The sequence below is a fragment of the Atheta coriaria genome, unplaced genomic scaffold (assembly GCF_025399875.1).
Source record: "Atheta coriaria isolate IRGN ID8LTWV9N9 unplaced genomic scaffold, Caltech_Dcor_3.1 hic_scaffold_1_pilon, whole genome shotgun sequence".
NCBI classification, from domain to species: domain Eukaryota; kingdom Metazoa; phylum Arthropoda; class Insecta; order Coleoptera; family Staphylinidae; genus Dalotia; species Dalotia coriaria.
Genome location: NW_027045443.1, coordinates 2,840,591 through 3,385,027, shown reverse-complemented (window position 1 = coordinate 3,385,027; position 544,437 = coordinate 2,840,591). Strand labels below are relative to the sequence as shown.

Below are 544,437 nucleotides of genomic sequence, written 5' to 3'. Positions count from 1 at the left end.
AATAATTATTTTCGACAAATATGTAATGTGTGCGAGTTTCTGTATGTTTCGATGACGAAATGTAAATTCATGCGAGTCGTGCCTCCGTGCGCAGGCGCGCGTTACTTTGATGACTTCAAATTGCTCGCAATGAAAATATGATTTCGTTCTATCTTTAGAACGCCGCTATCCATGGGGCCCCGACGCGCGTAAGCTCATAAATTGAGTCGAAACCGCGTCGCGTAAAAATAAACAACGCGCGTTGTTGCGTACATAAATTATTAGAGGCAGAGGGAAAACACGAGATTGACAAATTGTACGCGTGGAAAAACGGGGCAATAATTAAACAAAACTGCGTTTCCATTCGGCTGGTTTCTTCGCGGCTGACTTCTTGATTCTTTACCTGCGGCCGGCAAGTAACACCAGAAGCAAGAAGCAATGAAGGCAATGAAGTCGATGAAGCACACGCTCGAAAAAAAGGCAACACGACTGAACCTCGCCTTTCTAGTTTATCTGCTTATGCCTGCCTCGGTCTCTCTTCAGAATCTAGCCGGGCCCTTCCTACCTGTGCGCCACGCTTCCTTTTCTTTCATTTTTCATCTGCTGGTTGAGATTAGAAGGAGCGCGACGTGCGCGTTTCTTTCTTCTCGCTGGTCATGCCTCGAAAACCTGCGTGAAAGTTGCAGGTTACGGTTATGGGCTCGCGATGGATAACATCAGCTGACTCGGTCGGCGTACGCTCATTATACGCATGAACATAAATAAAGCGAAATAAAAACTCGACGAGCGAAGCAAACCGGTCCATGGGTAGAAGGAGGCGAGTCTCGGCCGCTGTACGCGAAGTTAGAAGATGTGGAAGATCAGCTGAGGTCAGCGCGAGCAATAACAGATAGACAGGATCTACGTGCGCATGCCCACTAGCGCAGTACGCGTTGGGGCGGTGCTTGTATACTGGTCCAGCGACGAATTCGAGAGTTTGCGCTCGTGAACAGTTTCGAAAAGTTAAAGTGATCAAGCAATCATCATCATAATCATCATCAGAAGTAGTTTAGAAAAGTAGGAGTGCCCGACTCTATACCTACACGTAGCGATGTTTTTTTTTGTTCTCTCTATTGCTCTAATCGACATTCAACTACCAGCCGGTGTCGATTCGCTCGCAAATCAACAACGACTTCGTAATATTTTATTTTCTGTCATAGAAGATCTTTCACCTCTTGTTAATTTGTATGGAAACACTTTGTATAACCAACAACTTTCACAAAATGATCATTTTTCTCGCTCGCGTCCATCGCATGGCAACAAACTGAGTCTAGCGGCATTAAAGTAGGTATAATTATTTGCGTATTTTATTAATTGTAGCGTTGGATCCGAGCCAAAGCATACAAAAAAACATCAAAACAAATAATATCGTATTAATCATACTCGTAATCGAAGGGTTTATCGATTTATCTGCGCGTTTGCAATACAATTGTATTCGAATCGATAAAATCCGAACGAAAACAACGAAATTAAAACTTAAAGAAGGTCGCCGCGCAAAAACACAACCAATCTCAGCGCGCACTCATTGTTAGTCGAAGCGAGAGAGAAGAGCAGTAAAAAAAGTGAAAATAAAAGCGTACTATAACGTAATTGTTTGAGCAAAATCGACTGTGGAATATTTTGACATACTGCTGGCATCAATAGACCTTAAACTATTTGGTGATATGACATCCAGAGAATTTTTTTATTGTCAACAAGCATACGCTGCTTATAGTGTTGTATAAATAATTGCGTTATATCATAGTATGAGCGTTAAAAATTTGTCAGTTCCGAAAAATAATATTAGCGGTGAGCGAAGGACTATTTTTGGATTTCCTTGTTTTCATTAACTTCATTAAGTCTTCTAAGTGGCGAACCTGCGCACGTATTTCTGTTTTTCTTTGAAATCATTATCGTCAAGCGCGCTGCTTGCCAAAATTGTGATTTTAAAAAATGAGTTAACATGTGCTTGTGAGATTTACACGATTAACAAATACTTACTTGTAATTAACAAATTAAATTAGTACCTAAAGTGCTAATATTTTTCAATAATTCACACAGATAATTGCAAAAATGCTAAAGATAGCCTAATGACAAAATTAAAAGTTTAAACGCGATATAAAATCGAGTGACGAGAAAAATGGCAAGGAACAAAGCGCACGTTGGCGTGAAGTAAATTTTTGGCAAAATTCGGAACACCTGCGACAGACAAGCCGGTGCCGGGCGCACAAATGCCCCGCGAAAAAACGATTGACATCGCCGAAAGCGTTGCCGGCACGCGTTTTGCTTTTGCGCTGGCAGGCATCGCGAAAAACACGCGCGCGTGCATTTCTAAAACCGGCCCTGCGCCCGAAATTCGCCAAAAATTTGCGCGTTTTGGAATTCACGAATCGCGCACAATTACTAAATCATTTAATTTTTTTTATTTACCCGCAGCCTGTATAAATCAGCACCACGTGCAAACATTGTGTATGCAATCGCACAATGGAGTTACGAATGTTATAAAAAAAAAGTGGGCGAAAACAAAATATTTGCGATGACATAATTTACTTATCTCAGCGCGTATCGTCTCGAGCAATCTTTTATTGTTCGGTTTTATATGCGCGAAATTCGGCTTGTTTGTTATCTGTCTCAGCGCGAAATCAAGACAGCGCGGCGTGTTTGCCCGGCGCAATTACATTATTCCACAAACAAGGACGAAATTATATCGTAAAGTAATAAAACGCTTATTTGGCTGTTTTGCTTTTCAGGTGGTGCCACACGACCATTACCGCCGTAGCTCTGAATTGAGGTTATGCATGAGTGGCTTAGCGATTAGGTTATTACACTTTGACATTTATTTAAATTACAGCCACGCCAAGAGAGCGCTCTGCACGCGGAACAAATCAAAACGTGGATCGCTGATATCCATAAACAATTCATAAACGATCGATTTCCGACCGAAATGAAACGTGCGCGCGGATTTGTTGTTGACATTTTTGATCGCTTGAAATTGTGAACACAAAAAAAATCGCTACCTTCGTGATTCACGCCTGGTTTAGAACACAAACAAAATGCAAATTTTTAATACGAACCGAATAGATTTGAATAAACAAATCCTGCGGCTCTGAATTGAATGGACGCGAACTGGAATAGGAATTAGAGACAATGCTCAATGATTATGGCACATTGTAGTATTGTGAATACGAAACTCAAATAAAAGTTGATGCAATATTTAAATGTGCAAAATCACAATTTAACAACCGGTTTCGATATTTGTTTACGTTTTTTTTCGAGCATGATGTACAATTAGTTGTTTTAACATATATTGAATTTCATCTATAGTAAGAATATATAGCACACAACCAGTTTACGTGCTGTTTATATGTAGATTAACATCAGCCGTTCAAGGATGATTCACGAAGTCAACATAAAACACAAAACGCTTACCAGCGAAATATAATGCGCGTTGTTGAAGCGCACAATCATAATCCAGGTTGAATTTTTATTTGACTTTTTTTAAAATTCTATTTCAATTTTGCGCTTTGTGCGAAATTAAACGCATTTAATGTCAAGTTTAATATTCTGCTTATTTTAATTCATTTAAAAGCGGATAGCATATCCAAACACAACATTTTGTTAACATTCGCAACAGGCGTATTTATGTAAATAAACGCGAGCGCGCCCCGATTGGCTGCGTTCCGCTGCGTTCGCGATAATTGCACTTTTTTAATTCGCGTCCTTATCGAGGCCAGCGCTCGGCAATGCCCGATAAGCGGTGCAAGAGAGGGCCTCAACATGAAATGCGTGTGCGAGCCGCACAATGCCCAGCTCGAGACATTTTTTCCACTCGTTATCACTTATCGCACGTCTAATTGTTAGAAATTATGCATTGGAAGTGTTCGGTACAGCCGCAACACTATAGGTATATGATTAAATATAGAATATTCAAATGGTGTTAATTCAGATTAAATATATTAGGAATCGAGAGCGCAAACGGTACATTAACAATGTTTAACGAACTTCGTTCGCATACTATTGGCAAATGTAAGGTTATATGCATAGGAGTGACTAAAGTACTTTAGTCACGGCCTTGTGTGTTCGTGATTAAAGTGCCACTTTTCGTGCCTTAAAACCGTGCGTTTTAAAGATAGAAGTAGAAAAAATAAAATGATTGAATTGTTGGTGGTAAAAGTGTGTGCTTGAAGCACACACAAAAAGGAAAATCGCCTGATAATACCGTTATCAATCGCTATTAATATTCGTTTATTTATAGGTATGAATGTGCACTGGTTCTGCCTGCATTGCTATCACTTTTTGCCAACGGCAAACAACGTGTTAATATCGTTAATGCGTGCATGTTAATATTGATTGGCGTTGAATCGCGGCAGTGTTGGTTTATTGACAGATAACCGAAGTGGATAATACGCTGATAATGCCGCGAGGGCAATGCATAAGCATGATTGAAAAGCGTTAGGAGCGCGCACAATGAAATGCATTGTGTTGGCCAACACCAGTGTCCACAATGTTATCGCCTTGTTGCAACATTCGATGATGATTTAAAGAAATCCAAGTTGATAATTAACCGCGCGGTTGATTGCGATCGATAATTGTCTTGCGCTTGGTAAAATTCCATAATTACAAGGTGTTCGAATTGAACCACTTTGCATATTACAAACGCTAGATATAATTGTGTTGACGCATGAACTTGCTGCCTACACATTCATTTATTTTCGCTTCGTGAATGGCAAGAAATACGCTTTTAATTATTTATCTACTCGTTAAATCTATTTTCGTCCAGGTTACATCGTAATACTGCATTGCTTTTTAATGATTACATGATACCTTTAATTCAATAAATATAATCTTCGTGGAAGACGCGGGACAAATAAGGGAAAATACAGCGTAGCACCGATTTAGCCAAGTAATTGGTATTGCTATGAGCTGTTACGACAACAAATATGTTTTGTATATTTTTTGATATTGCTAATTATACATTTGCTCGCCAAAAATTATGCCGCCTTATCACCGCGTGAAAAATTTATCGCCGCTAAATTAAATATTAATTAATTTGTTTGTCACTTACCCATGACGTGCCGTGCCCCCTAAAAAGTAAAAACCATAAAAAATGTTGCCCCCAGCAACAGAGCGCTCGAATTCGCTAACGAATTTTCGGAACCACGCGTGGTTGAACAATTTTATCGCACTAACACACAACTAAGCAATATTGCGTTTATTTCGCAGAACGGTTTCGGAAAACGTTCCCCGTTCAGGTGACAGGTTGTTTCAATGATGTAATAAATGTCATTTCCCATCAAATGACAGTGAATGAGTTGTTTTTGTAATAATAGTCAAGTGTTTGTTTCAGAATCAAATTTAAATCGAAAGCGAGCAGCAAGTAGGCATCGGTTGCCCCCGGCAACACGCTGCTCTCCAGGAATTTGATGAAAATACAGCGCGTATACTAAACAAACAAAATCCGGATAAATTGGCAAGCGGGCGCGCATTGTACGCCCGCACGCGCCTAAAAATAAATGATTACATGCAGAAATCACGCATCGCTGCGCTTGTAATTGTTTACATCTTTGCATTATCGAATGTTGAATAATCCGCGTAGACGCGCACTAGACTCGTCCCCTTGCCGCCCCACACAAACAACGCTATTGAATTATTGGCAAGAGATGGAATAAAAGTGAAAATAAACAGATTTATCAGTGTTGTTGCATTCGCACGCCAGAAACATAGTAATATTGAAAGCTTTGATGCGATATGAAATCTAGCAGGCGTCGAGTGAGTCCATTTTCATTTTGCGTTTTTCAAGTTTCTGTTTTGAAAATGGTTTGAAATGTGAAACGTAAATTGCACGTACTAAAAGTCGAATTGTTATCTCGGCTGGGTTCGTATATTATGAGAAATGAGATTAATTAATATGTAACAAGATCGCACGCACACAGGCGTATCGCGTTAAGCGCAAGCAAGCCAACAAGTAATAATTATTCCGTAGCGCGTAGATGTGGAAGAATACGAGCTGCGAAGCCATAAATGAGTGATGTAAGATTATACATACACTCTGTTTGGGCCGAGCCCTTCATTTCACGCCGCCTTGTTTTCCTCTCGGCCATTAAAAAGTTTACAATGCAAAACACTGATAAAATTCCGCGAACGCAGGCGTAAATTTTTTTCTTCGTTAGATGGCGTTGCGATGTATAACCTCACTTGTGATGAAATGACATTCGCGAACGGTCTGTAGACAATTAAGCATCAAACAGCATGAAACATGAACGCAGCGTTTGTAAGTGGAGCCAGCGATACTATATTTAAATATATTTACCATTTCGTTGATCTAACAATGTTATAAAATGTTAACGCTGCGAAAGAGCACGACATGGCGCGTGTTTGTATGAGTGTGGTTATGTACGGTTCGCTAGTGCACGAATGAATAAAAAGCATTGTGCAAACGCGAACGAATGGACCGGTTCGAACCGGTTCGGTTACAACTCTGGTACGCTTTCGCACTTCGACTCAAATTAGTAAAGCACTCGAATTGTGCGTATTTCTTCGAGGTGTTGTGTGCGGAAAGTTAAAAATCAATGTTATGAAGAGTATTATTGGTTGCAAACACAGCGAAAAACGTTGAGATGTGGCTGGGAACAGCTGAATTCGATGGTTTTAAAAGTTGAATATTGTAAATTTTGTATTAAACTAAACCGTAGCTTGTAATGTGATGTTTTTTGTGGTTTGTTTATCGTTGTTTCAACCGTTTGTGTGTGTATAGACGTAGTTTTGTTCGGTCTCTTCGCTTGCGCGTGGGTTTCAGTCCCTGCGCTCCTCGTCGGCCATGACTTTTTCAATAATAACAATAAATAATCGCTCGCAACAGCCATCAATGCCCGCAACGGGCAACGATGCTTATTTCGTGCCGCACACTCGCTTCGCTTATAATTTTATCTTTTAACAACTAATGTTCTTCGTTACGTCTGGTTGTCTTGCTCATTTTCTTCCTTCTCCTCCTGGCCTCCAAGCGTCTTCGAAATAATAATGCCACAAATCATTTTTTTCTTCGTAATTTATTAAATTTAAACTTGTTTATTACATAATTAAGTTTTATTATATTAAAGTCTAATGTAGGTGACTTTGCTGTACACAACTAGAAATAGTGAAAGACTAATTATTAATAAAATTGTAAACAAGAGGAAAAAAAGCGTAGTAAATGCCAGAAAAGACGTAAAATTCTGAATGCACTTGTTTACGCTAGGCACCAACTTGTTTTCTCAGCAGCAACGCCTGCGCCTTCTCTATTAATAAAATAAAATAATAAAAACAATTATTGTCGCGCGCCGCTACGAATCTCCGATTGTTATTCCGCGCGAATAATGTTTACTGCAAGCAATCTGCGTCGCAAGCAAAATTTCCTGTTTTTCGTTTCTTAATTTCGCCATCGCGTATTAAATAATAATATTAATAATAAACGTAATCATTACATCTCCAATGTAATGATATCGCGTTACTTAATATCGTTTGTTTATTATTACGAGTTTCGTGCTCTTATCGGATGGCAAGCTGGGTGTTTACATCGTCTTCCCGGTGTTATCACGGTGCGTATTCGCGAAATTCACGCTGCAAATTTCATCATCACCGATTCTGGTCAATAACATTCAATAATTGCATCATTTGCAAAAAATAATTTAAGATGGCCCAGATATATCAGCATGAATAATATTTTAGTCGTCGTGTAAAGTAAAAGAAACTAAAAACACAAAGAAAACAACGTTTTTTTCGAGAGTCAAGAGTTAGCGGCGATTATCTATGCAAAGCGTGTTATTACTATTAATATATGAAAATTATACAAGCCGTTAGTGTTGGCCTTACACCGAGCGTGGCCGCAAAGTAGAAAAAGGTGTGCAGCGGTGGAAATGAACGAAGTTACCTGCGCGCTGTTGCAACATCTGGTAAATTTGAACAGTAGAGCATGCTAAATTTAAATATACTTTATTGCGACCATAATAAAGTAATAAATTATCAACTTTCACATTAGCTCTTAACCGCAACGATGACAACAACAAGCAGCAAGCGCCACACATGGAATGGACGCTTTACGCATTTAAATTTTTATTAACAAACTGCATAAATTAAGCGCCGTGTTCTTTTGTTGGCAATTGAATAACATTGTTGTATGGAGTTCGAGCTGTGAAGATATTCATTAGATTCGAACTAGCAATGCCTAATAAAATATTAAAGTTTATCTGCTGGCACGCCAATTGGGAGGTCTCCGTGGTGGACAGTGTGTATTTGTTAGCGTTATTTTTAGCTTATTAATAAATTGTCGTAAACACAAGCCGGCGTAAGTGTATTACTGTATTACGCTCATGCTGGTGTCATAACGACACACAATGCGCACCTATTATAATATAAATATCACGTTGTGTTATTTGTTTGGGCGACACAATTTCAAGAAGACACGTGGCACAAAGTAAATACGAAAAATTCACGCCGAAACGCTGCAAAATCGGGAAAAAGTTGCATTCTATCAATCTGAAAGTCAGAGTGCATCTTATTTATAAAGATGCTCAAGCAACCATGATGCATTTTATCATGATATAACGAGGTGTCGTTGCATCGAGCAAAAAAATAACGAAATATTGAAATGCTCACAGATCAGTATTTTTCTAATCTAAAATTGTCGTTAAATCGAGTTGTAACGTTACTCGGCTGCACTATAGATGCAAATATAATTCAGTTCATGCCGTGTGCGTGTACGGCGAAGGACTTAATGAGCGCCGAGTAAATAAGATTGAAAACAACGCTGCCAGCCAATATCTATCAATCTGAGAATCAGAGTCGAGCGCCAGCCGACGGGAGCGATAAACAAATATATTAAACCAGTACTCACTATACATACCTATGATGTCAGAGGTTTGCAAAACAAACGCTTTTTTTTAATTTATAGTCTAATCCCATAACTAATCTCTATGAACTTAATTAATATTGATATTCGTAACCGGGAAAAAAAAATCGGGCTCGTTGATGGCGATGAGTTCGTTAGCTAAATTACTGGTTTGACGCGAACCGGCTGGAGACGTGCTCCCGATTAATTAGATTTATTTTTAGATAAACACTCGGTTACAACAAATAACCGGCATTCATGGTAATAATAGAATAATGATAATTGATATGCAATTTGCGTCACGCCATCTCTCCGCGCGGCACGGCATGTTTTATTTGTTTACAATGAGCTGAAAGATAAGGCAATTAAAATTTAAGCGCTAGCAATAACAAGCGTGATAAGAGCGACTAAACTTGAAGGAGTGATTTGATTTCACCGAATGTTCCGACCGGAAGACGTGTTTATGCTTCGGTCGGAAAGTTCTTGGAGTTTATTTAACGACGGAGTAAATAAATTCGAATTTGCATTTGCCTTGACCTAATGTCACAATACGTTAAGCTAGCTGTTTCTATTTTATTATGATACATTATTTAATTGTGCATTGTTCTTCGCGGAAAAAAGACGAGCAGCTATTTTCGTTGCGCGGTTTCTTCAGAAATCCATCTGAGGGAAATCGATGTTTCCGGCGCGTAATTAAAGCGATTCTTCGGATTTGAGCAAATATCGTTAATGGACAGCACACTTAAATTGTTTGCGCGGCGGGCGGGCGAGCGCAAAATATAACCGAAGCTAATTCGGTGCGTTAGAGTTAACTAACTACACATTTGGACGAGTTCAATTATCCAATTTCCGTATTAATTGAATTGAATCAATTTAGAAAGTTTCTCGCTAGATGTACGCCCGTCATCGCTAGCCGCTCGTTAATATCTACTTAGCAACAACACACACAACAACAAAAAAAACAAGACTTCGTATACATATTTCATACGTATTTTTTTTTTCGATCTTGCGGTGCGGGTACCTGATTTCCGCAGCGGGTTTTTGTTCGGGTCGTCATGACGACTGGATTTAAGCCGATAAAAAGGAAACGCGGAATATAAATGAAGAAGGCGTATTGGTTTTTGACTTGTTTTGATGTACTCGTACACATTCACCGCCTCCGATTCCGAGTCAAGCGAGAGACGAAACGTCCGGCGGCGAAATGGCCGCGGTGAACTAGTGTGTAACTGTGTACCGTTCGAATTAGCTAGCAACGGTGGTGGTGGTGGCGGAAGCGAGTACGATGCCGATGCCACTCGGATGGCAGCGGCGGTTGGCACTGTTGCCGGGCGGAAAATTGATGTTTGAGGCCGCGCTGAGGAACGGCCTCCAAACTCACCAATCTGGAGCATTCTACAGCTACGGCTATACAACTGCACCCGGTCGTCGTGTTTATTCCAGTAAATAATTATATTTTCTTAGATCAGTGGAAATATCGAAAACGTGAAACATTCGTAACTGAGCGATAATGGAACTATTTCTGCTTCGAATTTTTAAAGATTTCAAAAATGTTCTGATAAAACGGTAAATTTTCGCGTTGATTTTTTCGAATTTGGGTAAACCAGAAGTGGGGAAGGTGTCCTTTTTGCCCGAAAAAGCATTTGCTATTATTTATCGACATTAAAAAGATCTTTTTGGTCGTAAACGGGTGCTGGTTTGGTCGTGTGGCATAAATTACGACCGGGTACAAAATGCCCACATGCGGAACAAGGTGCGTATTTGAATTACAAGTGTCGCCGGTCACGAAATGTGTTCCACGTCCGCACCCCCAACGCTCGCACATTGCGGATGCAGATGTGCACCGATCGAGCACCAGCGCATCGAAATTGGGCAAATATTTAGCTTGTAATGCAGCTTATTAATCACATGGGCGCTGCGTGTTCATTAATTGAATGAGTGTAATATGTTCATCAGCATGCAATAATATAAATATGCATTTTTGTGTAGGTAATGGAATTCGTGTCTTAAGTGCGCACGCGTAATAGCCGCAAATTTATCACGCTCGTAAATTGTGTGCCCTCACGGTTTGCCAGGGCTTCCACGTTCGGTTTGGTGGAATTTAATGGTACGCGCAGTGAAAAGTCGCAATCTATAAATAATTAAAGAGTGAAAAGCGAAAACACGCTTCATTTCGAACACATTTGCGGACATAAATAAAGTACTCCCATGTAACATTAGCATCCGCATAACCATTAATAATGCAGCACACTTTATCTCCAAGTGAGCCTCCAAAATAAAATAAAAATGTGCGCAGTTACCTAATTTTTGCGCTCGCAAATGTTCTTATCATTGCTATTACATACATTATGTACGATTATATAAAATCTGCTACGAGGAGAAATTTTGTTTGTAAATTTAATGAAGCTCATCTTTAAGTCTAATTTTAAGCTTTTAAGGCTTTTTACCTTTATGACTAATGGTAAAGGTTGTGCAAACATGTGTCGAATTAAAAATGAATCTCGTTTGAACAAGTCGTATGCGATGTTTACGAAAAACGCGTATTGGGAGCAAAAGTGTTTACTTTTTCTTCTAAATTTAATTCGCTCACAATCGAAAATAATTTCGGCGTGGTAAGAAAGCGCATTTGTCGCGCCGATAAATATCGTCGTCACGGAAATGAATGAATCCTGTTTTCGCGCGCAAAATCACGTAAATTTGCATTTTTTAATTCGGAACGAGCGCAACATGAAGGACAAACGTTACATAAAAACATACACACACATTTGCCGCGGAAACAAAAACACATTCGACGCATTAATGTGTTTTTCGCACATTTGAAAGTTGCTGCTTTCCTGTCAATAACATCAAACATATTTTGCTAAAAATATAAAAATTTTACGAGCTTATTGATATTTGCGAAATGACTCGCGCGCCTGCACGTTTCCTGCGCACTTCGCTGTACGATCAACATGCGAAATCAATCTTAGGTCGGTGAATAAACGCTCCATCAATTACGAGATTTTATGAAACGTCCCGAACGATTTACAGGCGTGCGTGAAAAATGCGCCCGGCGACGTTTATGTTTTTTTTTTAACGCTCGATTTTTAACGACCCCCGGCGATTCAGCAGGATAGGCACGTTCTAATGCGCTAATGGTACGGCCATTTGGACGCGCTGCGATGGGCAGAGGCGAAAAATACACTATGATCGTAAATATCGGAAATGTTGATGGCCCTACGCGTTCATTACAATACTCCAGCAAACTATTTTTAGCAGTTCTTAAACTGTTGGAAATTTTATTTTATCGAACACTGAGGGCAATTACGCTAATTAATGCAAAACAACAAACAGGCAAATAGATATAATGTCAAGCAATGTGTAATATGTCGCCGCGCTCCGAAGTAAATAAAATAAATGCAAACGCGCGTAATTATATGCAATAAAAATACACAATAAACCAGCTTAATGTAATAACAACTTTTATTGTGTTACAGGCCTAGATAATTCTTACCCTTATTGTCTTGCAAGCTAATTAACATTTTGTTATTTATGCGCTTAGTGTTGTCGTTACGAGGAACAAAAATATTAACAAAATGATTTGGTTAAAAATTCAATTACATACTTTAGTAAAAATGCCGGTAAATATTTCTTCAAGTCTAAATATGAATTCAAGTTTCGATGTTGATTAGTAGAAAATAGAGTTTAAGTTAAATAAATTTGTGTAAAAATTTGTAGTGATGTTGGGAACATAATTACAATGATATTTTATGTGTTATCATCGACATCATGTCTTTGAAAAAAATATTGACAATCATAATCATAAATCATAATCCTAAAAATTATTTTTAAAGTTAAAATAATTAAAATGCTAATTACCTACACAAAATGTCTTGCTCTTTGACCATGAATTTTTTTTTTCGCTAATTTGTATTGTTTTGTAAAATCTACATATCATTGCTATTTATTTATGAAAATACTAGGTGAGTCACTTCCCATAGTGTACCTACCTTAAGAATATTAAGTATAACGACACGCGTATTACAATAATCCAGCTGACGAGCAGGCTGCCAGGTATATTAATCGCATAAATTAAAAGCACACAATGTGCAGCTCCACAATGCCTCGTCTTCTACATCGCACATGTGTTTATTTGCTGAATTATTCAGCTTTTTATTTCATTTTTCTCTGTGCGTTTCACGAAAACATGTTAGCGTGCTAATGCAATTTAAATCTATTCAAACAGGCGATAAATGAGTCATTATTATTTCAATAATGCTAATTAGCGTGGCAGCGAACGCGCTCAAAACTCGCACTAGTTTTTTTTTCTCTCTTTTTTCTTTGTGTCAACGTCGGATTAGTTTTTAATTCTTCGGTTTCACGTATAGTGCCCTCCTTTCAGCAGCTCACCCTCCGTTAACTCAGGGTTGCGCTCCCTACCCTCTTTGTCTTCTTGTCGTTGATGTCCACGGCCCACGCAAACAATTCATAGCAAATCTATTTGGAGAACGGTAGTAATAGAAGCACTCTAGATAACGTCTCGCAAACTTTTTGAGGGGTGGAAAAAGGTCACAGGTAGGGAAGATGTGGCTTGATATATGGTAGTTTAAGATGGTATTATTGTGTTTTCATTCCCTGCGTGCGGATCACAATTGATCAAATGTGGTTAAACACTTGTCACAAAATTTGGGTCTTGTGCTGTGACCTGCCAAGAACAGGTTGCAAACAATTGAACAATGCCCACAGATCGAACAGGTTGGGTCCCGGGTGGATAATTGAAGAAAAAATTCATAATGACGTGATTTTAGTCCGGACATTATCAACGCTATCTCTTATCGGGAGCCATCTAGTTGGATAATTTATACGCGCATGCGGGACGCACGCATGGCCGAGGTGGCAATAATAAACACTTTGTTCGCAATTATAGCCGGTCTAGGAAAGGAGCAAACGGCACGAAATCACGAGCCACGGCTCATAGAAAGCACAAATCGAGCGCGACGCTTACACATGATAAGCATATAAGTCAGTAAGTAACACACGTGGACCTGTGTAGGACTCGCTTCCACCCTTTGTGCTTTCTTTTCTATGCACTGCGTACACGCGAACGGCCCATAATAGAAAAAAAATCCTAGTGAATCAACTAAACGTGCACGATTCGTCGCCATTTGTTGGTTGAACACGAAGAGGTACACCGCGCAAGCGCACGTCTGTCTCTAGATGGCCCGTGGGCACTTTTTATAACTTATTGTTATGGCTTATAGCTGCAACGGCAACTAGTTTTACCCGTTCTGCGTGGCCATCTTCGGCTTGTCTGCTTCTTCGGCGTGCGACAACCAAGTTGTAGCCTCTTCGTATATGGCTAAAAGAAACTTTGTATGCTGCGCACGAGCCCAGTCGCCATGTTGTGCTTATAAGACTTATGAAAAATCATACGTGCGTAGCGGCGACAATAACTTTCCAATTGAATATTTGCGGAATTATTTATTTTTTTGTGGTACTGTATTAAACGGAAGCCGCATGAGCTTTAAACCAAAGCAAACATAATTAAATATTAAGTGCTCCCGTCGTGCGAGGATTATAATGCATTTTAATGTGTTTTCGATCGGTGCGTGCACGCCACATATGTAGATGAGGGTACATGTATAATTTACTCGTAACGAAACAAATCTGAACGGCGCACACAACAGGTAGCCGACGGGACGGGACCTGGCCGGACGGGTTGGCCTCAGAGCAACCTCCTTCGAATTACAAATTGATCAAGAACCAGTTTGTTTCATTCCGCGTGAAGTTTAAGTTTCAACTCTCGGGGTGGAAATGGAAATAAATTTCGGAACAAAAATCTAGGTCTCTCCCAAGTTGGTCCCTAAAGGTAGTACAATTCCAAAGATCCACATGTAAATTTTGCCCGTGCGCAAAGCAGAGGGAGGCGACTCAAAGTTGAATTACTTCATGTTTTAGCTTTTACTTTCCTTCTAAATGCAACGTTTTGGGGTGCGTCTATGCTTCTGGTGCCATTCCGCTGTCGTATATTTAAGCGGGGTATTTATAGCAAGCACCAGGGATGCACAACCCGCTCCGTAAATGACTCCGACGTCTAGCCGGGCGACGTCATTTGGGCAGCCCTGTCCTAGACTACATTTCGGCTTTCCTTGGATTTCATTAGCAGCCTATGCGCTTTCCGTCGTCTGGGGGCTAGATATGAATATAGATGAGCCGCATAAACATGTCGCCGGCGCGGTGAAGACGCTACAAACTCGTACCATTAAGTGTCTCCGGCTGTAAACGAAACAATGGCCAGGCGAAACCGAGAAACGTCGGAGGGAACAAAGCTGGTACAAGAGAACAAAGACGACGATTGGCGGATTGGCGCATCCACGCGTAGCGCGTGCTCGTGACATTACCACTGAAACACGCGCCACGGATCGCCGGGCATGAACTGGCTTAATTTAATTAATCGCGAATTCATATTTACCCGTGTCACCTCAATCACATATTTGAAGCGTTTAGCTCCTGTATGAATGGCGGCCAAAATAGATACACGTGTAGTATGAATCTATTCGTGCTGGGAGAAAAATGGGAAGCACACGAATAAAAAATACTCGCAGAGATTTCCTCAGGAGATGAAAGGAGAGCTGCTTCATTCATGTTTCCTCCTACATCACCACTACAGAGTTTTATCAATGACGCGAAGACTGCGTGCGCTACGTACGTTTTTTGTCATTAAATTTTTGTTGTCTATTTACGCCGGGTGCGGCAAACGTGTGTTGCTTCACGTTCTATCAAGAGCATCAACCGAACGACGTGCACCTTCTAGAACGAACACACCACACCACCAAGTCACTAGACGTAATTTGGCAACGTGCCAATAGGAATCAAACGAGCGCACACAACTTTTGGCAAGACATACAAACCGTGCCTTTAACTTTTCATCCGTTTCTAAACATCCTACCTGTCCCCATCGGGTTATCTCTATTGCTGAAGTTGGTGTTTTGAAAAACCAGCGATGATCATTTACCATTTGGTCAATTTAACAACTCGGGAACATTTTCTCCGAGGGGGCCATTAAGATCGCCGAAAAAAAACTTAAAAAAAAAAAAAACTATATCAATGAAGGTCTTCTATTAATAGAACAACCATAACAATAACATTAAAGGCCTCAGCCGTTGTTTCAGATGAATACAGTTGAGCTCGCCCTCTGCTCGACGTGACTTTTAATCCGGATAATTTTATTTTACGATTTTATGTTTATTGTTATTAGCTATATTCTGGATGTGCCTTTTTTTCACTGCTGGTGCCTTATCGACTAGGGTTTTCCAAAAGATACGAAGAGTTTACTATTTAAGTTCTTGTAATTTACAACGTGTCAATAAATGTCCCAAAACACTTAAAAAAAAAACTCCAGAAAACATAGAAATAGATAGAAATGCATATTTATATCAACATCTGGTAACACCATTAAGGAATACTTGAATAAACATTTTTCAAATTAAAATTACAGCGCTCAAATACTGACTTATAACTGCCAGCATAATTCATGCGTCTTTTGTTTATACCTTTTTCTATTTTCGATTGATTCTTAATGAGTGCGACCACGGACCGTTTCCTTCGTTCCGTATGCAAGCAGCGAACGCTGTATAAACACGCCAAGCAGATGGGATCGTCCACTGGGTGTACCGGAAAGCTGGCAGCTATAAATTTCAAGTTTGAAGTGAAAAGGCGAACATGTGTAGGCTTTATTCGAAAACGCGGCTCCCCAAGTTTGCTGCTGTTGTGGTGATGATATGAATACGTTGGTTGGAACATTGGGCGCACATTTCGAGCTATTTTTAGCGAAGCGAACGCGCGGAGTCAATTGGCGTAATGGGAATCGTGATCTCGAGATCACGTCGATAAAAGTCAATGCATCGACCCCAGCGTAACATTTGCCACCACCTTTGCAATAATTACCAAAATTTTGATCACAAGTGAACTTTTTACGCCGGTTAAATGTTTCGAATTTTATGGATCTTTGATATATTTGGACAAAGACAGTGTTGACGCAAGCAAAGCGCAATCAAACATCGCACAGGCGTCCGTCCGCGGCTAAAATTACGCCCGTTTTTATCCGTGCGGCAAAAACATTAATTTTTGGCAAACGCCGCGCTCATTTTTGTTGCCTCGCATCTCGATGCTAATAGCCAACACTTGTAAATATTTTTCTTTGTTTCTAATTGGAACGCACGCGGTTATTTTGGGCGTATTAGTGCAGAATTGCAGCGCATAATTACGAAGTGTTACAAAATTCCAGTTTTATGCAAGAGTTCATTACACCCGACGCGCCGAAACTAAGATTATCTTTCTTATTGACTCAATGGAGTGAATTTTAGCCGGCGATTAGTTTTCAATCCGTAACTTCTGGCGGCTGTTCTTTTCGCGTTTTCAGAGAAACGATCGGGTTCTGGGTAAAATTATCAGCGCGATTGTAATAGATCGAAATAATGCGCTGGCTTGGCTAGTTCGCTAACATTGTTGCGCCTGAGCGGCGAGTATTGGTCAACAATAATCATTGTAATTGCGCGCAACCAGTCGTTAGTTGTTACAGTATTACACTGCGCCCGACGCGCGCCTTGGTAACATACATTCAGGTTAATTATACCTCTGTGCGCTCGACGCTTTGTGGTTGCGAACGCAAGCGAAACACCGTGTTCATTTCTTTGTTCCTAGCATCTCCTCACATCGGCACGTTTTGTAAATCAGAGAGACTTTTTTCACAACCCTTATAAAAATGGTACCAGGGATGGGGCCATTTTTATTGGAAAATTAGGCAAATGAATCAAAACATATTTATTTAGGAACAATTCGATCACCTTTGAAGTAATATCACTTCACACTGATGTATTGAAGACCTTCAGGTGGTTAAACGATGAATTCTTCATTGGAGACTTAACTGAAATTTACACAGAAATTGGTACATGTTGCGCTATCTACTGGAACAATTTTAAACTATTGTCCCATCAAGGACAGTTAGAACAACACTGTTTATAAACATTTTTATCAATTGGATTTCAAAATATCTATCTTACCCGTATGCATGTGTCTGTTCTGTTTGTTGATTTTGATTTGACTTCCTTCTCAGATATTCTAACATGTTTAAAGTAAAGTTGGTCACTCCTGTACTGATAATCCTACTGCTTCCTAAACATTCTTCATTCTTGTAAAACACTGCATATTGCCCTGGTGCCAAGCCTCTTTTTACACCGTTTACCCGTACCACCATGCCATGCTCAACTTGCATTACTCTACAATCGCTGAGGTCATTAATATGTTGGAACTTGAAGGCACAATCAAAACAATTGGATTGTACCAGGGGATCATGGCTGATCCAATGTGGTTGATCTGTGAAAAATAAAGAACTGTGCAGAGCCGGATGATTTGTTCCAGGTGCCTGGAAGAAAATTAAACTCAAGATTTAACTGATTGTTAAATGAAGATATTTGATAACATACCACATAGATTATATTATTTTTGAAGCATCTTTTAGCAATGAAGTAAGCTTGACTGAAGCCACCAAGGTGCGCACGTTGCCCAATGGTCCAGTGATGAATTCCCTCATGTTTACCTACTACTTTACCAGTATCCACATCTATGAAATCCCCAGGCTGGTCTACAATGTACTAAATATACAAATCAGTTTCAATAAAAATATATATATACAATTCAGATATTAACTATACATCACTAATAAAATGCTGGAAATTTCTAGATCCAATAAAACAGATGCCCATGCTTTCCTTCTTGTCTGCAAGGGCTTGCAGACCAATCTTTCTTGCATATTGCTTTACATCTCTTTTCAGCATGTTCCCCAATGGAAAAAACGTCTTTCTTAATGATCTCTCTTCGATTTGGCTCAGAAAAAATGTTTGATCTTTTGTGGTATCTCTAGCTTTCAGTAATTTTACATGCTGCCCTTGCTGATAATTCTCTAGGTAATTTCCAAAACTTGTATTTGCATAGTGTCCAGTTGCTATAGCATCACAATTCAGTTTGGTTCTTGCATATTTGTAAAAATAGTTAAATTTTACGAACTTGTTACATAGTATGTCTGGATTTGGGGTAAAACCATGCTCATAGTCATCAATAAACTGCAAAAACACTTCATTCCAATATTCTTTCACGAAGTTTACCTGTACCAGAGGTATATTCAAAAAGTCGCATGTTGTCTGAGCATCTTTGAGATCTTTATCAGAAGAGCAAGTTCCCTGCTCATCCCTGATGTCCCAATTTCTCATGTATACTCCAAGCACTTCATAACCTGTGCATAAATAAGGTAAACTAAAAAAAGAAATGGTATTTCTATTAAACTAACCTTTTTTCTTTAGGAGATATGCTGTGACAGAACTATCCACACCCCCAGATATGCCAACAGCTATTTTTCGAAACATTTCTGAAGAATTATCTGAGCTAATGTCCTTTCTAAATATAGAGTAGTATTTACCACTCTCTAATATGAAAATTGTATCGAAATTATTATAAATAAGTACATGATAGTGGCATCTAGGAATGAATTTTGAAGCTAGATATGTAACTCGGAGTAGTGAAACATTTTCCTTGTTTTTTTTAGGAATTGACTGAATGCTTGCAATTTAATTATTACGAAGTATTTATAATGATTATATGACTCTTTCGTGTTTGTAAATTTTTATTTATTTATTGGGTGCAAACCATCCGCAACAAATGATTGTCACGCATTCTCCTATTCCAAGTTTTGCATTTAATTAATTTCTACGTGTAATGACATAATTTTAAGAGTCTGTTTCTGCCGAATCGGTACAAACATTTAGTCTGTTTATTGCATTCAGAAATACGCAAGTGGGCCGCTAGTAGCCCCACCAGTGGAGGGGTTGCGCCAGTCAGCTTCACTCTTGCCGATTGAATAATTACATATAACCTTATCAATTGCGATTTGTTGTGATTTTGTGATATTTGTCAATACTTGTAAGAGTTTCTTTGGGGACAATTGCGACATCCAATCGCTAGAAGTACGTGAGTTCGTGTTATTGAATTTGATTCACTGTAGCATTTGCTACATGAAGCAGTAGGAATTAGATTTTTATTTACTGTTTATATTACTTTGTCACAAATATTGAAAATCTAATATATTTCTAGCTTTCAAACTTCAGCAATTGCGCTTTTGTTTTATGCAAACAGACTAGGGACTCCATCTGCGCATTTCCAAAGTTTTATTTTCCAAGAGTGCCTGAAGTTATTTAGGTAGTACAAGTTCAAACCCACTAAACAATTTACAAATCCTGTTTTGAATACTTTATTATTTTTTTAGAGTATGCCTCCAGCAAAGAAACGTAATGAGTTCATCTTCGTTGTCGACTTGGCGTCGGACGAAACCTTCCTGCAAAACGCACTTGATCGAATTTTCACATTGAAGTCTCTGGAGACCAGAGGTCCAAAAAAGGACAAAACCAATGATCAGTTCCAGTTGATTGCCATGAATTATCCGCATCCTGACACAGATGGTTCAAATTACATGCTGATCAGTGATTTTGCAACACCAATGTACACTGACGGTGTCTTCAAATTTTTGAGTGAACATCTGCTCATTTATAAGGAGATGGACTACAAAGATTGTGATTGCAATTTGATCAGTGCCATTCAGTATGGAGGTGGAATGTTTAATGCATTATCAGATAAATTGCATGTTTCAACTTTTTTTTTGATTGTCATCAGTGATTTTAAAAATTTTCCAAACTCTCCTTATGATGAAACTGAAATTCAACAATGTGTTGATCTCATTTGTACCCTGAACATAAAGTTTATTGCTGTAGTGGATCAAGACATTTCCTACACTTATAATGACATGATTGAGACATGTAGGGAAGTTGGTAAGGTGATGGAAAGTATTCAAATTCCAAGGAGGAACAGTGCCATTGAAGCAGTTTGTTCAATTGCTCAACAAACGAATGGGATTGTGACCGGGGAAAAGCTTTGTAATTACCGTTTATATCCGTTATGTGTGCCAATTTGTTATAATACTTTTTACAGTTTTGAACTTTGTGACCTTCTTCGCCAACCCAGTGTCTAAACAACCTTGGAATACGTCCCTCACTCTGGGGAGTTACTCTTACTCTACTGTTACAACAAAACTTACTGAACAAGCAAACAGTTTCTTAGGCAAAAGACTGCCGATTCGCCAATCTGCCTATCGCCAGCCGCAGACGGTCAACTTGCAAGATGTTGACATCTTGGCTACTACATCTTCTGATGCAGGACAACAGATCGCTGAAGGGGATGTGGCCTTGGTGAAGCTCTTCCACGGTCATGCGCTGAACATTCCTGCAGATGTGCGTGCCTTTGCGAAGGATGTCCCAGCCACGTTTAAGATTCTTGGTTTTATTGATGCCAGTGAAATGTCGGAAGTATGTGATTTTCGACTTCTATTTTTCTATAATGTACAATGTAAATTATTAAATTTATTATTTTATAGTTATACTACGGGGGGGACGAGTCCTTTGCCGTCAACGCGCGTGAAGACAATCCTCGCGCGGAGCATTTCGTGGAATTAGTATTTAAAATGATCCGACGAAAGAAATACGCCATCGCAGCAAGGGTATATTCCAGAGGGAAGTCGGCCAGTGCGTTTGTGCTGATTCCCCAACCGGAAGGCTGGTTGTTGATGACCCACCTATGCGAGGGCGCCTTACGTGTTCTGAATCCGATCGAAGTGGACCATACTTATGTCGATGAAGAATCCCTCTCTGAAGGGATGCTGGCGTTACGACATCATCTTATTAAGAATAACGCTTTGTTCCACCCATGCAGTTCGTTGGGGACTGGACAAATTCGCGTTTGCAATAATGTGCGACGCCTTTGCGGATATAACAAACATTTATTCAAACCGGATGAGTTGACAGTTGGACTGAGCCACAGAGACAAGGATTTGATCAATAATATGTTTGTCCCAACATCTTCAAAGACTGATAAACCCGCCGTTGAAGAGCCTCACCAAACCAACGACATGGAGGAAGATTGGTAGACAGGAATGGATGGACACAAACATATTTTATCCTTTACTTTTATACATCTTGTTCTTAAATTGTTCCATAAGTTGTCTGTTATCATGTTGTTAAGTTATATAAAAAGTTATATAAAAACTTAGTGGTTGAAAATATTGAATAACGATAACATAATAACATAACATTTTTGCAAACATTGACCATTTAGGCATTTTAAAATTGCCTATAGATTTTAATAAAGAATTTTTTACATGACAATCAGAGATCAGAATCACAATTTTGTGTTACTGGTTTTCGATTCAGAATTAAATATACTTTCAGAATCAGACATCAGAATTGAAAAAAAATCCAATTATTACAAAACCTGCATTTTCTGATTTCGTCCAAAAAAAGGCAAAATATTTCTCTTTGTTATGCTTAAAATTAAAAGTTGAAATTTTAAAATTCTGAATTAGAATTCTATATAGATAATTTAAATCATTTAGGTCCTTGTTGTAATGTTTTTGACAAATATGTATTTTGCTCCAGAATACAGTTGTTCTGCCGAAATACAATTTTTTTTTAAATTAAAATTGCAAATTGGGTATAAACGGTCAATGTTAGACAAAAATGTTATTTAAATAAATGTAGAATTAAATTATTGAATCCGAAATCAGAATTTAAAAATTCCATCTTTTGCCTTTTTATAACAAAATCGTTTATTTCAGCAAATTTTGATTTCGGATTAGAAAATTGAACTAAAAAATCTGCTATTTTATAGAGCATTATCATGTCATGAAGAAAATGCAAAAAGTTTCGCCGTGGCTCTTATAGTCTCCGAAGAAATCACGTCGGAAAATTGTTTTTCAATATTTCAAAAGAAAATATTTAAAATCTTACCCTTTGTAGAATTGTTTGCCGGCCACAGTTTTCCGCATTTGATTATTACTAATAGTTCCTGAATTATCTCACTGAATCGCACTGAAGTGTTGCTGGAAGTACACGTTTCACTTAAATGTGTCTACAAGGTAAATGGGAAGTACTAATGAGTAAAACGTTATATTTAAAAAGTAATTAAGAACCCCTCATTACAATAGTACTACATATTAATTTTCAAAAATAATTTTAACCACTTGATTAAATATCAGGCGCCTCCGCCACATTTTTGTTAATTATTAGATAATTGTTGAAATAAACGCTTTGCCCTCACAAGTTATGGCACCATTTGCAATTTATTTGTTATGGAATCATTTAACAACAATAATTTGTGACAGTAAAGCATTTACTTTGATAATTCACCCTTTCGTAAAACTATTATTTTTCAATTAATTATTTGAATTTTGAATAAATTAAAAGGATATATTTTTATTTCAGTTTATGAAAGATTGCAATTATCTAAATTAAATATTTTAGTACATTAATTTAATTAGATGTTTAGTTTAGAAGATATCCACATACGTGTAAAACTATCAAGAACACTATTAATTTCTCAAGAAATAAAAATAGAAATTTTTAAATTCAAATTTCGGTTTCCGATAGCTTGCTGATTTTAAATTAATTTATTTAAGAACAATTTTCCCTTAGCACTCATTTAGACCCTATTGACAATTTTAAAGAAAAAATTGTCTTCACACAGAAACGAATTGAGTAATAGTGATTATTACGAAAACGGTACGCCTTAAAACAAAACTTTAAGATAAAGTTTTCCTAATTTCCCTTTCATCAATATTATGTAATCATCTATATATATAAAAGAAAGTCGTGTTAGTTACCTTGCTTAGAACCAAAGAACGGCTAATCCAATTTAGCTAAAATTTGGTGGAGAGGTAGCTTAGAGCCAGGAGAAGGTAATGGGATACTTTTTGAAGTGAAAACTTTTCTAAAAAGGCACTAAACGACACTAAAAAGAGACAAACATATTTGGGTATATGGCTTATCTTGCGGGAGAATAAGAGAACGCAAATACAAAGTTTTTTATTATACCCGTCTCCTCTTTGTGCGATGCTTCGTAGCTTCCCCCCCTAAGCATAGACGTGTGTATGTGTGTACGTGTGGGTTAAAGTTGACCGGTTGATGTTTTTGTTTGGAGAAGGTTACTAGGATACTTTTTGAAGTGAAAACTTCTTTAGAGAACACTAAACGACACTAAAAGGAAACAAACATATTCGCTTATATGGTTTAGCCTACGGGCGAAAAAGAGCACACAAATATAATGTTTTCTATTATCTCCCTCTCCTCTTTGTGCAATTCGTAGCTTCCCCCTAAGCATAGACGTGCGTGGGTTTGTACGTGTTGGTTGAAGTTGCCCGGTTGATGTGTTTGTTTGAATAAGATTTAATAAGTGTAGGATACTTTTTTTTAATACTTTTTGAAGTGAAAACTTCTTTGGAAGATACTAAACGAGTTTTCTCCGTCTCTTCTTTGTGCGATGCTTCGTAGCTTCCCCACTCAACATGCGGCGACCAAAACGATCAATTCTTATCCGACAAAACCGTAATGCAACTAGGATTGGAAGGATTGCGAATTAAAGGACTGAAGAAGAACAAAAAATTGCACGTGAAAAGCGCCGTGTTAGTATGACTCGACTTCGTGCTTCTCAATCACAAGAGCAAAGCGAGGCGGAACAAAGTTTGCCGGGTCGGCTAGTAAATAAATAAAAGGATTTCATGTCAATATATTTTAAATAAATAGTTCGACCCTGTGTTCCTCAGTAAATAATTTAAAGAAATAATTCGTCGCCATTCTAGGCGCAAAATTTAAACATACGTGTACGTGTACAACGGGCATAATCTGTGGATTGGAACAATATGAAAAAACGCCATTCCATAAAGTACAATGCAAGAACGAATCTGAAAACATTAAAATAGGTGAAAAAATAATTGTTTAACAAAAATATATATTTTTACTAAAAAAGCATCCTTTCAAAACCTCATTGCCTTCTTTGAGATTCATTTAATCAACTAGTCACACACAGCAAAGGAACATGGACCTTCACTGCCCGAATAAATGCATTTGATCACTTAAACTAGAAGTCTAATTAAAATAATATTCTAATATGTTTGATTTATATAATTGTTCTCTTTCTGAATCTGACATAAAAACTTTATATTTTTATATATTAGAAAATGTAAATAATTAATTAAAATATGACGGAGGAGCTTGACATTTTGGGAAGTGGTTTAATTTACTAATAATATCATTGTATACAAAAGGAAAAATTTTAATACAAATTATAGATATTGAAGAAAATATAATATTAATTTACGTTTTATTGAGTCTCATACAATTAAGAAAGTAGTTGTTCAATTCCACAATTGTTAGTTGACGATAAAAATTGATGTTTCATTGTTTTTGTTTTCGGAATTTCACGGAAATTATTTGCAAAGTTCGTACTTATCTAAACATTTACTGCAAGTGGCTGACTTCTATTAAGTTACGCTTGAAACTAATAAAAATATTGTAAAACCGTCACACGTTTTGGAAACATTTGCATTCCATCGTCAACATCGTGTTTTCGGCATGCACCCATGTTGCGTCCTTGTTTCATTGGCCATGGGGAATGTGTACTTCGTCGTTCAGTGTGTAAGTACCGATTTCATACTTACTTCCTTGTTGTTATATTTTATTATGACTCCTTGATAGCAAATATGGACAAACATAAAGGGTTCAAGTACTTTTCGGACGTGATTCTAATATTTTTTTAAAAGGTCGTCCCCAAAACAATATTTACTAATAAATGATGTCAGCAGACTTTAATTCCCTTTGTTTTTGAAGAAATTTGTTGTTATTGAAACATAATAGAAACATCTAGATAACATAAATTTACAGTTTTTTTTATGGCACACGTAGCAATGGCTCTTATGTAAGTTCAACTATGAACTTAAAAGGAATCAATTAGCGAATGGCCAGGCTCTGATGGGTTCTAAGTAGGGAACAATACGATATTGTCATACAGGTGCCACTCGCCGCATTCCAAGCAAACTGACTATCATGATAAGTAAATTACGATCTAGATAAATCCGATCGGAATCGAGTACGGTTTATTGTGCAAACATCGTCGAGCGTGCCATAATCTCAAGCGTAATAGCTACTAATAATTAATGTGCTTCATTTCCATTTTAATCTAATAGCAAACACGCGTCGTCGATTACAACAATGAGCAAGAGTCCGAATTACAATAAAAACGCACTTGACGGGTAATGGAGCAGCAGTAACACGTGAAATTTGCACGGAAGAAATGCATTGCACGCCATCATGAAATGATCAAAATTTACCTTAAAACTGGATTCGCAGTCAACCGGAAATAACACTCCAAACACTTGACAACTTCGATTGATCAACCAAACAAAAAAAAAACTAAAGAACTAGTTGAGAACATATTCCATCATCCCACCTGTGAATAACACATACTTCATTTATCTATAGGTAAATTAAACAATTAATCTTCAATCTGATATGATTAGGATCAAGATCTGATTACGCGGATAATAGAATCTCGATTTTTTCTGCTGCCTAGAGCGTCGGATTCAGCGTCGAGGTGAGTTCGTGATAGCGCCACGCCGCCGGGACGCAATTATAACAATCGCGCGCCTATTATCAGTCGGCGGGTGTATAAAACGCGGCGCGTCCACCAAACACACGACAGTCACAAATTCGTAGCTTGACCGTGAACGCCGCGTACAACAGCAGCATTCCACGCGATTACACTCGCGGTCGAGCGAAAGTAGGAAGCCCCACACGTCGATGCAGTCGCCGATTGCCGATTTACATAAATAAACAAATGTTACAATCAATTAATTAACGACCGTGCCGATGCGAATTGAATTTTAACCGGTTCGGCGTTAGACTCGAAAACCTGTCACCCAAATTGATTGATTGACGTGCGCGCCGATTGTTGCTTCATGCATGAATAAAAAGTGATTAAAGAAAGAAAATTACGGCAGTGCAATGGTGCAAGATACGAGGAAAACGAAGCAATTCGAGCACGACGTGGAAAAGAAGCGCGATGATGAAATTGTTTACAGAGGCAAGTCACATACAGCTTACTAATTCATGTTTAAGTATTGTTTAGTAATTAAAATGTAATTTGTGTGCGCCATCGAATGTTAATTGTGCTGTTACCTCATTGAAAATCACTAACAACACCATCAAAACATCGAATTCTATAATGCTTGCTCAAAAGTTAATTTTTTTCGAATAATACAGTCAAACTGTTAATGAATGCTTTGAACTTGAACTGCAACCAGTGAAGAGGGCTTACATAATTTGTTATTCATCTCAATTCTGCCATAGAGCACATAAAATCGTAAAATCAATGTTATTCATCAAATTGTTTACGAAATTGAGCGTCACATCAATTTCTCAGTAGTTGCACAAACACTTATGGCGCGTAATTGTTGAAAACAATGCAATGTATAAGATTTTGTGCGCAATTGTGCCACAAAACCGCTTATTAATTAAGTTTATGGCAATCCGCAGAATTTTTATACATAAAACTATCTCTTACCTGATGAAAAATAACTTTACATGATAAAAATTTATCTGATAACTCTTTAATACGTAAGTGCACCGTGATATGATATCTCAAAACAATGCAAAGTACGTTTTTTAAATTTTTTTTTATTTATTATTGCAATATTAAAGTTGAAATTAAGTCGTATTAAACTTTACATTTCTCAACTGTGTATCGATTAACGATGCAAATGTTTAAGCAATTAATCTATTAATTACTTGATCTGGGCGCCTTGGTTAGAAATGTAAACATTTCCACATTTTACTCATCATTTCTTGTCATAAAATTGTGTATTCAGCATGAGTAACTAAATAATAGAAAATATTATTATTCAGTTGTCAATTAACTTTAATTTCTTTCCTTTTCGAGCACGCGTTTTGAAGGTGAAACTCGAATTATAAAAACTACACATTCACATGCGCGGTGTGACAACAATGAGTGTTTTGCGGTCAAAATTAATGATAATTGGCTAGTTAACTGGCTACTTATCCGAGTGATTTACATAAAACTACGTGAAATCATCAATTTTTTAATTGCACGCAGAAAATCTTGCACTGTCTGTGTCTGCGTCAATAAGTTCCTTCACGCATGATAAGAGCGTTATTACCGGTCATGACACGAATGCTCTTATCGGTTACTTTTTATTTTCGTTATTTTAACGCGCTCATTTTTTTATTGATATCTGCTTCGCAGTTCGCAATTAAACGTTTTTTCCGTCGCGCTGTTTCATCATGAATGCCTGCGGCCAGAATATAAAAATCAACAAAGTCAAAGTTATCATTCCAGTAAACTACTGACATAAAATTTTCCATTATTTGTATGATATTGTTTGACATAATGGGAAAGAATTGTGCCATTGAGATTACTTGAACTTTTTACCCTCCATCAAGCGTGATTGAATGAAAAGTAAATACTGATAAATAAATTATGGCATGGACTTATCAAAGTATCGCCAAGTCGGCGGTAATAATAATTAAACGGAATGCGCCCGGTGCAATGACAGTGATTCGGTATTTAAGTGAATTACCGGATGGATCACAGCGCGGTTTACTCACCTGACCTGACTTAATTGCGTGCGCTGTAAAAAATCCAATAAAACCGTAATCATTTTTATGGACACTTCAGGACGTAGTTTCCTTATAGGTTTTTGTTCTTCGAAACTGACATTGCAATTACACAATAATTATTCTAGATTCTCCACTGCGAAATCATGTTAGAGGGACGATTTACGAGTTCGCGTGTACGCGATGTACGAAATTTAAAACAATGTTAAAACCGTGAACAATGTCAAGTTCAATTTGGGCGTCATCACTATTCATCCATAATCAGCATATGCACTTGTACATTAAGTATATGCGTTGAAATAGTTGCATTCGTCATTTCATGCCATGTTAGCATATTTCAGATTGTGTACATATATTTCTGCACGTTGCGGCGTAATAATTTTGAATATACAAACAATTAAACATCTGTTTATGTCACTCACCCTTTTGTTTCTCCTTACAGGACCCACGTTCGGCGCGCGGCATGTCCAAGTGGTCCTTCTGTTCTTCCTGGTGGGCATCGCGTATTTTCTCAGGGTGAATTTATCGGTCGGCATCGTCGCCATGACAGATCCCACGGTTAATCCAGGAATCACGGTAAAAAGTCTACTCTAAATTCAAATCGCTTACATTTCTGTTATTTACAAAACCTGTTTTCAGACATACGACTGGTCCGACAAGAGTGTGATCCTTTCGTCCTTCTTTTGGGGGTACGTTTTGCCACAGGTTGGCGCTGGTCAGATGGCGAAGAATTGGGGGGCCCGATGGGTGCTCATCTGCGCCATGAGCATCTGTTCCCTTTTCACAGTCCTGATTCCCATTATGGCTCCACTGGGATCCTACGGTGTGATGATTTGTCGAGTCTTTCAAGGTTTCTCCCAGGGATTTTTCTATCCCTGTATACACAATCTGCTCAGTAAATGGGTACCGGAAGGCGAGCGCACGCGGATGGGCACATTTGTATACGCGGGTGGACCATTCGGGACTGTATTAGCTATGCCGGTCACCGGGTGGATTTGTGCCAGTAGTCTTGGCTGGCCATCGGTGTTCTATATATTCGGCGGGGTGGGTTTTGGGTGGGTTGTCGTCTACGCGTTCCTAGGTACCAATAGTGTGTTCGATCACAAGACGATCTCGGAGGAGGAGAGGGAGTATATTAAGATGTCACTTGGTCATGGCGACAAAGATGATCATCACGTAAGCAAAGCAAATCTCTTGTTTACTAGTAAAATAATTCATACCGGGGGAATATTTCAGGAAGCAGCTACTCCGTGGAAAGAAATCTTTAGGTCGATGCCGGTGTGGTCCATTATGATCGCGCATTGTGGTCAAAACTGGGGCTTTTGGACTCTGCTTACGGAAATTCCAATTTATATGAATGGTGTTTTGAATTTCGATATCAAAGAGGTACATGGCATCAATGAGAACCTCTCGACTTTTAAATAACATTTTGTTTGATTTTCTAGAATGGATTATTATCAGCTTTGCCCTATTTCGTGCTTTGGGTGTTGAGTTTCTTCTTCGGCGGGATCTCAGATTTCCTCATCAATAGAAAAACAATAACCGTCGGGTTTTCAAGGAAAATTAATACCGTAATCGGCATGCTGGTACCAGCACTTGCGTTGACAACCTTGGGCCTTACAAGGACCACCGACTCGAAGGTAGCCATCGCGCTTCTTGTCGTCGCGGTGGGTGTCAATGCGGCTACGTACAGTGGCTACCAGGTTAATCACATAGACTTATCAGCGCGGCATGCGGGTACCCTGATGGGTCTCACCAACGGGGCGGCCAATGTGTTCTCCATTATTGCGCCCCTCGCTGTTCAGCTAGTAGTAACCGATGAGGTGAGGTGTCCTCGCATATTTCTGAATACATTTTAACATAATTTTCATCTGCAGACGAAGGTATCCCAATGGGAAATCGTTTTCTACGTCGCAGCTGCAATTTACATAATTTGCGCGGCATACTACTGTTATTACGGTTCGGGCAATCGTCAACCCTGGGACGCAGAGCCCAATAAAGACACCAAAGGTGATACTTGATCTTAAATTTGAATGCACTGTCACTTTAATTGGTTTCACAATCTGCAGTCCATTTTTTGACCTTCCAGGAAATGTTTTTGTGCAACAAAAGTTCTCCGTAACAAACAACCTAGACACTGCATACAATTAATTTGAAAACAATAAAAACTTGCACTAGCCACGCAATTGCTATAGAAATACGATAACAAAATGATGACTAAAATTACGCTTAAACTAATTCAAATCAATTTCAGTTTCAGATACAAAATGAGTCTGCCCAGGTCGGGCACATACTACACACGACAAGAAACAAAATACAGTAAAGGGACGAGGCGTACCTCAGATTACTAAATTAACAATTAATTTATATTTGACAATATATGAACCCAGTATTCTTTTGTATCTCGTCAATTCAATACACGCTGTTCGTAGGTTGTTGGTCATCTATGTTTCTTGTCGCCTAATCTGTGATGTGATGCTTCAAAGCATATTTGATGCATTTGTACATTAAACATGCATGTAAGTAGAAAATGTGTACTGTTATCGGATGACGAGCTGATAACAAAGTGATAATTTCGAAATCAAAGTCGAAAAAAACAAGCCCTACCAAAAGATTGAATCTTAGGATACGGTCCATGTAAAAAACAACCGTCTGTAAATGTATACATTGTAAATATGTCAGTAAACAATGTTGTTCATAATGTGAGTAGCTTTCATTATATTTACACTGCTCCTACGATGAATAAATCTGCTTGAATAAATAAGTCGGAAGAGACCTCTTCGGAAGCAATCAGTGGATATCGTTTCGAGTGCTATTGAACACATCAATTATCAATGTTTGTTACATTAATTATTGAACCGATCAAAAGCATTTTATCAGTTTGTTATACGTGACTAGAAAAACCAAACTAGTCCCTCATCGTTTTTTGATACTGTACCGCTTATCCTACGCTTAACTCCCTAAAGTGTATAATGTTTGTGGGTATAGGTTGCAAATCGTAATGTAGTTAATAAATACGTCACTAGTTTAGTACAATGCTAATTGATTGGTAAATGCACGCGTGCAAACAGACTCGCCGAAAATATTGCTTGTGTATTCGTTAATTAATTTCGACTCAGTGTGATGATGCAATTTGTGCGACTATCGAATATCGGAGTTGTACAAAAACGAGTTTGGAAGCAAGGCTTGATCAGTCAGCTGGAAAATGAAAAATCCAACACCTCGGCGGTAATAATAATTTAGCGAATTAATGCATTAATCAACGTCGTCTCGCTAGATATTTGAAACGTACTCGTAACATTTAAAGTCTTCTCTTATACAATTAACGATTCATAATAACCTTAGCATAGCAAAGTGAAGTATGTATTTTCGTAACGATGCGCCAATAAATTTTAGCGTGCATAGGTAGCTACGTTCGCCTGCATTGCGCATGGCTAGTTTATGAGATAATTACGCGATTAGATACGTTCTCAGCTAGCTTACTCAGGCTAGCGTTTAGGTGCAGTTGAATTTTAATCTAGTTCATTGATTGAAACTGATTGGTGTTTCTCGCCCGACCAATCTACCAATCCTAACTAGATTTGTAATGAATATAAAAATAGGGAGCAACTTTCGACCATTTCCTCCTCTCTTGACACGCACTGTCGTCAAACGTACGAAAATAAAAAGGAACTTAAGCGTATTAATAAATAAATGATGTTCTTTGGTTTGGTAAAATTTGTTCGAGGTATGGCTACGATTCGAGTAAGCAATTCCGGCTCGCGTCTTGAGTATCATTCGTTAAATCACTTCCGAGTATCTATCGGGCGCTGTGCTGAATGGACGAAAAATGTTGGCAAGTAGTGCAGCGTTCACCGCCTACACGGTGGTGCCGTACGTATTGAAAACGACGCGCGTGCTATCGCTGTCTAGAGTGACGTCTTCAGGACTGGCGAGGTCCACGCGCACGCTGCCCGAATTGTTGCGTTTACGCTGGCCCCAGTTGCTCAGCGTCCATTGGTAGACGCCGTCGGCGGAGGCGCAGTCATTGGTGTTCACAATGGCCGTGTTGGGTGTATCCACTGTCTCGGAGCTGGAGCTGGTCGTCTCCACGTCGCCATCCCGATATCTGCTGCTGAATGCAGCGCTATCGTCTGGAGACGGATGACTCTCCTCAATGCTGCGCAGAATGCTCTGGCAGATCTCAGTCTCCAGAGGAATCGGATTGTCCGTGTCGCGGTTGTAGATCGTGACGGCGATATGCGTTGGATGAGGCACCGGCAGCGGGATTAGCAGTTTGTCAGGCGAGTACGGCTTGGTAGTTTTCTTCCACGGCATTCTCAGACTGGTGGTTCTTGTGCTTCGCAACGAGTTTAATGCAGAGGAAGACTCCCTAACAGCAAACAAACAATTAGAATACTAACTAATGTTTCTAATTTTAAACCTACATTCGTTTTTCGGCTTTCTTGCCAGTTGCTGTGAGCTTGCTTCGCGGGTTAAATGCAGACACCTCTAAATAAGGTGAATGCACTTGAATGTTCCCCCTGGGCATGTAAACATTCCCGAGAAGGTCCGGCCCAGCTGCACCTAGCTGCGCGCTATGGACCATCTCGGTGTAACGGCTAATATCCGCATTGGGGTGCGGGTCCAACCGGAACGAAGTATCGGTATGATCCAATGGTGTGAGGATATCTAAACTGAATAGCTCCGTGTAGAGAAGACTTGCCAAGCCGGCCCAATCACCCACTGAGAGAGCATGGTCTTCCCAAAACTGCTCCTCACTACAGCAGAGTTTTGGAAGGATGTGACTGGGATAAAATCTCTCCAACATCAGAGCTCCCTGCTGGATGGCAATCTGAACAGAATCAGAAAAATCACTAAACAAACACTCAATAATTAAACATTTAACCTTTATACCTTTAATTCATTGGTAGATAATTTGATCTTGGCTTTGATGCTTGCATTCAACCCCGTTTGAAGGTCTCGTCGACGTCGTTCGAGTTTCTCGTGCAGCATTGCGATCAAATCGTGACCCTCTTTCTCCAGTGTTTTGTACGGACCATTTTTCGCAAGTTGGATAGAGAAACTACCAAAACAAGCCTCTACGAAATGTGAGAAATCTTTCTGTGGTTGCACGATGCGGCTCTCAACCACTGCCTGGTAGGCGGCTAGTTCATCCAGCTCCATTTTCGCTTCAAAAGCAGCCAGAGCTTGCTCCGGCGTAATTTGGAAGTAATAGTCGGAAGCCAGACCGGGACCAGCAATGCGTTTCACCACGAAACTGTCGCTCGCGGGTATTCTGCCGCGCTTTTTGATTAACCCATGAAAAATTGCGGCGTCCCAGAGTAGTCTAAACCAATATCTAGTTACTCCTCCGGCTAGGATGATCAGTGAAACCAACGGACACACAATAACAGCGACACAAATCGCCAATATCGGTTGAATACAGCCCTGGATTAAAATATTCCATATAAGCGCTTCCATCAGGACAAAAATGCGATTTCTTTGTGGCTCCGGACTGTCCAAATCGTAGATCAGACCGTTCGTAAGCTGTACGCCCAGAGTTAACACCGGCATCCATAGAATCGCGGTCGCAGCGATGAAGAAACAACCGAGAATCACGATGAGTGACAGCAGTGGGAAAACAAACACCAGCCCAATGGTACCAAACAGTCCCTTGATGAAATAATTCCACACACGGTTTGTGTGCCGTGTGAGACCCTTCCCGATGAATCCCGTGTCCGGTTTAGTTTCGAAATGGGTGCGCGATTTTGAAATGTGCCGCCAGAGGCTGATCAAGCGCGAGCAGAGCGTTGAAGTGAGACTGCTCTTTCGCGGGAAGAGCGTGCCGTTCACCTGAGATAACTCCAAGTCTGGCATGAATGGTTCCAACAAGAAGAGTGCACGCAACCCGACTGGACTACACCAAGGGATCAGAATACCAAAGAAAAACATGGCGTTCCACGTCCAGCACCAGGTGCGATGGAAGTAGTTAAATGCGCGCCACATTGGCCAGCGTGTAGTGGTCGTGCGAACCACCTCCTTCTCAACCAGAAACACTGGTTGACTAGGATCAGAGCGTGGTGTGGTGATACTTGTCGCCTGACGCGATAAAACTGTCGGGACTACCTCGCTCTGACCCTGAAAATTTCGACGGATGATCCAGTTGATTGGCAACCAAATCTGTGTGGGCCAAAGGAAGTTCCTCGTCGGTGTTTTTACTTTGCGTAGTTCCCGAAGTAAAGCAGGCTCGCGTTCTTTCATGAAAGCAAGATCCCTGTTAAGAAAGTATATAGTCTGTGCGAGTTTTTGTTGTTGGCAGAGTGCGAGAGCTTCCTCATGCGCGCTCCACTGATGCTCAAGACTAAACTTCAACTCAGCGGCGCCAAGACGCGACCTCAACCATGGACTAATACGACTTAATACCGGATGGTCGGTACACAAGCGACTTTTAACCGCTTCCTGGCTTTTGTGCAAGCGGCGCTGAACGTTTTCAACAGCGCGATGCATCAAAACCACGCTCTGTGCTTGTTCCACAAGCAACGAGGCAATTCCATCGCCCAGTGCGTTGATTTCAGCGTTGGTGAGTATCGAGTTGTAAACACGCTGAAGATACTCTTTCATTACAGCTTCATTGACTTCACGTTCGATGTCCTCGTCGGGTAATTTTTGTGCGCGCAGTTCGGCAATGAGACGTTCGCGGAAGTGTAGAAACCAACCGCGAGTCTCCCGCTCTAAGATTCCAATAAGCGTTGGGAGTGTTTGACGCATCAAGTTGCGATCCCACAGCCGTAGATCCAGCTCACCGCCTGCAGGTGTTAGGAAACGATAGGGAAGTGACGCTGGTGACTGAGAACATTCTCGTGCTACTTCAAACTTTTCTGTGGCAGCGCGTCGTAGTTGTTTACGCACGTACAGACATAACATCTCTAGGGAATCTTCATTTTCAGACTAAAAATTAAGTAGAAATTAAAAATCACGCATTTCTTGAAGTAAAGTGAAATCAAACTTACTCGACAAACTAATTCGGCGACTAAATATTTACTCCGCTCCTCTCTTATCTTAGCGTCTAAATTATGCGCCTGCAAACTTGGTATGCCAATAAGAACATCCAGAATCCTCAATAGACCTTCCAGTAAAGAACGTAAAGCTTCCGAGACCGAAAAAAAGTGCGAAAACATGCGGTTTTTCGCGGTGACAAAGAGAAAACGCAACGCCAGAGCCATATCATTCAACAGTGATTCCTTGCTTCGTTCGGTGCCTTTCTGAAGAAGCTGCGATAGTTTCCAGCGATGCTGCTGACCCGGAAAGTTCAGAGATTCCACTTCAAAATCCCTGTAAACGCACACGCTCGTAATAATCAATCCATAATAAAAGTAAACACAAAAACTGCGCCAAACTAAAGGCACAAACTCAAATCAAAGCACAGACACAAGAACATACCCTTTGCGTCTGATTGAGTCGAGTTGTTGATAGTTGAGCCGCTTTGGCTTGCCGTATTTATCCTTATGCAGGCTTTAGGGTTCAACAAAGTTCAAGATTGGGGAGTGTGTCATAAGTGGAAGTGAAAATGACACTTACCCACGCTCGCGAATGTACTCCAGCTGCTTGCCGGTGAGCTTACGCGTCTCACCCTTGCTGTCCACAGCCACAGCATCCAGCTCGTCGAAGGACGGCGTCACGAATAGATCACGCAGATGGTACTTGCACTTGGAACGGCCCAGTGAGCCGTCAGAAGGGACGTTTGATGTTGGAAACGAATCCATTTGTGCGACTGGACTGGGAAGAACTATTCAGACAAACAAAATTAATCAAATTCAGTTTAAGAAAAAAAAAGTATTATAAAAAGTAAGTATATTAGAGAAAATTAGTATTACTTACTTATAGGAAACGTTTTCCAGTGATACAAGAACTGCTCAGCAACCTGTTTGATGTTCTGCACCAGCTGCTCGACTTCAGGCGGGGCACCGACCAAATTAACCTCGAAGTTAAGCGGCTGGCGTTCGGGTTGCAATGCTTCGGGACCAAGAACAACCCCATCGTTGTTCTTCAATGGATAGAGGCTAGTCGGCCGCAATGGGTGCGTGTCACCGCCTCCAATCATCTGGGAGCGGAACTCCAATCGATTGGACACTGAAACATTTATCAATAAATGAAAAATAAGAGGAAACCTATCATATTATGCACTCACGTTGTGAAGAAGTACTCTCAGTGCGTTCACGATCGTGCACACCACCAGACTTGGACCGATGATGCCCAACATGCTTTCGCTCCCTCCCATGGTGGTGATGATGGTGATAATCGGCGGATTCTATACTCTGCCCGCTGCCTGAGCGATTGTGACTGGAGGAACCGGAGGAGCCGTGTCGACGATGACGGTGTGTGCCTCCGCCGCCGCCGCCGGAACTCGGCCTGCCACTCATTTCACCCGGCTGTGGCAGTTGTCTGCTGTCGACGATGTCTGCCGCCTATTTGTGACGCATCTGTTGAGTAAACTTTCTCATCGTCTAGTTTGCAATCACAAAAAAACACAGGAAGCATGTCTCGAGCACATGTCTAACTTTCTACATAGGACGCGTCGTTTTTAATTGAATTACTCGCGCTTTATTGGCGATTATCGCCGACGCAGGATTCATATTCGCGTGTTTGTTAAACAATGTCCGGTACGCTTGCCAAGAATGTGTTTAAATGCTTTTGCAGCGCAGGCCGCTGAACTGTAGCTGAAATAACAGTGGATATCAGTTCTAAACAAGGTGTCGGGTTACTCGCTGTGGTTTGGATATTCATTACCTGCCATAATATTACAATGACGAATAAACAAGCATGGATATTAAAGATTTAAAGAGTTTAAAGTGCAGTATTGACATCAAAGTGATTGTATTCGTGCATTAATAGACTAATAATTAGAGTAAACTATGCACATTGATGCACAAAGAGTACTTTAACATCCAAATCATCACGAGGGGAACAAATTTACATTTTATGTACTTTGTCGAATCTTAGCTCGAGCGGAGCGGAATTTTATGGATCAACGGCGACCGACACACACCCACCGATATTTAAGCGATTCATAATCGCGAGATTCGCGGTTTCTAACCTGATGCCCAATTAAATTAACACAAATATAGCCTACTTACATTGCGAGGATATATCTCGCTGCTGGTCCTGGAGTAAATTGCTGTCAAAAGGGGGCCTCTTCACTGTGGTCCGTGCAGCGGCGCTCCCCTAGCTGGCGGCAAGTAATCCGAGCGACACATTTTGTACTCGCACGCAAAGGCGAGGTGCCCGTGTCGCGCGTGTATCACAACCAGACTTCGATACACCACACCCCGAACATCCAACGCTGAAGGAACTCCCGGTGCGGCTTTGATCAGTACAGGCTGAAGCAGAACCGCGACTCCTGCTCCATGGGGTGGTCACTTCTACGTACGACCTTGGCGCGAAACATGACACAAGATAGGAGACGCTGCAGTCGATTTCTGCGCCTGCGGTCTGGATGGTCCATACTTTGATCGACTACTTCCGGCTAAGCGACTGATGCCGAACTCGGTGCGATTTTCAAATTTACAGGAACCCTAAGTTGCAGGAAGTTATAATTATGTTCTTAAATTATTTAATATGTAGAAATACACAATAAATGATTGTAAAACGAACAGGATGCAATCAGATTAGCATCTTGTCCATGATACCAATCTACACCGTATGCAATGTCATTGTGTTCTTTAAAATTAGACAAAAATCGTATTGGTTTAGTCTCTTCAAACTCAACAATCGACACTCCCTCAGCCATGCACGCTGTAATCAAACGATTGTGATTTACCGGGTGCCATTTAACTCGCCACACCGGTCCAGGCATCTTTGCTGAATCCCGCGGTGCTTTTAACATTCTTGTGTCCCATATATGGACGAATTCATCATAGCTGCCTGTTGCAAAAGTGTATTCACGACCAGCGTTTGAATGCATGCTGGTTACACCACAATTATGACTTGTGTTCTTTTGTTGCTGAGCAGTTTCTGTGTTTATTTGAATAAAAATAGAATCATCAGCACCTAAAACACATCGTATATTAAATTTAAACAGAACATAAGAAATTTCCGTTAAAAACAACCTGAGAATAAACATTTTGTATTCCAATAATCAAAGGCACCAATCCATGCTTCATATGAATGAAGTTTCCATGAATTTATCAGCTTTAAACCATCCTCCTTCAAGTGAAACAAATGCAGCATGCCCAAATTATCACTCACAACCAATTGTGGTTCTTTAGAGTGATACTTTCCTGTTGACCAATCAACAGACAAGAACATCCTGTCCTCTTCAGTGCTATGAGAATATGTATAACTCAACCATAGATGCAGTTTTGATTCCTGCAGTTTGTAAATATTAAGAGTGGCATGTCCTGTGGCAACTGCAAGAACTGGACAGTCATTCAGCAGATTATGGCACCATTTCTGGTCTAATACAGCTGCACATTTGACTGTTTGCAGACAATGAAGCTCCGTTTGGTACTCAAATAAGAGAATTTGTCCATAACGTGCACGTGGTGCATCACCTAAAAATGGAAATTATTGTTCTACTTTGATATTACATATATTGTTTGCGATTACTTACTTGTTCCATTGGATTTGTCTTCTTCCAATTGGTAATTTCCACACACAAAAAGACGTTGAAAAGGTGCAATTGGGCACCACTCGACTGAATCGGCACATAGTACCGTATCGTATGTAGTTACTAGTTGCATGTTTTAAATAAAACTTTTTAAGCATAAAAAATAAAAACTTGACATTACTATCACGACTCTGTATATTGAATCAAACCTCAAAACAGGCACCCTAACCTCCTAAGTTGTTTTTATTGCTGACAGAATGAAATCATCGACTTAAAAATGAACGTTATCCAAGAGAATAAGCTAGAAATCAGCTATAAACTTGAAAAAGAGTTGTCCAACTTGAGTCTGCTCAAGGAGAGAATTTCAAAAAGTGCACAAATTGCAAAGGGCGTTGATGGCATACTTAACACCTTCGAAGATCGTCTGTCACGACTCGAAGATACAATCCTCCCAGTCTACAATGAGACTGAAAACCTGCAAAAGTCGCAACACAGTCAGTATATAAATATCTAGCATTAAAACCTAATAAAACAAAATATTTTCAACAGATATTGATAGAACTATACAACTTCTTGATAGTGTTATAAGTTATTATGAAGTGTCAGCCAAAGTAGATGATGTCATTGAGAAGGGACCTGGAGTAGTCACTGATGCTGGTGTCAGTTTGAATATCTACCTCCAGTGCATGAATAAACTGGCAAGGGCTCAGAAATACTTTGAGAAACATATCCCTCAGAGTGTAGAATTGGAAAATGTGAGCACCTTGTTCAATAAAGGTAGTGACAAGCTAAACTTTGAATTTAAAGCCACCTTGGCCAAACACAGCAAGCCAGTGCTGCCTGGTGTGCTTATGATGATGATCAACTCAGATGAGGAGAATTCCAATGAGTATTTGATGCCTACGCCGAATTTCCCCGATCAATTTCATGCAGATCTGGTTTGTATGGCTGAATGGTTGCTGGATAATGGAAAAGATGAGTTCCTGACTGTGTACGGGATCGGCCGGGGTGCAATCCTCCAGAAGTCGATGACGATGTTAAAGAATCATCAGAGATCAGTCAGTGGTGGGAGTATGCATGGTGGATCGCCCATGTTTGTAAGTTTACTATAGAAAAAAACTATAATAAAAATTTTAATATTAATCAACAATTTTCGCGTTTTTGCAGCGAAATAAGTTCCAAAACCGACATGAAACATCCGTGCGTAGACCATCCACACGCCGCATGCAGAATGTCTTCGAAAAGAAAGCAAATAAAATCTTCCAGAGGGCATCCGCTACTCTGGAGCAGTCCACTGGGTTAACATTAAATGTTCGACGTATGTCTACACATTTAGAGGCGTCTAACGCCAATGATGAGATTGATAACGAGCAGGAAATGGAGAATTATCTTATGTCTGTGGTCGCGTTGCACAAATTAATGCAAATTGAACTTAGTATGATGAAAGACATCATCGCAGTCAACCATCAGCCAAGTGTTTTCGAGTTGATTGTACGCGATGCAATGGATACTATCGTACAAGATGGCGAGAATATTGCAGCGCGTGCGAAACGTTGCATAAATCGGCATGACTTCGCCGCCGTGCTTGTTATCTTCCCGATTCTTAAACAACTCTTGGTGCTCAAGCCGGACTTCGAGAAGACTGTCGAGGAGTGTAATTCCAATGTGAAGGCGAAATTCGAGTCCATTTTGAATACCCTACACACCACTGTAATCAAATTTAGAATTTTATATGCATTTATTATATTGTTGATGTGTGTTTTTCTCAGGGTTTGAAAGCTCTTGAGGATTTTATTGAATCATTGAGGTCCGATTCAGTTTCGCAACTTCCCCGAGACGGCACAGTCCATGAACTTACATCAAATGTGCTCATGTTTCTTGAACAATTATTGGACTACACCGATACTATCTCCCGGGTGTTGTCGCAGGACAGCAGTTATAAGAGTCAAGTCGAGAAGTTGAAGTGCAGTGACAGGAACAAAGCTTTCATTGGCCTATACATAAGTAAAACGGATTAAATCATATATTTTCAGATCATAATCAATCGTTTATTTCTTGTAGAGAAAGTTCTGGTGCAATTAAATCACACCCTGTTGAGCAAAAGCGAACAATACGGCGATCCAGCGTTGAAGGCGATCTTTCGCTTAAATAACAACAATTACGTGCTGAAATCGCTCCAGAGGAGTAAACTAATGGAGTTGTATCTTATTTCTGAGCCGAAATGCGAAGAATATTACTATAATTCCATACAAGATCATAAAAAGACTTATTTACAAAGGTAAATTGATGATTTGTTTAGGTTCTGTTAAGTCTAATACGAAACTTTTCATATTTAGCTGGAGTAAACTGTTGAATTATATTTCAATCGACGATGCACAGCTGTATCAACATGATAAATTGAAGGACAAGGAGCGTACAGCACTAAAAGAGAAGTTTGCGGTAGGTATTTACGGAATACATATAAATTATATGAGTCATTTTGGGAAACGATTTTTTTTTCAGGGTTTTAACAAAGAAGTTGAGGAAATTGGTAAGGTGCAACGTGGATATTCAATTCCCGATGTTCATCTGCGTGAAAGTTTGAAGCGCGACAATAAAGAATACATTATACCAAAGTATAATGCTTTCTTCAACACGTGAGTGTCATTATTGTGAGATTTACACATAAATATTCGCTGCGTTGTTATTTTTTAGTTTTGCGCGAATGCAGTTTACGAAAAACCCGGAAAAGTATATAAAATACAAGCCGGATGAAGTGGTGACACTAATCGACAGGTTCTTCGACGTTGCCGCTTAGAGAGATCAATACCGTACATGATTTCATAGGATATATTTATATTGAGCATTAATTGCAATTGTGGTGAACGCAATATAACTAGTAACACAGATCATATTTGTAATTGTTTAATTTTCATTTTGTGTGTAGTTGGAATAGTAAAACATTGACTTCAACGCGTGATAGATAAATTCATCTCTCCAAGAATCGCATTTCGCTTTGTTTTGATTTGAAATTTGTGAATTATTAAGCTTACCCAGGCGAGTGCGGCGCTTCGGTGCTGAAATACGGCGCTGAGGACTTGACTAGCAGCGTGTGGCACACGTCGCACACTTTCGAAGGGCGCTGATTGGGCCCGGAGCGTACAACATGCGTGAGACATGCACCGCAGAAGATTTGACCGCAGTGGCGGCAGTGCTCGCGGCGTTTATTCGCGAGGAACATGCCACGACACGCCGGGCATTCGTCGACGTCTTCGTCGTGTTGCCATCGTACCTGCGTATCCGCCGCGCGGATTTTCTCTAATTGCACTTGCAGGTTCTGCGACAATCGCACGAAGTCCTTCTGGACTGTCTCGCTGGTATCCAGCTCATGCTGCAATGATGCCACACGAGACCGCAGTTCCTGGTTCTTTGACTCGAAGATTTCCTTCGCTTCTAAGACATTGTTGTACATCTCGTTCTTTTCGTGAAGTTTAGCGAGTGCGTCCTTTTCGCGTGCTTTGTATTTTTCTAAATTTGCTAGGTAACTGGATCGGTCCGATATTAATTGGTCTTTGTAGCTTCTAAGAAACACAACAAAATAATAAAAGTGTGTAGGTAATACAATTTCAATACATACTTCATCTGTTCCATTTCTGTGACCAAACTAGTCTCCAGTTCCTTGGCGGATTGCTGATCACTCGCGATCTGATCCCGTAGGAGAATAATCTCACCACGTAGCTTGTCCTTTTCCTCCTCGGCGGCTTCCTTGCCGATCTTGGCAATGATTAAATCCTGTTGGAGTTTCAGCATGGCTTCCTGTAACTCCTCGACGGAATTCGGCAGATCGATGAATTCATTCTGTAGCACCTGCGAATGCACAGCGTATTTTCCTACCAAATGATCGTTTTCCTTTTGTAGGCGCTCCAACTCCTTCTGCACACTTTCACGATCAGTGGTGAGTTGTGCCAGCCATGCACGCATGCCATCCACGGCCTGATTGCATGTATCCTGCGCTTCTTTCAAGTCCTGTTCGGCACATTCCAGTCTCGTTGTTAATTCAGCGACGAGTTTCTTGTGTTCTTCTTTCTTTTCATTCCACTTCTCTTCCATATCCTTACGGAAGCCAATCTCTTTTAACAGGTCTTCCTTGTGTCGCTCGGCGGATTTCTCGGCTGTGAGTACTTTCGTTTCAAGAACGGCGACGCGTTTCTGTTCGCCAACGAGTTCATCTTCGTAATTCCGGCACATATCGCAGTTGGGTGTCTCTGTGGGCGCCACAACATCGCCCTGCTTTGAACGTTGAAGTTCCTCATCCGTTGCGCGCAGTTTATCCTTGAGGGCTTTGATTTCTTCCTCCAGGGGACCGATGAGTGTCTTGAGAAGTTCGTGATCTTCTTTGTGATCTTCATCCTGAGATGTGAAGAAATCCGCGCCGAGTTTCTTTCCGATCTTTTTCGTTACTGCACTTAAAACTAGACCTGGTGCTAGTGCAGATTCCTGAAAACCAAAAACATATCTATAGGAAGGTAATAACATAATAAAAAATATCTTACTTGTGATGTGTGATGTGGGGAGTGCTGCTTCAAATCATGAATCTGTCCCTCAAGTTGCTGAATCAAATATTGCAGTTTTCTCACTTCACTTCTTGATGTGCTAGACTCCTCCACAGTTTCTAAGAGAATAAAATATTAAAGGTTAAATAGTAAATAGCAGTAAAATCTTACCTTGAATTAATTGTTGTAAACTAGCAATTTCCTCAGCAGCCTTTCTCTTCTCAGTCTCCACATTTGTTTCAAGCTGTAGCCCAGCCACAACAAGCTGTGACTTGAGATCATCCAACTCTGAAGCAACCTTATCCTTCTCAGCTTTGATATTTTTCAATTCCTCTGTAAAATTTCCATGTAATGGAAATGTAACATCAACACAATACAAGTGTGTTCTTACCTTCCTTATGTAGAAAAAGTTCTTTGAGTTTAGCACGTTGTGTGTCGAACTCCACGCGCATATTTTCTTTCTCGCGTGTTAGAGTCGCAATCTGCAGGGCGTCAGGAGCTTCTACAGGGCATTCCTGCTGCACGCTGGCCGTGGCCGTCTCCACGTTATCCATTACACCGAATCAGTGGTTTGTCGGCATTGAACTGTTTCGAAAACGTCGCTAACGCAGCCAAATAGCAGGTGATAGACTTAGTTATGCCGTCAGTTCACCAAATAACAAATCGGTATTTGTTGTCTGCGTGCTGTTTGTTTAGCGCGACGATCCTTTGAACTGTGTTGTATCGAAAATAATTCGTATATCATATTAGATGATTGGTGATGAAGCTGGAGGTGATAAGTAACAAGCATGACGCATGCGTCACCATTCTAGTTCTTTTGATGTTATCTAGTGACAATATTAACAAAAGTTATTTAATTATTTAGATTAAAAATTAGTGTCATTAGGGTAATTTAACACTATTTATATGACTAGTAACGTGTTGTTTGCATGTTTTTACATATATTTTGAATAGTTCTAAAAAAATATTGTTTGAGTTATTGCTGCTGACTGACAGTTCTTGCGTCTAGGGACTTTTTGTTGTCGTTCACAATGGCATATTTACTTTCTGCCTGTCGTCATTCTCGCATAATGGCATTTAGTTCTTAAGTGGTGCGAGTCGTGCTGCGAATCGTGGGGCTCGCGCTGGACGAGATCCCTTCGAACGCGTCGAACATTTCATAGTGACAGCGTACAGTGTTGGGGGATTTCCGCGGAAACGACATCCGCGTCCTCGCCATGCGAGTGGATAACGTGCGCGTTTGATGGGCAATACGACCGGACGACGGACGAGTTGCGTCGCCGAGACGGATTGTGCGGACGGCACGTACAGGGCCATACGACACCAGCAGGTGAGTGCGAACTGTTTCCCGTGACGCGTAACTGCGTTGCAATACCTCACATACAACGAAAACAATCGACGATCGGTCGCCAGATCTACATACCTTTTCACAATCTACGCACAAGCTGTGCAGTAAGGAGTGATTCGTGCGGTTTTCTTAATGCGTCATTCACACGACCAGCACGTGTACACGTCCTGCGTATTAATAAATTAATACTCATTCTGTTGTTGTTGTTGTTGTTGGTGTGCAGATACACTGCGTTGAGTCGCCAATCGCATCATCGATACGCTCCTCGTTCAGTTCGTTGTTCAAGCAGGGTTCGAAAAGGAGGTGAGTCAAGTCGCCTGCTTTGTTCGCTGATTTTCACGTTTTCGACGTCAGTGATTCGTCACGAACAGATCTCATGCATGCATGCGTTTGTTTAAAATTAGAAGCGCACTCGGAATCAATATTCTGCTGACTCCAGATACAACATGTGATAACATATTTAATGTTGCAGTAACAGCAGCACCGCCAGCAGTAACCATAGTTACGAAGTGGAAACGTGGCCGGTGAGCCAAACGGAAACTCTGTTCCTGCCTCTCTTCCCGACGAAGGCCCACCAGAAGTCTCAAGCGTTCACATTCGCTGGTGAGCTCGCCGACGGTGCCTTTGGTAAGGTGTGCAAGGTGGTCGCACATGATCCGAGCGAATCATATGCTATTAAAATCATATCCAAGTCAAAGGTAACTACTTACTGCTCAACCAGTGATTGTTTCGGGTGTTTATTTAAGACCGCTTGCAGGTAATCGAGGAGAATTTAGTCGGATGCATTCTTTTGGAGTCTGAAATCCTCAAAGCTGTGGGGCATCATCCGTTTATCGTGCGTTTCGTTGATAACTGGCAGAGCAGGAGAAAATTGTACATTTGTAAGTCGAAGTTTAAGATTTAAGCATAAAAATCCATGTTTTGCTTCAAATTCTTCGTGTATTCTCATTGGATGCTGTCTTTTCAGTGACGGAGCTGGTTCCGCATGGTGAGCTGTATGGTTTGCTTCAGCAGCACTCGATTTTCCCCCTGCTAGTTGTGCAGTTATACGTGGCGCAGCTGGCGCTTGTTCTCGACTTCTTGCTCAACGCCGGCGTCATCTATCGCGACCTAAAGCCCGAAAACCTTCTGCTCGACGATCAATTGAATCTGAAAGTGATCGATTTTGGCTTCTCCAAGTGGTTGGCGCATGGCGCACGCACCCGCACGGTTTGCGGCACGCCGAAGTACATGGGTATGCACGCTTGATTGATCTTTTTGCGCGTCTCGCGTTTGTTAGGCCGTCCGCGGCGCCCGCACAATGAACGCACGCTCGGAGACGTTCGAGCTGACGATGGAGGGGCGGCAGGTGGACGAGGCGGTCGCCAGCATCTTCCACACGGTGCTCTTTCATCGGTCTCTAGGAAAGTTTTACTACAACGACGACGAGAATTACTCGGTGGGTACGGTGGGCTACACGGACGTCGACTGCGATTTTATTGACTTGACATACGTGTGCTGCACGAGTGGGCGTCTGGATGCGACGCTGCGTCGTGAAATCAGTTGCTTCTCGGAGCTGCTGCGTGGCAACGAAGGCGCTGGCATGGGTCAGATCAGCCTCGAGTTCTTCCAGAAGAAACCCTCACGGTGGTTGTGGCAAGAGGAGCAGATCCCTTGGGAGGTGTGGACAGTGCGTCTCGAGTTAATCGCACTCCAGAACGAGGACGAGCGACAGGTGTGCCGCGAAAAGGTCGGCGAACTACTCACGGATAAGATTCTCTATATCACCGAGGTGATGAACCGCCACGACTACCTGCCGAAGATGCCCAACCGCCCTGAGCTTGAGTTCATCTTTGACACCGGCTACCAGGACGTGCAGCCGTATCTTTTCAAGCTTAACTACAGCACGTCCGGCCCGCCCTCCAGCTCGATGGGTTCTACGATGAAGAAGCTTATCAAGGAGACGCTTGACCTCTGAGCGCCCGTGCACTCATCCCACACCAAAGACACATGCGCGCTCCTTACTTAACTAAAGAGTTCTTAAAACGCTGTAAGTTGTGACCAACAATAAACAAAAAAAAAACGCTGGCTGCAAACTGCGCTCCGATGTGGGTGCCCAGAACTTAAGATTGATGCGCGAGAATAGTGAGTTTTTACAAGTTTAACATAGGTAATGTTTAATTTACGATAGGAGTTTTCCGATTTGCTTGCCTTTGGTTGGATTGCATTTAGCACTTGATGATTCAGCGGATGAAAACAATAAGGTAGTCCTAATAAGTGTCTTTGAAGAAGAGAGGGAAGAAACCTACGTGTATATTTACTGATCTTTTCTTCGTAACCTAACTATTTACTGACTGTAAATAACAAATTAGTGGAAGTTATTTTTATTATCTTAGAGCGCACTCAGCAGACAGCTACACATACACAACATGCGTACATTTGCGGGCGGCGCAGCACATGCCGAGAATCAAAAAACGTGTTTTGTACTGTATGGCATCCAATATGTAATATATGTACAAGTCGAATAGATGGACGGACATCTCAGAATTCGTAGATCTAGTTTTTGTGAACTCGGAGCACTTAATTATCGTAACGTGATACAATGAATATATAATAACGCTAAATCTAAATCTAAACACACAAAGAGATATGCAGAAAAAGTATAAATTGTGTATTATATAAATATAGGTTGAACGTTGTTGTGATTCGAGACGAATTCCGATTATTGTAAATTTACGATTACAATAAACCAACAAATGCATAGCTGATTACATATTTATAATGATAACGACCACGAAGCGCGCATTAAAGGTAAGTTTGTTTTGTTGCAGCGCCAGAGATTTGGTCGGGCCAGCCGTATGGGCATGCGGTGGATTGGTGGTCGATGGGGGTCGTCGCTTGCCGAATGTTGACCGGGCAGGTAAGATGCAAGCCTCTCAAGTTTCTTGACCCCCCTTGTTTGTATCGCGAAAATCCGCCGGGGTAATTATTGTCGTTAAGTTGTTTACGGCGGCATGCAGGAATCTATCATTATGAAAGTCATCGAGGTGTGAATGATGCGGTGCGCTAATATGACGCACAAATAAACAATTTACCTACCTTGTTAAGGTCCTTGCCTTGAGCTCATGCATTACTAACATTACTTTTGTTGATCAAATTTTTGCATTTCATGCATGACTGTTTAATATGAAATTGAGAAAATGGATGTAGAGTCAGAAACCAGTGCGCTTTTTTTTTTTGAAAATATCTTTTTATATAAAATCGTAAAGACATCAATACAATAGTTAATAATTAATCAATTAATTAATACTAGTAGTACAGTAAACTAAAAAAACGAATGCAATTTCGCCCGTTTTCCTTCTTCGTTCCGACTCTGGATGACTTAATTAATATGCTTAATACAAAAATTAAACGCAACTCGAACATTATTGATGACTGCACTCGTAATTAATTAATGTAAAAAAAAGATCCGCCTGATTGCAGTAAAAATGATTGACGGAATTCATAAACATTATAAACCAGTAAAAGTAAAAATCTTACTAAAATACAATTAACTGTTAACTAAAAGAAACAAAGTGACACCTGTGAGATGTCCATGGAAGTCAGAATGTTATTGAGCACTTAGTGGGTGTATATTGCGAGTCTCTTAGCGGGTGGTCATCTCGAAATTTCAACGACCCGTACCGTACCGACGCCATGCGTTTTGCCAGCAACCAATGTGATGAACCGAGTTGAAATTCGCGAGACGAGCGCCGGACGCTAAAAGACGCGAGCAAATATTTACTTGTACCATCGTCATTTTTCTTTTGTTTTCTTTCTCCAAGCATTTATGTATTTATTAGTTGTTTTTTTTTTTGCGTTTTGTTTACGTGGTTTGCGCGTCTCTTGCGGCTGTACTTACTATCGTCTGTTGTACCTTGTTGTGTTAGTCAGTGTGTGATCAAAATGAATGAGAATGAATTTGAGATGCGAACGCAGCCGACTGCCTCAATGAGTCGCCTGATTTAAGTCTTTCGGTACTTCGGGCTCGGCGGCTGTGGCGATGGGGGCGGGGGCGATGACGGACGGCTCCTCCAGCTTAGCAGGTTCGTCGGCGGCGAGCGTGGGCGCTTCGGGGATGACAACCGCGGGTGCGGGCACCGCTTCCACCTTGGTTTCTTGCACGTCTTGTACTTCGGACACCTCCTTGTCCAGCACTACCTGGTTTTGTTCGAGGGTGGGTACCTCGACGGCCTGTGGGACTGGAGCGGGATCGGCTTGGACGACAGTCAATAGGGGCTCCTCGGGTGCCGCGGGGACAATTACCTCGGGCGTGAGTGGAGCGGGCAGTTCCGCGGCGGCGGCGATGGGAACTTGAAGTGGCTCCTCTTGGAGCACGAGTGTTACCTCTGGTTGGCTTTCGACTGTCGTGATTGGCGCGGGTACGACTGGGAGTGGTACTGTTAGCGAGGGCAGTGGTTCGGCGGGCAGATCAGAGGCAGGGAGTGGAAGTGGTACTTCTTCTTTCACTTCGGTGGTGAGAGGAGTTTCGGCGGGCACTTCAGGGGCAGGCAATTCGACAGCGGGTTCCTGTTGAGGGAGTGGTTCCACGGGGATGGCATCTTCTTTCCTCTCTTTCTTTTCTGGCTCGACAAGAGGTGCTTCAGGTACAATTGGATCGGCTGCTGGGATAGCTTCTGGTACGACGACTAGCGGGAGTTCTGGAAGCACGGCGGGAATTTCAGGGACGGCGTCTTGCGCAATTGGCACTTCTGGTACTACCGGCATCACCAATTCATCGGTTACTCCTTTGGGGGCATCTGCTTTAGGTTCTTCTACTGGAGCTACTTCGCTCGCTTCCAATTTGATGTCTTCTTCGGCAATTGGCAAAGTGGGAACAACGACCGGTGCGTCTTGTTCAGTCTGCTTGGTTTCTTCGGGTTTCAGGGGCTCGTCTTCTGCTTTTGCTTCTTTTCTATTCGTAGCGTCAGCATTTACAGTCGGTAGAGCTACGGGTGCCTCGGGAACTTCAACAGGTTCTTCCAGGGGAACCTCTGGACTCTTCTGTGGGGCATCTTCTAACTTGGGTTCCTTCGGTAGAGTGGGAACCACTTCGTCCAGGAGAACAGCAGGCACCTGATCGGGTTTCACCTCAACGATGGGTTTCTCATTGCTTTCATTACTCTCCTCGCTAGAGACAGGCTTCACCTCATCGTGTTCCTTCTCGTCCTTCACCGCTTCGGTCTTGGGCTCCTCCACCTTTTCTTCGGAGGACGCGGATGTTTCGCTCGATTCAGCGGAGTCCTGGTTGATGTGCTCGTGCGATTCGGAGTTTTTCGCCACCGCCGAATAGTCTACCACTACCGTCGAGGTGCTACCTTCGGAGTCTGCCACCGGGTACGCCCAGACCGTGGCTACGACCAAGCCCAATAATAGGAGCACCTTCATTCTATAACAGAGTACAACAGGCGAGAGTTTAGCGAGTGTGCAGGCTTTTGATTGAAACGAATCAGTTGATAATTCGAGAATAATCGGCAGTGGGCCAATGAACTCAATCTGCTCCAGCTGGGACACGTTCGTGTGCGTAAATTAGATAATTGACGCGTACTGTAAACACCTACAATGCCAGAGTGTGAGGCCAGGCAGGCCCCGAGTCTTCGCCGTCGCGTCTCGCGATCACCATTATTATTGTTCGGCCTTGAAGTACGCTTGAGTGGCGCAAGAGAAGTTAGAATTGCAAATCGCATGCGGCGACGTGGTCGTCTGCTGCTGCATCAAACCCGTTTTCCTTTGATTTATCTCGCATGATGCGCCGCGCTCGGTTTTCCCTTTCGCGGGGTTTCGATTTTATTGCGATTTTATCGCGGCCGGCGCAGGCTGGATGCCGCCCTGCACCTATCATCGGCCTAACCGGTTCCGGCGACTTGTCTAGTGACATGCACGCGGCAGAACGGCAATTTTAGGCTTAATCCTCGCCGCCGCGTTTGAATATCAATGAGCGAACAACTTTTTAAATCTGCAATAAAACGCGCGCCGGGTTCCTCGAATCGGATGCATTCCACAGATAGGCCTCTAATGCAGCCCGAAATGAAAAAAAAACGACGAGCCAACGGGCAAGATTTATGTCGAACGGGTTTCGCTGAATTATTATGATCAGCACGCGCGCGCGCGCCGGATAGGAACGGGTCTCATGCAGCAACTCATGCAGAAATAGAAGAAGATGAGCGCATCCCGGCTGGAATGCACTCTCGCATGGTGGAATCTTTCCAACGGTCGCCATGAATTTTATTCGCTCCGAGTGTGCGACGAGGTTTTAGATTTTCTTACGCGTGTTTAAATTAAATTCAAGGACCCCGCGGTAATTGAAGCAAATGAAATGAAATTTTCATTGTTCTTCCGCAATTTGCGGCGCCGCGCCGTGTCTAATGATAATTGCGCTCATCGGTGGAATTATGATTATTATTGGCTTCGCAAAACGCTAACAAAGAGTCGCCTTGGAAACAAACATTTACTACTACGTGCTATTTGCTCTTTTTCTTCATTTTTTCTTGTGCTTTGTTTGACGATAGTGACATTTGACAATATTTCGCATGCATAAGTTTTGGCGAATATTTGGCACTCACCTGATCGCGATGTGTGTGTGTAGTTCGGACGGGGTCGGTGCGGCTCTCGATGGTCCGGGAAACGGCGGCGTAAAAGTCAAAGGGGGAACGCACTGATATGCACACTCAACCACACGAAGCGTGTCTGTGTCGCCGAAGGAGCGATGGTGGTACGTTTTATAGTCGTCGGCGGGCGCCCAGAAACGGTACGCGAAGACGCGACGCCCTCCCCACCGGCCCCGGTTGACGATGGACGGGACGCGGCGCGGCGTTAGAACGGAGCACGCGAGCCGTGGCGAAAAATGCATCGCTCGAAATACTCGCTATCTCGCATTTTTCTGATTACAGAAATTCCCGAGCGGCGCCAAAATACTTTTGGGTGGCCGGTGCGACTTCCGGTACCTTATTTTGTAAATCTGGTTGAAGCAGAAGAAGAACAACAACTAGTGTCTTGTGTTGTGTGCTATCACAAACAATGGCGCTGCTGATGAAATAATACGCTAATTGAACATGCGTGCCAACTATGTAATTATTTAATTTATTTCAATTGAGCCGGGAGTGCGCGCACGCCTCGCGAATCGTAGCGGATAACTTCAATTAGATTCATATTCACATCGGTGAGAAATGCGCTCGCGGCCATTGTCCACATTTGGGCGCAGTTCTAGAAGCCAGGAAAAAACGGATGCAAATGTGTGCTCTCACAGTGCGCACACAATGACAAAGATACTCTCGCTTAATTACAGCGGCCCGGCACGCAAAGGTCCGCGTGCGCCCGTTGGCGTCCGCCGGCCGGCTCTGACCGGCCAGCGGCCGGCGCCGAAGACAAGACGCGGAGACGCTGAGTATCATTGACCGTGCAAGGTCACGGGTAAAACACTATGCAGTCTTAGTCTTAGTTAAGACTAAGGCCCGGTAGGTGCAATCGCACACAACAACAAACACAAAGAGGAGATTGAGTCATTTTCCTTATCGCGTTAAATTGGGGCCTTGGAATTGGAATGGTCTTGGCATAATAATAAATCTAATCGAATCAGTTAGCAGCGCGCTGTTGCGCATCCTGGGACCGGCGGAGGGCCCACTCCGCGTACTCGCATTCTCAATGAATAACAATGACACGGAATGACGAGGAAGTTGTCGGTTAGATGGTTACAAGTGCAATCGAAGTAGGTTATGCACTTGCCGCTTGCAACTTGATACTTGATACGAATTCAAGCATCCATCTTGAAATAATTATGCTGCTGCGTGCTGCTGCTATCGTAATTAATTTAATTCCGAACGTTCCCCGACAATGGGGCCCGTAAAAGACGCGCGTCTCTTCGCCGGCGCGCAAAAACTTGTCGAAGTTGATCTATCCCGAGCTATTTGTATACAGGTTGTCTGCTAATATGGAGTACGGGCGGGTCGCAGGGCCGCCGCAGTTATGGGCCGTCTAGAAATTCCTCTAAGTGTGTTTTTACGCAATTAGATAGTGCTATATATAGAACGCCTTTTGCGCGCCCAGTACTAAAGAAGCGAAAAAGGCGCGCGGCCGGTTGCTGGCGGCTAGCCGCGCGGCCATTAAACGGAAACGGGCCGTTTACGTGCCCATCTGGCTCTCTGGAGAAAACTCGTAATTAAAGTGCGAGTGCGTGCATGTAGACTACGTACTTAACATTAAAACGACTTCGCCAGTCGCGCAGGACGCACATATTCGGTGCCTGCGAACAATAAAAACGGCGGGAGTGCGCAAGACGCGCGCCGAGGAGCCGATTATGGCTATTAGTAGTGCGGCGAGGGACGCGGGATGAGCTAACTACCGCCTATGGATGTACAATTTCCTCCGGCGTACAACTCGTACACGATTTGCAATTTGCGGCTATAAATAGAAAGCCATCATCATCATTACGTGTGGACCGCTGAAGAAGTTGCTACCTACAATCCTTCAATTCTTCAGTTCAATGCACCGCAATCGGGGAACGTTTTCATATCCAATTATTGCGTGTTTCAGTTTGTGCGATTGGAGCCGGACCCCAGCCCGGTGTCGAAGCCCAAGAAAGTTCATCTGCCCGACTCCGTGGAGCTGGACGTGCCGTCCACGGACTTGCTTCTGCGTCTGCTCGAACTGGACCCGGCCAAACGTCTCCGAACTCTGCGCGCTCTTCAACAGATCCGCTTCTATTTCAAATTCAGCTTTGACGATGTGCGTAATAAGCGCATCGTCGGGCTGGAGCTGTGGAAACGCTTTCATCCCAAGTTCACGCTTGAGTAATGTTTGTGCTTTCGAATAAATAAATTGATTAGGTTGTATGCGCACTCATTGCACGCAAGTGCCACATGAAAAATATCGATTTTCCACGCTTTCCTCGCTCCGGCGCTGTAGTGCACGTGCGCGTCATACGGTCGACGCGTGAGTTTCGTTTTCCGTTGACCGTTTTTCACCTTCTTGAGTTCCCATTTTCGGTTTCGCGGCCGGCATCATCAAGATGCCCGGCTCCAGGAAGATGATCCTGGGGCACGTCATGTCCGGCATCTGTTCCAAAATGAACCGCACCAAGCAGCTGCCCGCGGATGTGATGGAGACGCCGTTGAACCGATGCCTGAACACGTTCGATATCACCCTGCTTGGTGTGGGGCACATGGTGGGCGCCGGGATCTACGTGTTGACCGGGACCGTGGCCAAGGAGATAGCTGGGCCTGGGATTATTATTTCATTTCTGCTGGCTGGCCTCGCATCGTTGTTGTCGGCGCTGTGTTATGCAGAATTTGGCACCAGATTGCCGAAAGCGGGTTCTGCGTATGTTTACACCTACATCAGCGTCGGAGAGTTCTGGGCCTTCGTCATAGGCTGGAATATTTTGCTCGAGCATATGATTGGTAAGTCTGCGATTAACTTCTATGTTTGTCATACATGTGAGGGTTGTCTCTTTGCAGGAGCAGCGTCGGTGGCGCGGGCCTGGAGTGGCTATGTGGACTTCTTATTTGGTGGAGCTATCTCTAACACGACGCTTGCTATCACCGGTGAAATGCACGAGCAGCTGCTTGGTAAATACCCCGATGTGCTGGCGTTTGTGGTGTGTATTGTGTACGCATCTCTGCTGGGCATCGGAGTGAAGGGTTCCGCGATTGTGAACAGTTTTCTGACGGTAATCAACTTGAGCGTAATGGGGCTGATAATCGTTGTTGGGTTGTATTACGCCAATGAGGAAAACTGGACCAGCCAGAAGGGCGGGTTCCTTCCATATGGTTTCAGTGGCGTGTTGGCTGGAGCTGCGACGTGTTTCTATGCGTTCGTGGGTTTCGACAGTATCGCCACTTCGGGGGAAGAAGCGAAGAATCCTAGTTTTTCCATTCCAATGGCTACGGTGCTGTCCATGGGCATTGTCACGCTGGGTTATATTCTGATCTGTACGGCACTCACTTTGCTCGTGCCCTTCAACCAGATCAACCCCAACGCCGCGCTGCCAGAGGCGTTTGCTGGTATTGGCATGCATTGGGTGAAATACGTTGTAAGTATCGGAGCACTCTGCGGTATGACTACTACCCTGTTTGGATCGCTGTTCTCGCTACCGCGGTGCATGTATGCAATGGCAAGCGATGGACTGCTGTTTGGATTCCTCGGTGACGTAAACAGCAAAACACAGGTTCCTTTGACTAATTTGATCATCTCGGGTTTCTGCTCCGCGTTGATTGCGCTTCTCTTTGACTTGGAAAAACTTGTCGAGTTCATGTCTATCGGTACCCTACTGGCGTACACCATTGTGAGCGCTAGTGTCATTATTCTCCGTTACAGACCCGCGTTATCCCCTAGCAGGAGCATCCTCACATTAGGCAGTGAGATGTCTATGAGCACTAGTGAACCCACCACGCCATCGGAAGTTGTCAATATGGCGGGTACCCTTCGTCTGAAATACGGTTGGTTGAGTCCACTCCTAAGTGGTTCAGAACCTGGCAGTGCGGTGACTGTTGCTGTAATGCTCTACACCGTTTTTTCCGCTGCCTTATGCGTGCTTCTGCAGGTCAGCTCTAAGGATTTAAAGAGTGGCATCTGGTGGACGATCCTGCTTGCCGGTTTCTTCATCCTTGTGATGGGCGGCTGCATGCTGGTCATAGTAGCACATCACCAGAATCAGGAGGGTTTGCGTTTCAAAGTGCCAATGGTACCGTTCATACCGGCGCTGAGCATTGTCTGCAACATTGAATTCATGATCCATCTGAACGTGCTCACATGGCTGCGCTTTTTCGTCTGGATGATCCTCGGCATGCTGGTGTACTTCCTTTACGGCATTCACAACAGCAAAGAGGGCGAGACCATGTCCACCTATTCCATGCTGATGACTTCCTCAGAGGCCGTCAAGGAGAAATGGGGCAGCACGACACGTACCAACATTAAGGGCATGTTGACGCGACGGAAAAATTCCACGCCCAGCGAGAGGAACGCTATCATGGACGACGACAATGACGACGAATTGCCGTGAATTTGATTCAACTCTGTGCAGAAAATCAGTGACAATAGAATGGCCGTAAGTATATATAATACATACGTAGAAGTCGATTGTATTACGACTCATCACCCCGGTGCTTCTAGACGCGGCAAGACGACGACATGTACGCACATTTAAGTAAAATGTGCACATCTACACGTTAATTTGCTAGGTTTTGCTGCTTTCGTGAAGAGATTTATTCGCAACTTGTTACCGACAAGTTCTTAGAACACACGCACTACAATGGGAAATCACAAGCTAGAGAATTTGCTGATTTTCTCCAGAAAGAGTGTCCTGAACAACAAATTGCTGCAAAGATGAAAGACAGTATTATGATAAATAGAAATATATTCAGAGACGGCAAAGGAGGAGTAGTTTTGTACCTGAAATGGCCGCGCACGCATCCATGGAGTTACGATTTTGCACAAAGTAAACAAAGAAAAGGAAAAGGCGAACAACAGCAGTGGGTAACTATGTAAAGAAAAGTATAGCGTAGTATAGAATGTTATGTTATATATTAAATTATATGTGGATTATTCTATGGAAACTGCTACAGATTACGAATGTTTCATTAATTAAGAGTCTATGTATGTTTAATGTACATAAATTATATGAAATCAAATGCAGGGTGGTGTCAATCCAATTGGTTTTATTAATTTGCCCCGGTTTGGTGCACACATTGCTCATAAAAATAACTCTTCAGTGATTAGAACAGAACAGAAACCTGCACACGTAACATTAAAGCTTCTCGCAGAGAACAAGTGACTTAAAATATAATACAGCTAGAATTTGAACCAATACCACGAAACAAAGGTTACTTACTAGTCAACAATTTAACTATTCAATTCAACTATAATACAAAACTAGTTCCGCCCGATGTCGTCGATGAATAAGTTAAATCAGAGAGTTCTGGGCGCTATGGAATGATCACTTGAGGTTTTTGAATGTTCCCTAGTTAAATATCACACTCGAATGACACAGGCCCTTCTGTAGCCGGCATTACTGCTTGTTGCGCTTGTTGGTGAGCTTCCACGCGGCATCGGGTAGCATCTGTACATAATTGATATGTTTGCGCGCCCATGACAGCCATAGGGTACCTATAATGGCGCATACAACCGTCTCCACGTAGTATCCGTCCAGGTATGTTGAGCAGTAGCCTTCGTTCTTTGTGCAGAGCTGTTTAAAAACATCAATGATAAATTCTGTAATAACTTCCCAACCTAAAACCAGAATTACCTCTTCTTCTAAATGGTCCCTACACGTGTTGTCGGTAATAGTCGAGTTGCCTCCAATGCACTCCTTGAATGTTAGATTGTCGACGAACCAAAGTGCCAAAGTGGCTGGCCAGTTGCCCCCAAGGTTCGTCACAGTATTCAGTAGTGTCATGTATGTGCCGCCAACCAGGGGGTCGCTGATTTTTGCGAAGAACGCCATGCAGGTGACGAACATGCAATAAACGCACACCTGGTGCAGCGAGTAGCAAATTAGCACGAGAGCGTAATAATAAATAGGTATGCCGGCGTGTGCGTCTGTTACGAGGAACGGCGTTACCCAAACAAGGAACGCCGCCACAAAGCCAAACATCAATCGGTACGGGATGACTTTAACGTAGATATTTAATGGTTTTGAACCTGTAAGCAGAATAGTACAACAAATATCAACAGTTTTACGAAACGTTTTCAATGTAGTAGACAGTAGTAATATATAACAAGTTAAAATTTATAATGATCAGGAATCCAAGTGAGTTTGCTTTGTTTGCGGGAAGTTTTCGCGGTGGTAATGCGTTCCTTCTGTTTCTCACGGTGTCCGGGGACCAGTCGCCAGTTGAATTCCGCCCATGCGAATTTGCAATGTTTGCCTGAAGTATTCTGGTTGAGATATATGAAAGGAATGTTCGGACACACTTTGTAGACGATCCGAGGAGGAAAATTAGGCCCGGAGAGGCGAAAGATGATCTGATAGCCCATACGCGTGTCAAACGCGGCGGCATCATCGCGCTGCAGGTGTTTCAGCAGACGTAGCGGGTGTTCACGTCGCAATGATTGCAGTTTATCTCTGCAGCGGGCATACAACCTCTTTTGGGCCCGAGCACGAAGGAGACGTCTAATGATGCAAGTTGCAACGGTGATCTTCATGGGATCAGCAGTAATGACCGCGGATTCCGAGGTAGGCGAGTCATCTTTTTCAGGGAAGTAGCTTTGTTCCAGTGTATCGGCGCAAAAGGATAAAGGACTAATCGGAAATGTTAATTGTCGTTGGATTTGCCAATTCGTCCAATAGGAATAATCCGGTCTGTTAGACACAGGTGATGTTTGTACCCCCCTGTCCACATTCCCGCTGAATGGCTTCGTGTCGCTCAAGTAAAACGCGTGATTCGCCCTCAAGATCTTGAAGGGTTCATTAAGCATCGCCGCGTTAATATCGAGCAGGGATTCTAACGATGCCATATTCATTTGTATTCGCACAGAGAATAATTTGATGATTGCAGATTTTGATTGCAGTGACAATGTGTAAACAGGTTGTCAAGGTAATTTCAATTAAAAAATAACTCACCTGTGGTGTACTTGGCAATAATCAGCGGCAAAGCAATTTGCAGGGGTATAAGTGGCACGGCCATTAAACCTAAGCGCTCTTTCGGAATACCGGCTTCTACTAGTTTCAAGGACATCACACTGTCAGTGGCTGAGAATCCGATCTTAGCTGTGAGCAAAATGAGGACGAGGACTTGCACCGGGCGCAATTTTAAGATCTGCCAGAGGAAACTGTACGCTGTTTGTAGGTCTCGTTCGGCTTCCTCCGATCCGGATGTTGTGGAACCTGACACTTCTTCTTTTTTAAACACAGCGACAATTGTTGTTGTCACCAGGAACACCCAGCCCCAAAAGAACAGAAAACCAGCCAGTGTGACTAGACCTAAAATATACATTTAGTTAATTGGCCCAAAAGCACGAGTGTTATTTGAATACCGTCGGTGTGAGGCACATCTCGCAGATAACTATTGCAAAAATCAGGACTTTCCAGGGCCATGAAAAGAACATAGCTAAGGAAGAATCCGGCGGTTTGACCAACGCTGTTGCAGGTAGAAGCATGTCCAACGTTTTCTTTGCGCAACATCGTGAGTGCCCAGCCGTCCACGGCAATGTCCTGCGTGGCAGCGAGAAAGTTCAGCGAAAAGAAAAGTATTGTCAGGATGCCTATGTTCGGCTCCTGTCCGGAATCTCCCAGCCAAGTGTTGACATGAACACTTAATAGTAACATGAATGCTCCAAGCATGTATTGTGAAGGTACCATCCACGTTTTTCGGCGACCTATCCGCGTCGAATACATCGAGTCCACAATTGGCGCCCAAAGCAACTTCAACGAGAACGGCCAATTTACAAAACTGAATTCTGCCTGGAATCACATTTAAATTATTAACTATATTGTAAGATTAAAGTTTATTGTAGAAATCTTCACCTGCTGCTTGTAGCTGACTCCTCTATTTTGTAAAATCATTGGTATTGCAGCAGAGAGACCCAGTGGAATACCCTGCAGGGTGTATAAGAAGAAAAGTAGTGCAATATTGGTGCGGTCACCCTTGAGGCTGCCCTTTTGTGCAACCCCATAGTTGCTGTCACCGTTCTCCACGATGAGCGCAGCTTGGTCCATTTTTTTCTTCCGGCGTTCCATCACGGTAAACGGCTTTAGGTGCGTTCTATAAACAAAATTTGTATGTTATAAGTACACGTCAGTGCTATGCGGTACGCCTGTGTGCGAATCGGCGTTCACACGAAGAGTGAAACGTGTTGATCAACAAACATTAGTGTGCGGGCGTGCGACGCGGAAGGGACGTGGCTACTCACCTTTGTTTCAATATTCACAGCTGCTCAGTCATCTAATCAGCATGGTATAGATATGCGTGAACCACGCGCGTCGCGTTTACCGGTTGACAACTTATCGTTTAAGCAGCAGGATCATATTAGCATTCACTTATTCGCAGCTGTTTGATTGGCAGTGTGCTGTTCCTGCTGTTGATGTTGTCATCAGTATTTGACATGTGCACGTGCACGTGCTGCGCCCTCTCGTTTATAACACAAACTAGGAACAGTTTTAAAACTTGAAAAACATTTATAATATTTATATTCGGAATTTGTAGGCGCTAAGGGACACTTTGTGATAATGAATTCATCTGTTAGGCGCGCTTGTCTTTTTGTGATTATCCAAAACCAACCCGAATTACCAGAAATAACCACAAACAGTGGTGGGAGAAACCTATCATGGCCAGCAGGTTGTATAAGAGTAAAACCCAGATGCTTATTGATATTTAGTGAATATGTTTATTATATTTACAATAATTACGAACGAAAATGCTACAAAAAGCTCATGAATAGCTTCTTCCCGTGAACAGTGCAACAATTGTTTGCCATTTTGTTAGGGAGACGTTCTTTTCACTTCGCTTCAGTTCTTTAAACTTCCTATACTCTTCCCTTCGATGTGGATCCGCTGGACCCCATTCGGTTGAACTGAATGACTTCAGAAGTATTTTCCTCCAGGTCTTCTCTGTTCTATTGGCGATCAATGTTCTTATGATGAAGTAAGCAAGCATTAATAATGCGGCTACCAGAATCATCCAGCCACACACTGCAACGGAAGATTCAAGTGTAATTTCTATAATAGTTTTATAATATTTGTAGAGTTACCTGTAGCTATAGTGGGGTAATCATGTCCGGCATATTGTAACTTGGTCAAAGTAATAAGAAAATATGCAAATATAATGATGAGCAGGACCGGTGTGAGCAAACCCCAGCAGATCCTCCAATAAATTCCTACTTTCCGCTTGAGCATGAACTCAATGTCCATGCAGAAGTTATTCAGGCCATACCACCACATCACAACCACCATTTCAATGATGGCCAAGACAAATATAACAAACGTGCCGCCAAAATGATCCACCATGGTTAAAATGAATTGTCCACCGGGTGTCACGTAGACTAGTCCTAGAAGGAAACCTACGATAGCAGAACCCAGGCTGACTTGCCAGTTTTTCAATGATGGGAAGGCATCTGTGACTACGGTTATCACGCATCCATGGAGAGCCACCAAGCTCCCAATTCCCAGGACAAATAGCATCACGAAGAATAGAATTGCAAAGAGCTAAAATTACAGGTCGTTATATAGTTTTCTATAAATCTGGAGACTGGATTACCCATGGAACTGATTCAAATTTGGCAATGGCCTCCGGGTAAGATATAAATGCCAAACCTGATCCCCCTGAATTAATCACAGCGTGAACATTGGTGTCCATTTCGTGTGCTAGGTTTCCCAAGATTCCGAAAATAGTGGTCCCTGCTAATATTGACGTGAAGGTGTCCAATGTGGTAACAACCAAAGCATCTCTGCAACATTCAGATATTGTAGCTGATGCACATCGTTATTATTTCTTTGTTACCTATTTATGTTGTGTTCAAAACTATTGTAAGACGAGTACATGACAATGGTACCAAAGCCCACGTTCAACGAGAAGAAGCACTGCGTCACAGCAGCGTACCATACGTTGGCGTCGAGTAGTTTGTCCCATTTGGGTTCGATGAAGAAAAGAATACCGTCACTGGCGCCTTCCAGTGTGGCGGCACGTACCAACAATGCAATCATTACCACATACGGAAAGAGGGCTAAGAAGTAGGCCGCCTTCCCGGAACTCTGCACACCTCTACGAGAGACAAAGAATGTGCAAGCCCAAGATGCAAGAAGCAACAATGTCAAACGCCATTCCGGGGCCCCAATCCCATCATCAATACTAGATACTTCTTTGAGGACTTCTTTTACAAAATATAACTCTGATGAACTTCTACTGTTTTCAATAACAGGACCCTTGGAATTAGAAGGTACGCAGGTAATGTTCTGCAATTCTAGATCTGTCTTCCACTCGGATCTGCATTCCGCCCAGGGTAAATCACTGGTGAAAGAGTTAATTAAATAAAAGAGGGTGATTGCCATCAAGGAACAATAGTAGGTGGCGACGCAGATACATCCCAGGAGTTGTCCATAGCCCACTCCTTTCAAGGCGGGCGCCAAGGAAGCAAACATGTGCACGTTACCACGGCTCGTGAACTGCCCCAAGGCCATTTCCATATAGTAAATGGGCCGCCCGATGACCATCAGAACGATGATGTACGGAATCAGGAAGGCACCGCCGCCATTTTCGTACGCGGTGAAGGGGAACCGCCAGATGTTGCCCAGGCCCACGGACATCGCAATGCAGGACATCAGAAACTCGATTCCGTTGCCCCATTGCGCACGCTCGGTCTCGATAATTACTTTCTACAACATATTTATGATTATGATGAGTAGTGAGGTAGGACCACGTCTAGCCTCCATTGTATTCGTAAATTATGTTAAACAAACACGTTACACTTTTCTCTCATTCAATGCGATTGTTGTGCAAATTAATTAAACAATAAACCGTCAATATTTACCATGAATTACAGAATAACACTTGTAACGAGATATTGTCACTCGAGTAAATTGTACCATTTACCAGATAAACATCAAACATCTCTGTGAAAATATTCGTTTTGCTATTGTAGTAAATATTGATATTGATATTGAATTGCATCTGAGACATTCCTAAATTGATTGTTTTTGTGTTTTGATTAAGAATGTGTCAGATTATACATCGACTAGACATGTTATATGATTTAAAGCTATCAGTGTAATCTTTTTATAGTCGGATTAGATAGAGTTCCTCCAAACAAGTTGGATTTTTTTTTATTGCCAGGCAAATTGCTTTTGTTCGGTGGAATTTGCGGAGATGCACGTGAGCCAGACGACTAGTTGCTTATTGTACACTGGCGGCAAAAATGAAACCAACTTTAGTTCGTCTAAACTAATGTTATATAAGCGTCACCGACACCTATGAGATTACTTTAATTAACTTAATAACGCGATGCGGGTGCATGTGTGTTTGTATAATTTGCTTGATTGTATACTTATGTATACTTTTATTAGGAATAAATTTAGCCTGGTCTTTAAGGCAGTGGCGTAACATCCAAATAATTTGGTATTATTACGCTTCTGCTTTTGTCTGTAACATTTTTTGTGTCGATTGCTCAAAATTTTATGATATAAATTTTTTTATAAAGAGGATTAAGATATTTCCGTTTCTTCCAGTAACGTAGCTACTACTTAAAGGATAAACTTACCACATCCTCGTTATTATTTCGCGATGGTTCACTGGATGGACGGCTATGCTCCGAATTGTTGTCGAATTGAAACGCAGGATTCTCTAACCCCGCACCGTTTACTTCCTGTAACCGCCCAAATTATTCATTAGAATTCACTTCAAGGACAATACTTAGATTTGCGTGCGTTAATTAATTTAATTGTATAAAAAAATTGATAACTAAACAGCCAAGACCTTAAAATTCATTCGAATAGAAACTTAAACCTTGGCTCAAATTTTGGATTTGTTTTTAGCAGAAGGTGAAGTAAATACAACCGCAAATCAGCGGCATAATTTAAAATCGTAAATTTTAACGATGTTAGATAAAATTTGAGTAAATTATCATGCAAAACATTACCGGCTTCATTTTTCGAGAATTGTAGTCAAGTCCAGTGGTGTTTTGAAAAATGCACTAGAATAATCGCCACCGGTGTTCACAAAATTCGATTTGGGCCTGTTTGTTGCACTTCTTTTTTATTATGTCGATTTATTTGAAACAACATTCAGCATTTTCACGTGGCTGTTTAAATTTTTATTGCGAACAAACATTTATTCGCTCAATGCACCCAGATGAAAACAAATGTATAATTGACTCGCGAATTTGCATCGAACTGCCGACACGCGATTCTGGCAGGCAATACGCGGTTATTACCTTTTTATAACACTATAAGGTGAAGTCGTGTGTTATATTTCTCTCCCACTCGTTCGGGCCATTGTTTCATCGCGCTGGCGATGACGGCGTGCTGCGGCGGAACATTTTTTTGCAATTTTCCGCATGTCAATCTGCTACGGTCTTGATTAATCGAGAAATATCCGAATATATACTAGTTTGATGGCTTAATGATAACGCATAGTTTTTCTACGTCTCGTTCAGGAAGAAAGTCATAAATGTTTATCGAATATTGGTGAGATTATCACGAATTAGTCGTTCATTATCTTGTTTTCAAGTCGTCGTTTAACTTTTTTTTTAAATACAGAATAAACGTTTTTTTTTTTGTTGGACAAATTGAACATATGTAGATGACCTCGGTTCAGCATGCATATTGCTAAATATTTGCATACAAATAAATATTTTCGGACAAGTTCTGCATTGTCCGTTATAATTGACGCTCATTATCTAAATTCATAATAATTTATTTATTTGAACATTACAATTGGTCGCTGAACAGCGGAACAATATAGCAAAATTTCGGCAGATAATTGTCAAAAAGGACCATCTAGTAGTATTCCTTAGCGATGAGGATGTAGAAGAGGCGTTTTGCAGTCGACACCTGCACTTTAGCACGGCGCTCCTGCAGCGCGCGCTTGTGCTCAACCCATTCTTTGAACTTTTCGGGATTCCGGGGGCCCCATTTCGCGTGCGATAATGATTTCTTCACGGCTTTGTAACAACCCAACCGGCGTTTGTGAAGTAGGTAGTACCCCCACCAGAAAACGATTTGCAGCATTGCAAAACCCAGAATGCCCCATCCGAATCCTGTAAACATGCTTTATGTTACTCTCAACTGAGGATATTCAAAAATATTGACGTGCCTAGGACAAGATCCGGGTAATGTTTTCCTTCGTGTTTCAGGCGTTCGATGGTGGCCATGAAATAGATAAAAATCGCTATGAGGACCACAGGAGAGATGAAGCCCCATGTTAACCGCCAGTACCAGCCGACACGCCGCTTTAGCATGAATTCAATGTCGTCGCAAAAGTTTTCCAGGCCGTACCACCAAAATAACGCGAGGATTTCAAACGTAGCTAGGATAAAGAACATAAAACTTCCGCTAAAGTAGTCAATAAGGGTCACCATAAATTGCCCACCCTGTTAAATTGTTAAGTTAGTTTTGGGACAAATGTTGGTTATTGCAACTTACAGGAGTGCAATATATCAAACCTATCAAGAAACCAGACACAGCGCATCCAAGAGAGACGTACCATTTCTTCCAGTGCGGGAAATGGTCCATAATGACAGTGAACGCGCTGCCCTGTAATGCAATCAGACTGCCTACTCCAAGGATGAAAAGCATTGCAAAGAACAACAATGCAAATAGCTGTAAAAAATTTGTTTCAAACAAAAATAGCCCTACAGCCATTACTTCCGGTATTTACCCATGGAACTGAGTCAAATTTCGCGATGGCTTCCGGGTAGGATATGAATGCCAGACCAGTACCACCCGCATTGATCACGGCACTCACTTTGACATTCTGTTTGTACGCCAGATTACCCAGAATCCCAAAAATAGTTGTCCCTGCCAGTACCGATGTGAAGGTATCCATGAACGACACTACTAACGCATCCCTAAACCACACAAGTTAGAAAATATTCAATTCTACAATTCGGGAAGAATAAAATTGAAGGTACCTGTAAAGATTATGGTGAAAATCGTTGTAAGAGGCGTACATTACCAAACTGCCAAAGCCAATGTTTAAAGAAAAGAAGCATTGCGTGACTGCAGAATACCACACCTTGGCCTCGGTCAATTTTGACCATTCCGGTTTGATAAAGTACAGAATTCCTTCACCTGCACCCTCCAATGTCACGGACCGCACCAGCAATGCTATCATAATCACGTAGGGGAAAAGCGCGAGAAAATATGATGCTTTCCCGGAACTCTGGACGCCGTTCATGGACACGGCGAAGGTGGGCACCCATGAAGCTAGTAGGCACAGTGTCAGGCGCCATTCTGGAGCGCCTATACCGTGGGTGATGTCGGTGTACTCCTGCAGCACTTCCTTCCTGCACAAATACACAGATTTAGAAATGCATATACAATGTTTTCTAATGACGCACTTGAAGTACAACTCGCTGGAACTCATCGCCTCTCCCGCCAATTCGGAGATGTTGACAATATCCTTGGATGGAATGCACTGGACGCCATCCTCAATCCATTCATCACGGCAGGTGGCCCAGGGAAGATTACTAGTGAACGAATTCAGGAAATAGAATAAGGTAATCGCCATCAGGGAGCAGTAGTACGTGGCCACGCAGATGGACCCGATGGTCTGGCCATAACCAATACCTGCATAAACATTTTGGAGGACTTTGAATGAAATGTGCCTCGTGATTGAATAGATTACCTTTGAGGCATGGCGCCAACGCCTCAAATGTTTTCACATTCGCGCGACTCGTAAATTGTCCTAAACACATCTCCAGATAGTACACAGGTCGCCCAATTAAGAGCAACATAATGATGTAGGGAATTAAGAATGCGCCGCCGCCGTTTTCGTAGGCTGTGAAGGGAAACCGCCAGATATTACCCAGACCCACGGACATAGCAATACAGGACATCAGGAACTCGATTCCACTGCCCCATTGACCTCGGTCTGGTTGTTCTTGTGTGGCACCGTTTTCCACAACCGCAGCTGCCGAGGTACCATTTGAATGGCCGTTTTCTTTGTTTGTTGCCAGCTCGATGGAGTCGTAGTCAAATGCCGCGTTATGAAACGCGTTCTGCGAATCTTTCTTGGTACCTGCTTCCATCATGACTAGGTTCGTGCGAAGTTTGATCAAAAATACTTCAATGCGTCATTTTATAATCAAATAAAGGGAAACAATAACTTGATAAAACCGGAACGCGTCGAGGAAAAAGAGCAAAATGGTAAATTCCGCGCGCGGTACCACTTTACGAAGTGCAAACGCGCTCAAATACCTTCATCTATATGTATATATAGGCACGCATATATTATCTTCTTATCTATGCAACGTGTGGCAGTCATGCCGCCGCCGACTCATTACCATCGACATTCAATCATTCGGCGTTCGCGCAAGCCGAGCGAGATGCAAACATGCGGTAATCCGCGTAAATTGCTCCAAAACTGCCGTGCGCATCAAGCATCTCGCCTTTCAATACGAATTCCTTGAGGTAACTCGGTCGCGCCGACGTAAACTTCGCCTTGAAAATAGAATTCAGCCCAGTTACCTACACGCACACGCTCGGAATAAAATTTTTCCGTATTTTATCAGGCAATTAGTCAACGCTCAACGTTTTGAGTTAACATCAGTGTGGGCCAACCGTTTTTTTTTACTTATCAATGTTGTCATGCTCTAGGTGGATGGTAAAAAAAGTCGGTTGTAAAAGGATTGTCGGTATTTAGATAAATGCTCACGCTTAGTTAAACTTAATCTTCAATTGTAAAATTATGCCATCTTACTGGCATGCACTCAACACACGCTTTGATGAAATTTCTTGGTAATGTAAGTCGATTATTAGATTAATAAATATAGATTTATAGCCCAATAAACAAAAAGCTATTTCAGGAAGATTGGGAGGATTATGTATTACATTACACATATCATAATTCTATATGATTAAAAAATAAAATAAAAAATAAAACCCAGTTTTTGCTTAGTCTAAAATCACATTGTTTCTAAATTTTGCGGCAGCGGAATCTTATTCGCCGCGGCGAACTTCTTCAGCGCTTCGTACTTGACGCGAATAGCGTTGATCTCCTCCTTGAGGTGCTCGTTATCGTCGGCCATAAGCTCCATGTCGCGCCATTCTTGGCTCTTCTCGTTTTCGAGTTCATCCTTCTGCTCGATGCGTTTGATGCGGCAGGATGCAGCATAGCCACGATTCTTCAGCGTGCGCCGCCGCTGCTTCATTTTAACGATTTCATCGCGCGACAACCCGCGCATCTTCAGCTGTCGGTTGAGATCTCGCACCGAGATTGACACAAGTTCATCGTCGGAGATATCTAGAATCGGACTCGGTGATAGCGGAGCCTGCGAACATTTTCGAATTTTGAACTTCAACTTGCGAAGGTATGCAACCTAATATACACATTTAATAAACCGCGGTAAATACCCAAGCGAGTAGGTTGCATTCGTTTACTACGTTTAAACTAACAAACAATTAAATATCGTAGAATTTTTATTTGTTTTTACATCGTGCATTAAATTTATCAATCTCCATATCTTTGATACATTCATAAACATTTTATTAATAATTGTTATAGTATTAGATCATGCATTAATTGTTACTAGGTGCAAAAATGCATGAAACTTTAACCATTTCCTCGATATCATCAAAACGACAAAAAACTTACCGAGTTTTTACGTTCTCGACGTGCTTCGTTCGGCATTCTGGTAAGTTAAAAGCGTTACCTAAAACCATAATAAATGCGTCAATATTCCTGGACAAAATGGACTCAAATAACCTTTTAAATCAAGCAAGATAACCAGAACAACGCGTTCCAAAATCACAAAATGCGTCGTGGGGCCGTGGCGTCGTTCGTTGCGTCGAATAATACTCCATAAGCGTGCTGGAGCTAGGCGTGTACTTGAGAAATATGCAAGTCATCTTTGCCTTCGCTTCGATTTCTACGAACAGTATCAACCATCGGCCCCAAACATTCATTAGGTCACCTTCACTCGTTTGTAGCGAGTCGCGTATAGATGGCGTTTGGCGAAATGAATTTTAACACGATAGGTGGCTCCGTATTTGAATTCAAATTAAATAAAAACTATGTTTTTAAGATTCACAATAATTTATGGTTAAACATTCGAGAGGAAGTATAAATCAGTACATACTCAGTTTGCGATACAATAGTGTGTGTTTTCATTTGAAAATTTGAAGGATATTAATTTTGCTTGTTGGCCTAAAAGTGGGAAAAATACTAAATATGCAAACATTGCATTAACAGAACCACACTGGTAAACATGATTAAATTTGACAGAAAATACGAGAATGGCATGTGGGACGATGTTAGCGTCGTCCAAAGTTGACTAGCGAATAGGCGCCAATGAAAGCGAGGAAGGGCCACACGGGGAAGTTTTTCAACCCGCACGCGGCTTCATTTTCGAGGAAGTTGACCTTCTCTCGGAAGTTTCGAATGTCTTGGCGCATGATGCGGTGCTCGTTGAAGAGTTTCCGCTCGAGGTAGGTCATCTTCGCGCGCAGGATCTCCGTGGTGTCTGCGAATTCGGTGTAGCTTACTTTTGAATCAATCCTTTGATAGCTGTTCTCTTTGAATTCGTTGATGTCGGCACGAATTAGTGACAGGTGTTCTTTGACAAAGACAAGGGTGTCATCAATGCGGCGTAGGGAGTCGGATTTGGAGACAGACACATCCTGGTCAACTGGTGGAGCTGACTTCCTGAAGAAATTCGCCAGCTTGTCTTCCATCTGCAACTCTGCCTGTACGCACTGTTTTATTTCTTCATAGATGCAATCCATGCTCTGTCCGGCCGTGCATGATTTAAAGATCAGTTTACCCACGCGTGAGTTAGGCCCGATTAGGTCCACGATAAGTTTGGAGATCTGCTCCGTTGAGTCTTCGCCTGTTCTGAGGGCTACAGTGTCAGTTCCGCCAGTTGGGGTTGGTCGTTGGGGTACGCAGATTGGGTACACGTCGGATATGCAGGTTTTTACCACACTTGTGCCGGCGTGAACTGGCGTGCTGCTCACCAGCTCAACGCATCGTACTACAGGGGTGCTTCTGCCTGCATCCCCCAACTTGCCCATGGACTGCGTCCTCATAACCTGTGACACATTGGTGTTTTTAGTAGTCGATCTGTATCCGGACTCCATTTGGGTTGAAACCTTGGAGGTGTCGACACGGCGAGGTCTTTTCTTCGCTATTCGTTTCTTATAGAGACGGTCCTCATATAGAATGTCCAACAAGCTGTCTTTGGCCTTGGCATCGGTTACGTAATGATCAGGTTCCGGATAGACATCTCCGTCATGATCAATCTCTAGCTCACTGTCGGAGACATCAAGGTAGTGCTCGTCATAATCATCAAAATTCGAGAAACACGAGGAGCTGCCCGTACGTGTCGGTTGTAAAGCCACAGGTGTACAAACGACATCTCGATGCTGGGGCAAGGGGTCCACCCAACCTTCCTTGTCAAAATTGCGCAGGGCTTCCTCCAGACAGCAGGAATCATTGCTGTTTATTTCCTGCTGACTGCGCTTGCGTGGCAAGGCTGAGGTCAAAGGAGACTTGTTGAAGACTTGTAAGGGGTCGATGATGCAAGGGTTGTTACTAGGACTTGCATGCGAGGCGAAGAAAGTGCTTGCAATGCTGGTGGGGCAGCTGTTTGCACTGTATACAGAAGGTCGTCGCAATTTGGGCAGGCACATTGATTTCAGGGCCTTATCATCTAGCAGTGTGTTGGGGTTTCGGTTGGCCCCCATTGTTGAATCAACCTGTGCTCGCTCTTCGCCAAGCATGGCAAATTTGAGCAAGGTTGACGTCGATAGGGTGCAGTCAGGGATGCCCGAAGGAGAAATGCCAGTAGGTTTGCACTCCATTGTCTTATGTGTGGGGTGCGGGTTTAATGTAAGTAGGGGGGTTGTCTCAAGAGCCCCCAGTGGGGCGTCGGAAGCTTCGGTAATCTAATAATTTGGACATGATTATGAAAAAAATGTCAACTGGCCGAATTATTTAGATAAAATACTATAAAACGATATTTCATCTATAATTTTACGCGCTTGAAGAGAGAAAGTATTGATACTCACGTTGTAGCAGAATACACCCGAAGGTCTTGCCATTAATCGTTATTTTCTTCAAATTTTCATCGAGGTGGACATGTCTACGAAACGGAATCTGTACGATTTTTTCGCGAATGAACAAATTCGCCAGCGCTGGCTAGATTTTCAAGTCGGCGCGCTACTGTCACGCCACTCGTCGCCATATCCTGGCGGCTGTTGTGGCGGGAAACCTAAAATGTTCAAAATTGGGGATTTTTATTAGTTTGTTCGTTTATTAGATTTGTACAGGTCGTTTACATAAAAGTTTTACACTTTTTGGTTCCAAAAAATCATATACTACATCAATCGTAATATTATTTCAATCTTCGGTATTTATTGTTATTATTAATATATGAATCAATAAATATATATGTATTTCTTTAGATATGACATATTTATTTATCTCATAACATAATATACGTAAAGTAATTATACTTCTATCATCTGTGCGAAGTGTTTTTGTCCCTTGTTCAGGATTTCGTCGATCGCTTCGTGTTCATTTTTAGTTGACTCAATAGATTAAAGGGGAATAATGCGAGTAATACTTGAAAATTATTGTCAGTCGTTCTTTTATATGTTGTTTCTTTTTCCTCAACGAAATCATAGCCTAAAGTGCGTCGTAACATCCAACTTTGATAGGAGCAAAATTCCTGCTATGATTTTTTTATATCACAATACGTGCTGGGGCTTAGTTAAGCAAGAAAGTGAAAAATTGTGCTTCATCTTGCTCGGAATTCGTCTGCCCCCGCCCCTCTGATAATTGTTTGAATGTTACACCGCCAGTTTAGTGAATGAAACGCACCAAAAAGGACACAAGGACAAAAACACATCAAGTTTCGTTCTGCTACAGTTCGTTACGTCACCAGTGTGTTAATTTATTGTTTCGTCAAGAGAAGAGTTTCGATTACTTTTACACTAATTATTAATTTTATGATTTTTCATTATATATATATAACGATATTGTGGATTCTTTTGTTTATTCATTTTTGGTCTGACATTTAATTCATGTGTTTCTCGTCTAAGTTCACGGTAAAAATCACTATAAAATTTTCACTAGGCGTACGTACATACTTATTTTTTTATACAGATATTTTGCGAAAGAATTAAACAGTTAGAGTTGTTCTTTTAGGTCTTAATATTTAAAAAATATCCGGGATATTAGATAGATGTCTATTTAGTTTAGTTTGAAATTGTTGCGGAAAGGATTATTCTTAAAAACGCCACTGCTCTAAAGCAACATTCAAAATTTCCGTCTGTCATCATTATTTCCATATAATTTTAGCGTACAGTTTCGAAATTTCAGTTTCTTACCTCTACTTTACTGCTAGTTATATTTTTGTTTATTTTTATTTACTTTACTTGTATATTTAGATAGTTGGTACTAAATTGGTACATGAATATGATGATTTGATTAAGACACACACAGGAAAATGTAATTTTTCTTAAATTTTTATTACATTTTGTATTATTTCCCTCGTTTACTCTACGTTTGATATTGTAACTTCCATCTTTGAATAAACATGCTTTGAAAATTATTTAGCACATGCATGAAAATCAATCTGTCGGTTTGAAATTAAAGAAGATGATTTCCTGAAAAGGAAAATCTAAATTCAAGCACAACACATCTTTAAACAGGAATTTGACCAGGATACGAGAGAGAAACAATGCCGTTTCAAACAAAAGAAGGAAAATCAATTCAATCGTTTTTCTCCAGCGCACTTTCCATCGTTTTCCTTCCGTTAATCCGCCAAGTTTCTCCTTTGGAGTACTTCCAAGTCTATGCTCTGTTCGATTTTTTGCGAGTTTTTTTTTCCTTTTTGAGTAGTAACTTTTCCCTTGCACGCCGTTACTTCTTTAAACGCTTCCATCGCCCGTTTGGCTTCGGCTTTCAGCCGGTATTTGCTAAATTAATTTAAAATGTTTTAGTTATTTGCACCGAATAAACTAAAATTTTACTTTTTTTATGTGTGGTTTTTTTGGAATCCGAACGCTTTTTGCGCTGATTTCATGCTGCAAACGTTCTGCGCCATCGCCATTGTGTGTAAATTTCATTTTTCATAAATTTCTCCTAACGTTCTCGCTTTTTCCACGTAATTACTTTGCCACTTTACGGTTTCTACTTGCACCGTCTGCCTCTTGGATATGCTAATGTTAACATTTGATATGCGCAAGTTTTCGGTACGAAATCAAAGAGAGTTTCTCTAGTACGCGGCCGTCGTCTATATTTTTTTCCTAAATATTCAAGTATGATAAAATCTATAAAACTTCTGTGTCGGGACGATGGCGGCCAAGGAGGCGACTTAAAAGACGTCGGGCTGTGCGGCGCGCAAACCGGGCGGCCGGTAGTCGTTGATTTCATCGACGTTGTCGTCGCTTGTCGCCGGGGCGCATTGGTGTGGTGAGCAGGTGATATGTGCTCCACGTCCGCAAATGCATTCGACACAATTGCCAGTATCGTGCGGCAGTCGGTCACCCACATTATATTGCCGCCCTAGAAAGTGATAGAGGGTTAAGGCAACCAGAACCCATCTGTTGACTCTACCTACCCATCACTGTGCAGATTTTAGGCGTCACTGTGGAAGTCCACTCAGAGGTGCGTTCATCGACACTTTCGGTGGATGTGGCATCAGTTGGGCCGACACCATCCTCGTTCGCCCCCTCCAGAGGGTCATCGCTCCCGCTGTCGGCGACGTTTGGTGTGACGACCACTAGGTCCGTTGCGGGTGGGCCAACCGAGGTGGTGGCGGAAGACGTTGGGAAAAGTGCGGTTGGGCGGCCAGTTGGAGCCGGCGCTACCGCGGAACTTTTCAACTCGGATGCGGACGACGGTGGCGGCGCTGGTTTTGCCCCGTTCTCTGCAGTAAAGTGCACAGTGAGTTGTGCTTGAGCCATAGGGGCGGCAAAAAGATCTGTTTGTACTTACGGCACGGCGTGAATGGTCCACGATCCTTGCAGGGACCCTCCAGTGTTGGCGGGCAGTCCTGCCACCAGCAAAACATCTCCCCGTCGAGACACAGGCAGAACTCGCATGGATCTTTGCGATAAATCTACAATAATGAAGCGGATGTCTTTGATTATACCTATTCTAAGTTAAAACATGAAAAGTTTTTGGAAACATGGAGTATTTTTTACCTTTCCTGGTTTTATCCAGTCGTGAAAGACGATATTTTTAATATTTTTCATTTTCAGTTTGAAAATCGCGACGCGTGGCAGAAAGTCGTGCAGAAAATTGCGAAAAATTGAAGAAAATTGAGTAGTTTACATAATAAACTCGAAGTGGATACATTTCATGCATTACGCGACGTGTGCGCGTCGTGCGAATGGCAAATGCAATGCGCGGGCGTGCGCCAAAAAGGAACATTACAAAAATATTGATAAAATGCCGAGCAACTCGACGCGGGGGTATCCAAAACTTTGCGCCAAAGTGAGTTCGACCTGAAAGCGATATTTTAAGTGAAATTTCGAATAATGCAACTGGAAAAAAATTGATATCTTTTATCCCTTCAGTTATGTTAGTTCATCATCATTTTCTATTTCGTGTAAGCGCGACTCGAAGATGTATGCAAGCGAGCGCGCCAGCGGAAATATGCTTTCTTTGCGTAATCAACGTTTTGCATGAGAAATTGCGTGGCAAAAAAACCACACAAACCGAAACAAATCTGAATGTGAATAGGGGATGGAATGGAACACAAATTTTAACATTCAGAAACAGGAATAAACGTTTACCGTGGGCGAATTTATGATAGGGATAGTTTTTGTACAAAAGAGCATCAAATGTAAGAAAAAGAAAAATCTATACATTTTTCAATTGATCTAATTTACTGTAAACATTTATAGTAATTAGAATGTTAAATCATGTTTGAATCCGATTCTTATCGAATTGAACTTTGTAGAAATTCACCAGATAACGCAGTGAACGGCGTATTTGTGTTTTACAGATTTGCGAAATGTGAATTTTCATGCAAATTTGCTTTTTAAATTCGAAATTTCCGAGGTGAAAAGTATTAACGGAAAGGTATTCGAGGTTCGATATCAGCAGCGACATGCCTCATTAGACACGCCATCGAAGGGCGAGGGGGGGCATTGAGTGAATGCGCGCTCGAAATGTTTAATCGTTAAATTTGCCCCGCCATCAAACGGTTTTTCGGTTCATGTCTTTCCTCCGCTCTCCGCCAACTTTCCGCAAATTTCTTCGGCTTTTTGATTCATTAGATTTGGCGGCTCCCCTTGTTTTTTACCTTTTTACATGTCTAATTTAGCATTCTCCCCGACGGCGCCCGGCAAAATGATTAATAATTTTTGGTTTTTGGGGAAAAGTTGTAATTTACTTACGGCATTCATTCAATCGTTCGAGAATTTATTACATGTTTCTGGCAGAACAGAAAAGTTAATAACGCATTGCTGACGTATAAACGTCGCTGCGTGGAAAATAAAATGCTGTAAACAGGAAATCTGTTAGCGGGTGAAACAGTGCGACCGCGGAAATCGAAAATATATCATGCGAAGTAGAAATTCCGAATTTAATAAATAATCCTTTCACGAAGGCAGGGACAAATTGGCCGCATTTTATATTCTTCCACGGCAATTCCAGCAATTGCAGCGTGCTGAACACTCGCGTTCACCACGAGAGAGTTTTTCAAGTGCGAGGCGGGCGTGCCTCATTAGCCGCGACTCATTTTTCATTCGTCCTCTTTCTCTTGCGATTCACCCGAGTGTTCTTATTGTAATTGCAGGCGCCGGGAAGCGAGGTGCTGTGCGGCACGCCGCCCCACTCGGTAAGAATCATGAGAATGTTGTGATAATCCTTTATATTATCCTTAAAAGCCTCTTTCAACAAAGCCACATCTTCACACAGCTGACTAATGCTAAGCTAAGCATAGTGGGATGAAGAAAGAAAGCCGTTACATTTTTTACATCCCTCCTGCGGCGTATTTATAAATAAATAAATAAAATTTACGCGAAGGTGTACGCATTTAGTAATTTCAGCACGATGTGTGATCCGATCACAAAAAGCACTCGAGAGAAATCCCTAAATTGAATCGGAGTCAAGTTCGGAGTTTTCAATTTGGTGAATAAAAAGCGTACGCCGTTCGTGGCATGTGCGAGGGCGGGCATGATTGTGCCGTTAAGATCGGGCTGTCATGCCGGCAAAGTTTCGGTATTTCGGTATTTAATATGCAAACAATGAAGTGCACTTTAATTACATTTTCGTCGTTTGGGGCGCGCGCACATCTCTGCGGGCACTTAACAACGCCGGCGGCCGGCCGCGCGCCTTTATTGTGTCGCTAGCCGTGGAGGCGGCTCGGGTAAACTTATGACATCGACGGTTATCGCGCGGCTTGTGTCGTTAAATACGTTGTTTTACGTTTTACGCTTTATTTCGCTTGCGACCGACACTCGCCGGTCAGTTTTTGCGCGCACCGCTTTCGTCCTTTTTTTATTTCGTGTCGGGTTATAATCGCTCGAGCAAGTGCGCTTGGCATTGTTAATTTATTAAACTATCCGCGGGAGTCCAGTCTATTCGCGCGGGAGCAGGAATTAAACTTGCACCAAACTCCCACTATTAAAGCGCGCGCGATTACGACGAAGGCGGCGCGGCGGGCGTCGAAGACTCGTACATCAAACGCGTACTCCGAGGCGAAATTAATAAAAAATTTAGATTTAACGAAAGCATAAAGTTTGAGGTAATTAGAAGCGTACAAAAAGTTTTAATGTGATTTAATTACACGTTTTATCCGTTGATATTCTCTTAGATTTGCTGCGGAGAAAAACGCAAACACGACGAATATGAAAACGCAAGGAGTGTACTTAAAACTTTTGAAAATGTTGTTTGCAACGCGCTGCGCTAAAGGAAAATTAATAATAAAAAAAGTTCACCGCGCTTCCAATGGTTTTTATTTTTATTTTTGCATGCGGCCACTGAAAATGACAATAGATGCGCGTCCTTTTTTATTAAAACTAATTAAAAATTACTCGATTTAAGAGTTCCTTAAAGGTCAAAAAGTAAAAAGAAATACCTAAAGTCCAGACGCGAATTAATAACGAAAGCAGTCGAAAAACGGGATGCACGCAAATGAATAATAAACAACGGATGCGAAATACGCACGCGGAATAACAATGGAAACTTTAATTTCCGAAAGCATTATTCAAGCCGTCCGCAGGCGAAAGCGACGGATCCAGCGGAGGCGGCGCGATGCGCCAACACCTAATAATCATCATACACTCAGCGTGTTGTTTGTTGTCGCTGGCCGTAATATACTCGCCTGCAATCGTTAATTCTCCTCTTTGCATTTTCGTTTCTTTGCCCGCCCGCGCGCAAAACAAACTTATTTGCGGTGCCGTCGAACGGCGTCGAACGGCCGCACCGAACAATTACTAATTGCTTCGCGTTCGGGCGAGTTTGCGGCCGGCGCTAATTCGTTCTCGAACAAATAACCATCTGGAGGCTGGCTCCGCCGCCTACCAGCAAACAGCAACCATTTCAATTTCAGATCGAGATATATTGGCGTCCAGTGACACAGCAACTCAATAATTCCAGAAGAAGCTTACTTTGCATCTCACTGACATGGTATTAAACTAATTCGCGAAACAAACCGCAATTAGATGGTATAATGGTACATAAACCGCCCGCCAGAAGTGTTCTTTGTAAATCAAACAATATGTTCGTCCGGTAATAGTTGTTTCTTTTTTCTCTTTTGGTTGTAATGGCCTCAACACACATATACAATAAATGGAAATGGAAGTGCGGGCGGCTTTCCATTCGACCAATGCTCCGCTGGTTCGGTGCGCCGCTGCAAAGCCCTTCATTCGGGCGGCGTTTTGCGTTTTAATTAAAACACCGTCGCCGCGGGACGTTGTTGAGGATTGCGGTGTGTCCTCGTCACGCGCGCACCATCTGCGTCCCTCGCGCTCCTCCCCAACTGCCAACTTCGCGTACCTTTAGTTTAAAGCTAATATAATTTGTTTTTTATTCATTTGCGTTTATTCAGTGCGTCGGTCTCGCTGTCAAACGCGGCGGGCGAGACGCCGAGGAAGTTTAACTTTAAAGAGTTTAACTTAATATTTCGCAATAACTGCGCGTAAGTATTCGGAGCGGATTTTCGTTTATTTAAGTTGAATTTATTTCGCTTGTGGTTTATTCGGCTGCGCAAACTAGGATTGCGAAATATGTTTGCATGTGCGCGAAAGAGAATATGGTGGATATTATTGAACATTTTAATAATCATATCGATATTCTTTACATGTCACATCGGCGTGCGGAAAACACTGGTATTTTTGGAATGTTTTCCAAACCGGGATGTGGAAAATTAGTGGAGATGCCAATTTTAAAACTGTTTCTTTTTTTGTGGAATATTAAAGAAAACTTGATTTTGAAAGCTTTATTTTAATTAAATTTTATCGCAACATATGCAGCTTTGATAATAATAATCACCAAAATTTTAACAGTTTCGGTGCAAAAAAATTGTTTTAAAGTTGGCAATAGGCCCTAACTACGAGTATCAGTACTAAAGTGAATTGTTTCTAAGTAAGTGAATTAGAATCAGAATTCGAAACCAGAACTTAAACATTCCAATTTTCATTTCTTACCATAATTCTTCTCGCGTTTGTTCGTTCTTGTTGCGCAGCGAACGGGGGCAGGCACAAAACTTGACGGAAAACGGTGTTGTTAACTAACCTAATATCACAACCGAGCCCGCATGGGATATTGTCCATACTGACCTAAATTTCCCCGAATCTCCTTCGCAAACGTTATAAAAGCGGCGACTAACTAAACTAATTATCAAAGTCGAAGATATAGTGAGACAAAGGAGGCGGTAGCCGCAGTCTCCGGAACGAAGCATGGCGAGACGGCCGCATTGCCACACTGCCGCCGCCACAGCAACGGAAGCTAAGTACTTGCGTCCTATCCAAAACGAAGAAACCTGTCGTGAAATAAGTAAGTGCACTTCAAACGCTCAAACGGCCCAAAGGATGCTTAGATTGAGATTGAGCGGAAAGCAGCGAAAAACAAAACCGAATGCAAATCGATCAAACAATTATTCAATCATGACGCAAACACGAATGAAATTTCATTACACGCCCGTTTGCGCATCGCACGCTGCACGCATATTACATCATTGACATTATTCGCGTGTTATTGACATGCCGGCGCATCCGGCCCCCACTGCCCCCGCATGGCGGATCCGATTATGGATACTGCAGCGAAGATCACTGGCACGCGAATTGATACTTGATGCCCATTGGCATCTCGAACGTCGGAATTGCTGATTATTTCGGCAAATATTCATTAAATGTCACAAATTCGGGTGGCATGTAATTATTACGCAATGCCAGGATCATTATTCGTTCCTTCTTGTAATTCTGCGTCAGATATAAAATGCGCCCAGACGAGGGTAGGTAAAGCTTGGCTTGGAGCTTGGAGGCGAGAAACATTCGCGAAAGAAGCGGATCGTCGTTAGCTCAACCAAGAGTTTTAATTAATTACGGATTGCGCACGAGAAAAGAATTTGCAGCAAACACAAGGCCTGATTGAAGGCACAAACTAATTGTTTTTAATTTTGTTTTTTTTTTTTACAAAAAGTAATAAAATATAGCCGTTGGAAGGGTTTGGTTAAACTGGTGCAAATTTGATCGTTTTGTGATTCCACCTTGTCAACATGACGTAGTTGCATGTAAGTACCTGTTGTCCATGAGTGTATTCCACCCCAGCGACTAGACAAGTTGCCGCCGAGCTTAACCGTTCGAGGGGATGCGTTGTGAAGTCGTCGTCTAGGTTGTTGTCCCGCAACTCTTCATCCAGCGCGTTCGGGATGACGATGCCGGGCGAATTCATCACCATCGATAGAGGCACTGCAACGAAAGTAAAACGGACGTTTACAAGTGATCTTCGCACTTACCTAGTGGTGGATTTGCAAGCTCGGTGGGCGGCGGTAGGCGCAAGTGTGCATATGGCACATAAATGCCTCCGGCTCGCAGTAGGCATTCATACGTTTCACGCGACCGCCGCTCTCATATAAATTCGCACGCGACGTGCTGCTCGCATTGAAGAGGCCCCGAAGAATGGAATGGAAGCGCCCCCGTCCCCGCCAGCTGTACGCTGAGTGCAGAGTTGATTAATGGCTGGGTGCGACCGCCGTCGCCGGCGCTACGTTTTCATTTCATATACACATATATTCGCTGGGTGCAGTTGTCGACATTTCAAGAACCAAATGATATTTTTTTCATCTGTCGCGCGCGATTAATTGTTTCGCCAGGTTTTGCCAGGCAACGCTTTAATTGCATCATCAGGTCAAGTTTAGCGTGCGTTCATCTATATATAATTAGGACAACAAACGTAGTTCACAATTGCTTACTAGGCGACCGCCAAACATGCATTTTGCACTCATCCTCGCGTCAATGTCAAGTGGTGGCTGTCGCCTCCTTGCGCCAACGTTCGCGCCCGTGTTCACACGTCACACGCCGCTCAAAATTGATCGTGTTCCATATCTCACGTACTTTCATCTTCACTCGAATCTGTGTGACCGTCGTCGATATAAGCAGCAGCAGCAGCAGCAGTTGTACGTGAGGCTAAATTTGGGGACGCGCTCCGCCGCCTTCGATACGGATCAACATCGGTGTTGACCAACCTTCACCATGTACGAAGCCGACCGACGGCTTCTTAAATGAATCGTAAGCGTGCTGTTGCCATCGACGATTACCATACGCTTACCATTTCTTTGCCGTTTCAGTGTGTGCAATGCCTTTTTGGAGAAGTAAAGCGGATACGCCTAGAAATAGCTTATTTTTTCAATTTACATTTAAGAACACTCTAAAAAAATTGGTAAGTGGAGGTTGCTGCGCGTGCTGACCGTCCCCATCCACTATGCGCTTCGCCTCGTTTTTGCAGAATAGCAAATTTACCTTCTCCAATAAGACAATCGTACAAATTCAAAAGATGGTTGATGAAAAAGCGTCATCGATCAACGCCACCACGTTGATGGTCGGCGCCAACTATAAGGTCGGTAAGAAGATTGGCAGCGGTAACTTCGGCGAGTTGCGCCTCGGCAAGAACATTTTCACAAACGAACACGTTGCTATCAAGATGGAGCCGATGCGTACCAAGGCGCCGCAGTTGCATCTGGAGTACCGCTTCTATAAAATGCTCGGCGCTAAAGAAGGTTCGTGAACGTATCATACTACTACCATCAGTACAACACTATTATGCTAAGCTTTTTTAGGTGTCCCTAAGATTTTTCACATGGGCATCTGCGGCGGGCGCTACAACGCGTTAGTCATGGAGTTGCTAGGTCCTAGCCTCGAAGACCTTTTTAACCTATGCAATCGCCACTTCCGGCTGAAGACCGTCCTGATGATTGCTGACCAGACCTTAGAGCGCATAGAGTACGTACACAGTCGGAGGTTGATATTTCGTGACGTCAAACCGGAAAACTTTCTCATTGGGCGCAACAAGAATAATAAGGAGCGACTGGTCCATATCATCGACTTTGGCCTTGCCAAGGAGTACATCGACAAAGATCGTAACAAACACATTCCGTACCGGGAGCACAAGTCACTGACGGGTATGATTCCGTTCCCCTGTTCCACGCGTACTCACTTACCACAGCAGTGTCGCTGTGTTTTCTGTTGTTGCAGGCACGGCGCGCTATATGAGCATTAATACTCATATGGGCCGCGAGCAGTCGCGTCGAGACGACCTGGAGGCACTCGGCCACATGTACATGTACTTCTTGCGCGGCTCACTGCCCTGGCAGGGCCTGAAGGCGGACACGCTGAAAGAGCGCTATCAGAAAATCGGCGACACGAAACGCTCGACGCCCATCGACCTGCTTTGCGAGGGCCACCCGGAGGAGATGGCCACTTACATGCGGTATGTCCGTAAACTGGATTTTTTCGAAACGCCCGACTATGAGTACTGTCGCCGTCTCTTTAAGGACTTGTTTGAGCGGCGCGGGTTCATGGATGACGGCATTTTTGATTGGTCCGGCTTGTACACCAATAGCGCCAACAACGGCAGTAACACCGACGACTGAATTAGGACACTAGGCTTAGTGCATAGCATGGTCGCAATATTTGTGATATTACTGATGGTATTTCTTGTGGAAATTTCACATTCATTTCAAGGCGACTCGCCGAACGCGTAATAAATCGCATTCGAAAGTCGTGCGCATTTCGAGCGTGCTTATTTATGGCACTGTCGTGCCGATAAGTTTAATAACTTTGCGCCCCCATCGAAAAGTTATGTGTAAACATCTAAATATTTACACTTTGCGCGCACCGAGTGTTGGCGGAGGTGCCGCGCCTAACTGGCGACATATGATGGTGTCGGGGGGCAAACACCCAGTGTGGAAAAGAAATGGCCCATTGCCAATTGGCCGTACGAGTACGTATTTGCTCGCCGCCTTTATACACTTTGACTTCTTAACCAGAATCATAAATATTCCCGCCTCGGCATAAACTACGAACGCCTTGCGCGCATCAATATTTTAAATTACCGTCAACCTGCATGCAATTCTGAACGTCGGAATGCGAAATAAAAATAAAGTTGGATTACAGCAAACTTTAATTTTTACTCATCCAGCCCAGCGCAAATAGAAATATAATTGAAGGTAGGTACTTGAGACACCAGCGAAAATTGAAATTTCTATTTGGGAAAATTGCGATTTGCTGTTGATTTTCGGGCATATTTGTGTTGTGCTTTCATTCATCTGTAAACAAGTGGGTCTTGCGCCAGCAGGACTCTTTGAGCGACGGTTTCGGTTCGGGCGGTTGGCGAAAACGCTGGGTAAACACCCGGCGAACACAAGACGACGGGGGCGGTGTCGATGTTTGTTTTGCATCTGTCGCATCTGCACGACCGAGGGATTGCAAGACGCGGAAATGTAAACAAGCAGAGACGGGCGGAAGCACGAAGATGATGTCGCCGAAACGCCACTTGAGAAATGCAAAAATGCTGATGAATTACACAACGTTTTGACCTCTTTACAGCGTCGCGTACACATGTTGAATTGCATTCAGCCAGCAGCGGCTTTTGTGTGCGCTGTCCTTGAAATGTTTTGCGCGCTTATACTTCGACCAGGATCAGACGCGTCGCACCATCATCGATCGCGCGCGAAACTTTTACGACGAAGGCTTTAAATACGAATAAGAGGCTTGCACAAAAGAAGCAAAAAATTGAAGCCCATGCGAAGTGGCCACGCGTGAATGCTGCGATTCAATATCAAAGACGCACGCTGCTTGAAGAAAAAAGGAGGATTTGCTGAAGTTGCAAAGTTGTTAAAATTTAAATGTGAACATATACGCGCATTTGCTCAAAACAATTTTTTGCTGTTGCAAACATAGCCTGCACCGATAAATACTCTCCGGATTGGCAAAAAAGACAGAAATTTTGCCGCCTCTGGAAAAGAGACACATACAACTAAAATAGACCGAACATGTCACGCACGGTTACACGTCTCGTATATCTTAGCCGCTTTTCTCTTTGTTTTTCCTCCGTCACCTTTTTGCAAGTGCGGCGGTTTAGGGGCGCGTTTGCCTTCCGTGTCATACGTGGATTTTGGAAAAATTGCTTATTCCCATGCAGTGCGCCGCTCGCGTTTTCGACACGCTCGTAATTCCCTGCAACTCGGTCTTTACGTTCCTGTATCGCAAGACATTTGTGTATTCGGTTTATGAGATTTGCACCGGCAAGTCCTTTGTAATAATGTGGAAGAAAATTGGAAATCGGGAATGAAACAAACAAATATCATAAAAATAAAAATGTGGGACACCGTCGTAAAATAAAAATATTAGGTATAATACCGGATGCTGTTTTGCAAATTGAAAATATTTTGTTGCCCGCAAGTTAAGTATTGTTGCAATTGCTAGTATTTGAGTTAATTACTTTTGCGTTGGGCGCAAATGCTGCGCAAACGTGCGTCCGGGTTTTTTCCTGCGACGATTTGACGATTTTTTCATTTTGACTTTGATATATTTTACGTTTTATTAATGAAAGCATAAACGTCGTTTTCATTGAGCCTACCCGCCGGCTCCGGCTTTACGTTCCGTCCGTGCTCATGTCGAATTAACTCCACTTGTATCTCAGGCTCTCTCGGCGGGCCCCGACTAGGCATTGATTAATCACGACTCTGTCAATTACGTTTGCATTTCCCGGTGCCCGGGCGCAATGTATGCGAGTTCATTAAACAAATTAATTTCTCCGGCAAAACAGCAGCAATGTTGCCCGGCGCCTTCACATTTAACACGCTAGTTTTATCGGAAAGCGCAAAAAGTCGATTTGTTCAAAGGTGGCACGCTGATATTTCCAACCCAAAAATATATGACCTTCCCAGCTTTCCCTCAACGTTTAACATTTGCCGCTTCATTGTTGTATAATTTTTATGACTTTTATTCGCTCGCTTGCTTTGAATTGATTTATGAATGCAAGAATAAATGTCATCTTGTGATATTTACTGGCTGTGACATTTAAACGTGATGACAAGGTTTTAATTATTCCACGCGACACGGAAATGCAATTTAAGCGGCACGAAATTTATCACAAAAAAATACTTGTATTATTTATTTGGGCGTGGACCAATAAATCGCAGCGAATTTTGCAAACACGCACAGTGCTGTTTAAATGTTGAACTCTGCTGCCGGCACAAAATCCGGCGCATCTGCCATTTTGTGAGCTTATTTACCGTAGCTATCTTTTTATCGTTGCGTTTAATTTGCAAGTTGCAGCACGTTCGGACGTGTGTTAAGAGTGGTAGAGCGATTGCCGTGCACACATTTCATTTCGTGCGCGAGCACGTTTTCCACGTTTTTCCACGGTTTTCCATTCTTCTCTCGGCCGAGCGAGGACAAATAAAAGCTCTTTATGCTTGTGTGCACATGTGAGCCGTTCGCTTAGAGATAAAATTACAATTAATGATAATTAATAATCATCGCCCGGGCGTAATCGGTGGGACAACAGATGAGTAAGCGAACGGGTCAGCAAATAATCGTATAATTAATGTAAATGTGCGTCGTTTCCGTCTGCGGCTGTCGACGTGGGATCGCCGGGGCAATCTATAGCGGCCCGTCTTTGCTCTTCATCCCGCTACCTTTCGTCTTTGTGTCTTATTCGAATCTAATTTGATCACATGCATGCATGCCGGCGGCGGCGTGTCGATCTGCCATTGCGCAGCGCCGAGGAACGAATACACGAAAATCCTTTGCCGTCGGAATTTCGCATGTACGAATTAATCCGCTTGACCCTTTGGGCAACTGCGGGATGTGTCGACCGTCGAGTGTGGCAGGTTTTGATAAAATGTGTTTTCAATATAATGCCTTCGCCTTCGCCCGCTTCGTAAGCCTTTAATGTATTATTAAACTATTAAACAATGGGTAATTGAATAGATAATGAATAATGGCTGAGTCTCGCTTGCAGCGGCATTAATTAATTAAATTCACTCGCACTCAGCCGGCCGTGGCGTAAACGACAATGGATGCCACAACATATTGCCGCACTTGCAAAAACGACGCTAAATGTTGCTAAATGTTGTTTGCGAAAAATCGCAAAAAGCGTCGTCCCTTTATGCACTCGCATGCTCCGCTTTACGCGGATCCGGTTATTCATGAAGTATGTGAATTGCAGGCATACCTGACAAGCTCATGAGAAAGGCCGGGAGCGCCACTGGCATTCCTCGGCGAGAAAGAACTGCCGGCGCAACGACAGGGCGATAACAGGACAAACTTTATTAAAATACATTTATCAACAAAATTCTACGCAACTTAGGCAAGATTTCGCATAAAAAACTATTCGCGGCGCATTTTTGCCCTGCAGGTTCCTAAAATCTTCTCCGAAAGTGCTCGACAGTCTTTTAAGGTCCTTGATAAAATTCCTGGATATGTGTTTGTTCCATTTTTCTAGTTTCCTGCATCGCACTGCAGGAGAAGAGAGAATCAAGATTTGATTTGGCTCGTCCTACATCTTCGTGTTTTTCAATTAAAAGTCCCTTTGTGCATGCACTATGAATGCTTCCTTTTGTTTGGTATTTGCGCCATTGGGCGCAAAACTTGAGATGAAAAAAGAGCGGCGCATAAACGTCGCTTGCACTTAGTTATTTAGCAAACGACGACGCTAGAGCCCGCCGGTCGACAATGACGACGACTTAATAGAGCTGTCATTTCGCGTCATCGCCGTCAGACCGAACAACGATAATGAACAACTACGACTAACGACTTGTTTTGTTTTCCGGTACATGATTTTATATTTGCGCCGGGCAGCGTCTTCGCGTTTCAATTTGTGTTCACGTTTTTGACTGCCCGATATAAATAGAATGTACGCGTAAAAGTCACGGAACGCAATCGATTATTCCACTCAAAGGTAGCGGAGAGAGGCGGCACGGCGCGGCACGGTGTGGCGGCGGGTGCACGCGGCATGTAACATTCCATGCCCTGACGTTGAGCACGCCAAGGAAATTACCGAATTATGTCAGTGTACACGGAGCGTTTTTGTCGAATCGATATTTTGTACTTTTCGTCCTCGATGGGAACAAATTTGGGATACAGAGCGCAAAAAAACGCATGTCGACGCTTGTAGGTATCATTTTTAATTATTGCTTTTAACTTCCGGGCGCTTTAATTGCGCGCGAAGCAAACTTATGACGCACTTACCTTCCGGTGCTAATTCACGTCTACCTTCATTTGTTCCTTTGCCGGTGGCTGTCATGCAGCCCACGGGAAGCCTTCTGCGCCTTCGGTTTGTCGTCGACGCTTGTTCTTGGCACGTAATTCGGGCGAAAATTAAGGACTATCCGGGAATAATATACGTCAGGAATGGGAGCAGGTTAACTATTACATAATTTTGTTGCCGGTTTCCTGCGTTTCTACCGAGTTAGTGGTCCGGCGCGGCCGACGTGGAAATTATGCTACAATTGCCATTCGAATTTACGACCCTTCCTGCAAGCTAAGCTGCATTTTATTCATCTTCAGTGTATAGTCTTGTTTTTTGTGTAGCGTGTAAAATACCTGCGACGAAAATGATAAAAATAGATTGAGTTACACGTATTCCAGGCTTAATATCAGTGGCGTAACACTACCATCTAAAGCTTGAGCAGATTCTTTGGATGGAGCCCCCAGTGAAAATCGTCACGTTGTAAAACAATTTTAATCAACCGGCCTCTTGAGTCCGGCCCCCTTCAGGTCTTAAACCCGACGTATTTTACCATCCCTGTCTCTTTGTAGTTACGCCACTGAATGCTTTTGTTTACCTATTTACTTTTCTCGTTTTCAACTGAATGCAACAAACAAAACTCGTGAAGGCGTACCGGCAGAGAAATTGGTTTGGTTTTGACACCACCAATCCGAGAACTGCAAGAAAACTAAACCAACTTCACTACTGAATGAAACAAATACCTCTCCGGAGTACTATTTATATTCCTTTCTTTTTCTTCCGATTTTTGTCAAAACGAAAGCTCAATATAAAGACAAATAGATTGAGCAACCGCAATAGATTCAGCAATTTGCAATTACTGATACGCATTGACTGATATTAATTCACGCGCCTGCTGAAACAATGTTGCGCCAGTGGCGGAGGGTGCGTTATTAGAATTTATGTACTTTATATGTACTCGCATCTATAACTGCGTATGACACCTGACGTCGTCGTCACCAAGTCATAAATTCCGTTCAGTGTACGAGTCGCGCACAATTGTTGAACATAAATTGAAATTAATTCTGATTTAATTCAACGACCACCACGAGTTCAGCGAGTATGAAAGATTCTCGGTTTATCTTTCGTAAAAATATCCTCGCCAACGTTTATTGCGCGCCGTAAAAGCTAGTCGGAGCTAATAAAACGAGCGGCGATGAACATGTTGACATATTGACACGATTTCCGAGAGTATTCGCTTCGTTGATGTGCTTTTTCTTTGTCATTTAACTAATTTTAACTAGGCGGCCATGTGTGTGCTCCGAGATGGCCCTTTGATTTGCGCCCGCTCGTCCGTCGTATTGGGTATTACCTTTCGTGCCATTAATCTCTTCGTCCATAAACTCGCAGTGAGTGCGTTGCGCTGATATGTGATGTGTGATACTGATTGATTGCGGTTAATTAGTTAAATAAACACACGCGCGACGCTGAGCAAACGGCGCCGAAAGACACATGCGACCTATTTGACAGCTTTATTAATTAGCTACAAATTTAACGGCAGCTTTTTGCATACTCAGATATATAGAGATGAACTAGATATCTTCGAGTTGGGTCGAAAGTTGCGAAGCGTCGTGACGCGTTTTCCCCCCGTCTTTCAACGCCGCCTATTCTTGATTTTCCCTATTTGCGCCCTTCTCTTTTTGAATGTCCCATTCAAATTTTATGCCTCGTTGCTTATTAACCAGCCTCGCGCGCTATGAAGCGAATTTAACAATTTAATTTCCTGCCTAACATCGTACTCTCTAACATTCTAATAAATGTAACATGAAGTAACAAGCCAGTGGCGTCGCTGAATATATTTCAAATACAGTCGAACCGTATTTTCGAAATGTCGTGCGCGATTGTTTTTTGTTGTTTCAATTCCAATTTATTTTTGCATGCACGCATTGCGTTTATATTCGTTATTAACACTTCGTTTATTCCGCGATATTTGATTACGCTCGTAGATATTTCCAGCTATTCGGACAAAACGCTCGGGCGACAAAAAAAATTTACCCAAAATGCAAAAAACCGAAAATGCTGGAAACCGATGGAAAGAATTGCTGACATTGACGTATTTATATTTTTGCCTATTTCACTTTTTTCACTTTTTCCCCTACAAATCAGAAAGCGTGTGTGTTGCCCACCATCGCCCCACCACACACCCTTAGCTTTTAATCGTTTTTCACGATTTGCAAGCTATTATTTGGATTATTTGCGTTTATATCGCATCGTGCTTGTCTATGATTGATATCGTTCCGCGTTGTTAGCTGGAAAGTCATTTATAAACCGGCATGCGGTGCGTTTACCTGACGACTTCTCCGACGTACCACGTTTTCCACATCATGTCCTGCGATCATCTGACAATACACGTCAGGCAGTTGCTCGTTTTCATTTTCATATGGCTTTGTGATCGAAGTTGGTGCGTGTTGTACCGCTCCTAAGTGATATTTGATGTTTCCAAATTTAACCACAATTTTTTTTATATATTTTAGTATTTTGTGGTTGTTTTCGCAAAATTCAAACTAACGTTCGTAAAACGAAAGAATAAAAACCGCGACCAAAATTGCACCGATAGAATGAGCGGCGCGTAATTGGTTTTTAGTTTTCCTGTTTTTTCTTGAGAGTTTCCATCAAGTTTCGTCTTGTTCTCTTTGATTCTTTTTGGCCTGCACATTTTCGTTGTAGTGTGATTTCCCATCGGATTGCTTCCTGTCGCTCCCACGCCGACGGTCGCTTCCGCCTCCCGCTAAGGAAGCGATTTCCCAGCTCGCCCCTTTCAATATTTGGCACTCGTGTGTATGTGCGTGAATGCCTTATGTGTATCCCTTCGCGGTACCGCCTCCGCCGCCACCACAAATGCGATTCCAACGTCCCTACACCTATTATTTATTTTAGTGTATTTCCTATTTCTTATTCGAATATCAATCAAAAATTGGCTTCAAAAACGTGTACATGCATGATTTTCATTCCTGTGATTAAATTTTCCAAACGATTTTAAACTTTTGTTACTAAAAAGTTTCTCATATAATTGCATTATCAAAGCAGTGGTAAAAATGAAACATTTCGACAATTTTAACGCAAATATATACGAATAGAAGAGCCGTAAAGCTATTTAGAATCATTTCAGAAAGTATTCCTGAAAATTTGTCCCCGTTCAGTCTTCATACCCTCCTAACCGGCAAATGATGACCGCCATCGGCCATTTGCTTCCACCCGCGCGCCGCATGCGATGCGATCCAGCGCCTTAAACCGCTTTTTATTTTTATTTCGTCCGCACATCCAAAGGATCTGGACAGATAACGTGGGCAAAAAGATGAAGACAATTCGAAAAAGCGATGACGCGTAAAGACTTCTCAATGGGATGGACGTAAAACATAAATTCCATAATAAAATAGAGAAGACGTGGAAGATGAAGTGCGCGTCCTGGCGAAAGGACGAGACAGTATGGTCGCCAGCGCGTACCACGCAACAAAGACAAATTATCCACAGGACTCGTTCGGTGTCAATGTTAAATTACAAATTATGAGCATACCAGCGAGTAATTTACAATTTTAATTCTGATTTGGACTTTAATTAATAGCGAAGGTTGTTCTTCTTTCTTCCATCGCTGCGGTTGCATTTGGATCGAGGCTAATTTGTCTGTTTAATTAGTCGAGGCAATGGGGACGCTGGTCTTGTTCCGCCGGCGCTCGTTTGTTACATTTAATCAATTCAAATCAATGCTAACTAAGACCAGCGAGCGCATATAAATCACGAGGAGCAAAGAAAACTCGTGATTTTCTCATATTTGCGGTTTCATAATTCGTTGCTGTGGGGATGACTGTATCGGAAACAAGAGTTTAATTGAATCGATAATTTTGTACGAACATGTATGTATGCAATATACAACAGGAAACATGCGGAAGAGTAGACGGAGACGGGGGCGGCAGTGACTGCACGAATTCCGGGCGCATTAGTCTTGACAGAGGAAGTGGAGCGCGTGTTTTATCCTCGTTGTAATTGAAAACTAGCTGTTCAGCGAGCCAATTGTGTAACTTTTGCTCGCTTCATTACCGCCCCCGGGTCGCAGGTTGATTGCGCCATCAAACGCGCTGCAACAAATCAACGCTGGCTTCATGGCTGCTTGGAGGCGGTGTAAAATCTTTGATATTATTTGGTAATTGTTTAGGACGACACCCCGGAGTGCGTTTTAAAGTGCGTCCAAATTGTGAAGGCGCCGGGCAACACATGCGATGCAGCGCGTCGTTTCGATTAAACGAACCCCGCAATTAATCACGCGGCTGTGTTCACGAAGCGCGTAAAAAAATACATAATCAATCACAAAACGCTTTTCTCCTCCTTGTTGCCGGAGTTCGATCACGGCCGAATAAATAATGCGAAGGTGCGCGCGTGCTAAACATAGAACAATGCGCAAGTGAAGTCAATTTAACTTTTAATTAAGGCTATCAGCGATCGTGCATCTCTGACGGCTTCTGCAAGATGCGGCACCTCCTTGCTGCCAACTCAACTATCTCCTCAATTATCAGCAACTATTATTACATTACTCACCTGCACGTGAACCGACGATTAGATGTACGCCGAGGAGTACGACGACGCCAAGGCAGGAATGCGCGCGACGCGCGGAAAACATACGCTCTCGGTGCATTCTCGTCGCGTGCGGACACCAATTTTGTTTACCGATTCAATTATTAAAAAGTTGCTGTTTATGCAGTGGTAAATTGAGGAAGAAACAGCTGCTTGTCGAGCGGCGGCAAGTGCAGTACTGCCACAGTCTCAGACACCGGAAATCAACGATGGGAGCAGTATGAGTGGGTACAGCGGCGGGGGCAGCAGGAGCGTCGTGACTGATTACACAAGAAACGTGCAGGCGAGAAGTGCAGGTGGACGCAAAGCGTTCGGAAATGTATGCGGCGTGCGCGGCGGTCACCGGTGTGAGCGTCAATGCGGCGGCGGCGGCGGCAAGTCGACTGACTGAGAATAACTGCCCCGGCTCAACGTCGAGCGCGAGGAATCGACGAATCGCTGCGCAAAGCATGCCGCACTCAGAGGCGGCTGCAATTTAATCGCCGCCAACCGCCGCCGGTGTCCCTCTAGCGGCAGGGACCGCAGACACTAGTTAGGCAAGGGAAGAAATAAATTTGCGATCATTTCATTCATCAGTAAATTTTTTCCAGAAAAATAAACAACATAAAACATAAAAAATACAAACATGTTATCACACTAAAAATACCAAACAGTTCCTTTTTTTGTTATTAATTTAAATTGACGGTTATTTTTTTAAAACTTGCAATTATCTTATAAAATCCCAGTTTCAACAGCTGCAGACGTCTTACTAGTCAGAGCTATCGGAAGTGCAATCCGAAGAATCGCTGGAAGAGGTAGTATCATCATAGCATGCCGTACGTCTTTGACATCTGGATGATTGGCCGGTAGACCTCTGACAACACGTCTTTCTGACGGGCATTCTACAGCTTGATTTGACGGGAATTTTACTGCTTGACTTCTTCGCTGAAGCGCTTCTGCAACCACATCCTCCGCACGGCATTTTGATTGATTCGGTTTAGTGATTACAGAAAAACTGGTACAAAATATTGGCTAACATAAGAAAATATTGTAATTATAAAGAGAAAGTGTACTTACCGGCGCGCTGTTCGTAAATGCGAATGTTTCCTGCAGCGCAGGAGCTGAAATTTATACCCAAATTACGGTCCCCACCAAAAATTAAAATGGCGCCGTTTCCGGTTAAGGAATAATTTGCGCATGTGCACGTTACTAAGTATGTAGTCAGAAACACTGTTGCAAACATGTAATAAACAATATTCCTGTCATTTAAATTATGGGGTATTCAAACCATGCCACCTACCAAGTATTGGAATATGAAAATATGAGACAGAAACATGGTTGCAAACATGGCGTAAACAATATTCCTATGAAATTTAATACACCAAAGAGGATATTATATATTTAAATTACAGGGAATACAAACTGTATGCCACTTAACAAGTATTTGAACAATATGCAAATATTAACATTAATCAAACGAGACCAAAACTGACCATCGGTAACACTTGCCCAGAAACGCACCGGAAACTCTTATCGGCCGTTCGTCTTAACTAATTAAAATAAATTAGATGGATCAGTCTTCTCCGCTCCGATTCACATTGCGCACTAGCACGCGATGAATGGAATATTGTAAGTGAAAATATGAAATTCAGTGTTACAAAAGGCAACGACCGCAGATTGTGTGAGTATGATCTGCGCGTTAAGGAGCAGCGGGTGCTGGTTTCTTGATGGCGCTGCTCTTCCTGTCGCCGTCGCCATCGTCGTCGCGCTTTCTCTTGACGAGGTGCGAAATGTCAGTCGCCTTCTTTTCAGGCGAGCTGGGCTGTGGCTTTTCGTCGTCCGCCACCTCCGGCTGTTCCATCCGCTTGGCACACTACAATTGAAGAAAGCGCTTTGAAAATCGAGAAGATTGATGCGAGCAAAGCAGATGTATGTAGGTTCGGGTAAAAATCGTTTATTTCGCAGTCGTGAACAAATAGAAAGCAAAAAAGCAAACACACAACAAACATGAACAGCTAACAACATGCAATGAGTATGAGATGTATGGCAAGGACATGTGCCGGCATGCGCCGTGGACTCAGTTGCGGATTTTCAATCGATTGATCTCGCCCTCCACGACCGACGTGATGATATTCTTGCATTCCTTATCGATATCAAGTGTACCTACCTCTTCGATATAATTCTGTAGATCCGTGATCTTTTCCTCCACCTCGGGGATAAGCGATTTAATCTCGGTGATTTCCTGCTCGTCGGACGCGCCTGGCTTCTCGATAGCCTCCAGGAGAGCAAGGCGTTCCTTCATTATGCGTAGTGTAGTCTCGTAGGAAGTCATACTTTCGGCGCTCTTACAGTCGGCGCAAAGAGCCATGCCCAACATGTAGTGGGAATGCGCCAGTTTGCGCATGTCTTTGCCTTCGGTGTAAATCTCCTTCTGGATCTCCAGACCTGCTCGGATATCCGCAATCGCAGACTCGAAGTTTTCATTTTCCATGGAAACTTCACCAAGGGTAATGAGACAATCGGCGTAGTCCTCCTTACCGCTATCACCACGCTTTTGGAAAATCTGTTTGGCCAATTCGAGCACCTCCCAGGCAAGTTGAAGATCTGAAGGTTCTTCATCTTCCTTGTCACCTGCAAGAGTAGACTTGTGAGGATAATCAATGATTTATTAAATAATAACTTTACCATCCTCCCCATTTGCTTCGACCTCTTCTTCTTCATCTTCAGCTGAATCTTCGGCGGTTTCAGGTTTTTCATCTTCACCAGAATCCTCGGCGGTTTCGGGTTTTGCAACTCCTTCGGAGTCTTTAACGCCTTCCTGGGAGGAGGCAGCTTCGCCATTCATGGAAATATCAGTGGAATTAACTTCGGTGTCCTGTGAACCTGCCTCACCCTCTTCGTTCTTCCCTCCCTCGGCATCTTCATCATCATCGCTTTCGCCGTCATCCTCACCATCATCCCCATCTTCTTCTTCATCTTCAGCACCGTCGTCGTCACCTTCCACCGCCACGCCAACCTCTCTTGGGACAACTTCACCTAGTGGATCCCCGGCCTCGCGCACCAATTCCAAGAGGGTTTTACCGTAGTACAAGTAGACGTTCCCAAGTCCGTCATACTTATCATCCCCGTGCTCCTTAACAAGCAACTCGCTCACATGGGCAAGCAACTTGACCGCCTCCTTGTAGTCATGCAACCAGTACGCTCGTGTAGCCTGGCAGATCAAATCTTTAACATTTTCAGTCATCTTTGCGTTGAGTCTGAAAAATTACATTGTATGATAAATTGTGTTTGCATTTTGAAAGGTGCGTGGTTATGAGCAAAGGGCTAAAGCGCATGCACGGGCGCCCACGGCTGATTATCGACGTCGGCGGCGACACAAAACATAAACAGCGCACAACCTGAATCACCACAAGCAACCACGCACAAGGTAAATATCGTATCGATTTCGAAAACAATAGTAAAAGCAGCTCATTAACATGAAGTCCACCTGCCTGCGACACCTTTGAAAGCTAGTGGGTCACGTGTAAAGATGTGCGTCGCGGAACGCCGCCGGCCAGAGAAAGAGGAACGCAGCAGCAAGACGCCGCAGCTCGCCGCCGCCAAATGTACCATCCGCCCCACCGCAATGACGGCGTAACCACGTACCTGCAGACGTCGCTACCAGCGCCCCGAAGCTTTTTCGACCTGGTGAAGGGCGCGAGCAAGCTGAAGGGCGGCGGCGCGCAGGAGTACGACCTGCTGATCGTCGACTACGAGACCGCGATGGAGCAGCAAGCCGGCAGTTCGGACGCCGACGAAGACTCCGGCTGGAATTGCAGTGTGCATCCCAGCGTGTTCTTTCTACTGGGCACGCTGATGTTAACCACCTGCGCTACCGGTATGCTCTGTGCTGCGATCATGACCGACCACTGGGAGGAAGTGAGTTGGGACCGCGTCGCCCTTCAGACCCTGTCTAATAGATCGGTAAGAATCGAATGGTTGTTGGATGGGAAGGTTGCAAGTGTCGCTACGAACAACGAACGCGCTTTTTTGGTGCCTATTCATGGCGGTATTTGGACGTTATGCTTCAGTCTTAATGAAGAAGAGATACAACTGCTTGGCGCACATGGATTTCCACCGCAATCTTGTGTGAATTATCTGTCTGGTGAAATGGACGGCATGAAAGTCTGCGAGCTGAAAGCAGACTGGCAGCGCAGTAAGCAAACTATCTATGCTATCATTATTATTTCCATAGTTGCGTTATTTCGCAGGAATGCAAAACCTGTCCATTTCATGTGCATTGGTATGCCTGATTATCCTTGGCACAGCAGCATTGGTAGGCGCATTTGGTGTGTGTCAACATCAAATAAGTGCGGTGCTAGTCACAGGGGTAATGTACCTACTCGCTGGTAAGCTGCCACCTTGTCTTACACCATTTTACAACATGCGATAAGCAAATCATCGATTTTTTTTTCTAGCGTCGTTTGCGCTCTTTACTCTATCGATAATCCATTTCAAAAGAGTGTCTACACGTCCGCCGGCCCCGCGTGATGAAGAAACAGATGGCGGCGATTGGTACCGGATAGACGCCGATTGTACCGTGGACGGCGTTGTTTGGCCGGTAGGCAGCCGCGGGTACCACTTTTCAGCGCACCTTCTCGCCGCTCGCGTCTTCGACACCTCTTGGTCGCTCGACCTAGGTTGGGGCGGCGTGATGCTCTGCGTCATTACGTCTGTGCTCTGGATCCTGCTATCGAAGATCATGCGCTTCAATCCTATCTCCAGCATGATCAACTACTGAGACAATGCATGCATTAAGAATGATCATCAACGTCTGCAACATGCATTACTGGTTGTATAACTTCTCAGGCCGTCCGAAAACAGCCCAAGTATAAAATGATTATTGAATAACGCTTGAGATAGATGTCAATGTAACTACTCTATTTAAACTATAGCAGTATTAATGCTGCTCAATGCAACAAGAGTTCATGTTCATCAGTTGGAAGGTACGCAGCGAACACCAACAAAAAAAAACATAGCCTAGATATGCGGGCTTTACGCGCCGATTTGCACAAACATAACCTAACACTTTTCACGCGCCCGACGTGAGAAAGCATAAAATCAAAACCAGACCATGGAGAACTAAAGAGAAATAATTTCTTATCGAGTATATTTAACGCTAACGCATTGGATGATTATTGTTAGCGCAATGTTGCCTTCGATAACGAGCCTCAAAATCTCTATATATTATCGATGAATATATTTCTGACGTATTTTAAGAAGATTTGCCGCATATTTATTACTTAGATGTGTACAATCAGAACAAGTGTGCGAATGCTTTCAGAGCGCAGTTTTGCTTTAGCTTATTTAATGCGACAGGCACAAAGTAACGACGAAACACTGACACAACACAAACAATGGCCTTTTAGATTGTAAATAGCTCGAATATCAGTAAAAATAATAAATCAGATAGAAATCAAACTCACATTTTATGTTTTCCTTGCGAAATGGATGCGTCGGGGCCAGTGGGTGATGGAAGGCTATCCAGCAGTGACGAGGTGTGAGAAGCGAATGCGACGCCGGCATGGAGAAAAAAACCGTTGAGCGGCAAGTACAGCTCCACCGGATGCAACGGAGCGCGCCAAAAATTTGCTAATGGTCTCCTCGGTTGTCAAGGTCACAAATTTAAAAAAAATCAGACCTAAAGTATTGTTTGGTGCTATTAGCACATTATATATATGTATATTTGGTATATTTACTGCGTTATTTTTTTATTGTTGTATATTTAACTTATATATTTGTTGATAAGTATAGAATAGTTGCTTGACAGTGACAGCAACTTGTCAAAAACAACTGTTTCAACACCAAACCTAACCTCAATCTTTATCTTAATATTCGCCGATCAAAACAGTGACCTACGCGACGGTGAGAGTGTGGCGGAACACGATGTCGTCCAAAGATAAAGACAAACCGATCGACAAGCTGAAGAACTTCTTCAAGATCAAGCAGAAGGATCTGCCAAGTACGACCACCGGCCTCTTTCAATATGCTATAAGTTTGTACTCATTTATTTAACGTCTTTTCGAAGATAAAAGCAAGGACGAGTTCGTCCTCACTGCGGAACTACAGCAGGAACTCAGCAGAGAGACGCCCGTGGCGACCAGGCTGAAAGCAGTCCGTGAATTGGTCGACATCATCAAAAAATACAAATTAAATGAGGTATAATCAACAAAAAAAATATAGAAACAGCAACAGGTAATTGTATTATGCTCATTGCAGCACATAATTCCTAAATTATGGGCCTGCATCAGGGATCTTCCGAATGACAGCGCCTGTGAGCAACGTCAGCTTGCCTATCAAGTTCTGCAAGCTCTGGTGCAGAAGCAGAAAAGTCAGTTGACCGGCATATTCCGCGCGCAAGTATTTCGCGTAATTGTTGACCATAAATATCATGAAGAAACAGCGATTCGGTTTAATCTTCTGCATGCACTTTCTGAAAATGGTAAAGATATCTCCTACTTTGATGAGAAGATGGCGCCGTTTCTGTTGAACTGGCTGCCTGAAATAGCAAAAGCCGGCAAAACGAATGATTTCGTCTTGTTGCTTATCACTCTGATTAAGTTTAATGCGGCGCATGTGAAGGAAAACGACATTAATCAATTCGTCATGTAAGCAGTGATTGTGGTCCGCTACTTGTTGATTAATTAATATTTTTGTAGCCATATCTGCACCCTGTGCGATCCGATGCAAGACACGATTGTAATGAGCGCCCTCAATTTCCTGGAGACCATCATTGCGTACTATCGCAATTTACCACCAGATTCACTACCGCAAATCATCGGCACGTTGTGTAAGGTAGTCAACCATGAACCATATTGTCAGATGAGTTGGAAGGTCATGAAGAATCTCCTTGGAACGCATCTTGGTCACGCTGCATTGTTCACAATGTGCCGTATTCTACAAGCGCCTGATTTGGCGCAGAACACGTTCCTTTTCCGCGGCGCTATTTTCTTCATTCAGATGGGTCTCTGGGGTAACCCGGTGCCTAGCCTGCGTTGTCCTGCTAGTGCAGTATTGCCTGCTATTTACGAAGCAGTCCATACAAACCAATCGTCAATTGTGTTCGAGGTTGTAATCTGTGTGCAGAAACTGGTACAGAAATGCGGTGTTGAGTTGCAGGAGCCGTCGTGGGATATTATTTTAAAGATGTTAGCTGTGGCAGTGCGCCATGGCAATTGTTTTGCGCCGCTAAACGATACACTTAATATTATTGAACAACTTATTGAGGATGGGCATTTTAACGGTCGCGTGGAATCTGTTTATGCGATTGTAGCGGCCTGTGCGCAGAATCGTCCAGAGGCATCCATCATGCGACTGATTGGACATCTCTCCGATGATATTCACCCTGTAAGGCATGCATGGTTGATGAAACTCAATGATTTGTTACAGAATTACTATCGTGTGGAAAAGGAGCGTCGCACTAATGTGCGTTTGAAGGCGCTGGACGTGCTGGTTAATGTTGTACAACTACATCGTGTTTACTTCGAGGATGAAATCATTGACAAAGTCGTAATTCCGCATTTCCTGCATTTACATCTCGATGGCGATTACAAAATACGCTCAGCAGGTGCCAGCCTATTAATTCGGCTGTGCACAACCTGCGAAAGTCGTCGGTGTTCAGAAATGCTTGATATCCTAGAGCGACTCATAAATCGCCCGTTTGACATCAGTGCGGAGAACCAGCCGGCGTCAGATACGGACACTGCTGATGTAAAAGCAACAATTTCACAGATGATCACACTGTTTGAAACGAAGATTCACAAGTTGCCATCGTCGCCTGCAGTTCGTATTTATAAAATACTCATGTCACACCTTGAAGTGCACTACACGCGCCCGCGCGTCTTCGAGAACTGCAATTTCGTGCGGTGGCAGATCTTCGATGGGTTCCTGCGAATGCGCGCGGATGATCGCTACCATATTGGATGCCCACGTAACGGTGAGCTTAAATTCAGTCCGTATTTATGTGTAGCGTATACGTCGCCTTCGGATAGATCAGCTTTGGGTTCACCACCACCAAACTCACCAGCGGCGAATGTACAACAGCCGTCAGCAACGCAACAAACACCACAACAACCCCTACTATCGCAAGTACCATGCGCTGTTACTTATGTAACTATAAAATCGGCATTCAAGATCTTTATCACTTGTCTAACATGCGAGAAAGACATGGAGGTGTTAATGTTTGTTCTTAAGCGACTTCCCGATGTTCTACAAAACAAATCTCTTGTTTTAACGCGCCATGGAAACAATGATGTAGGTCTACTGATTGAAGCTGTCTGCAAACTCATGAAATATCCGCTGGATAACACGAGCGTCAACAGAATCGAGTTTTATTCCCTCCTGCTATTAATTTTATCCGGTTTGGCGTCGTATCACGCCTGTTTACACCATACACACCAGCAGGAAATGATCCGACTGTTGAGCACTTGTAAGGTGCGTCATGGTGTGCCATGCTTCAGTCAGTGTATACGCGCGCTTACCACTTGCACCCTCGATATGCAGGATGTTATGGTGAAGATTCTGCCTGAGGTACTACTACAACTCTCGAAGACAACTGCAACAGCGCCGATTGCAATGCCTATGCTGGAGTTCCTCTCGACTTTGACGATTCTACCGAGCGTTTTTTCAAACTTTGTCGGTGATCAATACATGGCTATCTTCGCCATGTTACTGCCCTACACGAATCCGTTCAACTATCATGCGTACACAGTCTTCCTGGCGCATCATCTAATCGCCGTTTGGTTTTTGAAATGTCGGCTTACATTTCGCAAGGATTTTGTTAGTTACATTACCAATGGACTGCATACAAACGCGCTGACACCCTCGCCGCCTATCACATCCAAAGTGGACGTGAATAAGTTGAACCAAGATAGTTCTAATCGAAAACGTAGCTCGTCGTTGACAGAACAGAGCTCACGTAAACGTGAACGATCTGCAACGCTTGTGAGTAAGCCGGCTTTTGATGTGCCGCGTGCACCACCCATGGCGCCCATTGATAAAACCCTACAGTTTTACCGCGAGTTGACTGAGACTTGTATTGATCTCATGGCCCGCTATACATTCTCGCCATGCTCGGCGTTGCCTAAACGCTTACCTAACGCAGAATTTCTGTTCGGTGGAGGGCAGTCCATGAGCTGGTTACTCGGGAACCGTGTGGTTACAATCACCACCAGCGGATGCGCGCAGAAAGCGCTTAAGCACGGCCTGTGTGACAAGTGCTACGGCACCTGCAAGGGTGGTGGTAGGACTCCTTATATGCAGCGGACTGGGAGTAGCGAGACGTCCACGATGGACCGCATCGCTAGACAAAATTCCGGTTCCAACACCAACACCTCCACGTCATCACCCACCGAAGATGCTCGCCGTTTTAGTGATAGATTGGAGCAGTTGCCTAATAAGTTACAGCAACTGGCGGCGACTGGGGACAAGCGGGAGCACTGCGCTTGTTGGTGCCAGAACTGGGCAGAGATTCACGTACGCCGCCCAACTGGTAATATGTCCTGGGTGATGCGGATACAGAATCAGACTTCTGATACCAATAGTGTTTATGATTTTCCGCTTAATGATATTTGCACACTGTTTATGCCATCACTGCATACTGATCATACCGTTGCCGCGATGGATTCCATCGAAAAGGAGACCCAAGATGTTGCAGTGGGCACAGTCGGCCCTGTTTACAACACGCAGCCCATTTCAATCCCTGGTTCACCCAGTAAGCAATCACCGTCAAGGCAAAGCTCACGTGATAGTATCGATGAAGAAGAAGACTTGGATGGCGGTATGTTTGAAGACGGTTCACGGTCGCGTAATCCCGTCCGCAGATCTAACTCCAGCCCGGAGATGTCCGCCGGCTGGAAGAATCCTTTTTTAATGCAGCAGCACAAGACTTCCGCAGGTGGGATAGAGCGGGAAGAACGCGATGAGGAGCACGCAAAGAAAAAGTCGACTTCTTATGCTAAGGATAACCGCGTTAGTTGCGAGGCGATACCTGAGGAGATAGCTGGAATGGGAACAACTCCACCGTCGAGTGATGCCAGTAGTGGACATTCCACGCATCCCGCGCTTCTCTCCTCGTTGTCCTGCCCAGGACCCGAACAGGAGGTGCCTGCTTTCGTGTCCAAAGGTTATAGTAGTACTCAACGACCTACTTTAAACCTGCCGGTTACTGGAAAACCTCCACAGAGCCCAACCCAGACAAGTCCACGCCTACCGCGGCATGCCCTCAATAAAGGGCACGAGATACAGAAGAGTTCTTCGCTCGTCCTGCAGAAACAGAAAGTTAGTATTGGTGGTGTTACCGGCAGCAGCACTTCCAGCATAAAACTAGACGGATTCAACCAGAGTGATCAGAAACGTGATCGCGCCACAACTATTTCAGTGATGCAATCACCGGCCCGCAAAGCACGCTTCGGGGACTCAAGCTCTTCGTCCTCCTCGAACCTAACATCAGCACCCTCCTCTTCCGGAAAGTCTAAGGACATGCCAAAAAGTGGTATCAATCCCGCGTTTGTTTTTCTACAACTATATCATGCGGCGCAGTTTGGAAGCTCCGTAGAGAAGCCCTTATTGATCAACACGAGCGAAGTGGTTGTACAACGCGCGCTGCAAATCCTCGACATAATTCAACCCTACGAAACGCATAAAATTGGTGTTCTCTATGTGGGTCCTGGGCAGTGCAATCGCGAGGCGGATATTTTACGCAATTGCTACGGTTCCCTGCGCTACGTTGACTTCCTGAAACGTCTAGGGACCATGATCAAAGTCCAGGACGTAGACCCGCAGGCGTTTTTCCTCGGGGGCTTGGACCATGATGGCGGGGACGGCAGCTACGCCTACATGTGGCAGGATGATATTATTCGCGTGATCTTTCACGTGGCGACACTCATGCCTAATTCAGAATTCGAGCCGAATTGCAACCATAAAAAGAAGCACATTGGCAACGACTACGTGACGATTGTGTACAACGAAAGTGGCGAGGACTACAATATCAACACCATCAAGGGTCAATTCAATTTTGCGAGCATTATTATTCAGCCGCTGGATCACAACAGTAATAAAGTGACCGTCAAGGCGAAGGATGCCATTGTGGAGTTAATTGGGCAGAGCGAGGCGCGCGTTGTCTCTGATCAGAATGTAGCGCTACTTGCGAGGCAACTCGCTCTACATGCGAACGTAAGTCATTCATCTATCATTTTCCGGTTAATAATGATATTAATATTACTCTGCAGCTGGCGGCGCTTATACAATCCAACTCGATGAAGGAAGCTAGTGAACCATACGCGCCTAACTGGCTGCAACGCCTTCGCCGCATCAAAAACCTCCGCCAGAAGATCCAGCAGGCGTCCCGCGACCCATCCTCCGGCGGCGGGGACTATTCCGCGCGAACGCGCCCTGTGCAAATGGAGGATTTTACCGAATATACCTAAGTGTCTTCTCCTGTCTTGTTTGTTTATGCGTAGAAACCTAATAATATAAATAATACTTCTACACAATTTAAATTATGCTCATACAGTGGTGCTAGTCTAGTCTTAGAACGAGATTAAGTTGTGCTCCTGATCACGTTTGCGTTGTACGTGCTTCCACGCATTGTAGTCGGTCAAGATGGGGCGGCCGTACGCGTTGTGCAGCTCCCAGAATGTCGTCGTCAGCTTAGCGCCGCTCTCAGCATTGCGCTGCGTCTCGTCGATGCGCCCGGTGGACCGCATACTTTGTGATCGTTGATGGTTGGTGCTGTCGATTTTGTTGAACGGGTTGTGCCGTTGTCTGGGTGGTGGCACTGGCGAACCTACAGCTTGTGTCAAAGAACTAGGAGCATCTAGAATACAAAAATCTCATTTTAAAGGCTTTGATTTTGCTTCTTTTTCAATTTACCTTCAATATCAGCCAGCTGCCTCTGCAGTTCAGCTACCATCAGCTTCATGTAATCATAGCCTGCACATGCTAGTGCCTTCATCCATTGCTCCATGGCTTCCTGGGAGTCAGCACCCAGGACATAGCTCCGGTTATTTGTGCCATGGAAGACAATTTTGAAACAGTAGAGCTCATCATCCTCGGCCAATTCTGCAACATTCAGATTGGCATCATTCAATCATCTGTCTGTGTGCTGAGACTGTACCTATGGTGCATCCCTCTAGGATAACGACGCCGATGGGCTCTTTATCACTGCCTTTTTTCTCAAAGTAGAAGAGCAGGTTGCCTTTGAGGAGAAAATATCGTTTCTGAAAGTTCTTGTTCACCTCGCCCTTCTTGAAGAGGTAGCCCTCTTTGTCGACGGGCGTCGCGGACACCGCAAAAGCCGAAAGATTTTTATCGTTTATCCGCATTTTGTTGCTTCAAAACGGGACTCAGAGGACGAACTCTGGGGTTATGTATGTTTATTTACATACATCTAAATCTACATCAATAAATCGGAAGGGAGTCAGATCAGCAAAAATGAAAAAGCACTGCTGGGCGGAGGAAAAACGACGCATACTCGTGAATCTGTGCTTATCATAACATATTAACGATAAATGATTAATAGAACGTTAAGTAGCAACAAATTATATTTAAAAACGGGCATAAAATGACAACTGGCACTGAACCAATCTGAAGCAAGTAGCTAAGAGTGGGGAGTCGGAAGTTTGAAAGTTCAAAAGTTTGGATCAAGTTGGTCGTGGTGTATCGTGGTAACAAGAAAGGCAAATGTTTCCAAACAAGCGATAGTGAAGTCATTTTCGTTTCGGCTCTCGCTGCACACACAGCTCTAAATTTCCGCACCTTTCAATTCTCTAAAAAAATAACTAAGTCATAGCACCATGTATTCCAACTCGAATCAGTGCAACTGTAACGCCTGCAACGCTCGCAGCAAACAGGGTCAAATGGCGGGTAATACCTTCCCAACGCTGATAAACACTCCCAATGGCCACAGCGAGCACCGCTACCTGGATCCCATCAATCCGCTGCCAGGACAGAACCCATGCTCCTGTACCTCGAGCCTTCCCAGGCAGTCCTACTGCAGCGTCGACGGCAGTCCACTCTCCGTGCCGCCATCGCCATGGTCCGGATCCGATTCGCCGCAGTGACTTGTATCTTTATGATTACTAATTGCTTCAAATACAGAGATTCATAAAATAATTGCTGTGTTTTATTACATATTATTTTTGCGAATATGATTTGGCAGGAATTAAAATGATACAGTAAGGAAATGTGGCGAGGCCGGGTTCCCTCCATTTCACTATCTACTGAGTTCGCTCCAGAGCAACTGCGGCGGGGGCCCTACCATTGGCTGCGGTTGTCCGTTGACTATCAGGTACGGTTGGACCAGCGGATACATGATTGAAGATTGAGACGGGTCCAATATTTGTGCGAGTGACGTCTGCATTGGATTGTTCTGCTGCATAAAACCTTGCTGCGGGCATTGCGTTTGATAACCGTATGGAAAACTCGCCTGTTGCTGTTGCAGCGACGGCGATGGCGTCGGAATTTGCTGTAGCAACTGCTGTGGTAATGCCTGCTGTTGCATTTGCTGCAATATTTGTTGCTGCTGCATTTGCGACATTTGCTGCGGCATCTGGTATCCACCATAGTACGATTGACTCGTAGAATACATTATGCCACTCGGTGCGAACGGAAATTTTGATTTTGATTTGCTGACACGATTCGCGCACTACTTGCGTGTCGTCATAGCAGCGATCCGGTATGTCTCCAGGGTGCTCCAAGTGTCCAGCGTCTAGCAGCGCGCAGCTAAAACATGGTAGGCCGTGCGCGGTGCGTTCGCAGCGCGCTCACTCATTTCTGATCAGTTTCAGGCTGCTCGCTGCTCAGTCTGGAAAAGGGTCGCGCGCGCGTGCTGCGCGAAATCTCGACCGCGTGTTCGCGTGAATTGCACATTTCAGCTTTCGAGTGAGTTATGAGTGAGCACGGCCAATATGCGCCACCGCCATCCGAGCCGCATCCGGACGAGATTGACTTTGATCGACTGCACGAACATCCACCCTCAGCAGCAGGTGATAATAACTGGTTGATGCAGGTATGGAAGGACCACTGCCGATCGCAGGATCCGGATCCAGCCGGCGCAACTTCGCCGCTGCCTCCTGAGCGTTTGAAACGCCCGCTTTACCAGCGCGATCATTCCGCTGACGGCATTCGTAATGTTTGGGCGTCAAACATTGAAGAGGAATTCAAAATCATCCGGCAGGTAGGGACAACACGCACTTCAGACTTTTCCGCACTGGTGTATATGTTTTGCTTGTAGATTGTAGCGCGTTATCCCTATATTGCTATGGACACTGAGTTTCCCGGGATTGTAGCGCGGCCTCTTGGCGAATTCAACACTACTTCTGCCTACCAGTACCAGTCCATGAGATGCAATGTGGGGATGTTGCAGCTCATTCAACTGGGGCTTACCTTCCATGATTCTGATGGGGCTATTCCGCCTGGGCCTCACTCCACCTGGCAATTTAATTTCAAATTCAGTCTCACTGATGATATGTATGCTCAGGATAGCATCAATCTCTTGCACAATTCGGGCATACAATTCGAGAAGCACGCGACTGAGGGTATTCGCCCAGACCACTTCGCTGAACTCTTGATGACCTCCGGGGTTGTCCTTATGGACAACGTCGTCTGGCTTTCGTTCCACTCTGGCTATGACTTTGGCTATTTACTCAAACTACTCACCAACATGAACTTGCCCGAGCATGAGGGCGAATTCTTTGAATTGCTGCGTCTCTATTTCCCAAATATCTACGATGTGAAGGTATGCCCATTATGTGATGAAGGTTTTCAGTAAATTGGTATGTTTTTGTTTTAGCACTTGATGGAATCATGTCACTTGACCGGCGGCCTGCAGGATCTCGCTACGCATCTGCAGGTGACTCGCGCCGGCACCCAACACCAGGCTGGATCCGACTCTTTGGTCACTGGTCGTGTGTTCTTCAAGTTGCGCCAGTGGTATTTCAATGGCGTTGTGGACGAGGCAAGATTTGCGGGCCATCTTTATGGCTTGGATGCGCCCACGTAAGCAGGACTGGGACAGGTAAAGGAAAACGAAGAGACAACGTAACTAAAACGCTTATATTATTTTTGCGCTATGCACAATAGGTCATACAATAAATAAAACTAGATTAACTTACAGAAGCCACTCGTGCTTCCCTTCAACGACCTCTAAAAACTCATCATAATAAAGACCAGAATACATTAACGTTTACGTTATTTATATAAATTAGGACAAAACAATGTTGTTCGATATATTTACAAAAAGAAAATTGTTAATTTTTTTTCACACACAACTTACGAAAGAGAGGGACGAGCACGATTAAACTTTCTTGCTCGTGTCGCAGCATCGCACCTTGGGAGAAAAAAAGTTTAATGGCGTTTGGCATATATATCGTCGTCTATGGCCAATTTTTGGGAATACTTAATGAGTACGCAACATTACATTACACAATTTGTTAAATCGATAATTAAGGCACATAAATTTACAACCATCAGTCGTCAGATGATTGCTACAAGGACTCGAAACCAGATATGTCGCTTCCCTGAAAAACCAACCGCAATATTAATGACCCGCAGAAAGAGGAGAGGGAGAGAGGAGGGGGAGAGGAGAAAAAGTGATACCTACCCTATCGGGCTTGTACAGATGGGTGTGTGGAAGCAAGAACGTCGATCCCAAGTCCCTCTCCGCCATCGTGTTGGCTTCCTGTCAACAAACAGCAACCAACATCAGATCAGTGACGCATAACCTTTTAAACATGTGGTACGTACGTCGTGGTTCTGTTGCGACGATTTGGTGTCGTAGTCGTGTTTAAATGACTTCATTGGCACGTGGATGGTGGTTTCGTCGTAGGAGCGTGATTCGGAAATCGTTCTGGAAATGGTAACACCGTAATTTTTGACTAGGTACGTTCACTATTTGTATGTACACTTACTGAATTCGCGGCGTAATATCCAGCCAGTTTTCTACGACGTCGTCGTCTGTGTCGGCCGTGTCCGCAATGGACTTACCGAACGTGTTGAATTGCGAACGGGTGCCGGTGCTGGAACGCTGGTCCGCACTAATCTTCTGAATCAACGTTGCGTTCTCACTGCGGTCCGCCTCGGTTCCGCACGTGGTGGCAATAGTTGCCAAGGTGCCCATGCTGTTCACGCCAACTGTGGCCGAAACTTCAAAGCCGGCTGAAACCAGCGCGCCCGAAGTTTTCCGTGAGCATAATTCTTCTCGGTAGCAGATATCGCTGTTCTTGCTGGCCATACTGGTCTTCCGCTGGTCCGCCTTGTTGGGCGATGGTCCAGCATCGAGATAACTCAGTAATTTGGCCTCGTTGCTGCTAGCGGCTGAGTGTTTGCGTTTATCGAACGTCGTGAGGTTGCTGCTACTTCCGACGTACTGTGATGTATTCGGGGCTGGGTGGTACTTAGCCCTAGGTATCATTACAGTTAGCGAGCGGTCTTTTTGATCGGCGTAGGCGACAATGGCGGCCTCGCGCTCATCCTTCGAGCGACTTGCGTTTCCACCTTTTACCGGCGGTGCTTTTTTGTTTGCTTTCTTCACAACATACGGTAATGTGTCCGAACCCGACTCGGAGCTTGTGTCGTGGATCATCGCTCTGCGATCGATGGTACCTCGTCGCGGTTGTGGGAGAAACGCCATACTACTGCCGGGTGCTGCATACTGCGGCTTCTTCCGGGAGCATGTTACGATGATACAAATGAGCAGGAGTGTGAATAAGACAGCGCCCAATGTGACCAAGCCAATGAGCAGGACCTTTAAGTTAACCTGACAATTCTCACCCGCGTACCATTGGAAGCATTCGCATAGTATCATTTCGTCGTTGCGAGTGTAACAGGTACCATGATAGTGGCACTTGGCGCAACCAATCAGTTCAGCGGAGCAAATCCGGCCTGGATAGAGGATATTCGCGGACAGATCAGCGTAGTCTTCCTTGCAGCTGCAGGTGTACGTGCCACGCAGGTTAAAGCACTGTGCAAATTCGGAGCAGTCGTGATACTGCGCATCGGAGCATTCGTTGAAGTCGGCTGCGTCCAAGTTTTCTAGAACCCCACGCGATGCGTAGAGTTCCGTACCTCCCAAGCTGAAATTGTTGTTGCGCAAGTATTTTTTGAATACATCTTTCAGTCGCGTCTCGTCTGTGTTGTCCGACAGCTGTAGGTTAAACGTGTTGTAAACCCCTGGCGCCTCCTCTTCAATCGGCTCAAACGATTGAACTGCGACGCCATGATAGATGTCCCGTAGGTCCGATTGCATCAACAGGCGGTCGAGACCATCGTGCGTCACTCGCGCCAGCTTTGTAAATATGGGCGTGGTTTCGTTTGCTAGGGACTCGTTATAGCTAAGGCGGTTGTGACCATGTCTTTCCAATCCAATCTTCAAGGTGTAAGTGTAGGTGGCTGTAATTTACGTACAATAATTGATTAATAATAAACACATTATATTCTAACTTACGTTTGCATGGTCTGTCTGGGAACATTCGTGCGAAACCGGGACGGCATAAGCATCTCATCAATCCGTCGACGCGCTGGCACAACTCGTTCCGAGATGGTTTGCACTCCGGCGCGCACTTGTCCGGTAAGATTTCCAAACTGGGCGGAGGCTGAATCAGTATCCCCCCGAGTAGCACCCGATTGACTTCGTTGGTACTGATCATTTCGTCGCGTTGTTGGGTCTCGCGGCTGCTGTCCTCTTGTTGTTTAGGAATTTTAATAACGCTGCCTTGATTCTTATCATTCATTACGACGTAGAATGTGTCGCCATTCTGTTGCTCTCGATCACTGACGTTCTCGGAATTTTGCTTGTTATTAACGTGCAAGTCACCTTCGACTACATCGTGATGGTCGTCAATGATGAAATCCTCCAGTCCATCGTGCAATGTGTCCGTGTTTGAGCCGTCGATCACAATTGTTGGTTCAATCTCACTTGAGTGTACAAGTGTTGGCATGATAGGATATTCTTCCTCTTGGTAGGCGCCTCCGTCCAAAATATCTGTTGTGAACAGGACCGTTGTAGGGCTCACGGTTACAGTGGACGCAATAGTAGTGGGCTTAACCAACGTATGCACCTCTGTGACCGTATCGACAATGGTTAGTTTTTCTGTCTTCGTGAGCAAAATGGTCATCGTGGACGAGAGACCATCTTGAGAGTTGACGATTGTGGTTTTTGTAATGGTCACCGTGGAGGTCTTGGTGTGTGTCACATATCGAGTTGGTAGCGTGATGGTTGTGGTGGCGTTTCGATAGAGCGGTCGCTTGAAGATGGAAGTAACAATGCGGCGGCGATGCGTAGACGAAGTGGGATCGATTATCTTCACCTCGTTGCCAGCGTGATGCGTCTGATGTGGTGTTAGAGGTGTGGCAAATGGTCTCGTGAATTCCAATTCAACGCTTTCAACAGTACCGGTGGGAAGAGGTGGCGTGTGATCTTGAACTTCTACGTCTACTGGAATGCCAGTTTCCTGAGATTCTAAATCGTTAGTATGTGACTCCGTTATGATTTCTGGAGTTGATGCCAATGCGGACACTGTCGTGCTTCCTGTTTCGCGTAAATCATCCTCATATTTAGAGGTGTTCCTTGTGACATTGTTAGACCAAACTTTTGGTGCACCCTCAGTTGTTGGTACGGTTGTGGGTCTGCGTTGTCTGTTGATATCAAAGTAGTGGATTCTATTTGGAGCGTGATAGGAAGAACCCGCCGCAGCAATCGAATTTCCAGCAGACGTGGTGGTCTCACGTGTTGCTTCGATTTGTCCGTGATAAGTTTGATAGCTCTGAGAATTTTTGGTACTCGTACCGGCCTGTCTGCTGGGTACAGTAGTCTTTCTGTATATTGGACGTCGTGTGCTGGGTCTTCGTGACCGCTGCGCTGGAGTGGTTGGTGGCAACTCAAATAAATAAGTTGGCGACTTACTGGTTCCCGGGTTGATGGAGACCTGTGGTACATCTATCTCCATCGAATAAATTGGTTTGTTAATGGGTGGGGGCGGCACAAAAGTGGCATTTTGATACTGAATTACCGCCGGCGTTGGGACAACCGTTGTGTTTACTTGCGCGATAGTAAAACCTGGCAGCGGCGCTGGTTGTTGCATTGGTGGTGGATTCATGCCCATCACAATTTCGTTTGTCGGCGGCGCTTGGGTTGACTGTTTCGTGGAAGTCGGAAGTGTTGACGGAATTCGTACAACGGGTATCTTCGGTGGATTTAACGTAACATCAGGTGTTTTAGCAGGCGCCTGCAAGCCCACAATAGGTTCTTCAGGGGGCGCTTTCATAATTTCAATGGTCAGCGGTTTATTCACTCTTGTTACATTGGCCACCCCATGAACAAAAGTATGCTGTGTCTGCTGATTGTGTGTCTGCTGATTGAAATTAGAGTTTATCTTTTGGATTTCTCCGATGTTCAGTTGCAGACTGTTCTGATGATTGATCGCTGGCCTTGGCGACGAAGTGGTTGCTGTCACGGTAGTGGATGTGGAAATGGTGGTAGTCCTGCGACGATGCGGGATGTCGTGCGAATCGAAAACGAATAAGCCGGCTAACTTTGCATCTGAATTGGACTTTTTGTATGGTTCTTCGGTTTGAGACGTGGGACCGTGCGTGTGTGCGTTCGGATGGAACGTGTTCGTATATCGCTGATTAATTCGGTTCAAGTACTCATTTCTTGCAGTCGACGACGATACATATATAGGACCCTGATGTGGGTTAATAGGTGGTCGTTGCTGAGGTCGTTCTGCTTTTTGATGGGGGACAATAGGTCGATTGTTGCCGAAGACATTGGCGTAGATGTTTGGGCTTCCCGATTGAACTATCACATTTGACTCTTGGTGGTTTATTTGATTGGACTGTTGATTTTCGGGGCGCACGATTGGATTGTCAAAAGGTCGCGGCTGTTTTATATGCGGCCGGTATGCGAGAATTTCGTTCTCGTACGGGATGTGATTATAGTGATTGTTAGAAGGCGGATCCGATGTGCTATTCTTATTAAATTCGAATGGTAATTGATCGGGCGTAAGCGGGCGACTGTTTGATTCTTGAATAACTTCACCTGCGTCGCTGATGTAGTCTTCGGCGCTCTCAGGTTCAATTTGATTGATTTGTGACAGATCTTTGAATGACTCACTCTGCGATGGGTGTGGCGGTGGTGGACTAATATAATCTGGTAGTGGCAATGCAGGACGTCGGCCATGTTCTACGCTAACTGGCCTGTGCCCCGATGCAGGTCGATTTGAATATGGCGGCCGGGCGGGAACGCGAAAATCGTTATATGAAATACTTGGGTGCTGGTTAAAGATCTGCGGGGGTTCCTGCACGGGTTTGTGTTGCAGAATTACATTGGGCCGCTGATTTTGAATTGGCCTGACATTATGCTCATTTGGAGGCCCATGGGGTCGCAGATGATCCATGGGGCGTTGTGGCTCGGTAGGTCTATGATGACCATGATATTTTGGGAAATATTCTTGCAGGTTCTGATGGTCTCCGCCATATGGTCGGGGAGACGTCCTTGTTATCTCGATTGGCCTTGGCTTGTATTTACTGGCGGCTGTGTGTTCAATTGGATGTAACTCAACCTGCGAACCATAGGTGTTACCACTATCTGGTTTGTAAGATTCCTGTGGTCTAACAGGTTTGCGTTCAGGCGCATGAACACTTCCTACGTGCTTAATGACATGCGCGTTGAATTCGTTACCTTGCTGCATCATGCCGAATGAAATTGGCGGTACGTTAACGTTTATATCGTGATGATTAACATGCGAGTCAACATGCACGCCATTGACATAGTCTAAATTTGGCTTTGATGGTCTAATATCGACCTGACGGAAGTCTAACGGAATTGAGTGTGGTTTGATGTTAATGGCGTGCGGCCCTACTTTGATGACACCTGCTACCTCTTTTTGGTTTGACTGACCATCGTAGGCAGAGGCAATCTTCGGCACGCCGTTGCTGAAACTTTCAATAGCGGAGAATTCCGGCTCTGGATATGGTGACGGGTCGTCGAAATATTGTCCATTAATGTGGGGCTCGGTGGAACCGCCGTAAATCAACGCAGTGGTGCGATTGTGTGGGATGTTCACAAAGGCAACTTGGGATGGCTGAATATTAACCAAAAGTGGTTGGCCAGTGGAACGTTCAATCACCTCTGGCAACACGATGTGTTCATTGTGCGAAGACTGCAAAGTTAGATGAGACATGCCTCCGATTGGAGAAGCCACTATCAGACCATCTTCGGTGTAACGACTGTCATCATCTTGGAAGTGCATCTCCAGCCGCTGCTTGGGCGGGTTCGTATACAAATAGAATTGCTCGTTGATGGGAATGGTTATCTGTTCACGACCGGCCTCATGTTTATTTAGTCGCACGGCATTTTGCGCACGCACGGGAATCTTCTGTACTGGTGGCGGCGGCCCCACATAATCGTTCTTGTTTGGCACATGAATGATTGGGTGGTTTGCGGCGGCATTTTGTTGATCGCTCTGTCGTTTGGGCCATATTTTGGCGGGCATTGGCGGGGGCTTCATGCCCTCGACGTCTTGGGGCAAGGCGGTGGCTAAATCAGGATGGTTTAATGGTATGGCTGGGATACGGGGCCCCACCCTACCTGGTTTGCCCACGATCACGTCAGAATTGGCAGTGATCACCTCTCCTGGACTAATTGGTATGCCTCCGTTTAGGAGCGGGCTCTCGTGTGTTGGTTTACTGGCAATTTCTATTTTCTGTTCCTCCCAGTGATTTAACGCTGGAAAATTTTGGCTCTCTGCTGTTTCGATATCGGCTAGACCTCCTACAGGAATATAGATCGGCGACCGGTTCTGCACGTCGTTAGCAGCTTCGGGTTCAGCCAAGGTAGGCTTCAGAATGGTTGCGGAATCGTTTGTCTTGCTTTTCAAGTTGTTCTGAATCAAACCGGCCATTGCGTTAAGTACCGGCCTTAGTGCCTGGATATTAATGGATCCAAGAAGGTTTGAAACCGGTGAGGCGGTCGGCGCGGGCTTTGCCACTTTCGTCGGCTTTTTGGCCTGCTCCTTTTCGGTTCCCGGTTGCTTGTCTAGCACAGACAAATGTTCACGAGTACTGCTACTCTGTGCATGCACAGTAGGCTTTGTCGCATGGAGCGTGGTTTTTCTCTTCGAATTGCTCTTGCGCTTAGAGGTCAAGCTTGCGGTGGATTTTTTAACGATTTCTGAACTCAGCAGAGAGCTCAACGCGTTTTTTGACGACGTCTTGCTTGCATAACTTAGAGAGGGTGTGCTTCTTCTAGTCGTTGCTTGCGCAAACGGATCGTCAAATTCGTCTACAAATATGATGGTCGAGCCGGTTACCACGTTCGGATTGGAACTTTCGATGATGGGCGGCACAGGCGAAACATCCGGCATCTGTGTCTTCTCGATGAGTGGCAGGACCTTCGACGGCTTAATTTTATCTTTGTTGCGAGTGCCGACGGTGATTTCAATTTTCTGGCCGTCGCTAAGCGTCGCGTTTTTCGTAACGGTGCTGCCACCACCTTCTTTGATCTCCTTCTTAAGTGAATGCAAATACTTTTTGTCCAAAAGTGATGGCTCAATTATTTCGGTGACGATATTTTCGACTACTTTTGAGTGCGAACTGATAATCGTGGAAGTGTCGCCTCCACCTTCCTGAAGCAATGTCGTGAAATACGTGAATGTTGTGAGGTATGTTTTTGTTGCTACGATGTTCAGCTCGGCTAGATCGGATTCTAACTTGTTATTTTTCTTCTTCCCACTGCCGTCTTTGTTTATAGGTGCCGTGTTAATAATACTAGGTTTGTTACCCTTTTTCTTCGGATGAAGGAATAGTTTCTCGGTGACCACGTCCTTCGACGTGGAAACGTTGGTGTTGACTACAGTCGCTGTGCCATGCATCAACGTGTTGTAGTAGGTGTACGTTACGAAGTAAGTTTTCACGACGTCCGTGGTGGTGTATTCATTTGTTTTTTCGTCGTTTTCGTCAAAATCCAGTGCAATGTAGGAAGTCATGACGGATGTTCCTTTCGGTGGAATGGATTCCGTAATTACAACCTGTGTGACCACTTCATTGGTGCGAATCACTTTGGACACTGAGCCCTCGTAGAGTGTTTTTTCCAGAGCAATTGTACTAAAATACGTGTTTGTATCTTTGACAGCAGATGCCTTGTCGCTGGGCTGGAAGAGCGAGAGATAATCATCGGGGGCGGTGACCGTGTTAGAGACGACCCGCTTCGAGGTGACAACCAGTGGCTGCTCGCCGTCCAGAATTGTATTCAGGTAAGTGTATGTTGTGACAAACGTGCCCACTGCTAGATTTGGATACTGAAAAGGGCATTTATTAATGGTAGTAGGAACCAATTGGGTGGATAGGGTCGTACCTGTGTGAGTGTGATGCCCATCGCAGGCGTTGGTAGTATCTTGCCGGTGTTACCGGAGTTGCGCTCCTCGGTGGCAACGTTAGAGACAACCTGCTCGTGACTAGACACAGCAGTGGTACCGTTCTCCAGATAAGTCGTGAGGTATGTGAATGTGGTGAGGCAAGTCTTGGTTACGAACTGATTTGGATGCAACGACGATGATAAGCTCTCGATCTGGAAACGAGATTGAATTGGACCGTTCATTGACCATCGCTAAACACAGACAAATAGGCATCACCTTTGAAGCTTCTTGGGGTAATATCATCATCATATTATTGGTGAGCGTGCTTGGTTTGAGCGTTACGGGCTTGTATATCGAGCTAGGCAGTACTCGTTTTACGTCCGGTTCACCCGGTAGCGTGGTTTTGTCACCTGCTACGATCACCTCGACGCCATTGGACATGACGCGAGTCGCCAAATTATATCGGGCTTCCTCCATTGCTCTTGCAGCTACTTGATCATGAACACAGGAAGACAAGCATGATAAAACATATTGATCGACGGTTGAGCGTTAGTGCGACTATGATAATATGACTCCTAAATATGATTCTATTTACAATTTTTTACATAATGTACATCTGTACACAAAACTACTTTCATTATTTTCAGGATGAAAACACGATTTAATTATAACAAGATTGATCAAAATATGAACAAATAATATACAAAAGAATTTGTCCACACAAATGTGGAACTCACCTGGGTTAGACTCAAGTTGTGGGGATGCCGTCGGGGATGGGTTTAGTTGAGTCATTGGTATAAAAGGTAACAGCAATTCGGTCGCGTCCAAGTCCAAGAGCGTCAGTGTGGTGTACCTAGTCGTCGTGTCTGTTACAGTCAACGTCTTGGTGTGCGGTTTCACTTCGACCGCGGAAGTGACGATTTGCTCGTCTCCATTCACGCGAGTGACAACGAACGTGTACGTGCGCAACTTACTGGACAGGGTGGTCGTCGTATGGGTTTCAATTGTGGACAAAACTGTCGTCTTAAGGAGTAAAATGGGAGCGTGCAGTGATTCTGACAACTCAGGGAAGAAGGGTTCGTAATCGGGCAAGGGCTGGCTGGTGACTTCGTCGTATGTTTCAATTGCTTCTTCGCGATCATCGTCCACCGTTTTCTCTAACTCAGACGTATCAGAGATATCCTCTGAGAAATTTTCAGTCGTCGATATTTCGGGATCAACGGTCGATGAAGTTACATCCTCATCGTTTTCCGCGCTCGCCATTATTGGTGTGTCTGTCTTAAGAAGATGTTTGATGGTTTTCACCCGATACAGACGTGTGGGCTTCACAGGCTCCGCCTGCGCTGTAGTGGTAGGCTTCACGCGTCGTTTTTTGGTGACCACGACTCGGTTTCGAGTGGTGTTAGCGGGTTTTCGTTTTTTCTTTATCACTCGTTTCCGGTGATAATTTTTCGGAATGTCCTCCGTTTCCGGCGTTGACTTCAAGTCAATTGAGGATGGGGCCCCAAGGTATTCGTCGTTGATATCGATGGGCATTCCCAAATTTAATTTCGCATAATCGTTGGGATTGAAATAGTTGGTACTTTGGATATCGATGCTTTGATTATAAATAGGTTCTATTCTAATTAACTTCTTAACGAACTTCCGTGTTGTCCATGGGTTAGTGTTAATATTTGTCTGTCTCTTATTCCTACTTAATTTTAAATCCAATGCTATATTTTTGCTTGATTCATTTTTATAATGTTTCATGATAGATTGATGGTTTGCTAAAGATGTATTAAAAATTTTGGTACGCCAATTTTCATTGCCCCGTTGAATAAAAATTGCAGACGTCTTCGGTTTGACCTTTGGCATGAGCGGGGCATACCCATCAAGGTCTACAATGCTAAAAAATTACCGTGCAATTGATCGCCGCCCACCTTCACGTACTTCTGTTTGTATTTCTTGGAGACCATACTGCCAGGCTTTGTCGGTTTAATCCGTTCTGGAGTATCGCTGACCATTTGCTTGCTGACGTCCCCGAGGATACTCTCTAAACTTTCTGTGGGTGCGTAAGTATGGGTAGGCTCTGAGTGATCCAGAACCACGTCGTCCATCGCTGGCATTACGTATGTGTCCACGTATTCCAATGTGCTGATCACCAGATCGTCTAAAATTTTTGAGGGCTGCACTGGCACGTATGTGGCTTCGCGTTTCTTTTTATTATCCTCGCCGACCACCACGGTGGAGAGCACAGTACTGAACTCTCCAGGGGTACGGCCTGAGACGTACAAGGTGATGACGCTAGTTTCGGGCGCGGGGGGTTTCTTAGGCTTCGTTAGTTTGTTAGCACGCGACGGTTTTCGAGGCGCTTCTGTCACGTCATCGACGTTTTGATAATCTTCATTAATGTCGCCTTCTTCATCTAACGCTAAATTATGCTTTGTTTGCTCGGACTCTTGGAACAACGCTTTTTTGAACAGATCTTCGTTGGAATTGGCATTGATGACACCCGCTGGGTTTTGTTGTTGGAAGAGCGGGCTGATTTGCTGCTGCTGCTGTTGTTGTTGTTGCTGTAACAGTAATGGTACCAGCAAACTATTCAGTTGCTGATTCTGTTGCAATACCGGCGTAGGTGTTACTACAACGGTGTCCGTAATGAATTCCGTGGCTGTGACCACATTTGTACTGCTGTCAATGATGGTAGTCAGAATTTCCTTGCCGCGGAAGGTGAGCGGGATCACAGTAGATGTTTCTGAGGTTACGGTTGTGACATACGTTGTGGTGCGTGTTTTGAATTCAGTGGTCGGTGAGCCGGCGACCGCACCAGGTTGTTGGAGGCCAAGCAGAGGGTTAGCTTGTTGCTGTCCGAGCAGTAATTGCGATAGGAGAATGTTGGCTAAAGGTGCCTGGGGCAAGGCAGGTGTCAAGGTGTTCACAATTGGGTCGACGATATAAACCGTGCTTGGAATTACATGACTGAATGAAGTCTTTCTGCCGCGAATATACGTAGGGGTAAAGATGACAGTTGTGGTTGGACTTTCATTAAGCGTAAACTTGGTAACTTGCTGGGCGCCGTTTGCGGCGAAGCCAGTCGATTCACTCAAGAGTATCGTGACATCCTTGCCGAAAGGATTGATGGTTGTTGAATACTGTTTGGGGCTTAACACCTCTGTGCTCAACTTTGCAGTGACAATGTTTTTGTATTCGGTAATTTTTCCATTCACCACGGGAATGGTGACCTCGGTAGGAATTTGATGCGTAACTGTAATGGTGCCGTCCGCACCAGGAAGCACGTAGTTGCTGTCGATGTCTGTCACCTTCCCACGAGTGGATCCACGGCGCCTGGACGAGCTTTTCCTAGATTTGTTACTGTTGCTGTTGGTTGTCCTTTCAGTGTTGGAATTTCGCAGCAACGACGATTGCCGCGAGGACGGTCGCGATGTAGGTTTACGCAGATTTGAACTGACCGTAGAGGGACGGCGGAAATTACTGGAGCGCGAGTTGCTCGTATCTCTCAGCGTAAATTGACTTCTTGTACTGGGCTTGGAAGGGATGATGCGGGGTGCGGGCGTCGTCCTGCTGCGACTATTGTAGCCGGTATAGCGGCTACGAGAACGTGGTGGTTCAGTTTCAGGTTCAACTTCTACGGGTGCAGGTGTAGTGCGACTTGTAGGTCGCCGGAAACGTGAAAAGTTGGTTTGACGTTTGGAGCGCTTGCGAGTAAACGGTTTAATCAACACTGAGTTCGCGCGAGACTTGCGTTCGTTGACTGGGGAAGGCACTTTCTCAGTTTGAGTGTTCGTGTCAGTTCCTTCAAATTCAGTGTCCTCGTTGCCGTTGTTCTCTGTCTCGTCGGCCAAATCTTCCTGTTCCTCATCTTCTTCTGGGCCAGGTTCTGCAGTAGTGGTTGTAGTAAATAGATTTCTTCTTGGGAAAAGGGAGTTTGCTGGTCGTGCCCTTGATGAAATGGCAATATTCCTTGAAGGAGTTCTAGTTGTTTTTGGTTGTTGTGTCGTAGTTACTCTTCCGCTTCTGCCGCTCGAGGTACGACCGACCGCTGAGTTTCCTACGGCCTTGGTTGTCGTCGAACGAGGAGCTGATGTTGGACGGGATAATGGCGGCCTGCGGAATCGAAGTAAAGGATTTGCATTTCGCCTGGTGGATGTTGTCTCTAACGCAGCGGTGGTAGTTTCATTTTCGTCCACGTTGCTTGGGTCGTCTGTTACCTGAGTTGTTAAGTCGTTCTCCTCATCCGAAGCTGTCGATGGTAAAGTTACCGAGTTGGCATTTCGATTTGCGTTGAACACCGACGTTGGACGAACGCGGGAAAAGCGATTGTTGGCGTTGAATGAAGAGGATGGCCGAATCGGGGCGGACGAAATGGCCGACGAGCGGAAACCTCCCGTTCTTCTTGTGCTTGAGCCAAAGACTGAAGCGGTTGGTTGAATTCGGGCTGAGCTGCGGCCCCTGTTTGGAGAAAATGTAGAAGAGAGTCCGCCTGACGCAACCGCACTCGAGCTGCGAGGACGCGTAAATCGTCGACTGCCCGATGCGGATGGTACAATACTAGATAGGGAACTGCTCTTTCTTCCCCCACCGAAACGACTGCCTGATTTGGTTGCGGGGATAGCGGTCACGGTTGGGGTAAAGTCACTTCGTGTGATTGTTGTAGCACTCCCGGCTTTGCTGCCCTTTCTCTTAGGAGCAAACGTTGGCTTAGCTCGCGACGCAAACGGGCGAATTACTGGCGTGAATGTCCTTTTCCTTGATTGGAACGTGAGTCTTGACTTGACGCGCCCCTCCGAATCCTCTGTGCTGTTTTCATCGTCGTCGGGATTCTCCGTGCTGTCGTCCACATCGCTGGAGTCACTGATAGAGCCTTCAATAACCACTGGTGACGGTGAAATGGTTGCCGATGGAGTCACCTGGACGCTCTGGGTCGCAGTCGGCGAAATTGTGGGAGCGATGATGAAACTAGATGTGCTCTCTATTATTTGGGCATACCTGCCATCGATCACCGTGCCTAGGACCTTGCTCTGATAGACTGTGGTGGTATGTGAGTGGACAATTGAGCCCTCAATTAATCGCACTAAACCTGTCCGATGAGCAGGTGGTTGTTCAGTTAGTATTGCTTTTTTCTCATCATCTACCTTAAAGCTGCTCGTGCTTTCGATTACCTGCGCATACAGATTATCAATATATGTTCCAACAGCCTTCGTTGTATAGAAGAGCGTACTAATGCCATCAGCGTCAACAATTTGTCCTTGGTTGATTGAAACGACGCCCGTCGGTTTTAATTTCTCTTCCACACTAGCAGCACTACTAGTCGATGTTGAAGACAAAGCGGGCGATGAAACTGTGGCATCTGCATCTTCCTCAATCCGGGATGGGGCAATTATGGAGGTACTTTCGAGGACTTTAGCATAAAGTCCATCTATGTATGTGCCATATACGTCCGTTGAAAGAACCGTTTGTGTGCCAGAATTATCAACCGTTGATCTAATGGTGGACAGAAGTCCAGTGGGCTTTACTTCTTGGTTTGTATCTTTACCGGAGTCGAGGGTATTGAGGATTCCTTGCCCAATGGCGCGGCCGATAGCGTTGTCTAGTTCAGCTGTTTTGTTCACAACATTGGTAACAGTCTCCAACCGGCTGTTCAAAATTGTAGCATTGCCGACATAGGACGTTGTGTAGTAGGTGTATGTTGTGTAGTATGTTGTTTGATCATCGTCACCATTCAGTTCTTTGGTTGGCTTAACCGCCGCCTCTATCTTCTCGCTTGAATCTAAGGGAATAATGGGATTCACGCTCTCCATAGATGCAATTTTGGTCGTTTCCACGTCAACTGGAGCTAGCACGCTGGTCGCTTGTATTTCGGATACTGTTGTAGGCATAACGTTTTCTCCGGGCGTGGGCGTGACCACATTCGAGACAGTCTCCTCTCGGCTCGTGACTTTAGTCGTGCCTTCCTTGTACAAAGTGGTCCAATAGGTGAACGTTGTGAAATATGTGATTGGCAGGCTCAGGTCCTCGACACTCAGTGTATGGGTGGGTGTCAGCGTTTCGGTGACCACGTTGGTGATGGTTTCAAGGCGACTCACAATATTGCTCGATGTTGTTCCTTGGTACATTGTGGTAAAGTATGTAAAGGTGGTATAGCTCGTTTGAAGCAAAAGTGTTGGTGAAGGAATAATTTCTGATTCGTTGTTTGATTCGCTAACAATTTGATCGTCCAGAAGCACGTTGCGTTTATCGCTGTCGAGGATCCGCTTTTCTCCCTGAGAGGTAGAGCTACGTACGTCAGTTACCATCGTCGAGATAGTCTCGTAGTCGGAAAGATCGAGCAAATCGTTTTCTGCTGATGATTGCGATTTACTATCGCTGGCGAGAGCTGACGTAGACAAGATATCGTTTTCGATGTTGTTGTCGATAGACTTATGCCGATTGATAGTACTATTATAGTTTCCTGTCTTTCCCAAATTTAAATTTGTTATTTTACTCTTCATCTCTTCTTGGTCCAAGACTACCGTTGGGGTGGCCGTTATTTCTTCCGGCGATGTTGTAGGAGTCACGTAATTGGTGTATACTTCAGTGCGGCTAGAAATTTCCGTTTCGCCGTCAACGAAAATTGTCGTAAAGTATGTATAAGTGGTGTAATAGGTCTTAATTGCATTTACAGTATTTAGGACATTTTTATCAGACAATGCTGGCGTCGCTTTGGAGGATTCAGATAAGACCGCATCCAATTCTTCAGGATTCGGTGAAGTGACACCATCCGGTAATGCCGTTGGTCGGCCGATTCCCACACCACTGGGTGCAATTTCAGCAAAGTCCTCAAAAGTGACGGGCTTTGATTTAAAATTACTATTAATCAAGCTAGCGATTGGATCTTCCGAAGCTGGTGAGAATGAGTCTATGGTCGATGTGATAACATTGGTAACGACAGTTTTGCGACTTGCGACAGACGAAGATGATTCCTGGAAGTACGTCGTTAAATAAGTATATGTCGTGTACAACGTTTTGAATAGCAGTTCAATTTCTTCGCCGTTTTCTGTAGTCATTTCGGTGGTTTCTGGCTCCGATTCGGTGACATGACGCCGCTCCGTTGTTATCTCATTAGGAGAACTCTCTGTGGTTGTTGTCTCCAAACCATTCTCATTTTCTTCTTCCGGGACTGCTGTGGTGGTCGCTGGGGCCTCGGTGGTAGTAGATTCGGACTCTGGCGCTTCAGTGATTTGTTCGGTTGCGATCTCGCTGGATTCCGTGGTGGTGGTTATCTCACTACTTGAAAGGACATTCTCAATGGTAGAGGTAGCGCTAATGCAAGCCCGCGTTTCTTTTTTGACTTCGGTGCTTACAACTTGATTCGATTTGATCGATGTGGAAGTTTCACTATTCTCTCCGGGAATAAAGAAGGTTGTCAAATACGTTAATGTCTTATAGGAAGTTGTTGGAACAATCATGAGACCGTCCTTGCATTCCTGCGAATCGTTTGCAGATTCATCTTCATTTTCTTTGCTCAATGTGGTCGTTTCTGGTGGTGCCTCCGTGGTTATTGCTTCTTGCTCGATTGTAGTTTGCGCAATTTCATTTGTAGTTATTTCTGCCTTAAAGGTTGTGGTAGGCACATTTTCGGTTGTTTGCTTTTCCAATGATTCCTCTACATCCTCGGTGGATGTTTCTTCTTGAGATGTTTCTTTCGGAATTGGAATTACTCTGGGGGTAGTCGTGAGTACAGCAGTATTTTGAATGGCCGCAGTGTTTTCGGTATACTCGTCGTCATCAAAAAATATTGTTGTAGCTCCGCCCAATGGTTTCGCTGAAGTAGACATGGTTGCATCATCAATGAAAATTGTTGACGGCGTATTCAGAGGTTCAGTAGCTTCCTGGGCAGCTTTTGCTTGAAGTGACGCGAAAATTTTAGCTATATCCTCATCAGAGGGAGTGGACAACATTGGAATCTGTGATTCTGAAGGTTCAATAGTTTCAGACGAAAATATAATTGTGCTGCCACTAGTAGTTTTGATCTCAGGCAAGGTGGGAGTTTTAGCTGTTTCATCAGGAAGCTGTTGCTTTGGCATGCGTCCATTAGGCGTAGTGTCCACCACCATAGTAGCGAGACTTTTCTCCATTGTCAACTTGTGCCCTTCTACAGTTTCGGTGACCACGCCCGGCTCATGGTTAAGGAAGGTTTTAACTCGTGTAGCGATCGGCGGCTCATGCAATGTTGATGTGGGCCGAATCATTTGTGTCGTTGGTTTTGACGGTTCGGAGGTTTGTGGCGTGAAAACGATGACAGTATCCCCAACCGTGGTTGTGAAATCGGCAAAACCTGTGTAAGTCACAGTCTTCAAGTCTTGCTTGTTGGGAATGCCTCCCTTGAAGAGCAACTTGGCTCGGCGTTCGGCGGCCGTTGTCTGTTTGCTTCGCTCAGTATTAACGTCAAAATCAGGCAGGTCGCCAAGGAAGGAGAAGCCGCTTGGAGAGAATTCATTGCGGACGGTGAACGTGGGCAAATTGTCCCACTCGCGTACCTTTGAAGGGCCCAGTTCATCTTTACGAATGACATCGTTCTCGTCGCTGTCTAACACCAAGCGTTGTGCTTGATGTGGTTGATGCAAGTCGATGTGACGATGCTGCGCATTAATTTGGATTACCTTCACGTTGTTGTTGCCGCCGCTACCACTGCTTACGCTAAAAGTGCGACTCTCCTTTTGTGCCTCTTCGAATGGCACTCGCGGATTGTTAGACGGCTCCTGCAGCAGCTCTTCATCACTAAGCTCCTTGGATTCAGTTTTGATGGCATTAAGCGGGGCCGAAGTAGGAAACACTACAAAAGGACTATCAACTTGGTTGGGCGATATATAGTCTGTGTTTTTGACGAAGTTGCCCTTGCCGACTAAGTGCTGGTCAAAGTGCCATTTGTTAGGAGAGGAGTTTGGTTCGAAATTTGGCGAACGCGATTGCGCGTCATTGTCATAGAGCACGCGCGAGTTCTTGGTCAGAAGGTGCGCGTACAGGCGTCCGTTGTCCAGCGTGGTGCCGACCACCTGAGTGGCGTACTCAGTGGTGACGCCCTCCTGGATGAACGTGCGGGCCGTGGAGGTCAGCACGCCGACGTCCGGCTTTACGTTGAGGAAACGCCCGAACTGCGAACGACCGTGACTGTCCACCAGCAAAACGGTCGTCACATCTACGAGTTGCCGGGGTTTTGGAGTTGTGTGGATGTTTCAATAAGTAGTAGAGTGGTAGAAGAAGACGTCGAAGAAGTGACGTGTACATACAATGAGTGTCAAAACAAACAAGTGTCAGTAATTATTGCTACAGTAGAATTATAAATCGTACGAGTTTAGTATTGCACCACAACCCATGCCCATATTAATACCACCACCAATAATTTCAATGACTGTGTAACTTATGATCCTAGTAGTTCGCGACCTAAGAAGATCTAACAAATTGTAGGCCCGCACCCATTATAAACATGTATATATATATATATATATATATAGTATTAAAAGCTGAAAGAAATGTTCATCAACGTTGCGATCGTTAACAATTACTAATTTACATATTGCAAGTGGTTCTCGGAGAATTTCTTATGAAGCTAAAATTAGTCTTTACAACTACACAACTACACAACTATTCATATTGCCGGTTTGGCCTTGACATTTTCTGCATTTCTACAATTTGCAGACAAAAACAACCTATTAGATCATTGAAATGCATCCACTACTTAGATGCTAAACGCGGCATATTAAGTCATTGAGCAAGCATAGAATGTAGAATGTAAGATAGGGTCCCTGGTTGAATTTGTTGCAAAGTAACGCGTCCTACCTTGTCTGTCCTGTCGCCTTCGTCTGGGTGAGGAGTTTATTTCTTCGCCTGCAACAAATAAAATGAAACCGATACTTAGTCAGGTGTATCAGCTATCTGGGCAAGGTATCAAGGTGCACACCAGCTAACGAGGTTATTCGGATTCGAATTCGGTTTCGAATTCGCGTTCGCATTCTGGTCTCGCATGTCCATGTACGCTGTGCGCATAGAAGCAAAGAAATGCGGCGCGGATTCCGCAAGGATGCTGTGCGCGAGCGCTTCTTCGTGCGAGACATCGAAGCACTTGAACGGTGCGAGGCGTTCGTGTAATGATCAAGATTGGCTTGAGGCACAACCGCATGACCGACTATCGGTTGACCTACTTCGTGGCACCGGCGCGCGTGAACTCTTCGGCGCAAACGTGACCGACCTCTTCATCGCGAATGATTCCCAGCGTCTTAATTCGGCTAAATATTGTCTACGAAAAGTCGGAAAACTGGAAAATGATTACGTATTTGACCACCACACATGATGGCAGGCAGAACTTCAAAAAGTGACTTTGGAATTGCGGTTAAAAGTGAAAGAAGGTTTCATGTTTGGTCGATTGTTGCGCCAATCTGCTGGAAATAATTACTCCTATTATAACGCGTGGTTGCTGTAGCATTGTGAAACGATGTCAATTCTATGAGAGATGATTTTCACAGCTCATCAACGTGATCTGAAATGTGGTTGTCATGTTGGATCGGACAGTGGTGGATTCCATTACGCTTTCCGCGTCACGAAACTTTCCCTTATTATATTTATTACGCTATTATTATATCTCGATTATATTTGTTCGCGATCTGTTTACAGTGGCGTTTTTGTGATCGAAAATTGGTTTGATCCGGGTAAAACTGCGTGTAAGAAAGAAAGTTGAGAATACTAATTGCACTAAAGCACTAAAAATCTGTAAGATTAACCTCAATGATGCAAGTTTCATTCGCTTGGATGCATTGCACAATTCAAGCCATACATATGATACTCGTTGAAGCGCTGTCGTAATTTACGCGGATATCGGCTCGAGGAGAAACTGATCGTCTTGCTTCCAAACTAGATGGGTGACACGGTACCACGCGGTACAGGTTGCGACGCACCCAGTGTACTTTTACCCAATAACACACTTGTGGTGAGTCTTCGACTTGATGGCTTCGGGGCCCTGCGTGCGAAAACTATTTGCCTCCGGCTCTGTGAACCGACGTGTAGTTTCTGCGCGCCTTTCGCTGCTTGGCGCAACTATGTACGAGTTGCCTTACAGGTTCGCTCCGTTTTGATCGCAGACAAATCCGAGCACAACATCACATACCGTTTCTTGACTTAGTCATATTTAGGTTTACAGCTAGATAAATATTAACTAAACACGTCGATGACTACACAGCTTCGATCGCGATAGCACAGCCCGCCGCTGAACTTGATTTGAATACGGACAATACAGTGGAATTTAGGCGTAACGCGGCTCGAAATTCTATTGTGGGTTCGCGCCAATCCGATAGACAACTCATTAAAAAAAAGACGTATTGCAGCACAACACCGTATGTCATTAGCTGCGATCGTAATTTACAGTAAGCGGCAGTGAACTGCAATTGCAAGTTTGCAGTTGTGCTGCAATTTAAACATTATACAGGCAGCCGCGCATTATTTCATTGCTGCGCTGAACCGCGCGCGTTCGCTCGAATGCATTTCATGCGTTCATGCAACCGATTTGTTCTTTAGCTGCGGCGTAACGTAATTGATTAACACATAAAACGTCCACAACAGTAACGATTACTGCTGCATGTTCAGCAGCAACGCTTGGGCCAAGACATAATCATCAAGCACTTGTCAAAATTCACAAGTTAGATCACCGCTAGCTTCATTTAAGCTAAATGTAAGTAAAATGCCCAACAATGAGTTTTTAATGTTACCAAAATACACGTTCAAGCACGACCTGAGTAACGTAAATTTCAACTAATGAGACACAAACGAGCGCAATTGCGCGAGCAATTGAAGCACGCTCCTGGCAGAAGGTGGTCATAAAGTACTACCTCGCGCACACGTTCATCTTCAACGCGCATATTTAAAAACTTAATTCTATTTACGCACGAACCGAACACCGTCCGTGTCGTGGCTGCGTGTCGCTAATTCAAAGGCGAAAGTTAAGACGCGCGTAAATAAAAAATCAATTACGATTAGAAACGGTTTCTTCACGGCGAGGGCCTTTCTTTTCGGCGTGAGGGAGAATTTGGGTGTTGGTGCAGAAAATTGAATCTCGGCGCTGGTGAAAGATTACCAGTTTAGCGCGCGCGCGGTCGAATTGAATTCCGCCTCAATTTGAAAGTCAGCAAGCATCGCAATGATTGAGACTTGGTGCTGGCGTTGATTTTACCACTTATTATACGCATTTTTACCAGTGGGGATACGCAACCATAGCAACTGTAACTATTAGTAAACATGCATGCAAAATGAAAGGAGTTATAAAAATCGAGGCGCGAATCGAGAACCGTTTTGCGTCGTTTTTCATTCACACACATGTTATTTGCGCTGCGCAGGAATGCTGAGTGTATCCGCGCGGCCGCGGCCGCTCCTCGCTCGAAGCAAGGAGCGGATAGAAGACATAACACTTTCTCTTCGGGCTCCGATCTCTTTGAGACGGCATTGGCCGAATCCTCAACATGCTTCTAACGATGAGTATAATAATAATAATAATAATAATAGAATCGACACGGTATCTGTGAAGAGACTGATGTGTCTCTTCAAACATTTGTCCATGTTTATTACTTTCTTAATTGAATGAGTCATCAGTAAATTTGGAAAACACGCTCGAGAAAATCCGTCGTTGCAGTTAATCGATCTCCAGTAAGATTATCACAAACATCCGTTGCACACGTGCCCTGCCAAACCGAAATATGTCATGTTTAATTCCAGATTATATTCCAACTTGCATTAACTGGTGAGTGTTGCGCAAGAGCAATGATCTCACGTCTCCAGCCATTTCCTCGCGGAGTGCTCATTGTTTTCGAATTTTGCAATCGGTCACATACACATGCGTTTGCTAACGGATGCTCCTACTGTATCGACAGCAATTGGCGATGCCACATCTGCTTTGCTTTCAGGAAAGTAATCGGCAACGTGTGATGTTGCTTGTGTGTGCGTCACCGCGCGTTTGCTGATGGACCGAAAACTTTCTCTTCGAGTTTTTTAGCCATCTCGCAAGATATTTAGCTACAATCGGCTGGCGCGGTCAAAGCCCACCTTCGCGGCTCCGTTGGAAAGTTTTGAATATTCTGAGCGATGCTAACCACACCGTTGTGATGGCAATTAAAATGCTTCCTCTTTCCAATCAATCAAACTGAGAAATATCAACAGCATGTGAAGTGGTGGGCAAATAATTAACACAACAATGCGTACTTTATCTCACTCTGACAGTAAACGACAGTGTAAATATGCGCTGGAAAACTAAGCGTGAAAACATTTAGCGCTGTTGCCGGTCGACCGATCATAGAACCAGCTCCTGTAATTAGACATTAGTCGAAACAATGTATAGTCCAGCCGGGCAACTTTCTTCGGCTGTAGTTGTGCTTTGGGAGCGCCGCCAAGCATCGCTGAGCGTTGAAACGTGAACGAGCAGAAAATCGCTAGCCGACAGCCTCACTCACGCGTCTCTGCTCGAGAAAACTTAAATGTTTGCTGAAGGCGTGCGCGCACGAGTGAAAATTACTTTCGATTGGTTCAATTCTTAATCCAGCCCGGGTATTAAATTCCATGCGTGAATAAAACATGGCGGCAGATAGATGTTTTTGCTACACTTGTCTCTATACTTCTGAAGGTTGAAAGTCGAGAGTGAGTTGCACAAGCCAGTCATTACTAAACATTAATAACACCGAGCTAAAGCCGAGCTCCAATCAAGCACAAAATTAACTGGAAAGGTGTGATACATTTTTCGTTGTCGTTTAATTAGTGTGCAATTGGTTCAAAGTCGTCACCATGGAACAACGTTGGTGACTTGAACGCATGGTACACAGCGAGCGAACCCGCGAATTTTTCATACAACACGATATTTTTAGCTATTATAAGACAACAAGATAGAAGTACTCGCTGCGCAAAAGCCGTCTCGGCGTAACAAGAGGTACACATCCGTGAATTTTCTTTCTACGGCAAGAACCTGCGTCGTGTTTATTTGTATTTTTTTGCGTCGTTACATACACGTTTGCAAGTAACGTAGCAAACAACAGTTAATACAGCGCCGGTTACAAGAAAACCACGTAAAACAAGCTGCAATAAACCAAGAAAAGTGTCACATGCACAAAGCGTCACATTGATGGAAGAGACGGCAAGACGAGAAAAGAACGCGGATTTTCGAATTGGCAATCATCAATTACGCAACTTCCATACTGGCTGACCGCGTTAATTTCTCAAATCCGGCAGTGCTACCGCTTAAAACAGCTAAACGGCAGAAAATTCGAGATTCGCTGCGCGTCTACGATTCCCGCACCGAAATTCCTCAGTCGCCCAACTTTTTTCTCTCAGTAAGCACCTTAATAACCCTATTTTGTAAATCTGGGTTAACTATTTTTGTCTTCAGGCGTCAATTTTATAAGCATCTTCTAACCGATGTAGGCATACGATGTTTGTTTGCCTGCTTAAATTTCTAGTAGGTAAATATCGAAGTCGGTCGCTAATAAATGTTTATAAATATGTATGATCTCTTCCTAGACCATCACGGATCGATATTCGTACACGAAACGCGTTTGTCAACAGACTCTCACCTGCCAGGGCAGAACCTACTTACGCTAAACGGAAATAAATTTCGTGTTTTCGTTGACATCTTGACATTATGAATGCGCGCCCAGGCTGGAGGTATAGATTAATTAATGGTGAATCAGGATGTTGTAACTTACAAACGACCTCAATACTTGAGCTACGTGTGTCGATGTTAGTGACGAGTTTGATCATCTGCAGCTCTTCTTCATTTATTGTTAATGTTTTCGATATTTATGCGCTTGTGGTGCATTACATCGGTAAGATAATTGAATAATGTCGCAAATGAATGACGCAAACAACATCGGTCGCCGCACGGTGCGTGTCGGTGCGACAGAGTGGGTCATCGAGCTCCGTTTGGTGTCGCTGGTGATTCCGAAGGAAGCACCATCCTCGGCATCGCCATCGACGGGCAGGCAGCGCACATAGCGGTATAATCGAGCGCCGAGTGTCTGTAGGTCGATCCGAATGTGTGTTAGCGTGTGTTGTCCTCGGGTAAGATTACGACGCGGCCGCGGCCGACCGGCCCGAGCGGTGTGGCACGGAACCGTGGGTGTTCGCGGACCCTACTGACACACTAAGCAGGAATGCCGCAGAAGCGTGCCAGCCGCCACCGGTAGGTAGGTACCTACGCCTGTGTGGTTTGCGCGTTTACGCAATGCCTGCGATTGATTCGTGCGCACTTCTTGACTTTCTGGCTTTGTTTTCTTCATCCGCCAAGGTCATTCTTGCCTACCTGCTCATCTAGGAAGCGTGTGCACAATAACTCGTAATAACGAATATAATAACAATGACTTGAATAATATCCGACGCAATTAATTACCACATTTCGACGTTTTGACTTAATCAAGCGGCCTATACTCATACGCAAGTGGAACGAATACCGTACCCGCATTCTTCGGACAATCGCCGATTGTAATCGAGTTTTGGCGCATACTCGATGAGAATCGCATCACACGATGAACAATATTCGGCACGCAATTACAATCGCGGTCGAGCGTATGGGCACAGTAGTTCATTATGTCGTGTGAAATGGGTGAGTGGCGCTGGCGCAGTTCTCAAAAGTTACGCTCTGGCTTTTAGCGGATCCGTTGCAGATCTTCGCCAGGACGGGAAACAATCGTTTCGTCATTAATGAAATATGTAACATGTGAACACTTGCGAAAGCGTTGCCAACCCAATTCTGTATTAAAGATTTGCATAATCCGGCGCACCTCGTTGCATTACGGTATTTGTTTTGTTGGGGACACTGTAAATCCATCCGTATTTCGATTCATGCTTAGTCAAATCAAAGCGGAAGACACTGAAAATAATATTGACGTAATGCGCGTAAGTTATGCCGCATGCCGTGCAAAAGTTACGTCGGTTTTCCTTGCCGCATTTGAATTTCACTCTTTGCACGAGCCGGTAATAATTACATTCGTACAATTCATACGCGCGTTCGAGCGATTTGCTTGATTATGGCATGATCGATCATTGAACCGTTGGTTGTCGTTTTTGTCGCCGTTATTGCACCGTTGAAATCGAACATTCTTAGGATAAATCAACATTCGTCCACACTTGATTGCTTTTCTGGTTTCAACTGAAACTCTCCGTCTCCTACGCAATCTTGCGGCCTATTGTATTTCTGAATATTGTATTTGGATTCGTGTGGGGAACGGGCGCCTTTTGTTCTGGCATTTACAATACTACAAACATTATTTCGAAGTGTCAAGGTTTGAATTCATAAATGATTACTGTTAAGTAGCATGAGAGAAACATTTTGCTTCAAACATTCACTCGCCGCTGGGTTCATCGCGACTGGTAAGTGCAGATACATACGACTATCAAAAAGTCAACAAAACAAGTTTCGGTACGGCTAGTATTAGTTTTGGTAAAGCGCAGAGACCAGTTTTGTGCCTGTTTTTTTGCTTGTGTAAAGAGTAGCATTTAAATGCGCTGAACACCATGCAATAATCATTAACTACGTTTTTTTATTGCGGCAATTTTCTTCGTCCCCTGCCAAAATTTCCCTAAATGAATTTAATATTTCTTATTTATCGCCATGGCGAGATGACACTTTCATGTTAAGATAGAACGTAACTTTCGAGAAGTATTTTGTTGGAATCATCTCTTTGTCTTCCTTCCATGCTAACGTTTACAATGCAATCATATAGCGATCGCCGTAGCATGACTGCTAAGTAGTGTGGTAGCACTAAGTCATTGTAACGAAAGAGACTACTCTCATTCTTTAATTCTTTTTGTGTTTACTTAAGCGCATTTTTGTATTTACGAGTTGCGTCAATATCGGTTCGACGACTTCGGGCCGAACACCGTAACTTGTAAAAATCATTACATTAAACGATATCAATCAGGCCTACACAAAGCTTTAATTCAATGCCATCTCGTCGTTAAGCAGGCGGCCGGCCTGCGTGAGCATCTATGGTGTATTGATAACTGGATCGGCGCACAGCACACGCGCAAGTACGGCTCATCGCCTGCTTGAGCCGTTCAGTCCAGTGCAGTCCATGATAGAGATTGTGCTGGCCATTGTCTTGGCGTTGAATAGACGCACATAACCTAGACGTGCTGTGCAGAATAATGCTTTCTTTCGGAGGCACTTTGGTGTTGTTCGCGGGATTGGTACTGCGGACAACCTCGATGCAGGTTGCGGCGCAGGTTGGGGACCATTGGACCGAGCGTTCGCAGATTTTACAATCGGAATGGCGCCAATCGCTGGGAGGTAGTCTCACGCTTGGACCCGAAGAATGCGAGGCCAACGACACGCTCATGAAATACAAAACTGCAGAATGGGAGCAAGGATTTCAACGGCCGGGCGAGTATCCCCCTAATATGCACTTCTTCCAGGGGAAACTGGCCATGGAAAACTCGACGATATTCAAGATCCTCAAGCAGATGCCTAAAGGTGTACTCCTGCATACGCATGACTTCGGCATGCTGTCCTTCGAAGGTCTATTGAAGTTGACCTACACCGACGATCTGTACGTGTGCGATGAGCCACAGCTTGGTTTGAAATTCCGATTCTTCAAGACACCAGATAACTCATCGTGTCTGCAGGGTTGGCAGCTGCTGGCGGATCTGCGCCGTTTGTCCGAGAAAGACATAAACGCACACATCCGCAAAGAACTGAGTTTGGTGGTCGACGACCCTCATTCTACATACCCAACTATTGACGCTGTTTGGTCCAAATTCCAAAGCATCTACGTCAAAGTAGCTCCCATTGTGACCTACAAGCCCGTTTTCGACAAATACTTTTATCGCGCACTGAAGGAATTGCATGATGATCAGGTCTGGTATGTCCAGGTGCGCACAACGTTGCCAGACCTCTACGATCTAATGGGACGACAATACCGAGGGGGTCAGGTCGTCAAGGCCTACAAGGAGATCACCGAGAAGTTCAAACGCGCACATCCGAAGTTCATTGGCGCCAAACTTATTTACGCGCCCCCGCGTCACGTGACCAACGAGACAATGGCAGGCTATGTGGCGACGTTCACCAACATCAAGGCGGCGTTTAACGATTTTGTGCTTGGCTTTGATCTAGTCGGGCAGGAAGATAAGGGCGCACCGCTGAAAGATTTCCTGCCGCACTTGCTTCCGATGAAGGAGACGTGCGACTTCTTCTTCCATGCAGGCGAGACCGATTGGTTTGGGTCCACAACCGACGAAAACCTAGTCGACGCCATTCTGCTCGGTACCAAACGCATCGGCCATGGCTATGCCCTGCTTAAACACCCAGTTCTAATGCAGCGTGTTCGCGACGAGGCCATTGTTCTCGAAGTGTCTCCAATTAGCAATCAGGTCCTGAAACTGGTGGAAGACATTCGCAACCATCCAGGCGCTGTGTTCGGTGCCACTGCAATGCCGATGGTAGTAACCAATGATGACCCAACCTATTGGGACGCGAAGGGCGTGAGTTACGATTGGTATATGGCGTTCATGGGCATGGCAAATCGGCACAGCGATCTGCGTTATCTGAAGATGTTGGCACTGAATTCGATCTACCACAGTGGATTGCGCTCTGGTGAGATAACCCAGCTGATGGTGCAATGGCTGCCAGAATGGGCTGAGTTTGTGCGCAAATTATCAAATGATGCAATTAATTAAATCGAGAAATAAAACTGTGTCCCGGCGATTATCTGTGTGTTTGTTTCATTAATTCCCGGTCACTTGCGCAAACTGGTGAAGTTTCCGCGATGCTCGCAACATGCTTGCGCTGAGAGTATGCAACAGCACGCAACGCATGCGATTTGAGCGCATTGTTCGCATCCATCTACCTCGAGCGATGAGTTGACTTAACGTTATAAATGCGTGAATGTACGCCACGAATGTGAGAAAAATGGTCCGCAACGAGGTACAGCAAGCCAGCGATTTTTACGTAATTGTATTACGTTCCGCAGCATCTTCGTGCATTCTGTTTGTTGTGAGCACGTAACTTCTTCGCCACACTATTCCGAAGATTCTCATCACACGATCCTTTGCTTCGCTTTTATGTGGTTTCTTTTTTTGTGTTTTTAATACGCGGTCCGCCTATTCCGCTCATTTTTAAATGAGATTATCGTAATGTTTCTAATATTAGTGTGGCTTGGCTTTGCTTCGAGGTTCTCATTTGCAGCCGCTGATATAATATGCTAATTTCATTGTTCGATTCAATTCGCGAGAAATTCGAAATTAGGCGCGCGCGCGTTTTGAGTTGCGCTTGTGTGAATTCGCCTTTCGCGTTAATATTTGCGTTCGTATTGCGGTACGTACATCGCGTTGTGTAATATTTTTACTTTCAGGCTACACCGTTTTACAATAATTCAATAGCAATGCACTTGATAACTAATTAAAGAAAATAAATTGGCTGTGAAAGTTGCCAGTGTTACGTGTTTACATTTTAACCAAATTTTATTTAACGTATATACATAATCCGTTCTCCACTTACAGATGGATGCAGACGCTTGAATGGATGCCGTGCAATGAAGATGACGTTCTTCAGCATGCATGACTATAATTGATCGGAAGCAAATCTGGCAAGTGTCAATTACATTATGAGGGTGAGTATTTTTGATTGGCACATTAATTTTGCATTCTGCACATCTGTAGTTATTGGAATTTTAAGTTATCTTTTGCGTATGTATTTGGTGTCATACCGTTGCCAAAGACAACTTATTGATCGTAGAATTGCTTAGATTTATCATCTTACCTGCGCATCAAGCAAAAAGACAGAAATTGAATGCGGCTACATACCTGCAACAAACATATAAAACCAACATTAGCTGTGCGGTGCAAATTACTGTAATCGTGGCATGCATCAACAAGATTAACACATTAAAAACTCATTTTGCCGCACAATTGATTGCTTCAATAATACTCGGAGCCAGCGCGTGGGATCACCGAGCTTAGACAACAGTGGCATGTCAATCTATCTACGGACTGCGAAAAAATGTTAAAGCACTAAATAATTAGCAGGAAGAAACCGAAATGTTAATTCAGCGAGCTCGAATAACCTTATCAGAGAAGTTTCTTAAGACTTGCGGACAACGCGTGCAACGCCGGCGTTTTTCCAATTCACTTTCGGCCGTATAAACCGTGGCGATGCAACCGCATCATTCTATACTTCGTGATTGCCCGACGACGATTCTCGAAAACTAAACGCAAAACGGCGTGAAATTGACGTGTTAAAAGCGCGCGCCGCGCCGTATCGAGATTATGTAGGTTTGTTCACAAATGTGTAAACATTAGCGATTAGTTGCAGCCAGTGAGCAATTACCTCATAAGCTTAAATTCCGCGGCAATTTGTCAAAACTGCCCAAAGTGTAAAGAAACAACGGAAGCACAATTCTATCATTGCGCGATAAATATCATGAACGGCAGGTGTATCGTGGTGAATTGTCAGAAGAAATACTCGAACACCTGACGGACAGTGCGGGGCATTAGGAAAATGCGCAGCGACAAAGGCCTTGCATGGTCACACCTCATTCACCTCGTGCTGCATGCATGGCAAATTCAGCGCATAATTAACTGCAACGAAAGGAATTCATATTTCTCTGCGTATGATCAACCGAAGGGACCACCGAAATTACATCGTGCTCACCTCACCCGCATACATTATTCGCAAAGTAGACAAATGCCTTGAAATAACTAAAACAAGTTTTGTGCTTAAATTGATTTTAAACGATCGCCAGTAAATCAAAATAGAAAGTAAGTGTATGTTGAAGTAATATTGACCGGTCGTTACCTGCCCGGGCGGCAGAGAGCGAATGTCATTGCTTGGTGTCCGTATGCATTAAGCACGCATTAAATTACAACTAATTATTATTAATTTTGTTCGTAGCGCGCAAGAACGGAATGGAATGCAATGTGTACTCGCCTCGCGGCTGCACACGTTTGCTAGACAAGTGCATCGATGACATTTAGACGTTTAATATATACAATAGCGATTATCGTTAATGCGGAAACGTGGAACATCTTAGAAAGTATTTTTGTGTTTCACCGCCGCTAGGCATAGAAATTTGATCAAAGCCTCTCGGAGTACTGCATGGCGATGCAGTACCGCCGTTCTTAGTTTAACTGTAGCAGGTTAACTGTAATGCCAAGCGACTCGCGCGACTCGCGAAAAGCAAAAACGTGTAATAATTACCTGATAACAAATCGGCCAAGAGTAGCAGTGCAATTGCAAAAAATTGCAAATTTGAGTACCAGCAATCCCAACTCCCGGCGCCCCCACACTTTCGGGCCTTCAGCTGCGGCATTCTCTTCTTATGGCGATGAATAATGAATACTCGAAGTATGACTCGGCCGCAGGAAGCAATCCTCTCCGTTGCTACTCACTTAACGCTTAACGTGATTTTGAATTGAGATTTATGTCCAATGTCACTTGATATTATGCGGTAATCCAAGTAGCCACATTATAATCCTCTGAGCCCCTTCTTCTTCTTCGGATCGGCAGGCACTGGCTAATCGCACTCGAAAATCGCGGTTTTGAACTGAGCGACGGCCGTGCGGTCGGTCGCGCGAGTTCTGCTCGTTTGCCAGCTCTTTTGCCGCAGCTCTTCGGCGGTGCCCTCACGCCGCTCACTTTTTCCACTCTTCGGCAACCGCTCTCTTCTTCGGCGCGTCGGCGGGTGCGCGTATTTGCCGGCAGGAATGTTGTAAATACGCCGCATTCCGAAAAATAGAGGTTGACGAAGGAACCATCATCCCCGCTGCGGACAACGAATTTGGCGAATACCAATATCTTTAGTCATTTAGTCGCTTTTCCTATCCTGCGGTACAGAATAACCTTGTGCGTTATTTTACAGCCAAATACGACGCAAATCTAAATGTGCTTGAGACAAGTAATAATGAGCGTATAATAGGAAAGCGGTCAATGGAAAGTTTATTAGCCATCGCAGAAAGCACAAATACTACACGACCTATTCCCCCTTCTTGCCCTAAGGTGAATATTTTGAGCGATATTATACTTATTGCATCACTTCATCGGTGGAATTTTGTTGAAATAACCTCGACCCTGATTGCCAGTACGTAGAAATGCTTAAAAATTAGAAAACACGGACGCGCGGTGTCATAAACACAAATTTCGGCATAATTTCTCTTGGTCGACGATTTCACGCGATTTATTAAAGTCTCATATATTCAAGGCCCATACCATCTGAGGTCCGTGGTAAATTTTTTGGATGGGACTCTCCCAATGAAAATCTTGAAAACAACAGATATGAACGGATTAAACCTTCATTAATCTGCGGGATGTTTGCTCTTTGAACAGGAATCTTTGGTTGCGGTTATCCCCTACAGAAACTGGTTACTAGAAATCGGTTGACAGTTGATGAAAATGTTACCAAGTAAAGTATTCAGAATAACGTTGCCTTGAAGAATCCCTAATAAAAGGTACAACTTTTAGTTGTTTATGTTCTGTATTATCAATGAAGAAAGTTAAACTATATACGGTGATTACAGCGTGATTACGGTGATTACAAATGATTTAATTTGAAAATGTAAGTATGATAAAGTATTTAGGATAACGCTTCCTTAAAGAAGCCACAATAAAATTGCACCTTTTGAAAGTGCCCTTCCCTTAAATGTACACTAAAAATTAGTATTTTTCTAAAACCATGTATCTCACTTTTACATTCTACTTCATCAAGAAGAGAGGCGTGTTTTCATATATTTCAGCGAATTTCCTTGCGAGCTAGCGCATTTTTAAAGGATTTTAAACCATTTTGCAGGCACAGACAGATGGTGTAAAATAGTTTCCTCTATTCTCATATACGCTACTCAAATTTTTACTTACAGCACTCGCCGTCAGGTAGCGCGCCGTGGTATAATTATGTATTTATTTCTATGGTTGCAAGTTTCAGTTTTCTGAGTGGAAGCCGAGAAAGAACGGTAAAGTGCAACTTCTCTTTATTTTCCTTTGCTGAAATTGTTCCTTCTGTTTAATTCACCTATTCCTGCATGCATGGAATATTTTTATTCATGCGTTGGCAGTTAAGTCGTCTTTACTTCATACCTATGTAACCGTGTCCAGTATTATTTAATTTTTATAATATACAAAGTATTTAATTTGAGTACTTTGCAAATTATGGTGGCATTGCACATTAATGACTTGGTGCCACCTGTGGCGGACGTCTTGTCCATGCTACAGTTATCTGCGTTCACGCCAGAAGAGAAAGGTATAGTGCACATTTTCCTTCTTTTCCTTTGTTGCAATTACAGTTCGTATTTATTTTATTAAATTAGCAGTAGGTATTTTGTTGTTGTTTTATGTCGTTTTAATTCTAAATATTGTTATCTGAATTTTGGCAATAGCCTTCAATATGAACATATTATATTACTACACTTTGTGGCAACTATCTCAAATCTGTAACTGTGCTAATGTTTATATCATTCGTTGCAATTTAATTTTAGTACTTGATGCAACTAGTACACACAGTAAATGAACATGGAGCTTTCACTACTCGAATAGGGGTTTATTTTAGTTTAGTTTTTGTTTATTTTAGGGGTCTAGTAAATGAATCCGACGTCGTAGCAATTCTTACATCAGATTGTACGTATTGAATTTCATTATGATTTTCAGAAATAACATTTTCAATTATCTTCCGGGAAACTCACAAAAATGTCATTGTAGTGTTTTGAGTTACTAGTTTTTGTTTGTTGCAAATGAAAATATCGTATTTAATTCGCAAGCCATCTACACAAATGGCATTTTCATGATACGACAAGGGAGATTCATTCAAATAATTCATTCCTTCAAATGTTGGTAGCCGCCGGACAGTTCCCTGAAATAGACCGATATTTTGCACCGCCGAAACTAGATGACGTTAGTGCAGCTTTTGCTTGAAGCTGGTATGTGTTTTCGATATTAGATGGCACAGGTATTGGAAGTTGTTTTGTCGGTGTCGGTGTGCGCATGCACACAAATTGCTGTGTAACGCCTTATAACTTATAAATTACTTTTACCCGTAACTTTCAAATACAGGTTGATAAAGAATAAGATTATTCTTGCAATTCTTGTAATACCTGTACCCCAACCTGTTATCACGCGTAAATAGAAACTTACCCAAATATCTGCTTTGATAACATGAAGTCCAGATTTTGTTTCATAGGTGTCCCTAACACCCTGTTTCAAAGCATAAATTCGTCCCGTTATGGTTTGAAACGTCTCCTGAAAGATGATAGTATACCGATGGCTATTTAACAAGGATTCCAAAGGAACTTTTATTTGGCTAGATGAGGACGTCTTGTCAGTTGGGCGAAATGATAAATTACGCATACCTCAGCGTGGAAAATTAAATTGCCGTCGGGCAACGCGACGATTTCCGGCGCGTCGTGCTCGCCGCTCGTTTTTTCAATTTCCCAAAGTGAATTTTAGAGAAACCGAACGCGACAATGCGGGCGCCACAAAGATTGCGCGCATCGTCCATTATTGCGCTCGTGTCTCGCGCCACTGCTACCGCTCCCGTCTAACTGAAGTAGCGGGCGCCGAGCGGCTTTTTATCGAAACGCATATATACGTTTTATAAAGTAATGGCACAACGGAAATTGCGAAGAATGAGTTATATCTCCATAAAGAGAAAAATGTAAACGCACACACCGACGTGGCGGTGGTCTGAGCTGCGATACAGTGGTTGGACGAAAGGAGTCGGTTGCCTAACGAGAAACGTAAAAACGCGTACGTGCGAGGCACTCGCGTTGTCCCGGCTACGCGACGCAAATTCGCCGCCGCCGGTCGTTTTTTTCCGCCACATTATACGTTTTACACAAATACCTTTTCAATGGACATCTTTATTACGCCCGATACTACATATTATGATCGCTTGCAAGTGCGGAAGAGGGTCGCCGGCGACTACAATATAAAAAATATATAGATATATACGCGCTGCTTTCTCCGCTCGTCGGCTTTCGAAGGCGAAAGGAATGAGCCGTCGGACCCGAGTTTAATTTTATTAGCGACCCGACAATAACCTTTCGTCAATAAATTACGATTCTATTACAGTTTCGCCGCGCGCCGCTACAATGTGCTCGAAGCGATCCTTGTATAAAAGTCATTTCCTAATATATTTGCACATTTTTCTTCGATTCGCGTTCAATCGGAGCACGACCGCCCGGCTTCGAGTTGAGCGCGAATCAAACCGGAAACGTGAAGCTGCTCGCCACCGCCCGGCTAGCGGAAGGCGTTTGGGAACGCACGCACGTTGGCAACGGACCTCGGGCCCGCAAACGGCCACACGTTCGGAGGAAGTATAAAAAATACCACAGGAACATATCTTTGCCTTTCTGGCGAACGCGCGCGCTACGGATGAATGAAGTGTGGATGTTTTACCAAAACGTTCCTGCTGAAAAGGAAACAATATTGTTCTTAAACTGTATGTTACCGAAAATCGTTTGGACCAGAAATTAAAAAATAAATTCTAAAGATTTAACCACAAACTTATTAAATATAAAAAATGATCCAACACTGGCTTTGTTACAATGCTATTCTATTAAATACAAACAATTATCATTGTTCTATATTGTAAATTTTTGATTAGAGTTTTTCAGTAGGAGCAGACTAATGAAACATTTCCATTTCCAACAATCAGAAAAATTCGATTACAAAAGAAAGATCCACCTCGAAACGCGTTTCATCATTTCATTTCACTTCCCTCGCTGTACGTAATGTGAAAATGTTCAAAGAACAACACAAAAAACAAGACCCGGAAAAAAGTAGCTTGAATTGTTGCTGGATGTGGATGAGATGCGAACATGAAAGAGCCTCGCGTCTTGCGTAGCGGAAGATGAAATTTTGCGCTCGCTGTACCTATGTGAGTGCGGGAGGCGCATGCAGCACAACAGTAACCCAGCAATGAAAAAAACAAAGCGCACGCGGGAAAAATAGGAAACGGTAACATTGATAACTCCTATAACGCCACGGCGATGAACGCTTCTGGCACTCTATTTGGCAATGGCATTTTGACGGCGGCGGGCGCGCGTATTTGCCGCGCGTGCAAGACTACGCCATCACCGCAGGCGCACGGAATAAAATAGACGCAGCGCCGGACATAAAAAAGAAAGGAAGCGACGGCGAAGTGAAAAGCGAAAATGATGTTTCATATTGCCGTTTAACACGTACTTACTTGTTCGCCCATCGGCAGCACGACGCCGCCGGTTGCGGCAGTCGGCCTTCCGCACGTCACCCCCGCTTTCAAGTTCTACTTTTGAGTACCCCTTTCCAGGAACGCGCGCGGTGGCAACGGTGGCGGCGGTGGCTCAACCTGTTCTCGGGTTGAAAGCCCGTCGCGAGCACGCGAACAACATCACTTTTCGCGCCGTGACGCGCGCCCGTTTTATTTTCAACAGGAAGTTCTTCATCGCGCGCGGGCGACGAGACGCCCTGTTTTTCTGCTATCTCAACCTCGACAACTTATTGTTCGGCGACAATGCACTGAAGAATCTCAAAGAGTGCGCCGAGTTTTCCAAGGGACACAAATGTGCGAGTTTTAATCTTGATAGGTACATCGACTTAATCTCTTCTTGATGGTGGCTTGTCGTATAAGACATTACACTTGTACGCGGTGAAAAACTTGCTTTAAATATTAGGTTTATATTTCCTAAAGTTGCTTTTTGTGTTAGATCCCAGCCAGCTTGAACTGTTTCATCCTTTATACAAAGGCATCAAATACTAGTTCCGCATTTGTTGACCAAGTGTGCATGCCGGTGGCCAAAGGTGCTTGCTTAATAGTTGCGCCTGATCCAAGACGAGTTGCTGCACGTCGATTACGAGATGCACTCATTGGTTTGACCTCAAATGCGAGCGTGCTTGGATTTCTCCCACAAAGGACTCATAACGTATGCCCAGCAATACGCTGTATTTTGGCGAACAACCCCGCCGCCCTGAGGAATCATCCGTGTGCGCGGATTTAGCGAAGCGAACGTAGAATGCAGCTTGTCTTTCAACATGCTGCGATTACCCCCAAAACACGACCAATATAAGTTAGAATATGCATCCGGTTACATTGCCGCAAAACTCCAAAGGGCAGGCACAAATGCGAAAACGGAGTGTATGAACATTGTTTTCCTGGCGAATACAAGAAAACTGGTTAACCCACCTAGTCGACGATGATATATCCTGACAGTCGCTTGAAGGACATAATATCCGTGAGAATTCGTCCTCCGATTGTGTTAGTGGAAGCAATGCGCTCGTCGAGTTATCACGCTCCGGGACACAGGATGGGCCGCCAGGTTTATTGCTGTAATTCATACAATTGCCAAGAGGTAATAAAGTCCGACGAGAGGTGCAATTATTAATGCTCGACTGAAGGCAAGCGTAGGCAAATTGAATGATTAATAATTGGTTACTCAAACGGATTCGCTTAGAGTTGGTAGTGCGATGCGACGCGAATCGCCGCCGACGGCGTGAATTTTGCAACAATTTACGCTAAAAGTTGCATGGAACTTCCGTTTCAGCATATTACAATGTGCGCGGGCAATAAAACTTCAATTCGACTAGGAATGCAAATTACAAAAGCGATTCGACGCGATCACTGTTCGTTTTTCTTAACTACTTGTTGGAAACTTTTAGTTTCAATAAAATATCAACTTATTAGAGAACTCACCATCGATCTCAGACACGTTTCAAGCAAGCCTTTCTGTTACAGATTGATTAATCTCAGCTCGATGAGCAGCGGGACTTCGGGTTGACCGTATCGCGATTAGCCGCTTCTTAGATCTTCCCATGATGTCGGAAACCTAATTGGACAATATCTCAAGATGTAATCAATTACACTAGCAGCTCGACAAGCACTAAACAAAGGTTTGATAAACATAAATGCGAATGTTGATTAAATTACAAATATTTATGAATAGAAATGTTTTTTATGTATTTATATTAATAGGTAAAATTTTTGAATACAATTAATCGACGCTCTATTTCAAAAACAGATAATATAAATTTCCATTCTGTGGTGTGCATGACACAATGTGATGTGACACATTTCATTATGCAACACGAATCTAAAATTGATCGATAGCGCGAGCACGTCCTTCATCTATTTAATGACCAAACTGCTAATATTATTTACATATCAAGAACGAGCAAACTCAATTATACATGAACAATATGCACGTTTATTACCAACAAGATGGAAACTAGGACAGCGCGAGCGCATTGCATATAACGTAACACTCGTCATACTTGTCAGGCCTTCACACGCGCGGGTGGATTCAATATTTATTGTAATTAATTGATTAATTACTTCATTGTCATTATGCAACGTCTGGTTTCGAGTCAAAAATGTTTCCAATGCCATTAGGCGGCTGTTAAAGTGCATTGTTCGGTAGTCGGCGGATCAATTTATTAAGGAGCTCATATTAGATTATTAATTCATGACCTTTTCATTTTTAATTCGTCAAATGAACATTATGAATGCAGTAATATAGGTTGGTTTATTCTACCGGTCAAATCGAACGAGTTAGTATCTAAAGAAGAAGGATCGTTATTGCTGAGAAAAGTGACAAATTGATGAATAGCTTACGGTGGAAACAGTTTCTAATAGATATTCGTGTTTTCCACGTTCCATTTTCATGTTTTAGTAATGCGACCAGGTGCCGTTCATAGTTTGTGCAACAAGCGAGTGCAATCGAAGTTCGATCAAAAGAAGTCTTAGAGAATGTTTACTGGGCGCAACTTTTTTTATCGATTATGCGCAACGAAGTTTTCGAAATAAAAACGCACCAAACTACGATATGGAAAATTAATTATTTTTAAATTATATCGGTGTTGATACGTGGTTCAAATCGATATTTTCTTCAGTTAGGTGTGGATTTTCCCCGAATAGACTCCATACTAAGTGATTGTACGAGGGGCCGAACGCAAGCAGGACGTAATTTAAGTTTCCTGCCGCCAGCGGACATTCGGATGGACAGGCGGGCGGTCGAATTTCGAAAACTATAATTTTCATAACTAAATTTAACTGCCGCGTCGCACGCACGCGTTCACAACACACACGCACAATACCAGTAAAGACCTATTTCTACCGCAGCAACACAACAAACTCAACGAACAAAATCCGGGACGGGCGGTCACCCCGCCATTAAAATTAATATTAAAGTTAACGAGATGATACAGCGTCGCGACGAGCACACATGATAGACGTCCGAACATCAAACGGCACGAACCGCGATACGAGCGCAATGTTTACAGTTATGTTTCACGCTCCGAGATTCCATCCGCGTGTTCAAATTCACGGCAATGAGGTCGGTGCGATGAATGTGCGAAGAAATTTTATGGGGAGTAATTTCGCGTTATGTACCTGTGTACTCGCGTGAAGTTGCGACACATTGCGCGCGATGTTTGCATGTATAATTGGCCCCCGTATTGAAGTTCGCTCCTCGGCGCGCGCGCGCATTTCCCATATTTAAGTGGAAAGTTTCGAATTTTATTAACGTGCTCACATTGCCCAGCCCGCTCCCATTCCTGCGATGCCTATTAGAAATTTACGCCCGCTCCGCGATATTCGAGTCGTGCATGCGCTTCGTGTTTCAATTAGTTTTCCACGGCCGAAATGTGCGCACTTTGGAAAAATAAGCGCGTTATTATTTGCGCGCGCGCGAAAATGCATTCCTCGCGCGCATGCACGTTAACAATTGTGTTTGGATTATTGCGCGGAAGGAAATGGTCGGGATAATGGGAATAATAGGGCGTAATGCGAGCAGCGCGTCGAAATCGGAAATTGCAGCAGAATTTGCATTTATATTGAGCCCTTTTTTAATGTAAATCGTATTGGGCTTGTCTGTCGTGTGCGATTTTTGTACTTGCGCGTGAGAGTTGCACTCCTCGTAGCGACAGAATTTATTTTAAAGAAACACGCAGCAGACGGAAAATAAACAAACACGCGAGTGGCCTGACATCGGTTTTTAATTTGGGCTAGAATTTCAATTTCGCTTTTATTCTGTCATGCCGGCGTGTTTGCTGTGGGATGATTGTTTTTATTTCGGGAGATCAAACAATTTTATAGAATAAACACAAGATTTTCCTTTTTTCCACGCAGCCGAAAGCCATTTTACCTTGTTTTTCTTTTCAGGTGGTTTTTTCCACTCACAAGTTGTTTGATAACCCTGTACTTCAAAATTGAAGCATTTTTAATAAAATATAATTTTAAAAATAAAATTAAGAATGAATTAACTTAGGAACCACAAAACAAAGCCTGAGATGAGCAAAATTGCCTTTTTTTTTCATTTTAATCAAAGTTAAACAAATTAGAAAGAAAAAAATAGCAAAACACAGCAAAGTTGCGATATTGTGATGTCAAGATTACGGTTAATTATAATTTTTTAATAAATTTGTTAATTTTCACCGCATACTAAGCACGGAATTCAAGTGAGAATGTGAACTGCAAGTAGGGAATAAATCAGGGCGTAACGCGCAAGTGGGGACATATTTCACATTAATGCAGTCGCACGAAATGCATATTTTATTTTATTCGGTTGCATCGCGCGCGTCGCGCTTCCGCGCTACAATTGCATATTTTAAATCTTGGTAAAAAGCTTGCGGTCGCGACGCTTTTTGGGGTAATATTTTCGCGCACAATTTCCGCACAATTTGTTCGGCGCGGCCCTCGCGCGACTTATCCGCCGCTAAACAGCCAAGAACGAAGAAAATTTGTGCATCTTGCGAAACTAGCGCGCGCCTGCACTCCAACACCAGGAGACACATAAAACGTTAATACTCGCTTGCTCTAAACCTTTTCAGCCGACATGATGAAAATCGAGGAAAAAAGACAATGTGACAATGCGCCAGGTTTATGCGCGCTGCAGTTTCACGCGGATTTTTTTATAATATCAGAGGTAATTCGTTGTTATACTCGTATACTCGTCATCCTATGATGGAGACTTAGAACCGCCAGTATGCACCTCATTGTCGTCGAGCGACTTAATATTAATGCAGTAAACGAAAAACGCGAGCGCCGCCAAAATTACCTTCATTACTCACCGGAGGCGAACGCCATTCGCATGCATAGTATGCATGCGATCTTAATTAGCCGAAATTTATTTGTTACGTACCGAAATTTTAATTGCACCCGTTTGAATATGCATCTGCGTCATCGCGCAATTAGGTTCCAGGAACTATCTGCTGTTAACTGCTGATAATTTTCATTGCAAACCTGTAAAACGTAACGTTTTAATTAACGAAAAGAACGAAAAAAACATTACATGTGTAGCATAAGATTTTGTACATTTGCTTTACGAGATGAAAGTTGTAGGGGGCGAATTGAATTGGCCACAAATCAAATAAAAAAGACACCGCGCATCCAAAAACAAGAAGCGCGCACATAAATTTCTATCAGCTTGTTACACCTGACAGCAGTGTTCGATCATTTCGTTTACTTTCGCTTATTTCTTGCTCATTTTTCCGTAGCGCCCCTCTTCGTTATTTTTTATCCGCGCTTCGCCCTCGACAGCGTATTTCGGCCGAAGGTTTGATTTAGGCGCGTGCCGGCGCCGCACGCGTGTAACACGTACTCGGGAGATGCATCGACTTCCCGACTTCCTGCTGCTGCCGTTAGCAGCACAACGATAGAATCCACGTGGGACGCATCCCGAACGTCGGGGAGCGCGCCCTTTAGTCGCAGCGCGCTCTCCGGAGAGTACAACGTTTATCTGTTCGTTCACTTTGCCGGCATAAATATTGCATTCGGCTGGAGGGCACCCGGGCGACATCATCAACACGATACCGAATTGTTTATTGTAAGCACCAGGCACAATAAACAATTCCCTATCAGAGGGAATTGAAAACGACGCGCCGAGCAAAACATTCGCGAGCGTAAAAATATGACAGCCACATATTCAACGACACGCGCATCATAAGTTTCCAACACCGACTTCCGTTCGGCGAAAAGTTCGCGAAGAAAAGCGCACCGAAAACTTTCGCCATAATAACCTAATCGACTATTTATGTTTCTTTCATTATTTTATATTTGTAATGGCGAAACTTTTCCGTCCGCGAAACAATTAGAACTTAAACTTGTTCATTATTGCTTTCGGCGCGGAGGGCGGCGCGCGCATTATTAGATTCTTTGTCATTGACTATTGTCGCGCGGCGTTTTTTTACGCGCTCGGCTGGTCTTGTTCTTGCTTTGAAAGTCTCGTCGCGATCGCCTTTTCGGCGCTGAGAAACGCCGCTCCGCTTACACGCCACATGCCGCGCGCAAAAAATTGCAACAAATAAACTGGGAAAAGCAAGAAGCGGGACGACGCGCCGAAGACGCGAGCGTGCTGAGCGCCGGCGATAAGAAAGGACAAACAAAGAAAGTTACAAAACAGAAATTACTAAACGCGCGAGCGAGGCGGCATGCCCGTTTCGGGGACGGCGTCTGTCTGTGTACGAGCGTTTCGTGTCTTTTTACAACGTTAGTAGTCATTGAATTCTATTAAAACTTCGCGTAATGCGAACCGACGCGAAAAAAGTAACTGAACTTGCATTTTATCAGGACCGCATCCCGACATAACCCAATAATTTTTACTACACAACAACACGAATTAGCAAATGTACAAAAAAATTACTTTCTTGTAACGAAGGCAAAAAATCGCACAAAATACACGCTTAATTACCATCAATTAAATCCGGTTCTGTAATTTGACCGGTACTAAAACCTCAAGTTAAGACGCAAAGTCACATCCAAAATTAGCGAAGGATATTTAAAGGACAGGCGAAGCAACACTATCGAATCCTAAACAGATAGTGCGATGCGACAAAAAGTACAGCGGGGCTAACAACGTCTTTCGCAACATCCTTCCAGCTTTGTACGCGGCGCAATTTGTATGAACGAGCCGCAAAAACGTTACACCACGATCTGAACGCCCGCACGCCTTGAATCGAAAAACCAGCGCGGTAAAAACACCAACAAAATAAAAGCGAACCAGGAAAAAAGATCTAATGAAAAAATGAGGAGACAAATTGGACGCCGAAATAAGTTTATACAATATAAAAGGCATAATGTTCGGCTGGCTATATGAACTAACCGCGTGCGAGTAAAAAACACTTTCAGAAATTCGAGCGAGCACGAAAACCAAATAAAGAAGACTGCGGAGAGCAAACTTGCGAGCGAAGACCGCGAAATAAAGGTCGAAGGCGTAGGCAGGAAAACGAACGCAAGGACGCAGGAAACGTCAGCCAAACTTGATCAGAAGCGACGCACGACAATGACTAGTTATATATAGTACGCGATACATTCGGATGAAGCCTCCGATGGATTCATCCGAACCAGGACGATTCCGTATATCAACAAATAAGCGACGAAAGAATCGTCCTTTCATTCCTCCAGAACGATCATTGAATAAGATGAATCGTCGCGCCCAAATTCGTTGCTTCTCAAAATATCCTCGATTCTTATATCCTGAATAGTCCTAGCATAATCCAGACGTCGTATGTGTTCGTCATATCTTATGGCTGAAGAATACCCGAATGAAAAAAGACGACATTTATACATTAATAGCTTGAATGTTATTAGTGGACTTCTTGCAAGACAGTCCAAAAAAAGAAAATGAGTGATCGCGGACGGCTGAATTTGTAAGAGTAAAAACTTGAGTGGCGGCATAAAACACTTGTTTACCAGTCCCTGGATGTCAAATAAAATCTTGTTAGAGCTTCTCGAAGCGGAATGAGTCTCCAGCCGAGGCGTCCGAGGTCCTGCGCTTGCGAATGCAATTTTTTTATTTAATTAAAATGTAGATGGCACTGCAACCGCAGCGATAAGCAAAGCTAGCTAAATAATGCGATCACGTGCGCACCGTAAATAATTTGCTAGTTTTATTGTTAGATTATTTATTATTCCTAACTGCTGCACAGCGATCGCATCAGCCAGCTCTATCTGGCGCATTTATGATTACGATTACAGCATACTTGGTCTGGGCCCAGAATGTGCTCGCTGGGTGAATGATGGAAGTACATCTGTCAGGCGCAGGAATGGCTTTACTTTACATAAGCAATAAGAGAATCTGTAGATATTTTTTTTGCTGTAGAGTGGCTGGAAAGTTAGTGTTTGAATAGTGAAATAACAGTTATTTAGTTTAGGTGCGTAAAAATTACGTTTCGAAAGCTTGTAATTATCTGTTACAATTCAAGTCCTGATCTGGAATGGAAACAGAACGCAACATAAACCGAAATGTACGATAGAGAGTCAACGAAGACGAAACACGAGATGATGGCGAAAATGGTAGCGAAAATGGGGCGTTGAGGAGCGTAAAAAAACGCATAGCATATTTATACATATTTCGCAACATACATTCCGGTCCGCGAACGCGTGCTCCACATGAAAGATAGCGGATTGCGGGGCGTACGTGGAAAACAGAAACACTGATACATTTAGATGGATGTGCGATTTGTAAAGCGGCTGCGAAGGCGGCGGCGGCCGTTTCGGAGATGTTTCGGCTCACGTGCTGCCGCTTATCGCCGGCCACGGTTCATTGAATGCGCTCGTCAGGGATACAAGGATGCGCCGCCGTTGCATATGTCGGCGGGCTTAATCGAGCGCGTTTTACCCACCACACAGACACACAGAGCACACAAATGCGTAAATCCAGTTTTAATTAATTAAATTTGCCGCAAGTTATTTGACAAACATCCTGCTCAGGTCTCAGGACCCAGGTACGTTCGCTATAATTAAAAACATAGAATTGTGCTCGCACACGGCGACAATATGAGAAGTATTTTTGTTGTTTCTTCTTTCGCTTTCAAGGATGAGAACGAAATTGATTGTTTACCCAGATGTATAATTTATTTTAAAATAAGAAGTTCTTGTGTTCTCTAGTCGTGGGTGGGCATGTCGAGCGCCGGAATGATTTTCATAACAAGCAGTAGTCTTGTTCGCTGCACAACACATAACAATTGCATTGTGCAAGAAACAGCAGCGCGCAATGAAAAACTACCCGGCTCGAGTAGCACGACAATGAATTACCAGCGGTTTATTTCCGCGCGCGCACAATTTTCGAGTCGCACGACTGTTTTTCTCCGAATAAAACATTTGCGCAGTGAGTGGCATTCGTGCTCGACGTGGGGGCGGGCCGCGAGCGACGCAGTAAATGTCTTAAAAGAGCAATTTAAACGCTGTTTGCCCGCAGGTTGCCTTTGAAATCCGGGCGCCGGAAAATTGCGAAACTTGCTGCTCGCAGCGCGGGATATATGTGTGAAAAGCCTCGTCGGAACCTCGCTCGTCTTGAGTTTTAGTCAAAACTCCGCACTTCAACGCACGATCTCATCACGCGTGCATGCATCAACATCGCATTCCTCGCACCATGCCAAAACAATCGGCTCATCGGCGTCGCCGATACCTGATTGAATTCATTAGCGCGCGCTCGAGCGGAAATTAATTACGCGCGCACACCGCCCGCACAAAGTATTAATAACGAGCGGAACAAGTGGCGGCGCACAGCACATCCGCGCGTAATGGAAGAAGCACACCGCGCGCCTTGCCACCGCCTTGGGGTGAGAGGGGGGCGGCTGGCGTCCCAGCCGCCAAGAGCCCGAGAGCGCGCGCCCGCCGAAAGAGCATCTGCTCCTGGCCCGGAAACTTTCTCATTCTAACTTTTAATTATGATTTAGCTACTTTGTTAACTCCGACCGCCTCCACTATGAGAGCCCGTGCGATACGGGCCCCGGCAAGCCGTGCCACGCTACTTCTTGTGTATGTTTATTATCGAGCGAATGAACTCACGCTGTCGTTGTTGAACGCGTGTTCTGCTTGTTTTTGGGAGTGCGCAACCCTTTTTTTCGCCGGCGCCGTCAGAGGGAAATTTTCAAAACACGAGCCGCGCCAAATTAAAAACATGTCCAAACGCGTTGGAATGCCGACGGATGCAAAGCAACGCTTGAATTTTTTTTTCAAGCGTTGGAAGCAAAGTAAAAAGGATTTTTCTGTGTTGCAAAGTGTTACATTGTAACTGCCATTTATTTTATCTGAATATAGGTGAAACAGTTAATGCACTCATATTTGTAATTCCAGTTTTAAGACATTTTAAGATTTTGTTTAGATCCTGTAAAGTTTAAAATAAGGTTTGAATGGATTTTAATCTCGGAATTTGTTTTCGTTGAATTTTAAGATTTTGCTTTATCGCCGTTTTCAGCACATTCAAGCAGTACGCGTGTGACTATCTCAAATATTTCACCGCCTCGACACTTAAGTTGCAAGTGAGCGGCTTACAGCGAGCAAGCGGCTCAAGTCTCTCGAGCATTCGCATAAACAATACTATTAACTGAATGCAATCAGCGTAACCCGCTTGTAAACGCACGTCACACGTAAATTGCGTTAAAGAGATACATCCGAACGCCTGCCGCCGCCGCCGATGTAAACATCGCGCGGGCGAATAAATGGAAAATAAGTAGATAAAACGAAGAGGCACGCGCGCGCTAACTAAATACCCGCATAGGCGAACTAAGTAAAGTGTGTGCGAAACGGGCAATTCGCATTCTACGCGCGCAAGGCCTTTTGCAGGTGAAGCCACCCCGCGGGTACTATAGATTTTCCATTAAACTAGTCTAAGATATCGTCGCGCGAAGTGCTCGGCGCTTGTTGCGAGCTGTATGAGTTGAATAGGGATGTCGCCGGATCAGAGCGCGAGGCTCGGGCGCGATACCTCTATGCAATTAAGTGCCAACAATCGTCCGGAACCGAAACTTCTGGGCGTACTTCGCTCCTCTGCTCCTGGCTCGTTTCAGCATTTCGAAATTATCTGCCATCTTCATGCGTGCAGCGTGTTTTTGCACAAAGAAACTAGATTTCCTCTAAAACTCTCTCGTTGGTGGCCCGCTGCAAATATTAATCGAATATACACGACCTGGTGCCACCGCACAAGATTGGAATCATTTGGAGCGTGTGGCTGGGCGACCGCAGCCAGTTTGTATTGTTTAAGCACACACACTTGATCTGAATGTGCCGGATGATAAATAAATTCGCAAATTGAATTTGTCAGTGTGGTTCCGTGTTGTTGGAGTTGTTCGTGAATGGAAGAGTTGGAGCAAACTGTTGCAGGATTCATGCACTCGGCCGCCCTTCTATGCGATGTCGCTCCAGTTAGTGCGAGCATGCTACGACCCTTAGGTGTGGACGATCGCACACGGCCGCAACCTTATTGAATGAGCATTATCGAACCCTTCGCTTATGAAGCGAGTTGAAGCGGGACACATACGATGGTGGGAAACCCCATTGCTTTCGCACGAACAAACGTGCATGCTAGCCGATATTTAATTTTCCGTTTTCATTAATTCCCGAAGACACGATTACGATGTGCGTCGCGTTATTGTACGCTCGGGGGTGGGCGAAATTGTAATATCGAAATATTACATCCTTAGGGATGCTAATATGAACTGTGCGCCTGTTTGTACACAGCGTTCCTTGACAGAGCGTTTCTTGACGTCGCGACCCTTCCGTAATTAAAATGCACCCCGATTGTTTAGACACGAACTGACGTTTCCATTCCAGTCTTGTCCCATAATAATTAATAAAGTGCTTGCAGGTGATCTACACTGTATTAGAAATCGAAGTTGAAATGAAGTAATTATTTGGTAAATATACTTTGAACACATTGTATATGATGATTTTGGTGAGCAATGTGTGCGTGTTATTTGGGGGAGTCGTAAATCGTACACGAGGGAATATAATAAGAAAAATTCAATTGGGATTTACAGAATCGAATTGTTCATTAATCGTTTTCCTATTTGTTCATAACATACGATGCCTGGCAGGGCACGAGCGAAAGAGGGTGCAATCGTGATTGCACTCGAAACGTACGACTCCTGGCCCGAGCTCGACGCGACTTTGTCGTGATCACCGTGTTCATCGTGCCTGAAGTCGCCACCCCCTGAGCCCGGGCCAAGTACTCGCCCAACCCGACCTTCCTCATGCTCCGCACGCCTCGCTCCAAATCGCGCGCAGTCTTCGGTCGTCGCGCAACTGTCGCACATTTATTGCGGCCGTAAGTTCACGCGCCCGCCCGCCTCCGCCCCAGCTCGTCGGCGCGCGGACCGTAAACGTATGTAATAAGGAGCGAGTAATTGCGCGGCACGCGAGACTTAATGAATTATATCGAGATTTATGATAACGAGCGACCGGCGCGCCGTCCCCGCCGTGTCGTCGCCCCGCGCCTACCTACACCCCCGAGTCTCTATGCTTCCTACACCTACTACGACTATACGTTACATATTTCCGGCCCGTGCGCGTGTTCCTCGGCCGCGTTGCATACGAAGGCGGGACCAACACGAACGCGTTGAGCGGTGAACGGTTTGCGGGCGCGCCGTCCCCGCGCCCTGCACGTGCATGCACGCCGGCGACAATGCGAACCGAAATTCTATTAAATGTACACCCCTCGCCCGCACCGCATCCCTCGCATTCATCAAATGTTAATTTTAACTAATTTACAAACAATATTGTAACAATTAAACGCCTCGAGACTCGAGCCTCGCTATGATTACGGGCATTGTTATTGTTTTCGCCTCGAATATAATATTCATTCATAGCTGATTGAATAAATAAATTATTTAGTGTTCAATTACGTTTTGGGATCACTTTTCCGATCGGTTTGATTCAATATGCTCCGCCCACTTAATTACTTGCGCTACCGCGCGTGCGTCCAGTGTATTCCGGCGGAAAATGATCCAAGGTTCGTAATATTTTTCGACAAACACGCGTTTATAAGCCGTCTGCAAGACAGCGCGAAAAAGTGTCCCTCCAACTTTGACAAAGCACAAATTATTCAACTCAGGTTGTCAGCGAGGGAGTGTCTGCTACGTGCGATGGCCCAAGGCGAATCACAAAAACATTCCGCCTAATTGATACCACGTACAAGTATAGCTGGAAGCAAATACATCGAGAGGAAAATGCTTTTTGGCAGTGACGTTAATTATTTATACGAGCAAAGAAAGTATTTTGTTGTTTATTATTTCAGCGTAATAATCGTAGCGGACTCGACTAACTTTTGTGTTGGCATGTGCTCGATAGAAAGAAAGTTGTTCAATGAATGCTTGAAAAGATCAAGGAAAAAATACAATTGGATTAGTTACAGGGTCATGGGTTATAGTATTTTGGGACTAGGATGTGGTACACACACCATATTGTTGTCCAATATCTTAAAACAGGAGCAGTTCCTTGAAAACTCGACAGAGACGCTACAAAGGACAAAACATAAAATATGCTTTTTTACATCTTTCAGAAGTACCACATGTGATATTGTGTAAAACGTTTTTTTTTTCTCTCAAAAGAGGAAATAATTACAACCACTGAATGGCAATTAAATATTAACGCGCTTCAAACAGGAAATATGCAGTGTCATTCAACGATAAATGTTTAACATGCCCCCGTCATGTTCGCTGAAGAACACGAAGTCAAAATCGATAAAAACTACTATTTCAACAAGCGAGTAGGTGTTCCTACCATAAAAGTGTATTTAACACAACTTTAAACCTAATTAGAACGTGCGGCAATTTAATAAAGCATAGCAAATCACATTGGTGCCGCCGCCATCAAACTGTCCCGGGACCAACCCGTTAACATAGTCCGCATGACGGACGTGACAATGCCGATTGCAATAACAAAACGGCCGCTGCGGCATGTGCACGAGACGTTTTAATTGACCACTTAATTGTTAAAACAGGCAGGACCTCATCGTAAGTATGTAGTCAATTACGTGTGTTTAATTAAAGCCTCTTGGGCCGCTATAGGCGATAAATTGTATTTCAAAAGCGGATACAGGCTGTTTAAGAGTCAGCTCGTCCTCGTATTGAAGAGTGCGACTTTTTGGGCAATGGCTAAATGGAATTTCCGTGAATGGCCGTGATTAGGTACGTGTAGGGTTTCACGTTACGACCGTATCAGGTTTCGGGTTTTGCGTGGTGCGTTTTGCGGCATTTGTTTTCCGATATATGATGTGGCAGGCGATTCACGGAACAAAAACGATTAACAATGGGCGTTCGCCGACGCGTCCGGCATTGCATTTGAGTGGATTAATTGCGATAATGTAATCTGCGGAATAGCGAGAGCCATCGACGTTGGAGTGGTGTATTGGAGGATTGCGCGCAATGGAAACGCCAAATCGGCTATAAAGTCGTGTAAGTCGTAATTTTCGCTGATTTTATTCATCCTTTCGAAGTAGTTATTGAATTGGTATTAATTCTGTTTCGGCGAAATTTGAACAAAGGGCTTATAAATAATAGGTTTTATAGATCAAGTTATTAAAATTATGTAAGTAGGTACCTACTCTGTTCACAAAAAAGTTAAAGAATGGTGTCGATTCACGGTTCGTACAATATAAAACCATACTTTTATCTAAAATGTTTGTTTCACATTTTCAGACTTACTTTGTTGTTGGTTTTTTCTTACTGAAATATCTCAATTCTCTCAAACAAAAATTAATTTTCTTTTCTTAATTAAAAATTCCGGCAAAAACGCGAAAACTAGTGACGAAAAAATTGATTGCTACTCCGATTTAAAAGTGTTTATGTGGTCGTGATGCGTAAAGAGTTTAAAGTATAATCATGACAAAGCAATCAGTAAGCGTGTAACGAATGATTTTCAAAGCACTAAGCAGTAGGGCGAGACTGGACCGAATCGTCCAAACAAACAAAGGATTATAATCGCACTCTATGTGCAGTTAGCAAAGTGATTGACCACAAGCGGGCTCATGCTGCTTGCGTGTTCGGGGAAATTCACATAAAATATGAAGCGCAACAGATGCAATCTTCCTGCTATGCACCAACGTAATTGGAATATTTAAATAAGTATGTGTTGCAACCATGAATGCATACTGTATGCATGAAAAGCCGTTTGGAGTAAGATTAAATCTTTGTTCCTTTTTCAAAAAGATGCTGCTGCTTTTAGGGACAATCCGCAATTACCTAATTAATATCTAGGTCAGAGAAATTAGACGCTAAGGTGAATACAAACCGCCATTAACGAGCATTACGAGAATTTCAGCGTATTGCTGCTTATATTTTTGTGGGAAATCGGCTCTGACAAAATTTAGCCTTTGAAGTATTAATACTAAATACGCCGTAGTATCAGAATCAACTAGGTATATCATTACGTTTAATATCGTTCCACATGCGATGATAAGCGCATCATAAAACTCACGTTTTATAAATATCTTTGTGGAACATGCTGAATTGACAATGCCTCGGGGATCCTTGCACATCGAATATTCCATCGATTTTAATACTATATTTGCCATTACCAGATGTCCTTTGTTTTTGTTATGTTTTGTTATTTTTTGTTCTTGTGTCCTGCTAAAAAGCGTTGAGTAAAATTCAATTTGCGTTCTCATTTGCATGCCAGCAATTAAATAATGCTGCTCTTAAATGCGTATGGTTTCGTGGCGGGCATGATTAGGTTTTGATGTTCTTCTATTGTTTTGTAATAAATCTTTACGCTCGGCAAATGGCATTCGAAAAAAGCCGGAAAAAAATTAAATAAATAACAGAAAAAAAAAACAAGGAAAACAATTACGGTGCGCGTGAGGCACCAAATCGCGCAACGCGAAAGCGCGAGGGGGCGACGCATGCGTGCCGCCGCCGTTTCAAAAGCGCTTCCTCCCCCGATACACACTGTTGCTCTGCACGGGAAACGACACTCGCGACGCCGACGCCGACCGAGGTGGACGTCCCGATACTCCCGACGGTGCGCCAGTGCCAGTTTGTGCATCCCCCAGTTCACACAGTCAATCGCGCGCTTTTTATGCGCTTCGAAAGTTTTGCAAAGTTTGCCAACTGCCGGAACGCGCGTGGAAAATCGCTGAACAATTTTCACAGTGTGTGTGTGCATCATTTAAAAAATCTACACCAAATTTAAATCATAAACCAACCAGCTATAAAATTAATTTTCTGCCGAAAAAAAAACTTTCTTCCCTTGGATTAATTTTTTTGTGGGGTGTAACACATCTACAAGTTTTTTTGAACTGATTTTGTGAACTTTGTGCGATAATTATTCGACCTTTAAAAGTACAATAAAAAACGCAAGAAACAAACTGTAGATGAAGTCGAATCTTTGAGCAAGTGCACACGGAGACAAGTTAAAAGTTGATAGTTGATCGAAAAGTTGCGGAAAAGTTTTGAGCGGGCGCCGCCTCCTCCTCACCGCGTCGTCCTGTTGTCTCCGCGCGGACATCCGACGTCGAGAATGGATAAATTTCGACGCAAGAATTGTCGTCGTCAGAAGAAGAAACCGATAGCGCTGCACTTGGCGTACATCCATCTACTCTTCGGCAGCGTATTCGGCGGTAAGTTTTATCTCTCGCGCTTGACTTTTCCGACTTATTGCCGCGTCTGCTCGCATTCAAGTTGCAACTCGCAACTCGACTTGATTCGAGACTGCTCATGGTCAATTCGTGCAATAAAAATGCAACGAAAATGCAAATTTCGCATTATTACTTTCGGCTCGACCACACGATCGAACGACTTTTGTTTGGTTCACTCCGTGCGGATTACAGGACGCGCAAAAAAAATGAAGAATGGCGTAACAAATAACGCAAATAAAAAAAGGTCTTCGCAAAATATTTGCGAAATTTGCGCCCCAGCGACGAGCAGAAAAATACCGAAAGCAGCGTAAAAATAAATCGTCGTTCTGTGTGCAATTCGTCGAAGGTGGCGGGGAATAAGCAAAAAACGTAAAGTTTTTTTCCTCCTCCATGCGCGTGGAAAAATTGGAATACATGTGACGAAAGTTGGCGCTCGAAAAAATATGATGAAGGTTTCGCATGCACGGTGGAAAATTCGTTTGAGTTTCGTTTGTTTGCTAAACTCCCGAAAAAGTTGGCACACGCGCTCGCGGCGCGTCAAAGAAATGAAAATTTCAAATTCCAAAATTCCAAGATAAACACAACTTATAAGCCTGATAAATACGCAAGTAATTGAACATCCGGGCCGTATTTTCCAACTTCTTAAATCTCTTTTATGTTTTAAACATCTTTGCGCACGCTGACTTTGCGTCGCGAGCGAATTTTATTAAAATCGCTCCAATAATAATCCCCGGATGGTGTAATGCCGTAATTCGCATTTGAATAAATTTCAGTCGCGTGGCAGAGACGCTTTCTTCGCGTCCCGCGGCGTTTCTTTGTTCAATTTTCATATATAGGAGCACAGACTTTCGGAGCGACGTGTCGACGGATAGGTAACGAACACCGCCGCCGCCGCCGAATGTATCTAACACGCCAGGCACGCGGATGCAAATGAATCAGATTGCGACGTAAGTGAAGTGCGCGCCTTGCGGCCGCCAACAACAAAGAAAGCCACGCAGGTATTACGTGCGCCTCGACATAATGCAGCAAACGAACCCTGGCGGCGCTCAAACACTTTCCGAAAACTGCGAGCACCGAATGGATTTCATTGCGGACAGCCACCCCCAGATCCCTGGTGTGGGTGAGCGAGCGCACGCTGCTCGAGATAATTAAACCGGCTTCCTCCGACGTGCGCGATTTCCGCGCGCCGAAATTGACAAAACGGAAGAATCGAAAGAAGCGTCGCACGCAAAGATGAGGCGCGCGCGCGGAAAACTCTCGCCGCACCGAATTCAATTTCGCCGAGCGTATGCGTTTCCGCCGCGCGCCGTTTATCAATTTACTAATGTCTAATAATTCGGCGCGTTTCGTTTTCCAAACGCGCAATTCGAGGCCCAGCGCGCGAAGAGTTTTAGGCGCCCCTAGGAAATGAAAACGATTATGGAGCGGATATTGCCGAAAATCGCTCTTCGCGCCGCGCGTCGGACCGAAACTCGTTTCGTCGAAAACGACCTTTGATAAATTTACTAATTTAATAACAAAATTGAACGTAATCCAATAAACGCACGTCGACAACATGCTTTTCGACTATTTAGCGACACGACTTTACCATCCTAAGGCTCCAAATTATTGCTTTTAGACACGCATAGCTCATCGTCAGAAGTCTAAATAAAAATTTTCAACTATCAAAAAACCAGGAAATACTATAGAAATTCCATGTAAATAACGTGTAAATACACAGCATGAATTCACGAAAATTTACTGTAATAAGATAAAAGAATACTTACAGTCAACCGTATGCGCAGGTAAAGATGATTTCCCCGGAAGTATTTTAATTACGCCAACTGCGCGTGTGGAAATGTTGAAGGATTGTAGGACAATAAACGTGCCGTTGCAAAATCTGCAAAAAACATCCAGTTTATTAACATAACAACCTGGCTCCCCACTCGCCGCCGCCCCCGACGTCATCGCGCGCGGAATCCGCGCCTCAGCTTCCACCTGGCTGGACGTTTTATTTAATTAAAAATTCCGCCGCGTAATGAATTGCGCGCGTCCGAGAGACAAAAGACGGACGAGCACACACGCATGTCGGCGCAGATTGCGATTCGGGGGCGCATGCATGAGTGCACGGATGAATTTGCGGCCGTTTAGTCTCGCGGCGGGCGAGATTTCTCCCTCGGAGTCCCTTGGAGATTAATTAATGCAAAAATTAACTCGGTACGCTTTTTTTGTTTTCTCCGCATTACCGAAAGCCTTGAGGTTTTTTTTTGGCGTGTGTGCACGACTCGTGAAAGAATACGTTAATATACTAATCATGATGTGCTACAATGATTTTAGCATGAGCGTATATTTTTTTTGTGGGATTTTGGTGCAATCTCGCTGCACCTAACCAGCGGGTTGAATTTCACATGAGCATGCGGCGCAGCGTCGAAAAGCTATTCATTAATTCACACTCGACCCAATATCCGACTCGTTCCGCTACTGAGTTTCTCTAAGATGTTATCTTTGGTTCGACATGTGGACGACTTAAATAAACGAACTCGCTGATTGATTTAACGTGGCATCCTATTTTTAAAACAAACGCGCACTATGCGTTTCATTAGCGGACGCGCCGCCCCTCATGCGATGATCCAGTGAGATACAAATATTTTCGAATCGAGTTTTGTAAACGAAAAAAATTCAATACAAACACGGTGTGTGCAGCGGCACAAGCAGCAGCTAACTGATGCTCTTTACAAGCGACAGTTTATGTACATAAACAGATGTTTTCTCATCATCTTCTTGTTTTCCGTGTGATAAAAGTCAAGTAGTCGAGACATGCACTACACTGTTTACACTAGAATGCATTTGTTTTCAATTTTCAATTGCAAACTTTGCATTCGGCAAACAGTTTTATCTATTCCATTAAAAGTTCGCCATTTTAAATATTAACGTCTCATTGTTTTCGGTAGGTATTCGGTGCGTTTTTAATTAAATCCGCGCGTGCATAATTTTTGTTTTCGTCGAAGTTAATTTGTGTAAAATTAGAGTAGCATCTCATATTCACAAGCGAGTGCGTAACTGCAAGGAAATTGGTGACCAGAATTGTATTAAATTAATTTTAATTAAAGTGAGCTTGCGCGCTTGAGGATTTTCCGCGCGGAAGTTGGCGCGTCGTGTCTTGCGCAAGCGTTTCTTAATAACAATCAACGCGCTAATTAAATCGAAAGGTTGAAAAGCGTCTAATTGCCACGCCGACGCCGGCGACATGTTTGCACCGCCGCGTCGCATTAGTTAGTGTCTGTTAGTTATTAGAAAACCTATCAATTAACGCGCGGCTTAAGCGGGAGTCCTTCGCGCCCCAGGGCCCCGGGCAATTAATTACTGACGGCGGATGGTCGTACTGCGGGCGCGTAAAATAATCATGGGAATTTCGAGTGTATCGACATCAAAACCATACTTTTCGTTGAAACACGTCGCCGTCGGCGAGGGATTTGCAAGCGCTACGTTGATAACTGCCGAAAAATGAATTATTTATCTCGACGCACGAACAAATTGTCCAAATATGCAGCAGCCAGAGTTATTATTGAACACATTGGCATTGCGTAGGTACGATGTTACACCTAGAAACACGCTTAAGTGGACGGAAATATTCGAAATGCAAATTGAAACGCAGAATCAAATCGTACATGTTTGAAAATTTAAATTTTTTTATGTTTTCGTTACAGATTTTTGCATGATTTTTTCGCCGAACGGCGAGAATTAATTGAACGCGAAATATGCGGCCGGCAAAAAATTGGTTTTAATTGTTTTAAGTGCGGCGTGAATTACGCCGGCTGCAAAATGAACAATATATTAACTTGGAGAGTGTGGGGTTGAGGGTGGGTGCTACCATGATACGTGTCTGTGTCCATCTGTTAATACGGGCGCCCCTCGAGCGCAACCAAGGCGACCCTTCTCCCAAGTCGGCACGACATTAGCGTTAAAAGTATATTATAACTACACTTGCGCGCGGGCTACCAGTATCGTCTGCTCGCACGCACGTCCACATCTCTCACCCTTATTAGTCGCCCCCTTGGTGGCGCGGCTCCCCAGAGCAAATAAATAATACTTTGTGGGCCGGCCGGCCGGCGCGCCGGAGTTTGAGCCGTCAATGCGCTTGAGTCATTCCGACCTAGATAACCTTTTGTTTTCGAAAACAAGCGAACGAATTTGCGAATTTGTGAATTGCAATTCGCTGAATTGAAATTGTGCAATACGGACCAACGAGAAACCCGTACCGCGATGATTTAATTAAAACTTTTTAAATTAGTTCCAGAAGGGTTTGTCAAACTTTTATTTTTTCTCGGCAGCGCGCGAGCGTGGAAAAAAATGTGCTGCTTTTTAGGAGAAGACTCCCAGCAGGCGCCGCCGTAACTGATGTCGATGAGGTGAGCTGATGGTATTAAACAAACAATCATGCGATGAACATCTCCAGCTCCTTGATGTCAGAGCCGGAGACTTAGAGTTTCCGGATAGGCGCGCTTCGTCATATTAGACTTGGCCATGTCTATCGATCAAAGTCAATAAATAAAATCATTCTCTTCCAATGACGGAGGTATTGCTTTCGGAAGGCAACCACATCAAGGGTGCCAAAAAAGCACTCCCTCGAACATACGAGAGAAAAAAAACCGTGTTATTACAAACTTCGGTTTACAAACATTCGAAACCCATTTGCATTAGTCTTCACACAGTAAACACACACACATTTTACACTGGGTTTTATTTTATTTTTAATGTGTCCTGGATGCTCGCAATTGATTCGAGTGTAGGTCGAAGGTATATTTGGATGACTGACTTGGAGCGGCTTCTAATGATGTAGTGAGAATTTTGATATTAATTCAATACAATTTGTTGTTTTATTCATCAACTTAACCATCAAATAATGAATGTGCGGTGACAAAAAAACCAATGATAAAACAAAACGAAAATTACAGTCGTGTTGTTTTAGTCGGATTAAAACAACCAGTTGTGGGACGTTGAGCACTAACTGGCAGGCGGGCGCGGAAAGTTATTTTCCACGCAAAATAAATAAATGTCGCTCGGTGAACTTTGTGTGAAAGTTGATGTGTTTATAAGCATCACTCTCGAAACCGAACTCTGAAAAAACAATTATCGTCATTACCAATGACACGAAAATAAATTGCAATCATTCCGTTAAGTGTACAGTAATTTCAAGCCGTATTTCAATGGTACGTTTTTTGTTGTTCTTATAGGCGATATACCGTCGTCCTTTGTTGTCTCAATGAATTGAAAAGTTTCTCTAAAAATTCCCAAAACTCCGTGAATAATGCATGAACCGTTTTTTCTTTTTACTAAGTGAACATCTTCAAACGCGCGAAAATGCTTTATTATGTTATGCACATTTAATTAGTGCGGCAAAAAAGAGCCTTTGATGCATTATTAAGCCCCCGACAGCGCTGTGATTGCAAAAATTTTTCCGCGGATTGGCGTCCTGCATCAAAAAATCGCCCGAAGCTCGTTTGTGTCGCCGGTGAAAATATCGAAAGCTCTAGTTCTGAAATTGGCAGCGCGTATAAAACATAAAACATGTGTGTTAAATCATAAAAAGCTACTGCGCGACGCGTTGATTGTCAACTTCCGCGCGTGCTTTGATGGCCGGAATAAAATAGGAATTAAACATTTTGGGCATTATGACCTGGCACATAATTTTCGCCCGCCGTCGCGCATGCATATAATTACGCGTGCGTTTTATTGCTGCGCGCTGAACAAATAAACGTCAATGCCTTTATGCCTATTTAACTATGATCGCTGGGCGCGTCGGCAATAATTGTAATCATTAATTAACTTGTCACATAACGCGTTGTTTAATCAATCACGCATTTTATCATCGCGCATGTACGCGTTCGCATCGAGAGGCACTTGAAATAGCGTCGCGTGTAAAACTCCACGGCGCCCTCCCCTCGCGCGCGCTACCATAATTAATTGAATATTTTTCGCTTCGTCAATGTTTAATTTCGTGTTGTGGGAGTTTGCGTTCGGCTTGGGACAAGTTTACATAGATCGACAAGCTTCGCCGGGCGATATCAGCGCTGGCAGCGTGTAATTACGTGTTTATTCAAATGCGTATTGAAATTGGAAGAATTTCCCCAACGCAATTTGCACATGCGCTCGCACGCACTACCTACAATTTGTATCCAAACAGTAATTTAAATTGACGCGGTGTTTCCCCCGAAGAGAATCAAATGTTGATGATTTTGATGGTTTAATCGAATAGAATAGAAGAAAGAAGAAGTGAAGAAGCACTTCACTTGTTGGGCATTCGATTTATTAACATGATTATGATTACCGGTTGGATTATTAAATTATCCGTCGATGGAAATTAATGTCGCGTTCCTCCCACGGAACATCTGCGCGATTTTCCATCGTTACAGGAACCGGAAAAGTCGTGCCTTGCCGTGAGGTTCACTTGTTGGGCGACGTTACACGTATCACATCCCCGGCGGGACACACCCCTTCCGCCGTCGTGGGCCTACAATTTATTTAGCATTACCGTATAATTACCAGCGACAACGAGTATATCGGTGCGGGTGATAAATGAACAAGAAGGGCCGCTGGAGGGGGCGCTCAGCGGGGTAAAATAGAAAATACAAACCCCCCGACAATGAATACACCATCGCTCTACTACTAACCTGCTTTGGAGTTGATTATAAGTATGAATGTGTATGTATATGAGTCCGGGGGTAGCACCCTTAGATGCTAAAGGGTGAGTCTTGGCATCATGCTGGGTGATGGTAGTACATCAACAATCGATGCGGAATGAATGCTAGAATTGACGATGTACTGTGGCGGCGCGCATTCTCTCGCGTTGAATGCAAAGAAAAGAAAGTGTAGAACAATACGGAAAACAAAAACGGGGTGCGCGGTTAATTTTCCGTGCGCTGATTAAAACGCGCGAGCGGCGCGTGCGACATAACTGGAGCTGGAACGGAATGCGAACGCAGGCGAAACATCCGCGTGCCAGTGTCGAGAAGAAACAGGAAGCTTGCTTCCGAGGATTGGCAACAACGAGGAAAAACGCGATTTGTATTAAAATTTCAAGCGCTTCATAAAATTGAAAATTTAATAAATTAAAAGCATCATCACAAAAGTAAGGAAACAAAATAAAACGTTCGCATTAAAACGCAAAAACAACGTCAACCTGAAAACAAAACATTCTAAAAATGCGATAAACCATCGTCACAATACCGGATAAACAAAACACAAAAAATGATGAATAGATTCTTTTATAAAAATATTCAAAGTTGGAACCTTTTTGGTGTATTGGCTTTGTTTTTTTACAATGGCGTGTGATTTCACATCGTTTTTGACAAAGTTTCCCCCGCAAAAACATAGAAATTGAATATCGATAGCAACGCCTAGGTGACTAGCACCTACCTCCCTTATGTAAATGACAGAATTAAAAATTGTTTCAACTGTTGGCATGTTTTTAAATAATGTTAAATAAATATTAATTCTACCGCCGACCACAAACGTACAAACAAAAAACTCTGTTTTTTTTTTATTTCCGTACGTTTTAATGCATATTAAACCACCTTTCGTAACGAGGCGCGCTACCGCGACGCAAATAACACGAATAAAAATAAAATATAAAAAACAGGTGTATCAATTAAGCGACTGCGTGAAAAAGAGGACGTGCAGTCGCAGCGCGGAAAGCAACAAGGGTTGTTTTAATGACACCGAATTGCGCCACTAAGTAATATAATGTTGCTTTATGTACTTCGCTCGGCTGGTCTACTCCACCCCCATTACGTCGCGGCTTTGATATTAAAAATGCGCGAGACAAAATAAAGAAAACGACTCGAACAACAAAAACAAGGCTTGATTCACGTGCTTACGCGACTGGTGAGTGCATGTGCATGGGGAAAGCACATTAATACAAGTGTTATGAGGGTGACAAAAAAAAACAAAAACAAAGACGGAGGAAATATGAAATGTCGAAGGGTCGGTTCGGCTAGCGCGCGTTTGCTATCATTGCAATAGGAAGTAAATTGAATTTAATATCAGTTTTTATGAGCCATTAGGTACCGAACGCACGACCCGAAGCCACCCCCTCGCCCACCACCCCACGCTGCGCACTGGCGCAGTGAACGCGCACAAATGTTACGTACTCATTACGTATTCATATGTTTCGTAAAATGTGTAAGGGGGCCAGCTGTAGGTGCGTATACGTGTGTTATTTATAACAAGTTCGTCAAACACGAGTGTCTTAAGTGAAAAAATACATTTGCGTACGTGCTGCCACGTAAAGCCTCAGGGCGAACTGGTTGGCTGTTTGGAAATTGGTGGAGGCGCCGGGCTTCCCTGGCGTCATTAACTCGCCGCGTGTTTTATTATTAATATGTGGCACGCATCCCGATACCCATCGCGTATACACACGCTTAAATCATTCATGCGTGTGTTGAGGTTTCTGTGTGTGTATGCAAATTTCCTCTAATAACTTAACACTCACTTTAAACCGGTCCGAGCGCCGGCGGGTTTCACCTCCGCATGTACATAAATATGACGATAACGCCGGTTGTTTAACGATATTAGAATATTATAATAGCGCACGAATTTCCTTAATAAATTGTGCGCGCGCGTATTCGTTTGTCCTCGTTTTTCCGGGCCGCGGCTGACAGGAAAGTAAGACGGGCGGAATTTCGGCGGCGGCGGCGAAAAAAAGCGTTTAAGCAAACGTCTGTCGGCGCAAAAATACGCGCTCGGACGGCTTTGCCTCGCCACGTACGTAAATATATTTACGAGATTACGAGATTAATGCGCCGCTAAAAACAAAAAGAAACGCGCACGGGCGCACACGGACGCAGCCGGGGGTGGCGCGGGGCTAAAGCGTTTCCTCCGAAACGGTCTCGAGTCGACGCTTTTATTATTTATTCGCGTGCCGGACGGTAATTGGATTCGTATGCACCGCCGCTGCCGCCGCCAACCGTCTGATTCATTGACTACGCACAGTTGGGCCGCATTCCTTTTTTTATTCAATGCCGAGCGCATAGTAAATTCCGCACAAATGTAAAAAATTCAAATTTGAGTGAACGTTTGTTTGTGTCTCGATTGCCTCTCGATTCGGCTCGGGGTGCGCAGATCAAAGCTGCACTTCCGAGTCTGGTCTGGCAGCTAATTGGATCGATGGGGTATTCTAGTTCCGTTTTTTTCAAACTGTGGTGGTGTATGTTTTGGGTCCCAAAACTAGAACTAAACTCTAGTAAGCACGATAGAGATGTATCCCATGCTTCATTTTCTTGGCGAGCAGCGCGTTTTTTTCTTCCCTCACGCGTATAAATTTGCAACATGAGCTTGCCGCTCCCGGCTCCTCTCGAACCCGGTCGTAACTCAGTATGGGCGCGCTGCCCGGAGTGTGGGTAATAAAAATACATAAAGCATATTTTACGAGCTTACGACGCTAAAAATTTCGCGCGTCATAATAAATATATCGGCGCATAAGCCGCGAGTTAAGTGGGCCGCACCGAAAAAAATCGCACAAAAAATCCCCACATACACTCGCCGGACCGGAAAAAATACGTTCTTTATGGGCGCGCTCGCGCACGCCGCCTCCGCCCGAGAATAAGACACACGTATCGCGAAAAATTACGTGCGCGCATTAAACAATATCCCGTCGCGCCACGTTCTGGTAAAATGCTAATAAATAACGCGAGATAATTGCTCGTTCAACAAATAAAAAACGCACCCACCAAAAAAAAAACAGCACCCGGCGCGCCCGGGTTATTCGGTTATTTTTCATCGTAATCCTTTAAAATTGCGCTTAGCCCTACCAATTAAAAAAAACACCCGCGTCTATAACGAGAAATTTTATTAGCAAAAAATGTCGGCGAGCAAACGGCGCCATTATTTCACAATTCGGTTAGAGCCAGCCTCTGCCCGGTCGGCAAACAATAAGACCCTGGGCCGTGCGCACCGAAACCCACCGAAATACAAATACAGCAGCCAATATAGCTAGGAAAATTATTATGGTACTATCGAAAGCATGCGCGGACGCCGAAAAGCTCATTATTAATCAAAGCCGGACAGAGTAGCCCCCGACGGATTTGCGGCGTTCGTATTTGCGTTTGGCGTGCACATCAATTCGATAAACTCGCAAATTTCCATTAATGCCTTGATCATTTTTATCCCTTTATCCCTTTGTTGACTTTCGTTCGGTTTGTGCGGCCCGCGCCGCTGAATCTATCTGTTTAACGTTTAACTAATGCGCGCACGCAGACGCGTTCGCGCCCGACATAATAGATGCGATTATGGCTATGTGAGGCGATTAATTTCGAAATTTCCTAAATCGAAACGCGTCGACGCGTCGACGGCTATGTGTCGCGCGGATGCAGCTGGGCGCTGCTTTGCTAATTACGGCATAAGTTATGCGACATGGTCGGGTCGGCGGCTTCCCGCAGTTTGTGTTTCGTCTGGGATCAAATATTCAAACGTTTCTCGGCACGTATCGGCAGGATTACCAATTATTCAATATTCCAATTCCCGATGTCACTATTTGTCCCCAACTCACGGTAAAAATCGATTTATTTCATTAAAAAGTCAAGTATGCATGCATGGATGAGTCATCGCTACACATGCATTGAGTTGCGGTACAAGTTCCAAGCGCACAGGTACTTCGACGACCATTACCAACTTTTTTTTTTCATGTATATTCTGACTCAGCACGTGTGTGTGGAAGTAAAACTTCAGAAACTTAACTTTCAATGTCCGAATTAGCGACGCGGCCACACGACAATAAATAAATACGTTTCGTGTCTATAATAAACCGATAGACATCTGGGCGGTTTGTCGTCGTCGACGGCGGTGCGCTCGACATGTTCGTGGCTTCCAGTGCGGTGCGGTTTTCGTCGGCGTGTTTGCGTATCGCACCCTGCGACAACTCGCCGACGTTCTTATTAACTTTCCCCCTCAAATCGACGGCACTTTTCCAGCCGGCCTCGGCAGACAACAGCGAACGAATTGAATTACGGCGCTCGGCCACGAACTTGCAACTTACTGTAATTGATAAACGCGTCACGTGACTCGAACGCAACTTCTAAATTGGTTTTAATTCATCCAACCCCCCGCGACCCCAAACCGCAAACAACACACATACAGTACCCGGACGTACACTAACATCATCGCATCCACTTAGTCGCACGTCATCTTCGTGCGAAATCAAAAATATGTTCCCTCCAACATCGACACCAGTAATTACAGTACAAGAACAAAACACGACGGAATAAATAAACCGCGAGCGGGATCGTCTAGCGAAAGCTGCACGCTTGAATTAATCATTTAATCATGCTTAATTGTTGATTCACACATTGCTACTAATCGCGCCTCGTGCACGCATGAAATTACCCATTAAGTATGATAAACGAGTGCGCCGTCTTCCCCTCTCCGATCCTTCGTCTTAACGCGTAGCGTAATAAATTAGCAATTGCTCGCTTTATGACGAGTTAAATGAGATGCTGTGGAAGAAACACCCACAGTACGACTGTATGTGAAATGCCTTCCTTGTTCACAACGGCTCGTTGAATACATTACGCCGATTAAAATTTCACTTGTAATTGAATAAGTGCAAGCCGGGCGCTGAATAAAGGGCCGGTCGATTTTAATAACGCTAGATTAAATTAAATCGCTCTGATGTTACCGGCACGAATGGGTTAATAATTGATGAGGACTCTCTAGTACTACTGCATGGATGTGTCAATCTAGACACTAGTTTTTTATTCATCTCATTCAAAATATAAAATACCGAAAATATTTAAATACATTTAAAAATAGATTTTTACAGAAATACATTACATGTGGATATGCGATCCTTTATTATTAAAGAAGTACTCGCTTTAAAATATATATGAATGTAAAATATATAATTTCCGGTTAATTTAAAACTTCCCTATGGATAATTATATTTTCCTAATTTTATTTCCAAATCCAATATTAACTCAAATTATTTTATATTTCAGTGCATTTTGCACGCATTCATAATTAACTTATGAATATTGTGAATTAATGTTAATGCCTAAATAAAAAACTAGTGTGAATTCGGCGATTTATTGGGAATTCTTTAAATATTCATTAATCAAAATATTTAGCTCCGTGCGCGTTAATATTTTCGCATGTTCAAAGTGTAATTCGAAATGTTGGCGTTTTTTTTTCCGCTCTAATGCGAACGCGGACGCACTATAAATTTAGATTAATAAAACGGGCGAAAAGTTGGCGCGCACATTTATTACTTTATATTATAGGATAAATTGCTGGCAGGTAAATGTGAATGACCGAGCGTTGTCCTGCTTAAGAATAAATTCATTATACGCGCGAGTTGCACCATTCTCTTCTTTGTGTTCGCGTGCAGCCCCAAGCGCAGGCAGCGCCAACTTACTTCGATATGATTCAACTTTATTTTGGATTGTTTGCGAGTTGTTTGTTGATCGTTAAACGAATTGCGAAATTGCTTTACTGCCCGCTTGCATTTGTTTAAGCGCACGGCGTGCGCTCGTATGAGTTGTAGGTAAATATCGAATACATGCTGTGCGTCCGTTATTTTTTATTTGTCAGCGCACAGAGCTGGAAACGCGCAAGTTGTGAATTATGAAATGGGAAAGCTGTTTAGCGTGTCTACCTAAATAGGATACAAGTGCAATGTTTCGCAGCCGTGTTTTAAATAATCCCAAACTTTTCAAACTTTGCCACCGCACGCAGATCTGAACTAAATTTAATGTAGGTATGTTTGCATTAAATATTAAATTGAATACATGTGTAACTCTTCAAGCAAACGAGTTTATTGTGTTTTCGTGTTTTTATTCGTTTGAAAGGAGTGTTTTTCAAGCCGGGCACGAAAGGTGGAAGTATTTCTTATTTGTTTGACTTGTGGTAATATTAAAATCCACTCGGGTGACGGAGGTCCCTGCGAAATATTCACCGATTGAAAGCGGACAATTGTACAGTGTAAAAAGGCAAGTTTTCTTTTATGAAAATTCACAACGAGGGTCGGACATAGCGCGACCCACTTCATCGACACTCGCCCGTACAACGCGGAGGCGCCGGCAAGCTTGATGTATTCAGAAGCACGTCGTGCGGCGGCGGCGCATCTCTCGATAACTCCCCGGACGCCCAAACAGCTGACGGCTCACCTAACGGCGACGAGATAACGAACTCGCACAAAAGCATTAATATTTCATTATGGTGTGCATAAAAGGCGCAGTAATTCTGCGCGCCGATAAGCACGACAATAAAATATACATGCGTGTGAGATGCGAGGTGAAAAAATCTCCTCTTTGTGCCGGGACATAAAAAGTAAATTTTGCAGTGTGTATTCTTTGAGTATAGCACAACGCCGACTCACAGGTATACGCATAAAGCGTTGTTTTTACATAAATTATCATTTCCGCATAGTCACCGGACATTAAAAAAAAAATTTACTACACTGTATTACTTTTAATTGCATTCTGGTATCACCTACTTTGTCGAGCAGGTTTTGCTTTAATTATAACGAGCAATAAATGCGAGCCGTTGGAGTCTGCGGATCAATAATGAAGAACCGTTTTCGATTACAACTTACTGCCTGCGTGATTATCCGCAACTTGGGCAAACTTTTCGGTCGCGCCCACATTTGCAACTTCATTATTCATAACTTGCGAATAACGGCATAATTATGGTGTAACCGGCTCCGAGGGTCGGCAACTATTCCGAGCACGTCGGAGTCGGTTAGCAACAAACGTTGAAATAAAGGCCGATTGACGACGTGCTTTACATCTCCGTCGAATTCAATTTCAGCATTTTAAACCACGTTCATGAATATTTCGAGCGAAGCAAATGATATAGGGGGAAGTCCCCTAGTGGCGGACACCTAAGGTTATTTATAAATAAATCAAAAAATATTTGAAGAAATGTTAATTACATTATGACATATAGTAGATAACAAAGTTAGAAATCAAATTAAAATAACAAAAATGCAACCTCTGTTATAAAATAATTAATACTATCGATCAAACTTTGGTAATAAAAAGTATAGTTTTAAAAAGTGGCACCTAGTACCGGACACATATTTGTGCCATACCCCTCTCACCGGACATTTCAAATATGTCATATGGTTAGGTAGTCTACCTTGTTTGGTATTATTTATGGGGCGGTGGGGGGTGGGGTGATAGAATTTAATGATTTAATCAACGGATTTAACACACTGACTAGAAGCAGCCCGTGAATGCATACATCCACTAGCTAATGTGTTCATTTCAGTTACAATGAATACTTTAACTACGAATTTTAGCGAATGTATGCATTGACTAGTAAATGTGTACATTTACTAATTGTATGCATTGGCTGCAACATAGCCATCTCCTCACTCTCTCTCTCTCACAAGAAATATCAATATGTTTACTGTCCGGCGCTAAGGGACAACTTAGTGTCCGGTGCTAAGGGACAGACATTTTCGTTCATTAGGTGGTTCCTACTAAAATTGTTTAAAAAATCTAATAATATTCTACCATTTTACGGATAACAATAAAGTACTACTTTTATCTTTGAATCCCCCTCAAATGTAAATGCATAAATATACTAGAATTACTTACATTGAAATTTAGGTGACGTCGTGAGTTTGCGCCTGAAACAGCAAAAAACAGCTCCCGCCGTGGCCGTGTGCGTTACCGACGAGCCACGTCGAGTGATCCTGTACCTGTGTGCCCCCCGCGCCCCTTTCACTTGTTTTTTGAAATGAAAAGATTTAAACTAGCTCAAATAGTACGAGTGTCCGGTGCTAGGTGCCGTCCGGCGTTACGGGACTTCCCCCTAACAACAACAACAGCAATAGAAAAAAATGTTTGTAATCATTTTGTACGATCATGTTTCATTTTGAATGATTGATAAATAATGCATGCATGAATGAAGAGACCCTGTCAATAATTAAACAGCCAACACACGCTGATATTTATATAAATAATATTGATACAAACGCGGTACGGCAGCAGAGTATGTTTACCAGACCTCATCCTGGTTCGCCCTCAGGACGATACTGTTATTGTTCGAGTGAGAATCTGATTCATGTATGAGATGCATTAGGTTGGAAGTCGTATCATTGATAAATTTAGCTGAACTGAATTGAATTGTAGTAATTCATGCGGTCGGATTTAAACGCATTAGTTTTACGCGCCGTGGTGGGAATAAACCGCAAGACGGCTTAAAAAAGCCCTATTCGAGCAGTTATTAATCAGCTTAGTTTGATTATCCACTTAAATTTTAAGGAATTAATTCCAGGCGCCAAGTACGCGTATTAGCGGAATTTTAAACAGGTTTGTTTATTCAGACGCCCTTCGGTTTTAATTATTCTTGTTGATTTTTAATTTGAATGAGCGCGCAAAACAAACGCGATTTAAAAAATTGAAGAAGAAAAAAAAAGGAGTGTGCGAAGCGAAGCAATGCAGTAATTATATTACATTTTTGTACATTTCGCGCGCGCGAGGCTAAAATGTGCAAATTTTGTGGCGGCGCGGGCGCGGAAATGAAGATGTTCAAGAATGGGTGCGCAGTTTGCGCAAAAACACGAGCGGTGGAGGAGAAAAAAACCAGAGGCAACGTCGACGATTGCGCGCCCGCGAGGGTATTAGCGATTTAATTAAGCGACGCTTAATTTAAAAGATAAAGCGAGTAAATCAAGAAAGTTATGATGGAATTAGCAGTCGTCGTCGGCGCCTGCTCTATTATCCTAGAACTTAACACGCGCGCACCGTGCGGGCAGCAGCGCACATGGACGAGCGATTAAGGAGCCAGCGGAGCGGTGGCGGCGGCGGCGGCTGCTGCATCGCGACCGCGAACAAACGAACGAACGGAAGATATAGACACCGCAAAAATAAAATGACGCCGCTTAAAATGCTTGAAATGAAAATGAGAAAATGGCCAAATGAGAAAATGGTATTTTAAAGAAGCGCACAAGCGCAAGAAGTAAAAGTTTATTATCGTGAAGCAAGTTTGCGGCCGACCTCTCATCCCCCGAGCATGCAGGACCTTCGCAAAAGTTGCAAGACGAGTCTTTCACGTCTTGTAAGTTCAAATGGTTGAAACATCAATTCGAACGATGCGCACCAGTCTTCCCGTACTCCGGACGGGGCCAAACGTGAATAAAAAACCAAGGGCTCGCCAACCCCATGCTTCAACCCTCTTTCCTGTCGTCTAAGAGTAAAGTCGATGAGTAAACGGAGAAATGTTGATGGCTATCTGACTGCGATTGTCATTCGTGTTCTTAGTATTCTCGGTGCGCTCTTCTCATTTATTTCTTCGTTATCGTAGCAATGGGAAAATAGGAGCGAATAGGAAATTAGATTCCAACGCTCCCAATCCTTACTTACTTCGCAATTTCTTTTGTGCAAATCCACTCATCAAACTATATTAATAATAAAACTTGTTGGAGATGTTTTTGGATAAGAAAATGACACAAAGAAACGTTCGTCTGTTTTTTGTTTTGTGTAATATTAATTTGTAAATGGTTTGAGACTAGTCACGTGCTTATTTGTACTGTTGGGGTGACTGGTGTGGGGTGGCAAAGTGGGTCGAAATCGGCGAGTCATGGGCGCTAATGCCGCGAATGACGAACCGACATTTATCAGTAAATATCGGCGACTTATTGTTGGCTTATCTGCTTACGACCGAAGGGGGTGAGCAATCTGTTAGTCGGCGGCGACACGTGACCGCCTCCGCCGGCTGGTTGGCACGTGCCGTGCTCGCGCTCGGACAATAAATCGTGCGATTACACGGCGCATTGTGTCGCGCGCGCGGCACACCGAACGCCCGACATCGACACCGCGGTTCGGTTATTCTCCAAAGTGCGACGGCAATTCGGCACCCGCCGCCTGCCGCCCGGGCTATTGTTGTACGTTTACTGCGGTCCGACCGCGTGAAATCGTACCTTAATCCGGTTAACTCCCGGCCGGAAATTGAAGTTTTAATTGCCGGACGCTCACGGTCATCGCCGCCGCTCGCCGACCAAAGGCGTGAGACGAGACGCGGGGTGCTGCGTTATTAATCAAATCCCTCTTTGCGCTCCGTTTGCATCTGCATGCCATGCGCGTCTCATTCATGCGAAAGTTTGATAATTTGCGGACATCCGTTTGCGCTTCGAGCGGTTTCGGCAGCGTGTTAATTTCGTGTTGAGCAAAATTGATTTTTGGAGTGAATGTGTTCGTTTTTTGCGGTTACATACCAACCCGACAAAAATTTAAACACTCTTCTTCGGAGCACATTTGTTTTTAGCATTTTTGTAGCTAAGTTGCACTTAAAGTCGCCTCCAAATGACAATGGCAGATGTGGTCAAGCACCCGCTGCCTAGGAGCGTAAAGACTTTTAGGTGCAAACCGCTTTTAGCGGGCGGAAAATAGCATTAATGTTTCATGACTAAATTAAGGCACACGCGTTGAAAAAGCGTGCGCGCGTAACGCGATACGTTACATCAAAAGAATGGCCCCAACTTTTTTTATGGGTTTTAATAAAAGTTTCAAATTAGTTTTTCATCCCTAATTTGTTTCTTCATCGTGTTTGCGCTTGTTTTTTTCGGTCGGGCGCACCGCGTGCCGCCGACGGAGTTTTTAAAATGCAAAGCGCGTCGACAAATTTTCTCGCCATGGCGCAACAATGCAGATAATCGTTACCAATTTGTTAGTAATTGACTCGAATTCGACGTCAACTTCGACTTCTCGCTCAACTTCTAAGTGCGACTGCCAGCGCCAGAAACGCGCTTTTTCGAGCGTCAGCGAAGTGTTCGCAACTTATTTCGTTCGCTATCGGAAACCTATTTTGCGCAAACACTGGAAGGAGCGCAGCGTGTCGTCGCGGGCGCATATTTGCATCGTTATCCGTTTTGCCCCTCGTCGCTATTCACGCGCCGACACAGATAAGTTTAACGAACTAACTGGCGAAACTGTAGAAACTGTTAAATTGCTAGCAGCTAACAGCTTCATCGCGTCTTCAGCACACGCAGCCAGCCCGCCCGTTCGAGCGCGCCGCGAATGAGTTACACGCGAACGATGATAACTTCTTAAACTCTCAATTAATCCTGATGGATGAGACTACTTGCGGCGTGCTTTTAACGCCTTCATTTCAATTCAGCAGCGCACGCCGGAAAACCTTAAAATATACTTAACTCTTCTACTAGATGTTCCATCAAGAAATTAAACCATACCAAATATAGATTTTGAATAAATTGCACATACGTTTAAACTAGGCAACTAACTAAAAATCCATGCTTGAATAAAACTAAATAAATCTCCAAGAAAGTTTTTCTAGTTTTATACTTTGAACTCGCCATCCTTAAACCTGCTATATAACTTGATATTTAAAAGCTTTTTCTTAAAACAGTTAGTCTCGAAGTTTGCACATTCAAGCTTATCTCCAGCCGTGTAGCGCTGAAGTGCTTAATGTTAATTGATGAACCGTAGCGTCTCCGTTTTATGTGCATCCGGCGCAATGCGGATCGAAAAGGACAACAAAGAACTTGCCGGATAATAAATAATTACCACGCGCGACGTTAAACCGATACTGAAGCCAGATGAAGAAGAAATTCGAGAGAAATGTTGACGTTTGCATTTTGCGCTGACAATTATCACACCCTCCACCAGCGCATCTGCAATGACTACACATTTTCTCCTCTCTATCTCATACAATTTCCTTATGCGCATCTTCTAAATTGAAAACTTTCCCAACGCTTATTTTTAAAGACGTATGTAAAAACTTAACATGGCGTGATTTTTTGTAGCAAAACCGAGTTGTTGTTTTTTTGCTCATTTAGAAACCACTGCATTTGTATTTACCTACAATGAGAAATATATAAATTTTAAAGTGGACGCAATAAAAGCTCGCGCTGCAAATTTAATTGACCAATAAAAGTTTTACTGATGAAAGAGACTTCCAACAATTGATGACTGCAGCTTAGAGTTCGTATGCTCCGTACGTGAACGGATTATTTTAACTGAAATGACAGGATGCGAAGTTATGAGTAAGTGCGGCGGCGGCAGGTAAGTATGCTTGCATCTCTCCGGGAAAGATGCATGCAGCGGATTAATATTTACGCGTCGTTCAGCGCTCCGACGCAGGACAGTTGATTTCTTCCAAGGACTGCTGCTTATATTATATGGAGGAACGCATTTTATCGCCGCGCGGGTGCATTATTTATCCGGGGGCGCGCGTCTCGGGGACGCTTCAATTCGGCTCGGCCGTCGCGCGTCGTCTTCGAAAAGTGCGCCTGCATAAATTATAAACCGTGCGCGCGTCCTCGTAAAAGCGGACGAAATGTGGAGGGCCCCGCTCTTTGCATACGTACGACATCCTTTTTGGCAGCGCGATGTCCCACGGCCAACGCCACTAATACCAGTAATAAATCATGAAGGTGTACACCACCGGCGCGCATATACAGCTGGTAAAAAATTAATCGAAAAATAAATTGAACTATGCGCGAGCGCCATTGAATATTTCTGCTTTTCTTCGGCGTGATACACCGACGCCCGCTGGCGAATTGAATGTGTATTGTGTTTGGGACGCAGTGCCGCAAGTGCTTCGCATTTTTTGACGTTGATTTTCTGGCCTAGTTTAGCTCGCGCTCGTTTTAATTATTTTTTATTCAAAATACCTGTCATACGGCCAAATTTAAAAGGCGCGATGACACGACGCGCGGAAAAAATGATGTGCGTACGTCGTTAAATATCAGCGCGCCCGCTGGGGAGCGCGCCGAGGGCGGTCGAGCGTATCGCGCGCATATTCGCGCGGAACAAGTGTGCAGATTGACATTTTTCGAACGCCGACGGTGGCGACCCATCGCGTGCCGCCGGCGACAAATATGTACTCGTATGTGCGTTACATATATTTTTCTTTATGATGCCGCGTGTGAAATTATATTATGCGCGGCGCAGCGGGCGGCATGTAATCTACACGGAATAATGTAATGCAAACGGCGCAGGGTCGGAGTGTTTGTGCATCGCGATATTTGACGACATCATGCATTCCGTCTAGCCGACACTTCTCTCCACTTCACTAGTCTTAAAACCCACTTAAGACAGCACTCAAACTCCTTAGAAAGCCATCCATGTTCTTATTATGAGTGGCTCATTTCGACACTTTGTTACGAGCTCATAGCGGGTACAGTGAATTTTTGCAGTGGATAGTTTTGCTCGTTTTCGCGTGAATACCTGCCGCTTTTTGTGTTTTACGACGTGATGCTTTTTTCGTGACACCTGCCACCTGGATGCGGTCGCGCCATCTAAACAGCGCGTGATTGATAGTGGTGGCGACGGGCGGGCGTCGATCGCTCGCCGCCTCCGATGCGAATGAAAAATGTCGCGCGGAAGGTGTACGTCGATGTGATTCACGTCCTTCATGGTGCACTATTGTGTGAGCGGGACTACAATGCCTCACGCAGAGATGCAATTTACCATTATCCACGATAGCGGTATACAACTAATATTTGCATTTGAAATATTTGAGCACGGCAATGATAAAAATCATCATTTTCGTCGCACAAAAATACATTCAGCAAGCGCGTGATTTAAATGTTGTGGCAATTCAATCAATAGAAAAACATGTTCAATATGTTAGTCATTTCGCGAGCCATAAAATTGATGTTTTTATACGACGCAAAAAGGAGATACAGCACGTTTAAATTTGTCGAGAACGCTTATCGATGTCATGCATAATAATAATTTTATTCGGTGGCGGCAAGGGGTGGCGCGCTGTCGTGATCGAGTATAAACATGAATGTAATTTTGTTAAAACGGTCTACCCCAGAGCACAGCAAGCGCACCTAGGCCGCCCGCCGAAAAGCATTGTCGAGCAGCGAGGTCGGCTGTCGAGATCGGTCGGGATGGATGTCGGCTGTGGGGTGGCGGTGCTCGCACGCCGCCGTCGAATACAAAGAACATGTGTAGGTATTATGGCGCGTTGGCGAAATATACCGAAATGGAATTAATACGGGCTCCGTCTTGTCGTGCCTTGTCTCGATGTTCTTAACAACATGCCATTATTATGCTCAAAGTATCCGCCTTTGTGAATAATAACGCGGCGGCGCGCGCCGAGGAAACCCAGGAAAAACGTGCATCCATCCAGTACATCCACAGTCTGCCACCGCCGTCGCAATCATTCCACATCGGCGGGCGGGCGATGCCGAAATAACATGTCACGCACACATCCGCCGCGCCGACTGGTAATGAATAATTTTTTGCGGTCGCGTAAAAAAAAAAAACAACACACATACTGCACACGCGAATATACAACGTGTGTGGAGGCGCCGGTATGGATTTAAATGCCCATTGCAAAAACGCTGTTTATTTTCGGTATTTATTTATTTCCGCTGCTTTCGTGAAAGGATTCTGTAGGCGAACTTTTCCCATCTTCCATTTCGCGCCGGATTTATATCAGAACTACAGCTTAGAGCGGTGCGGGAAAAAAACGCATTCACGTCTGGCTGCGTCGGCTTCACTTCAGTGGGGTTTTTCCCCACTTTGCCAATCATACTTTCGGTTTATCTTTTCGTTCTTAAATTTCGGAACGCAACATGCACGACGCCCGGGAATACTCGCACACACAATGCGTTGGCGGCGCAGGTACTTCTACACGCTGTTGCTGCCGCCGCCGTCGCCCGTCAGACGAGTAAATAATACGCGAGGCACATATGAAATCAATTTTCGTAAAACGTCAAAACGCGTTAGGGAAGTAATGTGTGCGCGGCACTCCGAGAACAATGTTTTGCGCCTTGTGCATTCTTACTTCAGGAAAAACACGAGAATCACGGTTGCGCGGCGAGCTTTTGTTACGCGCCTCTTGTCTTCCAGGCTTCTAAGACGCGACACTTCAATATGACAGTCACTCAAGCTCCTATTTTTACTCTCTAGATGATTATATTTAACTTTTCATTTTGATTCCATTTCATCCAGTCACGTCAAATATTATCTTTCGTATTGCATGAAACGCGTAATTAAAAATTCAATAACGCCGGTTTTAGAGTGAATTATCAAAATGGTCGAGTTGTTAACCTCAAAGCACCTCTAGAGTATCGTTAAACGAGATCATAAAATGAGTTCGCAATTAATTTATGCAACTCGGTGGAATTAACTGCGGCAAGAAGTTAGCCAGAAGTTCGCGTCGACTTTTTCGAACTTGTTTCTTTTTCTTAGCCTCCAAAAAGTTGTCGACGCTATTTCACTATGCACTCATTTCATAAATTTACATCCCTTTGAAGAATGTGCATTGATTTTTTGTGATTTAGTCACAAGACAAGTTTCCGTCTGGGAACAAAGCCGAAAGGAAGAAAGTGCATCATCTTTCCGGTGGTTGTAAGCTCAAAATCCATGCAAATGTGTGTACCGCGCACGACAAAAAGCCCTTCGAAAAGCCGCTTTATAATTGTACCGCCCTAGGGGCGACAGGGCGTGCAGTGCTTTGCATGCACTTGTGTTTGTAAGTCTATCGACTGAAAGGTGCGTCGCATATGAGTGCGCTGAGCCGTCGAGGTAATTGCACCGCGAGTGAAGAGCACACACTCACACAGAGGCCGCGGAAGGATGCGGAGATTAGAGGTGGATGCAGCCGCCCCCGCGGCTCTCCCTGTGGCTGCAGGTGCCGCTACGAACGCGACGGGGCACGTTTCGGGGAAAAACGTTTGAATATAAGGTTTCCATCAGCTCGGAGCGCTGTAATTACTCTGACTCAGAGAGAAAATCGAAACCCTTGCACATAAAGCATTCGCAGTCGCTAGTCACAGTCGTTAGAAGGCAACCAGATATGAGATTCCCAATCAAATTGCGCGTAAGCGTAAAGAGTTAAAACCAAAGGATGCAGCAAATTTACACGGCAGGCGCTGGCGGCATACCTCTGGTCGGGGAAAACGTAGATAGAGCCGCCTTTCGGGCCGGAGAGAAAAGGCTTTCATGTGCAATCGGTGGGGCACCTTCGTTTTTCAATCGTTCCGTCGTTTCGTTTTTCCATCGCGTTCGTGCGTCGAGACGGGCTCACGTTTGCTCTTCGCGTAAAACTATACCCATGAATGTGGCAGTCGCCGCCACCCCCCTTCCAACCCGGTACAAAAGTGCACACGCCCGTTCGAAGGGTTTCTCGTGCGGATGCTTTTAGTTGGGACGTCGAGCCGTTGTGAACTTGAGAAGCAGCAAACGTGCCTCGCATGGTGGCGGCGGCGTGCAGCGTGCCATTGATTTGAATTAAGTCTCAGCTCTTCATTCGCATTCACCGCCATCGACACTCTGGCTTCGCAAAGTAGCGCTGAATAATATTTACGAAGTCAATTTATTTATCTACTCTCCGGCTATGCGATTTTTATTAAATGTGAACGCTGAATTCTAATTGGAATTATACCCGCAGAGGAAATGTGGAAATTGCATAACACACAACCGAAGGTCAAGTGGGGGAATGAGAACACTGGCACATTTTCACCACGACTGCGCGGATGATTAAACATGCGCAATTATTTTTCTCGCGCAAATTGTGTCGGTAACAAGACACTCGAAATCATGACCTCACAGCGCGCACGAAAATTCAATCAAATTATCAAATAGGTTTTAATTAAATAAATTTAATTATTCCATGCCAAGTACTCCACATATTAAATAACTTAATTACATTTTTGAACGTCACACCAATTTACATAAACACCGCGCAAAATCAAATTTCCGAGAATAAAATTACTCCGAAAGCAATTTTGTAAACATCGCACGGAATAACAGTAAAAATAATTCGATCTGGAAACGTTCGGTGTTCCACCGCCGTGACGATGGCCTGAATATTAATGCGTCGGCAAACAAAAATATCATTCATAATTTAAATGAACGTTCGTTCATTCGATAACAAGCAAAAATCCCGAAATTGTGTGCGCGGATATCCATTGCCAGCGATTAATATTTAATTCGCGCCGAAATATTTAGCTGCACACCCGCTTGTTAATGAATATTTCAGACCAATTCTCCTACTCGAAGGTAGCTCCCGCGGGTTTGCTTGTGAATTTTTAGCACCAATGTCCAAGGGGATAATGGGGCTTAGCTAGTGTGTGCCGAGAGATCAGGGCGCATTCAACAAACTGCTCGGAAAGTACCTTTGCGACAGCGAAAATATTACATAACAGTCGTTATTTGATTTTCTTTTTTTTGGCAAGTTGCAATCAAACCAGACCTAGCATGTTAAGATCCGTAGCTTATTCTAATTGTACCGCACAATGTCGTTCTAATTATAAGTAGTACAAAGCCGAATAATAATTGCTGAAAGAAGATTAGCAGCGGTGTATCAGCATATAACACATACACGCTGAACCTATGCATTCCGGGGAATATTTCCGTGCGTACATTAATTCGACTAAGCATATTATAATAATACTATTCCAATTTGCATGTTTGTTATGTCTATTACGTTCGGATACGTTTCAGAACGCACCCCATAACCGCGTATGATGTACGAGTGTATCGTGCGGTGTTCCTCCCGGGGCGTTTCTTTTGTCTTCGCTTTTCGCGCCGCCTATCGTGCATAATGAATTCGAAGCATTTATCAGGAATGAAGAAGAAATCACAAGCGTAATTATAGCGCGCGTTTAGGCTTCGCCGCTCTAATGTCGCACGCAGACACGCGGCAGTCGATAATAATTAGTTTCCAAACGGTGATTATGCCGGCGAACATGTAATTATGAAATATTTAATGCCTCGTTCACGCTGGCGATACAGGACGAGACTTTAGATAGCAGTAGATAGAAGCGTAAGTGAAAAGTGGGGGATATTAGAAGAATAATGCCCGGCGAGAATGAACGATAGAGTTTAAGGGGTTGAGGGTTGAACTATGAGCAGGAGAATGGAAACGAGTTTCGGCGTGTTGCATAACACAAACGCGGTTTATCACGTGTATTCGTTTTGTTTGTAGAGTGAAGCGTTTTCTTGCTAATACCGCTAGATTCTGCGCAAAGCTCATCGACGTGCATAGTTATTATGTACTTTGGTAAGCTGTGTATGTTTTACAAAGTGTTTGAATCCTGTTTGATGGCGCGGTGGGCGGATTGGATGTCGGGGAAACAAAATACAAACCATCAAATGCTTTGATTCGTTAATGAAAATTTGCCGAAATAGTGTGTGCGGTAACAGAGAACCGCAAATCAGGCCTTGAAACGCATTTTTCACGCCTACAATGCCGGGGCTTTTTTCGATTTTAAATTTTAAACCAATCTCGACATGCACAAAGCTTAATAAAACGCTTCATTAATTAATTACAATGTGTACGGTGTGCTCGCTGTGTGCGTAGTTTTGCAACATTCTACCACGTCGATGTTGTTATAAAGCTCGGTGAAAGCTGGTGCGGTGAAAAACAACAGGACAATATCAGCGATGGCCGAACAAAACGAACAACCGCCGCCGCACTCATTTTACCCAGCGCGCCCTGAAGAACAATGCGTGCAATAATGCTTTGTTGCCTTGCATGAAAGCCGTGCATGTGGCTGACCGCACGCTGTGCGTCGTTGTGAATGCGGACGCAAAAGGACAACGTCGCTCAAGACACGCATAATTACGTTTCATTATGTTTAACCGTTGTCTTTCGCCCGCCTGCGGACAAATATGAGCTTGCATATTGCGCAAATGAGTCTAATATACCGATGGCTTTATTAAAAAGCTCCACAAAGGCAACGTTTGATCCTCAAAAATTACGTATACATTTTCAAACCAATTACGGCAGGTGTATCACAGGGATACGGTATGCAAATGAATGCATTTTATGCGCCGCCCTCAAAGCTCTATTGACCGTCCTGGATCATTATTGCTAGCCCGTAAATTTAATCTAATTAAGTGACGTGAACAGCAATAAAGTGCTATTATTAAGTGAATAATCAAGTAATAACAAAGTACAGTCTATAAATATCTAGAATTGTGTAGCAAAACTTAACAATTTCTTCAATTTGTTATATGTTGTTAAATGATTACGATAGTTATTTAAATGCATTCAACGTAATTTTAAAAAATGTGAATTTTTTCTGCTGGAATTTTCAACGAAAATTGTTTATTTGAAAATCCGCTCGAAGTGGTCCAGATTGGCTTTCAGCCCGAGCGCCCCGCAACTAATACCCAGCAGCCAGCGTGCCTTAAAAAGTGCATCCAATTAAGGTTTCATCATAGCCATCTAATTGATTCCTCGCGCGAGCATGTGTGGACGCACGCTGACCGTCGGTGGCGTAAATTGTATCACCGGCTGCCGTCCGGCGTCCCTTTTTTAATTAAAACGAGCCGCGCGTGTGCGCCGACATGATTTTTAACTTTATTTGTGATCGCTGGGCGGGCGTGCGTTCGCCCGCGTACAGATATACGCCGACATTCCAACTGGATTTGGGACAACTCTGGCGGTGTCATCGTCGATGGTTTTTTTTCACAGCGCATGCGAAAATTTATACCGCACATGCATAAATCCGTCAACCAACGTAGATTACTGACTTTTTTCAGTCCTTCGCCAAAAGCAAGTTTTTAGTTAATTTGATAGTTAGATACCGCGGTGAGATAGGCAATCTTGGGTGCGTATTTCGCACTGAAAACAAATGACTTTTCATGGGCTCAGATCTATGTCTAGGTCCGTGGGGAAATGATGACACGCCTTGTATACGTTTGGGATGGAATGGTACGCACGTTTTTCCATACGAGCGGGCGCGTTTTTCTCCTTCGGACGTTTATATTTTTATTTTGTCCTGCGAACCGTACGGGCTCCTGCATGCGGGCGCAGGATGACCGGTTTTTTCTCGCCTGGGACGCGGGTTTTTTCTATTTGCGATGCGCGTCGTTTCGTTTTTCCGGTTTGCTGCTTCGGGCAAACGTTTTCGTTACGTTTTTGCCCGCTGCACATTTCTCTTCAGCACTACGCGCAATACTAAACCTAAATACGCTGAATGTTAAGCACACAAATCGACTAATTGTCACTGCATTAATATAACCGTCGAAATTCATTTTTTCGTATGAAAATTCATTAGCTCCGCTGTTTTTACCACATTTGATCCGTGCACGAGCTGTTTTACAACTGCATATATTTTGTTTAATTATACATTTTTGCTGCACTCACCAAATAATGGATTAATGTGAAACTAGCATCTGCTGCTGCATTGTTGTGAATAAAACACCAACCTGAAATATATATGAATAAATGTGAATTAAAACTCGCTCTTAGTCAAAGAACACAATGTAGTATTTATACAAGAAACAGAAAATGGGTCGACTCCAGTACGAGCCAACTTGGCAGACAACAATATTCATGCGAAATTGCGAGCTGCTCGAAGATGAAAAAACATATTATATTGGCGCAGGAGGACGCAACGAGCGCGAATACTTGAGTATTCATTTTTAAAATCAGAATTAAGGTGCATTCTCTCGACGCGATCCTCTGTGCGCTTGTTCAATATTTTATTATTCTATATGCATAGCACATTTACGAATTCCACGGATTTTGCTCGAATCGTGTTTGCTAGTCCGCTCATTGAATTTTGCACGACAACCTGTTTCCCTACGAAGACGGCAAAAAGCCGCTCTCCGCGAGCGTATAAAAAGCATTTCGTCTGCTTCCAATAAAAACGAAGGAAAAATAGGATGAAGGCATGGCGAATTTCGCGATTAATAAATCACAACGTTGAGTGACTCAATGCCGCGTTTCTTTTCTTTTGCCGATCACACACTCCGACGTGCACGCGCTGGCGGTCGCATTCATGGAAAATCTAAGCGTAGAAGGCAAGGGAAAAAAACGTCAGGGGATTGAAGGGTAGGAATAACCGATCGCTATCGTCCTCCGCAACGCCGGCATACTTATATCGGGCGGTATGCGCCCGCCGATGCTTTTTCATTCTTTTATCGGCTTCGTTATGTTGCGCCATACATCAGCTTTTCGCTATCGCGGCGGCATCGCGTATGCGTTTCACGTGCCTCGCATGTTTCGTGCGTTCCGTACATGTGCTGTCGATGGCGAGACGTCGCCGTCGTCGGCGACGTTGACGTCGTCGGTTACGCTGATATATTCGGGCTACTTTTCCTAGTGCCACTTTGGTACATGAAGCACACGATACGTGTGCGCACGGCTGCTCTCCACCGGGTGGCTGGCATTCTCGTTCGGTCGCTCATTAAACTTTAAAACCCCCTGCTTGCGGATGCAAATCCAGTCTCCAGAATGCAAAAAAACGCCATACACTTCCACGTAGAAGCAAGAATGTGTCGCGCTGCTTTCAGGAACTCGGCGCAAAAATTCACTCGGAAAATTCCAGTTTCGCGGAACATTCGGGTTGCGCCAAGGTATAAGTTACCAAGTCGCGTGAAGTGATTGCCTGGTTCGGTACGGAGGTGTGGTGGACGCGCCGGGCGCGGACCGACCGACAAGGGTGGGCATTAAGGATCGCACGACTTCGGGGCTCGGCGCGGCCCGACGGCACAATTAATCAAAAACCACGAGCGCATTTAATGCGCGCCGGCGGTCGGTGCGCGCTTTGCGAAAGCGGACGCGCGTGGAAATAGAAGGCGAGGCGGTTTTCGGTTTTGCCCAGCCGCGGCCCGCGCGTACCACGTCTCGCTAAATGCGACGCGAGAAATGCGGCCAAGGGACGACAAACGCCGCCACCGAACATTAGCGAACTGTTAGTGTTTGCGTAATTGTACGACAATCAGTCTACATCAAACAATCCCGGCCAGCGGCCGCACGGACGGATTAATTAGAAACTGCTTTTTGTGCGCCGATCCCTCTGCATCGGCCACCCCCAAAACGCCGGTTGCTTTTTTCTCCTTTGCCGTGGCGTCTAGGGAAACGGAAAAGAGAGTCTGTTTAGTTCTTCTAAGCGTACAAAACGACAAGCAATTAGCCGCTGCCACGTGCCAGCAGGAATCCAGCGAATTATCGAACCGGCTGTGTAAACTGCCAAAACGTCTACCTTCATAATTGCCAAATATTTGATTCGTTACATAATTAATTTACTCGCAAGTCGAAAATTCACCAAAAACGAGCGCCTGTAAAGATTAAATTCGAAGCGAATGCCTTGATGTTCGCCCTGCGCGCTCGTGCGTTCATCGCATTGATTACGGAATAAATTTCGAAGCGGTAATTTAATGAATCGAAGCCGGGGTTGACGAGACGCTGCAGCCGCAACGACGAAAGTTGGCAGACGCAGGTCAAGCTCTCATAAAACGTCAATTACACGCTTTTATGCTCCTCGACCGTCACTCAGCGCAACTTCAGCGGGGCCGTTAAATGTAAAACAGCCAGACGAGCGCAAAATTGTTGTAAACCACCGGCACATTGAACAATTTAAACGCTGATACAGTAGGCCACAAAAAATCCATCGTCTAAATAAACACACAAAACTTTAGCAAAACTCATTATATCGAACGCAGTTTATGAAAGCAACGGTGCTTTGTTTTCTTTATCGCCCCGAAAGTTGGAATGTTGGAAATGTAAATTTCAGGCGGCCGCGACTTGTGCGCACAGCCTGTAACGTGGCGCGCAATAAACGTACTACAAGTGGCACAAAATAATAGCCTTGCAAGTTTAAGTCGACGAAACTACTCGAACCGCAAGGCGAATGAGGAGCCGCGCATGTTTGCGGTCATAAAAGCAGCAAAGGGGGCGCAGCAAAAAGTTAAAAGCTTCCAAATGGAAGGCGCGCACGAAGGGCTCGGAAAAATCGCGCACGGAATTTGATAAGCTCGTTACGTTAACGCTTAATCGTCTAATCAACTCGTTGGGGCATTGTCGGCCATAAGACGGCCGGGGGCGATGCATTTAGTCGCTTTATCTCGATGTACACGGACGTTGATTAATCAAATTGAACCGGCGGATTTACAAACGCGATAGTTAAACAAACCCGCGAAGATCACAATGGATGAAAAATCGTCGCGCATGCAATGCGAGTCGTTATTTTGCGCCTGAAAGCGAATTATTAATAAGTGTGTTTTTGTTTAACGCAAATGGATGACGACGGCGCACAATAACGTTGAAAGCACGCGAAGGACTATCCATTACGCTTTCCGAAAGTTTCAAAAACTCGCCCAGAGTGCATCCAGCAAACACAGTGATAAAGTCGTTACACAATGTTCGTTGTTACCGGCCGTAACTCGTCGCGATTACGTCGATTACGTATACAATCGATGGCGGCGCGTCCGAGTTCAGCTCGGGAGTCGTGAATTATAACGCGTCGTTCCGTTAAGCACTGCACCATCGCAGAATATTGAATACACCCGGGGCGCGGTCATTTATTAAAAATCGCGCGGGCGCGCGCGCCCACCACGCACCGCAACGCAACACAAACCGGCGAAAAAAATATACGCGGCGGGCGCGCAGCACGTGAAATAAATTATGGCCCGGCGTTGTCCTGCCGCCGGCGGCGAGCAAACAGCGCGGAAACGACAAAACCGCAGGCGGACATGTGTTCGGCTTACGAAATCGGCTTCGGCGCGCAATAAAAACCAGATTTGCATCGATTCAAACTGCGCCGCCAATTTCATTTGTTTGCATTGGCTCGCGATATTTTAACCGCTGCGGACGAGCGCATTGATCCCGGAACGGTCCCAGAGCTGAGCCGGGTCCGGTTGGGGGATTGTTAGCGACAATTGATACGTCGGCCGCCTTTTTTTGCGCGCCCGCCGACCGCTGATTGTGCAAATATTTGCGGATTGGCTGTAAGTGCTGCGATACTTGCTCGCCGGCATATGTGACGACGCTCGGGTCTTGAATCCACCCTCTGAAACCCATCCGACCGGAGACCGGAGTGCGACATCCGATCAAACAAATGTTTTGCGCTGGATTTTATGCTAACGATATTTGTATTATAATGTTGCCATTTCGCGCAGAGCGCAAAGCGCAGCGTCCACGACATGAGTGACAGGCAGTGCTTGGGGGTGTGTGTTGAGGGTGCGTTTATCGCCCGAATATATCACGATGTGTGCATAAGTGGAACGCAAACAGTGCGCACCCCAAAAGTGCAAATGCCAAACCTAACGAATTCGAATCTGAATCCAGACCAAATTTGCAGCAATGGATTTAGATGGTTTCGAGAGGGCGCACGTATTCAAAACGCACACAATAGCGAGCACGTCGAGCGTGTTCTTTGTAATCGCAATCATTTATTTATTTCTCTGCACTCAAGCAGAGCTTAACCGTATTTTGATACGCGTCGGTGCAGAGCTGTTGCGCGTTGTGGACGCTCCGTTGCACCCCGGACTGGATAAATCGAATCAGTAACAGGCTCCTCGCTTGAAAGACCCATCCGGGCTTGTTTGCAGACGGGCCACAATAAGATTCACGGCCGACAGGATGGCTGCACACCGGGTGATAACCGCGTGCACCTATTAGCGCGAAACGGTTTCGATGTTTTCAAAGTACCATTGTTGCCCATTGTAATAAATATAAAATTAGCGGTCGAAACCGCTCTGAATCAATAAACCGAATTCTGAATATACATGTAGCTACACATGTCCTTTGTAATCATTTAATGTCGGTGGATGAATGTTTCATTTTCTCGATTTGTCGTGCATGCTTTCGTTTCGGTTTGTTGTAGCGCCTAATTCAATTGCTGCGCATGGATGAATTTAAAAAAAAATCACATTTTTGGTGAAAATAAAAAATCCGCGCGAGAAAAACATTGTGCTGGTCACAAAAAATAAATGTGCGTGTGCCTTATCCATATAAGCACACACTGTAACTTAGATTTTCTGGTAATTTTATTTTCTAAATCGTATTTACTCATGTTATCTTTTTTTTAACCTATAAACCAACGTTGGAGTTAACGTGCATGTTCCGAACATGTCAAAAAGCCATATTAAAATATTTTCCTAACATTGTTTTTAACATTCTTTTTGATATGCGAGTGCTGATAGAGAAATAAAACTAGGGGAAATAAAAAAAATTGAAGTGACATTTTCTATTTCGTATATTATCGCCGGCCAAACTTGATCCAGACAAGCGTGGCTTGTGCGCTGGCTTCACCTAATGGATTCATTAGAAAATTAATCAAAGTCGACGACAACGCACTCGACGTCATCGCCGATGAGTTCGCTCCATTGCATTTGCTAATAGTTGAAAATAGATGAAAATCTGCACGTCACGCTATCGCGTTCCTCCCTTCTCGATGATTAACAAGCTTTCAGGGTCGAAAGGAAGCTTTCACCGTCGAGCAGCGCAAACGATGTTTGCTCAACGCGAAAATTTCCCCGGCGTTCATTCGCGTTTCGTTCGTTTTTTTGTTCCTCTCGGTCTGCCGGCGCCTTCGGGCCGCCTGCCTGCCTCCGCTGCGTTCGGTCATTAAAGTCTTGCGGAATGCCGGCGGGCTCGCTGCCGATAGGGGCCATTCAAAGTGTTTACATTAATAAAATCTTCGTCGCCCTTCGAAATCGGCGCGATGCAGCGTAATGATCGCGCTGACGTGTCCCGCGAGCGTTCGTTAGCGAAGAATGGAGGATGATAAAATATTAAAGCGGATTGCGCGCTCCGGTCGAATCGGAGGAATACGAAGACGGTCGGTGTGTCCCTGTACACATAACATTCCTCGGGTGTGTGTGGCAGGAAGAGGTAAAAAGTGCACGAGGAAAAATGCGCTATAAAAAATAATGATACCGAGCGCGGATGATTAATTATGCGCGTGTTGTGTTTGCATATTCTAACTAAGGCTTATACTTCCACCGGCGCTTAAGTGCGCTAAGCGCGCAACTTGTGTGTGATGTTTCTTTTTTGCGTGTCGCCGGCGCGCTCGCAAAACTTTCTTTTGTATTCAGATTTTGTCTCGTCAAGGTTCTCGTTGCGGTGCACGATGCGGATCGATTAAGGACGCGACAGCGCCCGCAATATATCTAAATAACGCAGCGTTTAAACGCGCATTGAAAACCGAACAAAGAAAGAATACTGAATACACGTTACGAAGAATTTTATTATCTGGCTCAGTGTGCTTGTATATTTTTTTCCAAATAGTTGGAGACGTGGGGTGCACGCTTCGAAGGAAACGAAACAATGCACGAGGGGAGACGCACGCAAGTGGGGTTGTAAACAAATAGTACTGCACGCTGCGGTCGATCGTCGAGGAAAAAATATTGAAATAAAGATGTTGGGATTGGCGCGCGTCCCTGGATACACGTTCGGGGAATCGGAGAAACATCTCTGCCCGTCTATCGCGTAGGAATTTATCGAGCGCACCGAATTAGGCCGGGGAAGCCCAGCGAACAATTCGATGCAATACGTCTCATAATGGACCGTACGCGTATTGCTCGCGGCTCGCGGGGTGTTTTATGGCCTGTCAAACAAGGGCGCCGAATGCACGCGTCGCGATTTTCTCCCTTTCGCGGCTGTGCTATTTGTACAACGCATTGTTATGTTGTGTGTTTGTGTTTAAGCACTGCTGCTGCCAGTCCGTGGCCCGGAGAAGTGCTCGAAGAGGGTCCGCCGTGTGTGCAATTATTCAAATCGGGCGCGCACATATTCGCACTATTGGGCCGAACGCTCTATTAGTCTTCTTGTGTAGAGATCTAGATGGATTACCGGGACCCGTCGATGCTCCCTTCTGGCGTCGACCCCTACATAGCAAACCGATACTACGTTTAAATAACAATATACGCCAATAAAGCATGCGTCCCCAAATAAATGAGCTGTTTCCCCGCCGTGACTGATAGGCGAATTTACATTATGCAAATTGGCTTGTTATGTGTGTTTCATAATGCGGCGTGGGTGAAAGAAGCGTCCGCCGATGGAATGTCATTATCAGTGCCTTATAAATCAATCCGCGCGTCCTGTCCGCGAGTGCGGAATTCGCGCACCCTCACTCCCTCTCAAACTACGAATGGTACAATCGAACTGACATGCAATATCCTAACAATGTACTCGTAACTGTGATGAATATCTAAATTTAGCGGACAATTCAACTTTTCAGTGGCAGTGACAGTGACTCAGCGCTGCGTCGACGACTGGTTTACGTAAATAAAAAAAAGCCCTCATTGAATTATAATAGAATGCGTACCGGCCGCATTGCAGGAAGAAGATGTCATCCAAAAGAAGAAGATAGTCAGTCACGTCAATATTGATCAATGCTGAATGCTCATTTGTCATCTGCTCGGCTCATTGTCATGCATGCAAATATTTGTTGGCGCCGAACGTAATTTTTCAAAACCAACCAGCACACGCTGGTAATCGTTAGGTAAGTAAACAAACATGTAAATAATGTCGAACGCGCCCGCGTGCATTCACGAAACTTTTGTACCATTCGTAGTTCGGGCGGTTTCGCCGCCAACCGCCCGCCTTGAGGCAGATGCGTTTTTCATGGCATATATGTACTTGTTCATGTGTAATCCCGATCGCTCCCTTCCTCACCATCGTCGCCCGCGGGATGCTCGTGACTGATGTGCGCTTGACGCCTCTGACACCGACCTGAACTTGCGAGGGAAACTGCAAACTATCGTTTGTTTGTCCTCGCGTCTCGCGCAGGAGCGTAATCACGTTGTGAACGTGGTTTGTTCGCCCTTCACGATTTTTCGAGTTGTCTAACAAGGCAATGACTATGAATGGTACATGAAAGTTTCGTTGTTGCACACATCCACACACGCACACGTGCAGAAACACCGTGTGTGCGAGTGTTAAATGAACTAGGATTAAGTATGCACTGGCGGTGAAGAAGGCTTTCTTTTTTTCCGACGGGGTGGGTGGAGATGCTGGAAGTTAATTTCCGCATTTTTACATTTCAATTTCCACGATGTTCTTACGCTTGCCGCACTTTATTCCGATTCAGTTCGGTTCGGTTCGAATAAATAAATCTTCCGTATTTGCAAACCGGGTAACCGCCGCCACCACCGCCACGACGCAAAAAAGTGCGCACGAAACAAACCCCTGTTTTACTCGCGCAAACAGCGGGGTAAGGCGCAAAAACGCGCCGCGTACCAAGGCAGGAAACGCGAAAGGAAAACCGTGCAATAAAAATGCTAAAATAGTAAAATCTTAAATTCAAATTCGTATCGGTCGAGTCATGCGCACGCCTCAATAATTTATTGTCCGTCGTTTACTCAATTCTCAATTTCGCAGACTTTCTTGGTGCGGCTGGCGGGCGGGCGGTCGGAGTTCTTCGCTTGTTCTCTTCACTGGCTGCGTTTTAAAGTTCGCAGACAAACGCGGCGTGTCCCAGAATAAACTCGCGCCGCACCCAGCCCGCGGGTTAAGAATAAAGGGTCGCTTTTGAGTAATTATAGAGTAGGCGTAATTCGCTCGCAAATAAATAATAAATGTCCGGCCGGCGTTTTGTGCACGCGGATTGAATACTGCCGGGGGCTGGATGTGTTCGGTTGTGGGAAGAAAGGTGGATGACAACGACGCAGTTCAACGCCGCTCCCAAATACGCAAACGAATTTTAATTCAAATTATGTACGGCTCGTTATATTATGAAATCTGTTCGAGTTCAGTTCATGAGCGCCGCTGCGCCGCGCCGTTCGCCGAATTTCCATAAAACTGTCGTAATCATTAATTCAAAAACGGCGGGCCGCCACCGGTCGCGGGGTGCGGCCTAGCCGGAGAGCCGAAAGTCAAAAGCTCGCCGCCCCCTGCCCGGACGGCAATTATGTCGAATCTGATCCGGCGCGCTTAAGGACTTTTAAATTTATAAGCGCCAAGATGCGAGCGCCCAAGAACGCGGGATTTTAATAATTTCGGCAAACGTTGAATAAATAATAGAAAGGTCTAAATGTTCGCGCTGTACAAAAAGGGTCCTGTTGGAAGTTTAATCAGTACGAGTAGGATATTATTAAAAACACCGGCGGACGGCCGAAAAGAGTGGTGTTCGGGGTCGAAATTAAGAATTTGATTAATCCGTGTTCATCGTCGCGCATGGCTGGCCGCGAGCAAGACGGGCCACTCGAACAACACAGTAGTTTCCTTTGAAAACGTACAACGGCGGCGTATCGATTCCCGTCTCGAGTGTTTCAAAGCGCGCGCTGAAAGCCGCCTCCGTCCGGTCGCGCGCTTTCAATCAGACCCCACTTGCGTCCCCTTTTCAGCGTGAAATCGTTCGAAAAGGCGACTTGTTGGTCCTTTCTTCTTCTCCTCCTCAGGCCGAGTACGATAAAGCGTTGCAGGTGAAATACGTGTTGCCATTATTTAAGCTACATACATCAGCCGCATCTATTCGGGAGCGGAAAGCTGGCCGGGAGAAAGAACGGAGCGCGTGCGGCACCCAGCGCCGGATATACAAAAAAAAAAAGGAGGAAGGAACGTTTGGCGTGGCAGAACCGGAGGAAAAACGCGCGGCCGAGGTACATTAGCTACGGAGAAAACGAAGAAAATGGGAATGTCGCCTGATGGACTGTGACTTTTGCTTAATCGTTCGCGATTTATTCCTAACGACGTTCCGAATGCGCGCGCCAGCCGGGACCCACGAAGCTTTCGGTTTGCCATTACGTCCGGCCCATTTTCGGGCGGCCCCACGCGCGTAAAAAGAATGGCACTACTCGCAAATAAAGCGGAAAAAAGCGATCCGCGCGCGTGTCGCGAGATTTTGAACGTCCGTGCGTCTTGCGCGCCGAAAAAAATATATTATTGTGGTACGGGTGGTAAATTTGAGTTGTCCCGATAGCGCACGCCGTCGACGAGTGAAAAGAAAGCGCTCGGCATGCCCTCTCGAGATGCGCGTCGTATTTATTGTTTGCCACAAATCACCCTCCGACGACGGCGGCGACCTTTAGCTCAGAGCCCGAGCGCGCTGGATCGCTCCGGCCGCTTTTCGCCTTCGGCAGATAACTTCTGCGTAAAGAAAAGCGTCTCATTTGTCAAATATTATATGGCGACGACGAGCAATAGAATGCCCTTCTTCGCCGCTGCGCTCCGAAGAGAAAAAAGAAAGACGAGATTTCGGTCGAGATCGCCGCTGAACAGCGTTCCTATTTGTTAGGGGCAAATGATTTCGCAACGAAAAAGTTTGGTATTACGCGCATATTAGTTTTTATCGGCGATGAAAAATCGCTCTCCAACTCTAAAACTCTCCAAGACAAACGGCGCGCAGAAATATCGACGGAATTTATTGTGTGCGATGGCGCGGCGCATCCTAAGAACGAAATCCTCGTGTAAAACAAAGCCAATTAACCTATTTTCCTCATTCGTCATTTTTTGAAATCCAATCCCCCGCCGTCAACCAGCAGTTTCGAGAAAATTTCCAGCGCAGGTAAAAGCATTCCAGGCGTCGAGTTTCAATTTGTCTTTCGTCATTAATATAGATTGTAAACATCACGGGTACCACTAATGAATCGCGTTGCGATTGTCGAAGAATCGATGTAATTTAACACCGATGCGTTCTTTTTTCTTGCAGGCATTAATGGCGACCTCCACCTGCTCGACATGGACATGCCAACGGACGTGCGCGTCCCCGTCTTTCTCACTTCCGGGCAAACGTATCGCATCGCCATCGGCAGCACCGTCATCCTACCCTGCAAAATCAACGATCCAGGTAGGGTTTTCTATCCAATCTTTTTTAATCTCTAGGGTGGGTGGGAAGCGTGTAAACGTGACAAATCCCAATTAATTAACACGTGCGCTTCTGTTGTTTACCGAGCAGGCAGTTTCGTCCTTGTTTGGAAGCGTGGCATAGCCGTTTTAACCGCTGGCGCCGTGAAAGTGACCCCGGATACTCGTGTAAGTCTTCTGCAATGGACTCCGAACGGCGGGGCTCCCGACATACCCGGCTTGTCCAATGGTGGTAGTTATTCTTTGGAGTTGAAGAACGTTCGCCCGCAGGATGCCGGTGACTACGTCTGTCAGGTGGGATCCATCGAGCCCAAAGAGATTACGCACACTCTGGAGATCTTAGGTTTGTTTGCCAACCCTCGACCCGCAACCTCCTTCCACGAGGAGTTGTAGCGCCTACGATATCCGATGATTAACGCATTGTTTCCGCACGCAGTGCCGCCACGCATCCATCACGTGTCCCATCTGGCGCCGTTCGAGGTGCTGCAAGGCGCCACCGTTAAGATGGAGTGTCGCGCTTCGGGCAATCCGGTGCCGGCCATTGCCTGGACGCGCAAGAACGGCGCCTTGCCAAGCGGCGAACGCACCGTCTCGGGCATGTCGCTCGTCATCCAGCATGCTGATCGTCATGCCAGCGGAGTCTACCAATGCGCTGCTGACAACGGTGTAGGCCAACCGGACATCAAACAAATCTCTCTCACTGTTCTCTGTAAGAATCTCCTCTTCGCATTTTATTCGGCTATCTTTTCCATTATTTTGTATCTTTACGTTTGGGAATCTGTCTGTGTTGTGTACAGTTGCACCGGAAATCGAAGCGGAACGTGGCTCTGTTCATTCGGGAATCGGAATTGAGGCGCAGTTGGTTTGCAACGTATACGCCGAGCCGGAAGCCAATGTTATCTGGTACAAGGACTCCACCCAGCTGGGCACCACTGAGCGTCATGCTTCGCACACCCACGGCAACCGATACTCCTTCATCATTCGCAACGTCACGTCCGAGGATTTTGGCAATTACAGGTAAGATGAGCGTCACGAGTGCTCGCCGATAATTTTTCCTCGGGCAGTAGAGTTTCACGGAGTTAACACGATTACAGCTGCGTGGCCAACAACGTTCATGGACGCGCTCGTGATCATGTGACCCTCACCGGTATTGCTTCTACTGCCCAGTTTGAATCCCCAGCTATCAGTGATGAAAAGGACACCTACAACATCTCCTGGTACGTCAACAGCCACGCTGCCGTTTTGGAATATCGCCTCTTCTACAGACAAGTCCAAGCTCACCGCCGTAAGACCCATGGGGAATCCTCCCCATCCTTTTCCACCTCGGTGGTGTACGGTACCCTCAAGACCAGTCATGACACTCTCGCTAATGGTAATAATGGCAACGCAAACGGTAACAACAATGGAAACAACAACGGTAATGCCCGCGGTACTCAAATCCCATCATTCAAAGCCGACTGGGCCAGTGTAATCATCCCCGGTGCAGGAGTTCGCAGCCCTTCAATGCACATCGCCCCACCGTACCCCGCAGTTACTCGCCAGAAGATGTGGTATGTCATCAAAGCCCTCCAACCAGGAACTCAGTATGAAGCACGAGTACAGGCACGGAACCGTTACGGATGGAACAAAATCAGCCAAAACTACCATTTCTCAACCCGCAGTAACGGTAAGTCTTGATAGGGGTGATTACCGCTGCATGCGCTCCCAATCTAACGTATCCCCAGGCGCTAATCACATTGCGGTGTGCTCCGATTATATTCCCACAGATATTGAAAACATGGTGGAACCCTCTGCCCAGCCCGCAGTTTATGGCAGCAACCAGAATTCGCTACTCAATAACGCTCCGGCAATGAACAAGGATTATCTCGGCATGGCCTCTCTGCTCTTCGTCGCCGTCGCCCTGGCATTCTAAATCTAACCAGACAGCAACGAAAAGGAAATATGGTCCAACACACAACCGGCACAAAGCATTAGTAAGGTAGGCGGCAATTCGCGTTCATCAACAAAAAACCCATCATCCACAATCACCTGCGAGGACTGACGGCACGATACGTACAAAAGGAAATCAACCATTCCACCCCCACCCAAATTCTCGATAACCTAACATGCAGTAGTTTTGCCGCCGGCCGCACGAACCCGTTGACGAAACCCGGCGCTACAAAGTCATACTCTCTTTTATCTTACTCAATTTCATGTGGTAATTGTACGTCTACGTCGATAACGCATCGCGTTTCGACGAAAGTGATTAATGTCCCTCTGACCGCCTCACCACTGGCAAACCACCAACGATAGCTCCCTTCATACCCCCGCCCTTACAATTCTTTCCGAAACACAACAATCATTCATACCAACCTATCAAGTAGTATGCATAACTCTGATGATGATGATGATGAATTAAGCAGAAGAAAAATTATAAAAAATGAAAAAGAAAATATGAAGTTATCTGTTGATCTGATGTGTTTTATTGATGAGAGATGCGCAAGCAGCGAATTGTAACATTCGTCGCGGCGTTGGAGGAACGAATAGCTACCACAGACGATCACTCGACATGAGTATCATTCTAGTGCATTCTGTCCGATCGAGTGGAGTGAAAACAAACACAACGTACGTCGTACTTTCAACGTGATCGTATGTGGACGTTATAAAAGAGTAACAATTTAAATAATTAAATTTTAAATAAAACGATAAAAAATCTATTGTCTCATCGATGTGTAGAATTAATTAATGAAAAGGAAAATGCAGTCGTTTTTATTGTATGATTCTTCTCGATCGGGTTCGAAGTGAAGATTGAGATGTTCGTGAACATTTTGAACGTGAATGGAACGCGACGCGTGTCGCGAGCGCGCGTCTGCCCATAAACCGTAAGCGCCGAGGACATGGATTTCTTCCTGATTCCCACACATCGACACACACACTCACACACGTCTCACACGCACACGTTTACGAACCAAAGATTTATATCTGTTTCAATTACCGATAGTAAGATATATGTAATGTCATATCAATATTTTGAACGTTCTAAATGTACTAATCGAAGTACGGCGATGGAGATCTGTGTTGACGAGGGTGACGAAGATTTGTGTATTTGTGTTAATGCTACATACATGTTTTATCGCATAATCCTCCTTGTACTCTCCGAGCTGCAAGCCAACCGCGGGTTGGCTTGAATTTGGGAATGCAGGACGAACGGACTAGATCAGAGGACAAACGGATGACACGAACGGCAAAATGTGAACGCGCTTTTTCGGCTTTGCACAATTTATACAAAAATTGAATAAAACGACGAACAAAAATTATATTGAAGAAGAAAACTATTTAACAAAGAAAATGAAATTGTAAAAAAAATTACATATTATTAGTTTATTCGTATAGGCAAAACAATCGGCAGTTTGTAATTAAGAGAAATATTAGCAAATGTACGAAATTTACGACAGAATTTAACAGAGTCTTATCGTCACCTCACTTAATTGAAGGTGAACGCAAAACTTCACCGAACCGAACAAACAAAATTTAGAAATTGTAAAACTTATTATTGATTTTATTATTGGGTAAATACGTAATTTGATAAATGTACATAAAGACTGATATTAACTATTTTTATATAAGAAGGTGCAATAATATTAAGGCCATTATTACCGTTCGATTAATTAAAACATCGGATTAAGAACTTACGAACACACTAAGGCAGCACGACGAGGCGCGGCGAGCATAATGAATAATTCCAGCGATTGCAACACCGACTAATGACCAAAGCGCGCCGTCGAATCGAATGGCAATTCGAAGCTCGAATTATATGAAATAGTGAAGGTCGCGAATTGATGATCAACTGAACCGGATGCTGGCTTGTAGTACTAATTATTAAATGGGGTCCCCCTTCGTAATTGTAACACACACACTTAAGCGAATGTTAAGACAAACCTAAGAGATATGAAACCAAAAAAAAAATGAATCCAAAAAATGCAACCATTAAGCAAACCCTATAACTTTAATCAATTGATGATCAATTAGGCGCATTGTCAATGTATTATGATTATAATTAACTTATGAAATTATAAAGCACTGGTCTACGCGTGGGATGGTCTGGTTACTTCTTGCGCGAACGAAACGCTTTCATTTCTCTCTTCGTGGATGTGATTCAAAATGCACACACTGTAATTGTATTCTATATGTAAGTGTAACCTTTATGGGAGCTGTGAAAACACGAGCGAGGAGCGTAGGCCAGTGTTGTTAATGGATTAATTATCCGTAAAGATGTGTATAAGTGATGTAAATAAAGCTTATCCCAAAAAAATAAACAAAATTAAATGAAACTGAGTGTGGTTTTACTTCTCGCCCGGTATTTATTCGATTTCAGGACGGAACAATTTGCGAGGTGTGACAATCGCAAATATTTTTTGTCTCTTTTCAAATTTTCAATCGACAATCGACTGGAAAACTGAATGGAACGAACGCGCCGGAAGTAGAAAAACGCGATCGAATTTTTTAATTTCCAGGGGACTGTATCGTGCGACCGCTGCGGCAATGTGTGAGAGTTCATTCTTAATAATGCTTGATTGTGTTTCCGTGTTCGAGTGTGAATTGTTCGATATCTCCTCGTTTAGTAAAAGCCGAGAGCGTCGAGAGCTGAATCCGAAGTGGAGCATGTTAAGGTAAGTAAGTTTTATAAATTATCTGGCTTCGACCTGGTCAAAGTCGTAATTGTTATAAATACGCTACTGCAGGAAGCTCGTTGCGCCTGTTGCGTTAAGGGAAAGCGCGTGATCAAAATGGCCAGCGCCTTCGCAATATGGCCGTGTGATTATGCGGATATTACTGTTATTATATGCCGCGAGCCTCATCGTAAAATACTCATAACATATTTTATGCATGGAGGCGTCACTAAAACAAGTATTAGCTGCATCGCGGTTTTGAAAAATGCGAAAAACCGGAACACGTCTAGCGTCGTCTACGCGTAGGTACGTGCCGCATCGTAATATTCGGCTTTAAAATATGACGCAGGTAAGCCAGTTATTGCGCATAAATCTAGGACGGCGTAATGAAAATTCCAAAGATGGAGTGGATCCTCATTTTTCCAGTGTTCGTGCCGGCCGTCGCCATTCGCGTCGTTTTCTTTTCTCCGTCGAGCGGCGGCGCTTAACGCCGTACAGCGTTGTTACCGGCGGCGGCGGCACGCTCGCTAGTAACATAAGGTAACGATGTCGATGCGAACATAGGCCGCGCTGGTTCCGACGATATTCGGTAATGAAACGTATGAATTATACGCGCGCTGCTATGGTGGCGGCGGCGAAAAAAAGCCGTCTTCGAGCACCCCCGCGCATATATATACACGTATACACATGCGTTCGGCCATAAAGCGACGAATTTACATTCTTTTATCGCGGACGCAAGGTATGCACCGGTTTTTATCGTTCGCATTTTGACGTTCGCTCCTTCGGCGCGGCTGAGTTTCGCGTGAGTTACGCGGCACGTACGCGCGAGGCGTAATTTCTTCGACTTCCTATAAGCATAAAAGTTACGTATTTTATGCGCGAATTAATAATAATTTCATAACGCGCTTGCACCGGTTTTATCTACGCGCCGTTAGAAATTGTGTATAGAATTTACGATAATTGCGCCCGAATATTACGCGATGGGGAAAAAATTGCCGGAGCCACTCAGATGCTTTTACTTTTTATGCAGTGTTTTTTACTTTTTTTAAATTTTATTTTTCAAGTTGGCCGCTTGATTTTATGCAGGAAAATAAATACGACAAACAGTAGTTTGTACCTTTGCATTTCGTTCCTTAGAAAATTAATCTCTTAATGTTTGCAATTATTCTTGCAATTAGACGGTGTTTTCACGGCACGAACCGCCTTGCAATATTCATAACGAGACGCGACAACAGCCAGAAGGACGCGCTGGAATAATCTGATTTGAAACATGAAACAATCTTTGACTTATCAGCTTAGTACTTCCGCCGCGACACGCAAACTGAACGCTAGTGTGCCGAGTCATACAAGTCAGCACTGGGCGTATTTTGCAGCGTAAGCCAATTTGCAACCAATTATGAAATTTTTACTTGAAGTTGTCGCGTATAGAACGATCGTAATCCCACGCGGAAGTATGATGGCAATTGTAACGACGTCGTGAAACTGTTCATCCTCAATTTTCAATACGATTACGTTACGATTACAAAATATGGCCATCAAAATGGATTGGATCGGATCGAGTGTAATCGAAACTCAGCCGCCTTTGAGTGTGCGAGATAAATCCGCCGCTGGATGTACCTGTTTGTGATTTTAATCGGATAGTCGATAAACGCCAGAAAGGAACGCTTCGATTCGCATCGAGCTGGCGGAGATTGACAAGTGAATTCAAGCGCGCCACGAATGGCGGCGTATATAAAATTATCCTCTGCGTCGCTTCAAGCTGCGGCTGTTTTTCGGCAAGAAGAGCGCGCGGAAAACCGCGCCGGCGGGCGCGACTCAATGGGGGCGCATTTTGTCGACGTATTGTGCTTTCCTTGCAGCGCACTCGTTCTCTGCTATCTATAATTCCGGCCGCGCGCCTCCATCACTTCCCATTAAGCTCCGCGCCGGTCGCATTCACGTTGCGCGTATGAATATTGCAATGTGCACAAGCCTCGTAAAACGTATTATGTGTGTGGCACTGCCGCACATTCCCCCCAGGCGATCGGAGTCCGTTCGACAATGTGGACACGACATGCTGACGAATGAATAATACACGCCGTAGCATCTGCATGTCTCAATCGATTCTCCGCTGCTCCCGCCGCCGCTTAAGACGGAGGACGCATTGCTTATACAATCTGTCTCCGCACGCGACACGTGCGCCGACCCTCGTCCCCGCCGAAACTCGATTATTCGCGTCCAAAGTTTCCAACTCTCCACACATTATTGCGCCACCAGTCGGATTTTACAATAAATTGCTCGCCAAATGGTCCCTTGAATAGCCGGTCAAATCCGCGCTTGGTTCGCAGTGTATCTACAAATTGTACGAGAGCGGGTACATGTTTGCCCGGGGACGGATTTTTGAGCGGATTTGCCGACGGAGGGTTAAACCAAAGCCACCTCTTGACCGCCGTGTATATAAACTGGAGCCGGGGCTCGCGTCTTCGACAAGAAAGCGCTGCAAACGTGCAACCGGTGGAGACCGAACACAATATTCCAAATAGAAGATACGCGCCCGACTGCCGATGAGATGAGGCCGCGCAAAACAGACTGGATAAGATAGAACTCTCGCCCAACGAAAGTCGAAACGTACACGTAAACTTACCCGCGCGCCAGCGTGTGTGTAAACTCTCATGCGATAAATCCGCACGCTTCTTAAGGTATCCGCAAGGATTATGATAAAGATCTACGAGTCTACACAAATACCAAGTGTCCCAAAACGTCTAACACGACAAATTACTCCTAGATAGACTAAATATATTTTAATTTTGATGAAAACTATTGTTTGGTTGGGTTGTATTGACTTTCTAAGTTTGATTAAAATTGTTTATTTTACTGGTAATGGAATGAAGATGTTTGCGTTCGACTGTGACTGTAGAGTGGAATAGAAATGGGAGTGCTTTCAGGTTGCACTGCCGAACGATGGATGAAGAGCCGGGCCGTGAGCAAGCGCACCCGAAACAGTTATAAATCTGGCCGCTTCATCTCCGGAGGAGGTCTTTGCGCGTACGTGAGCACCGCGCAAATCGCATCCGGACTGGGCCGACGCGCGTATTTAGTCGCGAGAGAATTTGTCGACTCGCCGCAAAAGTTTATCAAACGTCGCGACAAATCTTCCCGGCGCCTGCCGCCATCAAAGCCGTAACCACCGTAGCCGCCGCGGTGGCCATGAGAAATTATGTGGATTCAGGTGTTTTACGCATTAGACGCGCGCGACGTTGTCGTCGCGGCGTTTTTGCCATCCTCGAGGGCAAGAAAGTTTATGTTATGCATTGCCTTTCAACCGGGCGGAGCGCGCGCGACGCCGAGCTTAAGATAAGCTTCATATTTCATCTCGCGGACGCTGACGCGCGCCCGCGAGGCGAAAGTTCTCGCCTGAATAAAACGAGAACAAAAGCGCGCGCGTCTGCACGAGGCGCGAACGCTCGCCGCGCGCGCTGGTTAATAAAAAGGGATTGAGTTTTTATTGTAAACAAGGCGGCGGCTGGTGCAATTATGCAAAGACGCTCAGAACAACAGTTCGTTACGAGCTGACACCCGACGCGCGCGTGGAACAGCTGAACCACGGCCATTTGTGCAAACGATGATCATTAACTGGGATCTTTTCTGTTTCCACCGCATTCGCCATTTAGCTTTTATCGACTAGAATCGATAAATGCTGCGATAAAGGCACTTGAGGAGACCAGAGCTATTATTATTATCAACTTAATTTAAGGCTGCGTTAGCGTTACGATTTTTATTCTTTGCACAAGCTATAATCCTGATGCGTAAGTAAAATAATCCTTACAATTCACTATTTGCACATCGCACAGTCGTAATGACAGATGGATTTATTTTTAAACTTTTACCAGTCTTTTACAGGAAAAATCATATTTTCATAAAAATATTCAGATATTAAAAGGAAGCTTAATACTAACAGCACGGCAGAGCTGCATCTCACAATGAAGAGAAACGCATTAAACGCAGGTAAATCTCTTGTGTCCACAGTAAATTGAATTTCGCACGCAAAACGGCCATCGGTGAAAATTTAATCACTCGCGGTTGAAATATTCAACGTGACCGGCTTCGCCTAGTCCTGTCGCATAATACTCCTGCAATCAGCTACACTTTGCACCGCCACACATAATCCAAAAATCCATGCAGGCCAGCTATAAATAAATGACGTCCCGTGATGCATCCCGTGCACAAAAGTGAATAGAATAGCCGACGTGAGGTCACCTCATAATCCGATTCTTCCGCACCCATCGACTAATTTCAATCCGTGCATTGTTCGAGCGTAGAGATCAGTCGAGTTGAAATAATGGCGCGTTCAAATAGTTCATATTCAAATTACTACACGTGCCTACCGCACGCAGTTTACTGCACACGACCAAAATGCGTGAATTTGTTATTTTATATGCGTTGGCGTCGGCGATTTTACGATCGGTGTTAGCCGAACGTTTAAATAATGGTGCGCGATCGACGCCAGGGTTCAGTTTACACCAATTACGTGTTTAATTGATTCGGCCGTTTAATTGATGACAATATTATGATAACGCCGCTTTATGATTCGATCAATGCGTGCGACGCGATTTATTGCGCTCGGCAATTAAACTATTTCGCGCGAGCCGTTTTATCGACGCGATAATGTTGCGTGATTAATGGCCGTCGCGACGCGCTAACATTGGTATTACATTTCCGGCGCAACAAACAAAAAAATCTTGATGCAACGTGGCGGAACACTTAGCGTGCATTGTTCTTTGTACTTTGGAATGATTCGTCTTGGATGAAGTTTCCTGCATGGAGTGTGATGAAGTGCATTCCATTTTTTTAATGGGCATTATAGGAATATACGGAATGCATTATTCATTTCCGCATTCTCGTTGGGTAGGTGTAGGTTTTTAAATATGAACCACCTCAGCACAAATCAGCTGCAGGATTTTAAAAGTGCTTTTAACAAAAAAAAAATAGTACGCAAGAAATAGATCAGCATCAAATTTAATGTAAAATATTAAAAGTGATATTACTGCCAATATCTTAATTTGTAATTGCTAAAATAGTGAATAAAGTTTTGAATTAACGCCTCAGATGTATCCACTGCAAAACTAACGCCGGAGTAATTGGCAGCACTAGAGATATCGGATGTTCCGCACACGATGCAAACAAGCCTAAGATTCGCGCATTGTTAAAACCTGAGCAATAATTAGCACAAGCGCTAATTAGTAGTTTCGCCCGCACACGAGCACAGCGCACGTTAGCTGTTAGCATTACATGCTCATTGCGTCCGCATGAGTGACCTCGCGACGCAAAATTGTTGATGCCGTCGCCGCTCTCTGCTCGTTAATAAATTTCGCGAAGTTATTACCGCCGTTCGCTGCCGGAGGCACGGTACATACTTTGATATTAGTTCGGCTGATGCGCGTGCGGCACGTGTAAGTTTCAATTGCTCGGTGTGGATGCGCGCGATTCACAGGTGACTTATTCGCCGCGCGGGGATGAATGTTCGTTAAACCGCATCCAGCGAATTCGACGCGCTGCGAACTCATCCCCGCGAGCTGGATTTACCGGGAATTTGAAGACGAATGCTCGTGCTCCAATTATTTAAGTTCAGCGCGCAATAAACTCGTCCGGAGCTGGCGCGCGTTTTTCGACAAGCGGTAACAAACGCTGATTGTAGTTTAGTAGACTCTCTGAGTGACGGCGTCATCGCGCTTAATATCGCTATGTCGTTAATTGCGCGCCCAAACGAACGCCTCGATTAATAAACGGATTAGAAAGATTTCACCGCGCTAGGCTGAAAATCGACGACTAATTAAACCGTCGACGTGCGCGCGCTTTGCATCATTGATGTACTTTCCTCGGCTTTTCCGCAAACTCCACGTCTACACCCACATCATTAAACAAACAAGATTGTTTAAATATTTCTATTGTGCGAGAATGTTAATTGCAGCAGAAGAACGCAAAAGTCAGCGTTTCTTAAACTTGGAATGTGACAGCGCGTGATAAGAAGAGTGTTGAAGAAAAAAAAACGCATTATTTAAGCAAGCAGTTGGCGGAACGGCTGGAAAAAGGGTGCAGAAAAACAGATATGCATAAAACGATTGCAGGAACGACCGAAAATGAGGCGGCCGTAAAATACAAGACGCTAGCGAGAAGCCAAGGGCAGCGCAAACTCCCTTTGCGTCCCCCAGCTGCGCGCACTGTTGTTATTCATATTTAGAAAAATATTTAGTCAGCATTATACAGTGCCGTTAGGAATATACGCGCGCATTCGACTCCCGGGTTGATAATTAAGCCTAATTGAAATTGTTGCCCTCCTCGAAATATTCCAAAGCGTATTAAATTGTATCAAATTTACTCGCTAAAGCAAATGGAGCAAATATTCAAGAAAGTCACTTCAGTTGCAACATTGCTAGGGTGGAAATAAACGCTCCTGTATGCGCGATAAAAACAAGCAAAAAATTTCTTTCTCCAACTTATTTATGAGATATAAACTTTAGTATTATCATAAGTTATGCGAATGGTTGTAACGATAAAGAGATACTTTTTCAGCATTTTTCCACTTTCGTCTGTGTGTTTTTTTTTTGCTTCTTGTTTCTGCATTTAAAAATCGTAAAATAAATCGCACACGCTCCTAGAAGCAAGCTGTAACTATAAATACACGGATCTGCTATAAACGTATCTCATTTCGCGTCATAATCAAACACTATTCCCGCAGGCGGCTCGTAAAATCTTCTTAATTCTGATCTATAATGTGTATGTAAATGATGATATCGCTGCGCGGAGAGAGTGAAATTTAATCCGGCGATAAAACGAAGCTCGGTTTATTTATTTTGCCCTAATTGCTGGCACGTATTGATTTCACATAGATTTCGTCACGCTTGCATTTGCGTGGGAGAATTTCGGATAGTGGAGATCGTTAAATCAAGTGCATTGCACTTATAATCGCGGAAATTCTTTTCAATGAGCTCAAAAAGCACCTACGGCTGCATTCATTTCCGGTGCGATATTGCGCTTCGCCATTACATCCGTCTATTGCGGGCGCCCGGCGACAACTTGCATGCGGATGTCATTTGCGAACTTCTTAGACGATCATTTCCGCGGCGCGCGTATAATAAAGCGGAGGGCGCGCGCGCGTATTCCCAAATCCGTCACGGTCGGGAATAAGTTACGACTTGTTCTGATTGAATAGTCAATGTCGCAAAGTTGCGCGTCTATGCCGAGTTGTTTTCCGATCGCGAAATGTTTTCACGCCGTGCGGATTGTGACTATGACGCTGCGGCGAAACGAAACAGAGTAGTTACGGTACGCGCCAGGGATGATGATGAAGTGGGTGCTAAAGAAGTATTAAAAAGCCATAAAAACGTCGAAGAACCGGCGGATCGGGCATGGTTGGTGGAGGCGCCAGGCGCGCGCGCGAGTGTACCCGGAGACGTCGCCCGCGAGTGCTTTTCGGTTTCTCCAACGAGTTCTAGTGCCGCAGGCGATTTATGACGGGCGCGCAATAAACTCGACTGGAAAAGTGTCAGCGTCGAACGGAACCGATGCTAAATCATTGAATTTCGCGGATATTGCTCGGCGATGCGGGAAACTTGCCGAACAGACTTTCGCGCGAGAACTATTCTTCCGCCGCCGGTGACGAAATATTTCGCGTCGTGTTCAATCACAGCACGGCATACATGCGATGGAATTTCCAACTGCCGTGACGCAATAATGTTCTGTATTTTTATACCCTCGATAAAGATCGCGATTAAATATCCATCCTGTGGCATCTAGATTTCCACTTTATGTCAAACTCTCAACTTTGTTGAATAATTGAATAGTGATTTAGAAAAAAATCAACTTTTGCGAAACAATCATTATTTCCAGGAAAAAAATATGCGTAATAATGTTAAATAATCCCTCAATTTTGTTTATGCAATTGTTTCTATAACGCCTCAACGCAAAAATCAATTAAATACACGCAGGCTGAACTCTTTTACAAAACTTGTAGGCAACCGTTACCAAGCTTTTAGATTAAGGTATGTTATACAAATGAATTCCTAGTAATACTCTAGCGAAGGTTGCAATACCTCACAACCTAAAGTACTCCTAAAATGAATCTAATGCCAATCACAACCAGTCAAAGAAATACGCCAACTTGATTTGATTGACGCAAACTTTAGAAATAACATTTCATTGAATTCAACTCCATGTCGAACAAAAAATTTAATATGGTTTTTCCAAAGATGCTGGATATACTTTAATATGATATCCTTATCGTAGTTGGCGTATTGTATTGTTAACCCTATGATTATATTATGTTGAACATATAGGATAACAGGAATATTATAATAGATAAATATGAGACGCATTCATATCAACAACATTCGACGCGAATTATATTCTTCTTTCTATGAAATCAAATAATTAATTTTCTATTGCAAAAATATAAAATATAGCGAAATTTTATAATAAGACAATAATATAATACCTGTAGGCGGGCTACATATTATGAAAATTGTTAACAACGTAAAACCTGGACGTTAAGCAAGTAATATATTATAAAATGGAGTAAAATAAACAAAGGATAATTAGCTAATGTATATTTATGTCAAATTATAATTAAATATAGTTGAAATGTAACATTGTTTGATTCTGCTCCCCAGCGTATACTATGATTCGCACTGTCGAATTGTTGTTGTTATAAACATGTAAATTTATTACACACGTGTGTTTATAGATAGATATAGGTACATGTTTGTGTAAATTAAAGCTGATGATGTGGACAGTCAAAGCAAATTTATGGAATCGTGTGCGTTGAGTTGCGGCTTATAGATTCGACGGCTGTCAACCGGAAGAGGGCGCTAATTTCGTGAACTCACGTTGTTTACGTGAGTATATTTAACAAACCGTGAAACTCCTATGAAAATCATTCAATCGCATGTTATTCGAACTTTAGCAACTGCGCAATGCAGACCGAATGTTTGTTGTATGCATACGAACCGCACTGATTGAATTGTTGTTTGTTTCATTGATGTATTTACATGGAAATGACGGAAGTGAAAGTTGAGGTGACGGAATGTTGGTCTACGTGCGTGCGAATCCGCAACGACGACGGCAATTACATTACATCATTACTACTTCTAACGATTCTAACGATGCCAGGCGTGCCACGGAGATGTTTTTAATCCGCCGCCTCCGCTGCGCAATTCTCACGCTCGCCCGACTCGTTCCTCGAGCTGACAGATGCGAAATTAAATTATTTCGAACCGCACGCCGCCGGATGGTGCACAGCTAGCAAGCAGAAGCGCCGGCGCTTTGGCGGCGGTTTTATTAGCAGCGTGTGTGCGTCGAGGGGCGGCGGCGGTGGCGTGACGGACTGCCGGCGGCGGTAAGAGGCGTACAGTGGCACGGTCACTTCACGAAAAACGCATTCGCGAACAATACGGCGACGAGCTAAAGAAGCGACGCGCAGAGACGGTTGTAGATATCACTGGGGGGCGGCGGATACAATTGAATACGACGACCAAACTTCTGAGGCCAATTAGTAAAATAGCCAATTTTGGAAATATAAAACTAATCCAGCTGCGGCCCTGGTCGATAAAATGCACACGCAGGATCAAGTTGGCATTCGGCTTGTCGGCGAAATGCGGCACTGAAGACCGGCTCGCAGTGTCGCGCACGCTTGTCCGGATGGTAGATGGCCCCGGATGGCGGATGCGCCGGTCGCACGTCCGGCGGTGTGCTTTATTTCGTTTTGTAGCGAGCGCGAGCAAACATAATTTGTTTGCGAAACTAATGCGCGCAATTTTTTGCCTAAACACTCGTAATAAAACAATCCGACGAAACTGACCAAACTAATTTGAGTCAACTTCACTTTAAAAGTTGCGCGTTTTCCTAAACGTATTACAATAGTGCTGGTTTTATTTCGGTTTTTGTTTTCGGAAACGAATTATAATAGAGAATTTATCGAAGAAACAAGTGGCCAAGAAAGCCAACATCGAACCGTCGATTGTCAACATGAATGAGTGTCACCCGTCTGCGGTGGCGGTGAAGGTGGCGGCGGAGACTGGCCCTGATTGGAACGGACAGTCGAGGCAAATTTGCCGTGTTGCGTGTCTCACGTCGCGTCTTTGCACACAATCCTACCAGCAGCTCATGTCAACTAGGAGGATTGTGTAGGTATACCTAACCACTTTCGACACTGGTCAGCGTTCTGCTAGCGCTAATTTCAAGAAACGCACGTAGCGTATTTGTGCGTTTAGGGAAAAGTTACACAAAGAAAAGCCAATCACTATTGTCATTAATATTAACGCGCTAATTTCATGGAAACTGTTCCTTTGTTTGTTATAACAAATAATCTTCTTGTTGATTTCTATTTTAATTGCACTGATAACATAGTTGTAAATTGTTTAGACAACTGTAAAGCATGGTGGGATCTGTTTGGTGGTAATGTTGTATTTTGTAATGCTGTTTTAATTAAAGCACTGGATCCACGGTCAAAATGGTTTTAATGAGATTTTTGGTGACTGTATGGTGATTTAGTTACAAATATATACCGAAATGTGAACCTGCATAAGCTGGTAATACTACTTGAAATGATATTTCGAGTTCAGGATTACAGTAAACAGGGGAATTATACTCGTTAGTTATTAAATCTAGTTCAGATCGATCGAAAAAAGAATTATAATCCATAAATAATTAATTCGTTATAGATATCTACTATACACACTAGGTGAGCGCATTGTTTGCTTTAATACCTACTCCTTTCTTTCGCATTATTTTTATCCAGTAAATCAAGTTTAACAAGAAAACTGAGTCAGTAGAAGGCAGAAAAAAACAAATTTCACTCCAATGGTGTTCATTTAGGTGGTAATAGAGAAAACGCAAACAGAAAAAAAAAACGTGAATGATGATGAGTTTAACTAGAGTCAGCGAATGCAATTGAATAATTGAATATTTTCTCGACAAACAGCCGAGCAGTGGCTGAAAAAATCACACAATGTATACGAGCGGTGTGTTTGCAGGTGAGAATGCGGCGGCGGTTGTGCACGCCGCATGTCGTTGAGCACGCCTTTCGCGTGACCTGCGGTCGTACGTTTTTCAACAATGGAAAAATATCCACCGGCGGCTTATCGGGTCTCGATAAGAGCCGGCTCGTTGGCTCCGGTTGACAGCTCCGGTGCGCGCCGGTAACTTACCGAACGGAGGCGCACGGCATGTGAAAACCAACTTACTCACCAGGCGTACCGTCATTAAACAATACGACCAGGCGGCGGCAGTAGTGGTGGCGGCGGCCAGCGAGCGCTTTCTTCGGCGCCAGACGCGTTGCACCACGAAAATCCAGTTTGTTTATGTTGCGTATTATAAAGCGGCGACCAGACCAACCTTTGCTTTCCGTGCGATGAGGCGATACACCCACACAAACCGTGTTTGAGTACATATTTTTAGAACGCCTCCGCTCAAACGGCCATTAAAAACTCAAAACAACCTACACGTCTCACACCACCTTTCATAAAATGTCCAAAGTATTATTTTCAGCGAGCCAAATTGATTCTTTCAAATTTCGATCAACTGCTTCATGCGAACGACACACTCGTTGCAAACATCCAGAGAATAATAATCATGTGTCGAGTAAAAAGTTCCAGGTGCCACAAATACCCTAGGACGTAGGTAGTACAAACCCTCGTTCAATTTCACCGCCCGCGTACATAAAATATACACCGAAGTGAGGCATCGCAAAGGTATCGCGCGCCGACAGGCAGTCGCGAACTTTCTGTTTGCGAAAACATTATAACGACGCGAATAACTTGACGGTAAAGTTTCCACGATATCATCGATGGTAACTTGGGGTAGCGGTAAACAATTTACATAGGTATTACCACCGGCCGCACCGCAGGTCCTCGTAAACAATGATTTAACTAATGCTTAAATTGCGCGCTGGTCGACTTGATTAAATAACTGTCATCAGACGGCTGGTTTCTTTCGAACGCGCGTGCCACAGGACATTAATTACTCTCAGCCGGTATTACTCGGCCGTATTAATAATTCACCCACTCAGCGGGGCAACGACTACGTGCAGTCGATAGCATAACTATTATTACATATTTTGTTATAACTATTTAATTAATTAATCAATTAATTATACGCTTCGAGGGCCAGGCGTAAAACACTACGTGTTGAATGGGCAATAAAGCAAATAATTGCGTTTGAGCGCCGGTTTATTATACACATTGACTTTTAATGATTATTTATCCCCATGCATGCTTTTTAGCATGTATTTTAAAAATAATTTTCAGCGTCAGACTTAGACCTGTTTATGCTTTGATGAAGCCGCCGACGTTCTGGACAAAAGGAAAAAACGTTATTATTCTCATAAACAAAAAACAATGCCGGCTGGAGTACATCCACAATGTTTGTAAACACATTTTGAATTCCATTACATAAATTGTAAGAAATGTAGTAGCATACGAAAGTTTGTAGTTTTTACAAAGCAAACTTTACATTTATAATTATGTTAAGCTTGGTTTTATGCAAGCACTACATAATCATAATATTAGTAAGCCGCTGGGCAACGCAAGGTAATAGAAACACAACTGATCGATGCATTGCCCGACCGCATTTCTATAACTAGCGTTGCGTTACAACAAGCGTTGTGCGCAGGCGCATTAGCGCTAGTTTACTCCGGCACTCGGCTCACTGGAAGGGCGGAGCGTTGATGAAAACGGATGAAATTTGCTCCAAAAAAGTTTATATATTCAGCTTATTTTAATACGGGCGACGTGTACGAGAACAATATACATAGATATAACTTCCGTCGACGAAGACATTCTTATTTCAGAAAATTTCCCAGCAATAACCATATTTCGCGCAGCCATTACCTTTGCGCGAGCATTATCGTGAGCAAATTTACACGATATTACGCTCTTTTTTCCTCACTTTACACACCAATCTAACGATTACAAAGCGAGGCGAGCGCGCGGCTTTTTTTCTTGCAGGCGAATGATAACTATAAACATTTTTTCCACGTGCATATTGCCGTCGTTAAAACGTCTGCACCCTCGCTTCCTCCTGTTCCGCCGTCTTTCATGCGACCGCCGTCGCGCCGCGCGTACTTCCTTCGCCGCCGTGCTCTCCCCCGACGTGAAACCACTTTTAATATTTTGTCGCCCTCGTAATGCGACAATGGCGGGCCGTATTGGGGCGCACCTTCGGAAATTAAAGGCATTATCGCTGCCTGCAGACCTAATTATAGTCGGGCTCGGCCGGCGACCCACGTCAAACGCTGCATCCGAAGGGATGCACGGAAATTCGCGACACCACCGTCGCTATTGTCTTTGCTCGCTTTTTAGCAAATGGAATGAAAACATTAACTTAGATTACTGCCAAATGTGCATCAATGATTTCATTCAAATTTATATCATTTTTTAAAATGTTTATTGTTTTCAGTAATTGAAATGGCAGCTATCACAGAACTAATGCACGTATAGGTCAGAGAAACTGACTAATTAGAAAATGAAGCATATGTTCGGCTGCAACCACGACGTAAATTTGATGTTAATTATTTTTATGTCACAAACAGCAGACATCAGGCAAAATTTATACATACATATAAATAAAATAATCAAACAATACAAATTACAATTCGTCGGATGCATTTGCTACAATGTAACAAGTCCGGGCCGACGCGCGCTTTTTAATGACAACAGAAATTAAAATTAATTTTCATAATTATTCAGTGAACGCAATGCATAATTGTAATATTGCATAATTTATTTCAATGCAGCCGGAGGGCGCGACGCGGAGGAGTAAAATGAGTGCCATTTTTAGCGTAGGTAATTATTATTTTGTGCGTGTGCCATGCATTTCTGCGAAAACGCGCTTGCGGGACATTAATACCTACTAATTATGCATTTCATGTTGATCAATAGCGTGCGACCTTTGTTATCTGCGGAAGCAATCCGCTCTCGTCTCTCGTACCTTGAACAAATCCGATTTGTCCTTATTACGCTGCACTCGCGCTCGCGGATTAATCAGTGTGCATCATTAAAACGGAATCGGCTGGACAGCCGCGCGCGCGAGCGCTGGGCGTGGGTGATGTACGAGTATTTATGCGGTCGGCCGTGATACGTGAAAAAAAAAAGTTTAATCCCACCGAAAGCCGGCAAGGCGCGGCGGTAGTATTGCCAACAAGCGCACACAAAAGCTCGCACGCGGGCGCGAGTTTAGTCGAAGAGTCTAAACGTTGCACAACGATACGTTGTACTGACACGTGAACTAATTCCGGTTATTAATACATCTACGTGCGTCGTTTATATTTGCCATTGTCGGTGAGGGTGAACTAATGCGCCCCTACTGCCAAGGCAGTCGTGGTGCGATATACAAATTCGGTAATTAATAAAAATCCGACTTGGAGCGGTGGGCGACTTTCCATCGTGCGGCGAAACGTTTTTGTGACTGATTATTACGAGCACGCACCTTCGGAACGCCCCGGAGAGCTATTTATACGAGACGTTACGTTAAATTCATTAAACTTGCCCGAAAGTGTGCCAAAACAAGCCCGAGCCACGACTTTGCATAAAACCCTTCGAAATGTTCCCAAATGTTCCAAAAAGCTCGCTTCCGGTTCAAGCTCGACTATAATTAGCCGCGATTTGCTCAGGCGATAAGGACTGTCTCGAAGGACGCCGTGTTCACTCTCAATATTTGCATTCTACGAGGTGTATTCGTGGAAAAATGCAATGCGAAATCGCGATCGCATCGACGAAACGAAAGCAAAAGTCAAAGAAAAATTCAATTAAGCGAGTTAATTTTATGCGCGTCGCGCGCGAGGTTATCAAACATCCAGTGTGTAAAGTTAATATTCAACAAATAAGTAAAATGTGAAAAGTAATTTTTCTACGTCGAATGAAAATTACGTACGGCACGCACGCATTTTTCAATTTTCCACCAAGCGCACCGCAAACGTTTTCATTTGCGTATTAAAATAACAAATTAAATTAATTTTTTAAATTACTATTTGTCCGCTGCCAAGGCGTTGCTTAATCGTCCGCCATTCATCAAATAGGTTATGATTTTTTGTGGCCAGACAAAAAAATAATCAAAGGTATTGTTTACATAAAATAATAATAAATATATTTAGATATATTCCATAAGGGTCTTAGTCGCGAGCAAAAGCGTGGTTATTCTTCTTTTGTGATGTCGATATAAAATGGGCCACGCACCTTGATTTTTTTTTGCAAGCGCGGAAAGTATTTCACGATCACGATCACTGAGATCGGTTGCCAGTGAATCGGCGGCGGCAGGGACAGAGGTGAAGTAATTTTGGTAAAATGCTTATGTCTTGTGATGATATAGACGTTTTCCATTAAGTAATTTGAATTTCCATCCGGCGTCTCACTCTGCCGTGGGATTCGACATCGGTCGCGGTTTGCGCGTTCCGTCTCGTTTCGTTCGCAGCCAGCGCACGAGTGCCTACCTGATGAATTACATTCATTATTCAGACCCGGCTCTCGAGTTCCATATGAATTAAATTTCGACTCGTCATTACCGAAAAGGTCGCCGCTTCGTTCCAATTTTCAGCGCGTGGTTCGATCGCAGATCGGCGTCGACGGTGTCTGGTAAGAGCGCGGCGATAAACGGCGACAAATTAGCGCCGAAATTTGCTCGCGAAGCGCCCGCTTGCTTTACGAGGGTGCCTGCACGAGCGCGATCATTTTGTGTTTACCTGAAGTTGATTTGGTCGCATAAACTTCGGCGAGGAGATATAAATTTAAAGGCACTGAGCGACGCGCCACGGTTCGCCGAAATGAATTCTTGAAGCTGCTGTCGCGCGACCCTTCACGGCGGCGCCGCTCGCCGTCGAACGCTCCGAATAAACGGCGAAACGACGAAACGAGGAAATAAAGCGCGCTCGTATAATGCGAACTTGTCTCATATCGTCGCGTATACGTTTCGGCCCGAAATTACGTCCAAATTACTTATTAACTTTAACGCTCCATCCATGATTTCATTACTATCGCTTGTTTCGCACTAAAGGCGTCCTTAATTAAAACGATAAAAAGCATCGATTGCGCCGGCGTGCTCGCGCCAGCACCGAAACGTTACACCATCAACTAACGACCTCGTAAACGAATTCAATTGCGCCGGGCGCGCGCCTTCCGCCGCCACCGCCGCATTATCGAATGTGGTCGCTTCCCGCTCCGGTTACATTTCTTCCTGAGGCGCCGGCGGCGCGAACTTTACATCATCGCATTCTCTTCCGGCGCATTATTAACTTTATAATTTAGCCATTTTGTAAGTTTTCCGCGATCCCCGCGTCGAGGTTGCAAGGTGAGTTGCGGGTCTCGATTTTCGAAACTTATTCCAAAGCCGCAGAGCGCATTTGACACAAAGCACAATCAACATAATGCGGCGCCCACCAGACCGCACCGAAGAGAACAGAAAATTTCATGCTCCCGTCAGTTTCTTAATATTACTTAAGAGCGATTACTTCGGAGCGACGCAGCGCCAACGCCGGCATCACGAAGGATGAAATATTTAGTTAGATTTCCCCGGAAACTAAAACTATTCCTATCTGGGAACGGGCGGCGCACGAAAAGCGCATTACGCGTCGCGGCGCACACAGAAAAACTGGAAAAAGTCCGCGTCGGGAAGAAAAGATCCTCGATTTCGATTTGGAATTACAAACAGCATTCGCAGGCACTTTCGAAGCGATACGTCGGTTTGCATTCCGCCGACGCACCGCCGCCTCGGATAAACGCATTCGTGGCGCGCCTGCAATCGAGAGCAACAGACAGCAGCGGCGGAGGCGGCCGCGCGACTGAGCGCGACGGTTGATTAATTGCCGCAGTCATTTATCACTAGCGCGGCCGCCGCCGGGCGGAAAAAAAAACACACACACAACGAAATGAAATGCGCATAGATTCGCAATGCAATGAACTCGCAAAGTAATGAACTCGCCGCGTGCGCGAGCCGGCTATTAGATAATAACATTAAACTGCCAAATAAAATCGGATAAGTGACGGGCGCAAACAAACTTGGTCTTTGCGCGAATAATTTCATTCGCCATGCGCGCATCGCCAATTAGCATGGAAATAATTACGGCTACAATGCGATCTCGCCGAGGCGCGCGTTTAAACCGTCATAATACATTTTGGATCGTTGGGATTTTGAGTCCGGGGGCCTAAAAGGATTCGTCGCCTGCATTAGGCGCACGCCCTTCCGGCGAGCCGGCGATTTAGAGTCTTTTGTATTCGGCGTCGATTAGGTCGTTATCTTATTGTCGGGATTTGTTTAAATAGACAAAAGGGGAGCGAGTGTCGGACGTACGGGCGCACCACCTTCGATTGCCGGATCATCGACGACGGCGGCGGCGTAACGAGCGTCGCGAAGTAGACTCTTACGCGCCAGCAATCGGTGTGGGGAAGGCACGCGACTGTCGCCGGAATATCGGCACGCCTAATCCCGCCGAGTGGGATATCTAAATATACGAGTGTGAGGGATTACGCGCGGGCCTGTATCGGGTCCGATAAGGAGCCACCGCCGCCGCCCGGCCCTCAACAGTGTAACGTGCGCGTACATTGTGACAAAGGTTTCAGCGGAGCATACGATTGTTAACTGCGACTCGAAAGCGCGCAGACAACGAGGACTCCATTTACATACAATTCCGATGAGCGCAACTATCGCAATCGTCCGCCAGGGACGTATTTGTCATCTTTAATTCAGCACCATCCCTTCATTCATTCCCAGCCAACTGCAGTCGTACAATCGTAAAATACCCAGAAAACTAAACTAAACCACTTCCTCGAACACTAACAATCAAACCACGACAACCACTAAGTAACTAACTTTAAACTTTTACGTCTTTGTGATGTTTTAGATCTTTTCCTAACTTGTTTTTGAGGAAAACCGACTCTGTCGTGCACACGCCAGGAGGCGGAGGGCAAGCGGCGACAACGCGTCCGATTCTAATTTACTACTAATGCGTTTCGAATTACAAACGGAATTAGCGAACGACGACAACAATTGTCAACTATTACCGTGTATTATTGGTTAATGCTGCGATCCAACGATCGTCTTGTTAAAACGACTCGCAATCTCGTTGAGAAAACACAACTTTCAATAACCCACGCCGAGCAAAACCGCAGCAACGCAATAAAATGAAAGCAATGCTCGATAATGACTTAAACCAATTAGTTGCAGCAATACGGCAACAATGTCAATATTAGTCGGCGCGCAAGTTAATTAAATACGATCACGCGATTCGTAATTCGTTTTTTTTTTCTTACTGCGCTCGTGCAAATTACCGCCGACTAATAAATCCACAAAAGAAAAACGTTAGTTTTCACTCGCCGCATGACAAGTAAGACTCGTACGAATTAATCGTGAACGTGTGTTCATGCACAGTCTAGAATTCCAAGTCAAACAAAAAAGAAATGTCGTGGAAAATGCTAGAAGGGTGATACGCGCGCGCAAACGGTGCCTATTTCACGTGTATCAAAGAGGCGTGCAAACAAGCAACCAACAACATTTTCAATTGTAACACTGCTTATTTGCTAGGATTGCATGACCGATCGTTACGGGCGCGCAAGGCGAGTGTTTTTCCTTGTTCGGCCGGCTTACCTAAGTTCAGGCACTTCAAAGGGGTTCCATGCATACAGGCGGTTGTGGCAAGCGCATTCATCCCAATATATTTAATTTCCATTTAATTGAAGCCCGACTCCGACGTTGCGACTGGAAGACACTTTCATATTTCGATTTTCTTTCAGCCTCGATTTCAATTTCGACTTCAAGTTGAACTTCAAGTTTTTGAGAGTCTTAGGGACGCTTCAAAGCTTCGACCTTTGAAGTCGATTTTATTTGATGTGTATTGATCATGCGCGCTGTAGCATTTAATATTTGAGTGTTTATTGATAATATCCCATTGGTATTGTACAGAGGTAGTAAGAAAAGTTGCTATAGAACACAAGAAGCCGTTGTAGGAGTTCGGCGGCATTGTGGTTGCATAACAGCCAGTAAATTACATAGTTTCTTTTTGTACATATTTTGTATGTTTGCCTCGCCTAGCTTGGGTTTTCACTTTACTGCCCTTTTTTTCAATTAGCCGCTCGCTTTTATGCTCATTGGGAAGTCATTAGCGCAGCACGAGAATATAGTCCTTTGATATGTAACGCGAACAGATTTTTTTCCTCGGTTTTGATTTTGAAACAACTGAAATTACACGCGGCCCGGCCACTCTTGTGTTTATTCTAATTTATAACAGTGATGTGGTTGAAAATATTGCGTATACGGCGAGCCATTAATTAACTTTATGCATAATTAATTCCAGGTGCTTTTATTTCGAACTTTGCACTCTGATTATCTCGAAAGGTCAGGGCGCGATTTACGTGCTATTCAGAAAAACAATGTTTATGTTCATGCGGCGCCGAGAAAGTTGCTGTGTACTTAGGGCTTAGGCTTAAAGTATATTTAAAGCGCTATTAAAACCGGAGAGAAAATAAATTGATGTTAAAATATAAATAAATAACGCGCTGCGAAAAATATCTCGTTGGAATTATACGCGCGGTGTTATATTGTTGGAAATGCAACTGCAAATATTCGAATTTAAAAATGTTCTAGTGAATATTTTACTTATGCGTGGTGTTGAAAACAACGCGTTAAAACGTCGTTTCAGTGTAGAACATAAGACAATCTATGCTGATAAGAAGTCGAAAACTGGTTTTTACGAATTCAGCGCGTGAATTGCAAACGCAAGTTAGTTGTGTGCGCGACTCGCCAAGCGAATTATTGTCGCGTGTGTAGTGCATTATTTTCCAGAAAATGAAAAATAGTAAAGTTCCTTTGAAGTTTTGGTAAGACTACTATCGCACATTTATAGTATTGTATTTCGTCCAGCGTTCACAAAATTAAAAAAAATAATTTGTAGTCTTACCTTGCATTTTCGCGAAGTGCAATCATTTTCACTACTTGTTCTACAAATAACGCCGATATACGAGTACTCTAAATTAAACTATGTACTTTTCAATAATATTCACGGACGTTGCAAATGTACGACGTGGCCCGAGATTCAAAACAATACTGATGTTTGGCACATTCTTTCATCAGCACAAAATATTATCGCAATCTTACCGATAAAAACGATAACTCTTGCAATAACAAACACTGCATGCGTGCGATTTTAATATATTTCTGTTCTTCCATTTTTAAAGTGATAGTTTTTGCACGGTTTTGAGACACATAAAGTGCTACTTTAAACACGGACGACCAAGGCCGTAACTTGCGCCTGCGCATTTGCCTACGCTGTATCACAAAACAATATGAATTGAAAGGCGCTGCTGCACGGCATTTGTAACCTTACATTTCCCTGTAATGCATCACCTCATTAAACGTTGTGAAACTCTCGATTTATTAAGCGCTCACTATGCACGCACTTAATCAGTCTCGTGACCGAAGTGCTATTTAGCACACTTGATACTTAATATACTATAAATATACAACGATATTATTTCAACTTTCCGTTAGTGATGGAACGTTGAAAGTTGAGTTTAATTACTGTTTAATGCCGCTTTTGATTATTTTCGCATACATATTCCGAACATGAGTAAATTCACGCGCTCAATATTTAGTTGCAAATGTTCAGGCGCTGGCGCGTAGCATTACAACAAATTAATTTCAAAGTCAATTTCAAACTGCGGATGGAATAAGTGCTCAAGGAATGCAATTACAAATCGAATTCGCGGTGCCAACGTGAGAGATACTATTCCGCGTCGTACCGACAATTACCACAATTAGATGTTAATGGCGTCGCTGAAACTATATTTAAAGACGCCGTGAAGTGGCTATAAAGTTGGGCATGTCTGGTACAATGAGCGCTGGCGTGAATTATATGCATGGACGTCGTGCGTAAACAACGCGAAAAAAAACTAAAATAAAAAGGTACGCGGTGTTATAGTCGCAGCGCGAAATCATCAATTACATTTTTTCCGCCGCCGACCGCATACACATTTTCGGCGTTCTTCGCTGCGTCGCGGCGCGCTCGTTTGCAGCATCCGCGCGACGAAGGCGATTTCCGCATTTTTCGCCCGCCGGGCAAACGAAACCATCGAGCGTTTCTTTCGCACCGGGCCGAGATTTTCCACACGACGCTAATGCGTTTTCGTCGCCTCCTTTATTTTGCGGCTATTAGCGTCGAATCGTGGCGTGCGTTTATTTTTTCTCCTCGGCAGCGGCTTGAAAAAAGCGCGTCGACGACGCTGAAGGGAGGGAAATATAAATCGCTCGAAATGAGCTAACAAAATCATAATTTTCGGCTGGGCACAACTGCGAAAAAAACTTAAACGTTTCGCTGGCGCGCGCAAAAAACGTCGAAAAACAATTACTAATCGTTTGCATCTCGAGGAAGCCACGTTTAAAATTCTCGCGCGTGTACATAACAATAGGGGTGCGAAACTCATTATTCGTTATCATTTATCAACGTGGAAAGGGCTCCTTAAACAATTTCATGCGTTAGCGTCGAGCACCCGACGACACGACTGAATGACATAACGACGTAATGACGAACAGCGAGCGCAACCTCGCGCGCCCTGTTGATCGGCCCGATGTGATTTATTAAGAATGGCGGGCGATAGAGAGATCGGCGTGATAAGCGCAAGTGTCTTGCGATGGCTCCACGGCGATGACAGCGCAACGCTAGATTCTTCAGTCATTAATTAAAACTTGCCTGAACGCGAATTTTACGAAAATTACGTGTATAAATTGATCACTAAATTAGTGCCGTTTAATATATTGAATATTAAACTTGTTCGCTGCACTACTTTCATGACGTTTAAGATTTTCAAAGCCGGTATTATTTGCACCCACCACGTCCAGCAGCACGACGCACGTGATTCGGGTATCGTTTAGTTATTTGTCAGAAACTTGTTACTCGCAGGTCGCTTTCTATAACGTCTTCCTCGCGCGCGTTTAATATGGAATGGATGAAAAACGCGGGCGCGAGCGCTTTTTCCACTGTTTACATTTACATCCTTTACAACCAGACGCGCGCGCGTCAGGCACGAATCCAGCAATCTTGTGCCGAGTGCTAAACCTCGACGCGCTGCACTCCTGCAGCGTCGAGCAGTTGAGGAATCTGGTGTTGGCACCACACAACGGCTGTTTTCACCGGAGATATTGCATTTTCTTGTTGACTCCGCGCGGAAATGTTTATCTTGCAGAAATGTGTTTTTAAACGAACTTTGTGCGCTTTTCTTTCGTTACGTTACGCAATCTCAACTGGCTCGTCTCACACTTCTCTCCTGAGCGCAATCGACAAATACACTGCCTGAAGAAGACCAAACAAAGTCTGGTTAAATATCTAGCATCAAAATATGTCTAAAAACATCCGCAAGTTGTTGGATTCGTTTGTCGCGACAGCATAATGCGGCGTTTTGTGATACAATATGATTAAAGCAGATTCGCGCGCTGAAGCGGGTCGAAAATGGGTCCTGCTGCTCCGGGCAAAGTTTCGCAGCAGCGAAGAGGTGCTACATGGCAGGATGTCGACTCGCGGGCATTACGTTGTCAAATGCGAAACGCAAACGTTAGTTGTGTTTATAAAGCGTGGCGCACCCGCCCCCCGCCTTTCCATAAAGGATAATTTATTTATTTGCGCTCGGCATTAATTTTCGCGCATAAATACGACGCGCACGGTTGAGCAAAAACAATGAATTATATCGTCGTTGTCGCGGCGCGACCGGACCGCGTGCGGCGCCCAATAATGCATTCAGCGCTCGCGCTTCGTCCTCGTAAAACGTCCATCGCATGGATAAATAATCCTCGTTTCGGGGGGCGAGCACCGCCAATAACCGTCCGATGCTACGGCTCGGCGTGATATGTGTGTGAAAATGTGGCGCGTTTACGGTGACAGGCTTTGCTTGCAGTAGATTTCAAATTGTCATTTTAATCGACCTTTAAAGCACTCGACATTCTTTTTGAAATATGTACCTATATAAAAGTCCCCTCGCTTGCGTACGGACCAACCATAAATTTTTGATATTTTACTAGCCTTTCTTTATTTGTAGGAGAAGAGGAGTGGCCAGTGGTATTCAACGGTAGCAGTCAAGCAGCGTCTTAAGCTAGGAAATTAAATTTTCGGAATTTTCGTGAATTTTCGGATCTGTAAGGTATAAAAACTAATATTTTATTGGTGTTAATCAATTATGTTCTAATTTGATAGATAAATTTGGAAGGAATAATTTTACTAACGGAAAATAAAATGAAATATGAAATAATGATCAGACTAAGCTCGGCGTTGACTGCCTTAGGAAGTAAATACACACAAATAAATAAATATCTAGCGTGAACACACAAAGCAACATTTTGAATAATAAAAGAACGCTGTATCGGAACGGGCATTGCTGTCATTAGGAGATAAATAAATAACCAATATTGATTCAGCGTTATTAATTCGTTTTAACCCCGCACGTCCGTGCAGTGCGCATCGCATACCATCGTCAAAGCATTTCTTGCCCGCGGATAATAACAACAATAAACAACGCGGGCGAGTTGAAATAGGCCACCGTATAAGAATTACTCGTTAGAGTCTGATCACAAAGGGTTGTGTGCACGCTTACGAAGTTTAAAAACACAACTGCGCACCTTCGAACATACGCATGCTTTGTTCGCCATCATCAGCGCGCGCCGTATTACCAACAATTTGAACAACATTACAGAGACATTAGAAAAACATAAATTGTAATGGGATTCTAACAAATTGTGAGCAGCTAGAATATTTTTCTAAGGGTCACCTGCGCTCGAGTGCAGGCGCAGAATAATCCATCTAAATATTAGTTTATCAAAGTGTCTTTTGTTCGTTTAGTTTCCGCGATGTATTATTCATGTCCGGGATTCATGTGAATGTTTAAAGTATTGGGCAGTTTGCTACACGTCTCGCTCCACGCATGATTGCCAGTCGGTGGTTGGGAGTTGAAGTTAGAGTTTAATAATTAATAATTCGTTTGCTGTTTATGACGGCTGACACAAATGGGCCGTGTGTTTGTGTAACTCACAAACAAATTGCACAAAAACACAATGATGCACCTAAATTTCTGTCATCCTCGAGCGGAAAAAATATATTAATTACATTGTATTGTTTTTTATTGTTTGTAAAATATGATAAAGTTGATGTTCTGGGGGTTTGTCCAGAATATTAAAAAGGAATTGCGTGAATGCCTACTACTCACGCAAATATTTCCCACGTCGTGATAAACAACATGTTTAATTAAATTAATAGTGCAAATTGGATTTTGGCGAATTTGGCGCAGGCCGATGTATCACGCGGATGCAGGACCGACACGGTTACAAAACCATTGTAATAACATATGTAGCTGTCGTGTGCGTTCGAAATCTACTGTGCACCACATTGTGCGCGATGTTACGCCGTAATGACACGCGCCGCATGCGGAGCAGCCTCCGCCGCCACCGACGCCCAGCGTCGCCGTGCAGGCAAACAAACGCATCACGGGGGTCCGCGGCCTCGTAATTGCAAACGCAAACGTTGGAAAGTGCATTATTTAGATGGCCACCAGAGCAGTGTGTGCCGAAAAGGGTGAGACCCGCGATGCGCACCCCCACAGCCTACCCACGGTCACGACGCGACTCGTTCTCTCGTTAATGTCACTCGACGGACCGTACGTCCCCCCGAAAACCCATCAAGCCCACTGTAACTAACCATCATACTGGTGGCGGCTAGGTAATGCATCCCCGTCGACGTGTAATTGATACCGGAAAGCTCTCGCCCCCTTCGTATACGGAATATAGCGGATGACGACGCTGCGACGATGGTCATGAATAACTAACGGCAGCCGAATCCTTCGTTTTGGAATTCTCGCCCGGTGTGTTTATAGACGTATGCCAGCCGGGAATTGCCATCGATGAATTGTTAACGCTGAGCATTTTATTGGAACAAGACGTGCTGCAACCCTTGTGTCTTGACAGGTTGTTTTTATTTGAGAGGAGTGCAACACTCGGTGTAGCCAGCACCCTATCCGAACACTTTCATCAGTTTGCGTCCGTACGCGCCAACCTTTCCACCGAATGTCATCACAGTCAACTGCCGAGCACTTCTATACTCATACTATACCCCCATGCTATGCTATATTAAGCTGGCGGAGACCTTGGCGCGGGACTTTCTATATTTACTTATTACAACAACCCTTTCAACCTTCAACTTTAAACAGTTCTATTAGCTACGCGTACGCGACGTCGTTGTCTCCTTTATAAACCTCATCATAGACAATGTTAACTTCTGCTTGTATAGTTGGACTTTTAGGAGGATTTGTTTGTTTCATTATTGCTTTAATACAATAACAGAAATAAGAACAAAAAAAAAATAAAAATAAAAATAACAAAAAACAAAAATTAAATACTTGACCATATATTTAGTAGACTTCAGCACAATAATAGCCTATGTATTTGTGAATATTGTAAAAAATGCTCATATTAGCGCATTTATCCAATAACACTCGGTGATGTGTATTACGCGCGACGCCAACGAGTACGCCACGACGACCCCTAAAGCTTTTAATATCGAATTACAATATTCATGAGACATTCGTATTCCCATTCGTGGCGGCGCACTCAGCGCCCGCGTTCGCCGACTGCAATTCCGTGCAATTAAAGTACGATGTGTTTTTATTTACTGCGCGCGACGTAATGCGCGCGGACAAATAACTGGCGAATGGGAAATGGGAAAAGCGTCGCGTCGATGCGTCCGCCTGGCCCGCTGGCATAAGGCGCGGATCACATTGTAGCGAGACGAGGGAATCGAATTGAATATTCGGTTGCATGTTGCATGCTGATTACGGTGTACCCGAAAGCGGCGGCCGGCTAACCAAGGTGTGTGTGCGCGCCCCAGAGTCACTCCCCTGGACTCCTAAGTGCAATAAAAAAACTTCCCAACTTGAAACACTACTAGTACCTACCCTCGATTTCGTACGTGCGGAGTGTGTTAGTAAGAGGGTGCGATGCATTCCAGTTGGTCAGCGGGGGCTCGATACCACGTTCCAGACGTCTCGTGCTCGCGACAATCATGTGCACGATTAATAAATTATACAAACAGACGTAATGTGATATCTGCGCCGCGATATTACGCCATGCTTTGGTCGCTCCGGGCACCAGCCACGTAAAACAATGAAAAAATGATCGAAACGAAAGCACATGTAAGCCTAACAAGTCGGAAAAAATGATGCAGCGACATGCGATCGCCGTAAAATGTCATGTGCATGCCTAAATGTTATGTCAACTGATCCGGAATGATAAAATTGCTCGACGACGATTATTTCATCCAGCTGCTGCTATTGGGCCACTGTGAACAAATATATATAAGATCAATACCGCGCGTGCCTGCGATGTGTGTCGGTGATAACGTGCAGGATGATGCTTTGGTTGTGAATGCGATAAAAACAAATTGTGTGCGCGTAACTATTACCTACCATCGGGGAGCTAGAGCAAAACTAATAAATACAATCGAAACAATCAATTTTGACTTGGGAACGAAGCCGAACGTTTATATCATCAAATTACTTCGTATACAAGTTATTAATTTCTTACTTTTATGTACATACCATTTTTTGGCCAACGAAATAATTCCTACATTACACACCAAGAGTGGAAAACAATGTATTACATAAGCGTGTATGTGTAATGCACTGTTTTCCATTCTTAATATGTAATGTACTATCCATCAAATTGTAGGAAAACTTGCAACACTGCAACGTTTGAGACTTTTATATAAAGCACTTTGACCTTTGAAATTTTCTTTTATCTCGTTTGTCGATTCATTGCCTTGTTCAGCTCGAGCGGATGATGGATTGTTTCGAGATGAAAAATGATGCATCTGCAGAGCGATTTGCTCGCGAATAAATTTCAATTGCGCCAGTGTCATGATTTCGTTTGAGCTGGCCGCCCGCCGGCGTGCAGTCGTGCATCACCACATCAATTGCATATTTCCACGAAAATGTCCTCGACGACTTCGCCGACAGGCATCGCGCGCAGATTCAACGCACTGTAAAGCCGAGAGATCGCAGAAGAAGCTTTTTAGTAAGGTCATTGTTTAAGCTTTAAGCACTCACTTTGCTGGGCGGGTTTGCTGGGTGAGCTTGTCGATAACGATCTAACTATCTCCGCGAGGGCTGCGCGTTCGGCTTTGCCACAGACGTGGCCGCCACCGCCAGTGTCTTATCTGGCGAGCGATGTATGCAAGCAGCGGCCGTTACGGGCCGTTACCGTTTAGCGGGATGAGCGGCTGGATGCTGATAGTCAGCCGGATCGGATCGACATGTGCCGGCGTGTCGACTGTGAATCGAACGCTAATCCGCCACAGGCCGAACCGGAGCGAACGTGTTGGATGTATCAATATCAACGAAAACGAATCACGAAATATGATTCCAGACTCGCAAAGTGTGCTTGGTGTAGAGTTGGCCGAAGTGGTAATGCGGATGAGTATCCGGTCGATTGCGCCGCACACAGAGATTACTTACGCGCATCTATTGTTGTTAAGCCGCAGTATTTGTTTATACGTCCTATTTATGTTTCGCAGAAGCGAAGTTGGCGGAGTTCCATTGTGTGGCGCGAGTAACTATCGTCGCTGTGTGGCGGTGGCGGCTGAGGAGCGGACGAGATCAGACGGCGCGCAGACAGCGCACTTTGTTATGCTAATCGGACGTATGCGCTCCCGCCACCACCACAGCCGCCGCGTGCGAAGCGAGCCAGGTAACGCCGGAATAACTTTACAACAGATGATCTTGCATTTCAAGCTCGCGTCGGATGTCTATAACAACATTGCTCGCACAAGGCGAAGCCGGAAGACGGCTTGCTCGTGCAGCTGAATGTTGAATGTGGAATTCGGTTTAACGATTTTATTTATTAGCCGCGCGACAGGTGAAAAACTTTCGGTTTCTCAGCGCGAAGTTTTGTCTGCTTGCCTGCCGCGGTGCAGTGAATTGATGGCGGCGATAAGAAAGAGAGAAAGTGTAATCTGGAAGGTTGTCGTTTACGAAGTTCGTAAAGCATGAAATCGTCGAGGACGCGCCGCGCGCCGCCGCCTCGACCGACGGGTAATATTCACTCTGCGACTTGCTCGCGCGCCGTCGATGATTTATTAACTCTCGGCGGCGACGCCGAGAGGAGTCACCCCAAACAAGCAATAAATTTTAAATACGCGCGCCCGGCAAAAAGAAAGCCACCCGACGCGACACTCGAACACAAAGTTCGACGCGCCGCCGAACGTCTCACTCACGATTTTTTTTGCCAATGCGAAATATTCACATCCAGAACGCGCAATCGGAAAGAAGTTCACTTTCCGAATCGAACCGGAATCCGCGGCGGACTTTTGCGGACGCCGCAAGTTGTGGCGCGGCATCGGCAAAGGGATCATAACGAAGAGGGAGCGAAACGTAGCTGGAGCAACCGGAAGAGATCAAGGAAATAATTGGAAAAGTCGTATTTTTTGAAGATTTATTAAGCTGGCGACCCTCTGGCTCGTGCTCTTCGATCGCATGAATTGATTTTAGAAATGCGGCCGCCCCTCGCGACGTTTAAAATCGCATTCGGCGGCGACAGGGGCATCGGCGACGTTCCACGCATGATTTGATTACCGCCGGCGGCGAATGTTTTCGCACGAGATCAAGCGCGACGCGACTCGTCGCATAATCAAAATGATAAAAGCAAGCGGTGGCGGCGGACCGCACGCCGTGGCGATTTATGCCCCAATCTCAGTCGCGCGCGCACGATATGATCCACTCCGGTATGTCGGGCACGCAATGATCGGGAAATGAAGTTCGTCGGGACGCTGAATACGGCTGGGCGATAATGCGGCTTCCGGTGGCGGTGGCGCTGTGCTGTTCGCCGGCGCGTTTGCTTAACGGGCCCGTGCGCGTCGTTCGACCTCCTAAACCCCATTGTCGCATTAAACTAAATTTCCATGGATTACAGTTTTCCACGATTCAGTTCACCGACACGCGCCGCCCGCTGAAGCTACCGCGCCCGCATTAGGAGCACTAAGTTTTCATATTAGAAGGCTTCCGCGAACTTTCTTCGTTAGGCGGAACTCGACGACGCTACAAGACGTGCATACGTCTTTTTTGTAATCTCACGTTTTTCCTCCTCTAATCACGCGCCGAGACGCACATGCTGAACACGCTGATCTTGTTCCGTTTTCCCCGACAAGATGCACTAAACGAACATGAAAAATGCATCAAACTCGCTCGCGCTCCACATAAACTTACCGCAAAAGTTTCGAACATTCCGAAATTATACTCATCTTACCACTACGAGTCGTTTACAATTCACAATTTGTTCTCCCCGGCGTTATCAAGAATGATTTGTGAACCGGGTAGTCGGAAAACGCATTTCTACTTGTTCACAGCACGTTTTTTACCAATTCCACCATCTCACAACGCTATCAGTTTGCAGTATTGCGGCGCGACATAAAAGATGCATCGAGGGGTTGATTTTGATTAGGACGATAAGTAGAATGCGCAAAGTGTATTTGTATTACATTTGTAAGACCCTCAGGGACGTCGTCATTACGCGCGACGGGAGATCCCGTCGATGGGCTGCAAGGCCCCGCACGCAACGCTGAAAATGATATTGCTATCGTTAGGGCCTTAGGACCGGGACGCGCTGGGCCCGGCGTCGAGATGGAACGGATTCGCATTTTACGTGCGTATGGCGGGGCTGGGGCTTCCCCTTTATCACTTCGTACGTACTCCACAGTCGACGTGAACAACTACTACTAACTTGTCGACCACATGCAGGCAAAACGACCTGCAGGCTATCTAGAATATAGTCATACTATACCTAAAAAATATTATTTTATAAAAAAACATAATATTTTGAAATTTGGTCAAATGGTGGGAATTATTTTATACTAGTAGAGGTTATGTTCAGTTACTATCCAATGGATTACTATGACTCATTTGTGACCGTCCCAGAGGGTATAATTGAATGATGAAAGAGATACATTGAATCCAGGGAATGATGGAGGCTCGGTTGGTGGCTGGGCGAGACGGCGAAACGCATTTAAAATAAATATTTATAGACAAGGAGCACGGGTAAAGTGCGTTTTGACAAGAAAGAGGAGGAGAGGAAGCCGACATCGCGATAAACCTCCAAAAATTGGATGTTACTTTTCGCGCACACGCTCCCCACGAATCGAGCCTTCCTGGCATTAGGCCGCTGCGGCTGGGAAAAGGCGATGGGGGCGGCAGACGGAGAAACAGTGCGCAATAACGACCAGACACCCGCGGTAATAACTTCGAAATGGGAATTGAAAAGCGCGCCTGCATCGAGAAAAATGATCTTTAATAATCTCGCTTAATAGACTTTCGCGTGTACTGGAAACGTGCCTAATCGCATGCATCTCTGAAACGCAGGGCGAAGAAAATCATCTCGCACATTGTTCGCGCGATCGATTTGCATTTTTAGTTTAGGATCGTGGGCGAGCGCACGCGCGCAAACCAATTAATTGTTAAAACAGTCAGTCCTTGGCACTGATTCCGCTCGTTTCGCACGAAACATGCGCTACGCTTCATCTTCACTTTGAAATTCCTTTTGTAATTTCCGAATAAATAGTTGAAGTTGAAGTTGGAGGGTTTGGGGCGGGAAAGTAGGTAAGTAATTCCTACGAGTGGGAGCGCTTTAGCTGGAAAGACAAGTTAATCTAGTGCCAAAGCGCGGCGGCGCGCGGCTGCCAGAAGAAGTGGATGAAACGGTCCGGCGACATTAATAAAATGCCTTCAACGTCTTCATCTAGATTAAGAGGGTTTGCGGGCATTACGCATGACGGCTAAAAGGCGCGCGCGGCGCGTTCCGGCGCTGAAAAAACATTCGCGTTTACACTGCGCGGGCGGCAGCAAGAACGTCCGCGCGTGTTTTTCTTTCGACTTTGCCGCCGAACTTACGTGCCCGGCCTCGCACGCGCCATAAAAACTGGCAAAACGATCAAGTGACATTTCCATGTTGCCGCCGCAAACTATGCTTGTTATTTTTGCACTCGCGCGCGCGCGTGCGAAATGTTTAATTTATCGTGTAATCTGTCTGCATGAATTGACATTCATGGGTGACACGCTTTTATAACGAATTATGATTGTCCGACAATTTCGTATTCATATTATTGGTATTTGGAATTGCGTGATACTTCGGCAGTTTTTTTCGCGGTGTGGGCGTTTTTTTCGAATATCACTATACAGGAATTTCCGTGTTGTCCGGCATGTACAATTAAGGGAGTAGGCATTTCACAAAATAACAAAAGTCAAGCTAAATATTAGCGCGTTTGTACGCGCCACCCGTTCGCACGGAAACTGAATATTTCGGTGCAAATAGTTTCCACCTGACGGACGGTGCATTCATTAATTAGCCTATGCGCCAATTGCCGCTCTCAAATATCACGCATCGGTGGGCAGTGTAATTTTTGTTGTGACACATTTCACTTACCTATATAATATCAAAAATGCAGTGTGCTAAAAAATGTGAAAAATGATGCAAAGGGCAAAAAAATCCGGCAGGTATTTTTTACGCAAATTCTATGCGTGCTGCTTTTTCTTCGCTTTAATTATAATTGAAGTACAATAAAAATTGCTGCAATATATTCTTGAAAACGTTGTCAACTTTATGTGCCGGCTAAGGGTGCGAGATGCGTTGTTTGCTTGGCAAACTCTTTGACAAATTGGATGCTTAATTAAATAAAAAACGCAAGTTTTCATTTTCACCTGCACCAGAACGAGCCGCCTTATTGAATTACCAGATTCGCACGCGAAAAATTCTTTCTTCCCAAATCTTATTAAAAACTGAAAATTTATAATTAGAAAATTTCGTTCGGCGTAAATTCCGCGCGGAAATTGCAGAGCATCTTCTGCTAGTCAGTTTTCTCTCTCTCCTCATCGTATGCTATTCTTCCCGATGCCGTCGCCGCCAAATGAAGGTCGTTCATTTTCGCCTCTTTATGCTCCATATTCAGGTTGTGCTAGTTTCGACTGCAGCCAGCTTTCCTTTTCGGTGTTTCCGTTTTTGACTTTGGCCGTGATGCGCCGGGAGCACTTTTTTGTGTGATTTACCGAACTTTTTTGCGTTCGCTTTGCACACGTTTCGCTCGCCAAATAAACATGCGGCTAAATAAAGTTGTTTGTTCACTTTTGTTGCGCCTGGTCGCCGACGTCGCTAGTTGTTTCACGATACGCGCTCCTCTTCGCACCGCCCGCCGCTCTTTGGCGTTTCTTTTTTAATTAATCGGACCGACAATGCAAGCGTTAAAGATTAATTAGACGCGGCGCGTTTTCGCTCTTGTTGCGTTTAATTTCGCGGCGACGGACGTGGCGTTTTTTTTGCCACTGCCGCCGCCGTTCCAGCTGAAAAATCTCTTTTATTTTATTTGCGTTGCTCTTTCTGGCATACAAGCTCGTAATGAGCGTTGTCGACGACGTGTGTCGGACATTCGTTTTGTTGCACGTGGCGTCAACAAAGTAAGTGGTTTTATTTCGGATCACTTTTCGTCTACCTGAATTGGAAAATGTGGTTGCTTTACGGCGGTGAAAAGCAATAGTCGTAATAATTTAATATGCGATCTGTGGTGCATGCAATAATGCACATTTTATTGAAATTATTAATTGTATAAATATTTTTCATCTATTAATAAATACGCTGGAAAAGGAATAATTAGTTGATTTTTCCGGTATATTCGAAATGAAAAACCGCCACGTCATTTGATACGAATTGATGAAAGTCTGTCAATAAATATGTGCATATTTACATTGGCGCTTTACGTCACAGCGTCCGAAATTATTTTCAATAATTTATTTATTCATAAATACACGGCTATTATTTTTTAGTATATTAATTCGTAAAATAACTGAAATGTAAATTAAATTCCGAACGCATCCTGATGAAACAACGAGGAACGTTTTATTATTTTTTGAACACACAAAGCGCGCGCGCGCGCGCAGACAAAGCAAACGAAATATGGATGTAACGATTAAAATCGCAAAATTTCCCAATTTCCATCGGCATTGTCAGTGCCCACACTCGCGTTTTCATGCGCGTTGTTCAATCGGTTTTTACTTACTTACAGTCGAACAAAAAACACAAAAGAGCCTCGATGAAACTCAAGTCGGCGCCGGCGAAGAAAGCGTAATGAGAATTAATAAACGTTCGGAAGCTGGAAAAGGGGATCGGAGATCAGTCATTGACGTCAAAGTTCTCGATATCTCAATAAGATTTCATACAGCTTTATTGGTTCGCGCTCGCCAGCTTTCTTCATTCCCCGCTTTGTAAAATCAATTGATTGCATTCGAGTTGTCGGAAAAGCGTGGCGCACTCGTTCGGCAGTCCAAACAAAAAAACACGGCGACTTTAATTCAACCAATTGGAGTTTGATATTCTCAGGATCGCGTCGAGATGCAAAGCGAGGGAGAGTCGGCGCCCGTCGTTTTCCAATTACGGTCGAAATTTGATAACAAAAAAGTCGCCGCCTTATTAAAATGGAAATAAATTAAGATCGTCTTATATGATATTAATGCGTCCGGAGAAGCCTAGCACGAAAAGAGCGCCTCTGCGACAGGAAGAAAGGAAAGGTTTAAAGTTCTTCCTTAATTACGTTAATTCCGACTGAATGCGCCGAGTGTAATTGCACTAAACTCAAACTAAATACGACCTAAATACACCGAACAACAAAGTTTCGACTTTAAAGCTCGCTACGCGCGTTGAGGACGTTTTTCGCCGGCGCACCGTGCATTCCAGATTTGCGAGATTTAGCCTTGGTTTTATTACGACGGGCCGTTTTCTATTGTTTAGTTCTGCTGCGCCAAGCCGGCGTGTTTTAATTCGCATTATTTTCGTTTCATTTTCGTTGCGGATTTTTGCTCCTAGAAAATGACGATTTCACCGCACCAGGTGGACGACTTGCAGTGATTAACAATCAAGTTAAAGGCCACAATCGGAGCGAAGTAGTCCTTTGGATCGGTTCCGGTTTTTTCCTTAAATACCCGAGCCAAGCATTCGATATCAGATCAAAGCTGGTAGTGCCGGGTGCTTCACTCTACGGCGAAGGACCAATCGCCATAAGAACCGGGCATCGAAAGCAAGAACGGCCCCGGCCCGCTCTCGACTTCACTAACGCTAAGGTAGTAACCTTAAGTACTTACAAGTGGATGTAGTGGATGTAGTTCAACTAGAGAGAGCCCATTACGCCTCGCATTACTGAATTATTGAATGCAGCGGGCAACGAGCGGCAAAGGCGCGCTTGGCGTAGGGCGCTCGCACTGCGAAGATCTCGAAGACGACGGTCGTTACGTAAACTCGCTGCGAGCGCCGCCGCCGTTTTCTTGCTCGCCGCGCAACGCCGTTCCGCATTTGATGCGACTGCCGGCCGTAAGTAAAGGGTAAAGGGTTCGCCGAGTAAAAACTCGACCGTCGCGGCGGCGGCGGAATGGATTTTCCTAACGTCCTCGGAAAGATCGGATATCTGGCTGAAATCAGCAGAATATCGGAGCAATTACGAATACACGCCGCCGGATGCCTACGCTGCTGCTGCCGCCGCCGCCGCTGCCGCTCTTTTTTCGCCCCCGAATCGAGGTCAGATTATTTACTGCCGAGTTGCTCTCGGACCTGCAGTGCTTCAAAGTAATCAAAAAGCGTTCTTATTTTTCTTCAAACTCTGAATATTCAGCTCCGAAACTCATAATGTAGGTCAGGACTGAATGAGAAAAAAATATTTTAATCAATTACGGTGAATTCTTCAAATGATCAAAGCTGCTCCTAACGAATACAGGGTTCATGTCTACCGCATTTACCTCCGATGTCATGCAGTCTGAAGTTGTAATTTGTGCAAATGTTTATCCGCAAAGTTTAGCGGCGCATTATTTATTTTTTTACGTTTTCCTGGGTGAGAACATTTTATTTTGTTATTAAACTAAGTTCACGTCATGACAAATGTTTTAATTCCCACACGGTTGTATAGAAAAGTTGGCGGCCACAAAAAATGCGGCACAATAAAAAGTCGCGCGGAAAATCTTTTGACGTTGCATTGAAAAGTTGCGCCGCTTTTTTTTGTACACAATAAATAATTGTAATTGTAAATAACTAAGAAAATACAGAAAGGCCACGGTGCGCCGATCCGCACACGCAAAGGCAAAGTCATCCGGCGAACTTAAGTAAACGGAGTGCGTTGTTATTTTCTTTTCGTTGGACGCGCGCTCTTTTTTTTAATTTGCTCGCAAATCGCGTTTTAAATCCCGACGCGGCCGAAAGTTTCGCAAACTCGTTTAAAACGCAAACTCCGGCGAAAAGTTATATCTGTTTGTTCGAAAACTCTAATATGCGAGATTACAACGAATTTTTAATTTTCGAAGAAAGAAAAAAACAAAAGTACACACCGCCGGCGTATGTTTGAAAGCATAAAACATACAGCCAACAAACAGGAGAAACGTTGAAACACGACGGCAATATGGCAAATTTGCGTTATTAGTTTCATTTGAATAATTGCCCAGCACAGACCCACTTTAGACCGACATCCGTCGAAATGATGACACCATGCGGCCGGCTCCGGGTTTTTACACCGCGATAAAAACAAAAAAATATACAGCACATCCGACCACCAAAAGTTCCCCAACGACCGGGATGATGTCGCGCGCCGTGTTGCAGTTAATTCGCGCCGGTGGCGCGGTGCGCTGCAGCCGTCCTTCCTGGATTCAAATTAAATTCAACGCCGCCGGCGGCGGCGTGCGCTCGGAGGCCCGCACACCATCGACTCCGAGCTGCGACCAGCCGGTGCGCGATTAATAATATTTCGCCGGCGTTTCCGCGATCTCCCGCACGTAAATTGCATATGCGGGGTGGCTGCGTGGAGCAGGAGGAGGCGGCGGTGGGTTAAGGACTTAACTAAAACGTAACTGCTAAGTGGAGCAGCGGGAGAGACACGGCCGGCGCTATATTTCAAGAGTGCCATAGCGCCATACTCGAGATGCATCTGGCGCAGTCAACATTTTATAAATAAATGCGACGAAATTAAGAAGATGCGCATACGGCGCCCTATGCATGTCGAAAAAAAGAACGCCCACAAACTGATAGTGTATACCCGTTTTCCGAGCGACACGCAAATGAGGTCTATATTTTATTAAATATTTAAGAATTCAGGTTTTCGGGCGAAAAATTTGCGAGACGTTGTTTGCTATGTAAATTTTGCCTAATTCGCCTGATTTCAACACATTTACAAAGCAAGGTACATATTGATTGTGATAATTGGAGATTTTTTTTTTGATAATTGGAGGAAATTTCCCATTTATCTCATTTTAGCAACAAAAACACATAATTGTGTAGTTGTGATTTTTGTAAGGTAGTTTACAATCTAAAATTATGAATATTTTAACGTGCTTATCAGTCAAATACATCATCCGTTATCCCATTACGAGGCAAATTTGCCCGCACACGTTTTAACATGATAGTTAATTTCCTGCGGTAAGTGTTAAGTCATGTCCTAGCGATGTTTACCGCGCGTCTACCCTGACGAAGGCAGTGATTATTTGAAGAGTCATACAAACCACGGCAAATAGTAAAATCAAAATCCGGCGAAAATGCAAAAGCGAATCATAGAAATGATCAATCTCTATTACGGCGTGGAGCGCCCGCCGACGGCTTTCGCCATCACGACGACCACTCTTTTCCTGGCGCGCCGCCGACGTATTGTCGACGAAATCCATCATTCTTCATTAATCACCAAATGGATGTCGAATAGATACGAACGATGTTATCATATCGCACCTCGGCGCGGCCGCCCTCAGGCGTCGGGGCCATCCGGGAGATAAATCCGCACTTTTCTCCTCGGCAAAACTCTTAGCTCGAGCGCACATTGTTATTTCAAGCGGCGATTTTTTCCTTTTCCAGAGCCAGTGTCATCTTTATAACTTCCATAAACCTTCAATCTTCGCGCTTCGATCGAGACTTCAATTCACAACGTGATTCGACACAAACTCGCACTACAGAACTATTCGTTGTTTGTCTATGAAATTTTCGATTTCAATCTATCATAGTTTTCTCACCGCTGGAAATGAAATACTCGCCGTGTGTACTAAAGTGCGGAAGCGGAAGCGTTTTAGGAGCCGACGACACACAACAAAAAAAAAACGTGCTAGTTTTACCGGCCACTCAATTCCAACCGCGTCGGCCAGGTTATTATATTTTAGACTTTTTATGACGACGATGTTTTTTTGTAACTCCGCCAATCGGAGATCTTTATGCGCGGTATAAATCTATGGATGCATAATCTATGGAATTTGTCGCGGTATCGGGTACGTAGGCAGGCCTCGGCGTTGAATTAGTTGCGTCGTTTGTTTTATTTTTATCCGCGGGCCCGGTGAAAAAGTTTATGACGGGCGCGGAATATAAGGATAATTTTATGTGGCTTTTATTTTCTCGCTTTCGCGCCGACCTGGCCGCGCTTCGCGTTTTGTTTGCTTTTTGTCTTTAATTTGGAATTATGGGCGCACGTCGCGTGTTTGTAAAACCTAAAACCTGAAAGTCCACAGCAATAAACTCGCGACCATGGGTTCTAGGTTTGCAGGCGCGGGCACGTCAGTACCATACACTCACACACACATATATATAAAAATATAATACCTACACACTCAGGGGTGGTTGGGGCAAACGGTAAAAATTACGGTAATGCGTTTAATTCCGCCATGCCGAGCGCAACGACGAGACAATAAAACTATATTAATTGCACATAAAAACCTATCTTATAAATTATGCCCTGCGGCTTACAGGGCCCGCTTGGGGCTTTGTTCGGTGTGCTACCTGCGCGCCGCAATACAACACTGCGCGCAAAATGATTCCACATAGGCATGACTGACGTGATACCCGATTCCTGCTAGGTATCATAGTTGTTAACGGCGGTTGTGGGCGAGTAACGGCCGATAGCGACGGGATAAAATGGAATGGAATAGAATCCGTGCCCACTTTTCCACCAACTTGTAACCGTATCGTATAGATTGGCACGAAATGGATTACAATGGATAGTGCAGCAATGAAATTCGCAGAAAAGAATCACTCCCGATTTAGTATTTTCCAATCATAAACGCGGATTTGCCTTAAAACAACAACCGCAATGTTTGCACAACAATAATAATAAAATCTATGGCCGAGCGTGTTATGCAAGTTGTGTTGCGCATTTAGTTTACGAGATAACCACAACCAAAGATTTCTGTTGAAAATTGCAAAAAACCCATTTTTGTCCTTTTTTCCTTATAAGTTATTTTCGACCCATCTTATTTTTCCGATATTATTACCTCATCTTATGGAGATTTTCTCGTTAGTTATTAAGTGCCAACGAACAACGCATAAATTCAACACGTCCCATAAAATGAAATTCTACTTTTAATTCGTTCGTAATTAATTTATGACCGAGTTTACAATTAGCATTTAGTTCCACAACGCGGTGTAATCAGAGCAGAAACTGTTACTTATCCGCAATGTTCACTTTTTGTCAGTGATTGCCAAAATGCCTGCCAAAATGAGTTTCGAAAGGATAACCGAGAGTGTAGAAAAAGTTGGCTGGTATTTGAATACGGAGATGAAACAATGCGACGGCGAATTGTTTAGTAAGCGGGAAAAGTAGTGGAAAATCTGGTGGGTCTCAAGTCGGGAAGTCGTGGACGTCGAGCATCAAGACGAAATAGAAAACGGAAAGTGCGGGTCGCCACTCGGATGGTGTGCTTGCCGTAGGATGGAGGATTGAAGGGTTGCGATTGCTCTCGGAGCGCGCTATTTGCTGCTCGCTTGGCGCCCCGTTCTCGACTCCGGCGATGATGTTTCGCACGACGTTCGGATGGGTCGGGGAGCTACGTGACTTGTAGATTATATTGTTGCCGTTGTTGCGCAGCCGGCAGCCGCTGCCGGAATGGTGGAGACGGTGGGATTGATTGAGTGCGGTTTGGCGTCGCTTTAAAAGCGTGTAAAATGGCCAACAACTTAAGCTCGCGATGTTCTTTAACACTGCTGGTTATAAATGTACCAAGTTAGAAAAAAAAAAGATTAAAAATTGTTTTCCTTACAAATTAATTGAAAAATTATAAATGTTTTGGATTTTCTGTTTTTTTCACCCGTTTTAGACTTTTATGCGAATATTGAAAATTAGCGGGCATAGTGAGTAAATAAAAGTATCTAAATTTTCAAAAATTGTAACGATGTAGTTAAAAAACCCTGGAGTATTACATTTTTTCGAATTGGGGTAATAAAATCGAAGCCAGAGGAAAAACTATGTTGGTGGTCCTTTCAGTGCACTTTGTAGTTCGGCTGAAAGGTAACCAATTTATTAAGTTGAAACTCTTGTTACTCTTGGCGATAAATCAATGAAATGAATAAGGTGAAAGGGAAACGGTCACATTTTTCTTTATTGTCGCTTGTTTTTTTCCGGCGCGCCAGCACTGCGAAGCTATAAACGCCGCCGGCGTTTCATGATTTAGTTGATTTAGTAAAGGGTTAATCATGTCGCGCTAATTGCCCATTTATTCACTGCGCTTTGTGCCCTCGCGCGCGCTTTCATTTAACTTGTTTCACTGTTTAGTATGTTTAGCGCGTCGACACTCGCGTGTCGCCGTTCGCCTTTTTATGATCGGTTTCGATGCGATTGCGAGTGCAATTCAGCCAGTCAGTTTGATGTCGTGCGAACACGGGTCACAATGAAATTTTCAACCGCGAGAGTCGCGGCCTGCGACGAAACAGCATTTGCGTATTGCCATTCCGCGCGTTCGTACGCAAATCCTTCAATCTCGTTCGTCTCTTAACAAGAACTCTTTTATCTTCGGGCGGTAATCTCTTTTTATATGCGCTGTGTGTGCGCGCGCGTAATTTGCAATTTCAAAATCGTCAATCGACTACAATCGAAGTCGCAATCATTCGGCGAAAGCGGAAAATTCAAACGCTCGGAGGCGAACGAATTCCCAACGTCCTTTATCTCCCGTCGCGCGCGACGCCGGTGCCTCATCATCGCGCACAATCCTTCACGTTTGTATCACCGCGCGTTCTCGTCCTTCTTTGTTATTCGGACAAGTTTGCGTTTGGCGTAGGCCGCGCGTCCTTCTTTTTTTCTTCTTCGCTCCTCATCGTCGCGGTGCTACTTCTTCGTCGACTGCTTCGTTCTTTGAATAATTCAATCGAGCGCGACCTTTAATCGAATCGGATGCTTTCCGCGGTGCTGTCGACGATCCATCGTTACATTGTTCGTTACTTTTATTTTCGGTTCAGCCGAATCGCCTTCTTTCGGCTGCAGCTCGACATACAGGTGACTACAAACATTTCCACGCTTGGCAAAAAAGCGTTAAACGTTTCTAACCAATGAAAACATCCACCGATATCAACCTGTAGTATCCCCGACACATTCATCCTTTTTCAGCTCGCAGCCGCTTTTCATTCGAATGCCCCTGCTCGGTGTCATTTATAGAGCATTCGCAGTCGATAGAACAACGTATTTGTGTTCAATTCGAACCTAACAAGTTATTCGTAAATGTTAAAGATTCCCCTTTCGAAAATATCATGCGCTACATGAATTTATCGCATATTCGTCATTATTTCGTGCGTTGCACGCCACTGATATCCCTATTTTACTTAATGTGCCAGAAGCGAAACTCGTTTAGCGATAAACAACTGAAATAAAGCCTCATTGAATAAATGGCTAGTAGTGGTTGATTGATAATAAAATAAAAATTGCATTTGGTTAAAATTATTCACTATGTATTATTGATGGTAATGAATATGGCATAAATGGCGAATTGCGCTTTGAGCAATGAAATATTTTAGTTGCGCACTGTTTTGTTGCCAAAACACAAATATAAATTGAGTGAGAACTGATATTTACCAGTAATAACTTTTTCGTTCGGCTAATGTATACACAATTTGAACGAAAACATTTGCCTCATCGATTTTTTTTTAGTTAAAATGTTGCCGCGGGGTGAGTAGTTGAGGTAGTGTGCAAAGTATTTTTTTTCAGTACAAAGTGCTAGCAATTAATTTGTTTGCCATAACACATTTCGTACCTTTCGCAAGTTGCTCAATTAAAATGCAAATTACGCTTTGCGCTCAAATTTTCTCGCATAAACATCGCGCAAACGCTTTTGTGTGCGAGAATGGCTAAAAGAACGAACGCATTTTCGGGTTCGTCGGAAATTAATTTTAATTAAGTCGTTTGTGACTGGTCAACGTCGTCTGATAGCATTTGATAAGCCAAGCGACGTTTGAATATCGTGCGAGTAAGTTTTTCGGCTCGCATAAGTAGTATGTAAGTACACACAGTAGCAAAAAACTAGTCTTGGCATTGTTTACACAGTTTGCTTCGTTATTGAACCGTTGGAGCCGTTCGGTTTTGGTATGCATGTTGGCTGGGGGTTGATTATGTGTGCGCGATGCGGATAACTGTGCGCGCGACTTTTTCCTCGTTGGGTTCGTTTTTTTTTCTTCTTTGGTTCCGTGTGCGTTTGCGTTCGGGTGGCTCGTTCGCAGCCTGCCGTCCTCGCGCTCGCCGGCGCGCTTGATACGGGCGTCACGCGACGTTGATAAGGATGACTGATTCTTTGGTTTGTTTGAACAGACCGACGAGGTCGACGTGCCGCATGATGCATGTGTCGTCTACCGTGTGTGTTGACGTTCCCGTGCTTAAGAAATCCGGGCTGGCACAGTTCGTTGGGCGGCCCAACTCGAAATGTGCGTGAATTGAAGATTGCTGCGGCACGATTGCCGCCGCCTCCGTTGGCGCTACCGCCTGCTGTTGCAGAGGATCAACTCCGCGCACCGAAAATTACCATCGCGTTGCATTTCAACAAGCAATTCGCGTGACTTACGCCGCTATTGTTTGCGTTCACTCCGGCCGCTTTCCAGAAATAAAAACAACGTAGCACAAATAAAAACAAAAACGATAATTAAAAATGAAAACTTTATATTGCAAGATGGGTGCATGCCTCCGCATTCCACATTTTATTGGTTTAGTTTTCTGGAAATGTGCAAGGAAATTGTTTGCGACAATTGTGCTGTTTCTTGAAACGTCATAGATATGAATTACTTATAGACTAAGAGCCCGTGACGGCCAGACTTTCGTCATTTTAGGAAAGATGAAATTTTGTCCATGTGTTTCTCTAACACAGGTAAGAACGATTCCCAATTATGAAAGCTGGATCGTGGTTCCTTTGGCAGTTAACAGCCAACAAAGATGTACACATGATGACCTATGTTTCGTTATTTTAGCAAACTCCATTTTTGCATATTTTGTTCGTCACATTATTATAACATGCGCTGCTCATTGCCAGTCACCTGGTATGGTTCCAACCCTAGCCAGACACCCCTAAAGTATATTTTTTTAACTTTTTACTTTCGTTATATTAAGAAAGCTGAATTTGATACACATTATACAGAGAGCTATGAAACTGTGTTTTCTTTCACGTCAGACAGTTTGGCGGTAGGTGCTTCAAAATTTACTAAAAATATAAAAATGCTGTTCTTCAAATATTGTTTACTTGCGATAAGGAACCATACGTTACTGATTTGAGATTTGAAACAGACAACGCGTGTTTATTTATTTGATGCAATATTTGTGAAAAGAATTGTATTAGTCGATGTATCATTATAGAGAAATACATGAATGCAACGATTGCCGACTGATGCAGTCTGATGGCTGTTTGAAATCGACAAATTGAATGCCTACGTAGGTAGACGTAGTCTACTTTGGGCATATTATTGTTAGCATTATCGGAATATGCGAAATGGAAACGCATTTCTTTGGCTTTGGGTTTTCATGCGCGGCATTCATTCGAATATTTTTCGGGCAACTTCGACACAGTGTCGGCACTTTCAATGCATATTGATCACGCTCAAAGAGAACAATTCGAGGCTTACGCGAAAAGGCGGAGGAAGCCCGACAGTAATACAGGTAGCATCATGGGCTCGATGAAATATCCGTAATGCAAGCGAGAGCTGCATCGACAGTAACGTTATTATGACAAAGCGGCGCGAATCGGAAGCCTCGTTACATCGAACGTGCATTTGATGCGCGCATGAATTAAGAGCTTTGCGCGGCGCAGGTGAATCCTCGCGCTACCTATGAATCCAACGCGCACGAAACAAAACCGCCGCCGACGTGCACCGGCAAGCCGCTTATAATCAGGCAGGCACGCAACGGTGTCGTCTCGTCTCGACGCTGGTGGCAATCGAGTGATAACATTCGGCGTGCATCGCGTCGACATGTAAACACTTGCCGAGTTGTAGATGATCGCAAATAATGTGCGCACATCGCAGGCACGTAAATATCAATTATCATCAGCAGTCAACTAGCCACTAAATGCAGTTAACAGCATAAACATAACATAACGCCCGCGCGAGATGCTGGCGCCGTTTCGCCACGCGTTTACTTATTTACAACGCGGTTGAATGACTCAATCAAAGACTCATTGGTCTATGACTGCAGCAATGGCGCGGAACACCGGGAACAATTCTACGCGCATTCCCGTCCACGGCAACACACTAAATCTGAATGATTAATGCAATCACCCCTTTCGGTGCGCAAACGAACGAAACTTGCCCGCCTTCGTCAATCCCGAAGTGCGCCCGTTTCGCACAAGTCTTATTTTCGGCATGAATAAGTCATCGCCGAATTGGCTAGGTTTCGCCAGACCGACATCGAAATGTACATCGAATTTAATCGATCAAACCGGCTCGTCTACGCGCCGCGCGCCCCAGCTCCCTGTGCTTCGTTAATGTTTCAGCGCGGCTACAGACTTGCAGGAATTGTTCGCTGGCGACTCGTGTGTCAAACACTCCGGCCGGTCGCCGGCGCAATCATACGTCACGTTGACATTAACGTGTTAATACTTAATGCACTTCGATTGCATTATTGCGCGCGAGTGCACGACATCTTACGAATTCATGCCGGCGTTTTGCGTCGCATGTTATGCAAGTATCGATTGATCGAATTGAGGGCCCGAATGTGTGCGTGCCATAATAGTGCCACCGCTGAGTTATTGATACGCTTGTACGAAGTGCCACCCACTCACCGCCCCCGGAAATGGATGCGTTTTTAATTATTAATGCTGCGTTAATGTTAATGACTTTATATAACTAGGGTATTTTAAAATTGATTTTAATGCACCGTTCACGAACGGATCGAATGTGTTGTTTTTGGACGATATACACGGAATATATTCGCCGGATAAATATAGGGCCAATGACACCGAATATGAAAAAATACCGTGTTTTTGTTATTTTGTGACAAAAAGTATATTATATCACAGCAAAAAATAGATGGTTTAAAAATTTATATTTATGAAAGCAAAAATGACTCTAACTGATGAAAATTTGTGTAAAATCACCAACAAATAACGTCTTTGATACAACTCTCCATGGTAGTTTTTATTTCAGCGAATATTTTTTTACGATGCGCAATAAAATGAAATAAAATTTTTAAATAAAAATTTGCACCAGCCTAATAAAATAATTTATTGGTCAAATTGTTTTATTGACTTGGCTTGCATTCCCAGTAAAATTACGAACTCTTCTAAAATAAAATTCAAATAAATCATTTAAAAAAAAAATGCTTTTATTCGGTTTTCCATTTCTAACTATAGCTATCCAAAATAAATTCTATCGAGTTAATTGAATTATTTGGTTTGCTTATAAAATTGTCAGCCAATTGTTTTTTTTTTTATTGAAATTATACTGCGAATTTATTTATATCGCACCTCAAAAGTTTTGTCTTATTTTAGTTGTGCTTGTGTGTGTTAGTAAAACATACAAATTTATATATTGTAGCACGTTTTTACGATGATGGAAACGAACAAAATGTAAAATGTTCGTCATTCTACTTGTACCTACGAGTAAATTGACTAAAAGTTTTATCATTATTTCAGGCCGCCCAACATCAATAGGAGGGAAATAGCCGCGCTGTGTGAATGTAGCAATGCACCTAAAACTTTCCCCGACACGCTTTGGCATTGGTTCACTTTAGTTTTCAATAATTTTTATCAACACCGACGTTCTTATCATAACTTTGCGCCCGACGTCGCCAGCGCATTCAATAATTCACCTCCATTCAGGTTGGCTCGGACTTTGGGAACTTTTCGGTCGCAGTTCTGTCACGCGGCGGTAACCGCCCGGAGTTTTCCGCTATTTTCCCGCCTCATTGAAACCGGCACACGCCATGGTCGCCGGCCGCGTATCGGAATACAGTGGAAAATGTAGTTCGACGTTGTTTACTTAACGCGTCCGAAGAATTATCGACGCTCAGATGCAACTTTGCGCGTGGTACTAGTTGTCCTGCGGAAACTGACAATGAATTTGCCACGTCGAGACGGATTGAAACGCGAGTTCATTTAAATTCCGGAAACTGTTAACTAGAACAAATCTATATTTATTTGTAGAATTAGCGCACCGATGACAACTGGAAAACTTGTACTGGCAGTTGTGCAGTTTTCGCGCGAATAATTTCGACGTATAATTAATTAATTTTCGCGTCGTCGCATGCAACGCGCGTTGCATTGCAAAAGCCGCGGTATGCAAAACGACATCGGAACTTATTAGTGGTTTTGTCGGCGGTGCATCGAGGTGAAGGCGCTGGCTGTGGTGGAAATCGTGGAAATGTATCGGTGGGGCTAGGCACACATGCGAGTGTGTGGTGTGCGATGATCGCTAATGCGGTTCTGTCGTGAACGTCGACCGAAATCAATTAGCCGCACACACGACGACGCGTTATTGCAGGGCGCACGTTTTATCGCGAGCGCGGCGCGAGCCGGCGAAACAATGAACGCTTCGCGAACGCGGTTAGCGATAATCTAACACACGTAATAATAGCACTTGACGATTACTTAGCGCACGACAACAATCAATTATTTAAGCGAAATTATACACAATAACAATAATCAGTCAAAGGTGGGGGTGCTGGTGCTGATGGTGGTGTCGTTGCGTTTTTACTCGCCGGTGGTGTTGGTTAACTAGCAACCGGCTACCAACAGTTAACAATCGGTCAAGTTGTCGTTCGTTATCGTCGCCGGCATGCTGTTCTTTTTCACTTTAAATTACTTTCCGAACGCCGAGCCGCATTATTCCTCGAAAGCAATTTCGATTTGCGTCCATTTCCACGTTCAGGTGCACCACAGGAGATGCAAGTTGGCCGCAAGTCACCACAGATGTAGGAGTAATATACTGAGCGAATGCCACAACCGGAAGCTTTTGCGCACGCGTTGCTTACCAATCGCGAGAGACGAAAACGCTTAGTGGATAATCGAATTTCCTGATTTGACAACGTCTGAATCCACTACAAAAGCGACCGCGCGTATATCGCTTCGAGGACACAACGAAATAAAATCGAAGCAATAAAAACGCGCTTACTGCTGGTGCCCAAGCCACCAGCGGTCGCTCTTAGTCCTTTATGTCCTATAAGTATTTCCAATTGAGAGTCGCCAATGAATGGCGGCGCTCGAGGGACGGCACAACAAGTCGGGTCGGTCGTCCGCGCGATCGGTCAGCTCGACGCGTTCGCCCGGAGTAATGGCGAAGAATAAATGAATGAAAAGATCCCTGTCCCTGTCGATGGAAGTGCCCGGCGCCGTAAGAATCACAAACACGCACACACAGCGCCTTGCGGTCGCTCGACCGCTTCCGGCCTGCGATATAAACAAGCAGGAAAAAGTCGCTAGCGTGGGTCGTAAATGGTGGCGACGACGAGCGCGCCGAGGCGAAACAGAGGAGCTGGCGGAGAGAGAAAAAATGGAAAAACGTCTTGATGCACGTGTAAAAGTGGCTTTCGGTTAGTCCACCGACTTACTCAACGCTGCCGTAAGCCGTGTTTTAAAGAGGGGAAACCAAGCGGCGCACGGATTGAAACTGATTAGACGAAGATGTCTCAGGCAAACAGGCATAAATGCCGCAAGCGAGAGACCAGCGTCGAAGTCGCGAAGTGAATTTTTCTCGAGGCTCGAGTCGTGGGAGATCAAAGCTGCGACACGAACGCGAAGCTGCTACGCCTCTCTCCTGCTTGTGCGTGAGCTGCTGCTGGCTGTGCAGTCACGCAGTCGGGATAAGCCGGTCTCTATCTCCCGCAGGATTAGCCTTGATTGGATGGACATCGCTCGCTCCTGTGAGGATACCATTTTTCCCATGCGATACTAATAACAATGCCGGCGATGTCGACATCGCGATATTATTTAATTTATTTCGATTAGCTGATAGAAGAGAAGAGAAGAACTTCGCGAGCATGTCACTAGTCGATTACACAAATTGTCCAGCTCGCTGCACAGCCAAAGGGAATTTCGTGCTGAGTATTACACACTCTTGACATACTCTTATTAGGAGTGCCACTTGCACAATAACAAATTGTGTTTTAATGATTGCTAGTTTCACAATTTGCATGGCCAATTAACACGCGTGAATGTATTTGAATTCAGTGCCACTCGACGTGACAATTTTCTATAATTCCGGTGCAATACTAACTTTGTCATTTTGTGATTATTACGCGCTGGTAAATTATTCAGAGCGCGCGAATACTCGTTAGGGAAGTTCGTGGCTGTCAGCAAAAGTGCACGAGGAAAAATGCCGAACGTTGACCTTCCATTGTACGAGCGGGAATTAATTAGCACGGTATCATTCGCGCGCGGTTTCGGCCCGTCGCGCATCGACCGGAAAAACCGCTTAACCTCGATTAGGAAAATTAGTATTAGCGAAACCGGCGGCGCGATGCACACGCCCGAACGTTTCACCCTGTTTCGCTTTTTTACGTCTTTTATCGCCGTCGACGTCGAGCTAAAGAGCAACACTCGTTTAGTTTACTTTGTTTCACTTTTTCTAAGCGTTCTAAGTAAGTTAGCCTGCTATATTTAACTTCGTGAGTGAGTTTTCCGACATCTTTACAATTTGATAATGGAAACGCAAACATTCACAGTTAATGGTCTTAGATTTTTTTTTAGATTTTATATTACGTGTCCGTACGTAAATAGCGAATTATTGTTACCTCGGACGTGTGAGCAACCTGATTCTATCGAGTTAAGTGCAGTTGTCCGCGTTTTTGCAAACGTTTTTTTTAAACACCAAGTTGTAATGCCAACTAATATGGGCGCTTAGGTGCTGGCTCGTAAAAATAAAGAACACGAAAAAAAAAGGTGCATAATTTATGTAAGCAATCCCCGCTGGGAGACGGCCGAGCGCATTCGAGCGTTTTAGCGTACGGGGGGCGGCCGAAAGGGTGCGTTGTTTGGATGTTGTTGCCGAGTTAGCGACCGCCGCGAACGTAGCTAATAACTAATAAGGCATATTTTGTATTATGCCCGCGCGGTGGCGGCGGCGGCGGCCGGCGATAAGCGTGACATATTGTTGCGACATTATCTTTCGACACATTTTTAGATAGCGCCGTTACGTATCGTCGTGCGGACGTGGAAGGCGGCGCGGGCGACGTAAAAACACACGTAATGAACCCGCCGACCCGCAAGTTCACCGCCTCGGGCTGGCTAGTTTGCACTACGCCCTCGCCCGCCGCGCGCTCGCACTTAATTTGTAAACGCGGCGCAGATAACGGGCGGAGTTTTATAATTTCGTTGTGGACTTTATGACGCTCGTGTTTTTATGACGTTTGACTCAGGCACAAAGAACTCCAATTTAATTGAAAATTCTTTTTACTTGAGGCAATGTCATTGAATAATAACTTTATTATTACCAGTAAGTGTGATAAGTGCGCGTGCGCAGTAGCTGAGTCTACGCCACACTCAATATTAGTGATTAATGATTACCTATTTGGCATTTACTGAAGCGGAGATAATGATGAAGATGAATATATTGATGTTTTGAGGAATAATTTTATTTATTCGTTGGCACGTGGATCGCGGCGTGCAAGAAAAATTAATAAATAATCGAAGTTTTCGTTCGCTGCAAATTCGGCCTGACGGCCAACCCCACCGTTTGCACATAATACCAGCCGCCAAGGTAGAATAAACCTCAAACCTTTCCCCGATCCTCGTCCTTGCCCTGGCAATTTGTGTACTTGAAACGCACGGCCGGGAAGCAGCGATTTAAGAAAACCGAACGCGCAATAAATCAAGTTCAGCGCAATGGTAATGATAAATTATCTTTTTTATTGTCTCCGTCGCGTTCGCCGTTCGCGCATTTTTCCCTCTCCGTGCGCGCCCCCACGGCTGTCGTGCTCGTTTGCATCCACGCCTAAATAATATATCGGCGACGTCGATGTGTATTTCAATTTCTTTACGGATGCGAACGGCGAGGGCGAGGCTCGCTTCGTGCTCGGTCGCGTTCGCCGATCTTTAATCGCGCAAATTGAAATATAAATAACGCAATAATCGATCTGGCCTTCTTATAACTCCTCCGGCACTGCCTCCCACACATTTCCATCGCGTGCGAATTTTAAATGCGCGAAACGTGCACTTCATACTTTACTAGCGCGCGCTTATAAACTTTATTATCATCATTTCAATGTGAGACTTTTAAATTGTATGCTAATTGCGTATTTAAATCTAATTAAATAAATGATTTGATAAATTCGTTGGCTAATTTGTTGGGACAGCTCGCGTACACAATATTCGCGTTTTAATTAAACTCTATTTACCACTCAAATTCAATAAAGATAATAAATAATTGATTAAATTCACATCCATTACACAATTCAACAATTTCGCAACTTTTTCAGCCTTCAAAAAAATCGTTTCCATATAATCCCATTATCGCTGGTAATTAAAATTTCAAATTTAAGCGTTAATACCTGCTGGTATTTAGAAACTAATGCAATGTGTACTCAACATTAAAATCCGGTGGAATTTGAGCGTAAAGTCAACATTGGACTGAATCAGAAAATGCAAAAACAACTTGCTTGGAAAATTACCACGGCCGGCGCCAACATGAATCTAATTGAATAATATTTACGATACCATTTCGGGTTTAATTAGCAATAAATAAAATTCCACGCCGCAGTGCACGGCCGCGAAATTATTAAATAATAAATGGAACGCGCGCAATTAATTTACATTCGCCGAAGCGGTCAGGTAATGAGCGCATTGGTTAACGAGTGGTAAACGTCTGTCGGCGCAATACAATAACGCGTATCTGATAATGTTGCCGCCGCCACCATTCCTGTGTTAATAATTCACACGACAACTGATTTTATATTAAACAGTTCGTGCTAGAATGTGCGTAAAATTGCCATGATTTTGCAAATCGAAAATTTTATTCGCAATAAGTCAGTTTTTACATCAAATTATTTACATATTATTTATTATTACACCAATATTATTGCTTGGATTACGTATTAATTTATTATGTTGATTTTATTACTTTCTTTGCATCAACAGGACAGAAAAATACCTAAGTTGTGATTAACTGGCTTATTATTTCTGCCGTCAAAATAATGAATTGTTTGTTTTGGAATATTGTCGGTTATAAAAATATTTACATCGTTTGTCCATTTATTATTAAAATGGCTTCTTGTTTTAATTCAAACTTTTTTTCACTTAGCGTTATTTATTTTTTTCTAATGGCGTAAAAAGTCGATCGCCGATAGTGCCTGCCTGCTTGTTTACCTTGCTGTTTGCTGTTGTTGGACATGCATTATGCACTTGATAGTTAATTAATTAGCATTCGTTGTAACATTGTTTCGACGCAGCGCTGCGATAAAAGAAAAACGCGCAGTCAATTCCGCCCTCGAGTCGCACGGAAATTCTTTGTTCGCGGCGCTAAAACGCGGATCGCGTTTTCAACTTCATATCGCAGCAGATTGCGTCGTTGTGTTGCTGTTGGCGTCGGCACTTTTTTGTTGCGATTTATAAAATTCCAAGGTAGTTGCATCGCAATTGCAGATGCAAGTGTAAATATTTAACAAGTAATGCTCAACTATATGAATTTAATTAACTGAAAATACTCTCGGAGAGTCTAATTAGAACAAGAATTCTGCTAAGTAGGCACTCCACTAAGTTCGTACTTTCATCGCGGCGAGTTTCGCGCGCAAACAGAAATTAAATTGCTTCCAAGATTGTACTCTCCCGCCATTAGAGGTTCAATGAGTTGACATGTAACAGCAACTTTTACCGCACTGCCAACTCCTTAAAACTTGAAACTTATCATAACCATAAGTTCAGTGCTTACATTTTAGAGTAGTTCGTTGGCGGTTCTTTTTTTGTTACTTTAGTAATAATTAAGGCTTTATTTCGGTAGTAGTTTTGCACATGTGCTCGGATTTCTTTTATAGGACGAGAAGGTCCGCAAGAGCGCTCGGGTTCTCTTAGCCCTTTATGTCCTTCTATGCTCATGTGCACCGGGGGCGGCTCCTTATCCTTTGTCGCCGTGCGGCCGAGCGATATTTGTTGCCGGCAATACCGGCAACTTCGAGAATGCTCCAGTTAAGCGCACGCTGCGCCCTCGTTTCAATTTCGCGCGATATTCGAAATTCGTTGAATTTATGTTAGCCCTTGCTTCATTAAAAAGTAACGGAACATTAGGTGGGCTCCAGTACGTGCAGCGGTGCTTTGAAGTGCACTATTTAAAAATTCGCAACGACAATGCGCATGGTTTTTTAATTTTTTATGAGCGGGTACGATTAATAATGCAGACATTTTAATGCATTTGCTTTTTCTCTGCGTCCACGCAAGTATTACTATATATTTGGGGTTCTTTCGGAATAAAAATGAATGAACGATGTTAAAACTTGCAAACTACCCATAAACCAAGACAAAGTTTTACTTTCGTTACATGTCACAAGTCAATTTTGAATATTTCATGTCTATTTAAGAGTTTTAAAGACCCGGTTGTAAACTTATAACGATTTGGTGGTAGCCACATCTGCTGCAGGATAATAATTGTGTGTGTTTTTAATAAAAAATTAACTTTGCTGAATTTATTTTTATTTCGGGCTGCTTTCGCTAAATTTCTGCGACTAACTGTATAGAAGTAATGCGTTCTGAATGTGCACGCGCTGAGTTTTCGGTACGCGGAACGCGAACGTTTTGAGCGGAAAACACAGTTCGTTTGTAATTGCTAGATTTATGTGGACAAGCGCTCATATATTAACTGCAAACGTATTTTCCCTCGGCGGGGCCGACCTGCGGGTCGCAGGAAACGCGCAACGCGTTTAACTCAATTCCACGTTTATCATCTTAGGCTTCGACGGGCGAATTGTAATCTTATACGTGCCACCGCCAAGCCGGGCCAACTTCGCCGCCAACAGGTCCGGCCCGGCTCGACCAAGATTTATCTATATACGTGTAATATTCAATTTAGGTCTGCGACATCGAAAAAAATTGACGCAGAAATCGAAATTGTAATTCACGTAGGTTGAGCGAATAAATATTATGTGTACAATGAAGAGAAAATTCTGATTAGATAATTAAGTATTATAAAACACTTTATTTCGAAATGGTGGATATGTACAACGTTTATTTTTATTTTTTGCTTAAAAGGTGTTTTATTGCGCACATTTTAGGGAAATTACATTTTGAAAAATTAGCTCGTGATGCAAGTGCTAGAAAATGCATTCAGCGCGATGACATTATTTATGAGCACAATGGTCTAGGGGAAAAACAAACGAATTTGAAACACGGCGCGTTTTTTTTTCCACCCGCAGCGCAGAAGCAACAAGAAACGTAATAATAAATATGCGGGGACGAATAAAATAGAAACGCGTGCATTTGCATGTCGGCGTCATTTACGTGCGCGACGCCGCCCGCCGGACTGCATCGGGGGGATTACCAAAGTGAATAATAAACTTAATGGGGGGCATTAAATATGTGACGGCGCTCGTTTATTAAGCATGTATCGGCGGCCGCATCGCCCAATAGCCGAATCGATTTTTCATCATTTTTTTCTCGCCGCCATTTCTGTTAGCCGACGGGCACATTCATTCCACATATTTACAATTTACTGTTGCTTATTGTTTACGCATACCCGGTGTGAATTTTAAAGAATGCAAATAGGAATGCATCACATACACATACATACACCGCGTGCCATTAGTTTTTCCAGCCGATTTCGTTTCATCATTAATGAAATCCACTCGGCAAACATTTAATTGATGCCGTGCGATTAAAGCGACGATCATTTTAACTTCGCTGACAAATTGCAATCCCACTAATTGATAAATACTTATCGATTGCGCTCATTCGAATAATTGCGAATTAATAATGCACTTCGTTGTTTCAACCTCAGCGCACCTCCGATCACCGGTAAGGCTCGCACATTTGCAGCGATTTTTCCGTGGCGATGTTGTTTGACATTGGCGCGCTTACTGCCCGCGGGCCTCATTGCGTTTAGCGGATTAGGCTGGCCGCGATTAAATTCGGCCAGCCATTAACATTATTATCAGCGCGCAGCGGGCCAGCACCGCAGTGCATTCGACGAAATCAAATTATTCTAATGCATTCGATGCTCCAGCTCTGCGGCGCGCCGACAAAGGCGGTGGCGAATTTGTAGCTTGTGCGCGGTGGCCGAAATACGCCGCAGAGCATTTTGACAGTCGTATGCGATAACAAGCGCGCACCGCATTAGATCAAACATATTTAGCGCATTGTTGACTAATTGATCGATCTAATACAAATACTGACCTGGTACACAAGCCGCTAATGCCGCGGGGGCGCGTCCGCTCGCGCTACGCCGCACACCTTCTGGATTATAAATAATTTTGCGATTCTGCTCGCTGATATGCCTGTTTTAAATTACCGACGCACATTGCCCGCGCAGGGTGGGATGGGCGTTCGATTTGTAATTCCATTTTCCACTTGTGGAATTTGTGATCTACTTCGATTGGTTTTGTATTACCGCTGGGAGACAAGGTTATTGTACCATTTACTCCGCGTTTAATTATACCCAAAAGTTAAATTCGCAATATTTTATCGTAAATATAAATATTTATTTATCAGCGCAACGTAAAACAGCTAAAATACAAGTAATTTGTGATTTTTTGCGTTTAAAACACCCAACAACTATATTTCATTTGTCCACTGCGTATACCAACGTCGGTTTCATCCACATTATTTATATGGCCCGTTCGACATATCTGTTTGTTCCGTTTTATCGTGATTTATTATTATTGACATAGCAGCGTCCGTATTATCTTTTAATGAGCTTTGACCGCACGCGGTGCGCGATCCGAAAATATTCGTTCTTAATTATTTGCTCGCTAATGCAACTGTAGTAATAGTAATTTATTCATAGCACTCATTTTACAATTGATTTTGACGCGATGCATGCAGGCGCACGTCGTCGACATGTGTACACACTCATAGTTCATTTAATACGCACCCGATCGATGGTTACATATTCATATTAAATTAAACATGCACCGCTTTCGACGCGCCGCAGCCGCACATAATGATGATTTTATTTTTAAACGCAAGCGTTCATCATTAAATTAAGTATTTGCATAGATATAGCGGCTAGTAATCGATGCAAGTAAATTGTATTTATGCTTTTATTGAACACTAGGGAATCGACGTAAACGTCTTGGAAAGTCGGCCCCTATTGTTTTCTTTCCTTCGGCTGGCTGCTCCCCGGAGTCGTCTTAAGTGCTCGTAGTTCGCATTGTGGTCCGATGGGTTTTTAATTTGTTTGCAACGCGAAACTAATAATCCGGGCTTTATTCGCCGGGGTGAGCCGTGAGCCCCGACCCCAAGTCGTGGGTGAGGTTTTCGAGCTGACTGGCTCGTGTCTCGGAATTTTATTGCCCAAGGCTGGCTCACACATCGAGGGTGTAAGCGCACTTATTAATCACCATAATCGCCACTTGGAGCTCATTTCGCACACGATCGTTCATGCTGGCGAGCGAGAGGCGCCAACAACGCGATACAAACTTTCCGTTGTTTCTTTTGTGCTGGGGGAAATTAACTACGCACTAAATCTGTGCAATTTTCCGCAAACAAGCGCATCACACAAATGCTACTACTAGCCCGCAAGAATGTTATATATGGTATGACGAGGCGTTAGATGGTTATTATTTAAAGTTGTTGAGTTGAATCTGAAAGCGAATGCAATTTACGAGCGGTATCAAAGGATATGCAAATGGCGCGTTGATTCTACTTGCCGAATGCGACTCGGCGTGAAAAAATCGGCCCATTAATGGGCAAATATTTAATTCATGAAAGCTTCCCGGTGTCGTCGCCGCGATGCGCGGTTCCGCCCGAGACAGCGCACCAGCAGCAGAGCGCCAGACGGTTTTAATGTTTAATAAAGTGCAGTCGATAAATTCGTGTTGATGGTGCCATATTCCAATATGGGGAGCGAGAGGCAACGCCGCACGAAATTCACCCTCGTTCATTAATAGAAAGCGCCGATGCATTAGTCATCCTCACATGTTTTCCCATGCCTTCTTGCTATCGGAGCAAGGCGTCCTTCCGCCTCGGTCGAGCGGGATTTTTCGACATTAATAACGCCAGCGATACACGCATTCCGGCCGCAACTCGCGAATTTTTATTTATCGCGCGGGCGGTGCCACGCGAAATTGGCCTAACGAGCGCGCGCTGATCGGAAAATAATGGCCGCGTTCCTTGTTCCTTTCCATCGCTTCAATTATCGCCGGAATAAAAATCTTTTCCGCTTAGAAGTACAGCCTTCTGCACCATCGCAAACAAAGCAAACCGCGCGCTGTTTTTGTTACGCGCTGTCGTTTTCGGTTTTTGAGTTTAAAGCGGTGCTCGCCGGAGAAAATTAAGTGCTTCCCAGTGGCTGATTAAGGTGTGCCATTAGATGCGAAATGTAGCGCTAATAGAGCGCGAAACCCTCTCCGCGCGGCGCGCTCGCCCGATAAATAATTGCGTTTACTTTAAACCACTCCGGGTTTCGGCCTCGTGTTTGAACGCTGGCTGCCTTGGGTGGCGGTCGGAGGCGGTGGTACAAGTGGTAGTGGCGGCGTCGCGGACCATGGGTGGTCGGCGCCCGCCGAGGGGAGCCTCTAATTTACACGGCAATTACGAAAAATTTATTATGACGCGAAATGAAATTTCAAGACGAATCGCGCGCGCCCTCGACGAGCGCACGTCCGCATTATTTTGCACCCCACTCGCCGCTTCCGCACCCCGCTTTTGTCGAGACGATTCAGCCGGCTGGAGGATATCCGCGCGTTCTGCGCCACGCCGAGACTAACGGCTTAAGGAGCGGCGCGGCGCGCCCGCACACAATCGCGCGAAGGCGTTAATTATCCGAGTGTAATTAAAGTGAATTAATAATGACTTCATATCGGCATATTCTCGAGTGAAGTGCGAAGTACGCGGGGCGTGAGTCGCAAACTCAAAGTCGCGCAATGAACGCGCATTTGTTAAAGGGTGGAGCGCTTTTTTATTTCGGCCAGGAAATGATGGTAATTACCAATTAGACGTAACTCGGTGCTTTGTATGTTAAGCATGCTATATTTGCTCTTTAGAGGCAGCGAGGCGGCGGCACAGCGGCGCGCGGTCTCGCGAAATTAAAGCAAATATTTACGATCACGCGAAACAGTGATATCAAATATTTATATATTTATGCACACACTGAATATTTCATTAATATTTAAACACATGCATTAACTACCTGCTTCTATGATTGCTTATGGGCGTTCCTCGAAAATAATTTAATTAATATAAATATAATTACTATCCTAATCAATATTCGATCCATTGAGATTTACACAGGGTAATTTTACGCATGCGCACATCCATAGAGGGCGGAGCAAATTGACGAATTTATATCAAATAAACCATTTTCCGCCTATGAATTCACTGCACAAAAGGGCAATAGTATCGATAAACACAAGTGAAATGGTAATTTATCGACGACTAATTAATAAATATAAATTAACTCGCAATTAACCGGATACACCTGCGTTGGCGGGTCGGGTTCGCGTGAGCTCGCCGCGCGTCAACAGCACACGAGCGCGACACAGCTCGCAATCGAATTCGAATTGAATTCGGCCGACAATTGACATTGATTGCTATTGCAGTTTCGGTTAGTTACTTGTTTCATTCATTCGGACATGAATAGCAAAGTGGCCGGCGCACAATGTGGACCGCTCCGTTGTGCGCCTATAGAATCCGCCGCGCGTTTGGCAGGTTTGCTCGCTCGTGTCGGCTGCAGCGACAATAAATGCAAATAATAAATTCAGCTGTTCGGGCGCGAAGATGAGTCCGGCAGGACCGTTGCTGACAGAGCGGGACTTTACGTATTGTGTGCGAGTTGGACACAATCGAATGCTGCCCCCGTATTCATTCATTCAATTCGAACGCGACAGCTTCCTAGTTGAACATGCGTGGTTCGCTTGGTAACAGTTACACTGTTATCGGTCGGATGGTTTAATTACCGTTGTTGACTTATCAGGAAGCGTCTCGATTGGCGGTGGCGTGTCTCTTCGAGTGGGCCCTTATTGTGAGACGCCTCGAGCATCTAAACTAAACCAACCCGGAATAGCCCAGTATTGTTGAAACACGTGTACAGGTCGCATTAACGCATCAGCTCACAAGGAAACTCTTTGATCATTATCTGGATGAACATTTGCACTGTTAAACTATTATGTTTGGGGCTAGGAGCGTGTTAATACTGCTGATTAGTAAAAATTACACCATTTTTATGAACCATTTGTTTTAATTCAAGTAAAACGGTGAAAGTTATCTGTTTCTGAGGTTTTGCGGAGTGTAATTTGAATTGATATAGTGTAACCTACTCCCAGTTCCGCGAACTTTATCATTTATTAATTCACTTAGCGGCGAACGCGGATTCTGCACGTAGTCCTGAGTGCTATGTTTACAACCAATGTTGGTTGTGTTAGTGCCTCAATTGCATTACGCAGTGATTAAGGAGAGGTTGAAATGAGACGGCCACAAACAAATAAACATCTGCGAAGCAAACAAGCAAGAGAATCACAACTGGGTCGAGATTGTTTTATTGGTGATATGAGTGATTTCATGACATGACATGCGTTCGTACCTACTCCACTTTTGTACGTGCATCTTTCATAACCGATAAATGTCACCGGTGTTGACGGTGAATGAATAATAAGAAACAAGTTCTCGCTTGTCGCCCGAAATGCATCGACGGATTCGACTGTCTAAAATGCACTTCGAAGCCGTGCAGTGTGTGCACCCCCTGAAGGCATCACTAAAACGGCAATAGTAATGGCTTTCCACTCGTATTGTGAGGTTCCACCACCCCCCGGCCGTCGATTTCCACGCATACCACCGCCGCATATGAGTTCCCAACTTCGGCAACGCGCAAGGCTGCTCTTCGACGTTTTAGTTTTCAAGTGCTTGGGTGCGCTTCCACTCGACCTGCAAGAAGCGGCAGCGGTAGCAAGAGCTCTGCGTCAAGGCCCTAGTCTCTCCACGTCGAGCACGCGCGTCGTTATTGAGTTTCGACTTGAAATTTAATTAAAATTCGAGCATGCAAAAATTTAGCTTAAATTATTTCGAGCGTTGCTTTATTTCCAGAAACACATAGATATTCATGTGTATTGCGAAAGTTGAGTAGCTGCAACATGTTGCACGCTGCCATTGTTGTTGGATAAAATGCGCTGCTTTGAAAGTATAGAAATTAGAATAAATGTGTGTGCGCTCAGGTGAAGGCAAGAGTATTAATCTTGCACCTGAAGGCGTGAAGGTATTGCAGCTAGGAACATCCATTATGCCACGCGCGCATAATTCTAATTCTCGTACATCTTAAACAACATGTTGTGATAGTAGTTATCTTGTTTGTATAAATTAGAGGGACGCGTAGATAGAGAACAAACCCGCCACACTCCGTACCGCTGGCGTACTAGGTATGACTTTGTATGTAGGTACATATTCGTAATTTGTACCATTGTTGGCGTATTTCGGTCGCTTATTTACGCGATACGATAACTGGCACGCGATTACATCCGTCATTGTTCAATAATAAGCCATGGCCGTGACGAATCGATTTTTGTCTTCACAATATTGACGCAATGTCAATTTAATTAACATTTCGTTTCTTGTCTTTCATTTGTACATCGTCTCTAAGTATGCAATAATGGATTACTTCATTTGCATTAGGTATTTACTTAGCCAATATTACCTACATACAAGTTGTAGGTATAATTTATAGTATTTTCGGTGACACATTAAATCGAAGGGGAATCTGTGGTCCCCGTAATTTCTCTTTCGCGAAGCCTAGTTTCTTCGTTTTTAATTTACCAGAGGTAATGAATGCGCAGCGGTACGGTCGTTAGATAAGCGCCGCCGCAATGTGTCACGCATTTATCTTGATGTCCCTCCCCGGCGGGGTGACCACCGGCCAGGTACGCGTTTTTCCCACCGCGGAAACTATCGAGAACTGGGAGTCTCGCGGCTCGTAAAGCACGCGCACGTCCGCTGTGTTGGTTCGCTGTAAGTTTCGCGACGCCAAAGGACGACACGACACGGGACGAAGGACGAGTGCAACGCCAGCCGGGCCGGTTAGTCGGGCATATCTGATCTTTCGTTCGAACAATTTCGGCGTCCGCGACGCGCCCGGACGCTTTTATTTATTACAATCGGAGCGCGCGCTGCATGCGCACGCGATAAGATTGGAAGTGTTTAATAGATGCGTCCTTTGCCAGGGCGCATTCAAGACACTCGCGGCGCGCCGCGCGCAAGGAATACACAAACGGGCGGCCGGAAACGCGCTCGACGCAACAAAAACCTAGTTTCCGTGCGCATTACTCAAGACAATTAATACGGCGAATAAGCAGGCGAAAAAGTAAACAGCGTTTACCTGACACCGAACTGTTTTTCCTTACTTCCAGGACAACCTGATATACTGCAAAATAATGAATACTTTGAAAACAACGGTTTACTTAAACTTTTTATTGCATCACTTTAAAATTGATAATATTTTATTTACGATATAAGGATATCATACGACTTAACAACCATTGCTATGCACATCGTTGCGTTCATTTTGTTGAAATTTAAAGAAAACTGATAAAAGTATGCCTAGGTCAGTGTTTGGAATGCGAAGCACGGCGTGCGGTATCAAAATGTTCAATAAGTAGAAAGAAGGTCGGCCTCTCTTAAACTTGAACTCAGATATTGGACCATGCGGTCGTTAGCATGGTTCACATGTTTACAAAGAGATCGAGCGCGTCCGCCCCCCCATGGGCGATATTAAATTCCGTTTGGCCTAACATCGCTTATCAAGCGTTTGATACACACATGTTTGCGAACGTTGGCCTAATAATGTACTACGGAATTCAAACTTTTCAAAACGATGAAAAAGAAAAAGCACTAAGAAACAAATCTGTTTGATGCGGGACAAAGCAAATTTACGGATAGTCTGAAAATTATAATTGCACAAGGCGCATTCCTTCGGCAGGTTCGGCAGCGAAGAAATTGGCATTTCCAAAAGGCTCGCTCGCAACTTTAATTTAATTAACCAGTTGATTATTTTTCCAAGGAGCGAGTCTTAAGTTTTAGTTGGGAAGCTCTAACATTTTTAACTTGGCTTCTTCAAAGCTCGTTAAAGTTTAAACAACGAAAATACGAACCGTGTCGCGTAACAAAAGCGAAAAACAAGAAAGCCAGTTGTTGGTTAACGGTTCGACGGCGCATCGTTGACAAAAGAGCACTTCAACAACGTTTTCTTTCATTCGTATTTATTATTAAAACTCTGTTCATTCGCGTTTTCAATTGAAGCGAAAGTCATAGGCGTGTGCGCGGGACTTGTCAACGCGCCAGTTGTACCATTTTCGTCGCGTGTTTTCTTTCCGTCCGCCAATGCTGCAAACCAAAAACGTGTAATATGTTTCGAAAAGCGATTTTACTCTCGTTTGGCAGCTTTTCTCGTTTGGTTTGCTCTCACGTGTGTGCCTGGCCTCAACTTTCGCTTCGTGTGTTGTTTCTTTGTTTCGCCCCAGCGACAGCTGAGATCTGCGTTGAGCAACTACACTCCCAGCAGTGAAACAAAAAAAAAATCGCAGTGTTCGGCCGCTGAGGGAAACGCAATTTGCGCCGAGCATATTTTCGCGCGCCAGCCACCGAAAGCTTTTGCATCTCGAGCGCATACCTCATTCGCGTCGGCAATTACCGTGTCGAGATTTATTCCGCTGAGACGTGCGCGCGCGCGTCAATTTTCCCAAAAGATTGGCGCTAATGAAGCCGAACAGCATTTCGCTTTCAAAAAACCACCTCGCCATCACACGCCGGGTGTAACCTTCGCGCTCGACAAGGAATTGATCCTTGGGTGAGCATCGCAAACGAAACAGAATAAAATAACGAAAATGCGCCCACAACACACACACTCACACAGAAAAACACGCTAATATAATTTACTTCAATTTATTTAACCCGCCTGCAATAAAACTGAAAAAAAAAATCACTGATGAAATACAAAGGAAAAATGTTGCGTTTTGGTATCACTAGAGTTTTACTGAATTCTGAAAATAATGACTATAATCCCACTGATTGAAAAATACGCTAATTGAGTATTTGGTACAAAAAACTCACTGAACAAGTAATTAGTTCCCCATCCGCCAATCAACAATAAAAGATTGCATTGGCATAAATAAATGCCAGCTTCAAAATGCCACTATAGAGAAGATTTGATAAATTGGCGGCAATGAATTGATTTCGGGATGAATAATTCAACGCTGGTTTAATGCCTTGTGCAGCCTTTAGCTTTGTAGGTAATTAAAAGCTTGGGTGAATAAAATTTCGGGCGTATGAATCGGCGTATTTTGGATTTGTTTATAATACCTCGCGAACGGATTATTATAAATAGTGCGCTACCGGATGGGTGATCGGCGCGTGTCATCATCAACCAACACTCGGTGACCCTAATAGGGATGACCGATGCATTCGCATGCGTCCGTATTGTCGCAGGTGCCCGAGCGCGATAAACTCCACCGCCTCCGGTGCGGCAGCGGGAACGTCGCAGTAATTAACCGGCCGTAAAGCGGCACTTTCGAAAATATCGGTTGCGACACCGCGGCGGAAATTAACGTGTTCCGTTTTTCGCCGGCACGAATAATTCCGGCCGTCAATTTTAAGACTGCAGCATGTGTGGGGACGCACACGTGAAAATTGCCGCACACGGCCGCCGCCGCCGCCAGACCTAGATGAGAAAGTTAAGTGGCGGATGTGGGAGCGCGGCGCTCGGCGCGTAATGAAATTTCGCCTCATAATTGGGAGCCAGTTGAAAGCAAATAATCCTCGGCGACGGCAGAGGTGGCGGCGCTTGCCTACGCGTCGCCCGAACGAGTGCAGCCTGCACACGCTCGCACGGTTCATCCAGCTGAAGCGTAATTTATGTCCGGTAATTAAACGGCAACGAGGCCGGCTATGGCGACGACGACGGGCGCGAAATTAAACTAATGTTCCGGTGCGCGATGCCGCCGCCGCTCCTCGGGGGACCTGCCGACGAACACCTTATTGCAGCGATGGATGCAATTGACCCTATTTCGTCAACAGTGGCGCAGCGAGCGCAGGTCCTGGCAGCACGTCTCCGCATTTCCGCGCGCGCACTGCTTAATACCATATTAATAATTTCCCTAAGCAAACAGCGTAGTCGTAGTCGTAGACGTAGAAGGTAGGTACCTGCAGCAATGAGTTTGCCATCGGCAATAAACAAACAATAAACTACGTTTACTTGCGAAATCGGCGGCGCGTGATTGCAGCCGCATCGATTGTTGGTTAATTTGTTGTCGTACCGTCATCCCGCTTTGTGGCGGCCCACATCGCGGCAAAGGGTCGCTGGGATTGTTTGCGTATGCCCCGCAGGGGCGGCGCGCACACACAGCTTTTTGTCGCGTAATCATCGCCCCCGCCGACACGCGCCTTCTACCTCTAGCAGCGCGCCGCAAATCATAATCGGCTCGTCGATCACACGAAGGCGCAAGGCAGCATCTCTAGTCGGGCGCCCCTCGCACGCATTTATTTGTGCATCTTTGCGCCGGCACTTGATTGCTGATTTTCCACGTGATCGGCGCGCAAAGTGCGCACAAAGAAAGCCGGCAGACAGACGGACGTCGCCCGAGGGCTTATCGCTAGCTTTGATTAGCCGCGCAAATTGATGCGGAAATTGAAAGCGAGAAAAGTGACTCATGCTGCCTGGTCGTATGTTGAGTTTGTATGTTTTCGTTTCAAATCGTGGCTGCTTACATGAAATCTGCAATCTGGAATTTCTGATGCGCTCGAGTGGAGCTTCTGGTTATCAAGTATTCAATTTTTATCGCCAGAACCTGCTTTTCATAGAATCGATGCAAATATCGTTTTCGTGCCTTCCAAAAGTTTTTACAACTGGATTTTCACTCGAATCTTTTGCCTCAATTGTTGTGCGTTTTCTTTCTTGTTTACATTCTATTTTCCTTGGCAATATTAATATCACAGACACATCAATCGGCATAAATATTTATAAATAAATATACCTCTTATTGATAGGTATTTTTTCGTAAAACTGTTGGCGAAAATACGAATGAAACCGATATCGGTACCAATTATTTGTTAGTAATGCTGCACTTACTGCAGCTTTGCAGTGGTATTGATATGCTTGATGATGATAATTCCATTGTTATCGGTTGATGAATCTAGTCGGAGGGCATAAATTCTATTTGTTCTTATGACCGCATTAGTTTTTATACATTTTCTTTTGTTTGATGCGCTCGCGGCATTTGTTGAATACAAAAGAAGCTGCAACTATCATTATAAATGATTAGTTTTACGTTTAGTATAGGCCCACGGAAATTTCTTTGCGAAAAGTTTGAATAATTCCGAAATCGATAGATTCATCATCATGTTAACAATGAAGATGCCGGAGGGATGTAGATGTGGCTGGCCTTTACATCCCAGCGTGGATACACATTCATATTATTTATCTAACTTTGGGGCAGTTGGCGCAAACCGGAAAGAATGAAGACGTCATATTTTATTTGTTCCCCGGATATTTTCGTGAGTTTCGATGTTTGCGCGTTGTTTCTGCTCGGAAAGTTCTCCGCTCCGACGTTATTGTTAACAGTAACAGTGTCGAACGTTAACAAGGGCCAGATCAAACTTTCGCAAATGCCGCAAGGCGCTTTTTATTTTGCATACATAAATATATAAATATTTAGATGGTGGAGGATGGCCGGAGCGGCCGTGTGCAGCACGGCGGAAGCATCGCCTTCGCCTTCGCCATAGCAAAACGTCGCTCGCTGAGACTCCTGGGAAAAGGTGGAAAAAGGTTTCCTAACAGACGCGCTTAAGGATACGTGCGCGGTGGATACATGCCAACTGTACCAACAACCGGGCGGGCATACACGGCAGACTAAGAAAACTGCTGCGACGCAGGCGGTCCGCCAAGGAAGACCGAGGAAATCGCGCGCGCGCGCTCACGGCGATGAAGCCGCGCGGCTTCCGAGCGAAGGTCCGATGAGAAATTTAACATTACCGAAACGTTATAAATGGTAAAATTATTCATAAACCCGTCGCAACTACAGGCGTGCATGCATATTGCCGACGCGCCGCATCGCGCATCCCACATCCTGCAAACCGAGATGTGCCCTTAACATATTTATAAATGCTGCGCAACGTTATCGCCGGGAATTTGCTTACGTTTCCAATAACTTTCAATTGCTTTCCGGTCGAGATGCGAGGCTGCTCTGCGCTCGCCTCTTGTTTTTCTGCCGTCGGCTTGGAAAAGTGCAACGCGGCTTTCGTTTCTCACCCTCGGCGCGCTTCGCCTCAATGAAATAAAACTTATGTGGCATTTACCTTGCTTCCCCTTCGCGAGAAAACCGGCTCTAAATAAAGGCGGTGTGTTCAAAATTAAGCCGACTTAAAATTTTTACAAATTGCTCCTTGCGATGATTTATTTTATTGCTGCGAAACACATTTCGGCCGTAAGTTATTCCCATTTCTCGCGTTTTATATTTGCTGAGTTTTTCAACTCCCGTCGCTTCAGCTTGTATATACGCAAAGCGCTGAATTCCAAAATATTATCTTAGCGTTCATGCGGATCGCCAGGCGCAATTTTTTATGCATTGTGGTTGCATCACAAGTAGCGAGAATTTAAAGCAAAACGAACTAGAGATTTAAACGTCTTATTTTACGAAAAATTACATTCGTAAGTCGAGATTCCCGGATGAAAATTATCTCTTCAATTTTTCTATTCTCAGGTGCTCGGTTCCGGTCTTAGTGTCCGCGCGCCGCTCGCCGGCAATGAACATTCACTGTTCATTCTTATTGTGTCTGCGTAAAGAACCCAGCACGCTTACAATGCATATAAAAATCAGTATTTTACGAGTTTGCCCAGTTCCTAATCTAGTGCCTAACATTCGAGATCTTTGTCCGCGCGGCGGCGGCGGCAACACGCGCATGTAAGGTGCGAGCGCAGGAGGAAAACTGGCGCCGTCACGAACCTCGCACGGCACACAGGCATAACGAAATAGAACACAACAACGCCAAGCTTCATGGCCTATTTACTCGCATCTTGTTTGCCGTCGCAGATCGCGATGGCAAAAAACGAAACGATCAAACAATGCGCGCTGAAGGCGCCGGCCACCGCCGCCGACAATGGCGGGCATTACAGTGCCTGCAACAATGGTCGTTTGAAGTGATAAAAAGGTATTTGTTGACGGTACGGCTTTTGTGGCGCCCTGTTTGTACGTATAATTTGAAGTCGCCCGCGCGCGTTTTGCAATAACTTACGGCAATAAATAATACATTACGACCGAATAAATCTTCGAGTGTGTTGAAAATCGCGGCGGCCGCACCCGCGACTTGGTTACAGCTCGGATAGAAAGAATCACGTCATTTTTCCTGCTATAACACACAATAAACCGGCGTAGTTATCGCCTGATTAACCAAATATCGTGTATGATGTGTTAGGATGCTTTTACTTCTCAAGTCCCAAAAGTTACGATTTGTTTAGGCCGTGCATGCATGCGTTAATACGCCCAGAACAACACGATACCATCGAGGTCATCATCAAAAAATCGATACCGACCAAATTTGAATATATTTCCTCCCTGGAATAATAACAAAACCACTCGTGTAGTCGGCGTCATTACGAACTAAACTCCGGTACGCCAGTTGTTCCCGATTATATTCTCGCTGTTTCTTCCTTGAGTGTACAGAGATTCTTCATGATGATGGTCGCGTTCATGTTCATGTAGGAGCACGCCGAGTAAGTTTAAGATTTGCTCGCGCTTTTCGCATGAGTGCCGTCTACTCGTACTTGGGGCCGAAAAACAAACCTATAAATAATAGATACTGACGTTTGTTTGGTCGCCGGACGCTGGGCTGGTTTCCGGCCCGCACATCATAACAAAGCATTCTTTGTCCCCTATTAAGGAACGTGATTATAATGTCAGATGGCTAGAAATGCATAAGTAATAGTTTCGAATTGGCACAGGCTGCAATATTCACGATAACAACTCACGTTCGCTGCGCTCCTAATTAGATATAATATCAGCACAAGCAGCGTATAAGTGGGAAAGTATCGAGGACTCGTGGCGAGACTTTTGTTTTCATTGTGCGGGCGAGAGGACTCAATTATACGCTTCGTTTGCGAGCGTTGTGAAGGGTCCCGCTAGGGTGGGCAAGCGAGATAAAAACTAGCGAGTGTCGACGAGTGTCGAGGGCGGCTACTCGCACACTTTGTTTGTATTGATATGCGCCGACGAGTGCCAACTTGTTTACGCAGTTGTTACACCAGCAGAGATACTCGTCCTTTGTTCCTTTTGGCAATTGAGCACATTTCAATTGAGCGTGCTTCATTTTTTAGAGATTTATGTATTTATGAAAGCAATACAGTGAGTGCGTTGTGACTATGTCATCACAGTGTTAGTGAATTGCAGAGGATGAACGCGCGTTGAGTTCACGTATTATCGCACATCGTGGCACGTTGCTCGCACATCGTCATCGCCGACGATAGCGAGCGCTGCAAGCACGCCCTGCGGTGTACTTGTTCGACACACTCGTTTTCGCCGTTGCGTCGTCTATCGGGACGAATGCGCCATCATGCGGCCCCTCTTACCGCCGCCGCCGCTCGCGCACGCAGGAATTACTTATCAGACACCTGCAGCGATCGCCGCCCCCGCCACGTCGTGGTAGTTCCGCGCACCCTGTCCTCCTCTTTTCTACCCCACTTCATAGGTTGTTGTTGCTAATCGAGTTGGTCGAATCAACGCCTCAGGGGCTGGTGGTGGCCCCTTGTCAGGGGGGCGGGTGATCTCGTCATAGCGCTGCGTGTATGATAATGATATTAAAACAAAACAATGAGAGGATAAAGCGGGCGCAGGCATATTTTTAATTAGAAATTAAACTCGCTTCATTACGAGCCACGACAACCTTACCGCGATCGTTTGCCGAAGCCGCGATTACTTTTAACTCTGGCCATATTCATGTGAATGCGTTATAATAAGGCGGCGGCAAAGGCCAGGCCGCGAAAACGAGAGAATAAAGCTGCGGGTTATTTTTGCTTAATTAGAATTTCATTTTTGGTTGGTGTGTTCGACCGTGGCCTTTGGCGATATTTTCAGTGACGCGGGAAATTCTCTATGTTTCTAGAATCGAAAAAGATTTAAAACAACACGTTGATATTTCAGCTCGTTTGTCCAACACAATTAATAATGTTTTTTCAGTCGCTTATATTCATGTTTTTAAATAAAATATGTATAGAACAAGTCTCTAACTTGCTGGATATTTCATTGTACATTTTTAATGAGTTTCGTTTTAATTAACTTTAAGTAACAGCGTCCGAATACATGAAACAATGGAAAATTGCTAGCTGCTTTTCTGTCGTTTTCAAAGCTCACTTTAAATGACTCACTGACGCTCCGAAGGCAGCATACATTGTAGACACATTGTAAATCCTAATTTCTATTCCGGGAGCATGAATACTAATATGAAATCCCATCTAAATATGTGTTTATTTACGGGGGCCTATAACATTCACCCTGTACATTTAAGTCGCATTACTTTTATTGCCTTATATACTATATTTCTCGAGTTATTCTTCTTTTGTGGAACGCGCCCAGTCCGGCTTAGCATTTCTATGCGAAACAGCGGAAGATCTAATAGGGCGATCTTTATGCAAGCGAAATGTATTCCAATGCACATAAAATAACATAAACCAGCGAAACGCGCCGTAACTCATTGTGGGGTAGGGCCCGTCTCGAATAGGGGTAGAAGCTAGAAATAGAAAAGGCGAGAGCAAAAAGAAACGCTTAATATGCGCATGCATAGTAATTTGTAAGTAGTTGCGCGGGCTTCGTATTTATGGGCCATAGATTTGACAAACGATCATCTGATTGACATTTATAGTTCGACGCCGACGCGCGCGAAACACAAGACGTCGTTTCGCAGCTTACATTTCCGCTTGGCATTTTTACGACGCGCGCCCGAGCACAATACGCGGATATAATAGAGATGTGTTTTGTTCGCTGCTACGATCTGCTGTTTGCGGAAGGAAGAACGACTTTTAAGGGCCATTCAGTTGGGTTGGCTGGCTGTCGGCTGCGGTATTTTTAGATAGTTCGGCGCCCGGTTTCGGACAGGACTAATTTACGCCGTGTAGATCTTGGCGACATGGAAATTGGCCACACGCACGCGGCGCCCAATTATTCCTGACAGCCCGGCAAACACCAAACATTCGCGGCGGGAAGGGCGCACACATATTACCGCCGACATCAACGTATTACAATAATCTCTATCGTCTGCGGGCGCTTGTTACGGCTTCGGTCTCGTCCTTTTATGCCGGCCCATTATCTCGCGCGACTCTCCTTCTCTTCCGCAGCGCGGAATCTCTGCCCGAAATCTACCAGCCGACAGGCCGTGAACTAGGCCCGGGGCTGCACAGCGCCAAAGCTCGTCCTCGCTCTTGCGCCGCATAATGTATAGTTTATTAGTGGGAAATAGAATATTTACTAGTATCGTATCCCATGCACGATTCGCGTCGGCGTGCGGCGTGGGTAATAGTACGACGGCACTTTGCGATCATATTCGACGCTGTTTGCGCCCGCAGGGGCAAATGAGGGGGCTGCGCCGCACTCGCTCGCAACGGAACTAATTTAACTTTGATAAATCTGCGCGGCCGATCTTTCACATGATTCCCAAAGTCCCAATGCATGACGCCCACTACCACACGCCGCAACCGGTCAGTCGAGGCGCGCTTGTTCAGTTCATTAGCGGTCGCTTGTGTCCTCGTGCCGCCTCCTCACCCTTAACGCGGATCGAGAACGGATGGTATATGCGCCCCTTTTGATATCATTTCACGCCCGCGTCTAGCAAATTCTGTTTAACAGTTGCTATTTGTACTGAGGTCGATTTTAGCAGCTAAAGTAGCCCCGCTCTCAATAATTGGGTTCAAATAGTTCCGCGGTGGTGATAAATCCTTCCGCTGGCGGTTTAATTATTATCAATGCCGGCTGCACCCCGAGCACTTTGAAAAAAGTGCTTGGGGAAAAATCAAAGGATGAATTGCAGCCGCCTGGACCTGTTTAAATAGCATGTGAATTCGCGCGAGCTTGGGATGTTGGGATGCTGGGATGGCTGCGTACCTACGGGATTGTTCGGGACGCACACGGTCAAAGACGGGGGCGCGTTCCGAGGTTGATTTACGCAAGGGTTGGGAAGCACTCCGGGGATGATGGTTCGTGCCCGCCGCGATGCACTCGGCCGGCAACTGCGGATTTCTCTCACGCGCGCCCGGTTTACGGCCGCCGCTCGGCCGCTTGTTTTATTACGCCGAGCCCAATGGTGAAGAGGCTCTAATGAAGAACATTCCGTTAAATTCGGGTGCTAAACGCGAACGGAAATTATTACCAACGGGCGCGCGCTCGGCACGTACCTTCTTTAACGCGGGCGATGCTTTTTTTCGTTGCCGTCTAGCATTCGAAGCTCGCAAGTGCTTTAGTTGTTATTAAACGTTTTATGGGCCATTTAAAACTAGTAAATACTAACTCTGTAACTACAATTGCACGTATATATTTTCATAACGCGACATTCATTACTAATTTCGGTGCATATTATAATTATCAAAGTTCAAACCGGAAATAAACGAGGTACAATTAAAAACTTGATTATCGGGTTGAATTACCACGTTGACATATTTAAACCAACGCGGATAAAAGAGAATTTAATGCCAGTCACGATTGCAGACAATTATGAAACTATGTGCATTGGTATGACATGTACAATCTTCATAATATCAAATAAGTTTGTAATCAGTATCAGTCATTGACTCTCATCAAACCAACACAAAAACAACAATTTGTACCGTAATATATCCGCGTCGTTGTAAATATAAGTATATATAGACTCATACTTGCTGACTTTATTTTCGGCCTCGTTTCTTTTTATGATTATTATGAAGCATCTGCCAGTTGCGACAAAAAGCACCCGCACCATAGGGGAAAGTCGGGAAAAAGGAAAATATAATGGAAAGAAAATTCATAAATATCAGCCGGGATTTCGGATACCCGAGGCCATTCTCAAGTCGTTTAATGCACCTCCAAATCTCAGTCGTATACCTTTAAAAAAAAGGGCCGTCGTCAGGTGCACATAAAAATGAAAACAAATACATTCATATCATCCACCTACACCATAGTATAAATAGAATGTAGCGCTCGAAAATAATTGCGAATCAAATAACAAAATTCAACGCACGCGCGCGCAATGGAATCTAACAACGAAAAAACAGGCAGTGAAATAATACGGTGCAAAAATACGGCTACTCTTCCTGGTCGGTTGTACGATGATTTAACCAGCGTAATAAATTTAATAATATCGTTAATTATTTCAGAAAGTTGACCATGTTGCTCGCAACCCTTTTCTGACCGAACAAACTTTTCGACAATATTTATCTTTAATTCCGCCGTGTTGCTGGCTGTTTGAAAGGTGTTTCTTTTTGAAATTTGTTTTATATGAACGTGCGCGATGCGAACAAAGGCTAAAGTTCGTAATGAAGACCAAGGTGTGCTCGCATGCTGGCTTATTTGCTCAGGTGACGTCCTTGAACTAACTGGACAATTACCCGAATTACGAAAATATAATGAAGCGTACTAAATTACGACCTCATTATGAGTGACAATTACAAATGATCATTACGCGATGATATTTTTCATGTCGAAATGAGGCCGGACGAACCATACAGTTTTGTCTTTCTAATGGGGGTCGAAATGTTAACGGTAGTGGATGATAAAATACGATATAAGAATGGTAGCGCCATCTACAATTTACTGTACGCACAATAACACAAGGTAGTTTAGTCCACTTCGGAATGTGAAACATTTGGTAGGGAATGAATTTAATTTTGCTACAGAGAGGGTGTTGTAAGGGTAGAACTTTTGTTAGAATGTAGATTTAACAAGGGTTGAATATTGATTTAGGTACGTTACCGCTAGATGTCGCTTGGAGTAATGTTGCGAGCAAAAATCGCCCAACAAATTTAATAAACCTATTCTGTCTGTTTTTATTTCCTTTATAAAGTTACATGAATGTACACTCAAAGAAGCATTTTTAATAGTGTTTGAAAGTTTCGGCAAAAATTTAATATACGACAAGATTGTTGACAGCGCATGAAACAAACTAGAAATACATAGAATATTTAAGTAGTTCTGAACGCGTAAAAATAATTCGAGCAGAATTTATGCACTCAGATGATATCTCGAACAGTCGATTTTATTTGAATATTTCCATTTTAAATTCCGCACGCCCTATGCTAGAAGTCGTCGTCGGGGGGTCGCAACAAGATGAAAGACTTAACTTCGCCCTAACTTGCAATTTCCTTTCCGAACTACTTCGCCACTATCCGCAGATTTCTACGCTGCCGTGTGGCGTGTGTACGAACGTCCCGTTTGTGCCGTTTGTAGCGTAACTACAAGAACTACAAACAACCGTGATTTTCCCACCGAAGTTAAGCTCCCGCCCCCGCGCGGCGGCCAAAAACTTTATACCTTACCGGCGTTGGCGCGACGCTGTTGCGTTAAGCATCACGCCGCTACCGCCGCCCGCACCGCGCGGACGGCCGACCGCATGCTCGACCGCAACTTTCTTCTTGGCGCACTTGGGGGCCGCCCTCGCTCTCGCCCGAAATACCCCTGCACGAAACGTAACTTTTCAGTCAATAAAAACCGCCATCCACCATCATCATCCGAACATGCACGCTAAGTTTCGGCAAGTTCACCTGTCTGAGCGCTCGCGGAAACCCTGCTTCTTGACTGTTGCCGCCGCCGCGGTGTTGCGACGCTGTTACATAGATGTGTGTGCATTATAAATTCGGCGGTTGGCTTTTGCGCTGCCTCCTGCGGTCGCGCTTTCAAAAAGCTAAAGTTACGGACCGAGTTAGACGAATCCCACAGCCAGCACAAACACGCCGGCTGCTCGTGTCTTCGATTCTTGCAAGAAGAAGAACCAGAGGGGCTTCTCGCGGCGTGCACAGACGCGACACGCGAACGCCGATTTCACGCTTGACTAGGGAAAATTTTCCGAACCCGAACTCGCAACAAATTTAATTACGTTACTCTCGTCGACTTCCTGCGGTGAAGTTTTATTGCCGCGCCGCGTCTGAATGTAATAATTCAGTCGTGTAATCGTTTCAAACGAAATTCAATAGCATCATGAAAACTTAATTGAATACTAGTCGCGCACATACGTCGCGGCGGTGGCCGCGCCCCGAGTTTTAAGTTAATTTTCAATAAATGCGCGGATTTAGCGCGCACAGACAACGCATGCGTTTTGAATAACTCAGTGTTTAACTGGAGTTTGAGTCAGTTATGTTTAATAACAATGGGAAACGCATTCGACAATTAAATCGACGTAAACGTTAACTTCAGACGATAAAATTCGGTAATTACGCGTTTAATTTAATGCGTCGAATAAAATTTGTGTCCAACAAGTGCATAAAACTTAATGGTCGCCGTATAAAACGACTCTTAAATCAACATTTAAACGATGTGCACACGAATAAACGAAGCGCGCTCGTATGAGTGGCCGCCGCCCATGAGTAATGGTACGAAATTGTTTTTTATTGCCGACACATGTTCGCCCCGCTGTCAATAAAATCACTCGGTGTTGCCACGACCTGCGACAAAGAAGCACACCGTCGTTATCTGTATTAATAAGGTCATTGTCAGCATTGCCGCAGTACGTTCCGAACTGAGCGAGGTGGTGATAAATTTCGCCGCAAATTTGAATAATAATTGAAATGTTGCACAACACACACACCCTACCAGCCTACCAGCCAGTTGGTGCTATTGTGCGCGCGACATTTAAAAATAAAATAAAAGAAACACATTCGGGCAGCGGCCGAAAATATGAAAATACGAACGGAAACGAAAAAAATCCGCGCGACTTGTCTGAGACGATCAATCATATTTATAGCGGGTATAGAATTTCAGCTCACGTTCGCACACATCCGATAGTGTGTTGGTTTAATGGGCATAATGCGTTTTATTCGAAAGAGCGCGTTTTTTTTCCATGCGGCACTCGCTTTCGCCTCGATGGCGAGGGTGTCGCAGGTCGCAACCTATTCACCTGCGAGCGGCAGTGCCCGCTGCACGAATTCGCGTTTCGTGGCCGGCGTGTGCGCGTGCAAGCTTTTGTCAACTCGCATAACCGAATAATATTGAGCTATCGCAGCGCGGCGCCCCCTTTTTTCGGATGTATGTCCGCCCGGCGGCCGGACGTTTTCCGAGGGCGTCGAAACGTGTAATAAACACACGCGAACTGGCCGTGTTTACGTTTCGGTTGTTTTTTCGCTTTGCGACTCGCCCCCTCCAGCATACGATATGAAATTAATGAAGGAATATTTGTTGAATACGGGAATACACCCTTTGGACGAATTGTGCGAGATGCGGAGCGCTTTATCCGAGCGAGCTAAATGGATTTGCGTGTGAACTGGTGCGAATTGAATGTGCAGATAGAAAATTGCGACTTGTTTCGCACATGCTGGCGGAACAATGTAACGCTGTTTGACTTCAAGGGTGGAAACGATTCGACAAATCGAACGGCTTTTTTTTGCGCGTATTGAGAAACGCGTCGCTTTTCTCGCGCCACTTGGGTCACACTGGGTCGCGCAAACAACTGCGCGCCGCTAAAGTTTCGAAAATGTTTGCCGTCAAAAGTGAAATATAGTTCAAGCAAATTGTATATACATTTCGCCTCGCCGATTAATCAACTTGAATGCCACATCGTAAAGCCACTATTCATCGTTAGTTTTGACGAACCGTTTAAAACCAACAGGTATCAAGAGTGAATTAGAAAAAAGAATGAGCTTTTCAAATTCATTCATGTTTGCGCTTTAGTTACCGAGTGCCTTTGTGTGCTTTTCTAGTTTTTTTTTTTAATATTTTTTATTTAATCTATCATTATATCAATATTTGACTTGTCGTTTAAAGAGGAACATTCCCCGTACTGTGCTGCTTCGTGTTTTTTGTGCCAACGCAATTTTAATCTTTTTCTTTTGCTCCTTTTATTTGTTTCTCATCATCTTTTGAGCTTGTAAAACCCGAGTCGGAAAATATGCGGTAAATTAACATAACATAATTTTTATGTTCTGATTTTTTATAATCCAATTTTACCATCCTGCGGGACACTGCGATATTAAAATTTCCTACGCCGGATTAATCAAAGAATAGCGCAACTTTTCAGGCTCCTCGCAAGTGGATAAAATACGGCAAGACTCAATTTCCTTGGAGATTTGTTGGCTATTTTTTAATCCTTCATACACGGAACATGTATTTGCAATAACATTTCCAATACGTACACAATCGCCCTACCTGTCGGATACACAGTTTCAATTTACCAGTTTGATTTTCAAACACGGCACTTCCGCAGCAATGAAACAGTTTACCGGAGGTATGGCGCTGACGAAACATGCGGGCGGTTTTCGTTCGGTGGCTAATTGTTTAGTTTAATAATAAATGAAGTTCTTAAACAAATATAGATCCCGTCTTGGCCAGCGCGCCAGCCGAGCGCCGACGGCGCGGCGCGTTGCGTTGCGTTTCGTGAATAAATATTAATTTGAATAAATATGAGTCGGATCGCTATCGATACATTCGAATCTCGAAGTTTTCCAGTGCGCTGTGAATGTGTGTGCGGCGCCCTAACTGCGGGGCGAGCCCAATCGACAACCCGGCCCCGAACATGCCAACGAGTCATGCAACGCGCACTGCAAACACACAATGTGTACCAACACGAAAACGGCGCGCCCGAAGGCAGCGCACGTAAGACCCATTTTTTCCTCTGGCACGAGAGAGCGGCGGCGGCGGGGCCGGCGGGCAACACATTGAGAGCGATGAAAAACCGCCGACCGGCGAGCACTCTGGCGTTTCTAAGGACGCCTTTCACCGCCCGACACTCCGTCACAACGCGACAATCTTCGGACTCGATTAAAAAAAATAAGAAGCGCACACACTCTGCGGCAGTAGTCAGGGGGTGAAAGGTGTGTGCGAGTGGTGGTCGTGCGGTTATAACCCGGCATTAGGCTGCCACACAGCCTGTGACTGTGACTCGAAAGCCGAAAGAATGTCGTCGACTGAAAAGAAAAATAACGAGGGGAACGATAAATGCTGTGTTGATGTTTAACACATATTTCTTTTGGTATTTTTTTTTGCTCTGCCTCCCCCGCATGCATCGAACGGACGCAGGGTAAAAAGTGTATGTTTAAGGAGAAATATACGCGACGCACGCGACATTCGATGATTAAACGCCATCGTGTCGTGGAAAGCTCGTGTCGTCGAGCGCTTTTGGTTCGGCAGGGTTTGCTAGAGCTTCGGCTCTCTCTTGGCTGGCTGCCGCGGCGCGTTTTTGTGTTTGTGCGTTCGTGGGCGACTTTTTCCGCCCGGCGATATTGCTTTCCTCAGCGTCGCGGCCGACAAAATCGGCGAAGTCGAAAAATACTCGCGCGCGCTTGATTTATTTCACTTACATTGTAATTATCAATCGGCGCATATCTAAACGGTCGTTTTTCTTACTCCGCTCGATATGCGCCCGAAAAAGCTGGGCACTCTCTCCAGGACAAATTAAAATACGACCGCCGCAGTTGCCGTGTGGCGTGGATTACGTCGAGTCGTGCGCAAATCGTGCTCGTTTACATTAATGATAATAATTCATAATTTGAGGGCAATCGCATGCGTTGAGTGATTTCTGGCCGTTAGCAACCTTGTCGATTTTTCGACGGTTGCCCGCCCACCGTCATATTAGGTTTCGCGAACGCACACTGCCACCGGAATTAATGTGAACTCGTCAAACTCATTTCTTCACTATTAACTGCTCATATTTTAGTATGCGTTGCCCGGACGTAACAAATAAATCGCCGCTGGCTGAGATAATCATAATCACGCATCGTATCTTTTATCGTAATATGCATATAAATTTATATCACGGTACAAGCTTGATTATTTATGTTTTTGTACGGTGGCGCACCGGGCGGGCTTTGCACAAACGAGCAAATATATTATTTAACATTGGGCCAAGTAATCCAAGTAATCAACGGGCGAGCGAGCGAGGTATTTGAATCCTGGTCGGGAAAACGGCAGCACGCTGTGGAGATATGTACGATGTGTTTTTGCCCCACCGAAAATTATTTGCTTGTATAATGATGTCGGATCCGTTAAATAAATTTTGTTAAATACATTTGAAATTTTAATGTGGCGTTATGATAACACGACATGAACATGAAAACGAAGAGATAACGCAGATGAAGATATTTTTAGTGTATTATTAAAATGTTTTTAAGTAATTTATCCTCGTGTTTACCGCATTTGCAAATTTGTTCAGTTTACTTGCGGGAAATATTGTTAAATATTTACTGCTCTAGGGCGGTTTTAATTGTTTTTGGTTCGTATTGTCAGCAAATACGATCGAGAAAACTACCCCCTGATAGTTTGTAGGTGAACGAGCTATAAATAGACTCTCGTATTAAAAGTCATGATTATTCGCAATTCGCGCCGGCGGCTGAACGAGAGCGAGAGCTCTTATCGAAGTTTTTTCTTCGGCACTTTGGCGCTCCGTTTTTTACGCCATTCGCGCTGCAATGCGAGTCCATCGGTAATGCCATATCGGCATGCTACGAATTCGCTAACTAGACCCCGCCACCACCTCGCGTTTAACGAAACCAGCCGCGGCCGGTGGGCCGACCCGCCGGTTAACGAGGACGTTTTTTTCACCACCCCTGACTGCTTTTTGCCTGGTCTGCGCAATGAAGCCGTAAACACGAGTCGGTGGCGGTGGCGCCGGGCGTTGTGACCCGTCGGCATGCGATTGAGCATTTATTCATCGAGTTTTAATTATGCTTGCAAACATTGCTAGCCTGGCGCGCGCGCCATGCCTTTCTCCGCCGGCCGCGATGAAAAACTAAAGCGAGCAGAAAGAAATTAACGAGCGACGGACACGTACGAGTCGCGTACGTAAGATTGCGCAAACAATTCAACGCCGCCGCCACGTATATATTTGTCATCACAGTTTTTGCATTCTTGCGTCGAGTGCGGGCAACAAAGTCTTCGCATTGTTTTCCGACCGTTGTGCACCGTACGCTATTTGCTGAGTTTACAGCCGTTGTTAATTAATTAAGCTGTTTAAATATGGCATTCGCACGTGGGGGCGGGTATGTTAATGCATATGCATGTTGGATGCGCTCGTAAATAACAATTTTTTTCGTTGATTTTACGTTTCGAAGTTTTTCTCGACGACACGGCGCGCGTTTTACGAGCGGTTGTAACTTCCCGCGAGCGCAAAAAGCCGCTGCCGCCGCCGCGGAAGAAACTACGCGCGCGACAGTTGAAAATACGGGCGACCGTGTTTAAATTAATTAGTCCCTATCAGCACTTAGTTGTTCGTCGAGTGTCTCAAACTCGCGCGCGAATGTTTTATATCGAAGGCGCGCTCGACGTCGTCGCCAACATCTGTGACGCTCCGCGTTGCCTCCCTGCCGCCCCACGCCGGCGGGCTCATGTTCGTGGGAGCGGCGAGTGCTTTGATACTAACTGTTTAACTATTTATTAAATTTTTAATTAAATCCTTGCAGTGGCGCCGCGCACAGCATTGCGAGTAGAGTCTGTACGGCGGTGATGGTGGCGGCGGTGCCGCTTTATGTACCAGCGGCGGGTATGGGGCGAGTCGCGGAGTGGCTATTATGCGCGTCCGCTCTCAGTGCGGATGCTGCATGCGGAATGCAAGTTAAATTGGTATCGAATGAACTCAAAGGCCCGACGTGGCCGACAACGCCGCCTTCGCCGCCGTTGAGCGTTGAATCAACTCCCGATGCAGACAATTCGCTTCGAGTCAATTACAATACACGGCCGAGTAGATATTATCCGATCGTTTAACGTGCTAACGTCGAAGTCTGTTTTCGTTCTGTTGCTTGCATCGCGCGCGTTCGATAACAAATAAGCGGCGCGCACACTCGAAAATCTCCTCCATTCATAGCCCAACCGCAGCTTATTTGATATCGGTCGAGTTAGTTTGCGCAATTTCGAATTTTCTACACCGTCTCATAATTTGCTTAGCGCAAACGTGGAGAAAGTTGGCCGGAACTTTGAGTAAAATGCGTGCGGATGTTGCCACAAACTAATTGCAATTTAATTTCAAATTTTACAAAAATAAAATGCTCTCAACTTGTAATTCTATACAACGCCGAATACATTTATGGCAATGTAGCTAATATTAGCGAAATAAAATGTTGTATTTTGTGGATGTACGTTTTTACGACTTCTCGATACATTACACATTTGAAAAATGCAACGTGCGGTGTTAATGGCACGATGAAACGAAAAACTTTACGGCCGTTCTGTTGAAATGGGCTTCCGGCGCCGTGTTGCGACAGAGTGCATGTGCAACATTTCGAAAAAGCGGGCGTACGCCGTAATTGAATATGCCTGATTCGTACGCGGTCGTCATTTAGCGAAATCAATTTTTGCGATTTTGCGGTCGTCGCCGAGCGGAAGCGCGCCACCGCGCGAAGTTGTGTTTGCACTTAGTGCAATTCGATGCCAGGCACTAATAAATAAGGAAACCCGCGCGCCGTGCCGCACCGCCGCTGCCGCCACCACCGCGAACGAACGCTTGCTAAACCGGCGCGGCACTTTTACGTCCGATCGTTTCGTAATTTCGTAATTCGCGTTCTCGACTGTGGCAGGCGCGGCGAGGGGCGGCGCGGGGGGCAATATGCGCGCCGACGTCCCCAACGCCGGGAGTTTCCTCAATTTCGCATCGCTTCCTTCGGCGGCGAAAAGACGCTTGCATGCATCGTACGATGGCGGCAGTCGGCGGCCTAGTTGCGCTAATTGCGATGCTAATTAAATGTCAAACCGATTAGCATTTCGACGTTGAACGATTTTCCGGTCGCCAGTATCAAAGCTGCGCGCAATAAATTCCAATTTGCGCATTGTGCGCGCCGCCGCTATCGGTATAACACGACGCGCCGCGTGTAAATTATCTAGCGCAAGTGTTCACCGCCTCTTTGCGTCGCCGCCGCCGATGCCGACGCCAATAACGCACATCCATATAATATGTGATGTTACGATGCCACGTCAAGTAGACGCGGCACCGCATTGCATCACGTACTCGTAGGTATGTACATTTCGATCTGATGTATCAACTCCGATTTCAACGGACAATTTCGGTTTCAATTTCGATTTGACATTTGCTACCAATATTTTTTTAAATAATATTTTATTTATGCGTGATTTACTTGGATTACTAGTTTTTGCGATGAGTTGACGTGTTTTACCTCAAGGGCATCGTCTGAAACTATGGCTATGGCGCAAAATGTCACTCGACTCAGAAACTTGTAATCCAAATAAATCACGTTTAAATAAAATATTATTTAAACTATTAATAATGCATAACTTATTATTAAACAAACAGAACTTCCAATATTGTAGGTTTTGTAATGTCTCTTATTTATATTGTATTTATCATATAAATATATAAGTACATGTGCATTTAAATAAAGAAGAGAAAATAGGCACTAGTGGACCTTGATAAAATCAATCGATGCAACAAGTCCGAAGGCAGGATAAAGATGAAAAGACCAAAAACCTGATCAAAACAAACGAAGCGAAACGGTTCGTTTCTTGCTGCCCCCGTGGGCACGACGTAAAAAAAATATTCAAAAAGACTTTAAGCGTCTTCTGTTCGGTCTTCTACAAAGACCTAATGACCTCCTAACCCAAATCTCTATTTTATACCAATTAAAATTTGAAAAAGCTAGACATTCAATGTTTTTATTTTCGCATTCCTTGTTTAAACGTCTGCTTAAACTAGGTTTGAAATACCAGAGAGTAATACAAATACACCTGTTAGATTCAAGGATGGGTCGTGCAATGCCTTGCACTCCAGTAACAACTTTGAAATATAAATAATCCGTATTTACAATAAATAATTACTTAAGCCCGAAGCAATGCGAGCGCAGGAGGTATCCGTGCGCGCGGCAAATAACGAGAAAAATGAAACTCTAGCATGGAAATTCACTCGGGCGGTGCTGCATATTTATCCAGGTGAAGTGTAACTCCGTCTGGAATCGCACTCGCGACCCGCCAAACAAAAACATACCTCAATGTAAAATTGCGAAATGAATACTGTAGGAAACCTATGCATAGCACACCTGGAGATGCGCACTAAATTGAACTAGCTGCGAAATGTAATTTCTGGTTAAACCCCGCAAAGGAATGCAATTTCGACAAATAAAAAAAAAACACGAACAAGAATCCCGATGGCGATGCCGGATGCGACAATATCAGGGAAATAAATATTAAAACGCAAACATACAAATATAAAACAAAAACGAAAACAATGCCTCAGCCTAATTTAATATCAAATGTATGCAAATACGTGTTTTTGTGTGTTTTAGCCAACCCATTTTCATGCTAATGAGCCACTAATCAAGTAATAGTTATGAAATCTACACCCTTTTTAGCATTCTACGATGCTGTGGCCCAGCGTTGCGTTGCGTTACCCTGCCACATTTTATGTTGCTGTAAACGGAGCGCGAGCGCAGGACTATTAACATTCTTTCGAACTTGATTATCTCCCCCCGCAGCAGTGTTCAACGAGTGCCGGCTCAGGTGAACTAGAACGAAACTTGTGTAATTGTTGAGCACCAGCTTTTATTTAAATTCTGGATGCGAATAATTTATTATAAAGGGTGGAAGTAATGGTGGCTGGCGGGCGACATTCATTATTTTATCACGGCATAAAAATAGTAAACATTTTCTAAATGTGTGTTATTTTTCCAGGGGCGATGCAATCGAGTTATCAGGTCGGCAGATATACATACCAGCGAAGAATAATGATCATGCAATCATAACGAGCCAGAGGAAAAAAAAACAGTTAGTTGTACTTTCTTACATAAATTGATTTCCGTAATTGAAAAATTTTCTATAAAATTTATTCCGAGAGTGTTTTTCTGCAAGTTTAATGGTCTGATACATTTAATAACTAGTTTTCAACTCCGGCGATTTGTTTGAAGTGAATTGCTTCCCTTGACAATCGTGTCCAAAGTCCGTAATTGCCGTAAGTGGCACATGAAACGTAAAAAGAGATAATTACCCAGCATTACATGGGTGATTAGCTTGTTCGTTTGAATCCGTTGCAGCGTGAGTTCGTGTCAAAGGATGGAATTAACGCCGCGCGCCCTCCTGCATCTCCTGCAGCATCACGCCGGAGCTTCAGCGTCAAGCGGAGACGCTTCCGCTTCGCGGATGCTCGATCGTATCAAAATCCAAGACATAATGAACTCAATTAAAGCGTTTAGTATTCCTCGGTTCGGTTGCGGTCCTATTCGGAGCAAATACAAACACGAACACACAGGCAGGCATAGCTTCGCCTGGAAGTAACAAGTAACAAACAACCTCATCGATGAGCGAAGAAAAACAGGCGTAGGTATCAGCATGTGTGCGTGAGCGGAAAGTTTTCTCGCACGATAATTCGGCGCAGCGTTTACCGTGTGCGCGGGCGGGCGGAGAGCAGTCAAGAGTATCATGTAGCAATTAAATTTCGCTCAGGTGTCGCATCGCGTTGCCGCGCATGTTTTCGGTGCAATTAAGTGCAGCGCGTTTGAAATTCCATACCGCAGGCGCGCGGCCGCAAAAAGCCGGGCACGTCTGTCTTCTCGACGGCGGCCGGGGCAAAAATTCCCGACGAGTACGGGGCGATATCACGTTGCAAATTATGCACGCGAGCGCCATCCATGCTCAGCGCAACGTACACATCAGCATCAAAGATGCGCTCCGCATTAAGATGTAAATTTCAGCGGCGGCGATTAAATGTTGGGCGCCTCCGCCTCATTATTTTCGGTGTTTCTGTGCGCACTTTAAGAGTTTTTCGCCGGCGCCGTCCGGCTCTTCTATATAGGAAAGTTGAAAACAAAATTTCCCATGCAAATTCTGATTAAATACACTCGAAAAATAAGGAAAAACTACTCGAACATTAAAGTCGAAGTGGAAAAACTAACACCAAGTCGTGCGAAGAGGCGTTGGGGGTATGATAGGGATGGGGGGCAGAGAAAAGCGCAGACGAGCAAAGAGTTGGAGTTGTTAGGGAAATGGGAAAGGTGGCCGAGACAATGAAGGAGTGGAGACGCCAAGGAAAATAGAGCGCGGGGCGCGCGCGCGCTTGCCGTGGCGCAGGGAGGCGAATTTAGATAGAGAAAAATGACAAGAAGTAATTTAAGCTCGTGACGCTTAGCGTTCGGGCGCGCGCCGCGTTTCGCCCGGCGTTATTTCATCGCGCGAATGAATAATTGCTTTCTCCAACTTTAATTGAAATCATTTCGTTTTTGTTCGCGCTTCGAAATTGCCGCGCGCCGTTCGGTTTTTGCTTATTAATCTTTCCTACTTTAATAAGCTCTTCATTTTACTTTACGTCTTCAACTTTTCCATTTTTTTTTCTCTTCGTTTTGCTCGCTTTCGCCGACTCGTTTTCGGGCGCATTTCATTATTCTTATTCAATTCGCGCGCGCGCGCCGGCTTTTATCAGCCGCCAATATATCAATACAGCCGAAAAGATATATTAATGTCGCTTAATTAAGGGGGAAGCAGGGCGCGACGATCAAACTCGCGATGCGCTTTTCCGACTCACTTTCGCTTCGATTTCATCGGGGGGTCATGGCAGTCTTTGAAAGCGAAAGTGGACCGCGCGGCTATAATACGACCTTTTCATTCATCCAATCATCCAAATTGATTCGCCGCCGATCACAAATGCGCGCCGCACGCATTTCTACATTGTTGAAAATACGAATATTATAAAGTAACTATGCGGGAAAATAATTTCATTAAAAGCATATTTCCATAATGCCGATTCGATTTTATCAATTTCATTACGGCGTGCGTGAGGCGTGGGACGCCTAGTTGAGCAGAAAAACGACGCGGCGGCAAATTGAAGAGAAATGGAATGCGAAAAGGGGCCTGTGGTGTCGCCGCGGTTCGAAATAGTGCGAAACGCGACGTGACGCATTCGATTTGATTAAATTTTGATCCACGCGTCCCCGTATCGCCTACAGGGTTTGTTACTCTTCAACTTTCGTTTTATATATTCGATTAATTTCACTAAAAAAACATGTATGTGCTCCATAAGTACATATGGGTATCACTTACGTATTTTCTTGGAGTTGCGGTATAAGTACAGATCTTAACATTCTAGATTCGTAATTGTCAGCGCAAGCAATTTCAACTTTTCCAAGTGATCATTAGCTGGCATTACGATAACCAATCAAACTGGTCAACAAATAATGTCGACTTGAGTCTCAATTCACATTAAACTAAGAAACTATCAAGAGTTTTAGATCGGACAAGTACTATTGACAGAATCTCGCCCTGAATAGCAGAAAGTTGTCTTGGTAACACAGCCATCTAACAATACAGACCTTGTACCTGAGGATACAAGAACGTTGCACAAACCTGTAACAAGCTGCATTAAATTCATTTCAAATGAAAATACATCATGTTTACAATTGTGCACCAGCAATTTGCGTTTTTTTTTTCTTTCTCCCTGTTAGAAAACCAACTAAATATTATACATCTCTTGAATTTTGCCGAAATTTCCTATTATGAAATTGGTTTGCGTAGCAGTTCGAAAAAAATACGTCAGAGTCTCCAACAAAAAAATATACACAAAAGGTGCTAATCCATAGAATTCCATTTTTGAACATCACCGTAATGAATGCTCTTTGTTCCGCACAATGTTCAATCACAAACTAAAATAATGCCTGAAATTTCGTAGAGTATGCCTCTTTCGTATTTGCCTTTCGCCCAACATTTTGTATGCTTTGTTTTTTCCATTTGTTTTAATTGAATCTGAATTCAAATATCAATTTTAATTAAATTACCAACCAGCAAAAAGCAAATTTAAAATCTCGTTACACTAAAACTTGCATAAGGACGTACACTTTTACCTATAAAATGGAATTTGTTGTGTATCTGCATCTAATTAATGCATTTCATTTTTGCCCGGTAATAATGTGATGAAATGTTTACTTGCCGCACTTTTTTATCATCCATTTTAATTAGTTTTAAGTAGCGAGCGCTGGCGCTGTCTGGAATAAAAAGCCAATAGGATGAAATTTGTTAAATTGCAATTTTATGCACGCACATAGCCGGATGCGCTGTAAACTTTAATAAAACTTTGGCTTACCAATAAAAGTGAAGATTGTGTACTTCTGTACGCTTACATGATATTTTTCGTTATCTTCGTGCCTTGCGTTGTTTTTATTCGTTGTGGCACCAATACTAGCACAGAACATAAGCATGACTAATCAACTTGCGCAGATATGATGTGTTTTCTTAGCACTGTTATTAGTTTTGCGCGTTGTTGCGAAAGTCGTACCTACCTAGCGCCCGCGCGTGAAACTTCATGTATTTCTGCGCGCCGCTCCCGCTAAACGCGAGGGGCGCCGGGCGGCGAACGCTTTCCGACACATGCTCGTAAGTTAGGCGCTCAGCTCGCGCTCATGCTCATGCTAAACGCAAACGGCGCGCAGCTACTTTCGATACCCGACAACATATGTACATTCGGGGTGGTGGTAGCGGTGGCGGCGGCGGCGGCATCGGCACTCGTTGCCGTTGCCAGCTAACATGTATAACTAATAGAGAGAACTTGAATATAAACTTTATGCGCGCGTGTTGCGCGCACTGCCGAGGTTATTTCGTGCACGGCGATGGTTTTACGAGCGCGCGAACGTGTTGTGCTTGCCGCCGCCGCCTCCCCGCGGCTGTGAGCTTGCATTCCGACTCGTCTGCCGTGGAAAACCAAGAGTACGAGTGCACCGGTGGCCGCAATGGGAAAAATGGCAAAAGCTCGCGGCGAGTGAGGCTTTCGGCGGTGGCTGTGTGGTGGCACTTGCACGGTGGGCACGGTACGCCTGCATTTTAAATATTGCGCCAAGTCGAAGGCGAGTGAAACTTGTTATTCCATGTGCATTCGCCGTTCCGGTCGGCATTTCGGAATATAAATCATTTATGCGCTCGCTAGTTTGGCGCACGTGTCGCATGATTCACATGATTATTTCAATGTCTTGCTGTTGTGGCGGGCGCATAGAGAGAAACTATTTGGGATTTTATGCGCGGCGGCGCGGGTGCGATGCTTAATCGACGCAAAAAGTTGTTGCAAACGGCCGCGACCTCGCTGCATTTACTGCTTCATAACACGTGAATTATTTACAATCGGCGCGAATCTCCATCGGAATCGACGCCGCCCCTTTTCGCAGATTGCAAGCCGATACAGCCGCCACATTGTCCGCTGTGAATTATGCACGCACGAACCCTCGCACTCTACGACCTCAGCGCGCGTAAAAATCAGAAATTTATCAAAAATTAATATTCGTCTGATGTTTTTTTCACCCGGATGCGGTTTATGCGGGTCAAACAGTATTTGTTCCGACAGCGGTGGCTTTTTATTTCGCTCGCCTGATTTATTATTAAATTGCAACCGATATGTTTCGTCAATGAAACAATATTTATGAGAATAATAACGGCGAATCGATAAATCCATTTAATGAGGGTATAATTTGCGGGGCAAGTCCGATATCTTCATTAAGATGATTCGATTTCGTCGCTGGATCGATCGCGCGTTTTCGGCTTGCCGCTCTGACCACGAAGCGATTCTTTTGATTTGCCCCTTATATCTCTATATCGTTCGCGCGCGGCGTCTCCGCTGCCGAAGGCCGAACGCGAGCCGCCTTCGAAGGTCGGCGCGCTCCGCCGCTCGTAACCGAATCACCGACGTTCGTTGTGGAAAAACAGAAACGTGGAATAATCGTCGATATCAATAACCCGAAAGCAATCTACGAATTACCGAAAACAACGTAATAATCATTTATCAATTTCGTATATAATTCGATTACGTTATACGTTCCTCGTGTGCGCGCTCCAGTTCGCGGTAATTTAACAACAATCGATGCTCACCGTAGAAAAGCAACGAAGGTAATAAACCACAAAGTGCAACTCAAACTGCACTCAAAGACGAACTTGTTATAGTCTATGTCGGAAAGAGTTACCATCTAGAATCGCGATGGTATTTATTGCGCATGCGCAAATGTCTTAACTAAATAGGCGAACGCGTAGTTAACGCAGTATTTTCACCCAACTGACATTCACAGAACCGCAGAGCATAGGGAAGTTTGGCGAAGTTGTGTTCGCATTTTTGGATCATTTGCGCGGAGGCGGCAGCCGGCTGGAGGCGCGCCTTTCTCTGATCGTTTGCTGCACTCGGCGGCGGCGATCGGATTATGCGAAGCGTGCGGCGCGCACCTGTTCGGCAGTTCGCGAAACATGTAAGTGCATTATTACATGATTGATCATTGTGCAGCGGCGGCGTGGTTCAAGTTTCGAACTTTATAGACGCGCGCGCCCGCTTCCGCCGCCCCTCCGCGTCACCATTGCATGCAAGCCGCGCGCCGCACGAACGAGCTGGGTCGGAGGTGTAACTCTAATTATCAGTCGGCGCCGGCAGGAACGCAAATGAAACTGTTCGGATTGAATTAGTGCTCGTCGCATGCTTCGAGATGTGCGGCATTTCCCGATGCGCAAAATTCAGCATTCTCGACTTACACAATTCAACAAACGAAATTCAACGTAGGTAATCATTTTTTTGTTCGCCTTCTCTCTCAGCGGTAGCTATGATTATGTCTCAGATCTTTTGTGCCTTCAGCTGTAAAGCCATTGGTAAAGTTTTTAATTAGTTTATGTAAATGTGAAAACTTGCAAAGATCATATAAACGCAAAAACAACAAAAAGGGCGTTTGCAACCGTCGTCTCAGTCCTGGCGTCTACATCATTCGGTATGTGGTGTGTTTATTATCGTGAGCGGGTAAACATAAACTTTGCATGTCGGCCCAAATCAAACAGTGGTTGCGCTCGAAGGAAAGACGACCACCGCCGCCGCGCCACTTGCCTGGCGGCCGCATGATCGATTATATTTTCTTAACTTGTATTATTCGTTTAGAAAAGTTTGCAAATTATAATTTGCGCGCGGATTGCGCACCGTGATTTACACGTTCGCACGTTTAGCGCGTTTATTTCGAAACAGCTAGCTTTGAAATAGAAAATAAAATGCGGACGCCGAGTTAAGTCGAGCAGAGTGGAGCTCGTCGAGTTTGAAAACGTTATTAAGTTCCGACGTTTGTCGAGTCGTGCGAGTTTGGCGTATGAGTAGGTATATACGAGTACATGTGAGGGGTCGGCCGCGTAGTGTGCGCGGGTTTCGCGTGCCGGCGATTTTTCCGCCCGCCATGAAAATCGTATTGATTGAAAGGGTCCGGGCCCTTTAAAACGTCATTTTCATTTGAGCGCCAGTGCGGAGAAGCGCAATCAATTTGCCAAGAAATATGAATGTCAACAGGACCATTCGAATGCCCCGGCGAGATTCGTAGTTCCGCTCGTTTGCCTCGATTTCCATCAATGCATCCCGAGTTGCCGGTTGCGAATCGCGTGCGGACAGAATATCGGCCGCGCGGGTGTAGCCGCGGCCCCCCATTCAAGCTCGCGCAGGTATCTGATATTCAAGTCATCGGCGTGCGGAAACCCGAGTACAACAATATAACCTTGTTACGAGACGGTTGCCGTCGAGCACGCGGTAGCGGGAGGGTAGCGGCAGCGGAGGTCGACTGGCGGATGTGTTGACGGAGCGGGCGGCATGTAGCGACGCGTGTACCGGTCGTGATTAGGCGACGTGCCGGCGTTAATTTACATAGTAAATTCGTACGACTAATGCACGTACGCGTTCGATGGCAATGCCGCGCGCCGCAGTCGTCCATGGGCGGCGGCGGTGGCGCGCCTCGACGTTGGTGACATCGGCATGTCGGCGGCGCACCACCACTGTACCGGGCGGATTCGTGCAATCCGAATTCGCACACAATTACGCCGAAATGCCTTTCTCTGTGCCACGGTTTTCGGCTTTCCTATCCTATCTTCCATTCCAACTTGTCTATCTTGTTATGTAACTCGACTCCCATTACCGGGTGGCGGCGCCGAATGGGGCCCACATGCCGTGCAGAGTCGGACGCACCATCACGCTCAAAGTAATGATTATTAAAAAAATCTTTCCACCGCTAACCGGATTTGTTTCCACTGCTCCACAACTACACTGTGTAATTTTGTACTTTGTTAGACCCAATTTTTGTGGAAACTATCAAAATCCTTTTCATGCAAGTCCGTCACTGCGACCTACTATACAATTCATTCGATGTTGACATGTTACAACAATAATGATGTGATTGCAATTATCTTAGACAAACTCATTTTTCATGCGCCGGTGTCATTGCGACCTTTCATGGCGAGAGTTTTTAAATTTTAATTTCCACTTTTATCGGTAAACTTTACTTAACTATAAAAACTATAATCAATTATGTTTCTTTAAAATTATGTTTATCGTAGTAATAATAATAATTTCCGCTCACAGTTCTTTATTTTGCATTGCGTATAATAAATGGTGCACACTTATTGTTTTCTTTGACAAGTTGGTGGAACAAAAGTTGTCATCCAATACGCACCACTCGCACTTTTGCACCGCCGAAAGAATCAAATCTGCAGGTTGCGCGTATAAACACATAGCCGGCGGTGCTTGCGGCGACAGCGGCAGCGTGGGGCGGCAGAAATGAAGAGACGTCGCGCAAAATATAGCCGACACCAGCGTCGCGCCACATTTGCACGACGATGGCGGCGCGGCGGTTTTAAAGGACTTGGTAAAAGGATCTATTTGAAATATTAGACAATACTCCACTATATTCGTATTTGTTTCCGGCGCGAGGTGTTCGCCATTGTTTTCCGCCCGAGGAGACGCGCATCCGTATTACTCACTATTTGTGTTCGCCACCCCGCCGTTCGTTCGCCCCAGATCCTTTACATCAGTGCAACTAGCGTTCGCCGACTTTTGCCGTCTCCTTGCTGCCGCTGCCTTCGTCTTCGTGCGCGTTTCTACCACTTCTATCCGTTCGCACGTTTCGGGCGCATCCGCGACGTGTTGTGGAATCTCGCCGTGCGAGTTGTTTCGCCTCTGCCGACGAGGACGTGTTCGGCGCTCGCGTGTTGGAGAATGCGGGGCCGGTAAGTAAGTGAATTACATTGATATATGCTCTATTTACTCGCACAAAATAGTAAAAACGTAATGCCTTTTTTATTACCGCGCGCGTTCTGCCGTCTCCACGCTTCATTCAATTACCTTTATTTTTTATCGAGCCTTTTTCTTTGTGATACTCTTCCACGTACGAATGTATCGCCGCGCATCGCGCCGTCTTCGCGCCACTCGGTCGCTCATTCCGCTAAGTGATTCGCCCGGATTATCTGCTGACAAATGAGCGTCAACGCGCGCATTATTACCCGATCATACTTGCGCTCGCTGCCACGCGCAGACTTCAAAAATACGAATGCCATTAGGATTTTTCGCCGCGCCTGACATTCCACAACCTCCAAATGGCAGCGCGCCGAAATTGATTGATGTATCGAAATGGCAACCTAATGTTATTTATAGTAATGTATCGATTTTTAAGCAAAACATCAAATGTATCCGAAAATACATTGTCGGTGTAAAAACAAAGCCACTTACACATGTTTATATGGTCATGGTTATAGCAATGTCGCATGTTCGGTACCTGTACCGCAAGTCAAACGTTTGCAAATTAAATGATGATGCGCTGACGCCATCCTGACAACACAAATTACGTCACATTCGGTCAAAAATGACTAAATTAAACGCGCAACTTCGCAAAGTTTGCCATGAATATATAAAACCGACAAACTTTGCGCACAGCTTGAAATTCCGGGAAATTCTTGAAAAGTTTACCAATCGTTTTTCGCCGTCGCAGAAAAACCTTTTACCTCCCTCCGCAGATATGTCTGATTTGTTTCCGGATTCGCTTTATGCATGCAACTTTTGCGTCTGCAGAGAGAATTCAATTTTTAAACGCATTTCACTGGAAACAGAAGAACATAATTGACCGAAGTCGCAGGAAACGCTAGACAAAAACCGATTTATGTGGAACAAACTAGAAAAAATGTTTTACATTATCGAAGGTAAATCGTATTTTTATCGACGTCAGTGACAAGACAATTTAAGTAATCATGATGAAATACTTGTAGTAATAATGGACTATTCTAACAACACAAATGCGTAATGTTCAATTACGTTGTTGTTTTTATTTCTATGCGAGTTTCTTGACTTATTGGAAGTGAAGTTAAAGCTTAACGAAACGAAAATAAACACCGACGACGCCTTTACATGTGCGGAACGAAATGCTTGTAATTAAAATCAAAACGAATTTAGCACCCCATCACAGCAATATTTATTATTAATTACAATACAACACATCGCACATGTATAGTAATTAATGTACACATAACTATCGAGCGTTTTATTTATGCATAATTACGTTAGCGTTCGCTTCTGATTAAATAAACTATTTCTGTTGTTTGTACTGACGTTTGACGTCTGTTTGTTTGCGTAACGTCGGCGCCGTTTAATAATTTTCAGATAATGACCGCAACAATAATGTCCGGACAAATAACGTCGTTCAGCGAACATCGCTTGATATAGTAGCGGCTTCCCAGACATCTTAATGCATTTGAAATAAACGACGCAAACTGAGCCGGTGAGCGCTCGCAGTAAGAAAGTATACTCGGACTAAAATGAGCCGAATATGAACGACGCCAAGAACATCAAGGATGGTATCGTTAATAATAGCGATTAGTGAACGTCGGGCGCGGGATCCAAAAGTTGGCGAGAAATGTTAATGATGGCCTTGTGTAAAATGAGTGTGGAGTTGAATCAAAAAAGTTAAGAGTTGAAGATTGTCCGTGATTTTAATAGGAACGAGCAAACAGAGGGTTTTAAGTTTTAATTAATCTTTTGGTTTTGTTTACTTTTTACAGCTCTTGGGGTTTTATTTTTTTGGATGAAAATTTTTGTCGAGGAAAGTTGCAGAAAAATTGCAGTAAAAAGTTGTTTGCAAAGTTTTGTTTCGTAAAGTTACAACAAGTCAGGACTTTAAAGTCGAACAATGTTGAAGAGAATTGCATAATGTCAGTCGAATGACAATAGCATTTTGGTGTATCTCATCTTAAATATAGCTAGTTTTTACCGTAATTGCGGCTTTTGTTAATGCGTATTAGCAATTTTGAAAGACGTGGTAGTCACGAATATACGGATGTAAATTGTTATGCAACGCAGGGGTTGCGAGTTGAAAGTTCGGAAAACATTACCAACTATGTATTTCGAAAGCGCAATGATGAATAGGGCGACGCGCATCCTCGTTAATTACGGCGATGTGTGATAAAGAAAAATAAACTGAAATTTATGAAAATGCACAATGCGTGTAGCACACGCGCCGCGTGCGCTAAACACTTTCATTAAATCTGTCAGCGTAATAAATTGCGGGCGCAAAGTTAAATCGATTCGGAGTACATTTTGAAACATTCATTTAAGCGTGCAGCAAACCGTATTATTAATAAATCACCCGCCGCGTGAACTTTAATAATCCGTTAAATATTTTTCAGCGTCGGGTTAGTTAAGTTGTAAGCAATGTGTATCACGTTCGGCGCATACGTGTAGGTATCGCGGCCGTTTGCGTCACGTGTGTGAGCGCTCCTCCGCCGCCGCTACCGCCGCCGCCAGGCAACGCGTGCACGCGGGTCGGAGCGTGTGCGAAAACGTGGCCCGGCAATAACTCAGGCCGAAGGCAACGTGTTGCATATTCAGTACCATCCGATAATCCTCTCTTCTCAATATGTATTCAGCTTGTATCGGGAGGGAAATTTGATTAAGATGTCGCCTTGGCGGAAGGTTGCGCGCTGCAGGTGAAGGGCTCCCGCCGCCACCACCGGCGCCGTCGCGCGCTCAGGTGTCACGCCTGAATTATAAGTCGTGCCTTTCTGCCTTTGCAGTTTCGACCTCGGGCGGGCGGCGGGGCGCCCTTATAGCGGATGTTGCCGGGCCCCGTGCGCCCAATTTGCCGCCGCCGCCGTCGACCCGCCGCCAACCCGCCGACGGGACACTCTATATAATATATTCATAAACATAAGCGCAATATGTTGCACGTTCGCCCGGCTGCCGCGCGTCATTTTTTCATTCGATGCGAAACATTTTCGCATTTCGCTACACGTCCCGCCGCCGAAATTTAGACGTCCGCTACGTGATTTCTATAATATATCTCACACCTGCCACTTATGTAATATCTCCACGCTAAGAGCCGCCCCATCTCACGAAAGTACTTTCAAGGTTATAATAACAGATTGTGTGCGTTGTAATTTTTTACGATCATAATGTAGGTACAACACGTAAATTTCCCCATGATTAACTCTTGTTTTGTTTCGATTTGAATCCGAGGCTGAATCTGCCGGATTCGTTTTAATGCAAATTTCATAAATTTCTGCCAGCGTCGTCTTGCCGCCGCCACCACCGCCGCCATCCTTTCTTCAAGCTGCCTTCTAATTTCTGCGTTACACGACGTCACCCACCCGTCGGGCGGGGGGCGGTAGCGGCGGATGGTGGATGTGCGGCCGGGACGTGGAAAACGTGGCGCGGCGTGTGCCGACGCCGGCACGTTTTCAATTATTTCGTCCTGCCATTGCGAGGCGGCCGCCCGCGCCACCCCGGGAGCGAAAAATAACAGGCGCGCTCCGCGGGCACCGGCGCAAAAAAACGCACCTCGCAGGAACAATTAAACGGCAAACGATTTTTTTTAATTCTCAACAATTCAGCGCGGTTGGTCCGGTAATGCGTTCGCGATATGAAAGCACAGCCAGAAGAAACGAACGAAATTAAGTGCTTCGTTATTTCATTTCGCTGCTGCGAGTTTTTAAATTGCTTTCGTATGATTTGTGTGATTAATTAAAATCGCTTTTTAATACACTGACTGTATCAAGACTGCATTAATCTACCGCATGGTTTATTTCTTTCCTCGTTTTTTTTTTCTGCCAGCGCCCGCCAACCGATTTGATTGTTATGCGGATAAATAATTGAAGTCTTTTCGGCACGGTCGAAATAAATTGATGCAAGCAGCAGCAGTTCGAAATCATTTCCGGAAACACAATCAAAACGTCATGTTCGTTACAAGATAATTTTGTTCAATCCCGATGTTTCAACGCGTACTTTATTTGTTCTACCTGACGATGTTATTGTGTCTCACAATGTACTATGCACAAATAAGTTCATGTTCATTAAACATTTCGTTGGAGCATCATCAGTACATCGCGTGAAAAATTCAGAAAGTGAAACGGCGTCCATGTCCACTTGTAATGCGCCCCGGCTAAGAAAACACTCATTCGTAAAGCTGGCCTGAATTATGCAGGCGCATTGATTGATTAAATTTCCCCGGAATGGAAATTCAATCACGCGATCCGCGGATGCCGCAGCGTTCGATGGTTGTTCGATAGGCGAGGATAACATGTCGCACGATCGTATCGCGTTCGGAAATCTATTTCTCTCCTTCGGTGCGCCGTCCCTAGTAGACAAAACTGTGAATAAATAATAGTGAATTAGAGCAAATTGCGTACCAATCAGCCATCGAGCGTGGGCTACCTTTCCGGTGGTTACTTGTCGATTTAATATCGCGCGTTGGTAAAAAGAATTTGTCATGACATTCGACGGCCTCGAGGCGCAAGCAAGTCCCTGGAGGTTTTTGTGTATTATCCTAATATTTAGAGTGGTTTACCATGGACTCGATGGAGCTATAGTGTTGCGTTTTTTTTTCATATTTTTTCCTCTTTCAGTGAAAGTTTCGAACGAAACGAATTTTAGGTTTTACATGGAACACGTAAATCGTTTGCTTTTGTTTTCGGTGTCGGGTGGAGTTCGTGGACGTTTTATTGTCCATATCAATTCGACACACAGTGAAGGTAGTTACACAAGTGGAGCTGTATTGAAAAGCAACGCGGTTCTGATCGTCACGCGATTATTATTGAAATTACAATTTGTTTTGGGTTTACCATTTACGAAAGGGCGGGCTGCGCGTCGAGCTATACTCACCTACATTACGGAACGACGGAAACACAACGGAAATATGGAAATAACAAATTGACAAAAGAAAACGATAATGAACGAACGACAAATGTCGTGCGTTCGTGTTTGCGTAAACATAAACTCACTGAATGTTTTCACTGTTTTGATAAATTCCAACCGGTTGATGTGTGTTATCATCTCAAATGCGAGCAAAAATCTGAATTGTGAAATGTGAGGCAAAAAAAGTATCCGGCGAGCGCAAAAAAATGGAAATGAAAACCTAAACCAAACCGCAGCGATGAACACGTACCTACCGTTCCCAAGTTCGCTCCTCTTGAGTGGAGCCGAGTAGGTAGGGGGTGGCAACTAACCGATCCGAGCATATAGTAAAATATGTAAAAATTATTCCGACGTCATTTGTTTAAACGATCTGAAATGATTTATAACTTTACCTACTCGTGAAGAAAAAAAAAAACGTCTCGCGCCGCGCGAAAAAATTACCCCGTTCGTTTTCGACGTGCGGCAAGAGGCAAAAAAATGCCGAATCCGAAAACCGAAAACGGATGGCAAAAAAAAGTTGGTGCGGGAGGCGTGCGTGCGGGTGCGAAACGCAAAAGCGCAAAGAACCCGGACACCGAATGGGCGTACTGTCTAACGACATTGAATATTTCCATATTCATTAAGCAGGCAGCCACTCTTCGCGAGCGCGCGTTCCGGTCACCGGCTCGATGTCATATCGAAGCCTCTCATTTGCATTCGATCGTCGATACGGAAGCAGGGGGTGCGGTGCGGACGACAGGCCGGCGGCCGGAGGGCGGAAGCGGGCGCTCGCGGATCCGCATCAAGTGCTCGCGCGCTCTCGAGTGTGCACTCCGCGATTCGCGCCCGAACTGCCTCCCACCCACACCGCTAAACACCCCGTTATCACCCCTGTCGTGATGCCGATTCTGATTTCGATCGCCACCCGAATGCGAAATCGATCGAGTTGAAATGTCGGATTTCAAGGATTATTCGTTCGTGAATTATAATCCTTCATTGCGATGCGAATCAACAGCTAATTATCGCTCAACGACGGCGGCGAGTGCGCGCCGTGCCACCAACGTCGGGCAGAGATTTAAATATCCAGCGGCGGCGTTTATGAGCGGCGACGAAATTAATTAAAATCTGGTGCTGTATTAATTGAAGTGTTCGAACGAAGAATGGGATAAATCGAGTTTAATTCTAATGCGATATGCCGCATTTTGGACGAACTGTAATCGCGTATTTTCGATATCGACGAGTGCGAGATGAATGCGCCCCCCACGAATGCTCGATAAACGTCTGCGTCGAGGATAATACATTTATGAGGAGTTATAGCCGCCAAAACCGCGAAGAATTTTATTGCTGCGTACAAAACAACTCGACGTCACGGTGAGATTCAACTTCGATTTTAATTCAACAAAGTTGCCCAAGTTGTGAACTTCTTCAGTCGTAAACTCTTCAAGAAGTTTTGAGTGTAAAAAAAAACTACTCAGGTGACTTGACACTTAATTAATTAGCCAAAATTTGCAGACACGCTCTATTTATTCATAGTTTTTATGTGAATATCTAATCTTTAGACTGTTTCACTTGTTAAAATAAAACCGTGATGTCATGAATGATGTAAAACAGCAGATGACAGATATTGCCACGTTCAAATGAAACAATTTGTGGGAAATTTATTGTTACGACTGAAAGAGAAGTCATTTAGTCGCCGGTGACGGTTCGATAATAAGTTTTATTATTCTTGCGGCGATGTGTGTGCTGATTACATAAGCACATTATTAAGTTAAAGCACTTTAGCTATATTAAGCGCGAGGCGTGAAGTTGTCATCACGGTTGTCAAGAAATTATGCCGCGTCCTTTTCCAAGGTGGCTAACGGCGGCGGCGACGAGTTATACCCTTATTCCACTCCGTGACACTTGCTAATCTCTCGCAGCGCGCGCACTTTGTTGTGTTTGCGCAAATAGTAAAGTTTTGACACGGAGCGGGAATTTTCATTCAAGCGTGATAATTTCATTCCTCTTCATGGTGGCAGGCGCTGCCGGCGCCGCGAAGAGTCATGGGAACATTTTTCGCATTCAATTAAAATTTCTGCATTCAAGTGGCTCCATTTGAATCCGCTTAGCGGCTGTGTGAATAAATCACGTGGTGAAAATGTGGCATAAATAGTAATTGTCGCGGTTTTTTCCAAAGCGGTTTAAGGTATGTAGTGCGAATGCGGTTTAGGGGTGGTTGGCAGGCGGCCGGCGAGGTGTTCGAGGTGCGCGCGGCCTCGATTTTGCTTCGCTTCTTCGTTTATCAGTTCGCATGTCGACGTATTGCGAGTGTATAATACACGCCCGGGCCGTACGGTAGTTTATTCATAATTAACCACTCGCTCGCCGGAGCCGACCGCAATTCGCTCGGCCAGTCGACGGCGGCAGCGGCGGCAGCAACGGCGACGCGAACTTTTTTATGTCTTCATTACGAATGCATGTCGACATGTCGACTTGGAAAAAACTTTTTACAAACAAACATAATAACCTTAATACGCCCGACAATGTCGGACGTTGCAACAGCCGCCACCGCCACTGCCGCACACTCTCACCTGGCGTTAACTAATCATTTTAATCAAAACTTTCGCGGGCGCATATTATTGCGGGATTTACGTGCGCAGCGAAATTCTGGCAAATTGACCGGCGAGCGTGAAAACGCAAAGCAACTTGCCGCCGTTTATCGCCCTCTCGTAACACATCCAGTCAGCGGTTTGGTTTTTTGATTTTCAAACTTCTTCACCATGTACCTACGCGCAGTTCGGGTCAGTCTCATTTCAACAATACAACTATTTAAATATTATATATTGCATGTTCGCGTTTGACGTCTAAATAGACTCATTATTCCGTCAAACCGATACACAAAGTGGCCAACAATTACCCCTCGCCGCGCACGCCTCCGTCCTAAGTACGTACGTGGCATGTGTGTTTTTAACCGGCGCAGGGCGATCGACACGCCGCCACCCCCGCCTACCACAGCGGCGAGCTAGTTTGTAAAAGCTGGCGGCCGCCCGAGCACGAGAACTCCTTCGGCGGCGGATGCCCACACCAGCGCGATGTTCGTGTTCGCGTTGAAGAATTGAAGAGTTTGCATGCATGTCGTCACGTGGAACGAAAAAAAACACTGCCGACCGCTCGACCGCGGCCCGAGTCGCGCCAGTCAAACTCCTTTCGGTCGGCGTCTTAAAGCTTGTTTGTTTGTTAGTCCCCCTTTTTCGAAATTCTACAGGACCGCATTCACAAACAACTTTCCATCTCAACATTTTATTAACTTCTCATAACCCTTACATAACACTCAAATAATTAGTTTGTAAACTAATTTTTTTCGTTTTTTTTTTTGAGGCAGTATTTTACTGATAAATTTCTCGTTTAATTTGTTGAACAGAGAATTGAGAACTCTTGGGGATGCAAAAAAAATTGTTTACACACCACTTGATTTACGCGTGCTTGAAAGGGTGCCCGAGGAGGTTTGTTATGGATGTCTAAATCCGACACTGCTTCCACCCTAACTCTTGTTTTGCCAGCCCTCTCGCCTTTATGAAAAAGACCAGGAGTGCGGTTTATGAATTTTAAAATTATGCAAAGTGGCAACATTCAAGGCGAGGCGACCGAAACGAAGGAAGAGGCAAATTTATGATGAAAAATTAAAAAGGGAAAATTACGATTTGTATTATGTGCGCCGCCGACCCGCAAGACGCTAAGCGACGCGCCGAAGGACACGGAAGCGGATGATATGTTTGCAATTGAATACCTAGTTCCGAATCGGCGTGTTTGTGCGCGAGCAAATTTATTTAAGTATTCGACGCTCACGCTCACTACTCTGCTACAAATTTCCTGAATGTACGCTCCTATTTATCCAATATGCAAATTCAGCAATGCAAAACGCGTTAATATTTAATGCATAACTTAATTGTATACCCTGAGATTTCAAACAAGATGAAGTGATTTTTTTGTGATAGAAAACATTAATCTTAGTTCCTATTTTATACTATGGTGTCGCACATGGTCGTTGTAGCACAAGTCCAACATTAGCATTAATAGTATATGAATAAGTTTAAGAGTCCCGACTGGAAAAATATTTGTAAAACCGCACAGATCGAACATTAATTAATTTATGCCCATTGCGAGAATTGAAAGCGACTTTCGCCGGCAAGTAATCCAAGTGTAATTCGAAAGAATTTATTTACGAGCGAACAAAACACATTAAAACAATTAATTGGAATTTAAAACATTTGTAGGCGGCGCCGGACTTGAGGGCCGTCGCACGTGGGGCGGCAGTGGCGCGCATCTCTTCCGCCTAAGCGTACCGTCGAGGACCGACCTCGAATAAACAAAACGTACAAACAAACGCGGCGTGCGCGCCCCACACGAACAAAACATGAAAATCGCATTTTCCACTTACGCGTTTGCATTCCGGCGCGAAGTTCGGGTCCGCCGTTATAAGCACGCACCGTGGTACTATTTCGAAAATGAAACACGAGCCATCCGCGCGCGCGGCAGGCGGCGGATAAAACAGTCGAGGAGATCCTGGAAGCAGCGCACTTCAGTCTAGAACTCTAGAGGCGAGAAACCATCGCTCGCGCTTTTTCCGTTTTTCAAGACACAAGTGACAGAGTGGCAAGGTTTGCGCACGTAATTGGTTTTCGAGTAAATGTTGATTGTTGTGATTTTCCTCGGGCCGGTTATAAAAGTTGGCGTAAAAGGTATAAAATGTAAATCATATCCAGTGACTTTATGGCTGCATCGAGCCACGGCCACGACGTGCTCGTAAAACTTCTTTTTATTTTTTTTATCAGAAAATGATTATTATATTTATTCGCATTAAAAATATATAAAGCCCCATAAAACCTGTAATTGACCCCGATAGCATCGATGCGCTGCGGCGCGCGCTGATGGTCGAAACGCAACAAGTTAGCGACCGAATTACGAGCGAACTGCGCCGCCCCCCGCGCGCGCCCTCCGCCGTTTGGCGCGATCATTAAACACCGAGGGTGGATTTCCTATTAGTTTTTTAACGATTTTATTATTATATGTCGGTCGGAGCTAAATAAAAGGGGAGCGACGAAGTTATTTCCGCCCGGCGCCTCCACCACCTCAGCATTGACGTCGTTGACGTCGCTCAAGAGGAGGGATGAGGACACGAAGGGGGAGTCAGCAGTGCCGGCAGCGTTTAGTGTTTTCGGTTGTTTTCGCAGCCTGCGGCGGGAACGTCGAGATGTGCCGGGGGCGGCGGTGAGTGCGTGTTAGGGACATTCGAGGCGTTCGATGCGTAAAAAAAATAGCACTGGAAACGGGCGCGCTGGGGAAGCCGCACGCGGAGGGTCGCCGCCACCGCGTCTCGAGTAAATAGAAGTGGTATAAAGTGGTACGAAGTAAATAACCTACAGGTGGTGGAAACCTATCTTCATTGACAGTGAGAAATGGCGCGGATCGACAAAACAAACGGCCGCCGTCGAGGACGCGTCAAAAACGCGCGCGGCCGATTCGATACCGGGGCAGGCGGTGGCGGCAGGCGGCATTAGGAAGATGCGAGGCAAGAAGACGTAAACAACAGCAACGGATTTGGCCTCGCAGCCGCCGCCGGCTGCCTCAACGAGTAATTATGATTTTCATTTTCGTCGCGCGACGAGGGCGCCCACGGCTCTAATTGTCCTTGGCGGCGGCACGACGCGCCCTGCGGAAAATGGGTCAAACTCATTAGTCGCGCTTCGCGCCACGCGAAATTTTCCGCACAACAAGAAATTTATTGTTGCGCTGCTGCGCGACTACCGATTCCGAAATTCCACGCGCATAAATCCAGTCCTGCACTCGACTTCGAGGTTGCAGCGAAACCGAGCCGAAGCGGGAAGGAAAACATTTTTAAACTTGACGGCGCACGCCGCGGCAAACTTTTCGCAAATGCCAACGGCGGAGTTGACTCTCCGCTACGCGGAAAATGTCAATACGACGCGTGACGCCCGGCGAGCATTGAGTGAATTCGGCGTTGTTTATAAAACGCTATAAAAAGCATTCGGAAAATTGTTTTCGTTTAAAATATTCCGCGCGGAGTTCGACTTTTCGAGGCGGGCGTCTTGGGAGTGCCGCCGACATGCAGACGCCGGAAAGCGGAAAGGTTTAAACGAAATAAATAACGTCGCGGACGCAACGGCAAGATATCAATGCCGGTATTATGTCAGCCCGTCGAAAACTCATTGACTGCGCGAGTGGCGGAAACGCGTTGGGAATTCGTCGCTGTATTCGGACGGCGCGAACTTGTTCATTTTGTCCAAGATCAGTGCTGATTCAATTCACTATTCTCAACTATTCAGTTTTGAGTCAATCTTCCTCGTACAAAACCATTATTATTGTCACTTTAAACCGAAAAAACAGGGTACCTATGTTACCCAGACAGCGCAAAATGACATCTGTCATCTGGAACGTAACCTACCCATGTTTTATTTATTTAATAACAAGGGTGGTAGTTTTTTTAGCGTCAAATCTATTTTGTAGCAAAAATTTGTAGGGTAGAATGTTGTTAGGACGTGTTGTCCCTTTTGACCTTTTCTTAAAACTTTTCATTCTCCGGCACCGAAAAATTCAAATCACATTATTACCCGCTCGCTCTAAGTAGCGAAGTGGTGCGTAATTGTTATTTGCATTTTTTATACGAGCAGCGTGCGCTCGCGCACAGCCCCCATAATTTGAATGTTCCCGGTGAAACTTGAAAGAGTAATAATGTGCATAAATATTGCAGCACAACAAGTTGACGACGCGGATGCTTTTATAAATTGTTGTTAATATTGTTAATATTTAATCAGGATAAGTTGTCCGTCGAGCGCGCCATGAAAGCTTAACTATGTTTCACTCATGCGGTTAAATGCAATAACAATCCGACGCGGGCGAGCTGTGGCGGCAGCGGCGCCGTCGCCCGCCACCGACGGGCGCACACCGCCCAACAAACAGAACGAGACACTGCGATACGAGTTGTTTTACGTTCGAATACGTTATCTCGGTAGCGGTGGCAGCGGTGGCGGCGGCGCCCACCACAGCACCCCGATGCAAATTTTATCTATACGTGTCGCATTTCGAATTCAATCGTTTTTAACGTTCGTTTAATCGATCACGATGATTAATTCATAATAAACCGAATGAATGCGGCTGCGAATCGAGCGCGGCCGTAACCAGTAACGAAATGATTTCCACGATGAAAATGTTCAAAACTGTTTGGCGAAACGTTATAAAACGCGTGCAAATTGCAAATTCATTACGGCGGATTCTTTAATTATCGTTCAGAGAGGATCGTAAAAAGTGCGCGCGGCGTTGTATTACAGCTGGAAAAACACATCCTTTGTCAATTTTTTTTTTCACAAAGCTGAAAAACTTTGCAACGTTCGGTTGGGGAGCTCGAAAGTTTTTCGGTTGTAGTCCGGGTTTTTTGTTCTCGAACGCATTGCGCCCGTGTGTGCCTAATTAAAAATTGATTTCAATCGCGCCGCGCTAAATTAATAAATTTTACAAATATTTCTAGCAAATTAATTAATTAAAATGTGAAACATTTATTGCGCGACAAAATGCAGCGTGTGTTCATTCAGAGTCATATCGCTCCGAATTAATATGGGAATATTACGAAAATCGACAAAATGTTAATTAAACGCGCCGGTCGTGCGCGCATGCCGGCCGGCCCGCTGTGACAGATAAATGTAATGAAAACAATTGGAAAATTGCGTTTTCATATGTTTAAAAACTGAGTCAAAAATCACACCGCGTTGATTTTATTTATATTTATGCTTCGCGGCTCCATTTTATCACTCAACCCCCTCGCCACCCGCGCGCCCACCCTGCCAAAATAATAACGCACACGAAATAAACGTCGCGCATGCTAACCCAGGGTCGCATTCTGTCGCATGAGATTGTTATACCTGGATTCAAATAAGTATTCGCCATGATTTAATTATAATTAGTAGCGTGCGCAAAATTAATGTTTATCTTTCGCATAAAGGATGATTGCACGATTTCACTTTCACGGCGGATTCGTTATGCTCACTTTTGCCGGCGGGTATGGGCGCTGCACTTGGCTAAACACTTTCCGGCTTTATTGCATACAATTAAATAAGTTAATTATAATTAATTCATAAGCCGATTTAATTAATTGCGTGTTTTATTGTGGTGTGTTTTTATTCGGCAACTAAAAGTTTGCAACAATTGGTTTACGCGTTGTTGGCGTTTAAAGTTTTATTTACTCGGCGCAACGAAATTTAATGTTGCATTAAATTGTGTTCGATGATCATTTGAATGCTGTAATTGTTCGCAGTGTAATTAAAAACTGCTTGTACATAAAATAAAATAAAACATTGAAAATTGTTTGAAAATAATAGCAATAACAACGCACTGCGCCGGATACAAGTTGACAAACATTGTGGAAAACGTATGCGCCGTAGGTTGGGGGCGGCGTAATTGACTGGCGACTATTTAAAAGCTTTTTAACGAACACACCTGCTCGTCAACTCACGTGTCTATTTTTAATGCGGCGATTCGAAATAAAATAATGCTAGATGATGAACGCGCGGCGCGAAACGCGAAAGTCATGCACACACGGGTGGCGCGCATTGGTCTTTTCGGAGGCGGCGCGCATGCCGTTGCGGCGCGCGCGAGCCGACGTGCGTCGCGATGCCGCCGAACGCGGTTCAGTTCAAGTCGAGCCGCGCGTGCCGCCGCTGCACAGCCACCGCCACAGCTCTCGCTCGCTCGCCGCCCTCACATTTTACGCGCGCAAACTTCGCCGCGAACTTCAAAGTCAGTTCGTGCTTTCAAAGTCATCGGGCGTCGGTCATCGATTGCTCAGCTATCGGTTCCGTTGTGATTTAATTAAAATCGTAGCGGGCGCGTTAATTGACTGCCACTTTGATCGAGCGCCGAGCGCCGGCGAAAAATGATAATGACCTGTGACACCCGCGGCGACTAACCGCAGGAAGACAACGACGTTGACAGCTACGTCGATAAAATGTAAGAAAATTATTTCATCAAAACATTTTTTTCCTGTTTTCATTTTTAATTTCGTGTGATTGTTGCAATCGCAATTCGCTTGCATTTGCTTAATTTGAAATCTTCGAAAGACGTAGGCCGACAAGCAACTTAATTAAGAAGAATAAATATTTTTTATGTCGACACGAAATATGGAAGCAGTCCAATTAAAAATTTACTCGTTTATGCGTCGAGTCGTTTACACGTGTCTCGCGGAATTCTCGGCCGCCGCCGCGCGTTGGCAACAGGAGGCGGCGGTTGCATTATTGCTTGGCGTAAATTTGCGTGGAGAAAAAAAAAATGACCGTGCACGTCTGCCGGAATCTAAGAGGAAAAAAGAAAGCTGCTTTTTAGAAAAAAAAAACTGGAAAAAGGAAAGATGTGGCAAAGCAAAAGAGAGGAGCGCATCAACACAACACGGACATGTAGAACACGAAAAACGAAAATCTTGTTAAGCAGATAATTACGGCTCGGGATTTTCTTTCCTTACATTTTTTATTCATAATGACTTCCTAAATCCTTAAGGATCTCACGCTCGCGTATTCGCGCGCACTCCGGGGCGGAGAAAACGTCGTAGAAAATTGGCGGACGTTATCAATCGTTCGTTCTCATTACGACGTAAACACGTGTTGTGCACAATAATTACTTAATTAGATTAATCGCACGCGCAATTTTTTTTTTGCGTTTTTCGTGTGTTGCTGTAATTTTACGATCGCGATAGCGAGGAGGATAAAAGTTCGCAGGCAAGTCGCCGAGTTGAATTTAGTAAACTAGGCGAAATAACGAGCTCACACGGGCAGAACTTTCCGAGTTTGTAAGTTTTAATCCTTTTCATATTTCATGTTTATCACATGCGATAAAGGCGGATACGCCCGCGAAGAACAAGAAATGTTTTACAATAGTAATTCAACTTTTTATTTCAACTAACACACAAGTTACGCAGCACAAAAAACGGCGCTAATGCAACATGCTTCAAAGCAATGACATTTTTCCGGAGTTGTTTTCCACTTTAATCAAATGCGCATCAATTGAGCCGGATTATTCATAAACATCGTCCCCGGCTTCATCAAAAACAAAATGAGAATTTTCAGTAGCGGTAGTGCGGTCGTGCGTGCGGCAATTAAAATGCACAAAAAAGTAACGCAAATTAATAATGAGTTCATCAACGTCGATTCATTTTTCGAATCAATTTATGCATTATTCAATTTGGACTGCAAATAGCGAGAATCACAGAGTAATGCATGCACATAATCAAAATATCCAAATAATAAATAAACTTTCATATTTGTGTGCAAAAAGTTATTGCAATGCGAAATTTTATCGGACATTTAATTATTTATTTATTAAATTAATATTAATAACACGCATTCATTTTGTAATAATGTCTTGTTTGATTGCACTGGGACTGCTGTACTCGTAGCACTATGTCTAACATATTCCCGGATCAGCATTTCGAGTTTATTCGGGGGGCATCTTGCTTTTGACAAAAACTTTGCTTTTTTTAGCTATTCTGAACCGTAAAGTGTGCTATTTGAGAACTTTGTTGCTTTGGCTATTGAAAGTACGGGCAAGTAATAGAAAGCAATAGAAATGTTGAAAAGCAGACGCCTGCAAAGTGCACTTGTTATTGAGTAAACAATTTTTTTTGTTATTTTGAGGTAACGTTATACACTTTATGGATTTTATCATTTTCTAACTTCGGATATGGTATAGGTGGCCATATGAATTATTGCTGCAATGAATAAAGTAAAAATAAAGTATAAAAGAGTTGTTAGGTACAAATTGCATTGTTGTCATTTCCAACTTCGTACACTGACCAAATAGCATAGTTTTGAGTTGGAAATAAATCAGTGTTACAATAAAAATGTGACCTTGTCGGGATTTTCGGATGCATGAATAAAATCTGAATATTTCCGACTGAGTTTTCACCTGACTTGACTCCCTCCAGAATATCGTGAAGAATAACGAAAATGCTTTTTATGGAATCTCATTGCGTGTTCATCGCGAGCTCTTTTGTTTTCAGTTCGCATTTCTGCAGACTTCGCACATTGCGCACTGCTGAGTTTATTAACACGCCCGTGAAAGAAAAGTGTTTCACTTGCGAATTCTTGAAATCACAATAAACGCAGCGCTATTAATATTTTTATGCGTCCGCCGCCGCCCCGCGGAGTGCGTCAGCAAAAGTCGAAAACGAAAACAATAAAATATTAAAAGGAAACGAGGCAGCAAGATTTGCGATTCGCGATTCCGGACGCGAATTGCAACGTGTGGCGTTGTAGAACAACGATTATTTGCGGACGAGCACGCGGGCGGCGGCCGTTTTAGTTGTTTTCCGCGCGCGGCATTTATATGTAGTTCATTACGAGACGGCGAGTCCCGGAAACGAATGGACCTGCCCGAGCATTTCTTGAGCGCTCCTTTTGTTTTCGGCGCACGGCTCGCGTCCTTTGGCGTTTTCCAATTTCGGCCGGATCGTCGCTCGGCTTGTGAATTTTCCCGGCTGTAATTAAAGCCAATACATCAACATCATGCCCCGCTACTGGTTTACTCGTATTACGCGCCCACTTTGGGATATTTAGTCTTGCGAATTGCACCGACACAGAGCGAGCGATGGGGACTCATGGCTTGTCGGCGTCGGTGCACGAAGAGGCGGCAAAGGCATGCCGGCATCGGACCGCGTAAAAGTTCGCGAAAGTGCTTGCGCCAGCGTTCATTGTTCGCAAAAATTGAAGGCGGCGGGGGCGGCGCGCTCGCGTTCCGCGCCGACACCGAAAAAGAATTATTTCTAGTTTGGAACTTTCGCCATTCTCGAGCGGCACTTGTATTATTCACGGCTTCGTAATTGTGGAAAAACGTAAAGTCTTCAAGTTGTAAAACAGCAAGACAAAGAATGAATGAAGGAGTTAATGATTGCAAGAATCGCCCTTTGAAACAAAAAAAAAACAAGAGCGGGCGTGAGCAATGCGAGAGAAAAAAGCCTCTCCAACGTTCAGTGAAATTAAAACCGAATTCAGTTGGAAAAAGTGATGAAACTGGATGAAATGGCTGATAGCCACGGATTTCGATCTGAACGCAATCGAAATTCTGCATCGGAATTTTTCACTTATTTAACTTGTATAATTGCGTTAATTCTCGTATTTTTTTGTATTCCAGATCGATTCGCCGCCTCCGCCCAAAGCTTCTTCGTGATGGTCGGCGGGCGACACATTTGAATCCTGCCGCTACGTAATCCGGCTGTAAAGTGTGTCTTGATTATAGCCGGCTTTTTCGCGCCGCCACCGACGACGACGACCTCCCACCGGGACGTCCAGTCACGGACCGTGCGATTAATCAATTCGATTTTTTAATTAATAATTTCCCATACATATTTTCCCTCGGCGGCGTTCGCTCAGTCCGTCATCCGGTGCTTTGCGTCGTAAATGTCCGGCCGCGTATGAAATAATAGTGACGAGGCTGCGCCGCCTCGCCGCCGCTCTGCGTGCGCTTTGAACAAACGAGAGTGCGTTTTTTTGCCCGCTGCTCCTGCCGTCGATATCAAAACGTCGCGACGGGGACGGCGTTAATTACCAGCGGGGACGAAAGCAAGCAGCTTTTTCCGTCAACACACATACTCACACATACACGCACACGACCACCCCGCTATAGGTGTGTGGTACGTTGGCACATATATCAACCGACATCTATTCTAATTAATCATCCAATCGGTTGTCAATAATTAAAAACCAATCGATCTACGGAATACCGGAGTTCCGGACTCGAGTTGTACGTCTCTTCGGTTTAATTTTTTTTCCCACGCGTGTTGCGCACGTGTGTTACAAATTTTCATTTAAACCCAACTTATGAGAACTTCAAACCAGCAGAAAAAAAGAACACAAACGTGAGTGGCGCATAACGCATACGTACTTTAATTCCGAGCGGTAAATAACAATTTGAAACTTTTTGCAAACTTTTCACATACGAACAGTTTAAAAGTGATTTGTTTAAATTAATTACACGCGACTTAAATGGACCTAAAAACGCGCTAGATTTGGACAAACAGATAAATCAACCGATTAAAAGAAGAACAACACCAATCGACACGTTACAGTGAAGGCAACGATGGCGAACTTCATTCCCATCTTCATTTTAATTATTGGTGAGTCTACTTTTTTACTTACTTTTTATTGCTATTAAGAGCGCCGCAATTCATTTAATTATGTGTTAATGAGGTCGGGTTTATTAAGTTTGGAATACCATCGACAACCGACTTGTTTGTATGCTGCTACGCTTGCCTTGAACGGAAAAAAAACTTGTTTTACTGCGCAGTCTGGCCTCGAGGGCGTAATTGCAACTTATACGATTGCCAAACAAAATTACTTTTCATAATTACATTCATCATTTTTTGCACCTGGTCTTTTAATTAATAGAATTGTCTGCGAAGGGATTTTTTGTGTTTGGGCGCTTATGACTCGAAACATGCTGTGGGTTTAAATTTCAGTAATTGAAATGTTTAGAAACGTAGTGGAAAAATGCGTACGTTTCGGTTTTTATTCACATTCTGGAGGGTGGATCACGCATCAATTTGCAAAAATGCGCGTGCGGTACTCCACAGTGTGCTAGTTTATATACGTTTTTAGATGTTTTTAATAAAACATGCTTTTATCCCTTGTAAAAATACGCAATTCACATGAAGATTAAGTCCGGTAAATACCGACGGCGAGGTATTTTATTAGAAAAAATTCGCGTGTGCGGTTCGAGACGCGGCCGGGACCGGGGCCGAGGGCGCGTTTCTTTTTATTTTTATTATTGCGTCGTCTTCATTCTTTTTTACGATGCGCGGCGGCGGCGTTATACGCATGTGGCAAAGTTTATTGAATGTTTGAAGAGATATATCCCCCCGTCGTCGGGGCGAGTGCAAGGGGCGCGTTTCCGCGCGCGCCGGGTGTGGTTATGATATGTTGATACAAGTTAAAAGAGAGACGAAAGGACTAGGTGTCTGGCCGAGCCTGACCGACCGGGATTAAGTTTCCCGTGAGCGCTGCCAGCGGAAGGAAGTTAAATATTGCGCGGCGGACCTATGAAACTCTAAAAGTGGACGGCTTTTAGAGGCGAGCGCAGGAGGAAATGAAAATAAAGAAAATATTTCATTTCACCGCTGGAGAAGTAAGCGGCGGTGGCGGCTCAACAACCTTGCCGGGGTGATTTTATTCGCGAATTATGCAAACATACGCACTCGAATGTCGCTCGATCTGTCGAGGCGATACTAGCGCGCTCGGATTTTCCTCACGCCGCCACCCTTATTATCGATAAGTAATGTCGTGTTTTATGCCACGACGTGTTTAAAAATTTAGCGCGTTTATTAAATGGCTGTTAGCTGCAACGAGCGTAGTCTCGCAAATTGACACCTTACAGCGCCTTATGCGATTTAATGACGCATAAATGGTCGTAGGTGTCGGGCGAAATCTGACGATGTCTAATTAAAGCTAGAGTTGGCGCTTTTCTTGATACATCGCGTTGCACGTCACATAACGGTCGGTTTTTGCACCTTTTGTTCGTCTTTACTTTGTAAAAAATAACATATTCTGGTTTATATTAAAATTTAAAAAATATAAAATCTGTTTATTTCATATATCACATCGGTAGCTGTATTGAAAATGCTAGAAACCACAGCAATAAGAAGTTCTCTCATCGGAAACACGACAACAGCGCAGCAGCACACGCGACCTGCCCTCAAAAGCTCTTTTCATCTTCGACGGTTGGTTGTAAACAAAATTGCTAATCAAAAGTGCGAACGTACGCCGGCAATTTCACGACCTGCAGTCGACGGTGGCGGCGTTGATGCCAGCATACATAAACTCACATTTTTCTACCCATTAAGAAGACAATATTCGATTCCGTTTCATCGTCGCCGCCGCCGGCTGATTTTTTATTCGCTCGTTTGCAGTGTACACGCTTTGGGGCTCACGCCGCCGCCGGCTCCGGCCTCGGCGAAAACTACAAAGTAGATGAAACTGTATAGTACAAAGTGTACGGCCCTTTTACTCATTTATTTGTTTTTCTTCGTCGGTTTTTTATCGCGGAACACCGGATGTGACAAATTATTGAAACGCCGCATCGCATTTGCATGATGTGCATTTGCTTTGAGCGAGGAAGAGGTTCACGTAAAGCAATGCGATTTTTGTGCAGCGGTGAGTAAGTACATACTTCGCTGACGGTTGTTATGATGACCTTTGCTTCTCGTATATTCATTTTGGGAACGGCAGTCATTGTTCGCGGCGTACAAAGTGCGACTAGTTTACATTGTCTCTGTGCGTGCTGTGTATTTTCGAGTTTTCTTTCTTTTGCTGCGCCGACAATATGTGTGGCATATCTGGACCGTTCGGCAGGCGGGGGCGGCTTTAAGAGCATCTTTCTTTGTGGCGCAGCGGCGCGACATAAGAAGGCCCTTTTGTTTCGTTCGCGACATCCATCGCATCCGCGGCGTGTATGCGTCGACTTACGCGCCACGTATAAATATGTATGGGCCACTCCAGACGCACACACAAAGGCGCTCGCTCCCGCATCTTCACCCCCTTCGCGTTGCCCTCGCTGATTGTGTTACCAGCGTTCCGCGGTCTTTTGTAGTTTTTCGACTTTGTTGCGACGCGCGTAAGATCATCGAGTAGGATATTTTTTATCCGTGCCGCCACGCATGGCGCAAAAGAACAAAGTCAACGTCGAGTGGGCGCCGAGCGCGTTGTTGTGCACACGCCTTGTTGCTGCTGCGCCACTCGCTTTGGCGGCAAACGTTTGCAAGCGCGGCAATGCGCTGCAGCTAGATGACGAAGCCTCCGCTGCAGAATGTTGACATCGCGGATGAGGTGCGAAGGGGCGGCAGTGGCGGCAATGTCGGAGTGCAACGGAGCGTGGCGCCTGCATTCACGAGGCGTTGTGAACGGCACCTGGCCGTCTTCGACGAGCGAGTGGCTGCGACTGACTATGACGGCCGGCCGCAAACTGCACCCGCTGCCGCCACCTCCGCCCCCTTCATGTGCGACGCGCATTCAGAGCACGCGTCGGCGAGTGTTTTTGGAGTGTCGTGATTAAAGCGAGATTAAAGGAAAGTGCCTAATTAGAAGCACACTTTTTACGGTGCTACTTACACGCGCCCGGCACGTTTGACAAGGCGGCGTCAAAGCAGCCCCTGAAAAAAATCGAAATCAAAAAGAAGCGAGAAGAATGAAGGGGCGCACAATTAGAAAAACGCGCCGCCTAACGCGCGAGGCGTGAGGCGCTTTGATGCCGCGATATGATACAGAGAAATCTTTTCAAAAAAGTGCCAAAGATTTTTTTAATTAACTTTCGGATTTTATGATTCCAAATGTCGACGCGACTGATGGTGCCAACAGTGCTTTGACTAATTAATTTCAATTCACTAATTAGACGATTTTACACACGCCGTGAGAGTGTTCTTCTTTGCCTCGCAATTTCACCGTTTGAGTGCAAGCCACTCGCGCTAAGCAAATTCTGTACGTCCCCCTCCACTCCGCCCTTGTTTTATTGTTCGTAACACAAAAAATAACGCAGCATTTAAACATTGTAAACATTGGCGCTCACAGGAAATTTCCGGCGAGGTCGACAACCTTAATTAATATTTTTAATGATACATCTTCATCAAACGCAACAAGATTAGCCAATTCGGTCGCGTGATCGCATTGCGAATTAAAACCTGTGATTGAATGCGTCGACGGCGGCTCCATAAATTCGGACACCGCTTTAATTAACCCGTTATTATTCCGACTGGCGCTTTAATTCACTCCAGCGCGGCAGGGGGTAGCAGCGATAAATTAATCCGCTCCTGCGTCAAGTATCCGTATATTATCCTTTATTTATTTTTGAGTTCGAGTCCTTGGGGCCGTTGCCGCCGACGCCGTAACACTCGTTCCCGGCGTGTTCGTGAGCAGCCGTTCCCGCCGTTGCCGTCGCCGCGATATTTTCCGCTCACACATTCTTCTGGATTTCCGCATGCCGGCGTCTTCGTCTCGGCGGCGGCGGTGGTCTCCCTTCGCATGTGTAAATTGCACAATGGCAATGCTCGTAAAATATATACACATTCAGGCTTCGGTACGCACAGCACCGCGGGCCGCAGCGCGGCTGAGGCGGCGGCTGGGGGCCGCCGAGCATAATAGACCTTTACGATCTCATTGTTCGGGCGCGCGTTTCGTGACCTTCTCCTCGACTATTTATTCGGAGCGTATCCATAAAACGAGGACCGCGAGCCGAGGACTTGGGGGCGGCATGCCGCGTGCTTGCTCGCTGCGAAATGTATGCGCTCGGCGAACCGAAACGTATCGGAGCATATCTTCAAAGGATAATTGATAATCAATTAGGGCGAGATGTGTGCGATGTGTGCGCGCCGCGCCCGGGAATTGTTTGTGCTCCCACGCTGGTATGCTACCCCTTTATATCCATTTAAATAGCGTTCGCACAACACGCGTAAACTCATCGAATTAATAGACGTTTTCGTGCTCGACGTTAAAATTTAATTGATCAATTTTGATTTTACACGCCGTACGCCTTCTACGCAGGGGGCGGCACGACCACATCACGTCGCACAAACATTTGTCTAGGCGCACCAGCGCCATTTCCGCTTTGATATTTCCGTCTGCAGTCACCTCCATTATCAGCGAGTACTTCAATCGGCAACAAAAAGTCACGGAATGCTCGCTCGCAATCCGTCACAGATCTAATTGAATTTAAAAGAGTTCTAATTTAATTTCTTGCGTCCCCGGTCTTCTGTTATTTACGCGGAGCAAATTTGAGAGCGACGAAAAGTAATCGCAAGGAAGCAAAAATGTTTGCGCTAAAAAACGAAACGAAAATTACGCAAAAATTGCAAGGAGCCGACGTTAATAAGTATTTGCATTATTAAAAGCGGCGGTGACCCTACGCGGCGGCGGTGTCGGCGCGCGGAAACTTTCGCCACCACGGACAGCGTTTAGTCCTGCACTGAGGCGGCGGTTTGCCGCCGGGATGCGGCGCGCAAAGCCGAACAATAAAAGTTTCGCTGGTCCCGCGAGCGATCCGTAAAGTAATTATACACGAAATTGTTATTCGAAAACGATATTACTTCGCAAAGCGGGTGGCACGGGTGCGCCGCCGGCAAAGATCAAATGCTCCCCCTAATGAGTTTTTTAATATCGCTCGGTGGACTTAAATAACCACAATCTTCCAAACAGAAACGACAATTACACAATTGAGCAAAAATCTGCGCTGAAGCGTGTCTAGTCTATGCTCAAAGGATTAAACAATTTTAAACGTGCACGTAAATGGTGACGTTGATGAATTAGATAAAGGATATCATACCTGTTGTCGCATTCATTATAATATATTTATGGTGATTATAATGGAGAGAAATGTCGCGTGTGAAATTATTCAGCCAGAGTTGGTTAAATTTTTGATTTCTGATTTGTTGAATAGCGCACCTCCGACGGCGAGGTCGGAAATATTAATAAAGCGTATTTCGATAATTTCTCCCTCTCGTCCTCGGCGAGCGCGGATGCGGCAAAAAATTCACTAAATTCCTGCGCCTGATGTCGTCGACTTGAATAGCTATAGAAAATGAATTTCAAAGCACTCAAAGATAGCAGCCCCTCAACCGCATGTGCCGGTTGGCGGCTGGTGGCGGTGCCTGTGCGCCTTCTTCCATTCTCCGGCGGCCCCCGAGCGCCGGGCCCGAGCATCGGCGGCTTGTTGTGGAATGATAAATGGCATCAGACGAGTCTACTAATACAATTCGAAGCCGGCATTAAACCGCGCTTACGGTTTCAGATGAATATTTAAGCCCAATCAATAATCTTAAGAACCTCACGACTTTTTCATTTTGCGCCCGTCCCTTGCCGCAGCCGTCGACGTCGCCGCTCCCGCGCGTATTCTTATCCGTTATCCTCTGCGCCGCGGCGCGTTCTTCATCGCCTTTTTCCGCGCTCATTTTTTATTGGACTTATTCAACATAGTGCCGGTATAAATTTCGCGTCTAACGCTCGTACATGATAAGTTGGAAAGTTGAAGTTTCTTCCTGCCGGAAGCGTCTCCCTCGCGCTGACGGTTCCGGCCCGCGCTGCTGCCTATTGCAAATCAATGCAGGCGTAATTGCGATTTCAATTTCAAGTTTTGCCCGCCGCGATTTTAATTATCGAGCGTGTTGCGCGGCAACAAAGAAACGGTGCTTGTGCGCCCGTCGCCATTGTAATCGCAGCCGTCGCACGAATGTCGAGCAAATGTTCATTACAAAATAGCGAATAATTAACGAAACGCGATTGATAAAGGTGCCACGTTCGCCCGCATTGTTTGGTTAAGTCGGGTGGGGTGTAACCTTTCGTCTTTCGCGTTACGTCTTCCGCGTGCCGCCGCCGCCGCCAGCCGGGCCATGCTTTTCAACGTCTTCGCCAGCACCGCCGCCAGCCGCTTTGGCTTCAATTCCGACGGTGTTTGCGCGCGATCCGCCTGCCGCTATTATTGTTGCCGCCGCCTCCGCTAGAATAAACAGGAATGCCGCCGCCACTGCCATCGAGCACCGCGTGTACCATCGCGCTTGAAATCTAGAGCGAGCTTGGCCGCGCGCACACCGGTAAACCCACGCGATAGCTCACAATGTGTGTGCTCGCGTGGATGTGAAGTGTGCTCGCTCGACTACGAACAGGACGAGCAGGACGAACACTCCGAGGCACTTCTCGCACACAAGCACGCGGCCAGCATGCCCAAGTGTACTGCAGGCGGGTCGATAACGCGCTACACGCGCACGCCATGCAGGTACGTGTGACCGCGCGCTCGCCGCCACCCGCCCCCGACTGTGTGTATTTCTCTGTCGATGGGTGTGAGTGTATGCGAGTGTCGGCTTGGCGCGATGTTCATTAAAACGGCTGCTATCTGCACCGGAAACGTTCCACAGGCACCGAATTATCCGCTCGCAACGCCAACAAACATCAATCCGTCCCGATGCGTCCCGTGCCGCCGCCGCAGCCGGAGATGTGCTACAAAAAATCCTATCTAGCAATGTTCTCTAATTAAGCTTTAATCTTCATTACTAAGCATATTCGTGCTTCAATAATGCGATACTGTAATGGTGCAAAAAAGCAACCGGGGTGGAGGACATCATAATCTCGCGTGCTTAAAACTTTAACGCTTCGAAAACTTCGACACGAGCCCGGAGTCTCCGAACATCCTGCAATCTCGCATCTCGCATCTTGCGAGCAAAGGTCTCATTAAATTAAACGAAGCTAAGATGGACAAACGATTCTTAGTATCTTAGGTTGGTGTGTTTTTCTTTCTCTTTTTCACTCGTTCCAGCTTTTTACGACCATAGTTGATCCGGATATATGTTTATTTATCAGTAGGGATAAATTGCAGTCGAAGTCGACTTACAGCTGTACTAATCGCTGATCAACACACAACATCCAACACATTTCTCGAAAAAAACAACATTATTGGTGAATAAATATTTTTTGTACCACCATCATTCCGCTATTATCTTTTTTTTTTCGCACCCAGCAATAAATGGCCACGTGAAACTCTAGCGACATCGGTGCTGTAGCTGCAAGACACGCGTATAAAAAACAATAATAACGTTTTTCATTTTCAACACGCCGCGTCTACTGCAGCGCGCTAGAAAAAGGATACGGATAAGCAAGCAGAAAAAAGGCATTTCCCAAGCGTCGACGCTAAATTCTACTGTATGAAGGGATGATTCCGTTAGATAAGCGCAAAAGGCCTCGGATAACGAAGGTATTTAAGTGTATTTTAAAAGTACGAATGGCGGCGCGTCTGCCGGGGCCGCGACAACACAGAAGAAACGACGGGAAGTGGTCGTAAGGGCCGAGTCTTGACTGAGTCAACGACTGGACAAGTAGAAAGAAGACGAACACGGTGAAAGCGCTCGCATCTTTTTATTACGCCAACAACTTTTTTTGTCTCCAGCCTGCATTATGCATTCACGCGCGTGCACGCCATTGAAAATTTTGCTCATTTATCGCGCTTCTTCAGGTTCCTAATGGCAATGTTTAATGATCAAAAAAATGTTGCACCCTTTACTCATTAAATACTAACGACACTAACGAGATCAGCTAGAGCAGGCTGACGTTCTCACTTGCTGAACTTCTTGACGGCCTCGTCCACAATGGCCTTGGCGCTTTGTTGGAGTGTCTCAGCGGATATGAGGGTCTGGTTCTGGGTGGTGTCGATCAGCTTCCATATTTTGTCGCTGGACTCCTCGTAGAGGCTCTTCATGTTCTTGTTACAGGTCGTGATTGCTGTTCGGCCGTCCTTTTGAATGGCCTTGAATTCTTCCTTTGCTTCCACGTAAGGCTTGCCGATCAGATTGGTCATCGACACCAGCACGCGCCGTACCTCCTTGATGCAATCCTCTTCTGACTTCGCCATCGCCCTTTGAGCTACCGTTTGATCTGTTGGACGTTCTTTTGGCCGAAGGTCGACTTGAATTTTGATGAGTTGGGATCCGAATCGGAATCGAAAACGATATGGCAGCGCGACCCTGTTCGTTTGACGTTAGCGAAAAAATATTTTCATTACGCGCCGCCGACGTGATTTCGGAACGAAAAAAAACACACACACACAGGAATACTCGCATCGAGCGCAAGGCAGCCGGCGAGAAACAGGATCCTCTCGCGCGAGTGCGCTCGCATTTTAATTTTTTCGGGCCGAGCGTACGTGAGCCCGCCACCCACAACCCTACACGTATATGTATTTTTTTCTTCGCGCGCCCGCTGGGGGTGCGTGTTTATGGCTTTCGGTGGTGTTTTTCGTAGAGCGCGCAATGCGTTCGCGAAAGGAGCGGGCGAATGAAAGGGCGAACGAAGCGTCCGCTCCAACGTGCCGGCGGTGTAAATAAAGCGTTTTGTGTACTCGAAGTTAATTTATTGGTCGAATGCTGCGCGTGATTTTCATCCGCAATATATTACCATTGAGAGCCGAGCCGAGCCGGGGCGCTGCCGCCGAGGCAAAGTTCTTTTTGAACGCGAAAGGTCTCGACCTAAATTTTACGCTCGGAGTTTCTCACTTTGCCGAGCGGCGGTTTTTTTTTTTATTCGACTCTTCCGAGTGTGGGGCCGGTGGAGTCCGTCAATCGGAGAATCGGGATTCATCGAGATTTATCAATCAGTTGTATTGAGTCAACTTAATTACGATTTACAACGGGCGACACGGCACAATGGCGCGCCGAGTCTCTTTTCACGACGTTAAATAAATGATGCGGATCAGAATGGGGCACGGAGCCGGCCGGGCGCGCCGATAGGGTCAATTGGCCGAAAGGTTCGCTACGGCTTTTACCGAAATAATTACGATTTCAATCAAAAATGTATACAATCCCGGCAACGAAATCCAACGCAACTATTCAATTTCCTGCATTCGAGGACCGGCTTTTTGATGTACCTACCTGCGGTCGTCACAGAGTACCACCGCTTTCAACTGGAACTCACTAAAGCAGCCGCGGATTGTTTGGAGGAAATCGAGAATCGACGCACACTGACGCGTGATTTGTGTTAAACATTCCATGTGTGAAATGTAAATATTTTGACGTGAAACACGCATCGAATAACGAAAAAAAAAACGCAGCGTTGCAAATTTAATATTTCCGCTAGCGAATATGTGTATTCATGCGCTACAGCAGAAATTATAAACTAAAACACATGCATATCGAAACGCAATCATCAAAAAATCTCACAGGATTTACCTGGGATGTTGATGAAATGCGCGCTCAGATTAATTTCATATTTGCATTCGGTATTCGGGAGTAAGCAAACACTCGTTGCGTAGGCGCAAATTGTTTTATTGTTAAAATCGCGCAACAATTTTGTATTTCGCGGCGCGCAGTTACTCGAAAATTGAAAATCGAGAAATCATAAACACGAAAATCGCGCGCCGAGTTTTCGATAGTCGCGTGCATATCCTACGTGAGATACGTGCCGGATAGGTGTAATTCTAATTTCATGAATGTGTAAAGCGCACGTGAAGCCGGCGTCGGCGCTGCGCTCGCAACCATTAGCGGAGAGTGTGGGAGACATAAAAAACGAAATAAAAAAAGAAGCGAAGAAAGAAATAAAAAGCTCGGGCGCTCCCGATGGGAATGATAGAAACACGATGGGGAACGAATTCGTGTTCGTCGGCTTTAAAATTTCAGCATCAAGCGTCGCGGCGCGTCAAGAGACGCGCACCGGCGAGAGGACAAAAATTGTAAAAGGTTTAAAACACACACGGCGAAGGAGCACGAGGCAGCGGACGCGCACGAGAATGAAGGGACGGCCGTCGGCGGCTCAGTCGTTGACGACAACGGCAACGGCCGCGTCGCGCCGCGCTCTCTTCTCGACAATATCGTATAAACGACTAGGAGAAATTTATTCGTAAACAATGTTAGCGGTTCTGAATGTCTGAAATATGCGTAGACATCCGGTGGGGATTTATCTCTCCCTCGACGCGCTCTATTTTCTTAACGTCTCCATTCCGATTCTCGGTTTCCACTCGCGCTCCCTCGGCAGCCGCCCCTCCAGCCGCCGCTGCCGCCGCCGGTCGTTCGTGCCGCAGCGCGCGAAAGGACTCTCGCACCTCCATAAAGAATACGGAAAATATGATTGTGCAACCGTGCCCGACCGCATCGCTGCGCAGCGCGGCCCGGAAGTTGGCGAAAAAGAGGAAAAACACGAAAACTACATAAGGAACTTAACTAAATGTAAACAACAGCGGCTTTATTAAATTTGCATAAAATAATATGCAATGAACGAGCGAACAAGCGGATGAACGAAGCTACGTGCCGCGCGCTGCCCTCCCGCCACCCCCACAACGCCTTTATCTCTATCGCGCGTTTACGTATTGTCGCCTTCGAACAATCGCGACCGATTTTCACTGCACAACACCAGTGCATAACCATATCTACTCATAAATATTGTTTACACACTCTGCGAATTGAATAGGTTTGAATGTGCAATGCTGTTAAATCGGTCAATCATAGAGGATATTGAGAGTATTAAATTATCATACCTATAATATTCCGTTAATCCATTTTGCGTGTTTGAAGTTAATGGCGAAGATGTAAAGCGGAAATATGATTGCTGCGAAAAGTTTACGGGCCTTTGTTCACGACGCTTCCATTGCGCCTTATTTGCAATTAGGAGTGCGGCGTTCGGGATGCGAGTGAAAATAAATACGAAGTAACCAAAAGTGCTATCCACGCGCACGTGCGCATTAAAGCGTCTCGTCTTGGGCGCGCGCCCTCGACTGCATCCAGATTAATAAAGGCTTTAATTAATGAACCGGATCTCGTATTTCACCTCCGCGCTGCGCACCTCGTTGGGCGTCAGGGGTACGTTTCAGTTATTTGTCCGAAATATATTCGTGCCGGGACCACTTTAATCTTACAACTCTTACGGCTTACGGAGGCAGCGAGGATTGTAGCGCGTCCGAATTGCTCGCGCGCACGTTAATATTTATCAGGCGCGCGGTGGCGGCGGTCGTGTCGTTTATTTTGTAACGAACCACTCAAACATTCGGCTTTATTCGATGATCCCTTCTGCCCTTCTGGCGGGCGGCACACACGCGCACATTTCCATAGCTTCCATAGCCCATCGCGTTTGGTTATCTCGCCGCCCCCGACGAGTTCCGGTGTCGACCCTGCGCCTCCGGATGGCGGATTGCGACGCGTCAAACGTCGTCGACGTCGTCGTCGACATCAGAGCGCCAGCGGCGCCGGGGGTGCGGGGGGTGCGTCCTTGTCTCATCAACGAGCGCCGTCACCCACGCTGCCGCCCCTGTATTAACATCGGTACCCGTGTTGTATATGCTAAGTGCGCGGATCCTCTCGTGCTCTCGCTCGACTCGGATTCGACTTGAATCGGCACCCTCGCGCTGGTGGCGGCAGCGGCGGCGGCTAAAGTGGTTAAATCCGAATGAAGTGTACGGATTCGAAGCGCGGCATTGTTTGATTGTTGAATTGTTGAGTGTCGACATTATGCCTGAGGTCTGCATGCATTGTTCCGTCATTACCTATTAAATTGCGAACTTTTGATGATGCCATGCTCGTCGCGTATCCAATTGCGCTACGCCACGCGATTGATGCACGCGCCACCACCCACCGCCTCCGGTCCCCGCTGGGCGTCGAATCGATAGGCATGCATTACGAATGGTCACGTAATTAGGAATCAGTGAATTTAATTTGCAATATCGTTCGGTCGTTGGCGATTAACCGCTGGCCAAAGGTATACAAACACATGCGCAAATTGCATTAGTGGAAAATTAGTTCAGTGTTGCGATTTCTCCACGCCGCAGTTGTAAGCACCGGCACACGCTCACAACGCCCACGTCGCACCAACAAAAGATCGCGCCGGGCGTTTTGTTGCGCAAATTCCTCGGCATCTGCCAGTATCAGCATTTCTCATTTTCCCTTGACAATTTCTCTAACTAAGACGGCTCCATTCGCGCGAAACGAAAACACTTTGGAAATAAATTCAAACGTTTCGGTTTTCATGCCACACGCTCGCTTCCTGCGCGTCGCCATACATTTCGACCGACAGCTGTACGAAAGAGCCTCGAGTCTCCCAGCGGCGGCAACAATCGCACGCCATTTGTAGCGCTTATTGTTCTCTCCGTTGGTCAATACAGCATACTCTCGATAACTTCCAGGAATCAATGAAATATTCAGGACTTCCGCGCGAAAACCATACCGTTTTACATTCGTCGAATTTCCCAGCGCGGATTATGCGATTATGATTTTTGCTAAACGACCATGATTTTACATGCGTTCGAGTGCATTTCGATGATTAGAAATAGAATGCCCGCGAGTAGTTGTTGGCTGCGCTGCGTTATTTGTTGTGACAGGGCGAAATGTTCAAACATTTGGTCAATATTTTAAACATGTTGGTGCGCTGTCCGAGCGTCGGGCTTTGTGAGCATTGTTAACGCAGAACGTCGAGAGTAATCAACTAGCAAATATCATTTGTTGATGCAATGTACGCTGGCGACATTCGAGCCGTAATGCGGAAAACAAATCGAATCGGTTGCCAATTTTGTGCGTCGCAAACACCGAAACAATAACTAAACAAGCTGCACGCGCTAGGATTTCTTTTGTGTTCTGTTCAATTTACATCTCTTGTAGAAATCCAGCGCCAGTCTGGAAACAAACATTAATTAATTGAAAACAAGCTTCTACTTGTATATAAAAATGTGCCGTGTGACGTAAAAATGAAGCAGGAAACATTCTCAAATTCTCATCGTCAATAAAATATAGTTGTTATATGTTTCACACTCTTTTGCGCTGCCAGCAAGCCAATATTTCACATTCAAAAATTTGTCAACTGGCGCAGCGCTTGGTAACAGCATTCGCAGTCTCGGAAAGAAATGGTGAAAAATACGAATCGTTATCGTTACAACCTACCGCCCTTTGCGCATACGGTTCGTCATACGAATACGCGCGCATAAGGTAAGCCGAGTAACTCGATAATGGCAGCGGCAAACAGCAAGGACTGCGATTTGTAGCGAGTACGCCGGAGTGTTTTATTTCAGCGTTCCGCGCGATTTCACGTCCTCGTGCGCGCAATTATCAATGTTGAAAAATGCTCGTGGATTCGTCGCGCTGCGCTCTCGTACAAAGGCGCGCGGTTGTGATAATGTCGTATTAATAATGTAAGCCGGATCGTGTCACTTATAGCTTTATAAGCGGGTCGATTTGGCGCGGTATTTTATAAATGCGTAGCATTTGCGACGAGGTCGCTTCCCACCGCACAACGGAATTGGAGTGGTGGCATAGAATTTCTTATTATTTCAAGGGAACAAGCGCAAAAAACCGATTCTTTTCAATAGTTACCAGGGAAATTTCTATGAAAATTAGAGTTTGTTTAAGACAAAACAAATATCACATCAAAAACTAATGAAAATTTCTGTTCAAACACGAAAATCTGCATAATTTTTGAATTATCTTCAAGTAATGCTATTTTAATGCCATCATCGCAATCGTATTTTGTGTACGTAATTCACTTGTCTCCTTATCGCCGCCGGCAAAGCCAGTTTGACGACGAAGTGCGTAATGCGCCCCTCATATAAACTGCTTCCAGCTACGAATTAATAAATACTCATTGACGAATTGCAAATTGGTATTACACGATCAATTAAACGCGAAATTTCGCCACTTGCAGTTTAAAGACGTTAGTGCTTCAAGCAGCTGCAATTTTGCGATTTCTCAGAGAATGCTCCTCCTCTGCGCACAAAAAGTGACCACCGCGTTATGCCGCAGAATGCCGCCGCTGACGCCACCATCTCCACGCCGGAACCGAGCGAACTGTATAAGTTTCCAAGCGTGTCGTCTAATTTGAGCGTTTTGTCCGTGCGTCCTCTGCTTTTCACTCTGTCGCCGTCGTGCTCTTCGCCTCTTAGTTGCTTGTCTCCGCTAGGGCCGCCGCCATGGCTTCTTTATTATTATTATATTTTTTTATATTACACAAGGCAACAACTCCGCGCGGTGTCCTCCGTCTTGGCGCAGTAACATTTTACTCCCGGCCTTGTCCTTTCCGTCCGTCTCTTTGTGCAACTTTCTGTCTCGGTGTCGGCACGCGCTTTTTTTCTCGGCTCGCCGCTTTTGTTACTCACCACGAAAATTCCATCAAATGCATTCTAACGAGAAGGATGTTATTAATTTTCTTTTGTTTAACTTGCTTTAATCTTCTTTCGGCGATCAAGGCAGCAAACAAAAAACGACGACGCGCAGGAACACGAATAAAACGCCTGCATTGTAATGAACAATATCGCTTTGTGTCGAAAGGAAATTGCAAATAATACGGCGGCGATGATAATAATAATAGCGGACAAACATTAATATTAACATTAACATTTAAATTAGAATCAAATTAGCATTTTTCTTTGAGATGGAGGGCGCGCCGTGAAGTTTTCGCACTTTGTTCGACTTTTTTTCGTCGCTTGTGCGTAATACAGGGATTTCCTTGTATTGAAGGCTTTGTCTTTTAAATTACATTTCATCATCTCTCAGCTTCGTCGTTTTTTATATTACGTGATTATTTTCAGGCGGATTCTCGGGTTTTGTTTGTTTTATGCTGTTTTCATGCTAATCTAATTCGGAGTGAAAAATCTTTATGAACAGTCTGGCCGATTTTTACTTCGTTTGTTCCACTCATCCGTGAGAGAAGGAACATTTCCAGAAGATGTAGAAATCTAGCTGTTTTTGATTAAACTTTAACTCGTACTCGGATAACTTTATTCCCGCAAATTTTTAATGCCGAGAAGTTGCTGTAATGCGCATTAGTTCGGAGTACTTAGTAAGATTCTTCGGATTTGGCGAGCGGAAAGAAAGCAAGAAACAAGAAATAGGCACTGCCGCCACCGCCACTGCCACCGCCGCCGTTGGTATTGAAATCGAAAATATTGTACGTAATGAAATTGGGGCAAATGTATTCGGGATCGAAAGTTCAGCGCGTCGCCCGCGTTCGAATGCAAAGTTTATTAATTCCGAAGTCTCGAACGGCAGGGAATTCTAATTATATTCATGATGTTCGGTCGTGATTTTCTTGACGTCGCGACGAAGTGTTTCTTCGGTTCCGATATTTGAAATTTCAATCGCTCGCCCCCCTTTGCGTCCTCGACGCAGCCGGCGGGGAACAAGTTTTAATAAGTTAAGAATTACGATGTTAGATCCGGAATTATGACTAAGTAAGTCGACACTCGAACGTAGTTCGCTCTAAACTTTGATTATATTACATAAGTTTGCATGCATTCGGCAGAATCGTTTTATAGCACGGCGTCCGCTTATTTTCACGTTGTGGATATTAATTTCGCGAGCGCGATTGTTTCGTCGGGATGAAGAAATCGCCGCTGCGCGGAAAGAAGAAGCGACTGCAAGTTTTAATCCCGCCATCTCGCGCTTTGTTTTGCGGGTGTGGTGGCTGGAGAGGCCCCCGGTGTGCCGCCATTATATGCATTAAACGTTTACACTTATTCTTCGGCCATTTATTCTTAACTTTATGCCTTTTCATTACAACATTGTTGCAATTTACGAGTAGTTGATGCGAGGCCAACTTTCATGCGGCTCAACTTTCAGCATTATATATTTTGTGCGCCGAGGGCCGACAGGACGATGCGGCATTACTGAAACCTAGCTGCTACCCGACCGGGCGGCGGCGGCGGCGGGCGAAACAATAGTTTAGCGAATATTTATCGTTCATTGTGAACCGAAAGTACACAATACGCGAACTGACCTTACGATCCGCCTGTGTGCACGCGCGCGCTCCCCGGCAGTTTGTAGACAAACAATATATATGTTCGACAATTATGGCCAACTTACAGTAACAACATCAACAAGCGCCGTCCCAGCCACCGCCGGCGCCGTGGCTTATTACGACAAGGACACGAGTCGCGAGCGTCCTCCCGAGGAACCAAACTATTCCCCAACAATACGCGCGCCGCATGCTCACACAGCTCGACAACTTCCAACTTGCCGCCTCCGTCGCCGTAGGTTAATAACGCGCTGTGCGAGTTATGCAACGCGTTTCATTACGTTATTAGCGATCCGCACAACATTTAGCTAATCAGCAGCGGCAACAATGCGCGGGCGTCAAGCCGGAGCGCGCATTAATTGACTCCATCCGCGGCGGCATTGCTTGCGGCATTATTACACCGCGAACAATGCCGCCGCCGTCGCCGCAATGGGCCGGCGTGCGGGCGCGCTGGTGAACGAATCGAAATGAAACGGAATCGGTCGGCACGTGGAAAAACATGTGGCAATCGCGGACCGCAGATGGACGAGATACGCCGCCGCCGCCGCCGAACAATGCCCGCTCGGAATTTATGGGGTCGGACTCGCCGCTATCCGAGTTATATAAGTAATATACGCTAAATTTATAAATAGCGGATAATTGCAGGTGGCCATTGGGCGGGCGCAATGCGCGCAGGTGGGCGAATTAAATAATTAGCGCGAAATGAATTGGAATAAGCCGCTTGCCGCATTCGCGGTCGCACCGAATGCAATTTTATGCTAATGGTGCTTTAATTAAATCGATTTATTTATTTAACGTATCGGGGGCCGATCGTGCGAATTGAAATTTAATTTGTTATTATTGATTCGGTTAGCGCAAAATCGGTTGCAGTTTTGCACGGCCGCGTTTTTCGCGCGGAATCAATTTTGATGCACGGCTTTGGGGAGGCTGACCGCCCTCACGCACTCAGTCAATTACATAATTACGTTGATAGCGCGTGTTCATTTGGGAAATTTGGCTTTATTTAAATTTCGCATTTCCTATTTAAATCATCAATGTTATACAAAATATTTACACTGTTTTCGGGTGTCCAGTTCAGTCAGTAAATAATTTAAAGAATTCGAAATACGTAAAATGACGAGCGTACTTACAAAATTGTCGAAAATGTGAATTTATAGGTAGTAAAGCGTTGGTCGTATAATGTTGCGAGTTAGATAAATAGCCATTAAAATATAACAGTATCCGATGATGAGCGTCGACAATTCAGTGTCAATGCGTAAAGTGATAGCTGTTGCACTCCGCCCGCACTAGCACTTACTCCGGCGGTTTGGGAAATATTTGCGGAAGTTGCGAAAGTTAAATGGAAGCGATGCCTTTTCTGCGAAGCGCCGCAATATAATTGGCGTACAGCAGTCACGGTCGTGAGGTGCAGCTAAGCCGCCGCGCCAGGATGAAAATAGCGCGCAAATAAAATAAAACGACGCGAGCGAGAGAATGCAAAAATTAGGATGCAAGATGGTACAAGTTGAAAACTAAATTATGCAACAAGACAGTTTAGTTAAGGAGTTCGCCCGCCAGCCCTGCTTATAAGTTTAATGACAAACAACTTTTCTGCCGCCAGCCTCCGCCTTGGCGTATACGTAGTACGTATTTTTAATTCGCCCGATGCCAAATGCAGAGATGAAGTTTTAATTGAAATTTTTTGGACAATCGCATGCTCCATCAAGACGCGCGGGCGTGATGGTTGCGAAATTAAGTTTCGGAATCTTTCGGATGCTCGCGAGCATCTGCTGCTTCGGCCGTTTACGCCCGACCTAACAGCCAATAAAAATCAACAATTGTACGAGTGCTTCCCGGCCGAACTAATAACCGGCCCAGGAACGTTCAACGTCTCGCGCTCGACTGGAGTGCGAAATATTTATTAATACAAGGTTATCGTCACGTAGCCGGCCCGAACGAGCCGAGCAAATAGAAATCGCGTGTGTCGATCGCATCGGCGCGAATGCCGAGAGGCGATTGTGTCGCCGGCGTGCGAACTTGCCACACACCGTCCCAATTCCCCGATTGGCAATCGTGCTCGTGCGCGCCTCACAATTCCGAAACTTTCTATGGCAGAAATTGATTCTTTCGATTCGATTGTTGCAGGCATTGTGGTGCAGGCCGGCGACGGCGTCAAAATCAACAAGCTGAAAGTGCCCAAGCTAATAAAACACGGCTCGCCGTCGGTCATCTTGGACTGCGACTTCACGCTGGAGGACAGCGACGAGGAGCCGGTGGTCAAGTGGTTCTTCAATAACGATCGCACGCTGGTCTACCAGTGGATACCGGGTGAGTTTATTTTATTCCTGCGAATTCTAGTAATTGGATGTGAGCCGCTCGGCGGCCATGCCTGCGCCAGAGCCCAATATGAAACTTTTTTTTATGTGCGGCTTTTAAATAACTTTTTGCCGATGTAATTTTGTCGCATTTAGGACCGCACATATATTTTTTTATATTTACGGCCGTAAAACATTTTTATTTGCCCCGGCAACACTTGAAATTATTCCAAATGAGTTTGTGTTTAATTTCATGTCGTGGTTTTGCATTTGCATTAGGCGCGTATTTATTTGGGAAAAAACGCCGAAATTATATTTAAGATTGAATTTTATTTATTAACGAGTTTCACTTCAAAAAAGTCTCTAATGTTTGGCGGAGGTGATAAATTCGCTTGCGGGCGACGTTTACTATATACGAGTTGAATGTGGGGGCTTCGGTATATGGGCGACTAAAGTAAAATATTTGAAAAAAGGTGAAATTTATTAGGTCGTAAAAACCGCCGCCGATGGTAGAGTCGCAGCGCCACTTGGACGCCTTTTAATCGAGCCCCTCGTGCCATCGAAGGCACCCTCGCCGGGACTTGAACGCTCATTCAATGAAACAAAAACTAATAGACCGCGTGGTATTTGTGTTGACGCAAACAAACTGCAGCGGTGAGCAAAGTGTAAACGAATTCGTGTTTTGCAGGAAAACGTCCACAAGACTCCGGTATCCTGAAAGGACGCCTCAAACTGGAGTACAAGGCAAGCGAGGACCCCAACTGTCTGCACCGTGCGCTCTATATTCTGCAGCCGGGGCCCGATCTCTCCGGCAACTACACGTGCCTGGTGTCGACCTTCCAGAGCGAGGAAATCAGGACCAAGAGTATGCTCGTCTACGGTAAGCAAGGCATTGTGCCGTATATATTTATTCTTAACGTAAATTGTGTCTTGGCCGAATTGTTACGGCCCATGGCTTGGTTATGTAAATGTTTTCGGCGACTTGGTGGCAGGCGGCGCGGATCCGAGGACTTTGCAAATTAGCGAATGAATTTATGTATTAGATCTCTCGCCGGTCGCGTCCCTCCGCTGCTATTAGACATTTCATTTGCCTCGGAAATTTTATGCCTTCTGGGCAACTGCCACGCAATATTGTCGCGACGTCGCGTCACCAGTTGCACTCGCATGCAGCAGCGTATTATAACGAATTAACGAACCTGTGCTCGAGTCCTCTTCATCCGCTTTGCCGGTTTACCCAGCAGCTTACTCCGCCGCCCCCTCGGGCCAGCGAAAAACAACGCGCGCGCCCGCCCGGCACAGCGAAGGTTAAAGAACCGGGCACCGAGTTTAAAGATCAGACCAAATGCGCTTTTTATTGTGGCGCATCGCTTCTTTGCGGCGACGCGCCGATGCTCGGCTCCGACCTTTTCGCCGCCCGCCAGCATTTCGTATTCGAGGTATACGTACGTCATTAAAAGAACATAAATCTCTTCGAGTGCCGCCGCACGCCGCATGCGGGGGCGCCCAGAAGAAATTGTAAACATTCGAGAAGACAGAAAAATGCTGTAAATCAAAATACGCTTACAAGTCAACTTCAAGAGCCTTCGAATCGATTACGGAACTATACAAATTACGAACGTGGCGCGCACTGTTCTTGCACCATCGACTTCCCAACAAGATTGCGCTGATCAATCAGCACCAACTGATTTATGAGTTTTGAACTTGGAACAATACAACTCCAAACTCGTCAGGCCGTGGCTGCGGCTGCGTGTTTACTTAGCTTTTAATTCTCTTTGGTCTGTAGAGTTGCGGGAAACTCGAATAGGGGAATTAAGTCATCTGTTTCAACTTGTTTTACAAAACTTTAATGGCCTGCATTATTTTTCCTTCATAATGCATTCCAAAATAGCAACAGAGAAAAAAAAAACTTTTTCGCGAGATGAACTGATTTTAATGTAAATTTTTGTAGTTTTTTTCTCAATTAATACTTTTTGCAGAGTGCGCAAAATCCGGTATTATCTCTGTTATCAAACAAGCATTTCGAAATTAAAACATTCGGTGGATGCTTATGATGTTTACATGAATATAAATGCACATTTGCAAAGCGACGTACATTTATTCTCGAACGACACCGACGTACGAGTATCTTCAGCCAGGACGATAAATTCATGTCAACATGATATATCAAAATTGAGCGTTTTAAATTCTCACGTTACGATCGATAAATGCAAAATGAAAAATGAAAATACGAAAATGGATGATAAAAAGTCTTTGAAAAACATTAAATCTATAGTAATAAATTACAGCCGCCAGTGGGGTTGGCGTGCCAGAATATGCACTTTGTAGTCGCGTTGTCACAACAAAGATCCATGTTAAACCGAACTGGGCGCGATAAGTGCAGGTGTAGGAGTATTAGCTTGCTTTGTGCGCCGCCGCACGCGGAAATTGTACATTCGTACAATTCCGCCTTGTGCATTATTGAATAAGAAATAAGGATAATGAAGGTGTGGGCAGGCGTGTGTTATGATATTGCAGTTAACGCGTTTTTCCGCGATTCGCATCGAACGCGCTCTGAGAGTTGCGGCACTCTCGGCCACTCGCCGGCACACTAACACGCACGGTCTCGTTTTATAAATATTTATAACATTTAAGCCATTTTCATCGTGCCACATCGTACGTACGCTTTTTTTCCATTCACCCTTCGTTCCGACGCGGTGATAAATGCGTTGGCGGCATGAAAAATGAATTCTACTTCATATTTTTTCTACGATTACGATACACAATGTAACGCCGGGGTTGCGGTTGTGGCAGTGGTGGCGGCAACGGCGGCGGCGGTGGCATATTCGAGGCATCAGGAATCTAAATGGTAAAAATATGATTGCCATATTCAGGCGCTTGTCATAAATAAGGCGCGAACGCCGCGCACGCCGATATTAATCTTAATGAGTCAATCGACGCCGCCTATTTTATCCACCTGATGTGGAGTTTGGCGGATGCCGAAGGTCGTGCATCATTCTGGCGCGGGGTGGGCGCTACCGTGAAGGTGCAACTTTAATCGAAATCGCTATTTAGTTAAACGCATGATTAATGGCGGCGCTCGCGGGTGGGCGGCGCGCCGCCGATACTCATCAACATTCCGGCGAAATCAAGACGCGCGGGCGATTTTTCCGGAAGCGCTTCGAACGGATGTGGAAGTTGTAAATATTTTGCTGGTTGGAATCGCGGCGGCCTTATCCGTTTAACAGTTTCTATCACTCGGCTACGGCGGCGGCGGCGAATTCGTTTCGGTTTCGGCCGGTGCATGTTAGACGCGCATCGCTCATCGACCGGCCCCTCCGGTTACAATAACTTAACCATAACATAATATCCTCGCTGTTTAAGTGCCTTCACACGTGCATATTTTCCGCTAATGTCGGCCGGTGGAGGCCGTGCGCCGCCGATAAATCCCGCGCACGTTACAACTTTATTACTCGCACCGCAAACGTATCGGTACATAAATACCATTAGCGAGCCGGCGGGCAGACGAGCAGACGGAATGAAAATAAATATCGAAAGCGTCGAGGCGAAGGCGAAGTCGTTGGAAAAATAAAAGCATTCGCCAGATTCGTTTTTCTCCATCCGCGTTGCAATTGCGGCTGCTGCTGCTGTCCTCGCCGGCCGCCCGGTTGCATTGTGACGGCGAAGTGCATCAGTTATTTGATTTCTTTCACCGCGTGCGCGCGCGCGTTCTCCTTTATTTTTTAGTATGAGTTTGCTTTTCCGTTATTCCGTCATTCTGGTACGTTCAATGCGTTTCGGCATTTCGTCGCTCGGGCATTCGGATGGGACACAATGGAAAACGATTTTCTCGTTTTTCCTGCCGATGCGACGGGCGATGGGGAAAAAGACGAGTCGCTCAAGAGCCGATGCCGCCGCCACCCCGCTCGTACTGGAGCAGTGGAGTGCCGCAATATACACGAAAACTACTACTCGCAGATGAAGAGTCGACGAGTCTCGACGAGATGAAATGGTTTGCTCTCATGTTGCGAACGTGTGTTCGGCGTGTACGATCCGCATGAGATGGTGTTCGGTGTTCCGGCAGCGGTGGCGGCGGGAGGAAAGGCATTTCCTCGATCATTTTAAGTAATGCGTATTGAAAATCCGGCGGCGGGAGAATCGGCAGATCGGCGAATGGGCGCTCGCGCGACCGTCGTGACAACGACTCCGTCTCTTTCACCGCCCCACGCCACTGCGTACGTGAACGCCATCGACCTGAAATTGGTTTTATCGTTAACACCCTTTTTTCTTCGCGTCGAGCCCTTGTCTCCCAATTTCGCTCTCTTTGTTTATACAGATGTTCACGCCACGCCGAAAGCAATACTATTAACAGGCAAACAGTTTCCGACTTGAAGGCGCAACCGCCTCCCTTTGGCCATTAGCACGCGAAGATCCCCCGTCGTTCCAGATTGGGCTTCGCAGATTGTAAATCTATAATTCGATAACTGGGTCAAATTCTTGCGCATTGTTTTCTTTCCATGTTTCGTCGCACAAGGCAGCTCGGCGCGAATTTCAATACTAGCGAAAACATATTTGTTAGGCCGTTATATCGATAGGAAATCGCATTAGGTGTCAGGCGCGAAGACGTCGGCGCGCTCATTTCCTCTCCACGAGCTCGTCACAGAAGGCGCACGAAAACGTCGCGTTGCGTAATAACCTGATCTTAACATTGAAGTGTCAGCGGCAAGATCCTATGGCGCACGCGAAAATCTTCGGGAAATTGAAAAATCCTTCCCGCGCACCATCGACGGCACCCTCCACTGTCGACGCTTGCATTGCCTTTGATTCTACCGACCGGATCAAATTATTATTAATAATAATCGAGCCAATCGTATCAAGCGCCTATCGACACGTCGCTTAAATATTTTAAACGCTGCGCTCGTAAATACCCGCCTCCTTTAACTCAACGTGCGAGCGGAGTGGATATATTGGCGCGGCAGATTCGATTTTGCCAAATCGAATTTCCACATTGTCGGCGGCGTCTTCTCGTCATCCGATTTCGTATAAATTTAATTCAATAACGAAATCGATTACCTTTAAGTTAATTTGAACACTCGACTGGAATTTTGATGGCTAATTTTATTCCCGTCGCGGCCGACTTTTGGCGCACCTCGACGTCCAAAACTTGTAGCAGCCGCCGTCTACACTATGTCTTCATTAGGCTGGCTTGGGTTTATTAATTGCGTGAGTTGGTCATTAAATTCCAGTTTGGAGTTTCCGCGATACGTAGAGATTTGTGCGGAATTGTTTGGCGAAGTTTTTGTGTGGGCAAATAACAAAAACTCGCCGTCTCGAACAGCATTGGTACACATTGTGGCCGCGATGCACACGTAGACGTTTCCGCCGCCTGGGAGCGCTGATTCTACAAGTAGGACTTTCATCAATAACAGGATTAATTTCCATTTGATAAAATAATAGCCTCGTTTTCATTATCAAGAAACCGATTCGCATGCGTATTATAAATTGTAATCCGATTACGCTGCTCGTACACGGGGGCGGCCGCGACGGCAGGCCGAGATGCGGGCGCGCGGCCGGCGAGCAGTTTTAACTTTTGTTGCGTTCTGCAATGCTATTAGCGCAAATGCGACTTGCGCGAGTTGTACGAGTTGTGCATGCGGCGCTGTCGCTCGTTACTTCCCATTGTGCTTATGCGCGAAATAATGCGCCCATCAGCCCACGGGCGGCCGCGGCAGGCGGCGAGCATCGACGGCGCTGATTGGAAATTGTAACGGTCCGGAGGAAGATAAAACCGTTTTGGCGTTCGAAATTCGCAATTTATATGCAAAAAACTTGCCTATTTTTGGCGCGCGCGCCACGCCGCCTTGCCGGCCGCCCCCAGTCGTTGCGGCGGTTAGTTTTCCGGATTTAATTTCGAATCGGCCCGCCGGCGCAAACAGCCGTCGTCCCCCGCTCGTCCATATCCCTATCTGCATATCAATTGGGATGAATATTAAGAGGAATAATTGATCGAGCGGAGTTGAATGGCGGAGGTATCTACTCGCAAATGCACTTTTGAAATTTTCAACGGCGCAATGCAGGAGGCGGCTCTTTTAATACCCAGCTCGCGCCGCGTGCGCTGGCGGTTGAGTCGTGTTTGTTGCTAATTTCACAGCATTCTAGAAACACCCGAGTAAGCATTCTTTTAACGTGTGCAAACTTGCTCACGACTATATTTAAATAATCTCCCGGCGACGCGGCGAGAGAACCCTCCGAAACATTTCGTTACGAATTAACAAAACTTTAATTAACATAAAACTTAATGCACATTATAATTAACAAGTTAATCTAGCTGGCGCGAGCATTTTAATCTTTCAATTATGTTTTTACTAGGGACGCGCGCTCGAGTCTCCGCGCCCGCCTCGGCTGCGGGGGGCGGCGCGTAACACGTTCTCCGGCGCGCACTTCGCCCGAATGCGAAGCACCCCGAAAGCGCTATATTAAATGAGTGCGCGTTACTCGTACTTACTCGCCTCGTGACTTTCGACGCTTTCGGCGGGGTGGCGGCGGCGGCAGCACACACGAAGTCGGCAAGCTAGTGTTGCCGCTCCGCCACCGCCGCGTCATAAAGTCGTCGCGCGCCCCCGTTTTATCTCCGACTCGAGATGATAATTTTCGCGTTCGCACCCAACTCCCCTCTTTACTACCCCTAAATACACATGCACACGTCTTCCGCCGCCGCCACCACTACCCCCGCATCGTGTGGAGCATCCTTCCTGTCGGGGCAGGCAGGCATCCAGGCCATCTTCGTCTGGCTCGTTACCGTCGCAGCGGCAGTCGTTACACGCCGCTGTGCGCCGAATTCTTCCCGCTCGGCGCAAAACGTCTTCAGCACCGCGCCGAGGATCTTAATTCGTTGGGGCGCAACTAGGCACTTGATTTGTTCAGCGTTCATTAAAACTATGCTTATTAGCGACGAACTATGAAGTTCGCATCCACTCTACGCGCTGTACATGTACAAGGCGGTCGTACCTGATGCCGGAGTAAAGCAGCGAGTACCCACTACTATTGCTTGTGAGCGATTTTCGACTTTCGCAAACACGAAATCTAATTTAAAACTAAACACACATACACATTGCGCACACCGTACGATCCAGCCGTGTGTAATCGCTGCCGAATCTGCAGCCTGCGCTCGCATCCACGCTGCTAATAGCCCGCTTCATCCTTATTAGTTTATTGAAACTTTAAACTAACTCAATTGGTCAAACGTGCGGCGCATTTGCGAACGTATTAATTACGCCGACGCGTAACTTACCGCTCGGGACACTTCACGTCGAAATTCCGCGCTGCTTAATCATCCCTCGGAACATTAGTGAAACCACTACATAGGGTTTAGTAGATTAAGATGCGTGCGATTTTCACGCAGTGATAAAGTTTTATAGGCCACCTAATCATAAACCCAACTTTTGGGACAACCTTTTTTTTAAGGCTTTTTTATCCTGTAATACTTATTTGGTAAGTTTAAATTAAAAATTTATTTGATGCTAACTTTTGCATGTGATGTGCAATTATGGAATATAATATATTAATGTTTGAAAACATTAAAACATCAACGGTGACGTCGGAGTTTTTAAGTCACTGCGTTTGAGTTTTGACGATAAGGGGGAGGATTGAGAGTCGACTGGTACACATCGCAAATACATTAATATGCTAATGAGTTCGATATTTTAATGCACGCGCGAGGGCACGCAGAACAGTGCGCAGCAATCCGGTAATCAATATCGGAAGCGTGTCAAACTTTTCCATTTGTGCCCGCGACCGCAGCGAGGACGCGACTTTGGAACTCTCGAACGCACCGCTCGAAACTTTGATATGTTAATTTATGATTAAAGATGGGAGGTCGATATTGCCTTGTCTTGATATTATATTTATAGTATAATATTTTGTGTCGGCCGGAGATCAATCTTCAATTTGCGTCTCGTATCTCGCATTTCCATTGAATTGCGAGCTGCGCGAGTGACTAATCAAAAATTGATTTACTCGTTAATCCATGAATGTATCCATGAGCAACCAATTTACTTAGAAGGCAGTATTCGCGGTCGAATCCCTTAATCGGCGTGGTGACATCGCGCACAAAATAAAAACGCGAGAAACATCAACGTGACAAAGCCAGTCGCAGTCGCAGGAGCACGAGAACATCCGTCGGGTGGCGCGGCGCGTTGGCGTAATGTATTTATAAAATACATTATTTCCAGCGCCGCATTCGTGCATTATCTAGAGGTGGACGACTGGTGGCAGCGCCACCGACGGATCCTCTCTGCATTTAAAAAAAATTCGCCAGTCCGAATAAATCTCCCGGGGCGTCCTTTACTTTTAAGGTTTTTCATCCCGCGCCCCAAAAAATACAAGTCGAACGCGGCGCGGCGCTTTGCATGGTGTGCGTGCGTTTAACTCCGACTCACATATCTAAATAACTCGAAAAACACGGACAAATGACCGGACCGCCGTTATCTACCGTTATAAATATTTATGCGCGTACGTAGCGCACACGGCAACGAAACGACGGCGGCGGCAACGTTCGCCTAACAGCTTCGCTCGTTTCTTGCTCATCATCGTGCGCTGGCGGGCACTGAACATGGACGCAAACAGGAGATACCTCTACGCCGGTCGTAATTGTGTGCGCCCGCGTGCACTTTGTTCCGCACGAGGGCATTTTTTGTGCTCGTCGTGCCGCCCCCGCGCTGCGGGCGCAGGTATGGACTTTGGTCTATGGACTTGTTTAAATTAACCAGCCAGTGCGTTACTTAAATGTTTAATATGAATGCCAAACAGCAGCGCCAGCGACCTACGGCCACCCTTTGCCAGCCGCCTCGCCAGCTACCCTCCGTACCAACTACGTGTAGATAAATTCCGACGCGGAATGCAAAATGCCGGCTGTCGGATGCCGGTTTGTAAGTCGCCCCCCAACGCCAGCGCGATTACTCCCCGCTCGGCGCGCATCATTGCGATTGAAATTTATGCAAATCCATAGATTTTTCTTGCCCGCCGGCTGCGCGCGTGCCCTTTTACTTTTGTTTCATTATGTGCTCATGTTACCTGCCCGTCCGTCGCCGCATTAATATGTATAAGAGCGACGCAAAGCCTCAAAAAAGCCCCAAATAAAATGTTACAATTTAAATTTGTGCGCGGCTTGTTTGTGTTTTTGTTGTGCGGCAAGTGAAAAGTGAAAAAAATGTGCGCAACGATTTTTCTTGCCTTGTTAGCGACCAATATCTCCGGTGCTAAACGTACCCTAACGCCCACCAATGGGGTTAAAAGTTCAGCGCACGTTTTATTTAAACCACGGCGCTAGTTCACCGCCATGAAGTGTAGTTAGGTTTTGTTAATATTGACGTAAAACAAGTATCGAGGCATTTTCTCCGAGGGCGGTTCAATTATTATGGAAAAGGCGAACAAGCGCGCGATAAGGCGACGGGCGGGCGGGCGCGCAAAAGAGTAAAGGGATGCATTTAAATTTCCCTTTTGTCCATCGCTAGTAGGCGGCGGGCGGGCGGGGGGTACACGTCCGAGCCCTCGTGCCTGGCGCCCTTGTTACCCTATTTGTATTTCTTTAGTCGATGCAAACAAAAAGCGAGCAAGGTACAAGGCGGAAAGGTGGAAAACGACCGGGACTGCTCTGGGAGTGTTTTAACCAGCCACCGACCGGCCCTAATAGAGGACGACCGGGCGGCGGTCGGGCTTTTCGGACGGGAATGGAAATTTTAGGTATTTTAGGATTCTCACACTGTTTGCTAATTATTTTTAATTGCCCGACACGAATGTAAACACAACAAGACGCACGGCGACCCATCCTGGCACAAACGCTCCGGCTGGGGGCGGCGGTAAATCGCATCGCAGCGACACATTCACCCGCCGACCGACCTGCACGACGCAATCTGTTTTCTGTTTTCGCTTTTGGTGCGCGCATTGTGAGCGGACGCCAGATCGGAATCGAATCCGATGGGGCTGTTTAATTCCGGTATGCTTTGCTCTCGTAAATATTTGTTTAATTATTTTCGTTTGCCAATTACGCTACAATTTTGTGTCGGAGCGGGCCCGACCTTCGCCAGCTCAATGTGCGCATCGTTCGGCGAGCGCAATTCAATTACAGAAATGTTTAGTTTATGTTCAATTACATTATTCATCATTAAGCGGCGTCCTTTTTGCAGGTGCGCGGGAGCACTATTTTTTTATATGCGTTGTTCAGTTGATGCCTGGCATGCGTTGTTGACATACAACTAGTGCGATTATCGTGCGTATTTACTTTGTGTTTGTTTTCGGTTTGATGTTCAACATGATTATCAAAAATTGGCAATTAGTGCTTTTGATTAAAACAGACCATTTCACTCGTTGATTGAGATAATTAAAATTATTACGCTCAAAGCGAATTACATTACATAATTTGTTTATTCATATTTAGATGATAATTGAGCGAAAATATGTTATTTGCGGAAAATCCATCACGACAAGTTGCGGCTAAGTAGTTGTTATAATACCACCTATTTCCATTATTAGAAGAAAAGTTGATAAAGTACATGTAGGGTAATACGGCGTAGGGTATGAGCGTCAAATATTAATTGAAGCTGACCGTCCATTACCAGCCAGTGACTTCTTGCGGCGCCGGCGGTGGCGGCGAAAGTGCACGCCCGTTTGGCAGAGATTGGAAGTCTAATTTAATATCAGGCAAAATCTCCGGGCGCGTCAAAATAAATACACGCCCGCATACGCTTTTCGGGCGCGCGCAATTTTATTGAAAAACTCTCGGCGGCGACGGCCGCGGGAGAAAGAGTGCGCGGGTGCGGGAAAAATGAGTCGTTAAAAGGTTCGCCCGCAACCCTCATTTCGCTTCGATTAACGGCGTGTCGGGGAAACGTTTATGAAACGTAATTAATGCCTTCGCTCGATGTGAAGAGGTGAAGAGGTCGGGCTGCCTCGCTGCCGCCGCAAGCCCGCCGCTCAGCGTCGAGCGGCGAACGACTGAGCATACACAACCGGACGCTTATTAATCTTAATCAATGACGCTTTTTATCAGGCCCGAAACGAAAAGACTGCGCCGCGTGCGCGCTGGCAAAATGATATATCGGTGCAAATTCACCGAGGCTCAATGCCGCGCGCCGCACGCCCCCTCGGGCTATTATTACTTTATTCTTTATTTCATTTCAACTTTATTTTCCCGCCGGGCGTTCACTGTCGAAATTTCGAATTAGGTTGCCGATACGCGCGCGTGGAGTGTGTGTTTAAAAAAAAAACACATCCACCCACGCACACAGCTTCGTGAGTTCTTCGCCGCTCAAAAGGTTGGATATTAACGTGCCGCCATCGGGAGCGTGACATTTCTTCGCAGTAAGTATTCTCGCCTCGGTAGTTGTGTAAGGCACGGCGCGGCGAAATCAATACTGTATTTCGATTCATAACGGCTGTATTTTCGGTTGCATTTGCACGCGTCAGTAGCGGTGGTTTTAATCAAATATAAAACAAATAAAACCGCCGGAAAATCAAACTAAAATATTGAAAAAACAACAATAACAAATAACATCCAATTAGTCGGTAAATAATACACTTGTATTGGCTGCAAAGCTTGCAAATACATTTGTTCGCATTTGTTTCTAGCCCCCGACTATTTGCTGTGAGCGCTTCGAACGCAAATCTACACCGTGTCAAAATATTCCAAAAATATCCTCGTCGTTTATCAATTAGCAGCATGGCCGGTTCACTATCAGATGCACTTACAGTTGCGTCGACGTATGTTGCGCTCGAAATAAAGCGCGCATCAAAATATAAATATTCCATACCACGCCAGATTGAATATTTCCACAAATTCGCGACGTCGATTGAAAACGCCGCGAAGAAGTTACGCGTGTTGGGGTAAATCGAAAATCAACATAAAAAGTATATTCAGGCGAGCATGTGGACATTGAAAAATGTCGACGGAATAAATTCACGAATCGTATTCATGCACTGAATAAACGTCGTGTATACGTAAACATTTTCGGAGCGCCGGCGACCGAATAATATCAATCGATGCTCACTCGAGAGACGAGCACCGACAGCGACGAGGCAGCGAGCGGATTGTGTGACTTTTAGTTATTTTCCGGTAGGAAGATTTCTTCCTTCCTCTGCACGAACGCGCGCCGTCGCCGCACGCATCTGCCTCAAGTCGACGAGTCGTATTCGTCGCCGCCACCGCCGTCGATGCTTCTTTTCCATTACGCCGTTCGCGCGCGCGAGACGCGATAAGAATTCGCAAACGTGCGGAAGTCGAAAAAAATGAAAACACGCCGCGAAACAACAATGCGTTGCGGCGGGTGGCGGCGCATTTGCCGCGATCGCTGTCTGATTGAAGCCACCCATGAATATTTATGAACAAATAATTTCACAGCCATCCAGCCGGCGTGTTTATTTATGTATAAAATTGCCGTTTTATTATTGCTTCCCCAAGGACTCGACTCGAGTCCCTGTATATACTGTGTGTATTTTGCGTGCGCGCGCGCTGGCAAATTAAAAATAACTCTGCTCTCGTAATCCGGTGCGCAAAGTCGAATCTTTGATGATCTCTTGCTTTGTGCGTTGAATTTTAGGAAACATTTTTTCAGCGTCAATATTTTGCCAAAACAAGCGCTATTATTGGGAGCGTGCGATGAATACAAGTGAAACAGTAAACGGAGTGCGGTTGGGGTGGTCCGGGGGTGGGCTGGGAGTTTAATGTGTTTCCTATATCGCTTGTAATGCGCTCACATTTTTCCTATTTGCCCATTTTAATCAAAAGGTTACACCCAACTGATAGCCGGAGTAATTTCTATCTGCAATATGTAGCGTACACGTGACGTCGGCGAGCTCGCCGCCGGACGGCGGACGTGTTTGAACCGAGCAACGTCTGCCCACCCCCCGGTCTTCCCCTTGCTTCGTTTCGCGTTCCGTTCGTTCATTCATTCGTCGTATTACGGGATCATTAAGTTGTCCTTTTTGCGAGCCACCCACTACAAACATACGCGGCGCGGGGTCCTAATCCTTTAGCCGGATCGCACGTTGAGATAAACCTCGGGAACATCGAAGGGTTATTTAGCGCGCTGTAATCTAATAGTTTACTACGGCAGGGGCAAGGCGGGGGGACTTCATTAAATTCCACCAGATGACGTCGTGTGTTTGCGAAGAATCTCGCTGCATTTCGTTGTGCCACGAAAACAAGCCCCAAGTTCAATCCGATTTCTTCCGGTGGACGCCGTGGCATAAACAATTCATCGCGGTGAAATATTTATGCGAATTCAATTAAATCTCGTACGCCCGCGCGCGCTCACAAACGACGAGCACCTAATTTATTTGCTCGCTGTTTAGATATCGCGCGCAGGCAGTGGGGCTGGCAAGAGTTGATTTCAACTCAAATATTTAACGTTGTGCAAGTTTATTACCTTCATACGCCGACGCTAATAACCGGCGACGACGGCGACGACGACAACGACGGCGACGCTGGTAGTGGTAGCGTCGACGGCGTTTTTGCGCGCTTGAAACTCTCGTCCGGAAACAAAGTGCTCGTCAAATAAGACGATTGAATAAGCATTTTGTATATAAGCGCGCAAACAGACGGCGCTTTGCATATCCGACTTAATGACTAAAATCAATAGGGGGCGATATCACAACCGGCACACTCTTTAATTTTGTTTAACTTTCGATTTAATTCCGCAATCAGACTATGCGCGACTTTTACGAATCGCGGCGAGACATGAATAAATAATCACTCTGTTAAATATTTGTTCGGGACATTCATTCAGCAATCATCGATGGTTGAATGTTTCTAATGGTACGATGGCGATGTCGGGAAATTAAGCCGCTAAACTAAAAGTTGTCTGCTTTTATCGCGCTATTAATACGCAAACAAATAATAAACTTGTAATGCATTCTCGTAAAATGTTATAATTGAGTTTATTTGATTCCGTGTGACTATTAATAAGGTCGTGCCCTCGCGTTTAACGTAGCTATGAGGGTGTTTAGCTTAGCGGCGCTATAGTTTGAACGAATCTGTCGGAAACAATCGGAGAAGTTGATGTATTATTTAGTGTTCTTAATAATGAAGTTATTTGGAGACCGATAAACGGCACTCGCTGTGCGTGAAATAATAACTAAGTAAGAAGTATTGGTGTTTAATCGTTTTCTAACGTGCGCGACGCGAAACTTTTCGCGCCGTTTCCGAGCGGCGGAAAAAATTTCTATTTCCTTTTTTATTGTGCTCTGTTTTTTCTTCTACCCACACACACACACACAAATATTTATTATTATAAGTTGTGAATGCGCTCGCGCTTGCTGAACAAAATCGCAATGCAGATGGAATATGAAATAAAATCAGAAATAAAGTAGAATTGTGGAATGTTCTTAGGTTGTCCTTTACTTGTGGTAGAGAGGGTTGGAGGCGGCTTGGTTGGCTCGTGAAAGTATTACCTACAGCGCACGGATTTCTTATTTTTATTAAATATTTACTTAATATTATTATTGCGAAAGTTTCGCTAGTTCCGCGTGTAATAACGTCGTCGTAACATCCGCTGATATCTAAATAAATAAAGGAGGACGCGCTGGAGAATAAAGGAACGGAAAGACGAAAGAAAATTTCGAAGATTCGCCAAGCTCGCCGCGGCCCCAGAAGGTCGACGCAGAAATCCGAAGCTTTCGATGCGGACTTATCTCTTCCGGTTCGGCAAATTTCATCATCCGGTTGTTTTTGTGCCTCGTTTACCTCCTTAATCTTCCGACAAGGAACGAACGAATGGAGGAAACGAGCAAGTTTTCAAAGAATAAACGAACACTTCGTCGGCACAGCGCGCGGCCACCACCGCCGCCGCCTTTATAGACGCCTCGCAATGTTTCGTTTAAGTTGTAGAGTTCATGAGCCACACACAACAGTTAATGATCGGCGCCGAATGCCGCATCGTCCTCAAATTAATTTGATAATTATTAGCGAATAATTGAAATGTTGGTCTTGCCGGCGACGGCGTGGGTTTTGTGTGTTTGGGTCTTACGAGTGACGCTTCTTGCTGACCCCGGACTCGGGTCGTGGGACAGCAGCGGCGCGATATGAATGTTTCTTAATTAAGCGTAAGTACGACTAAGCCTGTGTTGTTTTCTTGTTGCAGTGCCCGGCAAGAACCTTGCGCTGAAGGTGCTCTACTCGAACATGGAGTTCACGAAGGTCGAGTGCCGCGCGGAGGGCGCATTCCCCCGGCCGGAACTCGTGCTGCGCCTCCCCGAATACGGGTAAGTCCTCCGCGGGCGCCTTTGTGCGCAACAATCGCAACTTTTTCCCTCTCGCGTAATTCGCCGCCGCTCTCATTCATTCGGATGCTTAATTCGGTTATGCTCGGGAAGTTTTGCGCTTCCCGCGGTTAATAATAAAGGTGACTTCGGCGCAACGTGTCGCAGCCGCACCGCCGCCATCGTCGGCCGGGAGCGTCTTTAATTTTCCGCGGTGCTTGCGCCCGCGCTCACCCGCTGCCGACGGTTAACTGCCGCGGGTGTCGCCGTGCTGCGCTCGCCGGCAAAGTTCATTTTTCTTTGTGCGCCGGCCGAGACCGGCCCATGCAAAATTCAACCGTTAAGTTACAGCCGCTGAAAATACAAATCGCATTTTGCATTGCAAGTTTTTGTTCCGCCCGAAAAGACGGCACGGCGAGTTTATCGCGCGCGTCGCGTAGATTTTATTTTACGACCGCCGCCAAGACGCAAATCCGCGCTTCCAGCCTCCCCTCGCTTTCCGGTGGCTATTCATTACACTCGTTTTATATAAATACCTCGAGCATAAGTAATGCACCGCAAAACAGTGCTTTTTGTCAGTACCAATTGGAGAAAATATTCATAAATATGGAGGGTGTGATTTTGAGATAATCCCCCCATTAATGCATAAATTTAAATTTTCCGCGACGGCTGCCGCGGTGGCGGCGACGGCCGTGTCGCACCGTCGCACCGCCAGCCGGAATTTAAACCGTACGCGCGTATATTATACAAGGCCCGTGCGCGGCGGCGAACCGTGGAAGGGCGGCGCACGTATTCCTACGTTTTAAATAATGTACGAGTTTCGGTGAATCCCAACGAGTTACTAATGCCGCTATATATTCCAATGTTGGAACATATTTTCTTCTGATTTAACTCCGGCCCAACCTGGCCCGCTGCGCACCAACTCGTGCGAGCGCGCGTGGAAAAATACTGATAGGAATTCATTTTAATTAAAGCACTTACGCGCGTATAAAAATTTATAAATGATCTCGTAGATCATTCGCACACGCCGATGCCGCTTTTTTCGGCGTTTCGGCGGCCGACGCAGGGGTCGCATTCTTCATTTCAGCACTACACTATATTAACCTGCGGAGGGCAGGAACTCATAAACTTACCCCAAAACACCACATAACTCTTCAACCCTTATATCTTCATCGCACTATTAATATCACCCCAATCAGAGCAAACATTTTACACTTGCCGAAAATTTAGCTTCTTCTCGCGAGCATCTACCACTAAACCTTTACGGAATTGTAAATAAGTTTTGCTTTCTGGGTATAAACCTACATCATCCTTCTTTTTGGTACAAAACCATTTCTATAGTAACTGTTTTCAAAGTACGAAGAAGGTATGGCTTGAAGTTCAACTTGAATTTCAACGGAAATTAAGCGCAATATTACTTTAGTAAGGCGCACAACTCCCAGTGCAGCACATTTTCATTTAGGAGATATTTGAGATTCATCATGCTGATATTACAACTCCATATGTTTAATAAAAGTTATGTAATATTGTACGTTCTCAAAACAAGCCGAAAACGGCTATTAGATATCATAACAGCGTAGGTAACGTGTAATTTTCCCCGACGACAATACAAACATTCAACTGCGTTCTTTCTTCGACGCCGATTGTTGAAACTTTCAATTGCCGAGCGAAACTTCGAAATTGTTTATTATTACACGGCCTGCTCCGATGAAATATAAATTATTGTTTTGCTAGTTGTACGACGAACGCTTTGACAAATCGTTATTATCCGTTCGTCTTCCTCGTGAATAGTTCCTGCCGGTAAGCCCAAATTCGCCTTGATTTGCTTATCAATTATTCACGGCATAAACTTGTCTTTAATGGTTGCTTATTATTTCGTAACCGTTTGACGTTTTGTGCTTTTTCGAGCGTCACATCCTTTGCCGCCGGTTTCGACTGCGGTGCGGCGCAATCTGCGGTTCAATTTTCCCGATTCCAATGTGTAATATATTGAGTTTGAGTTGTGAATTAATTTCGCCGTAATTTACACGCGAATGTTCGGCCGAGTGATGTAATTATTCATCGCAAAGCGGGACGGTAACGATCGGACGAATGCATTCGATTTGAAATTCTATTATTAGTTTTTGCAGCGATTAGTTAATCAACCATAGGCGAAATTGAGAAATTAGATCAATATTTCAACAAGCATTTGCTGGATAGTTGAGTTTGGGGCGGGTGTTTTCTTTGGTGGAATGATATTGTGCAACACTCTAGACAAGCCAACTAAAATGATATTTTTGCGGCGGAGAGTTGACTGTCTCGGAATGGAAAAAGGGGAAAACCTGCGCTTGTCTGCCGGAGAAAAACGTTAAAGACACTTAGACGGTTGTAAATCGTGCGGACAGATTTATGCGTCGAGCGGGGCGAGCGAACGGGGACACGTAGTCACGGTTAATTGAGAAAACGACGCGGCGACGTGCGTCTCGCGTTTCGGTCCTTCTAGAATTATTTGCATCTCTTTATCTGGCGGCGGGCCCATGCCGACGTGCCTTTCTCCCCAATTTCCCAATTTCGCGATGTCATTTCTTTCTCAGCGCCGTACCGCCGCGCGCGCTTTATTTGTTTATTTTTTACGTGCGCCTCAATTTTTTTCCTCCCAGCGCAAAAAATACGAATCATCGTAAAAATACTAATATCGTCATTCGAAGCAATTACGCAGCCGCCCGTCCATCGGTGCGGCGCTTTTTATCGTTTTGAAAAATCTCGTTCAGCTCCATTGAGTTTTTATTGCGAAAAAAATCTATTACGCAGAAAGCACGAGTGAAAAATTTAAGATGGGAATGATGCGGTTTCGCAGTAAGCCACTCGTACTTATAGCGCTATTTTATATTATTAGTTTTTTTCTCCCTTGGCATCGCCAGAGCGAGGGCGCACGCATTCGCCAAAGCTCTTTCGGGCGGCCGGTGTGGGGCGGTTTTGTACGGATGGCCGGGCTCGGGCCCTGTTTTATCCCTTTCGGCTCTCGGACGGTCAAGAGTCGAGCCAACGGTGCGTGCAAAGATAACAGCACACAGCGACCGCACTCCTCTCGGCGCGCGCGCCGCGACCATTGTGGGGCATTCAGGTACAATGCTACAATACAATCGACATTGTAAAGCCCCACATCCCCGGATCTGTATACACGGAAACTTTCGGATGTACATATCGGGATAAACATTTCCCGCAAATACGCCGCCGATATATTCATATGGGATCATGCGAGGAAGACTCTCCGACAAATCCGGAATCTACTATTTATACCGACTGTGCCGTCCGCGGGCTCTAATTTCGTTTCGGGTTTTTCGAACGCGCTCATCGAGCAGGTCGTTTTGCAACATCTGGTGGGTTCACTCGTAAGTACATCGTTTCGCATGCACGACATAAATCACGCCTTTGAGCGTCGAGCGGCGGCGAATTTTTCAGCAAATTGGGGACTTCCAACCCGAGGACCTTGAACAATCCCAAGTTGTGCTACAGCCACAGTCCCGCGAAGTGTAATTTATACGCAAACTTGTATCGATTTGCTAACAATTCATTGTTTTCCCGGCGTTTCTGACACGAGTTACAAACAATCTGATAAAAATGGCCACATCAATTAAACCGCATTACATCCGGTCTGTAATAATATTGGGCGATGATTAAATTGCCTCCGCGCCAGACTTCTTCGTCCACTTTGCTTCAAATATTGATGCAGTGCGATAGTTACAAATGAAAAATCAATACGCTCATCACTCAAAACCGGCTTTCTTTTACCGCCCGTGCTCCGGCTTGATCAATGTTTCGATTTCCAAACAAGCAGGTGTAATTTGCGGTAATGCAAGTTGGCTGCTTCATGTCCTACTGGTTTATGCGTTGCACTCGTGTTCATGGAGATGTCTATCTGTGGGAATTGACCTGAAAACCAAACTGACATATCAAACGTCCTCGCCTGGTCCTTGTGCATTGTGCAAATCGAATTCACGTCGCGCCCCGCAGCAGCGTTTACGGACTCCTGCAAGTCGAGATTTTTAAATTGCAATTTAATTTTATGTTACGATAATTGCATGTTTGCGTCCCGCCAACAAACAAAAAGTCGGACGCGCAGAAAACGACCCCGTTGTTATCAATGCAGCGTTTCGCCGATGTGCTCACGATTTTTTCCAATTTAATATCAGCGTATTGTACAAATATATTATATTATAACATCTTCTAAGGTAGCTTCTTTTCGTTTTGTTTGCCGACGTGAAATTGCGTCATCGACTTTAGCATCGATGCGACCCGCCGCGACGACTGTGTGTTTTCTCTCTGTGCGCACAAATCGAAGCACTTGGAAGCACTTTATTTGCGCAGAGCTGGAGCACATCAAAACCGAATACATATAACGCGTTCGTTTTCGGTTGCATTTGCGTATAATAAAGCGAATTGCCGACGGCGCTCTCGCGATAGGTACCGAGATGGAATTTCCGCGCTCGACCATATCGCGGAGATATTTAGTGAAGAACGTTAGTTAAATATTGTTAATACACCGCTTCGAGCTTCGGTCGCAAAATATTCTTTTGCGATTCCTATCATTTGAATATTTCCGGCGGCGTTCGCTTGACTTCGATTTCGTTTTTGTCGTTAATTTGCGAAGTTAAACTTTTTTTTTCCTCTTGAACGAAAGCCACGCCGTGGGAATTGCAGGCCTACGCGACAAATTAAAGATTGCCCAATTGGTAAATTAGGAATTTCGATCTGGGAGGAACAATTAGTTAACTCAATTAAATTGCATTAATTGAAACAAATTTAATTAAAAAAAAGCGTTCCACGAGCGGGGCGTGAGCAGGCGCGCGCGCGCGGCCGGCATCGATTTGCCGGTCTATTTGTCTTTTCAACTTTAATTCTTTCCGTACTTTGTGCTTAATCAAATAGCGCCCGATGTAGTTGTAACGAGCGGAAAGGAAGAGGCCGGCCGGGCCTTTGAAGTCGTCGCCGATGGTTTTATGTACACTTGGCACGTTCTTTGTCGACAATTAAGTCGACGACGACGTGTTCAGTTACGCTCCTGCGATGCGTCGCCTCCGCACTCTTTTTTTCGTTCTCTTGTCCCTTTCTTAAAATACTAGTTTTATGTACTTTTTCCAATTTCGGCATGGACGCCTATATCCATTTAGTATCGAACATTTTATTTGCGGACTTATTGTATCGAGGAGAATGGTGTAGAAAAATGGAACGGATTGGAATTCGCGCTGAATGTCCTGCAGGCTTTGAAGGTTCCAGCGTCGCCAAGAAAAAAATTCCAACAATTTACGTTGAAAAGCCGGAGTAACTCTTTTTATATATTTTATATACATGATGGCAGCGTGTACAAGCGCGTTGGCAAATGTTTAATTTTGAGCGTGGAAAGAAGGGCGCGGCTTTTTCGTGTAATTTGTGCGTTTTCTTTGTCGGTTGGGCGAAATCCGGTTCTGAGCGGAATAGTTCGGTTATATATGAGGCGTGCAAGGAGCGAAGGAAGTTATCCATTTGGGAATGAACGCGCCGTTATAAATTTTATGATATATTTAGTCTCAATCCTTTCTCTATTTTTTGGAAAGTTTGCTTTATTTTCGAACAGTTAGCAAGAATTTATTAGCACGAAATGAATGTGGAGGATTCGGAAAAATCCCGCACGCGCGTTCTGAACAAAAAGCCCTTCGCGAACTAACGCCGCAAGTGTACAGCTGAGACGGCAAACTGTATCTATCACAATTAACGATTGAAGCACGTCGCAACGCGCCGCCGGCCGGAAGCGCAAACCGGCACCCGACGGACGGGTCGAGATGGGTCGGAAAGCCAAATCGCTCCTAATGACTTAATATATCTCAACTCCCCTATTGTCCAGAATAGTCCGGCCAGATAATCGTTTTTATGAGGAATCGCAACCGAAACTTTGTCTTAAGAATCATTACGATCGTGGCGCGCCAGACGAGCGAGCGAGCGCGACTGGCGCGGAAAAACTTTCGGGCTTACTTAATTTCAGTTAAGAAGTTTCTCTCCACTAATACTTCATCAAGCCGAAGACGACGACCTGACGTTTATGATACTCACTCTGCTGCACTTTATCCGCAAAGAGTCTCAGCCCATAGACAACTATATAGACGCGGATCGACCCTAAGCGCTTTGAAAAATTATTAGCGAACATTTGACTATCATCGTCGATAAATCCTGAACGTCCGCAGTCGCCTAATTATTTTTCGGATATTTATAGCCGGCGAGATTTTGCGAATGCCCCCCAGCGACATCTTCGCATTTGAATCTAATTAGTCGCGACAAGTTTTAAATAAACGCCTAATTCGCGTTCGCGCATAAATACGCTCTCGTTAATTCTCGGAGAACCGCAAGCCAAGTACGAACATATTAAAAATACATTCGGCTAATTACTCACCACCCCGTCCCCCGGGGGCGGCGGCGTAACCTCGGGGCGGGCGAGCGGGTGGCGCCGCATCCCATTCATACATTTTAATTAAATCCACCCGGATGATGTCGTTGAATGTAGTTTTAAACGACGACGACGACGACGACGCCGACGACGCCGCTACCCGTCTACTTTGTTATATCGTTAAAGTTTACATTAATGTTTAAGACGACGCCCGTTTCGCGGTATTCATGTATGCAAAGCGCGCACGTTTATTTGGAAATAATTTCACCCTCCGACTGGCAACACTCGTAGTAACATAATTAAAGTATAATAAAGGAGCGCAATTGCGATGCGGTGTATTTCGCTCTTAATGCGTCGCATTGTGTGCCCCGGCTGAAACTTTGCGAACGAGGCGACAATTTTCCACCCCTCGTGTTCATTTTTAAGACAAACAACTTGATCTACCAGCAGTATGGAGGTGTGTAACGAGACGTATTTGCTGATTTCAGGGAGATCAACGACACGCAGATCGACATCAAGCAGCAGGGCCTGCTTTACGACGTCACCGCCACTGCCACTATTCCGACGCCGCCTCATCCGACGGACGTCAGCTGCGTGCTGAATATTCCCGGCGCGAACTACACCATGACGCAGGAGACCGTCATCTTCCCAGGTGAGTGTGCCTTTCCGGCGAGAGAATGACGTAAACATCTAAATAAATAAATCGTGATCGGATGCATCATTCTGGATGCGCGCGCGCGTGGATTCACTTATTCAGCATCTTAATTCCTCGGACGGCTGGTTGTCCTCGGCTGGCGCGCTTGTTCCCGGTGGTGTTGTTTTATTTTTTTAATTTTATTTGCTCGGGATCTCTCGACATCCGCCGCTGGCGAGAACGTCTTCTTTATTTCGCTGTCTGCTTGCCGCCCAACTCTTATTAGACATTTTTGGGTAGCATCCGAATCCGTGTGTCCGCGTCCGTCTTCCACTTCCCGAGCACCACGTCCACGTCCAGACATGTCTGTTAATCTTCCGTTAGCGAAATGTAAACGCGAGCGTACACGCGAGGCGGCAACACGGCGGCGGCGTGTTTCTTGCGCAATCATCGCAGACATCTGCCGGTGCTCTATGAAATATTCATAATTCAACCATTCTTATCCCGACGTCTACAATTCTTATCTTCGCCGCGCGCGCGTTTGCTAGCTGTACGAGTGGCTGGCGCACGCAAAAAGTTTGAATATGTAGGTTGAACAGGCGCGCATCTGCGCGTCGTATGAAAAATGAAAATACACGCGTGCAATCTGGAGTTTAGCAAGCTGACAAAGAAAACTCTGACTGTGACTGTGGAAACGCACCGGTCAGGCAGCGAAATTCGTCTTCACCCTCAACGAACAATTATTTATCCCGCACACACAGAGCGCATTTGTTGCGATGCGGCGTTCAATACACGTCGGCGCACAATTTGGTTTGTATGAATACGTATCATCAATTGTGTAACTCAGGGAAAAAACCGCGCATAACTACTGAACTGGACTGAAGACTCTCGTGTTCCGCGCCGGTGCGCCGTTTGCGTGGGCGAAAATTTAATTAATAATTGCTGCCAGCCGGACATGAAAGAAAATATATTTCAGGTTAGAGCTAAAATAATATAGAATTTTTTCAAAAGATTCGTGTTCTCAGCGCGTGTCCGTGGAAAATGTACACGTGTTTGTAAAAGGATGCATAAAAAGCAGGGATTGTTTCAAATGTTTAGGGTTTTTTGTTTGAACTTTTGCGTGCGCTAGGGTAAACATTCTTATACAATATAAAAATAACATCGCACACAATAAGTCGCTTAATAAAGTTACATTGCGCCGCGGTAAATTCTTTTCGCCTCGTTTTTTCTTCTCGTCCGTGCGCAAATTGTTGTGGAAAAAGTTGACTGAATAAATAAAACAACGCAATTATTATGTTTCTCTTGTGTGGGTGTGTGTGCGCGGTGTTTTTCTTTTGCGTTGGTTAATGAACGCTGCATTGAAATGAAGGAGGTATAAAATTTTATGGCCTTTTTGGAAAGTTATTAAAATTCGTTACATATTGGTGGAGGCGCCGAGAGTCGCCAGAAGTGGTTAGGGCTGAGGTCGGCATTAGCGGTTAGCGCGCAGGGAAAAATTAATATGCGCCCAGGAATGGCGAAAATGCGTGGCGGCACGTGTCATCCCATTGAATACCGACAGCGTGACATCATAAAATAAAATTGCGCCACGAGCTCATAATTGAAATAACTTGCGCATAAGCGCCGCGTCCGCGCAAGATTTTTTAAGTGCCACTAGACGCCTGAGGGCGTGAAGCGAGAATATCGGTTCGGTTGTAACATAAAAATTAAAAGCTCGTAAACGTGTTCCGCTATAACCGCCGGCCGAAAAGCGGCGGCGCGTTTACGATAGATTTAGCGCACGCCCGCGACGCGTAACCGCATGCAGAGGCAAGCTGTGAAAAGAGAAAAAAATAACCACGGAAGCGTTTTAAGGTAACCAAGTAACCATTATGAAAAATTCCGTTTTTCAAGCGCTCGGGTCTCGGCCACTCAGCGAGCAACTCACCCGACCGGCTACTTTGTTGTTGCTAAATTATTCAGCGCGATTCATAATGATTCATGCGGTTTCCCCCTTGCTCGACGGTTTTTTTTTTGTGTGTCAGCCGCCGGAATCGGCAAGCTAATAAAAACAGGCTCTCATATATGGCCTAATTTATCTATTTCGCTATTACGTGCGCTTCTTCGGCTTCGTTTTGTGGGCCGTTCTTGTTCCAACCTTTCGTCTCTCGGCGCTTATCTGAAGACGCCCGACACGTTGTACCACCGCCACACACTCGACGCGGAGACAAGAGGTCGTCGTCGACGGCAACGGCGGCACCCCCGGAATGATTAATCGTAAGGTCAAATTAAGTTATGACCTATTGCACCCATTATTACGGTTATAACGTTAAATCAGACCGAGTAGATCAGTCGAGCGAGCGCATTATTAATAAATTAGGCGACGTGTAACGGCGGAACTTTGCCGAGAGCAAAGCCTCAAGGGCAGCCCGCTTTATCTACGAGCGTCGAGGGCGGCAGTAGCGGTGGCGGTTGGAGCGGGCGAGCCAGCGAACACAAGACAGCGGCGCGCTTTGTGAAACGCTGATACAGATTCGGCAACAATTTCAATTTAACGATCGGGCGGCCAGCGCGAATCGTATTTCGCTCGTAATTAAATCCCCTTCGGCGCGCTGCCACAAAATTCGCCTAATTAACCTGCGACTATTAGTGAATTCCGACTTAATTATGCGAGTGTTATTCACGCTCTAATATTCATTTATGTGTCGCGTGCGCATAGTGTTCGCCGACTAATGGTTTATTGAGCGCGTATCGAATGTCGAAATGGCGGCAGGCGTCTTGTCGTGCACGAGTGCGATAGATGTATAGAAAGAGATTGCGAGCGGAGAAATTGACCATTGACTCGGCAAGTGTTTGTCTGCCGCGCGCGCGTTTTTGCTGCTCGAAACATTTTGTTGCAATTAAATTTGATGCGGTTGCCGTTTGCCGGCGAGAAGCGACCGTTTAATGTTGCGTGGCGCGTACAAACGAATTGTTTGCAAACATTTTTGCCGCTTGCATACGCGCAGGAAGCAGAACTTGGGGAAGCGGCAAGGAATTGATACCGCGAGCTCACACAACACATACAATCACGCAGAGCGTATACACACACCGCTGGCGTTTTCGTGCGCCATTCGTCTGATGCATTTTTGTGAAAATTGCTAAAGTGAAAAACAATAAAACGCGAAACTAGCATCCACAATAACCGCCACATGACGCGCGCGAGAATGGCGCGACGTAATTTCCCGGCCGAGTACAAGGGTCGGAACAACGGTTGGGTACACGCGGGGGCGGCGGCGACGCAATGACCGCGCGTGAACACACCACGCCATTTTCATTTGCCATTATTGCATCGTTCGTATGAATTAATAAAACTATTTGTAATTGTTTATTAAATACAATTGCTACTTGGAATTTCAAAATTACATTGGCGCTTGGGTACAATTTTGAAGCGGCCGTAAAAACTTCATCATAATGTGTAAATTGTTAATAATGCGGTCGGTCAGTTGGGTGGCAGTGGTGGAAATGGTGCACTTCCACATTTAATTTTATTCATTTTTTTTCCGCCGGCGTGCGTTTCCTGCATATGCGCACATTACTCGAAATTACAAATTACCTACATTTAATACGCGTATAATTTTTCACTCGCATAAATTGCCCGAGAAGCAATGTGTTTCGTTCGCGGGGGGCGACCGGGCAGTCGCAATTAAAATGCGACCAAAGGCGACGCCGTCGACCGGACGGGAAGCGCCGTTAGGTCGGAGATAACCTTGCTTGATTAGAATTCACGAAAAGGCCAAGCGGACTGGACGTAATTGGGCTCGTTGATTAAATTAAATAAGGAAAAACAGGCCAAATAATTTAGTTCGTAAAAAAATACGCACACAATAGTCTCGCGCCGCGTCGCACCGCACCCACCGCCTCCAAGGGCAGCCTGCAGACCCTTCACCTCCACCAGCGTGTACATATGTCCGCGACGGCGCAAAAAATGACACTTTTTCCTCGTGTTTTGCGCCCGTCGAGAGCGCGCGCCGTATTTTTTCCCTTTTTGCGGTCTTGATGCAATAAGAAAAGTCATTTCTATCCGTAAATTATTTCGAACTTGATTGCTTCCATTCGACCTTTCTTTTTTGTCGTCTCAATTCTAAAGTGGAGAGTATAAATGTCCGTTTTCTCTACGTCAACATTTATTCTCTTCCTTTTTTTTCGCCGGCGTGCGCTCTCTCGCTTCTTTCACTCACCGTTTTATTCCGGTTTTTATCGACGTCCTGAGAACGCTTAGCGCTCCCAAGCTGGCAATGTCAAAGGCGATAATACAAAAAGAAATAGAACAAATTCGTCGAAAAATGTTTAAGCTTGCACGGCGCGGCGTCCGCTGCATTGTCGAAAAACTATAAAATAGAAAAATAAACTATAGCAATGTGTAGCGCCAAAAAAACCTCGCGCGCCGTGGTCTCTTAGCTGCGAAACGCGACGCGGACGTTTTACGGCGCACTGAGATTTCGCCGATTTTCATTTTTTCCTTTTAGCGCCACACGAAATTCATTTGGTCACACTGCGCCCGACGAAAACTCAATTATACAACAATGCACGTGGCGAAGGCGTTTCATATTTTATTCTAATTAAAGCGCACGTGGCCCAGCTGGAGGGAGGCAGCGCTTGGGGAAGTACAAGTATTCACAAGTGAGGTGATACTCTCGGCCCTTGTGTTCTAAATTTAAGATGCGAAACTTTATCGCTCTGGACTTTGGATTGTCAAGCGGAACCATTGTTCCGGACAAGTTATCAGAGCGAATCAGGGTATGGGTTTAGTTTGTGTCGGAACGTGGAATGTTGGCCTCAAAGCCTACTATGTTTATATCGAAGACTAACAGCATGCACGCTGATTGTTTTCTTTTTTCTCTTACAGATTGTCCCAACAAAAAAAACCTTTGTTTTACAGCATGTAGGCTGGTCTAATAACAATAATGCTTTTGATGGTTAACTTTTGTAATCAAACGTTCGTTTAATTCTCCAGTGAAAAAGCAAATAATGTGCCAAAAGAAATTTTTGCGGAAATTTCTCACATTGCAAAAAATCAAGTTTTTATCCGATCTTTCCAATTATCTCTTGGTTTTTCTGGCCAGCTTCACGCGATAATTAAAACTTTGGTACTTTTACATTAAAATCCTCCAATTGCATCTCTACCGACAGTAATTTCTTTGTTTACATTTATTGTTGTATGAATACAGACTTGTCTCTTGTAAATAATTGTGAGTATGATGTAAAAAAGTTAAGCGTTGCAGGGTTAACAACGTAATGTCAGAAATTAGCCTGAAATCGAGAGTAGAAAATAGCCCATATTACTCGGGGATGTACTGTTGCGCACCGGCGCACACATAACGCGCGTCGTAGTTTCTTCGGCAATTTTAACTCTTTGCTGCTATAACAATATAGTAAATATGGCAGAAAATTTGACGAAATTTTCGCTCAGTGTTCTCGACACAATAAAGCGCGCGCGAATGTGCACTTTACCAAATGGTCGTCTTGTTCTTGTTGTTATAACGAATAGCAGACCCGGCCGTTTGTACGACATTCATACACGCGCCTTTGCACACACAACATCCACGCACACAAATACATACACATCGACCGCCTCCACACGCGCAGCATTCACTTACCGCCGCGAGCGCGCACACGTACACGCGGCCGAATTGAAGAAAGTCAGACGTTCCGAATGGAACACGTCGCATTAAACTTAAATCGCTTTCCAGCATTTTCGCGCACAATTTCCCGCGCTTCGCAAAGTTTCGCTTTTGAAGGGCTTAAGTGCATCGAAATCACACGTGAAGCTTCCTACGCCACAGCCACTTAAACGCGTGTGAAGAAAATTTTCGCGCGGCGCCGCATCATTGTTTGTCAGACACCTCCTTAATCGGATCGCACGAGTCAGCGGCGGTGGAATGCACGCCGGCGGGCGCAATTATTTGCCAAGAATGTGCGCTTCCGAACAAAAAAAAACAGTAATTTATTTCAGGCGCGGTCGACTCAAATATCAATTTCCATGAACGAGCCGCGAACCAACGCCGCTCGTTTTTTGTTTTATTTTTCAAACTCGAAAGAGACTTATTGCTGTTTAGTGACGGCTTTACAAATAACAAACATTACGTAATACAACGAAACAAGCAAACTACAAATGCGAGCCGAGGCGCGGTCGTAGGGGGCGACCGCAGAAAAATACCAGCACAAGCGGGAAAAGGGACGGAAGGCGGTGGCAGCAACGCGCCGCAAAAAATACACCCGAACGGGCAAATAACTAAATTTGGTGGCGCGTTTTTTCCTTGCTTCTCTTTCATTTAGCCTCATTCCACACTCATTGCTTGGTGTTTCGTTCACGACAAGTACATTACTCAAAGTTCTTTTCCAAACTTTTCCACTCCGCTTCGTATTTACGACGCGCGCACGTAAGACAAAGACGCGCGCCGGCGAAGACTTAAAAGTCGATGATTCTTTTCGTGCGGACTGCGCCTCGGCCAACGTCATTTAGCGATTATTTGCTTTTTTTGTGTTCCACGCCGTTTCGCGCTGTGCTGTGCTGCACTGGGTGGGCGGTTGGCATCTCGCTTTTTTTTTTCCGCCGAAGCATGCACTCAAAACGCGACTACTTCATGCGCTTAATCTTGACTTATCGTTATGATACGCTCCGCAACATAAGTATAACTACTCAACGACTCGCCGAACTATACACACACCAGATGCTTGCTGCCCGGCGCCTCCACTCGACGGCTCTCAGCGTAATCTACCGCAATGGTTATAAACTATAAAAGCCCATCTCGAATTGCATATTTATAAAGAGTATCGTTAGGGCGGAAGTCTGCGCGTCTGCCCCAAAAAAGCCCGCGACGACGTATCAAGGGTGTATCAAGAGTTTTAAAAATTTACATTTTTGGGCGACGCGCGCGAAATAACGAGGAAAAAGTCGAAACCTTTTAGCGACAATTTTCCAGCGGCGCGCGCGAAATGAGGGACGGGTGCGGGGAGCTGCGATGGGTGGGGTGTTCGAGCGTTAAAAGTTTAAATACGTTCCGTACGTGCGTGCTCAACTTTTCTTTTACTTTGCCATCCAAATACGTTCGCTACGTGTTTCGATATGTTTGTGCGTTGTCGTTCTTTAAGCGAACGTGAGTATTAACGGTAGATTGTATATACGAAGTTGTTTTTGTGCCGCCGCCGCCACCACAGCCATTACCAAAACCGCTCACGGGCATCCTCCTTTGAAGAGTCTTCGCAATTTTGGGGCGCTGGGTTTGAACTTATTAAAAATTATTTGTTTTTCGTGTTTTATCAGCGCACATTTATTGAAATTCGATGAAGCAACACACGACGTAGTCGAGCAAATTCGAAGGGCTTCGTACGTCATTCGGGCGCGATTCGCACTTTCTCTCGCGTCGCTTGATCGCATCGCCAGCGTTTAGTTACGAGCGCGTAAAATTTAATGAAAAATAAAGTCTAGAGTCTAGTTTGCGTCTAGTTTGTAAAAATGCAGACCTCGCTACCGGGGGCGCGCATCGCCATCCATGCCTGCCGCAGCTACTGATAGCCGATGTAAAATTTTAGAATTTAATAAACGAAAAGTCAATGCAGTTCGCGCGCATTTCGCGCGCTCGGCTTGGCAGCTATGTCGCGCGTTACTGCCGCGATACTTTCGCAGCACCCGCCCCAGCGCATGTAGTTCAACGGTGCGCGAACGTGCTAAAGATTTTGGCTCCGCCGCCAGACAGACGATGAAGCATGGCAGAAGCGTTTTAAAGATAATGAAAATAAAACCACCTCGAAGCGCCGAGCCGGCCCCGCAGCCAGCCAGCGCGCTACTTTATATAAAATGTTCTTACAATATATTACTGCTTATCTTTATGGTGACCGAAAGAATGGATTTTGTTTTATGCCGCCAGCAGCCAGCGACGCGACCATATTTAACCGTATTCCGAGCGCGCCGAGCCGAAATTTACGTATTCGCGAGCATTTAATTCCAACATACGCCGTCTGAGGAATATTATTTAGGGCGGTTTTGGCACGTTATTTATCGGCCCGCGGTCGGGCAGGTGGCGCCCAGATTCCGCGCGTAATCTGCGCGCATCATCGAAATTTCTAATCGTCCCACTCCATCCAGCCGCTTTACCTTTTTCGCCCGTCGTAACACACACACGCTGCATACGAAATTTTGATTCATATTTATACGCGTTTTCTCGCGCGCACGTGCTTACCGACGTAATTAACCGAAGAGTTACAATGAATATCTGAGGACGATTTTCGCATCGTCACTGTGGTCGTTGCGGTGTTGTGTTCAGAAAGTGTCGCCTAACATTTTCTTGCATTCTTGCTTCATTAAACTGAAGCATCCAACATGAGCCTTGCTCAACCCGACGCCGACTGACCCACTTAAGTTAAAACCGATGAGGGTTATTGGCAAAGTAAACGAGAAGAGGGCACTGCAGGACGCCGAGGATAATGAGACGATTTTTCCAAGAAGAAACATCCAAGACGTATTTTTTGCAAATATTTTATTTTTGTCTTTATAAGCAATCATGCATGCGAACCGACAAGGAAGACAATTTTATTTCTTGAAATATTCGTTTTCCTTAATTTATGCGGTTATTTATGCCTGAAATTTGTTTTATTCCAATTCTAAACGACACTGACAATATGAGCGCGGTAAGTAAACAATGAAAAAAATGCACAGTGTAATTTCGGAGTTATCAGAAAATTATTTTCCTTTTTCGGCATGCGCGCAGATGGTAGTCGAGAAAAATGTTATTGTCGTGCGGTAGAAAGCGCTGGAATTCATACTCGAATGATCGTCCATCTCGATTAAGTCAAAGGATAGTTTAATAATACAACCTGCTGATTTTAGTACCTGACGTTGCAGCTGTTCGTGCTCGTGCGTTTTTGCTGGTTTCGGGAAACACGCGAATTTCGGTACGTGCTCGCCGAGAAAAAATACTCGGCGCGGGCGCGGCAAACAATGAAAGTAGGGACACAAGTAACGCAAATATGAAGAAAAACCCAACCAGGACGAAATGGAGCGAAATGTAAATTGTATAAACAGACGATGTACTGGCGGTGCGTTGAGTAGGGCGGAAAAAAAAGAGGAGCGCCGAGGAAAAAAGTCAGCGGTGGGACGCGTAACGGCTTTGAGGGACATAATAACGAAAATAACAGAAAAACGTGCAGTCGGAGAGACAAAAGAGACGAATAAAGTATTATTCAAGTCAACGTTTTGCGAGCGCGCGAGTACGCACAAAGCACGCGCCCCGACGCCCCGCTTTTTGCGCCCACCGAAGGGGAGCCGTTTAATGGTCAAATACATATTTAATGCTGTGGAAAATGTAATGTGAAAAAATTCGTTATCGCTGGGCGCCGTCTTTTTCGACCGACGCGAGTGAATCGCAATCGCCGAAACGCACCCGGTAAAAACGATGAAATTTTAATTACGCGCGCGCGTTTGTTTGTTTATTTCAGGTAAGTGATTAAGCGCTTAGCTTTTTAATTTATTCGCCGGCATTAATGAACGACGGTCATTAGTATACTAATGCAGTTGAAATTGAATTTGGAAATTCCGCGGGGTGTTGAGAGGCGGAACGGTATACAGCACCTGCTTCGGCCTCTGTCTGCCGCACACACCGCCTCCGTTTATTTATTTCTTCGTTTATCTTTTCATTTATATATGACGCGCAAGAATGTAGCGCGTTCGCCGACATTGCGAATTGTTCGCAATTTGCGCGCTAGTAAAAAACACATTCGGAGCGCGCACACGTCGGCGCTTGTGATTTTATTATGGCGCATCGATTATCTATTTATCTGTACACGTGGCACCAGGAGACGGTTTTCGCGCGACTCAGCATGTTCACGGAATCGTCCCTTAGAAATGTATAAAACTATATTGGAATTTTCAACGCATCATGAAGCGTACGTGACGGATATAAAAAGTTTTGCAGCGTTAAGACGAAGAGGATGTCTATGATCTTCAGCGGCGGCGGTATGGATGTCGCTGAGGTCGATCCGGCCGCCCTCCCGCCGCCACCGCAACGACACAGCCGTACAGCAGCCGGCTCCCACGTTTCGCGCGGCGTAATCGCCTCGGTTTTATGTATCGGATTTATGCAATTTTCGCGTCTTAAACAAGGATTTATAAAGTAAACATACGTGGCTGAACACGTAGTATAATATTTTACGCCCCGCGCGCGCGCGCGCTAACCGATCCTTTACGACCCCTGCGGATACGACGCGTTTTCAACTTTTTGCGATCTAGCACGTCGCCGCTCCCCAGACGCCGCCGCCTCAATTAACGCACGAATAGTTTACGCTGTGTGTTTTGACGACGCGCCGGAATGCAATTCGTTAGCCCGCCGTGGTTGATGGGGCGGCGGGTGGGCTGGGCGGCGAAATTTCAGTTCAGTTTGCTTTCGCATTTATTAAATTAAGAAGAGCGAAATTTGTGGATTCACTTATGAATAGACGCCGCCGCGTATACCAAATTACAATATCATTGTAACGCATGTCAGGCGGCGCGGCGTCGGTGGTGGCAGCGGAGGCGGCTGAGGCAGCGCCAGCCGCCGAAGCCCGACCGCAGCGCGGCACTCATGGTGTGTAGTAAATTGTTCGGAGTCAGGTCGCATTAGTGTGCCTTAGAGCGGGTCAACCCCGAAATACATCAAATCTTAATTAGCGAACTGTGTTCCCCTCCGCAAATTCAGGTCGCGCACGAGTTTTACACAATTTCTTCGGTGGCTTTATACCGCCGTTACCGCCGCAGCAAGTGGAGGGTGGGGTTGTAAGGTAATCACGATGAGAATCATGGAACTAGGTTTCTTAGATTTGAAACTCTTCACATTTTTAAAGTGAGAAGTTAAATTTTGTGTCGTTGGGGGTTATCGACCCAGGAGTTGTCGGCACTACTTCAACCCTCTCACACGGTGAGATCAACGGTTTGAATGGGTTTGCCTCACAGGTGTTCACGGTTTTGCACCGCGAGGAAAAAATCATCAATACGAAGCTTTGGTTCTTGGCGGAAGTAGCTAGAACGCAAAAACAGTTCTTTAAGTATGTTTTACTTTTGCTTTGCGTCTGCTTTGCCCCGCGTAACTTGTGTTTCACTCCACTCTACTCCAGTTTATTTTTTCCGGTACATCTCGCTGCCGTCACGAACAACAAGGAAGTTCTTTGCAACACATAATTTGTATCCGTTGCCAACTCTCGGTGCCGTTTTAAATGTCTCCACTCTGGCAAATACACATGTTCGGCGCGCCGCACCGCCGGAATGAAACGAAATCGAAACTTTTGCCCTCTATGCGGTGCATGCACACATACACTTTTTGCACGTGCTTTTTTTTGCCTTCTCTTCTCTACTCCGACGTAACAATCAAATAGCAACTACGGCGGATGCCGACGGATTGTTGAAAACAAACGAAGCGCGTTTTTTCGTTTCGTGTTGTGTTTTTTCAGCCCGCGCGCGCGCACACTGCTGAACAAAAACCAGCCGAAACTCGTCGAAAAGAAAAACTGATTTCGGTGGCGCGCGCGTTCGCTCGCTCTCCGCTCTGCTAAATTTTGATATAAATACAAACGAAAAAGTTAAATAACGAAAAAAGCAGCAACGCGCGCTCGCCGTTTGGACCCCCGACGTTTAATTGAAAGTCGCAAAACGAAATAAAAAAACTTATTCGATTTAAAACAATTTAGTTTGTCCGCCAGTTCGCGGATGCCATGCGAGCGCGAGCTTTTCGCTGCGTGCCGCCGCGCGAAACAACGCGAAAATTCACAACAATTTTGCGTTCATTAAGTGGGATAACTACGTGCCAAACGGCCTTCGGGCACGCGAACTTTACAACTTATGATCCGAACTAACCACTTCAAGGTGAGCCGTGGCAGCGGCATTAAATTGAAAACTGCCGCGGCGCTCGTCGTCGTTTGTTTGTTTTGCCGGCGGCGCGCACGCCGCCCCACGACTTTAATATTAGTTTTCGCCGCTTTTTGCAGGTTAACATCGCGGCGTTTTCTTTGTCGGCGCGGTCATAAATTAGCGTGCGCATTGTGTACATTCGAACGAGTTTAAGCGATTAGGAGTGTCCATTGTCTCCCCGACGCAAATAAATACCTACGTGCGCCCGATGCACGTGTGGCTTTTTCGCGTTCTCATGCAAATTCCGCATCGCTGCCGGTTACAATTTCGTTCTGGCTTCGGCCACGCTCGCAACTATTACGGTTTTAGTTGCATCTCGTCCCAGCTTTGTGCGCGCACGTGTGCACGTACATTTTAATATCCTCCCCGTGTTCGGTATTATAAAAAGCGGCGTGTGTACACGGCGCTGACCTAGAAAATCGCCGCGCTCCTGCTATCTCGCGCAGAACCCGCGCGATGTTAAGAGCCACGTTTATAACCCATTAAAATCGCTTGCATGAAAAAACGAGAAGTTTAATATACTGCGTCCGTGCGGATGCTAAGTGTCTCCCAGGACTCCCGGAAATCTAGAAAGAAGTTGCAAACGAACGACTCTACGAGGTCTTGTATCTTTACCTCCTAATGTCACCCTCGAGATATGAACGTTTAACTTGCGTCCGCGTCGTCGTGGAAATAAAAAAAAAATGTGGCGGTGGAGGAGGGAAGGCGGAAAAGGTGAAATTTCGATTCGTGTTTGCACTCGCCGTGGTCGTGTCCTTCTCGCACATATTTCTTTCGCACTGTTGCGACGCGTTCCTGGCCGACATTATCGTGCGACACGTATTTTTACAATTTTACATTTCTCATTTGAGCATTCAAATATTATGATATCACTAACAAAACAGCGCGGCGCAGATGTGAAAAGATAGTGCGCGCGCTTGAATGTGCTGCGAGCGCGTTTTCGCTTTTTTCCGTATTTGCCGTCGCGTAATTAAAGCCTTAAAAGCTGGCCGGCGGGGCGACGCGCAGAAATAAAACGCTCTCTTATCAAAGCATAATCAACATTTATGAAATCGTAATTCAGACTTAAAATGTCGCGCAATTAAAGACACATTTAACTGCGAAAAGCTGGCGCGGCGGGATCAGATAATGAAAATCTCGTGTGAAAATTATCACACAACGTCCCCGCGGGCGGTGCGTATTGCTAGAAATAAGAAATTATTGTAACAAATCCAGCAGGTACGTCATATCGTACATGCGGATAACATGTAAATGCAAAATAGAGCGTCGGCGGTCGGGAAAATATGAAAGCTCTTTAGTTGCCATAAAGCACATTGTTTGAAGTTTAATCTACGATTACATTGAGTCAACGACTACATTGAGAAATATCGATTATGCAAAGTGCTCGGCGTAAAGTTCAGGCCAGTTTTTTTTTTGCGCTGCCTTCGCCTTCGCGCGTTCGTCTGCCCCGTCTCCGCGCCGCTATCGAGCGCCGCGCGGAACGACAGTTTGTGGGTTTTTCGTTATTTTGTTGACACAAGTTTCTGATTAACATACAAGCGACGATACAAAGTGCACTATAAACTCGCCGCCGGCCCCTCGTGCTCTGCCCCCAGCTAAGTGGACGCTGAAAACTGAAATCGCCCGCGCATTTTAATAACGAGCAAACACGAGTCTGTTTAATGAGACTTAATATTAATACAGCGTAATTAAAAACGATACCATTGCGCTGCGCTTGTTTTTGCTGCGTGCGCGCTTTCTCCTCGCGGCGGTGGTTTGTTTGCCTTCGGCCTCACCTGTTTGTATAGATAACGGCAAATTTAATTTACATGTGTATTAGCGAGGGGCGAACGAGTGGTTTGTCATTTATCATTTTCTTTTACGACCGCGTTCAAAATTAATGCGAATTCTATCGATTGACGTATCGACTTAAAAACAAGCGCTCGCCGCGCGCGTTTTCCGCATTTTCTCAACTCCCCATTGTGCGCTGCCGCCGACGCTCGGCGAAAATAAAATGGATTTCCCACGATAGATAGCTAGATAACTCGGCGACTTAATTCACTTTGCGCTGGAATTTAATGCCTCCATACGATTAGGAGTAAAAGCCTATCCGAATTATGAGCGTGGAAATTATTGCCGTAAGAAGCGGCGCGTTCATAAATTTAGATAACGTCGCCGCCGTCGAGGGAGCGAGCGCGCGCACCGAGTGCTCGATATTATTGGCACACCAGACCAGCGTGCGACCGGTCACTCCGACGTGATATACCTGTGCCAAGGGCCTCTGCCTCCACCGCCGCCCCCGCTGCCACTCCGTGCAGAATTACTCGCCCGCCTCACAATAGCAGTCGAACGAGTCCGACCGCAAGCTGAATTACATTTCGAATGCCTCTAATAGCGCCTAAACACCGAGCGTGCCGTTGCTCGGCGCGGAAGACGCGGAACTACCTGTTAAAACCGACGGGCGGCAAAAAGCGGCCCATAACTTATCATTAATATCAAGTGAATGCTGAATAATGTACCCCCATGCATTCAATCGATATATTTTATATTCCCGTTTGGCAATGCGAGCGCGGCCATAAAACACCGCCGAGGGACTCGCCACCCTGGATGACACTAACCACCGTCGGGTGGCGGTCCTGTTGCTGCCACCAGCCGGAATTGAAATTGCGAGCGGCCCATATTTTCGACCGGCAGGCTGCCATTCTTCGCGGAGATACGTTCGATATGTTTTGGTGTTTGGAGGCGGCAGCACGCGTTCCCTCGGCGGTATCTGTGTGTCGCAATGTATGTATTTGTAGAGAATGAAGAGTGTGTGGGCTCGGTGTGCTTACGTTGCGGGATTTTTACAATCAAAATTTACGCTCCAAGCTACTTTTCGTCCGCATGCGAGGAGCACGAAGGCTCTCGTGTGCACACGCTGCGATTCCGCACCAGAACGCGCCCGTCAACGAGGGAAGAATGAACAACCGAAATAAATATTAAATATGTGTATATGTGCGCCGTGGAGAGGCGGGCGAGAAAAAAGAACGTCTCGCCGGACGCGACAGGGTCACGTTACAAATTTAAAATTTATTACGCCGAGTTTGCCGACCCGCGGCAGGGCACGCCAGGACAACGCCGAGGACAACCAGCCGGCCTGTTTCGTTTCGCTCCTCCTCGCCGCCTCCATCACCCACCCACCAACCCACCACCGACATGCACATGTCGTTGCAGTCGCAACACTTTTTTCCCATTTGTGACGCCGGACTCATAATTCCATAAAATATTATTTCGTGATTGCATTAAGTATATAAAGTTGAAAACGCGTAAAGCGCCGTGTCGTGCGCTCGTAAAACGTGCGCGAATTTAAGTCCGTTCGATTTTTACAACAACGTTGCGCTTTCACCGATTCGGTTGTTGCGCAGTGTTTTCGACCAGCATACCCCTGGAGTCGTGTGTGCGTTTTTCCCCGGTTTGCACCGATGGCGCAATTTTGTTTAAAGATTTATTTATCGTCAGTCGAGTTATGAGTCTCGAGCGTACAACGATGCTGGTGTTCGATCGGGCATCCCGCGGTACCAAAACGCAACTAAGCGCGCCGCGCAGAGAAGAAATAGGAGCGCGCAGCGAAATGCGAAAACGTTGCGAAACGCGTCGCTATGAAATTCAATATTCCCGGCACTTTTCCCCACACTTTTGTTTCCGCGGGACGGTCTTAGAGTAATATAATGCCACCGATGCCTGCTTAAAGATACGTTTCGCGTTGCCGTCTCGCGTGCCGGCGCGATGCTCACTTCATTTTCCTCTCGTACTCGTATTTCTATTATGCAGTCCATCGAACCGGCGTGCATATCGAATATATCAATTCTTCGAGACGTATTCGTTCATACGTGCCGTTATTGATTTCCCCATTGAAATACGCGTGCGCCACACATATTCGCTACAATATTACCAATATTTATTGTTCCCGGCGGTTATTTTAAGCACGTTTTGGATGGAATGCGCGCGAAATTATGCACAATTCCTACGTCTCTGTGCTAGGCGCAGTACAAGACTTTTTAAAAAAGCATGCAATCTTTAATTGAACTTAAATTGAATATTCTAGCGCTATTTCTACGTGAAAACATGGACATAAATATTGAGTGTGCAAAATTACATCGGACGCAATAATTTTCCACCTTTGATGTTCAATACACTACGCAAAACAAAGCATTTTCACTGTGATTGTAGCACAGATATATCTTGTATTGCACACAGAGTCGAAACATACTCATACACATGATTGAACTGGCTCATCCAGTCACTCGCCGATTTAATAGAACGCCTGATTGGCGATTGACGACCATGCGTGGCCGATAAGGAGCAGAGAACTAGCACGCAGCGCGCCTGCTGGATTGCTGATTAACGCATGCCGCCGTCCTTGCCAACTAATTAAACATTGTTGCCAATTCCGCGTTTGACATCATATTAGGACTTTTCATTAGTCATTATCGACGATTGAAATCAAACACATACCCATGCCCGCTGGGTAGCCAGCAGTTGCGAAAACCGCACAAACGAAGGCTCGTGTTCCAGCGCAGTCGAATTTCATTAAGTATATTTATTCCGTCTGGTTGCCGGCACTCCCGCGACGCGCCGACGTTTAACCGCACACACGCTCGTATTCCATTTGATGTGTTCATCTGCCTGCGTACGAATTAATATACATTAACTTTCCGCCGGCGGTTCGTTTTTATCTATCAGACGCGCGCGGACCACGGGCCGAGTTTACCTTTTACGCTCGAAAAACTACGGACGTAAACTTTTCCGCAGTCGCAAGTTACGAATGCTTTAATTTTCATTCATTTTTTGTTTGTTTCTTTTTTTTTTTGCTTCGGTTTTTCATCATGCGGTTGGTAGGCACTGGTTTTTTTTTACTCTAAATTACAAATTGGAATTAAAATTGCGCGAGGGTTTTTAAACATTCCTTTTTGGTCTTTGCCGGCTTACTTTGCTGGGCCTTTTTTGCGGGCGTGACGTTAAATTTTTGCATCGCACATCACGGAAAGGCTCCCCGTTCCATCGGAGGCGGCTGAAGCATACATATGTATGTAATCGACTGCGCGGGTCCGCATCGCATGGCGAACCAATTTTTTTCGACGGGCGGCGAGCCGTACGCGAGCGCTCCGCATGAATAGACAACGAGCGGAGGTGGTGCACGCGAAAAACGAGCAACTTTTTAAAAGTCGCCTCTATCGAGCAATGTGAGCGCGATATGAAATTCTGCGCGGCCGAGCTTTATATGAAAATATTTTCCGATGCATGTTATATCGGAAACTCTTCAAAAAGCCGTGTCGGGCGTGCGGAGCGGAAGCATTTACGTTGAAGAACAAACTTTCCGCGAGTGTATCGCGCACGAGGCTCATTCGGAAAGTTCTTCAGGCGTGTGGGGCGGGCGCACATCGCGCCTTGCCTATGCTCTACGATTTCTATTTTTTTCCCTCTATTCCTGTGGTTTAAAAACAGATGTATCGAAAGTGGTTGAAATTTTTTGATAACTCCGAAGCGCATTTGTTTTTCATTCCACCGCACATGCAAGGAACTTGTTGGATGCGTGCACTTTCTGAAAACTTTCCGAATTCGCCCAGTGAATAACCTCGGAAGAGTAGAGACAAATCAAGTTAAGCGTTCGTTTTTATCAAAGGCCCGGCGCGGGCGTGCATGCCATGGGAAAATAATTTTCGATTTTCACTCTCGTAATAGTAACAGTGCCGTATTTACGGCGACGACCTTTCGAGGATCGCGCGCGCGCGCGCGACGATTGCGCGTATTATTTAGCGCGATAAATGTGTTTGCCCGATGTCTTGTAACAAATGTGTTTGCTTTATTGTTATAGGGAGCTCAAAGGGACCGAGATCGATACACTCGTGCGGCGTGCTGCTGCACGTGATCATCTGCACATTCATGTGGCGATTTCCGGCCGCCTTCGTGGGTTAGGTGAGTGCGCGTTTCGTTTCAATCGCTATTATGCAAATTCACCACGTCTACCATCGACACGTACGCGACGGGGGCGAGCGCGGGCACGACGGCGGCGGCAGCGGTGCGCGCCGCAGCGATATCGAAATACACTCTCTTTGATTGAAACCGGAAAAATCATTAATAATTCACCACTTCCATTTTCATGCGGCGCACAACGGTCGCTCTGTCCCTGTCCGGGTGTTGCACCCCCGCCCGAAGAAATCAAAACAAACACACGCGCATTTTGCGCTCGCTGACGCGCCGAAAAAACCTGCCAAACAGACACACTTTCCCTCGAACAGTAATAATTATCGCGCGGCCGGCGCGACATGCACTCATTAAAGTTGCAAGCGTGCGCGACGCGCTGTCGGCGGGCCGCGCAAAAATGTTAATTATTAATTACGGCGAGCCGATGATTAGCAAATCATCTGCTCGTTGACGTTTCACTCAGAGCGGCCGATCGCACAATGTTAAACAAACTTCAATCATAATTAAGCTCATTTTCACATCATCGACGAATAATTAAACTCGACGTTGCCTGCGTCCGAGCGGCGCGTAATCGAAATGCAATGATTAATTAATGAATGCACTCGCGCCGCGCCCCGGTGAAAGTATTAAAATGCGTCGCGGTAACCTGCGTTCTATTGTTGATTTTTATTGAGCCGTGGGTGGTGCGTGGCGCGGTTAGGCGTGAAGTCGGCTATCGATGTGAATTAATCTTACGCAAAACGTTAGTTATAATTATGCACGCGCGCTCGTTGGATTTGCGTCGAATTATAACGAATAAACAAGCGCCATGCCAAACCCGCTAATTCCCCAGATTGAATTTTGTTTATCGGCTGTAATATTATTTTGAACTGAGGCAAATTCCAATATTTGCGAGCATCGAAAATTCAAACATAAATGTTTATTAAATCTTGCACACACCGAACAAACGCCAAAAAAAAAAATCAGTCGTTATTTTTCCATACTCTTTGAAAATAATGGTAGTGATTCGCCATCAGGTTTTTGGAAATATTGTGAAAATATTTGTGTCCGGCTTGTGCGCAATGAAACAGATTGACTGATTCAAAATCCACTTGCATCCTACTGGCATGGATTTGGCTGTTTGTTTTCAAAAGCGCGCGGCGCATCTGAATATTTCGGCCCGATTTAAAAATGGTCCGCTCAGCGTAATATTCGTGAATACATTACAGAGTGTCGGGTGCATTCAGTGGCCATCGAGTGTCGCGTTGTATCGAACAACACGAGACGATGATTAAAGCTGGGCGCGATCGTCAACAATGGACGAACTCCCCGATCCGCGTGAGCGCATCAAACCTTCATTAACAATCTCGGCGGCGCGGCGATAATGTTTTTGTTAAAATTAGAATTTCAAATTAGCACTCATTATCAGACAAACATGGGCCCCTTGTTTTCGGTACATCTAAAATTCATGCGACACTCAAATAGTTATTAAAGTTACAAAGGCCGTGTAATTAATGCGATAATTATTTGCACATGTTATAACACGCATTGTCCCCATGATTAACACGTCTAACTAATTACAGGGAGGCCCGTGCGAAACGCGCACCAATACTATCGAACGCCACCGCTCGCTTTACAGCGGGGGCGGCGAGCTGCGGCGCTATTGTCTCTACATGTGCACGCATACACACAGCGCGTTTGTATGAGTATAATTAGTGTTTTTAGTCGTGAAATGCGCTTGCCACTCAACAAACTGACTTTTGATTCTTCATTTCGGCGTCTTGCATTATTAATCAGGATATGAAAAAATTATATCACATTTTAGTCGTGTGCGAATTTGATTGAATTTACTTCGTGGCCCAGTTTTTGAATTGAAATTAGTTTTTTTTTATAACTGGATTACATCCACCTGCAATAATGTTGGCAATCAGTTTTATTCGGCGCGGGAAATTGGCGCGTATGAATTGGATTCGCGGGCGGTAATTGGCTTGATTTACCTCTCGCTCGCCGGCGGCGCGCGGCTTACAATTGCCGACAACACGCGGCGGTTATCCGAAGCAGCGGGACATAATTATGCTTATCGAATGCGCATGCATAAATGCACTTCCGGTTTAATTAGATGTTTTAATTAGCTATCGCGCTGTAAACAATCCGCGGCGTTCTTGACGCTCGGCTCTTTTCAAGATTGTCACATCGTTCACATTTGCATCAATTTGCATATATTGCCGCGCGCGACGCGTTGTTATTGTTTGTTTAAACTTCCCCCGCACGCCGCGGGCATTACGTGACGCATCTTCCGTAATTAGTTTTACAACACTGCAAATATTAGACGGAGTTCAGCAGCGACGACACGATGATGATGAATTCCTTGGTGAGGCATAAACCAAACGCGTGTTCTCGATATAAATATTTTATGCGGTTATCATGATGGGCAAATGGATAATTTTTTATGAGCGCGGAGCGAGACTGCAACACAGTTTCGCTTTCCGCTCGTTTCTCCTTCGCCTGCGTCGCGGCGGGGCGAAAATTTTGTATCGCTGTGGAGATACAAGATAGACGAAGAGTTTACGACTTATTTCCGCCGGAATTTCGATAGAATTGCGTCGTAAATTGATCGCGACGTCGCGGTTTTATTGCGAACGATTCGATTTCAATTAAAGCGGCGCGCCGCAGAGAGCCGGTTCTTATGCCTATTCTGAGGGCTGGTATATATTGTCTGGTCGGGAAAGTTTGAAAGAAGACTGCGGCTTCCGGCGGGACGACGTTTTACTCCGTTTGTATATAAATTTGTTCTGAAAAACTCATTCTTCAATCATGAAACGAAGGTAAACGCTGGTTCGGCGCTCGAGCTCGCTCGAGTTTGACGTGCAAACATAAAAATATTTTTATTATGTGGATTGCGCGCCAGCATCCCGGGGGAGCGTCTACTTTTTATTGGAAATTACCGATCGTGCTTTTTAAGGGGCGCACCAGACAAACTATAAAATTATACGAAACAATTTGTCACTTAACTTTTAACGCATGTAATTTTTATGAATGCACGTCACGGGGTTGCGCTTTACGGCCTTCCGGTCTTAGTTACAAGAAGCTCAACGCTCGAAAAAAAAAATATAACCGATCGCCACGCCACGCTCGGTTGCATTTTTACTATTGACAGTTAAAAATTTATTTTATCCGGATCAGTAGATGCCGGCGCGGCGTACCGATGCTATACATATAAATTGGATGCTGGTCGGAGTAATGTTTTCTTAGGGAGTTTTTACTCGGACCTTTTTTCTCCTCAAGACGTTATTTGTATAAGGATTTTTTTATTATCACAAGGCGAATCGTGTTAAGCCGAAAAGTCTTTCGGTGCTTTTTTCGGCCACGATTTTTTTCCGGGCCGCGCGCCGCCACGCGGCATAAACCACGCGGTCGACTTTGTCTCCTTCGCCCGTCCGCGCGCTTGCTGAATCAATATTTGTCGACTGGATTGGCTAAATTAAAAAGTAAAGCTTTTAGGACGATCTGTGCAACGGCGGCTGGCGCATGCAACCCAACGTTCATCGCGGTTCAATCGCTGTGCGCCGCGTGCCGGTTTAATAATGTTTGGAGCATTAGGGATAAGCCAATCAGCGTTGTAATCTACGCTGCCGGCGTGCGTCTCGTCGAGCGAGCGCATTATGCGCCACGCGCGAAATGTCTTGACGCGAATTGATTTTGATTAATTCACATCAGTAACAATCGTGCACCTGATAAATCTGCGCCCAACCGTCATGTGCCATCGCTGCGCTACAAGATAACAACACGACCGGAACACGTATGCGGTATTACGTGGGACACATGTACCGACTTCACCTACATAATAAAGCGGGGGGCGGCCGCACGAGCGAGTATACCGCGTGTCCGTGCGCGCGAGCTTCGCGCTTAATTAAGCGACGCGCAGAGCAAAAGAGCAGCGCGTATCGAGATGGCGCGAAGTGACCCTGACTGATATCTGGACCTTTTAACTAGATTACTCGGGTCTTCGGGCGAGCGAACAATCTCGCCGTGAAAATCTCGAAGCGATGCGATGGCCGAACGCTAAATGTATGCATAGGATCTAACCAAAACGGTTTACGCGCGGGGGCGGCAGCGACGCGCGGACGGCCTGGCGGAAACGGGGCTTTTGTGTGTCGACACAAAAACCCACCCGGCTGAATAACAGTGATTATAAGCCAGCACGTTGTAACGACGAGTTTTTCGCCTCCGATCGAATTCTTCTTCACACGCCATCCGCCAACAAGCCCGCAATTCCGAGATCATCATAAGAAGCACCAAAAAAAGCACCGCTGCTTTTTTCTGTTTTCTTTTAATGAACGTTGATGGTGATTTGTGCGCGCTGGGGACACATTGTAGATATGCGCGTCGGGGGATGCAAATATATTTGCAAATCCGGCATGTAAATACGCAAACACACTCGAATTCGCTATGACTAACGGACACGCATCGCGCATCGCACACGTCGGGCCATCAAGCACGCGAACGCTGGTGTGAGCGCCGCCGCCGGCGGTGGTGGCGGCCGTGGCGGCAACGCGTTAAGTCGTTAAATATACAAAAGCAAGTGTGTAACTAAAGCGAGGTGTCGCAGGCGGCTGGGCCATCGACGCGCACACGCCGCCGAATAATAATTGTTATGAACATACGCGGCCATCCTCCATCCCATCTCATACGCACACCCCGCGGGCCGCCCCTGCGGCCATCGAGCGCTGTTGTTTAACATTGACCGAAACACATGCACATAAATCATGTTTGCGAATCACTGGGCAGTGAAATGATGATACAGCTCAAAACATCATTGCTATACATAATAAACATAATAATAATAATAACAAACTGAAATATTTGTTGCAGATAAACCGTTGGTGGTGTCGCTGCTACTGCTGCTACTGCTGCTACCCCGGCGACGCGTCGGCGGACGCGGATTCGCGAATTGTTTACGCGCAATGCGATTGCATTTCGCATTTCGGCATCAGCTCGACGCATTTCACGTTACGTTACGTTATATTACGACCAAAAAATGCACACACTAAAAAATAAAAACCTGCAGCGCTGTTTTGTTGGTTTTGCGTATCGACGATTAACCAGGAGGTGGAGGCGACGGCAATGCAGAAGGACAGTGTGTGATGTGTGAATGGCGCGGCGTCTACAGCGTTGCGAATTTTAGCAGATGGGCAGTCCTGTCCATCCTGCTGATTATGGAATGGACGGGATGGACGGATGGGAAGGTGCGGCATGGATTAGCGGATTAAGAGAGATTGAAGCGCATGGCACTAGTAGCGATATGTTTCCGATGGGATTGTGAGTCCAATCCAATGGGTACGTGTATGTTTCCCCCTAGCCTTTCATTCACTCACCGCGCACCGGCGGGAGCATTTTCATGGAAGCGTTTCGATAATATTCATATTTATACAAAAAAATACAACAACACTACGCAACACGATCACGAAATCAAGAAATAGTATATTATTCGGTATAAGCATAATTATTATGCTCGGATGGAGTAAGTACTATACTTTATCCTCGACTTGTGCATACACTGCAAGGTGATTGATTGATACATTATTACTCTAGGTTATAATGTATGACAGAACATCTGTTCAATCAATGATGAAGTACCTATGTGGTGCACCGATCCGGGATAAAATATATTGTACCTATCTATTACATAGCTTCTAAATTACGATTACGAAACGGAATCACAACATAAAAATTTGACACTAAATCAACCCCTGAAGCGGCGAGTAAACAAAAAGTACTAGGAGTAATCGAATTTGTACATAGGAAATAAGACTGCTAATAAATACGTGTTGCTATACATACCTAAGAATAATTAAAGATGATAATAAATCGTTGAAAATTTCGAATGGGAAAAAAATTGAAAAATCTTTCAAAAAAATATATATACAAGAATAAGCTATTCGTTTAATCCTTGCATCAGACAACTCTTCTCTCTTCATTCGTCTCGTTCGTTTCACGTATTTAGTTCGCCTCGTTTTGATACATGAAATGGATATATTAATAAGGTAATCGTATAAAACTAAATACACATGTCTCTTTGTTGTATAAATGCAAACAAGCATTGAGCTACGGGGCGATCCGCATGCAACGATAAACTAGAGTAAAGAGTTTCATTAGATATATCGAGATATCATCGGTTACGTTAATAACCGGCACTGCTCACACGCGATCGTGTTTTTCGACTCCTGTTCATATTTCTACTCTCCCCACTTGCGATTCACTGAAAACTATTCGTACTCGTACATCTTCATCATCACGTAGAGTGCTACTCCTAGGCTAGACTTTTGTTAAGTGCCGCGGACAGATTAAGAATAACATGAATCGTTTTGTGTTTCATGAATAGCGCACCCTTAATGCATTAATTCTTCTTACAATTCAACTTACAATTAGTTCCCGCTGAGTAACGCTCTTTGTTTCGCGCGCTCGGCGGGCGCTCGCATTATGCGGAATTAGCAATGTCATGGCCGCGGAAGTTCAAGATTGCATAAACAGCAGCGCATCACGCGTAAAATACACGTAGCTGCAGCATATAGTGTGTTAGATGTGTAATAATTCGCGCATGCACACTGACCCGGCATATATTAATCAATGCAATCAATTTCGAACGCGCAGCGGATCCTTCATCGATCGCCCCGTAGACGTATGCCGGCTATGTATATGTGGTCAATGAAAAATGGTGGTAAAGCAAATGATGTACGTAAACACAACATATAATAGACAATTAAGTTGAATGTATCAATTACATATGCAAACGGATACGACGGCTAGTTTCGAAATGCGCGCGAACGGCGCGTCGTGCAGCAATAATTGATTATGACAATGATTGACTAGATAATGCATTACCGAGTAGATAGGGGATTATTGAAAAATGCACGATCACGCTCGACCGTCGTATTGCGATCCATTGCGAACACACACATTACATTACATATATGATATATATATATTTATGAAAAATAAAGTAAAAAAAACTATTTGTGATAAAACTTTTATTCTATATGAATGTTGAAGTAAGGGAATTTTAAACGAAAAACAAAACAAAAATGAAAATCGTAGTTGAACTGTTTTTTTTTATTAGACGAAATTTTTTAGTGACTACAATTCTTCTTTGAGGGGATAAACACACAGATAAACACACTAAGGGGGAAAAAGAGACATATTCATTTTATAAATATTATTAATAAATGAGTTGAGTTGCGAGGTCATCACAGTTTATGAACGGACAAATTGATATTTATGTTGTTGACGTACGGTTTTGGTCGTTCTTCTATTACAAGACTATATAAATTAAATTTAATTAAATACTATTGAAGACAGATTATTAAATGAAATGAAATGGAATAAAAATTAAGTAAAACAATCTTTGATTATAGCTTCTATATTGTAAACGAATTTATGAAAGAATTTTATGACTTATTTTATTAATTGAAAATGAAATTAAAATAAAAATCAATGTAAATTTCATCTTAGCTTTCATCTTGCCCACATCCGCCGTATCCTTTTCATTTTTCATCTCGGCGAAGAGCAGTGACTTGATTCATAACGAGGTAAGTCGTTGAATTATTTATTTCTCTTTGGCAGTTGCGCACGTTTGGTGTGTGCCGATCAATGGCTACTCGTAGCATCCTGTTGACACTGCAAGACTAACGTGCTGCGCATGCGCCAGTTTAAATTTTTAGCCTGCGCGCTCCAGAGGTAGTGACATATCGATGGTGGATAATATTATTCGTACCTACATAGAAATTGGTTTTATTCCGGCGGCGTATTCAATTGTCGCCTTGCACAGCGAGCGAAAAAAGCTTATGGCTATTAATTATTCAAATGCGTCCGATTGCTTTAACTCGCTCGATTCGCTACGGTAATTATTAACTTGACATTCGTCACACGGGCGCTTTTTCTGTCGCCTAATTGTCTCAATCGGAGTGTACGGCCCCGGCGTGATCGACGCGCCGGTGCTATTCTCTGTAATCACATTTGTAACGACGGCGCCAATCGCATTAACACGTTTTGCATTCGCCGAAAGGGGTTGATAAGTTATTAGCGCCGACGGCTACAATTCCGTCGATTTCATTACACGGCCCATTTCGATGCATCAACGCCCATTCGACCAATCTACCGGCCTAAGTAATTTCGCGCGACGTCCCACCAAACCGATTAACTTCCACCGCAGAACGTCGCCGCGGGCGGCGGCGTGTTTTTTCTGCGCCACACGTCAACCCCCGCACGCCCTGCGGTCCGCTCGCAAATCTAATAATAAACCGATGAATAAATAACTACGCCACCTTCATTACTTTATTACAACTTGCATAGAAACGACGTGGGTTGTTGGTTGAGCGCAAGATGCCGGGCGTGACCGCCAGGAAGACCGGAAAAAAATACAGCGTAAGAAAATTTTATAAGCGCACGTCGCGAGAACCCGAGAGTCCCGGGTGGTGCGTGTCGTCGCCGGCGAAATAGACGCGCGCGCTTTTTCGGCGTACTGGAATTCGGCGCGCCACCCGCGCCATTCCAACCGGCTCGACGACAGTAATTTAAATAATGAAACGACTGCAAAGTTTGGCAAGTTGAAGAGCAAAGTTGATAATTGTACGCGGGGGCTTCACGCGGGCCCCCCAAGATGTGCAGCCCACCAGCTTCGACACGCCGGCCTGCCACTCAGCACCAGCGCCGCCGCCGACGTTGTAACGCTGCGTGTAAACCATTTGCGTTTTGGGTAAGTCGCGATGTTTCACATCCGCGCTCAGCGTACACCCGTCCGGATAAAGCTTTTCGCCATCAAGTCGTTTCGGCGGCGCTTCCACTTTTCGACGTGTCTCGTCCGCGCCGCGCGCTACTTCCGACCTAAGTGCACATGTTGGTAATTTTCTCCCGAGAGCGAAAGGACCGTGCATAAATTAAGCTCCCACACGAGCCGGCAGTCACGATTCTACGGAATTATTTGTTATCTCTACCTGTTCTCATGCATAAATATCTAAACATTATCATCTAAAACGTGCCCTAATTTCATTGGCACCTTGTACCCTGTCGTACAATACATTTAATGGATATTGTTTTTTGCCTTGGGATGTGCTGTTGTTTCTGGTATTAATTGATTCTTTCGGCGCCGTGGAGCTTTGCTTTACTCTCTCGCCTTGTCGTAGAGCAAATAAAAATTAAATTTTCATTTTCATTGGACGTCGCCGCCGTGTGATATTTCATTATGCACTCAACAACCGTCCGCCCGAGACCCAATTCGTTCACTGGAATAAAGCCCAGAGACGAAACTTCATTATCAATGCGTTTCGTGTAGTAATATCGAAGTTAAGTTGATCACCGCGCGAAACGTTGTTGTTTATTAGGCAGGGCGACTGGCGCTGTTGGCACAATAGGATTCTCGAATGACGGACAGGCGAATGCCGCCTAAGTCCGTCGTTTGTGCATTTTACGCATTTCACGTACAAGCGAATAAACGTTGCGCGGAGCAAATGAAATAAACAAAACATTGCTCACATTCGCTACTGAAGCGCCGCTAAAATAAATGGCTTTTCCCATTGTACTCTTGCTGCTTTTACGCGTAGTTTTAGCAAAGTTAACAGTCTCTCTTCACTGCTGCGAGCATTTGACGGCCTGCAGCGGCTTTTTAATTATTGTTCGAGAGGATTTTTCGCGTTATGAATTTGCAATGTAAAAATAAAAGAAGCAAGTTTAAAAGCCAGATCGATACAAGCAAGCAAAAACCGGCGCGACGCATCTTATATTTCGTGTTGTCTCACGTCGTGGCGGCCACTCGTCTGCACAATCACGTTTCTTAATTAATCATTAACACAATTAATTATTAAGAAAAGAATAGTGCAAACAAAATTAAAAGTGTGCTTGTGATGCGGCCTGCAACGGCGGCAGTCGCGTTAAATTATTCAAACAACCTAAAGAACGTGCCAAAGCATAATACCGAATAATCACTAACAAATATTAACGAAAACTAATTAAATCACGCGAACGAGAGCGCTCTCGATGCAACTAATAGGGCGTGCGAGTGTCGTTAAAAATGATGAACGTCGTAAATAATGACAAAAAAGCGTAAACAAAGCGGACGGCGGGCGCTCGCGCCGCGGGCGGCACACTCTCGCCGGTGAATCGCGCGCCCGCACTGAATCGGACAATCAATCTTTTTGTTTTTTAACAGTTCGATGTTTATTAATTAACATTGCAATTCACAATTTCCCAAATGCGCTCGGCCGGCGTGATGCGCGAGGGGGCGCGCAGCACATGGCACGTACAAATATGTCGTGATAAATCTACTTGTTTTTGCTCCACATTGTTGTTGTTCTTTGTACACACGCGCGACGCGTAATATCGTAAATTCGCGCGGCGCGCCGATGTATGCGTGCCGCTGACCGGTGCGCGCCCTTTTGCGCTCACGCCGCCGCTGCCACCACGGCACAAAATCCACAATTTGAAATGTAAATATTCGTGCATTGTAAAAGAACACAAATATCGATAGTAGTGCGCCGCACCGCAGTACGAACGCAAACACGAGCCGTGCCGGCACAAAACGGTTTTGTTCGCATGCACCATTGACATGTTTGAAAATCGATTAACCGGGAATAAATTATTGATGGGGCGGTTTGCCAGTTATTGCTGGGCGCGTGTTAGTGTATGACCGCGCCGCGACTTCTGCGAGCAAATTCTATAAACACATTTATATGTCACAATTGCATGCGGGCCACATCCCTAAATGACAAATTGAATAGCTGCCCTACTCAAAGTCTCGCGTGTGACCCGAGTGTCTCATTTTTGTGGCAAATTCAAGTCGATGTGGCCGCGTAAACCTTAAAATGTGGTCATGAATTGAACTTTTCTCGGTTTGCAAAGTTTGTCGAAACAAAACGCGTTCGATGGGAGCAGTGCACGGTGCAGCCACAATGGATTGACCAATATGCCGTTCGATGTTTCAGCAATTCGTGTAGCCGCAAACGTTTTCATATGGAATGGCGAACTTATTTGCGTTGCACAGCGACAGCCACTCTGGCGACTATTTGCCGGGCGATTTTTTTTCGTATTTATTTTCCCTGTATATCCCTTGCAGCTATTCTCACTATACTCCAACCAATATGTTATCGGAAAATGTGTAAACAACGAAAAAACGTGCGCTTTTTTCGGCACAAAATGTGTGCACCTCGCATTCCAAACAAAAACTACTCCAAAAACAGCTAAACACACCAATAATACAACAACACAAGTCTTTCATATATTCATCGGCGCGTAAGTCTACAATATGTTTGTACGTAGACTCGAATTAGGCGCTAATTCCATCAAGGCAACGAAAATTAATATAAAAATTAATGTAGCCACCGCGTCGAAGGCAGGAAGCAGGAAGAAGGAAAACAAATTGCACAGATTTAAGAATGAAGTTTTCGTGTACGCGTCGACGGCGGTTGCTGTGTGGGCGGTGGCGGCGGCAGCGTTCGTTCGTTCTTTTCCACAACGCGTAACGCTGAGTTATGGGGATTATTTATGCAACCCCCGCGGGCGCTCAAAATACGTGCGCTAATAAACGAAATAATAGAATTTTAATCATGCCGCCGTTGGTTGGTTAAAGTTGCGACGTTTTCTAATAATATTAATTGAATGCAATTATCGTCGTCGCGCAAATGTCGCTTTGCGTTTTGCGTGGCGCGCCGTCAACGCCAGCCCGTTGTGTTTACTTCCTTCCTGTGTTTCTTCCTTTCGTTAAAACGCCTTAAACTCATTTTAATACGCCATTTCGGCGGCACATTGGCGTAGTCTGGAGCAAAAGTTGATTCTTTGTGATCTCACCGCCAGTGCAAACCTCGTACGATATGCTGAGCGCCGAGTTTGTCCACTTTAATGATTACAATTTCGTTTATATTTATTATTAGGTTTTCAAAATGTTTTTAGTACGAATTTAGAATTACATTTCGGATATTCCGCATCTAAACAACATTTATTTCATTTTGCTTCAACTTTTTGATTGAATATTGTGAAAATCCGTTGTAATATATTTAATTTTATGATTATCAGGTTATACCTAATTTAATTTAATACCCACGCTACAATTGTTTACTAATATTTCACAATTTCCAATATTGAAAACCACATTTCTCTGTTGTTACATTTGAGGTAAACAAACATTCTCCGATTTCCAGATTATTAGTTTAACTCTTTTCAATTTTCAGCTCATCGAATTCATTTTAATTAATATCATCAACGTAATGTAAAAGCCTTTAATTTAATTATGAATGTTAAGTAGCTTATAATTGGAATTGAATTGAAAACGATGGATTTGCCAAGGATTGCGTCGAGTGCGCATTTAATCCGCAGTTTGCACTGAGCATGCTCGGCGGTATCAGCTGCTTGGAGTGGCCAACTCAGTTTAAACCAACGTGCGGTTATAAACGTGTGTGTTAAAAGAAAATCTAATCAAATCTAACGCAGAATTAATGTTTTCGATGCTAGATTAAAGCTAGTGCTGTTGGCTGCGGTATACCGTACGTACTTTCATATTTTAGAGGTGTTTAATCGAGGCATTTAGTAAAACAGTAATATTTACAACAATGTGGTTACAGTAGATTTTACACTAGTGGTGGTGTGGTGTACGTGAGCGTGTTGCTGTACAAGGAACGAAGTGAGATTTGGCCTGAGTCGATGAAGAGGAGGATCTACTATCTCGTAAAAGGTAACGTTTCAATTTATTGACGCGAACGTTTCTCCTTTCCGATGCGGCGTGGCGTAATCCATCAAAAACTAGAACCTCTACATGTAGATATGCGTTTTAACGCACGCGAATTCGTGCACGGCGAGCGCGCACATCCTCCGCCCGCCGGCCAATGTGTTGCGGTTGAAAAAGTGGAAACGCCGCAAACACGAGCGCGGAAAAAATGTACGCTACATGACGTCTAGTAACACATAAAATTCGTATATGGATGATGGGATTTTCCGGCCATTCTTTTCTTCGCCTTCATCATATATTCGCCGCCCCAGCCGCCCAACGCGCGTGCATTGCTCCGCGCGCCGTCGTCTTGTTCGAGGAGCGCGTGTGCGGTCTGTGAAAAAGCACATGCGGAAATTTTTTCGCAGCGCGGAAGCGCCGCACGACGCTTCTTATCGGTATATTAATAGTTGACGAAACATGTGCGCCGCGCGTCCGCAACATATTTCATTTCGTTTCGCTCTCCGGCGTGCGCGCATAAAAATTCAAACGATTCAAACTGTTTTTCGGAGCAGCGGGGTTGGGCGCGGCGGCGCGTTTCTTCGCGCGTTTCGGACGCGAGGTCGAACGGATGCGAATTCGTTTCCGAGCGGGCGCATCTGATGAAAACACTAATTTCGTTTGGCTAAATAATCTAATAAACTAACGTTGAATCTCTTGCGAGTTCGCGACGCGTACTGAAAGGAAACAAACACAATGTTGTAATGCGCCAGCGAGCGAATTTAATAATTCGCGCGCTCGCAAATGAATAATTTAAGAGGGGGCATTATGAGCCCGGCGAGCGCGCATAATTGAGTGAGAAAAAGTGCACATGCGGAACGTATGACGAATAGGAATTAATGATCATAATTTTCATTTACATTTTTCTGGAAACAAGTTGGATGCGACGCAGATGTGGAGCGCTGTGCGATGTAATGCAGCTTTTGTGTAATTGTCTTCAGTTGACACAAAACGCAGTGCGCCATACTGTTCCCATTCGCGTATTTTAATCAGCAAATCAGTAAATTTTTTAAATCAAATTTTTTAATTATGATTTTGTAGTAATACTCTACCATTTTAGATACTACGATAACACTGAAAATTGTTCGATGCGAAGTTTGCCGACGGTGATGCAAGCTGCTTTACAACACAAGCTTATGGTAATTGCTCCTAGTTGACATAAAACAGAAATTATATTTAAATAGTTGCTATAATTCACTGGAGCTGGCGGCGAGATTTTGCACTCGCCTTCATATTTTCCAGCGCGACGGGCGTATTCTCTGGTGACCCTCTTAACATTCTGCCGTGCGGCAGTAAAGCGGTGGCGGCATGCCTGGCACAGCTTCATTGCGCACCTTCGCAACGGCCCAACAAATAATTTCATCCATGGTGGTATCAGGTTGCGGGCGCGCAAGAAAAAGCAAATAACGCTTGTAAAATGGAAAAATGTGCGTTAGCCGTTGACCGACGGGAGCGTCTTGCCGAAGTCGGCAAGAAAATTAATTTACCCGAGCAAACATTGCGCGCGCGCGCTCATAAGGGGATACTTGGCTGTTTGCTAATAAAATAGAAAGAAAACGTCGGCAGAGCGAAGCAAATATTTCCGAAAGCAATTATTCCTCGTGCGTACGGACACGTTGTGTTCTTTGAATTTATTGGTTCCTGATTAAGATTGCATTTCTCGGATCACGCGGCGATGTTGGCCGGACCCGGAGTGGAAGTCGAAGCGCAATCCCTCGAGGTCGAATATGTTCCCAAAGGATAAACGTACATCTTTAATGGCATTATCGATCCGCCAATATCTTGTACTTAGTCGAACACACACCAACATGCGCACACACCGGCGAACGCGCGGGTCACACTCTCCGCCGCCGCCACGGAGAGGAGCTTTGGCGTTGGCGGCGCAACCCGCTCGCTCATTCCGCTTGTTCATGTTGCTTACTTAACTGCCACACTGAGTTAGTTGCAATCCGCAATATATTAACGCAAAAGGGTCATCCGCACGATATACATTGTAGTTTCAATGCGCTCGAACTGGCTGGCTGGCGCCATACATCAGTTCTAATGGTCCGTAATGGATATATTGTATTAAATTAGATCCCGGCGTCTCCGGCATCTCGGCGTTCATTACGGACTTTCTTACGCATGACTCCGACCGTCGTGCACAGCGGAGCACGCAATCACGTGAGACGCGCGCCCGAAAACGAATTCGTTCCGTCTGCGAGCCGGCGTTGGCATTGATTTCAATCCATTCGATCGCGAAATCAACGACACAATCTTGATTTTCTGTTTGTTTGCGTTGCATGGCGCTCACTTTATTTCATCGCCGAAGGCAGTTCATCCGCGAATACATTTATTGTGTGCGTCTAAACAGAATTCATCGCCGTCGTCACTGACTGAAGGTGGCGGGCGGTGCTCCCGGTGCGATTGCATTGTGTATTTTAATGAGTTGTCGCTGCGACTTGTCGCCTTCGTCATTACTTTTCGAGGTGCTTTCTTTTCGCGAACGAATACAATTTTATTTTTTTGTGCGAAAAGTTCAATTTCGTTTGTGCGCTCGCCGAAACGAAACGCTTAAGCGCGCGACTCGTCACAAAGTCGTCGCGATGCAAACGACGCGGCGCGCGGGACGACACCCGACAGCGCGATGAAAGGCGCCCGTTTTCGCTTTGAAGTGCGAACGCCTAGGCGCGCGCGACTTACACTAACTTATTGATTGATTGCGACGCAAAATGAAACGAGAATGAGAACGCATTCTTGTCACTTGTTTTTAATAAATGTGTTTTTACCAATTCGCCGCGTCGCATTCTTCCGGCGTGTTTTATCTTTGCAGTGCCACGACGCTGCGAAACATCCAGCGATAAACTTTTGTCGGGGGGTGGCGGCGGCGGTGGCGGCGTTCTCTTTCGCCCACAAGCGCGCGATGCACGTGGCAATCGAATGCAAGCGAGCGGGGGTGTAATCATCCATAAGATTCCGAATAAATTTGTTCGAGTTTGCTTATCGGGGACGGCATCTCGTTCTAATTTCCTGAAACGGGCCGGCCCCGGCGCGCTCGCCCGCCACCGGTGCACGATCGCCGGATTGTTGCCTGTTCGCGTTTAGTTTCTGCTTTTAGCATGCTACCTTTATGGAGGACGGTCGTAAACAGCGCTCATACACAAAATGAACATCGGGCCGAACGAGGCGAGCGCGGTCGCCTCGTCGGGATGTGAGCCGCCCCCACGTCGGGCGCGCCGCCACCGCAGCAGCAAAAGCATAGCCAATAACCCTCGTCACTTGTTGTCGGCATAATGTTGTTGGGATTTGAGTTCTGACCGAAAATTGTCTTTGTGTTTCAACGTTCGAACGTGGCAAGAGTAAAAATTAACATACTCGAGCGGAAATTGGATAGACAATGTTCGACCGCCCCGACAGACCGTTGCGCGCCGAGCGGCGGTTACACAATGGGATTGCGTCGCAGTGGCGAGGGGGCGGCGGTGAGGCGGGCGGTGCGCACGCCGAGAAGTCGAGGCGCGTTTGTTGATTCCGTTCTTTATCACGTTTTAAATTCCCGCCCAGAACGATGTAGACGTTCGATGCGCTCTCGCAGGCGATGGTGGACGCTTGTGGAATGCGAGAGCGGCGGCGAGCGGGCGTTAAGACGAGGGGACACTAATGCGACGCGACAATCTTGGAACACTCGCTGGCAGACTTTTATAAATCAAATCTTATCGTTTTTTATTACATCACGGTATCTATATTATAATCGTATTATTAATGTTGGAGGATGGCCGAAGGGAAAAGGTAAAAACTTCTCGCTTTTCCATTTGCGCAAAATCCATTTTTAACTTCCATCCGCCGCGCATCTGACAGTGTCGGTGGCGCCGCACCTTCCGCTTAATATGTTGTTTGGCCACAGTCGCGCTACCTCCAGCGCCGAAGAGCTAATTAAATCATTAACTTGTTCGGATCATTTTGCACGTTCGATTTTTCGGCTGCGGCCGTGAAGAGACGCTTCCTGCGGCCGCTGCCGCCTGACAGACACGCGAAATTCCCTTATAATAACCACTCACGCATCATGAAATATTAATGAGGCATCGTCGAACGTCATAAACCCACTAACGTCGTGGCTCGGCGCCGGCGATGGGGCGACCACCGCCGAGCCGAAAGTGTCTCGCTTATTCGCGCCGAAACGGAAGCACTCAACACGCTCACCTCTGTCTTATCCCCGTTAGTTATTAGTTAGAATCCCGCGGGACGCGCGCGCACGCCTCCAGCCTAAACGACTTCTCCTCGATACCCATTGAGATACGCGTCCGCATGTGTGCGCGTACGATCGAACGCCTCGAGGGGAGCTGGCACCCGGAACAGAATAAATTGCTCATGAATGAAATTCTCGATGTAATTTTTATGTCTCCTGGATTTCCACCGCGAACACTCATGAATTCTCGCCTACGTGAGACACGCGCCGCGTGCATATCGCGGCAGCGTTTTTCTCTTCCCCAACACGCTTAGATTTTGACGAGCTGAGGAGCGAGAGAGAATCGGATAAAGTGCATTTTTCCGCTGGCGCGGAATCGTGCGAGGAGCGGTTTATTGCATTCAGGACGAGACTCGAGAGGAAAATGTATTTATTTGCTCGCATTGTATTTGCTGAAATCTATGCCGGTAACGCGCGATATCCACGCCACGTAATGCGAGACTCTGGTGTACACCGAATGATTGAATCCGATGCGGCAGAACGGAAGAAGCGCGAGTCGACTCGTAACGCCGATTTGCACCAGTGCGCCGTTGCGATTTATCGTCAGCGGACCACCGCTATCGCCCTGCAACAACAAAATTACAGCAGTATACAAAGGAGTGCGATGCATTCAACCGCGCGCAATGTCTTTTTCTTTGCGACTCTAACAAGGGGCGGCGTGCCTCCGGAGGCGTTGTATGCCGTCGAATTTAAATAAGGATCGAAACGTTCCGCGGTACTATTTGAATTGAGTTAACTGCGCGCGGAGACACTTTAAAACACACGCGCCGGATTTCATTGTTTTTAATAGCCGGTTGGGCGCAGGCAGGGAACAAATGCCTCTGCGGTTGTAAGCAAACGACGCCGAACAGGCGGAAATGAATATTTGCGCGTTGGAATTTCCGCCGGCGCGCCGAACAGAACTGAATTTTTACGACATTCGGATGATTTATTGAAATAACCACCCGCACTTGATGCACCCACTTATTACCCACCTACATTATTGCTTTCGATATGGCGCGCTTATCCTAATTTTATCGAAAACTATAATGAACATGTGTGGCAGGCTGGAAAGTAGGTCGAAAGTTGCTGTCGTAGCGCCTGCGGTCGCGCAAAATTTCATGTGACGCGTGTATGTCATCATTATTTTTCTGCTCTTGCTCAAGATAGCTGATTTTAGCATCATAAATATTTTATTGGTAACGATACACTTTTATTACAAAAATCTCGCCGTTTTTGCAATAAGAGTTTATTGTCCCATTTTCTATCGATTCGTATGTCGCTGCCTTTACGACAGCAACACGTGTTTAACATCCGAAAATCCGGAACCGGTGCGAATATCAACTCTGACAATTACACCGCTTCTAAATTAAATACAGGACGATGGCCAAGTGCAATATTTAATTTCAGCGCAGATTTTGCGCTTTATGTTTATTGCGAATTAAGTTTCTTTGAGATTCACGCGCGCGTTAGAATTTCAATATGCGCGCTTCGGTGGTGCAGCGGGGACATTGTGCCGGGTATTAATTAGTTGGCGCGCGCGCGCGCGGCTGCGACTTGTTTCCTTGCGACGAACATATTAGACGCAGATTACCTACTTTGCAAGCTTTCCCATCCGCGAGTTTGGAAGCGCCGCACAATTCCCTGTCGGCGTAATCGGCATCGTTGTAGCACTTGTTATTCCTCTCGATTTTCAACGTCGCCTTACGCAAGCGCTCCGGTTCCTGGTATAAATCTGCGGGCATTTAAATACGTTTCGTCTTTGTTGGCTGCGGCAGCCGTTAATATTACCGTTAATGATGCCGAAGCCCGTCAGGAAGGCGGTGGAGCCGAGCAGGTCTTCCTTGTTGCTCCGGTGTAGACGCACCAGCTTGACGCGCTTACCTTTATGAAGGAACAGACAATGAAAGCGGAGTGTGCGTATTGCGAAAACGGAAAACATTACTCAATTTCGCGCGTCGGCTCAGCTGAACTAATCCGATGTCGTTGCGTCCGCCGGAGCTGAGGTATTTCGGATGAATGGTAAGCGACTTCGCAGGGATGATCTGCGCGCCCTTTGCGCTGCGGAGGATGCTGCCGAATGCGACATGCACTTCGGCGCTGCGGGAAACGAGGTAATCGTTGCAAACGCGAGCGCTTATAATGCGTTTACGTTACGGTTTCATTGCGGGCACGGATTCGTCCAATTGGATGCAGTGTGCGGCGGTGAGTACCCACTCCGGATGGATGAGGCTGCCGCCGCAGAAGCTGTGGTAACTCTTGTCGGAGAGCTGTTGCATGAGACTGGCCTGGAACGGAAACTCGCCGACGGCGGGCTCCACCGGTTTGTTAAAGCCCTACGCAACGAAGCGGATTAGGATTTGCAATGATGTGTGTGAATCGCGTGGAAACTTATTTCATGTTACACTTACGAATACAACAGGTGCCGGCGTCGCGCTGCCAACAAGCGACAGAGTCGCGCACACAAACAATAACTCGTCGTTCGCAAAACGCTGTCGGCGCATACTTTATGCATGACTCGTGCGGCGCATCGCATTTGACGGACAGCGCAAAAGTACAGACAACACGGTGGTTGCTACACGCTGATATCATCATTGCAATCAGATCGAACGCGGGCGATAAAAAAAAAACAAACGTAATTACGGTTCGTCCAACTCAGGGTCAGCGCAAAAACCAACACTGACGCGCAAACACAATTATTCCGAATAAATATCAATTATTACGAGCAAATGAGCGTATATTTTCAAATCAATACAAACTAACCAACAATCAACTAGTAATTCCTGAACAAAAGACCAATGTAGTTCGGCAGCTCGGTTACGTGAACTTGTTCCTGTAACAATAAATAAAAAGATAAATGTCATGTTTACGAAATAACTAACATTGTTGTACGGGTTTGAAAAAACCAACAAATTGAAACATGCAATCACGCTCAGGGTTGTTCCACAGCATCCAATCATAACAAGATCAAAACAACTCTTGTTGTGCAATGTTTGCGCGAGGCAGATTGAATTATTCTGTTTGTTCTACCTTAATTGTCGTATCGCGGCTGCGCAGATACAGAATACCATTCTTCAGTGTATTCTCGCCCAACACGATGGTGTAGGGCACGCCGAGGTGGTCGAAATTCTTAAATTGCGTCTCAAGCGTGGCACGTGCAAAGTTGGGCAGCATCAGACTAACGACGTTGTTGCCACGCAGTTTTTTACAGAGATATTTTGTTAAGTCCTTCAAATCCTCATACAACTGACCGTCTGCAATACGTGGAGAAATAAAATCAATTGGAATTAGTCTGACAGGTTGCTAATTGACATTGGAAAACTCAACGCTTTGTTCAAACGTACTTTGAGGGTGCGATAGAGAAAAGCCCACTTTGTAAGGTGCTAATTTGCGATGAAACTTTAATAAATGCCGCTCGCCGTCCTGCAGTTTCAAAATTTCATAAGCATCGCAAATTGTGTTCAAGTACATGGTGCCCAGGTGGATTTCACTGCTGAGTGTCAGCGCGCTAACTTTTTTTCGCTCGTGCAGATTCTAAAAATATAATTCAATCAATATCGTCGACTTTCTCGTTTAATAGCACATATGGTTAACTTAGTCTTTACCTGAAGTTGTTGTGAAGTAAGAAGTGGATGGTTTTCTGTGAGCCTCAAAACCTCAACGAGTTCATTACCCCAAGGATATTTTGCACAGATTTCAATCTTTTGACTTCCTTCCTCCATGATTATGTCAGTTGTGAAATATCTGCCAGGCGTTGCTGAGAACTAACAAACTTTAATGAAGTAATTGTGCTAAAACATCAACTGTCTTACTTTTCTCCACCACATTCTCCTCTGTCTTTGCCACTGATGAAATGCATGCACTGAATTTGTAGGTGGAATAAAAACCCATGTGTTTAAATGGTGTTTGTCATTTATTGTTTCCCCTAGTGTGAAGATAGCATTGTTGTTTTCCTCTTCTCTGATTGTAGCAAAGCCAAATGGCAATTTCTCTAAACTTGTCCTCTTTACATACTCATAACTGTCAGTGAAATTGTTATTTGAATAATAAATTGAATAATCTTTGTAGTTGACCATTGATTGTAGCCACTCATGCTTTAGGTTTTCCAAGAGTAAAGTACCAGCTGGTGCAATATAATGTTTACTAAGTGTTGGCTTCTTCAACAGGAATCCATACTGCTCACATAAACTCAGGACATTTTTTAGAATCATTTCTCTTCAAAGAGTGGATCAGCCCTTGCTTCAAGTGGAATGTTTCCAGGTGGTGCTAGGAAGTATTCCTCTTCAGTCAGTGCAGCATTGACAAGTATTTTATCCCTATTGCCACCAGCAGTGATTGTGTCTTCTCTCAAGGTAAGTGGACTTAAAGCATGAAAATGTTAGACAGTTTATAACTTTATAACTGGTTTATACTTACTTATCCTCCAGTACTGTTATAAGTGGCTCAATATAGGTTGTATTGATTTGTAGAATTTGATCAGCAAATGCAATTGCTTCTTCAAGTGTTTCAATACCTTGTTTGTTTGCACAATCCACTAAACTTAAACGTTCCAAAAGGGCAATAGTATTTGCGTCGATTTTAGTCCTTGCTGGTAGTTTACTTTTGTCAATTTTACTTGGTACTGGTGTGCTAGGAACTAACCAGTATTGCTTTACTTTTAGACCTTCTAATATTTTCTCTTTAGATTGCGTGCAGAATGATCTTCGCAAACATATCCTCATAAGATTGCTCATGACAGATGTTTCTTCTATAGCTGAAAATGAGACACTGAATTATTTACTTCCTTTTGCAGATTAAGAAGTTTTGTAGTACGTTTAACCGCTTACGAATTGTAAGGTTAAACGTGATTTGGGTTGCAGCTAATGCGCTGACTACTACCGATAACGCTGCTCGATACATCGGGTAGCTAACGCATAATTCACACTTACTTCAAACTTCACACTTTTGTCTATATATTTTTTAATCAAGTCGAATAGTAAACTCTATCAAGGACGAAACAGAATCATAACAACTTATAATGAAATATGCACTTGTCCTCTTTATCAGTCAATCTTCTTTGCAATGTTTTGCCTTTACTGAGAATTTATTTAATAATAAGAAGAGTGTGAGGTACACACAACTTTTTAAATTGTGGATTTATTTTGTTCCGATTCAAATAATTATAAATAAACTAATAGTATATTAACTGTATTATGGTATAATTTTCCCCGTATCACGCTATTTATGTTACTTTGCAAGAACCAAATGACAAAAGCTATTATTGAGACTGATAGAGAATTCCAATACTTACAATTTGATGCAAACACAGTTACTCTATGTTTAGCAATGCACAAATATAGCAATTTTGTGGGTTTCTATTACTAGATCCCTAAAACAAACAGCATTATATTTTACAATTATATAATTCAATCACATAAAATTTAAATAAATATAATATTTACTATGGATTACATATTCTACAAAGTAAAATAAATTATATTTTACCTCTGGTTATGAAGGTTTCTTTATTTATTACAACACACAACTGTCTGAGAAAGTAGCTGTATACAAATCTACTGATAGATGATTCTATCTATCTACTGATATGATTCCACACTCTAAAATGACTGAATTTTAATATTCAGCCTAATTCTAATGCTGGACTTCTCTTCTCCCTGTTGTAGATCATTCTTGGTGCTAAAACAAAACTAGCACCAATGATATTATTTGGAATCATGCACCTTCATTTTGTTTTAGCAATACAATACAAATCATGCATGAAATAGTGCAGTATAACTCAGAAAACGCCTACACTTCCATAAAGATTGAAATTATAGTTTTATCAATTTCATAAATTGGTTCATCTACAGCATTGTCTACCTGTTATTATCAGAGAGTCCTTATGTGCGATTAAGAAAAGACATTAACAACATCACAAATTTCAATGAGAGCACACAACGAGAAGGCAAAAGTAAGAAACGCTTAACCTAAACACAACAGAAAACACAGTTGAGAGTCCTTGAGCATGAGTATACTTGGTTGCCTAGGTTGAACGTCTACCAACATGCATCGTTCGTGAGGCATCTTATACTGAAACATGTTTTAATCGCAACGAATAGTTTCACTACACAAAAAAGAAAAACAATTACTTAGTTGAATATTTAAATCTCCAAAATCCACTGTTGCTATAAAGATATAATGCTATAACATAACTAAACTTTTGGCACAATAATTAATAATCAAGAAGTAAATAATTTATTTCAGTATGTAAAGCATCGTGCATTCATTATTTTCACAATTTGAAAACAACAAAATGTTTACTGATCTAAAAAGTTAAAAGACATAGAGTTGGTAAATGATTTACATATATACCTATATAAATTAAAACAACAACAGAAATGTACCTATTTAAATAATTATATTTATCGCAAATCTTATAATTTTATTACACATTAAAGCTTACAATCACAATTTTATGCTGGTCCCACGTTTTATCATTAACAAACAAATTCACCACGGTCGCCACAATTTATAATTTATATATTTTTCTTTATGTTGTACGTCACGGAGTAATTTTTCCTTCTGCTTCTCTAGAATTGATTTTCTAAGTAGTTGCTTGGTGATGGTACTGCACTCGAACGCTTCAAATTTTGAATTGGCATTGGAATGATTCTTCTGATCGCTGAGAGGAGCGCGTTGTGTGTCTTGCAAACGATTTTCGATTTCTTGAGAGATTTTATAGCCCGACTCCTTTGCTGTGAGTTTGTTTTGGTGGCACATCAAAATATTGCGTTTAACCAGTTCCAAAATGTTTCTTGTTTGTGGGTACGTTGCATTTTCAAACTGCAAGATAAACAATAAGCACATTTATTTAAAAAATCACCAGTTAAACAAGTATCTACGTACCTCAAAAATTTTGCGTATTTGCTTTTTGTTCTGCAACTTTTTCTTTATCCCTTTAGAACTGGAGATATTATTGCACTGGATGTCACTGCGCGAAGACATAATGATTAAGTCGGCGGAGAAACGGTTGAATATTCAAATATGTGTTCACGTTGACGATGTCCCATCAAATGCACCCAGCAGGATAAAGTCACTATATTTATATATAGAAAAACCTCCCCCACTAAGAATATCAATTTTTAGTTGCACGTTCGGCTATGCAATATGCATAGGACCACAAGTGTACACTGAAGAAAACATGTGTTTTTATATTTTATAAGCAAACAGCTTTTGAGCGAACACTAACTGCAGACGAGCGCTAAGAGGCTGTGAGCGGCGCCGAAACAACGAAAAACCAACCCAAACCAACACCAGGCAACGCAAACATACTATATTTAGACTTTCCATCATATAGATGCGCGTGAGAATAGTATTTTCCGGACGGATTTCAAATTTTACGAACGTTACATTCATAGAAAACAGCATAGCCGCCTACCACATGAGCACCAGATATCATTGCCAGCAAGAGTAAAAAAAACTACACTCTGGATATCCCAACAATACCCCAGTTATAAATAAACACACATCATGAAGAACTTATAGGTACATACGCCTATACACATGAATGAGCGTTTTTTTTTTTTTTAATAAAAGTGTAATTTTTACAATTTTCAGTTTTGAAATTTATTTCTTGACAATTTGTTTGACTGCTAGACAAATATAAAGTAAGCAGGCACATTATAAATATATTTCGAACAAAAGAACGAAAATAACTGTGGAAACATATGAAAATAGAACCGAGAGGCGGTACACATGAAGATACTAATAGACAGTATGTACGAGTATGTATAATACATATTTATTTTTATTTTGAAGATCGCCGCTAGGTTTTATGAACAAACATCTTAAATACTATTATTTAACCTTCTTTAATTTAAATTTAGCAAAATATAAAAATTAAGCCCAAACCGAATATGATTTACTTTTCCGCGATTTTGAAAAAGTTGAATGTTTGCAAGAACATGCCATAAGCGTGTGGCAACGGGTGGCGGGTGCCGCCACTCGCGACGCGTGTGAAACGCGCAACAAGTGGTTTTCCCAAGCTGGGCCGCCGTTCGTGATGAGTAACATCGCAATATGCCTGCTATTTTTAAATACATTCAGCGTCAAAACCACGAAAGTCTTTGACGAAAGCGTCGCCCTATAAGTTAGCATTTTTTTGCGAAAATAAACATAAAAATTAAACGATTATTCCGCCGGCGGTAGAAGTGGCGTCGTTGATACTTGTGTCGTTGGTGCCTTCGTGACCGAACACTTTGGAAGCGATATTTTGCGACAAATTGACCGTTGAAAGCAATAGTCGAAGGCGCATCGGAAACCACTCGGGCATTGAGAGTCGCAGGCGCAGCGAAGAAAATATACGTCGTAATAACCATGCAACAACTTTGGAAATTCACAATTACCATGAATATTTCCAACTTTTTCTAAAAACAAAACATATGAGATGCCGAATTTCTGTGTTTGTTTGCTCACCAATGCGACTAACGCAGCCTAGAGCAACCGTATGATTGCTTTGCAGATAATATCTGGCATGTTGGCATTCATTTATTGCAGATACGATCACAATAAACGAAGTAATTATGCCGAACAATGATAATGTATATTTCATGGCGAATGAATGCTATCACTCTTAGCACCATACTGATGTTTTTCCACATGATACCTTAATTTATAGTGCCATTATGGGTATCAACTTGGTAAATGTTAGTGTTTGATAATGGTACACAAGATACGACGATTTTCAAAGTTATAGTTGAAATTTTAAAGTAAATCTGTAACTATCTTTTTGGTATAATTGTTATCGCAGATTTTTGTAACGCATTTTAACATTTTTAATCAAAAGGTCAATAATACTCGATTAAAACTTGTTATTTTTTGTTAGTGACATCTTGAAACTTACATTCTATCAAGTAAGTGTGATAAGTAGCGTATTAAATTTGCGTAATCTACCACATAATAATTACACGGCTCAACAAAAAAACTTTTGTTTTTTGTCCTAAAGTTTATTTTATGATTTTTGGGTTAATTATGCACAACAACTACCAGGGAATACCTCATTTTGGTAAAAAGTTTGCTTTTGTGATATCTGTAGTAATAATACTCATTTTCAAATCTACTATATAAAAATAAGACGGCTTTTCCTTCCTGTCGCTATAACTCCAGAACGCACCAACCGATTTTCACGGTTTTGCATTCGTTGGATAGGTCTCCGGCTCTGAGAGGTATATAACAAAGAAAATGGTAGAAAAATTCGAACAGAAAAGCGGGAAAGCACCTGGAGGAACAGGGAAAACATTTGTAATTTCATTGATTTTGTTATTGTTGAAATTACTCGTAGTTATTTCTACATGTTAAGTTGGTATCGAGGAGAGAAAAGATTTGATGAAACAATTCGTTAAACAGTTTGACAATACCTCAGAAGCTTTTACTTATTTGAAAAATTTTTTTTCCCAAGTTATCTGAAGCAAAAGTTAAAGCTGGAATTTTTGTTGGTCCGCAAATTAGGCAAATTTTCGCCGATGAAAAATTTCCAAAATTGCTGAATCACACCCAAAAAGCAAGTTGGAACAGTTTTAAAGTAGTAGTATCTGGATTCTTAGGAAATAAGAAAGCTAAAAACTAGTTGAAAACATGTTGAAAAATTTTAAGGCCATGGGTTGCAGGATGTCTTTGAAAGTAGGTACATATGCTTCATCCGCACTTAGATAAGTTCAAAAATAACATGGGGGCATATTCCAAAGAGCAAGGAGAACGTTTTCATCAGGATATCATGAACTTCGAACAACTATATCAAGGCCAATATAATGAAAATATGATGGGAGCCTATGTCTGGGGTTTATTGAGAGAAAGCACTTATGATCATAAAAAAAGGGCAAAAATGTACACTTTTAATCTATATTTCACTTTTTTATAAGTTATTTTAATAGTAAAATTTCATGCAAATGATAAATTAATTTATTTGTATAGTTCTATCCTTAATTAAACATAAAAATCCCAAAATTTGAAAAATATAGTTAAATCTGAATTCTGAGTACAGAAGCAAACTTCTTTATGTCATATATTTTTTTTTTCGTGTAGTTGTGACCTAAATTATCGAAATTAAACCTTTAAACGAAAAGGCAAATTTTGTGTTGACCTGTGTTATTATTATTAATTTTAGCAGAAATGTATCAACAATCTGAGGCATAATTTGCTATATAAACCGAGCTAAATCAACGAGGTGGCCAGATTTGTTTTGCACTTGTGAAAAATGTTTATTACGTCAAAAATTCCATTACTGCTTCTCGCGGTAGTGCCCCTCGTCTATGCTAATTGTGGACAATATCAACAAGAAGTACCAAGAATTAGACAGCCATTACATCAGGGATGTCAAGATTACGATATACGCATCAGACACGGATACATGTACTATAATTGCAAGAGTTTCAGCCGTAAGCGTAAAGCCTAGTTATGACATTAACACACATTATCATGAGTTTTTATTTTTAAGAGAAAATGGGTTCTTGTCCAACTAACACCACCGAATTTGATCTGACGGTCGACGGATATGATGATATAAAATGCGTGGGCGATTGGTATTGTCCGCCTGGTTTCAAATGTTGCCCCGAAGACACCGCAAAACCGTATCATATTTGCAAGAAAGCTATTTTAGAAGTCGAAAAAAAGAAAACAAATGGCAAAAATCATAATGATATAAAAAATGGTAATGGTAATGACAACAAAAATGGCAATGGCCCAACAATTACACCACCACCAACCACTGCACCACCTCCAACATCACCTAGACCAAATGTCGTTTGATAATCTGTATAAAATCCAATAATAGTGAATTGTTGAAAAACTATTTTTAATTCAGCATTAAACGCCCCACCAAATACGTCTGCTGATTACATTTCAAGGATTTTAATAATAATACTTACTTGTCCTAGATTGCATTTAGCAAATATTTGTATTAAATGTTTGAAAATTACGCCAATTTTGCGACCCAACAAATCCCTATATTCCTGAAAGTTCTACTTTAAAGTGACTAATAAAACAAATTTCTGTTTGCGCTTACATATTCATATTTAATATATGTCATCAAATACAGTTATTTAATAATTACAGAATATGTCCCAAAAAAGTTTGTAAAATGTTAAATATATATTTTACTCTTCACATTCATAAAAAGCTGGACGACAAATTTTAAACGGAATACAATCATCCGAACAGCATTTGTACCCAATTTCGCAATCAGCATCAGCCACGCAGCGAATCTTGTCGAAATTGTATTTAGCAGAGTCAAGAAATTGGCATCCTGAAGGGCACGCCCCGGGCTTCTCTTGGTCATCCTTGCAGGCGAGGAAGATTGGCCGGCAGCCGGCCGCATCCAGCAGGTAGGAGAAATGATAATCCCATTGTTGGCAACTGTGGCCACTAGTGAGTGTACCGCCAGTAAATAGGAGTAATGCAACAATCAAATGCGCTAGTGCTGCCATCGTGTGTGACGATGGAAATTTCTTTGATGCGTACAATGTGATACTCGAGAACGATCTAACGCACAAGTTGTGCCACATGACAATAATATATAGGCCTCGAATGTTACTTGAGAATGAGATTATTTATCTTGTTTGCGTTAGGAATGACAAACAATGTGGCGTCGTGTTATGTTGCAAATATAGGTGCAACTACAATGCCAAAACGCCTAATCGAACGGCGTTCATCCATGAAACGGTGTCGTTATCATAAAAACTGTCATACACAAGGACAAAGTTCATGTTTATTATTTCACAAGTTACTCAATATTTACTATGTTACTACGGTGTCTTCAAATCATGCAAAACTGAAGTCATCGGTAGCATAATCAATGGGCTCCTTGTCATTCGATAATGATTCGACGTTTTCGTTGGAATTATCACCACTACCCGATCCGTCAATTTCTTTCCCGCTGCCACTTCCTGGCTTCCAGTTTTGGGACCCGTCAAACCCATATTCTTTCTTTATTTCCTCATCATAGTGAGTCATGTCTTGACTGCCGAATTCATGTGAATATTCTTTACTTCCACTACCTGATCCTGACCCTGATCCCGAATCATCCCGATAAGATGATACAAAATCAATTTCAGTATCATCTTCGGTGAGAGTATCGCCTTCACCAGAATGTACGGGCTCATCAAACGATTGTTTTTCATCTTCACTTGCGTAGGTAAATATCGGTGGTTTACACAACGAGTAGTAGGGTTTTTCATAGTCCGCCTCTTTGCAGCATTTGTACGAGTCGGGGCAGTCCAAGTCCGAACAACATTCCAATTCGGTCAAATCGAACGTGTGATCATAAGTTGGGGTCTCACTTGATGGACACTCACCGTATTTCTCTACACCAGAAAATTCACACATTGCCGAAATATATTCACTCAGTTCGAATTCATGACTTACCTAGTACATTGCAGCAGGTAAAATAAAGTTTGTTTTCATAGGCAGTAGGACATTGTTGTGCACATACGTCTAACCTGAAGTTCTGAGAACATCTCGCTGATGACGTACGAAAATATGTCGAAATTAATAAAATAGATATTAGTTTATAGTGCGACATTGCGCTAAAGGTGTTGCGACTTGAATGAATTCATCCAATCGCACGGTAATCACCGTGACTGAATACTGTTTTACGGAGAAATTTTTGGCACAATGTTTGCACAACGTCTCGATTTTTATCATACATACTGAATTATACAAATAAATGATCGGCAATGAAGTTTCCAAACACTGTGGAATTGTAATCAACACTTAACCTTCACATATGGAAACACTGATAAGGATTAGTAAGTTTCATTGATATTATATGATGCCTATGATTAATAGAGAAAATCTTACACTTCACAGGGGGTTTTAACCGAATGCGGAAGTAAAAAAAATAATCAGTATACGGTTGGATATGTTTCAAACAAAATTTATTGCTTGTGTTGATCGAATTTTCGAAGTTTTAACTTGACAACTAATTGTCTAGTGTTTACATAGTTCAGTCAAGTACAATAATAGTCATTTCTCATAAAGACATTATAAAATTATTCAAAGAAAATAAGTAATAATTGTTTACTATATACAACAAAAAGCTTATTAAATATCACAGAATTAAAGCTACAAAAGTTCATAGTCGATTGTTAAATTTCTTTGATTGCCCCCGCTTCCAAAAACTCAACAACAATTAAATGTAATCAATGGAAGACTCTCGTCCGTATTTGCACTTTGCGAACCCCCTAGGTCGAGAATGCGTTCACCACGGCCTCCACATGGACGCCTGATTGTTGGTGTTGTTCGCGGGTGACGTGGGCGGCGTGTAGCTTCGCTCGTAGTGGTGCGCCGGCGACGGCTGCCCTTGATGAGCGTTCATTGGCGGCGAGCGTGGCGCTTGCTGGTTGGGTTGAGGTGACGGCGACTGCGGTCCTTGGTCGAGCTGCTGCACACAGGCACCGAGATGCTGCAGGAGGCGCTTACCGGCCGTCGGTTCAATGATTTCCGCCGGCGATGTGATAAACTGTGATACCTCCTGCGCGCACTGCGTGAATCCAGCGCGAAAGCGATCGGTGTACGTAGGTTCATTGGGGATGACGAGCTGGTGTTGTCTTTTGAGGGTGTGCAGGTGACGTACGGTGAGTTCAAGAATATCAGCCTTTTCTAATTTTGAGACATTCTCGCCCTCACTTTGAAGCGTGCTAACCATCAACTCCTTAAGTTCATCCAGGCATCGGTTAATCCTGGCGCGCCGTTTGCGCTCCAGCAGTGGTTTCATCACTTTGCGGTATTGGTAGGTGCGAGAGATAGGTTCTTCGGTGTACTCCGAGGAAGAGACCATGTATGTGGTGGGCGCCATTGTCTTTATCACTGATTGTTATGCACTGTCAAGTCGCGAACGATAACTGATAACTGACACTTGCGTGTGATGCTATGCTGCGCTACGTGCTTGCTGCGCTCACGGAAGAGATGCTTGTGTCGACTGCGCCGGCAAGCGAGTGAATGATGTGGATGAACCGCTCCGCGAATGCTTTATACGAAGAGAGGCGCGTGGTACGGAGTGGGGACGGTATAGAGTATTGCTGGTGCACCCTTCGGAATGTCACGGTGCGTTATCAAGGGATGAGCGTGCGTGTGTTGCGCCCCGCGAGTAGGGTACCTGGAATGCCGGCGCATTGTTCCGCCGAGCGTGTGACCGTCGCACGCCAACCCCTCGAAGAATACCAGGAGAGGTCTTCAAGAATGCGCCCAGCCGCGGAATGAATAGAATAACAAACGCACGGCGATCAATAGGGCGCAAACCTATGCACAACGTACGAAGTATAGGGGTTCATGGGAACTTCTTATGCAAGAATAACAAATGCAATTTGCAAAACTATCCAATTTTAATTGCAGCGGTACCTACTCTAATGGTAATCGAGTACTGAGCCACTGTTTTCGGTAAATTAATCAAACCAACTTGCAAACAGCAAAACCATTAAGTGTTAATTTTCTTTCAGTTCGTGTAAAATTCAAATATGTAGGCATAAATAATAACAAATTAATTGGAATGAATTGGAATGATTTAGAAGTCAAGTTGGTTTCGTCTCGAAAAGAATTCGGTATTAATTTGTTGGGGTGCAATTAGCGCATTAGCATTCGAATTGCCGGCGCGTGATAACCCTTTTTTGGTGCATCGCCGTCGTCGCCGGTGTGCCCCGGTATTGTGTTTCCCTCTTCGCGCGGCCCTCCAAGAAAGAAGAAGCATGTCCGGCTTGTGCCGTGCGCTCGGCGAGCGCGCGCGCGAAAGCGAGTAGGTATCGTGCCACACGGTGGGCACACATTGCTCGTGGGGAAACATTTCTCGGAGCGTTCCCACGGGCGGCGGAATACCAGCACACACGGCGTACGGCACGGCGCGCCGCACGCTTACACGTTCGAGCGCGCAGAGGTCTTGTTATGAATGCCTCTCGGCCGGCACCTGGCGCATTGTGCGGCGCGCTCTTCGTCTTAGCCACCGCCGGTAGTGCACCGCGCACGCGGCCCGACGAGGACGGCGCGAAGCACGAAAAGTGCAACCGAAACGTACGACAAAACGCCGCATTATGATCGTAATGTAACGCAATAACGTCGTTTCCTTCTATTGAAGCAAATCTCGCGCTGCACCGACGCGACGCGGTGTTCCCCCTTTCTATATTTAACCAGATCGCCAGCACTCGCGTTGGGTACCATCCAATTCAATCCAATTTACCACCCTAGCGAAATGATACGCATTTTGCATAATCCACTTGCCAATAATTAACTGCGGCCATGGAAAATTTCAATTAAAAACTCCTAACTGGGATCTGACGAGTGATTAGGTATGAGCCAAATAAAGTTATTCGGTTGACGAAAGCATCGTTTCGACCCCACACGAAAAATAACTAGGTGAGGGTTGAGCGACGTGTTTGATTGCAAGTTATCTGTCGTCGGTAACGGCGCGCGGCGAAAACAAGCGCGCCTTCGGGCGTCTTCCAACTCGGTGAACTACGTTTTCAGATGGTTTAATTGGACTTCCGGTGGCTCGTGGGAACCTCTCGAGTCACCGCATGCGGCAGGTGCTTAAGCGCATCGGCCTGAGTGTGTCGAAACACCCGACGACGCAACACGAAGCGAGCGAGCGACCGACGCAATCGGAGCATTCGCGAAATTTTCTAATCTGTTCACATTGACTTTTTGCCCTCGGAAGCGCATTAATGCATCTATAGATAGTGGTAGAGTGGAAGTCATGAGGATGGCGATTTCTTTGATTGATAGCGCTGCGCGCATTTGCATCGGCGCGACCGCGGCGAGCCGCGCGTCGTCATTAATACCGAGCGCCTCATGAGTAAACATTTGGCTCGCGCTGGCTGTTTGTTGTGTGAATGCCTCTTGCGACGCGCGAGTTTCACCTCGTTCGGCTCGCGCTGAATGGAAGGCCCGCGACGAAGACGGCGCGCAATCGGCCGACTCGCTCGGTCCGCCGGTGATTAAGTGGGCGTGCGGCTCGTGCACCGTGAGAACCAGGCGAGTCATGCCCGCAGTCAGCGTGATTACTGCTTCCTGTTAACTGATTGAGCCGCTCGCTCCCACAATTATATACCAATCATCCGACTCGCGTTGTTGTTGCCAACAAACCGACACACGGGCGCGCGGAGCGATCTCGACGCGCCGCGGCACGCACGCACCGCGCACGAAACGAATCGGACAGAGACGCGCGGTTAATAAGCGCGGCTCCCGACCGCACCGCGCTGCGCGCTCGCTCGTGTGGAGCTTTTTCTTGAGCGGCAGCAAGCGCGCGCGGCACGGGACGGTGCCTTAAACGCCGCCGCGGCCGATTAGTGAAGAGCGATCGTAAAAAATATATCACGCACGAAGGAGCATCAATGAATCTCTTTTAGCGTCCGCGGCGCTGTAATTATCTATCTACCGGTAGATATCAATACGATTTCTTCACCAATTGGGTGGGTTTTGAGCTCTTGACCACTTTGACTCAACCGCAGCAAGACGAACCGACGAGGAGGACGCATTGCCAAGCGTTGTGGAAATTGATTTCAGTGCCGGTTCTCATAAAACCACGTCAAATTTATAATCGTCGATATATCTTAATGACGCTTGCCACGTTTATGACTACTTCAGATCCTGATCGATCGGATTTTAATTTCCTTATCGAGCGCACGAGACAGGCCGCGCGCGTTGACTCATCGTTCGCCAAATTACCAAGTCTAATTGAGCAAATTGGCAGGCACTAAGCGACTCGCGCTTTTTCACATAGCCCCTGCGACCGAGCATGAAAACGAATGCCCCAGAGTGACATCGAGGTGCACATGCGAGATGCGTCCTTTGTGATGCCTAATTGGAGTGAATCTCTAATGATCAATTAGTCCGCGAGCGCGTTTCGGTGTCCAGCGGATGAATGGGCACAAAAAGGGCTCGTTGGGAAATAAAGAAATCCATCTCCGAGCGCTCCTTCAGCGGCAATTTTTTACGCGCCGTCGGTACGTCGGCAAAGCGCAGGCAAGAAAAGAATACGGCGGCGCGGTATCTTCTGTACGCGTAGTAAGATCGTTTATAGGTGTGGAGCGGCGGAGAGGAGACTTCGATTCGGCCGCGTCGCGAACGCACGCTATGCCGCAGGGCACAAGCGAACGAGAACCGTGTACAAAATGGGTAGCGTATAATTTTTCTTCGACGTTCTCACGGTCCGGCCGGTAGTCGACGCGCCGTCCTGCGATACCTAAAAACTCTCAAAGCCGCGGCGCGACGTAATAAGAGCGCGACGCGACGTCGCGGGCGACGCAGAAGTCGGACAAATCGCCGGCACAAAAAAGTGGGCATTGGGACATTAGAAACCCGCGCCGCTGCCGGGTCGAAGAACGCCGGCGATGTGTAACGGAAATTCACTTTCCGAAATATGCGTGTGTTTGTTGTTTGTTTTTCGGGTCAGCGATGAGGAAATTTGCGAGCCGCAGGAACGATAAATTCCCGCGCTGCGACCGATGAAAGAGCGCGAGCGGTCGGTCGGTCGGTACGCGCTGTGCCCGCCCGGCGAAAGAAGTCGGCAGCGTTAGCACGTGTTGGCGACGGCAGGTGCGAGCCGCACGCGGTAGCGTGACCGGCCGCCGCGCGCTCCCTCTCGACCGCGTTCGCGCCGCTCGCACGCCCGGCGCGCGCTTGGACGCGTGTTGGTGCGCGCCCTACTCTCGCATGCCTTCACAGAAGCGTGGGAACGCGTCGCCGAAGAGCTTCCCAAAACAGCGCTGCGGCGGTACCCCCCGCGCCCGCCGCGCGCCGGCACAATGCCGGAGTTTGTTGGCCGAGCGCCGTGCGCACGTCCTGCTCGTGCTCGCCGCGCAGCCCGACTACCGGCGTCCTTCTTGCGCGCATGCCGCTCGCGCGCGCGGCCCGGCAATTATACGGGCACATTAAATAACATAAAGTACAATCTGTTGAATGTTAAGTGCGGCCCGCGCCCACGCACACAATGAGCGCGCGCAGGCCAGCGCACGAGTTGTTCGCAGACGCGAGCCCGCGCGCGCGCTCCTTCGCAGGACGCGCGCGCGCGCCAGCCGATTGTGCGATTGCGAAAGCGCATCGCGCACGACGCGGAGAACGTGCCCGCGCTGCTGATGGCGGCGCGCAAAAAATATGCGCGCCGCACGGGGAAGTCAGAAAACGATTAAGTCATGTTTCCAAGTTTATTGCACTCTTTGTCTAATAAGTTATAAATTTCTGCGGCGCGCACTCCGCCGCGTCGCTCTTTATTTATAAGCGCGCCAATTTTACGTCTCGCAAAACTTTTTAGAAAGTTTACAGCGTGCCGTGGCGGTTAAAGTTCAAATGTTACTAGTGCACAATCATCATTTACTTTTCATCATTACTTCCGATATCGCACGCTTCAACTATTTCACAATATCACACAGTTACAACCAATATTCTTTGCCTTATAACTTTCAATGCTTGTTTGTTCAACAATCGACAACGAACAACATTTCCGTTCATAAAAATTGCATCCACAGTGTAAAATAAGTATAATTACAATCATCAATGCCTTCATTCATTACAGTTTTCCGAAAAGACAACAAAGATACCATTAATGACTCAAAAAAATTTCTGATGGCAAACTTTTTACAAATCCATACCTACTCGTACATGAAGAAATCAATATCAATTCAGGTGAGTTAACAAGATGATAAAAATGACTTTGCAGCTGCACATTCACCCCAATTGCAACGAAGACGTCTACGATGACTTCGCGTTGTATTCACATAACAATGCAGACATTTTCTTGTCCCCTTGTTAATTATAGCACGTGCTACCTATTGACCTACAAGCGTCACCGTCACCCCAAAGTAAACGCAATCTCCCCTCGTAGCCAAATATGATAGAAGCAGCTATCAACAATGCAATCGCCACGAATTCTCACGGTTATATTGCGCCCGACTGTGATTTCCTGGTTCCGCTCCCCTTTCACGCAGCGCCAGTTCCGGGATTGGACGATTTTGCATTTCTCCCCTACGATTCCAATCAGATTATTGTTATTACATAGGGGTTGATCATACTCTCTTACTGGTAGATGAGTGGTGAGCCGTTTTTGGAGTTTAGTTCCGTTCGCGATTTCGTGGACGTCACGTCGCAATCAACAAATTTCTGACCGAGTACCTATGGGATGAAGTGATACTTGTCTCCTGGGCATCTGTGTTAGTGATATGTGGAATGCTACGATGTGGTCAATGTGACGTTCCGACCGATTGGAACAATGTGATGTCGTTTTGTGGTGTGCGTTTGTGGTCTGCGTCTTTTCGCTTGACTTTACTTCCTTATTGTGTCTTATTATATTAGTATTGTTGCTTAATAAAGTGTTTGGTTTTCGGAAGAAAATTTATGAAGATCATTTGGATTACAAGCACCCGCAAAAAGCTTGCTTTTCAGAAAGTTGAGTGCCATAATTTCGGAATGTATAGATTACCATCGGGAATCTGGGATTACTTCATGCGATGTGACAAGATAAGTACCAACAGAAATATCCAGTAGCCCGAAACTAACAGTAACAAACCAACGACCGCAACCTGCCCGCGTCGTCAATAACTCACGCATCGCGGCCGAAAAAAACCTTCCACTGGTCGAGATAAAAGTGAAAAAAGCGCCCGAATCCTCGGACTATATTTTAATCGGAGCGAGAGAAACGCGGCGCAAAAAAAGGCCGCGCACGAAAAGGAAGCGATCCGTAATCCAAGTCGTAATACGGTAGCTCGCCGCGTCGTTTTTTTCTTCCTCCTCACGCTCGCCAGCACCACTTCGCCGCTTTACGTAAACTCTCGTTCTCATCATCAATGGTGGCACATGAAAAACGGCGATGAAACCGATGAAGGAAGAACACCTGTCTAAAATTCTCACGGCTTTTTCTTCTTCGCGCGTCTTGCTCTCGCCCAGCATCGCATTTCATTCTTGCGTGTCTCTTGAGCGAGCGGACGCGTTATAGGTGCTTCTTCTGCGGTTCATTATGATCGCTTCGGGGCATTGTAATATTCTCTGCATCCATCTTCATTTATCGCCCTTTACATCTTTCTCCAAACATTTTATTTCGCGCGCCTGCTTCACGGAAATGCCACGAGATGGCATTCCGAGTTTAAATTGTCTCGTGCTATTAGGTAAATGGAACCAATAAGAATCCATTATTGTAAATGATTTAAGTATCATTTTTATTACTTTGTGGATTCTATTAAAGTAATGCCTGTAAAAAATTGTAATTATTAAATCAAAAAGATTTTAAGTTTAAAACTATGTTTAGAAAAGTTTTAAATCTTGAAATAATGCATGTTTTTTGCTTTGTTTCGTGAGTCATGCTACACTAGTTATGTTATTTTTTTTTTGGTTGCTGTTTGACTCGTGTGGAAGCAAAAAAGAAATTAAATCCAAAGGCGCGTTTTCAGCGGGTGGAGTAAGTCACGACTTGCTCCGCTTCGATTTGCTCAACTCTCGATTTTGCTGCGATTCCTCTACAATTACTCGCGGCGCGCAACTACCTCAGTAAAACTCGAAACGCCAATTTCAACCGATTTAATAGTTTTAATAAGAGCCAATAAGAATACAAAAAAAAAATGAATATCTTGCTCAGCGAGCATTAAAACGCTACTTTTTTTTCGTGGAATTTGAAAGTAAATTTAAATCGAATTAATTTGGTGTATTGCATAATTTAAACATTCGTAGGCAAAAATCCATCATCATTGAATTAACAGTTACGCAATCGTTTAATTCGACAATTAATGCTGCATTAATCAAAGTCAGTGTAATTGAAATTAATTGCGCTGGGATGGGATGATGCTCCGAATAAAATGTAAATTGAAAATTGCGCTGCGAAGAACAGATCAAATGTTATTTCTAGTAGGTAAATAAATATAAATCATTTTTAATGACGTTTTTTTGTCGAAATTATTTGGGTAGTGGAATGTCTTAAGGGTTCAAACTTTCCTTTTCTTCTCTTCTCTCATCATTACACTAACAAAAAATATTTGAAACTTTCATTTGTTCGTTTTTTTTTACGATGATTTCCCCGCGGGTGTAGATGGGTCAATTTTTTGTGGTGTTTTTCAACCCTTTCAGACATCCAACCCTTTCGCTGTCGTTTCGTTTCACTTTTATACGTTTTCGCCTCGCTACGTCTCACTGTGGCTCGATTTAGTTTCTTGACTGTTGATTATTCCTTTTATGGAGATGAAATTTTAGAAAACTATCTTGATATTTCGTCCTCCGCCTAGAAAGATTACGCTACTTATCGATACAATTTTTTTAATAGTATTCTTAGCATGAAAAAGAACTCCGAAGCATTTTTTATGTGATGCGGGCTTCGGGTACTTTTCTTAAAGTATTCAACAGTTTTTTGTGTTTGTATAGGTTATTATAGGGTTTCTACCCTCAGATTACGTGTTTTTTTTTTCATTTCGAATCCGTGATCTTGACACTTTATATGACGGCGTATTTATTTTACATAAAAAGGTTAGTCTCGATTGGAACACACAAAATTTCAAAGAAAAATGGACTTATAAAAACTTATGGCGAAAAGAAAAGAGTGGTAATCCCGCAACTACCGCAACCTTGCGTTCGACCGTTAACAATTCGGTTCTTGTCTTTTTTTTTCTATCTTGGTTTCAATTCCTATTCGACTATTCCAGTTTCAATTCCATTTCTCGACCGTGGTAAAACCAACGTGAAATTTATAAAAAATCGTTTCGTTATTCATTATGCTGTATAATCCAAAATTAAGGCTCGACAAAAGGCAAATAGAGAATATAAACGTAAAAATGGGAGGGCAAAATCCATGAGATCGAAGTCCACAGGTGCCTTTTATGCGTAATAATCTATGACCCAAAAACTGCACACAATAAGCGAAATCACAAAAAACCCTCATCGATACAAAGATCCACTACGAAATTGGACAAGATGACAAAACGCAATTCGTCCTCCTTTTTCAGTGGGCTAAAACGACAAGTTAATTTCTATTGTGTTTGTGTGGGAGCTCAAAAATTGTGTGGAGTGCGTTTTTGGTTGAGGTGCAAAATGAAAAACGAATGGAATCAAGGGTGACATGTTAAAGACTTGGAGTTGTGGGAAGATCAGTTGACCTTTAAATAATCAAAGATCCCCATGAACTATCCCACTTAACAATGACATTCATCATAAGGCACAATATGCCTAGATAACTAAGTTTGAAAAATATATTTTATTGCTGTTCAACACATTTTAATTGATTAAATAGTAAAGCTCTGCAAAATTATCTTAAACTACCTTTACATACACATGCCGAGTGTTGTACCTAATTGTTGATTAGTGAAATGCGCATTCTGGTTCGAACTGCAATTCAATCGGTTCCTACAAAAATAAAAAATAGAGAAATATTGAACACATCATATACCTACATTATACTTACCAGTTCGTACAACTCTGCCCGGTCGTACGCCACGATCCACCGAAGGACACAACAATGCGTAAAACCAACTATATATAAGAAACATTATTGCAAATGAATGTTACTTTATATTGCCATTATAGTTACCTTCTCGATTAAGACCAAAGATACCATCGCTCAAGTCCATCAAAATCGGGATCTCAATTAGCACTGAATTTAAAATAATTCAACTTGCCGATAATAATAAATTTGTAAGATGGTTAAATAAAGAACTTACTATGATAACCTGCCAGAATATCAACTTCAGCAATATGAATGTACCGCATTGGTACATGGAACACCATCTCGTCTACAATTGAATGTGTATTATAATAAAAACATTTGTAATAACTGTTTAAGTCTTGAAACGTACCAAGTGCATCCCGATTTTCAGTTATGTCATGTACGTATGATCCGAGAATAACGCACTACCACAATCAAATCAAAATAAATTAGAAAAATTACATTAGCGTAGTACATTTTCAGTGTATGATTTAAATGAGAAACATGGTTCGCCATAGTCAAGAGATGTTCATGATTTCCGGAATGAATTGCATGATCAAACGCAATACAAGTCTGATCGCGATAAAATTATATCCACAAGAGAACGAGTGACGTTCAAAATGAGAAGGGCCCCCATGTGTCAAAATATAAATCACAACATACCGAAGGTACGCCAAGCAAGACATCCATGCACTTCCATTGCAAAAGAACATTGCTTTTTATAATTCGATGGGTAACTTACGTCAGGGTTCAAAATGTGCACACAAGCTAGATGATAAGTACGAACAGGCAATTCGGGCTCATCATCGCTAGATTCACTGTCAATGTCGTCTTCTGGAGGGACCGGGCTAAGATCGAATCGTGTAGACCACATTATACCCGGTGAAATTGAACAAATTGTGCAGCGCGATGTGCCACTCGCCCACTAGCGAAACAATCGTGCATCAACACCCCATAACCACAGTAACCAACCACGCCACCTATGTAGAATGTTCAAATAATCGGAACTTAGCCCGAAATGTAGGCAACCATATACACATCTTCTAAACGAGCAGGCAGACGAAAATATTTCTGTTTTCAGTTTAGATTGCGTTTTATTTGCAGTAAGTTAATTTTCGGCAGTTCTCACGCTCATTTCCGATAAACGTCTTCGCGATGCGTGCTCTTTTTTGTCAACGCGTTTCTGCATGCGTGTTGCATCGAATGCTGTGTGCTGCGAAGACATTAGTCGATCGCACATCTGTGTTGGCGCTTATTTTGCATCATCCACCTTTTTGCGCTCATTATCCGCCTCGCGCGGCGCACGATTTCGCGTCGAAACGAGCACAACGCCGGATCGTTGTATAACGTGGGAATATCAGGCAGGTGCTGCGAGTGTGCAATTGATCTCCAGCCTCCGCGGAACGCTGGCGGAGTCCGGCTCGTCGCGCATTTTCCCGTCGCAGTTCCGTTGCGACGCGACGCCTTCGTTCATTAATTACTCGGCCGGCCGCTCGACTTTGTGAATGAGTTACACTCAAGTGGCCAGCGGGCAGTGGCTGGTGTGCAGGCCGGTGGTCAGTACAGCGAATGAATGCGAATGAACGTCGCAGGAAGGACGTGTGACCCTTGTTTGCAGCGTACTACAAACAAGTTCAAGGCGTTTTATTTCCTAGTAGAAAAATATCCAAATTAGAAAATTTGAAATCAGAAAAAAGTGTGAGTCTTGCACACGTCATGCACACGACTTCTCTCGACCGTTATAAATATTCTTACTCCTTTTTTGTCGTTTCGGGCGCGAGACTTTCTTATTCTCTTGCAAAAGCACATGGTTAGGTTTATGTGAAGTAAGCTCAGCTTGGCGTTGGTGTCGGTGGTTGTAAGCTCGTAGTAAACGGTGTAGTAAGTGGATGAGTAAGTGCGTAGTATATGCGCCGAGTGAAAAGCAGGTGCTCCCCTTTTGCTTGAGTCTTCGCCAGCGTAGCGCTTGGGCGAAGTCCTGGGAACTCGACGCGATCGGAGGTTCCCACACCCGAGCAGCACCTGGCGAGCACACGCACACACGTGGTCGACGGGCGAGAGAGTCGCAACGTGCTCCGCGCGCGTATCGTTCGTGTGCGCTGCCTTTTTTCCTTCCTCTGGCAAGCGTGGCCGGCTCGCGCTAGATGCCACTGGGGCGGATGCGCAATCAGGGCAGCAGAATTGCTCCCGCGCAAAAAAATTCAATTTGCATGGCAAAATTTGCATATTGCAAGGCATTCAAGGTTCGCAAATTCGATCAATAATTTTGGGATGATAACTTAATCCCTACCGATTATTTACCCCACTCCTGGATGTTTTCATTAGGTGCAAAGTCAAAGAGCATCCTTTTAAAATCACGCAACACAAAACACACATATAGATTTGTTTTAAAATTGATCTGAAGATGGTGTTAAAGACATGTTTTTTTTTTTGAATTTACATAAAATCAATCGGCTTGATTGCCTATTGAAAAACGCAACTTTTAGTTAATTAATCACAGAGTACTTTGCATACAAACGTTTGCAACAAGCCCTTCGAAATAATAATTTCTTCAATGAATTAATTAATCTTTGTTTATAAAAAATAGAAACATGTAGAGAATATGAAATAAATGTGTTGGTTCTTTAGTATCATCAATGTAGGTCCTCCATAATGGCTGCGATTCATTTAATTTGTTCTTAGGCGGCGTGTAATTTAATCTCTTGATAGTTTATTTAGCAGTTAGTATGCAAATTTTATTACCTACCTACGTTATCACATTGGCCGTATGCAAGCCGGTGAACATGTGATACATCCTTGTATATTTTATATAAAATATTTTTGATAAAGATGTACCTACCTATATTATTCTCATGGCAAGTTCAAATGTCTAATATTTCCTCAAAATTCCAAATATTTTTTTATTGTTGCAAAATAACAGTTATCCGCTCGAAGAAAACATGGTATTTAAGACTTCCACATTTCTATTGATGACTAGGAAGGAATTTGCCGAAAACACTCTCTATTCCGCTCGTGCGCTCTAAAAAGCGGCACGGGTTCAAATTACGCGGCGTGCCAACGTCGCTTACCTGGTCTGTTATTGCTTTTTTTTGCGAAAAATGCGAAACCCAAAACGCGCCTGAATTTCAATAGAAGAAAGAGTGGCAAGGGTCGCAAATGTTTGGCAAGCCTCGAAAGGATTTGCGCGCTACACAAAAGAGTTGTTTACGCCGAAACGCCAAAGGAATCGCACGCTCGGGCCGAAGATTACAAGAGCGACGAGTGAAAACTGGAACGCGCGCGTTCCGAGCACGCCCACGATCACGCGCTCGCAGCGCGAATCGGGCGAACGTGCGCGGTCTTTGGTTTCGCCATTGTTGATGATGGCTATTATTTGCGCGCCGAGGACCAAAAAGGCGAGAATGCAATGATGAAGGCGGCGATTCGCGCGCAAATCGAGCACCGACGAGCCGGCGAATGGGAAACAGCCAAAGGGATGAAATGCATTGCCGGCGAACAATGGAAAGGAGTGTGCGCGAAATCCTTTTACGCGCGCCGCCATAATAAAAGTAATGCACAATATTGAACGTAGGTACCACATAATAAAGTGTGTGATTGAAAAATTGAAGCCGCAAATGAAATAAGATCAAAAGCTTTTCATCGTACTGATATTATGACCATTTAGGCGTTTGAATTAGAACACTGGGAGGAAATTTGAAACTTGAAAGTGGACGGAAATCAGCAAAGAGTACACAAATAAACAAACAAATAAATAGACTATTGTCTTCATAGTATTCAACTCAAATTGGGTAATTTCTTAAAAGGAGTTGAGCCATTGATGAAGTTTGAAGTGTCAGGAATGCTCTCTAAACGTCTTAAATTACAAAGATCTAGAGACGCTTTCATTGATGTAATTAGAGAAGTTTTCATCCTTTATAGAGATAACTAGAAGACAAAGACGTATCTTAGTTAATTCAATTAACCCAACTCTATTCAAACACATTAATTATGTCTTCTGTTTAGAAATGTGAAGAAAAATAATTTTAAAAAAATCAAAAATAAGATTATTAAAAGTTAAGTTAAAGTAAAAGTGTTTTCATTTTCTATCAATTAACGATCCAAACTTGCCAGTTGGTGATAACTTCCAATTCCTAAGAAAGCAAACAGAAATTCGTGGGAAAAGCCGTTAGAATCAATCTTCGAATCAGTCTTACAAAATCCCTAAAAGATTTCATTATCTTCACTCGTAACGGTCGCATGCTGCTTCCACACAGTTGAAATTGCACGCTATATTCCTCCCTACCACAACCCAAAAAGCTCATCTCCTCTTCCTTGAAAAAGGCGCTCATAATCTATTCCACATGCGGGAGTGTGATGGCAAGTGCCTCACCTTACCAACCACGTTCAGGGGGTGGTTTCAAGCGTGTGCAACAGGTAGATACGCGCCGATATCCTACCAACAGAGAACGAAAGCTACGCGCGCGCCGCGCGCGTGTTGAGCGCGAGCTTAGCGCATGCCGAGCTCGCGCCGTTCGAGCTTTGCGCCGTAGCTATCAGGTAGCCGGCGAAGGCGTATATAACCCACACCTGACGAAACGTTCAGCACACTCCGACGGTGAGCACCACCGAGCTAGCGTCGTTCTGTCAGCTCTGTTGCGTTCTACTCGTTTCCGTTTACATACGTAAAACACACGTGTGACTTAAGTCTACTACGCACTCAGTGAGTGTTTTTACTTATTTTACTTCACGTTTTTAACTTACAACCACGACAATGTGTCTGCCAAATAATCTTAATAACGCTAACAACACTAAGAAGCAAGCGAGCATGGCTGCTGTCAAGCTCAAGGCTACAACACCTTGGGGTCGAATCAAACAGGTAAGCATCATTCAAATACACAATCACAATCAATCATGCATGTAACACTATCAGTCAATAATGACAAATCAGGTGAATGTCGTCACAATGCCAGTAATTAACAGTCAATGTTTGTTTCTAATAGCAATTGAAACCCCGACTATCTCGTAAAATCGTGCCATCATCCAAGATCAACTTGAATAACTTCTGGGAGGACTTCGCCCAAAGCTCCTCGCCGGTCGAGTTCTCCGACCACAGCAGCGAAATACACGACAACATCATCAACGAACTGTTAGAGCTCTAACTTGATCACATCGATCATAGCCCAATGAAAACTGTCAAGCTTTCCAAGCTGATCAACTCGATTCAGGACCAATCAGGACGACGACTACGAATTATTCCGATGATACTCATTAGTTGTAAGTGACTTCAACATAACCTTAAATTAAGCTTTAGTTTATAACGGTATATCTAGCTTTAATTAAATACCTTCAATGTGACTTAAGTATAGGCTAGGATCATCAGAAATCATTTAGGCTAGTAATTCATTTAAGGGGTAGATTAATCATGAAAGCATCAAGCAATTCAAGGGAGCTTTAAAACTTAGGTTATAAGTCATCAGTGATTTCAACATGTGATAATTGATTTGCAATGCTAAATATGCAGAGTTTATTTATTAGGATTACTTACGCAGCTTTAACATACATATCGCTTTAATAAATAATAAGAGAAATCTTGCTAACATTAAAAAAAAACACATCGGATTTGCTCAAGCTTTAAAACTAGCTTTATCTACTTATAATTCACAATTAATTGCGTCGACATATCTCGACTTCGGTGGAGTGTATGTCGAGGCGGCAATCATTGAGCTTTAAATAATCATAACTTGGAGAAGCTTTAATTAGGATTTAAGCATGTGTTGCAATCCTTGGTCTTCCATTAATTACAAACGCACACATGCAGCTTTATAACACGTGCAATTTTATTATCGTATAAGCTTCACACGCAATCGCTAAGTGCAATCAAAATTTAGGTTAATTATAAATTTTAGGGATTTGCAATATATTCGGAGCAATAATGGATACTGTGATATTTGAATTGATATGATTTAATAATAGATTTAGCAGCTTTAACTTCGCTTTAATTGATCGAACTCTTCGAAAGCTTTAACTAGATTTTAAGTTCCCGAAGGATGTCCTCCTTCGTCCACAGGGCATGGAGGCAAATCCGCGGGAAATAGGCCGAAATAGTGTCAATGTTTATTTGTAAATAAGCACAAAAATGATTAATGCATAGCTTTAGCAGTTAGCTTTAATGGAACTTAGCATAGAGCACCCACATAAGTAGGCTTTACCTCGCACCGTCTTGTACATACGCACTTTTTGCACATGATAAGAATATAAAGAAAAAATTAAAAAACCTAAAAAAACACATGATATTCGCTCGTTGCAAATGAATGTGATCGGTGGAATCGAGACTTGAATTAAGACTAATTAGTTACTAGATTAATAATCGGAACCAATGATGCTTTATCACGTAAAATTTAGTTCAGCTTTAATTAGATTTATGTAATTGGTTAGTTAATGATGATACCTGTGATACAACCAGCTTCGTTAATGATTTCTGAATTAGTTTTTAAGTGATTAAATTTATAAGTAGCGCTAAGTGAATTTGTCGTTCGCTGCAATGTGACTGAGACGTTTGATTGTAATTAATAGTTTTTAAGTTTTAAAACGATACTAATTGTTAAGCGGATAAGTGATAACTGTAAGTGATTAATGTTGTAATGATAATTGTTAATTATAATTGACTCGTAGCTGTAGCATCAATGTTTATTATTGTTTTTGTGTAAGTTGTGAACGTTTAGTTCAATCACTCATGTAAACACTAGTTGATAAGTTTTTTTTATGAAATAAAAATTAAAATTAAAAAAATATATGTTTATGTATGATATGACATTTTCAGAGATCCTTTAAAGAATCCATTCGGTAATATGTAGTTTGCCCAAATTCCTAATATTTTACTAAAAGTCAAAGTCAAAAAAGACAATTTCTTCAATGTAAACAAAACCTACTTATATGGTAAAAATGATTGTGGTTATTATCCATTTTCAATCACATCAATCACTTTCAATCACTTTATAAAGTGAATCCTAAGTCATATTCATATTTATCTTTATTCAACTGTGCCCCAACTTCAATACTACCCAAGAAATGAACGTAACATTATATTGACGCGAATGCAATCGATTCATCAACGAAAACTCTCTCAGTTAAAATCCATTTATAAGTTAAAAATGTTGCACAAAATTATCACCATAACCCAAGTATTCTCGCCTATATATGGGGTATTTCATGCCAAATAGACAACTTTAGAACCCAACCCCTTTAGATTAAGCTGATACTTTTACATTATTTTCTACCCTATGAGAAATATTTTCGAGAATTTTTCAAAGTTTTTCTCCTGACCTCAAAAAGTAATGAATTTAAAAAAAATGGCATTTTAATTTTCAAATGGCCATAACTTTTTCCAAAATTGACCTGCAGATACGTTTTTTTTTTGATAATTTTTGTTTTTGAATGATTTTTCGAAAAAGAGAAACATTTTTTTAAATAATCAAAACTATGAAATAATCGCGTTTTTTGGGTAAAATTGTGATTTTTTCGAAGTTCGCTATTTAAAAAAATATTCTTTGGTCAAAAAAACTTCCACTTCCACTATCAATTATCAGTCAATTATATTTTATATTTTTTTATTTAATTGAAAAAAAAAGTCATTCGGTAGGCGTGACCATCTATGAATTTTGGACTTAGGGTAAAGTACCCAATCATTGGCACTCTAAGAGAGAACTGCATGTCAGTCTGGAATTATATTGTCATAAAATCCCATTTACATTAGTTAGTAAACAAAACATGTGACAAAATCAAAGAAAATACTTTAATATTTGTTTTTTATAACAGTTTTTAAGTGATTGAATAATAATAAATAAACATATGCTCAAAATCCAAAAGACTACAGAAAACCCTACTCGTCTAATTATTGGCATGTAGTTCAAGTAGGAGATATGTAGGTACCCACCTATCATTAAAGTTGAAAATATTTAACGTATAATCAAAACAATATTTTATTAATTAAATATCTGCCTTTATTTACATAAGTAATCTATCTTATAGTAGGTATTTAAAATGTGCATAAAAATATTTTGTAATTCAATTTTTATGCCTAACATAAACACATTATCTTATTCTAGCTACTAGTTTCACTTTATCAGTACTTAAATGGCTATCCTTGAGATCTTTTAACATTTATGCTTAACCACCAACAAAATATTAATGAGTCGGATTATGAACCTACTTAAAAACAAATACTCAACATCCCTATTTTATATAGGTAGGTACCTAGTTCACATTGTTCTAGAACCAAAAAGTAACTTTAAGTTAATTTCCATTATTGTTAACTTTTTGTTAGTTCTAATATGACTATCATGATCATGATCTAAATGAATAAAAAAAAACAATATTAGCACTCAATAGTGCTATTCTATTCTATTCTATTATAGGCACTCCTGTCATTAACAATTAGCTTTTAGTTATTGGCACGGGTGCCAACAATAGGATTTTGATAAATTCTTGATCCATATGTTGGCACATGTAGGTAATAAATCAATGTGATAAAAGATATATTCAAGAAATAATCTTTGAATCTATTGCCTAAACGTGTAATTAAGCATATCAAATTAATACAAAAGTATCTATTAGCCGAATAGCTGCGATATACAATGATTAAAAAAGGTCTCACCTTAAGAAAAAAACAAAATAACTACACCAAATCACAAACACAAAATATCCGCTGTTGTATCTAAATCGCCATATTAGTTATTGGAACAGTGTAGTCAAATTTGAACAGAAAAAATATACTATTGTACAATTCAATGCATATCAAACTTGAATAATCTATGGTTTCCTTGTTTTTTCGAATTAAAATATAAAGTGACAATAATTGGAGGAGTGCCAACGATTGGGTGTTTTACCCTATCTTCATATGCCTATACGCAGGCAATTCTTTATCCATCTCATTTTAAATTAGTATTAACAAAAATAACATAGTGTGCATTAGAAGTAGATAGAACTAGAAAGATGTGGATTCCAAATCGCCCAGGAACAAGCCCAAACTAGATTTTCAAAGTATTGCGCGCAATTTTAAAACTTTGTTAATTTCTCGCTCAGGTAAAACAAGTAGAAACCAGTATTGCAGTTTGAAAATTGAATTAGTTAAAATAAATCGGTAAAGATACATTTAAAACACGAACTTGTCAACAAGTAGTACGTAAGTTTACTTGCGGCCATCTAAAAATTATAAGTAGACATTCATTTTCGTTTGTTTAAAGGTTACTAATTTCCTTATTAGGTTATTCACCCACCATGTAAAGCACTTACTCAAAAAGTATCTACCTAAGTGAGTTACCAACGCACCGGCACGAGAATAATTCATGCCGAAGTGAAGATTAAACAACGCAGAAAACCTAATTACACGCCTTTTGATTCTTGCTGTACGCCCGAATTGAAGGGCTACTTTTCCACTCTTTAACTTCGTGCGTTTCCAGCGCTCATCGATGCGTTCATGTGTCTGTCCATGTGTGGATTTACTTGTTTCTCACACAATAGACGTAATGTCCGCATTTCACGCATTGGACACATGAAAACCTCATCGATAATCTGCGTCGGTTGCAACAATGTGCTCGCGCTTTTTAGCTGTTTTCAGCCGGCTGGCTGCTTTCGCGCTCGCTTGCGTCTAATCCGCCACTGTAAACCAAAGCAAACGCAGTTTTCTGTGACTTGCCTCAAATAGCAAACAAGCAAAATTGAAAAATGCCATTGTCCACGGCCGTGTTTGAGTTGTCTGAGTGTCGAATCCTGCGCGCGTGCATTGTTCGAAACTCATCCGAGCAAATTAATTTCTCCTGTGCTCGTTTTACACGTTTGCGCATTGTCCTCATCGCATGCGTCTTAAGTTGGAAGCATCGGAGAGCATTGCTTAACGCGGAGCCAGCCTTAAGTCTAAAAGCTTTATTGTTCGGTTACTTTTTGGCGAACCGAGCTATTGCTTCGGTAAACCTTAGATAAGTTGAGATCCATTATAACTTTGTTACCGTTCTAAGGAGAAAGAACACAAGCACGCACGCAACTAGTAGGAGTCTTCAGGGTTTGGCCTTCTTTTCACCGCTTCGGGTTTTGTTATCGTTGCGTTATCGCAGGAAACGTCGGCCTCGGCGATGGTTTTATTTGTGTAAATAATAAGAAAATCACTTTACGGTGTGATGATCACGTTTAGATGATCCCATAGAGATTCGGCCGCGTTTTGCCCACCGAATGCTCGGGGCAAGGCGCTCCACGAGCGCATTTCTATTGTATCGGCCGAAGAGGCATAATGGCTTCGTTTATATTTGTGTTGGCGTTGAGTACAATGTTTGCAAAAGCAAGTTATAGAATATCGCATGTTGAGAATGTAGATCGTTATGAGTTTAGCGCTTTAGTTGCGACCGGATCGCCTGAGTGCATTAGCAGTTGAAAGAAATGTTAGATTTAATCCGGGGCACTGCGCAGAACTGGCAAGCAAACGTGCCTGAGAGCGGGCCAAATATATGATGGAGCCGGGGATTATGATTGAGTTACATGCTTGCTTTGTTCGGGGAGATTGCCGCGCATTTATTTGCTAAACATGCGTAAACATCAGACAAATACAAATATCAAGGAATCTTCGATGAGATTTTTATCGCTAATGGAAGTTCTTTTCTTATGAGGCAACAACTCGTGGACACAAAGTGAAACATGATCATTAACTATTTTAACAAGTTCATTAAAAGATGATTTTGTATTAATTACTATTTAGATTTTGATTTTTTTTTTCAAATTTCAATAACGTTTCAGAATTATTAAAAGTTATGTTATAAATAATTTGCAATAGTTTCGACGTGGTGCGTAGGTAATAACACAATTATATTTCTTGATAAAGTAAAAAAAAATATTTGTTGAAAACTTGAGAAACCAATCCAATAGGCAAATAGCAACAAATATTTGCAATGGTACAATTAGTACAATAAAATTAGAAGTAGAATAGAAAACAAACTGTCCATTTATCCATTTACTTCTAAATGGATATCTATTTATCTATTTATCCCCGTATTGTGTAGCAGAAACGGCCGCATCGTGGTGTAGGTTAACCATTTTCGGTCGCTGCGTTCTTTTAGCACACAAATCGAATAAAAAGCTCACTCGCTCGACGTGCCCATTGTGCGGCTCACGTGTTTGGCGCGCCTCTTAAGGCATTAGGCGTACCTTCTACTTATCCATCCAGTCGCATTTCTTTCGGCCGCATTATGCGATCGACGAAATGCTCGGATACAAAAGATATCAGTTAACGAAATCTCCAAACACCAATAACCGAGGCACTCGCTGGAATTGAGTTCCAACAACAAAACACACACCAGAACTACAAAACTATCAAAAGCGTTTTCGGATTTTGCGGATTGTGCGGGTGAACACGTGAGCACGATAATGACGAGGACGTTTTTCATATTCAATATGGAATAGGTAAAAAGGAAGGACACGATTGTTACATGTCGGACATGCGGAGGACACTAGACGACATTGACCCAGCCCCGGCTGAGATTAGCCCAGCGCGCCAGGAAGCCAAGGCGCCCAAGATTCCGGCAGCGCCTAGAATAATGAGCGATGATGTTTGCGCTCGCATAAAGCCATCATGTTGTGTAACATCTCATTGTTGCTCATTTTTCTCCGCAACTCCCCAGTCGGACGTTGGACACATTCACGACTCATGAAGCTTTGTTTAGCGCATCCGTGCTTACGTGATTGTTCAATTTTACTGGCGAGCAATCGACGGCATCTCGCTGTTTCATTCAATTGCTTATTCTTTAGCTTCGAAGGAAAAACGTGTTGTGATTTTAGTCCGGCTAAGAAGTGACAGCGTTAAAGGCGCTGGACTGATAGAAATGAACGAAGGGAAATCGATGCCTAGCTGTGCGCAATAATCGAAGACCACACCGAGGTTTGCAGGCGCAATGAAAATGTTGTTCTTGACTTGTCAGACTATTGTGATTGACTTGTCCGACAGATGTACGGCTAATGTTTGTATTACGGTATAGTGCGCTGTTACAGGAAGACAATACGGCAAAGAGTAAGAAATGTGTGGCTGGACCACCTCGGAAAGTTGGCAAAGAGCGAACAACAATGCTAATGTTTGTTTGTTTGCTTGCTTTGTGCAGCAGTTTGTATTTTAGAGCCGGAACAAATCAGATGCGCGATTAGCTATAAGACAACCGAAAAATGTGATTTAGCTGTGCAAATATTTAAGATTGTTGAAATACATATTTAGTATTTACACACACGTGGAATATACAAATGTTTGCGAAGCTGCATAAACTGCACTCTACACAATTAGTGAGTACAAGTGGTCACAGAATCATTACGCTGCATAACAAATTATTTGATTAAAAATCACATTTGTTAGTAATACACGAAAGTAAAATACATCATATCCGCAAAAAATGTTGATAAATTTTTAAAATGTAAGTAAAATTTTTTTATGTCTACATTACAGTTATGTAGTAAAATATAAAATTTCACAATTCGAAAAACCAACAAGAGGAGTATAATAGCAATCTTTGCTTTAATAATACTAATTTTCAATTGTTCAGAAGTTAACAAGAAATATTTGCTATTGTCAAAAATAATTTCTATACCCTTAAGAGACTCTGCCGAATATTGAAATTTGCATCTATAATTTTTGTGTTTTGTTCACAATTCTCAAAGTTAAAAAATCCTGAACCATAATTATACGAATAATAAACCAAAGCGTGACGCAAAACGCTCTGCTTTATTCCATGTCTTTTGTCGAAATTTCAAAATTGGAAAATTAAACATCTCTTCATGTTTTGTGCGCAATGTGCACGCACGTCGAACCATCTGTAAGATGACTCCCTAATTGTTTTTTGACTGTAGAATGTGCGCATTTAAAAGTTCGTCTTGAGTCCTCGAAACCGAAAAGAGTTCGCCGACTTGGTTATGGAAATCGCCCGCACGAAATTCAGCATGAAAATTGATTCCTCGCGTATGAATCGTCAAATTGCGCGCGCACAATGCACGCACAACAGCTCTCCAACCCACCTATCTATTACAGCGTGAATAGCCGCATGCCCGCCGCCGAAAGCTAAATCAAAGGGCGAGCGTGGTTCAAAGTCAACTTTCTGCCGGCCAAGCGGCGGTTCAATAGGGGCGTTACGCTCGTAGCAAACGCATTATGCGCTCGTAACGTTCTGCGTCGGCACGAAACTCCCAGCGGTTCCTACATTTAAAGAAATTTAAAGGGACAAAGCACTCCTTTGATTGGGACTTGAGCCGGAGGTGGCGATTCGCTCCGGATGAGATGTTTTCCGTACCGTTATCAATACGGATAAAAATGAGCGCGTCGCTGAATAGGCGCAGCGCCGACTTCGAAGTCAATTGAAAGAGCAAAAAGGAGCCGAAAGTTGAAAAGACACAACAAACGAGTACACGCCAATGGGCAGAGGTGACTTAAGACGGCTACTTTATGTCCGGACACGTGTTCCGCCTTCATCACAGCCTTCCATCGGTGATTTAAATAAATTACAATTTAGATACTGCTTTAAGATTTATTTAATTTAACCCCTGAAAACAATAGAAAACAAATTAGATACATTTGTAAGTTAGTACAAATGTCTAACATAATACATCAAGTTATTTATTCATCCCTTATTGGTAAAGCTAAAAGCACTTACTTATAAATCCGATAGAAATCGGTGTGTCCGTCACGGTGTGTGGCAATAAAGCGATTATTCGTCCCCATTCAGGGAGCACAAAAATCTTGTACACCTATAGAAAAACTATGCCGGTGTCGTTTCTGTTCTCGACTTAGATCAACTGTTCGCCCACCTTCCAAAAACGGGCACAAAGGTAAAATTTAATGCAATTGCAATCTTGCGCGTCGAATCGCGGATTTTTCGTGCCTTTTGAAAATCAGAACTCCGCATTGTCCCCGCTGCAGTTTTTCACATTTCGTGCGCTGCTAAATGCATCGGAATGTATAAATCGACGGGCAGATGCGCGACGATGAGATGTGTAAAAATTTATTTCAATGAGCGTTGCGAGTCGATTGTGTCCGCGCATTCTGAGCAATTGTGCGCTGTGCTAGTCTCCCGATTGACAAATTTTCCATGCTTATACATTGCCAACTTTCCGGTGTTTTCGCCACGCACCTTTCGACTGGTAACGAACGAATCGAACGCGGAAAATTTCGATTTTGCACACACTCTAGACAAATCTTAACGAAGCGCGAAATTGCAAGCACACATCTAAAAATGCACAATAGCAAGTAGTTAATAGCTCGAAAAGACGCGAAAGCGTTGAAAATTACTCAAAACATTCAAGTAAATACAAATTTAATCAGTTTTTGATTTGTATCGGGCAATTTGTACTGAAAAGGGTTATAGCTAATAGTGGTAATATTGATGATGGCAAAGGAGATACAACGTTCTATTAACACCTCGGTTCGATAATCGTATCGAAATAATCTCGATCTTCAATTACCTACAGATACTAGCTACGACTTCTTCCGCACCTCCACTCACAATCACCGAAAACAACTCTCGATGACTCCGATAGCAGATGACAACGTTGATAAATTAACAACACAAAACTAAACGCCACTTTTTTTAGTTATCTGTAATCATTTACGAGCAGATAGCGTTTGTCGCATTAAGATCCGACACGCGATTTCCTCCACTCTGCTTTGCAAAAAGTCTCGCTCCGCACGGATAAAAATCTGCGCGATGCACAAAGCCGCCTACCATCAACATCTCCATCCGAAACTTGATCTTATCTTATCTGCTCCTCGACAGTGATATCTCAGTGTTACGATCTCGCTTCATTATGTCCTCAGATCGCACAAGACATCTGCCTTTTCGCATCCCGAATCACTCCTTCCTTCCATCGTTCGTTTTTAACATTTTTTGCTTGAATAAAACACTCGAGAAAGAAGCAGAAGCCAGGCACAATAACGAGAATGAGACGTCGCACAAAGCATCCGAAAAGATCTAATCTAATCTGCGATCTTGATCGCGATTCAGATCTCAGATGGCCGAAAATCTCCAATCTCAATCTTCGATCTACGATCCTCCCACAATGAAGAAAAGACGCTGGAATACTTTTGGCGGCGGAGGTTTTTGGGAGTTTCTTATGGTTACAAAAGTAATGTGCGCCGGCGATGTATTGTATCGGACGGGCCGAACAGCTAACCAAACATTGGGCGGTCAATGGTTTACCCGGTCTTTTATTTTTTATTTCGAAGCTTTCTTCGTGCTATTCTTCAGTTTCTAATGGCCCGCCCATGCCACGGCAATTTATTCACGTATGTTCATTGCAAACGTGCTATATTTTATTTATTGAATGGCATTGTGAAATACGTTTTATAGTGCAGTAACAATTGCAAGAGCAAGAAATGTATCGGCAAAAAAGATCAGCCATTTCAAAGGAGCTTAAATTTTAATGAAAAATCTCCCAAATTCAATGCGTACCTCAATTAAATGAGATTTTACCCGAAACTGACAACAATTTACATCAAAATGTGTATGTCCCCCATGATTACGACCTTAATTATATTCCAAGAAACGCATCGCGACAATATCAACTATGTTGACTACAAAGTCAAGACAAAAAGAATAAAAATAAATCTTAGAGATTAGTTCTGCATGCATGTACCCGCAGATTAACGCCAGTTAATTTACATACCATTAACATGTTAGTATGTTGCGAATTCTCGGCCAACAGCTGTGTGAAAACATTTGATGTTTTCGAGTTGAAAAAGGTGTTTTTGAACCGGAAAAAAATCACGTTTTATTTTGTCGTTTTCTTCGGAAGCCAGTGTTATTTCAGGCCTCTCTCATCATAATTAACAACGTTTACAAAATTTCGATCCTATTCAATTCTACCTGAATGAAACGGTTAAAATAACAAATCATAAAATTCTTAAGCCTAAAACCATCGGCAATTGAGTGCGATTTGAAAGCACTCGGTCCTTTCAAACACACACAAATAGAATAAAAAAATCAAATATGCTCGCGCTATAGAAATCGGACGGCAAGGTATTCCTACAGCATTTTCTGACATCAATTGCTTTAACTTTTTAAGGCATCAAATGTAAAAATCTATTGACCTCTGACTACAACAACAGAAAAATCTCGTTCGACTGCACACGGAAAACGTGAAAAGCAAAATGTTATTTTAAGAAATTTACGTTTTACTCTTTCAAAGTTATTGTATTTGTATTCATACTGCATAGACCTCACTCTGAACAATTTAAATGTGCGCGTTTGGTTTGATCTATAGTTGATGTTGAATGAAATGTATAATTTCCTTTTTTGAGTGTCAATGGAATGCTCATTTGTGTCAAATTCTCGGGGTTGTTTATTCAGCGGGCGATTAATTATCCACATCTAGCAGTTATACGATTTTCTATAGCCGCAGTTTAGCCTCATCTGCGATTGAAAGCAATATGAAGGTGGATGCTACTTTGTCGACATGTGCTTCACATCAAAACGTAACAAACCCGCCGCAGGTCGCCGCAGCCAGTGCTGAAAAACCAGGCCGGCATGGAAATCCAACCTCACATGTTGGCTCATCATGATGCGCATCAATCATACGTGCGTAGAGCACGAACACGGCGGCCGCGCGCCCGCTTCGTGTCTTTCGATGAATACTTAAGAACGTCTGAAATTGGACGGAATAGGGAAGGTTGGCCAAGTCGTACCTCTAAAATACAATTGGCCCTAGATTGAAAGTTTTGCATCATAATGTCAGTTTTTCGACATATTTACCTGCTTTAGTTAATATAGATTTAATTCGTATGAGAAAAATTAATCAGAAATGTTTATATTTTTGTAAAACATCGATTTAACAAAAATGTGTGAACGGTACGACTTAACAAACCGGTACCCTAAGTCGTACCTTCGATACCCTAAGTCGTACCTATGCCAAAAAAATATCAAAATCAGAATATATATTAGTTTAATAATAATGTATTTATTTGCAAGGTATTTTATACTCGTTTGGACACCCCAACACATTTGTCATGCATCCAAATTTTGCATTTGAGGCACTGAATCATACTATCTTCCCTATTCTCATCACGCTAGTAAAGTATCTTCGGCGCGCAACCGTAGCGCCGCCTAGTGGCGCAGCTGAAACCTTGAGTCCCATATGTTTTATAGGTACGACTTAAAAAACGCAAAGGGGTACGAGTTAGCAAACATGTGCTTCCCGCTTAAAACAACCTTAAACAATATATCAGAAGGATTATTTAACAAAATCCATGTAGAAAACAATACATGGATAGATGTATAACCAATATTTAACATGCAACACATATTTAGTGGTGTTTTACTGACCACCAATGCTTTCAAGCTCCACGAGAAATTGGATGAGCACGAGGAGCAAAACTATTTTTGCGCATAACTTCTCAATACTGATTCGGCGGGAACTGATTAAAGAATATGCTTCTAGTATGATTTCATGCTGTCCGAATACAGCATTTTAAGTTGCATAAAGTGCCTTCAAGATAGAGAAAAGACCGAGGTACGACTTACGTGACGGTACGACTTAAGCGACTTTCCCCTATATGAAGTGGATCAGAACCGAAAGAATAACATGAAATGGATTTTAGTAGGATCGAATCGTACCGTATGTCGCCAGAAAATTGTTGACTTACGTCTTGAAATGTAAGCGATGAAAAGCCCAAGAAGTGGTTTTAAGTCGCTTATGAACGAGCTGTATAAAAGCCAGAAGAAGGAAGAAGGAAAACAGACCTCATAATTGGGTACCATCGAGGCTTTAAGTTCGTTTTTATGTTATTTAAATAAACATCAACGCGAAAATAAAGCTCTCTAAGAAGAGTCATTATAGGCGACGCATAGATCTTTCGGTGCATGGTGGATGTAAAGGCGAAACCAAACATGCGGACGCACAAACAAATATTTGCTGATTTTCAGTTCACAAGCGCATACCTCACACACACGAAAGCTTAAGAAGAAAAAAAGAGAAAGAACTTCTTTGAGAAGTAATTTTTGACAAAACCAACGAATAAATAAAAAGCGCGCCCACTGAAAGGGCGACCATGTGGTAAATATTAGTAAACATCGCACCGTAGATCGCTTTAAGCGTCGAAAATAGTAAATGGACGCAGTGTTCTCCGAAGGATGTTAAGGCGGTTAAAGTGATCAGTGATGCCGATGACGGCATGGAAGTCACATTAGAGAAGCAGGTTACGCCGCCGAAGAGGGGGCAGAAGAGGGTGGCGATGAGGGTTTAACAGTCACAAAAAAGGAAACGTAACCGGAAAGGGGCGCAGTGGAGGCCGTTCGAGGTTAATTTAAAGATTGGGTATTAAGTGATTACAAATCGATCGGCGGCGTGGCCTTAAATCAACACTCTGGATTTTAATTAGCTACAATGCTTTGTCATTAGGAGCAAAAACGTGGTATACCAACATTTCAAGAGGTTCCAATGTAGACATAACACCGGTTTTTATAAGCATGATTTAACAAATATTAAAATGGCTTTTACAATCGTTAAACTTCTAATTTGGCTTCTAATGGTTATACGAGGTTCTCATCTTTTATGGTTACTCATCCAGCTGAAAGTCAACTGCTTGATTTACAAAAGACATTTTTGAATTTCCAAATAAAAATTAAAATTGCAACGATGGCGTTTCCACAACATTTAGCACGCTCAATGTCTCTACCTATTATGACAAAATAGCTTCCATTGACACCATTTAATTCGTCTCCAGAAATTTTCGACTTTTGACTCAGGCCTATCGCCCGTTTTCCATTCAAGTGCACATTAAAGTTCTAAGATTTTTCAGGCTTTTTGTATCTCGATTCTTTACATTTTCGTTCTTATAAATTTTTATTCTTGAGCGCTGCAGTTGAATGCGAGATGAAAATAAGAAATTTACAAGCAACGTATTTTTCGTGCTCGTCTTGGCCTTCCGCATTGTGTCGCACCATTGACGCTAACCGAAAGTCAATGAGTTGTATAGTGGGCAGCGAAAATCGTTGACAATTATGGTAGTGGCTTTTAAGTCGTGTTAAGTTCTAATGAATGAGAACGCATACAGAATGCAACCCCCGAGATATAGGTAAAGAAATCCGAACGCCTATTGCACTCACGTGTTCCTTTATGTGACGCATCGCATACATTTCGGCGTTTTTCCATCAATTATAGCCTTTAATATATACAAACATGATAAGAGCGTGAAAGCCATACAAAAGTCGAGAGACGTTGAAGGCAATTGCAACGAAGTTCGTTGCGTTTAGCAAACCTCTAGTGTAATGTTTTGTGTGTTGTGTTTAGTTGGTTTATTGTAATTCGGTGTGAATCTCGAATTTTATGCGGAGATCCTTCGTGCGTGTTGACAAAACCGACGACCAGGACAATGCCGACAATAACTCGGGAGTTCGCCGAGTTTGGCGAGCAATTTATAACCATTATGAATGTAATTTCATGACACTCGTATGACAGCACCGTTTCGACCGCATTTGCGGACGCAGCACGAGACACAGAAGCACCTTTCATTATTGGTTTGCACAAACAAACGAATTTTATTAAAATTTTCGGAAAAATCGTTCGTTCCACTACACTCGGAATGCGTAGCGAAGAAAGGTAAAGATGTCTTTAGGAGTGCAACGAATTGCGTATCCGGAATTTTGTTAAGAACACGTAATATTAAAAAAAATTCTAAAGCATGTCCCCAATTGTAAAAAATAATCATGTTTTTATCAGTTATGAAACGAATATGCTTGATTAAACACTAGTAGCAATGATATTGCAACTGGTCGTCTTTTCAATAGAGAAAGTGCCATCAAAAATGTACTCAGATGTCGCTTATTGTCATAAACATAAAATACTGCTTGTTGTATAGACACACAACAAAGCCCCAAGAAAAATGTAAGATAACATGTTTACCAAACGTTTTATATGGATAATATTGAAAAATTGACTATGTGTGTGCACTTGAGCATCAAAGCTTCTATATATAATATTAAGTAAACATATTCCGAGCAGATCTTCATCCTGGATGCACAAACTGCATGCATGTTTGATGCACGAATGCGAGTGAAATAAGCGACGGCGATTTGCCACATCGACTGTGTAAACAAATATTTCGTCCCTTATTGCGCTCGACAAACAGTTCTACGCCACGGCATTGTACGCCCGGTCGAAATTCTCGATTTGTCGGGTTTCGAATATCGCTCATAATACACGTAAGTCGCATGTTTGTACAATTTGGCGTGTTTGTTGGTGCATTGCGTGCGCGAGCGAATGTGCGGCCAAGCGCGAGTGCAAAATCCGCAAGACGTTTTTACTGTTTTCTTTCCATAAGGTTGCGTCCCGCTCCTATTACAACGCCACGCTGGTAAACGTTGCATAGTTGTAAAGTACGCACAAGTAAAGTGGTTGGTAGCAAAGAGCAAGTAATAGGAGATAAAGGAATGAAGTAATTCTGTACCCCGGAAGGGACTTTACGCCCAAATGGACATCGACAGCGACGAGGCGAAATGTATGCGAAATTCTTGATCAGCAAGTCTCCGCCTTAAGACGCCTCAATGCCTAAAGAATTGACGGCCCAACGAAATATGATACCTATTTTTAGTGTAGACGAACTGAAGAACCGAAGAAGCTCTTCCTTGTAACAATATATGCTTATTACTTTTTGTCCTAATTGGTCAGATGACAAAGAAGTGATTTTCTTTTGAAGCTATAAGTAAAACAAATGCCCTGTAGATTCTTCTGTCTTCGGTGCCTGCTTATAAAGTTACTGACAGATACGAAAGATACAGATTAAAGATCGGAGATTCCAAAAGACTTCACTAAAACATGAAAGACGTTTTTACGTAATGTCATAACGAGTGTGCTGATGATGATGAAGGTCGGTGGTTTGTTGGTACGAGCTGTTAAAAAGAAGAAGAGGGTTGCGTGACATTGACGGCCGCATAAAATCAAACGTCTAAGATTAGACAAAGATGACATACAAAAATAAAGAACGCCCAACAAATACCTGGAAATGTGAAAATAGAAATAAAATACAAAATCACGAGCGCGAAAGATAATTGTTCAGACATGACAAAATATATTGAAATGTAAATAAAAATAAATAGGAAAATAAAAATTTGAAGGACCTCTCAGAAGTATTGAAAAGAAAAATAAATAAAATTCAAGTTTAGGTTTTTTCAAGAAGATAAGCAAAAAAATTCAAATCAAAAATGCTTTCAAGTGGTCATTTCATATAGAATTCAAGTTTTTGATAGAAAAATACCCATGTTGAAAAAAGTATGGATTTTATCAAATCTGTTTGGTTGCATTTGAAAAATTAAAAAGAAGCAAATTTTGACCCCAAAAGATTACAAGAATAAATTTGAATAGGGTATGAGTATAAAAATAACAACAAGTTGGAGTATATAGGGAGGGTCTTTCATGTCCCCTTGGATCTGCCACAATTAGAAGCAATAATTGTTCAGGCAGTTTGTAAAGTTTAAGGAGGAATCAGGTTATCCACCTACATCCACCCTAAATGACGCCCCTCTTCTGCGCAACCACTTGTTGATCACAAGAGGGTAGAAAATGTCCTAATTTATTAAATTCCGAAACCCTATATGACCAACAAATATTCTCGGTATTTAATTGCTTTCTTTATTCAAATAGTTTTCTCCTTATTAGGGTTTTTATTGCTTTTTTAATAACTTGTATTCTTCCATAAAATTTGATTGAAACCCAATGAGTCATGAGATGCAATTCAGGCACAACAGGTAGGTACCCGAAAATAAAATGCCTCCGACTTCAACATTAATGACTCACAGACAGATAACTGGGTCCTTTTTAACGTGCGGTTGTTTCTTTTTCAGCGGGATGTTTAACTTCACGTTCTCACGTCTGCGAAGGCGTCGCTCGCTTCGTTAATTCGGGTCCGAAATCGAAAATCGTAAAATCGAAAAAGATTTCCGCGCCACGCCCATTTGCACGTGTGCGTATTTTCGATGCCTTCTATTTTTCGCTTTTGTGTTTTTAACGAAAATAACAAAATCACTTCTTCTTATATCATCATCATCTATATATAATGATGGCCCATGGGATCAACCTCAGCACACAACAAAAACTTTCGTTCGTGGCCGTGGACAAGGGAAAAAAAGGGCACTCGAAGGTTCATCGTGTGCAAAAAAAGGACCAACCACAGGTCCAGGTAACCGAGTGAGATGGTGAGTACCTCAAGAGGGCGCAGACCAATTTGAACACGTGTTCAAATGAGATACCCATCGACAAAATAAAAGAAAAAATGGGAAAGTTAACGCTTTGTAGACGCGTACAGGTCTCCCGTGGCGAGGGTTACCTGTTTTCTATTTCACTTCAACAAACTGACACTTCATTCAACTCTCCTCTTCATGATGCTGCATGTAAGTTGTCGCTCCTCGTCCAGAGCGTTTAGTTCGTTTAGTTCCAATGGTCAATCACGTGGTTGATCACGGTTGATTATGGGTTGTTGTTGTTGGTTCCGTTTTTTGCTCTCTATCGTCCGTGGTACACCCTCCGGAGGGTGCGGGGGCCTCACGTGCACGGCGCATTGAAATCGCAGGTAGTTTTCGGCCGAAATCCACACGTGTGCGTCTCCGCTACGGACTAATGTGGACAAGTTATTAGTCGTTAGTCGGTTAGTCCTTTCGTTATTATGAGTAATGAGAATGGCGGCAGGGGCGAGGAACGTGAGGATGCCTTCTAGGTAGGGTACTCAAGAAGCAGAGAAGACGTTTGAAAAAGAGGTGGGCTATTAGAGAGACGTGAGCATCCAAAAAGCGAATAAAAAGAAGAAATAATTGATGGTCGGACAGTTATTAAAGGGCACTAAATAACTAAAAAGTTTACAACTTCACGAACGCGTTAAACGAAACGAAAAGCACATCAAAAACCGGCGGATAGTCTCGGTATAAGCCCTATTATAAAACCTATTTCTATGTTTATGTCAAATAAATTAATCAGAACTGAAAGTCCTGTTGTACGGGTTTATTTGCAGTTATTTGCTTCTTATCCGCCAAAAAATCAATAAGAAACCCTGTAGGAAAACAAGTGCACTATTATTCGCATTCGACATTAATACCGTATGTTTCAAACAGCAGGTAGCACAGATTTTATTTGAACTCAAAGGGTTTATTTTGATCAAACCCTTCCAGCACTTATCATTGTGTCGCGCACAATAAAACCTGAGCCCCTAATTGGTAAGAAAAAGGCAATTTCTTTGTGTCGTGTTGGAATGTTTGATAATCCTCCGATAAGCACAATAAAATGAAAGGGTTACCTGACACTGCTCGCACCACACAAAGCGCTCGAAAAAATACGGGTTAACCCCTTAACCATAACTTCGATAAACTGTAATTTAACCCCAATATTACGTGCCGACGGCATTGTTGAGGTCGATCCCTTTTTCGAAAATGCCTCCATTATGATTGCGTAATAAATATATAGGTACCTTCGACATTAGAGTATCAAAAAGAGGTGTTAAAGCGTCATCAGCAAGTGTGGTAACGAGATGAAGTTAATCGGGTTAAAAATTTACAACCTTTTTTGAATGCGTTTTTAAAACGCCGTCTGATTTAACTCGTAGACAATTGTTTACAGCGCAAAGTGGGCATCGGTGCAACGCCCTTTAAAATCGCAACTGTAAATTGGAATTGCGATAGCGCTGACGAAAAATTCAACGGCAGGTGCGAGAGCTCTTTAAATGCATTTTTTCAGCATGAAATTCCACGCTCGCGAACCCCGCAGTCAATCTACATGCGCACATACGGCGTGACGCCGAAAGCAATCTTTTACATCGCCTTATACGGTGCTCATTTCCTTTCGTGCATCTTTCGCTCGACAGCGATTTCTTCCTCCTCGACCGGGGCTTTTATTCGACGCATAGGTCATGCATCTGACATTTGGCTTTTCAGTTTTTTGAAAGAGGCGCGACCGACAACAAGTTGCGACATGTCTGGACAGGGACGCAATTCGGTAGCTGCAAATTATGAAATCGGAGCAAGTCAGAAGCTTCGCGAGCATTAATTTCCTGCCTTTTAACTTAAGTTAATGTTTTGGCCATTTCGAATAATTATATTAATTGCTGTTGGCTGCTACTCTCTTATAATCCTTTTAAAATAAATTTTTAACGTTCGCTGCATATATAAGTTGCACATGAGTCATTGGCCCTTTAACAGAAGAACCCGAAGGTTCCAATTAAAGAAAACCGGACCTTAATTTAAGGATAAAAAACCTGTCGGTGAACCTGCACTGCATCCACATCGCCCGCAAGATACAAACTAAAATTACCTAGTAAACGTTCCCCGGGCCCTTTAAATCCAGTTACTCTTTGTCTGATGCTTCTCCAAGGTTTTTATCTTTTTTTTTTTCACTCAGTACCAATTTCAATGCGTTTCTTTTTTTTTATAATTTAACGTTCAAACGACCGGGTTCGTGAATGCTGATTCATCGCTTCTATTCATTTCTCTTTCGTTTTTCATCTTGGATCGTCTTCTTCCCACTTCTGCATTACATCGTCTTCCGAACAGTTATAATTTACTTTTCGACCAACGAAACAACGCATCGAGATTACGCAACTTAAGTCATGATACAGATTAAGATTTGTGTGGCCCTTCGGGTGCTCGGTGGCAATAAATATAGGTGAGTACAACCCCGCGCCTTGAGTGTGAGAAAAAAACTTACTTAAGCTGCGTTTTTGCTCCCATTTCAAGACTCGCATACAAAAAATGCATTGTTAGGATGCGCATTGTCAACTCGCCTTCTCGTAAACGCACACAATCGTTCGCACACACAAAAAACGCACACAAAAACTTTAGCGCTGAAAGAACTGAAAAGATTTTTTGTGCCATGAAGACGCAATTTGAAACCTTGTCGAAACTTGCGTAAACTCGTCTACGACTAGCAGCGACCTAGTGTGGCACAATATCTAGTGGAACTACTATTGTTCGACTGGAGCACTTGTTGTGCAGTTCCTCAAGTTCCTCAAGCAGATATCAACAAATCTTAGGATTTTTGAGATATATATTCACGCAAAAAAAAAAACAATTATATACCGAAGCGTAGTTAAAGAGAGTTTAATTTTCACATATTTCATAAGTAGTTCTGGGGGACTGAAACTAAAACCTGCAAACTGTAAACTTATTAGGGGTGGAAGAGACAACTAAGAAATTAAACCGACGCTTCGTGCTGCAGCCACATGTGTTACAAATATGCTAGAAATTAAGCAAATTAAGGAACACATTCGAACCCCACATACCGAAATTGACATGTCAACCACCAAACCACGCAGAGCCAGAAAACATTTGAAAATAAATTCCACCGAGTTAATGATTTGAAATAGCCCAATCATGAAAGTTTAATATAACTAAAGTCATTTTAAATGAATCCATATGCGAACACGTGTACTTGAATATTTAATATGTTACCCCGTGTGGCACTGTACAATTAAATTATTCTCGAGTAGTCAAATGGCATGCGATTACGACCCGACGGCCTCACGGCGCATGAGGAATCGCTGATTCTCATCGCGTCCGTACAATCTTCTTGATCGCTCGCGCGCGCTCCCGCCGCTGCGCGAACAGTGGGTATTCAATTCCGCGCGCGCGCTCGTGCTCATGCACTACACGCTTTCGCTAAGCCAAGCCGCGGCGCGATGAAACCGAATGCGCTCAAGTTGGAGTGAGTTGAGTTAACGCGAGTCAGGTTGCGCGCTCGCGAGCGCGGCTCGCGGCTCTACAAACGCGCGTGTCCAACACGTGCTATACTTCAATGCGCGTTTCACGTGTATGAATCGGCGGATTTCTACGATTTATGGCTGCACAACACGCCGCACAATAAATGTTCATTGGAAATATTTCTGAGTGATATCTTACCACATCGTGTGATTTTCATCATTCTTACGAGATTTCTTCGCATCTGCCGGTTGAAATAATTGAATTTGTATATTTAAAGAGCTCTTTGTCGCGGTTTGCGTTTGAGTTTGACACAAACTACGAAAACTGAAAAACATCGCCAAAAGAAAAGGGTTTTTAAATTTTTAAAATTCGATATTTTTAAAAGTCTCACTGTGTACAAAAGAAATCCATTTACATTCCGTCCAAATAATGTTTTTCTTAAGCTATTCCATACATTTTTATATTTTTCCGATATGCGGAGAACTCTTTAAAGGTACCTCCGCTTTGTTGCAAAAAGTACTTCTTACCCTTCAATACTATACGGTTAACCAATTTTCCGTCCACGGCTCACCACAATGAGAAATCTTATGCTTGAAAGGATGGAATTCGCATTCAAATTTTAAACCTTTCCGGACCTTCATCATTTCTACGTCTAAGGAGTTATACATTTTGCAAGTCTTGACCGAACGGAGTAAACAAGTTACCCCAGCAACTCCGTTCGGTTTCTTTTAAAAGTAATTGTTACTTTGTAGGATATCCAAAAAATAAAAGTTCTAAAGATGCAATTGAATTCAATCACGTGAATCTGAAGGTATTCCCAATGTATTATATCAAATTGCGTCCCAAAACGGATTGAGTGCATTGAAATGCGTGGGAATCATGTTCGTGTCGAATTGAACAATTTGGGTTAAAATTGCAAATTCGGAGTGTTCTACCTTTAGTGTTCCCCTTTAGAATTTGATGGAATGTGCTATTTCAGAAAAATACGTAAAAATAAAACTGTAAATGTAAATAGATGCGTGCATTCAATTTAAAATGAGTTGCATTTTACCCTTGTAAAGTTACAAAGTGTAGGTACCCTTCTAAAATTAGTGAAGAGTTTTGGGCGCAGGTAGACAAATACTGTTGGATTAGGCAAACCAAAACCATACAGATACACGTGAGGTCAATTTACACTTATCGCACGTAAAGAGATTTTTCCTCTCTCTCATAGTAGGTGAAGAAATCCACCTTCACTTGATGCATGAGTTATCCGTATGTATATAGTGATGCACCATATAAAGCCATGCATAAAAGCTCAACCCCTACGCCAACCATCTGCCTTTATGTTTTCTCTTTGGCCTTTCGCGTTCGCACTCGAATCTCGTGCGCGTATAGATTTCGTAGCCCCGAATAGTGTGGGAACTCGCGAGAATCCACAGTTCCCACGTTTCCCAGGCTCACCCTCGTGTGTCGAACCAATTCCACCTACTCGCATCTCCCTCGCGCGCACTTGCTGCACCATATGCGGGCGTCTCGCTCGCCCGAGCAATGTACACCTGCCCCTATGCGACGCACTGATAGGCTCCCTTCGACATACGCACACACATGTACCCATGATGCACACTTGTACTACACTGTGAGCCCCTCCACTACCTGCCTACGCTCACGCTGCCCGCAACGTGAATCCAACGCGTTCGAACAAGTCCGGGTACCCTAAGGGCCGTGACGTCAGAGCCACGCTGCCGGTATAAATAGAGCGCCGGTCTCCGGAAAAAATCATTCGCTTCTGCGTCCTCACCAAGTACACTTGTACCTATCTGCTCTCTTGTGATCTCCACACATACCCAACTACCAACCATCACCATGAGTTACTACAACGACTACATCGTTGCTTCCAACAACTCTATCAACGAGAACCAGCTCAACAGCAAGAAGGCGAAATCCACCAAGTATCAGCTCAAGCAGCTGATCAAGCCTCTGCTCGCTCTCGTCAAGAAAGACAAGAAGAACAGCTACAAGAAGACTCAACAGCCCGAGTATTACAACGACGATAACCAAGAAATCGAAGACAACTTCGCCAACGAAATGCTCGAGGCTCAGATCTTCAACGAAATCGACAACTGCGAGAACTATTCCGGCGTGCCAGTCTACCAAAACGGCACTATGGACATCATGCCTGTCTTCCGCGGCCAGAACTACATCCCGGTGCACTTTGCCAAAACCGAGGCAGGCACCTTCTTCTGGACCTCGATGATGGGCGCTGACAGCGACATCGCCACCCACGGCGACTTGAATTCCATTACCAATGGACAGCAAGCGCAACTGCAAGTGCCATGCGATCGTTGGGCCCAAGCCTAAGGAGTTTCCAATGCCTTACAACTGGTGCCAGCTTTAACTCTTCGCACTCGACTACCAAATCGAGTGCGAGGGCGACAACGATTGTGATCCTCGACTTTAACATTAAGATTGTGATTCATTTTGCTCAATGATACTGATGAATAACTATTAGGGTTAGGGAAACAGATTTTTTATGTGGCTTCATGTTTTCGAAGCCAACCAATGTGATATTAAGGTTAGGAATTTTGTGATTCATTCGCTTTAAATGTGTCTTCCATTTTTACCCAATTGATATACTTATAAGAAATAAATAACTGAACCGAAATAATATGCCTACTATATTGCAACACTTACCTTCTGCATGCTTTCAAAACTTTCTTTTTCAGATTTCCCTTGAACACCCGGGACACCTTAAAGAAAGAGCAAAATTCAGTATTCTATATCATTCAATGCATGAAATATTTGACATAAAAAGGTAAAATAAAAGTTATGCATGCCTTAAGTCTTAAGAAACAACAAGCAGGTAAAAGCCTGGTCAGTCAAAGTATCAGTGGAAGACAAGTCTATCGATGGTTGGTGATTACCGAGTTGGGCAACTTTGGCACGTACTAAAATGTTTCTCCACGTCGGTAACTACCTGTTCGACGCGTCGGCTTGACCATGCAACAAGTATGTGTTACGGGATGCAATGCATGGGGAACATAAAATACAAACTACACGCCGCGAAGAAGACTCGAAAATCTTGCGGCTCGAGCGCAACGTCAACTTAATGGAATGGAAAAAAAAAAACAGAAAAAACGCAGTGGAGAATCTCGACAGGTCTAGACTTGTTTAAACTGGTCAGATTTCAGTTTAAAAAATGAACATTCTTTGAGAATGACCATGTTTGGATGCATATTACTCAATTTTTATTGCATGCTTTGCAGTCAACTTAAACTAATCTAATCTTATGTTATATTTCGGTAGACAATTTTGTTAGGGGTGGTTTTGGTAAGCACATATTTTGGCGCCGGTTTATGTCTGTCTGCAGCTTCTTGAAAACTTTTCCAGACTTCAAGTACTTACTCACAATGTAAGATTGTAGTTTGTATTCATAAATCTATCAACATTTCAAGTGCCCGCATACTGACGAGAAAATGATTCGGTGCATTATCTTTTCCATGTTTTTTTTTTGCCTTTCCAACATGCAGTAGCGTTGAACATAATGACCAACACGAAGCACACCGAAATAAATAATTTCGAAAATGAGTTACACGAAACGCCCATCCGCGCGATGCGGACAGGAAGCGGCCACAATCTCGGATCCGTAGGAGGCAAGTCCGAGGCTGAAATATCGAAGAACAGGTAGTGCACGTGAATCGCCGCGGGGCGAATGGGTAAATGGTAAATCTCCCAATCTTCTTCTTCTCATCGCGTTGAATTGCTTCTTCTCGTCTTCCCTCGGACACTGTTTTAAGTTGGCATGCACCTCGCGTCCCTTGTTTTATTTTTTGTACCTTCATCATTTCTTCTCACGTGCAACAGCACTAACGTGTTCCTAGCCAAACACGCCGCGTTCATTTTAACTTCACATCACCTCTACCTACTAACACACTACCTAAACTCAAATTTACATTCGAGAATTAATGCCCTAAAAAACTGTAAACTGTATGGTTGTTGTACGGACGTGAATGAGCCACAAAAGCGGACCCTCCACTGTGCAAGGTTGTTTCGTTTGATTTTTTTACTTCTTCATGGTTTCATTTGTCTTTTTTATCTGCGGTGCCCGCTAGGGAATTAAAATACCTGTTCGTTTTCCTTTTTTTTTTTTGGTATTCGTCCTTGTACCACACAGTGAATCATCTTTTTCTTAATTTATCTCCGCTTCGTAGATCGTGTCATGAGTAAAAGATTGCCTTAGCGGACGGTTTCCTGTTGGAAAGTAATATTCGGCCGAAAATCGGATGCGGTGTCAGTGCGTCGATAATTGCCTGACACTCGACAACGCTCAGTGACAGTGCAAACCAATTAAGATAATTAGGAATAGCGAAAACGAAGTGACAACCGAAGAAGCAGCGTCACCGGGCCGCCAACATCAAAGTTTGCTAACGATGCACGTGTGGGCAAAAAAGCCACTTTAATTTTTTGATGATTTTAACGCGTGCGAACGGATGTCTTTTTGTCACCCTCGATAATCTAGGAGTGATTATAAGTGGACTTAATTAGTAGCGACTTAAAGCCTGTAACACTAAATGCAAATCACGTGTCGGGGAGCTTTTTAATGGCCGCATATTTGACTAGTCCAATTAACTGAAAACGTCGGCGTTTAGTTTAAGTAAAGTCCCAATTTCCGCAGGAGGCTAAACAATTTCGCAGAACTACGAAAATATGCAAAAAATCTTATAGGATGACTAGGTACAATGGATTAAATGTTTGTTAATTTAACGACAAGCTCATAAATGTGTTTCCACCCCTCACAGGCATCAATCTCGGGAGGTTATGGGGATACAGAAATAAATTGTGTACCTGTTCGTTTATTTCCCCTAATGTAATTGTAAAATCTACCTGTTCGAAGGTACATAGTGATTGTATTGTGTAATACAACCCCACAAATCCATGAATTTCACGAATTTTTGACGAATGTGCAAAATTTATTACGGAACATAAAAGTTGCACGAACGTGAGAAAATTGCCGAAACGCAGGTGTTTAATTTATGCAAAAGCAAGTGTTTATGACCCAATTGACGAGGCTGTTCTAAACGGCAGCTTCCCATCGCAACCCTCACAAAAAAAGATTCACTCAATTAAAACAAGCAAGATGAGGTGCAAGGGGAATGAAACCCATTGATGACAATTGGCAGTTTGCGGGATGTGTTGCGAAGGCAACACATGTTCACTTGTTCAGCGCGAAAAGTAGCATAGTATATGTACTTGGGGGAGTGCATCATGCAATGCACTCACTCTCGGCGTATTTGCTCAATATGCGCCATGCGTGGCGTGGCACACATGTGCCCCTCGGAACTTTCAACGCGTCGAATTCTTTCTCACGCTCCTAACCTTCCCTAAAACGCACGTGGTCGGCGCGCGCGACTCCTATCGCCGCCGGAATCGCGTTGTCAGCCGCCGCGAAACAAAAGACATTCCTATGCGTCGCTTTAAATGCGTTGTTTGCATACGCAGAGACGCGTCCGCATCACAATCAGACGTCGCGCGTCGCAATCTGCGTACACGCGCGCGCACGAGGTGCCCGAAAAACTTTTCGAAGGAGTTGCGTTGGCGCGTTTCGGTCGCGCGCTCGTCATATGCGCCGCGCACCGGCACACACGTGTTGCTGCTGCGCGCCGAGTGCTCCGGAACGTGGGAAATAAAGGCAGATGTTGCGCGCTGCGCGCCGAAATGCGACTAGGACGGGCAAAAAGGGCCCCATATAAAGAGCGACGAGCATGTGAAACGTATACGCATGCAGATAGTAAACGCAAACAGTGGTTGCACGAGTGAGACGGGCAAGAAGCGTAATATGATCGCTTATACATTGGGACATTCACGTTTATTTATACGTTATTCACGCAATGTGTTTGCACGAAGAAAAAAAAGCGCAATGTGAAGACATGTCGTGACACGCTGCGGAGTATCTTTAAATCCGTTTGCCTTAATTATCCCCGTACCAATTACGATAAATTATGTTATTACAAAATAAAATATTAAGTTTTACTTCCTTCTTCACATTTCTCTTTTGCGTTTAAAAAAGTTTGCGGTTTTTCTTAATTCGTATTTAATGCAAATGACAAACAAAGATTTTTATGCAATCCGTATTACAGTTAATTCTATAAAAAGTAATAAAATTATTATAAACGATCAACTCTTCGGTACGTATAGAAAACGGAATGATTTATGGAAACGCTGACTAGACACGAATGGAGATGAGTTGCTAATGCAGTAGTGCGCCTCGTCTGCGGCTGGATGTTGGTGTCTTCGTCCGCGCAACTTTATGAGGCATTAAATTACAAACAAATAAGTGCGGCGAGTGCACGAAGTCGCGGCTTGCGCCGGCGGCCGCGTGTTCGCCGGTCGGTGGCTTGGCTCGTGACGACCTCTCACCTCTTGCGCCCGTTCTTTCTCATCGCTTGTCTTCCCAGCGCCGCATCGCCGCATTGCTTATTATCCACCGTATCTATGCCGACGTCTTCTTCGCGTCGAGGTACCAAGCTTTTATTAACACAGCAAATTGAATTGAATATCATCAAACAAACTTCAACGACTTCTCCAATTGACTACCAGCATCATCCTTCTATTCTCATCAAGTAAATTGAAAAGTGGTTCATTTTTTTGTTCTCAACTATCATAACTATTCACTGTTCGCTTTTAATTTTTCGGGGATAATTGTCCAATGTGGATGCGCCGGGCAGTAACGGAGTAATACCTGCGCGAAGTTGAATGAAACCGCGCTCGCGTTCATTGTGGCCGAATAAATGAGTTACTACGCGCCGTGCGCGCGTAAGTAATGAGCGCGTTGTTCTCAGCCACGTCGGGCTGAGTATTGTATGTCGCGGATGTTTACGTCGCTTAACAACGATGTCACAAGTGACTTAAGTAATTACCCGAGTAAAGAAAACAAAGCAATGAACAACACCGGTGTGAGAACTGCGAACAGAACAGCACCACAGCGTCCGAAACACTTGCAAAGGAAACGTAAACGAACCTCTTCGCTTCCTGGTGTACTCAATTGCGCAAATGCACTTGCTAGAATATCACACAGTCAGAGGTTTCTATTGTCAGATTACGCATGCCCGGAAGAAGATGATCCGTGTGGTCGTTAGCACGTACGACTTATCTCGCGGCGCAAAAAATTCGTTAAATGACTCATAATCATAAGTCGTAAAAACGCACAGCACACACACAGGCATGCACTTTATTCCTATTACACTACGCAAATATAAAATGTAAGCGTTCCTCGATGGCCGCTGCCACATTGCGACATATGCGTATGTGTGCTGTGTGTGTGTGTTTATCTGTTTATTTTACACATCCGAGAAGTTGCCGTCCTCATGCACGACAGCGAGCGTACTTAAGTATACTTAATGCCACGACGAAGAAAAGGAGCGTGCCGTGGTGCAGACAAGGAGATCTGGCGGATCTGGTGTTGTCGGTGTGGCGAGGAGCGAATCCATGTGTAATGTAAACGGAGTAAGGTTGGCGGGCACCGTGGGAACGCGCCGGTCTCGAGCCGGCAGACACGCTTCGCTGCGCGCACGTAAATGTAAATGCACACATTATAAGTACGCCGCGCACGTATTAACGATTGCACGTGTTCGACACGAGATTGTCGTGCGTATTTAACTCCGCTCGCGCGCTCAACGGCTCGTCGTTTTACCTGGTCCGATGCCTACAGCTTTTATTGATGTGTAAATGCAATATGTAATGTGTAAGTGCACTTGCTTTGTTTTTATTGCATTTTTCTCTGCACACTCTCGAGAGTTAAACTCCATTTAATAGTTTATTTTGTGCTTTTTTTTTATAGAAAAAATAATGACCAAAAAAATATCGAAAAATGTAATCTGCACGAGTTAGGTAACACAATTGAGGGGTTGAAAGATGGAATTACTCAAAAGATTGGCGAATTTTTACAAAAATATATTAAAAACACACGTGGTCAACTGAACCGTGCGTTCCTTCCTCTCAATACTTTTCTTCTTTATTCGATGCAGTCCTTTCTTTCCGCTCCGCTCCTCGCTTTAAGTTTCTCGTATTGTGTCGAACTTTTCTTTTCTTCGCCTCAATACTTCCCCTTTCACGTGCTCCTCGTGTGCGCCGCACGATCCGATGTTCCAGTTATTGAAAGTGAAATAACGGGTACCTCATAGAGATTAAGCATGAACGGCAATAATGGCCCCAACCGGCAAGTCTTACAAGAGCAAGCAAGAAGTAAGCATCAAGAAAAGAAGAGCGTGAGATGGTGTGAGACGGAGGCATGCAAGCGAGCGGTGCACGCGATATACGCGCGCTTGTTTATTTTTTCTTAACGCCGTGGGTCCGTTTTTGGTTGCTTTATGGAATTACGGACAGATTTCGGCTGCGCGCTGCTCCGGTTTCCCACGCATCGGTACGCGTTGGCCATATGTCGTCGTTTTTAGAGCCACTCATCTCGAACACCAACTCACACATGCGCACACATACACATTTAAAAGTAGTCGTGTAGTTTGAATGCCCCTACATAGAGATATGGCCCGCCCGAGGCGAGCGCATTATGCCAACAAAACCAAAACATATTATGCCTTTCCGCATGCTAGCCGCATGTATACATGTGTGTGTGTGTGTGTGTATGAGAGTGTGTTATGGGGGTGGTTAAGGGCTGTTTAGTACACATTGAATGTCTGAGTTCCGGCTCGGAGACTCTCACGCTCCAGAGCGAGTGAGCGCGGCGATAATTGAAAGCGAATTAAAGGTGCAAAGAAGCAGGGCTCGGAGTCGTGGGAAAAGACGTTCTCACACGTCTGTTTTTCTATGGGGTGCGCACACGAGGTGAAAAAAAGAAACGGGGTTGCATCGACACGAGAACGAAGGGTGACCCCAACATAATGATGAATGCACGAAGCGAGCGATTCGTGTGCGACGCACGGGTTCAAATATTCATTAACTCTGCACACTGATAACTCAAAGCAGACGGAAAATGATTTTCGAAACCTCTGTAAATACCTACATAGTTGCGGTTATCATTATGTAATTGAATCTTACTCGTCTGTACGTGCGGTATAGAGATTGATTGAATAGTTTCATAATGTTGCGGAGTTTATTTAAATTGAACAAAAGCCTAGCTGCTGTGAATTAATGCCGATTCAATCATAAAATCAACAGCGCGCGATTGCGGAACAATCGAGCATTTAAAACGCGAACATGATTCACGTGGTGCATCGCGCCGCTTTAGACGCATCGCGCTCTCACCCGCGCGCAGATTACACGGCTGAGATTACGATTAAGAGCGTGCGGCGAGTGGAAGAACGTGCGACGGATGAAAGATAAAGCGCATTTTAGCGGCCGCATGCTGCATGCGCGGTTCCACGGCTCGTGCTGGCCGAGAAGGAGATCAAGCAAGAGAGTGAGAGAGAACAGGCTCGATTAGGTGGTGTGTAAGATTACGATGATAAAAGCCTGAAGGCATTTCACTGCTGAATAGAAAAGCGTTCCTTCACTACCGTGGGAACGTGGGAACCGAAACGGTCGACCGCGTCGAGAACGAGCCGAGCACGTGCTACAATTCAACGAGGCGAGCCCAAGAGACACACACACACACCAACACACATATAGAAATTTATATACAATATACGCGCACGCGGCGGTGAAGAGAACGCGCGCGCGACGACAACGAAGGCCTCGCCTCGCATCACCTTTACCAACACATCGCCAGCAACAACAACAACAAAAAGTCGCCGTCGCAATCTATCTATAATAACATTATTCGAGCGTATGCAGACTCCACGCCGCGCAATAAAGCGCAAGAGACGAGCGAGCGCCTCGCGAACAATGCAAATGCGGCGCTAAATAACTGCGCATGCCGCAAGAATCGCGCGCGCGTTCGCCGCAGATGGGAATTATAACAGTGCGAGCAATTAGCGAACTTCGGTAACTTCAACGCGCGATGCCCGATTAGCATTGCGAACACAGAAAAAAAAAGCAGTAACAACGTATATGCAACTGATTGCTTACTTAGCGATAAGATTATTACGTTCATTATATTTATGTAGGTATACGTATACAAAGTGACGTGTGCGTTTGGTCAGTCGAGTCGAAACGTGATACAGACGAAACGAAGTTGCGGAATTTCTGAATCAAAGCACCTGCTCGATTTTCCCACAAGTCCGAAACCGAACTCGATCGCGAACACTCTTTCATAAGATTCCTCCTGCATGCGAGAGCATACGTCCGAGCACACAGGTTGAAAAAACGAGTTATCTCTCTTACTAAGAACTTAAAACGCCGCGTATGCGGTTACATTTTAACAACAGGAAGTTAAAAATCATTAATAATTGTTGTTTATAAGCGCTGCGCAGCGAGTTCTATTAAAATGTGAAAGACGCAGCAAAACGAAGAGGAAAAAACATGACGGCGGTGTTATTACCAGGCACTTGGGAACTGTGTGTGTACGAGTTATATAAAAACTAGCAGAGTCACTATTGCCGCACTGGATGCTTAGCGCCGAAATATTGCGACGCGCCAAATTTCCTAAGAGGCTAGATTCATATGTTCGAATGTAATTATGTAAGAGCAGTAGTAGGTGAATAAATCGGATTGATCATGTGCGACAGATCCGGGCGTTGGTTGGAGGCTGGTGCTGATGCAATGCACTTCGCAAACAAACATCTCAAGATGATGGCTCACTTCGTCGAGTGTTATGACTAATCCGAGTGGCCGCAATCAATTTAAACAAGCAAATATAAACGGCTAATTGTCGTAGTAAAAACGGTTCGGAGTCGGCCGGGGCCGGATCGAACGCGTCGTAAAAGCTTGCAATTGTATCGTTCATCGGCCATAAAAAAAGATAATTGACGCCTCGCCTCGAGCGCCGGAGTCGGAGTCAATTCAGCAAGTCGCAAGCCACACCACACTAATGCGTACTACTCATTTTCTAATGCCATTTCAAAGTGCATCCGTGGAGTGCGCGCGAGAAGGACGACCCGAGTGATCTCTATATGTAGATCTCAGTTAGCGCTCGTATAGTGTGTGCTGTTATAAATGGGAACGTGTTCGAGCACGGACCACGCACGAGCTCTAATAATGTGGGTTAGATTATCTCGTAAACGACGATGGTTTATTGAAACGAGCGGCGGTGCGAGTGAGCACGCGGTGCCGGCCGAAGCGAGACGGACGCAGAAAGGCAGCTGCACGAGCTGCGGACGCTCACAGGTGGCTTAACTGTGGGAACGCCGAAGCTTCTGAGTTTCCCACGATCCGAGTCGCTCGCGCTCGCATGGTACGCGCGGCGGAGGGGTCCCTCATGACGGGCACCTGGACGCGTATATAAGCGAGTCCCTTCCACTTCGAAGTCATTCCAAGACTTGCTCTTGCTCAGTACGCATCGTGCGCTCTCTGCAAGCCTAACACGAAACACACACATTGTGCCTTACCAGCAAAGTCGCTTCTCGAAGTGCATCGATTAAAATAATAATCTCAGTTCGACCAAATAACAATAACTCAGTGAAAATGGAAGCCCAGCCCGTTTCGCGCACCTACCAATACCGCAAAGTGATGAAGCCGCTTTTGGAGCGCAAACGTCGCGCCAGGATTAACCGTTGCCTGGACGAGCTTAAGGACCTGATGGTCTCCGCGCTCTCCAACGAAGGCGAGAACGTCTCCAAGTTGGAGAAGGCCGACATCCTCGAGTTGACCGTCCGCCACTTGCACAAACTTCGCCGTCAGCAACGCCTGTCTGCTAACCCTGTGATTGACGCTGATCGCTTCCGTGCCGGGTACACACACTGCGCTAACGAGGTGTCCCGCTGCCTTGCTTCCGTTCCGGGAGTTGATGTCAACTTGGGTACCAAATTGATGACGCATCTTGGCCATCGTCTCAACGAAATGGACAAAGTGTCACCACTGATGATTCAAGTTGGACAAACTCAATACACCCCGCCGGGTACACCAACCCCCGAGGTATATGCCATGCCGCTCACACCCGCCTCATCAACCAGCTCGCGGCAGGCACCTTCTCCTGCGCAACCGATGGACTGCTCCACCGCCGGCTTACTCAAAGTCGCGCCAAAAAGCGAGCCTGTCTGGCGGCCGTGGTAAATTCACAATCGCCACAACACAAAATACAACAAGAAGACTGCAACATCGATCGTTTGGAGTCTCGAATTTGCTCAATCGCTTTACTAGAGTTAAATTGGAGTTTGACAAATCAACGTTCAATTCAAAGAGGTTTTGATCTCAGAAGCTAATTTTGTACTTTTCGACGAGTTTTAATCTTGTAAGCTTTAATTAGGAAGTAGCTAGGATAGATATGTGATAAAAACAGGCTCGATGAAATTTGTTCAACGCACAAGTCAGATTTGAGTTGGTGTACCTGTGATGTACGTAGTAGTAAACGAAAATTCAAAGGAATTGTAAATTTTCTAACATTTGTAAACTGATAATGAATTGTATTGCAAGCGTAACTGTGATACAGAAATACTATTTTTTAAACAAATGAATATATGGTTATCTAAAACATGAAAAATGCAAGTTTATCATTGGCAACACCCCAAATTTTAACCTTTCAGAACAGTCAAGGAAGAAGAACTCAAGAAAGAAGAGAAGATCAAAGAAGAAAAGCTCAAAAAAATCTTAATGCATGTTTATTTTGCTTGTAGACTTAGTTATCAAATTCTCATGCATGAACGTAGAAAATAATTCAATGCTTGTAATAACTCAATTTCATAAATGTAGTAACAAAGAGCAACATTCTGATAAAAAATAACGAAGTCACTAAATTTTTCTAAAATATTTAAATTTTCACAACTTCATTGAATATTATGACTACAATCATTTTATTAGTGATTTTTTTTAATAATTTACGAGAGCGACGGATGGATACTTGCAAAGTTTAAATCAGAAAGTTGCTCTGTAACGGATTTAATTCACCTAAACTTGGCGGTGGCGCCATCTACCGGATGACGTATCAACTCTCTTGTGCTAACTCATTCAATTCTTTGGAGGCTTAACAGCATGAATCATTTTTTTTAACAGGATTAAAACTAAAAGTAGAATTAAAAGCATTTCCTAGTTGAGCACGATTTGCTAATGAAATGTACATAGATTAACAATCTTGTTTATCCTCGGTGGTGTCGTTAGGACGCACCCTGGCACACATTAATTAGTCTAATGAATTTACTGGGTATTGGATATCTTTCACCCCGCTCACAACGACTGTAAAACTTAATTTTTTTCTATGACACCTGGTACGATATGAGTAAGGTTTGCGCTTTTATTTTTAGGGCGCGCACCTTCTCTTGTTTGATATTCGGAGTTTTTCTCCTCATTCGTGGAACGAGCGTCTAGGCGGTGCTTTGTTTCCACAAGTGGTATTTCACTTTAAATCGCATTTTCTCAGGTCGACATGGATGTCGAGGCACCAAAGAAGCGCTCGCGAAAGTTATCGAAGAAGGACCGCAAGCGTATGAGTAATTATTTTACGGAGTATTGCGACGCGACGAGTATTCACGGCTTTCGCTACCTTGGGGAACAAAAGAGGAGCTGCTTGGAAAAGTGAGTACTTTACTACCCTTTCGGCGATTGTTCGAGTTCTAATAACACTATTTCTTTGATGCATTTAGATTATGGTGGTTCGTCACGATTTTTGTTTCGGTATGTATTTGCACGTATTTGATCGTACAGACCTACCACAAGTGGGACCGATCACCAGTTATCGTGAGTTTCGCCACCAAGCAAACGCCAATTTGGCAAATTCCTTTCCCTGCCGTCACGATTTGCCCGGAAACCAAGAGCCGACAGAGTGTTTTCAACTTCACCGAGTCCTACCTGAAAGACTTCGACACACTCAATGCCAAGGAGTAAGAATTTCTATTATTTTTTTCTTAATTTAATTGAAAACTTAGTAAAAAATATTTATTTAATTTTATTTGTGTAGACGTATGGAATTAGAGCACATTTCAATGATTTGTAAACCTCGCAAACTTCTAAAATCGAAGAAATTGAAGAGTATGCAAGTGAATGAAAGCATCTTGAACTTTTTCGATGAGATAGCTCCGGGGATCGCTAATATGACAATCAAATTCGTTTGGATGGGCGAAAAAATCGATTATTCCGCGGTGTTTACACCAATTCTAACTGATACTGGTATATGCTATACATTTAATATGTTGGACCGCAGGGAGCTGTTTAATCCAGTGATCAAACCGTTCAAGAATTACCTACACCATGATAGGTCCGCCCAGGGGCATTGGTCACTTGAAAACGGTTATTCTAAAGATGAGGAGAAAGACACGTTCCCGCGGCGCGCTTTGTTTTCGGGAGCTAAGAACGGAATGGATATTACTCTGGTGACCTATGATAAGGATGTAGACTATATATGCGGGGATGCTCTACAGGGTTACAAGGTAGGATAATATTCCATTTTTTTGTGTAGTTGGTGTAGATGTAGAATGAACTTGATGAATTTTATAGATTTTATTACATCATCCTGCTGAGATACCCAGAGTAAGCCAGCAGTATTTCTGGGCACCGCTTAATCAAGCAGTGATTGCAGCGATCAAACCGGACATGATGACCACCTCTGATGAATTGCGCACATATCCGCCTAATAAACGTCAGTGTTACTTCCCTTCCGAACACAGTCTGCGATTTTTTACAGTTTACACCCAACAAAACTGTGAAATCGAATGTTTAGCCAACTACACCTATCAACTGTGTGGATGTGTAGCTTTCTACATGCCTAGTAAGTGAATTCAACTTAGAAAACACGAAAATATTCAATGTTTCATTCTAAATAGGAGCAGCAGATACACCAATCTGTGGACCAGGTAATCTACTATGCATGAAGCAAGCAGAGACAAAATTACTAAGCGGTGAGATAGACATACGCTTGAAAGAGCTCAAAGAAGAACAACAAAACAACACCGAACCATTCCAAGGACTTATGAAGGGTATCGAAGGCATCACGACGAAAATAAGCGAGATAGGCGGTAAGCCGGCGGAATCCAAACCCAAAGCAGAGAAACGCACCGATCAATCCAATTGCAAATGTTTACAATCGTGCACGTCGCTGAGTTACAGCGTGGAGACTTCGCAATCCGATTGGGATTGGGTGCAACATTACATTGGCTTGAATGACCCGTACGGATTTGTCGCGGCGAACGTGAAAAACGGCACGCGCCTCGCGCACTTATCGCGGATTGTTTTATTTTTCAAGGATATGCAGTTTATCGCATCCGAGCGCGACGAGCTCTACGGGCATATTGATTTCTTAGCCAATTGTGGCGGTTTGCTGGGTCTTTTCACAGGATTTTCATTTATTTCACTTGTTGAGGTGATTTATTTCTTGTCGTTGAGACTTCTATGCAACATGAAGAACAAGGCAAAGAAACGCTTAAATGGCGAGTAAATTTAATTTAGCGGTTTCAGACACTACAAATCACGAATGATCACAAATTGAATGTTAATATGTAACACTTTCGTTTTTACACCATCGCATAACTTGAATTGTAATTCTGATTGAATAAAGGCGAATAGTAGTGTTGTGTGATTTGCACCTTATCGGAATATAAATGGCATGTCGAATACACGCTTAAAACATGCAAGAATTATAAACAAAGCAAAAATAATTCACCCACCTTTCGGACAACCATGGTAACATCAACGGCACAGCTAGGGGAGAGTTCGTAGCACGATTATTAATTATATCTAACGTTTGTACTAATACATCAAGAGACAAAACGCGCACAACACAAATGACCGACCGATACACTTTTTCCAGCGTTGTGAGGGTAGCATAACGCGGCGTACACCGGAAACAGATACCTACTACGCACTTCACTTTTGCAGGTAAAAAAAAAAACAACAAGAAATCAAGTATGAATCAATTCATAGTAAAGTCTTGTTCTTCGTTCATTCATATAAAAATGTTTAATATCTTTATTTACAACTTTAAATCGTTATTCCTCCAATTGCGTTCACATAATTTGATCCGATTGCATGTCGAAGTTGGGAAGATCAAATGTACTGTGCTCCAGTGTAGCAATTTTCATTGATAATAATGAAATCGGTTAATAACTAGCAGAAATTCGCTGGGTTCGAGGCCGATTTGTATTCAAAGTGCACGTTTCCTTACTATAAGAAAACCGTAAAACGCGTTAGGCCACTTTTATAATTGTCACATGAAAAGGCATTCCAGCGGCAACGACTGAATCGACTAAGAAATTTTAGTGCTGCAACTTGATCGTATATATGTACGTACAGTACGACACAGCATTGTAGAAAAAAATGCTCGATTCTTTTCGCTGTAAGATTCGTATAAATAATTTCGCTTCTTCGTTGAATCGAAATCGTATCGTGTTCATGGCACCCAATTTTTAAGTAAAAAATACTGCAACTACTATCGATTACAATATAGGCATATAAAAATATGTATATATCTACACAATTCACATAAATTCATAAATAATTAAATAAAGAATATTTTTACACAAGGCTCGTTTGTATTATCTAGCTACTTATTACTTCATTCTCGGCCAACAAGAACTGTTTTCGTGGTGATAAAGGGGAAGGTCGCGTCTCGAATGTGTTTGTTCATGAAACTGTCAACGTGTATTGTGTGATTACTTAGCGAAGGCACTTTTCCACCTGATTTCCTGATTAAGTACAGGTTATTTACATTATTTTCGCTCGTCGAACGCGTCGGCGTCCATTACATATGCCAACCAATATGAAACCTTGGTTGCACTTCGTCGTGCCCTTCGTGATTGTGTTACAATGTAAAATAAATAAAAAAAAGTCTATTCAGAGTCCTGCCCGTAAATCGTAAGACTTTCAAACAATAGCATCGTCCGCGTCGGGCTCTAATTCGTAGTGTTTGTAAATATGTCTGTCCATCATTATTATTAAATTATTAATTAAATTAAGAACTAAATCAGTCGATTGTTTTGACCTGCGCACTAATCCTGCCCTCCCAGAGTGGAAGCACGTCTGCGTCGCTGCTGACCTCCTCCTGGATGACCTGGTTGTCCAACTCCTCGCACTCCGTCTTGAAGAAGTACCGATAGTTGCCCTTCTTCGGCAGGAACTCCTTGAACTGCTTGAGTGTCACCTGCTTACCGGGAATTTTGATGCGGTATGGAAATTGCTCCTCGCAGAACGAGAACACCACAGTTGTATAATGTTTACACGGTGTTCTACTGAAAACGAAATAAATATGTGAATTATTTGCTTTTTTTAAAGCTGTCAGATATTTACCTTTGTTTCGAACGCGTTCTGAGATCTTCATCTTTGCCTTCATTCAATCTCCTGATGGCTTCTTCAAGCTGAATAGTAGTGTTGGGTTGAGGTAGTGGCGGCATGCTGGGATCGGCGACGAACGGCTGCGCAGGACACAACGTGCTCGACGCACCACTTCGCTCCAGACTATTTGATCGCGACCCGTAATTTTTACGATGCCTGCTAAACCAAGGAAAATTAATACATAGATTTAGTTTGGAATTTTGTATTGTGACATACCTGCTAGCACTAGAAGGTAAGGTGGAGCTTGTTGTGCTTCTATGCCGACTGTGTTTTGAACCAGACATTTCGGTGTGAGTGTAGCTGCTGGTACGACTGCCGCGCTCGGACTCCTCCAGCCAGAGGCGTACGCGACTGTCGGGTGGCGTGTCAGATACCACTGAGACACCGCTATCGGTAAACTCAGTGGGCGCTTTCTTTGAAGAACGCCTCGTGGCACAACCGCGCCCAAAGCGCTCCTCGGGATACTCGGGCATACTCTTCGACTTCACCATCTTATGCTCCTCGCCGAAATCGTGTACGTTGCCTGAGTCTCCACTGAACGTCGAGAAACCGTCTTTGTCCTTGCGACGCACTCGCACCGACTGATACTTGCGCGGCGAGTGAGGACGCGGACTCGTTACACCTGGCGAAAGTGCGTGTGATGTGTTATCAGAGAAGACGATCGAGACGTGATCGTCTAAGATCTGCTGACAGTTGTCATCCTCAAGCTCGCGGATTGCGTTTGCCAACTCGCGACTTTGCAATTCGTTGGTTGCACGGCATTTTTCGTTGAGCGACGTCAACGAATCGCTTTCAGAGAGCTTACGTTCCAAGAGTTCGTGTTTGTCTTGACTACGCTTCAGAGTTTCCAGTTTTTGTATGAGGATGGCGGCAAATTCGTCTGGCATCAGCGGTTTCACCTGCTGCTTATCAACGCGCTGCGTACGAGGGATGACTGCTTGATGCATGTGCGTCTCTTTGTTTATAGCAGCGCTTTCGCGCACCATACGTGCCTCGATTGACGCACTTTTGCGACGTGTCGAACGGTGCAAAGATCTTCCATCACTAATCAAAAAATAATTATTAGTTAATAAATAAAACTTAGAATCAAAGAAATTGTCATGCAACGCTTGCTTTGACATATCTACGAAATCAAACGCAAATAAAATGCATTCACAGTGAAGGAACGGAGGGTAGTGTGATACTTACATCGAGCTATCTGTAAGCGACATATTGTCGGATTCCGTGCGTGCATCCGAATGTGAACTGATCGACTGCTTCTCGCTATCTTGCCGCGACACAGGATTATACGAATTATACAGGTGCAGCCCGCCGGACCCTCTATACATACTAGCCACACAAAAGAAACCAAAACGAAATAATAAATAAAACGAAATCATAAACGCAATGCAATATATGCAAGATTAATGAAAATAATATAAAAAAATATATGAAACCAATGCAACTATGCAAGATGCGAATTGTGCTGATATTGAATTGTTACTTACTCGGCCGCAAACGTCTCCGTTTGAGGGCGCACGTCCATCGCACGATTTTTCTGCGTCGCAAGCAGCATATTTCGCGTGAGACGCATCGGACCATGGGCAATCGACGGCGATTGGTAGCCAGGAAGTGGCGCGTTCTGGCATTGATGCAGTGCGCCAAACAACGACGCATTATGAAATTCCTTATCTTCGTGGATGATAGGCAAGGGGTTACCGCCACATGCCAACGACGTTAGATCTTTGTTACTGGCCGAGCTGCTGGAAGATGACGATTCGCTACTGAAATCGCCGCTGCTACCCGCTGGATTTTGAACGGACTGCAGACAAAAAAAACATTCAATATTGTAATAAAATACCACGATGGATATAAATGTGCATACCTGAATGTATTGCAGGTAAAGTTCGCTCTTGAGGAAGATTGGATACGTCGTGTTGTTGATCAGATTCTCCACCTGCGACTGCGCCGCGTCAAACAGCGTTAGAAATTGCTTGAAGTCTTCAGAAGATTTCAGACAGCGACCGACTTCGCGTTTGATGTCTTCGGAGATTGGAAGTGACGATTTCAGGAAGTAACGTCTAAATTAAAAAAAAAAAACGCAATAAAGATGTTTATCGATGAATAAAGTATGTAATGCTTACTTGTAAATAACTTTGACTACACGATCGGGTTCACTCTGCTTGAGTAGACCCTCGCAGGCTGGATCAGGCTGACTCCGCTTGCGAAGGCCTTCGCAGGCTAACCAGAAGTCGAGCGCGTCCGCGTTGCCCTCGGCCTGCAGGAAACGCTTGAATAGCATAACGCCATCCGGGTCTTCCAGCAGACAGTGCAGTGACACCGCCCAGCGTAGGCATGCCGGCGGAGATGTGTTTTCCGACTGCGGGCGCTGAGAAGACGACGCCGACGTCAACGATGTCACCGATTTACTATCACCGGTGTATTCTGTAAGCAACAAACATTCAATACCATCTGAAATTTTGAAATGGCAATGTGATGACGTACCATTTAAACTAGATGATTTTCGACGGGGTTTGTACGAATAGGGATACTCCATTGGTAACGTGCAGTCGGAGACGCAATGAGTGCGCTCCTCGCCAGGGACCGGTGGGCGCGGTGAGTTCCGGTCAAAGACGCCGTCGTGCACATGAAGGCTGCTCGACTTGCGATTCATAATGGTCGCCTCTTCGTTTGACTACAATTGGTGCTAAAAGGATACGGCGCTATTTTAGCTAGACTTGATCGTTGCGTACGTGGGCTGGAAGACGCTGGCTTATTCGTCATAGTGTTGAACGGAAGCCTGAAAAAAATTGCAAACATTTAATTTTGACTATTTAAAATTAATATTCAAATCATTTCATATTGGCTCAAAGATGCATCATATCAAAAATATTTAGAATGACTTTCATTGTAGAGATAAAAATCAATACAAATATGTTCTGCGAAGTAAAATCAGAGAGGAGGGTAGATTTGAGTGTTCGAGCTAGTTGAATTGGGCCCCAGCCTGAGCCAACCGATCAATACTGCCAACTCCCAACTCTCAACAAAGCAGTCTCTCGAAAGCATGAAATATATTTCATGCATGATTCTTAATAAACTAAAAATATTAATATAATACTACCAAAAAATTAAGGTATACAATTACACCAAACTTTTTACTCTACACTGGAGTAGGTAAAAACACCTTAGACAAAAGAACTCATATACCCAGGTAAAAATATGAAATTAATAACTTGGGGGATGTATATAAAACTCCATACCATTTTTCCAGCTGCCAGCACAAATCAAACTAATAGAAATCACTGCACAATACACTTTTCCTTCCTACAGGTAAACTAAACTATGAAATATTAATATTGCTCTTGTCTATTGCTGTACTGCTTTGTTCAGTTCTCGCAACCTGACTGCTTGGGAGATCTGAACACTCCGCTGTGACTGACTGCACAATACAGAGTGAGGCTGCGGAGCACATTCAGAGTCTGATGCTGTAGCCCCAAGTTCTATGCGACTGACTAAGCTGGAGAATGTAATCGATGAGTGAGTCAGTTTGTAAGGGGTGGGTGTGTAGACTCAATGTGAGAAAAATCAAAGTTCTACTTCTTACAACTGGGTCTTGACTGACACTGATCCTGGGTAAATTTTGATGGGGCTCTGCCCAGGGGTGCTAAAAATTATGTTTGCTTTAGAACATGTGCAGGCAAAATTATTAGCTTACGAATACGAGTGTAGATAGAGATGAGCCTGTGATGGCTTGGTGGACTGTAGCGAGTACTAGCTGGTGGCAAATGGGCTCTAAGGAGAAGGCACGTTCTGTTTTCGAGGTTAAGCGGTTAAGTCGTGCGTGTTGTGCGTAGCGTACTAAGCACGCCAGCGGTCGAACGCCATTTGTTTTTGTTTGGGTTCCGGAATGGACTCAGCGGTGGGCGCAGGGCAAGCGCAGCGGACTGCCTATGGTCGCTTAGATGCTCATGCTGCTGACATCTGGCGACAGTACGTGACACTGACATACAACCCTCACGTGACTTAAGCCCCTTTTGTGGTAAATCGAGCGCAAATCACTATGAAACTTGTAGTTTACAAAGAATGGGTAGTGGTACCCGCACGGTACTATACAAATTCCGATAATCTGGGGTGGACCTTTTTTTCCGTAGAGAAATGCGTAAAAGAGCGTAAGTACAATTTATTTTGTCGTATTTGAGAATTGAAGCCGCAACTACTACGAGATAAGCAGGTACGCAGTTCAAGCGCCACCTTAAGCTGCAAAATGCTTCAATTTCAAGTATTCTATTATTTTATTTTAACGTTTTAAAGAAATGTAATACATAATTTCTTCTAATACTGATACCAGAGGAATTAAAAGAAATATAGTCGGCTACCATGAAAATTACAGACCGCCCTGGAACAATTTTTGCCACATTTCAGCCCTTTAGTCGCACTTTGCTGTGATCCGCAGCCGGCAGCCATATTCGTAAAAAGTAAAATTGCTAAATTAAGTTGTCCGAACTTATAATTGCCGTATAGACATGCAACGCCAATAATCTCACGTAAACCAAAACGGCGCGCGCACAAATAAATAAAAGCGGTGCGCAGTTCGAAGAAAAACAACGACGAAAAGAACAACAACAAAAAAAACGTTTCGAATGAAAAAAAAAAGCAGGCGCGCTGGTCCCGCGCGGCCAAAAAAGAAAAAAGCACCAATATAATAAGCACCTTGCGGTCGTTCTCAGACACCTTTAAATTATAGTTCACGGCGTATTATAACTCGCAGCGACGCGCATGAAAGGGCCGCCGCCCCGCCGCGCAACGGCCAACGGATTCGTCCGGATCAAAGGATATTACGACATCAATCATTTGGATTTTTTTCTTTCGAGCGCGCGCGCCGATGGGTGATGCACCGCGGACGTTGACGGGGCGTTGGGGGCCAAAGGTGGCTGCGGCGCGCGAAGAAGAGGCCGAAATGGAAGCAGAACTATCAATTAACGCCTCGAGGTGCCGGCCTGGAATTGATTTAATGACAGACGGTCGGCGTGGAGGAACAACTTTCAAACTTAGGGAACGAACGTCGCGTTTGCTTCACGCAAGCGCGAGAAACGGGAGAAGCTGGGCACGGAGAACAGGAATCACGCTTTGGTTGCTCCACAAAGCTGTGGCAGGATGCGTTTAGATGTCGCCAAAAGCATGTACAAACTGAAACCCATCCAAAAATATGGCACTGAATACCATTTTGGTATATATTCTTGTACTTTGTTACATTTTAAGGATCAAAAACACATGATAGATATTGTACTTTGATTTACGTTACAAATTATTTAGTCTATTGATTTTTCACTGAGTTTTTCACTTCTATTGACGCGTTGCACGTACGCATGCAATATTATGAATCATAAACCTATGTGAGTCGACGACCGCCAAATTAATCCAATCCTTTAAAACGCATTAACATTTGAGTTGCGGTACATGTACTGTTGGTCAAATTTCTGCAGTTCTCTCAATTGCACTTTCAGTTGAATATATTTTTTAATTATCCTTTTCTCTTTCAATACGCAAGTAATAAACACAGAAATTATCAGAAACCCCGCCAAATATTGCGGTGTATCAAATAACGATAGAAAAACAAAAAATATACGCTGAATTTTTGCTAAAAGATGTTTAGGCGGCTTCTAAAGTTGTGTTTTTGATCGTATGCCGCTTATATCCTTTAAAATTTTTATTTTTCTCTGAAGGGTCGGCCGTAATCTGTTTCTTCTCTTTGCGCGACTTTTCTGAAAGTCACAGCGTTCCTTTTGCCGGCAGGATGCTAATGCAGCGAACACGCGTGCACAAACACAATGAGCAAACATAACTTAAAACACAGCGAAAACGACGAACAAAACGTCGAATAATAACGCCGCCGAAGCCGGCGCGCGGCTTAAAAAGCGCGAAGAAGACGCGAGATGCATTTGACCGCAGAAAAACACATATTTTTCCTTCTGCCGTCTTTTAATTCCCAGTTATAAGTGTCGCTCTCGCTTGCGCTCGCGCACGCCGCGCCGTTTTTGGTATTCAATGAATCCTGTCCTTTTCAACGCGACGAAGAGCTGGGCAGATGCGCGCGAGTAAGAACAGAAAGAGACAGTCGCGCATAATGCGAGCGGCCTCAGTTTAATAACCATAAATAACAAGCGAGACGGAGGCACATCGATGGAAGAAGCGCGCTTGAAATGCGTGGCCCCCAAGAAGACACGGAGCACACCGGCAAAGGACCCGAATGCCGACAACCTCCACGTTTCTGACACCCAGTGCAGCGATCGTGGGTGTGGTGCACCTATGTTTCACAGTGACAACGCCGAAGAAAATCACTAACTTTCTGATGGAAATCAACGTAAGCGATGCGTGACGTGTGAAACTTTTTCAAACGTATGCAAAACTTGTGAAACGTTGTGTACAGCGCAAGATTTACGTTTTACCTGTGCACGAGGACGAGGCACGGCGAAAGCGTTAAAGCGCTCGGAAGACCGCGGTGTTCGGTGTTATTTCTTTGAAGCCCAGCGGCGGTCAGTGGTACTGGTGTGCCGCGGTTGCTGACCTTAGTCAGTCTATCAATGCGCGCACCTTTTCTACCAGTGTTTCCCAAACGTTTCTTATATTCACAAACATGCATTCTTAAAAAAAATGAATTTTCTAAACACGCAAAACGTGAAAATGTTAACGTGTCAATTACGATAATGAAGATTTTATGAGGCGCCGAGGAGCGCCGCACCTCGACACTACCCAGATGTGTAATTTGTTTACTTGTCAAGCCAACAACTGATGCATGAACACGCGAAACCAATTTAATTAATCGAATAGAAGGCTATTTCAGCCCGGACAGCATAAAAATATATAATTTACTTGCATTTTGGAATTGGTCAGAAGTAGCACTGGCGTAGAATACATGCTTGACTATTGAAAACTTGATTTTTCGGCGGGTTTTGAATGAGGACCTTACTAGCGCGTGGTTGAAGACACTTTACACCTTCACGGAAAATATTTCGACGCAGGAAACGCAGTTTACGTTACAATGCGCAAGACCAGAGGAAACGGAGATGGTGGTCCCGGTAATATTGACGTAGGTGTTGTTGTAAACAAATAAAAAGTTGATTAACACTAATTTCCAACGTCAACTCTTCGCAGAAGACGGATGTGGAATATAACATAATCAAGCTTGAGACAACAAACCTGTCTAGATGAAAATGAATTGAACAAAACACTAATCAACAGGGTTTTACCTAAGAAAAACTTTTTTAAGCACAAAGAAATATTAGTATAAAAAATATTTTTAATTTTTTTTTAATTGGCCAGATGGTTGCAGAATAAAATTGTTGATAATTATTGTATAGAAAATATTTGGTCTGAATTGATTCGTAGGATGTTTATAAGACACTCAGTAGGTGAATGTCACATGTGTGCGTTGTCCTGAGTAAAGAAACGAACGACAGCACGAAAAAACAACACACAAAGTGCATCGGGGAAAATGTAGCCGTCGCCGTCGTCGGGAAATATTAACGCGCGCCGCGTGTTCTTCATCGCGCTCGATGACCTATGTTCGAGCGCGTGTAGTTGTTAGTTAAGTGTATAAAAGGCGGCGCGCTTTGATCTTTGCCGACATACGAGTCCTACACGACGCGCCGAACGCCCGACTGTCTATATCCGCATCCCGCACATCGCGAGCAGAAATAGAAGTTCATATAACGCACGAAGAGCCCGACCCCGCTAAGCCACTATCACTTAGTGATAGCGATAAATTCTGAAGGTGGATAAAGAGTTGGCGGAATCGATCCCGTACTACTGCGTGATACTGAAAAAAAAAAAGAGCGCCGTTGAGCTTCAAAGGCGCGTCCGGACATCAAAGGAGCGCAAAGTGACAACCACAAAGGCGACTCTCGAGCGTGGCGCTAAGCGACGATGGAAATGAGTCAGTTTGGCAAGTGAGTAACAACCACGAACAACCAAACAGCCAATTACGAAAGCCAAAAAAAAAACATATTTATTTCACAGGACCTGTGTACTAATCGTACTACTATTGGCGATGGCGTCCTACCAGCCCACCACCTCCGCGATGATCCTACCCATCGACTTCAAAGACTTGGTAAGTAGAAAAATGTTGTTCAGGATGACTCTAAGTCCACTTAGTTAGCTCCGAAGACTTGGCATAATCCATTTACAACCTGCTTTATTTATGAACATCAGGTTGGAAATTTTCAGTATCCCGACGTGAGCGCTGAGGATTACTACATCAACCGAATCGACAAACGCAATACCGAACTAATCCACAACCTGGACCGATTACGGGGAATCATGAAGGTGGGCTAGTCGCATCGCTACAACCGAGTATTTGCCGAAAACTTTCAAACTTATATAAAGATAATCTATGCAAATCCAAAAGCTAAAATGAATTCAATGGTACCATCGCCATAATAATGATGCACCATGGATTCCGAATTACAATCACAATAAACTTTTGAAGATTCTAACCTTGTTGATCACTTTCATTTGTGAACCGAACAGTTTACACCTATTTTTCGTATTTCTATTTGCGACTTGCAGAAGTTAATTTCCACGTTAAACGATTCAGCATAGAATTCCGACCGGGACAGAGAACATTTCAATCTCCGGCCAGGTATAGAAAGCAATTATCCAAAAACTGGGATTTGAGCTACGATTGTCAGAATGTTCGGAATAGTTAAAAGGCACCGCGCAACGACGATTTTTCTCGAATTTTCGGTTTACAGCAATGCAGTGCCATTGACAAGCGGTGAACTGAGTGAAGGCTTCAATTTGAATGCCATCGGGGTGGATTTCAAATTCGGGCGGAAAATTGACTGTCGGCACAATACAAAAATAAAGTCTTTAAAGTAAAAAAATTATGCGGTCACATCTTCTAAGCTAACTAAGGTTTTTGGTTAGAAATACCCATTCAATTGGTGAAAATGTCATATTTTCTGTGAGTATTTGAAAAGTTATAGCAACAGGCGCGAATTAGATGTAGTTTTATGAAAGTGCTCTTGACTCGACGTGCAATCTGGGCGTCCAACGAAATAAACCGAGCCAAAGAAGCTGCAACTTGTCGTCGAAAGCAGAGTTTTTGTGTTTGCCGAGGACGTCGCCGTCGTCATCGTCGTCGGCGCGTCTTTCTCGCCAACATCGCCATCCGCGCGTTGCAGGCGCGCTCGTGCGAGCCGCTCGCGTATTTGCGAATACGCGGCGCGGCGTCTTTTAACACGTCGGCGGCATCGGCCGCAGATCAAAGCGACGCGGCGGCCTCTTTGACGATTGTACGCGCGCGGTCGGAGCCTCCTTGCGCCTACCGGCGTCAATGTGTGGACATAAAAATTATAACTTCCCTCTTTGATGCGACCGATGATCGCTTTTTTTTGTCCGGCGAGCTGCCGACTCTTCGTGCATTTAAATAATTACGAGGCGTGCGATAAGCACGATGAATGGGAAGCAGTTCAAGTTGAAGAGATGACACCGCAAGATGACATATCTCTGACCCAAAAACGAGAATTTATGAATGAATACAGAAACCATGGACCCATGGCTTGAAAAGTACGTATCATTAATCATTTATGTATGTAATCATTCGTTTGTACTCGTAATTACGTATTTACATTTCTATCCGTGCCGCAATCATGTGAGCGCAGATATGAGTTGGTACATACTCAAGGCGTAAAACAAACTCAGTCATAAGGACACTCTTCCGAAATCATTATGAAACGATGGAATGGAATAAAAACTATTTACAAGTGCATTTCGAACGTGTTTCCTTTCGCAGCGCCGATTGCGTTTGGCGTGTTGCTTTTTTCCACCGTGCCCTCGCTCGTTTTCCGACACGACTTTATAATTGTGTACATTTGCTCCGCAATACAAATAAAACGTATCGACGGGCGGGCGCGCGTGTATGCGAAGCCGGCGAGCCGCGCGCTCCGAGTTTATCATATTCGACGGATCGTAACGTCGTCGCCCGTCGGTCGGGAGAGTTGTGTCGGCGTTCGCACGAAACTCCTTTGATCTATCGTGCGCGCGAACGCCGCCGCGCACGAGAGCAAAAAATACAACTCACATACACAGCCACATGACGCACCCGCGTGCGCGGCTAGTTTTTCGGTTGACGAATCGAACGAGATCGAAGTCGGCGATCGCGTGCGGCGGCGACTATGAATAGCCAAGAAATGCGCCGCCACCGCCGGCGCTAGCCATATAGACAAACAAATGCCAGGATGATGCCACGTGAGGGTCCAGTCCGCGGCGTGTGATGTGATGTGATCTACGACCGTGCGGAATGCGGCATGAAAGAAAAGCGGCAGCAATGTCATAAGGAGGACAGCAGGGAATAATCTGTGCCAATGTCGAGCGTCTCCTCATACGCAAAGGTGAATCATACCGACAACAAAGATCTTAATACTTTGATGTGTCATATATTTATTGAAAAAAAAAAAAACCTGTGTATACTTCAGTATACATTTTACATTTTGCGATATTTTCGATGGTAACAATCTCGTCATTTATTCATCTGCCCACTTATCGACGCACACCGTGTGTGTGCAAAGTGAAAAAGTTCCTCATCTCCCCGATCCTCCCATTTCCGCACGATGAGTGTGCATACGTGTATGTTAGCGTGCACTTCAAGTAATATAACGAACTGAAGAAAATGGTGAAATCGTACCCTGATGGGCACATAATCAACCGAAAAGAAAGGAATCGCATCGCAGAAAAGTCCGCCATGCATGATTTAAAAGCAAGGCAAACTCGGGAAGCACCGTTTTCAGGGAGCGCGCGCCGGTGTGTACACACCGGGAGACGAGCAGCTGATCAACAATTCATGAGGCAAACACGCGGCTGGATGTGCTCCAACCCGCCTCGTTCTGCGCAGCATGCGACGACGCAAGCAGGAGTAAATAACCAGTAACAGGTTCATACAGAAATTAATCGAGCAGAGAGTTAAACACTCAACATTATAGAAATACAAAACCATACACACAAATCCCACTATTAAACAAAATTATTCATAATATTTAAAACCTAAATATGTAGATATGTCTATTTAAACTTTTAAAAGAAAACATTTGTGGATTCAGGAAGAGAAGCTCAATGAACAAACAGACGGAAAAAAACTACATGAAAATGCACTCTCCCGACCAATTGGGGATCCCGCACGAGGATTTACTGAATTACGAATGCGTCTCCTGTTCGATCCGATTCAATTCCAGGTTCCAACCACAATCAATTCGAAAGCATGATAAAAAAAATACCGAATCCTATTATATCCCTCATTGCGCACCAAGTGTTTAGTTGATTGTGTTCGATAACAAATTGCTTTTTGCTCGACTTACCTAGCGAGATATCAAAACAGATGTCGACCACGCGGGTGATTAATAAACGACTTCGTTTGTTTGCAAAGCGGTTCCTATTAGAATGACGTGTCGTCCGACTATTATTTGATGTGCGTAATTAAATTACGAGCATGTCAGATAAAGTAATGCAATTAAATTTATCGATCGATGCACTTGTTCCGACAAACGTGGACTTATTTTTGTAATATCGTCCTAAAGACTAGTGCTTTTATTATTATTTCTCTCATATCATGCATGACTATTAGTTTGACGTTTTACTTTGGTTGCATTAATAAAATGGTGATAATTCTTTGGTAGGTTTCTTGCTTCTGGAAGTAGTAGGGAATAATCCAAGTCTTCTTTGGCTAAATTTAATTCAATATGTGCATTAGTATTTTATTCACATTTGCCAAAATTACTTTAAAAAAAAAAACAAATTAATCATTTGTGGTTTAGAGTGCATCGATACGTTTTTCTCCGTAGATATTACTCTATTCAGGTGTATATTATGTTAAGATAATGTTTTCGATAAGTAGGTACATTTTAAGTAAAGTCGGCGTATTGTGTTTCATATCAGTTGAGTTTTTATGTAGAAATACCCGAATGCCACCAAGGCGCAGGGCAATGAAGAGAGAAGTTGAGCCTTCTCGTAAATACCCACGATTTCTTTGACGCTGAGGATTAAGCGGCATTATAGTCCCCGAGTGTCGATATCGCCGACCGTATACGATGACAATGCACCAAGTTCAACTGGCAATTTTTATGTTTGCTCGATGCATATGTGCAGCTTACTTCAGACGGTTTTGAATTGAATGAACCGGAGGAATGTTGATTTTCGGCCCCGGCTCTCTCGCTGACTGAATGCATGGAACAAAAAGGTAGGATTGTCGGAAAGAAAAAAAACCCGATCAAAGACCGGGCAGTAACAATATTTTTATCGCGAGTCTCGAGAAAATTCCCAATAATGAACCGCGTTGACGACGCTAAATTGCGCACTGATTTGCGGCAGGAGGACACAGAACGCATTGCGGTGGCATCGCGACTTTTTCTAACGAAAACGCCGCCACCTGAGAGATGTGCTGGTGGACGAAGCCGACGCAGCTGAAGAAACCTGTTTGCCGACCCGTCCGAGTGTGTGTGCCGGCTAAACATCAACCGTCATCATCGGAACGGATCACACGGCCGACGAAACCGACCCGCCGCACCGCCGACCAAACGCGCCGCGCCGCACACGACGAGGACGGAGCGCACCGTGCGACAGAGACTCCTGCAGCTGGCTGCGAAGACGCGCTGCAGTAAAGAGCGAGCAAGCGGGCATAGAGCCGAACGAATGCACGGCGGACGGCAAAGAAAGAACTTGATTATGTTGATGAACAAATGAACATGATGAAGAAGACTATGGGCAAGGCACGCCGAGCGCGGCCGGTCGGTGCGACGACGGACGGACGGATGGAGGAAGAAAGCGGCGGTCGGCGAGCGAAACGCATCGGGGTAATCACATATCTTATGGGTAATAAATGTGATGTTGATGTCCATGCCCATGTCTAACTTGTTATCCAGAAACGGACTTTGGACAAAAACCTCGGCATTCCGCAATAATCAAACTATCACCAACCAGCTACGAATCGAATTCTCATCTGGACCTCTTCAATCATTAAATTCTACAATAAAAAATCATCCTACCGGTATATACCATCAAAAAAATTAAAAAAATTCCTAATTGTTGCAATGTAGAAAATCTTATGATAATAAAATTGAATAGTGGACTGATGTAAATATTAAAAAAAAAACGAGTATTGTTTTTGATAAGTGCACCCCTGTAAGAAACTCGGTCGGTATGGAAAAAAGCAAACCCACCCAACCGACATAAGAAAGCCGTCCGTTCATCTCCCATGCTCGGTGCGCATAATGCATACACATTCTTGCTGCGCGTTTCCTTCGCTCTTCGTATGCGAGCGCGCTGCTGAAAATATGAAAACGAATTCTTACTAGTTTCAACGTGCGCGCATTCCGCGCGGGCACGAATCGGAAAATCAGACGCGGACAATCGGCGGCCGGCGCCGGCGCGCTCGATCGGAAATTAAAGACCGGCGAGCAATTATTAATTACCATTAATTAACTACCACCATGCCGGCAAGCGGCTGGCGTGCTGCTCAGGCCGAAGACGTGCGTGCTCGGCGCGAGCATATTAATACCGTCCTCGCAGCGCGGAGCAATTAAATTTCATCCTTTGACTTTCTCATGGAATCACAATAATTGCCATGTAGCAATAATCGCAATATGCAAGGCTGGGCGTACGTAACGCGCATAACTATTCAAATAATCACCGGCTAAGATTATAATAGCTTGTTTTTACATTCTTCCGCAGAGCGCAAATAAAAATGATATACACAGTTCTATGATGGTCGCAACGGTTGGAAGTTGCATTTGACGATAGACAAAGAAGCATGCGCATGAACCGAAGAGCGAAGACCATGAAAACCACTAAAAACGAGGCGTACTTTCGTCGCCGTTGGGGCAAGCAGCATGCTGCTTGTTGCTGCACGAAGCGAGGCAAGAAGTACGCGTCCCGACAGAACCGCTCCGATTCTTGGAAATTCTCGGCACCGACGATAATTCTTTCCTTCGTTCAGTGCAGCCCCGTTGGAAAAGATTCCGTGAGGGGATCGAGTCACCGAAAATGTACAGAAATAGAGTGCGGCCACCCGACAGTTGATATTATTAAGTTTTATCGGCTGGCGCGCATGAAGTGAATGAATCGCGATCAAACAAACGAGTAGATCAGCAGAAGCCCAACGAGCGATAGCTGGCAAATATTTGAAGATGTCTCACGTGGTTTCCAGAAGCGCTGGATGGTGGCCACCTTCAAATTTCTATAGAAAACCGAAAAGGCATGAACAAGGTCGAAGAAAGAGCACTCAGAAGCGACGATTCGAAAACATTCCAAACCTACATCATGCCGACTACTCGCGGCACGCTCAACAAACACACACAGAGCAACACGCAGGCAGCACACGGAGCGAGCCCGTCGTTACTTTTCCTTTGATCTCGCTCGTCCGTGCGCACTTATACTTCAACCCAACCGATCTAACCAAACCAAAATACTCGCGCCGCAGAGGACAGAGTCTCTGTGTGAGCAAATTGAATGAAACTTTTCAACGTCGCGCGCGGTCTTTGCCGTCTGGCCGCGTGCGCGTATTTATGTCACTGTGACTGCGCATAATTACCAGCGGCACCTGAAAAACACGCTGCTATACACCGCTCACCTCTGCTACATCTGATCGACGATTATCCGATAGACCGGCGGTCCTCCGTGGCGGTGCGGGCGGCGGGCGAGAGCACTTCGGCGTTATATCCACATTGATCCCCAACGATTTTCATTATTTTCACATTTCACACTCGCGGCGGCCGCGCACGCACGAACATCGACGCGTTCGCGTGACTAAATAAAGCACAATTTGCGGGGCGATCAGCATTCGGGCGCACGCCGTCGACGCGCAACGCTGGCTGTGGAATCGCAGCGACCGGACGGGACCAACGAAAATAAACTCGCACTCGTGTCGTTGGTGCTGGACTGATGTAATAAACGCGCTCGTCGCGTTCGCGCTGCCGTCAGCGTGCCGAACCGACTGACAGGCGAGTGTGTAGCGGTGGGTTTATCGCGCGCCGGCTGTGCGCTGCTTCGTGCTCGCTTCGGGCCGATACCGGCGCGACGAACCGCGGCAAGTGGTGGGGCACAGCGCGCCGGCTGCACCATTGCATGGCTGCAGTCTGCAACGTGCAGTTCTCCTGCGAGTGGCTCTTCGGTCATTTCAAAGCGCGGCTGCTTTTGTGCGGCAAGCGCAAGCAATCGCCGCTTGTCTAAGGGACACCCACGCTTTAATATTTCGCAGCTTCGTGTCACCCCTTCTTACAAACTGCTAGTATTGTATTCTTCTCATTGTATTGCACATCCTTTTATTCCACACCACTTGTATACGGACTCCTGTCATTACTACATGCAGAAAATCTAAATAAAAATGCTTTACTTTTAAGTAGATATTTAAAGGAGAGAAACGTCCGGTAAGTTAATTCCTAGACTGGTTAATCTGCTATTATTGATTGCGCCTGGGGTGAAAATGTAGGAAACCCTGAAAAGTCAACTGGCCGTCCGCAAAACACTCGACTCGCACCTAATTGAATTAACACTTGTGCGAATGTATGCCTTTGGCGCGCGCATCTGTTCAGTTTTTACAAGCTGATTCGTAATAATAGAGTGAGCTCGTTTGATTCGGAGCCGGCACGCCGCCGCCGTCATCCCCCTTTTGAGCCAATTTTCCGCGTGCTTTGCGCGACGCTTGAGGTTCGCCGACGCGCCGCCCGCAACGCCGCAAACAGCCTTTGATCTTTTTTACAAGCACCGCTTGCTTTTTTGAATATCAAATCAAAAAGACTAGATTTGCTTAAATCCCGTGCCGTTTAACGAGATCAAAGAGTCATTTATACGAGGCACACTAGCCGCACGCACAATGCGATTATGCAACATCAAATGGTGCCAAAACATACCTACATACATGTTTGTTTGATGCATTGAATTATGCGCTTTTCAAGCGAACGAGAAAATAAAATAAATGAAAAACGTCTGTTACCTTCGTGCGGCGTGGAGCTTTGTCGACACGACCGCCCCAGTTCGATTTGTGAGTTGTAATTAAACATGTTGTTCGCCAGCTTGCACCTGCCCAGGGTGGGTGAGATGTTCACTTAGTTTTAATTGTGATCAATTAAAATACTTCGGAAAATACTCGCAATAATCACTCACTTCACATTATGATTATGTTTCTGTTGACATTGTTGCGTTGCCTAGCCACGCTTCTATCAAACAAGGTAAAACAGTTCTGTCATTTCTGTTTTCCTACCGTTTGTCGAACGACACGCCATTTCGAACCCACTGCTTCCGTCCACGGATTGTGATATTTGCAGCTTTATTTGCGACGCGTTTATTTTTCAAGCACCTCATCGTTTCTCCATCATGGCTCAACAAACCGAACGTGATCTACTAGAAGGTAAATAAATATTTTTTTCCTATCATGTATTTATTGGTACGAAAATGTGAGTATGTGCAAACGCCTTATTTTGAAATAGCCGTCCGTAAGTCGCTGACTGAATATGGAGTCATGGGCCACTTTAAGGCGGAGATGCGCGCGTCCGTAATGAATATCTTGAATAAAAACACTGAGCGCCAGGTGCCCCCCGATATGCCCGAAGAGACCAAGCTGCTCAACGAGCTGATCCGTGAGTACCTCGCTTGGAACGGGTACATGTATTCCGAGCAAGTGCTTGGTGTCGGTGAGTGTTGATTACAGGCCTGCCCTTCAACCGATTGAATGATTTTTTGAAATTTTTGATTTTATTTTTTATTAGAGTCCGGAGACAATGACACTACGATGAGACGTGAACAGCTCGCCTCCAAGCTGGGGGTTCTCGACGATCGCAAGACTCAAAAAATTCCCCTGCTATACTACATTTTATCGTCCTTCCAAAATGACAAACAATAAATAAAACTCATGTTTTGATTGTCCTAAATATGTTTACTATATTCCTGTTTGTATTTGGTTAATTTGGTTTAATTTACATTACTGTATGTTCCACAAGGTTATTTGTTCGAAGTGCGACTGACAACTGCTAGGTAGCAAAATGCCCCGCATCGAGGAATAGGCTGCGAAGCAAGGAAAGCACCTCCATCAGGAGAGTACTCATATAGTATCGGTTTCTTCTTGTTTTCTTTCTCCTGCCAGGCTCCTGCTTCGCCCAGAGATTCAGCACTGGATCCTGGCTGTAACAGGATAAAGAAAGGGTAATGAAAATAATGCTCCTCCATTTTGAAATAAGCTGGGTTTACTAAAAGATGCGATAGCTCTGGAAGGGGTCCCGGTGGGGGGCTTTCGTGGAACGGCGGTCTAAGGTCCCTATTTTGCACATTGAGTACCAAATAGTACATGAAGTCATTGCGCAGTTTCATTTCTTCAACGCTTCTTCTGCACGCGATGAGTTTACGCATCCATCGAATAACCCTTTGACGCTCTGCATTCGTCTGCAGATTGTCCATCATGCGCTTGGCCAAGAAAAGGTTGTAGTTAAAGTCATAATTGAGGTCTGCAATTTGTTCGACCATGATGATATAAAATTTGGCCCCCACTGGATCAAAAAATGTGTGCACTCACAATGAATGAACGTTACATTTGCTTCAATTTAATACAGAAAGACCAACTGACGTTTCAGAGAAATTTGTTTATTGCGTTGTTATAGAAATGCTAGCGATTAAAATTTTGAAGAACAGAGTGCATTTTATTGAAATCCCCTCCAGGTATCTGGTGGCGCTCTGGCTCGCCTTCGTGGCGCGGGTTCTCTCTCAGTGGTCACCCTAGAAGTGCTCAGTTTAACCCTAGTCGTGTTCCTAACTTCAGCTTGACTACGGCTCAACTCTGCAGTATCTTGAGCAGGTGCCCTTACTGGAGTTTGGATCGGGGAGTAATGGAAGGGTGAAGTTGAACGACCGGGAAGTTCATTTGGGGTATGGATTGGTGAGTAATGAAACGGTGATGTTGGAGGTGCTGGTCTTCCAGATCGTGTTCGTACAGGTGAAACATCCCTTGAAGAAGTTGTGTGAACCGGTGAGTAATGGAACGGTGAAGTTGAAGGCCCAGAAGGCACCCTCGAAGGAGCATTGACGGGTGGGTACTGGAAGACTGACGCATTGGCATCTAGACGAGGTGTTGTTTTTGGGGAATAGTGAAAGGGTGAAGTTGAAGGACCAGCTGCTTGCGCTAGAGGAGGTGTTCTTATTGGTGAGTAATGAAATGGTGAAGTCGATCGAGCAGTGGGTTCCCTCAGAGGTGGTGTTTTAATTGGTGAATAGTGGAACGGTGAAGTTGAAGGACCAGCGGCTTGCTTTAGAGGTGGTGTTTTAATGGGCGAGTAATGGAATGCGGTGCTTTGGTCTGGAGGAGGCGCTCGCTTCGATTTACCCTTGATTGTACCTCGCTTTTTCGAGTTTTTCGCACGGAGAGACACTTTGCTGACTTCGGCAGTGACCGCTTCCATCGCCTGGGTTGTTTCGATTTCAGCGGCTTGCTGGGAAGCCCAATCAGGTTTTGGACGTGCAGATCTAAGTGCCTTGAACCTTTCCGTAATCTTGGGTTTTGGTTTTAAAGGTTGAAGGCTTAGAGGTGTGGCTTGAGCTATTTCAGATTCCACAAAACTCTTCCCAAGAGACTCACTTAAATCTTCTAACCTGTACACGTTATGAACAAAAATAAACAACAAAACCGTATTACGAGATTAATGCATACCTTTCTTCTAGTACTTCCTGGGCAGCCTCCAACAATTTACGTTTCTCATCTGCCTTTTGCTCCTTTTCAGCGACCACATTAAGTTCGTCTTTCTGGCGTTTCTTTAAGTCTTTTAACCTCTTTTGAAGTCTGGTATTTTCTTGTTTTAAACGTTCACCTTCAGATTTCAACCAATGATATCGGTGGAAGGCTTCTTGCCGCCAGAGAGATTCCAATGTTTCTTGATCAACTTCCACCTGTCACAAATATTATTAATACAAAATAACGGTGTTTAGTACATTTATATACCTCCGCCAATGGAAATATATCATCTAAGTATTCATCTTGGGTGTAGAATAAGTCAAAATTAAAATCTGGACAATATTCTAGTATTTCGTTCAGATTCCGCACCAGTTTATCATCATAAAGCACATAGCGATCAGAAGTATACTCTTTGAGCTGGATTTGTTCGTTGACGAGAACATCGCTGATATCTTCAGTCATTGTCTCGTAAATTTTCCGAGATGTGCTTCGAAACAAGCTCAACTCCTCCCCGAGGATACGTTGCAACTCTTTACCATTGTCTGCGGTAGAAGGAGCAACCAAACCAATTAATTCATATACGTTCACTGGTCGTTCCCGGACGCTCTTCACAATCTGCTTCAATTTGTTAATGTCCTCGCCCTTAGGTTTATTTCGTCGTATTATTTTCATTTTCTCCTTTTGCTCTGTCCAGAAAACAAGATACAAGATGTATGTCAAATGGACTACATAAGTAATTCTTTAATATGTAAGATACTTACGTTCCTCGTAAGTTGCAGGCGGTGGCAGACCCAGGCTAAACGCGGGAAATGCAGGTCCCTTGGTACTCTTTCCCTGTGCCTTTCCGGCCTTGCCGGGCCCCTTAGTGGGGCCACATTTAGCAGGCTTAGTTGGCAGGGGGCACGTGCTTTTGCTCGCGCGCCCCCCGGCGCGTTCCTTACGATTCATTATCGCAAATCAGCGCAGCTTACAGCAACTATCACAATATGAATGAATAATATGTTCAATTTTGGTTAAGCTGGGAATAGATTTAATTATTATCATACCTGAATAATACGCAACAACAACAGGCAATCACCACAATCGTAGTCACCGACACGTATAACGCAATCATCCTTCCATATATGCACTAAGTTCTTAAAAATATAAATTACTTGATCATGGAGCGACCCAGATTTATTATTCGATTATCAAAATTACAACTGACATATTTTTTCTTACAACAATTTGACAATTTCCCAGACTAGATAAACAAAAGGTATTGTAGAAAGTATTGATAGAAGTAGGCGTTGAGCGTTGCTAGACCACTGATAAAATATTCGTAGAAAATTTTTATTAACCTTCCGTGAACGTATCCTGATGACTTCTTAGGTGCGTCTTCTTTGCTACTTGATTGTTCTACTTGTATAATTTTTTCTTCATCCAAACCCAATGATACCGGCAGTTTCAGTTCTTCGCTGCTAATATGTGCCTGTTCGTTAACATTTAGTTTATGGTAGATATCATGGGTCAGTTGATCATCTATAATCACTTTATCAGAATGTCGTGGTGTATCGTTGCGTAATAACAAACTTTCTTGATACAGAGAGAAACAGGCACTAGGGTCCAAAGACATGATGGCTGTATCAAACTCTGAGCTCGTTTCAGTCCCGGTAGGTTCAAAACTGAATTCAGTGCCGGTACTGTTCAAGCCGTGTGCCCGATATAGTGACTTTACTGAAGACGACGCGCGCATATCTGTTTGCGAGGTATCCAGAATTGATGGAGGATATTGGTCAAGATATACCGATCGAGAATGATCGTACTGATCGTACTCACTATCGTCGACCAGTAATTCGTTGATGTAGTGTACTTCATCTTCCAATACATCATAAGGACGGTCTTGTCGTAAGAAGAAACTGGATGTGCATTGATTACATTGATTGTCACATAGGACCGGGACGATGTATGATGGAAGGTTGATAATATTGGAGGGCAGCAGAAGTGGTTGTTCACACGCGTTGTTCCGCCTTGTGTCCAATAAGTGGGGACTATGATGCAGGTTGGTGGGTACCGACTTAATCTCTCGTGGCATTTTTATTTATGTCGTGTGGCTACTTCATGATCGCTCAGGGGGTTAGTTTACTCTCTCGGAAAACATTTCGTTGCCATTGCACATGACGTTATTGAAAAAGGCCGGCGAGATTTTGATTTGGCAGTGATAACTGAAATATTATGACAGGGACTTCCATTCTGTCATATATTTGATTTTTTAGTGCGGGTGCTCTATTGAATTTTCCAAAATTCCGCACCAATTAACGTTTTTAATGCGCAATGCGCTTATTGTTAAAGTTCTACTAGTTATATTTGAATTTATTAGAATCAAATTGGTAATCTTCTCGTTTTGGTTATGCAGTCGAATAGTCCCACACAACCCCGACAACCTACCACCAAGCCAGTAATGAAAACAAAGGCGCCGAAAGGGCCGCGCTACATGCCAAATTTGCATAATCTATACCCCACAAACTTTGCCATCCCTCAGCCTGCGCCTCCGCCCAATCATACGTTAATACCTCCGGATGAACAAATGCCCTACTATGTCGTACCTGTGTTATATGTCCCAAAGCAGATTGTCCCACCGGAAACCCTGAATATTCCCTCAGCGAGAACAGGAGTTCCCAATATTCTCAAACGCAACAAACCCTCCACAACAACCTCACCTACCTCTAGATATTGTCAGCCTTCATCGGCCCCGGGAAGAATGCAGATGAGAACTGAATCGTCCCTGCAGCGCACTGTAGAACCTCAGAAGCCTGCTGATGAAAGCAGCGTCCATACGTCCGTTTACTATGTTAACCAGCGATTGCGAAATACAGCCGTGTGCACGGCCAATCCAGCCCTTGGAAGGGTCATTGAAGAACATGAGCATGAACGTGTCGACGAAGTGGTGGTTCCTACACGTGACGTCACTCAGGGGTCAAAAGGAAGGAATAAAAAATCTCTGCGAAAACGCGATACCACCATACAGGATTTACGTCGACAGCTCATGGAAGCCTTGGAAATTGTAGAAAGGTTTCAAGGTGAGAACAAAGAATATGCGTCCAAAGGTACTCAGTATGAATCCAGCGCGGTGATCGAAAAAGGCCGAGTCCGTCCCTTCACTCAAGTTTTGCGATTGGAGGAATCATTAAAAAAAATGCGCAAGTAGCCATAGCAACCATACAAAGTATGGCATTCAATATTTAAAATGTCATTTTCCGAAACACTGAAATTATGAACGTGCAATAAAAAATACAAAAAAATTATTTATTTTTATTTTGAAATTGAACATGTATTTGTGGCTTTAATGTGCAATGGAGGTGACAGAGAAGCAGCAACAAAGTGCCGGATCAAGTAAATCATTAACTGAACCTACGGATTCATCGTCCCATCCACCACCAGGGTCTGATGATACATTTAATTTTGATTTTTACATCGGATTCACTAAACCGCTGATATTAAATTTGCTAGACCCTAAAGGTAAAGTCGGCAATCAACCTTCTGTAGTTAGATGTTCCATTCACCAACACCGTTCGTTTTGCAGAAAAGACAATTGCCGCAGCATGGGTGAACAAGCTCAAAAACGATTCTGCATCTGAAGAGATTCGTACAGCGCACCTGAAGCTGTTCTTGTTCGTCCTGCATAGAAGAAGGCTTGGTGGTCCTTTTAATGAGCTTCCCGAAAATGAAGAATTGGAAGAATTACCGGATGGGGCCCAGGTATGCAAAATGTAATTGTAATAATAGGGTTCACCAGCGCCATCTACCCGAGCAACCGTCCTAAAAGCTATTTTTCTTTTTGACTTTCAATTGATTTCCACAATAAATTTTAACTACTTTGCCATCTTCCTCTCAACTTTCGCTTTCATAATGTATAAACCTATTTTATTTGGATTCATGGATAGATTGTCGATGTGGCACGCGATATTTTGGAAACCGAACACGATGAGCGAGTTAGAAGCATGCAAGATAAGCAGAGTGCTGGCGGCGATTATCCACCCTATACTGTAGAACTCTCTGCAGATCTATTGGAATACAGTTCATCCCAGGAAATACCTAAATTCGGTTCACATATGTATTACGCCATATCTACTGAACCAATTCACACCTGGGAAAACCTAGATTTGGGAGTCTTATCAAAAGAAGTAATTGTAGACAGTGTGAAAGCATCAAATGCCAATGTCTCCACAATGTCCCTGAAATCGACAAAATCAAAGTCTTTAATGGAAGCCGAGAAAAACGCAACTAAATCGCCAAAATCTAGACGTCCCGTAGGCCAACCCTTTTCCCCACTGGCTAGTAAAGAAGCCAGCCCATCGGAGCGCCGACCTATCACATGGGGTTCCAACTTAATCGAAGTAACTGAGCCAAAAGAAAAGAAAGAGAAAGAAGAAGACGATGAGAAAGATGAATATGATGATGGTTTTGTTTGCAAATTCTTTAATACTAACAACATACAAAGTCCGAAAGTAACGTTTTCACCAACTTCGGGGAGTCCTGAGAAAAGTAGTGCACCCATAAAGCAAAGCACCCCGGGTATACCCTCTCCGGTTTCTGCAAGATCGGCTCAGGGGAGGTCAACCAATGATAGCTTTCAAGCCCGCGTTGATAATTTTCTGGATGACTTAATGGAAACCAGTATGCCTGCAGACTTACGAGATTCTTATGGATTCATGAGTCCTCCATCGTCCCCAACGTCAAGAACTGACCAATCGTTTGATGATTTAATGAACACTAGCATGCCCCAATATTATGATGATAACTATGATTATTCACCAAAACAAAGTCCTACAAAAAGTCCAAGAACTCCAGGCCAATCTAGTCCATTGCCACAGGTGAGGCATATAAGTATGAGTTCAAGAGACGAAGAAGCGAGAGAAATAATAGAAGAAGGAAACAAATTGTTAAAAGAACAAGAGTTGCAAGTAAAAGAGAATAGTACCCCGCCAAAGGCACCATCTCCACGAGATCATGGACAAGAAGGCTCACCAATAAAAACACCACCACGTTTGTCACCCATGAAAACACCACCTCGTATGTCACCAATGAAAACTCCACTTCGTATGTCACCAATGAAATCACCAGAACGCAGTCCAGATAGCAGGCCATTGCATTTGAGCAGATTTTCAGGAAGTCCTTCAACACGCCTAGATACGACGCCTACGACTTTCAGGCAAAGTCCAGGTGTAGGCCAAGCCTCGACTCCAGGTTAGTAATTAGAAACGTAAAACTCTAGATATAAAACGCTAAAGTAACATATGTTGCAGGAACACCAACAAGTGGTAGAGGAACACTGGAAGAATTATTTCCGGATTTAGAAGGAGAAACAGACGACAACTTCTTATTTGGCAATGATGAACCTGACGTAGATCTTCATGAAATCGACTTTTTGGACGAATCTTTATATGACGATTTGGAACATCGAATACGAGAGATCCAAGGCGGCCATACAGAATCTATGCCTTCAAGCGCAAACATTGTATCTACAACACCAGGAATGCCAGGAAGTCCGATAAGACAAAATAAATATGGCGTCAAATTTCCTATAATGGAAGATGAGGATATACCAGATCTTTTTAATCTTTCACTATCGCCTGAGAGTAAAAAACAATACGAGTACAATAAACAACAAGCAGCTCAAAAACCAACCGAAGACGAATATGGGTTAATTCCACTACAGTCGGAACTACAAACGCCATCACCAAAGAGGATAATTACATTCACCACCTCGTCACAAACGACACCTAAAAAAACAAAAACTCCAACAAAGGATAAAACTCCAACTCCTACAAAATCTCTAAAAAGGTTGTCGTCAGGTCGACGAATCCAAAAAGATGCGCAAGAAGATGAAGAACCCGCACAAGAACAATTCTCAACTATGTACAATACATTAATTGAACCCAAGAGCCCACAACCACCCCCATCAAATGAAAATGAACTCAGTTCAGAGTTGCCACCGTTTGAAACTTCTCCGAACGAGTTTTCCCTGGGATGGGTCACTCCACCTCACCTGAAAGTAAATAAGGAAATGCAGAAGCCCTCATCCCCATCATTTACCTACCATATGGGTCCACCAAGGCAAGACGAATTTTTGTCGAGTGAAACGTTTCCAGATATTATGCCGCCGGATACACCACCAAAACCTCCTTCACCTATGAAATATGAAGACTACATAGATCCATTCAATAACGAAGAAGATTTTACAAATCTAATGGAAGAGGAAGAGCCACTTGGTGCCAAATTAGAGGCGCATGAGTGGCACCCGTACAGGCCTCGACAGTTTTCCATCAAAGTAGGCGCAAGGGCAAGGAATGTTGTTCTGCCTCGCAAGAGTGCTCCCCCAAAAGTTGAAACAATATCAGAGGAAGCCGAATATTATTATTTAAAATCACCAGCACAATCCCCGGCCAAACCAGTAGAAGTTGATTATGATGCACCTTACATGTTACCATCAAGTGCCCGACTGCCGACGACAGGTCAACCGATGCAGGGTGCTACAAGAACCCCAGAATCAACACCCAAAAAATTTCAACAAAAGGACAAATCAGAAACTCAAACAATTTTAACAGAAGTAACAGAACATTTCGCAAATAATATTGAAGATCCCCATCAACAAGAATTGCTACAACATGTAGCCGATGTAGTAAAGGTTGTAGAATGTAAGGTTCAGGCAACTGAAACACAACCACAAACTCCACCCAGATCGCAAGTTCCACCTAGACCTCAAACTCCACCTAGGCCTCAGACCCCACCTAGACCTCATACTCCGCCTCGATCTCAAACTCCACCAAGGTCTGAAATACCCCCTAGGCCTCAAACTCCACCTAGACCCCCAACTCCAACTAGGCCTCAAACGCCTCCTAGACAAGAACAAGATTGGATAATGGATAGTTCACCACCTCTCGGATTCAAAGATTTAGATTCGATTGAAGCAACATCACCTGGATTAACACCTGGTAAAAATATTTTCAGACCAAAAACACCCCCTAGGACACCCGATCTTGAAATGGCCACACCTCCGCGCACTTTTGATGAAGTTCACCAGATAGATAGTGCACCCTCGCCAACATCACCGATGCCATACCCATCACCCAAGAAGCAACCACCGCCGTCGTCGCATCCTCAATATGACTTCGCTGGACCAGTTGAAGAGTTCATGCCTGAGTATGGTCCATTAGATTTTGGAGAGAGTGATAAATCAGGAATCATGGACGAATCGTTTCCGATGGATACCAGTATTGACTTTGACCAATCACAATCTCCGAAACGAATCCATGAGACGATTGACATTTGTCACCGTGATGCACATTCGCAAACCGTAAGTCACACGGAAAGGCGCATAAATCAGTCTTGGCCTCCGGCTAAACCAGCACTAGAGAAACTGAGTCGCTCTCATGGCACCAATACTCGTTTCAGTCTAGGGCCGGAACAAAAATCAAAAGTAACAGAAACCGAAGAAAGTGTAAAAAAATCCAAAAATCGTATTCGTTTTGAACAAGCCGGGCCTCCCGATGTTAGATCTGATAGTGCAGTACAGGTAACTATTTCCGAAGATATTCAAGTTGAAGGTCCGTCTACAATCAATAGCGCGAGTGGAGTCAGTTCCACAGATATGAAACAGATAAAAAAGAAAATAACTTTCGAACAAATTGATGCAAGTGTAAGTACTACAGGCGGCCAACGCTCACCACAAAGACAAGCAAATGCGTATGGGCCGGTACAAACAACCCCTCGCACTCCTCCAAGACAACAAAATATGTATGATGCGATGCAAACACCCCCTCGCACGCCGCCGCCTGTTGATTTGATGGGAATGGAAGGATACGCTGAATACACTCCCAGGCAATACATAATGGATGAAGGTTTTGATAGTCCAGGCCTACAAACGCCAATGAAATTACCTACCACATTCCCAGGCTGGAGCACCCCTGAACATTTGAAAATTGAACAATCTCCGCAAATGTCACCCCCCAACCTTCCCTGGATAGTGCCTGTAAGATACCCTGGTGCGCTCTATGATGAAACTGCCCCACCATTCGTAGACGAACCGTATAGTCCAGAACCCGCCGCTTCAATGTCACCTCAACAAAAAAGAAGAAGTAACTCTCCGGTACACAAATCACATGTTGAAAAAATCTTCCGCACTCCTGATGGTACAACAACCACCACAACAGTTGACACAGTAGAACAAACATCGCCTCCACCTATGCCTGACTTTGAAGCTGATTTCATGTCACCGCCAATGCCACCTATACAATATAATATGCCAGCCCAATCACCTTCATCATCACCACGTCGTCAAAGGCCCATCGTGAGCTTCAGCGATTCCCCTACTACTACAAGTCCATGTAACGCCCCCATGTCTCCAAGAACATACTCAGCCGGCGGCACGTCCCTGAGATCACTAGGTGCGTCTACACCTCCAAGAAGGCGCAATACTCCCACGTCCCCAAGGAGGAAAAAGACCCCATCTCCAAAGGCAACATATGACTCGCAACCTCCGGTACAATCGTATTCTCCGGAACAAATATGGAATTTACCTGAAAATTCCAATCAAATTATGGATTATCCGCAACCAGAGTTTTATGACGAACTGTACCAGCCAGAAGGTACACCCGCTGGTGAACCATGCCAGAGTCCCTTCAATCCATACGATGAGGTGATATATAATCCACCTTTACAAACACCGCCGATAGGGCCATATGCTGATCTACAATCTCCGAGCCAATATAAGACGCCAGAACATAAAAAGACCAGGACGTTCATTCACGAAGAACTGCCGTTGTACGATCGAGTGCAGCAGATTGTCGAAGACGTCGTTTACGACCCTAAAGATGTACCACCTGCTAATGTATCACCACCTAGACTTTACACATTAACTTCTCCTCCAAGACCCGACTATTTTGATGTTATCGACGTTGGCAACCGACCGGGCATAGAAGACGAAAATTTCGCAGACGATTTATACCAGAGTCCTCCAAGAAATATGCAGATGCCTGCCGAAATACAATCTCCTTATACGCCACCATTACTCCAGCGACCTGACTGGGACTTGTGGCAATCGCCACCTTCAGGCACGGCACCTAGCCCACCATTGCCTCCAATGCCGTCACCCATGGATCAATACGAGCCGTTAGACATGGAGAACTATGATTTGTATCAATCACCATATATGATGGGCGAACAAGAATGCCCAATTAGTCCACCTTCCGCTTTCAACCAGCCGCAAGTCGAATATGATATTAATATGGATTATGATGTACCGCAGTTCGACACAAACATGGATCCAATGAATCAATTTATACAGGACACAGATGTGAGTCAAGCCCCACAACAACATCCAGAGCAGACTAGAACAACAACTACAACGAGAATAACTGAAGAGATATACTATGACGAGGTGAATTCGATGGATGTGTCTGATGCAGCCCCACCGGGAGTTCAAATGGAGTGGGATTCGCCACCTAGAGAGGAGTTACCGTTTTACGAACCATATGTGCCGCCGTCAATGTACCGGCCACCAACACCAGTGACTCCACCTAATTTTATGGATGACCATTTGGAAGCTGGAATGGCATTTGAAGAAGAACCCTGTTTTTATGGTACACCGGAACCAGTTCACTGTAATGGCGATTACTACGACGCAATCGAAAATGAATCACCGGAATTCTATCAAACACCCTAAATGCACACAACAAGTACAGAGCCAACTTTTTATAAATACGCTGCCCAACCTATTTTTTCTTCAAAATTATGAAAGTAATTCTAACTTGCTGCCAATGCGTCTACCATATTTTACAACATATATTTTCAATAAAGCTGGCAGTGCACTTTTGTAATTCATTATTAGTACATTAGGTATCAAGTCGCTAAACGGGGGGTTTACTAACGTTTAGACATGTGATGCTTACGCTATTTCTTCTACTTCCACTTAAATCTTCGAAATTCGCTCGCACTACTGGGAAATGTATAACCTTTCAATGTGATACCGCGCCGACACAAGCAGCAGCAGCGCATGCTGCTTTGACCTGTTTGACTGGTGACGCAATGCATTTCATATGGTCTTGTGCTGCACCGTGGGCAAATGCGCAGGCGCAAGCTCCGCCCCGTAGATCATGCCCATGAGTAAAATACTTTACTCACGGCTTTGGCCATACGTACCATTTTTTGTGTCAAATAATCGTGGAAAAACTGGCGCTATATAGGTGGAAGTAGAAAAACTTTTTTTTATCCTTGACAGTCTAGCATGGTAACCAGTATTCTGCCAATCTTCAATTTCCACGACCTCTGTACGCATGTTAAAATAGTGAGCTATGAATTAATTTAATTGTTTCGTATAACCTAGGAGATTTACTATTTATCCTATCAAACAAATGTTAAAAAATCAGTGTGGAGATGGAATGGGAGCAAGAATCCTTTAGTTCGGAGTTATCCAGCCAAGAGGAAGACGGCGGGGATAATTCGCCACCGATTCCGGTAAATGCCGCCCAGGAGACCCCGCCAGACAACGCTCACGCGATTTACCAAAATCATGCTGCGATACCTATAATTCAGGAGCCAGTTGGTCCCAACTACGATTCCAGTGAAAGTGGCAGCAGAAGCATAAGTAGCGATACGCTTCTGTGGGGCCCTGAGGACATGGAGTACATAGGAAATCATATGGATGCAATACCGTTCAATCAAGGATCCTCCCCGGCCTCGCAACCCCACAGCCTGCACGAGAATCAATACGAAGAATTAGATATGGATCAGCAGGACTGGTTCTTCGAAATGGGCTCGTTTGAAAACCACCATCCGCAGCAGGAGGGGGAGGAACTTATTATGCCACCATATGAGAATTCATATGGAACCTTACATGATGATGACGATGAACTAGATTCGCCTTAGAAATGTGATAAGATTAAATGTTGATGAATTTTTTGACCGGTTAACGTCTATTCGTTAGTTTTCTCATAGCCTACTTTATTTTCGCCGAAATGTATTCTTTTGTTTTTCTCACTAAAAACAAATGTTGGCAATATAGAAACAATGTTTGTTTGAAATCTTTCAAAAGTCTCAAAGGAACACGGTGTAGAATTTTCACAATTTCCATCTTGTATAAAATGGAATATATGAAATATATCTATAATGAAGAAGTGGAAGACTGCAATCAATCCGTTATAATGTCATCCGGCCCGATGGAAACAGAAGAGGATAATCCGCAAAGTGATCTTATACCCTTTATCGAATCAGAGCCCCAATCAGAGACGGACGATCTGTCATCCTGCCCTGGGTGTATTTCTGTAAGCGACGTTCTTGATTTCTTGGTAGAGGAGCCAGATTTGGATAATGGGCCGGCGTCAACGGACGGTGAGAATATTTTAACAAATGACACAACTGGCTCGCATGAATCTGAGCTAGATATTGACATTAGTAGTCTCTCGATCTCCCGCACCAATAAATCAGCAAAGATCGCTGGATTAGTAAAGAGAAAAAAAAACCGTCGAGGAAGATCTATCTCGCCCAGTGCATCAACAGCAAATGACGGATATGAATTCTTCAATATCACCAACTACGAATTCGCCGACAATAATCCAAATGTATCCTCAATGGATACACTTCCAATCTCATGCTCCTCCAAACATGGTCCAGAACACATCGGTGAGAAGTTCTTGCACGAAATTAATACGGATATAGAAATGGGTGAACCTCCGCACCAAAACCCTGGATCTGCCGCCAAATCAGAGTCTTCAGACCACAATGTTCAGTATCCAACAACCTCCCATATGAGTTCTTTGCCGGACCGCAGAAAAAGAGCCAAAAAATGGTGTACAAGATGGAAGAAACAATTCCCAAAAAGCAATTTGTCTCAATATGTTCTAGATTGCATGAACTTTTATGGGAAAGTTTTCATAAGAGACGACAATCCGATGCTATCATCTACGGCGGAACCCGAAGAACCAGAGCTGCAACCAATTATATTCGAATCGATGGACAACCTTCCGACATTCGGCACATTACTGGATGATGTGCAATTCAGCCCACGTGATGACCAAATGTACAGGGAAATGGCGGAATACATTGCTCCCTTTTTGATAGACCCAACTTCGCTTTTAGCAGAACTTGCTGAGGACGATAAATCCAAACAGGAAAAAGCAAAAGAACCACCCACGAAGAAAATACGGGAAAGTATCGGCCCGACTGAGCTAAATTTAGCGGCGATGTTGAACGACATCGATAAATTACTCTCCACTGATATCCAAGAAGTAGGCAAAGACTTAGCAGGCCAGCCTTCTAAAACTACCACACAACCAAAAGTGGACTAAAATGATCTGCATCCTGTTAGTTTCGTTTAATAAATTACAATTACCTTTTTATTTTGTTTTTTTTTTTTATACACGTATACACAGTATGTATTCGAATACTGTTGCAACAGTGCTGTATAAATGAAGTCACTTTGGATGTAAAGTTATTTTGATTCGCATTGTGTTTGGAGAGACACGAGTTCGCGCGCACCGACACCGATCTTCCAACGAGTTCCCGGCGAAGTTTGCGCGCCCAACAAAATCAAATGCATGAAGGGATAAGTTCCGCGCGCGAAACAAGCGACCACACAGCACTTCGAGTCGTCAGGTTGTCCCAAGCCGCAATCGGACAACTACGTTCGCAAATCATCATAAATCGATTTACAGTATCTGTTTCTGCTCCCTAGTTCGTACTTAAATATTAGGTTTTATATTACAAATTTTAATAATCTTATCGTTATAAACGTTGTAATAATTTATTTGTTTGTGTGCGCATTAGTAGTATTAATGACCCCGTTCGGCCGTGTCGGTTGCATCCTCGGGGTGCCCGCCACGGACACCGGCCCGGTTTTGAATCGTGGATGAAACGCAAGAGGTAACGCTAGAAACTTGTATATGTGTAAACAATACCGCGATCGTCTTACAGCTCTCATACGCGTGTGGCATGTTAAGGCACGGGGGACGAATCGAGTCGACCGAACGCAATTATCGTATGTATCTCCGGTATGCCGACAGTAGTAATCTTGTGATAGCTTACGGTTTGCACCGACGCCATCATCTGGGGGAAAGGAGAGAGTACAAATTCAGTCGTGGGACGGCTTGAACGCCGTTACATTCGCGAGCCCTTCTGCTGCAAAACCTTGGCGCGATCACTGTGCTCCACTTCGATGCCGTCCGTGTTGCCGCATTCTCGGCTTACCACACAGAGGAACTCCGCATGCTCGTCAGCACCGTAAGTGTATTGCGAGCCAATATTCACAAGCTGCTCAAACTTCCAGCTATCCGACAGCGTCGACACCATCTACAAGACACATTCAATTAAACTCCAAGCACATGCTTACAATCCTAACTACTACTTAGCCCACATGCATGATTTATCTTGGATATAAGGCAGGAGGAACACTTCAATGTTGAGGAGTTTGAGGCTTGGTTTTTGGCAGAATTGGTCAAAATTCACCTGAGTTAGCTCATCTTCATGACATTGTATCACTCTGTAGACATGCTTCTTGCTGTCTGATGAAGGCAGGCAATCGCGGTGGTAAATCTTTTCCTTGATCATCGTAATCAGCTCGGCAATGTTATAAAACTCGGCCTCCTCCAGCACACCCTCTTCAGCAAGGCCTTTGTTAATGACTAGCTTGCCGTGCCGCAGGTAATTGAGAATAGGCGAGAAGTACGTGGCATCGCGGTCAATCAGGAACGCACCGGTGTCGTCCTGAAAGTATCCGGCGCGTGAGGATGGCGGTTCAAGTCCGTATTCGTATGTGAGCGCACTTACCTGTTCAGAGATGAGATCACTATCTTCCTGCACCAGGCGGTAGAGGAATGAATTAGGGTCGCGCGACAACGTCGTCTTCGTCGTCTGGAAGACGGTACCGCCGACGTTCAGCTTCACCCATTCTTTGTTGCCGTTCTTTATCAGCGTTGGATTATTGTCCAGCGAATTGTTCACCTCGTGCTCCGCCATGTTTGTTTAGTGTCTGTTTTGCTCGCTGTCAAAATGCCACTTAAACAGCCGAGCGCCTGTCAAACGTCAAAATTTCAAACCGAAAAATTACCAAACTATACAGAAATATGTATTTTATTAATCAATAAAACTTCGTGTTACCATTTAATTTATTAATTTATTTAATTTCGCAATCGTCATTAAACAATCTGAAAGTTTCTGCTGTACATTTACGGATTTAATAGACCAATGCAGTGTTTGTTTGAATTTCTCTTGAGCTAAATGCAAACTCTGGGGCACTAGAACACCAAACCATTGAACTGGATTCACAACCAGTGCTACATCATCTGCCTCCGACCGTTTGCCCACTGTCTTGAACTCCAGATCAAATAAATTGTCTTTTATAATATCTTTGTTGTCAGAATCATGATGGACCACTCCCATGGCTTGGAACTCATTGCAATCTTCATTTGGAAGTTGCAGCTGAGACACCTGCTGATGCCCCATGATGTAACGCGCTTTAGTAACGTGACTCTCGCCGCCTACCATGCACTTTTCCAGTTCGATTTTCACCGCGATGTGTTGCTCCATCAAAGAAAGTGACTCCAGCGTCAATCTGTCGAGTAAGGTGTTGATTCTTGACAAATCGTGCACTCCCATGATATGATCACGTTAGTTACGTATTGCGCGTGTTGTATTTTAATACTGTATTGATTTTGTTACGCAAAATCTCCAGTTTTTCGCGATGAAAACAGGAACTGGATGACTTAAGGTTATTTGTAAACTGAATCAGGTGACTGATCAATCTAGGCAACCCGATATACACCAACACAAGAAGTTAATTTTCAGAAACAGTTTCCAATGTATTGTTTAAAAATAGTATTTATTAGTGTCTTAATGTTAATATTACCGCAGTAAATTTACAAAATATACACAGAAGTTATTATAAATTAAGAAATTGAGCTACAAGGGAACAGTTGATTCGTTCTCGCGAAGAAAACGCCGGAATGCTTTGGCCAGGCGGGCGCTAGATAAACTCCAGACCCTCATACTTCAAATCGGAGACGAACGTATCATCCAACAGAACATTTCCGTCGATATCGAAGGCGGTAAAGTACGTCGCCGTCTTACCTTCGATTTCTTCGGTGCGTAATGCAACAATCACGCGGTCATCCGACGTCGGTACGAACTTGAACGTAGAAAATCCGCGCGTCCTATACTTATTTGGTAACTGTCAACCACAAAAAACAACATTTATGTTTATTAATTTGTTATAGGCTTAGGTATTTGCATTACCTGAACACTTTTCACATCATAAACATCCGAGTCGGTGGAGATGAGTACAGAACAACCATTGGACTCGTCGACTGTTTCGTTGTAGCTGTTCTGACTGCAACGCCGTGGCAGGAAGAACCAGCGTTGATGCACTGATGACCAAGCGCCGCTCTCGTGGATCATATACCCTGGCCAGTGAATTCCTAGCACCTCTCGGACGCGTTTGTACTGCTCGATCCAATTGACGTGGTTTACTTGTCCGCCGGCGTTGATACGCTTTATATACTGCGGATTGTTGTGCTCGAATTCACCGGACGGCGTCGTCCATTCTTTACCCATGGAACCAACGATCAATTGCTCATCTTTTACCGTCGCCCACTCCGACTTAAAACCCTTCATGGTCCTTCAAACAGAAATGAAAACAATCAATTGCTGTGTGAGAATTGTTTAACTAATTCACCTTCCATCACCATCCATCAGTAACAACCAAGGAATGGCTCTGTCATTAATAATTTGAAAAACCATTCCTGTTCTATCATCAAAGGTCAGCAGTCTACCATCGAACACAACCAATTCCGACAGCTCCATACCGCGTCCTTTCATTGCAAAGTTAGTGGTGAGCTTTGCAGGTGGATGGCTATCCCATGTGATAACAATTGTGTTCTTAATTGGACTATAGCTGAGATAACCCTTTTTGTAAAATGAGTACCATGTGTGTTTCTGGTCTGGACTCAATGAATTTGTATCCAAATCAGCAATGATACCTGTAGGATGTGCCACATGTGTGAATTGTAACCTGCAACGGATTGAATTCCAGCTTACCTATTCTAAATGTGTGCATGCTGCTGGTCTTGATTGGCATCGTCAGTGGATAAGTCCTGTTGTAGCCTGTGTTGGAGATGATAGTATACTCGGTGGTGCGCTGACGGGGCAGCATATAGAGCACGACCAGCACAAGTAATCCAGTGCACGCCACCAGCGAGATGAAGTGCTTCTGGTTGCGCAGCGTTCGGTTAACGATTCGATATGTCGGCGGGCTGCGGAGGGCCTGCCTCCAGTCTCTCAATCGCATCGTGTCGGCGCCTTCCTCCGCGTTATACATTTATAGTGTTCGCATTACGCGGTGGTGAGGCTACGTTTACGTATTCGCCCGCCTATGTTATCATTGCATATATTGAGATTGCGTTGTGCGATCACCCGCTGGTCGGCGACTACGTAAGGCGACTGCGGCTGGTGAGGTGGTTGAGGTAATTCATTTTTCGCTCGACGTGTGATAACCTGTACACGGACTGCCACTACCTAAATACACGAAACGCACGATAATTAGAGGTGCAATGCCAGCGAACAAATAATATTTAACTGTTACAGCTGCGTGAAGGCGAACTCAACTGGAGTTGAGTAGTGCTGGACGAATGAGACGAGAGTGAATAGAATGACAGAAATAGGGACAGATGATTACAAAGTGTTGGCGCGGAAAATTCTGAATGTTCCAGGATTTGCTGCATGATATTACATTTTTCTGCAAATTAAAAATGTTAACTCTTCAATTACCTTTAATATAAAAAAAATATTACTAAATACCAAACCTTAATAAGTCGACATTTTCCACGTCATTGAAGTACTCTATATGCTATTTTTTCTTCTAAAGAACGCAGAATTGATTATTTTTTTTTAACTAAAACTACTAAGTTCCATAAAACAGCATTTTTCAGATTTGTTTAAACTGGTTTTATGATTAAGAACGTCAAATATTTTAAATTATATTTTTATTATAGGCAACCAGTCTATCATGTAATGAACTAACATGCTTATGGTAAAGATTGGTTTGAATTTAATCAAAATTTATTTCCGAAAAAGATTCATTTATGATAATTACAGCTTTTACAACAAAGAAAAACATACAAATAAACGTACATTATAAACTAATTCTAAAATGAATCTACAAAGAACCGAAAGCAACACAATTTATGAAATAGTTTTATCCACACTGATCTAAACAAATTTTATTCATATCTATATAATTTTATATAACCAATACAACAAATTTTCAAAAAAATATTTTCTTTAACAGTACTAACATTTCAGAGCGTTTGATTTCAGTATAACTAACAATATTCCAAAAGTTTGATTGAGTTTTTCAAATGGCTTGAGCGCAAAAAAAAGTTATGATCAGAACGTTTCGCGTGCGACAATACAACATTCGTTTCCCGGCTAATATTACATATTGCATATGGTGCAAGTGTGACATTGACTATATGTAAATGGCAGTTTTTTTTAGCAAAATCGTTCAATCAAACAGACAAACTTCCGATGGTATCATTCATCTTAATGCTATGTAAAACAAACAAATTCCTTAACAACTGGTGCTTATTGTTAAACAATCTGAACGATCATGCATTTGTACCGTATTTTATTATCTTTACGTAATTATTCTAGTTGCCGGTGATTTCGATTACATCATTGCCTCATCAGTTACGTGTGTTGAAGGCCTGAGTGTCGATTGCGACTGTAGGTGTCCAGAAAAGCAGCGTTTCGAATGTGTGATGGCTGACGGCCGGTCGTGATGAATTCGCCACGATCGATGATGAGCTAGTTGAGGAGAGTGGCTGGTCTGACCGTAAATTAGATAAATTATAGTAAACTCTAGTTGGGGTGTCGTCGTTCGGCAATTTCGCTAAGAGCCGTGCGGTGCGGCGGCTCACAGCGCAATTCGCATAGCGGCGAGCGTCGCAGCCAGCAGTAGCACGGGGGCGGCAAGACTACCAGCACCATTACACTTGTCGCCTTCACATGCGCACACCTCCTGCCGACCACCGAAGCCTGAGCGATGATAGCAACGATTCTTGTAAGTGCGATCATCCCAACCGCAGGAGCGAATCACACGGCTATCTGGCGGCACTGGAAACATACGGAGCACCATCAATCAAAGATTCAAACATTAGCAGACGACAATTCTTACATCCGTTTACTTCGAAGTCAATCATTTGCTTAATTTTCCTGCAAAGAATGTAGGGCTTGTCGTCGGCATTCTTTTCCGGGCAGGGTGAGGCCAAGTCCTCGGGTACCTGCTCCATTGCACACCTCGTATCATTATGGCTGTTGCACTGGAAGCACGAGAGCGCCAAACCTGCGACCAACAATAAAAACTTTAATCAAATACAAGTTACGTAAATCTACTACAATACAACGCCTAAATTGATGTGAATGAAACAAAAACGCAGCCTTGAAACACAATTTTACAATCGATTTTGTGCCCATGTCATGCTATGCGGTAGCGTTCGTGTCTTAACTTCACGTGCACATCGCGCATCGATTATACCAAGAACCAGCTGCAGCCAACGTAAACAAATTTTATCGATTTCATTTGACGTCTGCTTTAATTACTCGCCGATGACCTAACACGATGCTCCGCATCTTCTCCGGGTCTCTTTCTAAGTGAGACCTGGTTTCACAACATCGCTTATCATCGGCACATTAATATTAGCCACGCCAATGTTAAGAGTTTATCGCTGATATAAGTGAACGCGATAATGGTATTCACGTGCGGATGCCGGGTCGAAATCCGACGGGGAGTCCTATTATTATTATATTAAATAATAAAATAATTATGAATATCCCTATGATATGGGTCGCCCTTGCGCGCACGCACTAGACGCTCAATGTGCGCGCGTCTCGCACGTTTAACTATTTGACGGCGCGCGTAATTGGAAGGAAGTGACTTATCAACACAATTAATGTCGCACTCTCTGAACTGGCGAGCAGATTGGACCTATAAATTTCCCTCTTTTGCCGCGATTAACACATTACCAGAGATTGCCGAAGTTTTGCCCATCAAGTGATTGAAACATCTATGAAACACCGCGCAAACAAAGTCGAACTTTCATTTTTATTCCTCTATCTATTTACGTACCAAAATGAACAAAGTTATTTGACATTTCTGATTGTAAAAAGCAGATTTAATGTTGTATTTTATTTTCTTCAAAGTTGTTACTTGCAATTGATTTTTGTTACATGTTGACTGAACATGCATCTGATAGCGATTCACATGCATTAAAATGGTTGTTTGTTAATAACTTTGTTATCTTGTGCACGAATATTGTGCCACCGAATCGAAGGGTGCTGTTAAACATTGCATAAGTTCGAGATTGTATTGATTTTTATTTTGTTTCTTGAAGTTGTCATGCGTCGTGCGACTTGCGTGAATGCAGCTAAACCCACATTGTGGCTAATTTAACGACGGCACCTTTTTGGCAAACGTTCGGCGAACGTTATTCTCGCGTTTGATTTTCGAATTTCCCAATCGCCGATGCTAAAAATACGCGCGTATACAACGGCTTGACGCAAATCGTAATTCAACGTCGCAGCAAAATCATAGAAATCGGCCAAATTTTGACGAAATTATGAATTAAAATTGATGTAAATTTGTTGTGAAATGAATTGAATCTCACCTTCTTGCAGGAGGACCACTAGTAGGAAGACCGTAGCGACGACGACGTTCTGCTTCAAACCCATGACGATGCAGGCAAAGTTGCGGCGGGGAGTTTTCTTTTTCTTGCGGGAGCGTCGTTACGGCAATTCCTGCGACGGGCAACGGGCACGACTTCGGAATACGTGTGGCAAGAACTGCGAGAGTGCGCGCTTCGCTGCCCCCCATATACACCGGTTTCGCGCCAGCCAGGAAGTCCGTCATGTGGTGGGGGCGGCGGACAGGAATGCTACAAACATCGAACGGCGACAACCCAAAAAACATCAAACACAATCAACAATCACGAACATAATCTACACCCACCAGTAGCGCACTGAAATTCAAACATAGATGATGAATGGTACGTTTCCAAACATTTTCCAGTTAACATCTGTATTTGTAGATATAATTTACGTAATATATGCTGAACTTGAAACTTGTTTACAGTAATAATTATGAAATGGAATTTTTTTTTAGCAAAATATTCGCATCCAAGTTAGTTGATAATGATTTAATTTTATTTCACCGTCGCGATAAAACACTCTCAGCGAGCGAGAAGCGAATGGCATGCATAATAAACGCATTAAAAGTATTCATGCTTGTTGTACTTGAATGCAGTCTATTCAATTCGAATTTAATTAGATGCATGCGTTTTGAAAACGTATCTGTATGCGCTCCGGCTGTGTGCCATTCCTGCAAGGTGTATAGTGGGCTGCCGGCGTTATCATGGCATTGAGCCGATAAAGGCACTGACGATCTTTTGAAAATTGCGGATTAAACTGCTTCGAACCAGAGCGCAACGCGCTCCAACCTCGCGCCGTTCACAGCTACAATCCGAACGATGCAGCAAGCGACATTTCTCACATTTTCGGAGCGCATTTTCGGAAAAAAATAATAATGTGCGCACATTGTAACACCGCAGCGCGCACATCTCGGATTCGATTCTCGCTCATCGATCGTGTGCACGTGCCACTTAATTACACTTATAAATAAGATACATAACATCAATTAACATTCGCTTAAACTTCAAGATACGATTTCATCATCATCTTTAATGCATTATTTTGAATGCGATCGCCGCGAGCGCGGACACCATCATTAACCAGGAGTATTGAATGGTCGAGGATGAATTACAACCGTCCGTGAAGCACTGGCAGGATTTTTCGAATTTGAATGCGTCGTCAGTCTCGTAACAATTGTCTTTGGCTTCCTTGTGTTGAACGGAGCCGCAGGATCGCGTCACACGGACGTACCTATCGCTATCGATGACTGCAAAATCAACAAGCCGCTCATAGTTGGCATGCATTCTTTTTGTACGGGATTAATCTGCTTACTTGTAAATACAGTTTTTCGACAGAATTTCTCACCCGGCCCGACACAGTTGATATAGAACGGACTGGCAGTGTCGTTGGCTTGCAATGTTGCACATTCTGGATCCGTGTAGGATGAACAGTTGAAACATCGGATACCGAATGCTGAAACATTGATAATGTTAGTTTGTTTTGTGTGTGCGCGTTAGGTTTGTAACTTTGTGCGCTCACCGGAATGCAACATGGAGAGCAGCAGGATCGGCGTCCAAAACAAACCGACGAGTTTCATTTTGGGGCGAAAGTTTTTCGGAAGTTTTCAAAACTCAGTCAAACGTCGCACCACTTTCGGACGAAAGTTGTTTGTTGTCACTTGGTTATATTGCACAGAATGAAGCGCACCGCACACAGAGATTTGACCTTATCTCAAAATTCGTGCGGCTACCAGGCGGGCGTTTGTTTGCGCGAATGTGTGCTTCTGTGTGCGCGCTCGACGTTTTTTGTAACAATGTGGCCGTACAGTGTTTGGGGAGCGATTAACGACGCTCTCGCCGCGCGACGCGACGCGCCACGTTCGAACGCGCGTGCTATCAGCGCACCGACGCACTTCGCTTTACCTGCGCGCCGCCCTCCAGCTAACAATCGTACGGAATAGTAACGAACACGAGTTAGTCCAAATCCGACAGGTCTTTCACTGGTTGGCGCTGGAGTTGGCTACGGCTTTCCCGATTATTATTATTATTTTTAAAAATTCGCAAGTTGTTTTTCACCGTGTGCGCTGGTGTGCTCGCCCTCGACCACTCTCGAACTACGAATCGCTCGAGTTTGCCGCGCACTGCGGACCAGTGGCGATTCGATTACCGCACACGTTCGGTGGAACGCGGCGGTTTCTAGCTAGAACCTGTAATATCCAGATTTTTCAAATATATTTAGGTGCGCGCATACCATGCGGAGCGGGTCGCGTTCAAATTCATTACATTGTTGTTTGCGTAATTAGTGTATGCGCGTGAATTGCGCGCGCGGCGCTCAGCGATGATGATTTGCATGCAATTAGCTGCTGCTACCTGCAGCAGATCGGGCAAATCTCCGGATTATGTTTTGTCTAGCGCGCACACGGCGAGATTGCGACGCGCCGCGATTACACGCGTTGATGAAGGAAACCTTAAATAGGCCAACGACCTTCGAAACGTCGGAGCCGTCGGGTTATTGTTGTTCGAGTCAAACAAACTTTCTAACGCGCTCTAAGGCCGCTCAGGATTTCTGAGGTCGACATTGGCGCTAGGGGAAAGTAGCCATATTTGGACCATTTTTATACTTTTTGGTTTATGGAGCCACATATAAACTGTCAATAAAAATTAAGTAGCGGAAAAGTAACTCACAAGGCTTACCAACAAAATGATATTTTTGATTTAAGTAAAAATTATATTTACACCCCTCAAATTTTAATTTTAAAAAATTGTGTTTTTGGTCCAAATTAAGAAACCGGTTTCCTAAATTGGACCACGCGGTTTCCTAAATTGGACCATGCTTTTTAAACGGCAATTGACACAATAGTAAATTTTAGATTTAGAACTAACACAAGCACATTTTGTATAAACCAAAGTGCGGCATTTCATACACTGGATCATTTCGAAGATTTGTACTCGTCCACAAGCTTTTCTAGGAGGTCGAAAAAATGATATACGTTTTCCCTGTTAAAACCCGGTGCCTGTCTTCGGTCCAACTTGGGCAACTTGAAGAATTTATATTTAATGATCAACGACAATCTTAATATAACATAACCTCTCAAAATTAATACTATAAATTATAGATAAATAAATAAGCTTTCTGATGATATAATAATAATCGGTAAAACTATCGTTTAAACGGCTTGACAGCTTTTGCACTTACGTCGTTATAATAGATTTGATAATCAATGATACACGAAGTTGTTGTCACGGCGCAAACACGCGGCAAGTTTTAACCCAAATAGTTGCATTAATTGTTTATAAATACGAGTAAAACAAGGGGCCTGTCTATTTTTGCACAAACTTCAACAGTCCGCGGATATCGTGGTGGTCCAACTTAGGCTTTGTCATAGCCTCCTTGATTACGATCGAATTGTTTGTTTTTGTTTTTTGTCAACAAAAACAAAACAAGTTTTGTTACTGTGGAAATGAAAAATAATTGTGCCCAACACACGATCCTGCATTACATAGTTGTTCAATTATACAAAATGGAAAATACCGACAATAATAAAGTGGAAATTATCAACCCAAGCCACCCTACTCAAGAAGAAGAAGAAGTCGTCGCTGTTGGGCAACCAGACAATCGAAGAAATCCGGCAGAAGTCACTGTAACAGAATCCGATTCGGCTCCAACCGAAATTCTTGACTTGTCCAAACCAAAGTCTGATGCAAAAACCTCTACCGCATCAGGCCCCAACACAATTATTTCCGTAAGTACAGCTACTGTCCGCAACATCCTAATACCGTCGCGACGAGTTCCGCCTAAAATCCAGCCAAAACCAAGTAAGGAAAACATAAACCCAGGCGTAATCAGCCATAGCGAGTCTGGTATTCAACCTCATGTTGGTAGGACCTGCGCATCGTTATTCGGAACAAATACGCCAGGTAGTGCTGAAACTATTCCAAAAATGATAATGCCCCATAAACAATTTCCTATCTACAATTATGAGAATATATGCCGGGGTGTGATCACCCATGACAGCCCAGACCATCTACCTATAGTGGATATGAATCACGCGTCATCATCTAGAAGAAATACTCCAGCCAGTAATCGTCAAAGAATTGCTATTCCTTCCGTCCAAATTCCTTACCAAAAATCCTTAATCAAACCCAATAATCAAATCGGTCGCGGAGTGATCACGCATGACAATCCACCAACGCCATCCACCAGTATTCGAGCACTTAGAAAACATAATAGAGGACGGGGTCGTGGAGTTTCCACAAGAGACATAAGCATGCAAAATTGTCGTTTCGTATTCAAATCAGATGTACCTGAAAATCAACTTAACTCCCAATCAACTCCCAAGTTGCATATTCCAGCGACTACTGGTTCAATGAGACCTATTATTCATGAACCTGTAAGGCAAACTCCGGTCCGAGGGGGTTTGCAGCAACACCTTGGTAATCGACCTACTACATTGTCAAGAGGCCAGAACTGTCAATTCAATTCGAGCGTAAATAATCCTGCAAGAACTGGAACCAACCAACCGGTATTTATAAATCAACCGCAACAACTTGTCCAAATGGAAGTACCACAGGTAAATTGCCAAAATGTGAGCCAAGGTGTGATCTCGCACGTAATCCCCATTTCTCCACCGGTTACGACCGCGCGCGAAACCATTAACCTGCCTCGTCCACGGTCTCATTTTAATCAGAATACCCCAGCAAATTCCGGAATAAATATTCCAATGACTACAGAAACGATCAGGCAGATTTTTCTGCAGCAACCACAAGAACTGGGTCAAATGGAAGTATCACGGACAAAGTCCCAAAATATTGGGCAATGTGTGGTCACGCAGGTAATTCCTATCAATCAACATGTTATGACTCCACGTGAAAACATTACGATGGCTCGTCCAAGGTCCAGTTTTAATCAAACTGTACCAAACTCAAGAAGAAATATTTCGAACAATAATAGTACTAACAGGGAGAGTGTCATGCCCCAACCGCAAGCATCAAGCGCAAATCAGCCAAACATTGGTGGTGGCGCAATCACGAAGATAATTCCTATTGGCCAACTTGCTAAGGCTCCAAGAACTATTGGCTTGACCAATCCAAGGCTCAATTTTGACCGGAATTGTCCACCTTTCTGTGCTAGGGCTACTCCGGTAAATTCTGGCACTATAAACCAAAGAATTGCACCGGGCCGAGGATCTCTTCCTATGCGCACACCAAGGCCAAATTACCAAAATATTCGCCGTAGAACGGTCACACAAGAAGACCAACCCATCAATCAACCTGACATAATTTCTCAGAGCCCTGTTAGCTTTGCTAAACCAACTTCTAGTAGCCATGTTGTACCTGATTTTAGAGGTATACACCGCCAAAGAATCAGGTGTAGAGGAGGAAGGGAAAGTCGAGAAGGTAGAGGACGAAAACATTTCCCTAAAGACACTCTAAGTCCTTTTGTGCCTACTTATCCAATATGCGAGCCTGCCCAGGAACTGCAATTGAATGAACGTTCTCTCGTTCGGAACGACGACCCGATAGTATCGTCATCGGCACAATCCGGAGAATCAGATTTGCAACCAATTATGGATAATATTCCACAGAATCCTTTCATGTACAAAGACCTGCCCGAAGCCGTTGCCTACCTTAGTGCTGCAGTTTCTTACGAACTTGGTATGGACAATGATACGGATTTAAACGCGACAAACACACCAAATACGCAGGTGGTGGATGAAGACAATGAACAATACAAAAAAAATTTAGCACGGATGCATGATGACATCGGTAAATTTTTAGATTACTTTATTGGTGTTACAGGCGGCCTTCCGCCAGAAGGGGTTTCCTTAAGTCCATCGAGTCTAGACGAATATGACGACCAGCCACCAGAGGTTATTCACGATGTTGACAATGTTGACAATTATAACTAGAAATTTCTCTATGCTTTATTTTCATAGATTAACATTAGTGGTCTTAATTTTATTGTTACAAAGATGTAATTTTGGAGCATTAAATATAGATTTATTGGTTTCGTTTTGCCAACTTTTAGTTGTTGTGAATTGAAAATTTGCTCACTGTTTTCAGCTCTAGGCCTGTAGAACCAACCCTGCTAATATATGAAACAAGGGCGAAAACAATGGCTGTAAAATCGTCAATGAGTCAGCGTTTGTAGAAAAAACTTTCAAAACAAACTAAATCCAGACATCTGTACATTTTGAAATAGAAATTTCGGATGCTGAAACAGAAGGACGAAAAATGATGGCAGATCAAAACAAAGCTCAAGTTTTTACGCCGTCGATATATTTAGACGTAATAAATGAGACGGAAAATGGTTCGATGATGCCGGGGCCGAAGCTCTCGGAAATCAGCACAGCGTCCCGCCATCCTGCCGCCGCGTGACGGTGCGCGGTCCGGCGCCAGCCGCGCGGCGTCGCTCCCCGCGGCCGCCGAAGACGCGCCATCGCGGTCGGCGGCGCGTATTCGCGTCCCGCGTGCGGCGCAACCCGCAACCCGATAGCGCGTCTAATCCGCGTCGGCAGCGCGACGACAAACCAGCGTCAATCGCACCCGGCAGCATGGCGAGGATTGTAGTGTTTAGTCTGTGCCTATTGCTCACCGTCAGATCGAGTAAGTCTTCAGCATTCTTCTCAGCACACAGGCAACAATTTCGGCTGGTGGTCCATTTCAGTCGCCTGCATCGAGTGCTACAGCTGCATCTCGACAGAGAATCCTGACTGCATCCATCCGGAACAACACATGGAGCGACAGAAGTGTAATACGGATGGTCTACGGCAGACCAGCCAGTACGCCAGCAAGCTGAGCACGGAATTCAAGGAGATTTTTGACTTTCCTACCATCGGGGGTCCCATTCCGCTCAATTGCCTCAAACAGGTCGTTAAAGGTAAGTGCGCCGTAATATGTACCGTTTTGCCGCCTCTTTTGCCCGCCGTTTGGGGTCGTCAAACCTGACGATGTCGTAGTGCTTCCTACGACCGCTCACCGGAAGAAGAAAACGCGAGGGTGCATAGGATTTGGACGCGACTCAAAATCGATACGCAACTATGGCAAACTATTGTCAACGCGAACACTTTTTTCGGCATTATTCAACGATTGACATTTTACTTTCCGGCGACTTTCTGCCCTAGTGCAGAAAGGATTAAATGTCAACGAGGTGCTGCCTCTGCTAGCAAGTAGATATTTTCGCGAATCATTGACTTGAACATTACATTTTCGCAAATTTAACTCGCAGCCAACTTTTGGTGGTCTAATCTAGCATAATGCATTCGGGTTCACTGCCAACTATAAATGGGCAGGACTCAATGTCCTTCAGTCTAAAATACGTACTATCAAAGGCATTAACCAGATTTGTCGGTCATCGGGTCAAACTCTGAATGATTGCCATCAAAAGGAAATGTGATGGGTTGCCAAAATTTTACTCAAATTACAGTGGAGGGAACCGAAGTGGTCTTCCGCGGCTGCCAGCTGCCCAAGGACCCCCACAACCAGCTCGATGTCTGCAATAAGGTCTTAAGCAGCAAGAACAAAAACAACGTGCACGTGATGTTTTGCGCCTTGTGCGATACGGACGGATGCAACGGCGCGCCGCACACCCGCCCCTCACTACTCGCCGCCGTCGGCGCGCTGTTGCTTGGCGCGTTAATGGTGGCCTTCTAGTCTGCTGCCGCTACCGCCAATGCGCGCTTCTGCTGTAGACGCAGGCATCCGCCAGCGCAGCGCGACCGACGTAGTACTGTTACGCGAGGCATCTCGCTCCAGCCGCCGCCTCCGTGCCTGAGACTGGCGCGGGGACAGCCAAATGCGACTTAGATTATTATATACCCACTCGATATTTGTACTTCTTTCGTTGTGTCTTGTCTAGTCAAGTAACAATAAACCAAAGTGCTGTCAAACCCATTCATGCGATGACGAATTGCCGCCGTTCCTCATCGACCAAATCCTTAAAGTGGAACGTATATAAAACGTTTCCGCTTTCTTTGCAGAACAAAAATTGGTTTTCAACAAAACTTATATCATTTGACATAATATCGCAATAATATTCTACTATTATCACTTATAATTTGATGTATTTTGAGTTGTCAACGTTGAAATCAAAATTTTGCCCATATTTATATTCGTCACGGATTTGTACTTCAAACAGATAGTGCACAATTAGTTGCATAAGGTATATCACGAAATTGCTTAAAAAGGAACACAATTTTGTATTATCGTGTCTAATACTTCGAATAAATGAGTCATAAAATAAAATAATGTGTTAATCCATGCAAATAACATTTTTTGCTATAAATTAATATTCTTTTATTAGAAATTTCATGTTTAGTTGATGCTAATGTAGGCGTAATTACACTGGAAGTAATAAAAAGTCAACGTTTATGTATATTATTATATCCTAGAAATAAAATTTTCCATGTTTCTATGGACTGAGAAGTTCATTATTACCTATTTTCACTAATTTTACTTCTCAAAAAATGCTTTTTCAAATTAAATATTTATTAGTAATATCCAAACACAGAATGTTTTTATGCATAATAAGAACGTCAAAGAGAATAAATGTTTCATATGCTGTCCGATACAATCAGCTCGTGCAAAATGAACAAAAACGACTTTTCCATTCTGCCTACATTAAATGCAATTCTCCACTGTTTAAAATCTATACACTTACAAGATCGCACAGCACCTGTTTATTATACAATGTCCAACAAAACGATTGAATATTCAGTCGATCGTTTACATAATAAATTAAAACAGGTCATGTGCAATAGATAAAGCAAATTGTGCATTTAAAATTAGGTAACAACTGCGCAAATGATTAAATCAAATATTAAGTTACAAAACAAGTTAAACGATTTTGTTATCAGGTGATTAGTGTGAAGCAATTGATGACAAATTGCTGGGAAATTTTGCAATTGTTTTTTTTTAAATTTTATTAATCTGATATTAGTACAATTTTATATATTATTTGTATTATGCGTCCTTAATTATAATGAAAATGAAGAGGTTGACAAATTAAAAAAGCAATTTATTAGTGTCAAGTTTAATACATGTTGGAAATAAGAAATACTGTAGGTAATTAAGAAAAATGTTGAATATTGTGATGCGGATTAAGCATCGTGTGCGATCAGCAATACTAATAGATTTTTGCAATTTCAACGCGCCTTAATTGGCGCATGTATGCTAGTTGCGCATTGAATAGTGCCATATCAGATATCCTCAGCCTTATCATAAAATATCAATAGTGCATTTTTATTTTGCGTATCTATCAACTATTTACTATAAATTGGGCCGACCATGACAATTCAGGCACAGTTTGCACATTCTGCACACATTAGAACCACACCAGAACGATATACAAAGTGACAACTTGCCCATCTCATAATGGCTAAATTCGTCGTTTTCCTCGCCGTCGCCTTGGTAGTGCTTGTAAGCGTCAATGCCGCAGACGAATTGAGGAAATGCTATCAATGCACTTCTTGCAAAGATGTCTCCGAGAAAAAAGCAACTGACTGCGCAGACGCGTCCCTAAAAGGATGTTTCATCAGAGGTGACCCTGACAAAGGTACGTAGTGACCAGAACTGGACAAAAGTAGCAATTGCTTTGGAGATGTTTTGTTAAACATAATCATTTATATTTGCAGAAACTTGGGCGCGTGGATGTGCCCCCGACGAGGAAACCGCTTGTGCAGCCTTAGCCGATGGTCACGAATGCTCTTTCTGCGAAGAGGATGAATGCAATTCCGGTTCCTTCGTGGCCGCCTCCATCATGATGACCGTCGGTCTTGCCGCCATCGTTAACATGATGCGCTAAACGATCGCAATCGTCCGCGCCTGCATGCGCTTTTCGCTTCTAAGCCATTTATATCATTGTTTGAAATTTTGAAATAAAAAGGCATATTTAATTAACACATGCGTATGCAATTCACTTAGTCACGCACACCATGAGCGTGTTCGATCGATCGATAATATTATCTAGGAGACGACTCGTCATCCGCCTATCTGCTCGCCCCAAAATATCCTCCAATGTAAAGTGGCCGCTTATCGGCTGTGTAAACAATGCTTCGTCCGTATAAAAACCGCAAGCCGAAAAAAAAAATTACAGAGTTGCGCCGTTTGCTCACAAAAAAAAACGTTAACAATCAGTTTACCAGAGACCATCTAACTATAGAATGGCTAAGTTCGTCGTTTTCCTGGCCGTCGCCTTGGTGGTGCTTGTAAGCGTCAACGCCGAAGAAGACGCTTTGAGGAAATGCTATCAATGCAATTCTTGCAAAGATGTCTCCGAGAAAAAAGCAACTGACTGCGCAAATGCGAACCAAAAAGGATGTTACATCAGAGGTGACCCAGACAAAGGTACGAAGTGACCAAAACTGGATAAAAATAGCTAGTCCTTTGGAGATGTTTTGCTAAATATAATCATTCAAATTTGCAGAAAATTGGGATCGTGGATGCGAGGTCGACGAGAAAACCGCTTGTGCCAAAGAAGAATCCGACACGTACAAATGCTCTTTCTGCGAGGAGGATGAATGCAATTCCGGTTCCTTCGTGGCCGCCTCCATCATGATGACCGTCGGTCTTGCCGCCATCGTCAACATGATGCGCTAAACGCCATTTCGTTTTAAGCCGTTCATGTCATTAATTGAAATATTAAAATAAACGGAATTATTTAATTAACACTTGTGGTCTTAACTCTTCTCCCAGTTTCTAAGGGCAGCCACATCAGAATAGAAATATTCATTATTGATGCAATCCTCACAATAAAAAAAAAACGGTGTAGATTCATGAAACGAATTATATAACAATTTCTTTTTTTGAGTGACACACGTAATCATACCACATCGACAATTGATATTGATTCAGCGTGCCTCCTATCTTATCAACACAAATTAAACACCAGGTACTCATGAATCAACAAATAGCTTGTTTCTGAATTCTACACCATCTTAACACGAACATTTCAGTCGTTAAAAAAAAAAAACGAGAAACAAAAAATGGAGCGGTAACAAAACCATCTACAGAAATTCATTCTGTCGAATATTTTCACAAGTTTTTATGCCCGATGTCAATTTTTGGCAATGTCACAAGGCGTAAGCATTATTGACACAATCGATGAAATCGATGCCGCCGCCGTGTGATTAGCCACACAAACACGCAGCGCGCTCAAAATCGTGCTTATCGCCTTATCGGCGCTGATGCAATAAAAGTACACATGCACGTAGAATATCGAATAGCTTTTATTAAAATTTGTCATTTTCGAAAAACGCTGCCAGCGAAAATTGAATTACACACTTCGAAAGAGAGCTGCCACTTGTTGCGCCAGAATGAGTCCTGTCAGGAGAAGGCCTGGTGTGTAGAAAACACTGAGTGCCGCCGCATTGCAGAGGTCCTCATTACAAACGCGACACTCTTTGCTGAGCTCGCTATGGCACGTTTGCTCAGGCGCACATGTTCGGTCGACGTGGTTGTCTAATAAAGAATTGGAAACATTTTAAATATCATTCATATCATCGTTATGAGTGTGCTTACCCGACCAGAATTTTACACAAGAGAACATGCAGTTTTCTTCAATTCTTACCGAGGATGCTAACATTGCGCAATCGCTGTCACTACCGCCTGCACACGTATAACAACGCAATGCTGAAAAAATAATAATTTTTTTATTCAAAAGTTCTTAGAAATATATCAAACATATTACAGGTTGATGAAATTGTCATTTTACCTTCGGTTTGAGTTGTAGTTGTAGATAGTATGAGTACAAAAACTCCGAATAACGCCAACGCTCTCATAATGCTTTTGATTTTTATGCAGAATACAACGATCACCGTAGGAGTTGAAAAGTTGGTACTTGATTAAATGTTAAAACCTAAGTGAACCTCAGTGAATGCCGAGAACCGTTGTTACCGGACAGATAATATTTATAACTCCTCATTATCTATAGTAAATATTCAAACATCCGTTTAGTTTGCAAAGATTACTCTGGCTGTTTGCTATCGCAACTAGCAAATTAAACATTGACTTTATTATTAACCATAAGAAGTTATATTGATAAAAGTGAAATTCATACGGTTTAGTATATGTGGCTGAGATCTTTTAGTAAACTTTATTCCTTAAAAATCTTATCTCAGATGTGGGTAATACCACTTTAACACTTTCAGCCGCTAGGTGTGAATTGTGTGCATTCGAAAATATTTGAACACTTGAACTTTGCTAGCAGGTATGAATACCTTAAAAACAATTTTAAAAAAACCCAACGTTTTCATAGATTGCTCATAATTTGACTATCTATAAACAATAAGTTCTGCTAAGAGTTGTGTGTCAAAAGTTTCAGTTAGCGAAAGTCTAATTACATATGTTGATGTAGATACGACACTTGTTGCGCCAGAATTAATCCCGATATGTGTAAGAAACACTGGGGGTGGCGACATTGCACAGGTCTAGGAGCACATTCACGTACGAAGTGGAAGTGTAATAAAAAACATAATACATTAAAAATCGTTAATAACAGCGGATTGATTCACTTTACCCAACCAATTTTAAGCAGACAAAAATTTGCAATCTTCTGTAATCTCAAAAAATCATCATCAAAAACACCGCAATGGTGAAAATTTGAATAAATCATATCCTGCCAGAGATGATGACATAATGTTTACTTTACCTGCGGTTTGGTTTGGAGATAGTAGATGTACAAAGACTTCGAATAGAGCCTATAGTTAGGAGGTATAATGTTAAGCAGGAAACACTTGCAATGCGAAAACCAAAGCGTTCATTCTTTTACACCTGCGATTGAAAGTAGCACTAATAAAGGCAAATATCTGCTTTGATTCAAAAACTATTTTTATTAATTAATCATTGTTAATCAGGTTACATTTGTAGATCTATAATATAAAAATGAATCACAAAATTTGTTGGTAACCGCATAACTCAACAACGCCTAGACCAATTTGGCCAATTTTTTTTTTAAATATTCGTTAAAATCCAAGAATGGCTTTTACGGCGAGAAAAATTTGAATAATTGCCGAGAAAACGGGGAAAAGCTAAGTTTTCTTTGTCCAACTGATAAACGAAACAAATTCCGCCACCTTCTTCGATTAATTTTTGATTCATGGTTTTATATGCTGTTTTGCGCAAAATGTTTTTTACTGAGTTTTCTTTTGCCAACTGATAAACGAAACAAATTCCTCAGCCTTCTTCGATTCATTTTTGTTTTATTTCGTGTTTTGTGTAAAGTGTTTAATTATTATCTATGATCACTAAATATTGCATGTGACACAATTCGGGGTGTTTTAGTGGGTTCCACTAATATAATTTGTTCTTGAATTGGTGGCAAAAGTTCGTGGAAATGAAGATACCTTCGTCACCCGAGCTAAACTCCACACACCACCCTATCACCAGGGTGACGGATCTGTTCAGGAGATTTTTTTGCGCCGACTATAAAATAGGCAGGAACAAAAAAATGCCACATTTCAAATCTTTTTGACAAAACGAAGTCTGCTGGGTCCACCAGTTTTATATAATTATGTATTTAGTAATACGTCAGCTACTTTTCTCGTTAAACCTATTGACTCATGCTCTCATTTTAGATGTGCGTAACACCACTTTAAATTTCCCAATCTCAAAAAGTAAATTGTGTGCATGTAGACATATTTCGACACTTGAATTTTTCCAGCCGGTGTAAAAATGTCACTTTAAACTAAAATTTTGATACATTTTTATCAATTTTTCGTTATTTAAGGGTAAATAGTATATAATTTCGTCAAAAACTAATGTTTATTACAAAAGCTGCTGGAAAAAAATTCTCCGTTTTTATTGATTTTGTTTTATACTTAATCAAAATTTGATTATACTCGGAAAGTCCTTGACAACTCATTCACTCATAAGAATTTGTTTGCACAAGAGGGCGGATGTGGATTCGCTAAATTCTACCCGCGCCTTGCCGCCACGAGTTTGAGCGGAAAAAAGAGGCCCCTTATCGATGGCGTTTATCGATAATCTACTTGCGCGTACATTTATCACACATTAAATATTGATCGCTCAAAAATACCAAGTTCTCGAATGAGCGCTTTTTTGCTCGCACGTACCGCGACAAGGACATCCTAATTATCCGTCGGTGCAAACAGCACGTTGATTTGGCGTGATCCATCCGTTATCAGGCTCAAGTGTCAAAACTTTCCGGCGGTTGAAGTGGGCCGTACACAGTCGATCTTATTAATCGCATCGACTTCGATATGCCAAGGCAAAAAAATAAAGTCAAAAATTCCTTGCGTGACACAATGATGACAATCATCACGTTCGTTTATTTGCAACGCAATTGTCTCCGACTTAAGCTACTATTGACACTTTTCTATGCTGCTTATGCAGCATCATGTGATAAAAATGCAGCGTATTATCTGTAATAATACACGAATGCTTTAATTACAGAACAAAGCGCAACTAATCATAAAATGGTTTCATCTGAAATTACACACTTTGCAAGCGTCGCACATGCAGGATTATCGCTTTGGTACGGTTTGCGAACAAATAATTGCGATTTTATGTAAAATGAATGATTTTGGGAGTGTTTCGAAAGTGGATGCGTGCGTTTTCGTGACCACCGTCCATCAATAATGCATTAATGGCATATCATTAGTGTATTGATGATTGATGAGTGTATTAAATTAGAAATTTTATATTTACAGTTTAATTAAGCGTGAATAACATGCTAGGTATTTATACGTTTCTAGAATAGTACCTATATTAAGTATCAAGTGACAAACGAGAGTTTTATTCGCATTTGTTTAACAATGTTTACCCGCGTAATGCTTTTGTTATTTTTCTTCATCCACTCTATTTCCACGTTGGGGTTTTTGCATTAGAGCTTTTGTATTTTAAATCTTCGAAATTCCCTTGCACAATACTGGGAAATTTAAGGTTAGAAAAGCCGCTTCGCAACAACAGCGTCTTTCATTTCCTATTGTCTTATGCTGCACCGTAGGCAAATGCGCAGACATAAGCGACTTACCACTTTTTGTGTCTAAAAACCGTGGAAAAACGGGCGCTGTAAAGGTTGCAGTAGAAAAATTAATTTTTGCGTCACATGTGACTGGATTACAAATCATTTCGACTAATCAGACATTTTATCAGGATTTATTAGTGTTTTCAATATTATTTCCACTTGACTTATTATTATAAATTGCGTTGACTCACTGACTTATTAATCTTTGAAGTGCTTATTGCAAAACGCAAAAAGCGCTTTAATACCTTTTATGGTCCGATTCGAAAGTTCTCGCTGGTGTGCAGCCACATCAAAGTACAAACAACAGCCCTGTGTATTTGCAATGTACGCGCCTAATTAAAATGGCGTGCAAAATGAAACCTGATCGCTTGATTTGCTTGTTTGGCCATTCGCCGACCTAACAACGCTGTCGCGCCATGAGCGCCGTTAGCACGCGTGCAAATACGCGCCATATTTGTAATCGTATGCCATAAACAGACAGGGGTGGAAAAGGCGGAAAAACGAAGGCGGATATTGGCACGCTGCGAATGCGTCAGCCGGTTTATAGCTGGAGCGGTGCCTGTCTGTCTGCGCGCCGTATCGAACGCGTCTACCGACGCCGCCGTCGCCACTACCACCACCAACTAGTGCTAGTGCTAGAATATCAGCAAAACAGGAACGTAGGGGTGACTTGAGGGATGTTTGGGAAACGACGCAGTTTTAGGTCACGGCGACCAAACGACCAACTCCCCTGCACGATGCTGCCATCTACGCGCGTCAACTGTCTCTCGACAGCCAGTTGAAAACTCAAAACCGCTTCAAACGCAACCGGAAATCTTTGAAATAAACGCGCATCGCAGCGGTAGTTAAAGTTCTGTGTGGCGGACAGCGACGTTGCTGCGGCGTGAAGAATTCGGCGGGTTTTAAACGCTTGTAGGAGCTGGCGCGCGTCGTGAAGTTTCTTTTCCGACCGCCGACTGGAAGCGCTGCTAGACGTTTTGGTAACGAGAAGGGGCGCCCCGTACGTTCGCGCCGCGCCTCATACTCGGCAGCTCAGCAGCAGCAGCACAGCTCAGCTTTTGTTCCGTTCTGGGTCGAGCTATCGCACGAGACCAGCGAGAATTTATAGTAGCGCATCGCGTACGTACTACCTACCCAGGCGAATAGTGCGTTTTCGGCGGTTTCATCGTTTTGCGTCCAATTCCATTTGCTGCGGGCGCATCTTCCCGTCTGATTTCATCATCGTGCCCCTGGCCGCAATCATGACCAGATCGATCATCTCCGCTTTGCTGCTGCTCGTCGCTGTCTCATCAGGTAAACACCAATCCCCATATTACTAGAAACACGTTTGATAACGCGCGCTTATCAATATCAAGCGATTCGTCGGCTCGGAGCCGATGGCATCGCCCTTTGCTAAATAACGCTTTTTTTTTTTCGTCGACGGCTATTTGGAAAATCGTGTGAACGTGCAACTCAAGCAAGCTGCCATTTAGTTTGAGCGCGCAACGCGCGTGCACACTTCCGTTTCACGCTCGCTGCCATTGCAGGGTCTTTTTTAGCGAGGGGAGGCTATTGTTTGTAAATAAACTTGGAGGCCTTCTGGGTCTTTATTTCGCGTTTGTAAGTAGTTTTTTTTCTCTCGCAAGAAACGGCGCGCATGCGATTCATTAGCGGTGTTTATATTCCGAGAATCTATCCCAATGGAAACATACGAGTTGAATGATTCATACAATGTCACTTTAATTTGTAACTTCAATTTACTACTCAGACTTTAATCAAGCAATCTTTTTTAACATTGTTATTACTGTCAAGTAAATAAGTAAATGTCATGCATGCGAAACGAAAATCACAACTTTTGACTCACCGTAATTTGCTCTTGCTTCTTTTTATAAATCTCTATTTTTATTCAACTGAGAAAAATAAATCATTGGGTTCGTTTATCGGAATCGTAAACCAACGTACTTCTTTTGTACAGAATACGAATTCGAGCAAATAAATAAAAAGCACTTCTATTACCTCATTTATTTTTGTTTCCTTCAAGTTGCGATGCCAACAACTTGTTTCTGTGGTTGTGCTTCCGCCCGCACTTTTTTTTTTACCTTTTGCGGTTTTATTGTGAGTGCAAGTCGCTGATTTCCTTCTGTTTGAATTTGATTTAGTGCACTCGCTGAGGTGCTACAGCTGCGATTCCAGCAAGGGGTTCGCATGTGACTACAGTATCCTGTCTTTCACATTCCCATCGGTGGAATGCGAGAACAGTGGCGGCGGCATCTTGGACGCCATCGCTTCTATTTTTCCTATGACGTGCGCGAAGATTGCTGGCACAGGTGAGCGGCATGATTAATTTATATTGAATGTTAATTTAATGAGAGTGTATACAGACCGTTTATGGCTGTAATGATCTCATCGGTTCGCTTCGTTTGTTATTTGGAGTTCGCGGTTTTGCTGATTTCGGTACGCGCGTGACGAAAACTTGTTTGGAACAGTCTCAAGGCTATCGAAAATTCGAGAATGAAATGGTTAAAGCTTAACTTGAACAAAATATACGTGGGACGCATTGTTTGGATTCCATTCAGAAAATACGAGAAAGTTACATTGATGAACTTAACTTTTATATGAATGTACTTCCTGTGTTATCACTCAATATCAATGTTTTTGGAGTATTTGAGCGTGGGCAGCGCATTTTGTGATGCTCAAAGTAAAAAATTAAATTTGAATATATTGCCTGATGGCAAGTGTCGTCTTAGGAACATGAATATACTGTTTCATGTGCATAATATGCTGTTTATTATATGTTTTCTAGATAACGAACTGTTTGTGTTTTTTAGATAGCGACGGCAAGACCTATACGGCCCGAGGCTGTGTGCCGAAGGGCACCAACCTTGCCTGTCACGTAATTGCCACCACGATGAAGTTCGCCGACTCCAAGCAGTTATCCAACCAGGTGTGCGAAACCTGCGACAGCGACAATTGTAACTCTGCAGGCCGCGTCGGCGGTATGACCGCCGCCGCACTGTTGGCCGCCTGCTTCCTCTTCCTCTTCTAACCGACTTCGTCGCGGGACTGTCGGGTTTTTTGTTCTTTTTGTTTCTTTTTGTTGTCTACCATTCGCCGTTTTCATTCGACGTCGGCTCCACGCCGCCCTGGAGCAGCAGCCGCGTTACGCAACCAGTACGCTTTCAATTAAGCAATTTCACTAAGCAAATAAAACGATTAAAAAAAAACTACAAAAAAAATAATAATAACAATAAGAGTGGCGTTGCACTGGTGCTGTCGATTGGCGTCGCGTCGACTTAAACAGCGCATCGCTCGATCAGATTACAATCATACGCTGGATTCTACTCAATTGTATTCTATTTATCAGTTTGTGATCCGAACAAACAAAATCGTTGGCCTTAATTGCTTCAAATCACCTACATACTCTTATCGCTGAGATGATGTTGCGTTATAATGTTACAAATATTTTTCTATTCTATTACGAATTACAAATGTTTATCATACGATTATGTGTAAAAGGCGAGTGAAAATGACCAATAATTCATAAATTGAAACACGCAATTACGATTAGAATACGATTGAAACAAGCCGACGAACTATTTGCGAAGAAAACCAAATTAAATCCAGGGGAAGTAAAGAAACTCGACGGGAAACTATGTACGCTTTGTTTATCTCTTTTATTGTTGGTTCGACTATTATTTTCTAATAAAGTTTAATGTTTTAGTTGATTTGCGAACTGTGTTGTTAACGCGCCGAGTATAGTCGCATTTATTTATTATTTCGTGACGACTACGAAAATTTCAACGGAAAGTTGCGAAATACGAGCGTGGGCAATCTAAAATGTGCTTGATAACTCTGACGTTGTTTTAATATCGTGAATAATGATGCATTTATGCCGGAAGCATCTGATGAACAGTATTAACTAATTCGAAATGACTGCTGCGTTGCCAAAAAAGGAAACAACTTAACTTACGCTTATTACAACAAATGTTGATTCCAACCTACCAGTTGTGGGTGTTGCAATGAATGCGTTGTAAATTTAAAACACCAGTTTTGCGATTTTCATAACAATATCACCGAACCGAATGCGTTGGCAACCGCAATTGAATGTACTTTTTGGGTGTAACTTTCACCATGATTACACCAATTAATCGCAGAAAAAAAAACACAAAAAATCTCTCCAAACAAATATAGAAAGCCACGAAATTGATAGTATGTACTTAACGTTGATGGTAATGGAACATAAGCAATTCTTTTTGACTATTTGTTCCTAAACTATGTAAGTTAGATATTTACAATTGCATTTGAGGCGTTGATTGAGCGATAGAGAAATAATCGGCATAACTTTTAGAAATATTGCGATATTACGTATTAAAACATTATTAAGATCAGTAGGAGAGATCTACACTACTGTAATTCATTACATTAACTGTTCCAGTACGATATATGTACAAATAAACATCAACACACATGTCACACGTCATAAATCGCATCAACCATGAGCCATAGGTCTTGTATCTTGTAACATTGCACCCATTTATCACGGTATTATGTTTTAGTGAGAGTTTTGTGATTTGATTTTAGTTAGTTTTTAGTTTGTCCCTTCAAAGTGGACACTAATCAATTGGTCGTAGTCTAACGCGCACGATGAAATAAATACTTACGAAGAATGAAAAGAAACGTAACAATAATTTGCATATTATTATTAAGACGAATTCTGACTACACATTTATAGATTAATTTACATTTGTCTGCTCAAATTTGTCAGCAAAGATTCCAAGTTACCAATATTTTGATACAATAGACTGATTTATTAATGAATGTAATTTATTTCAAGGCTCCATTATACACATTTCGATGATACAAATGCAATCTTCCCAAATTCTGCTTATTTTTCTATTGTATACTCTATATTTATAAAAAGGAAATTACAAACAAATCAAACGGACAAGAGAACATCATAACTTTGTAAAATAATTAATATAACACGATATTTATGCAAAATATGCACGTTTTCATGATCCTCGTGGAGTTTTCGCAATGGAAACGCATCCGATCCGTTCTGCTTGTGAAAAATCCACGCGGTGACTAGGCATAGAAGGCGAACACTTTAGTCGTACGGCACGTATCAACACGAAAACGAGGACGAGGACAAAGCGAACACATTGAATTTACTCGTCATCTAAGCAGCAAATAATTAAATTGATCATTGCGTTCAACCATGCGTATATTGCGTACCTTGATTAAGAGAGCGTTGAATTTTAACATTATTCTACGAACAAATGTTGTAAGTACGTTTTAAATTTTAACGATAACGAAAGTAAACTACTTGTAATGTGTAACAATGTTTAAGGTGAATTTAAAACAAAGTTGAAACCGAAACAAATCGTAGAGCTTAGTGGAACTATTCATGAGAATAAAATTAAAGTATTTATTAACGTAAGGATTAAAACGAAGTATAAATCGATGGGAATTTGATGGAACTCTTTGCAGTTGAATGTTTTTCTTTTGGTTTCGATTTGGAAAATCTGTTTACGTTCGAGAATTCGCTTTGGTTGAACAAGAATCAAAACTGTAAACGATGTTGTTTATCGTATATCACTTGCGAACTGTGTTATGATTGTTTGAGCTCGTTGTTCACAGGCGCCTATTCATATTTGGTAAATGCTTTTTACAGCTTTAACTCGGATACTTTCACTACAATTGTGAATAATTTTCAGTGATTATTATAAAATATAAATATATGGAAAATATTTCTGTTGGTTTAATATTTAGGTAATTAGTAGGGCGTTTTAGAGATTCGCTGGACCCGCAAGGAGTGATGGGGAACGTTACTCGAGTGCAAGTCTCGTGCTGGTAGCCCACAGGTATAAAAGGGCAGTGCGGAGCATTTGCAGTCTGAATTGTCCAGCAGAACAGTGGCGTACGACGATTCAGGAAACAAGAAATTTATCTGAATCGTTTTGTAGCAACTTTCCAAATTAAAAGTTGCAGATCTTTATTTGTTCAATATTAAATTTGATAAACATTTTATCTTGTAGATTAAGCTTTCATACAAGCTATAAGTATATGCAGCGAACAACAGTTACCAAATTTGCACCACACCCACGCAGTCCAACAGGTCCAACAGCAATAGAATAATGACGAAATATCCTAACGCGTAATATAACTGTACCACGCCAGCTAACCACACAGCAGATCTGGACTAAAATGAACTAACATTAGGAAACCCATCGAATTGCAAGCAACTAATGCCGGATCTTATTCGAACGACATGGAAGCATGCCAAGTGTTGTATTATTACATCATTTTATTGCTAAGTCTGCCTTGCGCCTTGTGCCTTGGATGATTAATATGTATAACACACCACACGCTGTATAAATTGCTCCCATACTAGCAATTCAAAAAAAGCGTATAAAGTAGGAGTACTTAGTTGGTAGGCGAGAAAGAAGTTCGGTTGACCTGTCATCATGACATACGGACCATGTGCCTTTGATGTGCACGCGTCCCAATTCCATATTACGTCGAAAACAAGCGCCGCCATGATGGATTTAATTGAACACTGAGTGAGTGTTTGCGTCCGCCGTAATGAAATTCAAGCGATGAATTCCTTGCATACTCGCACTCGTCGCACGTTCTCGGGAAGGACAAGGACACCGCCGATGAAATCATTGTTTACAAATAGAATGTGTTGATCAATTCGCCTTCGCGCATGAGACGCCGTTGAATAACGTTGCACACGCCTGGGAGTACCTGGTTGAAATTGTACACTTCGAAAAAGTTTAATTTATGCATGATGATATCATACGTGATAGCATTTGATAGTTTACCATTAAAAAAAACTGGTATTATCATTGGAAGAGAAAAGATCGTCATGTTTTTGGCCATATTTAGGTCGTAACCAAAGCAAAAGTTGCAAAAATTCATTGAATGCAGGATTGATTTGAGTGCAAAAGGCGATATCTTTAACTGTTTAACCTCGATGACATCATTCGAAACGATCATACCGTCGAAATTAATCATATTTATTAGTAAGCAGTATTTTATTGTGGAAATAAATTATGTACATGTGTTTCGTACATTAAATTAAAACAACATTTGTTGTATCATGGTCAATTTATTAAAAAAAAAATCGTTGAGTTTAGGTTTTAATGGGTATAATGTAGTGAAAAAAGTGTTTGTTGTGCCCTATGAAAGAAATGTTTTCCTTTCGGTGGAAAACCTAATGTTAGCATTCGCCGTGGCACGTGACCCCCCTCGAGGACCTCCTTCCTCTGGCCGTTTGGCAGAGCGCGCAGCGCGTTGTGATCCTCGCTAGTAATCCGGTTTAGTAAGTCTCGTCGATCGCGGCAAATTTAGTTGCTTGCATTTCGCCCATTGTGCGCGTCGTTCGTTTTTTTTTCCTTCGAAAACTTTGACAGTCAATTGAAGACATGGCGAAACTTGGTCTGTTACTTCTCTGCGCCGTCTTGCTGCACACAGGTAATATAATGCGTTTTTTTGTGCGTCACACAAGTTTGTTTAACATATAAATCCGTCTAATCCTGGCTTTTCATTAACTATTTTTAAGTTAACGCTTTGGTTTGGTTTTGAGTTGTTTTGGTCAGTGATATCAACGGCTGGCGCGCCCGCACTAGCAATTATTTTTAAAACAGTTACGCAAAGTAATGGCGCGCGCTTTTCCGTGTTTCGCATGCATTCTATGCGAAATTATCGCTCTGGTACAACAAAAAAAGCAGCGCGATGATAGATGTGCACGATCTATGCAGGAATTGTTTCCAAGGTTGTCGCTATAACATTGGAAACAAAGCAAATCATTTCACACACTAAAATGTTTAAAACGGAGTAAGTTTTGTTCGTCATGCATGCACAAATGTTCAAAGAAGCAAAAAACATTGGCCGGATTCCTAAAAAACGACCTCTTTGCATTTATCAAACATACAATGGTTGAATTTTAAAAATAGAGGTAACTTTTGTCCACGGTTTGTCGCCATATTTCTCTGTGATATTAATAGAAAATGAAAACAGAAAACACGATTCTCCGCTCACACAGACAGGAATAAACTGCATTTTCGCCGAATGCAGGCGTCCGAAACGCCGTATATTGATTGCAACCGGCCAACTTGTATCAATATTTAAAATAAACCTAAAAGTAATTACGTATGATGTAAGCGTGCACGAATCGTCTGGGAAAAGTAATAAGATTAATGAAATACGGGCGATGAGATTCATCGCCCACTGAGGGGTAATAATAGCGAATCGAATCGAGCCAAATCCAATCGAATCGAATCGTCTCGTGCCTTCCGTGTTTAATCAGAAATTTACTTAACGAAATTGACGGAAATTGCCGCGATTACCACGTTTACAAAGCTAGATGTACCAACGGAGTGCGGTATTTCTCCGCTTCGTTTAGGATTAACATGCAAATTGGAAATGTTCACAACATGAGACGTCAACAGGAGACTTTTTCCAGTGGGGAGTAAATTGGTTTCACCTTTCCAAACGCGATTTTCTTCACCGCCTCCTCCAGGTTTTGTGCACACCGCGCGCGCGCGCGACTGTTTTTAATTTTGTCTATTTTTGAAATGTCAACGTCCTGCTTCACTTTAGTAGTTCAACAATGCACTTAGCAATGTGGGGGGATTGCGGAATGTAAACAGCATGATGTTTTTTTTTCGATATATATATATTCTTTCTGGTTATAATTTTATTTGAATTTTTCAGGATACGCTCTGCAATGTTACAACTGCGTGTCGACCGTGGCTAACAAAAACTGCGACGACTTGGCAGAGAAAGATAAAATTGCAGTGGCTACTTGTGGAAAAACCGTCGCTCCTGGTTACGCTGCCGCTTGTATCAAGAAAGTCATCCAAGGTATACACATTTTTATTTGCCAAACATTCAGTTTTGTTTTCTTCGAAAACAAAAACCGTTTCACTTTTAAACGGGGCTCAAAAAGTCTTCTGCTTAAATATTTGTGCGAAATCCATTGGTCCGCTTTGTTTACACACTCCATGTAAATTTACTCCCTTTAAAACGTAATTAGTCCATGCCTCGCTCAGCAACAGGACATCTATCATGCCACGGAAATGTCGCGCACGAGGCGCCGTAAAAACATAATGTGCGCTCGCATTGGCATCAACATCAGCGTTATGTTTTATGCGTACAATGAAACGCAGCTAATGAACCCGAGCTATACCAGTGCCTCATCAGTTTGATTACATTGACGGCATTGACGTGACCACCCCAGTGCGCTGCATAGGGTGAAAACTGCTTGAGGTCATCAATATTAACTTTATTAGGTGTAATATTCCTTGCTTGTTCTGTCGGCCAATGCGCGCGCTGGTGTGACGGTATTAACATTTCTTTTCCTTCATTTTGTTCCGACCCGGATGTGACGGATGTGTGCAGGGGTGTGAGTTACAGTAAACAAACATTCGAATTGGAACAAAAATTACATATGGCGATATTAAGCTCAGTCGATAAAATTTCAAATGTACGAATGTAAACAGTCGTAAATTCAAAACGGAGGTAAATGTGTACGTGGTCATTTTTCGTCCTTGGAAGGCACCTAAAGCTGCATAAGTTACTTTATTGATATAGTAATTATCTTATTTATTTCTTTAAATTGTTTTGTTTTTAACTGAGCGCGCAACCAAAACAAATATCAAACAATGTTAAATAATCATTCTTTGCTTCATTTTCACTCTAATTACTCAATAATTCCTAAATTTACAAATCTATAACATATATTTATTTATATTTTGATTTTAGACAAGACTACCAATGTCCAGAACACAACCCGTGCGTGTATCCTGACGAAATCGGACGCAAACGCACGTGAATGTGACGCAGCCTCCGACAGGATCAACGTTGTTGCTTGTGAGATCTGCAGTGATGATCTCTGCAACTCTGCCGAGCAAACACACTTCGGTATCTTCACGTTGGTGGCCGCAGCGATGGCTTTCGTTGCCGTCCAGCGTTTGCACTAGAACCACATCCGTCCAGCAAATCAATCGTCAGCATAGGATTTGAAAGCAACGAAATAATAGCAAATAATTGGAGATTGGATGCGGACGAGATGGACGTGAACAAACTTCACAATTTTCACAAACTTGATTGCTGTGGTTCAATTTTGAATGTACATCTCAATGTACTAATATTCAAGTAGTGCAGCGTTAATCTTAAGTTGATAAACACATGTTTGGATTGGCGGTTATTGTAGGCGTTTCAAGTTGCACGAATCTCTTGCAAATCTCTGTGTAATGAATATCTTTAGTAATTTATGAACATGTAGCATGTTGTACACGCGAACGCGAATAGGTAAAATGTACGAATTGTTAGCTGAATATGTACTTGGTGTGTTAAATTTTTTTGTATTTTTGTTATTAACACGTTTATTATTAACGTTATTTGGATAAATCAATCGATTTGAAACTGGTTGCTAAATTGTTATGTATAATTGTCGTTTCTTCGATGTGTAGCACTCTGGCATTGTTCAATAGGTTGCAAATTTCTTCTTCTTGTAATTAATCTGTCATAATTTATAGAATTACTTAAATTTCTTTGTAATTTACCAGTTAATAAACGTATATTACTTAGCTTAACCAAAGAAATCAAGATTGCAAGGTTATTTATGTTGTTGTGGTGTAAATTTTGATTAAATTGACAAAGAAAACACTGCTTTTGCGTGTTCGGCACTTGCATCACAACTCAAGCATTGTCCCTTGTTCGACAAGTTGCAATACAATGTCTAACCAACGTGTTAAACCTGATTTATGCATCCGAAAAGCATAACACATAAAAAATCTTCATGTTCGTGCATTGTGATTAAAACATTTTAAGTCACCTCACTTAATTCGCGTTTGTAAATTGCTGCTGTAATTCGGTGAGTCAGTTTGGCTTCAGCAAACGTACAATGAGCGCTCATTGTGCGTTCACGTCTCCACTACACAATGCAAAGTAAACAAATAATGTAATCCTGCAAGTAATTCAATTAACATAATTAATTGGTCGTTCATGTCGTCTGTCTCGAGCTGACCAAACCTTGATCATTAAAGTTTTACAAAACGCGTGTGATAAGCATTTCGGATTGAAAACAAAATCTGCTTATTCTTTTGTTTAATTTATGTCCTAATCATTTTTATTTTATAATGAAATTCAACTATCATTGTCCTGATATTTATTTCGTTTTAAAACCAAGTAGGTACTTTGATTGTATTTGTTTTATTCAATTGTTTTCCCTTTCAAAAGTGTTTGTTTGCAATAATTGTGATAACTCTAAATGCAAACGGAATGCCTTTGAAGACAGGTGTGTTGAGTAACAAATCGCACCCAAAGTTAACAATAACAACTACATAAACTCCAGCATATTATAATTCTATATACTTTTGTAATTTCTGTCGAGGTGACCCAAACAATGATTCACTTGTGATTTAACACAGACGATGCGTAAGCAAACGACATTTAAGATATGTGTTATTGTCATAATTTTATTCACAAATATAACGTAATTTGTGAAGTATGCCAGGCACAAAACTCGTGACTAACAATTGCCTTCCAATGATGTGTTAAATAAGTGAAAAATCAATAATAAAACTGCGCGATGTGTATTAATACAGAATATTGAAAATAATCATGGAACATTTTACTGGATTTGACTCAATTACAGATTAACAAGAGTGAAAAATCAATTCTCCGCTGACAAAAGAAAGTTTTTCAACTTGTACATTAAATAATACGCAATTTATATGTAATAATCTACTATTTTCAAGTGGACTGCAATTTAAGGTGCTTTGCTGAATTCACGCCCGACACGAAGATGAACGCTTGACCTCATCGTCCATGTCGCTTGCCGGTTAATTGATTAATTGAAACGACAACAATCGTTAGGAATTGCTCGAATTGTAACTCTCCAGTGCGCTCATGATTATAAACTTAACCAACTATAAAGATAAAAAGTCAAAGGAAAATTAAAACGGGAAGAGGCACATATTACAAGACAATGGCTTCGACTTAATCATCTGATGAGAAGTCGCAGATATAATTTAATTAATTAAATTATTATTTCCGTGTATGGCGAGTGGAAATTCACTCTTGCCGCGCGTAAAATGTAAACGCGTGCGAAAAAACAAAACACCGTCAAACAAATCAAAGCAACGATGGCGCGAAAACGGGGTCACGTTTTTAGCATAATTACGCGCACTTTTCATACTTATTGCAATCCAATATCGTTTACACCGCCAGCACTGGACTTAGAATTCGATTCCAACCAAAGCCACCTGCGGCTGATTGTGTCGTGCTTGCGTTTTTCCGTCCCAGATGCATTAACTGCCTGATAAAAACGCGATAAAATGCGAAAAACCGAATCGGAACAGTACACACAAGTCAAAACAACTTGCAAAAAGTGCTGCAAATGCAACATGTTGATTTGCTTACACTTGTGTTTGTCGTAAACATTGCAAAAATTCAACACAGATTTCAGATCGAACGCAATCATAATAAAAATAACATGCGACTGGAATAATCAGCATGCAGTTAATTAAACGCGCCCTTGGCCACGCGAAAGAGTAGAGATACATTCAAAACATCCATTCGATGGTAATTTCACAACATCACAATAAGTAGCATAATAAGCTCTAATGGAAAGAGCGATTTATTTATTTTTTCGTCAGCCGCTTATTTAGATACACTGAAATTGTATTTTATTAGACACTAAGTATAATCGAACGTAGACTCAATCGAGCAAATACCCGCATTGATAGCTCAATATTGATTATTTAGTTATTGACTGCTGACTACTGGGAAAACTGGCTTTTGTTCCCAGTCATAGTTCAATATATAATTGATATTAAGTGTCAAATATATGAATCTACTTGAGTAAAACTTAAAAAAGTGGGTTTGAGTTTTTTTTTAAGTTTTAAAGCTGCAATTACAGAAAATACATCGCATTTTATTTAATAATGTGTAAAAATAAACTTTACGCACCGCCAACATAAAATTTTGTCGTTTTGCAGTTTTTACTGCAAATTAATGGCCAGCAACTTCACTATTTCTATTCTGGAAAATCGTACCTAAAGCAATAAACTTCTATTTATCGATGATGATGCAAACAAATTGTTTCGCACTGTATAATTATAAAATACGATCGTATTCTCATCAAACGTCTTTTTTTTTAACAAAACTTGCGGATTTCGTTTGTATTAATAGTGAAGGTGGCCGAGGATGTCCTCAAAGTGAAATTAAGCATGACAAAAGCAAAAACAATTGAGTTTATGCACATCGTAGATTTGGGTGTTGCCCGATTTGACTCACGTTTGCCAGCAATACCCATGGTAACACATTGAAGTCCATCCATCTCGCATCGTGAGTAGGCAGCACCTATGGAGTAGGGGTCCATCGCTTAAAACATACAATAATCGTGGAAATGAAAGCCTTCGGCTAGTCGCTGCTGCGATTTGACGAACTTTACTAGCGCGCAATACCACGATCACCAGTGCGTAGACAACTCGTGCGTTGTTAAAAAAAAACTTCTTGTGCTGCTTGTAAAACCACAAAGGCAACCATGGCTTCCATTCAGCTAGTTTTATTAATCGTCAGTGCGTTCGCTGTTTTTAGATCAGGTAAATATTTTAACTTTATTGCGCTGTAAATTCAAGTTGAAGTTGAGGTAAAACTTTCACAGATGATTACTTGTGATATAAATATTATTAGTGTCGGGAAAGTGCGGATAGTTATTCCAAGGATAATCAAAATCATTTTTTCCACATTCTCCCGCTTTTGATGTGCGCATTGCATGCAGCCCGACCACAATGGAAATATGAATATAATAATCTGTTATTGCTATTCTCCGCGCGCATATTTTCAAGCAAATTACCGCAAATAAAAAAGTTACATAATCAAATCAAACCCGAACTAATGATAACGATCTTTTTTAAACAAATTACCACCGAAAAAACTTCATTTCGGCGCAACTACGCCATCAAATCGATGGAAGAAGGCAAAGGTAAATGTTTGCTACGCCCACGATTTGCGCCGGCCTATTATTGTTGATATTGCGCGCGTTGTTTGCGCGCTGACATTGAAAACACAGCGGTGCACAACAGTTCGGTGAGCAGCACCTGAGTCTGTCCAGAAAATATGCGATTATGGCGTAATCGACATCTGCGAGGCATTTAATTCGCGCTCCAAGGTGAACCTGCTCCGCGCCGAGTTGACATTATAGCAATTATTTGTGGTTTTCTCTAGCTTCGACTAACGCCCCGTTAATGTGTGTTATGTATTCGTGGTCGCCATTGTTTCATACAAGAAATGGCGCGCCAATTATTACAGTTTTCTCAACAGCAAGCGTGCGCTTCTCCTGCTTTTATATTTATAAAAGTCATGCATGTTTAAAGTCATTTTTTTATTAGTTGCGTGAAACACAACGTTTTCGAGAGTAAAATGCATTTTTTTTGTCAATTTAGCTTAAAATTTCTTGAAAAACATTTAAAAAATAATTGATACCATAAAGTTGATTAAATTTTTATTTAATACTTTAAATGAAACTTCTACTTCGGAAATTTATTGACCCAGAAAACGCCAACATTGACTAGAAACGAAACTTTCAGATGAGTTCATCTAATAACTCAAATCGTAGCCACAAAGTAAAAGTTTCCAAAGCAAATCTTTGCCTTCGTTGAATACGAAGAGTTTCCTCAAAGGATAAGCAAAGATTTCATCATTAATGCGACTGTTAGAAAAAGTTCTCATCGTGTGACCCAGAAACAGTTGTTGTCGTGTGTTTTGTTTTGTTTGCGTCTTCCAACAACGCAATAACATTCTCTTCTTCCGCTCATTTAAACACCGCATCTATGTGCTTCTATCGCTCATAATTCGCCTTCTACGTTGAACTTTTTATTCGTATATAAATGCCACGTTAATGCACGCCGAGTTAGAATTCTAACGGTACGAAACACTTTTCGATCTTGTGTTCATTTGCGGTGCGCTGTTGCAATATAACTACATTTAAATTGTAGTTTTTCTAGTTTTGTACGTCGGATGGGATGTTGCAACGATATCCGACACTCGGATTCGAAACTTTCACTTCGCGCGCGCAGATATTTTCAAAACGCTATCGCATTCACAAATAATCAATTATTAGCAAAATAACAAGTGTAAAACACATATAATATTAATATCTATAATATACATTTGTCGTTTCTTGCAGGCGAGGCATTAAGATGTTGGACATGCTCGGCCGACATGGGCGCACCTTGCGCTGATTATTTCAACACCACGCAGTATCGTCCGTATACCGGCTCAAACTACTACCAGCCCTACGGTGGCGGCAGTGTTGGAAACCAAATCGCCTTGCAGGATTGTGAACAACAGGGTGGTAATATTCCTCTTCGCAATCAACGCGCCGTATGCATGAAAAAGAAGCAAACTAGTAAGCAATTTGTGGCATAAAATCATCGAAAATTTGGCTGAATTTTGGTTCTGATGTAGCTTTCGGCCGTACGACTTACATCCGCCAATGTCGTTTCCTCCACTACGATGAGAAGGTAGGCGCTTGCCCAACAGAAACCACTGGCAGCTCGACCACCGTCGACTTCTGCGAGTATTGCGACTACGACGGTTGCAATGGCGCCACGACAATGCGCAATTCCTTCCTGCTCGCTGCCGTCCTACCTCTCGTTGGCATGCTGCTGCTGAGGAAGTAACTCCTGCACGCCGCCGCGTGCATCTAATTATCTAATCGATTAAGTTCGTGTTTGTTATAGCTATTAATATGTTTTATTTTTCTCAGTACAAAGTGCATCTCACGCGAAATTGACGAAATTCACCTCCTTTTTTTTTGTGTTTTTGTATGAAAGTCTTGCTCGAGTTTTGTAAATATAATTTGACGAACAAAAAGCGAAGTAAAGCAGTAAATAATAGTAAATTTAAATAAATAGGAAAGCGTTTTAATTAGCACTGTATTATTATTCACCGTGAATTTACTCCTCTCCTGCCCCACGGTGATTTTTTTTTTTTTTTGTGAATTTTCGGTGCGTTGCTTTTAAAGAGCGCATATTTTAAGAATTGCGTGGTCGGAGAGGTTTGAGGTGAGGCGAATTACGTAATATTGTTATTTTGAATACGCCGCGACCTTGGTGGGCTTAATTAACCAGTTATAGGCAGATCGCACGCGTCGTTAACTCCGTTGACTCTTCGCGCGTTTCAGGTGATTCAAGCGCACGAGTCATTCTTATTTTCGTTTTTTTTACAATAGCGCTTATACAGAATACATTAGCGAAACAAGTTTCGCATCGCATATTTCACAGAGTTATTATTTAGATGTGAGCAGTGTTATAAAGTTGATTTCGGCTTTTATTGATTGCACGTTTTTTGAAACAGAAACAATGTTAAACGTGAACAACATTTGGTTTATTCTAGTTGTAATTAATTGGAAGACGAGGATGGGTTTGCAAGTAGAGTGGTTTGGCAGAATGCTTTGGAATAGTCGTACATGCCGAAAAAGATGTAGCCGCCGATGGTTATCCACATCACTCGCGGTACAATACCGGCGAAGAATCTTAAAAACAACATAATTATAAGTTAATATGAGATGTTCAAGTCTGATAATTCTAATTATACCCACCCATTGAATCCTTTACTTTGATAGACGGACATCCAAACATCCGCATACTTTAATGCCGTTCCCTGATTGCGCTCCGCAAGCATTATTCGTGTTTTAACAACATCTAAAGGTGTTGTCACGGCCGCGGCAATTCCACCGGCCACTGCACCACAGTTTGCAACTTGTAAAGAGTTTAAAACTTCCGAATTGTTTAACTTTCGGCTGTAGACTTGCTTCAGGTACTCTAATATAGGCAACTGTATGAACGAAAAGGGAATCTCACGTATCACAGTCGAACCAAAACCTCTATACAGACCCTGAAAACGAAAAAAATCGCAAGTCAAACTACTAAAACAAACGAAACCATTATCCTACCATAAATCCTTCATTCCGATACGCTGCTAGCGTTATTTGCACAACACTGTGATGGCTCACTTGTCGGCGTTGTTTAACAACTTCCATTGGCACGCGCACCAAACATGCGACAATTTCGCCAAGAGATGCGCCCACCATGTACACCACAGGCAAAGCACTTGTGTGCACAAGTGGAGATGCAAAGTTTTTGACTGCTTCATAGGTGCAGAAAAACAAAGCAGCTGCAATCCAACCAAATCATTAACAAAAATGATATAAATTGATGTTTTTAACAACCTTGTGGTGCACTGCCAATGATCTGTGGCCCAATTCCTTTATAAATGCCGCGAAATGCTCCAGCCTGTCTAAAACCCTGTGGGGCTTGCAGTCTTGTCTTCAATGTATCCAGAGGGAACAGTGACATGTCCACAGCCATGCCAGCCATCCCACCACCCTAAAATTCAACAATTTGGTATTACTCTAGTGAAATTCTTAATGAAAACCTAGAATACTTACAAATAATGAGGATAAATATAAATTCTTGTCCATTTTTACAATAGACACCTTTCAGTTGTAGGTAATTCGATTATATTGTGCTCAGCAGGAGAGATTGCTGTTGCTTCAGACACAACAATTGGTTTTGCAACCCTTATCTGTAAATATTAGCATCACAGGCTTTTATTTTCATGTGATGGCAGTAAGGTCGGCAGCGATTATCTTCTTCCATATTGCGCTATTTACAGAACACGCACGCACTATCGCATCGTGTAATAAAACCAAATAGTTTAACTTTATAGTAGTTACACGCGACTGAAGATAAAAAATATTCACAGCTACTGACTGCATGCGTAGATTACATAACCTTGCCGATAAAAAAAACGCTACTGAATTCTTTAATTAGTAATAAATAAGTGAAAATGGAGATGATTTAGTCTAATATTGGGTTTAAATTAATCTAATTTATAATTACACATAAAAACATACCTTTTTGTTGAGTGAATGATTACTTTATGAAGTTATTAACTTAAAATTACAGTTATGCTACTTTAATGCGAATAAACGCTAATAACTGCATGAAAATCTTATCAAGCATTGTTGAAAGCAAACAATTGCAATCCCTGCATGCTAAATATTTGTTTACCGCTTTTATTTGATTAAAATTATCTTTTTTTTTTAATAAAATGTTAATGCATTACATATTTAAAAGTGTTTTATTTGAGATGTCTTAGAAGTATTCCATCTTTCTTGATACTTGTTTAATAAATAATTTAATTAATTGTTATAATTTTGTTTCAGTCAATTGTTTGAAACAATTGCATATTGGTTGCCTAGAGTAAGAACAATGTATATTTATTTATTTGATCAGATCTAACCTCAAAGATAATAGAAATTTTGTGGGGACGAGCGGTGGTGCTCTGCGTTTTCGATACTAAATTCTATTTGTGATAAATTAAGCAGTGATATTTTTCCGTCATGGGTAATATATTCAAAAAGTCTAAAGTCTCTAGAATCACAACGCAAGACCGGGCGGTGCTGGTAAGATTGCAATAAATCCAATAAAAATTAAAGCTTGAATTCACGCTTCATTTAAAATAATGCATGACGTTTCGTACAATAATTGTATCAAGACACACTTTGATTATTTCCCAGCAATTGAAACAACAACGAGATAAATTACGTCAGTATCAACGGCGTGTAGAAACATCTCTTGAAAAAGACCGGGTATTAGCGAAGACACTGCTCGCGGCCGGCAAAAAGCCGTAAGTTTATAATAATTCCACAAACATTTCATATGTGAATGATTGAATATATTGCGGATTTCAGTCAGGCGTTACTCTTATTACGCAAGAAGCGGTATCAAGAAGGACTTCTTGAAAACACCGACCGCCAACTGCATAACATCGAACAGTTGGCTGCCGACATTGAGTTTGCATCAGTGGAAGTCCAAGTGGTTGATGGCTTGAAAGCAGGCAACAAGGCATTGCAAGACATCAATGCCACAATGGATCTTGATGAAATCGCACAGATTATGGAAGAGACGCAGGAAGCGGCCGCGAAGCAAGAGGAAATCAACGCGATGCTTAGCGGTGTGCTAACATCGGAAGATGAAGACGCCGTCCTGCAGGAGTTGGATAAACTCATCCAGGAGGAAGTGGACGAGCTGCCGGTGGTTGCCGCCAGTGGCGATGTTGAAGCCGAAGAGGAGGAGGAGGAGATCCTTACACTGCCGATTGTTCCTGACGATAAGATTAGGGTGAAAGAGGAGCGCAACACGCGCCAACTCGAGGCCGCATCATAATCCGGTACAATGTGATTTATTTTTTATTTTTTGGTTTATGTACTACATTATGTAGTAAATTATGCAGACAGACGTGAAACGTACTTGCGCGGGAGAGTGTGTGATTCTTGTACTAACATTTCTGTAAGATAAATTATACGTTTTTATTAATATTCGTGTTTCAATTATAGGAATCTGGTGATTCTTGATTTTCTTGAATTTTAAAGAAAAACATGCTAGTTCTTTAAATATATTTATATTTTTTTATAGAAAAGATATCTGCATATAATTTTATTGCAAATACTGTGCATAATTCATCAAACATCATAATTTGAGTATAACATTGTCAAGTGCAAAAAAAAGGGGAGGTTAATTTGTTTTTAGTTGGATGTAATCATACCAACCGCCAAAACTAGCATTAAATATATGAGGCAAACCTAAAAAGCAAGTTTGTGCAAAATTTCGTATTAATAACGCTAGTTTTGGTCCAATGATAGCAGTTTTAGTTTTAAAGCTCCAGTTCAGCCTCTTCTTCTGCAGTGAGTTCAAAACTCTGTGTAGGTTTTGCAATTGCTTCCTCCATGTACAAATCATCATCCACTCCATTGTAGATTCCATTTCTGATCTTGCCATTACTCTTTCCAACCTTCAGTTGTTTTTGTTCAGAAGGTGGCATACTGAGATCACCTTCATACTCTAGGAATTCATTCTGCGCCAATCTCCATTCCATATCCTCAGTGCTGAAATCATCTCTGTTACCCAGTGTGGTGAAACCTACCAATTTATCCACCATAATACCATTGTGAATGGAAATAATTGACGGTATCACTTTGATTTTAAGTTTTTCGGCAAGGAACGGGCACTTTTCTGCATTCAACTTGGTGAATAAGACTTCCATGTGTTTCGGGGCGAGAATCTTGAAGTGTTTGTCGACGATTCGACACCGTTCATTGGAATTTGTGTAGAAATGAATGATAACTCGCTCTGACTTCTTGATGACTTCAAAGAACTGTTTTTCTTCGGGCAGCTCGTCGTAGCTGCCGTGTCCATTCTGCTTCCACTCTCGCAGTTTTACTTCCCTATCCTTCATCTCTTTGATGCGTTTCTGGCGAAGGGCTTCGAAATCTGAGGCGTCCAAATTGTCGAGCTTCTCAAGGGCTGCATCAACTTGCATATCAATTGCCTTCGTCACCTGCTCAAGTTGCGCGTTCATATCCATTGTGTTTTCGGTGTTTTTAAGTGATATATTATCGTTAAACAGAAATTTATTAATTTACAGCACGTGCTGCAGTAATTAGCGAACGTTTATTAACCGGGTGCGTTGAGGTAATGTAAATTAAAAACGCGATGGGAGACAGTCAAGTGACGTCATGTTTCCCTTGTTATTATTAGTTCAACTTTTTACCACCAGACTTTAAGTTAAATTAAGGTTTTTTGACGTCATTTTATTAGTTTATGTAAACTAATAGTTACTTCAGCTTAAAATTTTATGTTGGTTTAATAATAATTTAATATATATTTTAATAAAATACATTAATTCCGCTTGTAATTCTAATAAATCTAGTACTGATTCAAATAATTTGAGCGTCAACGGTAGCGCCCTCTGTATATCACAAAATATCCGTCATTGCTAAATGTTTTTATTTTCCTAGCGCACATCCAAATCGAAATTATATGTGTTTATCGCGCTTATCATCGTTACCGGCACTCTGAGGTCTGAGGACACTCAAAATCGCCAGTAATTGCGCGTTCTATGCTGTATAATGCTGAAGGCTGCCAGTAACCTCTTGCCCAACGGAGTATTCAGCTGCCTGACCGCCGCATATTTTAAAGGTGAGTGCAATCGCTTTCACCTGCGTATTAGTTCGATTGCGAATGTTTTGCGGCGCGCTCTGTGTTGGGTAATCGAACGTCTGCGATAATTTCCAGCTTCAGCGCTCAAACAAAACGGACTCCGAGGCATGCATAGCACACCGTCGTTGATTCAACTCGAGAAGTTGAATATTCAGGTTTTGCCTGCCCTGTCAGACAATTATATGTATTTGGTATGCATTTTAAATGTTGCCTAGGGGCTTTTAATTATAAAGGAGATTTCTGCAGATTGTTGACAAGGCGACGAATCAAGCGGCGATCATAGATCCGGTCGCTCCTGATGATGTTCTCAAAGCAGTGGCTGAACAACAGGTTAACTTGACAAAGGTTTTAACAACACACCATCATTGGTAAGGATTTAAATCTATAATATTTTACTGTTTTATCAGTTTATACTGATAAAAATAGTGCGCCGTTGAGCTATATTTCAATGAAATAATTAGAAATTTTAAAAAGATCAAGTCAAAGACTTTTATAATTGATGTATTTATTAATGTAATTATGATGATTTAGGGATCATGCAGGGGGAAATCTTCAACTGATCCAGAAATCAAAGAATCCACTCCAGGTCTTCGGCGGCGATGATCGAATCGATGGTTTGACGAATAAAGTGGGCCATGGTGACAGCTTCACCATTGGCGAAGTAAACGTGGAGTGCCTCGCGACTCCTTGCCATACAACCGGCCACATTTGCTATTATCTAACAGCCCCAGGTCAAACACCGGTGGTTTTCACCGGTGACACTTTATTCATCGCCGGTTGCGGACGTTTCTTCGAGGGTACCGCCGAGCAAATGTATTCCGCACTCGTGGAGAAGCTCGGTAAACTACCGGACAACACACAGGTATTCTGCGGGCACGAGTACACCGTATCGAATCTAAAGTTCGCACAACACGTGGAGCGAGATAATGCCGATATAAAAACGAAGCTTGCATGGGCGATGGCGCAACGCGAGAGTAACATGCCCACCGTCCCGGGGACGATTTCCGAAGAGAAGCGTATTAATCCGTTTATGCGTGTGCATGCGCCCGGCGTACAGAAGCACGCGTCCTGCAGCGAACCTCTGGACACGATGCGCGTCATTCGCAAGGAGAAGGATAGCTTTAAAGCTTGAGGATATTTTTGATATTGTTACAATTGGTTATATGCATTTATATTTCTACTGACTTCTTACGGATACGTACACGGCATATTTTTTATTGGAAATGTTATTGAATCTTAATTGAACAAAGAAATACGTTTGGGGAAGCAAATGATTGAGTTTTGCGCATAAATTACAAATAATCTGGGCCATTCTTGTAAAATTTTAATGAAATGCAAGTTTGATAACAGTATATCATGCATGCAAGAATCAATTCTATTTCAAGTCTATATCCTAAGAAATTATGATACAAATCAACTGTACATTCATCATTTGAAATTTTCTTAAAAAACTAATCACAAAACGAGTGTTAATGCATGCTAACTAAACAAAATCACGGTATGCACACGATTTATCTACAGTGACAGTCCATTCACTCGTAAATCATTAATGAATTACATATCGTATCCTCCATTTATCACTTTGTTGAGTGAACTTATTTTTTTAAATTATATTCAGTCATCTCCGCCGCGTACTTCTCTTTCGAACGCTCGTACATGTCCACATACACTTGCTTCTGCACCGTGCTCAGCGTTTTCCACTTGATTGCTAACTGCCGCGTCAATTCCTGCTTGTTCGGTTCAATTTGGCCGGGTTTCAGCTCGGCTACCAACTGCTCCATCAGCGGTTGACGCTGTTCTTGGCAGAACTGGAAGAATGGATTGGATGGGCGTTTTGGCGCTCGCGGATCTTTCTCCGCCTTGGAGACTTTTCGCCTAGGTGGTTTCTTGCCTTTTATTGGTTTTTCTTCACCCTGCTGGGTTGGTTTCTTTGTTTTGTTAGTGGATGATGGCTTGGACTCCTTCTCTTCTTTGATCTTTGGTTTAGAGGGTGGATTTGATCCCATTGCCTCATAAGCTGCTTGAGGTATTTCAGTCCAGTCTTCTGAGTATCTAGCTTTTAGGCGTTCTTTTATGTATTCAACTTGATCCAGTCTACGTTTCGTGATTTTTTTCACTTCTTCAATTCTAAATCATATAAAATATTAGTGAAAATGTATAAGATTGCATAAAATGTATTATTTTACCTGAAAACTAATCTTTCATTGCTTTTTTGTATGGTTTCACATTCTTCCAAAAGTAACTTATATTTTTTATAATAAACATTGTTTTCGTGCAGTCTATCGCCATAAATCCCATCATTTTCAGAGTCATCAGACATCATTTTCAAGAATATTTTCTTCGTGATTTTAGGGTTTTAAGGTTAGGAAAAACAATTCCTCTAAAATTACAATAGACATTTAACATTAATCTAACCTACAGTTTAAATCAAACCTTTTCTCTTACAATTGTACCGGTCCATCAGCATTTAATGTAATACTTACATATTTGCTTGAGAACTATTAATAATTGGTTTTTGTTTGTAAAAGTCGTTAGTGGTCGTTGAGTTCATGACATAGTCCATCGGGTGAGTTAGTCTGCCAAATATACACTTCTTTCTGTTTCATTGATACAAACAATAACGCTGTGGTGAAACGTCTTTAGACGTATTTAAATGATAATTATAAACAATTAGTGCAAAATCCGCAATATATTACTGTTCAATTGCAAACGCACCAAATAAGAACCAGTACGTATACCTCACTTATTAGTCAACGAATTTTTAACAATAACTTGTAACGCATATAAATACTAACTCTGGGGGTAACCTTGGTTTGTGCTTAAAACTAACCAATTTATTATTTATTTACGTTTACGTATGCGTATTCCTATTGATTTAATAGACCCACATTTGTAACGATCAGATCTCGATGCTGCGTTCGTGGTTCCCTGCGAAGAGATGCGCGCGTAAAAGTGCTCCTATAGAAAACGACAGGAGTTATTAATAGCAGTTTCACCAAAGTGTTCAGCAGAGAGCCACAAATACTTAACATTGAGATAGGACTAGAAAACAGACAGGAAGTGGTGAGCCTTGACTTTAGATTTCAGTTCATCAAACACTCATATTCTTAGCTGTTGATGTATTTTTAGCAGCAGGATCATGTCTGGGAATAGCTCACCCTTGCACAGCACAGACACCTCATTGTCACTCAGCCCTGGCTTGCTCCCAGAGAAGAATACAGTCAATGAGCTGAAAACAATTGAGCAACACAGCAGTATTTCAGGTATTATTAAACTGCAAACGCGTTTTATAACATTTTCTAACCCAAATTGAATTTGTGCTTCAGAACACCTATCCAGTTTAAATAGTTTAGAAAACGATCGTTCATTGCTCGAAATTGAAATCAGCAACATTCCCGATCTCAACACAATTGTCGCCGATGTCTCGCCACCGATCTCTCTTAGTTTATCCAATTTATCCAACTCAGCTGGCAAGAACGTTAAAAGTGTGTTGGAAGAAATCCTTCACAATGAGCAGTTTAAGTCGGAGCGCTCCGACCGGCTCGATTCAAACGATGATGTCAGCTTGAATATTTTTGATGGCGTGAATCTGGATGACAGCAGCATCAATAACTATGTGCTCAAACTGAAGAGTCAGGAGTCGGACGTGTACAGCTATCAAGACGACGCGAAGGTGCGTAGTCTGGAAGACGCGCTCAGCGTCAAAGACAGTATTATTCAAGCGCTCAACGTCGAGGTGGAATCACTCAAGGATCTTGCCAGTAATCAGAGCACGTTGAGCATGAACACGACGCTCACCGAATACAAAATGTTTCAGGACGAATGCGCGACGAAATTTGTTAACTTCGAAAATGCACTGGCACACCGGGATTCCGTTATTGCGAAACTTAAAGATTCGTTGATAACCGCGCAGAAACATGAGGATGAGATGCGCGCTGAATGCGAGCAGTATAGCAAGGATATCCAGTGCGTTCAGACCGAACTCGCCGAAGCTGTGGAGTATATTAAGAAATGTAAATGCAAGTGCCTTGATACTAGTAATAAGAATGACTTCGATTTCGATCTAAACGCCATTTATGCTCAACTAGAGGAGCGTCTAGACTCGGATACCGAATTTATTGAGAGATTTAAACGAAGTATTAGTGAATATGTACAGTGTAAGCTAGGAAGAAATGATTCCGTCCATGAAGTGGAAATCAGCCGATTACAAGAGAAGCATGTGAAGGAAATGGACGATACGCGCAAATTCTACGAGGAGAAATGTGCGGACTTGTAAGTTTTGATGGTTTTTCTTTCGATTTTGAACTGATCAAATATTTTATTTGTGCTTTGCGAAGAGGTGAAACAACACAGTATGTTATCTTATGCAATCGAATTGAACGTAAACACTGACTGAACTTTGTATTTCTCTAGAATATCAAACGAATTAGTGAGTCCACAAAGTAGAAAGCTTTCCGATGAGGAGCTACAATCCGAGGATGATTTGTCTGACTTGTACGTGGGCGAATTTGCATCGAAATCGTTTTTGATTGAAGATAAATTGACGCCAGAGAAAGTGCACGCATTCAAGAACAAGATCGATGATGCATCGCTTGTTTTAAGCAAGTACGACTTGGAAAATCTCGGGGAAGACGCGCTCAATTCGCTGAAAACCACTTTGGATAGTTTTAGGTTTGTTGCAAATGCGCCGCTGGATGCGCATCATTATCAGGCGGAAATTGACAGTCTGCGACAACAATTGGATATTTTACAGCGTGCCAAAGAATTGAAAGATGCTGGTACACAGGTTAGTTTATTTACGCAGAAATTTAACTCTGTTTTTCTTAACTCACAGATATGAAAATGTGAAGAAGAATCATTATTTTGTGTGTTTTTTATTATTATTGAAGGCTAACTCCGGGGATCAAGAAATTGATGGCATCGTGCAGAGCTACCAAGTACGCCTTAACGAACAGGTGGAACAAGCTAAATTTGATATCATGTTTGCGTTGGAAAATAACATCTCAGTAAGTTATTTGTAATTACCATAGAAACTTTATTTTGACGAAATAACTTTTTGAGAAGTACGAATATTTTTTTATAAAATAAATTCAAATTTTTATTTATTGGCGTTGATTTCCACTAGAAACTAGCCGAAAGCGAGTGTAATGACGATGATTGGCCAAAGGAGTTTCTTGAAATCCGTAACAAACTCAGCGCCAAATACGAAAGGCAACTCGTCGACATCAAGAACCACCATGAAATGGAAGTGTCCCGCTTGAATGAGAAACTAAGTCAAGTGAGGAGCATTGCGAGAAATTGTATCACGCCACAGCGTTCACAAGATGGTTCCGACGATGAAGAAATTACCAAAGAACGCCAGACCACCAACACGCTGCGCAATTTACTCATCGACTGCTATAAATACTTTGGGCAGTGTGAGGAGGAGCTCAACACTACTTTGTTTGAAGAACTCGCCAAAAATTCCATGCTGGACTCCGACAGTGATCATAACATCCATGACTCGAATTCCAGCTCCTCTAAAACGGACGTATCTGCATCGAAGCGCGTGCATTTGGCTCCGAATATTCAGGAGTATATAGAAAAAATTGACAAACAGGCTGAGAATGTCTCAATGGAGTTTAAAAACGAATTGAGATTGTGTTTAGCGAGGTTGAAATCGGAAGCCAATGCAATTCTTGAATTAACTTGTAAGAATGTCGAAAGTGGATCGTCGCATGGAGTTGTGTTGCGCAATGAAAACGAGCGCCCGCTCGAGGATAAGATCCAGTCGCTCAGGATGCAAATCGCTTCCGATGCACAGATTAAAGAAGAGTTAAACAGTCAACTCTCTGAGGCGAAGCAGCTTGTGCAGACATTGGAAAATGAGAAGACTCAACTCGATCATCAGATGGAGGGTGTGATTGCTAAAAATAGAATCACCGAAGACGAGTTAGCGAGGGCGCGTGATAAAATCGGCGAGTTGATCGACTACGGCCGGAAAGAGGTTGTTTCCGAGGGGTACGGTGAGAATATGCTGCATGGTGGGTCGGTGCGAACACCGCTTGTGGAACTAAACGAGAGAGCGCGACAAATCATCGCCGAGAATAAATGCGACAGCAAAACACTGCGGATCATTGAGGAGCTAAGTCGGGAGTGTGATCAACTTGTAGAGGATGCAAAACGTGAACGTCTGGACTTTGTCTTGCAGGTAAAAACAAACATAGATTATATTATTATAACATTGTTGTCATGGTTTCTGTCGTCAATCATTTTCTGCTTTTGCGATTGTAATTTTTCGTTCACTTCATGCTTTTCGTCAACGCCCGGCGCAGATCGAATCGGCCGATAAGAAACTTAAATCAACACAAAGGTTCCTCGAGGAGCAGGCGGTTGAGCGCGAGCAGGAGCGCGACGAGGCGTCGAAAACGATCAGCGTACTGCGCGATCAGCTCAAGGATCGTCTTAAGGACCGTGCTGGTTACGAGCGCGTCAACGAGGAGGTAAGTGTGCGCGATGGACGCTTTTTGCATGCACGGCACGCTTTTCTTTTCACGTACTTGGTCCATTATTACTAACTGGTTTGGCGCTAATCCTGCACTACTCCTGCTTTAGACAATGGATCGTGGAGACACATGGGCGTGGGGCGATCGTGGACGAATCGTTCAGATTGAGAGAAGCGTAAGTCGTATGCAAAGCGCGAGCGTGCTGGAAAACGGAAAAACATTCGTCGCGAAGACTCGAAGTCGCGCGTCGTGAAGTTATTTTTGGTTTCACGCGCTCGTGCTATATTTGTGCTTCTTCCTGTCTTCAGGCATTCGGTCGGCGACGCGCGCCGTGTCTAGTGCCCGCAGACGACGTAGTTCTCAACACACTTTTTTATTCACTCTTTGCAAAATGTAGACAGCCGCACTAACTTCTCAGTGAGCAAACGCTAATTATTGTGTCTTGGTCAGGTCGAGGGTTTCGAGAAGCAGATGCACGAGATGTCGAAGCTGATTTCCGAAGGGGAGAAGCGTTTCCAAGTGGTGAATGTCGAACGGGAAGAAGCAATTGAAAAGATTGGCTTACTTCGGGACATCATAAAGGATCTGGAGAAGCAAATCAAATCCAAAGAGGACTTGGAGGCCGAATTGCAGTCATTGCTGAGGAAGCAGCGTGAGGCGAACGACGTTTTGGTACAAGAATTAGACGCTGCAGCCAATACCACAAACTTTGAGGCTCACATCATTCAACTCGAAGAAGAAGTCATCAAGTTACGCAGGGCAAATGATATTGTTGGCAATGAGGGATTAATAAAACAAATCCAGAGCCAGGTAAGTTACGATATCAAAAAAATTGCATATTTTTGATTTATTTTTGTATAAAGTTGCATGAATTGGAACTGTTGGTTGACAAAAACATTCGTGAGATTGAATCTTTATACGCGACGAGGTCTGCAACAACTTGTAGTACACCGTCTGAAGAGATGTCGGTCCAAGATCAGATCCGCCCAAAAACACCGAATTCTACCGTGGATGACTGCGAGGTACCGTTACAACAGTTATCGCGTCTTAAAGAAAAATTGCTCAAACATTCGCGGGCTGAGAACTCAGCGCTCAAACGGATTCAGGACATGGAACTACAACTTTTACATGCCAAACAGGAGCACGATGAGCTGCACAACGAAAAGGATGTGCTGCAGGAACAAGTCTCCGAGCAATTGGTGCTCATCTCGTCACTGCAGATGCGTTTGGATGATCAACGAATTCGAGCCGAACATGTGCAAAAACAAGCAAACGCCTCGCTTGAGATGCGAATTTATGATCTAGAGAATGATCTCCAAGCGTTAAGGGATAAGCTCCAGTCTAGAGAGAGCACAATTAAAAATTTAAACAAGATTATCGAGGAAACTAAACAACGACTACGGGATCGTGAGGAGGAATTAAGTTCTACTCTGGAAGAATCAGAAGTTTGTGATCTCAAGGCGCAAATTGACCGACTTAAAGCAGACAACGAAATTATGCGGCAGAAAATTGAGAACGATGCGCAAAACGCTCAAATTCTACCTAGTTTAGTTGACAATATTATTGCGGATAAAAATAAAGACATTGAAAGTTTGCGCTTGAAGTTAGAGGACACCGAGCGACAGTTTGAACTGTTTAGGAGTTCATGTTCCGCGGATAAAACCGACGACGTAACTCGCGACGTATATTCTTTATTTAATGTTTCTTCTCCAGAACGAATGCGTGGTGCAAGCTCGGTGAATTCGCCCAACTTGACAAAATTCGTACCGGAAATTTCTAGCATCGAAAAGTGCGGTCCACCAAACTTGCATTATACAACTGACGGATCGCTTATGAAGCCAAATTCGACCGAAATTCAGAAAACTATTGAGAGGCACGTACATTTTGAAGATGAAGCTGCTCAGACAATACCCACTCCCGAATTTACGGGTGAATTCGACGTCCTTAACGAGGAACTGCAACAAGTAAAGGAGAAACTTGAAGCGGCAGAGAACAATGTAAGTGAACTTCGGGTTGATCTAGCGCAGGCCAAAATGCATCTGACTGAACGCGAAACTGAATTAAACGGGCTGCACGAAGACGCAAAGCGAAAAGATGACATGTACATGCAGTTGGCAAAGGAGAAACGCGAAATTGAAATGCAATTTGATACCCTGGATGCTATCAGGCACAGTATTGAGGACTTGCAGAAGAATGAACTGCAATTGAAGGAATTACTCCAGGAAACACGCGAGAAATACGCTGAGAAGGAAGATAGTTGCGCAAAACTCCAAACGGAATTGGCGAATTATCAAATTTTAAAGGAGGAAGAAATTATTAATATCATGGAAGAAAATAAAAAACGTTGTGAGACGTTAATAACAGATTTAGAGCATTTAAACATCGAGTATCAAGAGTGTCGAAAGAAACACAATGAAGAAATGAAAGAACTGAAGCGTTTACTTGAAGATCGCGAGTGTGAGCTTGAGATTCTCAATGAAGATGTTACCCGGTATCAGAACGAGATTCACACGTTGGAGGACCGTCTAAAGCAGGTGCCAAAGGAAACGCTACAAGGCGCCATGCACAAGAAGGAACTCGCTGAGAAGGAGCTCGAGATTGTCAAGTTGAAGTCCACAATTGAGAGTTTGAAACGCGAGACTAGTAATATCTTGGATCATCTCACTGTCAAAGAGGAGATCATCGATAGAATGAAAGTGGATAGTGAAGCATTGCGCATCAATCTAGAGACGATTAAAGCAAAAATGAACGAAAGTGGTAATATTTACGATTTGCGCCAGAAGTTGGTTCGTGAACGTGAATTCAACGCGCAATTACATTCGGAAAATGAAGCATCCATTGATGAAGTCGCGTATCAAGTGCGTCAACAACTGAATGACTCCGCAGTACTGGATGATAAGATTTTCACGGCGTTGGGTTCAGGAGATTTCAACAACTATACTGAAACTGAGATTCTCGAGGCTAATTTACGCAAAGAACGCAAAAGTCGAATGTTACTCGCCGAAAAATTCAAAGAGTTGGAAGTGAAGTTTCAAGAAGCAATGGAAACGGAAAAGCAATTGCAGAGCGCACTGGATGATCAAAAGAAATTGTTTGATCACGTGCAAGTGGAGGATACGAATATGATGTCACAAATCCGAGCGAAATTAGAAGAAGCCATGGCAACCGAGTTGGAGTACGAAGCGCAACTTAACAAGGAACGATCCATGCGTTTACAATTAGAAAATGATTGGGCAGCTTTGCGCAGGAACTCAAATAGCGTTAATTCAGCAACAGAGTATGTTTCATTGGGTAACCTGCAAGAGCAACGTTTACAACGAGAAATCAAACAGCTTCAGGAGGAAGTGGTCAATCTCAAGAGGGAGATAAAGATTTTGAAGAAGAGTAAAAATTCGGCTGACTGTGAAATAAAATATTCCAAGGAAATGTTAACGTTGAAAGACACTGAGCTTGTGAAACTAGAGAAGAAATTAGTAAAACGCGAGTCCGAGATTCGTATGCTTCAGGATAATCTTAAGCAACAGAAAATCGAACTTGATATGAAAATTTCTGAGATAGAAAATAGCAAAGTCCTAGTTTCCACTTTAGAACAAGACAAACTTCAATTGACTATGAAGGTGACTGTTTTGGAAGCAAGACAACCCGTGCAGTCTTCATCGATAGTTCCTGATGTATTCTTGCAGAAAATGAAAGACCTAGGGGAGCTTGTTACTGAGCACATTAACGAGAACAAATTGATGTCAGATACAATAATGAAGCTGACTACGGAACGTAATCAATTGGAGGGGAAGATCCGATTGCTGGAGGAAAGAGATCGTATGCATGTGCCTTTCGACGATCCGGTTTCACGGGTAGGTTAATTTTTTAAGGTGATTTCTTGCATTGACCAATAATTTGTTATCCATTTAGGCAAATCACTTGTTTGGAAAGTACCTACGCGCAGATAGCTACAGGCACGCGCTATCATTTCAAAAAAAGTACCTGATTGGCTTATTGGCAACGTATCAGGATGCCGTTGGGCATCCGCTGGGTAAGTTCGAGCCGAAGAGAAGTCACGCGAAGAAAAGGGGCGTGAATCGCTTTCGATCGGTTGCGGTTGTGTTTATCGCCATATTTCGAATGAAATACATGGTGCAGCGATGGCATAGTGGGTCGCGCGGCTTCCAGTATATGTCCCTGCAGCGGCGTTTTCGTAGCGAGAACCTAGGGACACATTTTCAAGTTGGAAAGCCAGTATCTGGAGACCATTTCCGAATAGGCGCTAATACTCGTCAGCAGCATTTGAACCTGGGCGCTTCGACTTCTGGTATTCCTTGCTCGGGGATGTCTCCGCCTTGTAAAGATGCCACGCAAACGACTAGTACTAAAGTGGTTCCTGAGTAAGACGGCTTCACTTTTTCTTCGTGTCAGTTTTTATTTCATTTTATTTTTTTTATTAGAGTTTTTGAACAAATGCGACCTCGAGCAGTTGACCTGGATTCCTACTTCGAACGATTTAATCTGATCCAGCAGCGTTTGGGGACGACGTTGAATACTTTTAATTCTTAACTATCTTAAATATGTCTAAGTTCTACGAGACTGACATTGTATTATGAATTATGTTTTTATAAATAGTTTTCTCAAATTTCTAAAGATTAAGTTTAAGTCACACTGTATCTGCTGTAAAAATAAAATAATTTGAGGTTTTTCATAGTTATATTATAGTTTTAACCCTTTGTGCATACATTGTCGACTTTTTAAAAATACAGGAAGTGCCCTGGAATGCCCATCAACATTTGCTGTTTGTTGCAAAACATCACATATTTCCTTTTCGGACCGCATGTTATAGCTTAAGACACTCCTTACAACGTGCATATCTGAACGACTGTTTTAAAGGAAAGGAAGTGCCCTAAAATACCCATTTTAATGACTACTTTTTTAAAACATTATTTGGGGTTTCTCAACTTCACCTTATTTCAGGAACTACTAATGATAATCAAAAGCGGAAAACTGCATTATGTTCAGGAAAATATTCTACGTCAGATTTATAAGATTTTAAAATTTTCATTTTTAAGGAAATGAAAAACAATTTTCCGCCACGATTTCCTCGGAAACTATAAGCGCTACAGCAAATGTGTTTGCATTTTCTTCATGACACGATAAGGCTCTATAAAAGTGCAGATTTGTTTTTTGATTTTGAAAAGCTGACAAAAACCACTCAAAATTAATCAAGAGGTTATACTTGACTATTTTCTGGCTCAAAAATTATTTTTTAAGCTAGCTGAAAATGGAAAACGCCAATCTATAGAGAATTACAAAAGGATGAAAGATATCCAGTCAGTTTTTCGATATCGCCTTTATTTCGGAGAAACCTGGTGAAAATCGAAACACACCAAATTGAACCACCCTTCAGATTTTCAGAAAACTTTCTAACATGGTGTAGAATCGTGCAAAAAGTCCATTAATCTTGTTTTATTTCACTATCTTAATTAGTTTTTGAGTTATTAATCATTTTCAATAATTACGTAAGTGCTGCAAACTGAAAATTTTGAAGTGCTATATAGAATTCCTCTCTGCAGCCAAATCTGAAAACCTTTTTCGTTTATCTCTATCGGTTTCGAAGAAACGTAGAAAACACTGAATTATTCAATTTCTTCATCATTTCTTAAACAAAAAATAAAAATTGCTAATAGGGCCTAAACGGTCAATATTAGGAAAATAATTACTTAAATAGCCGATATAGAATTGAATTATCTTTCAGAATCCGAAAAGAGAATTCAAAAATTCCAATGATTTCAAAAGCTGCATTTGCTGAAACAAATGATTTTGTTATAAAAAAGGCAAATGATTTCTCTTTTTTATGTTTTATATTTCAGATTCTTATAGATTGTTTAATTCTATAATATAACATTTTTAGAATGAACTTATCCGTCAGAATCCGAAATTAGAAAATAAAAATTTGTCCCTGCTTTTCGACCAAAATAACAATCTCGGCATTTGTAAAAAAAACTTCAACTTCACTTATAAGTTCCATACGACATTAAAAGAGATGATTCATCAATTACCGAAGATGCCAATTAAGGTAAATGGCAAAACCTACAAAAACATATTAATTTCTGATGTAAATTTGTTGTTCTTTTATAGCACTTTCTGCATTCACAAGTATTGAAGTTTTGGTGAGGGAGTAAAATGAATTCGGAGAAATTTAAGTGATATTTGATTGCAATTTGCTTAGATATTCGACGAGATATTTGACTTGCGCAACTTGAACGCAACTAGCCGTTTATCTTAAGCATGATGAATAATAAGAAATTATATAAGTACAAACAATGCGTCCGTATTTGCATCGATTTGTAAGCATGTTAACTATGGTGTTAATTATAACAAAAGCTGCACCCTAAGGGAATATCATTAAACACGCTAATAAATTAAACACAAAATAGTTTGATATGTGCTCGTATATTGTTTCATTTTATCCACATTAGCCTAAATAGATTTATAACAATATCATAACACATTGGTCTTACACTACTCATTGAACAACATCATCATTGAACAACGCCTCCAATCATTCCCAAAAAGGCGCCTAAACGTTTAGTTCTAAATAGTATTGAAGAAAACAATTGCATTTTATAAGTGTATTCATTGTCGCCCATTAGTTTCATTCCATACATTCCTATAATAACACTTAAATCTGCGTAGTCGGGGGTGGCGGCCTGCCGAATGCAAATGCACATACAATTGCAATAAGCGCACGTAAACTGCGGTAACCTTGATTGCGACACACGCGCGCCAGTAAGAAATGCGCATCTCGCACTTGCAGAATCTTTCCCAGCTTTCGCAAGTCCCGCTGCGACTGCATCGCATTATGCATTACCTATATTGCGATGCGCCTAATATGTGACATTGCGAATATGTAGCTTATAATCATAGTTAATTATTCATCATGCAAGTTAGTAAGTTTCCTACTCCTTGCGCGCGATCCGTATAAAAAGACAATGCGAGCCAGTCACTCATCAGTGCACATCAACCAATTGTTCATCTGCCATCCTCAAGTTATATAATCAAAAGTTTATCAAAATGCAATTCGCATTTGTTCTGTGTCTGTTGTTTGTTGCGGCCGTTTCCGCCCGCCCGCAATATCAACCTGTTGCTGTTGCCGTCGGCCCTTCAGATCCTGTAAGTAAATTTCATTTTAATTTGTTTTGAACGATATTGGTCATGAATGCAAATCTAATTAATAAAATGAGTCAGAAAAATGTAAAATCTTATTACAATTTCATTTGTTCAGTATGAATTCAATTATAAAGTGGAATATCCGCCAACAAATACTTTCTTCGGCCAGAACGAGCATGGCGACGTGGCCGGAAACAAACATGGCAGCTATTACGTTCTCCTTCCGGATGGTAGGACAATGACGGTAAACTACATCGCCGACGCCGCCGGCTACAACCCTAAAATCAGCTTCCAAGGGGGTGGCGCCGCTGCCGTTGTTGGTCGTTATCATTAAACCGGCTTCAATTCATCTTTTGCTTGTTACAAAATCAGATTGAAAGCCCACCGAGAAACGCTTTTATAATCAAATAACTTTTATGTGCTGCAGACGGTCGTTGTCTGTGTACCCTGATCAAAAATGCTATTTAATGCAAGAAAATAAAATAAATGATGATTAAAATAATTTAATAAACTGGCATTCAAAAAGAATATTTGTTAATCCCAAGTTTTCAGTAATTGAAAATGAATTATATGCAGAAAGCAAAAAAGAAATTCCCATTTTACGAGTAATTAACAAATGGATTTCAAATCAGACGGAAGTTAATTTTTTGCAGGTGTTTACAGTTGCCTATGTTAAAACCATTATACTTCGTGGTTAAAACAACGAAAATCCCAAATCTTCAAGTTTTAACACGAATATTAGTAATGCTTTAATTAAAAGCTTACAAATAAGTTAAATTGCTATTATTATAACAAAGTAAATCTAATCTTCAGTCTAATAATTGCTTCATTATACAAAAGTTGGTCGATTTAGTCAATTTAAGTACATTAACGTCCGCCATATTGAAAAGCAATCAGAGGACAACAACAGAAGTATTCAAATTTGTTCGTCTGCAGACTGAGGATTATCTCGTAAGTACCGTAATTATTACCATAACAATAGCGCAATGGAAGTAGAAAAGTATTTTCAACGGTTTTCGGTCGATTCGAATCACATAGAGGGCGCATGTGTTCGACGGAGTGGTAACCGCCAGGTGAAACAAAATCTGCTTCCAAACACAACAAATCGGAGTGCGCGTGGAGTCGTTTTTGTTTCTGTATCAGCGCTTACAATCGTTGTCGTGTGGTACAATTTTTCTGTCTTGTCGAATAATAGTTGCTGTTATTACCATGTTTTCTCACGTCTTAAACAAGAGAGAGCCTCTTGAAATCGCAGTGGATGATCCAAAAGTAAGTACACACACTGAATATTTGGTTAGTGATAACCGGCTGGTTTACTGGTTTATCAGTGATATTTTTCACCTAGTTGCGGATATATTAATAAAGATTGTAGACGCTTGCTTTACAGACATGCCGTAAAACACTGAAAACTATTCAGCACCAGGAGGTGCAGAAGGAGAATCTCACCATTCGCAAAGGCTTGAAACCTGTGTAAGTATTTGCCTTTACAGCCTCAATTTTGAAGCGGCAAAATTGATAATATTCTTATAATTGATAATGTGTTTACAGGGAGCCTGAGAAGAAGAAAACCTTTGAAACCAAAGCTGTTCAAACTGGAGAAGATTTCAAGCCCACATTCACTGCTGATGATTTAGTAAATGAGACTGCTACAGATGATTATTGGCGTGCACTCGCTGTGCAGCGTGGTGTAGCGCTTGACAACAGTTTACAGGAAAACGAGAAGCTGCAAGAGCAGGTTGACCACTGGAAGAGGGAGAGTGAGGCAGCCAAATCGTTACTGGAAGAGTCCCGCAGTTTGGTTAACGTCTTGGAAGAGTTGCTAGATTCCGCTGGTAACGCAGATGAACTAGATGTTGACATCGAAGGATAAAAGACTGAACCTTGTTAGCATTTATTACAATTAATTCTTTATTAATGTAATTCTCATCACCATGAAATTCTCAAGGACTACCTACTCTGCATGTAGAACGAATATTATTAAATTATTTTTGTAAACTTGTGTTTTATTCAAATATTGATATAAATTGACATTATGCATGTTTCCTCCAAAGGGATATAAGTAATGCATGCGCGAAATTATTGTACAAGACAATCCAAAGATAAATAAATACATTGTATTATAAATATTATTGCCTTCCTCAACATTCATGCAAAAATATTACAAAACTATCATCGTTTTTGTATATAATAAAATTTAAAGAATGTGTGGTATTTGAATTTTTCTTTTAATGTTAAAATTCTAATTTTCCAAAGTCGTGCGAGGTCATGACAAAGGCATGGTTGAAAAATTTGCTTCGAATGTCCACAATTCTTCAATAAGTATGTAGAAATTTTGTTCTGTAATAATTTATGTTATTGTGCAAAGTTTTGCGTGATAGCTTCTAAATCATTCTTAACATTAAAAATAACACGAAAACGAAGACAGTATACACATATTGTTGCATTTTACTGTACATATTTAGTAATACATTAGTTTATTTTCAGGTAAAAATGCAACAACCAAGTTCTAGTGGCCAAAATAACCAACTTGTATCAAAAACCCCAAGGAGAAACATTCCAGCATTACTAACATATGCGTCCGCAACCCCAACCGAGGAAACAAATGTAATAAATTACTAAGTATGTCTTAACTTAATATCTCATGTTAAATACTGGTAAATTTTTGTTTTCAGCCGATTATTAGCCCACGTTTTCTCTCAGGCACCCCTGAAATGCTTTTGAACTGGTTCTCGGTGATCACGTCGCCATGTTTATTTGAAGTAATTGGACAACTGAAAGAAATCGAACGTTGCGAAGAATTACAACAGAGCGTTTTACTACTACGTGGGCAACTGGGCATGATATTGAGAGTAACATTCTATATAAATGACTACCATACACTGTCGCCGGATTGCAACGGTTTTTGGATTCGGTAAATTCCCACCAACCATTTCCAGCGTGTTTTAATGTAGTTTTGGCTTATTCACAGACGTTGCGGCTAAATATGCGCTTTAAAAACTCCACCATTTATGAGATACTTAACAAAACTGAACATAACTTTTGCGTGTTAGCGAAATACCGACATACACTACATTTGTTTTGTGTATTTTTCAGATGTGTCGGACGAATGCAGGATGCCAACACGATGAGAGCATTCACTATTCGAGAAGCGACACCGAATGAAGTGTATGCCCTGCCGAGAATGAGCTCTTTGAGTGAGCAGGAGGTGAATCTCATGAAGTTCTCAACAGCTTAATTACATACACATCGTCGTATTTAAAATTTAGCACCTATAACATCAGCACTAATATTTGTCAATATATTTGTCTAACTATCTTTTTATCAACTTGTAAATAATTACAATTCGTCGAATTGATAAAATGCAAGTACGGATATATTTGGTAGCAGTGTGAATACATTCAACAAGCGCAAGTTTTGTGTACTTATCGGTGCATTGATGATGTACGCGGAACCTGAGCCGACTGCATTCCGTGAACAATGTAATATTTTATTAAATAAGTTTGCAAAGTAGTCATTTTTGGCTGGTAAGTTGAAGGCATGAATTTGCATTACGGAATGCAATACATTAACGTACACATTCACACGCCTACACACATTTTGAAGGTTGATTGGCAATGATTGAATTCAGTCAGTACCAAAGTTGGCGTTGCCAAATAAATAAAAAAAGTGCAAGTTGTTGCAGCAATTTGCGCGCATGTTTAATATGCCACCGGGCTGAGCGTCGGTGACAATGATTTTTCATTATTATAAGTGCGCAAAATAGTTAATCGGCCATTGACGCCCACGTGTTGTACAGATATCATAAATATTAAACTGAAGTTTATTCGTATCGAAAATACAATTACATTGTTCAGGTTTGATAATGTAAGTCACCATGTAAAAGCGCAATACTCTGCACGCGTATAAAACTCGGTTTCGTCAGGTTTCGCAATCGAGTCGCTTGTGTGAGATTACGTGAACTGCGACCGTTGGTCAATTCTACCGCGGCCTTTCAACAAACGCAAGCGGCTAGTTGAATGGCAAAATGATCGTTTGTTGCGTTTGACGCTACCTGACACGAAAGTCTCGTCAGTTGCGATTTCGACGCCGCGCTCAGCGTTGCACACCAGCATATCGAAATTTCGGTGTTTGCCGGTGAGTACCGGTGAAAATAACTTTACTATCAATAAACCAGCTTTAATTTACACATTACACATTTATATTTTTTGTTGAATATCGACAGCAAGCATTAAATGTCACTATTTAAATTGTAAATAATTGAATTCATCAAATTTGACAATAGTGTTCAAAAATTCGTGAGAAGAAAAGTCAACATCATCATCAGTTTCATGAGTGGTAGTTTCTAGAACACTTATCAGGTGATAAGTGCGAGATTTACTCACTGAAAGTTATGTGTAGTAACTTCAATGTTAGAAAAGAACGATGAACTTGCTTACTATTTAGGTATTGAATTTTAAAATTTCTCTTTGTTGTAGATCAAATTTCCAAAAACAAAGTGAACATAGTAAATCTATTCATGTATTTTTTAATGAGAAGAATAAGTAGAGTTGATTCGTGGATCACTCATTGATAAGTGAAGTAGATGTTACTTTTATTCGATCATAAAAAGTTGTTGAAATGATCTATCTCACTATGAAAGGCTTGCTCAGTTTAATGCACGCACTGTCGATCTCTCCACTCATACTCTAACAAGTATCACAAGCAAATTATTTACTGTTTCAATGTCATTTCTACTCGTTATAAATTATTCTAGGTGCATACAAACCCATAGTCAGCTTATATCATATCATCATCACTCATCTGTTACAATAATGCTTTATTGTTGTTTGTCCCATTTGCTAGGTCTGGTAACTACAAGTCAACTAAACTAAACTAAACCAAAGTCAACAGAAAATGGTAATGTTAATCACGGAGTAGGGAATGAAGCGCTGTTCGCATATCGCGCGTTCGCGTTGTGTATGTGATTAAAACCGAGAGTAATTAAATCAGATTTACAGTGGCAATCAAAAGATTTACCTAAACGCCTGATAACCACGCGAGAATTTCTAAAAAAAAACGTGCCGATTCAGTTCGTTGGATATGCATCAATCGTGCCTGAAGGTCCCTCAGTGATTTAAACATTTCGAAACTTTCAACATAAATCTGTGATTTATTGCAGCCAACAACGGACTTTTTTCGGCATACAAGAAAATAGGATCTAGGAATTTTACCAAATCTAAGCGCAAGATGTTTTGCTCGTTAACGTAAGTATCCAGCGCTGATAAACGTCAATGTCGAGATCATGCGTTTGTGTAGTTTTAATGTATAAACATACTTTTGTCAACCCAAATGAGGTCACGACAACATTGTAAAGAGCTATTAAATAATCAGAATAATTATTCTCGGTAGTTGACATCATTTTAATGATTATACTTAGCACGTGGATAATTATTTTTGTTAAAAGGCAGTTAATCCTAAAGAGTTAAAGTGCAGCATTTCCGCAAAACACTTTTACTCACGCCTGATAATTTCCGATAATAATCACAATGATTTGGTTGATGGAGACGTAAATTATGATAAATACGTCACTAAATGCCACTGGCTTAATTATAATGACAACAAAACTCCTGATAATGTCAATTTTAATCAGGTATTATTTAGTTCCGAATAAAACTTAACCGGAATTTCAAATAAATCATAGATAAACCTGCATAAAATACAGATTGTTTGATAAGTGTAGTTAAATACCACGGATTAGATCGTCAATCACATTGACAATTAGAAGTACATAAACTAGTTTTCAATTTCAAGGGTGTCAGTTCTCCATTGCGGTGGAGGCAAGTAAGAAGCAATTGAATAAATCCGTTTTCTGTAAACGAACTCCAACTGGCCAATACCATCCAGCAAAAATGTTATTCTTGTAAGACCAATATATCTTGCTTTGATTTGGTTTGGTGTAGTGCGCAAAAGGGCTACCTTTAAAATCGTTGTTAATTCTTGATTTGGTTTTCAGTAAAAAACAACTCATCACCCTCTTCGGACTGGTATTTTTCGGTTTGATTGTCACCGGTGTGGGAACGGTACTGTATATGAAACAGGACAGTAGTGTTTCCGGAAATTACAAACTAAATAGGAATCATCATGGCGCCGCCGTTACCAACGGACCACAATGTGCTGGTGTTGCACGGTACGTGGAAATATCTTACCAGTTATGAAACAATATCAATTGATACATTTCTGTATGGGTAGAGACATTATTTATAAGGGTGGATCAGTTGTGGATGCTGGCATCGCAGCTGCTTTATGCGAAGGTTCCTCAATGTCCCAGAGTATGGGTCTTGGAGGAGGATTCTTCGCCACTATTTATATTAAGGAAACTGGACAAGTTTATACGCTGAACGCGCGGGAAACTGCTCCAAAAGCTGCCACAGCTGATATGTACTTCGGTAATCCAGAAGCATCACAAACTGGTGGGTATTGAATGACTAAAAATAAATAAAATGTAATTTTTATCATATTTATTTGAAGGTGGTTTAGCAGCGGGCATACCTGGTGAGATCAGAGGTTTTCAAGCGCTTCATCAGAGGTTCGGTGTGTTACCCTGGAAAGAACTTTTCCAGCCTACCATAAAGCTGTGCCGTTCAGGATTGCTTGTTAATGATTATTTGGACTCGTTGTACCGCAAGAATAACGATTTTCTGAAGAATACTGAAGGTTTTAGGTAGGTAGAAGTTTTTTATGACGCTATTTTCGTTTATGATAGCATTTTCAGTGATTATATTGACCCGGCCACGGGTGAACCGTATAGGGTAGGCCAAAAAATACGGCGATTAAAATTTGCTGAAACATTGGAAATAATTGCCAGTGAACCAGATGCTTTAAATGCAGGATCTTTGACGAGAGGTTTTGTGAAAGATGTTAAAGAATTGGGTGGAATCATAACGGAAGAAGATATGAACTCGTACGAGTGAGTTTTCAAATGGCTTAAACGAAAAAGAAGTAAAAACTAAACATTGTTTTGTAGAGCTGTGTGGTCGGAACCTCTGACAATACCTTTGGGTAGAAACTATACATTACACACGTTTCCGCCGCCCGGTTCTGGAGTAGTACTCGGTCATATTTTAAGTTTACTTCGGGACAATATGGAATTTGATGAAGTGGACAAAGTCATAAATTGGCAGCGTATCTTAGAAAGTTTCAAGTTTGCATACGGCATGCGGACACACTTGGGTGACCCGCTGTTTCTATCTAGTGTTGCGACTGTAAGTGTCCTCACATTGTTGGCAACTTGTGGATGTAACAGATGTGTATTTACAGACTGTCGAACAAATGTTGTCCCCGGAGTTTATAGCTGAAACCCGTCATAAAATGCGAGATGACATCACTTTCCAAGATCCCACGTATTACGGTGCGAATGCAAGCAACGTGGAGGATCACGGCACTGCGCACATTAATATCTTATCACCAAATGGCGACGCGTTTACTTTTACGGGTACCATCAATTTGATGTAGGTGCCTTTCCTTTGTGATCAATATCATTTTGCTTTATATTGATTTACTTATAGTTTTGGTGCTAAAGTCGTTTCTAACTCGACCGGAATTATTCTCAATGACGAAATGGATGACTTTGTCACGCAGCCGCCGGATAGCTATAATGTCGCCATTATGCCTGCTAATCAGATCGAACCTGGAAAGAGGCCGTTGTCGTCAATGTGTCCCAGTATTATCCTTGACGAATATGGTAACGTGCGAATGTTGGTTGGTGGTGCTGGTGGGTCCAAGATTACTACCGCAACGGCGCTGGTCGCCATGCGGCACCTATTCTTCAACCAAACTCTTGTTGATGCTATTAATAGCGCACGTATGCATCACCAGCTTTTCCCTATGCAGGCCACCTACGATCCGGAGTTTGAGAATGAACTTATTGATGGGTTGCAGCACATCGGGCATGTGATGAAGCTGGAGTCACCGGATGGTTTCGGTGCCATCACGGCGGTAAGCAACCGGAGTTGGACTGTGGAGGCAGCTTCCGACAAGCGGCGAAGTGGCTCCAGTGTGCTGATATAAAATCGTCCAATTGTAATTTAACTGACTTGTAGTTAAATACTCCACGTTGGTATCTGTGGTGGGCTCTGTTGTTGAAAGATGGTGCCAAAATTTAAACTGAAATACATATCAAATTTATGTGAAATGTTATACAAGGAGAGTTGCAACAAGATCCCCAGTGGCGGATTATGCTTCAGTGGGGCCCTAGGCGCAAATCAAGTTTGGGGCCCCTAAATCCGAAAATTTTCAAAAACGGTTATTAGCCCAGTAAAATTAATAATTTTAGCGTACGGGCGCCGCAAAGTCTACTTCAATATTCGTTTGTGCCAAAACTCATTTCCACACCACCATGAGGTAGAGTACGTGGCGCGTTTTTTATCGTGGTATCCCCAGCAGGCCTAATCCACACGCACTATTCCAAAATTTAATGGATTATCTTCCGATTCGCTCTTCGCGATGGACCAGGTGTTGTGCGTTAATTGTTTTCAGAACCGATCGAAATATCACAGGTAAAATTTTCTGCCATACTATCCGCGATGGGATTATCGTTTTCAATGCTATCTTGGTTCTCGAGTTCATCGTACGTGTGCTCAAAAACGGTAATCGTATTTAAATACAAATTACAAATTTACTTTTCTTGCCTTCTCTTGGGCAAAGATTTCAATAATTTTGTCGTACCTTAGTTTTTTAAAAATATCATTTTCTATAAACATTAATGCGAAGTCATTTAAGTGCTCTTGTGAAAGAAGTTTTAAAACTGAAAATGTCCTTTCTCCACTTGCATTAGAAACGGGCAAGGTCAAAAAAATTTGCAGTATTGTGTGTATATTTGGAAAAGTTGATTTTAGACCATTACTTAATGTTGCATACATTTCATGTGGATCTCTAATATTTTCTTCTTGTATGTATTTTAGAAAATGAGTTAACTCATCAGTGAAATATTCTGGCTCAATATCTTTTTCATACTTAGACAATAATCGCTCTACACAATTATTAGTCTCAACACGGCTTAATTTTAAATCAAAGAAAATTTTAAAATCGTTAAGAACATTGATATAGACATCGCCCCTTCGAGTAATTTCTGATGTTAATACATCACATACAATATAAAAATGTTGACAATAAAAAAATTTCTTGACAAAAATGCTGTATCATTTTTGTTCGTTTCATCATATGGATATTTGCGTTTTCTTTGTCTCATCTCTTTATAAGAATGATGAGCTGTTAGGGATTTAGCCTCCTCTTCAACAGTTTCGAAATTATTTCTGACCACTGTTATAAATTCGTTTAATGATTTTAATAAACTAACACTATTAAGAATATTTGTCTTTGGTTCCTGTAAGTATTTGCTGGTAATTTCGATTCTCTGTAGGAGTTTGTTCCAGAAAATTGTTAACAGTGCCGTCTCAAATTGATCGAACTCTTTTGAACTCTGTTTTTTTAATCCAACTACCACCCCAAAAATCTAGATAAAAATTGTAGG

The 544,437-nt window shown here is 43.6% G+C and overlaps 60 protein-coding genes and 7 long non-coding RNA genes across 102 annotated transcripts; 31 read left to right on the top strand and 36 right to left on the bottom strand.

Moving 5' to 3' along the window:
• Positions 1–17,644: 17,644 nt before the first annotated feature.
• LOC135793236 (mitochondrial tRNA-specific 2-thiouridylase 1) lies at positions 17,645–19,341 on the bottom strand. The gene is made up of 5 exons (XM_065304122.1): positions 19,182–19,341; positions 18,550–19,127; positions 18,322–18,489; positions 17,899–18,260; positions 17,645–17,762 (listed from the first exon to the last, which is right to left on the bottom strand). Exons 1-5 carry the CDS (start codon positions 19,255–19,257, stop codon positions 17,759–17,761), a joined length of 1,188 nt encoding a protein of 395 aa, XP_065160194.1. The 5' UTR covers positions 19,258–19,341; the 3' UTR covers positions 17,645–17,758.
• A 348-nt stretch (positions 19,342–19,689) lies between these two features.
• On the top strand, positions 19,690–21,981 carry LOC135792697 (uncharacterized). 4 transcript variants are annotated; one of them, XM_065303390.1, is made up of 5 exons: positions 19,690–19,854; positions 20,024–20,086; positions 20,154–20,817; positions 20,873–21,246; positions 21,315–21,981. In XM_065303390.1, exons 3-5 carry the CDS (start codon positions 20,157–20,159, stop codon positions 21,861–21,863), a joined length of 1,584 nt encoding a protein of 527 aa, XP_065159462.1. In that variant the 5' UTR covers positions 19,690–19,854; positions 20,024–20,086; positions 20,154–20,156; the 3' UTR covers positions 21,864–21,981. The 4 variants fall into 4 exon arrangements, with proteins under 4 accessions (XP_065159462.1, XP_065159471.1, XP_065159446.1 ...); XM_065303374.1 differs by having other exon boundaries at positions 19,691–19,854; positions 19,982–20,086; XM_065303381.1 differs by having other exon boundaries at positions 19,691–19,858; positions 19,982–20,086.
• Positions 21,982–26,449: 4,468 nt separating this feature from the next.
• LOC135803662 (putative inorganic phosphate cotransporter) lies at positions 26,450–31,099 on the top strand. The gene is made up of 7 exons (XM_065317336.1): positions 26,450–26,848; positions 28,841–28,974; positions 29,038–29,574; positions 29,635–29,784; positions 29,844–30,221; positions 30,276–30,408; positions 30,653–31,099. Exons 1-7 carry the CDS (start codon positions 26,770–26,772, stop codon positions 30,667–30,669), a joined length of 1,428 nt encoding a protein of 475 aa, XP_065173408.1. The 5' UTR covers positions 26,450–26,769; the 3' UTR covers positions 30,670–31,099.
• LOC135803590 (uncharacterized) lies at positions 30,422–37,939 on the bottom strand. Of its 3 annotated transcripts, none has more exons than XM_065317255.1 (9): positions 37,515–37,939; positions 36,569–36,860; positions 36,259–36,510; positions 35,959–36,166; positions 35,821–35,892; positions 35,391–35,712; positions 33,295–35,328; positions 32,826–33,232; positions 30,422–32,770 (listed from the first exon to the last, which is right to left on the bottom strand). In XM_065317255.1, the coding sequence occupies exons 2-9, from the start codon at positions 36,798–36,800 to the stop codon at positions 32,257–32,259; spliced, it is 4,041 nt and encodes a 1,346-aa protein (XP_065173327.1). In that variant the 5' UTR covers positions 36,801–36,860; positions 37,515–37,939; the 3' UTR covers positions 30,422–32,256. The 3 variants fall into 3 exon arrangements, with proteins under 3 accessions (XP_065173327.1, XP_065173331.1, XP_065173339.1); XM_065317259.1 differs by having other exon boundaries at positions 36,569–36,845; XM_065317267.1 differs by lacking the exon at positions 35,821–35,892.
• A 34-nt stretch (positions 37,940–37,973) lies between these two features.
• LOC135803682 (diphthine methyltransferase) lies at positions 37,974–39,130 on the bottom strand. Its single transcript, XM_065317357.1, has 3 exons — positions 38,990–39,130; positions 38,487–38,930; positions 37,974–38,427 (listed from the first exon to the last, which is right to left on the bottom strand). The coding sequence occupies exons 1-3, from the start codon at positions 39,117–39,119 to the stop codon at positions 37,991–37,993; spliced, it is 1,011 nt and encodes a 336-aa protein (XP_065173429.1). The 5' UTR covers positions 39,120–39,130; the 3' UTR covers positions 37,974–37,990.
• A 133-nt stretch (positions 39,131–39,263) lies between these two features.
• Positions 39,264–41,874, top strand: Exo70 (exocyst complex component 7). Its single transcript, XM_065317280.1, has 8 exons — positions 39,264–39,480; positions 39,536–40,083; positions 40,154–40,696; positions 40,756–40,990; positions 41,048–41,264; positions 41,323–41,425; positions 41,489–41,622; positions 41,681–41,874. The coding sequence occupies exons 1-8, from the start codon at positions 39,264–39,266 to the stop codon at positions 41,781–41,783; spliced, it is 2,100 nt and encodes a 699-aa protein (XP_065173352.1). The 3' UTR covers positions 41,784–41,874.
• Positions 41,875–41,877: 3 nt separating this feature from the next.
• On the bottom strand, positions 41,878–44,301 carry Rbpn-5 (Rab GTPase-binding effector protein rabaptin-5). Its single transcript, XM_065317302.1, has 5 exons — positions 43,910–44,301; positions 43,690–43,851; positions 43,519–43,637; positions 42,603–43,462; positions 41,878–42,546 (listed from the first exon to the last, which is right to left on the bottom strand). The coding sequence occupies exons 1-5, from the start codon at positions 44,070–44,072 to the stop codon at positions 42,015–42,017; spliced, it is 1,836 nt and encodes a 611-aa protein (XP_065173374.1). The 5' UTR covers positions 44,073–44,301; the 3' UTR covers positions 41,878–42,014.
• A 265-nt stretch (positions 44,302–44,566) lies between these two features.
• S6KL (S6 Kinase Like) lies at positions 44,567–53,712 on the top strand. The gene is made up of 7 exons (XM_065317347.1): positions 44,567–44,848; positions 45,090–45,169; positions 45,339–45,564; positions 45,624–45,747; positions 45,834–46,100; positions 47,677–47,765; positions 53,414–53,712. The coding sequence occupies exons 1-7, from the start codon at positions 44,762–44,764 to the stop codon at positions 53,672–53,674; spliced, it is 1,134 nt and encodes a 377-aa protein (XP_065173419.1). The 5' UTR covers positions 44,567–44,761; the 3' UTR covers positions 53,675–53,712.
• Positions 46,094–47,613, top strand: Atg101 (autophagy-related protein 101). The gene has a single exon (XM_065317368.1). The coding sequence runs from the start codon at positions 46,167–46,169 to the stop codon at positions 46,821–46,823; it is 657 nt and encodes a 218-aa protein (XP_065173440.1). The 5' UTR covers positions 46,094–46,166; the 3' UTR covers positions 46,824–47,613.
• On the bottom strand, positions 47,214–51,749 carry LOC135803641 (magnetosome-associated protein MamJ-like). Its single transcript, XM_065317313.1, has 2 exons — positions 51,448–51,749; positions 47,214–50,273 (listed from the first exon to the last, which is right to left on the bottom strand). Exons 1-2 carry the CDS (start codon positions 51,732–51,734, stop codon positions 48,833–48,835), a joined length of 1,728 nt encoding a protein of 575 aa, XP_065173385.1. The 5' UTR covers positions 51,735–51,749; the 3' UTR covers positions 47,214–48,832.
• Positions 53,713–53,754: 42 nt separating the features above from the next.
• Positions 53,755–56,508, top strand: LOC135803620 (cationic amino acid transporter 4). Its single transcript, XM_065317291.1, has 3 exons — positions 53,755–54,279; positions 54,337–55,925; positions 55,991–56,508. The coding sequence occupies exons 1-2, from the start codon at positions 53,889–53,891 to the stop codon at positions 55,878–55,880; spliced, it is 1,935 nt and encodes a 644-aa protein (XP_065173363.1). The 5' UTR covers positions 53,755–53,888; the 3' UTR covers positions 55,881–55,925; positions 55,991–56,508.
• A 10-nt stretch (positions 56,509–56,518) lies between these two features.
• On the bottom strand, positions 56,519–59,918 carry LOC135803652 (acetyl-coenzyme A transporter 1). Its single transcript, XM_065317323.1, has 6 exons — positions 59,729–59,918; positions 59,343–59,580; positions 58,853–59,279; positions 58,440–58,799; positions 57,123–57,517; positions 56,519–57,062 (listed from the first exon to the last, which is right to left on the bottom strand). The coding sequence occupies exons 2-6, from the start codon at positions 59,553–59,555 to the stop codon at positions 56,886–56,888; spliced, it is 1,572 nt and encodes a 523-aa protein (XP_065173395.1). The 5' UTR covers positions 59,556–59,580; positions 59,729–59,918; the 3' UTR covers positions 56,519–56,885.
• A 260-nt stretch (positions 59,919–60,178) lies between these two features.
• LOC135793476 (sodium-dependent nutrient amino acid transporter 1-like) lies at positions 60,179–63,857 on the bottom strand. Its single transcript, XM_065304461.1, has 6 exons — positions 63,446–63,857; positions 63,068–63,172; positions 61,315–62,186; positions 61,072–61,261; positions 60,566–61,019; positions 60,179–60,506 (listed from the first exon to the last, which is right to left on the bottom strand). Exons 1-6 carry the CDS (start codon positions 63,452–63,454, stop codon positions 60,247–60,249), a joined length of 1,890 nt encoding a protein of 629 aa, XP_065160533.1. The 5' UTR covers positions 63,455–63,857; the 3' UTR covers positions 60,179–60,246.
• Positions 63,858–64,249: 392 nt separating this feature from the next.
• On the bottom strand, positions 64,250–67,133 carry LOC135795064 (sodium-dependent nutrient amino acid transporter 1-like). Its single transcript, XM_065306634.1, has 7 exons — positions 66,154–67,133; positions 65,867–66,095; positions 65,438–65,812; positions 65,185–65,374; positions 64,950–65,126; positions 64,621–64,897; positions 64,250–64,564 (listed from the first exon to the last, which is right to left on the bottom strand). The coding sequence occupies exons 1-7, from the start codon at positions 66,557–66,559 to the stop codon at positions 64,305–64,307; spliced, it is 1,914 nt and encodes a 637-aa protein (XP_065162706.1). The 5' UTR covers positions 66,560–67,133; the 3' UTR covers positions 64,250–64,304.
• A 194-nt stretch (positions 67,134–67,327) lies between these two features.
• Positions 67,328–68,419, bottom strand: maf-S (MAF bZIP transcription factor K). Its single transcript, XM_065306745.1, has 3 exons — positions 68,233–68,419; positions 68,122–68,179; positions 67,328–67,798 (listed from the first exon to the last, which is right to left on the bottom strand). Exons 2-3 carry the CDS (start codon positions 68,155–68,157, stop codon positions 67,433–67,435), a joined length of 402 nt encoding a protein of 133 aa, XP_065162817.1. The 5' UTR covers positions 68,158–68,179; positions 68,233–68,419; the 3' UTR covers positions 67,328–67,432.
• A 124-nt stretch (positions 68,420–68,543) lies between these two features.
• Positions 68,544–70,678, bottom strand: LOC135795079 (uncharacterized). Its single transcript, XM_065306635.1, has 2 exons — positions 70,536–70,678; positions 68,544–70,412 (listed from the first exon to the last, which is right to left on the bottom strand). Exons 1-2 carry the CDS (start codon positions 70,566–70,568, stop codon positions 68,781–68,783), a joined length of 1,665 nt encoding a protein of 554 aa, XP_065162707.1. The 5' UTR covers positions 70,569–70,678; the 3' UTR covers positions 68,544–68,780.
• Positions 70,679–71,793: 1,115 nt separating this feature from the next.
• LOC135795142 (uncharacterized) lies at positions 71,794–91,189 on the bottom strand. 4 transcript variants are annotated; one of them, XM_065306696.1, is made up of 5 exons: positions 90,751–91,189; positions 79,228–79,397; positions 73,471–73,594; positions 73,094–73,402; positions 71,794–73,038 (listed from the first exon to the last, which is right to left on the bottom strand). In XM_065306696.1, the coding sequence occupies exons 1-5, from the start codon at positions 90,845–90,847 to the stop codon at positions 72,848–72,850; spliced, it is 891 nt and encodes a 296-aa protein (XP_065162768.1). In that variant the 5' UTR covers positions 90,848–91,189; the 3' UTR covers positions 71,794–72,847. The 4 variants fall into 4 exon arrangements, with proteins under 4 accessions (XP_065162768.1, XP_065162778.1, XP_065162787.1 ...); XM_065306706.1 differs by lacking the exon at positions 90,751–91,189 and adding an exon at positions 86,184–86,291; XM_065306715.1 differs by lacking the exon at positions 90,751–91,189 and adding an exon at positions 80,043–80,161.
• LOC135795111 (casein kinase I-like) lies at positions 80,076–81,714 on the top strand. Of its 3 annotated transcripts, XM_065306656.1 has the most exons (6): positions 80,076–80,216; positions 80,276–80,367; positions 80,434–80,704; positions 80,756–81,106; positions 81,180–81,414; positions 81,479–81,714. In XM_065306656.1, exons 1-6 carry the CDS (start codon positions 80,210–80,212, stop codon positions 81,588–81,590), a joined length of 1,068 nt encoding a protein of 355 aa, XP_065162728.1. In that variant the 5' UTR covers positions 80,076–80,209; the 3' UTR covers positions 81,591–81,714. The 3 variants fall into 3 exon arrangements, with proteins under 3 accessions (XP_065162728.1, XP_065162717.1, XP_065162709.1); XM_065306645.1 differs by having other exon boundaries at positions 80,765–81,106; positions 81,180–81,714; XM_065306637.1 differs by having other exon boundaries at positions 81,180–81,714.
• A 160-nt stretch (positions 91,190–91,349) lies between the features above and the next one.
• Nasp (Nuclear autoantigenic sperm protein) lies at positions 91,350–96,391 on the bottom strand. Its single transcript, XM_065306636.1, has 5 exons — positions 96,231–96,391; positions 93,451–94,022; positions 92,933–93,396; positions 91,843–92,638; positions 91,350–91,780 (listed from the first exon to the last, which is right to left on the bottom strand). The coding sequence occupies exons 2-4, from the start codon at positions 94,007–94,009 to the stop codon at positions 92,465–92,467; spliced, it is 1,197 nt and encodes a 398-aa protein (XP_065162708.1). The 5' UTR covers positions 94,010–94,022; positions 96,231–96,391; the 3' UTR covers positions 91,350–91,780; positions 91,843–92,464.
• Positions 94,123–96,225, top strand: LOC135795123 (uncharacterized). Of its 3 annotated transcripts, none has more exons than XM_065306684.1 (4): positions 94,123–94,192; positions 94,279–94,960; positions 95,016–95,153; positions 95,223–96,225. In XM_065306684.1, exons 2-4 carry the CDS (start codon positions 94,369–94,371, stop codon positions 95,543–95,545), a joined length of 1,053 nt encoding a protein of 350 aa, XP_065162756.1. In that variant the 5' UTR covers positions 94,123–94,192; positions 94,279–94,368; the 3' UTR covers positions 95,546–96,225. The 3 variants fall into 3 exon arrangements, with proteins under 3 accessions (XP_065162756.1, XP_065162742.1, XP_065162751.1); XM_065306670.1 differs by having other exon boundaries at positions 94,248–94,960; XM_065306679.1 differs by having other exon boundaries at positions 94,124–94,192; positions 94,275–94,960.
• Positions 96,392–96,599: 208 nt separating the features above from the next.
• Positions 96,600–102,302, top strand: gig (TSC complex subunit tuberin). The gene is made up of 5 exons (XM_065306624.1): positions 96,600–96,766; positions 96,833–96,963; positions 97,024–97,412; positions 97,464–101,976; positions 102,033–102,302. Exons 1-5 carry the CDS (start codon positions 96,691–96,693, stop codon positions 102,228–102,230), a joined length of 5,307 nt encoding a protein of 1,768 aa, XP_065162696.1. The 5' UTR covers positions 96,600–96,690; the 3' UTR covers positions 102,231–102,302.
• LOC135795160 (sesquipedalian-1-like) lies at positions 102,236–103,210 on the bottom strand. The gene is made up of 3 exons (XM_065306734.1): positions 102,920–103,210; positions 102,676–102,864; positions 102,236–102,619 (listed from the first exon to the last, which is right to left on the bottom strand). The coding sequence occupies exons 1-3, from the start codon at positions 103,125–103,127 to the stop codon at positions 102,333–102,335; spliced, it is 684 nt and encodes a 227-aa protein (XP_065162806.1). The 5' UTR covers positions 103,128–103,210; the 3' UTR covers positions 102,236–102,332.
• An 807-nt stretch (positions 103,211–104,017) lies between these two features.
• On the bottom strand, positions 104,018–104,392 carry LOC135793651 (zinc finger protein 853-like). The gene has a single exon (XM_065304684.1). The coding sequence runs from the start codon at positions 104,390–104,392 to the stop codon at positions 104,018–104,020; it is 375 nt and encodes a 124-aa protein (XP_065160756.1).
• Positions 104,393–104,586: 194 nt separating this feature from the next.
• LOC135795425 (CCR4-NOT transcription complex subunit 7-like) lies at positions 104,587–105,942 on the top strand. The gene is made up of 3 exons (XM_065307114.1): positions 104,587–104,980; positions 105,038–105,541; positions 105,596–105,942. Exons 1-3 carry the CDS (start codon positions 104,693–104,695, stop codon positions 105,803–105,805), a joined length of 1,002 nt encoding a protein of 333 aa, XP_065163186.1. The 5' UTR covers positions 104,587–104,692; the 3' UTR covers positions 105,806–105,942.
• Positions 105,845–135,725, bottom strand: LOC135795435 (uncharacterized). The gene is given in 11 exon segments (XM_065307124.1): positions 105,845–106,322; positions 106,406–106,483; positions 106,549–106,651; positions 106,713–108,192; positions 108,248–114,098; positions 114,155–114,367; positions 114,432–114,646; positions 114,893–116,034; positions 116,037–123,330; positions 123,972–124,019; positions 135,349–135,725. Coding segments are annotated over 11 exon segments (16,569 nt in total). The 5' UTR covers positions 135,461–135,725; the 3' UTR covers positions 105,845–106,289.
• Positions 131,163–132,861, top strand: LOC135795416 (adenosine deaminase 2-like). Its single transcript, XM_065307101.1, has one exon. It carries the CDS (start codon positions 131,304–131,306, stop codon positions 132,828–132,830), a length of 1,527 nt encoding a protein of 508 aa, XP_065163173.1. The 5' UTR covers positions 131,163–131,303; the 3' UTR covers positions 132,831–132,861.
• A 20,085-nt stretch (positions 135,726–155,810) lies between the features above and the next one.
• LOC135795399 (protein amalgam-like) lies at positions 155,811–198,217 on the top strand. 2 transcript variants are annotated; one of them, XM_065307090.1, is made up of 8 exons: positions 155,811–156,443; positions 190,342–190,605; positions 193,753–193,890; positions 193,999–194,250; positions 194,344–194,616; positions 194,705–194,924; positions 195,002–195,573; positions 195,674–198,217. In XM_065307090.1, exons 3-8 carry the CDS (start codon positions 193,782–193,784, stop codon positions 195,817–195,819), a joined length of 1,572 nt encoding a protein of 523 aa, XP_065163162.1. In that variant the 5' UTR covers positions 155,811–156,443; positions 190,342–190,605; positions 193,753–193,781; the 3' UTR covers positions 195,820–198,217. The 2 variants fall into 2 exon arrangements, with proteins under 2 accessions (XP_065163162.1, XP_065163154.1); XM_065307082.1 differs by lacking the exon at positions 190,342–190,605.
• Positions 198,218–218,324: 20,107 nt separating this feature from the next.
• Positions 218,325–372,046, top strand: LOC135792946 (selection and upkeep of intraepithelial T-cells protein 1-like). Of its 5 annotated transcripts, none has more exons than XM_065303779.1 (9): positions 218,325–218,388; positions 279,690–279,782; positions 305,086–306,067; positions 324,297–324,479; positions 325,155–325,346; positions 339,577–339,697; positions 346,580–346,743; positions 364,455–364,555; positions 369,416–372,046. In XM_065303779.1, the coding sequence occupies exons 3-8, from the start codon at positions 306,031–306,033 to the stop codon at positions 364,553–364,555; spliced, it is 798 nt and encodes a 265-aa protein (XP_065159851.1). In that variant the 5' UTR covers positions 218,325–218,388; positions 279,690–279,782; positions 305,086–306,030; the 3' UTR covers positions 369,416–372,046. The 5 variants fall into 5 exon arrangements, 3 of the variants coding, with proteins under 3 accessions (XP_065159851.1, XP_065159859.1, XP_065159843.1); XR_010548500.1 differs by lacking the exons at positions 218,325–218,388; positions 279,690–279,782 and adding exons at positions 301,632–301,914; positions 355,059–355,374; XR_010548499.1 differs by lacking the exons at positions 218,325–218,388; positions 279,690–279,782 and adding exons at positions 301,632–301,914; positions 351,593–355,374.
• LOC135791244 (uncharacterized) lies at positions 313,817–314,448 on the bottom strand. Its single transcript, XR_010547982.1, has 2 exons — positions 313,996–314,448; positions 313,817–313,936 (listed from the first exon to the last, which is right to left on the bottom strand). It is a non-coding gene; the product is annotated as an uncharacterized lncRNA (long non-coding RNA).
• A 9,820-nt stretch (positions 372,047–381,866) lies between the features above and the next one.
• On the bottom strand, positions 381,867–384,058 carry LOC135790472 (chymotrypsin-like). The gene is made up of 6 exons (XM_065300692.1): positions 383,904–384,058; positions 383,650–383,828; positions 383,438–383,592; positions 383,284–383,376; positions 383,091–383,227; positions 381,867–382,078 (listed from the first exon to the last, which is right to left on the bottom strand). The coding sequence occupies exons 1-6, from the start codon at positions 383,994–383,996 to the stop codon at positions 381,884–381,886; spliced, it is 852 nt and encodes a 283-aa protein (XP_065156764.1). The 5' UTR covers positions 383,997–384,058; the 3' UTR covers positions 381,867–381,883.
• A 150-nt stretch (positions 384,059–384,208) lies between these two features.
• PolG2 (DNA polymerase subunit gamma-2, mitochondrial) lies at positions 384,209–385,703 on the bottom strand. The gene is made up of 5 exons (XM_065300682.1): positions 385,305–385,703; positions 385,098–385,256; positions 384,837–385,026; positions 384,523–384,746; positions 384,209–384,325 (listed from the first exon to the last, which is right to left on the bottom strand). The coding sequence occupies exons 1-5, from the start codon at positions 385,701–385,703 to the stop codon at positions 384,266–384,268; spliced, it is 1,032 nt and encodes a 343-aa protein (XP_065156754.1). The 3' UTR covers positions 384,209–384,265.
• Positions 385,564–387,494, bottom strand: GatC (glutamyl-tRNA(Gln) amidotransferase subunit C, mitochondrial). Of its 5 annotated transcripts, none has more exons than XM_065300737.1 (5): positions 387,352–387,487; positions 386,977–387,179; positions 386,305–386,860; positions 385,909–386,245; positions 385,564–385,853 (listed from the first exon to the last, which is right to left on the bottom strand). In XM_065300737.1, the coding sequence occupies exons 4-5, from the start codon at positions 386,223–386,225 to the stop codon at positions 385,700–385,702; spliced, it is 471 nt and encodes a 156-aa protein (XP_065156809.1). In that variant the 5' UTR covers positions 386,226–386,245; positions 386,305–386,860; positions 386,977–387,179; positions 387,352–387,487; the 3' UTR covers positions 385,564–385,699. The 5 variants fall into 5 exon arrangements, with proteins under 5 accessions (XP_065156809.1, XP_065156786.1, XP_065156794.1 ...); XM_065300714.1 differs by having other exon boundaries at positions 386,783–386,860; XM_065300722.1 differs by having other exon boundaries at positions 385,909–386,860; positions 386,977–387,168; positions 387,352–387,494.
• Positions 387,428–392,443, top strand: LOC135790518 (uncharacterized). Its single transcript, XR_010547801.1, has 3 exons — positions 387,428–387,442; positions 391,634–391,904; positions 391,964–392,443. It is a non-coding gene; the product is annotated as an uncharacterized lncRNA (long non-coding RNA).
• Positions 387,873–389,033, bottom strand: LOC135791238 (uncharacterized). The gene is made up of 2 exons (XR_010547980.1): positions 388,378–389,033; positions 387,873–388,314 (listed from the first exon to the last, which is right to left on the bottom strand). It is a non-coding gene; the product is annotated as an uncharacterized lncRNA (long non-coding RNA).
• Positions 389,251–390,187, bottom strand: LOC135792833 (uncharacterized). Its single transcript, XR_010548477.1, has 2 exons — positions 389,947–390,187; positions 389,251–389,897 (listed from the first exon to the last, which is right to left on the bottom strand). It is a non-coding gene; the product is annotated as an uncharacterized lncRNA (long non-coding RNA).
• A 767-nt stretch (positions 392,444–393,210) lies between the features above and the next one.
• Positions 393,211–394,199, bottom strand: LOC135790481 (uncharacterized). The gene is made up of 2 exons (XM_065300702.1): positions 393,889–394,199; positions 393,211–393,827 (listed from the first exon to the last, which is right to left on the bottom strand). The coding sequence occupies exons 1-2, from the start codon at positions 394,043–394,045 to the stop codon at positions 393,286–393,288; spliced, it is 699 nt and encodes a 232-aa protein (XP_065156774.1). The 5' UTR covers positions 394,046–394,199; the 3' UTR covers positions 393,211–393,285.
• Positions 394,200–394,383: 184 nt separating this feature from the next.
• On the bottom strand, positions 394,384–395,484 carry LOC135789366 (enhancer of split mgamma protein-like). Its single transcript, XM_065299161.1, has one exon. It carries the CDS (start codon positions 395,318–395,320, stop codon positions 394,724–394,726), a length of 597 nt encoding a protein of 198 aa, XP_065155233.1. The 5' UTR covers positions 395,321–395,484; the 3' UTR covers positions 394,384–394,723.
• An 8,175-nt stretch (positions 395,485–403,659) lies between these two features.
• LOC135794103 (uncharacterized) lies at positions 403,660–445,387 on the bottom strand. Of its 2 annotated transcripts, XM_065305262.1 has the most exons (7): positions 445,191–445,387; positions 432,244–432,299; positions 404,277–404,331; positions 404,142–404,213; positions 404,012–404,074; positions 403,886–403,953; positions 403,660–403,827 (listed from the first exon to the last, which is right to left on the bottom strand). In XM_065305262.1, exons 2-7 carry the CDS (start codon positions 432,250–432,252, stop codon positions 403,783–403,785), a joined length of 312 nt encoding a protein of 103 aa, XP_065161334.1. In that variant the 5' UTR covers positions 432,253–432,299; positions 445,191–445,387; the 3' UTR covers positions 403,660–403,782. The 2 variants fall into 2 exon arrangements, with proteins under 2 accessions (XP_065161334.1, XP_065161325.1); XM_065305253.1 differs by lacking the exons at positions 432,244–432,299; positions 445,191–445,387 and adding an exon at positions 404,649–405,290.
• LOC135789751 (uncharacterized) lies at positions 408,202–410,676 on the top strand. Its single transcript, XR_010547649.1, has 2 exons — positions 408,202–408,761; positions 408,886–410,676. It is a non-coding gene; the product is annotated as an uncharacterized lncRNA (long non-coding RNA).
• On the top strand, positions 431,251–432,217 carry LOC135791249 (enhancer of split malpha protein-like). The gene has a single exon (XM_065301592.1). The coding sequence runs from the start codon at positions 431,416–431,418 to the stop codon at positions 431,908–431,910; it is 495 nt and encodes a 164-aa protein (XP_065157664.1). The 5' UTR covers positions 431,251–431,415; the 3' UTR covers positions 431,911–432,217.
• LOC135794085 (enhancer of split mbeta protein-like) lies at positions 440,899–442,078 on the top strand. Its single transcript, XM_065305230.1, has one exon. The coding sequence runs from the start codon at positions 441,064–441,066 to the stop codon at positions 441,649–441,651; it is 588 nt and encodes a 195-aa protein (XP_065161302.1). The 5' UTR covers positions 440,899–441,063; the 3' UTR covers positions 441,652–442,078.
• Positions 442,276–445,125, top strand: LOC135794049 (pickpocket protein 28-like). The gene is made up of 5 exons (XM_065305183.1): positions 442,276–443,106; positions 443,175–443,411; positions 443,489–443,957; positions 444,025–444,295; positions 444,351–445,125. The coding sequence occupies exons 1-5, from the start codon at positions 442,958–442,960 to the stop codon at positions 444,959–444,961; spliced, it is 1,737 nt and encodes a 578-aa protein (XP_065161255.1). The 5' UTR covers positions 442,276–442,957; the 3' UTR covers positions 444,962–445,125.
• Positions 445,388–445,477: 90 nt separating the features above from the next.
• Positions 445,478–461,832, bottom strand: LOC135794016 (axin). 3 transcript variants are annotated; one of them, XM_065305150.1, is made up of 9 exons: positions 461,450–461,832; positions 449,338–449,632; positions 448,977–449,277; positions 448,718–448,913; positions 448,341–448,654; positions 448,042–448,182; positions 447,070–447,897; positions 446,809–447,012; positions 445,478–446,750 (listed from the first exon to the last, which is right to left on the bottom strand). In XM_065305150.1, exons 2-9 carry the CDS (start codon positions 449,504–449,506, stop codon positions 446,486–446,488), a joined length of 2,418 nt encoding a protein of 805 aa, XP_065161222.1. In that variant the 5' UTR covers positions 449,507–449,632; positions 461,450–461,832; the 3' UTR covers positions 445,478–446,485. The 3 variants fall into 3 exon arrangements, with proteins under 3 accessions (XP_065161222.1, XP_065161228.1, XP_065161235.1); XM_065305156.1 differs by having other exon boundaries at positions 445,478–446,747; XM_065305163.1 differs by lacking the exon at positions 448,042–448,182.
• On the top strand, positions 461,799–463,745 carry LOC135794116 (centrosomal protein 20). The gene is made up of 4 exons (XM_065305274.1): positions 461,799–462,245; positions 463,172–463,225; positions 463,305–463,508; positions 463,584–463,745. The coding sequence occupies exons 2-4, from the start codon at positions 463,192–463,194 to the stop codon at positions 463,715–463,717; spliced, it is 372 nt and encodes a 123-aa protein (XP_065161346.1). The 5' UTR covers positions 461,799–462,245; positions 463,172–463,191; the 3' UTR covers positions 463,718–463,745.
• LOC135794094 (uncharacterized) lies at positions 463,730–464,362 on the bottom strand. The gene is made up of 2 exons (XM_065305242.1): positions 464,062–464,362; positions 463,730–463,995 (listed from the first exon to the last, which is right to left on the bottom strand). Exons 1-2 carry the CDS (start codon positions 464,332–464,334, stop codon positions 463,816–463,818), a joined length of 453 nt encoding a protein of 150 aa, XP_065161314.1. The 5' UTR covers positions 464,335–464,362; the 3' UTR covers positions 463,730–463,815.
• A 68-nt stretch (positions 464,363–464,430) lies between these two features.
• Positions 464,431–466,760, bottom strand: LOC135794038 (fibrous sheath CABYR-binding protein-like). The gene is made up of 5 exons (XM_065305175.1): positions 466,579–466,760; positions 466,294–466,508; positions 465,800–466,218; positions 465,512–465,747; positions 464,431–465,453 (listed from the first exon to the last, which is right to left on the bottom strand). The coding sequence occupies exons 2-5, from the start codon at positions 466,478–466,480 to the stop codon at positions 464,508–464,510; spliced, it is 1,788 nt and encodes a 595-aa protein (XP_065161247.1). The 5' UTR covers positions 466,481–466,508; positions 466,579–466,760; the 3' UTR covers positions 464,431–464,507.
• A 2,104-nt stretch (positions 466,761–468,864) lies between these two features.
• On the top strand, positions 468,865–475,235 carry LOC135794007 (titin-like). Its single transcript, XM_065305139.1, has 4 exons — positions 468,865–469,030; positions 469,095–469,270; positions 469,456–470,758; positions 470,818–475,235. The coding sequence occupies exons 1-4, from the start codon at positions 468,865–468,867 to the stop codon at positions 475,233–475,235; spliced, it is 6,063 nt and encodes a 2,020-aa protein (XP_065161211.1).
• Positions 475,236–477,875: 2,640 nt separating this feature from the next.
• inc (BTB/POZ domain-containing protein inc) lies at positions 477,876–479,549 on the bottom strand. The gene is made up of 3 exons (XM_065305221.1): positions 479,333–479,549; positions 479,012–479,269; positions 477,876–478,855 (listed from the first exon to the last, which is right to left on the bottom strand). Exons 1-3 carry the CDS (start codon positions 479,519–479,521, stop codon positions 478,664–478,666), a joined length of 639 nt encoding a protein of 212 aa, XP_065161293.1. The 5' UTR covers positions 479,522–479,549; the 3' UTR covers positions 477,876–478,663.
• A 116-nt stretch (positions 479,550–479,665) lies between these two features.
• Positions 479,666–480,160, bottom strand: LOC135793640 (coiled-coil domain-containing protein 115). Its single transcript, XM_065304674.1, has one exon. It carries the CDS (start codon positions 480,158–480,160, stop codon positions 479,666–479,668), a length of 495 nt encoding a protein of 164 aa, XP_065160746.1.
• A 204-nt stretch (positions 480,161–480,364) lies between these two features.
• LOC135794058 (apyrase) lies at positions 480,365–482,496 on the bottom strand. Of its 3 annotated transcripts, none has more exons than XM_065305200.1 (6): positions 482,362–482,496; positions 482,136–482,294; positions 481,598–482,074; positions 481,236–481,539; positions 480,797–481,178; positions 480,365–480,731 (listed from the first exon to the last, which is right to left on the bottom strand). In XM_065305200.1, the coding sequence occupies exons 3-6, from the start codon at positions 481,875–481,877 to the stop codon at positions 480,528–480,530; spliced, it is 1,170 nt and encodes a 389-aa protein (XP_065161272.1). In that variant the 5' UTR covers positions 481,878–482,074; positions 482,136–482,294; positions 482,362–482,496; the 3' UTR covers positions 480,365–480,527. The 3 variants fall into 3 exon arrangements, with proteins under 3 accessions (XP_065161272.1, XP_065161282.1, XP_065161264.1); XM_065305210.1 differs by having other exon boundaries at positions 482,142–482,294; XM_065305192.1 differs by having other exon boundaries at positions 481,598–482,294.
• A 267-nt stretch (positions 482,497–482,763) lies between these two features.
• On the bottom strand, positions 482,764–485,578 carry LOC135789504 (uncharacterized). The gene is made up of 3 exons (XM_065299365.1): positions 485,224–485,578; positions 483,735–483,902; positions 482,764–483,673 (listed from the first exon to the last, which is right to left on the bottom strand). Exons 1-3 carry the CDS (start codon positions 485,285–485,287, stop codon positions 483,474–483,476), a joined length of 432 nt encoding a protein of 143 aa, XP_065155437.1. The 5' UTR covers positions 485,288–485,578; the 3' UTR covers positions 482,764–483,473.
• Positions 485,579–491,691: 6,113 nt separating this feature from the next.
• LOC135794849 (uncharacterized) lies at positions 491,692–493,134 on the top strand. Its single transcript, XM_065306308.1, has 3 exons — positions 491,692–491,847; positions 491,909–492,121; positions 492,668–493,134. The coding sequence occupies exons 1-3, from the start codon at positions 491,796–491,798 to the stop codon at positions 492,892–492,894; spliced, it is 492 nt and encodes a 163-aa protein (XP_065162380.1). The 5' UTR covers positions 491,692–491,795; the 3' UTR covers positions 492,895–493,134.
• A 1,392-nt stretch (positions 493,135–494,526) lies between these two features.
• On the top strand, positions 494,527–495,906 carry LOC135793621 (uncharacterized). Its single transcript, XM_065304651.1, has 4 exons — positions 494,527–494,794; positions 494,874–495,041; positions 495,376–495,585; positions 495,665–495,906. Exons 1-4 carry the CDS (start codon positions 494,614–494,616, stop codon positions 495,835–495,837), a joined length of 732 nt encoding a protein of 243 aa, XP_065160723.1. The 5' UTR covers positions 494,527–494,613; the 3' UTR covers positions 495,838–495,906.
• A 542-nt stretch (positions 495,907–496,448) lies between these two features.
• On the bottom strand, positions 496,449–497,131 carry LOC135797450 (uncharacterized). The gene is made up of 3 exons (XR_010549542.1): positions 496,952–497,131; positions 496,759–496,869; positions 496,449–496,698 (listed from the first exon to the last, which is right to left on the bottom strand). It is a non-coding gene; the product is annotated as an uncharacterized lncRNA (long non-coding RNA).
• Positions 497,132–501,236: 4,105 nt separating this feature from the next.
• On the top strand, positions 501,237–505,953 carry LOC135797441 (uncharacterized). The gene is made up of 3 exons (XM_065309809.1): positions 501,237–501,517; positions 502,363–502,530; positions 503,032–505,953. Exons 1-3 carry the CDS (start codon positions 501,466–501,468, stop codon positions 503,247–503,249), a joined length of 438 nt encoding a protein of 145 aa, XP_065165881.1. The 5' UTR covers positions 501,237–501,465; the 3' UTR covers positions 503,250–505,953.
• Positions 505,954–506,160: 207 nt separating this feature from the next.
• On the bottom strand, positions 506,161–506,958 carry LOC135797457 (uncharacterized). Its single transcript, XR_010549543.1, has 2 exons — positions 506,505–506,958; positions 506,161–506,405 (listed from the first exon to the last, which is right to left on the bottom strand). It is a non-coding gene; the product is annotated as an uncharacterized lncRNA (long non-coding RNA).
• Positions 506,959–507,510: 552 nt separating this feature from the next.
• LOC135797431 (UPAR/Ly6 domain-containing protein CG9338) lies at positions 507,511–510,816 on the top strand. The gene is made up of 3 exons (XM_065309798.1): positions 507,511–507,682; positions 508,925–509,074; positions 509,975–510,816. The coding sequence occupies exons 1-3, from the start codon at positions 507,634–507,636 to the stop codon at positions 510,190–510,192; spliced, it is 417 nt and encodes a 138-aa protein (XP_065165870.1). The 5' UTR covers positions 507,511–507,633; the 3' UTR covers positions 510,193–510,816.
• A 2,803-nt stretch (positions 510,817–513,619) lies between these two features.
• Positions 513,620–516,154, top strand: LOC135795391 (UPAR/Ly6 domain-containing protein crok-like). Its single transcript, XM_065307071.1, has 3 exons — positions 513,620–513,822; positions 515,409–515,630; positions 515,690–516,154. The coding sequence occupies exons 1-3, from the start codon at positions 513,765–513,767 to the stop codon at positions 515,902–515,904; spliced, it is 495 nt and encodes a 164-aa protein (XP_065163143.1). The 5' UTR covers positions 513,620–513,764; the 3' UTR covers positions 515,905–516,154.
• A 378-nt stretch (positions 516,155–516,532) lies between these two features.
• LOC135795346 (mitochondrial S-adenosylmethionine carrier protein) lies at positions 516,533–518,549 on the bottom strand. Of its 3 annotated transcripts, none has more exons than XM_065307028.1 (6): positions 518,531–518,549; positions 517,674–517,810; positions 517,455–517,611; positions 517,179–517,399; positions 516,825–517,120; positions 516,533–516,758 (listed from the first exon to the last, which is right to left on the bottom strand). In XM_065307028.1, the coding sequence occupies exons 2-6, from the start codon at positions 517,704–517,706 to the stop codon at positions 516,626–516,628; spliced, it is 840 nt and encodes a 279-aa protein (XP_065163100.1). In that variant the 5' UTR covers positions 517,707–517,810; positions 518,531–518,549; the 3' UTR covers positions 516,533–516,625. The 3 variants fall into 3 exon arrangements, with proteins under 3 accessions (XP_065163100.1, XP_065163089.1, XP_065163081.1); XM_065307017.1 differs by lacking the exon at positions 518,531–518,549 and adding an exon at positions 518,142–518,258; XM_065307009.1 differs by lacking the exon at positions 518,531–518,549 and having other exon boundaries at positions 517,674–518,025.
• On the top strand, positions 518,496–519,606 carry Vps20 (vacuolar protein sorting 20). The gene is made up of 3 exons (XM_065307061.1): positions 518,496–518,693; positions 518,808–518,917; positions 518,982–519,606. Exons 1-3 carry the CDS (start codon positions 518,631–518,633, stop codon positions 519,454–519,456), a joined length of 648 nt encoding a protein of 215 aa, XP_065163133.1. The 5' UTR covers positions 518,496–518,630; the 3' UTR covers positions 519,457–519,606.
• A 69-nt stretch (positions 519,607–519,675) lies between these two features.
• On the bottom strand, positions 519,676–520,808 carry LOC135795362 (thioredoxin domain-containing protein 9). Its single transcript, XM_065307040.1, has one exon. It carries the CDS (start codon positions 520,652–520,654, stop codon positions 519,944–519,946), a length of 711 nt encoding a protein of 236 aa, XP_065163112.1. The 5' UTR covers positions 520,655–520,808; the 3' UTR covers positions 519,676–519,943.
• Positions 520,809–521,058: 250 nt separating this feature from the next.
• tzn (tenzing norgay) lies at positions 521,059–522,560 on the top strand. Its single transcript, XM_065307000.1, has 4 exons — positions 521,059–521,268; positions 521,365–521,480; positions 521,536–521,657; positions 521,821–522,560. The coding sequence occupies exons 1-4, from the start codon at positions 521,199–521,201 to the stop codon at positions 522,419–522,421; spliced, it is 909 nt and encodes a 302-aa protein (XP_065163072.1). The 5' UTR covers positions 521,059–521,198; the 3' UTR covers positions 522,422–522,560.
• A 40-nt stretch (positions 522,561–522,600) lies between these two features.
• LOC135795370 (uncharacterized) lies at positions 522,601–523,864 on the bottom strand. The gene is made up of 3 exons (XM_065307051.1): positions 523,723–523,864; positions 523,476–523,669; positions 522,601–523,416 (listed from the first exon to the last, which is right to left on the bottom strand). The coding sequence occupies exons 2-3, from the start codon at positions 523,610–523,612 to the stop codon at positions 522,885–522,887; spliced, it is 669 nt and encodes a 222-aa protein (XP_065163123.1). The 5' UTR covers positions 523,613–523,669; positions 523,723–523,864; the 3' UTR covers positions 522,601–522,884.
• Positions 523,865–523,911: 47 nt separating this feature from the next.
• Plp (Pericentrin-like protein) lies at positions 523,912–532,459 on the top strand. 7 transcript variants are annotated; one of them, XM_065306937.1, is made up of 14 exons: positions 523,912–524,017; positions 524,193–524,352; positions 524,419–524,552; positions 524,616–525,561; positions 525,627–525,641; positions 525,703–526,075; positions 526,179–526,295; positions 526,415–527,479; positions 527,604–527,771; positions 527,884–527,949; positions 528,225–528,584; positions 528,638–531,625; positions 531,684–532,153; positions 532,214–532,459. In XM_065306937.1, exons 3-14 carry the CDS (start codon positions 524,429–524,431, stop codon positions 532,320–532,322), a joined length of 6,801 nt encoding a protein of 2,266 aa, XP_065163009.1. In that variant the 5' UTR covers positions 523,912–524,017; positions 524,193–524,352; positions 524,419–524,428; the 3' UTR covers positions 532,323–532,459. The 7 variants fall into 7 exon arrangements, with proteins under 7 accessions (XP_065163009.1, XP_065163040.1, XP_065163024.1 ...); XM_065306968.1 differs by lacking the exon at positions 523,912–524,017 and having other exon boundaries at positions 524,048–524,352; positions 525,703–525,894; positions 525,955–526,075; XM_065306952.1 differs by lacking the exon at positions 523,912–524,017 and having other exon boundaries at positions 524,048–524,352; positions 524,422–524,552.
• A 3,389-nt stretch (positions 532,460–535,848) lies between these two features.
• On the top strand, positions 535,849–538,301 carry LOC135793667 (uncharacterized). The gene is made up of 4 exons (XM_065304705.1): positions 535,849–535,880; positions 537,414–537,533; positions 537,602–537,840; positions 538,023–538,301. The coding sequence occupies exons 2-4, from the start codon at positions 537,420–537,422 to the stop codon at positions 538,162–538,164; spliced, it is 495 nt and encodes a 164-aa protein (XP_065160777.1). The 5' UTR covers positions 535,849–535,880; positions 537,414–537,419; the 3' UTR covers positions 538,165–538,301.
• geminin (geminin DNA replication inhibitor) lies at positions 535,981–536,924 on the top strand. Of its 2 annotated transcripts, none has more exons than XM_065304727.1 (3): positions 535,981–536,198; positions 536,317–536,399; positions 536,478–536,924. In XM_065304727.1, the coding sequence occupies exons 1-3, from the start codon at positions 536,139–536,141 to the stop codon at positions 536,797–536,799; spliced, it is 465 nt and encodes a 154-aa protein (XP_065160799.1). In that variant the 5' UTR covers positions 535,981–536,138; the 3' UTR covers positions 536,800–536,924. The 2 variants fall into 2 exon arrangements, with proteins under 2 accessions (XP_065160799.1, XP_065160789.1); XM_065304717.1 differs by having other exon boundaries at positions 535,985–536,198; positions 536,302–536,399.
• Positions 538,302–538,858: 557 nt separating the features above from the next.
• LOC135791585 (glutathione hydrolase 1 proenzyme-like) lies at positions 538,859–543,109 on the top strand. Its single transcript, XM_065302024.1, has 9 exons — positions 538,859–539,063; positions 539,772–540,172; positions 540,922–541,095; positions 541,158–541,378; positions 541,437–541,629; positions 541,681–541,875; positions 541,933–542,170; positions 542,226–542,416; positions 542,474–543,109. Exons 2-9 carry the CDS (start codon positions 540,156–540,158, stop codon positions 542,973–542,975), a joined length of 1,731 nt encoding a protein of 576 aa, XP_065158096.1. The 5' UTR covers positions 538,859–539,063; positions 539,772–540,155; the 3' UTR covers positions 542,976–543,109.
• The last annotated feature ends 1,328 nt before the right edge of the window (positions 543,110–544,437 follow it).

Bases quoted from the DNA above. Each gene is read 5' to 3' on its own strand.
- LOC135795370 (XM_065307051.1), bottom strand. From the start codon at position 523,612: ATGATGTCTGATGACTCTGAAAATGATGGGATTTATGGCGATAGACTG. The intron at 523,417-523,475 runs GTAAAATAATAC...TATATGATTTAG, and splicing joins AATGAAAGATTAGTTTTCAG to AATTGAAGAAGTGAAAAAAA.
- LOC135803652 (XM_065317323.1), bottom strand. From the start codon at position 59,555: ATGGAACGCCGGAAGAAAAAAATGGACCAAGCTGCGCTCATCGTGGAG. The intron at 59,280-59,342 runs GTGAAGATTTCT...ATGTGATTCCAG, and splicing joins GAGTCAGCTACAAGCAGCAG to GCAGAATTCAGTTTTGTAAA. The intron at 57,063-57,122 runs GTAATTCTGGTT...GTTTTTAAACAG, and splicing joins GGGACCATTTAGAAGAAGAG to CTCTGCACAAAGAACGAAGG.
- LOC135797431 (XM_065309798.1), top strand. From the start codon at position 507,634: ATGGCGAAACTTGGTCTGTTACTTCTCTGCGCCGTCTTGCTGCACACA. The intron at 507,683-508,924 runs GTAATATAATGC...TGAATTTTTCAG, and splicing joins CGCCGTCTTGCTGCACACAG to GATACGCTCTGCAATGTTAC. The intron at 509,075-509,974 runs GTATACACATTT...TTTTGATTTTAG, and splicing joins TATCAAGAAAGTCATCCAAG to ACAAGACTACCAATGTCCAG.
- maf-S (XM_065306745.1), bottom strand. From the start codon at position 68,157: ATGCCGAACGAAGCACGTCGAGAACGTAAAAACTCG. The intron at 67,799-68,121 runs GTAAGTTTTTTG...AAATGTTCGCAG, and splicing joins GTCGAGAACGTAAAAACTCG to GCTCCGCTATCACCGAGTCC.
- LOC135793651 (XM_065304684.1), bottom strand. From the start codon at position 104,392: ATGTATTCTACGAGTCAATCGTACTATGGTGGATACCAGATGCCGCAG.
- LOC135793667 (XM_065304705.1), top strand. From the start codon at position 537,420: ATGCAACAACCAAGTTCTAGTGGCCAAAATAACCAACTTGTATCAAAA. The intron at 537,534-537,601 runs GTAATAAATTAC...TTTTGTTTTCAG, and splicing joins CCCCAACCGAGGAAACAAAT to CCGATTATTAGCCCACGTTT. The intron at 537,841-538,022 runs GTAAATTCCCAC...TGTATTTTTCAG, and splicing joins TGCAACGGTTTTTGGATTCG to ATGTGTCGGACGAATGCAGG.
- LOC135795123 (XM_065306684.1), top strand. From the start codon at position 94,369: ATGTACCATCCGCCCCACCGCAATGACGGCGTAACCACGTACCTGCAG. The intron at 94,961-95,015 runs GTAAGCAAACTA...GTTATTTCGCAG, and splicing joins GAAAGCAGACTGGCAGCGCA to GAATGCAAAACCTGTCCATT. The intron at 95,154-95,222 runs GTAAGCTGCCAC...TTTTTTTTCTAG, and splicing joins GGTAATGTACCTACTCGCTG to CGTCGTTTGCGCTCTTTACT.
- gig (XM_065306624.1), top strand. From the start codon at position 96,691: ATGTCGTCCAAAGATAAAGACAAACCGATCGACAAGCTGAAGAACTTC. The intron at 96,964-97,023 runs GTATAATCAACA...TGCTCATTGCAG, and splicing joins AAAAATACAAATTAAATGAG to CACATAATTCCTAAATTATG. The intron at 101,977-102,032 runs GTAAGTCATTCA...ATTACTCTGCAG, and splicing joins AACTCGCTCTACATGCGAAC to CTGGCGGCGCTTATACAATC.
- LOC135790472 (XM_065300692.1), bottom strand. From the start codon at position 383,996: ATGCGCCGACAGCGTTTTGCGAACGACGAGTTATTGTTTGTGTGCGCG. The intron at 383,593-383,649 runs GTAACGTAAACG...CGTTTCCCGCAG, and splicing joins TCCGTGCCCGCAATGAAACC to CGCCGAAGTGCATGTCGCAT. The intron at 383,377-383,437 runs GTAATGTTTTCC...TCCTTCATAAAG, and splicing joins GAGCCGACGCGCGAAATTGA to GTAAGCGCGTCAAGCTGGTG.
- LOC135803590 (XM_065317255.1), bottom strand. From the start codon at position 36,800: ATGAGTGGCAGGCCGAGTTCCGGCGGCGGCGGCGGAGGCACACACCGT. The intron at 35,893-35,958 runs GTAAGTGTCATT...TGAACCCTAAAG, and splicing joins GAGTACATTCGCGAGCGTGG to CCTGCATAAGGATAAATACG. The intron at 35,713-35,820 runs GTATGTTCTTGT...GTGCGTTTACAG, and splicing joins GACTCAATCAGACGCAAAGG to GGATTTTGAAGTGGAATCTC.
- LOC135794007 (XM_065305139.1), top strand. From the start codon at position 468,865: ATGGAGGTGACAGAGAAGCAGCAACAAAGTGCCGGATCAAGTAAATCA. The intron at 469,271-469,455 runs GTATGCAAAATG...ATTCATGGATAG, and splicing joins AATTACCGGATGGGGCCCAG to ATTGTCGATGTGGCACGCGA. The intron at 470,759-470,817 runs GTTAGTAATTAG...CATATGTTGCAG, and splicing joins AGGCCAAGCCTCGACTCCAG to GAACACCAACAAGTGGTAGA.
- LOC135790481 (XM_065300702.1), bottom strand. From the start codon at position 394,045: ATGTCGCACTATAAACTAATATCTATTTTATTAATTTCGACATATTTT. The intron at 393,828-393,888 runs GTAAGTCATGAA...TTTCTGGTGTAG, and splicing joins TACCTGCTGCAATGTACTAG to AGAAATACGGTGAGTGTCCA.
- LOC135791585 (XM_065302024.1), top strand. The intron at 541,096-541,157 runs GTACGTGGAAAT...CTGTATGGGTAG, and splicing joins CAATGTGCTGGTGTTGCACG to AGACATTATTTATAAGGGTG. The intron at 542,417-542,473 runs GTAGGTGCCTTT...ATTTACTTATAG, and splicing joins ACGGGTACCATCAATTTGAT to TTTTGGTGCTAAAGTCGTTT.
- LOC135803641 (XM_065317313.1), bottom strand. From the start codon at position 51,734: ATGCATTTTTCGCCACGGCTCGCGTGCTCCGTTCTAACGCCGCGCCGC. The intron at 50,274-51,447 runs GTGAGTGCCAAA...ACTCTGTTATAG, and splicing joins CACACACACATCGCGATCAG to AATGAAGGTGCTCCTATTAT.
- LOC135794849 (XM_065306308.1), top strand. From the start codon at position 491,796: ATGGCGAGGATTGTAGTGTTTAGTCTGTGCCTATTGCTCACCGTCAGA. The intron at 491,848-491,908 runs GTAAGTCTTCAG...GGTCCATTTCAG, and splicing joins ATTGCTCACCGTCAGATCGA to TCGCCTGCATCGAGTGCTAC. The intron at 492,122-492,667 runs GTAAGTGCGCCG...CTCAAATTACAG, and splicing joins CCTCAAACAGGTCGTTAAAG to TGGAGGGAACCGAAGTGGTC.
- LOC135795111 (XM_065306637.1), top strand. The intron at 80,368-80,433 runs GTAAGTGGAGGT...TCGTTTTTGCAG, and splicing joins AGAACACTCTAAAAAAATTG to AATAGCAAATTTACCTTCTC. The intron at 80,705-80,755 runs GTTCGTGAACGT...TATTATGCTAAG, and splicing joins AATGCTCGGCGCTAAAGAAG to CTTTTTTAGGTGTCCCTAAG.
- LOC135794094 (XM_065305242.1), bottom strand. From the start codon at position 464,334: ATGGTCGAACAAATTGCAGACCTCAATTATGACTTTAACTACAACCTT. The intron at 463,996-464,061 runs GTAAACCCAGCT...ATCCTGTTACAG, and splicing joins CAGAGCTATCGCATCTTTTA to CCAGGATCCAGTGCTGAATC.
- LOC135793640 (XM_065304674.1), bottom strand. From the start codon at position 480,160: ATGGGAGTGCACGATTTGTCAAGAATCAACACCTTACTCGACAGATTG.
- LOC135795346 (XM_065307028.1), bottom strand. From the start codon at position 517,706: ATGGACAAGAATTTATATTTATCCTCATTATTT. The intron at 517,121-517,178 runs GTAGGATAATGG...TTTCGTTTTCAG, and splicing joins ATCGGAATGAAGGATTTATG to GGTCTGTATAGAGGTTTTGG. The intron at 516,759-516,824 runs GTGGGTATAATT...GTTGTTTTTAAG, and splicing joins CAAAGTAAAGGATTCAATGG to ATTCTTCGCCGGTATTGTAC.
- tzn (XM_065307000.1), top strand. From the start codon at position 521,199: ATGCTGAAGGCTGCCAGTAACCTCTTGCCCAACGGAGTATTCAGCTGC. The intron at 521,269-521,364 runs GTGAGTGCAATC...GATAATTTCCAG, and splicing joins GACCGCCGCATATTTTAAAG to CTTCAGCGCTCAAACAAAAC. The intron at 521,658-521,820 runs GTAAGGATTTAA...ATGATGATTTAG, and splicing joins TTAACAACACACCATCATTG to GGATCATGCAGGGGGAAATC.
- Exo70 (XM_065317280.1), top strand. From the start codon at position 39,264: ATGAACGTTATCCAAGAGAATAAGCTAGAAATCAGCTATAAACTTGAA. The intron at 40,084-40,153 runs GTAAGTTTACTA...GCGTTTTTGCAG, and splicing joins ATGGTGGATCGCCCATGTTT to CGAAATAAGTTCCAAAACCG. The intron at 40,991-41,047 runs GTAAAACGGATT...TATTTCTTGTAG, and splicing joins TTTCATTGGCCTATACATAA to AGAAAGTTCTGGTGCAATTA.
- inc (XM_065305221.1), bottom strand. From the start codon at position 479,521: ATGGCGGAGCACGAGGTGAACAATTCGCTGGACAATAATCCAACGCTG. The intron at 479,270-479,332 runs GTAAGTGCGCTC...GGATACTTTCAG, and splicing joins GTGATCTCATCTCTGAACAG to GACGACACCGGTGCGTTCCT. The intron at 478,856-479,011 runs GTGAATTTTGAC...TGTGTCTTGTAG, and splicing joins ATGAAGATGAGCTAACTCAG to ATGGTGTCGACGCTGTCGGA.
- LOC135795064 (XM_065306634.1), bottom strand. From the start codon at position 66,559: ATGATGGAAGCAGGTACCAAGAAAGATTCGCAGAACGCGTTTCATAAC. The intron at 65,127-65,184 runs GTAAATACCGGA...AATTTTTTACAG, and splicing joins AATTTGACTCAGTTCCATGG to CTATTTGCATTGTTGTTCTT. The intron at 64,898-64,949 runs GTAAGTTGCAAT...ACAATTTAACAG, and splicing joins GTTTGATATATTGCACTCCT to GGTGGGCAATTTATGGTGAC.
- LOC135794085 (XM_065305230.1), top strand. From the start codon at position 441,064: ATGGAAGCCCAGCCCGTTTCGCGCACCTACCAATACCGCAAAGTGATG.
- LOC135803662 (XM_065317336.1), top strand. From the start codon at position 26,770: ATGGTGCAAGATACGAGGAAAACGAAGCAATTCGAGCACGACGTGGAA. The intron at 26,849-28,840 runs GCAAGTCACATA...TTCTCCTTACAG, and splicing joins TGATGAAATTGTTTACAGAG to GACCCACGTTCGGCGCGCGG. The intron at 30,222-30,275 runs GTGAGGTGTCCT...TTTCATCTGCAG, and splicing joins AGCTAGTAGTAACCGATGAG to ACGAAGGTATCCCAATGGGA.
- LOC135795399 (XM_065307082.1), top strand. From the start codon at position 156,344: ATGGATAAATTTCGACGCAAGAATTGTCGTCGTCAGAAGAAGAAACCG. The intron at 193,891-193,998 runs GTAGGGTTTTCT...TTTACCGAGCAG, and splicing joins CTGCAAAATCAACGATCCAG to GCAGTTTCGTCCTTGTTTGG. The intron at 194,251-194,343 runs GTTTGTTTGCCA...TTCCGCACGCAG, and splicing joins GCACACTCTGGAGATCTTAG to TGCCGCCACGCATCCATCAC.
- LOC135795391 (XM_065307071.1), top strand. From the start codon at position 513,765: ATGGCTTCCATTCAGCTAGTTTTATTAATCGTCAGTGCGTTCGCTGTT. The intron at 513,823-515,408 runs GTAAATATTTTA...CGTTTCTTGCAG, and splicing joins GTTCGCTGTTTTTAGATCAG to GCGAGGCATTAAGATGTTGG. The intron at 515,631-515,689 runs GTAAGCAATTTG...GTTCTGATGTAG, and splicing joins CATGAAAAAGAAGCAAACTA to CTTTCGGCCGTACGACTTAC.
- LOC135795079 (XM_065306635.1), bottom strand. From the start codon at position 70,568: ATGGCAAGACCTTCGGGTGTATTCTGCTACAAC. The intron at 70,413-70,535 runs GTGAGTATCAAT...CCAAATTATTAG, and splicing joins CGGGTGTATTCTGCTACAAC to ATTACCGAAGCTTCCGACGC.
- LOC135789504 (XM_065299365.1), bottom strand. From the start codon at position 485,287: ATGGGTTTGAAGCAGAACGTCGTCGTCGCTACGGTCTTCCTACTAGTG. The intron at 483,903-485,223 runs GTGAGATTCAAT...TGTTGGTCGCAG, and splicing joins AGTGGTCCTCCTGCAAGAAG to GTTTGGCGCTCTCGTGCTTC. The intron at 483,674-483,734 runs GTAAGAATTGTC...GTATGTTTCCAG, and splicing joins TGACTTCGAAGTAAACGGAT to TGCCGCCAGATAGCCGTGTG.
- GatC (XM_065300722.1), bottom strand. From the start codon at position 386,225: ATGAGCAATCTTATGAGGATATGTTTGCGAAGATCATTCTGCACGCAA. The intron at 385,854-385,908 runs GTAAGTATAAAC...TCATGCTTTAAG, and splicing joins ATAACAGTACTGGAGGATAA to TCCACTTACCTTGAGAGAAG.
- PolG2 (XM_065300682.1), bottom strand. From the start codon at position 385,703: ATGATTCTAAAAAATGTCCTGAGTTTATGTGAGCAGTATGGATTCCTG. The intron at 385,027-385,097 runs GTAAAGACTAAG...TTATATTTTTAG, and splicing joins TTACTTCACAACAACTTCAG to AATCTGCACGAGCGAAAAAA. The intron at 384,326-384,522 runs GTAGAACAAACA...TTATTGTTACAG, and splicing joins GCCGCGATACGACAATTAAG to GAACAAGTTCACGTAACCGA.
- LOC135797441 (XM_065309809.1), top strand. From the start codon at position 501,466: ATGACCAGATCGATCATCTCCGCTTTGCTGCTGCTCGTCGCTGTCTCA. The intron at 501,518-502,362 runs GTAAACACCAAT...AATTTGATTTAG, and splicing joins GCTCGTCGCTGTCTCATCAG to TGCACTCGCTGAGGTGCTAC. The intron at 502,531-503,031 runs GTGAGCGGCATG...TGTGTTTTTTAG, and splicing joins CGCGAAGATTGCTGGCACAG to ATAGCGACGGCAAGACCTAT.
- LOC135794116 (XM_065305274.1), top strand. From the start codon at position 463,192: ATGGCTCAACAAACCGAACGTGATCTACTAGAAG. The intron at 463,226-463,304 runs GTAAATAAATAT...ATTTTGAAATAG, and splicing joins CGAACGTGATCTACTAGAAG to CCGTCCGTAAGTCGCTGACT. The intron at 463,509-463,583 runs GTGAGTGTTGAT...ATTTTTTATTAG, and splicing joins CGAGCAAGTGCTTGGTGTCG to AGTCCGGAGACAATGACACT.
- LOC135803682 (XM_065317357.1), bottom strand. From the start codon at position 39,119: ATGCAACTAGTAACTACATACGATACGGTACTATGTGCCGATTCAGTC. The intron at 38,931-38,989 runs GTAAGTAATCGC...TTCCATTTTTAG, and splicing joins AGACAAATCCAATGGAACAA to GTGATGCACCACGTGCACGT. The intron at 38,428-38,486 runs GTTGTTTTTAAC...GATGTGTTTTAG, and splicing joins TACAAAATGTTTATTCTCAG to GTGCTGATGATTCTATTTTT.
- LOC135795160 (XM_065306734.1), bottom strand. From the start codon at position 103,127: ATGCGGATAAACGATAAAAATCTTTCGGCTTTTGCGGTGTCCGCGACG. The intron at 102,865-102,919 runs GTACAGTCTCAG...TGAATGTTGCAG, and splicing joins CCTAGAGGGATGCACCATAG to AATTGGCCGAGGATGATGAG. The intron at 102,620-102,675 runs GTAAATTGAAAA...TTTGTATTCTAG, and splicing joins GCAGCTGGCTGATATTGAAG to ATGCTCCTAGTTCTTTGACA.
- LOC135794016 (XM_065305150.1), bottom strand. From the start codon at position 449,506: ATGAATCGCAAGTCGAGCAGCCTTCATGTGCACGACGGCGTCTTTGAC. The intron at 449,278-449,337 runs GTACGTCATCAC...TGTTGCTTACAG, and splicing joins AAAATCATCTAGTTTAAATG to AATACACCGGTGATAGTAAA. The intron at 448,183-448,340 runs GTAAGTAACAAT...TTGTGTGGCTAG, and splicing joins ACGGAGACGTTTGCGGCCGA to TATGTATAGAGGGTCCGGCG.
- Rbpn-5 (XM_065317302.1), bottom strand. From the start codon at position 44,072: ATGGATAACGTGGAGACGGCCACGGCCAGCGTGCAGCAGGAATGCCCT. The intron at 43,852-43,909 runs GTAAGAACACAC...GAAATTTTACAG, and splicing joins ACTTTTTCTACATAAGGAAG to AGGAATTGAAAAATATCAAA. The intron at 43,463-43,518 runs GTAAGATATTTT...TTTGGTTTTCAG, and splicing joins CCCCACATCACACATCACAA to GAATCTGCACTAGCACCAGG.
- LOC135795425 (XM_065307114.1), top strand. From the start codon at position 104,693: ATGAGTGAGCACGGCCAATATGCGCCACCGCCATCCGAGCCGCATCCG. The intron at 104,981-105,037 runs GTAGGGACAACA...TTTTGCTTGTAG, and splicing joins AATTCAAAATCATCCGGCAG to ATTGTAGCGCGTTATCCCTA. The intron at 105,542-105,595 runs GTATGCCCATTA...TTTTTGTTTTAG, and splicing joins CAAATATCTACGATGTGAAG to CACTTGATGGAATCATGTCA.
- LOC135795362 (XM_065307040.1), bottom strand. From the start codon at position 520,654: ATGGATATGAACGCGCAACTTGAGCAGGTGACGAAGGCAATTGATATG.
- Nasp (XM_065306636.1), bottom strand. From the start codon at position 94,009: ATGACTGAAAATGTTAAAGATTTGATCTGCCAGGCTACACGAGCGTAC. The intron at 93,397-93,450 runs GTAAAGTTATTA...CTACTCTTGCAG, and splicing joins CGAAGCAAATGGGGAGGATG to GTGACAAGGAAGATGAAGAA. The intron at 92,639-92,932 runs GTAGGTACACTT...CTTCAATTGTAG, and splicing joins TACAGAATTATATCGAAGAG to TGTGCCAAGCGGATGGAACA.
- LOC135793621 (XM_065304651.1), top strand. From the start codon at position 494,614: ATGGCTAAATTCGTCGTTTTCCTCGCCGTCGCCTTGGTAGTGCTTGTA. The intron at 494,795-494,873 runs GTACGTAGTGAC...TTATATTTGCAG, and splicing joins CAGAGGTGACCCTGACAAAG to AAACTTGGGCGCGTGGATGT. The intron at 495,042-495,375 runs AAACGATCGCAA...GTTAACAATCAG, and splicing joins CATCGTTAACATGATGCGCT to TTTACCAGAGACCATCTAAC.
- LOC135791249 (XM_065301592.1), top strand. From the start codon at position 431,416: ATGAGTTACTACAACGACTACATCGTTGCTTCCAACAACTCTATCAAC.
- LOC135795416 (XM_065307101.1), top strand. From the start codon at position 131,304: ATGCTTTCTTTCGGAGGCACTTTGGTGTTGTTCGCGGGATTGGTACTG.
- LOC135794058 (XM_065305192.1), bottom strand. From the start codon at position 481,877: ATGTATAACGCGGAGGAAGGCGCCGACACGATGCGATTGAGAGACTGG. The intron at 481,540-481,597 runs GTAAGCTGGAAT...CACATCCTACAG, and splicing joins CATGCACACATTTAGAATAG to GTATCATTGCTGATTTGGAT. The intron at 481,179-481,235 runs GTGAATTAGTTA...TTCTGTTTGAAG, and splicing joins CTGATGGATGGTGATGGAAG to GACCATGAAGGGTTTTAAGT.
- LOC135789366 (XM_065299161.1), bottom strand. From the start codon at position 395,320: ATGGCGCCCACCACATACATGGTCTCTTCCTCGGAGTACACCGAAGAA.
- Vps20 (XM_065307061.1), top strand. From the start codon at position 518,631: ATGGGTAATATATTCAAAAAGTCTAAAGTCTCTAGAATCACAACGCAA. The intron at 518,694-518,807 runs GTAAGATTGCAA...ATTATTTCCCAG, and splicing joins CGCAAGACCGGGCGGTGCTG to CAATTGAAACAACAACGAGA. The intron at 518,918-518,981 runs GTAAGTTTATAA...TGCGGATTTCAG, and splicing joins CTCGCGGCCGGCAAAAAGCC to TCAGGCGTTACTCTTATTAC.
- LOC135794049 (XM_065305183.1), top strand. From the start codon at position 442,958: ATGGATGTCGAGGCACCAAAGAAGCGCTCGCGAAAGTTATCGAAGAAG. The intron at 443,958-444,024 runs GTAGGATAATAT...TGAATTTTATAG, and splicing joins ATGCTCTACAGGGTTACAAG to ATTTTATTACATCATCCTGC. The intron at 444,296-444,350 runs GTAAGTGAATTC...CATTCTAAATAG, and splicing joins TGTAGCTTTCTACATGCCTA to GAGCAGCAGATACACCAATC.
- Atg101 (XM_065317368.1), top strand. From the start codon at position 46,167: ATGAACGCACGCTCGGAGACGTTCGAGCTGACGATGGAGGGGCGGCAG.
- LOC135792946 (XM_065303779.1), top strand. From the start codon at position 306,031: ATGGCGAACTTCATTCCCATCTTCATTTTAATTATTG. The intron at 306,068-324,296 runs GTGAGTCTACTT...CGATTGTTGCAG, and splicing joins CATCTTCATTTTAATTATTG to GCATTGTGGTGCAGGCCGGC. The intron at 324,480-325,154 runs GTGAGTTTATTT...CGTGTTTTGCAG, and splicing joins GGTCTACCAGTGGATACCGG to GAAAACGTCCACAAGACTCC.
- LOC135795142 (XM_065306696.1), bottom strand. From the start codon at position 90,847: ATGCACCGAGAGCGTATGTTTTCCGCGCGTCGCGCGCATTCCTGCCTT. The intron at 79,398-90,750 runs GTGAGTAATGTA...CTTTCGTTGCAG, and splicing joins AATCGTCGGTTCACGTGCAG to TGCCTCTATCGATGGTGATG. The intron at 73,039-73,093 runs GTAGGTAGAGTC...ATCACTTTCTAG, and splicing joins TAAAATCTGCACAGTGATGG to GGCGGCAATATAATGTGGGT.
- Plp (XM_065306937.1), top strand. From the start codon at position 524,429: ATGTCTGGGAATAGCTCACCCTTGCACAGCACAGACACCTCATTGTCA. The intron at 526,076-526,178 runs GTTAGTTTATTT...TTATTATTGAAG, and splicing joins TGAAAGATGCTGGTACACAG to GCTAACTCCGGGGATCAAGA. The intron at 527,772-527,883 runs GTAAGTGTGCGC...CTCCTGCTTTAG, and splicing joins ACGAGCGCGTCAACGAGGAG to ACAATGGATCGTGGAGACAC.
- LOC135803620 (XM_065317291.1), top strand. From the start codon at position 53,889: ATGCCCGGCTCCAGGAAGATGATCCTGGGGCACGTCATGTCCGGCATC. The intron at 54,280-54,336 runs GTAAGTCTGCGA...GTCTCTTTGCAG, and splicing joins TTTGCTCGAGCATATGATTG to GAGCAGCGTCGGTGGCGCGG.
- LOC135793476 (XM_065304461.1), bottom strand. The intron at 61,262-61,314 runs GTAACAAAGAAA...TGAATGTTGCAG, and splicing joins TTTGAACACAACATAAATAG to AGATGCTTTGGTTGTTACCA. The intron at 60,507-60,565 runs GTAACTCTACAA...CTTCCGTTGCAG, and splicing joins TTACCCCACTATAGCTACAG to TGTGTGGCTGGATGATTCTG.
- S6KL (XM_065317347.1), top strand. From the start codon at position 44,762: ATGGGCAATACGACCGGACGACGGACGAGTTGCGTCGCCGAGACGGAT. The intron at 45,565-45,623 runs GTAACTACTTAC...GACCGCTTGCAG, and splicing joins AAATCATATCCAAGTCAAAG to GTAATCGAGGAGAATTTAGT. The intron at 47,766-53,413 runs GTAAGATGCAAG...TGCGTGTTTCAG, and splicing joins GCCGAATGTTGACCGGGCAG to TTTGTGCGATTGGAGCCGGA.
- LOC135794103 (XM_065305253.1), bottom strand. From the start codon at position 404,780: ATGTGGTCTACACGATTCGATCTTAGCCCGGTCCCTCCAGAAGACGAC. The intron at 404,075-404,141 runs GTAAGTTCTTTA...TTTTAAATTCAG, and splicing joins TATTCTGGCAGGTTATCATA to TGCTAATTGAGATCCCGATT. The intron at 403,954-404,011 runs GTAACTATAATG...TCTTATATATAG, and splicing joins CTTTGGTCTTAATCGAGAAG to TTGGTTTTACGCATTGTTGT.
- geminin (XM_065304717.1), top strand. From the start codon at position 536,139: ATGTTTTCTCACGTCTTAAACAAGAGAGAGCCTCTTGAAATCGCAGTG. The intron at 536,199-536,301 runs GTAAGTACACAC...TAAAGATTGTAG, and splicing joins TCGCAGTGGATGATCCAAAA to ACGCTTGCTTTACAGACATG. The intron at 536,400-536,477 runs GTAAGTATTTGC...ATGTGTTTACAG, and splicing joins CGCAAAGGCTTGAAACCTGT to GGAGCCTGAGAAGAAGAAAA.
- LOC135794038 (XM_065305175.1), bottom strand. From the start codon at position 466,480: ATGAATCGTAAGGAACGCGCCGGGGGGCGCGCGAGCAAAAGCACGTGC. The intron at 466,219-466,293 runs GTAAGTATCTTA...TTTTCTGGACAG, and splicing joins GCCTGCAACTTACGAGGAAC to AGCAAAAGGAGAAAATGAAA. The intron at 465,454-465,511 runs GTATGCATTAAT...TAACGTGTACAG, and splicing joins CAGGAAGTACTAGAAGAAAG to GTTAGAAGATTTAAGTGAGT.
- LOC135793236 (XM_065304122.1), bottom strand. From the start codon at position 19,257: ATGTTTCGAAAAATAGCTGTTGGCATATCTGGGGGTGTGGATAGTTCT. The intron at 19,128-19,181 runs GTTAGTTTAATA...ATTTATGCACAG, and splicing joins ATATCTCCTAAAGAAAAAAG to GTTATGAAGTGCTTGGAGTA. The intron at 18,261-18,321 runs GTATGTTATCAA...ATTTTCTTCCAG, and splicing joins AAAATAATATAATCTATGTG to GCACCTGGAACAAATCATCC.
- LOC135792697 (XM_065303399.1), top strand. From the start codon at position 20,157: ATGCCTCCAGCAAAGAAACGTAATGAGTTCATCTTCGTTGTCGACTTG. The intron at 20,818-20,872 runs GTAATTACCGTT...TACTTTTTACAG, and splicing joins TGTGACCGGGGAAAAGCTTT to TTTTGAACTTTGTGACCTTC. The intron at 21,247-21,314 runs GTATGTGATTTT...ATTATTTTATAG, and splicing joins ATGCCAGTGAAATGTCGGAA to TTATACTACGGGGGGGACGA.